The 576,716-nt window shown below is 45.5% G+C and overlaps 1 protein-coding gene across 1 annotated transcript; it reads right to left on the bottom strand.

The window, feature by feature from the left end:
• Window positions 1–116,939: 116,939 nt before the first annotated feature.
• LOC115461429 lies at window positions 116,940–569,956 on the bottom strand. The gene is made up of 20 exons (XM_030191224.1): window positions 569,864–569,956; window positions 537,940–538,008; window positions 474,766–474,852; window positions 454,321–454,412; window positions 436,255–436,400; window positions 426,994–427,067; window positions 426,774–426,911; window positions 371,002–371,205; window positions 351,588–351,734; window positions 342,615–342,731; window positions 311,994–312,077; window positions 299,552–299,671; window positions 251,559–251,653; window positions 239,476–239,581; window positions 238,102–238,224; window positions 203,532–203,633; window positions 178,362–178,477; window positions 163,595–163,730; window positions 143,827–143,909; window positions 116,940–117,896 (listed from the first exon to the last, which is right to left on the bottom strand). Exons 1-20 carry the CDS (start codon window positions 569,876–569,878, stop codon window positions 117,410–117,412), a joined length of 2,541 nt encoding a protein of 846 aa, XP_030047084.1. The 5' UTR covers window positions 569,879–569,956; the 3' UTR covers window positions 116,940–117,409.
• Between the last annotated feature and the right edge of the window lie 6,760 nt (window positions 569,957–576,716).

Below are 576,716 nucleotides of genomic sequence, written 5' to 3'. Positions count from 1 at the left end.
AGGTCCAATAGACATTTGACCGTGGAGACTATAATCTGATTAACTCTATGTGATGGAAATGAAGAAGCAGTAAGAAGAAGCGGTAAAGTGAGAGGAGCTACCATGGCCTCCTCCAATTGCAGCCACATGGGCTTGTATTCAGAAGCGCGGAAGAACCATCTGCACCCCTGCTGTGAAATGTAAGATTTATGGTAAGTGAGGAAGTCGGGAAATAAAACTCCGCCTTTTTCCCTGGTGCATTTAAGTTTCCTCAAAGCAATCTTTGGAGGCTTATTTGACCATAGAAAGGAAGATAATAATTTGTCAACTTGTGAGTAGAATGGAAGGGGGAAGACGATCGGAAGCATACTGAGGACATAATTAATTTTTGGAGATATCATCATTTTAATAGTTTCAAGCCGGCCCCACCAGGACAAGTGTAGAGGATGCCAGGAATGCAGCAAAGCTTTAAGGGTTTTCAGGATTAAGTCGGAGTTATGATGAATAGAATCTATGGAGTTGGCGTGCAATTCTATTCCTAAGTATTTAATTTTTGGGGTGGCCCACACCAAGTTAAAAGACTGAGCTATATTCGGAAGCGCTAATGCGTTGAGAGGAAATAATTCCGTCTTCTGCTGATTGATTTTGTAGCCTGAAAATTTGGAAAAGTGAGCGATTAGGTCAAGGAGCGCTGGGATAGACTGGTTCGGATCAGAAATATAAAGTAAGACATCATCTGCATAGGCAGAGTACTTAAATTCTAGATCTTTATAGACAATTCCATGTACACATGCATGAGATCTAATCGCAATTAGAAGCAGCTCTAATGAAATATTGAAGAGGTATGGGGATAATGGACAGCCTTGCCTGGTGCCACGGAGCAAAATAATGTTCTCTGACAAAAGGTTATTAGTGATTACCTTGGCTACTGGTTTTGCATAAAGAGACTGAACTTTAAGCACAAATTCAGAAGGGCAGCCGAACCAGGTTAGCACTTCAAAGAGAAAGTTCCATTCAACCCTGTCAAAGGCCTTTTCTGCATCCAATGATAAAGCCACAATTGGTTGGGGCTGGAAAGAGGCTATATGCGATAAATGAAGAAAAAGCCTTGCGTTATCGCTAATAAGTCGTCCAGGCATGAAACCTACTTGACAGGGATGAATAATTTTATGCACAACTTTTTTAAGACGGTTGGCTAGAATTTTAGCATATAGTTTATAGTCCGCATTGAGTAAGGATATAGGCCTTCTGTTAAAGCAGTTAGATTTAAAAGGATGTACTGATCTTCATTCTCCTTTATATGTGTTAAATTTTGGAAATATCTTCTTGTATTTGTTAGGCTTTCTGATAATTTTATGCAGTTTAGAAAGTTCCTTAAAACATGGTTATTTGAGAAGTTTCTGTATTAATTTCTAGAGTGTTTGATAGTTCACTTTAATAATTGTGCTCTTATAGTGTACAGCACTGCATACATCTAGTAGCGCTATAGAAATGCTAAGTAGTAGTAGTAGTTATTAATTGTAATTCTCCAGATATGCTGGTCTCTTATTTGTAAACTGCTTAGAACCCACAAGGCCATTGCAGTATATAAATACTTTTTAGTTTAGCTTAGTTTAGTTTGATTGTTGGATATTATTTGCAAACTGCCTGGAACTGCTCGTCAAGCAAGGTGATATATCAAGTCTGTAATAAACAATAATGTTTCTATGTTTCTATACAGGTCTAAGTGTTGGAACTTAAACATTTTCTGGTATCCTCTTGGTTTGTCCTCACTTCCTTTTTTTACATCTCACGGTTTCGTGAGGTTCCTTTCACCTCCTTTTTTTGGTTTATTTTGTTCCGAAATACCAAACATACACATGTATGTGTAACCCGCTTCTCTCTTAGCCAGGTGACTCGAGGTCCAAGTAGCTGGGTGTACACTACTCACTTCAGGTTCCCTTTGGATATCACACAGGAACCACACAGTAGTCAGGAGAGTTCAAGAAATTAACTGATCTTTATTTAACAACTGGAACTCAGAATTGGTGGTCAGAAAAGTCCTCAGCATATTATTAAGATGTTAACATAGGCTTGATTTTACAAGAATGTGCAATCTTTCCTTCTTGAGTCATTCACATGTGCAACACCCTTACAACTGACCTGTAGCCAGATGACACCCTGCAATCACTTTCTCCGATTAGCACCAGTACCAATGTAGATTCTGGATCCAGCATTAACTGTTCAAATCTTTCAGGGGTTTATCCTGAAAGCAATCACCTGGCGCAGGCAGACAGTGTCCTACCCTTGTGCCCGGATTGCAGTGAGACTCCCCAATCTCAGCCGCAGGTCAGCTCCTCTAAATGGCTCAGGAAATTGACAGAAATGACCCTGATCCTCTTCCACTATCAGGGTTGGCTCAGCAGGTACCCCTGTTTCATCCCAACAGGTCACTTAGTGGGGGTTATGAATCTTCTTAATGTAGGCTACCAAGGACAAATCTCACAGCACTGTCATTCCTTAAATATCCAGGTCATCAGCTCCACCCCACACCGAGATTCCACAGATCAGATAATCCTCAAGTGTGAGATGGACTCATGACACTTCCATGCTGGACTCCTCCTACTCAGGTCTCCAATATAACAAAGGGTTACATCCCCCCCCCCCAATTCAGAAACCACTTGCCCTCAAGGATCTCTTAAACTGTATACCATTTAATAACATAACTTTATGATCATTACTATTCAGAATAAATTTCGAACAATTAAATCTTATAACTAAATTTACTAGAACAGTGATTCACTTTTTCATTGTTAAGTACATAAGTAATGCCACACTGGGAAAGACCAAGGGTCCATCGAGCCCAGCATCCTGTCCATGACAGCGGCCAATCCAGGCCAAGGGCACCTGGCAAGCTTCCCAAACGTACAAACATTCTATACATGTTATTCCTGGAATTGTGGATTTTTCCCAAGTCCATTTAGTAGTGGTTTATGGACTTGTCCTTTAGGAAACCGTCTAACCCCTTTTAAAACTCTGCTAAGCTAACTGCCTTCACCATGTTCTCCGGCAACGAATTCTAGAGTTTAACTATGCGTTGGGTGAAGAAACATTTTCTCATATTTGTTTTAAATTTACTACACTGTAGTTTCATCGCATGCCCCCTAGTCCTAGTATTTTTGGAAAGCGTGAACAGACGCTTCACATCCACCTGTTCCATTCCACTCATTATTTTATATACCTCTATCATGTCTCCCCTCAGCCATCTCTTTTCCAAGCTGAAAAGCCCTAGCCTCCTTAGTCTTTCTTCATAGGGAAGTCATCCCATCCCCGCTATCATTTTAGTCGCCCTTTGCTGCACCTTTTCCAATTCTACTATATCTTTCTTGAGATGCGGCGACCAGAATAGAACACAATACTCAAGGTGCGGTCGCACCATGGAGCGATACAACGGCATTATAACATCCTCACACCTGTTTTCCATACCTTTCCTAATAATACCCAACATTCTATTCACTTTCCTAGCCGCAGCAGCACACTGAGCAGAAGGTTTCAGTGTATTATCGACGACGACACCCAGATCCCTTTCTTGGTCCGTAACTCCAAACGTGGAACCTTGCATGACGTAGCTATAATTCGGGTTCTTTTTCCCCACATGCATCACCTTACACTTGCTCACATTTAACGTAATCTGCCATTTAGCCACCCAGTCTCCCAGTCTCGTAAGGTCCTCTTGTAATTTTTCACAATCCTGTCGTGAGTTAACGAGTTTGAATAACTTTGAATAACTTTGTGTCATCAGCAGATTTAATTACCTTGCTAGTTACTCCCCTCTCTAAATTTGGGTTCTTTTTCCCCACATGCATCACCTTACACTTGCTCACATTTAACGTAATCTGTCATTTAGCCGCCCAGTCTCCCAGTCTCGTAAGGTCCTCTTGTAATTTTTCACAATCCTGTCGTGAGTTAACGACTTTGAATAACTTTGTGTCATCAGCAAATTTAATTACCTTGCTAGTTACTCCCCTCTCTAAATCATTTATAAATATATTAAAAAGCAGCAGTCCTAGCACAGACCCCTAAGGAACCCCACTAACTACCCTTCTCCATTGTGAATACTGCCCATCTAACCCCACTCTCTGTTTCCTATCCTTCAACCAGTTTTTAATCCACAATAGGACATTTCCTCCTATCCCATGACCCTCCAATTTCCTCTGTAGCCTTTCATGAGTACCTTGTCAAATGCCTTTTGAAAATCCAGATACACAATATCAACCGGCTCCCCTTTGTCCACATGTTTGAAGTAAATTGGTCAGGCAAGATTTCCCCACACAAAAGCCGTGCTGACTTGGTCTCAGTAATCCATGTCCTTGGATGTGCTCTGTAATTTTGTTTTTAATAATAGCCTCTACCATTTTCCCCGGCACCAACTTGCATTCAACCAATAGTCATTGTTACCATTCTAATATAATCTCATGATGTCTCTTATTCAAATAATAAGACATTATTAACTCTTCTTTTCACAATATCATTTGTCAATAGTACACACAGATTATTGCATGAATATTGGTTTCTACAGGACCGGAGTCCTACTCCACAGTCAGTTCAACCATACTACTTGGGATCTGGTTTCTGAACCTGTAGACCTCCTCTCAGTGGTCGAGTTACACTGTAATACTTGTGAGAGTACATAGAATCTACCACATCCACATAGTGCAACCTAATGGACCGGCCCACAGTCCACTCTTTGTGCTGGTTTAGGAGGTGTCCCTTCATACCAGGGATGTTATGATTCTGCCGGTTTGGCTGAGAGGGAGGGGGGGGGGGACATCTCTTCTGATTGGCTGCCAGGGGTTGTGCTGACGTCAGGGGATAGTACTTTAGCCTGCAGCTGAAGATTTTCTCTGCTTTTGCGTTACTTATGCTTGGTGGTAACTGGAAAGCCTGATAGTTTTCTCTCAGAACGTGCTCTAGGTTCTGACAGGGATCTGTGTTGTGTTAGAGTATTCTTTTCCTTCCCTCAGGGTTAGCTGCTGCTGTGTGTGTGTGCGTAGCTCTGTAATCAGGGTCAGCTGCTCGTTTGTTTAGTGGGGGCTGGGCATTGCTCAGCCTCCGGGGCTCTGGGCTGAGTGAGAGCTTTCTCCTTTGTTTGTTTGTTTTAAGGATTTCTCTTCCCAGTGTCCTGGCCTGCTGGCTCAGTGAGTTTAACCCTTTGTGTACTGTGTGTATTGTTTTCCTGCCTCTGCCAGTGTGTTTGTTCTATCGGCCCTGCTCCCTCTCGGGAAGGGAAGCCTTCTCTCTGATTGTTTGTTGATTTATGGAACTCTCTCTCTGCTGGCCTGCTGGCTCTACAAGCTTAACCCTTTGTGTTCTGTGTGCCTCTGTCTACAGTGGGTTTGAGGCAAAGGCTTTCTGCCTTCCTTTTGTGCCTGGTTTCTCTGGCTTCTGCCTGGGGCTTCCTACCCTGGTGGGGGGGGGGGTTGCTGTGTTAGTTCCCCAGTCCTGCGCTAGTCCCCTGGGTGGGCGTGGCCCGCTCTGGTCCTTTGTTTCCCCCTTTCCCTATTGCTGGTGTTCAGCGCGTGTCTGGCATCTTGGGGCCCGGGGGGCCCTCTGGGTTCTTTCACCCCTCCCTGTGTGTGATTGGGTTCGCGTTCAGCCGTGAGGCTCGCACGAGTGGCTCTGTGTGCGTGGGTTCCGGTTCGGCCGCAAGGCCCACCTGTATGCCTATTTCCCTTCTTCCTGAGGGACTGTGGGGAGGGGTAGCTTAGGGGGTATTGTGTAGCTGGGGTGTGCGGTGGTGGGTCGGTCTCCCCTTGGCCTGGATCGGCGCCCTGCTGGCCTCGGCCAGGACCCAAGGGCTCACGACCAACCCAACGGATTACATGGGATCTGGAGTCATTCTGCGGTAGATCTCGTCCTTGGCCCATATTTCCCTCTGAGCCTCTACAAGGCACATTACAGCCAAGGGTACACATGGGTATGACAAACCCCACAGGCCCCAGACCAGCTTCTTCAAATACTGGTCCACCTGGCTAATCTTTAGGAGTTTTGTGCCTGCTGCTCTCCCACTCTCAATCCAGATACTATCCTTTAGGTCTTCTGGCACTGGCTCTCCCAGTGCCGGAAGAATCTGGATATAACACCAGTTGGCCCTATGAATATATCACATTGGCCAGAATTCTCAGGGTCCAGAGCAGTCAGTCCACCAATGGACTGGTAACCATCTAGTTAGTAGCCAAATTAACAGGGATCTCCAGATCCAGTTCTCCAGTGGCCAAGCATAAGTAATCAAGCATAGTGGTCAGTATTGGCAATCCTGTTTCTGAGTATTTCGGAAGTGTCCACATAATGCTTGTTTTCCAAGGATGCAAAAACTCCTTTGGTGGAGCTGATACCTCCACCTTACCATGGAGTACTTCTGGCACTGGTGCCGGCCTGGTTCCGACCACCAGGGCCCCCTCACGTGGTAGTACCTCCTTCTTGGGATAAGGCCGCCGTTGCCCACGGCCCCGGATCATACTCAGTTGTGGCTCTGGACTGCTTCCTGTTAAAGGTGACAATGAAGGAGAGTGAATATCGCTGGTCTCTTCCTTTCCTTCGCTGCTCCAAGTGTTGCGCCGCGAAATAACCAGGTCTGGGGCACCAAGCGCTCCTGGTATGACTGATGCCTTGCTCAGCTTGGGCCACGGGGGACATTTTTTTCAGCCTGTGGCTCATCCTGCATTGCGCCCCTTACCAGGCTTTTACTTGGGAAAGTCTCAGGATCGGGGCAACTCACCAACCACCATTGGATTCGCTCCCACATCTCACTCTGATCAATGGGGGTTGATCTCTCCTCTTTCACAGATTCTGGATTTGGACTTCCATAGATTAAAATGGCTGCGGATCCCTTCACTGCAGGACTCGGTCCAGTACTCTCTGATGTCACACTGCTCCCTTCTCGCTTGTAGAACCCGACTCTGCACTACGAGCAACACAACCTCACCGGTGCGGACTCACTCCTATATGGACAACCAGGACAGATGGCTCATCCCATGACCATGCTCTCCTTCACTGTCAGCTCCGCCACGGCTTGCAGTCGATGCGCCATTGCTTGCTTTGGTAACTCACTCACCAACTCTGCACTGCACACTGCTAAGCAACTCCTGCTCTCTTTTATAGAGCAAGGATCCATGTTCACTGCACGTGCCAGTTCACTGCTCAGCAAACATGCGTGTGACATCACTCAGCTCAATGTTCACTGGCAGCTAGAACTCAACTCTCCGCTGCCTGCCACTTCTGGACAGCGCCACCCTCCTCCTTCCCTGGCCGGCATGGGAATCACCCACTATGACTCAGTGAATTTCTCCCGCCCTTCACCCAGGTACTCACTGTTCGCGTGCTTTTATCTGTCCGTAGTGTGGCTTCATGCAAGCAGGAAAATTTGAATTTCCACTAACAAATACCTTCTATCTCTCTGGGAACAAATTTGTAAATCCCAGGCCTGCAAAATGACCTCAATATTTTGTAATCCAGAAGGAAAGTCACTCCTGCAGTCTTTAGCTGAAATGTCTTGCTCCCGCAGCTTCTCGAGCCCCATGTTGGGTGCCAAAATGGTCTGTAACCCACTCCTCTCTTAGCCGGGTCACTCAGGGTCTGAGAGGCTGGTTGTACACTACTCACTTCAGGTCCCCTTTGGATATCACACAGGAACCACACAGTAGTCAGGAGAGTTCAAGAAATTAACTGAACTTTAGTTAATAACTGGAACTCAGCATCGATTGTCAGAAATGTCCTCAGCATATAATTAAGATGTTAACACAGGCTTGATTTTTCAAACTCACGGATGTGCAATCTTTCTTGCTTGGGTTATGCACATGTGCAAGACCCTCACGCCTGACCTGTAGCCAGATGACACCCTGCAATCACTTTCTCCGATGTAGCACCAGTACCAATGGAGATTCTGGATCAGTATTAACTGTCCAAGTCTTTTAGGGGTTTACCCTGAAAGCAATCATCCACCGGGGGAGACAGAATCCTACCCTCGAGCCCAGGCTGGCTGGTGATATGTAAGACTTGTACTGATAACTCTGAAAAGCCAGCCTAGAGCCAAGAGGAAGTATTGCTTTGCCAAGAGACTGTAGTGCATGCAATGGTCTTGCAGGGGCAGGCCACGGAGGACATTCTTCTGTTCAAAGACTTGTGTTTCTTGGTAGTGAGCCCTTAGACCGCAGCCGTAGACCCAACTTCAGCAGACAGATCACCTCCAAGGCCTAAGGAGAGAGGATGAGGCAGGAAACAGAAGCTGGAATGGTTGGAACTCAAGAGCTTGCCCCGGGTGGCCCACAGGAGCTTGGCATGGCTGGATCACAGGAGCTAGAAGCAAGGGGAAGCAAGGAACAAGGCTTACAGGAACCAGGAACAAGGCTGTAGGAACTAGGAAGCAAAACAAGAATGCGGTGAAAGTGAGTCAGCCATCAAGCAAGCGAGTCGCAAAGGCGTTGAAACAGGGCCTTGGACCTCCATTAAATAGGTCTGCTCATGTGTAGTCATCCAGGGGCACCTCTCTGGAAGTTCCTCTCAGGCCCGATAACCTGTGGCGTATGCGAGTGCCCTAGGGGAAGCGACGCTCAGTTGACATGATGAAGCAGAGTGAAGTTCAGCTGCAGCATGTAGGAGTGGGGCAGGCACAGAGGCATTGTGGTGCAGAAGGTTGTGGTAAGACTGTGAAATCACCCCCTCCTCAATCTGGTCTTGGGTTTGGACTAAGGGGGAACAGGCAATGGAATCTTTGGATGAGGACCGGAGTGTGACTGAAGCTTCTGGTTCCCATGAATTATCCTCTTGCCCAAAGTCCTTCCAGTCGATGAGATAGTGTAATTTGCCACATATTCTGTGAGAGTCTAGAATACACTGGACCTCATATTCTCTTTCAGGGTCCATCTCCACAGGTAGTGGAGTAGGGACAGCCATGGCCGCCTTCCTTAATACCAATGGTTTCAGCAGAGACATTTGAAAGGTATTGTAGATTTGTAAGGTGTTAGGAAGTTTCAATTGGTAAGTAACGGGCTCAATCCAGCGGGTTACATGGCATGGCCCAATGAACCAAGGGGCAAACTGTGCTGAAGGTGTTTCAAGATGCAGGTGTTGTGTGGATAACCATACTAACTCTCCAATCTGGAAGCAGGGTGCTGGGTATCTATGTTTATCAGCCTGTTGTTTGGTTTGTTGAACAGACTGGAGATCAAGATCCCAGGCAGTCTCCCAAATCTGGGCAGACGAGGTGATGATTTGTTCAGCAGTGGAAACCTCCAGGGCTGGTGGTATCAGCATGGGTATCAAAGGTTATCGTCCATAGACGATCCAGAAGGGGGAGGCCCCAGTAGACATGCAGACATGGTTATTATGGCAGAACTCAGCCCATGGGAGTAACTGCACCCAATCATCTTGGAGGGCTGATAAGTAGGCGTGTAAGAATGTTTTTAGGGTTTGGTTGATTCGTTCTGCCTGCCCATTAATCTGGGGGATGCTATCCGGAGGAGAGATCAAATTTCACTTGTAATGAATGGTTAAGACTACACCAGAATTTGGAGATGAATTGTGCCCCTTGGTCCAATACGATGGATTGAGATAGGCTATACAACTGGAAAATCTCTGTAGAAGGAGTTAAGCTAAGGTGGGTGCCATAGGTAACCCAGTGAGAGGCACGAAATTGGCCAGTTTAGAGATCCAGCACTACCCAAATGGTAGTGTGCCCCTTGGAATGGAGTAGGTCGGTAATGAAGTCCATAGGAATGTGGGTCCATGGTTTCCTAGGAACAGAGAGTGGCTGTAAAAGGATTCTGAAGGGCACACACAGGACAGGCTGAGACAAAATCTTTAACATCTGCCTTGAGAGAAAGCCACCAGTAAAAGCATGAGATTAGCTCCACTGTGCCCAAAATTCCAGTGACCAGCTGTCTTTGCATTGTGTCCCCACTTGAGCACATCCTCCCATAATCATCTAGGAACCAACATCCTGCCTAGTGGTACCGATGTAATGATAGCCATTAGGATTTGAGCTGAGTCTATGATATGCTGGAGCTTGAGTGCCTCTTCCATAGATCATGATAAGGCATCTGCTTTCATAGTCTTTTCTTCTGGTTGAAAGCTAGTTGGAAGTCGAAGCGGAAGAATAAGGACCACTATGTTTTCTGGGGGTTTAAGCGGTGGGTGTAACAATGGCCATTAGGATTCGAACTGGGTCTATGATATGCTGGAGCTCAGGTGCCTCTTCGTCAGTCTCCATAGATCTTGATAAGGTGTCTGCTTTAGTATTCTTTTCTGCTGGCTGCAAGCTAGTTTGGAAGTCGAAGAAGGAGAAGAATAAGGACCATCATGCTTGCTGGGAGTTGAAGCGGTGGGCTTCTTGAAGATAAAACAGGTTCTTGTGATCCATTAAGACAATGAAGGGAAACTTGGCCCCTTCGAATAGGTGGTGCCATTCATTCAGCGCTAACTTGATAGCTAGGAGTTCCTGGTCCCCTGTAGTGTAGTTCTTTTCAGCAGGGGAGAACTTCCAGGAAAAAAAGGCACAAGGCAGCAGCCTCCCACTGGAGTGGACCTGAGACAAGATAGTGCCAGTACCAGACACTGAGGCATCAACATCAATATAGAATCTTCTCAAGGGTCAGGATGCTGAAGAATCGGGGCCACAGTGAAGGCCTACTTAAGGTGTTCAAAAGCGGCTATGGCTTCAGGGGGCCAGTCTCAAGGGTTTGCTTCCCTCCGGGTAAGGGCAGTCAATGGTGCGGCTAAAGTGGAGTAATTCAGGATGAACTGTCGGTAATAGTTGGCGAAGCCTAAGAACCTCTGGAGGGCCAGATCCATTTTCAGTTCTTGGGCTGAGATGATGTACCTCAGGAATGGCAACTCAAAATGTTCAAAGACGCATTTTTCCAGCTTGGGATAGAGTTGATTTTTAGAGGCCTACCATAAAAGTGGAGGAACATAGAACACTATGAATAGTAGATGCTGAAGGGGCGGAGTAGTGTGACCAACAGGACACTTCCAGAAGAAAACACGTGGATGACAGAGATGTATCAACACAAATCTATTGCATAAAAGGACTCAACATGGCACCGTGTTTCGGCAACAATGCCCGCCTCAGGAGTCTAAAAACATATATAACATAAATGTTAAAAAAGTAAAATAACAAGAGCATATCTTTACAATGGATATGACATGAAACATTAATATACAATGTAAATATGGTTAAGAATACACTGAAAGGTACAAATAAACTATCATACAAAAAACATATATAATATGAAATATAATGACAATGAATATAAATGTGTAAATTCAATAAAGAAATGATATAAAAGATTACATAATGGAATATACGTATGTGTATAAACTAAAACAGAACATTCTAAAATATATTACATTATTTAAAAGTAAAAAGAACAAATCAAATACACTGACCTTGTTGTTTAAAATGCGTTCAAGAATAAATCACTGTAATCACATTTAAACCTTGGTAGTCAATGCACAGCTGCAACCCTCTGTCCCTGTCTATGAAGAACTCGGCCCCCACCAGCGACGAAGGGCCTTATGAACCCCCTTTGAAGATTGTCCTTGATGTAAGCAGTCATAGCTTTGGCTTCAGGATGCAAGAGCGGATACACTCTACTCTGTGGGGGCATTTTTCTGGGTAGTAGGTCAATTCTGCAGTCGTAGCTTCGGTGAGGTGGAAGGGTTTCTGCTCATTGTTTAGAAAAGACATCAGCAAACTCCTGGCAGACCGAGGGTAAGTTCTGTTCAGTCTGAACCACATGGATGGCTACTGGGCTGGGAGGTGTAATGGGTTCCAAGCACTGCTTACTACAGAGCGAGCCCCATGCTGTTAGTTGGCCTTGCTTCCAACTGATCTGTGGGTTATGCCATTGTAGCCAAGAGAGGCCCAGGATGATGGGGATTACAGTGGTCTGTAGCACATACATACAGTGGGGGAAATAAGTATTTGATCCCTTGCTGATTTTGTAAGTGTGCCCACTGACAAAGACATGAGCAGCCCATAATTGAAGGGTAGGTTATTGGTAACAGTGAGAGATAGCACATCACAAATTAAATCCGGAAAATCACATTGTGGAAAGTATATGAATTTATTTGCATTCTGCAGAGGGAAATAAGTATTTGATCCCCCACCAACCAGTAAGAGATCTGGCCCCTACAGACCAGGTAGATGCTCCAAATCAACTCGTTACCTGCATGACAGACAGCTGTCGGCAATGGTCACCTGTATGAAAGACACCTGTCCACAGACTCAGTGAATCAGTCAGACTCTAACCTCTACAAAATGGCCAAGAGCAAGGAGCTGTCTAAGGATGTCAGGGACAAGATCATACACCTGCACAAGGCTGGAATGGGCTACAAAACCATCAGTAAGACGCTGGGCGAGAAGGAGACAACTGTTGGTGCCATAGTAAGAAAATGGAAGAAGTACAAAATGACTGTCAATCGACAAAGATCTGGGGCTCCATGCAAAATCTCACCTCGTGGGGTATCCTTGATCATGAGGAAGGTTAGAAATCAGCCTACAACTACAAGGGGGGAACTTGTCAATGATCTCAAGGCAGCTGGGACCACTGTCACCACGAAAACCATTGGTAACACATTACGACATAACGGATTGCAATCCTGCAGTGCCCGCAAGGTCCCCCTGCTCCGGAAGGCACATGTGACGGCCCGTCTGAAGTTTGCCAGTGAACACCTGGATGATGCCGAGAGTGATTGGGAGAAGGTGCTGTGGTCAGATGAGACAAAAATTGAGCTCTTTGGCATGAACTCAACTCGCCGTGTTTGGAGGAAGAGAAATGCTGCCTATGACCCAAAGAACACCGTCCCCACTGTCAAGCATGGAGGTGGAAATGTTATGTTTTGGGGGTGTTTCTCTGCTAAGGGCACAGGACTACTTCACCGCATCAATGGGAGAATGGATGGGGCCATGTACCGTACAGTTCTGAGTGACAACCTCCTTCCCTCTGCCAGGGCCTTAAAAATGGGTCGTGGCTGGGTCTTCCAGCACGACAATGACCCAAAACATACAGCCAAGGCAACAAAGGAGTGGCTCAGGAAGAAGCACATTAGGGTCATGGAGTGGCCTAGCCAGTCACCAGACCTTAATCCCATTGAAAACTTATGGAGGGAGCTGAAGCTGCGAGTTGCCAAGCGACAGCCCAGAACTCTTAATGATTTAGAGATGATCTGCAAAGAGGAGTGGACCAAAATTCCTCCTGACATGTGTGCAAACCTCATCATCAACTACAGAAGACGTCTGACCGCTGTGCTTGCCAACAAGGGTTTTGCCACCAAGTATTAGGTCTTGTTTGCCAGAGGGATTAAATACTTATTTCCCTCTGCAGAATGCAAATAAATTCATATACTTTCCACAATGTGATTTTCCGGATTTAATTTGTGATGTGCTATCTCTCACTGTTACCAATAACCTACCCTTCAATTATGGGCTGCTCATGTCTTTGTCAGTGGGCACACTTACAAAATCAGCAAGGGATCAAATACTTATTTCCACCACTGTAATTGTAGCTTCTCTATGTACCACTCTGATTCAGAGATTAAGCAGACATGTCTTAGTCTTGGCCATAAATGGAGGATACTGGGATAGGATGGGGTAACTCCTGTGTGGGAATATGGCAATAGTGCACCAGGGCCTCATCAATGAAGTCGCCTCCAGCTTCAGAATTGATGAACGCCTCTGTATGGTCCTTGGGTCTACATCAATGATGGCTGGGACTAACATCTGTGAGTAGGGAGACTTTGAAGAGGGTCCTAGTCCTACCTCCCCAGCCAGGGCTAGGGTTACCGGTTTTCCGGCTTCTTTAGACATTGATGGGCATAATGCCCCTTTTCACCCTGTACAGACACAGGTCATGTGTTCACCTGGGTCTCTTCTCCTGGTCAGAAAGCCCTAAGCGATCTACTTGCATGTGCTCCTTGGTGTTTCCAGAGAACTCTACCTGGGTCAAGGGTGCTATTGGCTTATGTTGAAATGTAGGGGGCCATTCAGAATGGTCTGCAGCTGGCCTGGCATTCTAGAGCCACAAGGCTCCCGAAAGCGAATGTCCACTCCTGTATAGAGAAGAATTAAGTCATCAAGTGTTGTAGGAAGCTCACGCCCAGCCAGTTCGTTCTTGATAATTGAGGAGACTTCTTGCCAGAGCAGCATGGTGAGGCTTTCATTGTTTCACTCCAATTCGACTGCTAAGGTCTGTAACCAAATGGCATAGTCTCTGATGGTCTGAGATCCCTGTCACAGGTTCAGGAGCTCAGTGGCTGCCGAGGTGGCCTCCCCAGGTTCTTCAAAGATCCATCAAAAGTGGTTCAGGAACTCTACTAGGTTGTTCAGTATGGGATCTTTCCTCTCCCAGATAGGCAAGGGCCATACCCATGAGAAGAGAAATAACATAGGCCACCTTGACTCTATCGGACACAAAAGTTTTCGCTTGTAGCTCAAACACAATCTGACACTGGTTCAGAAAGCTTCTGCAGGTCTTGGGATTGCCATCAAATCATGGAGGAGGTATGTGGATCCCCACCCCACCCTGTGGTTCAATTGGCCCAGGACCCGTGGTAGAGGGTGCGGCAGCCACAGGGTTTGCAGCGGGTCCTTGGATATTGTCCATGCACTTGGTCAAGATTTGGACAGCCCCAGAGAGTTGTTGAAGTTGAAGAGCAAGCTATTGTAGCAAGTGCAATGCTGGTGAATCCGTCAAGCTCATGGCCTTTTAGAGCTGTTGTGTTTCTTGGTAGTGAGCCCTTAGATCGCAGTCATACACCCGACTGTGGCAGATAGATGACCTCCAAGGCCCAAGGAAAGAGGATGAGGCAGGAAACAGAAGCTGGAACAGCTGGAACTCAGGTGCTTTGCATGGCTGGACCACAGGAACTTGGCATGGCTGGACCACAGGAGCTTAGTAGGGCTGAACCACAGGAGCTTGGTACGGCTGGATCACAGGAGCAAGGAGGAGCCAGGAGCAAGGCTTACAGGAACCAGGAAGCGAAACAAGAATGTGCTGAAAGCAAGTTGGCCATCAAGCAAGTGAGTCACAAAGGCATTGGAACAGGGTCTGAGACCTCCATTAAATAGGTCTGCTGCGATGTCATCCAGGGGCGCCTTTCCGGAAGTTGCTATCAGGACCCGATAGCCTGTGACACATGTGCATATCCTAGGGGAGCTGTGCTCAGTTGACGTGATGAGGCAGAGTGGAGTCCAGCCGCGGCAGGCACAGAGACATCATGGTGGCAGTGAGTCGCGGTAAGACAGTGACAAGACTAAGGGGTTCTTTTACAAAGCCACAGTAAAAAGAGGCCTGCGCTTGCTTTGGTGCATGAAATTGGTGTGCGCAGGGCTACTTTTTACCGTGGTGTGAAAAAGGTGTTTTTTAAAATAGGGCAGTAAATGGCTGTGCACCAATATTAAAATTAGCATACAGCTATTTATTGCCTGAGCCCTCATCGCCACCTATTTAGGAGGCGATAAGGGCTTATGCGGTAACCCCGTGGTAATCTGGCAGGATGTAGCAATATGGCTGTGCTGCCAATTACCGCCAGTAATGTCCCCCCCCCCCCCCCCCCCCAATGGTAGAAAATTCTTTTCTACCATGGAAAACTGCATGCGCCAACTTCGGAACTACCATTGCGTTCCTACACTACCCTGGTGGTAAGGCCAATTTAGCATGCATTACCCACACAGAAGCCCTACTGCGCTATTTTAAAAGGGCCACTAAGTTTTGCATTGAATTTCTTCTTCTGTGAACTCAACAGGGCTCACTTCCCAACACCTTCAGTAAATGTTAATTTCTCTCTCTTACCTGCTGCGTAGTGTCACTTTATCTGTGCCTCAAGCCCAGCTCGCTCACAGTATTGCATACACATTGTGAGGAAATATTTTCTCCTGTTTGTTTTAAATTTACTACTTACTAGCTTCATTGCGTGTTCCCTAGTCCTTGTATTTTTGGAATGAGCAAACAAGTGATTAACATCTACACCTTCCACTCCACACAGTATTTTATAGACCTCTATCATATCTCCCCTCAGCTATCTCTTCTTCAAGCTGAAGAGCCCTAGCCTCTTTAGCCTTTCCTCAGAGGGAAGTTGTTCCACCCCCTTTATCATTTTTGTTGCTCTTCTCTGTATCTTTTCTAATTCCACTATATCTTTTTTCAGATGCGGTGAGCAGAATTGCACATAGTGTTTGAGATACAGTCACACCATGGAGGAATACAAAGACATAATATTCTCACTTTTGTTTTCCATTCCTTTTCTAGCAGTTCCTAACATTCTATTTACTTGTTTAGCTACCACTGCACTCTGGGCCGAGGGTATTGACGTATCATTAACAACGAAAGCAAGATAATTTTCCTGCATCATGTAGCTGTCGTTTGGGTTCTTCTTTCCTACATGCATCACTTTGCACTTCCTCACATTAACCCCCGGATTCAATATAGATCAACCGAAATTGCGCACTCAAATCTGGTCATATTCTGGATTTGTGCGTGCAATTTAATTACTTAACGAGCAAATCAGTGTTGATAATTGCCACTAAACAAGCAATTATTGACACTAATTGGCATTAATTAGAATTTACACACACAAATTGCTAAGGGTGTTCTGGAAAGTGGTGCACGTAAATTCTAATGCATACTGCCAGAATGGGGGCGTAGCCATGAGCATTCCGAAAATCTACATGCAGGGTTACAGAATACACCTGCTCCGTGCCTAACTTAAACACCGATATTTACACTTTTTACTTGGCATAAATGGCTGCGCCTAGAGTTACATAGTAACATAGTAAATGATGGCAGATAAAGACTTGTACGGTCCATCCAGTCTGCCCAACAAGATAAACTCATTTACATGGTATGTGATACTTTATTTGTATACCCAAGTTTGATTTGTCCATGCCTTTCTCAGGGCACAGACCGTATTAGTCTGCCCAACACTGTTCTTGTACTAAGTTCTGAAGCTAACGTCGAAGCCCCTTAAAATTTACACTCCAGCCCATCCCTATCTATTTAGTCATGATCAGGGAATAGATCATAGAAGTCTGCCCAGCTCCCATTTTGTTTCCCAATTACCGGCGTTGCCACCCAATCTCCGCTAAGATTCATTTGCGGATTAATACCTTTCAAATATTTGAACATCTGTATCATGTCACCCCTGTTTCACCTTTCCTCCAAGGTATACATGTTCAGGTCAGCAAGTCTCTCCTCGTACGGTTTGCAATGCAAATCCCATACCATTTTTGTAGCTTTTCTTTGCACTGCTTTCAGTCTTTTTACATCTTTAGCAAGATACGGCCTCCAAAACTGAACACAATACTCCAAGTGGGGTCTCACCAATGACTTGTAGAGGGGCATCAACACCTCCTTTCTTCTGCTGGTTATGCCCCTCTCTATGCAGCCTAACATCCTTCTGGCCATGGCCGTCGCCTTGTTGCATTGTTTCTTCACCTTTAGATGAAGAAACACCTTTATGCCTAGCGGTCATGTCTGTAACTAACCTTTTAGTTGCAGGCATTGCCGCTAGGCATATTCTAAAAACCCGCTAGGCATATTCTATAAACTACACCTAAACCTAGGTGCAGTTTACAGAATACGCCTAGGCAGAACTATTTTCACCGCAGATTTTTAAAGGCACCATATATAGTATCTAGTCTTAAATGTCATCTGCCATTTGGATGCCCAATCTCACAGTCTTGTAAGGTCCTCTTGAAATTTTTCACAATTCTCTTGCGATTTAACAACTTTGTGACATCAGCAAATTTAATTATCTCACTAGTTATTCACATCTCTAGATCTTTTATAAATATGTTAGAAAGCAGCAGTCCCATGAGAGACTCCTGGGGAACTCCACTATCTACCCTTCTCCATTGAGAATACTGACCCTTTAATCCTACTCTCTTTTTTTCTATCTTTTAAGCAGTTCTTAATCCACAATAGGACATTACTTCCTAGCCCATAACTTTCTAATTTCCTCAGGACCCATTCATGAGGTACTTTGTCAAATGCCTTTTGAAAATCCAGATACACAATACTGATCGGTTCACCTTTATCCACGTTTTTTCACCCCTTCAAAGAAATGTAGTAAATTGGTGAGGCAAGATTTCCATTGCCTAAATCCATGTTGGCTTTATTTATTTATTTGTATTTATTAACCGCCTTTCTGAAGAGATTCACCCAAGGTAGTGTACAGTAGGTTTTTGTCTCATTAATCCATGCCTATGTATATGCTCTGTAATTTTTTTCTTTATAATAATCTCTACCATTTTGCCAAGCACCGATGTCAGGCTCATCAGTCTATAATTTCCTGAATCACCTCTGGAACACTTAAAAATTGTCATTACATTGGTCACCTTCCAATCTTCCAGTACCATGCTTGATTTTAGAGCTAAATTATATATTACTAACAATATCTGTACGTTCATTTTTTTAGTTCTATCAGTACTCTGGGATGTAAACCATCTGGTCCAGGCAATTTGCTACTCTTTATCAAATTGCCCCATTACATCTTCCAGGTTTATAGAGATTTGTTTCAGTTTCTCTGATTCATCAGCATTGAATACCATTTCTGGCACTGGTATCCCTCCCCCCCTCCCACCGAAGCAAAGAATTAATGTAGTCTCTCCTCTATGGCTTTGTCTTCCCTGAGTGTCCCTTTTGCCACTCAGTCATCTAGCAGTTCAACTGATTCTTTTACTGGCTTCTTGATTCTGATATACCTAAAAAAGTTTTATTATGTATTTTGGCCTCCAACACAACCTTTTTTTCACAGTCTCATTTTGCCTTCCTTATTAACGCTTTGCATTTGACTTGCCATTCTTTATGCCGTTTCCTATTATTTTCAGTTGGATCTTTCTTCTATTTTCTGAGGGATGTTCATTTAGCTCTAATAGGTTCCTTCACCTCATTTTTTAACCATGCTGGCTGTTGTTTGACCTTTCTTCCACTTTTAATATATGCAATATATCTGGTCTGGGCTTCCATGATGGTATTTTTGAACAGCATTCATGCTTGATGTAAATTTTTGACCTTTGCAGCTGCTCCTCTAAGTTTTTTTTCCTTACCATTCTCCTCATTTTATCATAGTCTCCTTTCTGAAAGTTAAATGCTAACATATTGGATTTGCTGTGTGTACTTATTCCAAATATTATATCAAATCTGATCATGTTATGATTACTGTTATCAAGCGGCTCCAGCACTATTATTTCCTGCACCAGGAACCGCTTTGACACAAAGCAAAAATGCAATCATGTGCTCCACTAAGGACTAGGTCTAGATTTGCTCCCTCTCTTGTTGGATCTTGAACCAGCTGCTCCACAAAGCAGTCCTTTATTTCATCTAGGAATTTTACCTCCCTAGCATGCCCTAATGTTACATTTATCCCGTGAATATCAGGATATTGAAATCGCCCATTATTAATGTGTTACCCAGTTTGTTATTCTCCCTAATTTCTGATGACAGTTTTGCATCTGTCTGTTCATCTTGGCCAGGTGGATAGTGGTATACTCCTCTCATTATCCTTTTCCCCATTACAGATAAGATTTCTATGCATAGGGATTCCAAGGTGTGTTTTGTGTCCTGCAATTGTTTTTAGTCTATTTGATTCAAGGCCCTGCTTAATGTATAATGCTACCCCTCCACTGCTCCACCTATTCGGTCCACCCTATCACTGCGATATAATTTGTACCCTGCAGTGTATCTTTAGTTATCTTCCTTCCACTGAGTCTCTGAGATGCCTATTATATCTATCTCATTTAGTGCAATATATTCTAATTCTCCAATCCTATCTCTTAGGCTTCTGGCATTTGCATACAGACATTTCAAACAGTGTTTGTTGCTCCTGTTTACAACTTGCTCAGAAGTTGACAGTGATAATTTGTAATCTTTAAAATATGCCTGTCCTTTGTTAAAGACATCTGGTCTACTATGGTCTTTATTGCAACCTTGTTATCGGGATGCCCTATCTTACCTGTTTTGGCGATACCTTTTAAAGATGCCTTGTTCTGAACCATACTCTTTTGAGCGACTCTTGGCCTTCCCCAATTGTTTAGTTTTAAAACCTGCTCTATCTCCTTTTTAAATGTTGCTGCCAGCAGCCTGGTTCCACCCTGGTTAAGGTGGAGTTCATCTTTTCAGAATAGGCATCCCCCTTCCCCAGAATGTTGCCCAGTTCCTAACAAATTTAAAACCTTCCTTCCTGCACCATCGTTTCATCCATGCATTGAGACTTTGGAGCTCTGTCTGTCTCTTGGGTCCTGCACGTGGAACAGGGAGTAATTCTGAAAATGCTATCCTGGAGGTTCTGAATTTGAGCTTTCTACCTAAGAGTCTAAATTTGGCTTCTAGAACCTCCCTCCTACATTTCCCTATGTCACACTTAGCAAGACAGCAGGCTACTCTCCAGCACTGTCTAAAATCTTATCTAGGTGCTGCATGATGTCTGCCATCTTCACACCAGGCAGGTAAGTGACCAAGCAATCCTTATGTCCACCAGCCACCCAGCTATATACATGCCTAGTGACTAAATGTCCAACTACAATGGCCATCCTAACCCTTCCCTCCTGGGCAGAAGCCTCTGAAGACACATCCTCGGTGCGAGAGGATACTGCATCCCCTGAAGGGCAGGTCCTGGCTAGAGGATCATTTCCTGCCTCTCCACGGTGATGCTCTCCCTCCAAGTGACCTTTTACTCCATGGCAGCAAAGAGGTTGTGAGACTGGAGCTGGGACTTGTCTATTATGTCCCTGTAGGTCTCCTTTATAAACCTCTCTGTCTATCTCAGCTCCTTCATGTCTGCTACTCTAGCCTTCAGAGACCTGGACCCATTCTTTGAATGCTAGAAGCTCTTTGCACCAAATATGAGTTCTTCACAACTGGGAAATAATCAAACATTTGATACTTGGTACAAAAGACTAGATAGCCCCCATCATGCCGCTGGCCTGCTGCCTGTATCTTATTATTGGTGATTTCTTAAGTTGCTAATGGAGTAGGAATATGTAACCTAAGTCAGGGCAACCGAGAAGGGGGGGGGGGGGGACAAAGGGGGTTCCGGCGCAGGGGTCTGACTCTCTCCTGGTCCTGTATGTCAGGAACTGGATGATTGCATTAACGTGATTACCCGACTCCTGTCACACAGGAGCAGGAGAGAGACAGACGGAGGGAGAGGAGAAGATGCAGGAAGGTAAGGGGGTGGGGGCAGTGGCTGCCTGAGGTGGGGGAGTGGAGGGTGGCGGCGGCCGAATGGAGGGGCGGTGGCGAATGTGGTGGCTCTGTCTCTCGGCAGCCCTGACGTAAGTCCCCTAAGATTGTTAATTATATGCTAGGTTATGCTAATATTCAGATTCAGGGACAGCCTGCTTCTGGGGCTGTAGATGTTATCACAAGTTTGCTAGTGAGTTTTAGTAAGGGGAGCTGGGATGTTCTGGTTTTATGTTGTTGATTTATCACGAATACTTAATAGTAAACGCCTGGGAGAAGGTTTTGTATATGTGAATGGTATGTAATATTTTTCCTCAAATAAATACATATACATTGTACATCATTTAGTCCAAAAATCAAAACAATGTACTTACCATTTGTATCACTTTATCCAGCTCATCTGTTTGTAGTTCAATTTCTCTGATTTTGGAGAAAGATCTTAGCTCACCAATTAAAAGCATCCACATTCGTGGTTGTTGCCTTAATTTGAGCCTGCTAAGAAGGCTTTTCCATCTTAAAAAGAAAAGAAAATTTGGTTAAAATTTAAAGGCATCTCTTAAACAAAAGAGATGCTAGCAATAAATAGTAAAGGTTGAACATGTCTCCTACAAATATTGCATTATCAGCTGTAGGCATGTAAAAATAAGAGCACAGAGTAGCAACAGACAACTTATTTAACACAACCTGAGGTATATTCACATGAATTCAACCCAGGACCAGTGGAAGGTTATTAGCAGGCTTATTTTCGAAATAAAAAGACGCCCATATTTCAACCCAAATTGGGAGATGGGCGTCTTTCTCCCGTGGGCGCCCAAATCGGTATAATCGAAAGCCAATTTTGGTTGTCTTCAACTGCAATCTGTCATGGAAATGGGCAAAGTTGATGGGGGGCGTGTCGGAGGCGTGGTGAAGGCGGGACTGGGGCGTGGTTATCGGCCGAGGAGAGATGGGCGTCCTCGGCTGATAATCAAAAAAAGAAAGGCGTTTGCAGCGCGAATTTGGGTCACTTTTGTTGGACCCTTTTTTTCACGAACAAGTCCCAAAAAGGTGCCCTAAATGACCAGATGACCACCGGAGGGAATCGGGGATGACCACCCCTGACTCCCCCAGTGGTCACTAACCCCCTCCCACACTAAAAAAATACAAATAAAAACCTTTTTTGCCAGCCTCTATGCCAGCCTCAAATGCCGTACCCACCTCCATGACAGAAGAATGTGTTCTATCCTGTAACAGCCTTTCCCTGGTTCTGATTTGGCTCTCGGGTGAGTGTGACACCTTTTCTGTTATGCGCACTGCAGAGTCACATCAGCAATGCATTGTGGCGGGTGTAGGGTATTGGGCTCCGTGATTCCACTAGCTTGTGTTCAATGCTCACGATGTTGGTAGTTGGTAGGCTCTACTCCCATGGCGCTTCCCCCTGCTTACTGGGTCAGAGTGTGCCCTGATTTGTTTCCGGTAGTCCATGAGGTAGTGGCCATTTTTGTAAGATAGTTTTAGATCCCTTTCATGTGTTACCCACGTTACAGAACTTAGTTCTTACCTTGAATGTTGCTGAAAGAGGGCATTGTACACCATTCTGCCAGCTCTGACCTACTGCTAATCTCAGTACCAGGGAGACTCATTGCCAGTGGGGCACAACCTCTGATCTGTAGTTAACTGTGAGTAAACGTGCTTATTCAAATAAAGGACGTTTTCAGCGAGATTAGTCTTCAGGTGTGGACTGCTGTGCCAAGGTTATACAGCAGCAACAAGTCCTGTCCCTGGAGCAGTTTTAGTGGGTACTGCAGTGCACTTCAGGCAGGCAGACCCAGGCCCATCCCCCCCCCCCCCCACCTGTACCACTTGTGGTGGTAAATGGGAGGCATCTAAAACCCACTGTACCCACATGTAGTTGCTCCCTTCACCCCTAAGAGCTATGGTACTGTTGTACAGTTGTCCTTCCCACGACCAAATGGCTTGGATTAGGACATTTCTGAGCTGGGCGTTTTTAGTTTCCATTATCGCCAAAAAAAACCCCACACATCTCAGAAAGGACTAAATCCATGGCATTTGGTCCGTACAAAAACTGTATTTTCGAAACGAAGGATGGACGCCCATCTTTTTCGAAAATACGGTTCAAACCGCCCCTTCAAGTACCCGTTCGCGGACATAGATGCCCATGGAGATGGGCGTTCACATTCGATTATGCCCCTCTAGGTGTGCTAGGCAAACCTTAAGCCTTGCACATCCCTTAATTAACTCTCAGACACCTGGACACCTCCCCTAAGAGTTTTGGGATTTTGATATTAAAACTCAGTTATTATCATCCCCAAACCACCACTTCTAGGATGATCCTGTGAAAAAATAAATACTTTCAACTATTAAACTTTGTTTTGTGTATGTACACATAAAGGGGTAATTTTATAAAGTCTCTTTTGCACATAAAGGGGGTAATTTTATAGTCTCTTTTGCAAACGCCAAAAGATCAGCCAGCAAATTCCTTAATCTGAATTTCCCCAGCTGCAAAGGAGTGAAAACAAACAGGCTTATGCTACGACCTTTGCATATAAAAGCACACAGTTCTGGAATGCGCTACCCAAACCCTTGAAAACCATGAACAATCTAACCAGCTTCTGCAAAGCTCTGAAAACACACCTCTTTAACAAAGCCTATAAAAGTCACCCTCAATGATACAATTCATTCCCCAAATCACCCGAACAGACCTAAAACACTTCGCACACAACCTACCCAACATCCGCCCATCTACTACCTCTTTTACATCAGCTTATGATCAACTGTATTTAAATCATGTATTGATTTTAACATAACCTCACTCTGTAAGCCACATTGAGCCTGCAAAAAGGTGGGATAATGTGGGGTACAAATGCAATAAATAAATAAATTTATGTTGCCACATACATGTATAAAAGGCCTGTTTAGAACATACTGGCTTAAATGTTTGCACCTTGTCAAGAAGACAAATACTTTGCTGGTAGGTCTAGTTAGGGGCACAATCTGGCCAGAGTTTGCAAGTTCCTGTGCTGTTTATAAAATAATCAGTGCATTCTACTTGCAAATGAACAAGTGTAAATATCCACATTTGCATTCAAGGCGTAATTTTTGTCACGCTAGTATTTTATGAAGACACATGGATGCCTATGGGGTCCTTTTACTAAACTGCAGGAAAAAAGGCTCTGCACTGATGGAGGGGGCCGCTTTTCCTGTATGCCAGAGCCAGTAAAACCACCCCAAAAGAAAAATGGCCAGGTGGTGAGATAACTCTCACCACGTGGTCATGCAGTGGGGAGCCCTTACCGCTACCCATTGAGGTGGAGATAAGTGCTCCAGCGCAAACCTGGCGGTAACTGGGTAGTGCACAGTGATGCCCGATTACTGCTGGGTTACTGCCATGCTAGTAATTTCCGGGAATTTTCTTTTTCCATACTGCAAAACCCTAGTGTAATAATAAGGTAAATCTATACAAAACAAAAATGTTACACTAGACAGGGCTAATCCACCAAGGGTGTATTTTTTACTATTAAAGGAGAAAATCCCTCAGAAACCTTACAGACTAAAGTCCTAGGTTTACAACGGATATGATGAAAGCCATTGTTCAGTTTCTATCATGGGGATTTTTAAAGCTCTCTTTTCTTATTTATATTTAAATTCTCAATATTGTGATTCAAAATAACTAGCATTTACTCGACCTGAAATCTCTGAAAACAGGCTAATGGAAAGCGCCAAAGATGTAAAGCAACACGTAACTTAAGTCCAACAGCGCCACCATTTCACCTTGACGTGGCTTCCTCAGGGACAGGCGTTGCCATATACACATGATCCCTGTTGTTGTATTTCGCTCTTTTGTATGCTCTTTTAACTGTTTGATTTGAATAACCTTGTTCTAAAAGTTCTTTTGACAGTTTCTTTGCTTGCTGTTTATAAGTAGTATTCTCTGAACATATGTGTCTGATTCTTAGCATTTGAGACAAAGAGCGAAATACAACAACAGGGATCTTCTATTGGCAGGCGCTTGCAAGAAAGAAACAAACGACAACCTATGCACAATGGTGATAAAATACACATCCGTAAGCCCAGAAACCTCCAATAATTATAAGGAAACATTGGGAGATAATACAAACCAACCACATGTTCAAAACCACAAATTTACGTATTGCATTTGCAAGAGGCAGAAATCTGAAAGAAGTATTAAGTCCGGCAGCACTTTCATTAGACACTGATACAAGAAGAAAAATCAATGGCCATTATAAATGTGGCACATGCCAAATTTGTAAAATCACCATAGAAACTAAAAAGTTCATAGATGTGTTGAACAAACAAGAATTCTCTATTTCACCTGTCCCTGAGGAAGCCACGTCAAGGTGAAACGATGGCACCACTGAACTTAAGTTAAGTGTTGCTTTACATCTTTTGGCGCTTTCCATTAGCCTGTTTACAGAGATTCAGGTCGCGTAAAGCGAAGTTACTTACCTGTAGCAGGTATTCTCCGAGGACAGCAGGCTGATTGTTTTCACTGATGGGTGACATCATCGGCAGCCCCAGGTCCGGAAAATCTTCCTAGAAACAGAGCTTGCTAGAGCCTTGAAGTGTGCGGGCGCGCACTGTGCAGCCATCTTCCCGCCCGTCGTGTGAGAACCCCACTTCAATCAAGTTATAAAGCAAAACAAAGGAAGGAACATCTCCAAAGGGGAGGCGGGCAGGTTTGTGAGAACAATAAACCTGCTGTCCTCGGACAATACCTGCTACAGGTAAGTAACTTCGCTTTCTCCGAGGACAAGCAGGCTGCTTGTTCTCACTGATGGGGTATCCCTAGCCCCCAGGCTCACTCAAAACAACAAACAGGGTCAATTGGGCCTTGCAACAGCGAGGACATAACAAGAATTGACCTACGAAGAAACAACTAACTGAGAGTGCAACATGGAACAGAATAAAAATGGGCCTAGGGGGGTGGAGTTGGATTCTAAACCCCAAACAGATTCTGCAGCACCGACTGCCCAAACCGACTGTAGCGTTGGGTATCCTGCTGAAGGCAGTAATGAGATGTGAATGTGTGGACTGATGACCACGTCGCAGCCTTGCAAATCTCTTCTATAGTGGCTGACTTCAAGTGGGCCACTGACGCTGCCATGGCTCTAACACTATGAGCCATGACATGACCCTCAAGAGTCAGCCCAGCTTGGGCATAAGTGAAGGAAATGCAATCTCCTAGCCAATTGGAAATGGTGCGTTTCCCGACAGCAACTCCCCTTCTGTTATGGTCGAAAGAAACAAACATTTGGGCGGACTGTCTGAAAGGGCTTGTCCGCTCCACATAGAAGGCCAATGCTCTCTTGCAGTCTAATGTGTGCAACTGACGTTCAGCAGGGCAGGTATGAGGACGTGGGAAAAATGTTGGCAAGACAATTGACTGGTTCAGATGGAACTCCGACACCACCTTTGGCAAGAACTTAGGGTGAGTGCGGAGGACTACTCTTTTATGATGAAATTTAGTATATGGAGCATGGGCTACCAAGGCTTGAAGCTCACTGACTCTACGAGCTGAAGTAATCGCCACCAAGAAAATGACCTTCCAGGTCAAGTACTTCAGATGGCAGGAATTCAGAGGCTCAAAAGGAGACTTCATCAGCTGGGTGAGAACGACATTGAGATCCCATGACACTGTAGGGGGCTTGACAGGGGGCTTTGACAAAAGCAAACCTCTCATGAAGTGAACAACTAAAGGCTGTCCAGAGATTGGCTTACCTTCCACACGATAATGATAAGCACTAATTGCACTAAGATGAACTCTTACTGAGTTGGTCTTAAAACCAGACTCTGATAAGTGCAGAAGGTATTCAAGCAGGGTCTGTGTAGGAGAAGAACGAGGATCTAGGGCCTTGCTGTCACACCAGACGGCAAACCTCCTCCCTTTAAAAGAGTAACACCTCTTTGTGGAATCTTTTCTGGAAGCAAGCAAGACTCGGGAGACACCCTCAGAAAGACCCAAGGAAGCGAAATCTATGCTCTCAACATCCAGGCCGTGAAAGCCAGGGACTGGAGGTTGGGATGCAGAAGCGCCCCCTCGTTCTGAGTAATGAGGGTTGTAAAACACTCCAATCTCCACGGTTGTTCGGAGGACAACTCCAGAAGAAGAGGGAACCAGATCTGACGTGGCTAGAAGGGGGTGATCAGAATCATGGTTCTGCGATCCTGCTTGAGTTTCAGCAAAGTCTTCCCCACCAAAGGTATGGGAGGATATGCATAAAGGAGGCCCTTCCCCCAATGGAGAAGAAAGGCATCCGACGCTAATCTGCCGTGGGCCTGAAGTCTGGAACAGAACTGAGGGACCTTGTGATTGATCCAAATGGCAAAGAGATCCACCAAGGGGGTGCCCCACACTTGGAAGATCGTGCGTACCACCCTTGAGTTGAGAGACCACTCATGAGGTTGCATAATCCTGCTCAACCTGTTGGCCAGACTGTTGTTTACGCCTGCCAGATACGTGGCTTGGAGGAGCATGCCATACCGGCGAGCCCAAAGCTACATCTGGACGGCCTCCTGACACAGGGGGCGAGATCCGGTGCCCCCCTACTTGTTGATGTAATACATGGCAACCTGATTGTCTGTCTGAATTTGAATAATTTGATTGGACAGCCGATCTCTGAAAGCCTTTAGAGCGTTCCAGACCGCTCGCAACTCCAGGAGATTGATCTGAAATCCTGATTCCTGGAGGGACCAACGTCCTTGAGTGTGAAGCCCATCGACATGGGCTCCCCACCACAGGAGGGACTCATCCGTAGCCAGCACTTTTTGTGGCTGAGGAATTTGAAAAGGTCGTCCCCAGGTCAAATTGGACCGAATTGTCCACCAATACAAAGATTTGCGAAAAGCTGTGGACAGCTGGATAACGTCCTCTAGATCCCCCGCAGCTTGATACCACTGGGAAGCTATGGTCCATTGAGCTGATCTCATGTGAAGAGGAGCCATGGGAGTCACATGAACTGTGGAGGCCATGTGGTCTAGCAATCTCAACATCTGCCGAGCTGTGATCTGCTGAGACGCTTGGGCCCAGGAAACGAGGGATAGAAGGTTGTCTGCCCTCGCCTCGGGAAGGTAGGCGTGAGCTGTCTGTGAGTCCAGCAGAGCTCCTATGAATTCTAGTTTTTGAACTGGAAGAAGATGGGACTTTGGATAATTGATAACAAACCCTACTAGCTCCAGGAGTTGAGTAGTCATTTGCATAGACTGTAGAGCTCCTGCCTCCGAGGTGTTCTTTACCAGCCAATTGTTGAGATATGGGAACGCATGCACTCCCAGTCTGCGTAGCGATGCTGCTACGACTGCCAGGCATTTTGTGAATACCCTGGGCGCAGAAGCGAGACCAAAAGGTAGCACACAATACTGAAAGTGCTGTGTTCCCAGACGAAATTGAAGATACTGTCGGTGAGCAGGCAGTTTTAGGATGTGTGTGTAAGCATCCTTCAAGTCCAGAGAGCATAGCCAATCATTTTCCTGAATCATGGGAAGAAGGGTGCCCAGGGAAAGCATCCTGAACTTTTCTTGGACCAGATATTTGTTCAGGGCCCTTAGGTCTATGATGGGACGCATCCCCCCTGTTTTGTTTTGCACAAGAAAGTACCTGGAATAAAATCCCAGCCCTTCTTGCCCTGGTGGAACGGGCTTGACTGCATTGGCGCTGAGAAGGGCAGAGAGTTCCTCTGCAAGTATCTGCCTGTGCTGGAAGCCGAAGGATTGAGCTCCCGGTAGGCAATTTGGAGGTTTGGATATCAAATTGAGGGAGTATCTTAGACGGACTATTTGGAGAACCCACCGATCGGAGGTTATGAGAGACCACTGTTGGTGAAAAACTTTTTAACCTCCCTCCAACAGGCAGATCGTCTGGCACAGACCGACAGGCAGATCGTCCGGCACAGATACCTTTATGGCGGCTATGCTCAACTGGAGCCAGTTAAAAGCCGGGGAGCTGCAGGGGCCTGCCTGGGCACATGCTGTTGACGGGAACAAGCGCGCTGAGGTTGAGCCTGAGTAGGCTGTAGGGCAGAAGGATTGTACCTACGCTTATTATAAGAATAGGGAACAGCCCTCCTACCCCCGAAAAATCGTCTACCTGAAGAGGTAGATGCTGAAGGCGCTCGGTAGGAGAGCTTGTTGAGGGCGGTTTCCCGCTGGTGGAGCTGCTTTACCACCTGCTCGACTTTCTCGCCAAAAATGTTATCCCCCCTGCAAGGTGCATCCGCAATCCACTGTTGAACACGATTGTCCAGGTTAGAGGCATGCAGCCATGAGAGTCTGCGCATCACTATACCTTGAGCAGCCGCCCTGGATGCAACATCAAAAGAGTCGTAAGCACCCCTGGACAGGAATTTACGACATGCCTTCAGCTGCCTGACCTCCTCCTGAAACGTTTTGTCCTGCTCCGAAGGGAGCTTATCAACCAAGTCTGCCATTTGCCGCACATTATTCTGCAAATGGATGCTTGTGTAGAGTTGGTAGGACTGAATCTTGGACACGAACATAGAGGAATGATAGGCCTTCCTCCCAAAAGAGTTCTAGACTCGCGCCCTGGGGGAGCCGAAGTGTAATCCCTAGAACTCTTGGCTCTCTTGAGAGCGGAATCCACAACCGCAAAGTCATGAGGCAACTGGATCTTCATCAACTCTGGGTCCCTGTGGATTTGATACTGGGACTCAATTTTCTTGGGAATAGTGGGATTAGATAGTGGTTTCATCCAGTTCATCAGCAATGTCTGCTTAAGGACATTATGCAGAGGAACAGTGGACAACTCCTTAGGTGGCGAAGGATAGTCCAGGACCTCGAACATCTCGGCCCTCGGCTCATCCTCAGTTACCACAGGGAAAGGAATGGTCATAGACATTTCCTGGACAAAGGAAGAGAAAGACAAACTCTCCGGGGGAGAAAGCTTTCTCTCTGGCGAAGGAGTAGGATCAGAAGGAAGACCACAAGACTCATCATCAGAGAAATATCTTGGGTCTTCCTCTGCCTCCCACGAGGCCTCCCCCTCGGTATCGGACACGAGTTCACTGACTGCAGTCCGAAGCCGGGCCCGTCTCGATGCTGAGGAACCATGTCCTTGATGGCGATGCCGAGAAGTGGACTCCCCCACCAGCGGCGACGAAGCTTCCTCCATCGACGTCAATGGGGAATTGACTTGGGAGCCAGCCGCCGCATCAATCAACGGTACCAAGGGTGCAAGCACCCCCGGCACCGGAACAGGCTGTCGCAGCAGCCCTTCCAGGATCCCTGGAAGAATGGCTCAGAGGCGCTCGTCCAGAGTGTCTTTCGAGAAAGGCTGGGGGGTCGGTACAGGAGACGAAGCCAGAATCTGCCTGGGGCGAGGAGGTGGTACCGGGCTGTCCGGGGACCGGCGCATCGACACCTCTTGGATGGAGGGTGAGCGGTCCTCCCGGCGTTGACGCTTCATGGGTGCCAAATCCTTCAACGCCCCAGAGCTCTCGGTACCGTGACGAGAAGGGGACTGATGATGGTGCTTCTTAGCCTTCGCTTGAGGCACGTCATCGGCACCCCTCAGTACCGACGAGGAGGACGTGGAATCCACACGCCTCCTCGGGGTTGGATCCGAAAGAGGTCGGTCCTGATGGGCCTACACCGCAGGGGCCGCCGAGGCAGGTGGAGACCCACTCGATGGCTCACTGCTGCCAGCGTGAGATGGTCCCTGGACAGCTATTACCTGCACTCCTGACATCGATGCTCTCTCCGGTGCCGATATCGACACCGCCAACCTCGGTACCATTGTCGACGTCGACACCGAAGGACCGGGCAAAGCTCCAAACAAACATTCCCGCTGAGCTTGTCTCGACGCTTGTGTCTGCTTTTTAAAGCTAAGACACAACTTACAGGCGTCTGGGCGATGGTCGGGCCCAAGGCACTGGATACACCACACGTGGGGATCGGCACCTGAGATTGCCCGGTTGCATCGAGTGCACTTCTTAAAGCCGCTGGCGATCCTCAATGTCATGGATGGAAAAATAGCGGCGGTGAAATCAAAATTCTCGATGGTGCCTAATTATAAGCACGAAAAGGGAGAAACCCCATACGGGCGGCCAAAATAGCCGTATCCGACCACGAAAAGAAACTTAGATGGGAAAAAATGACAGAATAAGGGAACTTTTTTTTTTAAAGAAAAAGAAAACAAGCAGCTGAAAGCCACTCAAACACTCGCGAAAAGACGCAAAAAAACCGCGAAGACTCTTTTCTGGGGCAACAGAGCAACCATAAAACAGCTGCCCTTACCGCGGAAAAAAAGAGACTAAAGTGGGGTTCTCGTGCGACGGGTGGGAAGATGGCAGAGCAGGCGCGCGCCTGCACACTTCAAGACTCTAGCAAGCTCTGTTGCTAGGAAGATTTTCCGGACCTGGGGCTGCCGATAACGTCACCCATCAGTGAGAACAAGCAGCCTGCTTGTCCTCGGAGAAATGCTAGTTATTTTGAATCACAGTATTGAGAATTTAAATATAAAAAAGAAAGGAGAGCTTTAAGAATCCCCATGATAGAAACTGAACAACGGCTTTCATCATATCCGTTGTAAACCTAGGACATTTAGTCTGTAAGGTTTCTGAGGGAATTTCTCCTTTAATAATAAAAAATACACCCTTGGTGGATTAGCCCGGTCTAGTGTAACATTTTTGTTTTGTATAGATTTTCTTTTTCCCCCAGAAATGGCACGCACTTGAGGCAGGACTACCGCTGGCGGCCGCCCCGAAAGAGTGTGCGGTAAGCTTGAGTTGGGCTTACCGCCGCTCTGTAAAAGGGCCCCTATATGTCTTTATAAAATAGCTTCTACATGGACACCTACTTGGCCTCTTAACTTAGACAGCCTGTTATACAATTACTCACAAAATGGGAAATTTCCAAAAAGCCATTTACCACGGTAAATGGGTTATTTGAAAATGGTCCATTCTCCTTGCAGGTAAATATACTTGCTGATGGTTCTTTGGTTTGTGTAGCTGTCAGGATGATTCAACTGCCATCTGAGGAAAAGCTAAAGAGGTTTGGGCTCTTCAGCTAAGAAAAGAAATGGCTAAAGAGAGATGTGATTGAGGTCAACATAATCTTGAGTGGTGTTGAATGAGTAAAAGTGAATCAATTTTTCACTCTTTCAAAAAGTAGAAAGACCAGGGGACACTTAATGAAATTACATGAAAGTACTTTTAAAACAAATAGAAGGAAATATTTTTTTTATTGAAAGAATTGTTAAGCTCTGGAAGTTGTTGCCAGAGGATGTGGTAACAGTGGTTAGCGTACAGTATCTGGGTTTAAAAAAGGTTTGGACAAATTCCTGCAGGAAACGTTCATAGTTGTTATTGAGATGGACATAGGGAAAGCCAGTGCTTGCCCTGGGACTGGTAGCATGGAATGTCATCATTAATTGGATTTCGGGCAGGTACTTGTGACCTGGATTGGCCACTGTTGGAACCACTGATCTAACCCAGTATGGCTATTGTTATGTTAGCTACTTTTTGCCATTCTTTAGAAGAGGCTGCCTTAGGCTACCACATACTTTGACAGAAGTTTTAAGCTGCTGCTGATCCAAACATTCTGGATTAAATACACAGCCCATTCAAATGAGAATCGATAAGTTGCATAATCAGAGTGAAATTGAGGTGAGCTATAAATCAGTTTTAATAAATATCAATATCTGTGAACCATTGAGTTGTTGTCACCCTAAGATTTAGTATGAGGAAAGAGGAATAGGACTGTAGTGCAAATCAGCTTTCTCTCTTGCACTCCCCTCAACATTCTCTTTCACATACATATTCTCTCTCTCTTTCTTCACACTTCACTACTACCGTGTTTCCCCGAAAATAAGACACTGTCTTATATTAATTTTTGACCCCCAAAATGCGCTAGGTCTTATTTTCAGGGGCTGTCTTATTTTTCGGGGAAACATCGGGGTTGGCCCGCCCGCCCTCCGTCGCTCCCGGAGCTAACCTTAAATGCCTCCTTTCACCTTTGCAGCAAGCAGCAACAGGGCAGGCCACTCCTTCCTTCCGTGTCCCGCCCTCGCCTGACGTAACGTCCGCGAGGGCGGGGCACAGAAGGAAGGAGAGGTCTGCCCTGCTGCTGCTTGCTGCGAAGGTGAAAGGAGACGTTTAAGGTTAGTTCCGGGAGCGACGGAGGGTGGGTGGAGGGGGGCCCAGCGACCTCAGGTGGGGGGGGGGGGCCGCCCGGGGGCAGCCTTATCCGGCTCTTGGCGGCCCTGCTTTCAAACAAAAATTTGCTAGGTCTTACTTTTGGGGGAGGCCTTATATCTACCAATTCAGGAAAACCTCTACTAGGTCTTATTTTTGGGGGATGTCTTACTTTAGGGGAAACAGGGTACTACTACTACTACTTAACATTTCTAGAGCGCTACTAGGGTTACGCAGCGCTGTACAAAATATACAAAGAAGGACGGTCCCTGCTCAAAGGAGCTTACAATCTAAAGAACGAAATGTCAAGTTGGGCAGTCTAGATTTCCTGGGTAGAGGTGTAGAGGTTAGGTGCCGAAGGCGACATTGAAGAGGTGGGCTTTAAGCAGAGATTTGAAGATGGGCAGGGAGGGGGCCTGGCGTATGGGCTCGGTGAGTTTGTTCCACGCGTGGGGTGAGGCGAGGCAGAAAGGGCGGAGCCTGGAGTTGGCGGTGGTGGAGAAGGGTACTGAAAGGAGGGATTTGTCTTGACAGCGGAGGTTATGGGTAGGAACGTAAGGGGAGATGAGGGCTGAGAGGTAAGGAGGGGCTGCACCAGGGATAACCCCAGTGCTTTCCCCTATGGGAATACATATACGTATATCATCAAATAAAACATATTAATAATGTATTAAAATATTAAAAGAGAAAAGATGTCATATGAAATGGTGATACCATAAAAATGATATAAATCATATTTTACATATTAAATTCAACCAAAACATACAAAAAAAGGAGGGGATGCGTGTGGATTACCACGATGGGATACATAATCAAAAGAAAGTAATATAAGAATGTGAATGATATGACATAAAAATGTCCATAACGAACAAGAAGATCCAAAGTGATTACTGGTCTACAAAAAAAACCATTTTTTTCTGTAACAAGAAAAAAACATACATTTTCTGGAAGATAATTCTTCCCTGAATCCAGATCTCATTTCAGAATTTCTGTATCAGCCTCAGTTTTCATGTGATAATGGTTTTTGTAAATGCTTGTGTCGGCGTATGTAGCTATTATATGTATCTGGCAAAATGACACACTTCTGCTACAAGAGTTCCAAAAAAACTGTGTCAGTTCACAAAGAAATCAAAGATATAAGCAACATAAGAGTAAAAGACCAGTAAAAGATCATTACAAAAGACCATGTCACCTTCCTTGGAGAAATATTCAGAAAAAATAGCATGTCGGTCATGAAAAACACTCACTTTCGTATCGCAAGAAAGAAGATTCCATCCTTTTTTATTATGATTAAATATATTTATTAATTTCAAATATTAAAACAAACATATTTGAAAGGCAAAGGTACATTCATCAATACAATTTTTTTTTTAGAAAATAAATAAAAAAAGGAAACATAAATGTTTGATTAAGTACATTCAAGTCCACAGTTTAGATCCAAGATTAACAATTTGGAGATTTATAACATTAAATTAAACTTCAAAGAAATTAAACTGGTCATTTGTCTGTGTCTATTTTCTTTTTAGAGCTTTAACCTCTAAGGGGTTCTGGCTGTTATAAATTCAGAAAGTTGTATAGAGTCAAAGAAAACATATTTTACCGCCTGATAGTATATTATACATTTACAGGGATATCGTAAATAAAAAGTTGCTCCCAACTGAAGCACCCCTGGTTTTAATAGAAGAAATTGTCTTCGTTTTTTTTGAGTATCTTTAGATACGTCAGGAAATATGCAAACTTTAAGTCCCAGGAATTCTTTGTCTCTATTTTTGAAGAATTTCTTCATGATTAATGTTTTATCCATTGATAGAGCTAAAGTTATTAGTACTGTTGCCGATGTCGTTAAATCTTCTGTAGGAGTTTCTAAGATTGCAGAAGCATCCAAGGATTGTTCCCTTTGTTCCTCAACCTTCATTTTAGGTAAATAATAGATTTGAGTCAAGGGAGGTAAAATTTCATCGGTAAATCCTAGAATTTCTTTCATATATCTATTTATCATTTCTCTTGGAGTAACAGTAATCACCCGTGGAAAATTCAGATTTCATCCTTTTAATCTCGAACCTAAAAGCTCAGCCTGTTGCTTCAACAAATTTAAATCACGAACAAGATCGTTGAGATCCCCTTGTGTCAAAAAGTGGGGCACATTTGATTCACAGAGGTCTTGAAATGATGGGTCGGTATGCATATCCCCTTCTCTGTCTTCTGCATGTTCGTCACTGTATTCATCTTCACTCACTATCAAATTCTCAGGAGGCACTGGTACTGGCAATTCTTCACTGTGACATACAGGTCTTATAGCAGATGGTAAGTTAGGATATTGCACAGTTTTTCTTGTTTTCGAGGTGATTCCTGCTATTTTTGTCAGACAGAAATAACAGTCTGTTGTGTGATCCGTTGGTTCCCTCCAAATCATGGGAACAGCAAAGGGCATGCAACGTCTTCCTTTTAACCAGCCTGTCAGGAGTGTAACACACATCAAACAGCAAATGTGGGGAGCCCATTTGCGGTCCTGTTCACCAACCTTACACCCGAAATGTAGTTTGTAGCACTTTTTTACAAGAGGATTAAGTTTTCGTTTTTGCGATTTCAGAGTAAACTCTCCACAGATATAACAAAAAGAATTTGGGCTATTTGCACAGGTACGAGGCATTTCTTCTGAAATGACACAAAACACAAACCTTCACAAACGTTGAACTACAAGCAGTCACTTCCAACAGCAATTGTTGACTGAACTCTCAATGCTGAGATACAGGTGGCAACTGACGCAACAGAACGTGTTTGAACATGTTCGAGCATGACTCATGGGCAATGTTGCTAAACCTCCCTTATTTCCTGGTGGTGGCCTTCTAAACTAAGGGTTTTGTGGTGTAATTCCTAGTATATTTCAATTGTTTTTCCAACAATTACAACTGCTGAATTAAATTAATCCACAGCAGCAGGGCCGCCGAGAAACTTGGCCGGGCCCGGGACAAGGCCACCTCGCCCCCGCCGCAGCCCCGCCCCCAAGGTCGCTGCTCCCCTCACCCCTCCAAGGTCGCTGCTGCTGCTGCTCCCCCGAGGGCGGGATATAGGGAGGGAAGGAGACCTGAAGGGAGGAGTTCCACCTCACAGGGAGGTGAGAGGGAGAGTCGCACCGCGCGGTGATTTAAATACAGGAGGCCGGACCGGTGGCAGACGGTCAGAGGGCGGGTGGGACTGGCACCGGGCCCCCCTTGAAGGCCCGGGCCCTGGGGATTTTGTCCCCCCGCCCCCCCCCTCTCGGCGGCCCTGCACAGCAGGGTACCAAAATGCAGCGTTTTCAAGGATTTTTATAAAAAGGGTAGCGTGTCACAAGAAAACTGAACCCGATAGGCAAAAACTGATTTCATTTTCGAATTCAGCACCCATGACTTAGCTAAGAACACCACTCACATTCTTTGTAACAAAAATGCCGTTTACCAGTGATTAGACTTATAGAGATTTCCTGGTTACACAATGTAATTACAAGTATACCATAATTGTGTGAAGGAATGTAAATTATAAAAAACATAAAGATACCTATAAAAATTAAAAATAGAGGATCTAAAAAGATTACTGACCTTATGGTGTTTCCTTGTTACACAATATAATTATAAGGAACTGTGTTCAGTAAAAAAAACTACATAGAAGAAAACTTACATCAAAAAAGAGGGGGAGAAACAAACACAAGCACAAAATATAAGATGGGAAAAAAAGGGGAGAGATAATTATAAATGTGAGAAAACACGAGGAAAAAAAATGCGTGGAAGAGTTATGTCTAGTGCAAGGAAAAAGCCAAAAATAGAGGAGGGAGATGTAAAAGTGATGTTTCTTCAGTGAATATTGTTTTGTTATCATAGAGATGGACTTTTCTGATCATTGAAATCCAAAACAGCTTCTGCAATTTTTTATCATTGAATTCAGTTCCCAGTTGTCTAATATGTGTTAAGTTTTTACATACTGATACTACTAGCATTTTATAGATGCTGTTTCATCTAGTTGGAACAGCTTGTTTAAGGCTAGTCTCAAACTTTTAGAGAATGACACAGGGACAAAGTTTCATCCTTGCCCTGTTCCCGCAGGCTCTGTCCTCATCCCTATCCTCGTGTCATTCTTTATTACATGTATGTGGCACTGACGAGATACTGCACCTGCTGTTAGTATGAATATCAGTGGCATATGGTAATAAAATGCAGCTAATTTCAGTAATAAAAAGAACCAGAGATGCTGTTTATACTCATTCAGTCATGACTTCATAAAAAATGCTATTCACCTCCAAATTCCAGAAAGATTCCTTCAGTTGAGCCCTATGAAATACAGCACCAGTAAACCAAGAAACAGGGTGGTCCTTCTACTGCCCTCAATATATTTGAATGAGAAACATATCCTATATAATAATTCTCACCTCCAACATTCTGAGGCTGCCTGGAACCGTGGATCATGTTGGAGTAGATAATAGTGATGTCACACAACCCACACCAGATTGGCCAGTAGAAGGGAGAGGGGTGGAGCCACGATACAGGGAGCAGCGAATCAGCACAACACGGGGAATGCACAGCAGCAGGAACAGAAGCCTCTCTCACACAGTCACTCTCACATACACTCTCTTAAACATACACACTCAGAGGAAAACCTTGCTAGCGCCCGTTTCCTTTCAAACAGAAACGGGCCTTTTTTACTAGTAGGAGCATATGTTACCAAAATCAACATGAACATACCTAAATCTCCATTACCCAAGCTGCAAAGGACTCAGGACTAAAATACAAGCTGATACACTCCACCACCTTCTCTTACATGAGCACGCAGCTGTGGAATGCATTACCAACTGCCTTGAAAACTACTGCCGAAATAACGAACTTTCGTAAATCTCTGAAGACACATCTCTTCAACAAGGCATACAAAGAGAACCCATAATCTACAAAATACCTACGAATCCACCAGCTTCGACAACCTACCTTCTATACTATCCTTCCGAAAACCTTCCTTATCTTTTCTCTTACTTAACCCTGACTTAACCTTTGTATATTACCATCTGTATCTAGTATCCTATAATGAATATACCATAACAGAACTCTGTACACTACCAATGATATCTGATATCTTGTAATGACTATGACATAACAAAACTCTGTAAGCCACATTGAGCCTGCAAATAGGTGGGAAAATGTGGGATATAAGTACATAAGTAATGCCATACTGGGAAAAGACCAAGGGTCCATCAAGCCCAGCATCCTGTCCACGACAGCGGCCAATCCAGGCCAAGGGCACCTGGCAAGCTTCCCAAACGTACAAACATTCTATACATGTTATTCCTGGAATTGTGGATTTTTCCAAGTCCGTTTAGTAGCGGTTTATGGACTTGTCCTTTAGGAAACCGTCCAACCCCTTTTAAAACTCTGCTAAGCTAACCGCCTTCACCACTTTCTCCAGCAACGAATTCCAGAGTTTAATTAAGTACATAAGTACATAAGTAATGCCATACTGGGAAAAGACCAAGGATCCATCGAGCCCAGCATCCTGTCCACGACAGCGGCCAATCCAGGCCAAGGGCACACTGGGTGAAGAAAAATGTTCTCTGATTTGTTTTAAATTTACTACACTGTAGTTTCATCGCATGCCCCTAGTCCTAGTATTTTTGGAAAACGTGAACAGACGATTCACATCCACCTGCTCCAGTCCACTCATTATTTTATATACCTCTATCATGTCTCCCCTCAGTCGTCTCTTCTGCAAGCTGAATAGCCCAAGCCTCCTTAGTCTTTCTTCATAGGGAAGTCGTCCCATCCCCGCTATCATTTTAGTTGCCTTTCGCTGCACCTTTTCCAATTCTACTATATCTTTCTTGAGATGCGGCGACCAGAATTGAACACAATACTCAAGGTGCGGTCGCACCATGGAGCGATACAACGGCATTATAACATCCTCACACCTGTTTTCCATACCTTTCCTAATAATACCCAACATTCTATTCGCTTTCCTAGCCGCAGCAGCACATTGAGCAGAAGGTTTCAGTGTATTATCGACGACAACACCCAGATCCCTTTCTTGGTCCGTAACTCCTAACGTGGAACCTTGCATGAAGTAGCTATAATTCGGGTTCTTTTTTCCCACATGCATCACCTTGCACTTGCTCACATTAAACGTCATCTGCCATTTAGCCGCCCAGTCTCCCACTCTCGTAAGGTCCTCTTGTAATTTTTCACAATCCTGTTGCGATTTAACGACTTTGAATAACTTTGTGTCATCAGCAAATTTAATTACCTCGCTAGTTACTCCCATCTCTAAATCATTTATAAATATATTAAAAAGCAGCAGTCCTAGCACAGACCCCTGAGGAACCCCACTAACTACCCTTCTCCATTGTGAATACTGCCCATTTAACCCCACTCTCTGTTTCCTATCCTTCAACCAGTTTTTAATCCACAATAGGACATTTCCTCCTATCCCATGACCCTCCAATTTCCTCTGTAGCCTTTCATGAGGTACCTTGTCAAACGCCTTTTGAAAATCCAGATACACAATATCAACCGGCTCCCCTTTGTCCACATGTTTGTTTACTCCTTCAAAGAATTGACGTAAATTGGTCAGGCAAGATTTCCACACACAAAAGTCGTGCTGACTCGGTCTCAGTAATCCATGTCCTCGGATACAAATGCAATAAATAAAAAAAATAAATACAAATCTATTTATGCATCCAGATTTTCCTATATAAGCACACAACTATGGAACGCATTACCACACGCTGTGAAAACAATGTATGGCCACCTAAACTTCTGGAAATCACTAAAAACTAACCTGTTCAAAAAGGCATACCCTACCGATCCAACTTAAATGCCTGAACCCTTCAACACAACGAAGCCAAAGCTTGTACTGGACATAACTTAACTCTTCCTCCCTACGATTCCCCAAGGTGTCTGTTACACATGAACTTTATTCGACCACAACATCACTTTATATTTGTTCATACTGTAATTGGCAATCACCTTTTCAGTACTATGTAAGCCACATTGAGCCTGCAAAAAGGTGTGAAATTGTGGGATACAAATGTAACAAATAAATAAGGGGAAAAATAGGAAATAAAAAAGGGGTGAGAGACAAAGAGGGGAAGGGGGAGGGAGGGAGGAAGGGAAGGGGAGAGAGAGAGGGGGGTAAGGGGAGGGGGAAGGGAGGAGTAGGGGAAGGAAGGGAGATGGAAGTTGGAAGGAAAAAAATATATATTAGGAAAAAATGATAACCAAAAAGATATCTGAAACTGAAAAATGGACGTAGAACGAAAGATACCTATAATCTTCAAAGGTGAAAGGGGGACCCGATGTAACCATATAGTAATGGAGCGACAATTATACAAGAGGTGAGTGTTAGAACAAAGGGAAACACAAACTGACAATATAAATATGTACCTGTACGGCATAGTACTGTATATATTATTATTAATGGAAGAAATATTTTTTTAGGTTTTTTTAGTTTGGTTTTGGATATGTAAGTATATTATACATGTTTTAATATTTTGTAGACTCCTGACACAGGCACTTCTGCGCCGAAACACGGCAGCTGTGTCGAATCATTTGAATACTTCTCAATAAAGATTTTGAAACCTACACGTCTCCCTTGTGGTTGGATAAAGTCATTTTTGCCCTACCCCCTCTCCTTGACCTGTGGGTGAAAGGGACTGAGGGCAAACATAACAAGCTGTGCATTAAAACAGTATATTGAGCTTCAGTACACATAAATTAATGTTATAAGGGGGCATCTAGATTTAGGTGTTGGGAAAGCACCCATTTGAAGGCTATTCTATAATGAAAAGTAGGTGCCAACTTTTCTTTATAGAATAGTAGCATTACTGACCTGAAAACATGCCTATATTTAAGGCATAAGCACTTACACTACCCTATAGCTGGTGTAAATGTTAATGCCTAGATCGAAAAATCTAGATGATAAGATTTTGTAATCTATGCACATAATTATGTGCTTCTGCCTCAGTTCCACCCAAACTCTATCCCGGGAACACCTACTTGCAAAATATGAGCCATCACATCTTGATGCATACTTACAGAATACTGCTTAGTTGGAACCTATTCATTTGCATGTGTATTTGTTCACATATGCACAAAAATAACTAGACTGGTAAAATTATGTCTTACCTGTGTAGAAATTTCTGTGCATATGATAGCTGTTTGTTATGAAAAATGGAATCTGTACTCTGTAACCCCTGACTGAAGCAGAGCCAGTGGCGTAGGAAGGGGGGGGCGGTGGGGCGGTCTGCCCCGGGTGCACGCCGCTGGGGGGGGTGTCGGCTCCACTGGTTCACTGCTCTCTCTGCCCCGGAACAGGTTACTTCCTGTTCCGGGGCAGAGAGAGCAGGGAACCAGCGGAGCCGACGCAGCTCCCAGCGACATGCACATGGGGCGGAGCGACCCTCTTGCCCGCCCCCTTTGGTAAGAATGTGCTCTGGGGGGGTGAAAGCGCCGAGGGGGGGTGCGCAGCGGTGATCTGCCCCGGGTGTCAGCCGCCCTCGCTACGGCACTGAGCAGAGCCTGGCTGTTTCATTGGGAGGTTGTGTGATAACAATAGCAGCCTGCCAGGGAAAACTGATAACAAGTGAAGACATCAGCAGAATATCAGAAGGGTGAAGATGGATTGACAGACTCTAGGGGCAGAGTGCAGTTTAAAGATAAGAAGAGCATTTTTGAAGGAATGGAACTGAGAAAGTAAACAAACAAGAAAAGGTGGGTAATTAACTGCAGATTCAGCAGAAACCAGGAAGATGGGAATTTTGCACATATACAAGCTTGAGGTGAAAGAAAGAAGGGTATAAAAATAAAGCTAAAGAAAGAGGGTGTGTGGGGACTTTAGTGAAGCTGATCAGCCTCTTCCTGCAGACTTTGCTTTAGTTCTTCTCACAGGAAAATTATCAGGTAAGATATAATTTTACCTTCCTTAGTTTAGCAGCAGACGAATCCAGAAACTGGTAGGATGTACGAAAGCAGTCTGTAAATAGGAAGGAAAGCCGCCACTCCTGCGGACAGAATATACACTCCAAAACTGACATCCGTGCAGCTACATCCAAATGATAAGATATGGAAAAGGTATGCAAGGATGCCCAAGTAGCCGTCCTACAGATCTCCATCAAGGAAGAGGCCCAAAACCCCACCCAGGAAGTCGCCAGCACATGAGTGGAATGTGCTTGTAGAGAGATCGGCCAGCACATATGCCAATGTGACCGCATCCCAAATCCATTACGCAATAGTTGCCATAGAGGCAGCAGCACCCCTACATGGACCGGAAAGAAGGACAAAAAGGTAATCTGACTGCTGAAACTCATTGGTGACTTGCAGTTAACACAGAAGAGCCCTGTGAACATCCAAATGCCTCAGGACCCAAAAATCTGATGGATAATCCTCCTCACGAAAGGAAGGTAAGAAGATTGGCTGATTGATATTAACATAAGAACATAAGAATAGCCATACTGGGTCAGGCCAATAGACCATCTAGCCCAGTATCCTGTTTCCATCATTGGCCAAGCCAGGTCACAAGTACCTGGCAGAAACCCAAAAAGTGGCAACATTCCATGCTACCAATCCCAGAGCAAGTAGTTGCTTCCCCATGTCTGTCTCAATAGCAGACTATGGACTTTTCATCCAGGAACTTGTTCAAACCTTTTTAAAATCCAGATACACTAACCACTGTTACTACATCCTCTGGGAAAGAGTTCCACAGCTTAACTTTTCATTGAGTGAAAATTATTTTCCTCCTATTTGTTTTAAAACCATTTCCATGTAATTTCCTTGAGTGTCCCTTACTCGTTCTACACCACTCAGGATTTGTTGACCTCAATCATATCTCCCCCTCATCTGTCTCTTTTCTAAGCTGAAGAGCCCTAACCTCATTAGCCTTTCCTCATATAAGAGGAGTTCCATCCCCTTTACCATTTTGGTTGCTCTTCTTCAAAACTTTTCTAATTCTGCTATATCTTTTTTGAGATATGGCGACAGAACTGAACACAATACTCAAGGTGAGGTCACACCATTGAGCAACACAGAAGCATTATGGTACTTTCGGTCTTATTTACCATCCGTTTCTTAATAATTCCTAACATCCTGTTTGCTTTTTTGGCTGCCACTGCACACTGAGCAGAAGATTTCAGCGTATTATCTACAACAACAACTAAATCTTTTTCTTGGGTGCTGACCCCCAACGTGGACACTAGCATCAGGTAACTATGATAAAGATTATTCTTTCCAATGTGCATCACTTTGCATTTGTCCACATTAAATTTCATCTGCCATTTAGATGCCCGGTGTTCAGGGCCGTGCTAACCCGGTAAGCGAGGTAAGCATGGCAGGGGGGCGCTTCCCTCTGGGGGGCGCCGCCGCACCATGCTCACCTCGCTCGCCCTCCCCCAACATCCCTTTTCTTTTTTTTTCTTTTTAAATGTACCTCCGTGGCGGCGGTTCCGGCAGCGCAGCGTCAGGGAAGGAGGCGGCGCTCCCGTCTCTAGCCTTCCCTTCGCTGTGTTCCGCCTTCTTCTGACGTCAATGATGATGTCAGAAGAAGGCGGAACACAGCGAAGGGAAGGCTAGACGTCGAGAGCGCCGCCTCCTTCCCTGACGCTGCGCTGCCGGAACCGCCGCCACGGAGGTAAATTTAAAAAGAAAAAAAAAAGAAAAGGGATGTTGGGGGGAGAGAAGAGGGTGGGCAGATGAACAATGGGAGCGGGAGGGCAGGGGAGAAACGGCAGCAAGGATGCGAAGGGGGGGCATGGATGCGAAGGGGGGGGGGGGGAAGAGGGCGGGCCAGGCTGGGACATGGGAGAGAGAGAAGCATGGATGCGAGGGGGGGTCATGGAAGGGAGAGAGGGGAATTGCAGGAAAAGGATGAATGGAGGGGGCAGGGGACAGAGGAGCATGGATGGGCATGGATTGGGAGGGCAGGGCTCAGGGAGAGAGGGGAATTGCTGGAAAAGGATGAATGGAGGGGGCAGGGGACAGAGGAGCATGGATGGGCATGGATTGGGAGGGCAGGGCTCAGGGAGAGAGGGGAATTGCTGGATAGGGATGAATGGAGGAGACAGATGGGCATGGATGGATCTGGTTTGCAGGGCAGGGCTCAGGGAGAGAGGAGAAATTGCTGGACATAGAGGGGAGGGAAGAGAGATGAAGGAGATGAAATGAGGGAAAAGGAAGAGAGGAGAAAAACTGCACCTGGATGAAGAAAATAGGCAGAAGCTGAGGACCAGAAATGAAGAAGAAAGGAGGAAAGGAAAGAAATAAATGGAAAGGAAGCCCTGGAAACGGAGTTAAGAGGACAGATAGCAGCAGAATCAGATACTGGGCCAGCATGATCAGAAAAAGAAAGTCACCAGACAACAAAGGTAGAAAAAAAATCATTTTATTTTCATTTTAGTGTTTGGAATATGTCCACTTTGAGAATTTACATCTGCTATCTTATTTTGCAATGTATAGCAATTTCTTTCTAAGAATATTGCTGACAATTCCTGTCAGTGTGGCAAGTGGTGAGCGATCATTATCACCGGGGGGGGGGGGGGGGGGGCGCCGCCACCGCCAACTGATAGTCTGCAGGGGGGGCGCCAACTGATAGGCTGCAGGGGGGCGCCAGAGACCCTAGGCACGGCCCTGCTGGTGTTCCAATTTCTTAAGGTCTTCCTGCAATTTTTCACAGTCCATGTGTTTTAACAACCTTGAATAGTTTTGGTGTTATCTGCAAATTTAATTACCTCAATCGTCGTTCTGATTTCCATATCATTTATAAATATATTAAATATCACCATTCCCAGTACTGATCACTGCAGCACTCCACTATTCACTCTCCTCCATTGAGAGGAATGGCCATTTAACTCTATCCTCTGTTTTCCTAATCCACACCAGAACATTGCCTCCTATCCCATGAGTCGTTTTCTCAAGAGTCTCTCATGAGGAACTTTGTCAAAAGCGTTCTGAAAATCTAGATACACTACATCAACCAGTTCACCTTTTATCAATATGTTTATTCACGCCTTCAAAGAAATGAAGCAAATTGGTCAGGCAAGACTTCCCATGGCTGAATACATGCTGACTCTGTCCCATTAAACCATGCTTATTTATGTGTTCCTTAACTTTATTCTTTATAATAGTTCCCAGCATTTTACCCAGCAATGATGTCAGGCTTACTGGTCTGTAATTTTCCAGATCACCCCTCCAACCCTTTTTTAAAATAGGCATTACATTGGTCACCCTCCAATCTTCAGGTACTATTGATGATTTTAATGACAGTAAACTAACAGCAAATCAGCAATTTCATGCTTGAGTTCTTTGAGTACGCCATCCAGTCCAGGTGATTTACTACTCTTTAATTTGTCGATTTGGCTCAGTACATTTTCCAGGTTCAATGAGATTGCTTTCAGTTGCTCTGTATCATCACCTTAGAAAACCATTTCCAGTACAGGTAGATCTCTTACATCGTCTTCCGTAGAGACCGAAGCAAATAATTTATTCAGTTTCTCTGCTACTGCCTTGCCCCCCCCCCCCCCCCCCCCCCCGAGTGCTCCTTTGGGCCTTCGTGATCTAACGGTCTTACGGATTCCCTCACAGACTTTCTGCTCTGATGTACCTGAAAAAGTTGTTACTGTGAGTTTTAGCGTCTGCGACAAGTTTATCCTTCTTTATCAATGCTTTATATTTGACTTGCCAGTGCTTATGTTGCTTCTTATTTTCATTTGGGTCCTTTTTCCACTCTTTGAAGGACATTCTTTTGGTTGTAATAGCCTCTTTCACTTCACCTTTTAACCATGCTGGCTATCATTTTCTCTTCTTTCCACCTTTGTAAACACGTGGAATGCATCTGGTCTGCTCTTCCAAGATAGTATTTTTGAACAACATCCATGCCTGATTCAGTGTCCTAACCTTTGCAGTCAATCCTTTTACCTTCTTTTTAACCATTTTCTTCATTTTATTATAATTACCCTTTCAAAAATTAAATGCAGCTACAGTAGACTTTCTTTGTGGGTTCATTCCAGGTAGTAGCTTAAACTTGATCATTGTCAGACTCTCGAGTAAAATCGGGACTCGTGAGCCCTTGGGCCACTGCCAAGGAGCGGCAGGAGAACCACCCAAACAAGAGACAAGGCAGAACTCAGACGGACTGGTAGAAACAGGAATGGAACTGCCGGACTGGAGCTGCAGCTGAGGCAAAGCAGGCTGGAACAGGCAGGGCAGGAACAGCTAGATTTCACCTGTGCTTGACCGCCATTCTCCAGGGGTTGAGCCCCTGGGTGCGGGCGGCCGGCAGGACTATGGGACAGAAGGGAAAATCAGAACTGCAGGGTCCAGCAGGAGGCCAGCAAACAGTCAAATAGCCCAGAAAACAAGCAGGAACAAAGGCAGGCAGTAACAGTAGAATACTCCAGGAAACAAGCAGGGTCAAAGACAGGATAAGAAGTAACAGGGTAGCACTGCAACAACACTCACCAACGAGAAGCTCATCAGATGACCTCTGTTGCAAAGGCAACCCAGAAAAGTTCCCAGGTGCTTGATAAAGGCAGTCCCAGCTGAGGTCATAAATAAGGGTGAGGCTTGATTGCAGAAACAGCAGAGCACGGCTTGGCAAGAACAGGATCCAGGAACGGATTTGGCTTGACTGGAATGGGATTCAGGATTTTCACCCAGGCTTCAGGATTTTCAAGCAGGCTTGGCTTGGCTGGAGGAACCCCAAAGCAAGTCCGGCATGGAATATAGTCATAATCATGACAATCATATTATGATCACTGTTTCCCAGGGGACCCAACACAGTTACCTCTCATACTATGCCCTGCACACCACCAAGGACTAGATCTAAAATGGCTCCCCCTCTTGTTGGTTCCTGGACCAGTTGCTCCAAGAAGCAGTTGTTTATTACATCTAGAAATTTTATCTCCATGGCGCTCCCTGATGTAGCATTTATCCAGTCAATATTGGGGTGATTGAAATTACCCATTATTATACTATTGCCAAATTTGCCAACTTTCCTAATTTCAGTAAACATTTCTTCAGCTGTCATCTCCTTCTCTCCTGGTCTTGGAGGTGCTGTTATCGAGGGAGGGCTCAACGAAACTCCCTCGGCACTTTGATCTATAGGATCCTCCGACCACTCCGACTCCCGGCGCTCGCAATCCCGATTCCTCCAGTGTCATCTGCCGCAAAGAAGTGGGTTCCACCCTGCCTGTGGAGGTAGGCATATTGGGCTTCCCTTTCCTCTTCCCCATTATGGGTCCGTGGAACTCAATTGCGCAAAATTTCAAAGGGTATCGGAGAGAGCTTTGCGCACGTCTACTCATGACGCCACCTTGGATCAATCATTTTCTGCCCCCTTCATTCAACTGAAACAGCACTTGCTAAAGTCTCCAATGATCTGTTCCTGGCCAGATCCAAAGGTCTCTATTCTATCCTCATCCTTCTCGATCTATCTGCTGCTTTTGACCCTGTTGATCACAGCCTACTCCTTGATACGCTGTCCTCATTTGGATTTCAGGGCTCTGTTCTTTCCTGGGTTTCTTCTTATCTTTCCCAGCGTACCTTTAGTGTATACTCTGGTGGATCCTCCTCTACTTCTATCCCACTCTCAGTTGGTGTACCTCAGGAATCTGTCCTGGGACCTCTTCTTTTCTCCATCTATACTTCTTCCCTTGATACTCTGATCTCATCCCATGGTTTTCAGTATCATCTTTATGCTGATGACTCCCAGATCTACCTCTCCACACCAGAAATCTCAGCTGAAATCCAGGCCAAAGTATCAGCCTGCCTGTCTGACATAGCTTCCTGGATGTCTCGGCGCCATCTGAAACTAAACACGACCAACACCGAGCTTCTCATCTCTCCCCCTAAACCAACCTCTCCTCCTCCCCCATTCTCTATTTCTGTTGATAACACTCTGATCCTTCCTGTCTCATCAGCGCGTAACCTTGGGGTCATCTTCGACTCCTCCCTCTCCTTCTCTGCACATATTCAACAGACTACTAAAACCTGTCATTTCTTTCTCTATAATATCACTAAAATTCGCCCTTTCCTTTCTGAGCACACTACCAGAACCCTCATCCACACTCTTATCACCTCTCGCTTAGACTATTGCAACTTGCTTCTCACAGGTCTCCCACTTAGCCATCTCTCTCCTCTTCAATCCGTTCAAAATTCTGCTGCAGAACTAATATTCCGCCAGTGTCGTTATGCTCATATTAGCCCTCTCCTCAAGTCACTTCACTGGCTTCCTATCCGTTTCCGCATACAGTTAAAACTCCTCTTATTGACCTATAAGTGTATTCACTCTGCAGCTCCTCAGTACCTCTCCACTCTCATCTCTCCCTACATTCCTCCCCAGGAACTCCGTTCACTGGGTAAATCTCTCTTATCTGCACCCTTCTCCTTCACTGCTAACTCCAGCAGACTACTAGTGAGGCAGCCATGGGCAAAGAAAGTGTTAACTCTGAGAAATAATTATATATATATAAGAAATGATATTAAAAGCTTGAAGTTTGAATTCTTTTCACTCTGCCAGCAAAGTAGTGAAGGAATGCAGGCTGGAATTAATTAGAGTCTAGTTTGGCCGAGCTAAGGTTAGGAAAGGTCAGTGAGAAATGAAACTCTGTCCCTTGTGAATTGCCAATGCTAGCTGGCACATCTGTAAATTATTAGGCTTACTGAATAGTTTTGTAAGCAGGCACGAGCCAGACATATGACATATTGTAGTTTAAGAATAGGCTGAAATACTATTTAGAAGTGCTTAATATGTAGATAGTTTAGATATAGATATATCTGATTATGCTTATTTTAGAATATGCTGTATTCTGTGTAAATTAATAAGTTTTGTGTCTATGTAGAATGTCTGTTAAATCCTGTATTACTCTTTGTCTGACATTTCAAGCAAAGACTGCTGTGAGGAGATCAACATGTGTTTTGAATTAACTATGGTCTTAGCTAGTTCTGTGTATGGAGCTGAGAGGTGAAAAAGGTCAGAACTAGTCAGCTCTCTTCTCCTTGATTAATTATAGGTAAAATGCAGGAATGGTCTTGGAAGTAATAACCTGATATGTATGCTATTAATTAAGATTGGCTTTTGACCTCTTTAATGAATGCCAGAGTTTAGTTAGCAGTTAGTATGAACCAGACTAGGAATATGAGAATAACCAATGTTAGATGGGGCCTCTTAGTCTCTAAGGGAATCCAGTCTAAGCCATAGATGAGACATCAATCATAATGAGAAATGTAAGAGTTCTGGAGACCAAATGTCTGGCTTGAGGGGCCCCAGGTCACAGGTCAGTTTAGGATGTCTGGAACCTATGTAACTGATATTTCAAAAGTAATGATTGGTTGAGGCAAGGTAGCCAATCAATTTCTTAACCAATTGGGAGTAAAGGGGGCTAGGCTAGGAGGAGGGCTTAGGACCCTATTTAAGTGGGAGCAGAAGCAGTTTACGTCAGAAGGAGCTCAGAAGAAAGAGAAGGACAGAAGGAACAGACAGAAGAAGGAGAAGACAGCATAAGAAGAGAAGCAGCTGAGACAAAGACACAGAGAGCTGAGAGAGAGGAGAAGAGAGCTAGAACTGATGTCCTGCTTTGTTTGCTGGCAAATAAAGAAGATTTCTCTCTCATACTGGTGTGTGCTGTCTGACTCCTGAAGTATCACAAATTCCTATCTCAATTCCTGCAACAATTCTTGGTGGCAGCGGTGGGATTCTGAATCCTGCATTAATCCCAGCACCCAACTGACTGGAGAACATACGCCGGGTATGTATTCTGTATTTTGTATTGTAATTCTAGCTAGAAAATTGTAAACCAGCCCCTCAAGAAGGAGGGAAGGAGAATCTGATCAATTCTCAGCAAAGGCCCTAGTACCTTCTAGTCGCGGGGACTAGAAGCGAAAACGCTTGAGCTTATCTGTATCTGAGAAATCTGAAATTGTTGGGTGGGATTTTCTGTATGGAATGTGTGATGAGTGAATGCTAAATGAGTGCGGACTTCTTATAGCTGCATTTCCAATTAACGCGAGTTCAATTGGTCAGCAACGGAAGGAAGCGATTGCTGTCTGTCTACCTAGTGTCTCGAGAGTGCAGACCCCTTACTGCACTTTCAAAAACTCCCTCCCTTTTGTGTGTTGTAATTGTAAGCATTATGGGTGGGACATCATCTAGACAAATTGTTACCCCCCTAGACTGTATGCTTAGAAATTTCAAGAAAGGTTTTTTAATTAATGATTATGGACAGACTTTAAGCTCAGGTACTTTAAGAACCTTGTGTGAAGTTGAGTGGCCATCTATGGGAGTGGGGTGGCCCCCTAGTGGCAGCTTAGATATTGAAGTAATCCGGAAGGTCTACAGCATAGTTGTAGGAGAACCAGAATATTCTGAACAACTCCCTTATATAGATTCCTGGGACAGCCTTGTGACTGACCCTCCCTCGTGGTTGAAAACTTATATGGGATCCCCAGTAAAATTCATGTTAGGTCGTGTTCAAAGAAAGATTAGAAAATCTAAACTAGAAGAGGGAAAGAGCCCCAGGAAGCTTACCACCCAATCGGTGGCTTCCGCCCCTACCCTGTCCGAGAAACCCATACTCTCTGATGACCCCTCAGACCTTGAGCCACCACCTTATGGCCCATTGTTGGGGTTCCGTGCCACCCCCAGAGATTCACGCCGCCCAGCCCAAGCCTCTCCAGCACAGGCTTCTCCAGATAGTTCTTCCCCTCCTGTGCGAACCCCACCACATCCTAGGTTGGACTTTTCACCTGGCCTCTACCCTTCTGTGCCAAATCCTCTCCTGTTAACCTCTGTAGACCCACTTTGGGCTCCACTCCCTGACTCCTCAACTCCTGACAGCCCAGCCTCTCCCTCTAGCACCCCTACCCACTCATTAGGGGCCCGGCATCCCTTTCAATGGACTGAATCACCTGTGACCACCTCTCAGTCTATGAGTACCCCTCCCCATCCCTCAGGGGTTCAACACACCTCCACTGAATGGGTTAGACCTGCTGCAATCACCTTTGAGCATGATAGGAGGGTAGCTCCTAGCTCTACCTCAGGTTCCATCCCCACTTCCTCGAGAGTTCTGCCACTTCGTCAGGTAACTACCACTCGACCGGATCCTAATAATCAGGGTCAGGTTATACAGGCACAGGCCTACCAGTATGTACCCTTCACAACCACCGATCTCCTGAATTGGAAGACGCATTACCCCTCTTATACTGAAAAGCCTCAGGCAGTGGTGGACCTAGTGACTAGCATTATGGCCACCCATAACCCAACCTGGACTGATTGTCAACAACTTCTCCTGACCCTCTTCACAACTGAGGAGAGGCGGAAGATTTTGCAAAATGCTGAGGCCATCACGCGAGAGCATGTTCCCGACGGGACACAGGATCCAGAGGGATGGGTTAGAGCTCGGTTTCCTCGCGCAGCTCCAGCTTGGGATCCAAATGATGGGCAGCACTATGAACTGTTGTCTGGCTATTGCCGGGACTTACTGGAAGGTATGAGGAAAGGCATAAAGAGGCCCATTAATCTGGCAAAGGTCTCTGAAATTCTCCAAGGGGCAACTGAATCCCCTGGGGCCTTTCTAGAGCGACTAATTGAAGCCTACAGAACATACACCCCATTTGACCCTGAAGCCCAAGAAAACCAGAGAATGGTGAATAGCGCATTGGTGGCCCAGAGTATGCCAGATATCCGGAAGAAGTTGCAGCGTCAGGAGGGATTCGCAGGGATGAATACCACCCAGCTAATTGAGATCGCAACCAAGGTTTTCATTAATAGAGATCAGGAGGTGCGCCGAGAGGCTGACCGGAAGATGCAGAAGAAGGCCGACCTTTTAGCGGCAGCCATTACTAATTCCACCCTTAACCGAGGTCGACCTCTAGCTAATGGGAAGCCAAAGTGGGACCCCGGACCACCAGCCAGGCCCCGAGATTCCTTCAATCAATCCCGGCCAAGGGGGGAGAATCCCAGACCAAGATTGGAGAGGGACCAGTGTGCTTATTGTAAGGAAAGAGGGCACTGGAAAGATGAATGCCCCCAGAGGCGCCAGGGACTGAGAAGGGGACCAGGAGATCGAGGAAGCCGAGGCCGAGTTCGAGAGGGAAGATATGAGCCTCCTGAATCTGACATCATCGGGATAGCCGAGATGGCAGAATGGGACGAATAGGACAGACCGGGTTCCTACAAACTGGGCTCCCAGGAACCTATGGTCAAGTTAACTATAGGGAGCCGCTCAATTCCATTCATGATTGATACAGGAGCTGAACATTCTGTTGTGACGGAGCGATTAGCGCCTGTGTCTGGAAAAACTGTCCGAGTGGTGGGAGCCACGGGGGTGCAGAACCGGAGGCCCTTTCTGACAACCCGTAGATGCCAATTAGGCTCACACATAGTCACTCATGAATTCTTGTATATGCCAGACTGTCCAATCCCTTTGTTAGGTCGAGACCTGCTGTCCAAGCTTAGGGCCCAAATTTCTTTTGACTCTGATGGCCAGACTTCAGTCTCCTTTCGGCCCCCAACATCCAGCCCTAAGGGTATATTGAGTTTCTGCTGCCCTCTTGAAGAAGAATGGCGGCTGCATCAGTCGCATGGCCAAGTTGACCTACCCCTGGCAGACAGCTTTCAGGTCAGTGGGGTATGGGCAGAAGATAATCCCCCAGGGTTGGCCCGAAATATTCCTCCTGTACATGTAGACTTACTTCCAAGTGCCCGGCCAATCCATCTTCGCCAATACCCAATTCCCAGAAAGGCTCTGGAAGGGATTCAAGCACATTTGAATCGTCTGTTATCCCATGGAATTATTCGTCCTTGCCAGTCTCCATGGAATACGCCACTATTGCCAGTTCAGAAGCCAGGGACTGAGGACTACCGGCCAGTCCAAGACTTACGAGTGGTCAATAAATCCACTATCTCATTACACCCTGTAGTGCCTAATCCATATGTCCTGCTAGGATTGATACCTTCTGGGGCTACCCATTTCACAACACTAGATCTAAAAGATGCCTTCTTTTGTATTCGGGTGGCCCCAGCCAGTCAATTGCTTTTTGCCTTTCAATGGGAAAACCCAGTAACAGGAAGGAAGCTTCAGTATACATGGACCCGCCTGCCACAGGGGTTCAAGAATTCCCCCACCATTTTTGGGACAGCCCTAGGACAAGACCTTAAGACTTTTAAATCTGAGCCTTCCAGGCGAGTTTTACTCCAGTATGTAGATGACCTCCTGATTGCAGCAGTGACTCAGGAAGAGTGTTTTGAGGCTACTAGAGAATTGCTGGAGCTACTCTTGGATGCAGGCTATAAGGTCTCACGCTCAAAGGCCCAACTCTGTCAGTCAGAAGTGAAGTATCTGGGCTTTTGCATTTCCCAGGGAAGTCGGAGACTGGATGCTAGTAGGAAGCAAGCGGTAGCTGCAATTCCCCAACCCAAGTCCAGAAGAGAAGTTAGGGAATTTCTGGGAGCAGCCGGATTTTGCAGAATTTGGATTCCAAATTTTGCATTGATGGCGAAACCCCTTTACCAGGCCACAAAGGGGGGTGAAAAGGAACCATTTGAATGGGGACCTACTGCTCAACAATCCTTCATTGCCATAAAGAAAGCCCTACTTCAAGCCCCTGCGTTAGGCCTTCCTGATGTGGAGAAACCTTTCTCATTGTATGTCCATGAGCGACAGGGGGTTGCTCTGGGTGTGCTGACCCAGATGATGGGATCCTGGCAGAGGCCTGTTGCATACCTGTCTAAACAGCTGGATGGAGTGGCTAAAGGATGGCCAGCCTGCATGAGGGCCATTGCAGCAACAGCCTTACTGGTCCAGGAAGCTGATAAGTTGACCTTGGGGCAAGAACTGGTTGTTAAAGTCCCCCATGCAGTTCTCACCCTCATGGAGTATAAGGGCAACCACTGGTTTACAAATAACCGCATGGTTAAGTACCAAGCTAGCTTGTGTGAGAATCCACGGATACACCTGGAAACAGTGGCTACATTTAATCCTGCCACCCTTTTGCCAGCATCTGAGGGACCACCGGATCATGACTGTATCCAAACCATGGATGAAGTGTACTCTAGTCGACCAGATCTTAAAGATGTTCCATGGAGGGACCCAGATGTAATTTATTTCACAGATGGAAGCAGTTATGTGGAGAACTCCAAGCGACTGGCAGGCTATGCTGTGGTGACAGAGGACAAGGTGATAGAAGCAAGAGCCCTGCCCCAAGGAACTTCAGCTCAGAAAGCAGAACTTGTGGCCCTCATACGAGCTCTGGAGCTAGCAGCAGGACTGGTGACTAACATTTATACTGATTCCAAGTATGCCTTCACAACTCTACATGCTCATGGAGCTTTGTATAAGGAAAAGGGACTCATAAATGCTGCAGGCCAACCTGTTAAGTATGGACCTGAAATACTTCAGCTGCTAGAGGCTGTGTGGGCCCCTAAGAAGGTAGCTGTCATTCACTGTAGGGGACACCAAAGAATAGATACTCCAGTGGCCCGAGGGAACCGCCATGCTGATCGGGTGGCCAAGGAAGCTGCTCGAGGACCCCCAGCAACTACTGTGACTCCCCTGTTCCAAATTCGATTGCAAGAATGGACACCTATGTATACCCAAGTGGAAGAGAAATGGGCTCAAGAAGAAGGTGCAGTAAGGAGACCTGATGGCTGGTTACATCTCCCTGATACCAGAGTTCTGGTGCCACGCCACCTAGCTTGGCCTGTAGTGTCTCAAGCTCATGACCTATCACACTTAGGGAAAACAGCACTAGCCCGTCTACTCAGTCGAGTAGTGGTGCTGGAAGGATTGGATAGTCTGGTTGCCACTGCCTCTGCCCGATGTACTCTCTGTGCCCAGAATAATGCTCGTCAGGGACCCCGTATTCCACCAGGAGTTCAGTCTAGAGGTCTAACACCCTTTGAGTCCCTAGTTATAGACTTCACAGAAATGCCCAAGAGCGGTAGGTTCCGATACCTCCTAGTCATGGTCTGTACCTTTTCTGGGTGGGTGGAAGCATATCCTACAGTCACTGAGAAAGCCACAGAAGTAGCTCGAGCTCTCCTTAGGGATGTCATCCCCAGGTATGGACTGCCCCTTGCCATAGGTTCAGATAATGGTCCCGCCTTTGTTGAAGCTACACTTCAGGCCCTGTCCCGCGCATTGCGCATTACCTGGAAATTGCATTGTGCCTATCGTCCCCAGAGTTCAGGGCAGGTTGAGCGAGCAAACAGAACCTTGAAAAATAGCCTAGCAAAGATTTGTCAGGAAACCCAACTGAAATGGCCACAGGCACTGCCACTAGCCCTCTTCCGCCTCCGATGTACCCCAACTAAAGGAACAGCCCTCTCTCCCTTTGAAATTGTGTATGGGAAGCCCCCAGCCATTTTACAGGGAATTAAGGGAGACATAGGGATTTTAGGGTCTACCCAGGTGCAGGAGCAGGTAGCCCTCTTGGGAAAGATAATTTCTGAGCTTCAGTCTTATGTGAGAGAAATAAACCCTGTCCCCTTCCAGGCTCAGGTACATTCCTTCCTGCCAGGGGATAGAGTTTGGGTGAAAGACTGGAAGCTCCAGCCTTTGGGGCCCCGATGGAAAGGACCTTTTACTGTTTTGCTTTCTACCCCTACAGCTGTGAAGGTCGCAGGGATTACTCCATGGGTCCATTGGTCTCGAATTAAGTCTGCTGATCAGACTGAGCCCAGCACGGATCAGACGGAGCCTAGACAGTGGAGAGCAGAAAGTGATCCAGCGGAGCCATTGAAGTTGCGCTTGACCCGAACCAAAGAATCTACTAGCTGAAAAGAAGGGTCAACTGCATACTGCAGGAGCGGCTGAACTTCGGCTTCACACTGAGACTCTTTCTTGCCTGATTCTGGCTTTCCTGGAATTTGAAAGCTTGATCCTTGTCAGTTGAGGGTCTATCCCAACTGGTATAAGAACTCAAAGACTGAGAACATTATATGAGAGTAATCTGTGATTAGCACAGACTGTTGAAATATTATTGCTTAATTAGTTTGCTGTATTTGTTTTAGATTAAGAAGAAAGAAAATGTTAGTAGTTTGGATGCTTTGTTGTTTTCTACTCCTTGCCTCCTTGTTCCTAATACCCCAACTCGCTCCAACCTTTGGTTACACTCAGTCCAGGAACTAATTAGCCAGGCAAAGATTACTTCCCCTTGTATTGTGTGTTCCCGATTTTCTCCTTATACCACAGATGTCCCAGCTGTTCCTGTTCCTGTGCAACTCCCAGCTCTTATACCTCCCTACTTTTCGAGTTCAGGTCCTTGGAGCCAGGATTATACTTGGTGGTCCTTTTATAATGCTACTTCCCCCTCTGAATCTTCTCTAAGGCCAGTTTTTACGTCTCCCTATCCAGCCTCTGGAGTGTTTTGTTTAACAAGAAGCATCTCAACTGTTCTTCCCATTCCCTGTAACTATACTAATGTTCTCCCAGAAAAAGGAGAATCTGTGTGGGTAGTTTCTCCAGGTACTCCTATGTGCCCTGCTACCATACCTGTAGATTATGACCCAGGTGATTATCTGGCTCCTAAGCGTACCACTGAGAAGACTATAGTGTCCAAGCTTATTTTCTACTTTCATAAGTCCCCGGGGTATGAAGAGTTACTAACAAATGAGCAGCCTGTCACAATTGGGGATTGGCGCCTATGGTGTGCAAAGTCTCCATTTCGTCTTCGTTCCCCTGGGATAGGGGCTCGCATTATGGGCACCCTAAGTACCCTGTCCAGCCTGAGCCAACATTTATTGGGAACTTTCCTCACCCTCTCCTTGGTCATTACTGGCTCTGTGATAATGTCCTCCACATGATTCTTCCCCCCACATATGATTTTTGTGTATTGGTAACCTTGAATTATTTTCCTAAAGTTATTCCTCTTAAGCCGCTATCCCCGCACCGCTCTAAGCGAGAGGCTTTGTCCTTACCCTCCTCCGTTGCCACAGAGGATGAGGCGATTGAATTAGCCCTCCAGTATATTAATTCTACTTATCCTCTGACTAAAAAGAGACTTGTAGCCCTTTCTGCCACGGCCTGGATTCCAATTGGGGGCCCGGTAGCGGGTATTACTGAACTAGGTATGGCTACCCGGAGACTTCAATCCCTACTCCATGTTTTAGTTCATGAGCTGAACGTGGTAGTCAATGCATTGCAGGATCAAATTAATGAATTAAGTATAGTTTCTCGGTATAACCGTATGGGTCTTGATTATCTCTTTGCAGCCCAGGGTGGCCTCTGCACAGTGCTAAATTCTTCAGAGTGCTGTACTATTGTCATAAATAGGACGCATGTAGTTAGGCATGCCATGGATAAAGTCCTACAGTTGGCTAGCCTTAATGTGGAGGATTACCGAGGAGGGTTAGATCTTACCTCCTGGTGGTGGTCATTGACCTCCTGGATACGTCCCTTGTTCATTTCCCTAATAGTCTTAGTTTTAGCAGGGTTTTTGTTTTGTTTCCTGGCCTCATGTGCTTCGGCAGTATGCCGTCGGACCTTAACAAGTAGGGTAATGGTGATTCACAAGTCTATTCCTAGTTAGGATCACTATAATCTCCAGAGTTTGAGATGTGAGACTTATTTCTGCATAAGCTGATTTTAGTCTCAAAGGGGGGAATGAGGCAGCCATGGGCAAAGAAAGTGTTAACTCTGAGAAATAATTATATATATATAAGAAATGATATTAAAAGCTTGAAGTTTGAATTCTTTTCACTCTGCCAGCAAAGTAGTGAAGGAATGCAGGCTGGAATTAATTAGAGTCTAGTTTGGCCGAGCTAAGGTTAGGAAAGGTCAGTGAGAAATGAAACTCTGTCCCTTGTGAATTGCCAATGCTAGCTGGCACATCTGTAAATTATTAGGCTTACTGAATAGTTTTGTAAGCAGGCACGAGCCAGACATATGACATATTGTAGTTTAAGAATAGGCTGAAATACTATTTAGAAGTGCTTAATATGTAGATAGCTTAGATATAGATATATCTGATTATGCTTATTTTAGAATATGCTGTATTCTGTGTAAATTAATAAGTTTTGTGTCTATGTAGAATGTCTGTTAAATCCTGTATTACTCTTTGTCTGACATTTCAAGCAAAGACTGCTGTGAGGAGATCAACATGTGTTTTGAATTAACTATGGTCTTAGCTAGTTCTGTGTATGGAGCTGAGAGGTGAAAAAGGTCAGAACTAGTCAGCTCTCTTCTCCTTGATTAATTATAGGTAAAATGCAGGAATGGTCTTGGAAGTAATAACCTGATATGTATGCTATTAATTAAGATTGGCTTTTGACCTCTTTAATGAATGCCAGAGTTTAGTTAGCAGTTAGTATGAACCAGACTAGGAATATGAGAATAACCAATGTTAGATGGGGCCTCTTAGTCTCTAAGGGAATCCAGTCTAAGCCATAGATGAGACATCAATCATAATGAGAAATGTAAGAGTTCTGGAGACCAAATGTCTGGCTTGAGGGGCCCCAGGTCACAGGTCAGTTTAGGATGTCTGGAACCTATGTAACTGATATTTCAAAAGTAATGATTGGTTGAGGCAAGGTAGCCAATCAATTTCTTAACCAATTGGGAGTAAAGGGGGCTAGGCTAGGAGGAGGGCTTAGGACCCTATTTAAGTGGGAGCAGAAGCAGTTTACGTCAGAAGGAGCTCAGAAGAAAGAGAAGGACAGAAGGAACAGACAGAAGAAGGAGAAGACAGCATAAGAAGAGAAGCAGCTGAGACAAAGACACAGAGAGCTGAGAGAGAGGAGAAGAGAGCTAGAACTGATGTCCTGCTTTGTTTGCTGGCAAATAAAGAAGATTTCTCTCTCATACTGGTGTGTGCTGTCTGACTCCTGAAGTATCACAAATTCCTATCTCAATTCCTGCAACACTAGACATATGCAGCGCTGTACACTTGAACATGAAGAGACAGTCCCTGCTCGACAGAGCTTACAATCTAATTAGGACAGACAAACAGGACAAACAAGAGATAAGGGAATATTAAAGTGAGGATGATAAAATAATGGGTTCTGAACAAGTGAATAAGGGTTAGGAGTTAAAAAGCAGCATCAAAAAGGTGGGCTTTTAGCTTAGATTTGAAGACGGCCAGAGATGGGGGTGATAGTATCTGAGGATCTGAAGACGACGAAACAGTGTGACAAGGCGGTGGCCGTAGCTAGAAGGTTGCTAGGCTGTATAGAGAGATGAGTGACAAACAGAAGAAAAGAGGTGTTGTATAAGTCGTTGGTGAGGCCCCACCTGGAGTATTGTGTTCAGTTTTGGAGGCCATATCTTGCCAAGGATGTAAAAAGAATTGAAGCAGTGCAAAGAAAAGCTACGAGAATGGTATGGGATTTGCGTTACAAGCCATATGAGGAGAGACTTGCTGACCTGAACATGTATACCCTGGAGGAAAGGAGAAACAGGGGTGATATTTGTTTGTTACATTTATACTCCACATTTTTCCACCTATTTGCAGGCTCAATGTGGCTTACAAACTATCATAAAGGCATATGCCATTATGGTTGGTAACAAATACAAGATTGTGTTGTGGTCACATGAGATAGAAGTATATCAGGCGTCATGGGGTCGAGGAAATAAATTGTCCAGTACGATCTTTGATTATGTTGTGTTGCTGGGTGTTGGGATTTATGTTGGATCGGTGGGATAAGCTTCTTTGAAGAGGTGGGTTTTCAATGATTTCCTGAAGTTTAGGTGGTCATCATGTGATACAGACGTTCAAATATTTGAAAGGTATTAATCTGCAAACGAACATTTTCCGTAAATGGGAAGGTGGTAGAACGAGAGGACATGAAATGAGATTGAAGGGGGGCAGACTCAAGAAAAATGTCAGGAAATATTTTTTCACGGAGAGAGTGGTGGATGCTTGGAGAACTCGTTTTATTATAAAAACTAAAAACAGAATACAAACAGCACATATCACCCCCTCATCCCTCCCCCCTCATCCCCGAACAACAACTATCCACAACGCAACCCCCTCCCACCTCCTATCCACAATCCCACCATAGGGCCTCCCCCCACCAACCAAATACAGAGAACACCCACCTACAACAACAAACCCTCATAGTGTTCAGGGCGGGTTCAACCTCACCTGTTCCCACCACCTAGTGGCCACCCTCCTACCTTTCTCCACCCGTTCCCACTTCGCCACTGCCTGCACCGCCCCCACCACCTCCCAGCTGATCTGTTCCACTGACCGGACATCCTGGTGCAGGGAGACCCTGCATCGCGCCATCCACAGACAATATCGCAAGATCACCTAGATCACAAACCTCGTCACCGGATCCAAACCCCCAATTCTACCCAGAGGGCCATAGACCCAATCCGCATAGCTGTAACTACGAAACCCGGTGATCTGTAGCAAGGAGGCAACCCTGTCCCCCACTTCGCCCGAAAATGAACACTTCTGCAGGAAGTGCTCCATTGTTTCCTCAAACCCAGCACACTCCCCCCTCGGACATCCTCGGTCTTGCGCCTTGCGACATTTTAAATTACCCCGCACATACAGCTTTCCGTGAAAGGACAGCCACGCAATGTCCCGATATTTAACAGGGATCCGGTCAGATGTGATAAACTGCAGACCTTGCTGCAATCGAGCCTCCGGGCCATCTTGCAGCACCAGCGGCGCCGGGAACACCTGCGACCTCACCCTCTCCATCCACACTGCCCTCCTCCCTTCCCTAATATCTTCTACCAACACCCCCCACACCCGCACCAGCTTAAGCAGAAATTTGTAATAGCCCACCCCCCCCAGACCACCCTTCCTCAGCGCTACCACTCTCCCCCCTTGCTGCCAGAGAGACCAATATCTTGGCCACCACCGGAGCACACTCTGTGCCCACCCCGGCGGCTCCGGTCCCACCGCCCTATCCAAATTAAACTGTAAAAATAATGCACTAAAAAATAACACCGGATTCAACATACCCACCCCCCTTCCTTCCTCGTCAAATATGTTATGCTCCTCTTCACTGGATTCATCCGGTTCCCCCACAACATTTGAAAAAAAACACTGTATAACCTCGTATACCTGCCTTCAGGCAATAAACAAATATAACTGACAAACAAAAAGAGGGGAACCAGATGAACCTTAATCAACCGAACTCGTTCCCCCATGGACATTCTCCACCCCTTCCACCGATTTACCCGGGTCTCGGCCTTCTCCAGACACCTGTCCCAGTTGTACAGGCCATAATCCCCCAAGTCAAAATATATCCCTAGCACCCTAAGGCGCTCTCCCGGGGCAGGGAACCCCCCCCCCCCCCAACTCAAAAATCCTCCCCCGCTCCCCCACCCACAAACTCTGTGATTTCTCCAGGTTCACCCTCGACCCCGTTGCTCTTGCATATTCCCTAATCAAGCCCAACAACTGTACCCCCTCCTGCTGATCTGCCACCCATACTGTGACGTCATCGGCTTACGCCACCACTCTTAACCGACTATCCCCCCCACCTCTACCCCCTGCAGACCCTGCCCCCCCCAGCTCCACCCGTCTCACAAAGGGGTCAATAGCATAGGCATAGAGCAGCGGACTAAGTGGACACCCCTGCCGCACCCCCGCCCCTACTCCGAACCCCCTCCCCCGCCAGCCATTAACCAAGGGAAAACATCGTGCCTGATGGTACAAAAGCTGTAGCTGCCCTACCCACTCCTTCGGGAATCCGTAATGCCCCAACACTCTCCATAAAAAACACCATTGTACCCGATCAAACGCCTTCTCCTGGTCCAGGGCTACTAACAGTCTCCCCCCTTCCCCCTCCCTGCTACGCTCGAACCCCTCCCGCACCCAGGCCGCTGCCTCTAGAACCCCCCGTCCCTGTACCCCACACGCCTGCGAGGTCGCCAACAGAGGCCCAGACACCTGCCTCATCCTCTGGAATAGCATACGTGCAAAAATCTTACGATCTGTATTGAGTAACGCGATGGGTCGCCAATTGGCCAATTCCGTAGGGTCCTTCCCCTTGCTGAGCAGGACCAGGGCCGACTCCGTCAAAGACTTCGGAAGGGACCCCTCCATGCGGGCCGCCTCCCACACCTGCAACAAAATCGGCCCCAACCGGGCCCGGAAAGCCTGGTAAAACTCAGCTGGCAGGCCGTCCGGCCCCGGCGATGACCGCTTGTGAAGTGCCCCAATGGCCTCCTCCACTTCCCCCAATGTCCAAGGCCGTAATAAGACCTGGAGCTGAGGACCCCAGTTCCCTATCCCCGGGGTACCTGTCACGTAATGTTCCATCCATTCCTCATCTAGCCCCTGGGCAGCAAAACATCCCGAAAAATGAGCCCCCACTGCCCCTAGGATCCCTTCCTTAGACTCCTGCAAAATCCCTCCAGCATCCCTCACCTTTTCCACCACCCTGTGCTCCCGTCGTTCCCTACAACAGGCAAAGGGATCCGGGTTAACTAGCTTCCCGAAGTCCCGTTCGTACACCAAGGAGGCATACCGGTTGTATTGCACTTGCTCCAAGAGGTCCTGCAATTCCCTGATCTCCTTCTCCCATCCCCCCTGGGAAATCAGCTTATCCCTCCTCTGTTTAACTGCTAGTCCCAACCTCGTCCGCTCCATACCATCCTTCCTGGCCTGCCGTAAGAAAAACCCCCGTGCCCGTCGTTTCACCTCATCCCACCATCCCCCAAGCGACCGAAAGGCTCCCTGCACCGTAACTTGGTCTTCCAAAAACCCCAAAAAATCCTCCCGTATCCTCTCATCTTGCAACCACTTCAGATTCAACCGCCATAACCCCCTTCCCGGCCTATTGGCTGCCCCTCCCCCCAACCCGGAGGAGGACCATACGATGATCCGAGAAGTCCACATTCATTACCCACGGCCCTCCAGCACACCCCCCCCCCCCCCCCGCTGCACTAAAAACCGATCTATTCTGCTCCTACACTGCCCTCGAAAGAACGTGAACCCCTCCGCCTCCCCACAAAACTCCATATGTGCATCGATCAACCCTGCTTCCCTCATAATCCCTGCCAATCGTACTCCGTCATACCGAACCTGCGCCGATCTACCCCCGCTATCCTGTTTTCGAAGAATGGTATTGAAATCCCCCCCCCAAAGAATCTGGCGGGATGTGCAGAGATAGGGCCTGATTTTCCCAAACAAACCCACCCTCTCCTTCTTACTCTGGGGCCCATATATATTCACCACTCTCAAAGCCCTTCCCCCCCAAATCACATCTACTACCAGACATCTTCCCACCCCCAATTCCACCACTCTGTAGATGTTAATCTCCTGGGATTTAAACAGAATCCCGACCCCCCATACCTTTCCCCCGCTATCCCCCATACCGAGGGTCCCCACCTCTAGGCCCGTTTTGCTCGCCGAATCTCTTCCAGCGACCTCAGCCGCGTCTCCTGCAGCAGAAAACAATCAGCCCGCACCCGAGCAAACGTATCATACGCCAGACACTGTGCCTTAGCCGAGGCGATACTCGCTACATTAAGCGAGGCAAACGTCAGAAGAAGCCCTGCCATTGTCAGCCGTAGAAGCCGTCAGCCCCTCGAACCCTCCTTCCTCCACTGTACCACCACCTCCAGACCGCCCCCGTTCCCCCCCCCGGATCCAGGGCCACTTGCACACCACCCCTGCATCCTCAATCCCCCTTCCACCCCCCCATCCCCCCCTTCAAGCTCGCCCCCTCTGCCCCCTTCCATCCTCCTGTTCATCCTCATCACCCCCAACCCCTCACCCCCCGTCCCCTTCCCCCTCCCCCCCCCACAACCTATCCCAAACCCTCCTCCACTTCCACTCGCTCCCCCCAACTCCTCGGAGGGTCCCGAACCCTACTTTCCACTCCCTCCGCCTTCCTTTTACTCCCCTTCCTCCCATCCTGCCCTCCATCCCCTTCCTTCCCCCCGTCCTCCTCCTCCTTTCCTTCCCCTTCTCCTCCTCCTCCCTCCTGAACCCCCTTCTTCCTACCCCCCACCCGTCCCTCCCGTGCCTTCCCCAACTTCCGTTTCCGTTCCACCCTCCCCCCTATCTGCTCCCCTTCCTCCCTCCACATCTCCTCCTCTTCTGCCTCCTCCCCCAGCACTTGATGCCTATTCCCCCCCCCGACCCCTTCTGCCCCTTCTCCTTCAGTTCCCGACCCCCCACCTTCCCTACCTTCCCCTTCTTTCGTACCACTTGCACCCAATCCCCCTCCCCCGCCTTCCCCTGCCCCCCCTCTGCCTCCGGCCCCTGCCAATCCCCACCCCTTCCCCGTCCACCCCCCCATCGCTCTCCTCACTCCCTACCTCCCCCTCCCCATTATGAGATGCCTGTGGACAGTCCCTAAATACATGTCCCAGGTTACCACACAGATTGCAGCAAATCAAAATGCAATCCTCTGTGGCATGTCGAATATCCCCACACCTCCCACACTTTAACACAGGACACGACATACTAAAATGTCTGAACGAACCACATTTAAAACACTGTCGTGGCTGTCCTTTATAGAAGCATAGTATTCTATCACGGCCGAGGTGAGGGGAGGTGCTGCACTACGTGCCCTACCTGCCGCAACCTGACCAGTGCTCCCCATCCCCCTGCCCAAACCCGGCTAGGATCCGGCAACTTGGATAACAGGGATCGCAGCTCTGCATACCGTTGCAGCCAATACTCCAAGTCAGCCCTGGACAGGGATTCATTACGTACCAGCAGGGTCACCTGCACCAGGTCCGGCTGACTAATCGGGATAGCCTTAAAACCCCTCCATTCCCCCACCCCCCTCACTCCCTCATACCTTTCCCAAAACTCCTCCAAGCCCCTCTGAGTCAGGAAACTTAAATCATATTCTGGGACATTGACGGGGTGGATGCAGGCATAGAAATCCTCCGGGATAAATCCCAGCCCCATCACCTGCCGCAGAACCAACTCCCGGGATGGCATCGCCCCCTCCCCTACCCACTTCAACTGCACCACATTACGCCTTTTTGGCAGCTGACCAGACCCCCTCCCTGACCCCTCAAAACCCCTGACCATATTCCCAATTCCACTCTGTCCTCCCCCCCCCCTTCCCCTGAACCACTGCTGCAAAAGACTTTCCTGCAGGTATGAACTCGGCTGACCCTGGAAGGGCCCTTCCCTGGACACAACACTCTCAGAAGCAGACTCCAAAAATAGGCTTAAAACCGCTTTATTACATCAGCAAGGCCAAGACATTTCCTCTTCCAGACACAGTCCTTGGTTACAGCACTTATCACCCCTTGTTCCTTCCCCCCCACCACCCACAGTTTCTGGATACAGTTTAAATCATTCACTGCTTCCCCAGCATGGCCTGATTCCTGGACACAGTTTCTCTAATATGGCAGTGTTCTGAACACAGTTCAAGTCACTCACTCACTGTTTTCCCAGCATGGCACCACTTCTGGACACAGTTTACATTACTCACTGCTTCCTAGCATGACATGATTTCTGGACACAGTTTAAATCACTCACTGCTTCCCCAGCATGGCATGACATCTGGACACAGTTTAAATCACTCACTGCTTCCCCAGCATGGCCAGGTTCCTGGACACAGTTCAAGTCACTACCTGTTTCTCCAGCCGGGTCTGACTTCTAGCCATAGCTGAAATCATTCACTGCTTTACAGCATGACACCTCTTACCCCCTTGAGTGGAACAGCTGCTTAACTTTTCCTCCAAGTTTTCCCCAGCCTTGAAGAAGGTTTGTTATGAAGCCTTTCAACTTCTTCCCTTGTACCTGAGCTAGAGCAGCAATCTCCATGGGCTCACTTCCCCAGTCATCTTGGGCTTGGATCTCCTCCCCGCCCTGTTTCTCCACCTCCCATTCCATGGGCTCCTCTCTCTTTATGGTCCCCAGCTGGTCCTCTCCCTCCTGATTATTCCTCCTCAGCCAATCCCCCTCCTCTCCCTCGGGATCCTGGGACTTGTAGTTCCCTTGCTGCTCCTTTTGCTTGCCCCCAGGGCTTTGCAGGGGTTCTTGAGAACTGTAGTCCTCCTCCCTTCTCCTGCTCTTGGGAAACCTATGCCTCCGTGGGGGGCGTGGCTTCCCAGCCCCTAGGATCCTGGGACTTGTAGTTGGAATCCTGGGTATGAAACCTACCCATCTTGCTCCTCTCCCGGATCCCTTCTTCCCTGACCCTCAGGGGTTCCTCACGACCCCATCCCACCCCAAAAAAATAAAAAAACATTTTTTGCCAGCCTCTATGCCACCTCAAATGTCATACCTAGCTCCATCACAGCAGTATTCAGGTCCCTGGAGCAGTTTTAGTGGGTGCAGGGCACTTCAGGCAGGCAGACCCAGGCCCATCCCCCCACTACCTGTTACACTTGTGGTGGTAAATGTGAGCCCTCCAAAACCCACCACAAACCCACTGTACCCACATCTAGGTGCCCCCCTTCATCCCTAAGGGCTATGGTAGTGGTGTACAGTTGTGGGGAGTGGGTTTTGGGGGGCTCAACACACAAGGTAAGGGAGCTATGCACCTGGGAGCAATTTCTGAAGTCCACTGCAGTGCCCCCTAGGGTGCCCGGACCAGTGCACTACGAATGCTGGCTCCTCCCACGACCAAATGCCTTGGATTTGGTCATTTTTGAGATGGGCGTCCTCGGTTTCCGTTATCGACGAAAACCGAGGTCGCCCATCTCTAAGGTCGACGATCTCAACATTTAGGTCAACCATCTCTTAGGTCGACCTAAATGTTGAGATTTGGGCATCCCTGACCGTATTATCGAAATGAAAGATGGATGCCCATCTTGTTTCGATAATATGGGATGCCCTGCCCCTTCGCGGCGCCGTCCTTAGAGATGGGCGTCCCCATTCGATTATTCCCCTCCATGTCTTCTATTTGACTATTTGTCCCCGTTTAAAAATTTATGTGGGAGAGAATTCTCTTAAAAGATTGAGAAGGGAGGCACCTATCGTAGAACATTGTTTGGAAAACAGGCATGCTTTTGGATCATTACAAGTTTGTGCCATTGATCATGTACCAGAGGGACTTCCTGACTGATTGAAGCTATTATTACAAAGGGAGCAGTATTGGATTTTTACCCTCAAAACCGAGGAGCCACATGTGCTGAATCTCAGAATGGATTGGAGGAACTTTTTTTTTTAATTGATTCCGTATTGGACTAGGATAATATCTTTTCTGAAATTGAATCTGGCTTGTCAGCTTGTATATTTGAAGATCTTACAGGGTTTTTTTGTGGCTTTTTATGAATGAATTGTATCTTCCTGTATGAAAAGCAAGAAGGATGTTTTAAATGGCATCATCATTACAATATCGTAAGTGACATGGAGGGGCATTTTCAAAAGAAACGTCTAAGTCAGAATTTGGACGTTTTACAAAGACATCCAAATTCCGAAGCAGGAAGAAGGTCATTTTCGAAAAAGATGGGCGTCCATCTTTTGTGTTTGAAAATACCATGGACGTCCTTGGATTTGGACATCTTTGATTTTCGGCCATTTTCGGAAAAAAAAAACAAAAACGTCTAAGTCTAAAATGTCCAAATTCAAGCCATTTGAACGTGGGAGGAGCCAGCATTTTTAGTAGACTGGTCCCCCTGACATGCCAGGACAGCAATTGGGCACCCTAGGGGGCACTGCAGTGGATTTCATAAAATGTTCCCAGGTACACAGCTCCCTTACCTTGTGTGCTGAGCCCCCCAAAACCCACTCCCCCCAACTGTACACCACTACCATAGCCCTTATGGGTGAAGGAGGCACCTATATGTGGGTACAGTGGGTTTCTGGTGGGTTTGGAGGGCTCACACTTTCCTGCACAAGTGTAACAGGTAGTGGGGGTATGGGCCTGGATCCAGCTGTCCAAAGTCCACTAAACTACTCCAGGGACTTGCATGCTTATGTCATGGACCTGAATATGACATCCAAGGCTGGCATATAGACTGGCAAGTAATGTTTTTCAACACACTTTTTATGGGTGAGAGGGGGTTAGTGACCACTGGGAGAGTAAGGGGAGGTCATCCCTGATTCCCTCCAGTGGTCATCTGGTCATTTGGGGCACCTTTTTGTGCCTTATTTGTAATAAAAACAGGTCCAGTTCGAAACATCAAAGTTTTAGTGCTGGACGTTTTTGCTTTGTTCCATAGATTTCTATGGAACTTTGGAAGGCTATGTGCTTTGAAAATATGCCTCATTATGGCTCAAAGACGTCCAAGTCTTAGGAACACCCAAGTCCCGCCTTAAACATGCCTCCGATATGCCCCCTTGAGATTTGGAAGTCCTTCCGAAGGACTTCTGAGAAAGACGTCCAAAATGCGATTTCAATTATACTGATTTAGATGTCTCTGTTAGATGGACGTCCAAATGCCGATTTATTTCACTTTTTGGACGTCCATCTCCTTCGAAAATGAGCCTGATGGTGAGTGAAATCATCAATGAAGAATTTAAGAAAATGACTCCATTGCCATATTTGAAGGATCCCGGTGGTTTGAAGACGATTTATGCTCTAACTAACTGGCAAGTACTTTTGCTCTGTTCAACTATATTGGTACTCACTGTTAATTTTTGGATCTCTTAGTTTTCACGCTTATTATTTATCTATTTTTTGTTTACGCTTGCTCACTGGAAGTTGTATTTTATCACTTTTTTCATGTTTCAATCATTTTTATTCAAAACTTAAGGAAGAAGAAAAGTTAACATCATCATGTATGAACGTCTGATATTTTCCCCCCATGTGGCTAAACTAACACATAATACTACTACCCCAACAAATAGGACTTAACCTTCCCTCCCATTCCCTTCCCTTCCCACCTCCCCCCCTTGTTTCCCTTGCTATGGCATCAAGTGAACATAATAACGCGGGGTACAGGGCAATATCTAGAAGTTTAACAGTCTACTCCTGGCAGTTGGAGTCAGAGTATTCCAAAAGGGAGTCCAAGTGAGTTGGAAACACACTCCAGTCTTCATTTTAAAGTCTGTAATTCCCATCCTCTCTACCCGCAGTAACGTTATCATACGCACACGCCACTGCGATACTGTAGGGTAGTTGTATATAAGCCATTCTGAGAGTATTGTTTGTTTAGCCACTACAGTAGCTTTGCGTACAAAAGCGGTAAATCCTGATGGGACAGGGTGTATTAGAACAGGATGGCCCAGGAGCAGCGCCGAGTCATACTGCCAGCCCGCCTTCCACATCTCAGAAACATATTGTACTAGCTCCTTCCAAAATCGGACTATGCCCTTGCAGGACCAAAACATGTGCCTGAGGGTGGCCCCCAGATCCCTGCATTTGAGGCACTCTCCCCAAGGCGAGAGTCCCATGTGAAAGGCTCTTCTGGGAGAAATGTAGAGTCGAAGAGCAAATTTGTATTGTAGCTTCCAGTGCTGTGTCATGTTCATTGTTTTGCGCATTGTAAGCACATGGGACTTGAACTGAGGCAATGTAAGGGCCATGGGGATATCTCGTTTCCAGGCAGCCAGTAACTTGGCATAGTCCAGTTCAGTAACTGTGTCTCTGATGTGCCTGTGATGGAATGTGAGGGGCACTTTTTGCTGTGCCTCTAAAGAGAATGCTGTTGCCAATTCTTCCCGGACATCCTCCGCCAGCGCCTCCCAGGACAAGGAACGTATATAATGTTTTAGCTGTGCATAATAGAACTCATCGGAGGGCGGCAGGGCGTATTCAGCACAGAGCTCCTGAAACGGTTTTATCTGTCCTTCACGGGTAAGTACTTGTAACAAGTATACTATCCCTTTCCTTTTCCATCTGCGGAACACCGAATATAGCTTTCCAGGTGCAAAGGCAGGGTTCCCGCATATTGGCAAGTATGGTGTAATCTTAGAGGAAAATCTGTGTAATTTACAGATCCATTTCCAAGTTGCTTTTGCTGATGTCATTATTCCTGAATGCTTTAGTAGGGGCGGCAATGGTAATCCCATCGTATGCAAATAGCTGCTGAAGTGCATTTCTGGGTATAATTGTAATTCCAATTCTGTATTTGTATGGTCCTGTGTTCTGCGAAACCAGTCAGTGATGTGGCGCATGCCACTAGCTATTGTTAGATATTTCACATTCAGTAGTCCCAAACCCCCATATTCTACCGGTATACTCAATGTTGGAATGGAAAGGCGGGGTTTCTTCCCGCTCCACAAAACTTTTTGTATTGACCTCATTAATTTTTTTTCCTCCCCCCTCTTTAAGTAAAGCGGGAGAGTTTGAGAAACGTAGAGCCACTTTGTAACTACAATCATGTTGTACAATGCAATACGCCCCAGGAGAGAGAGTGGAAGGGATCCCCATGCCTGCAATTGTTTTTCAGTGTCTTTTAATAAGCGTTGTATATTTAGCTCGTATAAATGGGACAAATCAGCTGGAATACATACTCCTAAATACTTAATCATGCCCTGCGCCCACTGTAAGGGAAACTGTCCAGGCCAAGACATTTTGACGTCCGGTATTAACGAGAGCCTTGAATCAAATAGATTGAAAATTCTGCAGGAAACAAAACACTCCTTGGAATCACTGTGGATTGAAATTCCATGTGCAAAGGGGAAAATGATAGTGATAGGAGTGTACTACCGTCCGCCTGGCCAGGACAAACAGACGGATGCGGAAATGTTAAAGGAAATCAGGGACGCAAACAAACTGGGCAACACAATAATAATGGGGGATTTCAATTACCCGCATATAGACTGGGTTAATGTAACATCTGTACACGCAAGGGACATAAGATTTCTTGATGAAATCAAGGACAGCTTCATGGAACAGCTAGTTCAGGAGCCGACAAGAGAAGGAAAAATACTAGACTTAGTCCTTAGTGGTGCTCATGATCTAGTGCAGGGGGTAACGGTACGAGGGCCGCTTGATAACAGTGATCATAATATGATCGGTTTTGATATTGGCATTGAAGGAAGTGAAACTAGGAAATCAAGTACGCTAGCGTTTAACTATAGAAAAGGTGATTACGACAAAATGAGAAAAATGGTGAAAAAAAGACTGAAAGGAGCAGCTCGCAGAGTAAAAAACTTGCGTCGGGCGTGGATGTTGTTTAAAAACACCATCCTGGAGGTTCAGGACAAATATATTCCACGTATTAGAAAAAAGGGAAAAAAGACTAAACGTCAGCCGGCGTGGCTAAACAGTAAGATAAAGGAAGTCATTAGAGCCAAAAAACAATCCTTCAGAAAGTGGAGAAGAGAACCAACTGAAAGTAACAGGATAGATCATAAGGAATGCCAAGCCAAATGCAAAGCGGAGATAAGGAGGGCAAAAAAGGACTCTGAGAAGAAATTAGCGTTGGAAGCAAAAATACATAGTAAAATTTTTTTTAGATACATTAAAAGCAGGAAACCGGCCAAAGAGTCGGTTGGGCCGCTGGACGAAAATGGTGTTAAAGGGGCGATCAGGGAGGACAAAGCCGTAGCGGAGAAATTAAATGAATTCTTTGCTTCGGTCTTCACCGAGGAGGATTTGGGGGGGACACCGGTGCCGGAAAGAATATTTGAAGCGGGGGAGTCGGAGAAACTAAACGAATTCTCTGTAACCTTGGAGGATGTAATGGGTCAGTTCAGCAAGCTGAAGAGTAGTAAATCACCGGGACCTGATGGTATTCATCCCAGAGTATTAATAGAACTAAAAAATGAACTTGCGGAGCTACTGTTAGAAATATGCAATCTGTCCCTAAAATCGAGTGTAGTACCGGAAGACTGGAGGGTAGCCAATGTTACTCCGATTTTTAAGAAGGGTTCCAGAGGAGATCCGGGAAATTATAGACCGGTGAGTCTGACGTCGGTGCCGGGCAAGATGGTGGAGGCTATTATTAAGAATAAAATTGCAGAGCATATACAAAAACATGGACTGATGAGACAAAGTCAGCACGGATTTAGTGAAGGGAAGTCTTGCCTCACCAATCTAATGCATTTTTTTGAGGGGGTAAGCAAACATGTGGACAATGGGGAGCCGGTTGATATTGTATATCTGGATTTTCAGAAGGTGTTTGACAAAGTGCCGCACGAAAGACTCCTGAAGAAATTGCAGAGTCATGGAATCGGAGGTAGGGTATTATTATGGATTAAGAACTGGTTGAAAGATAGGAAGCAGAGAGTAGGATTGCGTGGCCAGTATTCTCAGTGGAGGAGGGTAGTTAGTGGGGTCCCGCAGGGGTCTGTGCTGGGTCCGTTGCTTTTTAATGTATTTATAAATGACCTAGAGATGGGAATAACTAGTGAGGTAATTAAATTCGCCGATGACACAAAATTATTCAGGGTCGTCAAGTTGCAGGAGGAATGTGAACGATTACAGGAGGACCTTGCGAGACTGGGAGATTGGGCGTGCAAGTGGCAGATGAAGTTCAATGTTGACAAGTGCAAAGTGATGCATGTGGGTAAGAGGAACCCGAATTATAGCTACGTCTTGCAAGGTTCCGCGTTAGGAGTTACGGATCAAGAAAGGGATCTGGGTGTCGTCGTCGATGATACGCTGAAACCTTCTGCTCAGTGTGCTGCTGCGGCTAGGAAAGCGAATAGAATGTTGGGTGTTATTAGGAAGGGTATGGAGTCCAGGTGTGCGGATGTTATAATGCCGTTGTATCGCTCCATGGTGCGACCGCACCTGGAGTATTGTGTTCAGTACTGGTCTCCGTATCTCAAAAAGATATAGTAGAATTGGAAAAGGTACAGCGAAGGGCGACGAAAATGATAGTGGGGATGGGACGACTTTCCTATGAAGAGAGGCTGAGAAGGCTAGGGCTTTTTAGCTTGGAGAAGAGACGGCTGAGGGGAGATATGATAGAAGTGTATAAAATAATGAGTGGAATGGATCGGGTGGATGTGAAGCGACTGTTCACGCTATCCAAAAATACTAGGACTAGAGGGCATGAGTTGAAGCTACAGTGTGGTAAATTTAAAACGAATCGGAGAAAATTTTTCTTCACCCAACGTGTAATTAGACTCTGGAATTCGTTGCCGGAGAACGTGGTACGGGCGGTTAGCTTGACGGAGTTTAAAAAGGGGTTAGATAGATTCCTAAAGGACAAGTCCATAGACCGCTATTAAATGGACTTGGAAAAATTCCGCATTTTTAGGTATAACTTGTCTGGAATGTTTTTACGTTTGGGGAGCGTGCCAGGTGCCCTTGACCTGGATTGGCCACTGTCGGTGACAGGATGCTGGGCTAGATGGACCTTTGGTCTTTCCCAGTATGGCACTACTTATGTACTTATGTAAGTGCAATGGACTTGTGTAAATTTAATTTAAAGCCAGAAAATTTCCCAAATTGTTCAATTATCTGCAGCAGCCTGCTTAAGCTCTGGGTAGGGTTTTTCAATAGTACCAGCAGATCATCTGCTTAGGCCAATGCCCTGATGTCATGACCTGCCAAAGTGACCCCCTCAAGGTCCTGGGTAGATGCAATGATCCTCAGTAGTGGCTCCAAGGACAAAACAAAAAGTAGCGGGGAGAGTGGACACCCCTGTCTTGTTCCACAACATATTTGGAACTCTGACTCTCTTGTGCCATTTACAAGAACCCTCGCCGTGGACTGGCAATATAGAATACGAACCACCCGCAGGAACCACCCCGCTATGCCCATGCTTTCTAAGGTCTGAAACAAGAAGTCCCACCCGACCCGGTCAAAGGCCTTCTCCGCATCTAAACTTACTACTAAGGAGGGCCCTCCATCTTGTTTACATACTGCAATTGCCAGCAAGAGTTTCCTGACATTGTGCACCGAATGCCTGCCTCTCACAAACCCTACCTGTTCTACGTTGATCAACTGCGGTAAGAACTGGGCCAATCTCTCCGCCAACATTTTAGCTATTATTTTAATGTCTACATTGAGGAGAGAGATTGGCCTATAAGACTCAGCCCTGTCATGGGGTTTACCTGGTTTAGGTATTAACGATATGAGAGCCGTGTTAGCATATCTTGGAAACTGTCCCGTTTCTATAACCTCATTGTAATATTCTAATAGAGCTGCCAGGGCTTCCCCAGGTAGACTTTTGTAATATTCTCCTGTGAAACCATCAGGGCCAGGAGCCGAGCGCAGCTTTAGGGACTTAATCACCTGTTGTAGTTCTCCCAACCCTAAGGACATATTCAAGGCCTCTAACTCTTCTGCTGTGATTTTGGAGAGCCCCGCATGGTGTAGGTACTCTTGCATGGCCTGCTCTGGGGGGGGGGGGGGGGGCACCATTGCCCTATATAGGGTAGCAAAATACTCTGTAAATACCTGACCTATCTGCTCTTTCTTCGTTGTGGGATTACCTTTTGAGTCTTTTAACATCGTAACCGTACGGGGACCCCCCAATTCTTAATTAAACGGCTCAACATTCTACCAGTCTTATTACTGAATCTCTGTAGTTTATACTTGTAATAGAGGGCGGACCTGGTCTCTTTCTCATGTAGCAAACTATTCAGTGCTACCTGTGTGGATTTTAAGTTTTCAAAAGTAGCTTTATATTTCAACGTTTTTATTGGAAACAGTACAAGAGATAACATCCTTCAATGCACTAATTTCAGGTCAATATCATCCATTAACATATCTGTGTTGCATTACAAAACTTTTTCTAACTATCTCCATGTTTTCCCTTTTTCCCCCCCCCCCCCCTCCCCTCGTCCCCCCCCTCCCACTTGGTATTCCAGTAGTTTTTATTGAAGACTTTCCCAAAAAAGGTACTATTCCACCTTACCATAGTAGTCTCAAAATATTTATACATAGCTCAGTGGATTATTATCGCAAATATTCAACTTTATATACAGTCATCAACTTATACCGTAACCGGTATCCCTCCCTCCCCCCACATCTTCTCTGTATGGAACAGTTATGCATTACTCACTGTTATGTATTAATAAATATTCATTTCTAGTAATTCTTATTTAACCAATCAAATTCTGATAGCAAATGGCTTTATTTAACCCATAAGCTTCCCTCTTGTCTCCAGTCTTTAAGAACGTCTAGGTTTGTATTTGTATTGTATTCAATAATAAACTTCGAGCCTTATGTCCTAGGGACTGTATATATGGCTCCCATATTGCCCAAAATTCTCTTTTTCGCTTTATCGTATTTCTGGCATCTTTAGCTTCCCATGTAACTAGGGTATGTATGCTATTCCGCCAATGCCAAAATGTGGGTGCTTCTTCCTGTATCCATAGTTGCATTATACATTGCTTCCCTATAGCACAAGCTTTATAGACAAACTGACGTTCAGCATCTCTTAAGTTATGTCTACTCCCTCTATACCCCAACAGACATTGGTAAGATGTCAATCTAATCTGTTTATTTAATATTTGTTCACAAAATCTCTGTATCCCATTCCAGAACCGCTTCACAGAATGACATTCCCAAAGCATATGTATTAGTGACGCCTCCACTGTCTCACATTTAGGGCAGGCATTCGTTAGTATCCGCCCCGCATAGTACGCCTGTGTCGGTGCAAAGTAAGCTCTCATTATTACTCTATATTGAGTTTCCCTGTGTCTCGCACTGTACATGTTATCCTTAATCTCTTTGATATGTGTTAAGAGGTTCTCTTTTGTAACCATTATGCCCAAATCATTCGTCCATCTTTGCGCTATCCTATCAAGCTTCTTAGGTTGTGTCTTTGTTGCTATTATCTCATAGAGTCCTGACACTGTCACCCTCTGTTGTTCCCTGGGTACCAATAAAGTTTCCAAAAGTGGGATCATTCCCCTAGTACATCCTAATCTCAGTAGCCTGGCCACATAGACTTTCACTTGTAGATATGAGTACCAGTCTATGTTATTATCCCCCACTATCCCCTTTATATCTTCCTGTGTTCGTAGTTGTCCTGTGTCATGAAACAGATCTGCCACCACCAACAACCCTTTTTTGGCCCATGTTTCATACCTATCTGAACTTAGGCCAGGTACAAATTCCGCATTCCCCCTCAAAGGTAACAAGTCCGTGTATCTTGGGTTTTTCCCCAGTAGCCGCATCAGGTACTGCCACACTCGCCTCATAGGTCTCAGCAGTACATGCTGCCTCCACTTTTGTGGTATCCGTGTAGTATTTGTGTGCATTAAATAATACGGATGATATGGTTTAAATATTTCTCTCTCTAGCTCCCACGGGGTATATTCTTCAGGTCCCAGAGCCCAGTCAGCCATATGTCTCATCAAACAGGCCCAGTTGTACTCTTTCAAATTTGGCAATCCCAGCCCACCATACCGTAGCCCTCTATATAATTGTTCCAATTGTACTTTTGGCTTTTTCCCTCCCCAGCAGAATTTTGATATCATTTTTCGTAATTTTCTCATGTCAGTATTTAGTATTATAAGTGGGAGTTGTCGAATTACATACAGCCACCTCGGGAAGATGACCATGCCATATAGCCCAATCCTCCCACTTAATGTCAGCGGTAGTCCCTGCCAACTTTCCATAGTTTGCCCTGTTTGTTGTAGCAGTTTATCTATATTTTTCTTATAAAGTTTTTGCGGATCAGCTGTTAACACAATTCCCAAATATTTAAATTCTCCCACAGTCCAACGAAGTGGAAATTCTCCTTCCCATCTTCTCTGAATATTTTCATTGGTGGGCATGCTTTCTGATTTTTGCATGTTTAATTTAAAGCCTGAAAAGGACCCATATTCTTTAAATCTTTCTAATAACACCGGTAAAGCTATGTCTGGGTTAGTTAAATGAACTAAGAGATCATCAGCAAAGGCCGATATTTTAAATTCCTGCTTCCCCATACACACTCCCGTGATTTCTGGGTCATCCATTATTGTCCGTATCAACGGATCTAGTGTCAAAGCGAACAACAGGGGCGACAATGGACAGCCTTGTCTCGTCCCCCTGCCAATGTCAAACGACTCAGTGTAACTTCCATTAACATATATTCTGGCTTGTGGTTCTTTATATAATGCTGCAATGGCCTTCACAAATGTTCCTTCAAAGCCATACGCTCCTAACACACTAAACATAAACCCCCAGTCCACTCGATCAAACGCCTTTTCAGCGTCAAAGCTAATCAGTAGTGAATCCAGCTGTTTCAGTTTTACCCATTCTAAGGACGCTAATATCTTCCTCATGTTTTTGACTGTTTGTCTGCCTGCTATAAATCCCACCTGGGGCGATGCAATCAGATCCGGTAATATTCTTGCCATTCTTCTAGCATATATCCCTGCCAGCATTTTGGCTTCATAATTAATGAGTGATATTGGTCGGTACGATTCCGGTTTAACCGGATCTTTCCCTGGTTTTGGGAATACCACGATATCGGCCATCTTTAGTGTTGTTGATAGTGTCTCTCTGCCCACCATCTGCTGCAATGAATTCAGAATGGGCTGTATTATATCGGGTTCTAACAGCTTGTAGAATTCTGCCCTATACCCATCTGGGCCCGGTGCCTTATGTAGCCTACTATTTTTAATTACACTGGTGAGTTCTTCTAGTTCTATGGATTTATTTATCATCATCTTTTGGGCTTCTGTTATCTGGGGCAGTTCTATATTACACAAATATAGCCCCGGGTCTAGCTGATCTTCGGCATCTGGCTTATATAGCTTGTTATAATATGATGTAAATATTTGTCTTATTTTATCATCGTTATGCATCAGTCTTCCTGTATCATTTTGTAAAGATAAAATTTTCTGAGGGCCTTTTTTTCGCTTAATCATCCCTGCTAGCATCTTACCTTGCTTATTTCCATATTTGTACAATTGGTATTGGTAATATATCGCTGACTTATGTGCTTTTTGGTGTATTAGCGTGTTTAGATGTGTTTGCGTGGCCATTAATTGTTCCCTTATTGCCCTCTGATTGGTGTTTCCATATTCCCTTCGTAATCTAATCAGTTGTTTCCCTAGTCTTAGTATATCTTTATCCCTACTTTTTTTTATATGACTACTATAGGCTATTATGTCCCCTCTAAGTACCGCTTTGGCTGCTTCCCAATACAATATAGGATCTTGTCTGTGTGTCTCATTATTTATTTTGTAATCCATCCACTTCCCTCTGATATATTCCAGAAAGTTTTTATCATAGTATAATTCTATTGGGAATATCCATTTATATTGTTGGTTCCAAGTCCTCTGTGAATGAGTCATAACAAAGATTGGCGCATGGTCCGATACTATAGTGGGGTCTATTCCTGCCTCCTGTATCCCTGTTGCTTCCCCTTCGCTCACTAGTATGTAGTCTATTCTAGCCTGCGTTTGGTGTGCCCTAGACAAGTGGGTGTAATCTCTAAGATCTGGGTGTAATATTCGCCATATATCTACTACTTCTAAGGCCTCACATAGTAGGGGAATTCCTTTCATTTGTTTGTCTGTTTTACTTCCCGAATGATATGTTCTGTCCATGTTTGGGTCTGCTACTGTGTTGAAATCTCCCCCTATTATTGTTCTGACATGTGGTTCTTGAGTTTTAACTTGTTGTATCTTTGTGATTAGTGTGCTATAAAATTTCTTGCTATATACATTGGGGGCATAGACATTGACTATGAGTATCTTTTCTCCATCCACTTTCACTTTAGTTATTACATATCTTCCTTCAGGGTCTCTAAACGTATATTCTTTGTCAACCTGTAATCCTTTATGAAACAATATCACCACTCCCGCTTTTTTCCCCATTGCTGGGGCCTCTATCAATGTGCCTACCCACCAGCTTCTAAGTTTCTCATGTTCCTGTGAAGTTAAATGGGTTTCTTGTAACATTGCTATAGTTGCCCCTTTCTTTTTCAACGCCCCCAGGATTTTCTTTCTTTTAATAGGCGACCCTATGCCTCCCACATTCCAGGAGTATATCTTCATTCCCTTCATGTGATCCCTCTTACTTTGTTTTGCATTAACAAGATATATTTCCTCTTAAGTGCGGGCCACTGTCCCAGCTGCAGCGGTCCCGCTCCTCTTAATATCTTACCATGCATCTTTACTACATACTTATTTATTATATCTTCTTTCATTCTGTCCCTCTGCATCACAAATGTCCCCCCCCCCACCCCCCCTCCCCTCTCTTCCCCTCCCCCTTCCATTATCCCACCAAACCGTTCTCCCTTTTGGCTAGTCACCTCTTATCGCCACCACCCCCCCTTTCACATAGATTTTCTTATTTTAGTCTTTCCTTCCCCCTTTAATTGATCTTATTTTATTATATACTTTCCCTTCTCCCCAATTATTCTGGTTAGCCTGTTCCCTTCATAACATACCCTTTCTTTTGTATATTTTTAGTCCATATCAGTCTGTCTCAATTTTCAAGTTTCAGCTCTGTTCTCCTCCGTCTGTAACACATTCTGGGATTGCAGGTATTCTCTCGCTTCAGCCACCCGATCAAAGATCTTTGTTGTACCATTTTCTGTGACTTTTAGTTTAGCTGGGTATAGCAATGCAAACTTGATTTTTTTATTATAGAGTTCCGTGCACAGTGGCGAAAATGCTTTCCTTAGTTGTTGCACGTGGTGCGAGTAATCCTGGAAGCATAATATCTTTTGTCCTTGGTATTGCAGTTGCCTCCCTTTTCGAATCTCAGCTAATATTCGCTGCTTATGTCGAAAGTTCATACTTTTGAATATGACTACCCTTGATCGCGTCGTGCTGTTTCTCTGTGGCCCCATCCGGTGTGCTCTCTCTATACAGAAATTTGTCAGGCTGTTCTCTAATTGTAGTTCTTTAGGGATCCACTCTTCCAGGAACAATATTAAATCTTTGTCCAGGATTCCCTCCGGAAGTCCAACTAATCTTAGGTTATTTCGCCGACTTCTGTTTTCAAGATCGTCAATGTGAGTTTCCATATCTTTTATTTTCTTCTCCAGAGCGCTGTGCTCCGACCGCATGTTTTCCACCTGGTCTTCCAAGTCAGAGGTGCGTTGCAGTCCGGCATCCAGTTCTAAATTCATCGAATCTAGCCGTTCATGCGCTTCCTCCGTGCGATCATAGAGCTGCTGCAGCTTGCTGTCCAGGGCCGCTTCCACTGCCGCTTTAATTTCTGCTGCTATTTCAGCAACCCAAGCTGACCCGGCCGGTGGTTCTCCGGGGCTTTCTGGGTCGGCCATTTTGTTTGCCACCGACTTCTGTTTCTCTCGTTCCTTACGAATCGTTTTTGTCGCCATTCCAGCTTTCTTCCTTTATCGCTTGCTACTAAATTCGCCGCAACAGCGCTTTCTTGTTCTTTTAAGTTGTGTTCCTGTGTTCGAATCTTGCTATTGATCCCTGTTTGCGGGTTTTCCGGGGGGGTGAGCACGGAGCTTAGTCTTTCAGCGTCTGCTCCGTAGCATGGCGACACGTGACCCCTCTCAAAAGTAGCTTTAGATGGGTGGTGTATGTAGGTTCTTTTAGCCCTACTCAGTTGTCGCTCTAACTGTAGTATCCCCGCCGCCCTCTTCTTATTCTTGAGGCTGCAGTAAGCTATAATGGCGCCCCTTAATACCGCTTTAGATGCAGACCAAAACAGTTCGGGTTGGCTTACGGCATGCTCCCCATTGAAGCGTAGTCTGCCCAGCTCTTGTGGATATGGCTCTTTAAATGTGGGTCTGACTGTAAGTAAGCTGGGTATCTCCACCCATTCACACCCCCTTTGCCAGCTGTAACATTCAACTCCACCCATATTAGAGCATGGTCTGAGATTTCTTCTGGCCCTATAGTGGCAGTATTGACTAGGTGAAATATTGATCGGTCTAATAATATATAATCTATCCTGGCGCACGATCCATGTGTGTAGTCCCTTTCTCCATAGTGTAGGATCCGCCAGGGGTCCACCAAATTGAGCGTCTTGTTAAATGCATGGAACTCTTTGGAGCGTGCCCCTCTATATTGTGATTCCCTCGGGTTGGAACAATCCTGACGGGGGTCCATTACCGAATTGAAATCTCCTGTCACTATCAATCCAGCATTATGGTGTTGTAAACAAATTCCAGCCAAGGACTTAAAGAAAGTTGAATCATAATTGTTAGAGCCGTATAGTACTAACAACAAAAAAACCATCCCTTGCAGCCACACTCTAAGTAATATGTAGTCTCCTTTACTCCCTTTACCCACTAAGGTTACCTTGTATGGGAGTCCCTTCCGAAACAACACTGCCACCCCTCCTTTCCTCCCTTGGGATGAGGCCGCATACACCTCACTCACCCATAATTTCTGTAATTTAGCATGTTCTAGATCGGTAAGGCGCGTTTCCTGGAGACACGCAATATCCGCTTTATGCCTTTTCAGTGCTGCTAAGATTTTAGATCTCTTTATCGGGCAGGTAATGCCACCCACATTCCATGAAATTATTCTAGCAGACATATGTTATACGCAACTCATTTACTAGTGTTTGTTGACTTCTTATAGTATCTGGCTTCTTGCCAGCACATGTTGACGTGGAGGGGCATAATCGAAAGAAAATGTCTATCTCCATGGGCGTTTATCTCCGAGAACGGGTCCATGAAGGGGCGGACCGAACTGTATTTTCGCAAAAAATAGACGTCCATGTTTTATTCGACAATTTGTGAGCTGGGCGTTTTTGTTTTTCAGCGATAATGGAAAATGAAAGCGCCCAGCTCAAAAACGAATAAATCCAAGGCATTTGTTCGTGGGAGGGGCCAGGATTCGTAGTGCACTGGTCCCCCTCACACGCCAGAACACCAACCAGGCACCCTAGGGGGCACTTTTACAAAAACAAAAAAAAAGGTAAAAGAGCTCCCAGGTGCATAGCACCCTTCCCTTGTATGTTGAGCCCCCCAAATTCCCCTCAAAACCCACTGCCCACAAGTCTACACCATTATTATAGCCCTAAGGGGTGAAGGGGGGCACCTACATGTGGGTACAGTGGGTTTGGGGGGTTGGACGACTAATAAGCATTAAGCAGCACAATTGTAACAGGTAGGGGGGGATGGGCCTGGGTCCACCTGCCTGAAGTCCACTGCACCCCCTAACAACTGCTCCAGGGACCTGCATACTGCTGCCAGGGAGGTGGGTATGACATTTGAGGGTGAAAATAAAAAGTTGTGAAACATCATTTTTTTGTGGTGGGAGGGGGTTAGTGACCACTGGGGGAGTCAGGGGAGGTCATCCCCGATTCTCTCCGATGGTCATCTGGTCATTTAGAGCACTTTTTTGGGACCTGTTTGTGTGAAAAAAGGGTCCAACAAAAGTGTCCTAAATGTTTGCTAAAAACGCCTTTATTTTTTCGATTATCGCCCCAACGCGTACATCTCTCCTCGGCCGATAACCACGCCCAAGTTCCACCTTCGCCACACCTCTGACACACCCCCATCAACTTTGTCCGCATCTGCGACGGAGTGCAGTTGAAAAAGTCCAAAATCGGCTTTCGATTATACCGATTTATTCGTTTTTGTGAGATAAACGTCTATCTCCCGATTTGGGTCGAAATCTAGGCGTTTTTCTCTTTCGATTATAAGGTGGATAGCATCTTTACCATTCCAGCTCTGTTCTCCCTCCTGCCCTTTCCAACCTGTCCAAGCAAATTGAGTAAACCTAACACCCTGACACATGCCAAATCCCATCCCCAACTTCCATATCAAACCAATAACAAATCCCAAGCCCAAACCCCCTCCCCTCCCAATCCCCAAACACACATTCAGACCCCCAACCATCTCCAGGCCGAGGCCTGACAATGCACAGAGTCACCTGGCTTGGAGAAAGCCCTCGCCCTGGACTCTGATTTGTTCACCACTCACTATAGTTACTTGTGCAAACCTCGTATACCCAACAGCACTTATTAAACACATCAGTCTCCTTCAATAATATTGTGTTCTTGCAGCGCTGTTGTAGCATCTGCAACTGATTTGTAAACTCGCCACTGTCCTTGGATATGGATTTTCAAGTGTGCTGGGTATTGAAGTGTGAATCTTACTTGTTTCTGCGCCAGCTTAGCGCATATGGGATGAAATTTTCTCCGTTGCTCTTGTACTCCCACAGAGTAATCTTGAAACATCAAAACATGCCACCCCTCATAGGTTAATTCCGCTCGACGTATTTTGAATCCATTTAGAATCCTACGTCAAGCCCCCTCCCTGCCCATCTTCAAGTCTCTGCTTAAAACCCACCTCTTCAGTGCTGCCTTCGGCACCTAACTCTTACCTTCAGGATATCTGGACTGCCCCAAATTGACTGCCCCCATTGTATCGTCTACTCACTTGTCCTTTAGATTGTAAGCTCTCTGAGCAGGGCCTGTCCTTTTATGTTAAATTGTACAGCGCTGCGTAACCCTAGCAGCGCTTTAGAAATGTTAAGTAGTAGTAGTAGTAATTTCAACTTTGTGTCGGTAATTAAGCAGCTTTGCTACTATCACCCTCGGCCTATTTTGCAGGTCTGATTTGCGGCCTACTCTGTGCGCCTTCTCTATCACCACAGGTCCCAAGGAATCAGAAAGCGCCAGCTCCTTAGCCAGCCAATCCGTCAGCCATGGCACCAAGTTTCGTTCAGGTATGCTTTCTGCTAGGCCCACTATTCGGATGTTATTCCGCCGAGAGCGATTTTCCAAGTCTTCTAATTTTTCTGCTTGCTCCTGCAATTGCTGTTTGATCAGAAGCAAGTCTGTGCTGTAACCCTGGGAATCATCCTCTAGGGCTGAGACTCTTGTTTCAAGGTCCTCTGTTCTGGCCCCTAGTCCCTCTAATTTTGTGTGAAACAGATCCAATTTTTGGTCGAAAGCTTCCCATTTAGGTTTCCAAGCCTTTTCCACGGCTTCTGTTAGCTGCACAAGTTGTAACTCAGAGAAGGACTGCTCCGTCGCCATCTTGGCTTCTGGGGTGACGAGCTGGCTTTTATCTTTCTCCTTTTTTGCAGCTCTAAGTGTCATTCCAGCAGGAGTTTTATTGAGGTATTTGTCCATAGAAGTTAATCAGGGTTAGCAGCCTCAGTAATTAAAGTTAATGGAGCGGTTTCCAGCTTTAACAGGGCGAGGGCTCTCGGAGCTCCAGCTAGACACAGCTGCTTAGCTCATTGCACCACGTGACTCTCCTTTATCACCTTTTCCATAGGCGCCCGGTATAAGAGGCTTGGACAGGCTAAGCCTCCCCTGCTGTGCTCTGAAGGGTTTAAATTGTTGATTTACCTTCATCCTCACAGCAGGAGCTGCAGTGAAAGCCCTCTAGCCTTGTCCTGTTGTAGAAATTGGTTTATGGTTTATTTACCTTACTGGTAGGAGAGCGGGGGAGGGGGGTTGGATGGAGGTGTCCTGGGTTGCCAGGGAGATATTTAATGAGGATGACTTTCTGACCTGCACTGAGAACAGATAGCAGCAAATACTGGACCAGCATGATCAGAAAAAGTCACCAAACAAAGGTAGAAAAGATCATTTTATTTTCATTATAGTGTTTGGAATATGTCCACTTTGAGAATCAGGTGCTCAACATTAAACGTTTATATTTATTTACTTATTTATGGCATTTTATCCCACATTAAACATGAATTAGGATGTTTTGAGGCTCTACATGAGAATTGTGATGATATGATCCCTTGTTTCATATTGTTGATGGTCTGCATTTTCCGTATGGGTGGTATATTGGTGTATTAGGTTCTGCCCAGTTTAATATTTATGGCACAGTAAGGTTCTGAGTGTGTTTTTGCACAAAGTTGTGCATAGTGTTTTGCAGTTGAGCGATTGTGCTTAGAATATGCTTTGAGCAACCACTTTATTCTTTGACATATGATACATATCTAATATCTAAATTTAATATAACGTATTAATTGTGACTTTTATTTTTATTTATTTATTTTTTCTGTGTGTTATCAGACAATTATGGATTTAAGCTCCACCCCTGGCCCCACCCATCACCCTGCCCCCTTTAGCCTCCTCAAACAGTTGGGCCACTGACCGCCTATGACCTTTTTTTGTGAAACTCTGGCCACAGTTGGTGTGATTGACTTTATATACACGTTTGAATCTTCAATTGAATTAAAAGCTAAGTGTTCGTTTTTTTTTCTTTTGTTAACCACGATTTTGGATGGATCCATTAAAATTTAATTTTCTGTGAAGTTTTAACAAAATCTAGTATTTCTTTATGCCAATGAAGATATTTTGACCCACTCCAAGCTCTCTTTATCCTGCCAATGTTTGCTGAGTTGAGGTGTGGGTGCAGAGACTTTTTCCCTTTCTTACATTTTTGTACTCCACAGGAATATAGTGCTGTAATAGTACTTTGCAGATTACAGGAGAGAGGTTCTTCTTATTAAGAGAGGGTAAGACAGACTAAAATGTGTTTGGGAGGAGAAAAAAAAAAGAAGAACCAGTCTGTACCTTGTGCCTATGAAGGGTAATTTTCAAAACAGGAAAATCTCAATCAGACACAATTTATCAATACTGTAAAAAATGAAATGGAAAAGCGCATGAAAGTCTGAACAAATAGATAAACAACAGGAAACTCTGCAAGACGCCACATTAGGAAAAAAAATGCAAGAAACACTAGGTAACACTATAGCTGGTTAAAAAAACATAAACTGAGAGGGGAAGGGGAGGGAGAGGGAATAGACTGCCCAGCAGAGTAATACTAGTAAAAGCCCTATAAGATTTTCTAAAATCAAAAACAGGGAATGTGACCAAATGCCCATGAGACACAGGAGTGCAATAGCATGTATGTAACTTATAAAAAGTACAATATGCTGCTTGATGTAATACTCCAAACAGTGCGAGCTAACATTTTTTTATAGTGCTACTAAATGAGAAGCTTCTTTTTTCTGATAGTTGCTCTAGAAGTTTTAGTTTAATTCTTGGATGGTCTGAATTATTAATCTTCTTTTCCCCTGAAGCAGCCCCTGTTGGGATTTGAAATTTGCAGCTTTGCAGAGATGCCAGATGCAGCACATTGAGATAAGTACTGAGTATTAATTTGGGCAACATTTATTTTGCTTTGTTTAGCCTTTTCTGTATCTATTGGAGGCATTCTGGTAGTGGCAGCTCTAATCTCTTGATTTGTGTGCAATAATTGTCCTCTATTATTTCTTATAGTAATTATATTTCTAGATGCATATTTAGGAGCTATAAGTCTTGCTAAAAATTTACTACTTTTGTTTCCATGTTTGTATAATTGGAAGCGATAATAAAGCTGTGATTTCATCTCTCTATCATCCTATATAATAAAACTCACCCTCAACATTCTGAGGACACTGACGTCGGTGAAGCCAAGCCACTGACATCAGTTCCTTCGGGTTCGAAGGTTCGTGGTGGTGAAGCCACCGGGCCCCGCCCTCGCGTCAAACGTCATGATGTTGAGGGCGGAGCAATGGTGTCAGTGGCTTCACGACGCCGAAGGGGTGGGTAGGGGGGGGGGGGTTGGGGAGGAAAACCTTGCTAGCGCCCGTTTCATTTGCTCCAGAAACGGGCATGTTTTGCTAGTGGAATAATAAATTCAAGGCTGCTGTACTGAAATCACCTCCTGCCTGATCCTAGAGTTTGGGGTCGAGCTATATTGCCTATGTAATCTACTTAGTTGCTTTTCAAGCCGCAAGATTTCTCGGTCTCTGGTGCGTTTATATTGGGTGGCATAGCTGATAATCTCGCCTCTCAAGACTGCTTTCGCAGCTTCCCAAAATGTGGTACATCCATCTATGGAGCCCTCATTATAGTGCTTATATTCAGCCCATTTTGCTTGCAAATATTCCCTAAACCTTACATCCTTCATCAGATATGATGGAAACGCCCATCCCTTTAATCTTTCCTCGTCTTCACCCCCATTCCAGTTCATATGACTACTACTACTACTACTACTATTTAACATTTCTAAAGCGCTACTAGGGTTATGCAGCGCTGTACAATTTAACATAGAAGGACAGTCCCTGCTCAAAGAGCTTACAATCTAATGGACAAATGTACAGTCAGTCAAGTAGGGGCAGTCAAATTGGGGCAGTCTTGATTTCTTGAGAGGTATAAAGGTTAGGTGCCGAAGGCAACATTGAAGAGGTAGGCTTTGAGCAAGGATTTGAAGATGGGTAGGGAGGGGGCTTGGCGTAGGGGCTCAGGAAGTTGATTCCACGCATAGGGTGAGGCGAGGCAGAAAGGGCAGAGCCTGGAGTTGGCGGTGGTGGAGAAGGGTACTGAGAGGAGGGATTTGTCCTGTGAGCGGAGGTTTCGGGCGGGAACGTAAGGGGAGATGAGGGTGGAGAGGTAATGAGGGGCTGCAGACTGAGTGCATTTGTAGGAGAGAAGGAGAAGCTTGAACTGTATGCGGTATCTGATCAGAAGCCAGTGAAGCGACCTGAGGAGAGGGGTGATATGAGTATATCGGTTCAGGCGAAATATAAGACGTGAATGGATTGAAGGGGGGATAGATGGCTAAGTGGGAGGCCAGTGAGGAGAAAGTTGCAGTAGTCAAGGAGGTAATGAGAGTGTGGATGAGAGTTCGGGTGGTGTGCTCAGAGAGGAAAGGGCGAATTTTGCTGATGTTAAAGAGGAAGAAGCGACAGGTCTTTGCTGTCTGCTGGATATGCGCAGAGAATGAGAGGGAGGAGTCGAAGATGACTCCGAGGTTGCGGGCAGATGAGACGGGATGGATGAGGGTGTTATCAACTGAGATCGAGAGTGGAGGAAGAGGAGAGGTGGGCTTTGGTGGAAAGACGATAAACTCGGTCTTGGACATGTTCAGTTTCAGGTGGCGGTTGGACAGCCATGCAACAGTGTCAGATAAGCAGGCAGGCTGATACCTTGGTCTGGGTCTCCACGGTGATGTCTGGTGTCATGCTGGGTGTCATCAGCATAAAGATGATACTGGAAACCATGAGATGAGATCAGTGAGCCCAGGGAAGAGGTGTAGATTGAAAAAAGAAGGGGTCCAAGGACAGATCCCTGGGGAACTCCAACAGAGAGCAGGATGGGGGTGGAGGAAGAACCATGAGAGTGTACTCTGAAGGTGCGGTGAGAGAGATAGGAGGAGAACCAGGAGAGGACAGAGCCCTGGAACCCAAATGAGGACAGTGTGGCGAGAAGTAAATCATGATTGACAGTGTCAAACGAGGCGGATAGATCAAGGAGGATAAGGATGGAGTAGTGGCCTCTGGATTTGGCAAGGAACAGGTCATTACAGACTTTAGAGAGTGCTGTTTCTGTCGAATGTAGAGGGCGAAAACCGGATTGAAGTGGATCGAGGATGGCCTGAGAGGAGAGGAAATCAAGGCAGTGGCTGTGAACGGCGCTCAAGTAGTTTGGAGAGGAAGGGTAGGAGGGAGATGGGGCGGTAGTTGGAGGGACAGGTAGGGTCAAGTGATGGTTTTTTGAGGAGAGGTGTGACTACGGCGTGCTTGAAGGTGTCAAGGACAGTTGCAGTGGAGAGAGAGAGGTTGAGGATATGACAGATGGAGGGGGGTGACAGTATGAGAGATGGTGTTAAGTAAGTTGGTGGGGATGGGATCAGAGGAACAAGTTGTGCATTTTGAGGAGGAAAGAAGGCGGGCGGTTTCCTCCTCTGTGATATCAGGAAAGGAGGAGAAAGAGTTGATTGGTTGGTTGAGGGAGAGGGTTGAAGAGAGAAGAGGAGGAGGTGGCTTGGTAGTGAATTCAAGGTTGATCTTTTGCACCTTGTCGCGGAAGTAGTCAGCCAGTGTTTGAGGAGAGAGTGAGGGGGGTGGGGGTGGGAGCAGAGGGCATTTTGAGGAGGGAGTTAAGGGTGGCGAAGAGACAACAAGGGTTGGAGCTGAGAGAATTGGTCAATTGGGTGTAGTAGTCCTGTTTGGCAAGGAATAGGGAGGACTGGAAGGAGGAGGATAGCATGAATTTGTAATGAAGGAAATCTGAATAGGTGCAAGATTTCCTCCAGAGGCGTTCAGCAGATTGGGCGCAGGAGCGAAGGTAACGGATGCAAGGGGTCAGCCAGGGCTGGAGATTAGTACGCCTTGTGGGATGGGAGATGGATGGTGCGAGGGTGTCCAGAGCAGAGGAGAGAGTGGTATTGTAAGCGAAGACCGCCTTGTCGACAGACTCGGAGGACATGATGGAGGGAAGGAGATTAGGAATACTAGAGAATAAGGTGGGAGGGTCAATAGCCTGGAGATTCCTGGAAGTAGTGGTTAATGTTGGGTGGGGCTGAGGGGGGTGCGTGGAGTGTGAAGGTGATCAGGTGATGATCAGAGAGAGGAAGAGCTGAGGCGTGGAAATTGGAAGGTGAGCCGGAAAAGGAGAGGACGAGGTCAAGACAATGGCCATTTTGGTGAGTAGGGGTGGTGGAGCACAGCTGGAGGTTGAAGGAGGATGTTAGAGTGAGGAACAGAAAAGTATGAGAGTTGGATGGGTCATCAGCATGTATATTAAAGTCTCCAAGAATGAGGGACAAAGATGAGGGATCAAGAAAAACAGAAAGCCAGGCATCGAAGTCAGTAAGGAAGGAAGAGAGAGATTTATCAGGGGGGCGGTAAATGACTGCAGTTCTGAGTGGCAGCGGGTAGAATAGACAGATGGAGTGAACTTCAAAGGATGAGAAGCAGTGAGATTGCGGTAGGAGGAGGGGTTGAAAACTACAGGCGGGTGAGAGTAGTAACCCGACATCTCTTCCGCGGCCAACTGGGCGGGGAGTGTGGGAGAAAAGATAACCTCCGTGGCATAGGGCCGTGACTGAGGCCGAGTCATCGGGGGTGAGCCAGGTTTCAGTTAGGGCGAGCAGATGAAGGGAGCTGGAGATGAAGAGATCGTGGGTGAAGGAAAGTTTGTTGCACACGGAGTGGGCATTCCACAGGGCACATGAGAAGGGGAGGGACGAAGGGGGAAGGAGGGGAACAGAAATGAGATTGGAGATATCTCGGAAGCGTTTGCATGGATAAGACGAGGGCATGTGAGGGGGGCCTGGATTGGGATTGATGTCAACGGCGGATAGTAGGAGAAGGAGCAAGAGAGAGCGGAGGAGGGTGGGGGAGATAGGGTGACAAAGGCGACGAAGACGGGATGAGCTTAGTAGGAATGGGGATGGGCTAATGGCAGGAAGGAAGTGTTGAAGGTTGAGAGCTAGGAGGGAGGGGGATAGGAGAGATGGTGAGGTGGTCAGGGACGGGGGTGGGTAGGGTAGTGCAGTAGTGAGTAGGACGGGAGAGGACATTGATGGGTAATGAATACCTGCGGTGGACAGCGGTGGGGGGAGGGAGAAAAGATTAGGAAGGGACAGGGCAACGAAGAGAATGTGTAAAGGGGCCATGGTGAGGGAGGCAGGTGATAGGTGAGCTGGTAGGCAGGTGGGTCGGCAGTTAGGTAGTTGTGCAGGCTTGAAGGCAGGCGGCAGACGGGGAGACAGTTAGGTAGTTGAGCAGGCTAGATGGCAGGCAGGTAGTTGATGGGTTGATAAATAGGCAAGTTGGTTGCTGATCAGCAAGCAAATTGATGGACTGACAGCATACAGGTTGGTTGCTGGTAGGCAGGCAGGCAGGCATGCAGGTAGGCTGGGGTGGATGCGATGGGAGCTGGAGCAGATTGCTGGAACAAGTAGGGGAAAGCTGGATCAGGCAGACTGGAACAAGCTGGAGCAGATTGCTGGAACAAGTAGGGAAAAGCTGGATCAGGCAGACTAGAACAAGCTGGAGCAGATTGCTGGAACAGGCAGGGAGAAGCTGGAAGAAGCTGGAACAGACTGATTGGAGCAAGCTGGAACAGACGGATGGGAGCAAGCTGGAATAGATGGACTGGAACAGTCTGGAACAGACGAACAGGAACAGGCTGGAATAGTTGAACTGGACCAGGCTGGAACGGGCGGCCTGGCACAAGCTGGAACAGGCTGGTACAGATGGACTGGAACAAGTTGGAACAAGCTGGAATGGGTGGCCTGGAACAAGCTGGTACAGATGGACTGGAACAAGTTGAAGCAGAAGACAGCGGAGCAGCAGGGCTGGGACACGCTGGAACAGACGGACTGGAGCAAGCTGGAACAGACGGACTAGAACAAGCTGGAACAGACTGGGACTGGAACAGGCTGGAACGGACGGACTGGAACAAGCTGGTACAGACGGACTGGTACAAGATGGAACAAGCTGGAACAGGCTGGACAGAAGGTCAGGAGCAAGCTGGAACAGATAAGCTGGGAATGGGTTGGAGCAGAAGACAGCGGAGCAGCAGGACCAGAGCAGGCCGGAATAGATGGATTGAGAGAAGCTGGAGCAGAAGCAGAGGAGAGTAGAGCAGCGGAACTGGAACAGGCCGGAGCCGAAGGACCGGAGCAAGCTGGCAGCAGGGCAAGGCAAGGACAGAGCCAGCAGGGATCACAAAGACCTGAGAATGGGTCTGAGGGAGAGGATCCACACCAGGGCCTAGGGATTAGCTGCCCCAGGTCACCTGGCTCCCCATGCTCCTCACAGAAGGATCCACACCAGGCCAAGGGGTCAGCTGCCCTAGGTCTCCTGGCTCCCCACGCCAAAGGAACAAAGCTGCAATTGAGGAGCAGCACTCCCAGGCGCTGATCACCCGCTGCCTCGCCCTCACCTCAATCATCCGGCCCACGCTACTCCGGTTACCAGGCAGCGGAAACGAGGGATGACCGGCCGCCACGTGGACGCACGGTCCCGCGGCGCACAGCCTTACGTCGATCGCCCCTCTTCCACTGCTCACGACCTCTCATCCCGCACCGCCACCCTCTCGCCTCTCCACCCCCTGCCTGATCAGGTCCTACCGCTCAGCTTCCCTGCCCGATCCGGCACGTAGGAAGCGCAGGAGCTAAGTTTCATAGACTGCCAACAGGTCTCAATGTGTCCGGGTGTCCGGTTCTTTTTCCGCTGCCCACTCCTGCGGCCCGGCGGCCAAGGTGTTTGTAGCTATGCGGTTGGGATGGTTGGGTTTCTCCTTCTCCTTGTCCGCCGCGTGGTCCGCGATCGGGTAGGTGCAGCGGTTAGGGTGGCTGCCCGAAGCCGTGAAAATACAGCTACAGCTTGCCCCCTTCTATCTCCCGATTGTTGGTTTATTTGGGAGCCTCTCCGGTTCGCGATCCCGACAGCCCAGAGGGCTGGTTCGGCCCGGACGCTCGCCCGATTCGGGAGCTCCTCTCTAGAGCTATTGTCCGTCGGCCATCTTAGTTCTTCCTGGCTGTTCCTGATGCTCCTGTCCTAGTCGCCGCTGCCCTGAAGTGATTAAATCTAAAAGCAAGCTAGAATCTCCTGGAATCCTGACTTCTCAAGCTGGACAACACATCCACCTTAAAAGAAACTGCTTCAAGCTCCATCAGACAGCAAATCTACAAAGAAACCTTCTGTTCCAGCAAGGATCTCCTGCATCACTCTCCATAGAAGCCTCCATTAATGTGAGTTATCCAGCTTAATTTACAATCAAACCTGTTATTTTGTACCATACTTCCATTGGTAAAAGATCCTTTCTAAATCTGCCTCTCTATTGTAAACTATTACCTTGACTGTACTAGAAATAAACATTTTCTTTTAAAGTTAACTATCTGGTCTTTATATTGGGAAAAGCACATGTTCTCACATGTGCACGCTCCAAATGCTCTAAGCACATGTTACCTTTTAAAGTTACACTGATAGCACATGGTCGCTTTTTAAACTTAGTGCCATGCTTTGAGCACATGTTCCAAAACGTACAGTGCAGGTTAATGTAATTAATTCAAATTTAGTGTATTTACTTCCCCTTTTCCTTACATATGCTTGTCTTGTTACCTTATAGGTAATTGGGGGATGATAAAACAGAATAGAATCAAAATATATCTTAAAACTTAGAAATACAGCACATGTTGCAACCACATGCTCTGAGCATCCCTCTATTCTTAAATATCATTTTGGAACTGTAACATTTCCTGTAACATTTTTAATAATAAAACAGAATAGAATCAAAATATATCTTAAAACTTAGAAATACGAGGGGGGGGGGCGGAGCAAGATGGCGGCGGCACCAACTGATCGCGTCTGTGGCTAGCTCAACACTGCTGGGGATTAATTCCTCTTTTCTTTTCCTCATTAAAACTTTTTCTTACTTACAATATGCCTCACACAAAGGGGAAAGGGACAGTTAGGATGGTGACCCAGCCGTCGCTAACTTCAATGCCCGACCAGCAGACGATTGAGCAGTTCCTGACGCGGCATTCCACTATTCAAGAGATTGGAGTTCCCGCTGATGTAACGGCGGTAGGAGACGCCGTGATCCAGGGAATAGACACATTGTTGTCTCCTCCAACTCTATGCCCATCTCCGCAGCCGGCGATATCCAACTTGGGGGGTGGACCGCCGACCCCGGAAGTCAGAGAAAGCGCTCCACCGCTGGGCCAGAAAGTTGGATTTTTTGCCAGGGCTCCCTCGAAAACGGAGCCGGAAGGTCCAAGTGCCCTTCAGGAAAGGCCATTAACTTCTACGGCCTTAACTGCGAAGGTAACGCTGGAGACAATTTGGGAAGTACTCCAGCGTCTGGATAATGCGGTGAGGACCTCAACAGGCAAGATTGATATTCTTTCTGAAAATGTGCAAACTTTGAATAATGCATTTACAATAATGAAAAATGAGGTTAATGAGAAAATAAATCTTTTGGATGTTAATTCCACCAAAATGAAAGAAACAACTGTGAAACTAATACAGGATAATACTTTAATACATAATAGACTTGAGTACTTTGAAAATTACAACCGGAGATTAAATCTTCGATTGTTGAACTTTCCTAAATTAGCAGTGTATTCTCCAATGGATATATTTAAACGTTATTTGGTGGAAAATTTGAATTTTACCATAGACAAAATACCACCTTTGAATAAAATTTATTATTTGCCATCGAAAAAACTTAATGAAGATGAACAGATTCCACGAAGTGATTTAAATGTTTCAGAATTGTTGGAAACCTCTTTGACCTCTACAACAGATAGACAAACACTGTTGGTCTCATTTGTATTTCAACAGGACTTGGAGCTGGTGAGGAAACTAGCACTAAGAAACCTCCATAATCTTTTTTATGGAGGAAAAATCTGGGTTTTCCCAGACGTCACTAAAATGACACAAATGAGAAGGAAAGATTTTTTGTCTCTACGATCTGCTGTTTTGGCATTAGGAGCTACTTTTAATTTAAACTATCCGTGTAAATGCATTATAAAGTAATAGTAAAAAAGCCCCGTTTCTGATGCAAATGAAACGGGGGCTAGCAATGTTTTCTTCTGTGTGCATGTGGGAGTGTGTGTGTCCCTGCCCTCTGGCCTCTCTCCCCTCCCCCCTCTGAGTCCTTCAGTAAAAAAGCCCTGTTTCTGATACAAATGAAACGGGGGGGGGGGGGGGGGGGAGGCTAGCAAAGTTTTCTTCTGTGTGCATGTGGGAGTGTGTGTGTCCCTGCTCTCTGGCCTCTCTCCCCTCCCCCCTCTGAGTCTTTCACTGTTACAGAGCCAGCGATTTGATTTCGTGCTCTGCTGTTTTCCTTCACTGACTGTTTGTGTTACAGAGAGGGCGGGGCAGACACTCATAGGGAAACCGGATATCTCGCCCCCTTCACACTTCCGGCTGGAGGCTTCATAGAACGTTGGTGTTGCCTTTTATATAGAGAGATATAGATGTCAAATATGTTTTCTTTTTGCCGGATCATTTAAAACAATTTATAGATAAAAAAAACATATCATGAAAACTGTTGGGAGACAAACGTATTAATCCTTGGGATATGAATGTATGATATAGTGGAATTCCGTTAACGCTTTTCTTTATATATTTCTTTAATCTTATCTCCTGAGTGTTTTGGCTCATCCCCCCCACAACTGGTGGTCTAAGACAAGATGGAAAGATTTGATTTTCTTGTTGTATTTCTTTTCTTTATAATAATTGTTAAATCTGTTTTTCCTATTCAAGTGAAAAGCTTGTAAATTATTGAAAATGATAAATAAAATATTAAAAAACAAAGTTAGAAATACAGCACATGTTGCGACCACATGCTCTGAGCAATCCCCTCTATTCTTAAATATCATTTTGGAACTGTAACATTTCCTGTAACATTTTTATGAACCATTGAATGATCCGATATAACACATGGTCCAATATCTGCCTCTCTAATATCAGTACATAGTGTGCATGATAATAGCAAGTAGTCAATCCTGGAGGAGGAGTTATGGGCTCTGGATTGATGTGTGTATTCCTTGTCTGTAGGATGTAATGTCCTCCATACATCTATAAAATCTACTAAAGTTGTACTAAAGTCAGGAAAGCCTCTAGTGCTCCTTCGTCTATAGTCTGCAGGCAGGTGTGATCCATCTAGTGTGGGATCCCACGTCATATTAAAATCTCCTCCTAGAATTATAGGTAATGTTTCCAATTGTGTAATCTCTAAGAGTAGTTTTTTTGTAAAATTTTTGATCTAAAACATTTGGTGCGTATATACTACCCAATAAGACTTTTTGTCTGTTAATTGTAACAATACTAAAGATGAAGCGTCCCTCCGGATATTTTATAACCTTATGAATCCGGAACGCTATCCCTTTTCTGAAAAGAACTGCTACACCACCCTTGTTACCAAGAGCTGCTGAGGACACACAATCTGCCACCCACCATTTCGCTAGTTGAGTATGCTCAATGTCTGATAGATACGTTTCTTGGAGGAACACTATATCTGCCCTGATGCGTTGAAGATGCCGCAGAATCTTTGATCTCTTTATAGGTGAGTGTATGCCCCCCCACATTCCAAGTGGCTACCTTAATCATTTATCCAATGCTTCCAATCCATATTAGCCATTGATCAATCCTACTACCCGAGAGAAGTCAGCCCAGCCTCCAGCTCCCCTCAACTATTTCAGGTCCCAATTCCTGAAGCCTCCTCCCCTCTTCCTTCAAAAATAGTAGAGTTGTATCAAAACAATCAGCTCTCCCTCCCCCCAATCCCCTCCCCGTCCCTCCCCCCATTCCAAATACTCTTCTACCTCCCTTCTGTATCCTAACTGTTCCCTGTGGAACTAGGTCACTTCCAACGCCCCTCCTCCTAATATCTCTCATCTTACCCCCTGTAATTACATCCCCCCCTAATTAACTCCTCCCTTATTCAATTACTCCCCCCTCCATCTTTCATCCATCTCATCCAGCCATTATCATTCATCTATTTGTCAAATCACCCTACTCCTTATTATTTCCCTATGTCTTTCTATATGTGTTCCTTCTACCCTTTGATGATTAAATACCATGTCACACCTTAAACCTCTGTGTACCTCATATACTTTCGTATGTACCATTAATATTGTCATTAACAAATCATTAACATTACTGCCCTTGTGTCCTTTACACTCATGAGTCTCCGCGATCTTCTACTTTCTTTATCTGAAATCACCTCGTCCTTAGTCTGCTGCAACATCTCCTTTCCAGTATTTGTTATGATATACTCCATGTTACATCTCAATCGGCTATCCTGCCATTTTGTAATCCAAAGACGAAAACTCTGTTCATTATGGCTCAAAGATGATCAGACACTTGCCATTGTTCCCTTATTCATCAAGATATTAGTTCTTACCATTTCTTGTCTGCTCCATCAATCTGCTCTCTCTCGCTACCCTTCTGTTTCCTTCACTCGCGATAGGCACTTACTCAAGTACTCCCGTGAAGTCCGCCGGGTGCAAATTTTCTATTAAACACAACTTAAAACTCAAAATCCAAACTGCTATAAAGTTCCTCTTGTTCTTGGACCAATTCTTAGCTGTAGCGCAATCTCCGGATTAGTTTAAGTCCCGGTCAGATCAAAATTGATCATGCTGTATCTTCATTTCCCAGACTCTATTTGTTGCATGAAGTCTTTCACGTCTTCCGCTGTATTAAAGATGTTAATGCCCGATTGATGGCTCACTCGCAGCTTCGCTGGATATAAAAGCGCAAATTTGATTTTTTGGTGCACTAGCTCCGTGCACACCGGTGAGAATTTCTTCCTTTGCGCAGCTACAGCCGCCGAATAGTCTTGAAAGCATAGTACTCTACGATTTCCACTATGCAGTTCTTTTCCACTTCTCAGTGCTTGTAAGATTGCTGTTTTGTGCACAAAGTTGAGTACTCTACAAATTACCACTCTGGGTCTGCCATCCGTCGTCTGTTTAGGGCCTAGGCGATGTGCCCGCTCAATTCTGAGTGTTCCCAGCGCCTCCGACACTTTAAGCTCCGTGGTAAACCAAGATTCTAGAAAGCTGCTCAAGTCCCTCTCTCCATGTTCTTCAGCCAGCCCCACGATTCGGAGGTTGTTTCGTCTCGACCGATTTTCGAGATCGTCGATCTTATCTTCGTAAGTTGCTATTGTTGTTTTCAGCTGACTTACTTCGGCCTCCATTGTTGTTACACGATCTTCCGTGTCGCTGACCCGCTGTTGGTATTGCGCCATGTCCGTTTGTATCTGGGTTACTCTAGTATGGAGAGATTCCAGCTTATTTTCTAGCGAGCCTAGTTTTTTCTCTAATATATTTTCAAGTGCCTGGGTGACTTCTCCAACAATCTTGGCAGCCCATGCGGATCCCACCGCCGAAGTTCCCGGGCTCAACGCCGCCGCCATTTTGTCCTCAGCTTGCCGATTCTTCTCTATTTCTTTTCTGACCGATTTTGTTGCCATTCTCTCTACTTGCTGCATTTATCGGTTCTCCCCTCAGTTCTTTTGAGTTTCCCCCACTTATGGAAGGAGTTATTCCGGTCTACAGCAAATGTTTTTGCAAATATTCTTGAGGAGAAGACAGGAGCAACTCGTCTAGCGTGTGCTCCTGTGCATGGCGTCACGTGACCTCCCGTGGAGTTTTTTTAATGACTTATGATTGAAAAGAGCCTCCTACAATTCTGAAGGTGTCTGCCTTACAAATAGGAGTGACTTTGATATTCACTGAAGTCTTTTTTCTTCACTTTATACATTGTTACAGATACATATTTGTTTAAGAAATTAAATGACATCCCTAGAGTATGGGCGTAGTTTGGGGGGGAAACGCACTCTCGGTCCCTCCTTCACGCTCTCAGCTCCCTGACAGCCCTCCTCTCCGTTCCTTCCTGCCTTCCCCCCTGCGCGTGAAGTGACAGTGACGAAAACAGAACAGCAAGCGGGCTCGCCTCCAGCCTTTCCCTTCCCTCATAGACAATGTCCCGTCTTCCTATGATGATGTATTTCCTGTTTCCACGAGGGTGGGACACTGTCTGTGAGGGAAGGGAAAGGCTGGAGGCGAGCCCGCTTGCTGTTCTGTCTTCTTCACTGTCGTTGCTGCTGAAAATAAAAGGTTTAAAAGTGTGCGGGGGAGGGGCAGGAAGGAACAGAGAGGAGGGATCCTGTCAGGGAGAGAGGCAAAATCACTGGACATGGAGGAGAGGGCAGGGGCAGAGAAGAATCACTGGACATGGAGGGACAGGGCAGAGGAGAATCGCTGGACATGGAGGGGAGGGCAGGGCAGGGGAGAGAAGAGAAATCGCTGGACATGGAGGGGAGGGCAGAGGAGTGAGGAGAATTGCTGGATGGAAGGGGCAGGGGAGAGAGGACATTTGATGGATATGGATGGAGAGGGTAGGGGAGAATGGAGAGTTGCTGGACATGGGTGGAGAGGAGGGAACTAGAACTCAGGGACTGAAAATGGGGAGCTGGGGAAGTCACTGGACATGGATGGAAGGGGAGGGTGGGGATCAAAAGAGAATTGCTGAACATAGATGGGGAGGGCAGAGGAGAATCGCTGGACATGGATGGGATGAAAGGGGAGGGCAGGGGAAGAGAAGAGAAATCACTGGACATGGAGAGAGGGGGGAGGGCAGGGGAGAGAGGATAATTGCTGGACATGGATGGAGGGGGCAGAGGACAGAGGAAATTTGCTGAATATGGATGGATAGAGGAGAGGGCAAGGGAGAATGGAGAGTTGCTGGACATAGATGGAGAGGAGGGAACTAGAACTTAGGGACTGAAAAGGGGGAGCTGGGGAAGTCACTGGACATGGATGGGAGGGAGGGTGGGGGGTCAAAGGAGAATTGTTGGTCATAGATGGGGGAGGGCAGAGGAGAATCACTGGACATGGATGGGAGGGAAGGGTAGGGGGAGAGAAGAGCAATCGCTGAACATGGAGAGGAGGGGAGGGCAGGGGAGAGAGGATAATTGCTGGGCATGGATAGAGGGGACAGGGGAGAGAGGAAATTTGTTGGATATGGATGGATGGAGGAGAGGGCAGGGGAGAATGGAGAGTTGCTGGACATGGATGGAGTCTCAACATCTGCCGAGCTGTGATCTGTTGAGATGCCTGAGCCAATGACCCTAGGGCCAGAAGATTGTCTGCCCTTGCCTGGGGAAGATAAGCTTGAGACGTCCTGGTGTCCAAAAAACTCCAATGTTTGAACTGGGACAAGATGAGACGGGGTAACTGATTACAAAGCCCAGAAGTTCCAGCACTTGAATAGTCATCCGCATGGACCGTAGAGCTCCTGCCTCCGAGCTGCTCTTCACCAGCCAGTCGTCGAGATAAGGAAACACATGCACTCCCAGTTTGCATAGCGATGCTGCAACAACTGCCAGGCACTTTGTGAAAACCCTGGGTGCAGACGCAAGACCAAAGGGCAGTACACAATACTGAAAATAGTGAGTTCCCAACCAAAATCGAAGATACTTCCTGTGAGCTGGAAGTATCGAGACGTGAGTGTAGGCATCCTTTAAGTCCAGAGAGCATAGCCAATTGTTTTAATCATGGGAAGAAGGGTGCCCAGGGAAACCATCTTGAACTTTTCTCGGAGCAGGAATTTGTTCAGGTCCCTTAGGTCTAGGATGGGATGCATCCCCCCTGTTTTCTTTTGCGCAAGGAAGTACCTGGAATAGAATCCCAGCCCTTCTTCCCCTGGTGGAACGGGTTTGACCGTATTGGCCTTCAGAAGGGCGGAGAGTTCCTCTGCAAGTACCTGCTTGTGCTGGGAGCTGAAGGATTGAGCTCCCGGTGGGGAATTTGGAGGCTTTGAAACCAAATTGAGGGTGTATCCTAACCGAACTATTTGAAGAACCCACCTGTCGGAGGTTAAAAGAGGCCACATTTGGTGAAAAAACATCAACCTCCCCCCGACCGGCAAGCCTCTACTGGTGGAGAAGGATAATCCAGGACCTCGAGCATCTCAGCCCTGGGCTCATCCACAACCTCCATAGGGAATGGAATGTCCTTAGACATTTCCTGTACAAAGGATATGAAAGAAAGACTCTCAGGTGGAGACATCCTTGCTTCAATTGGTGGAGTAGGATCAGAGGGAAGCCCACAGGACTCTTCCTCTGAAAAGTGCCTGGGGTCCTCCTCTTCTCCCCACGAGCGCTCATCCTCGGTATCGGACAAAAGCTCTCTTAGAGCAGCCCGAACACAAGCCTGCCTCGGCATCGAGGTTCGACGACCTCGTGGGGGGTGTCGAGAAGCCGACTCTTGCAAAGCTTCCTCCATCAATGTCGAGGGAGAGTCGTCCTGGGTAGCAGCCAACGCCGGCACCGCAAGCGGTACAGAGGACGGGGAGCTCCTCGCAGGTGATGGCCCAGAAGCCGCCTCTACAGTCGGGACGGAAGGCGCAAGCACCCCCGGCACCGACGAAGATTGGCGAAGCAAGCCCTCCAGAAGCTCCAGAAGTAGGACCCTGATGCGCTCGTTGAGGGCTGCCATCGGGAAATGCTGAGGAGCCGGTTTAAGAGTTGGTGTCGAAACCTGTGGGGGCTCGAGAGCTGGTACCAGGCTGCTTGACTGCCGTCGCGTCAGTACCTCTTGTATGGAGGGTGAGCGATCCTCCCGGTGCCGATGCTTCTCGGGTGCCGAATCCCTCAGGTACCCGGAGCTCTTGGTACCATGCCTGGAAGGAGAATTGATGATGGTGCTTCTTAGCCTTCGCTCGACACCTGTCATCGAGACTCCTCAGTACCGATGAGGAGGACATGGAGTCCACACGCCTCCTCGGGGCCAGGTCCGACTCAGGTCCGTCCCGGGGGGCCTGCATAGCAGGAGGCCTTGAGACAGGTGGAGACCCGCTCGATGCCTCACTGCTCCCAGCTCGATGCAGTCTCTCGGCAGGCATTACCTGGAATCTCGGTGTCGCTGCCTCCCTCGACGTCGACGCCGCCGACCTCGGTACCGATGTCGAAGGACCAGACCGATCCGCAAAACATTTCTCGTGTTGAGCCTCCCGAGGCACTTGGGTCCGCCTCTTCATCAATTTGCACAACTTACAGTTGTGGGGGTCGGTACCCGAGATGGTCCAGTTGCAGTGAGTATAAGGCTTGAAGCTGATGGGAGTCTTCGATGACATGGGCGGAAAAATAGCACCGGCTAAATCAAACGGCTCGATGATGCCAAAAATAGGCACAAAAAGGACAAAAAAAGGACCTGGCTGAGCAGCCTAAAGGCAGCCACAACGAAAAGGAAAGGAAACTTTAAAAGGGCCAAAATCTAAGAAAAAATAAAGAAATACTATTACTTTTTTTTTTTAAGAGAAAAAATACAGGGCAAAGGTGCCAAAAAACAAAAAGAAAGCGATAAATTGCATAGTCACAGTCTCCTGAGCCTGAAGAAATGCGGTCAAGGAAAAACACGTCTTCTTTGAAGCGGAGAAGAAAAAACTGAGGTGACATGCTCGCGTTGTAGGCAGGAAGCTGCTCGCGCATGCGCAGTTCGTTGGACCCCGCGCAACGTCGCCTTCTAGAAAATTCTTTCTTTTTAAGATAGTTCCGGTCTCCTGGGCCGTCGTGGATGACGACCCACATGTGATAATCTTCAGCCTGCTTGTCCTCGGAGAATGCTTTTTGCACCTCATCATTTTTTTGTAATTCACTCCTGAATGTGCTGCACAGTGAATTCTCATCCCAATTTTAAAGATATGTTGAAGACTTATCCTTTTTTCCCTTACATTCCCAGGAGCATTAAGCTCGCTTATGGTGATGGGATCAGCCCCTGTAGCAGATAGAGGAAGTATCAGTGACTGTAGCAGATGCAGAAAGTTCTATCTGATCCTTTCCATATTCTGTCTTTTGCTTTCCGGTTAACAAACTGTAATTTCCTTTCACATATTCTGTAACATATTTGCAAAATGCTCTGATTGCTCATTAGAAGGGTGGTAACAAGAAACTAAGTTTAAAAAATAATGTTTTCCTAATATAATCCGTTCTTTTAAGGTACTCTTTCAACACGCCACCTGCATCTAAATTTGTGGAGAACAGACATCCTGCTTATTTTTAACCTTCTAGAAAACAAGTTGGGTTACTTTTCTACATACTCACATATTTAGATATCACAGGGTTCTGCTCTCTTAAGGATACACAGAGACCTCTAGTGGCTCTACTAGAATAATGGAATTTGACATACCTCCATAACTTCTGGAACATGGCTGGCTCTCATACTTGTGACTGACAATGGCAAGAGGAGATAACTCTTGAAAGGAAACTATGCTGGTATAAATATCCAGCCCAGTGGGAGTTCCATTTGTCTTCAGCTCTTGCTTCCCTGCCATTATACTGTAAATTAAGGAGAAGAGGATCTCTGGCTAGCCCAGTCAGTATACCTGGAGAGCAAAAGAGTGGGGAGAAGTAATAGAGCCTATAAAGCTTCTCCAATGGCCACAGGTGGTAACTGGAATGGGAGAACCACTCCACTACCATATCTTTCCAAGGAGAAAGATATGAGCTAAAAGATCCATCCTGGAGAAATAGGGTGGGGACCAGAGGACAGTCCCAGAAGATTTACAAGGATAAAGTAACCAATAGCTGAATTCTCATTGGGTAAAGAACCAACTACTAAGGATTTTGTACTGTAGGGCTTGGAGAACCCTGAATGAACTCATAGGATACTGACAAAGAAGCTGTAAAGGACTTTAGGTTTTTGGGGAGAACTTGAGGGTTTGCTGGCACTCTCTGACATTGCAGGAATATTTGGCTTAGGGCCCTCGCTGCCCTTAGGTACTGGCTGCTGCTGCGGATATGGACGGCTTCTCTTTGCCAATCAGGGACAGTTAGCCATGAAGATGTCAGCTAATGCAGCCGCCTTCTCTGAAGTATGGGTCTGGTGATTTTGAACATATTCCCTCACCTCTGGACGACAACGCTGAAGAAACTGCTCCAGGACCAACTCTGAACAGGAAAGGGACCCTGTTACTGCTGCACTTGATTACTGTGCTCTGTGTCTGGAGGGTACAGATAAAAGACTCTGAACCACTCAGTGGATGGTGACCCTCATGCCACACACTGAGCCTGACAATCCCACCATGCTACCACCAAAAAACGGACAAAGGTCTGTCACGATATGCCTAGCCACCCGCATGGGGTTACCCCGAAGCCACTTAGAGGGTCTATCCCCAGCACAGCTCAGGTCCGCCTGCACCTGCCGCATGTGCTCTACACTAGCACCCTCCTCCCACTGACTGGGTCACAACCGCTTCTGGGTGAGTCTCCCGCTCCCAAACAAGTTGGGCTAGAGATTTCTAGGTTACTGGGGCCACACTCCCAGTGGTCCCACAGTTCCCAGAGAGTTCACAGACCCAACGCACAAACCACAAGGATTCTTTATCAGTTCAGACAAGCAGAGTGAACAATTATGTTTATTCTCAGAACTGAAACAGTGGACAAAAAAATGTGCAAATAGCAAACAGTAACAAGTAACTGAAAAATGGATCAATTAGAAAACTAACTAAACATTTGCATACTGGCTAAACAGTAACTGGGAAGATCAGGACATATAATTCACTGAGCCTCAGCAAAGAGATCTCTCTCTCTCTTTCTTCCTGGCTAAGACTGAACTCAAAAACAAGTCCAAATGAGATGAGCTCCTGAGCCAATCAGAGTCCAGTCAACAAGATTTCAAATATATATTGCTTCTTGCTTCCTGTTTGTGTCAAACTAAAGAAAAAAAAAACCACTCAGTTCTCTGTAACAGCTTTAAGCATAAACATGCACCATCTGCTGTCCAAATAGGAGAAATGCACTTCACAGCAGGAAAAAAAATCCAATACATTTTACAGGCTTAACGTTTTCTTCACAGGTACAAATTGAAAACCTCTGGAGACAGGAGTACTTGAATGTAACTTCTTAGAACTACTAGTGAAAAAAACATGTGCTTCAATACATACTCATACAGTGAAACTCTACCTGGCTAGCAGGACCCACTTACACAAACATACTCCTTACCCTTACATACCCAAATATAAATATCTACTGAGACCCACTACACACAACTGCCACAGACAAACCCACAAATACAACTCCATATACTTATAAACCCCCACATACATATATCATACTTTCCCAGCCACAAGGATGCACAATTTCCTGCCAAGTATTTATTTCTTTTATTTATTGGGATTTATTAAGCACCTTTATGAAGAGATTCACCCAAGGTACAGTTTAACATCAAACTTACAATTTTGTTAACAGCATAACAATAGTAAAATAACCAAGTATAGACATAAATACAATGAAAGAGGAAAACTTGAAAACAGCAAATTGAAACTAGTAATAGACTACTATGAAAACAGGATCAAAAATATATACATTTTGAAAGGACTGAAATTCATAACAGAGATATAATATGATGTAAACATAATAGTGATAGAATATCTGATAAGCACACAATTAGAACATTCAAATAATAATGCTTTTCTACAATACAGCTTACCATACAGCTGAGGGGCAAATGCAGATATATTGATGGAGACAAGATGCGTTGTATAGAATCAGTTGGGATAAATAGATGGGTGACCAAACTAAGGCAAGTTCTTTGTACAGTTAATCAAGATATAGGGAACTGGTCTAAGTTACAGTGTATGTAGCAAGCTAATCCAGGTGCAGAATGGGTATATAGTCAGTCACCCTATGTATCAAAGGCTTGGAAGAAAAGCCAGGCTTTTACCTACTTCCTAAAGTAGAGGTAGTCTCGAGTTATGCATAGCTCCTCTGGGAGTAAATTCCAGAGTGTGGGAGCTACTCCTGAGAAGGCTTGCTGGTGGGTATTAGATAGTGATGATGCTTGAGAGGATCTTAGAGGTCTCAAAGGTGTGTAGAGAGCTAACTTATTCTTTAAGTACTATGGCCCATTTTGACTGAGGGTCTTGAAAATGAAACATAGAGTTTTAAATATAGACTTGTAAGGTACTGGCAGATGGTGTAGTTTTTGCAGGAAGGATGTGTGTGGTCACGCCATTTACAGCCTTCTATCAGTTGTGCTGCAGCATTCTGAATTAGGTGGAGCTGATACAAAATTTGTTTGGTTTGACCAGTGTACAGGGTATTACAGTAGTCTAGTCATAATGTTATCATGGCATGGACCACTGTGGTCAGACTCGTCTTTTCAATATATGGAGAGAGATTTCGTAGCTGCCGTAGGTGATTACGGGATCAGAGTGAGTGATGAGTCTGTGTCCCAAGATTCCTGACCTGTGATTTAAGGAGGAGTTCATACTTCTCAAAAGGTATTTTGAAGTCAGGTATTTGCCCACTTGTGTATCTCTGTTTTGCTTGTGTTCAAGCAGAGTTTGTTATTGTTTGCATATTCCTTAGTTGTGGTTAGGCAGGCAGACAGTTTACTCAAAGCTATAGGCAGATCTGGCTCAATGAGCATGAGTAGTTGCATATCATCAGCATACATGTAGAATTTTGTGTCCATCGACTGAAGCAGCTTAGTCAGAGGCTTGAGGCAGATATTAAATAAAATGGGAGAAGTATGGATTCTTGTGGAACTCCACAGTTTAGTGTCCAATGTAATGATGTGCTGTTGCTGAACAGAACTGATTGTTGTCTGTCTAATAGGATTTGAACCATGTAAGTACTGTGCCACTGATACCTGTTTCTGCCAGTCTTGTAATTCTTGTTTGCATGATATTATAACCCACAGTGTCAAAGGCGGCTGAGAAATCAAGCAACATTAGTAATGAGGCAGATTCCCTGTTACAATTTCTATGTAGATCATCAAGCAGGGACACAAGAACTGTCTCTGTTCCTTGACAAGGGTCTAGCCAATTGCTTTCAACTAGCCAGTGGAGGAGTAGCCTAATGGTTAGTGCAGTGGCCATTGATCCTAGCAACCTAGGTTCAATTTCCACTCCAACTCCTTGTGACCTTGGGCAAGTCACTTAACCCTCCATTGCCTTAGGTACAAAAAAAACCCACCTTAGATTGTGAGCCCTCTAGGGACAGAGAATGTACCTGCATATAATCTGTACAGTGCTACATACATCTAGTAGTGCTATAGAAATGATTAATAGTAGTCAAGTTGAATGCATATTGTCTTTTCTATAAATTTTGCTAGGAAAAGAATGTTAGAGACTGGTTGTTAGTTTTCAAGCTTGTACTGGTCGAGTGAGCTCTTTTTAGTATTGTTGGCAGCTGCCCTTTGAGAAAAGAGATGTTAACAATTTTTGTGGCCCCTTCAATGAGGTCTATGCTCTCTCATTGTACTATCTTTGCTGGGCAGGGATAAGGGAAGGTTGTAGGCTGTAGGCCTTTCAGGATTTTTTCAAGAACTTCCTCTGTGACCTGGTTGAATGAGTCCCAGATGGATGTGCATGGTGAGGAAGAGGGAGTGTTCTCTTCATTAGCAGGTGGGAATTTTGATGGGACTATCTGTAGATGTTGATGGAGACCTTTAATTTTGTTGTCAAAGTATGTGACAAAACCATTACTAGGTAACAGACTAGAAACAGCAGGATTCAAAACATTCATATATGCTGGCGATGTTACCATATAATAACCTTCAAAAAGAACATTCAAGACATCTTACAAAAGGAAACCTTGGCTTAAATTTGATGAAAACCTGGGCATCAGAAGCTAAACTAAACCTAAATGAAGAAAAAACTAAATTCATGGTCATTACCAACCTATTTGACCCAGTGGCGTAGCCAGACAGCCAATTTTGGGTGGGCCTGAGCACAAAGTGGGTGGGCACAAAATTTTCTCTCTCCCCCAGCACTTCCCAATTCAAAATATAAATACTTTAGCAGATGAAGATCCCCAATCTCTGTCAGCTGAAGGCCTCCAGTAAAGATGGCCAGAATTCCACCAAGCCCAGTAGGCAGCAGCAACTCCTCGAGCCACTGATGCCAGCACCCCATACATGCTTAGTTGTCAGTGGCTCCAGGATGCTGCCCCCATCTGCCAAGCTCAGTAGAAGAAGGCATCTCTGGCCAGCTTCAGAAGAGACCCCAGCTAGTAGGGCTTGGGAATCCCCACTAGCTACAGCAAGGGTCAGGGCTGCAGTTAGCCATGCTGGTGACCAGGGCAGAAAATAAAGCCTCTCCCCCAATTCCCTCTCCTCTCCAATCTCCTCATCTGCCGTTAAAGTCACACTGACAGACCCTCACAAATACAAGAACAAGGGATCACAAATTAGAAATAAAAATATATAGACAAAATTGAACGGGGAACCTCAGCATGTACTGCAACACTGGAGAACCCCCCCCCCCCCCCAAAAAAAAAAAAACAAAAAAAACAAAAGCGCATTTCCTTTTCTACTTAACATAATAAAAAGACAGCCGCTATGCACATTTCCCAAAGTTAACATATTCCATTTAAAATATTCAAAGTAAAATGATTTTCCTACCTTTATTGTCTGGACATTTTATTTTTCCATCATGTTGGTTCCAATTTCTCTTTCCCGCTTTCCTGTCTGTCTTCTGCTAATTCTTCAAGCGGTTGTCCATTTGTCTTTTCTCCTGTCGTTTCATTTCCTCACTACACCTACCTCTGAAATATTGATCCTTCCATTTTAGCTCTTTACTTATTTTTTTTTTCTTTTCTGCCTCTGTACACTCAAATTTCATCCTCTTTCTAAATCTTTTCCTTCTTTTTACTTTTCAGATATCTATCACATTTCCATCTCCTTTCACCCACTAGCTCTCCCATTCCCCATCTCTCTCCTTCTCAGCCTTTCATTCCCTTCTATCTTCGATCTACACTCCATTACCATATTTCTACCCCCTGTGATCACTATTCTCTCATTTTTTCCTTGCTATCTCCACTCCCTGGGCCTCTCCCCCATGCTTTCCACCATTCCCAGTGTCTCCCTCCCTCCACCCTTCCAGCCCAGCATCTGTTCCCTCTTTCTACCCTCCTCACCCTCGTAGCCTGATATTTCCCTATCCCTTTTACCTCCCACCACCAACATCTTCCTGTCCCATCTCTCTCCCCTCCCCCATTGTCCAGCATTTTTCCCTTTCTCTTCCCTACCATCCATTGTCTATCTTCTCTCCCTGGATCCATCTTCCCTCTTTCTCCCCTCCCCCGCTTGTGCATCTCTCCTTTCCTCTCCTCTTCTTCACCTTCATGTCCAACTTTTCTCCCTCTCCCTGCCTTGAGCCCCTGGTTTGACATCTCTCTCTACCCCCCCTCCCACCTACCCACCCACCTACCACCATCTCTCCATCCTTCCTTTCCCTCACCTCAATGCCATGTTCAACATTTTCCCTCTCATCTCTCCCTTCCACTTCCATGTCCAACACGTTTTTTTCTCTCATGCCCTTTCCCTCCTTCTCCCCATCTCATCCATATCCAACAATTCTCCCTCTCTTTCCCCTTGCAGCATCTCTCCGTCCCTCCCCCACCTAGCTCTACCCTGTCTCACTCCCTCATCCCAACAGTGCTCCAGTCTCTCCCCGACCCCCCCCCCAAACCAACCACCCGCCCGCCAGCATGTGCTGCAGGTTTTTTCTCTCCCTTTCCCCAGCCACCACTGGCACACTGGCTGCAGGCCTTCTTTCCCCTCCCTCCCCTTCTGGCAGTGCCGCAGTCTAACTCTACAGCTGAGCAAAGCTGCAAGGCACAGGGTCTGTCCTGCCGCTACGCTGCTCCGGCTCCGTTGTCATCTTTGTCTGTTCTTCTGCTGCTTATCTGCAGCGGATACGCGCGCTGCCAGGGCTGTCTGTATGCTGCCTGCGACTGCCTCCTCTGTGCTGGCCCCGCCCCTTAGAGGAAGCAGTCGCAGGCAGCATACAGACAGCCCTGGCAGCACGCGGATCCGCTGCAGATAAGCAGCAGAAGAACAGACAATGATGACAACGGAACCAGAGGGCAGCAGCGTAGCAGCAGGACGGACCCAGTGCCATGCAGCTTTGCTGTACTGTTAGACTGCGCTGCCCGAAGGGGAGGGAGGGGAAAGAAGGCCTGCAGCGTGCCGGCGGCGGTGGATCTTCGCAATTGTTTTGGCGTCTCTCTGCACCATTGCTGGGTGGGCCTGAGCCCAAAGTGAGTGGGCCCAGGCCCACCCGTGGCTACACCCCTGATTTGACCAAAATGACTACAACAGTTTCACAATTGACAACACTTCATTCCCCACTGACAATATCTGAAAATTCTAGGTATAATTATAGACAAAAATTTAACATTTGATACTCAAGTTTCCTCAGTAATCACGTGGAGGGGCATAATCGAACGGGGCGCCCAAGTTTTCCTGAGGGTATCCTCGCAGGACGTCCCGCGAAGGGGCGGGGAAACCCGTATTATTGAAACAAGATGGGCGGCCATCTTTCGTTTTGATAACACAGTCAGGGACACCCAAATCTCCACATTTAGGTTGACCTTAGAGATGGTCGTCTACGATTTTCAGCGATAATGGAAACCAAGGACACCCATCTTAGAAGCGACCAAATACAAGTCCTTTGGTCTTGGGAGGAGCCAGCATTCGCAGTGCACTGGTCCCCCTGACATGCCAGGACACCAACTGGGCACTGCAGTGGACTTCAGAAAAAGCTCCCAGGTGCATAGCTCCCTTACCTTGTGTGCTGAGCCTCCCAAAACCCACTCCCCACAACTGTACACCACTACTATAGCCCTTAGGGATGAAGGGGCGCACCTAAATGTGGATACAGTGGGTTTCTGGTGGGTTTGGAGGGCTCACATTTACCACCACAAGTTTAACAGGTAGGGGGGATGGACCTGGGTCCGCCTACCTGAAGTGCACTGCAGTACCCACTAAAACTGCTCCAGGGACCTGCATACTGCTGTCATGGAGCTGGGTATGATATTTGAGGCTGGCATAGAGGCTGGAAAAAAATATTTAAAATTTTGTTTTTAAGGTGGGAGGGGGTTAGTGACCACTGGGGGAGTAGGGGGAGGTGATCCCTGAATCCCTCCGGTGGTCATCTGGTCATTTAGGGCACATTTTTGTGGCTTGGTCGTAAAAAAAAGGACCAAGTAAAGTCGGCCAAGTGTTCGTCAGGGACGCCCTTCTTTTTTCCATTATCAGCCGAGGACACCCATGTGTTAAGCACGCCCTAGTCCCGCCTTCGCTACGTTTCCAACACGCCCCCAGGAACTTTGGTCGTCCTCGTGACGGAAAGCAGTTGAGGGTGGCCAAAATCGGCTTTCAATTATGCCAATTTGGGCGACCCTGGGAGAAGGACGCCCATCTCCCGATTTGTGTCAAAAGATGGGCGCCCTTCTCTTTCGAAAATGAGCCCAAAAATCTTTCAGGTCTCTTTGGAAACTAAAAAGGATCAGACCCTATTTCTCATCAGAAACATTCAGACTATTGGTACAATCATTAACATTATCCCAATTCGATTATTGTAATGTCATATATTTTTGACTGTAAGGAGTACCTGTTGAAAAAAATCCAAACAGCTCAAAACACTACAGCCACGTTCATATACAAAAATCTCTTGTTTTGAAAGTGCCTTCCTTTTATTAATCAAATTACACTGGCTTCCCATCAGAACCACCTTCAAATTATGTATCTTTATCTTTCAAATCCTAAATGGCACAGCTCTAGACTATATGGTACCATTAATAAACTTACCTCGAAGAAACACTAAATATGAGGCAAGAAACTATCTAAGTCTACACCTCTCAAATTGCAAAAAATTGATCTACAAAACTGTCTATTCTGCAGACTTAACTTACCTAGGAACCAAATGGTGGAACTCCTTACCACACAAAATAAGGAATATACTAGATTCCGCAAAATTCACAAATAGTTCCTATTCAAATAAACCCTCACAAAGAACAACCATATCTCAAACAACTGATTATTACCTGAATTGGTTAGTACTCTATTTACCATTAACCTTCTCTTTGCTTCATGTACAATTTCTCATTCATAATAGATTTTACATTCATAGCTATCCCAGTATGTTTATGATACTGTATTGTAAAATTGGATTCTTACAACAAATTACTTACGTATGCATTATTCTTTATGTATCCTATACTGTTTGTTGTAAGACACTTTACATTCAAACTTGTTTGGGATAATGTGGGATATAAATGTTTCAAATAAATAAATTGCTGGTTAGTTGTGACTGGCAAGGCTGGTTATGTTTTGGGGTTTGCAGTAGGCTGTTTACTGTTTTAAATAGTTGCTTGGTTGAATTTGCAGCTTGTTCTATGTTGATAGAAATATTGTTTTTTGGCTGTTATTAAAGCCTGGTGGTACACTGCCTTGTGTTTCTTACAGATGAGCATCTTTTCCTCTAGGTGAGATTTTTGCCATTTTCTTTCAAGTTGACGCCTTTGACGCTTAAGACCTCATAGTTCCGTGGAGAATCATGGGGAACATTTGTAGAACACAGGACCTTCTTTAGAGGGACCGTTTTTTCTAATGCCATTGTTAAGCATGCATTCCAGATATCAACCTGTTCTGACACTGTTGTCATCTTTCTATCCACACAGAGGTAGGACAAGGCCTCCAGAAAGTTAGCAGCAGTCAGATTTCTTGTGTCTCAGATTTCCTTCCATAGCTCAAATGACTGTATTTCACTCTTGTGAAATTATTTGGAAATTTAATTGAGAGGGAGCTTCAGCAGGATATCAGAAAATTAGAGATAATATGCTAAACATATGAACTTCAACTCACAGAACTGCAATTATGGTTGCATCATTTTGCATTTTCTGATTTTGTTTGATGATCCAATTGATGCAGATCATTGGAGGCTTTTTTTTTTTTAGATCCAGTTCAGATGACAAGGAAAGAGCAAGAGCAAGGTTGCTTGCTTGTAAAGTGCAGGGAGACAAAAAGTTGCTTTTATCCAGACAAAACAATGAAATTAAACTAAGTGAAGGAAAGAAAACTAAAATAAACTCAGGACTGGTACCCCAACATAGACTGAGCAGAAGTATGTAAAAATTTGAGCAGTAAATAAAACAAAATAAGTATTATTTAGCCTGAATTGTAGGAGCCTGATGTGAACACTGCCTCTGCCTTCCCACACTCTTTTACCCCCACATACACTGTCATATAAATTCATAACACATACTCAAACACAGAGCCATACCCAAAAGCTACAAAATAGAAATCCAAATGCTAGAAAAGTAGTTATTTATTTATTTGTAGCATTTGTATCCCACATCTTCCCAACAATTTGCAGGCTCAATGTGGCTTACATTTGCCGTAATGGCGGTTGCCAGTTCCGGGTAACAGAATTACAAATGGTAATGTGTTAAGTTGCATACATACATGGTAACATACATGTAACATAACATACGTGAACAGATCATGGTATAGATATATATCATGTACATATATATGTTAAGGAAGATTAAATTATGGTAATACATAAAAGTTCCTGAGTAAGAAATTGGAAGAATAAATTACAGTAATACATGAACGTTCGTTCCTGAGTATGAAATTGGGTTGTATCATTCTTTAGGTCATCGACCATAGACAGACCATATTCGACATAGAGATTGAAGTGGTTATGCTTATTCATTAGTGGTAAGGAGGTTGATCAGTCAAGTGATAAGATTTCAATTATGTCTATGTCGTGTAAAGTCTTATTTTTTTGGTGTTTAAGATGGGTGTTTATAGTATGCCTTCTTGAACAGATCTGCTTTCAGTAGCTTTCGGAAGATAGTTAGGTCTTGCGTTATTTTTATGGCCTTCGGTAGTGCGTTCCATACAGTGGGGGAAATAAGTATTTGATCCCTTGCTGATTTTGTAAGTTTGCCCACTGACAAAGACATGAGCAGCCCATAATTGAAGGGTAGGTTATTGGTAACAGTGAGAGATAGCACATCACAAATTAAATCCGGAAAATCACATTGTGGAAAGTATATGAATTTATTTGCATTCTGCAGAGGGAAATAAGTATTTGATCCCCCACCAACCAGTAAGAGATCTGGCCCCTACAGACCAGGTAGATGCTCCAAATCAACTCGTTACCTGCATGACAGACAGCTGTCGGCAATGGTCACCTGTATGAAAGACACCTGTCCACAGACTCAGTGAATCAGTCAGACTCTAACCTCTACAAAATGGCCAAGAGCAAGGAGCTGTCTAAGGATGTCAGGGACAAGATCATACACCTGCACAAGGCTGGAATGGGCTACAAAACCATCAGTAAGACGCTGGGCGAGAAGGAGACAACTGTTGGTGCCATAGTAAGAAAATGGAAGAAGTACAAAATGACTGTCAATCGACAAAGATCTGGGGCTCCACGCAAAATCTCACCTCGTGGGGTATCCTTGATCATGAGGAAGGTTAGAAATCCGCCTACAACTACAAGGGGGGAACTTGTCAATGATCTCAAGGCAGCTGGGACCACTGTCACCACGAAAACCATTGGTAACACATTACGACATAACGGATTGCAATCCTGCAGTGCCCGCAAGGTCCCCCTGCTCCGGAAGGCACATGTGACGGCCCGTCTGAAGTTTGCCAGTGAACACCTGGATGATGCCGAGAGTGATTGGGAGAAGGTGCTGTGGTCAGATGAGACAAAAATTGAGCTCTTTGGCATGAACTCAACTCGCCGTGTTTGGAGGAAGAGAAATGCTGCCTATGACCCAAAGAACACCGTCCCCACTGTCAAGCATGGAGGTGGAAATGTTATGTTTTGGGGGTGTTTCTCTGCTAAGGGCACAGGACTACTTCACCGCATCAATGGGAGAATGGATGGGGCCATGTACCGTACAATTCTGAGTGACAACCTCCTTCCCTCCGCCAGGGCCTTAAAAATGGGTCGTGGCTGGGTCTTCCAGCACGACAATGACCCAAAACATACAGCCAAGGCAACAAAGGAGTGGCTCAGGAAGAAGCACATTAGGGTCATGGAGTGGCCTAGCCAGTCACCAGACCTTAATCCCATTGAAAACTTATGGAGGGAGCTGAAGCTGCGAGTTGCCAAGCGACAGCCCAGAACTCTTAATGATTTAGAGATGATCTGCAAAGAGGAGTGGACCAAAATTCCTCCTGACATGTGTGCAAACCTCATCATCAACTACAGAAGACGTCTGACCGCTGTGCTTGCCAACAAGGGTTTTGCCACCAAGTATTAGGTCTTGTTTGCCAGAGGGATTAAATACTTATTTCCCTCTGCAGAATGCAAATAAATTCATATACTTTCCACAATGTGATTTTCCGGATTTAATTTGTGATGTGCTATCTCTCACTGTTACCAATAACCTACCCTTCAATTATGGGCTGCTCATGTCTTTGTCAGTGGGCAAACTTACAAAATCAGCAAGGGATCAAATACTTATTTCCCCCACTGTAGCTGCGTGCAGATGTATGAGAAACTAGTCGCGTATGTGGATTTATATTTTAGTCCTTTGCAGTTAGGGTAATGGAGATTGAGGAATGTGCGGCAGCATGCTGATCTCTTTGCATTCCTGGTAGGCAAGTCTATAAGGTCTGACATATAGGTTGGGGCTTCCCCGTGAACGATTTTGTGGACCAGGGTGCAAACTTTGAACGCAATTCGTTCTTTTAGTGGGAGCCAGTGTAGTTTCTCTCTTAGGGGTTTGGCACTTTCGTATTTCGCTTTCCCAAATATGAGTCTGGCTGCTGTATTTTGAGCGGTTTGAAGCTTCTTAATGATTTGTTCTTTACATCCAGCATAAATGGCATTGCAGTAGTCTAGATGGCTTAGCATCATTGATTGCACTAGGCTGCAGAATACTTCGCTTGGGAAGAAAGGTTTGATTCTTTTAAGTTTCCACATTGATAGAACATTTTTTTTTGCTATATTTTTCGCATGATCTTCAAGTGTGAGATTTCGGTCGATTGTGACTCCCAGAATTTTTAAGCTGTCTGAGACCGGGAGGGTGTAGTCCGGTGTGTTTATGGCATTGGGTTTGTTTGTATTATATTGTGAAGACAAGATGAGACATTGAGGGGCATAATCGAACGCGAACGCCTATTTCCATGGGCGTCTATGTCCGAAAACGGGTAAGTGAAGAGGAGGGACAGACCGTATTTTCGAAAAAAATGAACGTCTTTTTTGTTTTTCGAAAATACGGTTTGTATGGACCAAATGCCATGGATTTGTTTGTTTCTGAGCTGGGCGTTTGTTTTTTTTAGCGATAATGGAAAATAAAAACGCCTAGCTCAAAAACGTCCTAATCCGAGCCATTTGGTCATGGGAGGGGCCACGATTCATAGTACACTGGCCCCCCTTGATATGCCAGGACACCAACTGGTCACTCTAGAGGTCAGTGCGGTGGACTTCAGAAACAGCTCCCACATGCATAGCTCCCTTACCACGGGTGTCGAGCCCCCAACCCCCCTCCCCCAAACCCCACTACCCACAAATGTTCAACACTACCATAGCTCTAAGGGATGAAGGGGGCACCTACATATGGGTTCAGTGGGGTTTGGAGGCCTCCCATTTACCAGCACAAGTGTTACAGGTAGGGGGGATGGGCCTGGGTCCACCTGCCTGAAGTGCACTGCGGTACCCAATAAAAGTGCTCCAGGGACCTGCATACACGCAGGCCTCTAGGACTTGTTGCTGCTGTATAACCTGAGCACACCAGTTGACAACTGAAGACTAATCTCTCCGAAAACGTCCTTTATTGGAAAAACCACGTTTACTCACAGTTAACTGCAGATCAGAGGTTGTGCCCCACTGGCAAAGAGTTTCCCTGGTACTGAGATTAGCAGTAGGTCAGATCTGGCAGAATGCTGTACAATGCCCTCTTTCAGCAACATTCAAGGTAAGAACTAAGTTCTGAAACGTGGCTAACACATGAAAGGGATCAAAAACTGGCTTACAAAAATGGCCACTACTACCTCATGGACTACTGGAAACAAAACAGGGCACACTCTGACCCAGTAAGCAGAGGGAAAAGCACCATGGGAATAGAGCCTACCAACTACCAACATTGTGAGCATTGAACACAAGCTAGTGGAATCACGGAGCCCAATACCCTACACCCACCACAATGCATTGCTGATGTGAGTCTGCAGTGCCCTTAACAGAAAAGGTGTCACACTCACCCGAGAGCCACATCAGAACCAGGGAAAGGCTGTCAGAGGATAGAACACATTCTGCTGTCATTGAGGTGGGTACGGAATTTGAGGCTGGCAAAAAACGTTTGTAAAGTTCTTTTTTTTTGGTGAGAGGGGGTTAGTGACCACTGGGGGAGTCAGGGCAGGTGATCCCCGATTCCCTCCAGTGGTCATCTGGTCAGTTGGGGCACTTTTTTGGGACTTGTTGGTGAAAAAAAAAGGGTCCAAAAAAAGTGACCCAAATTCGCGGTAAAAACGCCTGTGTTTTTTCCATTATCAGCTATAGACGCCCATCTCTGCTCGGCCGATAACCACGCCCCAGTCCCGCCTTCACCACGCCTCCAACACACCCCCATCAACTTTATTCGTTCCCGCGACGGAGTGCAGTTGAAGACGCCCAAAATCGGCTTTCGATTATACCGATTTGGGCACCCGCGAGAGAAAGACATCCATCTCCCGATTTAATTCGGAATATATGCGTTTTTCTCTTTCGATTATTAGCTGGATAGTGTTTTTTCTGCGTTCAATGTATCTGGGTTTAAAAAAGGTTTGGACAAATTCCTGGAGGAAAAGTCCATAGTCTGCTATTGAGACTGACATGGGAAGCAACTGCTTGCCCTGGGATTTGTAGTATGTAGTGTTGCCGCAATTTGGGTTTCTGCAAGGTATGACCTGGCTTGGCCACTGTTTGGAAAACAGGATACTGGGATAGATAGACCATTGGTCTGACCCAGTATGGCTACTCTTATGTTCTACACTACTGCATATTCTCACAAATAGCTACACAACTTCACATATACACCAAGACACCCATCCAACTTCTTATGCATCCTAGTAATTTATTTATCTATAAAACCTATAAACATTGCAAAGGCACACATGCCGTACTGTATATAGCTACATGTACCTGTCTCTCTACTCTTCATACCCACATATCCCCACTATTCTACATTCTTGTATTCCCCCAGATATAAATACAACTCACAGACTTCTATACCCTGAAACAAATTCACAACTCACATACTTCTATACTTACATATCTACCATGCACACAACCACATGTCCCCTTATATATCCCCTTAAACAACTCCCACACATCCCATATATATTCTCTTTATAAAATCTATACCCCCATTATGCCCATGGACAGCATATGCACACTTTCTGAAAATCTTTGTTGGAAAGCATTCCTGATGCTATGCCTTACTTATTGTATGGTTTAACCCATGTGGATGTAATGTTTGCAGTTCATTAATCCAGTAGGTTTCTCTCTTATTGAGGTCATCTATTTTGCTTACACTCTCTATGATAGTAAGTTTTATGTCTTCTAAGGAATGATCACTCTGGTTAAAGTGTTGGGAAACAGGCAGATCTTTTTTACAATTGATTCTGGATTTGTGGTCAGTAAATCTTTCAAACATACATTGTTGAGTTTGCCCCACATACTGTAATCCACATTTCCCACATGTAATAAGATAGATGACAGATTTTGAGATGCAGGTTAAAACTTCCTTGATTTCGTAAGTAACGTTTGTTCTACTCTTAAATGTAGATGAGACATTGATAAATGGACAAGTAGTGCATTTCCTTTTTTCACAAAAATGACATCCGGGTGCTAAGACTACTGAAGTAGATGGTGGTCTGCATGCACGAATCAAGTTTCTGGTGAAATTAGGAGGCCACCTGTACAAAAAAAATTATTTCAGAAAAAAGCAATGACAAGGAACTATAAATAAGAACATTTTTCAAATAATACAAGATTTTTTAACTCCTTACAAGTACTTCCCCTCATTCTATAACAGGTTGCCTAAACTTAAGTGCCTTTTGTGCTCTTAAATGTATAGAACACTGCCATCCACGTGGGTAAGTGTACACTTACATGCAGTAATGGCAATAGTACATCTAGCACTGTTCTATAATTACGCACTTAAATGTCATAGTATGCAATTCTCAGAGGGTGTTCAGAGGGGTGGGGCATAGGCAGAGTCATCATTTATGCAGGCAGCTTACAGAATACTGTAAGTAATGCATGTAAATATCAAATCTAGCTGCTAACATTTGTGAGAGCCCTAGAGCTATTGTACATGTTAGTGTCTATATTTAGGCGTACCAATACCAGTTACACTAGTATTCTATAATGACATTTACAGAACTGCCTCCATTCTGTAAAGATTCATAAATCCCTGGGGGAAGTAGCAACAGCAGATAAAATAATTATCCTGTTAAGAACTCAAGTTAGGCAGTTCCTTTCCATTTTTCTCAAATTCTGAGATGTTCAGTGGAATTGCAACAAGAAAATAGCCTAAAAAAACTACCATAAGAAATAACATTTTAAATCACATAAAGAAAGTAATCTGATAACAGGTTGTTTAGGTTAAATGGATAGAAAGGTAGAAAGGTGTGTAGGAGCAAAACAAGCACTGTAAAACTCTATGAGCTAGATTCTATATGACGCCTGAAAAACTCCGCAGAGAAAAAATTTCCACCTAAGCATATTCTATAAGCCGCACCTAGATTTAGGCACGGTATACAGAATACGCTTAGTTGATATCCTAGCGCCTAAAACTACATGCATCCATTTACACACAGGAAAACATGGCATAAAATATCAGCACATAGATTTTGGCACAGAGAGGTATATTTTATAACAGTGCGTGTAAATTTTGGAATGCCCATTTCCACACCAATAACCACACCTATTTTTTGGCTGTGTGCATTAGAATTTAGGTGGTGTGTTGCAGAATTTGCTTAGGGATATATTTACTAAGGCGTACTATAGGCACATTGGTATTTGTAATGTGACATGCATTAAATTCTAATGCGCCCACAGCTTCCCCTAAATAACACACACATAGTTCTCATATATATATATACATTTACCAAAAACAACCATTATATCAATTATAAATCTTTATTCATATAACAAATTAAATATTTCACATTATTGTTCAATACACAACTTTAAAATCCACTCACATCAACCAATTCATTGATGTGAGTGGATTTTAAAGTTGTGTATTGAACAATAATGTGAAATATTTAATTTGTTATATGAATAAAGATTTATAATTGATATAATGGTTGTTTTTGGTAAATGCTTGTATGCTATCACAACTAATAGAATTGATTGAACCTAGGTTTGGAAAATTGTTATAATATATATATATATATATAGTAAACTCATATGAATTACCATACTGTAAAAAGACATAATAAAAAAATTATAAAAATTTGTTAAGAATGCATTTACATGTATTTAATATTCATGTTTTTTCTGGTCCATCATAATAGATTTTAATATTGCATATTTTTAATTCATTATGATCTTTGTATTTTGCTAGACCCCGATGCAGGTGTGTGGGGTCTTCTCAATAAAGAATCTTCCATTGTCCAGTTCCTGAAGGTCTATTTGTGCTTCTTTTGTTGGACCTGACTGACCATCTGAGGAACAAGCTGCCATCTAGAGGTATCTGCATCAGGTCATCTACCTTTGTATATGTGCTGCGGGTTCAGATTGACTCTTTTACTTAGGAGACTAGTTAAGGATTTATGAGTGTTTACTCTAAGCTGTTTCTATAATAAGACTCCCTGTGCCTTCTTTGCACATTATCTTTTATGCTCTTATAAATAAATGCACATTATCTTTTCTGCTCTTTTAATAAATGCACACTTTATTTTTACAATACTTGGTTGTGGCGTTAGTCCTTTCTATTATTTAGAATGCAGTGAGCTCGAATCTAAGGATAAGAGGGAACACATTTGCTTCTGACACTTTACCTACTGAAGCTGTTATCACCAGAGACCTATTTCTGTTTGATTTAAGCTAAGTGTCAGATACCCCAATAACACCCCAAAAAAGGTAGTATCTTTATGCGCTCGCAGGTGCTTATTTTTCACCTATTTTGTAAAGATGCATAAGTGCCTATGGTGCTCATTTCCAAAACACATTGATGTCTCAAAAAAGTCTATCTGCCTAAAATGTCCAAATTGCGATTTTGGAATGGTAGAATTTGGATGTCCTACATTTCAGTTCATCCAGTGATAATCGAAAGGGAAGAAATGTCCAAGTCCTGTTTCAGTCACGTTAAGGGTACAAAAAGGTGGTCTGATTGAGCAGCTGACCACTGGAGGAATTAAGTCATAACCTCTCATGAATCCCCCCAGTGGTTGCTGTCTTCCTTTCTCCCCTGAAAGTGAAACCAGAAAGGAATACCAGGCTCTATGACAGCGTCAGGTATTATGGGCATTCTGAACAAAGCAGCGCGCAAGTCTGAAGAGTAACCTAGTAATCAGTGCAGTAGACTGTAAACCAGGGGACCCAGGTTCAATTCCCACTTCAGCTCTCTTTTTTTTCCCTTTTAAATTGTGAGCCCTCCTGAGACAGACACATACCTACTGTAACTAAATATTTATGACATCAAAACTGAAGGCTACTGAGGTAATGTACAGTCAGGTGTAGTAGGTATTTCCCTGTTTCTGGAGGGCTCAGTATTTAAAATAAAAGATTTCTAGGGATATATGAACCTGGGTTTCCTGTTTACAATCCACTGCACTGACCAATAGGAAGCTTCTCTGCTCTGCAAAGATACCTGTATGGCTATTTCTGTAAAAATGCTGCTAGACAGACGTCCTTGTCTCTGGATTTTTGGCATTCCTAATTTGGATGTTTCACTTTGTAAAATGGCTGTTCATTTTGGACATTTTCACAAATTTTTGAACAGGGAACAACCTGCATTTCCTGTTCACCTGTTTGAAAATGGCTGTGAGATGGACTTTTTCTGGACATCATCAGCAGGACTTCCCAATTCTGACTTCAATGTCCTTTCGAAAATGTCCCTCCATGCGTCTTTATAAAATAATAGCATAAATCCTGCAGAAATTGTGCTGACATTGAAGCTTTAGACAATCACACTTGCCTGGGAGTAGGCATTAATGATAATGTGTAAAGTATACATCTAAAATTGTGATTCTGCTTCACCCAAACTCTGCCACAGAACACACTCTGATGCCACTTACAAGTACATGCCTAAGCGCACCATGTGTAATTTTAGAACCTCAATGGTGCATATTTCAAATGAGCACTTTTGAAATGCTTTATAGCAATGGTGTAATGATGATTGATTTTTTGGCAGGGTCTGAGGTTCAGGTTCAGTTTATTTGATATACCACAAAACTTTCAAACAAGAAATCTGAGTGGTTTACAATGTAAAATTAGAGATTATTGGGGGAAGGATAACAAGATCAAGGGAAAAGAATACAGACTTGACAAGCGAGACATAAGGATAATGGAGACTAGGGAAAAAAATTACAATTTTTAAAATCAGGGATAAGTAACAGAAGGGAGAAAACAAATAGGTAACAATCCAGCTCATTTTCGAAAGTGATCGCCGGCCATTTTCCGACATAAATCGGAAGATGGCTGGTGATCTCTCAAACCCGGCCAAATTGGTATAATCGAAAGCCAATTTTGGCCGGGTTTAACTGAACTCCGTCGCACCGCCGGCGAAAATGAAAAGGGGTGTGTAAACGGCGAAGCAAAGGCGGGACATGGGCAGGCATGGGCGGGGTTAAGAAATGGCCGGCTTTAGGCCATAATGGGAAAAAAAGCGGCATTGAGCATTTCGCCGCTTTTACTTGGTCCCTTTATCTTCACGACCAAGTCTCAAAAAGGTGCCCTAACTGACCAGGTGACCACCGAAGGGAATCGGGGATCACCTCCTCGTACTACCCCAGTGGTCACCAACCCCCTCCCACCCAAAAAAACCCAATGTTAAAACATTTTTTGCCACCCTCTATGCCAGCCTCAAATGTCATATCCAGCTCCCTGATAGCAGTATGCAAGTCCCTGGAGCAGTTTTTTAATGGGTGCAGTGCACTTCAGACAGGTAGACCCAGGCCCATCCCCCCACTACCTGTTACACTTGTGGTGGTAAATGGGAGCCCTCCAAAAACCCCCAAAACCCACTGTACCTACATGTAGGTGCCCCTCTTCACCCATAAGGGCTATGGTAATGGTGGATAGTTGTGGGGAGTGGGTTTGGGGGGGGCTCAGCACCCAAGGGAAGGGAGATATGCACCTGCTTTTTAAAATAATTTTTTACATTTTTAGAAGTGCCCCCTAGGGTGCCCAGTTGGTGTCCTGGTATGTCAGGGGGACCAGTACACTACAAATTCTGGCTCCTCCCATGGCCAAATGCCTTGGATTTGGCCGGGTTTGAGATGGCCAACATAAGTTTCCATTATCGATAAAAAATGAAACCGGCCATCTCAAACCCTGGCGAAATCCAATGCATTTGGCTGGTCGTAACCGTATTATCGAAACAAAAGATGGCCAGCCATCTTTTTCGAAAATAGGGTTCCAGCCAGCTCTTTGCAGCGCCGCCACAATACATCGCCAGCCATGTATTTCGCCGGCATCATTCGATTAGTCCCCTGAATGGAAACTGATACCAGAAATGCAAGGAGCAAAACACAAGCTGAAGAGTACAGATTAAGTTCCGGAACCGGAGGAAAATACCAATGAAAAATAATACGTTTTAAGCTCAGATTTGAACCTAAGTGAGCTTTCAAGCCTCAGATAAAGAGGGGGAGCATTCCAAAGTTTTGGGCCAGGAACACTGAAACAAGAGTTTCTGGTAGTATTAAAAAAAAAAAAAACCTTACCAAAGAATGGGACAACCAAGAGGCCCTTGGTAGTAGATCGCAAGGATCGTGTAGGAGATTAAAGGACCAGGAGGCTAGAGAGAAAAGAAGGCAAGCCTAAGGTCTGAATCTGGTGACAAAGAATATTAATTTTAAAGGGAATTCTATAAGATACTGGGGCCATGTGTTCTGAGAACAGGAGTGGAGTGATGTGGTCAAACTTCCTGCGACCATGTTGAAGCTTGACAGCAGTATTCTGTATCACTTGAAGCCTATGAAACCGATGGACCAGTAAACCTATAAAGAGACAATTGCAATAATCCAGTTTGGAAAGGACCAAGTGTAAGAAGATACAAAAAGAACTAGGTTCTAGGAAAGAATGGACTGAACAAATCTGTCAGAGTATGGAAAGAGGAAGAAACAATCCGCGCAATATGAGTCTTGAGGGCGTTAATAGTTACATTCAAGATTTTTGTGGATGTGGCAGGGTCTGAAGATAACAGAGGTGGGCTGTAGAAATATGGTACAATCTGAGGCTTACTGCCCAAGTTTAAAAACCTCAAACCTAGAGCCTAGATTTGAGGCCTAAGGGTTTGCTTGCTGAATGACTTGGGTCAGATTGGTCTGTTGCTTAAGTTTCTATTCCTCACAAGGAGGGTTAGCAGCAGGGAAACGAAACTGATCAGAAACACATGAAGCTGGTAAATAACACCTATGGTAGGTGTGAAAGAACGGGGAGCTCAGAAAGGGGGGGCTGTTCACACCTTTGTGAGAAGAGAACATTTTGCGGTCAGGATGAAATTTGATGAAAAAATTGATAAGCAGATCCATGAGAACCCATAGAGTTTAATGCAGTCAGGAGAGTATAAAAGATGGCAACCTTTAGTGCAAGTAAGAGAGAATTCCTGGATGTCAGACTGATAGGGTCCTGCTGCACGGACCTCTTCTTGAAAGAATTTATGCGTGCAATTGTATGTTACTTGGTGAGTATTAAAATCTGTAATCTTCAGAACTAAAAACCGTTTCTCCTTCTCTTTCTTACCAAACACAAGTGATGGAATCAGATGTATATAATAATAGATTTTCCCAGATTCTACCTGACATTAGACAATCAGTCTAACCGATGAAAATTACAAGTTAGGTACCCTCTCTATATAGCAGAATATTATCAGACTCAGTATAAAGAAGACAGGCACATGCCTGTTGGAATGAGATGGAGTCTGGAGGTCTTAATGAGGCAGCCTGGGGTCCCCCAGTGCTCGGTGTAATGCCTGGTCTACTGGTCAACTCCTCTAATAAGATCTAGAGAGAAGGGAGACTGGAATGGGACCATAAAATTCTTCAGGGCCTTGGGGAGATAGATGGAGGGAAGATGAATTTGTTCTCTCTTTTATTTTCTTACTCAATCATTCACTCTCTCACTTTCTATTTCCCCTCTTCTCTCTTCCCTGGGGCTCACTTTATGGGTATGTAACCTGTGTGGCTCCACAGGGCACTACTGTCCTCTCCTAACTTGGCCTGCAAGGTCAAAGAAGAATACTTCCCCCATAATGGGATTGGAGGGCAGAAGCAGAGAACAGCCATGGAGTCTTCCGTCTTTTGTAGCAGCCTCTGCTCCCATGGGTGAAGCAGCTTTGATTTCTCCTTGATGATGCTCTGTTGAAGAGAAGTAGAACTGTGGCAAGGCTGGAGGCTTACCAGTGGCAGGTCTGATGCTCACAAGGTGGAAGTGCTGCAAAGAATGTGATCTGTAATGGCATTATAGCAGCAAAAAATGGAGATTGAGCTGGTGGGGGTTGGACAGCCAGACAGTGATAGGACATGTTCAGAATGCTTTGCAGGAAGGACTACCTCTGAAGGAGGGGGGAGTCAGTTGCAGGGCAGTGAAGGCCATGTGGGAGTTCAGAGAACAAAAGCCAAGAAGGATAATAGAACAGAACAAGAGACACAGAACAGAACGTTGAGGAACACTTCTTGTGAAGAGTTTGATGAAGAGTTATTCACAGAAATGATGCTAGATAGTATCTAAGTTGATGATGCAGAAGAGGGAGACAGATTCAGAAAATCAGACTGGAAAGAGTTGAAGCATTTTCTGTGCATATTGTGGTAAAGGTCTTTGGCCAGAAAAAGAAATAATGAGACAAGGCGGTATTTTGCTAGCTAGCACAAGGGGATTAAGAAAATTTTTGTTTCCTAAAAAAGAAAAGCCTACAAGATGCCACTTTGAATGAAAAAGGGAAGATACTGGCATATAGAGACATATATTTTTTTTTTAAAAGGCCGCTGAATGAGACAGACATGTTTTGAGGCTCCGCGTGGATTTCTTTTAGCGATGCCAAAACGCAGAGGCCGGACCGCTGCCGCTACCCCCCAGCAGCAGAACTTACCAATTCGTCCCGAGACCATTCTTTCATATCTTCAGCGGACTCCAGTCGGGAGCTGGCCCGCTTGTTCCATCCAGGGTAGTTGGAGACACGGAGTGGAACTTAGGGTTGGAGATCACCTTGAGCCCCGACATAAGAGTTACTCCCCCACAGCCACGAGGAAGCAGTTCCCCTATTGCGGCTTCCTCAGTCCTGGAAGATACAGGAAATGTAGGACGGGAGGTACAACAAGATCTTTTAGGGGAGCAGGGGAGTTTTCAAACTCCTCGAGACACTGCAGAGATGGCATCGTCGACGGAATGTCAGGCTCCAGTCGAGAAACAGAAATTTCCTTTCAACAATCTGAGGTACGGATCAACCAATTTGCTGTCTTTTTTGAATAAGCCTAAAGAAGTGACTTTAGATAATCTTTGGACATTAATAGCGGATTTTGCTAAAGTAATATGCCCCCAGGTTAAAAAAGTGTCAGAAGAATTAGAATACTTATAAGGGAATTTGAAAGAAACTGAAGGTGAGATAAAAACTTTAAATCAAAAGGTCCTTAATCAGGAAAGGGATATACAACAGATTCAACAAGTACAAAATAGTATACTCAAGCATTTAATGAATCTCAGAAGGAAAACTGAAATGTTTGAGAATTTCTCAAAAAGTAATAATTTGTGTTTTATTAATTTTCCCTTACAAAAAACAGTTTCTCCTCATGAGATGTTAAAAATTATCTTAAAGAGGTCTTTGAGGTTGGGGAAGAGAATATCCCCCATTTCCCCAGGTGTATTACCTTCCTATTAAGGGTGAAGAGAATCAACAATCTCAAGAAAATCAGGCTTTAGATGTTTCAGCTTTGCTAGAAACATCAGATATAGAACAACTACCAACAACAACTCTGGTGGCTACTGTGGCCTTGACTCCAGATAAAATTTGGATTTTGAGATTGTTCTTTTGAAATAAAGAAAAGACATTTAAAGGATGTAAAGTCCGAATTTATCCGGATGTTTTGAGGGATACTCAAAAAAGATGTCAGAAATGTCTTCAATTAAAATCACAAGCACTTCAATTAGGCGCTTCATTTTTCCTTAAATATCCTTGCAAATGTTTGATCGGTTATCAATCACAGAAATATGTTTATTATGATCCTTCTCAATTGGAGGCTTTCATAACAGCCAGACAATAGTTGGGAAATATTAACAACTTGTAAACTCTGGATAATTAATAATGTAAATCTGTAACACGTCACGATTTCCTTTATTTAAATTTGATATTCTTTTATATTTCTCATTTAGGCATCTTAGATCCATATTGTGGACTTATGTGAAGTTAAAATTATATCTTTTTCCTAAAAATGTTTTCTACTTAATTATATTGTTTTATAACTGAACTTTTATTTAAAAAAAAAAAGCCATGATGAGTCAGACCAAGGTCCACTGAGCCCAACAGCATTCTGTCTCTGGCAATGATCAGTCTAGGTCACAAGAATCTGGTAGATCCCAAAAGTAGATTTACAGCTCATTTCAAGGGATAAGTACAGACTCTCCAAAGTCTCTCTGGCTAATAATTTTTCATGGAATTTTCCTCCAGGAACTTCTTCAAACCTCTTTTGAATTCTACTATGTTAGTCACCTATATCATATTTTCTGGTCCACAGCTTTTTTTTAATTTTATTTTTATATGCATTTATACATAACTCAAGTACATAAAATTAATTTGAAAGACATTACTTAAAAATAAAGGAAATGTACAAAAAGAATAAATAAATATACTTTTGTAAGAATATCAAACAACCTCCAATATAGGAAATAAGGGGGGGGGGGGGGGGGGGAGAGAGACAATTCTTACAGGACCTGAGGAAAGCCCATAAATCAAAAGAAAAGAAAACATGAAAATTCTTAACTGCAGATCTGAAGAATTAACAAAAGCCTGCAAACTTTCTTTCTGACAACTGGGCTACCAGAAGAAGTAGACACAGCTAAAGGAGTAGGAGGTTTCCTTGCTTCAAGAAAATTCTTTAAATATTCTGGGTCCAGAAAAACATCAAGAAACTTTGCAATCATTTGCAAGGAAATTGTAAGAAAAAAAAAAATCCCACCTAGAGCCACAAATTGAGATTTATAGGCCAAAAAGCCTTATGTCTTTACTAAGCAGCTTTCAAAGTCAGGAAATATCATTATTTTATGTACCAGAAAACTCATATCCCTATAGCAGAAATATAACCAGAGGATCCAATTACAATCATGCTCCAAGGCAAAGGAGGCTTATCCACATCACTTTAGTAGTTACCAGGCCAGAGCTCTCAAAAAACCCAGTAAGATCAAAATCAGTCCCAGCACACTCCTTCTTTGTAGCAGGGTTTAAAAAAGGTTTGGACAAGTTCCCAAAAGAAAAGTCAATAAACCATTACTATAATGGACTTGGGAATATCCACTGCATATTCCTGGGATAAGCAGCATAAAATCTGTTTTACTCTTGGGATCTTGCCAGATACCTGGATTGGCCATGATTGGAAACAGGACACTGGGCTTAATGGTGATGCTTACATTCTTATGCTTCCTGGCCATCCGCATTACCCAAATCCACGTAGTATGTCTTTGTAACAAGTGGCATTGAATCACAGGGGATCTGCAAAGTTTTCACTGAATACTTCTACAGTATCTCCAGCAGTGACAAAACTAGTGACTTTGGGAAATTAATGAATCTCAAATTTAACCAACAATCATGATTTTCCAGCACCTCTAACTTCTGATGAATATTTGAATTATCTTTCATTAATGTTACTTGAACAGATTTTAAAGTCTCTCTCAGAGATTCAGTTCCTTATAGTTGTCTCTCCTGCTTCATAATAGCTTCCCTACATTGCTTAATGTGTGTTTAGGCAGACTCAGAGACCAGCAAAATATTATCCATGTGTTCCATCAAGGACTGCTCGAAATCTCCTGGTTCCAAACTTCATCTAAAGTAATCTTCTCCATTTCTTCCTTTGATCTCTTGGATTTTAGAGACCTCAACCAAATTTTTCCTTCTATTCTATCATTTCTAATGTGCACTCTGCATCTCATGGAGTTGTATACAAATATACCAATCCATCCTTGTTTCAAAAAGTATCTGAGATTCATTCTCTAGACCAGACCTTCTTCAACACAAGATACTTCATTTGGTCTCTTGTTCATGAAATGCATTGTGGTAGCAGCTCACTTGTTCAAAATGGGTCATCTAGTTTTTCCTACACTTTGGGGGCTCATTTTCAAAGCACTTAGACTTACAAAGTTCCATAGGTTACTATCCACCTTATAACTGAAAGAGAAAAACGCCTAGATTTTGACCCAAATCGGGAGATAGACGTTTATCTCACAAAAACAAATAAATCGGTATAATGGAAAGCCGATTTTGGACGTTTTCAACTGCACTCCATCGCGGAAGCGTACAAAGTTGACGGGGGCGTGTCGGAGGTGTGGCAAAGGTGGAACTGGGGCGTGGTTATCGGCCGAGGAGAGATGGGCGCCTTTCGCTGATAATGGAAAAAAGTATGCGTTTGTAGCTAGAATTTAGGGCACTTTTCCTGGACCCTGTTTTTTCACGAATAAGGCCCCCAAAAGTGCCCTAAATGACCAGATTACCACCGGAGGGAATCAGGGATGACCTCCCCTGACTCCCCCAGTGGTCACTAACCCCCTCCCACCACAAAAAATGATGTTTCACAACTTTTTATTTTCACCCTCAAATGTCATACCCACCTCCCTGGCAGCAGTATGCAGGTCCCTGGAGCAGTTGTTAGGGGGTGCAGTGGACTTCAGGCAGGTGGACCCAGGCCCATCCCCCCCCCACCTGTTACAATTGTGCTGCTTAATGCTTTAGTCGTCCAACCCCCCCAAACCCACTGTACCCACATGTAGGTGCCCCCCTTCATCCCTTAGGGCTATAGTAATGGTGTAGACTTGTGGGCAGTAGGTTTTGAGGGGGATTTGGGGGGCTCAACACACAAGGGAAGGGTGCTATGCACCTGGGAGCTCTTTTACCTTTTTTTTTGTTTTTGTAAAAGTGCCCCCTAGGGTGCCCGGTTGGTGTCCTGGCATGTGAGGGGGACCAGTGCACTACGACTCCTGGCCCCTCCCACGAACAAATGCCTTGGATTTATTCGTTTTTGAGCTGGGCGCTTTCATTTTCCATTATCACTGAAAAACAAAAACGCCCAGCTCACAAATTGTCGAATAAAACATGGACGTCTATTTTTTTTCGAAAATACGGTTCGGTCTGCCCCTTCACGGACCCGTTCTCGGAGATAAACGCCCATGGAGATAGACATTTTCGTTCAATTATGCCCCTCTATGGAACTTTGTAAATCTAGGTGCTTTGAAAATACATCTCTTTCACGCTTATTTTCGAAAGAGAAGGACGCCCATTTTCCAACACAAATCAGGAGATGGGCGTCCTTCTCCCAAGGTCGCCCAAATCGGCATAATCGAAAGCCGATTTTGGGCGTCCTCAACTGCTTTCCGTTGTGGGGACGAACAAATTTCACGGGGGCGTGTCGGTAGTGTACCGAAGGTGGGACGGGGGCGTGGTTAAGAGATGGGCGTTCTCTGCCGATAATGGAAAAAAGAAGGGCCTCCTCACAAGCATTTTGCCGACTTTACTTGCTCCCTTTTTTTTCACGACCAACCCTCGAAAAGGTGGCCAAACTGACCAGATGACCACTGGAGGGAATCGAGGATCACCTCCCCTTACTCCCCCAGGGGTCACTAACCCCCTCCTACACAAAAAAACAAAGTTTAAAACCATTTGTTTTCCAGCCTCTATGCCAGCCTCAAATGTCATACCCAGCTCCATCACAGCAGTATGCAGGTAGGTCCCTGGAGCAGTTTTAGTGGGTGCAGTGCACTTCAGGCAGGCGGACCCAGGCCCATCCCCCCCTACCTGTTACACTTGTGGTAGTAAATGTGAGCCCTCCAAAACTACTACTACTACTTAACATTTCTAAAGCGCTACTAGGCCCACTGTGCCAACATCTAGGTGCCCCCCTTCACCCATAAGGGCTATGGCAGTGGTGTACAGATGTAGGGAGTGGGTTTTGGGGTTTTTGGGGGGCTCAGCACCCAAAGGAAGGGAGCTATGCACCTGTGAGCAATTTATGAAGTCCACTACAGTGCCCTCTAGGGTGCCCGGTTGGTGTCCTGGCAGGTGAGGGGGGACCAGTGCACTATGAATGCTGGCTCTTCCCACGACCAAATGCCTTGGATTTGGTTGTTTTTGAGATGGGCATTCTCGGTTTCCATTATTGGCGAAAAATGAGGTCGCCCAGCTCCAAGGTCTGCGATCTCAACATTTAGGTTGACCATCTCTAAGGTCGACCTAAATGTTGAGATTTGGGCGTCCCCGACCGTATAATCGAAACGAAAGATGGACGCCCATCTTGTTTCGATTATGCGGGTGGAGAAGGGTAGTTAGTGGGGTTCCTCAGGGGTCTGTGCTAGGACCGCTGCTTTTTAATATATTTATAAATGATTTAGAGACGGGAGTAACTAGCGAGGTAATTAAATTTGCTGATGACACAAAGTTATTTAAAGTCGTTAACTAGCGACAGGATTGTGAAAAATTACAGAAGGACCTTACGAGACTGGGAGACTGGGCGGCTAAATGGCAGATGACGTTTAATGTGAGCAAGTGCAAGGTGATGCATGTGGGAAAAAAGAACCCGAATTATAGCTACGTCATGCAAGGTTCCACGTTAGGAGTTACGGACCAAGAAAGGGATCTGGGTGTCGTCGTCGATAATACACTGAAACCTTCTGCTCAGTGTGCTGCTGCGGCTAGGAAAGTGAATAGAATGTTGGGTATTATTAGGAAAGGTATGGAAAACAGGTGTGAGGATGTTATAATGCCGTTGTATCGCTCCATGGTGCGACCGCACCTTGAGTATTGTGTTCAATTCTGGTCGCCGCTTCTCAAGAAAGATATAGTAGAATTGGAAAAGGTGCAGCGAAGGGCGACTAAAATGATAGCGGGGATGGGACGACTTCCCTATGAAGAAAGACTAAGGAGGCTAGGGCTTTTCAGCTTGGAGAAGAGACGGCTGAGGGGAGACATGATAGAGGTATATAAAATAATGAGTGGAGTGGAACAGGTGGATGTGAAGCGTCTGTTCACGCTTTCCAAAAATGCTAGGACTAGGAGGCATGCAATGAAACTACAGTGTAGTAAATTTAAAACAAATCAGAGAAAAGTTTTCTTCACCCAACGTGTAATTAAACTCTGGAATTCGTTGCCGGAGAAAGTGGTGAAGGCGGTTAGCTTAGCAGAGTTTAAAAAGGGGTTGGACGGTTTCCTAAAGGACAAGTCCATAAGCCACTACTAAACGGACTTGGAAAAATCCACAATTCCAGGAATAGCATGTATAGAATGTTTGTACGTTTGGGAAGCTTGCCAGGTGCCCTTGGCCTGGATTGGCCGCTGTCGTGGACGGGATGCTGGGCTCGATGGACCCTTGGTCTTTTCCCAGTGTGGCATTACTTACGTACTTATGTACTTATCTGTAAATTTGAAAACTAGATTTTCAGATTTCAAAACTGCCAGGAAGTATTAGAGACAGTGGCGTAGCCAAGGGTGGGCCTGGGTGGGCCCAGGCCCACCCACTTTGGGCTCAGGCCCACCCATTAGCAGCACACCTATGATGTGGCTGGCAGGGCTCCCCAAGCCCCACCAGCCAAGAACTCACAACTGTCTCTCCTGCATACCTTGTAAATAGCAGATCTTTGCCTGCAGCGAGCAGTGACTGATACATACTATTCACACTGGCCCCACAGCCTTCCCTCTGATGTATTCCCACCTATGCAAAAACAGGAAGTTGCATCAGAGGGAAGGCTGTGGGGCCAGCATGAGCAGTGTGTATTAGTTGCTGCTCGCTGCCAATGAAAATCTGCTATTTAAAAGGTATGAGGGGGATGTTTGAAAGACCATATGGCTTGCAGGCGAGAGAGGGAGGGACCAAATCACTTGTGGGACAGGACGGAGTTCTGCCCACCCATCTTAGGCCCAGGCCCACCCAAAATTGGATGTCAGGCTACGCCCATGATTAGAAATCTCTTTCTTTTACTAAAAGTGTGCTGAGCTGTTCCCCTCCCCCACCCCACCTGGTTTTCAGCAGTCATTTTAAACACTTAGGTGTGGTGGTTTCTGTTTCTGTGGAGAGAGTTGAGCAGCCTGGAGCTCTTTGCTTATCTGCTGCCTGAAGGAAACTCAAACAGATAAGAATTGTGCTGGCTTTATTGTGCTGGCTTTCCCTACCCTACAGCTGTGGTTTTACACATCGCTCCCTTCTAGGGTTACCATTTTTTGTCCTTAAAAAAAAGAGGACCCATGCCCCGCCCCATTTCACGCCCTCACCACGCTCCTTCACACCCACTCCCCATCCCTTGTCACACCTCGCCCCATCGCCACCTCTCCCCTTACTATCTTCCCTGGTGGTCTAGTGACTTCTTCGGGGCAGGAAAGAGCCCCCTCTTTCCTGCCCGGAGAACTGCTCTGCATCCTGTATGCTGCCTGTGACGGTCTCGGCGAGATTCAAAATGGCCGCCGAGAATTGAAGCGGCCTCGCAAGACTTCAATTCTCGGCGGCCATTTTGAATCTCGCCAAGACCGTCACAGGCAGCATACAGGATGCACAGCAGCGTGCCCCCGAAGTCACTAGACCACCAGGGAAAATCGTGAGTGAGGGGAGGTCCGCCGCCCGCAAGCAGGTCAGCGTCAGCCTGCTCATTTGTCCAGAAATCCGGACAAATTGGCAGGCTGGCCAAAACCCGTCCGGACGCCCGGACATGTCCTCAAAAAGAGGACATATCCGGGTAAATCCGGACGTATGGTAACCCTACTCCCTTCTATCTTTGTTTGTCCTTGTCACTGCAAATATATCTTTCCTAAAAAGATTTAAAAAAAAACAAACTGTTTTAATCTGCTCTGCAAATATTGTGATCTGATTGTTGTGTTTCTAACTGGTTTATAGATATCTGTAAATTTGAAAACTAGATTTTCAGACTTCAAAACTGCCAGGAAGTATTAGAAATCTCTTTCTTTTACTAAAAGTGTGCTGAGCTGTTCCCCTCCCCCACCCCACCCGGTTTTCAGCAGTCATTATAAACACTTAGGCCCAAATGCACTAAACGTTTTTCACTGTTAAATGAGCCCTCAAGGAAGAATTTCCTATCCTTTCCATGCACTAAAGCCTATTTTCCGACGACAGTAGCAGCTAACGAAAACTGATTGCAGATGAGCAATTCTTCTACAAATCCCATTGAAATGACATGCACTAACCTTTTCCGATTCGTTTAACGCAGGAGAACACCGTGAAATCTAACGAGAGTCTGTACCTCTCGTTAGGGCTGTCTGTCTGCTAGAAGTTAACAAAATCCAATAAAAAAAATAACTGGGGGGGGGGGGCGAAAACACGTCAGGGGCGTCCTTTATTGACGCCCCAGGTCGCCGCTGCTCCCCTCTCCCTCAGCACCAAAAAAGAAAAAAAAAAAAAGGATCGGGAGGGGGCAAAGGCACTCGTCATGAGCGTCCCGTATGGTAGTTTACCTACGTCAGAGGAGGGCGGGCCCAGGAAGAAAGAAGGGACGTCTGAGGAGGCCTTCTGACTCGCCGATCAGCTGTTCTTGCCCGTGCAGCAGAGGTGACAGGCGCTGCATGGGCCGGTAAGGCAAAGGGGGGGGGGTCGTTGGACGGGGGGGGGAGCGGCAGCCACGACCAAAGGGGGGGCGGCGGGGGAGGGGCACGGGACCGGAGCATGGCAGGAGGCGGAGCTAGTGTGGGAGAATTCAGGAAGGGAGGAGGGCCGGCCCGGGGCTGCTAAAATTGGAGATTTTTCGTGCCGGGGGGGGGGGGGGGGGGGGAAGCGGGGAGCAGCGGGGGGGGGGGGGGGGGAGGCGTCCATACAGGACGCTCATGATGAGTGCCTTTGCCCCCTCCCGAAACACACGTGTTTGTGAAGTTTTTTTTTTGTTTTGACAGCTGGGCCTTTGTGGCATGCGCAGAGCAGCCAGCATAATGCTTGGGCTGCTCTGCGCATGCTTTAGGCGCTGATTAACGACGGGTTTAACGATTCTTTGATCCTACTTTGCAATACCGATCCAAACATTTCTGGAGTGTTTTTGTAGTGCATGCCTCGTTTTTTAAAAATCGTTAAGCACTTTTACGATTCTTATTTTTTAACGTTTGGTTGATGCATCTGGGCCTTAGGTGTGGTGGTTTCTGTTTCTGTGGAGAGAGTTGAGCAGCCTGGAGCTCTTTGCTTGTCTGCTGCCTGAAGGAAACTCAAACAGATAAGAATTGTGCTGGCTTTATTCTGCTGGCTTTCCCTACCCTACAGCTGTGGTTTCTGCAAATTTCTGGTGCATTTCTTAACCTTGTCTTCCCCTTGACTTAACCTTGTCTTCCCCTTGTCTCCCAACCAGCTGTGTAGAATAGTGGCTTATCACAGTCCTAGAGATAGGTTTTACAGCAAACACATTCCACAGGTTTTAAGTTTAAGCCCACCCACCCCAAGACTGACACTTCCTAAATAACTTTTCTAAATACACTATTTATCACAAATTAACTCCACCCTAATTACAACTGTCTCAGTTTGCTGAGGAGTAAAATTAATCTTGCACACTGTTAAACCCAATCAAGGCATACCTGTTCATACCCATTCCAACAAATCAGGATGACTTTTATTCTCTGTAACAATTGTGGTGCTTTAGTTTCAAGGCCAATCATCTGGAGCCTTAAGGCTTGTCCTATCTGTCATCAGTTCACTAATTTAAAACAGGACCTCAGTAAAGTAAAGCAGGAATTAGATGCACTTAAAGCAACTTCTAAGACTGCACAACATCATAAAGCACAGAATCAAGCCAAATTCACACCACTGCCTCAAAGGATAAAGCCACCTAAGAATAGATGATTCACCGTAGGCTCAGGCAGACTTCGTTATGTGACACACAGGCATCCACCCTCACAAGTGTTGCCCCTACAGAATTCTTTTGCTCCATTACAGCACTGTGATGTTCCTCAAAATAGAATTGAGGCAGAAGAACAAGTAATGGAGGTGGAACAAAAGGATATGAAGGCACCCAAAGACAAAAAAACACCCCCAAATTACAAATGTTGAAACACATACCAGAAACTGATCTGATCTTGGAGGCAGACTTAGACATTGTTGCAATTCACGAAGACGTGGCTAAATGGTTCCCATTAATGGGATGCAAACATACCGGGCTATAATCTATTTAGGAAGGATAGAGAGGGTCGAAAAGGTGGAGGATTAGCTCTGTATGTGAGAAATGACATCTGAAATGTCAGGGACCTGGGGAAAGGAAGAAGCGATATAGATCACCTTAAAAAGAGATGATAAAACCTCTGTACATGTGGGTGTTGTCTACAGACCTCGGACACAATTGGATGATCTAGATAAAGATCTGGTCACAGATATCCATAAGTTGGGAAAGAAGAGAGAGGTGCTGTTGCTGGGAGATTTCAATCTGCCGGATGTAGATTGGAAAGTTCCGTCTGCAGAATCAGAAAGAAGTAGAGAGATCATGGATGCTTTTCAAAGTGCTCTGCTCAGACAAATGGTGACGGAACCCACGAGGGAGGGAGCGACGCTGGATCTGGTGCTCACAAATGGGGATAGTGTGTCAAATGTCCTAGTGGGTGCCCACCTGGGCGGCAGTGACCATCAAATGGTTTGGTTTGATATGACAGCTGAAGTGGAGGGCGGCCCTCAAAACTCAAAGTCCTGGATTTCAAGCGTGCTGACTTTAGTAAAATGGGGGAATACCTGAGGAAGGAGCTGATGGGATGGGAGGATGAACGTGAAGTGGAGGGACAGTGGTCCAAGCTGAAAGAAGCTATAAATAGGGCCACAAACCTTTATGTAAGGAGAGTAAATAAAAGCAAGAGAAAAAGGAAACCGATATGGTTCTCCAAACAAGTGGCTGAGAAAATAAAGGCTAAAGAGTTGGCGTTCCTGAAATACAGAAAAACTCAAGAAGAGAAACACGGGGAGGAATACCAAACAGCAACTAAATCCAAAAAGTGACACAGCTGCCACAGCCCTTTATTAGCACGATAAGGTACCTGTGGGCCAAGCCTAGATCTATCCATAACAGGGTCCCATACTGCATTAAAATCTCCAACCACCGATAAGGAGGAGTGCTTGTGTTGGACTAGGAGATTAATCACTGTTTTGTAAATTTGTTTATCATATTGGTTTGGAGCATATAAGTTACAAATAAGGAATGGGTGATGATTAACGACTACTTCTGCGAGGACAAACCTACCAGTGGGATCCACTGCCACAATCTGCACCCGCTCTACCACTCCTCCCCTAAATAAGATTGCCACCCCCCTTTTTTATGTTTAGTGTGTTCCAAAGCATTGATATACATCTCTTTTAACAAAGCGATATCAATTTTGTGTCTGTGTAGGTATTGCAAAAGTTTTGACCGTTTAATTACATAGTAACATAGTAAATGACGGCAGAAAAAGACCTGCATGGTCCATCCAGTCTGCCCAACAAGACAAACTCATATGTGCTACTTTTTGTGTATACCCTACTTTGATTTGTACCTGTCCTCTTCAGGGCACAGACCGTATAAGTCTGTCCAGCACTATCCCCGCCTCCCAACCACCAGCCCCGCCTCCCACCACTGGCTCTGGCACAGACCGTATAAGTCTGCCCAGCACTATCCTCGCCTCCCACCACCGGCTGGCTCTGCCACCCAATCTCGGCTAAGCTCCTTAGGATCCATTCCTTCTGAATAGGATTCCTTTATGTTTATCCCACGCGTGTTTGAATTCTGTTACCGTTTTCATTTCCACCACCTTCCGCGGGAGGGCATTCCAAGCATCCACTACTCTCTCTGTGAAAAAATACTTCCTGACATTTTTCTTGAGTCTGCTCCCCTTCAATCTCATTTCATGTCCTCTCGTTCTACTGCCTTCGCACCTCCGGAAAAGGTTCGTTTGCGGATTAATACTTTTCAAATATTTGAACGTCTGTATCATATCACCCCTGTTTCTCCTTTCTTCCAGAGTATACATGTTCAGGTCATCAAGTCTCTCCTCATACGTCTTGTAACGCAAATCCCTTACCATTCTCGTAGCTTTTCTTTGCACCGCTTCAATTCTTTTTACATCCTTCGCAAGGTACGGCCTCCAAAACTGAACACAATACTCTAGGTGGGGCCTCACCAATGACTTATACAAGGGCATCAACACCTCCTTTCTTCTGCTGGTCACACCTCTCTCTATACAGCCTAACAACCTTCTAGCTACGGCCACCGCCTTGTCACACTGTTTCGTCGCCTTCAGATCCTCAGATACTATCACCCCAAGATCCCTCTCCCCGTCCGTACCTATCAGATTCTCCCCGCCTAACACATATATCTCCCGAGGGTTTCTATTCCCTAAGTGCATCACTTTGCATTTCTTCGCATTGAATTTTAATTGCCAAACCTTAGACCATTCTTCTAGCTTCCTCAGATCCTTTTTCATGTTTTCCACTCCCTCCCGGGTGTCCACTCTGTTGCAGATCTTAGTATCATCCGCAAATAGGCAAACTTTACCTTCTAACCCTTCGGCAATGTCACTCACAAATATATTGAACAGAATCGGTCCCAGCACCGATCCCTGAGGCACACCACTACTCACCTTTCCCTCCTCCGAGCGAATTCCATTCACCAGCACCCTCTGGCTTCTGTCCGTCAACCAGTTCCTAATCCAGTTCACCACTTCGGGTCCTATCTTCAGCCCTTCCAGTTTATTTAAGAGCCTCCTGTGGGGAACCGTGTCAAAAGCTTTGCTGAAATCTAAGTAGATTACGTCCATAGCTCGTCCCTGATTTAATTCTCCTGTCACCCAATCAAAGAACTCAATGAGATTTGTTTGGCACGATTTCCCTTTAGTAAAACCATGTTGTCCCGGATCTTGCAACTTATTGGCTTCCAGGAAATTCACTATCCTTTCCTTCAGCATCGCTTCCATTATTTTTCCAATAATCGAAGTGAGGCTTACCAGCCTGTAGTTTCCAGCTTCTTCCCTATCACCACTCTTGTGAAGAGGGACCACCTCCGCCGTTCTCCAATCCTTCGGAACCTCTCCCGTCTGCAAGGATATGTTAAACAAATCTTTAAGAGGACCTGCCAGAACCTCTCTGAGCTCCCTCAATATCCTGGGGTGGATCCCAAATTGGCAAATTTATCCCCCCCCCCCCCCCCCCCCCCACATTCCAAGATATTAATTTCACCATGAAGAAAATGTATGTAAGACAACTGCAGCTACTACATCTTTTACATAAGTACATAAGTAATGCCATACTGGGAATAGACCAAGGGTCCATCGAGCCCAGCATCCTGTCCACGACAGCGGCCAATCCAGGCCAAGGGCACCTGGCAAGCTTCCCAAACGTACAAACATTCTATACATGTTATTCCTGGAATTGTGGATTTTTCCAAGTCCGTTTAGTAGCGGTTTATGGACTTGTCCCCAGAGGGGACATCCCAGCCAGCACCCCCAAACATGATTGCACCATAACATAATTCCCAAACTTTTCCACTCCCAAGACTTCACCCCAAAATTATTACTCAGTTCCTGACCATAGAACCCCACCTCCCTTGACTCCCCCCATTCCCCAAGCCCCTCCCCACCCCAACTTTCCCCCACTCCCTAAGGTTAACATTCCCCCCATGGGAACCATCACTTACAACACCTCCCCAGTGAGCCCCGTTGCAAACATTTCTAAACTACAGTAGGCGCCCGACCCATTAAAAAAAAAAAAAAAATCAAACATCTGTGCCATCAACAGCGGATTGCATACATGTGTTTCTAAGGGCACACAGTACAGTAGTTTGTCAGTGGCGACAATGGAGTCATCAAGACTCAATGAAAAACAACTCTTAGGAGGATCCCAGGTAGCAATACGAGGACATAGCAGAGAAGGACACAGCACATCCACAGCCAGCGAATCATGATCAGGTCTTCCTTGTCTCCAGCCCATCCACATGTGAGAGGAACTGACGAGCTTCCTCCACTGACGCGAAGCTCCTCGGTGATCCATTGTGCGTAACCTTAAGGGTGGTTGAGTAAAGCAAGGCAAACCTTATCTTTAGGGAAAACAACTTGGAACAGATTGGAGCAAATGCTCTATGCTGCGCCACTACTCCAGCCGAGTAATCCTACTTGTAGTGCTTGTAAGATTGCCTGCTTGTGACTAAAGTTCAAAATTCGCACTAAAACCACTCGAGGCTTAGACGAAGAAGATTGATGAGGCACCATGCAATGGGCACGCTCTATGCGCAAAGGGCCCCTATAGAGGCATATTTTCAAAGCACTTAGCCTTCCAAAGTTCCATAGGTTTCTATGGAACTTTGGAAGGCTAAGTGCTTTGAAAATATGCCTCATGGTCTGATAAATTGAGTTCTTTGGTTAGCAAGGATTCCAAAATGTCAATTAAGTCTCTATCTGCAATAGATTCCGGGAGGCTAACCAGACGCAAATTATTTCTGCGCGACCTGTTTTCTAAATCTTCCACCTTGGATTCCAACGTTGAAATCTTTTTGTGCATTAAGTCCTGTACCTCCTCCACCTTTGTAACTCTATCCTCCATAGCATTGGTGCGGTTCTGGAAAGCCACGCAGTCTCTTGATAGTTCCTTGAATTGGGTGTGCAAATGTTCCAATTTCAAATCAATAGGAGACAAACGCCTCTCCAACAAGTCTTCCAGCACTACCGACAGTTCAGTTGTAATTTATGTAACCCATGCCGAGGACACCGAGGGTTCGGCCGGGCTGGGAGGCACCATCTTGTCTCCTCCTTCTTTGCTGCATGTCTTCTTCTTATATGCCGTCTTCGTTGCCATTACCCGATTGCCAACCAAACTACTTTCCTCACCTCCCTCGAGTGCAAAACAAGTACTGGCAGGGTCGGGTGCTATTTTAATCTTCAGGGAAACAGCTAGAGGTCCGGAGGAACACCGACTAGCATCTTCCTTCGGGCATGGCATCACGTGACCTCTAACGCTGTTAGTAAAAGGGCCCCTTAAATGGTTTTGCTGGCTCTATATACCCGGAAATTCAATCCTGGAGGCCGGACATGGCCAGGCATTGAATTTTCAGAGACAACACTGGCAGCAATCAGCAAATTGCTGATCACCACAAGCAAAATATTGGGCCTGTTGAAATGCTGGCTAAGGAATTGCATTTGGGATAGATGGAGGCTTTTTTGAAGGGCCATTGAGAATATTGTGATATCTCCATTGGGGTTAGAGCTGAAGAAAGAGCCTGGGAAATTATATCTGATCCACAATTTGTTATACCCGTTTGGTAAAAGCATTAATTCCTTCATTGATACAGCATACTGTCCATTTTGTATCCTTGGATTAGGCTGTTGATTTGCTTAGCCATTATATATTTGTGGGGGTGGTTGGTGTGCATATTTTGGAAGTACATAAAAATTCAGGATCCCTTGGAAAGAGGACTGGTTAGGAGCTCCATGTATATTCCTGGCCTATTTTGTGATCAAGTTGAATCAGGGGTTCTCAACCTAGTCCTTGGGACACATCTAGCCAGAAAGGTTTTCAGGATACCCACAATGAATATGCATGATTTTAGATTTACATAGAATGGAAGTAGTGCATGCAAATTTATCCTTGCATATTCATTGTGGATAACTTGAAAATATGGCTAGCTACGTTTGCCCTGTGGACTGGGTTGAGAAACCCTGAGTTGGATTCTGATAGGATGGAGATTCAGTTGTTTAGGGAGAAGGCAGCAAAACTTGTAACTGTTAATGAGGCATTTATTATTATTACTATTTATTGCATTTGTATCCCACATTCCCCCACCTATTTGCAGGCTCAATGTGGTTTACATAGATTTGTTAACATTGTCATTTCAGGATATCAGATCAGATACAGTTAGTAATGTGTAGCGATTAGGAAGGGAAGAAAAGAAAAAGGAAGAGAGTGATTAGGGTAGTTATAGAAGGTAAGCGTTCATAATTGAGTGGGTTGGTGGGGTGATTTAGTGAGGCTGTAGGTTCTTATTGTAGGCCTTGTTGAAGAATGTTTTCAGAGATTTTCGAAAGATAGTTGTTTCGTTGATTGCTTTCAAGTCTGTTGGTAATGCATTCCATAACTGCGTGCTCACGTAAGAGAAGGTAGAGGCATGCATCAGCTTGTATTTAAGTCCTTTGCAGCTGGGGTAGTGCAAGTTGCAAAATTTGCGGGATGATCTTGTAGCGTTTCTGGGAGGTAGGTCTACGAGGTCTAGCATGTACATTGAGGCGTTTGCGTGGATGATTTTGTGTACAATCGTGCAGATCTTGAACGCAATGCGTTCCTTAAGTGGGAGCCAGTGAAATTTCTCTCTTAGGGGTTTTGCACTTTCATATTTAGTTTTTCCAAATATGAGTCTGGCGGCCGTATTCTGGCATTTAGGTATAAGAAATTAACTGCTTTCTCAAGGTAGAGTTTTGCTGAGGTGGCCTGTCTGGTTGGACAAGAGGTGTACAGTGCAAAGGGAGTAGAGGCTGACCATAGACTAAACCAACTCGGGAGATGATGTATAAAAACACTTTATTGAATATTCAAGGGGCCTGACACGGCCCATGTTTCGACGCACAAAGGCGTCTGCCTCAGGGGTCACAAAGGATGTTCACAGAGTACACACGTAAACCAGAATTATAACCAAAGGTGAACTCTATGAAATTCATATCAAGTTTCCACCACGTACTAACTCGATGGAGGACATACTAACAGCATGACGACAGGAAAATACTGCTCGTGAGAAAGTCTATGGTCAGCTTCTACTCTCTTTGCATTGTGCGGATTCGTCGTAGAGGTTTTTCCTGTTTTGCTGTTCCTGGACAAGAGGTGTAGCCATTTTTTTGCTAGAGGTTGCGGCAGCCATTTTCAACAGGCAGATAGGCTGGGCAGGAGCAAGTGGGCATTGCTCCTGCCCATATGCCCCACTAGACCACCATGGAGCATCAAGGTAGGCCTGCGGGAGGGACTCAGGCCTCTTTTGATTTTATTTCAGGAGGGTGGGAGGGGAGATCAGGATGGGATTGGTTTATGCAGTTCTAGGGAGTGGGAAGAAGGAGCACATTTGGGGGGGGGGGGGGGGTCAGAACCTTTATGTGGGTCTCAGCCAATATTCAGCTGGTACCAGCATAAGGTTTGGTGGCTTCCATAGCAGGAATTAGCTCTGGATATTCAGTGCTGGTGCCCAGACATGGTCCGACACCAAATATCTAGGGCTAAGTCTGCCCACGACAGCCAGCATTTAAGATAACACTGACCACTGCAGGCTAAATATTGACCAGATTGCCTTTAAGGAATTATTTGTCATCATGGTGGCCTTCATGGTCTGCAGTGACAGGTTGGGTCACAAAAGTCCTAATATGTTTTGATAATCTGGTGGTTGTAGAAGCCATTATTAGGCAATCTGCACAGTGTCCTTTGATTGTAGAACTGTTAAGTTTTTTGGTTCCAACACCACAGAAGGTGATCTCTCCACTGGAGAACCAAAGACAACAAACAACAGTGGATAAAATAAGAGTCCTTTCACAGTGGACGTCCCTCAGAACAAGGTCTTTATTCAAATTAATCAATCGACCCGACACGTGACGATACTGGACACCGATCTGAACACAAAACGAAAGAAAAAAAAATCGGTGTCCAGTATCGGACAGAGATAAGTGCAGCGACTCATCCGACAGGATATCTCTGTTAACAATTTATTTACTATGAGCCGTCTGACTTTCCAAGGCATTTCATATAAAGGACCAATAGACCCCTGACGCAGGCCTTTTCGGCCGAAACACGTCACGTGTCGGGTCGATTGATTAATTTGAATAAAGACCTTGTTCTGAGGGCCGTCCACTGTGAGAAGTTTTTTGGTTCACCATTGTTTATGTTTCAATGTGACACTGTCTGCAAGACATGTGCCTGGGGTTGCTAACAAGATTGCTGATAATCTCTCATTTCCAATGGACACAGCCCTGACTATTAGCTCCCAACACAGACAACTGCCTTACAGAGATGCCAGAGGTATTATGGAACATTATACAAAGTCTATCAGCTGGAACCTGCATAAGCTCAGCAGCCATAGCATGGCTCTGAATATCCAGGGCTAATTTAGCCAATGATGGTCAGCATTAAAAAAGCCGCTGACCTCTGCCAGCTGAATAATGACCCAATTGTTATTTATTGATGTGTCTTAAAAAAGAAGTCATGGCCTTGTCTTGCCACTACTTCTATATCTGAGTATTTTGCAACTATAGTATGGAAAAGGAAAAATGGGTGTGAATGCCTATTACTAAAAAAACATAACACAAGCAGACAGTGTTTGTAGGCTGCACACTGTTTTGAACACTACTATTGTACTAATATTGTACTAATATCTCATGAGTCACCAGCTACTATATAATATTCTTTTGAAAATTATTTTGTATTCCACTATAAACTGAAAAGTCTTTTAATTTTCATACCTGTTGCCTTTAGACAGTTGTTGATTTGCAAAATTGAAGAATCTCTTGATAAGCCTCACTTTGTTACATCTTACCTTTTGGGATGAATTGAGTTTAACAGATAATCCTTGAAGATATCTGATACTTTCATGATAGTACTTTCAATTGATTGTGTCACCTGGATTTTCAAAAGAAAGAATACCATAAAAATGTGATTTAATTTACTTTATACGAGACGTCTATGCTTCTAGCATTACATAAAAAGCTTGATACAGTCTTACAATCACATAGTCCTGTTCTTATTTGAGCTGTGATCCTATCGGTGTTGGTTTATTGCAATGCCTTATACAGGGCCAGTGCTTTACGATATTGAGTTAGTTGTAAGTAGTTACTGTAGTTAATTACTTTCTTGCAGTAATCAATGAAGTATGTAACTACTTATTCACAATCCCAGCAACTGTAATTAATTACTTTTGAAGAGTAACTAGCTCAATATGACATGACATGATTTTACTCTTGAAATAAGCATCAAGAGATGAAGTTATGCACTATTCACATTGGGATTGTGTGTAAGATGGATATTTTACCTCTTCACGTGCTAAGATCTAAAGAGAATCCACGTATGTGGAGAACTCAATAGAACCCATGGAGTAAAAAGTGAAACAAAAAAGGAGTGGGAATGAAAACCAGGCATATCCAAAAACTGGAACCAGACAACAAATATATTAATAATCAAACATACAAAGTTTATTAATATTTTTGTTAAAATGACTCGATACCACGTTGTGTTTTGGTCTGGTGGCCTACATCAGGAGTCTATAAACGGAAACAATAAATAATACATAACCAAAATAAAATATGCATGAAATAAAGGAATGAAAACATATAAAAAATACATGAAATAGAAAAACAATGTCATAACAAATGTATATATAATGTGAACATATATAAAGTATACATAAAATAAAGAAACGATGTCATAACAAATATATATATATATATAATGTGAACAACTATATCATGACATATATATTAAGAATTATGCATTGAGAAATGTATATATACTAACCATTGTGCTTATTGCAAATAAATAACTTGATTGATTAACCTGCTTATAATCGAAAGTGATCGCCAGCCATTTCCCGACATAAATGGGGAGATGGCCGGCGATTTCGTGAAATCCTTATAATCGAAAGCTTCTGTTTTGACAGCATCGCCGCTTTCCCTTCGTCTCGCCAGCAAAAGTTCAAGGGGGCGTGTCGGCGGCAAATTGAAGGCGGGACATGGGCGGATGTGGGCGTGGCTACCAGATGGCCGGTTTTCGCCGTTAATGGAAAAAAAAAACGGCGATAATCAGTATTTCGCCGGGTTTACTTGGTCCTTTTATTTTCACGACCAAGCCTCAAAAAAGTGCCCCAACTGACCAGATGACCACCGGAAGGAATGGGGTATGACCTCCCCATACTCCTCCAGTGGTCGCCAACCCCCTCCCACACTAAAAATATTAAAAATAAAACCTTTTTACCAGCCTGTATGCCAGCCTAAAATGTCATACCCAGCACCCTGACAGCAATATGCAGGTCCCTGGAACAGTTGTTGCTGGTTGCAGTGGACTGCAGAAAGGCAGACCCAGGCCCATCCCCCCCTACCTGTTCCACTTGTGGTGGGTAATGTTGAGCCCTCCCAAATCCCCCAAAACCCACTGTACCCACATGTAGGTGCCCCCCTTCAGCCCTTAGGGCTAGGGTAACGGTGTCCACTTGTGGGCAGTGGGTTTGGGGGGGGGGGATTTGGGGGACTCAGCACACAAGGGAAGGGTGCTATGCACCTGGAAGCAAATTTGGTTGTTTATAACAGATGTTTTAAGTGACCCCTAGGGTGGCCGGTTGGTGTCCTGTAATGTGAGGGGGACCAGTGCACTACAAATGCTGGCTCCTCCCATGGCCAAATGCCTTGGATTTCGCCGGGTTTGAGATCGCCGGCAGTTTTTTCCATTATCGCAGAAAAACACACCTGGCGATCTCAAACTCAGTGAAATCCAAGGCATTTCGCCAGGCCATACCGTATTATCAAAAAAAAGATGGCCGGCCATCTTTTTCGATAATACGGTTCCGACCAGCTGTTGCGCCGCCGCCAAAATAGATCGCCGGCGACCTATTTCTCCAGCGATGTTCAATTATGCCCCTCTAAGTGATAAAAAGCCACTGTTAATAGAAAGAACATATCAATATATATATATATATATATATATATATATATATATATATATATATATCCCAGTTGTGGGTAATGTTAAATTATAGGAGCATAGGTGAAACTTGAAAAATAAAAATTGAAATAATAAAAAAATAATGGAGAAAACAATAAAAAATATATATAAGAAAATATTGTATCCGTAGTGAAAATAACACTCATGAATTGATGATATAAAATGTTCTGTAGAAAACAGTGAAAATTTATAAATGCACAAAACCAGTAAAAACTAATCTGGTAAAAAAAAGAAAATAAATGAATGAATAAAATAAACTAGCCTCAAGCTTCAATCAATAAATGAAAGTCTTGAGACAAAAACATAGAGTTGGTCTATGGAAAAGATAATTAAATAAATTCATATCATCACTTGTAAAATCTAATTGAAGTTTAAATCTGACCAAAAAACATAATAATAAAGGTATATGTGGCAGGACACTATCCTGCTTATAATCGAAAGAGAAAAACGCCTATATTCCGACCTAAATCAGGAGATGGACGTTTTTCTCTCGCGGGTGCCCAAATCAGTATAAGCGAAAGCCAATTTTGGGCATCTTCAACTGCACTCCGTCGTGGGAACGAATAAAGTTGATGGGGGCATGACAGAGGCATGGTGAAGGCGGGACTGGGGCGTGGTTATCGGCCGAGCAGAGATGGGCGTCTTTAGCTGATAATGGAAAAAAACAGGCGTTTTTACCGCAAATTTGGGTCACTTTTTTTGGACCCTTTTTTTTTCACGAATAAGTCCCACAAAAGTGCCCCAACTGACCAGATGACCACTGGAGGGAATCGGGGATCACCTGCCCTGACTCCCCCAGTGGTCACTAACCCCCTCCCACCAAAAAAAAAGAACTTTACAAACGTTTTTTGCCAGCCTCAAATTCCATACCCACCTCAATGACAGCAGAATGTGTTCTATCCTCCAACAGCCTTTCCCTGGTTCTGATGTGGGTCTCGGGTGAGTGGGACACCTTTTCTGTTAAGGGCTCTGCAGACTCACATCAGCAATGCATTGTGGTGGGTGTAGGGTATTGGGCTCCGCGATTCCACTAGCTTGTGTTCAATGCTCACGATGTTGGTAGTTGGTAGGCTCTACTCCCATGGTGCTTTCCCCCCTGCTTACTGGGTCAGAGTGTGCCCTCTTTTGTTTCCGGTAGTCCATGAGGTAGTGGCCATTTTTGTAAGCCGGTTTTAGATCCCTTTCATGTGTTAGCCACATTACAGAACCTAGTTCTTACCTTGAATGGTGCTGAAAGAGGGCATTGTACAGCATTCTGCCAGCTCTGACCTACTGCTAATCTCAGTACCAGTGAGACTCTTTGCCAGTGGGGCACAACCTCTGATCTGCAGTTAACTGTAAGTAAAGGTGCTTATTCCAATAAAGGACGTTTTTGGAGAGATTAGTCTTCAGGTATCAATTAGTGTGCCAAGGTTATACAGAAGCAACAAGTCCTAGAGGCAGGTCCCTGGAGCACTTTTAGTGGGTACCGCAGTGCACTTCAGGCGGGCGGACCCAGGCCCATCCCCCATCCCCTGTAACACTTGTGCTGATAAATGAGAGGCCTCCAAACCCCACTGAACCCACATGTAGGTGCCCCCTTCACCCCTAAGAGCTATGGTAGTGTTGTACATTTGTGGGTAGTGGGGTTTGGGGGAGGGGTTGGGGGCTCAGCACCCGTGGTAAGGGAGCTATGAATGTGGGAGCTGTTTCTGAAGTCCACCGCACTGACCTCTAGGGTGTCCTGGCATGTTGGGGGGGGGGGGCGAGTGTACTACGAATCGTGGCCCCTCCCACGACCAAATGGCTCGGATTAGGACGTTTTTGAGCTGGGTGTTTTTATTTTCCATTAAATCAGCCTTCCCTCGCAAGTCGCATGATGGCTCCGCCCTCTTCTGACGTATCTCCTGTTTCTGCGAGGGCGGAGCCATCATGTGACTTGCGAGGGAAGGCTGCTGGAGCCGAGATGAGCCTGCTGATGCCTTCAATGCCGGCGCTGCCCGCGACTCCAGGAAAAATATAATATTTAAAGGTACGGCGGGGGGGCCGGGGCAGGAAGGAAACGAGGGCTGCCTATTGGGCAGCGAGGGCAGATGGGAGAGATGATCGAGGATGTGGCTGGGGAGCAGGGAAGTGTGCACCTCGCGGGGTGGAGGCAGCAGGGGAAAACCTTCACAGTCGGTTGGGCTGGGGAGGCGTGGAGGGGCATAATCGAACGTCGCCGGCGAAATAGATCGCCGGTGATCTATTTTGGCAGCGGCGCAATAGCTGGCCGGAACCGTATTATCGAATAAGATGGCCGGCCATCTTTTTATCCGATAATATGGTGTGGCCTGGCGAAATGCCTTGGATTTCGTCGGGTTTGAGATCGCCGGGTGTTTTTTTCAGCGATAATGGAAAAAACTGCCGGTGATCTCAAACCCGGCGAAATCCAAGGCATTTGGCCGTGGGAGGAGCCAGCATTTGTAGTGCACTGGTCCCCCTCACATTACAGGACACCAACCGGGCACCCTAGGGGGCACTTAAAACATCTTTTTTAAACAACCACATTTGCTTCCAGGTGCATAGCACCCTTCCCTTGTGTGCTGAGTCCCCCAAATCCCCCCCCCAAACCCCACAAGTGCACACCATTACCCTAGCCCTAAGGGCTAAAGGGGGGCACCTACATGTGGGTAAAGTGGGTTTTCGGCGATTTGGGAGGGCTCAACATTACCCACCAAAAGTGGAACAGGTAGGGGGGGATGGGCCTGGGTCTGCCTTTCTGCAGTCCACTGCAACCAACAACAACTGTTCCAGGGACCTGCATACTGCTGTCAGGGTGCTGGGTATGACATTTGAGGCTGGCATACAGGCTGGCAAAAAGGTTTTGTTTTTAATATTTTTAGTGTGGGAGGGGGTTGGCGACCACTGGAGGAGTATGGGGAGGTCATCCCCCATTCCCTCCGGTGGTCATCTGGTCAGTTGGGGCACTTTTTTGAGGCTTGGTCGTGAAAATAAAAGGACCAAGTAAACCCGGCGTAATACTGATTATCGCCGGGTTTTTTTTCCATTAACAGCGAAAACCGGCCATCTGGTAGCCATGCCCACACCCGCCCATGTCCCGCCTTCACTTCACCGCCGACACGCCCCCTTGAACCTTCGCTGGCGAAGGGAAAGCGGCGATGCTGTCAAAACAGAAGCTTTCGATTATACAGATTTCGCCGCTTTTGCGAAACCGCCGGCCATCTCCCGATTTATGGCCGGCGATCACTTTCGAAAATAAGCTGGTTAGCCTCCCCAAGCCTCTTATATGGGGTGCCTATGCTCTCGAAGTTCCCGACATAAAGATTCGCTATGTCAGGAGCCATACTTGAGCCCATAGTAACATAGTAAATGACGGCAGAAAAAGACCTGCATGGTCCATCCAGTCTGCCCAACAAGACAAACTCATATGTGCTACTTTTTGTGTATACCCTACTTTGATTTGTACCTGTCCTCTTCAGGGCACAGACCGTATAAGTCTGTCCAGCACTATCCTCGCCTCCCACCACCGGCTGGCTCTGCCACCCAATCTCGGCTAAGCTCCTTAGGATCCATTCCTTCTGAATAGGATTCCTTTATGTTTATCCCACGCGTGTTTGAATTCTGTTACCGTTTTCATTTCCACCACCTCCCGCGGGAGGGCATTCCAAGCATCCACTACTCTCTCTGTGAAAAAATACTTCCTGACATTTTTCTTGAGTCTGCTCCCCTTCAATCTCATTTCATGTCCTCTCGTTCTACTGCCTTCGCACCTCCGGAAAAGGTTCGTTTGCGGATTAATACTTTTCAAATATTTGAACGTCTGTATCATATCACCCCTGTTTCTCCTTTTTTCCAGAGTATATATGTTCAGGTCATCAAGTCTCTCCTCATATGTCTTGTAACGCAAATCCCTTACCATTCTCGTAGCTTTTCTTTGCACCGCTTCAATTCTTTTTACATCCTTCGCAAGGTACGGCCTCCAAAACTGAACACAATACTCTAGGTGGGGCATCACCAACGACTTATACAGGGGCATCAACACCTCCTTTCTTCTGCTGGTCACACCTCTCTCTATACAGCCTAACAACCTTCTAGCTACGGCCACCGTCTTGTCACACTGTTTCGTCGCCTTCAGATCCTCAGATACTATCACCCCAAGATCCCTCTCCCCATCCATACCTATCAGATTCTCCCCGCCTAACACATACATCTCCCGAGGGTTTCTATTCCCTAAGTGCATCACTTTGCATTTCTTCACATTGAATTTTAATTGCTAAACCTTAGACCATTTTTCTAGCTTCCTCAGATCCTTTTTCATGTTTTCCACTCCCTCCCGGGTGTCCACTCTGTTGCAGATCTTAGTATCATCCGCAAATAGGCAAACTTTACCTTCTAACCCTTCGGCAATGTCACTCACAAATATATTGAACAGAATCGGTCCCAGCACTGATCCCTGAGGCACACCACTACTCACCTTTCCCTCCTCCGAGCGAATTCCATTCACCACCACCCTCTGGCTTCTGTCCGTCAACCAGTTCCTAATCCAGTTCACCACTTCGGGTCCTATCTTCAGCCCTTCCAGTTTATTTAAGAGCCTCCTGTGGGGAACCGTGTCAAAAGCTTTGCTGAAATCTAAGTAGATTACGTCCATAGCTCGTCCTTGATTCAATTCTCCTGTCATCCAATCAAAGAACTCAATGAGATTCGTTTGGCACGATTTCCCTTTGGTAAAACCATGTTGTCTCAGATCTTGCAACTTATTGGCTTCCAGGAAATTCCTTCAGCATCGCTTCCATCGCTTCCATCGCTATCCTTTCCTTCAGCATCGCTTCCATTATTTTTCCAATAATCGAAGTGAGGCTTACCGGCCTGTAGTTTCCAGCTTCTTCCCTATCACCACTCTTGTGAAGAGGGACCACCTCCGCTGTTCTCCAATCCTTCGGAACCTCTCCCGTCTGCAAGGATATGTTAAACAAATCTTTAAGAGGACCCGCCAGAACCACTCTGAGCTCCCTCAATAACCTGGGGTGGATCCCATCCGGTCCCATGGCTTTATCCACCTTTAGCTTTTCAAGCTGTTCATACACACTCTCTTCCGTGAACGGTGCTCTATCCACTTCAATCTCATTTATACTTTTTGCAGTCCATCGCGGTCCTTCTCCAGGATTTTCTTCTATGAAAACAGAACAAAAGTATCTATTTAGCAAATTTGCTTTTTCTTCATCATTATCCACATAGCGGTTCGCAGTATCTTTTAGTCTCACAATTCCCTTTTTAGTCATTCTCCTTTCACTTATATACCTGAAGAAATTTTTGTCACCCCTCCTTACATTTCTAGCCATTTGTTCTTCCGCTTGAGCTTTCGCCAGACGTATCTCTCTCTTGGCTTCTTTCAGTTTCATCCTGTATTCCTCCTCGTGTTCCTTTTCTTTAGTTTTTGTGTATTTCTGGAACGCCAACTCTTTAGCCTTTATTTTCTCAGCCACTTGCTTGGAGAACCATATCGGTTTCCTTTTTCTCTTGCTTTTATTTACTTTCCTTACATAAAGGTTCGTGGCCTTATTTATAGCTTCTTTCAGCCTGGACCACTGTCCTTCTACTTCTCGTATTTCCTCCCAGCCCATCATCTCCTTCCTCAGGTATTCCCCCATTTTACTAAAGTCAGCACGCTTGAAATCCAGAACTTTGAGTTTTGAGTGGCCGCTCTCCACTTTAGCTGTAATATCAAACCAAACCGTTTGATGGTCACTGCTGCCCAGGTGGGCACCCACTCAGATATTTGACACGCTATCCCCATTTGTGAGCACCAGATCCAGCGTCGCTCCCTCCCTCGTGGGTTCCATCACCATTTGTCTGAGCAAACTGCTTTGTAAAGCATCCACGATCTCTCTACTTCTTTCCGATTCTGCAGACGGAACCTTCCAATCTACATCTGGCAGATTGAAATCTCCCAGCAACAGCACCTCTCTCTTGTTTCCCAACTTTTGAATATCTGCGATCAGGTCTTTATCTAGTTCCTCCAATTGTTTCGGAGGTCTGTAGACAACACCCACGTGTATAGAGGTTCTATCCTCTCTTTTTAAGGTGATCCAAATCGCTTCTTCCTTTCCCCAGGTCCCTGTCAATTCGGTCGCCGTGATATCATTTCTCACATATAGAGCTACTCCTCCACCTTTACGACTCTCTCTATCCTTCCTAAACAGATTATAGCCTGGTATGTTTGCATCCCATTCATGCGAACCATTTAGCCACGTCTCCATGACTGCAACAATGTCTAAGTCTGCCTCCAACATCAGGGCTTGAAGGTCATGAACTTTATTGCTTAGACTGCGAGCATTTGTGGCCATCGCTTTCCATGTACATTTCCTGGTATGTGCTTCAACATTTGTGATTTGGGGTTGTCTTTTCTCTTTGGGTACCTTCATATCCTTTTGTTCCAACTTCATTTCTTTCTCTTCTGCTTCAGTTCTATTTTCAGGATCATCACCATGCTGTAATGGAGCAAAAAATTCTGTAGGGGCAACATTTGTGAGGGCGGATGCCTCTGGTGCACATAGCGAAGTCTTCCTGAGCCTACTGTGACCCATCTATTCCTAGGTGGTTTTATCCTTGGAGGCAGTGGTGTGAAATTGGCTTGATTCTGTGCTGCATGGTTTTGTGTAGTCTTAGAAGCTGCTTTAAGTGCATCTAATTCCTGTTTTACCTTACTGAGCTCCTGTTTTAAACTAGCAAGCTGATGACAGACAGGACAAGCCTTAAGTCTCCAGATAATTGGCCTTGAAACTGAAACACCACAATTATTACATAGTTGTTCCCTTTATCTGTTGATAATAAATACTGTCAAAACCAAAATAATTCTGTGTAAATGCAATAGTTGCATATGTAAGAATCAAATGGTTAGGAATCCTTCTATGTGTTGATCTGCGTTGTAATATGTTTTCAATGATCCTGAGTGCCTCTATCGGTTCCTCCATGCAACATGAACATAGGCATTTGTGTTATGACTAAAGATTGGGTTAACCAGATGTTTATCCATATATTTAGAGATCCTTTTCTCAGATTTCGCCACAATAGCGTTACACATCATCTCTCCCACATTTTGATTCTACATATAGTGTGCTGCCACATATACCTTTATTATTATGTTTTTTGGTCAGATTTAAACTTCAATTAGATTTTACAAGTGATGATATTAATTTATTTAATTATCTTTTCCATAGACAAACTCTATGTTTTTGTCTCAAGACTTTCATTTATTGATTGAAGCTTGAGGTTAGTTTATTTTATTCAATCATTTATTTTCTTTTTTTTTTACCAGATTAGTAGTACTGGTTTTGTGCATTTATAAATTGTCACTGTTTTCTACAGAATATTTTATATCATCAATTCATGAGTGTTATTTTCACTACGGATACAAGGTTAGTCCATTATATATAAATATTTTCTGATATATTTTTTTATTTTTCTCCATTATTTTTTTATTGTTTCAAATTTTATTTTTCAAGTTTCACCTATGCTCCTATAATTTAACATTACCCACAACTGGGAAATATCTATATATGTACATGTAAACTTCTATATGATTTCGTCTCACAAAAAAAACATATATATATATATATATATATATATATATATATATATATATATATATGTTCTTTCTATTAACAGTGGCTTTTTATCACTTAATCAAGTTATTTATTTAAAATAAGCACAATGGTTAGTATATATACATTTCTCAATGCATAATTCTTAATACCTATGTCATGATATAGTTGTTCACATTATATATATATATTTGTTATGACATTGTTTCTTTATTTTATGTATATTTTATATATATTTGTTATGACATTGTTTTTCTATTTCATGTATTTTTTTTTGTTTATTTATTGATTTTCATTAAATAACAAGCTGTTACACTTGACAGGTAATTCAGAAAAGAAAATTTTTACAATAACCAGAGTTTAAATATAAACAGTAATAATAGTTTCTTCTTTAGACCTCAAACATGAGGGAGAGCGTAAGGAAAAAGAAGACTTCTTAAATCAATAATTTCTGCCCCAAAGGAAATATGCTTAACACACTTTACCGGACCCATAATTCAGATTTCTATCATCAAAGCTGGGAAATGACATTAGCCATTTTTTTTCAATGTTATAAACTCTTTCAATTGTTCTGGTTGGAAAAAGATGTATTTATACCCGTGTATTTGATGACATACTTACACGGGTAATTCAGATAAAAGGACGCTCCCAGTTTTACCACCTCAGCTCTCATAGAAAGAAAATGTTTTCTCCTTTCTTGTGTTTGCTTGGTTATATCTGGGTACATCCACACTCTTTTCCCCCTGAACTGAGCCTGCATCTTTTTAAAATACATACGCTTTATTGCTTCCAGATCTTGTTGGAAGACCAAAGATACTATTAAAGTTTTTCTTTGAGAGTCCACAGTTAGAGAGGTTTCTAATAACTCAGATATATTAAGTTCTTCCTCTCGTATCTCAGATGGTAATGCTTGAAGGGGATCATCCACTGGTTTTTTAGTATCTATGTAATATATTTTATTCAAAAGAGGCAAAGACTCTGGAGTAAAATTTAAGATTTCTAGAAGATATGTTTTAAAGGCTTCCTGTGGATTAATTCCAAACTCCTGAGGAAAGTTCAAAAAACGTAAATTCAGCCTACGGTTGTAGTTTTCTATTTGTTCAAGCCTGCGATGTATTATAGTATTGTCTTTAATTACTGAGGCTGATACTCCTTGTAACTGAGAAATGTCTTTTTTAACAATATTAAATTGCTCCACAGTTTCTTGTTTAGATGTGTTTAAAGAAAGTTTTAAATTTTCAACAGTACCTACTAAGGCTGTAATCTCTTGTGCTGACCTGGCCGTTGTCAATTCCACTCTCTGGAGAGCGTCCCAAATGCTCTCCAGAGTCACCGCAGTCGATCTGTTTTACTGAGCTCCCGGCTCAGCCAGGGTTTTCCCCAACTCCTGGCCTCCTGTATGGCTCGCCTCTCGAGTTCCTCGACAGTCGACCAAAACCCCTTCCACTTCCGGGTGGGGCAGGTCTCGCCTGAGAAGACGACCATCGGGCGGTTGCGGTGGTTGAGAATCCGGAGGGGAGAGTGAAACATCAAGCCCCAAGATTCCAAGGGTGTCTTCCCCCATGGCTTCAGCAGGGCCCCTCTCGGTAAGTTGGACCGGTTGTCTCGTGGTGTAGCGTTTGATTGTTTGTTGTTGCGGGGATATCGGTACAGCAGTCGAGGAAACTGCTCTAACAATCCCCTTACGTTTTGTATGGGGCATATTTCTTAAGAGGAAACAATTTTGTTCTCCAAACTTTTGAGAGCCAACGCCAGCAGAACTTAGTGTGCCGCCATCTTGACGCTCACCCACCTTCATGTATTTTTTATATGTTTACATTCTTCTATTTCATGCGTATTTTATTTTGGTTATGTATTATTTATTGTTTCCGTTTATAGACTCCTGATGTAGGCCACCAGGCCAAAACACAACGTTGTGTCGAGTCATTTTTACAAAAATATTAATAAACTAAAACCTTTTCTAGAGGTAGAAACCTAACAGCCAAAAAACTTTAAAAGATAGAGGAAAGGCTCAAATCTTGTTCTAAAAAGACAGTTACATTCTGTTCTTTGGTTGCTGGAGAGGTAGCATGGCCACCGACCTCAATTAGGTGTTAATTAAGGTGTGAGGAAGTAGAATATCTGCATAGGTTGCTGGGCAACCTGATTCCTGAGTTAGCTTGAAAGAGCCTGTTTTGAAAAAGTCCCCTTAAATTCAAAACCATATAAAGAGGAAAGGTCCCACTGAACTTTCTTTCTGAGAAGTTCTGAGAGAAGAGGACATTTCTCTGGTAAGTGAACACTATTTTGCTTTGTGCTTTGAGAACTTAAAGATTGGTGTTTAAAGGAGGAATTGTAGGTTAGTGATAGGCAGAATAAAAATATAAAACAGCAAACTTTATCTTCATACTCCTTTCCCCCTAGATTTAAAACTTGAACTTTGTACCACAGCATTAACAAATAGCCTATAGAAGGCACTGCAGGACCTAGTTTAGTCTTCATCCCGCCCAACGTACCCAACACCTGCCCACCCCTAGCACAACTCTTCATTTATAATCAGTTATTGTAACTAGGATAACAAGCAAGGAGTGCTCTTACAGAGTTTTAAATGCATTTCATTACCATCTAAGAAGGAAACTAAATAAATCACACAATATATCATATAAACTAAAAGACACTTTCATATTAGGCTAATATCCTTAATACTTTAGCAAGTTTTAAATTATTGAATAATTCAAAAATACAAAGATGGAGTCAGCAGTCCAGCAGCGAGATGGGTGCTATCCAGTCTTTTGCATTGAGTGTCACATGTATGATTATCTCCCAGTTGGTGAGTGGTTATATATGTGTGCCCGATGCAAAGAGCTCCTAGCTCTCAGAGAACGGATCTGTTCTCTTGAGGCTAGAGTAGCAGACTTGGTGGAGCTGAGGGAGGCAGAGAGGTACATAGAGGAGACCTACAGGGATGTTGTAGAGAAGTCCCACTTCCAGACTGGTAGCCCCTGTGCCACCTTGAAGGAGGGAAGTCTCCTAGAAGGAGAGCATCACCCTGGTGAAGTAGGAAGTACTCCTGTAGCCAGGACCTGCCCACTATGTACTATCCTTTCGCACCGAGGGTATGTCTCCAAGTTCTGCCCAGGAGGAGAGGGTTAGGACAGCAGTTGTAGTTGGTGATTTGATCATTAGGCATATAGATAGCTGGGTGGTTAAAGGACCTGAAGATCGCCTGGACGACTTGCCTGCCTGGTGCAAAGGTGGCAGACCTCACATGTCACCTAGATAGGATTTTAGATAGTGCTGGGGAGGCGCTGGCTGTCTTGGTACATGTGGGTACCAATGACATAGGAAAATGTGGGACAGAAGTTCTGGAAGTCAAATTTAGGCTCTTAGGTAGAAAGCTCAAATCCAGAACCTCTAGGGTAGCATTTTCTGAAGTGCTACCCATTCCATGCGCAGGTCCCAAGAGACAGGCAGAGCTCCGGAGTCTCAATGCGTGGATGAGACGATGGTGCAGGGAGGAGGGTTTTAGATTTGTTAGGAACTAAGCAACATTCTGGGGAAGGGGGAGCCTTTTCCGGAAGGATGGGCTCCACCTTAACCAGGGTGGGACCAGGCTGCTGGCATCGGCGTTTAAAAAAGGAGATAGAGCAGCTTTTAAACAAGAACCTGGGGGAAGGCTGACAGTCGCTCAAAAGCGCATGGTTCAGAATAAGGTATCTTTCAAAGATATCAGCAAAACAAGGAAGACAGGGTATCCCGATAGTGAGGTTGCAAAAGAGACCATAGTAGATCAGGTGTCCTTACATAAACATAAAAATCAGACAAAAGATTGCAAATTAAAACTGTCAAGTACTGAGCACGATGATGTAAATAGGAATAACAAACATACAGTGATACCTCGGTTTTCGTCGGTAATCCGGCCGAAAACAATCGGCGAAATCCGAAACCAACGAAAACCAAGGCAAGTGTCTTCCCCTTACATTGGTCTCTAATAAACGTGTGTCTTTTCCTCTCCATTCTCTTGCTTTTTTAGGCTTTTCTTCACTGACTGGCTGTCAAGGTATCACAGTTCACGAGACCTTAGAGGCAGTGAACATCCCTTGAACTGAAACTTAATTCCTCAGCTTTGTCTCTCTCTTCTGCTCTTTCATTTTTAATTTTACAGTTACATTCAGTTTAGCAGTCCAAAGCTTGAGGGGGGAGGGGGGAAGAAAAAAACACTGTAAAAAGCTGCAAACCAGCAGAGAAGGAAGCAAGAAGTGCACAGATGGCAGAAGAAAGCCTGGAGCGGGCAGATACTCACAATGAAGCCTGTGTGGACTGCAGAAACAGCTGGAGGTGGTAGGAGAATCCAAATGGTTAAAGATTTTAGCCAGCGTGGTTCTGATGGGAGGGGCTCAGAGCCAGCCCTTTGCACGTTTGTGCTTCCGTTATTGCTCTTCTTGGCTGCAGTGAAACTCTGGCAGCTGTACTGTGTGAGCGGTCGGGACCCTCAGTCTCACTTCCCTCTCCCACCGGGAACGATGGGGCTTCCTTTTTTTGGAGAAACCCTCCAGCTGCTTCTTCAGACCCTGCCAGCTGAAGACGAAGTCCGAGGCGACAGACGAAAACCGAGACAAATGTTTTGATGAAAAAAACAACGAAATCCGAAGGCGACGAAAACCGAGGTTTCACTGTAGTTTGAAATGTCTATATGTGAATGCCAGAAGCCTAAGAAATACGAAGGGAGAGTTAGAATACATTGCACTAAATGAAAAATTAGATATAATAGGCATCTCTGAGACCTGGTGGAAGGAGGATAACCAGTGGGCCACTGTCATACCATGGTACAAATTATATCATAATGACAGGGTGGACTGAATTGGTGGAGGGGTAGAACTGTATGTTAAGGAGGGCCTTGAATCAAAAAGATTGAAAATTCTGCAGGAAACAAAAGACATCTTGGAATCTCTATGGATTGAAATTCCATGTGTAAAGGGAAAAGGATAGTGATAGGAGTGTACTACCGTCCACCTGGCTAGGATGAACAGACTAATGTAGCAATGTTAAAGGAAATTTGAGATGCTAACAAACTGGGCAACACAATAATAATGGGTGGTTTTAATTACCCTGATACTGACTGGTAAATGAAACATCAGGGCATGTTAGGGAGGTAAAATTCCTTGACAAAATCAAGGACTGCTTCATGGAGCAGCTGGTAAAGGAGCCGACAAGAGAAGAAAAAATTCTAGATCTAGTCCTTAGTGAAACGCATGATCTGGTGTGGGAGGTAATGGTGCTGGGGCCACTTGATAACAATGATCATAATATGAGCAGATTTGATATTAGCTTTGGAGTACATATACGCAGGAAATCGAATAAGTTAGCTTTTAACTTTCAAAAAGGAGACTATGATAAAATGAGAAGAATGGTGAAAAAAAAACTTAGAGAAGTGGCTGCGAGGGTCAAAAATTTATATCAGGCATGGATGCTGTTCAAAAATACCATCCTGGAAGTCCAGCCCAAATATATTCTGCGTATTAAAAAAGGAAGACGGAAGACCAAACGACAGCCGGCATGGTTAAAAAGTCATGTGAAGGAAGCTATTAGAGCTAAAAGAAAATCTTTCAGAAAATGGAAGAAGGAACTGACTGAAAATAATATGAAACAGCATAAGGAATGGCAAGTCAAATGCAAAGCGCTGATAAGGAAGGCAAAGAGGGACTTTGAAAAAAAGATTGCGTTGGAGGCAAAAACACATAGTAAAAGGTTTTGTAGGTATATTAAAAGCAGGAAGTCGGCAAAGGAATCAGTTGGACCACTAGATGACCGAGGGATAAAAGAGGCAATCGAGGAAAACAAAGCCATAGCGGAGAGATTAAATGCATTCCTTGCTTCGGTCTTCACAGAGGAAGATTTGGGAGAGATACTGGGGCCACAAATGGTATTCAAAGCTGACGAGTCAGGGGAATTGCATAAAATCTCTATAAACCTGGAGGATGTAATGGGACAATTTGACAAATTGAAGAGTAGCAAATCTCCTGGACCAGATGGTATCCATCCCAGAATTGAAAAATGAACTTGCAGAACTATTGTTAGTAATATGCAGTTTATCTTTAAAATTGAGTTTCGTACCGGAAGATTGGCGGGTGACCAATGTAATGCTGATTTTTTAAAAAGGCTCCAGATGAAATTATGGAAATTATATACTGGTGAGCCTGATGGTGGTACCGGGCAAAATGGTAGAGACTATTATAAAGAATTACAGAGCATATTCAAAAGCATGGATTAATGAGACAAAGCCAACATGGATTTAGTGAAGGGAAATCGTGCTCACCAATCTATTACTTTCTTTGAAGGGGTGAACAAACATGTGAATAAAGGTGAGCCGGTTGATATTATGTATCTGGATTTTCAAAAGGCATTTGACAAAGTACCTCATGAAAGACTCCAGAGAAAATTGGAAAGTCATGGGATAGGAGGTAGTGTTCTATTGTGGATTAAAAACTGGATAAAAGATAGAAAACAGAGAGTAGGGTTAAATGGTCAGTATTCTCAATGTTGAAGGGTAGTTAGTGGGGTTCCCCAGTGGTCTGTGCTGGGACCGCTGCTTTTTAATATATTTATAAATGACCTAGAGATGGGAGTAACTAGTGACGCAATTAAATTTGCTGACGACACAAAATTATTCAAAGTTGTTAAATCGCGAGAGGATTGTGAAAAATTACAAGAGGACCTTATGAGACAGGGAGACTGAGCATCTAAATGGCAGATGGCGTTTAATGTGAGCAAGTGCAAAGTGATACATGTGGGAAAGAGGAACCCGAATTATACCTACGTAATGCAAGGTTCCACGTTAGGAGTTACCGACCAAGAAAGGGATCTAGGTGTTGCTGTTGATGATACGTTGAAACCTTCTGCTCAGTGTGCTGTGGCGGCTAAGAAAGCAAATAGAATGTTAGGTATTATTATGAAATGCATGGAAAACAAAAATGAGGACGTTATAATGCCCCTGTATCGCTCCTTGATGTGACCACACCTCGAATATTGTGTTCACTTATGGTCACCACATCTCAAAATATATATATATATTTATAGTGGAATTAGAAAAGGTGCAGAGAAGGGCTACAAAAATGATACAGGGGATGGGATGACTTCCCTATGAAGAAATGCTAAAGCGGTTAGGGCTCTTCAGCTTGGAGAAAAGACGGCTGAGGGGAGATATGATAGAGGTCTATAAAATAATGAGTGGAGTGGAAAGGGTAGATGTGAAGTGTCTGTTTACTCTTTCCAAAAATACTAGGACTAGGGGGCATTCAATGAAACTACAAAGTAGTAAATTTAAAACGAATCAGAGAAAAGCTTTCTTCACTCAACGTGCCATTAATCTCTGGAATTCGTTGCCAGAGAATGTGGTAAAGGCAGTAACCTTAGCAGGATTTAAAAAAAGGTCTGGACAGCTTCCTAAAGGAAAAGTCCATAGACCATTATTAAAATGGACTTGGGTAAAATCCACTGTTTATTTCTAAGATAAGCAGCATAAAATATTTTGTACATTTTTGGGATCTTGCCAGGTGTTTGTGACCTGGATTGGCTACTGTTGGAAACAGGATGCTGGGCTTGATGGACCTTTGGTCTGTCCCAGTAGGGCAATACTTATGTACTTAACTCACAGCAGCAATTTTTGGTATGGAGACTGCATCGTTCCTGCCCCAGCTCACCACTGGACCACCAGGGCTGTAAGGTAGGCCTGGGGGAGCAGCCTACTGTGTGTCTAGGAAGAGGAGTTCCTCTTTACAACAGAGGGAGTGAGCAAGTGGGATTTTCCAGTTTGGGGCAGTGGTGGTGTTGGGAGGGGGGTGGAACAGAGCTGGCCACAGCAGGACTCCTCAGGAAAGGGAGGGAATGGCAGGAATGTCAGATGCAGATTATTTGAATACTAGTAAAAAAGGCCCGTTTGTGTCAGAAATGAAACGGGCGCTGGCAAGGTTTTCCTCGGAGTGTATGTTTCAGAAAGAGAGTGTGTGTGTCAGAGAGAGAATGAGAGAGAGAGACACACACACACAGAGTGTGTATGTGTGTTTGTGTGAGAGAGAGAGTGTGTGAGAGACAGAGTGTCTGTGTGTGTGTGTGTGTGAGACTGTGTGTGAGAGAGAGGGACAAAGAGATAGAGACTGTATGTGTGTGACAGAGAGAGTGTGATAGACAGAGAGTGTGTCAGAGAGAGTGTATATGAGAGACAGAGAGAGAGTGAGTGACTGGTCTGAGGACCCCCCTCACCCCCTCCCTCTCCCCTGCTCCCTGCAGCCACCCATGTGCAGCGACCCTCCTCTCCCCGTCCCCCCTGCAGTCACGCATGTGCAGTATCCCTCCTCGCTCCCCTGCCCCCCTGCAGCCACTCATATCCAGCGAAACTCCTCTCCCCCTGCCCCCCTGCAGCCACCCATGTCCACCAACCCTCCTCTCCCCCTGCAGTCACCCATGTCCAGCGACCCTCCTCTCGCCCGCCCCCCCCCCCCCCCCGCAGCCACCCATGTCCATCAACCCTCCTCTCTCCCTGCAGCATCTCTCCTGTCTCCCCTGCCCCCCCTGCAGCCACCCATCTGGTCTCAGGCCATCTGGTCTCAGGACCCCCTCCCCACCAACCCTCCTCTCCCCCTGCAGCCACACATCTGCAGTGGCCCTCCTCTCTCCCCTGCCCCCCCCCCTGCAGCCACCCATGTCCAGTGACCCTCCTCTCCCCCTGCAGCTACCCATGTCCAGCGACCGTTCTCTCCCCCTGTAGCGTCCCTTCTGTCTCCCCTGTCCCCCCTGCAGCCACCCATCTGGTCTCAGGACCCCCTCTCCACCTCCCTCTTCCATGCAGCCATCCATGTCCAGCGATCCTCCTCTTCCCCTGCAGCCACCCATGTCCAGCAACCCTCCCCTCCCCTTGCCCCCCTCCAGCCACCCATGTCCAGCGACCCTCCCTTCCCCTCCTGCCCCCCCTGGGCGCATCACCCAAGCCCCTCCGCCCCGGCGTATCACCCAAACCCCTACCCCCCCCTCGGCGCAACACACAAGCCCCTCCCCCCGGCGCATCACCCAAGCCCCTACCCCCCCCCCTCGGGCACATCAACCCCCTCGCCACCCGCAGCCACCAATACTAATGCTGTCCGGCCGCCGCTGCTTCTCCTGTTGAGCAGCAGCGGCCGGTACAAAAAGAAAAAAGGTAAAAAAATATTTTAAACCTGAAACACGGCTCCGTAGACAGCCATCTGGCATTGGCTGTCGTCTCTGCAGCCGCTCCTCCTCTCCCCTCTGACGTCACTACGCTCCTCCGGGGTCTTCCTCCAGGGGCAGTGACGTGCAGGGGAGAGCAGGAGCAGCTGAAGACGACAGCCAATGCCAGATGGCTGTCTACGGAGCCGTGTTTCAGGTTTAAAATCTTTTTTTGTTTTTTTTCTCTTTGTACCGGCCACTGCTGCTCAACAGGAGAAGCATCAGCGGCCGGACAGCAGTATTGGCGGCTGCGAGTGGCAAGGGGGTTGATGTGCCCGAGGGGGGGGGTAGGGGCTTGGGTGATGTGCTGGGGGAGGGGCTTGGGTGATGTGCCGAGGGGGGGGTAGGGCCTTGGGTGATGTGCCGGGGCGGAGGGGCTTGGGCGATCTGATTCGGTGAGTGTCAGTGCTCCGCCCTCGATGTCATCACGTTGTGACACGAGGGTGGGGCAGACACTCATGGGGAAAAAGCAATCTACACAGGCTGCCTTCCGGCTTCATTAGAATGTTGGAGGTGCGTTTTATATAGAGAGATAAACCTTTGGGTTATATTAGAGTTAACATTTTTCGCCCCCATTTTTAAAGAAAAAAATGTTATCTGGTTTATATTTGGATGGGTTTATATTTGAGTATATATGGTATACTCAATTACTTGTTAAATATTTATTAGAAAACTAGCTTGATTTTTAAAATTAACATAAGTCACAATGTAGAAATTATTATCACAGTATTAATCCCATAACTATATCACATTTCCTATAGTTTCTGAATTGCTATGATAGAAACTTACTTTTAGCTTTGCTGTCTCAGTGGAGTCCTTGAATGCAGGTTTAAGCATATTTTTTTTCAAGCTGTCCTTCAGACTTGTATCAAAATATTTTTCCAAATTCCTCTCACTGAAAGGCATTCTTTTTTTTCCAATGTACCTTGACAAAACAAATTATTGTAGCAATATCAATATGCATCCAAAAGCGTATCTCATTTATTAGGGCTCACAGAGGAAGGACCCTGTTGAACAATGAACATATGGGATTGTCACTTTTTGGACAAATAAAGAAAAGCCCTGTTGCAGGGGTTCTCAACTCAATCCACAGGGCACACCTAGCTAGTCAGGTTTTCAGGATACCCACAATGAAAATGTAGGAGAGAGATTTAAATAGAATGGAGCTAGTGCATGCAAAATCTATACATTGTGGATATCCTGAAAACCTGACTGGCTGCGTATGTCCCCAAAGACTGGATTGAGGAGCACTGGGCTAGAGGACAGCAGTCTAGTGCAGTGGTTCCCACACTTGTCCCGGTAGCTCCCCAGCTAGTCAAGGTTTCAGGAAACCCACAATGAATATTGATGAGAGATTTGCATACACTACCTCCAAAGCATGCAAATCTCTCTCATGAATATTCATTGTGGATATTCTGAAAACCTGACTGGTTTGAGAGCACCTAAGATTTGGGAACCACTGGTCTAGTGGTTAATGCAGCTAAAACCATCTGTTTAGGGTTTGTGCTATTGGTGGTAGTTCCCTGTTTGGATACCAGAGTTCTTCATTGGACCACTTCACAGAGATATTTGGAAATATGTTAGAATAGATCAGAGAGACCCGCCAGACCATAAAGCCCAGCAAATGTCAGATGGGGATGGCAGAAGTGCAATATTTAGGGCACAGAGTGGGAGGTGGACATAATTAATAAGAACACATTAATTATGTTATTCAAAAAACAGCTGTTAACTTAATAGTTATTTGTAGTTTAAAGTCATATTATTATTATTAGCATTTGTATAGCGCTACCAGACGCACATATTTGGAAAAAAAAGCTCTAGCTGTGGTAGTTCAAGCAGTATTCATGAGCATTTTAGATTATTGTAATGAGCTATGACAGGGCTAGTGAAAGTGTATTAGGCACTATAGGCAAACCTTTACTCTTGAACCCCTATCTATCTATATATTATATCTATCTATAGTGAAATAGTAAAATAATAAATGTCATCAGATAAAAACCTGCAGAGTTGTATCTAGCACTTTGCATGGGCTCCACTTCTCACTTAAGTACATAAGTATTGTCATACTGGGACAGGCCAAAGGTACATCAAGCCCAGTATCCTGTTTTCAACAGTGGTCAATCCAGGTCACAAATACCTGGCAAGATCCCAGAAAAGCTCAATACATTTTATGATGCTTATCCCAGAAATAAGCAGTGGATTTTCCCAAGTCAATTTAATAATGGCCTATGAACTTTTCCTTTAGGAAGCTGCCCAGACCTTTTTTTTTTAACTACATTTTTAAAACCACATTCTCTGGCAACAAATTCCAGAGTTTAATTACACGTTGAGTGAAGAAAAATTTTCTCTGATTCGTATTAAATTTACTACTTTGTAGCTTCATCGCATGCCCCCTAGTCCTAGTATTTTTGGAAAGAGTAAACAAACGATTCACGTCTACCTGTTCCACTCCACTCATTATTTTATAGACCTCTATCATATCTCCCCTCAGCCCTAGCCGCTTCAGCCTTTCCTCATAGGGAAGTCGTCCCATCCCCTGTATCATTTTTGTCGCCCTTCTCTGCACCTTTTCCTCTACATCTTTTGTGAGATGCAGCGACCAGAATTTAACACAATATTCGAAGTGCAGTCACACCATAGATCTATACAAAGGCATTATAATGTCCTCATTTTTGTTTTCCATTCCTTTCCTAATTATACCAAACATTCTATTTGCCTTCTTATCTGCCGCAGCACACTGAGGAGAAGGTTTCAATGTATCATCGACAACACCTAGATCCCTTTCTTGGTCAGTGACTCCTAATGTGGAACGTTGCAATATGTAGCTATAATTCGGGTTCCTCTTTCCCACATATATCACTTTGCACTTCTTGACTTTAAACATCATCTGCCATTTAGATGCCCAGTCTCCCAGTCTCGTAAGGTCCTCTTGTAATTTTTCATGATCCTCTTGCGATTTAACAACTTTGAATAACTTGTCATCAGCAAATTTAATTACCTTACCAGTCACTCCCATCTCTAGGTCATTTATAAATATGTTAAAAAGCAGTGGCCCCAGCACTAACCCTTCTCCATTGAGAAGGCTGACCATTTAGCCCTACTCTGTTTTTTCTCTTTTAACCAGTTTTTAATCCACATTAATCCACACTAATCCACACTACTTCCTATCCCATGACTCTCCAATTTCCTCTGGAGTCTTTCATGAGGTACTTTGTCAAATGCCTTTTGAAAATCCAGATCACTATCAGGCTCATTTTCGAAAGAGAATGACGCCCATCTTTCGACACAAATAACAAGATGGGCGTCCTTCTCACAGGGGTGCCCAAATCGGTATAATGGAAAGCCGATTTTGGACGGCCAAAGTTCCCGGGGGCATGTCAGAGGCGTAGCAAAGGCGGGTCTTGGGCATGCCTAACACATGGATGTCCTCAACCCATAATGGAAAAAAAAAGGGCGTCCCTGACGAACACTTGGATGACTTTACCTGGTCCTGTTTTTAGACCAAGCCACAAAAAGGTGCCCGAACTGACCAGGTGACCACCGGAGGGAATTGGGGATGACCTCCCCTTACTCCCCCAGAGGTCACTAACTCCCCTCCCACCCTCAAATGTTTTTTTTTAATATTTTGTGCCAGCCTCTATGCCAGCCTCAGATGTCATACTCAGGTCCATCACAGCAGTATGCAGGTCCCTGGAGCAGTTTTAGTGGATGCAGTGCACTTCAGGCAGGCGGACCCAGGCCTATCCCCCCACCTCTTACACTTGTGGTGGTAAATGTGAGCCCTCCAGAACCCACCAGAAACCCACTGTACCCACATCTAGGTGCCCCCTTCATTCCTATGGGCTATGGTAGTTGTGTACAGTTGTGGGGAATGGGTTTTTGGGGGGCTTAGCACCCAAGGTAAGGGAGCTATGCACCTGGGAGCAATTTGTGAAGTCCACTGCAGTGCCCCCTAGGGTGCCCGGTTGGTGTCCTGGCATGTAAGGAGGACCAGTGCACTACGAATGCTGGCTCCTCCCATGACCAAATGCCTTGGATTTGGTCGTTTTTGAGATGGGCGTCCTCTGTTTCCATTATCGCCAAAAACCGAGGTCGTCCATCTCTAAGGTTGACCATCTCAACATTTAGGTCGACCATCTCTTAGGTCGACCTAAATGTTGAGATTTGGGCGTCCCCGACTGTAATATTGAAACGAAAGATGGACGCCCATCTTGTTTCAATAAAACGGGTTTCCCCGCCCCTTCGCGGGGACGTCCTCAGAGATGGGCGCCCTTAGAGATGGTTGTCCCTGTTCGAAAATGCCCCTCCACAGATCTCAATATGTATACTTTGGAAAAATGGTGGGAAAGGAGAAATATGATAGAGACATTTAAATACCTAAGTGGCATAAATGCACAAGAGGTGAGTCTCTTTCAACTGAAAGGAAGATTATATTTATGTTATGAAAAGTCTTGATATACTGTTTTTTTCCAGAAGAAAATCTAAGTGGTTTACAATGTCAAAACTAAGACACCAAGGCAAAATTATTAAAAAAAAAAAACACACTCACACAAGAAAATGCTATTGCTGCCAGTTCAACTGATTTACCAACCAGCCAGAATCAAAATCAATCAGGAAAGGCTTGTTTAAAGAGAAGACTTCAATGGGATCTAAATCTAGGATAGGATTGTTCTGAATGAATGTCAACAGGCACAGAGTTCCTGAGGGACTGCAGTTACGGAAAAAGCTGCCTGGGTCGAAGACTGTAACCTCAAGTTATGAAAAAGGGGGTACAGCAAGATGATGAGCAGATGTAGAGCATAGTGAAGAGGAAGGAGTGTAGGGAACAATGAAAGAGAAGACATAAATCAGAGAATTGGCCTGGAAAAACATATAGGTTAAAGTAAGTATCTTATGTTGAATGCGAAATAAGATGGGCAGAAAATGGTGTTCTTTAAGGTATTTTGCACTGTTTGTAGGTGCTTTAGTGAAGTAAGCAGCAGCCCAGAGTAAATTACAATGTGGTGGCAACCAAAGCACATAAGAGAATGGCACACGATTTATTATCCAAGTGATAATGGATGAAGTGATCAGATAAGTCAGAGAGACCAGAAACAGGACATGGCAGATACAGTAATGTGAGAATTAAAAGAGAGAGATGAGTCAAAGGTGACACCAAGATACTTAAGAAAATCAACTAACGTCCCAAGAGAGAAGTAACAGTATCAGGGGAAGATGGGTGAACAGTATTCCAAAAAGTTCTGGAATGAGGGGGCGTAGGATGAAGGTGAAAGGGATAGACTGAGAAAATAACTTCTTCATGGAAAGGGTTATGAAGTCATGAAATGGCCTCCCATTTCTGGTGGTGGAAATAAAAACAGTGTCTGAATTCAAGAGATCTTGGGACAAGTATATAGGATCTCTAAGGGAGTGATAGGGAGAGTAGATAGCATGGATGGGCAAAGTGAATAGGCCATATGGACTTTACCTGCCTTCATTTTTCTCTGTTTCCATCTAAGTGGCCTAACTGCCATTTTATAAGGACGCACGTAAGTGCTATACTGTGCAAGTGCTAGGTAGGCAAATAAAACAGCAAGGTAGACAGTTTGCAATATATGTTAGTAGACTTTCATCACTAAACATTCTCCTTGATATTTACAAATGTATGCCTAACATAACCGTGTTTCCCCCAAGAGGCTGCTTCAGTGGCAATTGTTTACTTTAAACACATATATACATGGTGTTAATATAAATCATAAGAACTGTGAAGGGTACAGGAGAAAGTGCAAGGAAGCAGGTGGGGGGAAAGAAAATGAGGTCAGTTTTAACCCTGAAACTTCATGTGAGTACAGAACCAGGAGGCCCAGGTACAGGAACTGTGCTCCTCTTAGAGAGAGCAGTTTTTCTCCCTCTCCAGAGAAGCCAGAAGACTACAATTCCCAGCAGCCCTTAGATAGGTCACCTGATAGGGCTATGTGGAGCCCCCTGCACTACAATTCCCAGAATCCTAAGGGTGAAGAGGGAAATGGGCTGGGGAAGCTTAATCATGAGGATATGAGACAGCTGGAGGGCCCTAAGGAGGAGCCCATAAACTGGCAAACTGAAGAGGGAAGAGAGGAGTTGGAAAGAGAGGAGAGTGTGGAGGAAGAACCTATGGATATTCTCTGCCCTGGCTAGAGTGAAAGGTGAACAATTGAAAGGGCTCCTGGTGTCCTGGTTCTCTGCCTTGGTTAGAAGGGGAAGATGAGGTCTCTACAGCAGCAGAATAGACATCAGATAATTGTCTCAGCCCTGACCCCAGTGGGAGGCTGCCAGGTGTTAGTGTTGGTAAGGAATGGGTGGGGGTTGCCTTCAGCCTCTGTGAAGATATTGGGAGGAGGGTGAAGGAAAAAGGGTTGAAACTGAGAACATTATAATTGCTTTGTGTGCACATGAACTGTGTTTGAAAGGACAAAAAGAGAACTGTGCTTCAAATATTTATGAATAGCAGTGAACCTTGATAGCAACGAAAAGTAGAGGGCCTGTCCATGTGCATGCAGGTGCTCTTCCCCCACCGTGGCCCAACTCTGACTCAGGGTTGTTACAATTCTGGATTTACTGTGGACCTTGGGTGGGTAAGAGGTGGCCTCAAGCTGCTGGAGGGCCACTGCATGCCAGACGCCTTGCCTGGATTGATAGATGATGAATGGAGAAAACCCAGTAAAAGGACATTGTATGGGTGTGTGAGGCCGGAACTGTTCTAGGCGAAGGCCTGGGTGGGTGAGCACTGGGGATCTGGACTTAAACTTTGAGCCTCACCCAAAGAGAGAGAGAGACAGAAAGAGAAGCCAAAACCAACTAACCCCTCTCCTCCCTGTGAGGGCGGAGTAAGGATCACAGAACATAAGAACAGCATACTGGGTCAGATCAATGGTCCATCTAGCCCAGTATCCTGCTTCCAATAGTGGCCAACCCAGGTCACAAGTTCCTGGCAGAAACCCAATTAGTAGCACCATTCCATGCTACCAATCCCAGGGCAAGCAGTGGCTTCCCCCATGATCATCTCAATAACAGACTATGAACGTTTCCTCCAGGAAATTGTGCACACCTTTTTTTAAACCCAATTACGCTAAACATCCTCTGGCAATGAGTTCTAGGAACTTAATAACTCTGAGTGAAAAAATATTTCCTCCTATTTGTTTTAAAAGTATTTCCATGCAATTGCATTGAGTGTCCCCTGGTCTTTGTACTTATTGAATGAAAGAAAAATCGATTCACTTCCACCTGCTCCACACCACTCAAGATTTTATAGATCTCAATCATATCTCCCCCTCAGCTGTCTCTTTTCCAAGCTGAAGAGCCCTAACCTCTTTAGCCTTCCTTCATATGGGAGCAGTTCCATCTCCTTTATCATTTTGGTTGCTTTTCTTTGAACATTTTCTAATTCTGCTGAGATACTGCAACCAGAATTAAACACAATACTCAAGGTCTTTCACGGAATGCCTAGCACACACCTGAGGTTAACCCCACAGCCACCTGTAGTGTATGTCCCCAGCACTGCTCAGGTTTGCCTGTACCCCACGCACTAGGTTACACTTGACTGGGCGAGTCTCCCACCACAAGTTATTCCCTGGTGATTTCTAGGTTACTGGGGCTACATTCTCAGGGGGTCCCACAGTTCCTAGAAAGCACCCACAAACCCAATACACAAACCACCAGGATTCTAAGTCAGTCCAGGACAATAGAGTCATTAAAATAAACAGGTTTATTGTCACAGTTAAACAGTGAATGCTTGAAAAAACAGGTGAAAAATTACCAGCAATAATAGGTAACTAAATACGGATCAGTATTAAAACTATCTAACACCTGCTACTACCTGGGTAGCATCTGGGGAGTTTCTGGAACAGGGTTTCAGGGCAGAGATATTTCTCCTCTGCTCTCCCAAGCTGAGACTCGGGAAAATTCAGTACCTTCAGGCTAAATATAAAGTCCAGGGCCAATCAGAGCCTCATATGAGAGGAGTTCCATCCCCTTTATCATTTTGGTCACTCTTCTTTGAAACTTTTCTAATTCCGGTATATCTTTTTTGAGATACGGTGACCAGAACTGAATGCAGTACTCAAGGTGCGGACGCATCATGGAGTGATACAGAGGCATTATAGTACTTTCAGTCTTATTCACTATTCCTTTCCTAATAATTCCTAGTATCTGTTTGCTTTTTTGGCCACTGCTGAACATTGAGCAGAAGATTTCAGCGTATTATCTAAAACACCACCTAGATCTTTTTCTTGGTTGTTGACCCACAAAGTGGACCCTAGCATCAAGTAACTATGATAAAGATTATTCTTTCCAATGTGCATCACTTTGCATTTGTCCACATTAAATTTCATCTGCCATTTGGATGCCCAGTCTTCACATTTCCAAAGGTCTTCCTGCAATATTTCACAGTCCGCACATGTTTTCTTTGAATAGTTTTGTGTCATCTGCAGATTTAATCACCTCACTTGATGTTTTGATTTCCATATCATTTATAAATAAGTTAAATAGTACTGATCCCTGTGGCACTCCACCGTTCTCGCTTCTCCTTTCTGTCCAATAACCAATTCCTAATCCACACCAGAACATTGGCTCCTATCCCATTACTCTATTTTTCTCAAGAGTCTTTCTGAAAATCTAGATACACTACATCAACTGGCTCACCTTTATCCACATGTTTATTCAAACCTTCAAAGAAATAAAGCAAATTGGTGATGCAAGACTTTTCTTGGCTGAACCCATGCTGACTCTGTCCCATTAAACCATGTTTGTCTACGTGTTTCATAATTTTATTCTTTATAATAGTTTCCGGCACTGACCTCCCTTGTCAGCATATAGGCCCAACTCAGTTACCAATCAGGGAACTCTACTGGTTATAAAACCCAAACCTGTCAGCTATAAAGCCCAGGATTTTAACTACAACCAGGCTTCTCTTTGAAAAGCAGGCCTTCTCAGAAAAACAGTCTGTTTTAGGAATAATGTTTATTTATTTATTATTATTATTATTATATTATTATTTTAAAAACCTCCTAAGGCTTTGGCAAATCACCCCAGGCACTATAAGCATCAGCTAAAATATTTTTTTTCCCAAAAGCCCAGCCACCTTAAACATTACTTGGGCCCAAGGTTGCCAGGTGGAAAATTTTTTTCCCACCCAAACCAGCCTAAATCCAGCCCAAAACCCGCCCAAACTCAAACCCCGCCCCTGACACCCCCACCCCCGCCGTCATCACCCCCTCCCCCACCGTCATCAACCCCGCCCCCGCCGTCACCGGCCCCGCCTCCCCGTCACCGGCCCCGCCTCCCTCGTCATCGGCCCTGCCCAGAATGTCACTAACCCCGCCCAAAACGTCACTAACCCCGCCCCCCACGGCCGAAAAAACCGCCTGAAAACCGCCCAAAAGAAAAAAAAGAAGCCTAAAAAACCGCAACCCGCCACGGGCAAAAATTTCCCGCGGCGGGTCGCGGAAAATCGCCCAATTGGGCGGTAAAACCGCCCACCTGGCAACACTGCTTGGGCCAATTAACTTTCTTTAGCTTGCCATTCTCCAACTGCTCCTAACTGTCCCCAAGGCTGTTGTCATAACAACAGGGTCTTGGCTATCATCACCTCATCCCCGCTTGCCAATCAGCAGCTGTCATACAAAAATTACAGTTTTCTCCCAGAGCATGGAACTTAGAACTTCACAGTTTTCAGCTGTATTTTGAAAACCCCAATCCCCATAGACTATAATAGGAACATTTTTGGAATATTTTCCCAACAATAAATGTGACACTCTCCCCACTCACTACACGGTTCAAGTGCAATTCTATCGATGTCCCTCTATGTTCACATTTTAAAAATTCATGCTTTCCTGGCTATCTCACATTTTTCTCACTAAAATTCCCCAATAAGCAAACAGAAAATTAAATAAAATTCCCTTTTAACAACTATGGTCAACAAAATTCCCGTACGTGCGTCCTAAGGCGCTCCAGCCCCCATAAGGTATATTCTCACCTCACAAATTTTCCCTGGGACAAGACACCCATAATTCACCCTAGGGGCATCCCTAAGGACCCCCACCAAGAAAAAGAATGTTCTAAACAATTTTCCCCATAGCCCCAGCAAATGTGGTTTAAAAACTGTATTTAAAAATTAAAAAGGAGTGAAGGATTGGCTTAATGGTAAGTGCAGTTGGGTTGTGGACCTGGGGAACCGGGTTTGATTCCTGCTGCTGCCATACTGTTGGCAGTGGGTTGAGATCCTGGGGAACCAGATTCAATTCCCTCTGCAGTTCCGTGTGACCCTGGGCAAGTGACTTAGTCCTCCATTGCAAACCTGCCAAGTCTCCCGCTTTCAGTGGAAGACTCCCACTTTCGCAGGTCATTTCCCGACAAGAAATCAGGATTTCCCGTTGCGTGGTCTCCCCATCCAGTGACAGCAGGAAGCACCTTTATAAAGCACCATCTCGTGCTACCACTGATCCCATGCCCTACAGCAGAAAGATATGACATTTTATGAAGGTGTTTCCTGCTCTCACTGGATGGGGAGATCACTCCTGTAGCCACTGGCAGCAAATCAGCTGTGCTGGGGAGGAGCAATGGGTTGGGATGGGCAGAGAAATAGGAGCTGGGGGTGGAGTGGGGTGGAGCTGGAAGTAAGAGGTTCCTTGAATTTTAAATATTTTTATTTTATTTTCAGTACTTGATATACCCCAAGTGATCCATGAGGTGACTATCAGGCTTATTTTCGAAAGAGAAGGGCGCCCATCTTCTGACACAAATCGGGAGATGGGCGTCCTTCTTTCAGGGTCGCCCAAATCGGCATAATCGAAAGCCGAATTTGGGCGTCCTCAACTGCTTCCCGTCGCGGGGACGACCAAAGTTCACGGGGGCGTGTCGGCACCGTAGCAAAGGCGGGACTGGGGCATGATTAAGAGATGGGTGTCCTCGGCCGATAATGGAAAAAAGAAGGGTGTCCCTGACGAGCACTTGGCCGACTTTACTTGGTCCATTTTTTCTTGCGACTAAGCTGTGAAAAGGTGCCCGAACTGACCAGATGACCACTGGAGGGTATTGGGGATGACCTCCCCTTACTCCCCCAGCCTCCCACCCTAAAAACATTTTTTGCCAGCCTCTATGCCAGCCTCAAATGTTATACCCAGCTCCATGACAGCAGTATGCAGGTCCCTGGAGCAGTTTTAGTGGGTACTGCAGTGCACTTCAGGCAGGCGGACCCAGGCCCATCCCCCCCTACCTGTTACACTTGTGGTGGTAAATGTGAGCCCTCCAAAACCCACCCGAAACCCAATGTACCCACATGTAGGTGCCCCCCTTTACCCCTTAGGGCTATGGTAGTGGTGGGGAGTGGGTTTTCGGGGGCTCAGCACCCAAGGTAAGGGAGCTACGCACCTGGGAGCAGTTTCTGATGTCCACTGCAGTGTCCTCTAGGGTGCCCGGTTGGTGTCCTGGCATGTCAGGGGGACCAGTGCACTACGAATTCTGGCTCTTCCCACGACCAAAGGGCTTGGATTTGGTTGTTTTTGAGATGGGCATCCTCGGTTTCCATTATGGCCGAAAACCGGGGACGACTATCTCTAAGGTCAACCTAAATGTTGAGATTTGGGCGTCCCCGACCGTATTATTGAAACGAAAGATGGACACCCATCTTGTTTCGATAATACGGGTTTCCCCCTTCGCAGGGCTGTCCTGCGAGGACGCCCTCATGAAAACTTGGGCACCCTGTTCGATTATGCTCCTCCACGCGGTTTACCATTTCCATACGTTTCGTTGCAAGTTGATTTTTAGCGATATTTTGTTTAAGTTCATGCATTGTTTTACCACCACTGTGCAGGAACCATTTGTTTGGTCTCCTCCACTGTTGTGTACTTCACTAACTGGACAGTCATGGTGGTTACATCAGATTTTCAGTGGCACTGCAGTTAAGTGCTGTTGATAATCCAGGGACAACTCACTCAATGTGGTTTAGGGGGACTTTTATGTAGGCACGCTGTCGTTTTTACTGCGTGTTAAAAATAGGCGCACACTAAATGCTAAAGATGCCAATGTATTTCTATGGGCATCTTTAGCATTTAGCGCACACCTATTTTTAGTATGCACTAAAAACGCCATCGCATCTATGTAAAAGACCCCCTTAAAGAGGTAGGAGCCTCTCCTGCCTACTTAAACCACTCTGAATATTGACCCCTTAGGTTCGTAAGCTTGGCTGGAAATAGGTCACAAATTTAGAAACCTATCTTAGCTCAAATTTTTTTTTTGAATATTGGGCCCATAAGACTAAATACCTAAGTTTGGGCTCCTAATTTAGGCTCCTAAAATTTGTGATTTATTTTCTGTCAAACTTCTACACTGTGGTAAAAGCAGCAGTAGTTCTTAGGGGCCCTTTTACTAAGGTGCTTAGGTGCCTACGTGCGCCCAACATATGACAATTTTGAGTTACCGCCTGGCTACTGCAGTAATTTCATTTTTGACTAACATCCGCTACGCACCCCAGAAAATATTTTATTTTCTGGTGTGTGGGCAGTAATCAGCATTGTATGCGCATAGACCATTATCACCCGATTACTGCGTAAGAACAATGGCTGGCGGTAAGGTCTCAGACCCAAAATGTACACACGGCAATTTTCATTTTGCCGCACATCCATTTTTGGCAAAAATTTTAAAAAGGCATTTTTTACAGGCACGCTGAAAAATGATTCTGTGCACACCCAAAAGAGGGGTCTACACTACCGCAGTCCATTTTTCAGTGCACCTTTATAAAAGGGTCCCTGAGTTTGCTAAGCACCGTTTCCCGTGCCAGAAAATAATTTTTATTTTCTAGTGCAGAGGGTGGGGAGTAGGCATTCTCAGTGGTAATCCGGCAGTGCATGGCATTCGCCACGCGCTGCCTGATTACCGTGTAAGTCCTTACCACCTACTAAATATGTGGCAGTAAGGGCTCAGGCAATAAATGACTGAGCACCAATTGTAAAATTAGTACACGGCCATTAAAGATCTCAACATTAAAAAAGGGTTTTTACAGCCATGGTAAAAAGTTGCCTTGGAGAGTGGCAATTCCACACACCTACATTATCGTAGGCCACTTTTTACTGCTGTTTAGTAAAAGGACCCCTTAGTGTACTCTTGTGAAAGTTTTTCCCCATGTGCTAAGAGCATTTTTACCACAGCTGTAAAAATGGCCTTTTTTATTTTTTGTATTATTGATCATGCGCTAAAGTCATTAGTACATGGCCATTAAAAAAATTAGCATAAGGACTCATGTGATATTTATTTTTATTTGTTACAGTTGTACCCCACATTTTCCCACCTATTTGCAGGCTCAATGTGGCTTATATAATACCGTAAAGGCGATCGCCAGTCGGTTGATAACAAATACAAGGTTGTATTGTGGTCGAATGAGGTAGGTGTGTGTTAGGCACCGTGAAGGTCAAAGGGAATGAAGATTGTATATTGTCCAGTACGATCATTGGTTATGCTGTGTTGCTGGGTATGGGGATTTACTTTGGATCGGTGGGGTAAGCCTTTTTGAAGAGGTTGATTTTTAGTGATTTTCTGAAGTTTAGATGGTTATGGATTATTTTCACAGCTTTTGGGAGTCCATTCCATAATTGTGCGCTTATGTAGGAGAAGCTGGATGCGAAGGTTGTTTTGTATTTAAGTCCTTTGCAATTTGGGTAATGTAAGTTTAAGTATGATCGTGATGATCCGATTCTGTTTCTGGTTGGTAGATCTATGAGATCTGTCATGTATCCTGGGACTACGCTGTAGATAATTTTGTGAACCAAGGTGCAGATTTTGAAGATGATCCATTCTTTGATTGGGAGCCAGTGTAGATTTTCTCGGAGGGGTTTAGCACTTTTGAAGCATGATTTACCAAATATCAGCCTGGCCGCTGTTTGGGGCGATCTGGAGTTTTTTTTTTGCAAGTTGTTCTTTACATCCTGCATAGATTGCGTTGCAGTAATCTGAATGGCTTAGGATCATTGATTGTATTAGGTTTCGAAAGATTTCCCTCGGGAAGAAAGGTTTTATTCGTTTAAGTTTCCACATTGAGTAGAACATTTTCTTTATTACGGAGTTTACTTGGCTCTCAAGGGTAAGGTTGTGGTTAATTGTGACGCCGAATATTTTTAGGCTGTCTGAGGTAGGGAGGGTGTGTTCTAGGGTGTTTATGGTTGTGGGTTTGTACTTGTTATGTTGAGATGAGAGGATGAGGCAGTGGGTTTTTTCAGTATTCAGTTTCAGTTGGAATGAATTTGCCTAGGAGTCCATGATGTTCAGGCCGTCATTGATTTCACTGGTTATTTCTGTCAAGTCATGACTGAAGGGAATGTAGATTGTGACGCCATCTGCATAGATGAACGGGTTGAGGCCTCGGTTGGATAGGGACTTTGCCAGTGGGATCATCATCATGTTGAAGAGTATTGGTGATAATGATGAACCTTGAGGTACTCCACAGGTAGCTTTCCACGGTAGTGATATGTTTGAGTTTGATTTTACTTGGTAAGTTCTGGTGGTTAGAAAACCCTTTATTCAGTTAAGTAAACCCTTTATCCAGTATAGCGCACACTAATGTAGCTGCGCTAACTGATTAGCAGAGGAATGCCCATTTTCTGCCACCAGACACATCTCCTCAAAAAAATTAAAAATACTTTTTAGTGTGGTTAACACATGTACATTTGGCACTTATTGCAGGATGCCTGAGCACATCCCGTGGTATGATATTTTAAACTGTGTTAGGCACATATTAGCACATAACACAGCTTAGTAAAGTGCCCCTTGGGAGCTTAAGGTTTAAGCTGAAAATACATTTTAATTTAGGCCTGTCATCCATTTGCCTTAGATTTATGAGCCTAGTGCTGAAAATCAGTGCTAAGCTTCCAACTTTTTTTGTCAAACCCTAAGGGGCCTTTTACAAAGCGGCAGTAAGGTTACCGCAGGGGTAGCGCACAGCAAAACAGTACTACCGCCGGGTGCTCCCAAGCACCCAGTGGTAGTTTTGTGTTTGCCACGTGGTTTCCCATGCCGCACGCTGCACGATTACACCAGGTTAGTGCATGAGCCCTTACTGTCTTCTAAATAGGTGGTGGAAAAGGCTCAGGCAGTAAATGGCCATACACCAATTTTATTATTAGCACATACCCATTAATGGAACAAATAGAAAAATAGGGGTTTTACCGCCACAGTAAAAATTGGCCTTGGCGCACGTCAATTTCACACACCCACATTACCACAGACCACTTGTTACTGCCACTTAGTAAAAGGATCCCTAAATTTGCATCTGTTGCTAGTGCTACTCAATTTTTAGGCTTCTAAATTTAGGAGTTTAGAAAAACCTTGAATATACAGTAAATGTAGGAACTCAGCCCTAGTAATAGGTCAGTGTAGCAGCATACCTTTCAAAGTTCAGAGCATCAATCTTTTAAATTTTGGCCTACAAAATTATATATATTTTGTGTAATTGCTTAAAAATGATTAATATTCAAATGGCTGAATGACCCTACTGGAAATCTGAACAGTGGCAAGAGAAGATAGGGAGAATTAATATAGTCTTCAGACTTACCAGCTCAGGGCATCCTCCAATGCTTGTTTCACAGCATTCTCAACAAATTGTTTCATATATTTGTTTTCTCCAAGCAAGTTCGTCAGTAAATCAGTGAAAAAATCTATTGTTTTTTCCTGCCAAGAAAACATGAATTTGATATTTATAGATTGTTAACATTAGGACATTAACCCTTGTGTTCTGCCCTCATATGCATTGAATTAAACTTTTCAAACTAACAGTGGGAGCTACAACTGTAACAATGCTCAATGCTGAATGTTCCTTTCATTGTAGACTCTACCTTCTTGGTGACGTTTTGCTCATTGATTCGCCAAATTCTTCATTGATCGCTATGATATCACAAATGTATTTTTTATTATATTTTAATTTCAGTGAAATGATAGCTTAAAACTAAAACATATTTAATAATCTTCAGTCTTAAATCCAGGACCCACAGGCATTGTTATAACACCCATATGCATGGAGGCAAGTTGGCTGTTGTTTATATGTATATTGGACATAGCTATTGCCAGATTTAGTCCCTGTGCCTTTAAATGGGATAGGACTACAGATTATATGTAATTTTGTAGTTCCTTCAAAGCATAAGTACAGATCACCTTTACTGTTAACCTGTTCTGTATCACCTCTACTGTTTGCCTTTTACTGTACAGCATTATCTGTGCTGAATTTCCTCTCCAAGCTCCCTGAGCCCAGAGCACGCTGGTTAAGAATGTTAGCAAGAGTTACACTGCCTGTCAAGAAACAAACTGTAAGTTATACTTTCCTTGTTCAAGAGAATATATTAAAGACCAGGATTGGCCACTGTTGAAAACAGGAAGCTGGGCTTGATGGACCTTTGGTCTGTCCCAGTATGGCAATACTTAAGAAGATTTGCTTAAGAACTGAAATTGCATCTGGATGATGCTGTATGCTTGCAGTATTGGGTTTAAATTACATGCTAGTCATAAGGCAAGCGATAAGGCTTGCCTGGAATATCACACCCCAGATTCTATATATGTTGCCTAAAAACTGAGCACGCAAATGTAGACACATCTCCAATGTGCGCATGCAATCTGAGTAACAAGCTGATAACTAGCAATAATTGGGTGCTAACAACCAGTTATCGTAGTTAAGAACATAAGAATAGCCTTACTGGGTCAGACCAATGGTCCATCTAGCCCAGTATCCTGTTTCCAACAGTGGCCAAGCCAGGTCACAAGTACCTGGCAGAAACTCAAATAGTGGCAGCATTCCATGCTACCAATCCCAGGACAAGCTGATAATTGGCTCCAGTTAGGATTTGTGCATTCATCTTGCTAAGCGCTATTCTATAAGATGCACATGCAAATCTTTACGTGCACAACTGAAAATGGGTGTGGCCATGGGCGGGGCATGGGTGGGTCAGGGGCCTTCACTAAATATGCACGTAGTATTACAGAATCCAAGGGATCTGCGCCTAATTTACATTTCAGGATTTACACCAGCATTTACACCAACTAAAACCTACCGCATCCAAAGTTAAGCACAGATCCCGATGCTACATGCTATTCTGTACACGGTGCCCAACTCGGAACGCCATTTATAGAATAGAATTCAGCATGCATTTTTTTTGTGCCATTTACTGAATCTAGACCTAAGAGGGGAAGTTATCAATATAAGCTACCATTAAGACAAATGATTTTACTGTTAACTAGGTCTCATTGCATAAAATGGGACCTGTGCTAAAACTGCAAGAATTAGTGGTAAAATAACACATCTTAACATTAGCCCTTGTTGATAACTATGCAGGTTCACAAACTTCAATTCTGTGTGATGTATTTTTAATATCTGTTTGATCTCGATGATCCATTTCACATTGTATCTGATTATTTGTTCGACACCAGATTATGAGTCCAAGCGTTAAGTAAAGCAAGTTTTGTATTTTGATACTACCTTAAAATCATTATGAATGTTCCACTAGTAAATGCCTTTAGTTAAGGGTTTTATGTGACTATGGTCCCTTCAAATTCTTGCCGATCCGTGATTGACTGGACTCCCGATGGCGTCTATTTGAGAGGACAGTGCCATGTTGGGGGTAGTCCATGGGGCAAGTTATTCCTACTATGTAAAGGGTCCTTTTATTAAGCTGTGGCAAAAGGGGGCCTGTGCTGGCATCAGCATGTGTTTTTGACGCATGCTGAGGCCCCCTTTTACCGCAGTGCGTAAAAGGTTGCTCCCGCGCTAACCCGAAGTTGCGCGCAATGGGGGTGGGAACTACCACTGGGTTGCTGCAATAGCGAGACGATACTTCAGTTTAGCGAGCGGTAAGCCCGTGTTGGGCTTACCGCCGCTTGGTAAAAGGGCCCCTCAATGAGGTAAGTAAGCTGTATAGGCTGTTACATTAAGTATTTTTAGTACGTTGTTATTAGTTTCTGATTTTGTCACCCTTTTGCCTTTCAGTGTAATAAGTGCATTAATTGCCATGGGACATGAACTTGCTCCTGAAGAAGCTACTTTGAGTAAAACGGATGGCTCTGTAGAGCCTGTGAAAAGATGTTCCCAATTTGCACTGACACCTATTTTGGATTAATGTATATAGTTAAGAAAAAAAAGAAAAAGAATGTTTTGAACAAATGTGTAGTGATTAGGAAGAGGTTTTTTGACCAATGACTGGAACAGTGGTGTAGCTACGTGGGGCCACAGGGGCCTGGGCCCCCCAAATTTGCTCTGGGCCCCTGGTTAGGCTGGCAAGGGTCCCCAATCCCCGCCAGCTGAAGCCTTCATCCAGCGCTGGTCTCTGGCACCACTGCATTGCCATGCTCAATTTCACTAAAAGAAGCATGCCGGATGTGAGGGGAAGAGAGAGCAGGGTAGGCAATACAGCGGCACCGGAGACAAGCACTGGATGAAGGCTTCAGCTGATGGGGGTTGGGAGGCGCGGGGTCTGGAATTCGGAGAGGGAGGGGGGCCTGGAACTCGGAGGACGGGGGGGAGGGAGGGAGCGATTCTACCGCGATTCTGTTCTCACCTCCAACGTTCTGTGGCTGGCTGGCTTCCCTTCCCTCTCACTGATCCGCCCTCTGACGTCATCACGTTTAGACGTGAGGGCGGACCAATGGGAATTGTGTTACGAACCCAGGCATCCAAACGCAGAACGTTGGAGGTGCAAATTATTATATAGGATAGCCTTTGAGCAGATGGGCTCCAATCATACCAATAAATCACTCTACTCAAGGTTTTATGAAATAAACAATCAACTTTAACTGGAAATGCTACAATGGGCAGTTATCCAAACTTAATACTTTATCCCTATCAAAGTTTCTTTTGTATCCAAACACTGTGCTTGTTGAAGGAAGCTTCTATATCAGTCCAAACTCTAGAATTCTATCTGTACAATTACTAGTCGCTTATAACTCCTATGGGTATTCACATATATATAGCTTCACCAGTCCAATACCCATCCCTTTGGGCAGAATAATCCAAGGATATGCTTGCAGCATTTGTCACAAGCTGTTTCCACTGGGCTTTCCCCAGCTGGCGGTCTCACACAGGATCAGACCTCCCTGTCTGTCCTCTCCTTCAGAGATGCACTTCCACAAGCAGCTGTCTCTGGCTCCAAATAGGCTCTTTCCTGTTCTGCTCCCAGGCTGGGGTTGACCCTCTCTCCCCACCCGGAGCACTTCTCTCATCTAGTTAATGCTTTTGGTTGGTCATAACTTCCCCCTTAATTCAGCCTTAAGTTATTTGGTCTTTCCAGGACCCTCTCTCCTCACTGGGTCTGGTGAGGGTGAGGGCAATCAAAGACCAGGTGCACTCTAATCCCATTGTTTTTATCACCTACCAACCCCCTCTAAACTATGACACCCATTGTCAATTACTCTGTTAATCCTCCTTCTGGGCTGGGCTCTCCTCCCACTCACCATGCTGTTCTCCCTCCCCTTAGTGACTCTGGAGAACTCTATAGCAATCTAGTAATCCTCCATATAATGGGGGATTACAAATATAACCAGGAATATTCTTCCCCCTATGTGCATGAGGTAACAAATGCATGGGTGTGCCATGGGGCCAAGTAAAACAATCCACACACACTCAGCAAGTTACGGTGAAAATAAATATTTATTAAAGGTGTCTGGTAAGAGCTCCTGTTCATAGTTCTGTAAATATAAGTGTCCTTGTGTGGCCTGCTCCTGCTGGGCCACAGCATACATGAATATTTTTCTCTCAGCTGCAGTTCTTACTGGTCTTTGGCCTAGTCCCTGGATCCAGAGTTACTAGTAGGCACAAAAGATTGGCCTCCAGCCGGCCACGTCAAAACCCAAACTCTTCAAGATTCCAAGCTGAACTTGGCCTACCTGAATGTAGTGGTTGCAGTTTTTCAGCTTCACAGTGGAGACATCCTCAGTGGGCATCGCTGCTTTCCTCTGGGCCTCCTTAACCTAGCTGGACTGGCTAATTATACTTCCTTGGCCATACTCTCCTGGCTCCACCCCTCCTGTGTCACCTCCCAATTGGGTGGGATTATGGGGTTAAGGTGGCTCGGACACTGTGAGTGAGTGTACTGCAGGGGAAGTGGCAGCATCCTAGAGAATCTCTCGCATACCCTTCCTTTCAGCTCAACCATGCTCAGTTGAGTGCCTGCCTCTAAAGCCCATGATTCCTGATTTTGTCCCAGGTAATCCCAGAAGCCCACTCCACATAGACAAGTCTCCAAAGTATAAGAGCATAGGCAGGGCAAATAAGTCATAGTAGCTGTTGGGCCCGGCCACACCAATGGCTTTGACATCCGGTAACAGTCACAGTGATAGGCAGCTAAGTGTCATGGTTGTGCCCCTGTTTCATGCTATCACTCATCTCGCCACCTGGTGGTCAGACCTGGTGGCTGCAATGAGCTGTCTGTTTGCGGTTTCCCATGTTCCAGAAGTCATGCTGGTCCGGTCCGGATCTTCCAGCCTTCCAGACTGTCTTGGGATTTTTGGAACTTAGCAGCACCCTTACCTGGTGAACTCCCTTGTATGTTGCCTTTATTAAGCACCTAGGAACTTTCAGGCTTTGCCTTGGCAACAGAGGTCTTCAATCGTGTTTTTGGCCTTGTTGGTCTGTTGCGGTTCCTGCCCTGAATGCTTGCTTTGCCTGTCTTTGACCCTGCTTATGTTCCTGGATTATTCTACTGATTGCTGCCTGCCTTTGACTCCTACTACTACTATTAAACATTTCTATAGTGCTACTAGATTTACGCAGCGCTGTACAAAAGAACATGAAAAGACAGTCCATGCTCAACAGAGCTTCCGCTGGTTTCCTGGTTTATTCCACTGTCTGCTGCCTGCCCAAGACTCTGCTCGTTTCCTGGTTTGTTCTACTGTCTGCTGCCTGCCCAAGTCCCTGCTTGATTCCTGGTTTACTTTTGATTGCCGCCAGCCTACAGACTCTGTGTGGTTCCTGGTTTCCCTGCTGCTTTGCTGCCTGCCGGTAAGACTCTTCTTGATTCATGGACTATTCTCCTGCTGCTGCTTAGTGCTTCTGTTCCAGTCCAGCTGCTCCAGTCCAGCCTGCGTCCGTCTGTCTGTGGTCTGCCTTGCCTCCTGTTTGGGTGATTTGCCTGCCGCTCCTCAGCAGTGGCCCAAGGGCTCATTTTTCCTCACCAGCGTGACACTAAGTAGAAACTCTTCATATGACCGGCGACAGAATTCCCCATCAGGGATAAACAAGCCTGCGTCCTCCTCTTCAGCCTTATCACTGCTTTCCTCATTTCTACTATATTCATCCAGCCCATCAACCTGTGGGTCAGAACCAAGATTTGTAACAGAGTTGGCCCCCCGAAGGGCATGGACAACATGAGAAGAGATCTACAAAAATAAGAAGAATTGTTGAATGTTATTTTAATGTAAAGTGGGGGGGGGGGGGGGGGCAGAAATCCAAAACAGAAGTATGTACTACGGGGTGAGGGACTGATGTGCATGGATCAGGAGAGACACCATGGGGTGAGTGTATTAGGATATCAAGGCAGCAAAACAATGTGACAAGGTGGTGGCTGTTGACCAAAGTAGGTTACATAGAGAGAGGTGTAAATGGCAGAAAAAAAGAAGGTGTTGATGCCCCTGTACAAGTCGTTAGTGAGGACTCATTTGAAGTATTGTGTCCAATTTTGGAGGCTGTATCTCTTTAAGGACAAAAAGTCTTGAGGTGGTTCAGAGGACGGTGACAAAATTGGTACAGAGAAGAGACTGGAAATACTTTTAAAACAAATAGGAGAAAATATTTTTTCACTCAACAAATAGTTAAGCTCTGGAACTTGTTACCAGAGGATGTGGTAACAGCAGTTAGCATACCTAGGTTTAAAAAAAAGGTTTGGACAGGTTCCTGGAGGAAAAGTCCATAGCCTGTTATTGAGATGGATATGGAGGAAGCCAATACTTGCCCCGGGATTGATAGCATGGAATGTTGCTACTAATTGGGTTTCTGTCTGGTATTTCTGACCTTGATTAGCCATTGTTGGAAGCAGGATACTGGGCTGGATCACTGCCTTGAGTGAATTCCTTCAAAAAGGTGGTAAATAAATCCTAATAAATAAATAGATGGACCACTGGTCTGATCCAGTATGGCTAGTCATATGTTCTTATGACTTGAATATGTATACACTAGAGAAGAGGAAATAAAAAGGTGATATGGTACAGACATTTAAGTGCTTGAAAGGAATTAATATTCAAACAAACCTCTTCCAGAGATGTAGGGTAGGTAGAAGTAGAGGACATGGAGGTTGCAGGGAGGTAGATTTAGGAGTAATGTCAGGAAATACTTTTTCATAGAGAGTAAGGTGGGGAGGACTAACCACTATATTGCTGATTTGAAGAGAGAGTTAGAGTAAACAACTCTCCCATTAGTGATACACCATGGCTGACAGACAATCCAGAGCCTCCAGCTTTGCTCCTTGTCTGCAAGGAGCTCTTCCTCCATTGCACTCAGGCAAACTATCTAAAGAAGTTTCATCAACTGCAGCTCCTAAATTTAGGAAGCAGGGTTTAGGTAGTTTTGGGTTCTTTGCATCTTCATTAGGACTTTCTTTCTTTGAATAAGCAGTTAGCTGGACCCAAAGGGGTCTGAAATTTGGGAAATCTTGGCCCAAAACAACTGGGTATGGAAGCCACAGCAAAATCATCACCTCCAACTGAGCCTGTCTGACTAGTGTTTTGATGAATACTTTAGCTATAGGATATTGTCTCTGGTCCCCATGCACGCATGACAGTTTCACAGTTTGTTTATCATTCACGTGGTGTTGGTTGACCACTTCCCTCAATGAGGGTCCACACACTGCTAGAGTTTTTCAGTGCCTGATGGGGGTTGCCATTCAATTCAACTTGTAGCACAAAGCTCTGTCACTCAAATGGGGAAGTCTTCACAAAACAGCAAAAATGCAGGACTACCATGTCTACCTCTTCCTCTTGACAGTCCTGGGCCATATTGCTTTTCTCCTCACACCTGAAACAGGTGAGAGAGAGAGAGAGAGTCTGGTGGAGGGCACTGGGTTCGTGGAAATGAGGGTCTCCCTCACTTCAACCCCATTCTCTGAGGTGTCTGGCAAGGAAGTGGTTTCAGGTCCCTGGAGGTTCAGACCTTGTCTTTTCTCTTCTCTTGCCAGGACTTCCTACTCCTACCTTTGTAGGGTTCAGCTTTGGGTTGGGCTTATAAAAAGGCCTTGGATGCCTCTAAGGCGCTCTCCGGTGTCCGTTTAGGGTGTTGCCTCAACCACTATTTCATGGACGGAGGTAGCCTCTTAAGGAATTATTCAAGAAGGACGACTATCTCCAGACCAGTCTTCTCCTCTGGTTGTAGTCATCTCCAGGCTACTACCCTGAGCCTGTAAAAGAAACCTCAGGGATTCTCTTTTACTTGTAGAGACCCCTTTTAAAATCATTGCCATTAGGCTTCTAGTGTGTAGTTTCTCAGCTTCAGGGTGGAGGCATCTGCTGTGGGCATTGCTGCTTCCCTCTGAGCCTCCTTAACCTAGCTCTGGCCCGGCCTTTTATACTTCTTAGACCATGCCCCTTTGACACTACCCCTCTTGTGTCACTTTCCCTTTGGGCGGGATCATGGGGAGGGGTTTAAGTTGGCTCCAACACTGAAGGGAGTGTTCTTACGGGGAAGTGGCAGCGAACTATAGACTCCCTCACACATTAAGATTCATCTTCCAATTTGATGCTAATTTCTCTAGTCCTGCAAGGAGGTTCTGCAGTTCTTTATAGTCTGCTTGTGTCTTAACAGCTTTGAATACTTTCATGTCATCTGCAAATTTGATAATTGCTCCTTTCTCCAGATCATTAATAAAGTGGTCCCAGCATGAATCCATGAAGCACTCCATCATTTATTCCTTCCCATTGAGAACACGGAGCATTTAGTCCTATTCCTAGCTTCCTACCTTTTTATTTTTCATTTTTTATTTTGTAATAATGTATATATCAAAGAAACTTTGATTAAGGAAATGGAAATAAAAAGAAACATGATCAAATAAGAATAATATTAATCTAAGCAAGTAATAAAAAACAGTCCACAATAAGAGGGAATCAAGAATCAAATATAACTAAGAAAGCAGTTAGTATATAAAGAAAATTAAATAAAAATCAAGTTATAGCCTACCAATTTTATACTAGCATAGCTAGGTCAACTTTGGATATATTAATTCACAGTACTCTGTCCCTCTAAAGAAAAAAACAAAACAAACCTGCAGCTGAGAAGGTTCATAAAATACAGAAACAGACAAACATGACAGCAGGTAAAGGCCAAATGACCCATCCAGTCTGCCCATCTTCCATAACCACTAACACTTCCATTTCCTAATGGATCCCACGTGCCTGTCTCACGCTTTCTTAAATTCTGACACAGTCGTCGTCTCCATGACCTCCACTGGGAGGCCATTCCATGCTTCTGCCACCCTTTCCGAGAACGAATACTTTCTTAGATTATCAGACACAATAACCCCCAAGTCCCACTCTTCCTTTGTACACAGAAGCACTTCACCCCCTATATTGCACCGTTCTCTCAGATTCTTGTGACCCAAGTGCATGACCCTGCATTTTTTAGCATTAAATCTTAGTTGCCAAATATTGGACCATTTCTCAAGCGTATATATGAATGATTATCATACAGAGGGGCATAATCGAAGGGGACGCCCAAGTTTTGCTGAGGACGTCCTTGCAAAATGTCCCGGTGAAGGGGTGGGGAAACCCGTATTATCGAAACAAGATGGACGCCCATCTTTCGTTTCAATAATACGGTCGGGAACGCCCAAATCTTGAAATTTAGGTTGTCCTTAGAGATGGTCATCCCTAGACTTGGTCGTTTCTGATTTTCGGCGATAATGGAAACCAAGGACGCCCATCTCAGAAACGACCAAATGCAAGCCCTTTGGTCGTGGGAGGAGCCCCCTCACATACCAGGACACCAACCGGGCACTGTAGTGAACTTCACAAATTGCTCCCCACAACTGTACACCACTACCATAGCCTTTACGGGTGAAGGGGGGGCATCTAGATGTGGGTACAGTGGGTTTCTGGTGGGTTTTGGAGGGCTCACATTTACCACCACAAGTGTAACAGGTAGGGGGGGATGGGCCTGGGTCCGCCTGCCTGAAGTGCACTGCACCCACTAACACTGCTCCAGGGACCTGCTGCATACTGCTGTGATGGACCTGAGTATGACATTTGAGGTTGGCATAGAGGCTGGCACAAAATATTTTTAAAGACTTTTTTTAGGGTGGGAGGGGGTTGGTGACCACTTGGGGGGGGGGGGTAAGGGGAGGTGATCCCTGATTCCCTCCGGTGGTCATCTGGTCAGTTCGGGCACCTTTTTGTGGCTTGGTCATAAGAAAAACAGGACCAGGTAAAGTCGTCCAAGTGCTCGTCAGGGACGCCCTTTTTTTTCCATTAGGGGTTGAGGATGCCCACGTGTTAGGCACACCCAAGTCCCGCCTTCGCTACGCCTCCGACATGCCCCCGGGAACTTTACTCGTCCCTGCGACGGAAAGCAGTTGGGGATGCCCAAACTCGGCTTTCGATTATACTGATTTGAGCGACCCTGTGAGGAGGATGCCCATCTTCCGATGGGCGTCCTTCTCGTTCAAAAATAAGCCTGACAGTATCCCCCAGATTCTTTATATGGCACACAAAATTGTGCATGCAAATTTGGGTACACACCCAATTTGTGCACACAATTTAATTGAGTAATGAACCAATAAGTACTTATAAATTGGCACTAATAATCAATTATTGGTGCTAATTGGCAATGATTAGAATATGCTCACATTTTGCAACGCGCTATTCTATAAAAATGTGTGTATAAATCCTTGTGCATGGATCTGAAAAGGGGGCGTGGCCATCGGAGGGGCAAGGACGGGTCATGGGCATTCCAAGAATTTACGTGCACTGTTACAGAACACACCATTAGGCACTAAATGGCACCCAACTCAGATCACCATATACCAATAATTCACCCAAGCTTGCTTAAATAACTGAAAATCAAAAACACAGCCTTGCACCAGCTGTGTATAATTTATATAGTCACTCACACTTATAACAAACTACCTAACATCCACTCTTGATGGAGAAAAAAAGCCTCAGTCCAGCCACTCAACCAGCCTGAACAAGCAGACTATAAGGTTTGAGCTCGGCTTACCATCATTTGGCTTAGGAAAAAAACTCCATCGCTTAACATACCGGTATCAATATCTATCATCCAAAATACTTTGCAAGGTATATAAATCACAACTCTTGTCCAAACTGTGTGTGTCTCAACTTCCTCAGATCAATTATTTGATAGTTCATTGATATAATCAATTTCATATACAAAATGTCCGTTTGTTTTCAGCCCCGGTGTACCCTCCAGATAACACTTAGCTTTAAATCCAATCGCTATGGTGCTCTATTCCTATCGGTACCACCGGGACCTGCTTGATTAATTCCTAGGGTACAGCAGAGTAAACACTGGATCAAATATTTGTACATTGGAGATGAGGAGATAAAGATGCAGCAACAGAGAAATGAGGGGCTCCCTGTCGTCGGGTTGCACAGCTCCACACCTCTCTCTCCCTTAGTCCTCACCCCCTACTCACCTTCCTCTCCTTCTTTCTCCTCCTCAGAAGTTTCTACTGAAGAAACTGCCCTTCTTCTTTCCTCCTCTAAATGTACTACCTGTTCCTCTGATCCCATCCCTACTTACCACTATCTCTCCTACTATCATCCCTGTCATCTGTCACATCCTAAATCTTTCATTCTCCACTGCAACTGTTCCTACGGCCTTCAAACATTCTATTGTCACTCCACTCCTTAAAAAACCCTCACTTGACCCCTCCGAAGGGACACCACCTTGTAGAGGTGGAGGGGCTTGTGTGTTTCAATGACTTAGAGGGCTATGCTGAAGGGTTACCCATATCAGACAGGCCTCTGAGGAGAAACCAGAAAAGAGTGTCCCAAACTGGGAGAGTGGTAAGATGGTGACCTGAAGTTCGTATGCCCAACGGCCCAGCTACCCTCTGAAGTTTCGTCTTCTTTACGTAAATTTCCTCTCTGCAATTGCAGTTACCTTAACTGAGAGGAAGGGGACAACTGGCGGTCAGCTGCCGATGGCCAGCATTTTATCCCCTGAGCAGCAAGTGTGGGACCCCTGTGCGACGAACTGCCCACAGATGAAAGGGTTGGCGAGTCCTTTGATTAGCGCCGGCGAAGGAGCGTCGACGCTCGTGGACCTGGAAAAAACAACTCCATCGCTCCTGAATTATTCAACCACCATGTCCAAAGGAGTGGAGGAGTGAGTTAGAGGTATATGCTGAAACGGAGGACGTTTACAGCAGAACCTGAATCGGCGGAACCACTCCTAAACACCTATGAGAAATCAACTTGGAGTTTTTGGCTCCCGTGGAGGTTACATTGAATACCATCTGGAAAGCGCTTCGGGTCCTAACGGTGGCAGTAAATAATTTTGTTTCAGATATAATTTTATTAGAGAGTTACATGGACAATTTAACTGAACCCTTTGAGAGTGAAAAATTGATATAACAAATGATTCTACATGAGCAAGAAGTAGTTATGATAATAGACCAGAAATTTTGAATAATAAAATGAATATTATTATAGATGATTAATATCGAGATTATTGTTTTTCCCAGAGTTCCGGGTATGACTCCTAAAGTTTTCCTCAGAAATATTTCCTCAAATTATTACTTTAAAAGGAGTAAAGCCTGTGAAAACTGGGATTACTTTAATCAGTGGGATTTGAATTAGAGACTTAAGTATATGTATTGCTAAATAACTTCTGGTTTTTAAAAGAGAGAGAATGTAATCAGATGTATTAGTTCTAACTAATATTGGACAATAAGTATGTTTTCCAATGAAATGATTTGACTATACACCGTATTGGCCTTGAAGAAGCCAACCAGATGATCAATGTGGAATAATGAATTAGACGAGTAATATCTGGGGATAATCAGGTTAATACCATGATTTTTTTTTCTGTTTACTGTTTAATTGATCTCCTTATCTTGTTTCACTCTCCCTATTTAGTGGTCTAAGGAAGAGAATAGAATTACCTGAAATAATTCCTACATATTACTTTCTCTGTATTTCCAGCAAGTTGTTTTATCGCTTGTAAAAATTTTAAATGGTTATAAATAAAAAATTTAAAAAAAAAATTCTCACTTGACCCTACATGTCCCTCCAATTGTCGCCCCAATCTCCCTTTCCTCTCCAAATTACTTGAGTGCGTCGTTCACTGCCATTGTCTTGACTTTCTCTCTTCTCAACCTATTCTTGACCCACTTCAATCTGGTTTTTGCCCTCTTCACTCTACTGAATCTGCACTTACTAAAGTCTCTAATGATCTGCTTCTAGTAAATCCAGAGGTCTCTATTCCATCCTCATCCTTCTTGACTTATCCGCTGCTTTCAACACTATTGACCACACCTTACTCCTCGATACGCTATCCTCGCTTGGATTCCAGGGCCCTGTTCTTTCCTGGTTCTCTTCCTACCTCTCACTCCATACTTTCAGCATTCACTATGGTGGATCCTCTTCAACTTCCCTCCCGCTTTCAGTTGGTGTGCCTCAGGGTTCTGTCCTTGGCCCACTCCTTTTCTCCATCTATACCTCTTCTCTCGGTGCCCTAACCTCTTCCCATGGCTTTCACTACCATCTTTACGCTGATGACTCTCAGATCTACATCTCCACCCCTGAAATCTCAACCTTTAATCCAAGAAAAAATCTCTGCCTGCTTGTCTGACATTGCTGTCTGGATGTCTCAACACCATCTCAAACTAAACATGGCTGAAACCGAACTTCTCATTTTTCCCACCAAACCCACCTCCCCCTTTCTCTCTCTCTGTTAATGGCTCTCATATCCTCCCTGTCTCCTTGGCTCGCAACCTTGGAGTCATTTTCGATTCCTCTCTCTCCTTCTCTGATCATATTCAACAAATCGCCAAAACCTGTCACTTCTTTATCTTCAACATTAGCAAAATTCGCCCCTTCCTTTCTGAACACGCCACCAGAACCCTTGTCTACACCCTTGTTACTTCTCACTTAGACTATTGTAATCTACTTCTCACTGGTCTTCCACTCAGCCATCTCTCTCCTCTCCAATCTGTCCAGAATTCTGCAGCACGACTTATTTTCCGCCAAAATCGTTATGCCCACACTAGCCCACTCCTCAAATCACTTCACTGGCTCCCTGTCTGCTTCCATATACAGTTCAAACTCCTCTTACTGACCTTTAAATGCATCCACTCTATGACCCCTCATTACCTCTCCTCTCTCATTTCTCCCCACATTCCTCCCCGTGAACTCTCTGAACAAATCTCTCTTATCATCCCCCTTCTCCTCCACCACTAACTCCAGACTTTGTTCCTTTTATCTTGCAGCACCTTATGCCTGGAACCGTCTTCCTGAACCCATACGTCTACCTCCTTCTCTACCTGTTTTTAAATCTATGCTGAAATCCCACCTTTTCACTTCTGCCTTTGGCTCCTAACCACTACTCATTTGCCCTCCTCCTCTCTACCCATTAATTCGCTTGCCCGTTAATGTCTTGTATGTCTGTTCTACCTAGATTGTAAGCTCTTTGAGTAGGGACTGTCTCTTTATGTCAAATGTTCAGCGCTGCGTGCATCTGGTAGCGCTATACAAATGCTATTAGTAGTATAAAGAACAAAATTACAGAGCATATTCAAAAGAATGGATTAATGAGACAAAGCTAACATGGATTTAGTGAAGGGAAATCTTGCCTCACAAATCTATTACATTTCGTTGAAGGGTTAAACAAGCATGTGGATAAAAGTGAGCCGGTTGATACTGTGTATCTGGATTTTCAAAAGTACCTCATGAAAGACTCCAGAGGAAATTGGAGAGTCATGGGATGGGAGGTAGTGTCCTATAGTGGATTAAAAACTGGTTAAAAGATAGAAAGAGAATAGGGTTAAATTGTCAGTATTCTCAATGGAGAAGGGTAGATACTGCTCGGAGACTCCATTATCAGAGGCATTAACTTAGGAGCACAGTTCAGGGGTTCCAACGTAGTGAAATGTCTTCCAGGATCTTCAGCTACAAGATGTGTAAACCAAATACTGAAAGTGATCCGAGAAGAGAACGAGGCTTCTAACGCTGATGTTGTAATTTACCTGGGCCAAATGACCTGGCCAACAATAGCAAGTTTACAGCACAGAGTGCGTTCCAGAAGTTTGGGGAGGGACTGAAATCTTTGGTTCAGACTGTGGCTTTTTCTGAAGTAATTCCTACGTTGGGGAGGGGAGAGGAAAGACTAAGCAAAACAGAGGAATTCAATAAGTGGCTTGAGTCTTGGTGTAAAGAAGAAGGTTTTAGATACATAGGAGAATGGGGTAATATGTGGAAAAATAACAGGCTGTACTTTAATGATGGGCTACATCTTTCTGTGATGGGAAAAAGGATCCTTGGGGAGAAATTCAGATAGTATGTTTCTAGACATTTAAACTAGAGGATGGGGGTGACAAAAGGAAACAGGGGATTTCGGAAAGTCACCCCCAGAATAAACACGATGGCAGAGGGAAAGGTCATGTAAATATAAAAAACCACCCAAACTCACTAAGGACATGGAAAGTATGTGCACAAATGCTCGTAGTCTAAGTAAAAAGGTTCAAGGTTTGCAAGCCCTGATGTCTGAAGAAAACTTGGATATTGTTGCTATTATGGAGACGTGGTTCAACGATTCTCATGAATGGGATGTGACAGTACCGGGCTATAATCTTTTTAGGAAGGATAGAGAGGGCTGAAGAGGTGGAGGAGTTGCTCTGTACGTGAGAGAGATTATAGCAGCTGAAATGCGGGAAACCTGGGGAAAAGAAGAAGCTTTATGGATTGTCCTGGAAAGAGAAGACGAAGCCTGTATCCACACGGGAGTTATCTACAGACCTCCTGCGCAAACGGAGAAGTTAGACAAGGATCTGATAGAAGATATTCAAAAGATTGATATGAAAGGGGAGGTGCTACTGTTGGGAAATTTCAATTTGTCTGACATGGATTGGAACGTCCCATCTGCAGAATCAGAAAGACGTAGGGAGATTGTGGATGCCTGTCAAAGTGCCTTGCTCAGTCAAATGGTGAAGGAACCCACGAGGGAAGGGTCGATCCTTGATCTAGTACTCACGAATGGAGGTAGTGTTTCCGATATCCGGGTGGGCACCCACCTATGTAATAGTGATCATCACACCGTATGGTTTGATATAAGGGCGAAGGCGGAGTGCGGATGCACAAAACTCAAGGTACTGGATTTCAGACATGCTGATTTGATAAAATGGGGGAATACCTGAAGAAGGAGCTGTTGGCGTGGGAAGAAGTAGGAGAAGCGGAAAAACAGTGGTCCAAGTTAAAGGCTGCTATAAATATGGCGACTGATCTTTTTGTGAGGAAAGTAAACAAAAACAAGAGAAGCAGGAAGCCTATATGGTTCTCCAAACAAGTAGCTGAAAAAATAAGAGCAAAAGAGGCTTTGTTCAAGAAATACAAAAGAATGCAACAAGAAGATCACGGAAAAGATTATCGGATTAAATTCAAAGAAGTGAAGAGGGAAATATGGCTAGCAAAAGCGCAAGAGGAAGAAAAAATGGCTAAATATGTAAAGAGAGGTGACAAGACTTTTTTCAGATATATTGGAGAAAGAAGAGATAGGAATGGAATTACAAGACTGAAAGATAATGAGAATGGGTATGTGGAGAGTGATGAATATAAAGCGAACGTGCTAAACAATTATTTCTCTTCGGTGTTCACAGAGGAAAATCCTGGAGAAGGACCATGGTCGGCTGCTGAGGGAACATCTGGGAATGGGTGGATACTGCGCTGTTTATGGAAGAAAGAGTTTATATATAAAAACAGCTAGAGAATCTGAAGGTGAACAAAGCTATGGGGCCGGATGGGATACATCCCAGGATACTGAAGGAGCTCAAAGAAGTCCTGGCGGGACCTCTTAAAGATTTATTTAATAGATCTTTAGAGACGGGAGAGGTTCCGCGAGAACGGATGTGGTCCCTCTTCACAAAAGTGGAGACAGGGAAGAAGTGAGAAACTACAGACCGGTAAGTCTCACGTCGGTGGTAGAAAAAATAATGGAGTCGCTGCTGAAAGAAAGGATAGTTAACTTTCTAGAAACTGACGGGTTACAGGACCCGAGGCAACATGGCTTTACCAAAGGAAAATCCTGCCAAACAAATCTTATTGACTTTTTTGATTGGGTGACCAAAGAACTGGATGAAGGATGTGTGGTAGATGTAATCTACTTGGACTTCAGCAAAGCCTTTGATACGGTCCCCCACAGAAGACTCGTGAAAAAGCTGAAAGGGTTGAACTTAGGACCGAAAGTGGTGAACTGGATAAGAAACTGGTTGACCGACAGGTGGCAGAGGGTGGTGGTAAATGGAATCTGCTCGGAGGAAAGGAAGGTGAGCAGTTCAGTTCCTCAGGGGTCGGTGCTGGGGCCTATTCTGTTTAATATATTTGTGGGCGATATTGCTGAAGGGTTGGAAGGAAAGGTGTGCCTTTTTGCGGATGACACGAAAATAGCCAATAGAATGGATACCCTGGAGGGAGTAGAAATGATGAGAAGGGATCTCCGAACCTTAGAAGAATGGTCGCGGGTCTGGCAGTTAAAATTTAATTACAATGCCACAAGGGAAAATGTCCTATACCCAGAGTACAATTAAATTCAAAATATCAACCTGTAAAGCACTCCTTGCAAACGTATAACATTTTTACAACTTTTTAAAAACTTTTTCTTTTTATTTGTGAATACTATTATACAATACCAACCCTATTATTACAGTACTCCTTTCATCCACCCAACACGCATTCACAGTCATTCAATTTGCCCCCTTACTGATTTATAATCAAATCATACAGTCATGGAACATCGCTAGTGTAAGACATCCATCTATACAGAGACTTGGATCTTAGCTGTAATCACTCAGCTAGAGCGCTGAAAAGCCTCAACACGCACACTGCAAGGCACTTCACTAGTGCACAAAGCACATGTTATTGTCCAGCAATGTCCAGGAAGACAAAATAAGGCAGTTAATTGTGAGTTGAGAGTACTGACTCTTCCTCTCCCCAAGTTGATAACTATTCATTAACCAGTATGCTGTTTCGGGCTGAATGAACATTAACCAGTATGCTCGCATCGAGGACCAGTGGTGTTAAGGAAGAAAGATGAATGAAATTTTAGGCTTATTTCAGTAGCCTTCATTCAGCCCGAAACAGCGTACTGGTTAATGAATAGTCATCGAGCTGGCATGCCCAATGTGTGCCAAAATGGTGTTACCGCCCTGCTACCACATGGCTAATGCGGTAATTTCAGTTTTGGCACGCGTCCAATATGCACGTCTGAAAAATAATTTTTATTCTCGGACATGCGTATTGGACACATGTAGGTCATTACCACCCGGTTACCGCGTGAGACTTAACCACTAGGTCAATGGCTGGCAGTACTGTCTCAGACCCAAAATGGATGCTCGGCAATTTTCATTTTGTTGCAAGTCCATTTTCGGCAAAAATACAAAAGCCATTTTTTACAGGTGCACTGAAAAATGATTCTGCATGCGCCCAAAACACGCGTCTATTTATTTATTTATTTATTTTATTGCAATTATATCCCACATTTTCCCACCTTTTTCCGGGCTCAGTGTGGCTTACAATAAGTTGTGAGTGATAGAAATACAATTTGTTACTACTCGGTTATGGATTACATTGTGAGGAGTTATGCGAGACAAACTCAGAGTATCATTAAGGAATATAACAATGGAAAAGAGTGGTGAAACATTGGGGGAAACAACGGGAAACTAAAAGGGGCAGTACATAACAACAAGAAAGCATATGGTATACAATTTCTGTGAGTAGAGGTATGAGTGTGGTGAGATTACAGGGGATGAGAATTCAGAGTGGCTGTATTGATGCATTATTGAACCGTGGGTGTGGGCTGTATGTGTTTTGGTTCTTTCCATACGTTTTCTCAAAAAGATGGGTCTTCAATAGTTTGCGGAAGGTGGCTTGCTCGTAGATCGTTTTCAGGTTGCGCGGCAGTGAATTCCAGAATTGCGTGCTCATGTAAGAAAAGGTTGACGCGTCTACACTACCGAAGGCCATTTTTCAGTGCACCTTTGTAAAAGGGCCCCCGAGTTATGGTACCTTTGCTGAAGCAAACATTATGATTCTAGACAAACCTGGTTGAGATCCTCTATATGCTAAAAATTATAGACCGATTTCCTTATTAAAATATGATTGTAAAATATATGCAAAGATCCTGGTGGAACAATTGTCCAAGTTATTAGTACTATTATTCATCCTTCACAATCAGGCTTTATCAAAGGAAGACTAGCTTCTGATAATACCAGGAGTTTCTCACATATTCTTAATTATGCTAATACTATGGATGATCCTGCATGTGTCATATCATTGGATGCTGAAAAAGCATTTGACTATATAGAATTGAAATGTCTTTTTTTCTGGTTCAATCTTGGAGAATATTTTATTCATTTGGTTAAAATATTATACTCGGCCTACAGCTCACCTTTTTATTAATGGTTCCTTAACACAACAATTTTATCTTATCCCATGGTACCCATCAAGGATCTCCATTATCCCCCTTATTTTTTATATTATTACTCTTGAACCATTACTCATTCAAGTCTTCTTTTGTTATTCAAGGTATTACTGTCACCCAATCTCAGATAAAAATAATTGCCTATGCTGATGATGTTCTACTGTATGTTTCTTTTCCCAAAACCACTGTTTCAGCTGTATTCTGTTTAATTGAAAGCTTTGGTGTTCTGTCTGGTTTGGTTATACTATTAATTGGACTGACTGAAATATTTCCCCCAAATGTTTACTGTGTCCCTGAAAATTATGTTTCTAACTCACTTTGCTGGGCCTTTTACTAAGCCGCGTGTCTACGTGTGTCCAACGCGTGCCAAAATGTAGTAACCGCCCAGCTACCGCGTGGCTCTTGCGGTAATTTTATTTTTGGCGCGCATCCGATACGCATGTCTGAAAAATAATACGCGCCCCAAGTGGCATTTGATGCGGATAGGTCATTACCGTGTGAGACTTTACCGCTAGGTCAATGGCTGGCGGTAAGGTTTCAGACCCAAAATGGCTGCGCAGCAATTTTCATTTTGCCGCACGTCCATTTTCAGCAAAAGTTTTAAAAAGGCATTTTTTTTACAGGTGCACTGAAAAATGATTCTACATGCACCCAAAACACGCATTCTCACTACTGCTGGTCATTTTTCAACGTGCCTTTGTAAAAGGGCCCCTAAATATTTAAGTCTCACCTTTAAATCCACTTTGCAAGAAACCATGCACACTAATATGTCTGGAGTCCTAGATCTTCTAAAATCTTCCTGTCAAAAATGGAATCCCTTATTTCTATCATGGTGGGGTAGATTATAATTTATAAAGATGATGTTATTCCCCCTTAGTATTGTATCTTCTCAGTATGTTGCCAGTACAAATCCCCGGGTCCTTTTTCAAAAAAATTGACAATTTGCTTTCTGTTTTCCTTTGGAATGGGAAACCTCTTCGTATAGCTGTTAGGAAGCTCAAAGCTAACAATCTATGGTGGGCCTGTATTCCAAATTTTCTCTAACTCCCAATTTTTTTAATATCTTCAGCTTATATTGCACTGAATTCTCACCTGTATATCTCTGGACTCAATCCCACTCTGCCAGAAGTGCTTAGCATTTTTAAAGAGGCTTTATCATAGTCTAATTCCGCTTCTTTTATTATAATTTTTCTTATCTCTAGTTTATGATAATTGCAATTTTTCTTTCAGAGAAACAATGGTCTATTTTTTTGGACTAAATGTAACAGGCCATTAACCTCAGCTTCTCTTTCACAGTCTCTCTTTTTTATTATGCATAAAGGGGGGAATTCTATATATGGTGCCTAAAATATCTGCGCGGTAAACAATTCTGTCTAGGCATATTCTATAAGAAATGCTTAGACTTTAGCATGGTATATAGGTGGACTTCACCATCACTAAAACTACATGTACTCATTTACACCAACAAAAATGTGGTGTAACTACCTGTGCATAGATTTACGTGCACTGGGTCATATTCTGTAACAATGCAGGTAAATTTTGGAATGCCCACAAAATGCCCATATTTATGCCCCTTTTTGGCTGCACATGTTAGAATTTAGGCGCAGTGCATTACAGAATATGCTTAGGGATATGTGCACTTAAATTGTAATTATTGCCAGTTAGTGCTTATTATTGCTTGTTAAGAGCTGTTAACGTTAATCAGCTTGTTAAACCAAATTATGAGCACTGTTATAGAATCCACCTGGATTTCTGTGCGAAAATCTAGGCATGTTATGTGGAGGGGCATAATCGAACGAAAACGTCTATCTCCATGGGCGTTTATCTCCGAGAACGGGTCCGTGAAGGGGCGGACCGAACCGTATTTTCGCAAAAAATAGACGTCCATGTTTTATTCGACAATTTGTGAGCTGGGCGTTTTTGTCTTTCAGCGATAATGGAAAATGAAAGCGCCCAGCTCAAAAACAAATAAATCCAAGGCATTTGTTCGTGGGAGGGGCCAGGATTCGTAGTGCACTGGTCCCCCTCATATGCCAGGACACCAACCGGGCACCCTAGGAGGCACTTTTACAAAAACAAAAAAAAAGGTAAAAGAGCTCCCAGGTGCATAGCACCCTTCCCTTGTGTGTTGAGCCCCCCAAATCCCCCTCAAAACCCACTGCCCACAAGTCTACACCATTACTATAGCCCTAAGGGGTGAAGGGGGGCACCTACATGTGGGTACAGTGGGTTTGGGGGGGTTGGACGACTAAGCATTAAGCAGCACAACTGTAACAGGTAGGGGGGGATGGGCCTGGGTCCACCTGCCTGAAGTCCACTGCACCCCCAAACCACTGCTCCAGGGACCTGCATACTGCTGCCAGGGAGGTGGGTATGACATTTGAGGGTGAAAATAAAAAGTTGTGAAACATCATTTTTGTGGTGGGAGGGGGTTAGTGACCACTGGGGGAGTCATGGGAGGTCATCCCCGATTCCCTCGGGTGGTAATCTGGTCATTTAGGGCACTTTTTGGGGCCTTATTCGTGAAAAAACAGGGTCCAGGAAAAGTGCCCTAAATTCTAGCTACAAACGCATACTTTTTTTCCATTATCGGCGAAAGACGCCCATCTCTCCTCGGCCGATAACCACGCCCCAGTTCCACCTTCGCCATGCCTCTGACACGCCCCCGTCAACTTTGTACGCTTCCGCGATGGAGTGCAGTTGAAAACGTCCAAAATCGCCTTTCCATTATACCGATTTATTCCTTTTTGTGAGATAAACTTCTATCTCCCGATTTGGGTCGCAATATAGGCGTTTTTCTTTTTCAATTATAAGCTGGATAGACTCCAGAGGAAAGTCTATTGGGCCCCAATCCAGCAAACTAGAGTAAACAGTCAACTATCTAACTTATGCTGGTCGTACACTCGGGACAATCTTTACCTGCCATAATTTACAATTGTTTTGGAATCTGGTCTGGCACAGAATATCCAAAATTTTTCAATTTTCTATTCTCTTATCTTATAAAATTGTTATTTTCAGATCACTTGTGTGTCAACAATATTCACCTCATGATTCTTGTAAGCTATTTGATGCTCTGTTATCCCTAACCGTGAAAAACGTTTTAAGCAAATGGAAAGATAATGTGAGGTCTTTTTTGCTTTAAAGTGGAACTGAGTCTGTCTTGTTTAAACATGAATCCCGTTTAGCTGAAAAAGCAAACAGACTTGCAATGTTTCTAAAGACATGGGAACCTCTCAAGCTTGAGTCTTCTTAGCGCTTAAATATATATGGTATATTAAGTGGAGGAGTGGCCTAGTGGTTAGGGTGGTGGACTTTGGTCCTGAGGAACTGAGTTCAATTCCCACTTCAGGCACAGGCAGCTCCTTGTGACTTTGGGCAAGTCACTTAACCCTCCATTGCCCCATGTAAGCCACATTGAGCCTGCCATGAGTGGGAAAGCACGGGGTACAAATGTAACAAAAATAAAAAAATTAATATTTATTTCTTCTTCAAGTTTCTTGATTGTTCATATAAGTTGTAGATATGAACTTGATGCATACTCTGTCTATCCTCCTGTTTGGCAAGGCTTACATTTTGTTCATCTGTTTTTTGTACCTCTTTATTGTTGTCCTATTTATAAAAATGATGAACTAAAAAAAAGAACATTTTATGAAACATTCTAGAGCCTAGCAGTGTATTGGGCCCATATATTCAATGCCAGGCCGTTTCCAGTGACCGGCATTGAATATCCATGTCTTTTTTTGTCCAGTTTAAATTTAACCGGCCAAGCCAATATTCAGTGCTGGCCAGTTAAGTTTAAACCAGTGAGATATTCTGCCTATTTAAGCGGCCTAATTTAACAGCCAAACTTAGCTGGCGATGCAATGAATATCAGCGGATAGCCGGTTATATCGTGATTTAATTGGCTATCCGCTAAGTGCAGACCTGCAATATTCAGTGGGAGATAACTGTTGATCTCCCACTGAATATTGCCAGATAGCCAGTTAAGTGCCGTTTAACCTGGATGGTTAAATGGCTTTAAATATTGGGGGGGGGGGGGGGGGGGGAATAAGTTTTGCATGTTTCTCTAGCATTTTGATATGAGCACTTTAAGGGTGCTTTAAATGCTCATGCCCAAATTATAGGCACATATATACCCAGTTATATTAGTTTTCAACGAAGAAAAGAAGATGCCAACTTTGCTTTATAGAATAGAAGCCACACAGGTACGTTCTGGATTCCTATATATTGGCATACTTTTATAGAATTACTCCACATGGGAGTGTAATTCTATAACTGTATGCCAATATATAGGTGTCTATTCTAAAAAGGCAAGTAGACATCTATTTTCATTTATAGAACACTAGCATAACTGGGATTATGTGTGTATGTGCTTAGGCACTAGAACTTATGCCAGCCATAGAGCTGGCTAAGTATGTGCACCTAAGTGCTGGTGATCCATATATAGGACCCAATTCTATATATGGCGCCTTTAAAACTTGGCGCAAAAAAAATATTCACCTAAGCGTATTCTATAAACCAAGTCTTACAGAATATGCCTAGCAGTTATGCTTGTGCCTAACTCTTGGCATGTCCATTTACACCAAGTAAAACTTGGTGTAAATACTGGCACCTAAGCCAGGTGCATAGCAGGTGTATTCTATAACCTTGTGTGTAAAGTTTTCAGAATGCCTACGACCTGCCCATTCCATGCCCATGGCCACAACCCCCTTTTTGACTGCATGCATTTGAATTTATTTGCAGCATGTTATAGAATACACTTAAGTTACATGCATAAATTCTAATTAATACCAATTAGTGTAAATAATTGCTTGCTATGTGCAGTTATCAACGCTGATTAGCTTGTTAAACTAATTAAATTGCACGTGCAAATCTAGAATATGACCAGCTTTGCATGCACAATTCCAGATGTGATATAGAATCCAGGGGATAACTTATAGCATTCTGCCCCCGCTCCGCCAGAGTCCTCCCATATGTATATCCACCTGCAAACTACATGCTATTTAAGATGTGCGTAATTACATAACAGTACTTAGATGTGCTTTTGGTATATATTGACGTATGTGTGCACAATCCCATGTATATTCCATTTTTCTAACCATGATCTATGTAAGGAGATACTGCAAAGTGTTGTGCCCAAGGAAATAGACTTGCCCAGCAACTGAAACCATCTACCTTCTAAAAGGCTGGTATTAAGATCACAGACTCAGATAAAGAATGTGAGATGTGTGTTCTACAGTGTTTATCCATTTTTTTCTGTTTGTGTTATTGTCAGTTATAAATTGTGCTGTTTTTTTAATAAATTGTTAACCCACTCTGAACCTAAATTTAGGGAGAGAAGTGGGCTGTAAATACTCATCATCGTCCGGATAGAAAACCATCCCAACACAGCACATGTTTTGCATGAGTTTTCACAAAAATCAGTAGGAACTTTCCTTGTCTGCCTCTGAGTATTCCTGGTGACAAGGGAAATCTATCTTTGAGCCTTGAAGAGATATCCTTTCTCGCTAAAGAGAATCTGCTCCCTTGGAGAAGAGTGTGCATTGTGCCGAGTGTAGAGAGGGAGAGGATGAAATAAATGTTTGGTGGTGCCCTGGAGTGTGAAACTGCTTGTGGTCTGGTCTGAACTAAGGAACCCCCCCCTTTACAAAAACTATAAGGCCCTTTTACTAAGAAGCTAAAAAGTGCACTATCCCCAGTGTGGGTTTTTCTTGCATGATAAAGCCACTTTTAGCGCTGCCGGTAAATGGCCAGTTTTGACATTTCTGCAATAATGGCCACATGCAAATTTTCCCATTAGCTCATGGCCATTAGTGTGTGAGCACTTACCTACACATTTTGTAGGTGGTAAGGGCTCACCTGCTAATCCTGTGCTAATCAATGCCCAACCAATTAGCATAGCTATGCCCACTCTCTGCCCACAAACATGCCCCAATATTAAAAAAATACATTTTACTTTTTAGGAGCGGGGAGCATGTGCATATGCAAAAACTACTGCGGGACGTCTGAGCATACCCCATTGTAGTAAATTTTAACCTGCAGTAAGCATACGCTAGTGCATACTGCAGCTTAGTAACAGGACCCCAGTTTTGGTATGGGAAGCCAAGTACTTACTTTGTAGTCATCTAATGCTTCATTTAATTTTTTCAAAAGGCTCTTGAAAATTGTAGATTTCACTTCATCAAGACCGTTGAACATTACATCATACAGTTTCACCTGCAAAATAGGAATAATAATAAAACGAAGAAGAAAAACTACACAGAAAGAAAAGTTTAGTTTTGTACTCTTTTCAGTTATTAGAAGTGTGCATGGCAAACATTTTCTTTTTGTTGTTTCAATTTTTAAGTACATTTCTTGCTTCTTTTTGTGTTTCAGGTTTTTTTGAATATAAAACAAATAAAATGCAAACAAAACAAAAGTTAACACATAAAGAAAGGCAAAGGTCTAACCACAGTCAACTGTCACCAACACAGCGAATGCTACATACCTGTAGAAGGTATTCTCCGAGGACAGCAGGCTGATTGTTCTCACTGATGGGTGACGTCCACGGCAGCCCCTCCAATCGGAAACTTCACTAGCAAAGTCCTTTGCTAGCCCTCGCGCGCCCGCGCGCACCGCGCATGCGCGGCCGTCTTCCCGCCCGAAACCGGCTCGAGCCGGCCAGTCCAGTATGTAGCAAGACAATACACTTCAAGGGAAGACACAACTCCAAAGGGGAGGCGGGCGGGTTTGTGAGAACAATCAGCCTGCTGTCCTCGGAGAATACCTTCTACAGGTATGTAGCATTCGCTTTCTCCGAGGACAAGCAGGCTGCTTGTTCTCACTGATGGGGTATCCCTAGCCCCCAGGCTCACTCAAAACAACAACATTGGTCAATTGGGCCTCGCAACGGCGAGGACATAACAGAGATTGACCTAAAAAATTTACCAACTAACTGAGAGTGTAGCCTGGAACAGAACAAACAGGGCCCTCGGGGGGTGGAGTTGGATCCTAAAGCCCAAACAGGTTCTGAAGAACTGACTGCCCGAACCGACTGTCGCGTCGGGTATCCTGCTGCAGGCAGTAATGAGATGTGAATGTGTGGACAGATGACCACGTCGCAGCTTTGCAAATTTCCTCCATGGTGGCTGACTTCAAGTGGGCTACCGACGCAGCCATGGCTCTAACATTATGAGCCGTGACATGACCCTCAAGAGCCAGCCCAGCCTGGGCGTAAGTGAAGGAAATGCAATCTGCTAGCCAATTGGATATGGTGCGTTTCCCTACAGCCACTCCCCTCTTGTTGGGATCAAAAGAAACAAACAATTGGGCGGACTGTCTGTGGGGCTGTGTCCGCTCCAGATAGAAGGCCAATGCTCTCTTGCAGTCCAATGTGTGCAGCTGACGTTCAGCAGGGCAGGAATGAGGACGGGGAAAGAATGTTGGCAAGACAATTGACTGGTTCAGATGGAACTCCGACACGACCTTTGGCAGAAACTTAGGGTGAGTGCGGAGGACTACTCTGTTGTGATGAAATTTGGTGTAAGGGGCCTGGGCTACCAGGGCCTGAAGCTCACTGACTCTACGAGCCGAAGTAACTGCCACCAAGAAAATGACCTTCCAGGTCAAGTACTTCGGATGGCAGGAATTCAGTGGCTCGAAAGGAGGTTTCATCAGCTGGGTGAGAACGACATTGAGATCCCATGACACTGTAGGAGGCTTGACAGGGGGCTTTGACAAAAGCAAACCTCTCATGAAGCGAACAACTAAAGGCTGTCCTGAGATCGGCTTACCTTCCACTTGGTAATGGTATGCACTGATTGCACTAAGGTGAACCCTTACGGAGTTGGTCTTCAGACCAGACTCAGACAAGTGGAGAAGGTATTCAAGCAGGGTCTGTGTAGGACAAGCGCGAGGATCTAGGGCCTTGCTGTCACACCAGACGGCAAACCTCCTCCAATGAAAGAAGTAACTTCTCTTAGTGGAGTCTTTCCTGGAAGCAAGCAAGATGCGGGAGACACCCTCTGGCAGACCCAAAGAGGCAAAGTCTACGCCCTCAACATCCAGGCCGTGAGAGCCAGGGACTGGAGGTTGGGATGCAGAAGAGCCCCTTCGTCCTGCGTGATGAGGGTCGGAAAACACTCCAATCTCCACGGTTCTTCGGAGGATAACTCCAGAAGAAGAGGGAACCAGATCTGACGCGGCCAAAAAGGAGCAATCAGAATCATGGTGCCTCGGTCTTGCTTGAGTTTCAACAAAGTCTTCCCCACCAGAGGAATGGGAGGATAAGCATACAGCAGGCCTTCCCCCCAATCCAGGAGGAAGGCATCCGACGCCAGTCTGCCGTGGGCCTGAAGCCTGGAACAGAACTGAGGGACCTTGTGGTTCACTTGAGATGCGAAGAGATCCACCAGGGGGGTGCCCCACGCCTGGAAGATCTGGCGCACCACACGGGAATTGAGCGACCACTCGTGAGGTTGCATAATCCTGCTCAACCTGTCGGCCAGACTGTTGTTTACGCCTGCCAGATATGTGGCTTGGAGCACCATGCCTTGACGGCGAGCCCAGAGCCACACGCTGACGGCTTCCTGACACAGGGGGCGAGATCCGGTGCCCCCCTGCTTGTTGACATAGTACATGGCAACCTGATTGTCTGTCTGAATTTGGATAATTTGGTGGGACAGCCGATCTCTGAAAGCCTTCAGAGCGTTCCAGATCGCTCGCAACTCCAGAAGATTGATCTGTAGATCGCTTTCTTGGAGGGACCACCTTCCTTGGGTGTGAAGCCCATCGACATGAGCTCCCCATCCCAGGAGAGACGCATCCGTGGTCAGCACTTTCTGTGGCTGAGGAATTTGGAAGGGACGTCCCAGAGTCAAATTGGAGCAAATCGTCCACCAATACAGGGATTCGAGAAAACTCGTGGACAGGTGGATCACGTCCTCTAGACCCCCGGCGGCCTGATACCACTGGGAGGCTAGGGTCCATTGAGCAGATCTCATGTGAAGGCGGGCCATGGGAGTCACATGAACTGTGGAGGCCATGTGGCCCAGCAATCTCAACATCTGCCGAGCTGTGATCTGCTGGGACGCTCGCACCCGCGAGACGAGGGACAACAAGTTGTTGGCTCTCGCCTCTGGGAGATAGGCGCGAGCCGTCCGAGAATCCAGCAGGGCTCCGATGAATTCGAGTTTCTGCACTGGGAGAAGATGGGACTTTGGGTAATTTATCACAAACCCCAGTAGCTCCAGGAGGCGAATAGTCATCTGCATGGACTGCAGGGCTCCTGCCTCGGATGTGTTCTTCACCAGCCAATCGTCGAGATATGGGAACACGTGCACCCCCAGCCTGCGAAGCGCCGCTGCTACCACAGCTAGGCACTTTGTGAACACCCTGGGCGCAGAGGCGAGCCCAAAGGGTAGCACACAGTACTGGAAGTGGCGTGTGCCCAGCTGAAATCGCAGATACTGTCTGTGAGCTGGCAGTATCGGGATGTGTGTGTAGGCATCCTTCAAGTCCAGAGAGCATAGCCAATCGTTTTGCTGAATCATGGGAGAAGGGTGCCCAGGGAAAGCATCCTGAACTTTTCTTTTACGAGATATTTGTTCAGGGCCCTTAGGTCTAGGATGGGACGCATCCCCCCTGTTTTCTTTTCCACAAGGAAGTACCTGGAATAGAATCCCAGCCCTTCTTGCCCGGATGGCACGGGCTCGACCGCATTGGCGCTGAGAAGGGCGGAGAGTTCCTCTGCAAGTACCTTCTTGTGCTGGAAGCTGTAAGACTGAGCTCCCGGTGGACAATTTGGAGGTTTTGAGGCCAAATTGAGGGTGTATCCCTGCCGGACTATTTGCAGAACCCACTGATCGGAGGTTATGAGAGGCCACCTTTGGTGAAAAGCTTTCAACCTCCCCCCCGACTGGCAGGTCGCCCGGCACGGACACTTGGATGTCGGCTATGCTCTGCTGGAGCCAGTCAAAAGCTCGCCCCTTGCTTTTGCTGGGGAGCCGCGGGGCCTTGCTGAGGCGCACGCTGCTGACGAGAGCGAGCGCGCTGGGGCTTAGCCTGGGCCACAGGCTGTCGGGAAGGAGGATTGTACCTACGCTTGCCAGAAGTATAGGGAACAGTCTTCCTTCCCCCGAAAAATCGTCTACCTGTAGAGGTAGAAGCTGAAGGCTGCCGGCGGGCGAACTTGTCGAATGCGGTGTCCCGCTGGTGGAGAGACTCTACCACCTGTTCGACTTTTTCGCCAAAAATGTTGTCCGCACGGCAAGGCGAGTCCGCAATCCGCTGCTGGAGTCTATTCTCCATGTCGGCGGCACGCAGCCATGAGAGCCTGCGCATCACCACACCTTGAGCAGCGGCCCTGGACGCAACATCAAAAGTGTCATAAACTCCTCTGGCCAGGAATTTTCTGCACGCCTTCAGCTGCCTGACCACCTCCTGAAAAGGCTTGGCTTGCTCGGGGGGAAGAGCATCAACCAAGCCCGCCAACTGCCGCACATTGTTCCGCATGTGGATGCTCGTGTAGAGCTGGTAAGACTGGATCTTGGACACGAGCATAGAGGAATGGTAGGCCTTCCTCCCAAAGGAGTCTAAGGTTCTAGCGTCTTTGCCCGGGGGCGCCGAAGCATGTTCCCTAGAACTCTTAGCCTTCTTTAGGGCCAGATCCACAACTCCAGAATCATGAGGCAACTGCGTGCGCATCAGCTCTGGGTCCCCATGGATCCGGTACTGGGACTCGATCTTCTTGGGGATGTGGGGGTTAGTTAATGGTTTTGTCCAGTTCGCAAGCAATGTCTTCTTTAGGACATGGTGCAAGGGAACAGTGGACGCTTCCTTAGGTGGAGAAGGATAGTCCAGGAGCTCAAACATTTCAGCCCTGGGCTCGTCCTCCACAACCACCGGGAAGGGGATGGCCGTAGACATCTCCCGGACAAAGGAGGCAAAAGACAGACTCTCGGGAGGAGAAAGCTGTCTCTCAGGAGAGGGAGTGGGATCAGACGGAAGACCCTCAGACTCCTCGTCAGAGAAATATCTGGGATCTTCCTCTTCCTCCCACGAGGCCTCACCCTCGGTGTCAGACACAAGTTCACGGACCTGTGTCTGCAACCTCGCCCTGCTCGACTCTGTGGAGCCACGTCCACGATGGGGGCGTCGAGAGGTAGACTCCCTGGCCCGCATCGGCGAAGCTCCCTCCGCCGACGTAGTCGGGGAGCCTTCCTGGGAGGTGGCCGCGGTCGGCACCGCACGCGGTACCGACGTCGGGGACCTCAACCTGGGCGATGGGCCAGCCGGCGCCACGCTCGACGGTACCGGAGGCGCAAGCACCGCCGGTACCGGAGGGGTAGGGCGCAACAGCTCTCCCAGAATCTCTGGGAGGACGGCCCGGAGGCTCTCGTTTAGAGTGGCTGCAGAGAAGGCTGAGAGGTCGATGCAGGCGTCGACGTCAGAACCTGTTCCGGGCGTGGAGGCTGTTCCGGGCTGTCCAGAGCGGAGCGCATCGACACCTCCTGAACAGAGGGTGAGCGGTCCTCTCGGTGCCGATGCCTGCTGGGTGCCGAATCCCTCGGCGACCCAGAGCTCTCGGTGCCGACACGGGGAGGAGACCGGTGTCGATGCTTCTTCGATTTCTTCCGAAGCATGTCACCGGAGCTCCCCGGCACCGACGAGGAGGACGTCGAATCCATCCGTCGCTTCCTCGGGGCCGAGACTGAAGAAGGTCGATCTCGGGGGGGCTGTACCGCAGGAGCCCTCAGGGTAGGAGGAGACCCACCCGAGGGCTCACCGCCACCAGCAGGGGAATGGACAGCCCTCACCTGCACTCCACCCGATGCACCACCGTCCGACGACATCAGCAGACGAGGTCCTGGTACCACCGACGTCGATGCAGCTATCCGATGTCTCGGCGCCGATGCAGAGGCCCGATGCCTCGATGCACTCGATGCAGGGGCGGCCGAGGAAGATGGTCTGGACGCTGACGACGTCGATGCACTCGAAGATCCCGGTGCCGATGCCGACGAAGAGCCCGAGAACAACACGTTCCACTGGGCTAGTCTCGCTACCTGAGTCCGCCTTTGAAGCAGGGAACACAGACTACAGTTCTGAGGGCGGTGCTCGGCCCCCAGACACTGAAGACACGACGAGTGTCGATCAGTGAGCGAGATAACCCGGGCGCACTGGGTGCACTTCTTGAAGCCGCTGGAAGGCTTCGATGTCATGGGCGGAAAAATCACGCCGGCGAAATCAAAAGCCGAAATGGCGACATTTGGAGCACCAAAATTTAGAGGGAGAAAAAAATCTCGACCGAGGCCGAAAAGAGGCCTACCCCGACGACGAAAGAAAACTTACCGGGGCAAAAAAGCTGGAAGTACGGGGAGGATTTACACGAAACCCGGCGAGGGGTTTCCGGAGCACTTCCCGACTAGGACAAAGCTTTCCCGAAGGAAAAAAACACGTTCAAAACAAATTGGACGCGCGAGGTCGACTTTCCGGGGCTCGACACGGCGAAAACACGACCGTACCGAGTGCGGACAAAAGAAGACTGGCCGGCTCGAGCCGGTTTCGGGCGGGAAGACGGCCGCGCATGCGCGCGAGGGCTAGCAAAGGACTTTGCTAGTGAAGTTTCCGATTGGAGGGGCTGCCGTGGACGTCACCCATCAGTGAGAACAAGCAGCCTGCTTGTCCTCGGAGAATACCATTTTACAATTGAAACCCCTGGGGTTTCCTCTAAACCCTATACCTTTCTGGACCCCATTTACCCCATCTGTGGGGTTGTTATAATCAAAATAAGATACGAGTGATTTCCATTTACTTCTGCCCTGCTGGGTAATGTTTTTAAAATAATGACAGATGGACCTAAGGCCAGTGTCATTTTCTTAGCATAGGTGTAGTTTGCCTACATATCTTGTGGGGTTAGGAGGGGGACGGGGGTAAAAGGGTACAGTACTGTCATACTGACAGTGTAGGGAGGGGACCAGTTAAGCAATTTAGAAAGAAGAAAAATGAAGACAATAGTAAACCAGATGGGATGACCTACACAGGCTACTGAATACGTTATTACAATTGGCTGCCTTGGCAGCAGTCCATAGAGCACAATGAGTATGGAAAAATAAGGACTGTGTCACAAAAGCTGAAAGAGAAACTAAGAGACCTTTATCCTCAGACTATTCCCAACCCTTCAGAACAACTAACGTCTGCTTCCTACTCATTATATTACATTGTTTATATACTTCATTTACCTGTAACAGTTCAATGCAGGGTTACAAGAAAAGAGAACTAGGCAGCAAAATTTTGAAATTTGTATACCATTCTCTATGCCAATATATCTCTGGGGTGACTCAGAAAAGTCTGAAGTGGTCTTAGAGAGTGAGGTTAATTTGCAGGAGATTCCTTCTATTGCCATTACATCAGGAAGCTCATCCCAGTTTGACTGTGTTTGCTTATTTGTTTATAGTGGATCCATAAGAAAAACTGGCTCTCTGGAAGCCCAGCTTCCTGACATAACTCCCCCAAAATCCTTGAAACTACCTTGCATTGCCAACTGACCGAGGTTCTAGATATGTTTCTTTTGCCAGTAGTTCACATGCCACAACTCTATTACTAATTAGAAAATTGGGTTATACCAGAGAGGGATTTTTTTTTAGCATATTTGGTGTCACTTTGGGACAATGATTCTAAGGTTATAAAAGCTTTTTGCATAGAAATCAGCACTTTTCAATGCTTATACTCCTCCAGGATGACATACATAGGAGATTAATTGGGATGGGGTAATTATATCCTCTTAAGGCTGAGTCAAGCCAACTTTTCCTGTCTTTCGTATACATTAAATCAGTGTTTCCCAAGTCCCGTTCTGTAGTACCCCTTGACTGAGGTTTTCAGGATATCCACAATCAATATGCATATCCACAATCAATATGCATGAAGTTGATTTGCATGCACTGCCTCCATTATATGCAAATCTCTTTAATGAATATTCATTGTGGATATCCTGACAACCTGACTGGCAAGGGGTACTCCAAGACCGGACTTGGGAAACACTGCACTAAACTACATTGCCCCTACCTTAGCAAGAAACAAGTATGGTACTTGTAAAAATCAGGAAAATTAACTCTACATAAGTACATAAGTACTGCCATCCTGGGACAGACCAAAGGTCCATCAAGCCCAGCATCCTGTTTCCTACAGTGGCCTATCCAGGTCACAAGTGCCTGGCAAGATCCCAAAACAGTACAATACAATTTATGCTGCTTATCCTAGAAATAAGCAGTGAATGTTCCCTAAGTCCATTTTAATAATGGCTTATGGACATTTCTTTTAGGAAGCTATCCCAACCTTTTTTAAACGTCGCTAAGCTAACTGCTTTTACTATATTCTCTGGAAATGAATTTGCAGAGATTAATTACACTTTGACTGAAGAAATATTTTCTCCGATTCATTTTAAATTTACTACTTTGTAGCTTCATTGCGTGCCCCCTAGTCCTAGTATTTTTGGAAAGAGTAAACAATCAATTCACGCCTACCCTTTCCATTGTACACAGCAATGTCTTCAAGATATGCTGTAACATGCTCCTGGAGTTCAACTAACAGACAATTCACCAATGACTAAAATGTACTAGCGGCATTTTTCATTCCAAAAGGCATCACAGTAAATTCATAAAGGCTAAATAGGGAAATAAATGCTGATCGCTCCTGAGCAGCAGCTGTTAAGGGAATCTAACAGTACCCTTGGCTAATTGTAGTCAGGTACTGGGCCCCAGCTAAGTGATGTAGCAACCCATCCATCTGGGGCAACAGATAGGCATCAGATACAGTACATTCATTAAGCCTGCTGTAATCTACACAGAAGCGGGTTGTGCCATCTTTCTTAAGAACAAGAACTATAGGAGAAGCCCAAGGACTATGAGACTTCTTTATTTATTTATTTATTTATTTTAGCACATTTATATCCCACATTTTTCCCACATGTTAGCAGGCTCTATGATACCTAAGGCTAGGATCTCATCAATTTCCTGCTTCATTTGCTTCTCCACCTCTGCAGATATTTGATAGGCACTCTGCTTCCCTGGCTAATGATCACCAGTGCCTACATTGAGATTAGCCAAATAAGTAATTCCTAGTTTAGTAGAAAACACATCAGCATACATTTACAATGCTGCTTCTAGCTGCTGTTTCTGGGTAGGGGTTAATTACTCCCCTAATGCAACTTGTTGTGTACACACCTATGGTAATGTCTCTGCTAGGAGGTCAGATAAAGGGTCACTATCCTGACACTCTTCTGGTGGGCTACACACAGCTAACACCATGGCTGTGCGATCCACATAGGCTTTTAAAATATTTACATGAAAGGTACGCTGCTTTCTGTCATGAAAGTCCATAGATATAACATAGTTTGTATTATTTAGGTGCTGTATGACCTTCTAAGGTCCCACCCAGTTAGCCTGAAGTTTATTCTGATGTTCTGCGACTAAAACAAGTACCTGCTGGCCCTCATAAAACTCTCTCTTGGGCTTTTGTTTAGTTTGAGCTGCCTGCAAGTTATCTCTGACAAAGCCCACAAGGAGGGGCGTTTTCGAAAGAAACGTCTAAGTTGGAATTTGGACGTCTTTTTAAAACTTCCAAATTCTCGTGGATATCCTACCCAGTTAAATATTTCTAGCAGGGCAGTGGCAATTTTCTCTGCTCCTATTGAGGATAAGGCTACCACTTCAGGATATACCTTTTCCCAGTCCGGCTAGGTATAGCTAGAGGCCACACTATACCCACAGCTATCCTCTCAAATGGCTCACTGATAATGGGTAAAGGTTTCAAGGGGGCTTGGGGGTGATCTTGGGTCTTACCACTCTTTGGCACGCATCACAGGTTTAACAATAATCAACTACGGTTCGAGATACTCCCGGCCAATAGAAATTCTGTATCAATCTAGTTCATGTGCGTGCTACCTCCCGATGTCCTGCCAGTGGAATGTTATGTGCAATCTTAGGAGTTGTTCTCTCTATGCTTTGGACACTGTAAGCTGTTTGCCTCCTGTCAAGGGCCTGTTAGGATCAATGGGATCATCCTCTCTGTACAGCAAGCCCCCATTCCACAGGATGCGATCTTTAAAAGTCTCACCGGTTGGCTGACCAGCCGTCTGTCTCAGGGCTTCCAGGTCAGGGTCAGAGTGTTGTGCTTCCTGAAAAGCATATGTCTGTCCTATATCAGTATCCATATCAGGAAGGGTCTCTGCTGGTGAATCTGACAAATCAGGATCAACAGTCTGATCGATAGGTGTATCAGATAAATCAGGCGGTCCCATACTCACAGTCCTGGTCACCTCTGGAACTGGTGCTGCTGGAAGCACTACAGTGCCTCTTCCTGCCACTTGGTCAGCTGGTTCCACCTAGACTGGCTCAGGATCTGGAAAGATGGTCTCTGCTGCTTTCACTTGTTGGGCCACTCGTGGCTGACTACGGGCCACCATAGCAGAAATGCTGACTCCTCTGTCAAGGGTAATGTTCATTGGCCCATGTCGGTCCCGCACAGCACTGGTACCGGCATGTTTTTCATTATGCCTACTTCTCTGTATCCAGGCTTGGTACCCAATCCAGGAATGCTCGATCAATGGATACAGTCTCTCTGGATCCATTGGCTAACACTACCTCTGCAGTGTGCCCTGGAAGAATAGCATCTTCCAGCACAAGCTTTGGTCATAATAAAATGTCCACAAGTCCAGCCACCTGGGTTTGATTCACAGTTACTAGGGTGCTACAGTTCTGTGGCAGCCCATCTGCTTTCTTGCTTGATGAATGACCAGTAACTTTTGGTGATATGGCTTCCTTCATGGGACTGGAGCTACCTACAAAAGCCACCAGCTTTGGTGAAGGAACTGGAATGCTCCTCAGTGCATGCTTGGGGTTTTCTGGGCAATCCGCTTTGAAATGTCCTGTATACCCACACTGGTAACAAGGATCTTCATGCCTAAAGTCTTTAGGTTTTGGGGGAACACAGGAGGGTTTGCTGTCTGAAGTTGCAGGGAAATTCGGCTTAGGCCCTATCTGCCCTTAGATCCTGGTTGTACAGATACAGACGGCTTCTCTTTGTCAACCAGGGATGGCTAGCCACAAAGATGTCAGCCAACTCAGCTGCCTTCTATGGAGTACGGATCTGATGATCTTGAACATGTTCCCTCATCTCTGGACAACAAAGCTGAAGAAACTGCTCCAGGACCATCAGGTTTTGACAGTTCTCCAGGGTTTTAACCTCAGCTCCACTGAGCCACTGCTGTAGCTTGCTGTATCATTCACCCCCTTTTGCAAAGTCAGGAACTTTAGTCTGTAGGCCTCAGGGGTAATGGCATAATGGTTGAACAAAGCTTTGTGCACCTCCTCAAATGGGAAGCATGCTTCTATGGACAGTCCTTGGAATGCCTCAAGTGCTCTACCAGTGAGTTTTCCTCCCAAATAGCGCACCCAGTCTTTCTTGAGAATCTCATTGAGGCAGCAAATTTTTTCAAAGGCAGTTATATATCCATCTATGTCACCTTGGGTATCATCAAACTGAACAAACAAGCGTAGAGGATGGGCTGGAGCTTTGGATATGAGCCATTTCCAGCTGGAATTCCCACTCTTCACTCCGCAAATGGAATTCCCATTCTTCAAGCCACAGCTGGTCTATCCGTTGACACTCTACCATGTAGAGCTGCCAGATTTCAGCTGGTGTGGCATCTGGCCCTGCCAATTCACTGGCCTCTGTCCACAAGGAGTCTGGTCTCTCCCTAGGAGAACTCTGCAGAGGCTGGTCCTGCCACTCCTCCTCGCTGAGGTCATCCAGTCACTCTTGTGTTAGGTCAGGCATATCTGGTTTCTGACAGCTGCTGCTAGTCACCATCAGCACGCTGCTAATCTCCTAACACTGCCAAAAAAAAAAACTGAATAGGGAAGGGACCCTGTTACTGCTGTACTCATTCATTGTGCTCTGTGTCTGGAGGTTACAGATTAAAAAAAAAAAAGACTCTGAACCACTCAGTGGATGGTGACCCTCACTCCACGCACTGAGCCTGACAGTCTCACCATGCTGTCACCAAAAAAGAAGGACTGGTCGCAAGATGGCGGCTGATTGAGATGCATAGGAAGCAGTTCCGGTTGTTGCAGCTCAGCTACTTACTCTTTACCTGTTTAAACTATGCCTAAATGAAGAGGCAAACAGCGAATTGGACCTGCAACTCCTGTATTGCCGAGGACTGCAACAATTGACCGCTTCCTCTTATCGGGTATGAGTTCGGGACTATCCTCGCTGCCAGGTGGAGCGGATGGAGGTCTCCCGCTCCCACGGCTTGAGGTGGAAACAACTCTCAGTCCTGAAGTGAGAGTTCCTCCTCCGATGCCGGCGGCAGTGTCAACTACGGCTCAGAGTAAGCCGCCTGAGCAAGTCTCGACGGGGTCTCTTGACGCGGGCACCGGAGTGATGTTAGAGAAGCCGACAAGCCCCGCATCGATGGAAGCGGGTGCGAGTGGAGGAGTTGAAGATATTGGGGAAGAACGTGGAAAAATAGGTGGATACTCAGAACTTTCCTCTTTTCCTGACTTGGGAACTCCAAGTAAGTCTTTTTTGCCCCTTAAGCCTCAAACAATTACTTTAGAAAATATTTGGGAGGCACTTGTGGGTTTGGAAGCCTCTTTTACGCAGAAGCTAACACAATTTACCCAGAATTGTAATTCAGATATTGGAAAGATATCTGAATTAGAGACTAAATTAATTTCTTTGGGTAAGGGTATGGAAAACAACCTTGCAGCTACACAAAACTCTGAACAGATCCAGATGAATCTGATTAAAGAAAATATTTACCTGCAAAACAGGATTGAGATTCTAGAAAATTACCAATGATCAAATATCTTGAGACTAACAAATTTTCCTAAGCAGCTTGCTATTTCACCATTGATAACCTTCAAACAATATTTAACTGAGAACTTAAAGATCCCGGAAAAATCTCATCCACCGATATCTAAGATTTATTAAATAGAACCTTATCGAAAAAAAGCACTAACACAGGAGGATAAGGAGGTTCCTATACCAGAGTCTTTAGATTTGAACTTGGATCTGACACAAATAATTGAAGGCGAGAATGTTGGTGTAACAACTGCGACTCTCAAAGTATTTTTCATATTACAGCTGGACAGAGATTGAATACTCAAACAATATTTCCTAAATAAAAATCAAGATTTCTTAGGTTCTCGAATTAGAATGTATCCTGATATCTCAAGGGCAACCCAAAGAAAAAGACAAGAATTTCTTAAATTAAGGCCGAAGGTATTACAACTTGGAGCACTTTTTTGGCTGAATTTCCCGTGCAAGTGCGTAATAAAATTTAATTCAGTGGAATATGTATTCTTTGAGGCAAAACAATTGAATACCTTCATAGAGGCTAGGCTGAGAGATTCCTTGCCTCCAGTTCCAATAACTGTAACAACTTCAACTCCATGAAAGATTTAAAATACTCGACTGCTATCATCAACCGTTTAATTCTTAATTAGAAATTGGATTTCTGATTCTATTACAGTTTTCCTTAAGTTTAGTATGGGCTCCCCATGTATTGTGGACTAAAGATGAAAATTTAGTTTTAAAGAATTTGCCTATGTTCTCTTTTTTTTCTTTTCATTTTTTGTAATTGGAGAAACTATTATAATCATCATTTCTGTATTCAAGATTTATGCTAGATGTAATAATTAAAAATGTTTAATAAAAAAAAAAAAGAAGGACTGGTATGTCTGTAAATACCTAGCAAACAAAAAAAGCAAATACTGGACCTTCAGGATTGAGAAAAATGTAGTCCTTTAATATGACAAAGGACTACATTTTTCTCAATCCTGAAGGCCCAGTGTTTGCTTTTTTTTGTTTGCTTGGTTGTATTTGTATGCTGTTTTCCCTCTCTTTTGTGACAGTAAATACCTAGCTCCCACCTGGGGCTAACCCTGCAGCCACCTAGAGAGTCTGTCCCCAGCACTGCTCAAGCCTACCTGCACCTGTGCACATAATCTATGCCGACACCCTCCTCCCACTGCCTCTGGGCAAGTCTCCCAATCTCAAGTTATTCCACGGTGATTTCTAGGTCACTGGGGCCACACTCTCAGGGGTCCCACAATTCCTAGAAAGCACCCACAGACCCAACACACAAACCACCAGAATTTTTAGTCCGTACAAGAAACAGAGCTAATAAACTAACAGGTTTATTTATGTATTGCATTTGTACCCCACATTTTCCCACCTATTTGCAGGCTCAATGTAGCTTGCATAGTACTGTCAAAGGCGTTTGCCCAGTCGGTGGATAACAAATACAAAGCTGTATAGTGATTATATGAGATATATGTGGAGGGTCGGAATGGATGAAGATTGTGTGTTGTCCTGTTCGATCATAGTCATGCTGTGTTGGTAGGTGAAGAGGGTTATGTGGGGTCGTTGGGGTAAGCCTTTTTGAAAAGGTTGGTTTTTAGTGATTTCCTGAAGTTCAAGTGGTCGTGAATTGTTTTCACAGCTTTTGGAAGCCCATTCCATAGTTGTGCGCTGTGTAAGTTTTTTTGTATTTCAGTCCTTTGCAATTTGGGTAGTGTAAGTTTAGGTAGGATCTTGATGATCTGACTTTGCTTCTTACTGGTAAGTCTATGAGGTCTGTCATGTATTCTGGGACTACGCCGTATATGATTTTATGGACTAAGGTGCAGATTTTGAAGATGATCCGTTCTTTGACTGGGAGCCAATGCAACTTTTCTCGGAGGGGGTTTGGCATTTTCAAAGCGTGTTTTTTGCTGAATATCAGCCTGGCTGCTGTATTTTGGGCGGTCTGGAGTTTTTTATGAGTTGTTCTTTTCAGCTCGCATAGATTCCGTTGCAATAATCTGCATGGCTTAGGACCATTGATTGTATTAGGTATTGAAAAGTTGCTCTTGGGAAGAAAGGTTTTAATCGTTTGAGCTTCCACATTTTCTTTGTTACAGAGTTTACTTGGCTCTCGAGGGTAAGGTTGCAATTGAGGGTGACACTGAGTATTTTCAAACTGTCCTAGGTAGGGAGGGTATGTCCTGGAGTATTTATGGTTGTGGGTTTGTATTTGTTATATGGAGAGGAGAGGAGAGGATGAGGCAATGTGTTTTTTTGGTGTTCAGTTTCAGTTGGAATGAGTTTGCCCAGGAATCCATGATGTTCAGACTATCGTTGATTTTGTTGGTTATTTCTGTCAGATCATGTCTGAAGGGGTTATATATTGTAACATCATCTGCGTAAATGAATGGGTTAAGGCCTCGGTTGGATAAGGACTGTGCCAGTGGAATCATCATCATATTGAAGAGTATTGGTGATAATGGTGATCCTTGAGGTACTCCGCAGACTGCTTTCCATGGTGGTGATATGTTTGACTTTGATTTTACTTGATAAGTTCTGGTGGTTAGAAAGCCTTTGATCCAGTTAAGTAAGTTTCCTTCAATCCCGAAGTGGTCTAGTATTCTTAGTAGTATGTTGTGGTTTACCATGTCGAATGCGCTCGACATGTCGAACTGGAGGAGGAGTATGCTTTTTGCCTGTGCAATCTCCTGCTTGAATTTGGCCAGGAGGGTGACTAGGACAGTTTCAGTGCTATGGTGGGATCGGAATCCTGATTGTGAATTATGTATTATTGAGAACTTGTCCAGGTATTCCGTAAGCTGTTTAGTCATGAAGCTCTCCATCATTTTTACTACTAATGGGATAGGCGCAACTGGGCGGTAATTGGTGATATCGTTTGTGCTTTTCTTGGCGTCTTTTGGTATTGGGGTGAGTAGGATGTTGCTGTGTTCCTCAGGGAAGAGACCTTGTTGTAGCATGAAGTTTAGATAGGATGTGAGGTCTGCTATGAAGCAGTCTGGGGCAGACTTGAGTAGATGACTGGGACATGTATCCAGTTTGCAGTGGGTCTTGGCAAACCTGTGAGTTGCTTGTGTAACTGATTCAGTGCTGAGGAGATTAAATGTTGTCCAAATGCGATCAGCTGGGTATCCTTTGGAGGATGGGTCCAGATCGTTGAGAAGATTTCGATGTCGGTATTGTGATGAGGAAGTGTGCTGCATAGTTTTATTATTTTTTTGCTAAAGTAGTTAGCAAGTTTGTCTGTGGGTGGGATGTCTGTGTTGGTTGTGGTGATAGGGGTGGTGTCTAGTAACTTATTTACGAGTTGGAATAGTTTCTTCATATCTTTGTAATCCGGTCCTATTTGGTTTTGTAGTAGGACCTTTTGGTTTGCTTTATTGCTTATTTGTATTTTCTATGTATTTGTTTCCATGCGTTGAGTGTGTGTTCATCTTTTGTCTTTCTCCATACTCGTTCAAGTTTTCTAGATTGTGTTTTGAGTTTTTTTAGTTCATCATTGAACCAAGGTATAGTGTTTTGTCTTTTTGATATTTTTGTTTTTAAGGGTGCTATTTTGTTTAGTACGCTGTTGCATCTTCCATCCCAGTAGTTGAGATAAAGTATGGAATCAGTGCTTGTTGTCCATTCGTTGTCGTATATTTGTTGCCAGAATATTTGTGGATAGATTTGCCCTCTTGTAGTGTAAGTAGTACGTTCTGGTGTACTGTTTGAGCCCTTCTTCTGCCAGTTTAGAGTTAGGTTCAGTTTGTAATGGTCAGTCCAAGGTATTGCTGTCCATTTGATGTCTGTTATTAATAGGTTATTGTCTGTAGGTAGTTTATGTGATAGGAGGTCCAATGTATGTCCTTTGATATGGGTAGTTTGCATGTGGGGTCATTTAAAATCCCAGGACTGTAGGAAGTCTTTACATTCAAGTGCGTTTGTGGACTCGGGGTCTTCTAGGTGAAGGTTTATGTCGCCTAGTAGCAGTATGTTGTTGTTTGCACAGTTGTTTGATATGAAGTCCATGAAGGTGGGCTGACTTTCCTTCCAGTTGCTGGGTGGTCTGTAGAATAATATGCAATTCAGGTGATCGGTTAGGGAGTTGTTATGGATTCTAAATGAGGCAATTTCTAGTTGGGGTGTTATGGAGGCGGCTGTGGTTTCGGTGGTGAATTTTTCTCGGTATATTAGTGCTATGCCTCCACCTCTCTTTTCCGATCTGGTTCGGTGGGTGATTTTGTAACCTAGCAGGCACAGTTCAAGGATTATGGGGTCGTTTTGGTTGTGAATCCATGTTTCATTGATAAAGATGAGATAGAGGTTTTCTGAGGTGATCCAATCTGATATTATTGTTGCTTTGTTAATTACAGATCTAGCATTGATGTAGCCTACCTGGATGTTTTGGTATGGGGCATCTAGGTTTGGTGTTATGTGGATTTTTGTTAGTTGTCGCTCCTTGGGTGATGTGTGTTTGCTGTGGTCTTTCCTCTCGTTTTGTTGGTGATGTCCATGTTTAGATAGTTTTCCTTTAGTGTGATGAGAGTCAGTTTGGTGGAGTGTGGAATGTTTGATCAGTCTTTGGTGATTTTGTAGGTTGGGTATGAAGTAATGTTCTGTGAGTGGAATGGATAGTGCTAGGTGGAGCAGTGAAAGGGAGTAGATTACGAGAAGCATTTTGATTGTGTTCATTTTGGTGTCAATTTAGGATGTATAGCAGTGGCGTAGCTACGTGGGGCCTGAGGGGGCCTGGGCCCCCGTAGATTTGGCCCTGACCCCCCTGCCAACGATCCCCTTGAACCCCCTCCTGCCACCAACCCTCCCCCGCCGCCCTGCTGCCGCGTCAGGTACCTTGTTTGCTGGCGGGGGTTGTGCATTTAGCCCCGTGCAGGACGTAAGGCGTCAGAAACAGCTGATCACACCAGGAACTTCGTTGAACGAAGGCACGCTACTCCGGTGCTGAAGAAGACTCTCTTTGGCTGGTGGGGTACGGGGACCCCCGCCAGCAAACAAGGTACCTGATGCGGCGGCGACGGCGGAGGAGAGTTTGTGGCGGGAGTGGGGTTCAAAGGGGGTGGCGGTGGCTGGGGGGGGCAGCGGGGGTGCGGCTAAACAGTGCCCCCCACCTAGGGCTCTGGCCCCCCCTCCCGGCGAGGTCTGGCTACGCCCCTGATAGGTTGCTCACAGTCAGATGCTCGGGAGTGAAGTCCTGGACACCTATAAGTCAGACTTACAGTGAGAGTGGGAGCTCAGCAGTTCTGTTGGGAATACAGGCTCACAGTGAGAGTTCAGCAGTTCTGATAGAAGTAGAGCCTCAGAAACAAGCTGCCTATTGTGGGAGGTGCTTTCTGGTATCACCAACCGTCTGCCTGGTTTGAAATTATGTTGTGAAAGATGATGGCTGAGGGAAGCCTTCCTCAAGAGCAGGCTACAATAAAGGTTGGAGCTCAGCAGCTCTAATAAGAGTGTAGACTGCTGTAAAAGTGGGAGCTTAACAGTTCTAAAGTAAGTGCAGGCTTACAGTGAGAGTGGGAGCTCAGCAGTTCTGATGGGAATACAGGCTCACAGTAGAACAGTGAACGCTTGAAAACAGGTGAAAAAGTACAGCATACAATAACAGGTTACTAAATGAGGAACAATATTAAAATTGTCTAAACACTTGTTTCTACCTGGGTAGCATTTTGGGGGTTTTAGGAAATTAACTACTCACAAATCCTGAGTGGTGTAGAACGGGTGAAAGTGAATCAGTTTTTCACTCTTTTAAAAAAATACAAAGCCCAGGAGACACTCAATTAAATTACATGGAAATACTTTTAAAACAAACAGGAGGAAATATTTTTTCACTCAAAGAATAGTGAAGCTCTGGAACTCGTTGCAGCAGTTAGCATATCTGGGTTTAAAAGAGGTTTGACAAGTTCCTGGAAGAAACGTCTATAGTCTGTTATTGAGATGGACATGGAATAAGCCACTGCTTGCCCTAGGACTGGTGGCAAGAAATGTTGCTGTTAAATGTGTTTCTACCAGGTACTTGTGACCAGGATTGGCAACTGTTGGAAGCAGGATACTGAGCCAGTGGCGTAGCGAGAAGGCAATTTTTGGGTGGGCCAACAGGTTGGATGGATGGGCACTAGAGAAACACCTGCCACCTGATATGCCTTGCCCACGCCCCTACTCCTACCGCACACCTACCCCACTCCCAATAACTTTGATGGGAGTAGCAGTGCTGGCCTCAGTGGCTGCAGGCCACATTGAGAGCTAGGGGAAATATAAGAGGGTGCACTCTTCATCCTCCACTAAGCCATGGTCCGCCAACACACATATGCTTCCCCCAAATATGCCCTAAATATTACAGTGGGACCCTAAAATATCAATATATCAAGAAAACTGAACAAGTCAAAGTACTATAGAATACTACATAAACAATTGATGCTAACAGAATACTTTGGTCACACACACAGAACACATGCCAAATACAGAATAAGTGACCCCAAACCATAAACAAATTAAATCAAAATCCCAAGAGGCCAGACCTTGCACTTAGTACAGCACAGAGAAATACAACGAGTTGCATTTTTTCCTATACTGTGCAAAATATGATAGCACATGCAAGAGACAGTGTTAGGGGAGGTACAACTAGGGCAACTGCGTTCGGCCCCCTAGCTAGAGAGAACCCCAGGCCAGCTGGAAGGTGCAGCCTGTTAGTAAGCTTTGGGGTCCCCTCCTAAATATCTGCCTTGGGCCCCAGCTATATTCTAACACCAGCTCTGGCAAGATGTACATTTCAAATCTGACATATTCTAGTCACAAAATAGAAAAATTAAATTCTTTTTTCTACAGTGGCATAGCCACAGGTGGGCCAGGGCCCACCCACTTAGGGCTCAGGTCCACCCAACAGTAGCATATGTTTAGCGGTAGCTGGTGGAGAGCCCAAACTCTGTCAGCTGAAGACTTTCCCCTGATAGTAACAAAATTCTACTCTCCACAATACTGGTACCTGCGCATGCTCAGTTTTCAGCTCATGCCTGCTGCAGACTGCCAAGGTGGAAAGAAGCATTTTCCTGCCAGCTGAGATATATTTTTTTTTTTGGGGGGGGGGGGGGGGGGAGAAGATTTGGTGCCCACCCACTTCTTACCTAGGCCCACCCAAAATCTGTTGTCTAGCTATGCCCCTGTTTTTCTACCTTTTGTTGTCTGCTCATTTTATTTTTCCAAGTCATGTTGGTCCCAGGCTCTGGTTTCTACATCCTTCTGTCTTCTCTTAACTCACTCACCAAGGTCTCATGTCCATTTGATATTTGTACTCTCTCTCCATGTCCACTATCCATCTTCTTCCATCTCTGTACCTCTATCTTCCTTCATGTTTTGTATCCCCCTTTCTCTGTGTCCCTATATTTCTCTGTCTAGCTTCTCCCCTCTCTTTGTCCCCAGTGCCATTATATCTCTACCCTCACTGACCCTACCCCATCCAGCTTCTCTCCCTCTCACTGTCAGGTTCTCAGGTTCAGAGCCCGCGGGGCCGGGCTCTGGAGCAAACGTGAGCCCTTGGGCTGCTGACGAGGAGCGACAGCAGCAGGCAAAACCCACCAACCAACGCTGGGCAAGCACACCGACACCGGCAGGGACTGCAGGCACCGCCCAGCGAGCTGGAACACTGGACTGGAATCCCCCGGACTGGAATACTGGGCTAGAATCCCCCGGACTGGAGGACACAGGACTGGAACCCCCCGAACAGGAGGACACAGGACTGGAACACTGGACTGGAGCACACCGGACTGGTCCACACAGCTTCACCTGCACTTAGCTACTAAGCCCCCCAGAAGTTGAGCTCCTGGGTTCGAGTAGCCGGCAGGACTTACTGGATACCGGATGACATAGGGACCAGGAGTGGAAACAGAAGTGCTCCTAACCCTAAACTGATCTACGTGCTCCCAAGCCCTAAACCAGCAGGAGTGTTCCTAACACTAAACTGACAAAAGGACTTCCTAAGCCCTATACTAAACAGGAGCTCCTAAGCCCTGCTCAAGAAAGGGACTTCCTAAGCCCTAAACTAACAGAGCAAGGAACTAAACACAAAGCTAACACAGGTGCTACTAAGCACCAAGCTACAAGCAGAGCTCTACACTAATAAGCTAAACACAAAACTACCAAGCTACCTAAGCACTGCTCTAGCAAGCTACCGTGTTTCCCCGAAAATAGGACATCCTCCGAAAGTAAGACCTAGTAGAGGTCTTGCTGCAATTTGAAAATATAAGGCCTCCCCCGAAAATAAGACCTAGCAGGGGAGGCCTTATTTTTCGGGGAAACATCTGGGTCACCCCCCCACCCGAGATCGCCGGTTCCCCCCCCTCGATCGGCGGCTCCCCCTGCCCTCAGTCGCTCCCGGAACTAACCTCTTAACTGCTTCCTTTCACCTTCGCACTCGCCGCAAGCAGCAGGGCTGGCCACTCCTTCCTTCCGTGTCCCGCCCTCGCCTGACGTTACGTTACGTCAGGCGAGGGCGGGACACGGAAGGAAGGAGTGGCCTGCCCTGCTGCTTGCAGCGAGTGCGAAGATGAATGTTGAAAGGAAGCGTTTAAGAGGTTAGTTCCGGGAGCGACTGAGGGCAGGGGGAGCCGCCGATCGAGAGGGTGGAGCCGGCGATCTCGGGTGGGGGGGGTGACCCCGATGTTTCCCCAAAAAATAAGGCCTCCCCTGAAAATAAGACTTAGCAGGTCTTGGGGAGCAAAATTTAATATAAGACAGTGTCTTATTTTCGGGGAAACACGGTAGATACACAACTAACCAGGTGCTTCCTAAGCACTACTCTGGCAAGCAACCAGAAGAGCTCCTAGCACTAAAAGGGAAGACAGGGGAGCCACAAGGAGGGAAGCTAACACATAAGCCAAACACCAACAGCAAAGACTGCAATGCTCCCAATAGCACAAACACCAGAAGTACTTCTAACAGCAAACTCTGCAGTGTTCCTAACAACACCAAACCCTGAAGTACTTCTATCAGCAACAGAGCTTCCAAAGCCCTACACACAGCAATGCTTCCAAAACCAAGAGGGAAAAGCAGGGGAACCATAAGGGAAAAGCAGGAAAGCTAAACACACAGTCACCAGTGCACACTGCACTAACACTAACCTGGCCCTTAGCAAAAGCAAGCAGGGAAACTAGACACAAAGTCAGAAGTGCACACTGCACCACCCTACCTAAAGCAAACACCACTGCTGCAAAGGCTCTGAAGGAAACAACACCACCTCCCCTCCAAGCCCCCCCCCCCCCCGACGATGCCACGCTCCCCAGACCCAGGCAAAAGCACACCGACCCAGAGAGGCCCAACCCACACCAATGCAACACCGCGAAGCACCCGAAGCCAGCATACCCAAAGAGAGGCAGAGCAACCCAGGCAACACACACACAGGTGCAGTACAGTGAAACAACTAGAGCCATGCTGCTGGAAGCTGCCAGCACAGAGAGACAGAGCCAGCTCAGAAAGGACAGAGAAAAGAAACAGAAACCAGCTAAGAAGCTGACCCCCAGGAAAGAGGTAAGTTTGAGAGGGGTTCAGACCCCAATCATAACACTAACTCCCTCCCCTTTCCAGCATCTGGTTTGGTTGCTTGCCTGCCTGCTTGCCTGCCCACCACCCTCCCTCACGCTCAGGGCCGGTCTTAGCAAGTGCGGGGCCCTATGCAGACCCATTTGGTGGGGCCCCATCCTAGCCCCGCCCCACCGTAGTCCCGCCCCTACCCTAGCTCCACCCCATTGATAAGATTATTCCATTTTTAGAACATTTTTTATTTATGAAATTTCAAATAAAGACAAATGAAGCTAAACTTGTACAAAAAAACTGATTGAAATAATAAGCACAATGCTATCATGAAACCTCCCCTCCCCAGAAATTATTCAGTTCAAGTCCACTACAATTAGTAGTTCCAATTCTCATAACAAAGGAGAATAAAAGAAAAATATTAAGAAAAGATTCAGTACTTTCAAATCCCCCTATTACTCTGTAACCCATATATGCAATAAAATAAAAATGAAATGAAAAGATATATAATAAAATAAAGTGATGTGTGAAATATAATGTACAATATAAAACATATAGACCACCAAGGTATTAAAATTGTTTTAAAATATATACCACAGCTCTCTGACTCAAGAAGACTCCGACTCTGTCTGTCATCCATAACTGTCTGACAACACACAGAAAAAAAATAAGTAAAAACAAATTGTCACAATTAATACCTTATACACCAATATACCAGCCATACGGAAAATGCAGACCGTCAACAATATGAAGCTAGCAAGGGATCATAATACCAATTCTCATGCAGAGCCACAAAACACCCTTTTAGAGGTAGTGTGTCATGATTTATGCTCTACACCCTTTCTGATGTTTGGTGCTACCTTAGTAAGGCCAACACACAATCTCTCCACTGCAAAACACTATACACAAACTTGTGCAAAAACACACTCATAACCTTAACAAACCATAAACAGCACTAATTCCAAGGACAGAACGAGCTACAACTTTATGCATGGCGTGGAAAGGCAACTGTAATTACACCTGGCTCTAAAACACCAGTGCACAACCTAGTGAAAAAAAACAAACAAAAAGGGATTCAAACTATACGCTAGCAGAATACTGCACCTTCCTTGATCACACCTGAAAAATACATGAAGGCAAAATACTGAAATGGAAAGTTACCTCAAGAAGTCAGACTCAGCATGCAGCAATACTACAAAAATTGAAACGTACATGAAAAATATCACAGATGCACATTTCCAAAAACTGACATATTCCAATTAATAAATCCTGAATAAAATAGTTTTTTCTACCTTTGTTGTCTGGTGACTTTGTTTTTCTGATCATGCTGGCTCAGTATCCGATAGTGCTGCTATCTGTCCTCTTAACTCCATTTCCAGGGCTTCCTTTCCATTTATTTATTTACTTTCCGCCTTTCTTCTTCATTTCTTGCCCTACATCTGTAAGTAAAAGCTGGGTCCTCCACAGACTTGACTGTCCAGTGGATCCAGCTTCTGCCTATTTTCTATATCCATGTGCACTTTTTCTCCTCTCTTCCTTTTCCCTCACCTCATCTCCTTCCTCACTCTTCCCTCGCCTCCATCCATGTCCAGCATTTCTTCTCTCTCCTCCATCCACCCATGTCCAGCGACCCTCCTGTCCCCCCTGCCATCCATCTATGTCCAGCAACCCCCCCTGTCCCCTCTGCCCTCCCCTGCCATCCACCTATGTCCAGAAACCCCCTCCCATGCCATCTACCCATGTCCAGAAACCCCCCTTCCCTGCCATCCACCCATGTCCAGAAACCCCCCTACCCTGCCATCCACCTATGTCCAGAAACCCCCCTCCCCTGCCATCCACCCATGTCAAGCAACCCTCCTGTGCCCCCTGCCCTCCACCTATGTCCAGAAATCCCCTTTCCTGCCATCCACCCATGTCCAGTGACCCTCCTGTGCCCCCTGTCCTCCTCTGCCATCCACCTATGTCCAGAAGCCCCCCTCCCCTGCCATCCACCCATGTCCAGCGACCCTCCTGTGCCCCTGCCCTCAACCTATGTCCAGAAACCCCCTCCCCTGCCATCCACCCATGTCCAGCGACCCTCCTGTGCCCCCTGCCCTCAACCTATGTCCAGAAACCCCCTACCCTGCCATCCACCTATGTCCAGAAACCCCCCTCCCCTGCCATCCACCCATGTCCAGCGACCCTCCTGTGCCCCTGCCTTCAACCTATGTCCAGAAACCCCCTCCCCTGCCATCCACCCATGTCCAGTGACCCTCCTGTGCCCCCTGCCCTCCCCTGCCATCCACCTATGTGCAGAAGCCCCCCTCCCCTGCCATCCACCCATGTCCAGTGACCCTCCTGTGCCCCCTGCCCTCAACCTATGTCCAGAAACCCCCTCCCCTGCTATCCCCCCATGTCCAGCGACCCTCCTGTGCCCCCTGCCCTCCACCCATGTCCAGCGACGCGACTCTCCTCGTTCCCCTGCTCCCCCTCCCTCCAGCCACCTGAGCCCCCCTCCCCGACCCGCCAAACAACCCTCTTCTACCACCCGACCCAGCCGCACCTCACCTGACCCAGCATTTTTAAAAAAGCTACAAGCGGCAGTGCCTCCTCGCGTCTGTGAAAGAAGAAAAGTCGCTTCGTCCATTGGCCGGCCTTCCCTCATGTTCCACCCTCTGATGTAACTTCCGCAAGGGCAGGACATGAGGGAAGGCCGGCCAATGGACGAAGCGACTTTTCTTCTTTCACAGACACGAGGAGGCACTGCCGCTTGTAGCTTTTTTAAAAATGCTGGGTCAGGTGAGGTGCCGGCGGGTCGGGTGGTAGACAAGGGTCATTTGGCGGGTCGGGCAAGGGGGGTTCAGATGGGGGAGGGGCTCAGACGGGGGAGGGGCTCAGACGGCTGGAGGGAGGTGGAGCAGGGGAACGAGGACTGGAGAGTTGCGTCGCTGGACATGGAGGGCAGGCGAGCAGTGGCGGTGGTAGGAGAGGCGAGGCAGACTTGAGGCGGCTGCGCGGGGCCCTATGCGGCCGCCTCGGTCGCCTCTGCCTAAGACCGGCCCTGCTCACGCTGTAGGTTTAGTATTTGTTCCCTTTTTCTTCATCTCCTTGATCTGGTATCTCTGTTTCCCTTCTCTCCCTCCTTGTGCTGTACCAGCAGTTCTCCTCCCCCTCTTCCTCCCACATCTAGCAGCTCTCTCCCTTCCATTCAGATCCCTTCCTCCACTTCCTCCGACATCCAGCAGCTCTTTCTCTCTAGCCCCCTCCTCCTCCTCCTCCTCCTCCCACATCCAGCAGCTCTCTCCCTTCTACTGAGATCCCCTCCTCCTCTTCCTCCAGCAGCTCTCTCCCTTCCATCCAGCACCTCCTCCTCGTCCTCCCATGTCCAGCTGCTCTCCAGCCCCTTCCTCCTCTCCCTCCCATGTCCAGCAGCTCTGTCCCTTCCCTCCAGTCCCTTCTTCCTCTTCCTCCCTTGTCCAGCAGCTCTCCAGCCCCTTCCTCCTCTCCCTCCCATGTCCAGCAGCTCTGTTCCTTCCCTCCAGACCCTTCTTCCTCTTCCTCCCTTGTCCAGCAGCTCTTAAGTCCCTTCCTCCTCTCCCTCCCATGTCCAGCAGCTCTGTCCCTTCCCTCCAGCCCCTTCCTCCTCTCCCTCCCATGTCCAGAAGCTCTCCAGCCCCCCCCCTCCTCCTCTCTCTCTCCCATGTCCAGCAGCTCTCAGCCACTTTCCCTCCAGGACCGCCCATCCACATCCTTGCTCGCTGTCGCTGCCTTTTCTCCCGCAGCTCCGCCGGGTACAGCCATCCGGGAGGCAGCGTTCAGTGTAGCTGCCTGCCTGCCCTTAATTCTTCTCCCCAGGCTCCGCTTCGCTGCATCACTCCATCGCTCCCTGCATTCTTCTACTCGCCTGTCATGCAGCGCTGCCATTCACTCAGGCAGCTGCGCTCCCCTTTGCCGCGTCCATCCGGTCCACTCTGATGTACTTCCTGTTAGGACTGGATGGACGCGGTAGGGGGGAGCGCAGCTGCCTGTGTGAATGGCAGCGCTGCATGACAGGCGAGAAGAATGCAGGGAGCGATGGAGCGATGCAGCGAAGCGGAGCCTGGGGAGAAGAATTAAAGGCAGGCAGGCTACACTGAACGCTGCCTCCCAGATGGCTGTACCCGGCGGAGCCGCGGGAGAAAAGGCAGCGACAGCGAGCAAGGATGTGGATGGGCGGGCCTGGAGGGAAAGTGGCTGGGCCTGGGCCCGTCCAGGCCCACCCGTGGCTACACCCCTGATCTAGAGAGGGGAATAACTAGTGAGGTAATTAAATTTGCTGATGACACAAAGTTATTCAAAGTTGTTAAATCGCAAGATGACTGTAAAAAAATGGAAGAGGACCTTATGAGACTAGGTGACCGGGCATCCAAATGGCAGATGACATTAATGTGAGAAAGTGCAAAGTGATGCATGTAGGAAAGAGGAACCCAAACCATAGCTACATGATGCAAGGTTCCACATTAGGAGTCACCACCCAGGAAAAGGATCTAGGTTTCATTGTTGGTATGTTGAAACCCTTTGCTCAACGTGCAGCCGCAGCTAAGAAAGCATGTAGAATGTTAGGAATTATTAGGAAAGGAATGGAAAACAAAAATGATAATGTTATAATGCCTTTGTATTGCTCCATGTGTGTAAGTCTGGTCACCACGTCTTAACAAAGATATAGCGCAATTAGGAAAGGTACAGAGAAGGGCGACGAAAATGATAAAGGGAGTGGGACGACTTTCCTATGAGGAAAGGCTAAAGTGGCTAGTGCTCTTCACCTTGGAGAAGAGACAGCTGAGGGAAGATATGATAGAGGTAAAATACTGGCTGGAGTGGAACGGGTAGACATGAGTCGCTTGTTTACGCTTTCCAAAAATACTAGGACTAGGGGGCACACAATGAAGCTACACAGTAGTAAATTAAAACAAATTGGAGAAAATATTTCTTTACTCAACAAGTAATTAAGCTCTGGATTTTGTTGCCAGAAAATGTGGTTAAAGTAGTTAGCTTAGGAAGGTTTAAAAAAAGGTTTGGATAATTTCCTAAAAGAAATGTCCATAAGCCATTATTAAGATAGACTTTGGAAAATCCACTGCTTCTTTCTAGGATATGCAGCTTAAAATCTGTTTTATTGTTCTAGGATCTTGCTCGGTACTTGTGGATTGGTCTCTGTTGGAAACAAGATACTGGGCTTGTTGGACCTTCGGTTAATGTCTCATTGAAATAGGCTGGATTGTGTTTTGCTACGCGTATGTCAAAGCTCAGATACTATAATTTGCTTATATAAACTAAAGTCACACATTGAATTCAATGGGGATATTCTGAAAACCCCAAATGGCTGGGTGTGCCCTGAGAACTGGGTTGAAAACTTCTGCTTTAGTGCCTTATAAAAGCTTAATATGAGTTTCATGCTTTATTCATTAAGGGGCCTTTTTACTAAGCAGCGATAAGGCTAATGTGCGTGTGCCAAATCAGCACTACCACAGGGGTAGCGCAGCTGCCCTTAGGTAGTTTCAAAGTTGGCGTGCACCGTTTCCCATGGTAGAAAATAATTTTCTATTTTCTACCGGGGGGGGCGTTCCCAATGCTACTTGGCAGCATGGCCACACTGGTGCATGCTGCCTGATTGCTGCACGAGTAGTGCATGAGCACTTACCACTAGGTCGATGGGTGGCTGTAAGGGCTCAGGCAGTAAACAGCTGCGCGCTACTTTTAATTTCAGCACACAGCCATTTACTGCCCCATTAAAAAATGCCTTTTTCCCAGCCATGGTAAAAAATGGCCCAGTGTGTGCCAAAAACACATGCCCACACTACCACAGACCACTTTTTACCGCAGTTTACTTAAAGGACCCTGTAATGGAAGATGTAAAGGATTGATTTTCAATCCTGCTTTGAACGATAATGAACTCTCAAGTCTTCTGTCTTTGACCGAAAGTAACTTTCCTTGTAAATACAAAAACAAGTTGGAATGCAGAAGATAAGACACAGCTCTAACTAATTTGGTATGCAAAGGGGAGGACAACACTTGTTTTCGGAGTTTCAGCCTGGTCACCTGGACTTCGAAAGCATGTGACCACGTTCCTACAGTATGGCTTGTTTACCTAAACAGGGAAGCATTCTGTAATTTTCCCTTAGCTCTGAACATGAGTTCTAAGCCTTATAAAAAGGGGGGCTTGTTACAGCAGAGTGGGGGCTCATCTGTGAGTGGACGCACTGTGCAGAGGATCTGTTCCTGGTCCAAGAAGCTCCTGGCTCTCGCTGTGAACCCGGCCCCCCCCAGCTGATGTTATGAGCCTGGATGATGTAGAGACCAGTGATGTTGTATGTATTATTGCTTCTTTTTCTGGTCTAAGAACTCTTAGCATTGCTTAGATGTAGAGACCAGTGATGTAATCATTGTATAAGTCTTAACCATTGTATATATCTTAATCATTATAGATTTTAGCACCTCTAATAAAGGTTTCATTTATCTAATAAGAATCCAAAAGAATCCACAGTAATTACGGAGTAGTCTGTGTCAGTGATGCAGGCTGTAAATCTATAGTAGTACAGACCCCTAAGATAACATGTCGTAGTCAAGAACTAAAATGTAAATTTGGCAGTACTGAAGGTTATTTCACTCTGTTCACAAAGGCGCACTAGCATTTTTAGCACACACTGTGTAGACGCCCATAGGGGGATCTACACGTTTAGTGCTTGCTAATTTTTACTGTGTGCTAAAAACACTAGCGTGCCTTTGTAAACAGGGCCCTTGGTTTCCATCTCAGCCTCTCCCTGTTCCTCCATAAAAGCTTGGAAGGCCACCAGATCCTCAAATGACTTGGTGATATTATTTAATGTGGCCTGCATCCTTGCTGGGAAAAAAAAAAAACAACAAGCCATACCTGGCATACCTCTTCTTCAGCTGGGCCCATATAGTGAGGAATTGCTTTTGCTGGTACAAAATGATCTTATTTAGATCTAGAATAATTAGGAGGGTGCTACAATTATACTTCAGAGGAGCATTTACTGAGCTGCTTGTAATATTGCCAAGACTTGTTGTTATTGTAGGACTTTTATTATCATCAACCTGGGATACTGGGCAGGTGGCACTTTATGGGAAGGAGCACAATGTATATGTTCAAATTTGTACGGCTGTTATATTCAAGTCTATAACCTGTTGAAGAAACTCCTTCAAAAATTTACTCTCATCTTGTCCTTCTGATCCTTTTGCGACAATGATTATTAAGATCTACATAACTGCGTTCCAGCACTGTGACTGACTTTAGAGTGTGGCCTATAGTATCTTCAAGCGCTCTTTGACCTACTCTATCTTTGTTGCCAGTCCCGACAGTTGCTGCTTCATAAAGAGGACTTCTTTCTTGAAAAGTTTCCATACTTATGCTTTAGTAAGCTCTTGACCAGTAGAAGCTCCTGCATCAGGTAATTTCTGTTTCTGTTACCAATGCCATTTTACAAGAAGAAGATGGCTCTTGTTTGGAACATTTTAAACCCTGAGTTGATAATCCAGCGAACTCCAACTTGGTGGGAGTTCAGCCATTGTGACAAATAGTAGCACAGGCTGGGTTCACCCAAATAAAATCAAATTTTAGTAAAGGTTTTGGCCAAGTGGAAAAGCTGGACTCCTTTTTGTCTTCATAGTATTAGATGTATTTAATAGAACCTGATATATTATGTGCAACCCTTGTTATGGTGTTATTTGTTATAAAATATGTTTTAATAAATAAATCTGAAATAAAAAACAAATTCTAGGTGATTTGGGTCCATTTATTGCTAAGGTAGGCAGGTGGTATTGCTGTATGCAGCCATCCAGTTCTGAGCTCACTTCCACCCCCCTCCACCACCAATAAATTAAACTACAGGCCCCAGCATCTGAAGCCTTTTCACAGCTATGAGAGCTTGTTCCTTTGCTTCTGCTGCTCTGTCATTCTGCTGACACCAAGAAGTAGTTTGAAACATGAGAAGAGACACTTCAGAAAGTGCCTATGTTTGCATTTAAGCCCTTCCATGATACAAGCAACGGAGCAGCAAGAGCACAGAAGAAGCTCCTACAGTTAGAAGGGTAAGCGGGTGAGGCAGGGCTTTTGATGCTCTTAAGCTGACCCTGTAAACATTCATTCCTTGTCTCCTAAACCTTATCCATTCTCCCTCCTAACCTCCTCAAATATGTAGAGGAATTGTGCAAAATTCAAGGCCTTATGGCTGCTTCTGTCACAGGGTAAGTGGCTCTGCCAGAAATTAATCACATTCATCAGCAGCTCTTCTATATTTCCATATGAGAGCTAGAACTGATTTACACTGCTGGCTGTGCTCCACTTCCTCAGAATCCTGATGGAACACTGTTCTGAGTTGTTCTGCTAAAAATTAAGTCTTGGATAACAGACATTGAAATGGCACTGTTTGAAACTTGTGAACAGAAAAGCCAATCAAAGCCAGGGCTGGCCAAATGGTGCCTGTAGTCCTTACAGACACACTCTCCTTCCCTCTGTTTAATTCTTTTTATTGGTATATGAAAATAGAAAAGGAACTTATTCAAAAAGTAAACACCAACAGATAAAATATATTTTCCCGTAAAACATCACCTTCCAATCACACACACACACACAAAGGAAACCTCTACCTCCAAATAAGAGCCAAGAAAAAGTCTACCTCCAAATAAGAGCCAAGAAAAAGTCTAACGGTAAATCAACTGAAACCAAAATGAAGAAATCTGTGGTTCAGTCTGCTAATGTTATCATTTATTAAAGACAGCTTGTCCTTGCATAAGTAGGATGAGAATATGGAAAATTCTCATTGAGCAAGGAACCTAAGATTTCAATTTTCCCAAATTTCATCTATTGGAACCTGAGGTGTTATTTAGTAAATATCTTAGAGGTGTTAGGAATTGCTGATGTTGACCATTTTGATTTCCAATATGTACTATATTTCTTCTTTCAAGGTTTTTCCTAGCAATGATAGCAAGAAGAGTTGTGAGTTGATGGGTAGGAGTAATGTTAATCTGCCTTTCTACAGACAACCCAGGATGTTATCTCCACGAGGGGACTGCCTTGGTATTTTTTATTAAAGAGAAGATAAATTCCTCTTCTTAAGTTGTTTTTACAAAACAAGGATGTAGCATTTTGTGGATAACTATCTCTGTGGATAACATTCTTATCCTCCCTGTGTCATTAGCTTGTAACCTTGGGGTCATCTTCGACTCCTCTCTCTCCTTCTCTGCACGTTTTCAACAAACTGCTAAAACCGATCATTTCTTTCTCTATAAATAATCACCAAAATTAATCCTTTCTTTTCTGAGCCCCAGCGCTACAAAATAAAAATTATTTTTTAGCACCTGGGTAGCACACACACATGCAAGAACTACCACGGGATACCTGAGCCCCCAACGGTAGTGCTTTTTAACCTGCAGTAAGCACGTATATTAGTGTTTACTGCAGCGTAGTAAAAAGACCCCTAAATAAACAGGCATTATCACTTAGGGGCAGACTACACTCTTAAGAGGCTGGTTGGTCTGGTAGTGATATTTCTGTGCCTGGAAGTATGGTAGACAGCTGGCAGCTAAATTTATCATCTGCCACAGCATTTGCCATCTTGCTTATTCAGCCAGTGGTATCAGCCCCCCATGAAGTTACAGCTACTTCAGCTGTAGTTCTACCTACTGAGGCAATGCCATCACCTAGGGATAGCCTACACCCATAAGACCACCTTTGGTCTGATGGACTCTCCTGTCAGCAGGCCATGTTGAAGTGCCATGCCAAAGGGTCTTTTGTGAGGCCCTTCATGTGCCTACCATAAACCAGGATGCTACTGGTGACATTTTAGTCTTTTTCTTCAATTTTGATGCTAGGATGAAGTGAGTACATGGTAACACGAAGAAGAGGAAGCTTTCTTTTAGATGTGCTGGAGTTTCATGGAAAGACCCAGCCAAGTTGATGATAAGTAGTAATACAGGAGTACACATGCAGACATTGCTAAGTAACTACCCTTCTAGAGTGATGGCTCTACCTTCTTACATAATTTTTAAAACTTTTATTTATTGTTGTTATTGATGAGAGTATATTTGTTGTTGTTATTGATGAGATTATTGGAAAAACAATGGAAGTGATGCTGAAGGAAAGGATAGTGAATTTCCTGGAAGCCAATAAGTTGCAAGATCCGAGACAACATGGTTTTACCAAAGGGAAATCGTGCCAAACGAATCTCATTGAGTTCTTTGATTGGGTGACAGGAGAACTGAATCAAGGACGAGCTATGGACGTAATCTACTTAGATTTCAGCAAAGCTTTTGACACGGTTCCCCACAGGAGGCTCTTAAATAAACTGGAAGGGCTGAAGATAGGACCCGAAGTGGTGAACTGGATTAGGAACTGGTTGACGGACAGAAGCCAGAGGGTGGTGGTGAATGGAATTCGCTCGGAGGAGGGAAAGGTGAGTAGTGGTGTGCCTCAGGGATCGGTGCTGGGACCGATTCTGTTCAATATATTTGTGAGTGACATTGCCGAAGGGTTAGAAGGTAAAGTTTGCCTATTTGCGGATGATACTAAGATCTGCAACAGAGTGGACACCCGGGAGGGAGTGGAAAACATGAAAAAGGATCTGAGGAAGCTAGAAGAATGGTCTAAGGTTTGGCAATTAAAATTCAATGCGAAGAAATGCAAAGTGATGCACTTAGGGAATAGAAACCCTCGGGAGATGTATGTGTTAGGCGGGGAGAATCTGATAGGTACGGACGGGGAGAGGGATCTTGGGGTGATAGTATCTGAGGATCTGAAGGCGACGAAACAGTGTGACAAGGCGGTGGCCGTAGCTAGAAGGTTGTTAGGCTGTATAGAGAGAGGTGTGACCAGCAGAAGAAAGGAGGTGTTGATACCCTGTATAAGTCGTTGGTGAGGCCCCACCTAGAGTATTGTGTTCAGTTTTGGAGGCCGTACCTTGCGAAGGATGTAAAAAGAATTGAAGCGGTGCAAAGAAAAGCTACGAGAATGGTAAGGGATTTGCGTTACAAGACATATGAGGAGAGACTTGATGACCTGAACATGTATACTCTGGAAGAAAGGAGAAACAGGGGTGATATGATACAGACGTTCAAATATTTGAAAAGTATTAATCCGCAAACGAACCTTTTCCGGAGGTGCGAAAGCAGTAGAACGAGAGGACATGAAATGAGATTGAAGGGGGGCAGACTCAAGAAAAATGTCAGGAAGTATTTTTTCACGGAGAGAGTAGTGGATGCTTGGAATGCCCTCCCGCGGGAGGTGGTGGAAATGAAAACGGTAACAGAATTCAAACACGCGTGGGATAAACATAAAGGAATCCTATTCAGAAGGAATGGATCCTAAGGAGCTTAGCCGAGATTGGGTGGCAGAGCCAGCCGGTGGTGGGAGGCGAGGATAGTGCTGGACAGACTTATATGGTCTGTGCCCTGAAGAGGACAGGTACAAATCAAAGTAGGGTATACACAAAAAGTAGCACATATGAGTTTGTCTTGTTGGGCAGACTGGATGGACCATGCAGGTCTTTTTCTGCCGTCATTTACTATGTTACTATGATTAGCTTACATTTTACTTTACTTTTTTAGTCTTTGTTTCTATTATTTTGATTTTAAGGAGTATTTATTGCCCTCTTTGATCCTGGTTTATCTTATTATCAGCACATATAAAATTTTAAGGGCCCTGCTTACAGAAGTGCACTAGCGCTTTTAGCATGTGCTAAAAATTAGTGCACGGTAACCATGTAGATGTCCATAGGAATATTATGGGCATCTACACGGTTAGCACGCGCTACACGCTAAAAATGCTAGCTCGCCTTTAGCGCGCCTTTGTAAAGAGAGCCCTAAATGTTTCTTTGATAGATCACTTTGGGGGGCCTTTTACTAAATCTTAGTGTGTACTAACAGACATTAGCACATGCTAAATGCTACGCATTCTATTTTGTACCTATGGAACATTCGGCACTTAGTGCACACTAATGTCTGTCAGTGAGCGCTAAGCTTAAATAAAAGGGCTCCTTTGATAACAATATTTTAAAATTCTTTTTGATTTGTTTAATATTTGACAGTAAGATAGTTGTGGCGTATTTTTACCCGTAATTGTATTTGATTGCCCTGTTGTATTTTGAGTAGATAGATAGATATGCTAAAATGTTTTTCAAAATAACAAATATATAGTATTCATATTATTATTATTTGTTGCATTTGTATCCCACATTATCCCACCTCTTTGCAGGCTCAATGTGGCTTACAATACATCATATCAACATGTTTTGCATAATTTATCTCATTTCATTATTCTATATTCAAATTATTTAATTCAATATCATACCGGGAAAAATGAATTCTTGCCACAATAATATGGATTAAAAATTCCCACTTTTGTCACTCTTCCTTCAGCTTCCTTCCATCTGTCTTTTGCTTTCTGAATTGTATCTGACAGCAGTGGTGTAACCTAAAACATAAAAATCAATATTATAACATAAAATGCTTGGAATTATTGTTTTGGGTGGTCATTCTATAAATTGACATAAATAAACAAATAAAGGAGGAAGCTATCAACATGGACTACAGTTAAGATGTGTTATTTTACTGTTAACCCCCAGTTATTAGTAACTAGGATGGTCTTTTACTAAGGTATGCTACCATTTTTAGCACATGCTAAAAATAGGCATGCGCCAAACGCTAGAGACATCAATGTATTCCTATGGGCGTCTCTAGTGTTTAGCGCGTGCTAAAAACGCTAGCGCACCTTAGTAAAAGACCCTCTAGGTCTCATTGCATAAAATGGGACCTGAGCTAAAATAACACATTGCCCATATTGTTAACTATGGGGTGCTTTAACTAAGCCACAGTAAAAGTGGCCTTAGTGTGCCCTTATGCGAGTCTTTCCCACACGCTAAGGCCATATTTATCAAATTTTCCTTTTTTTTTTTTTGGTATTAATGCTGCCATTAGCACATGGCCATTTTGTCTAATTATCACATGTGTACCTACTGCCACCCATTTTGAAGGCAGTAAGGACTCACGCGCGCATTTCCAACAGTATGAGAGTTGTCTTGTGTGGAGGAGTAGCTTAATGATTGTTGCAGTGGCCTGAGAAGTAACAGAGAGAGGGAACTAAATACAAAAAGAGTCCAAGCAAAAAAAAAAAAACAGCACAAAGGGCCTTTAAAAACAAAGGGAACACAGTTCTTTCATACAAAAAACTTTTAATGGTAGGATTTGATTGGAGGAAGACCCAACATGGGCCGTGTTTCGGTGCTGCCGCACCTGCGTCAGGGGTCACACCAATGACAAAAGAGGCTTCAACAGACTAATTTCAACCGTCTGATGTTTTCCAAAGTATTCCTCCGAATGTCATACAGAGCAAAACTCACACACACCCTTTGTTTTTAAAGGCCCTTTGTGCTGTTTTTTTTTTTTTTTTGCAGTGGCCTGAGAACCAGGGGGAACTGCGTTTGATTCCCACTGCAGCCCCTTGTGACGCTGGGCAAGTCTCCTCCATTGTCCTAGTACAAAATAAATACTTGTATGTAATATGTAAACTGCTTTGATTGTAACCACAGAAAGGTGGTACATCAAATCCCCTCCCCATTCCCATTGTTAGGTGTGCATTAACACTTAACTCAGCTTTGAAAAAAAAAAGATCCCTATGCCCCTAAATAAATAGTAGAAACATGCATTTAACAATGTCACATACTACCTCATTGTCAATTGCTTCCTGTATTCTTTTTTCCAATTCTTTCTTAAGATGAATTAGGTTTGCTTCATTCTGATGTATACATTGTTCCCCATACAAAACTTTCACTCTAGGGATATACAAACAACAAATCAGTTTATATACTGTATTATTGCCCTACCTTTATATTTCATAGGTTTTTGGATATTGTAGAACATTAAAATTCTATGTAGTATAAACAGATAATAAAATTAGGTTGGAATAAGTAGTGTTATTAGACCTATTGATTGAAACCTTGTTCCCCGTCTCCTCTCCTTGGAATACTGCTCAGATCGAGAAACGTTTGCTGCTACATCTGTCATACCTATGCTTGCAAGATGAGTAGCAATGTAACTGCACACACAAGGGGTAATTTTACAAAGGTATTTTATGTGCATAAACCCTGTTTTATGTGCGTAAAGGGCCTTGTATAAAATTACTCCATGGGTAGATTTCCTTCTTTATCACAAATACTAAGAAACTGATATGGAGTACTCCAACTAACTTTACTGAAGAGTTGTACAGACCAATGACTGTTTGGAGGCAGTCTTTTTGTCCTGTACAGTAATAGATATAGACTGTACTGTCATACATCACACATTTCCTCCATTTGTGTCGCTGATCCCTTTCAATATATCTCTCTCTCTTTGAGATCAAGGGTGCACCAAGTACTGGGCAAACCAGTTCCCTACTGACTGAAACTTCACAGTCTCTCCTGTTTGGGATTTTTTTTTCACACAGATTCTCACAAAATGGGATGTTTTCCTCCATATGTCATCTCCTGTCATTTAGCTCCTGGTCAGTGCTTCTTTCTGTCTTCCTTTAGCTTGTGGCTGAAGCTCCTCTTAGTTCACTCCATACTTCAGAAGTCAGTCAGAGGGGTGGGTAAACCCTCCAACTTTCAAATGCACTTCACACAAGACAACTTAAAACTCAAGGAAGTCTTCACATTGGACATTAACTAAGCCCAAAGGGTAAGCTTAAATATACACTACTTCTTTTGGTAACCACCAAACCACACCCTAGGTGTGTCTGGCTTATATAAGGACAGACAAAACCACTGCAGCCATTCCAACCTGGGATGCTGTAGCAGAATGGTATATACTGTATCAGTTCTGTATATTAAGTTGGTGTAGGAATGAAACCAAGAGTGCACTGGGCTAATAAAGGTCCTGAAAGGATCCTTACACACCACTGCCAAGGGATTTGAGGTTAATAAAAGAAAAACCTTTTATCATTCCCTATAAAATTCAAATCTTGTCTGTAAATCTGAAATAAAATGTAAACAAAGTCCACCTGATATTCAAAGTGATTTAAGTGGGCAGGAGACGTTCCTGCCCGCTTAGATAGCTCAGGGTCCCCCAACCTCTGATATTTAGTGGCACTTAACTCGGCAGTGCTGCTGAATATTGGCTCTGATAGGCCAACAGAAAAGTGGGCAGATTACGGGTGGTACAGGGGGTGGTGTTGGGGAGGATCTGGCAGTTATGTGAGGGCCAGTAATATTTAGTGCCAGCACCCACATTGCTAAGAAGGCAAATTTAGATCAGCTCAAAAGCAATCCTAAATTCATACACTTAGCAATGCAGGCCCCAGCTGAATAATGGCCAGGACCTGCATAATTTAAAAAGAGGCTCCCTTCCAGTCCTGGGACTGAGCCCCCCTCCCCGATCATCTTCCTCCCACACCCTCATAACTCCCTTTACCTACTCCGACATGCAGAATAGGCCCACCTGCAATCCCATCTGCAATACATGGTGGCCCAGCAGGGGGAGGAGTGAAGCCCACTCATGCCTGCCCCTAGTGGTTGTCTTTTCAAAATGGCTGCTGTGACCTCTAGCAGCAACCTCGCAGTACTTTGGTACTGTCTTATGCAGGCCTCAGCTGAATATTGGCTGGGATCCACAACACACTTTATTAACCCTGAATATTCAGTCTCGCACATAGCCCAGCACTGAACATCCAGGGCTAATTTAGCCAGCCATGGTCAGCATTTAAAAAAGAACTGGAAGATGCTAACTGAATATTACCCCCATTGTACGTCAAGCTCCATCTCTGGCCGTCTTCAAATCAAAGCTAAAAGCCCACCTTTTTGATGCTGCTTTTACCTCCTAACCCTTATTCACTTGTTCAGAACCCTTATTTTATCATCCTCACTTTAATATTCCCTTATCTCGTGTTTGTCCTGTTTGTCTGTCCTAATTAGATTGTAAGCTCTGTCGAGCAAGGGCTGTCTCTTCATGTTCAAGTGTACAGCGCTGCGTATGCCTAGTAGCGCTTTAGAAATAATAAGTAGTAGTAGTAGTAGTAGTATTGTTTCCAGTTAAAGTTTCTTTTTATCCATTAGCATGCTGGCATTCAAGAAAGAAAACACAGAGCACGTAGCTGGGATTTTGCTACTCTAATTCTTTCTAATTAGACAAAGGAACTGAGTTCAATTTTATAGATTTTAGGTAACAAGGCTCCTATTGGCTACTATTTACGGCACAATTAATTTGAAGGCAAAATTCCTAACTTTTTTGCCTTTTCTGTCTTACACTATGACCAAAATCAAAACATCTGACTTTCTCACCTGCTTCCTCCTAATTGCTGCATCCTTGGCCTGGGACACAAACAATTATGAGATATGGGGAAAAGTATATTGTCTTTTATCTTTCCTACATAACTTCTTAGATTAATCCTTCTGTTGTCAGTTGCTTCTGAAGTCAAGATTCAAATAGCTCTTTACATTGGCTGTTCCAATGTGACAGTTTTGTGTTTTTTTGTTCTAGGAAGGTTTATCCCTTGATATTGCAAAATGTTTTTAACTTTAAGATATCTATAAATATTTTTAATTCTTGAGTTTTATTTATTTCATAATGATATGTATTTTGATTGTTTTTATTTTGTTTCTAGTCACATTTTATATCAGGCGATAATGCCTACTGTCAAGATGGCGTCCACCAGTTTATAAAAGGCCTATGTTGCCTTAATAAATTAAGCATTAAAATAGGTTCATTAAAGAATATTTAAGTGCTGTGTTATAAAATCCCCCTTCCAAGCCTGGTCCACAAAGTGCCCATCCTAATGTTAACTAGATGAGTTATCTGGTTAATGAGGCCATTATAGAACCATGTAGATGTCTATAATAATGACAATCACCTACATCACATCCATGTCCAAATATCTATTTTGGAAAGCTGCCATTTGGACATGCACACCCCCTAGTATGCAGATTTAAGGACAGCATAGTGGGAGAGTGGCAGGGGCATAGTTTTGGCATGCCCCAAACATAGATGTGTATTTCCCATTTTACAAGTATAAAGTGGACTACAAGATGAGTTGCATTCAAGATTATGTTTGTTTCTTACAGGAAGCCCTGCACTACCTGTGTCCAGGGGAGAGCAGGGCACATACCTGATTGCTGCTTTAGGGTTCTCGACACAGAAGGGACAGCTGTCCCAGGCAGTTCCTGTCAGGGAGGATGGTCGAAGGTTCTGGTTCATCAGAGGATCCCACAGCAGTGAGCAGGTATAGACCCTGTGTCCTCCCCCCCCCCCCCCCCCAGAGGTCACTAAGGGGCAGGGAAGGAAGAAGTAGGAAGATGACTTTTGGGTGCTGACATTTGTGCAACTAGAAAGCTTTGCACAAAAATCATGGACACACTAATGGCTATACCCAAATGGTGGCACCCATATTGCAGTGCCCAAGAGTCATGCCCTCTCCATAGCCCCCAACCAGTGGGTTTGGCATTTCTGCTCTCCCTTCTCATAAGACTGGCATTTTTTCCTCCCCCTCTCCCCCTGGGGTTGTTCATAGGGACATGGCTCTCAGAGTCTTGCCAAAACCTCCTGGAGACCAGCATCTCTCCTCCTTTCTTTGCCCTCCCCTCCTGGCATGATATCTCTCCACCGTCTGCTCTTTTCCTCTCCCCCATAGGTCTGGCATCTTTCCAACCCCTTCACAGGTCTGGCATATCTCCCTCCCCCCATGGTTCTGGCACGTCTCTCTCTCTCTCTCTTACTCCCTCACTCCCATAATCTGGCATTTCTCCTTCCTCCCCCCCCCAATGGTTCTGGCATCTTTTAAACTAGAAACAGGGGGAAGGCCGACAGTCGCTCAAAAGCGCATGGTTCGGAAGAAGGTATCTTTTGAGGATATCACCCAGATAGGGAAAAAAGGGTTACTTGTGAGTAAGGATGACAAAGAAATCATAGAGGATCAGATGGACTTAAATAAAATTAATAATGACCAGACGGAAGACAACATATTAATAATGCCATGTATTAAACGTAATAAAAATCAGAACAACAAACATACATTGAAATGTCTATACGCAAATGCCAGGAGCCTGCGGCATAAGATGGGAGAGCTGAAGTACATTGCACACAATGAAAAACTGGATATTATAGGCATCTCTGAGACCTGTTGGAAGGAAGATAACCAATGGGACACAGTCATACAGGGCTACAAATTATATCGCAGCGATAGGGTGGATAGGATTGGAGGAGGGGTAGCACTGTATGTAAATGAGAACCTTGACTCAGATAGGCTGCAAATATTGCAGGAGACAAAACCCCAATTGGAATCCTTGTGGATTAAAATTCCATGTGAAAAGGGAAAAATAGGAGTGTACTACCGTCTGCCTGGTCAAGACGAGCAGACGGACGCAGCAATGTCAAGGGAAATTAGGGAAGCGAATAAAAAGGGCAATGTAATATTAATGGGTGACTTCAATTATCCAGATATAGACTGGTTGAATGAAGCATCGGTACATGCAAGGGAGGTGAAATTTCTTGATGAAACCAAGGACGGCTTCATGGAACAGCTGGTTCAGGAGCCGACCAGAGAAGGGAAAATACTAGACTTAATCATTAGTGGGGCTCATGATCTGGTTCAGGGGTAACGGTGCGATATTGGCTACGAAGTAAATGAACTAAGGAAATCAAATGCACTAGCGTTTGTCACGTTCTCAAAGCTGGAAACTGGGTTTGTGAGCCCTTGGGCCACTGCCGAGGAGCGGCAGCGGCAGGCAAATCACCCAAGCCGAAAGCAGTGCTGAACACAGCAGGCAGGAACCACAGAATATAACTAGAAGAGGCTTTAATAGTAGACAGTAAACATTATCCAGTAGCACAGCAAGGTCAAAGGGCAGGCAGCAAACACGGGTAATCCATAAACTAACCAGAGTCTTTAGGCAGGCGGAAAGCAAAGTCAAAGTCCAGGTCCAGGAACAGGCAGGGTCAAACACACAGGAAACTTTCAGAGCAGGAACTCCAAACAAACCAACAGGAACTCATGGATGACCTTTGCTACCAAGGCAAGGCAAGCAAGGCTCACAGAAGCTAATAAGCCCATCAGCAGCTGACCCTCAGCTGCAGTAATCACCAGCCAAGTAAGGTTGCTGTTCAAGGACAAACTGGCAGAGCAAGTCTGGCAACCCTGAAAATCCGGACCGGACTCACTGAAGTCTGGAACAGAAGACTGTTCAAGGACAAACCAGCAGAGCAAGTTTGGCAACCCGGAAAATCCGGACCGGACTCACTGAAGTCTGGAACATGGAAGACAGCAGAAAACAGTCCATAGCAACCACCACTTCTGGCCACCAGAGGGCAAGGAGAGCACCCACATGGAAAGCAGTCACAAACGTGACACGTTTAACTTTAAAAAAGGAGACTACGATAAAATGAGGAGAATGGTGAAAAAAAGACTGAAGGGAGCGGCTGAAAGGGTAAAAAACCTGAATCAGGCGTGGATGCTGTTCAAAAACTCCATCCTAGAAGTACAGGACAAATATATTCCGCGTATTAGAAAAAGAGGAAAAAAGACCAAACGTCAGCCGGCGTGGCTAAACTGTAAGGTAAAGGAAGCTATTAGAGCCAAAAAACAATCCTTCAGAAAATGGAGAAGGGAACCGACTGAAGACAATAAGATAAAGCATAAGGAATGTCAAGACAAATGCAAAAAGAAGATAAGAAGGGCTAAGGAGGACTTTGAAAAAAAGTTAGCATTAGAAGCAAAAACACAAAGCAAAATTTTTTTTAGGTATATTAAAAGCAAAAAGCCGGCTAAAGAACCGCTGGACGACGGTGGTGTTAAAGGGGCGATCAGGGAAGACAAAGCTGTAGTGGAGAAATTAAATGAATTCTTTGCTTCGGTCTTCACCGAGGAAGATTTGGGAGGGATACCGGTGCTGGAAAAGGTATTTGAAGTGGACGAGTCAGAAAGACTAAATGATTTCTCTGTAAACTTGGAGGATGTAATGGGGCAGTTCTGCAAACTAAAAAGTAGTAAATCTCCGGGACCGGATGGTATTCATCCCAGAGTATTAATAGAGCTGAAAAATGAACTTGTGGAGCTACTGTTAGTAATATGCAATTTATCCCTAAAATCAGGTGTGCTACCGGAAGATTGGAGGGTGGCCAATGTAACGCTGATTTTTAAAAAGGGTTCCAGAGGAGATCCGGGAAATTATAAACCAGTGAGTCTGACGTCGGTGCCGGGAAAAATGGTGGAGGCTATTATTAAGAATAAAATTACAGAGCACATACAAAAGCATGGGCTACTGAGACAAAGTCAGCACGGATGTAGTGAAGGGAAGTCTTGCCTCACAAATCTACTGCATTCTTTCGAGGGGGTGAACAAACATGTGGATGAAGGGGAGCCGGTGGATATTGTATATCCAGACATTCAGAAGGCGTTTGACAAAGTGCCTCATGAAAGACTCCAAAGGAAACTGGAGAGTAATGGGATCGGAGGCAGTGTATTATTATGGATTAAGAGCTGGTTAAAAGATAGGAAGCAGAGAGTAGGGTTGAATGGTCATTATTCTCGATGGAGAAGGGTAGTTAGTGGGGTCCTTCAGGGGTCTGTGCTGGGACCGCTGCTTTTTAACATATTTATAAATGACCTTGAGATGGGAGTTAACTAGTGAGATAATTAAATTTGCAGATGACACAAAGTTATCCAAGGTCGTCTCGTCGCGGGAGGAGTGTGAAAGATTACAAGAAGACCTCGTGGGGGATTGGGCGTCCAAATGGCAGATGAAGTTCAACGTTGACAAGTGCAAAGTGATGCACATGGGAAGGAGAAACCCGAATTACGGCTATGTCATGCAAGATTCCGCTTTAGGAGTTACGGACCGAGAAAGGGATCTGGGAGTCATCGTGTATAGGACGTTGAAATCTTCCGCTCAATGTGCTGCGGCGGCTAAGAAGGCGAACATAATGTTGAGTATTATTAGAAAAGGGATGGAAAACAAGCATGAGGATGTTATAATGCCGTTATATCGCTCCATGGTGCGACCGCACCTGGAGTATTGTGTTCAGTTCTGGTCACCTCATCTCAAAAAAGATATAAAGGAATTGAAGAAGGTGCAGAGAAGGGCGACGAAAATGATAAAAGGGATGGGACGACTACCTTATGAGGAGAGGTTAAGAAGGCTAGGACTCTTTAGCCTGGAGAAAAGGCGGCTGAGGGGTGATATGATAGAGGTCTACAAAATAATGAGTGGGGTAGAGCGGACAGATGTGAAGCGTTTGTTTACGCTTTCTAACAATAATAGAACTAGGGGACACAAGATGAAATTAGAATGTGGTAGGTTTAAAACAAATTGGAGAAACTTTTTCTTTACTCAGCACGTGGTTAGACTCTGGAACTCATTGCCGGAGAAGGTAGTGACGGCAGCTGGCCTTGCTGAGTTTAAAGGGGGTCTGGACAGATTCCTGAAGGAAAAGTCCATTGACCGTTATTAAATTTTGGGTTTTTGCCAGGTTCTTGGGGCCTGGATTGGCCGCTATTGGAGACAGAGTGCTGGGCTTGATGGACCTGTGGTCTTTTCCCAGCGTGGCAGTGCTTATGTATTTATCTCTCCCTCTTCTCTTTCACCTGACGGGCTCCAAACAGGGTGAGGCACTGGCAGCATGAAGACATGCTGCTTCCGGCTGGTCTTGAGGCCTTGCCTCTGCTGAGTTCTGCTCACAGGAAGTTGCATCAGAGGAGACAGATATAAACAAAGAGAAGGTTCCTGAGGCTGGCCGGAAACAGCATGTTTTCACACTGCTGGCTACGCACCCTGTTTGGAGGACTGCAGGAAGAGGAGGGAAGAGATGCTAGATCTTCAGGAGCCTGAGGGGGGAAAGGTAGAGGTATAAATGCTTGATCTGCGGGAGGAAGGAAAAGGAGAAAAGTTGTCACAGCGCTGCATAACCCTAGTAGCGCTTTAGAAATGTTAAGTAGTAGTAGTAGTAGTAGTAGTAGAGGCAGAAAGCAGGGAGCAGGAAGTTTGAGGCCACAAAAAAACCCTAGCTTTTCTATTGCTGGTTTCAAGGGTCTACCAGCAGCCAGCAGCTGGCCTGGTCATTGAAAAACCAGTCTGTTCCTAACCCTAGTGGGTGAGGGATCGTGGAATTTTTTGAAGGGGTGAAGGTAACCCTTAGCGCAGCAGTAGGCTTTGGTTTTTTTTAAATGTCTCCCTTCCAATCACTGCTCACACACGGACAGAAAATGAGACATTTTTTTGATCTTCTGCAGCATGGTATGTGCTGTTTTTTCTGGCTGCACACACTTTTTACTATGGTAATAATTTGAATGCCACTAGTTTACTGTGTCAGAGAACAAAACTTTTGCATTAGGTTTGCAATAGAAGCCATGCACTCAGCCATCGGTATATGGTTCTAACACGCAGCTTCCTGCATTGGTCCCTATGACTTATTTTGTGCAAACAGCTCTATTCTGTTTATGGGGATTACATGTTGTAACAATTGAATGAACTATTAAACTTGTATAATCTAAGAAGCATGTAGGGAATTACAGAAGTGTGGAATTGGAGCAATTTTATACCAGAAATACATTTATTAATATAGTTTCCTTAGGGTCAACAGCAGATGAATCCAGATACATGTGGGTTGTGTCCATCTACCAGCAGGTGAAGATAGAGAGCACTGAATTGCGCTGCCTTATAGGATGGAATGCTCCTTAGCCAGTCAGTATTCTCTATCTCCAGCAGGTGGATGGACAGACCCTCACAGGCTCCTGGTTTCATCTGTTGGCAGCTCCTGTTCTGGGTCTCTCAGTTCAGTCAAGCTTTGGGTTCTGCCTTTAGGGGGTACAACTGGTCACCCCAGGTCCCTCCCCTACCCTTTTGCCTTCTCCTGCCCTACCTCCATTCTCCTTCCTTCATCTAGTGATGACTTTTTTGTGTGTGTGTATGTGAAAAAGGAGAGCCCTTACAGCATGCTTTTGATGTTCAGTTTGCTGTTCTCCATGGGCTCCAGGAGGGATACCTGTGCTCCCAGTATCAGGGCTGATGGTGGAGAGTGTAGTGGCTACCTCTGACTGCATTTACACAGTTGGCAGGCTGCCCAGAGGCTCCCTGGGGTGAATGTTGCTTTTCTTCTCTCTTTACCTCACCTTTTCACCCCAGTACAGTTTCATGTGCTTGGCCGTGGGGTTTGTGCACTGTTCCCGCAGTGGTAGCGGTGTCTGCCGTTTCGACTCGTCTAAGGTGTGCACTTCTACCCTGGAAGGGCCTTGTTCCTTTCCCATACTAAGGGAGCACGGGTACGTTTTCCTCTCAGGTGCCAGCGGCCATTTACTGAGCCGGCTCTAGACATAGTTTTTTCTCAGCATTTCCTTGGCCAGTCCCGGCTTCACTCCCTGCTTTCAGTTGCTACAGGGTTTTTTTTTATCATACAGAGGACATAAGTTCCTTTGTCTTTTGAGTGTAGTTTAATTAAAAAAACAAAAAACAGCGAAGCACGCAGGGAACCACTTCAGGTTGGAGTTTTGGCATTGCCTGTTCTTCACAGGTTTCAGTTCCTCCTCTTCAACCCTGTCTTCCTGCACAGAGGAGCTCTTAGGCTCTAATGAACGGTAGCTTCTCTCTCTCTTCCCCTTATTTTTATGCAGGTCCTGTGAGTCGTCACTTCTGTTAGGGGCAGGAGATCTTCGCGGGCAGTGTGCCCGTGAGCTGGGGATCCGATGGCCCTCCGGCTGCTTAAGCCGTCATATAAGGGTGGTTTTGAGGTTGCCATACTTCTTCTATGGCCAGCACTAGACAGTTGCCTAGTCCCTGCGAGAGTGCGGGGCAATCCAGGGCTCCTTGATTTGCTTACTTTATTTTTTGTCTATTAGATTGTAAGCTCTTTGAGCAGGCACTGTCTTTCTTCTATGTTTGTGCAGCGCTGCGTACGCCTTGTAGCGCTATAGAAATGCTAAATAGTAGTAGTAGTAGTAGTCCTTGTTGGTGGAGGGGTTCTTCTTAGACGATCCCCATTTCAGTGTCATGGTGGGACCATGGATTCCCCTATGGGCTGTGGTGCATTTGGTTTTCCTTATGCTTTTGTAACTCATAGTTTGTTTAAGAACATGATAGAGTGAGTCCCGGGTGGCAGGTCACTGGGGGAGTGGCTGGAGGACCTGGGAGGAGCTCCGGGAGTATATAAGGGAAGCCCTAAGGAAAAGATCGCATCTTTGTAAAATTCTAGGGCCAAACCTACAGAAATTGTATCTAGATTGAAATTGTGGGCTTTTAGGACTGCTTGGGAGTAGGAGTAAATGTTCCCACATAAAATACGTATATACATACATATTTTATAAAACACAGATGTAAACAGTGACTCTACCTGCTTTCTATCCAATATCCCACTAATGAGCATGCCTACACTGGAGTCGAGTAAAGTACATACATTCTGGTTACCATGTGTTCTTTTATATTTGTAACACTGGGGTAATTTTACAAGAGGCCTTGTACATGCATAAAACAGGATTTATACATTCCTCAAAGTGCATGTAAACTTTCCCATGAGATTTTGTGTGCTAGCGGGGGTCGTTGTAAGAGCTTAGTTTGCAAAGTTCTATGGTTATCTATTTTGCCTTTATAAGAACAGGCATAAAATAATCACTTAGGGGCCCTTTTATAAAGGTGCGGTAGGGCTAACGCATGGGTAGTATGTGCCAAATCGGCACTACCGAAGGGCTAGTACGTGCGCTCGGTGGTTATTCTGAGTTTGGTGCATGCCAAATCCCACGGTAGAAAATAATTGTCATTTGCTACCACGGGGAGGGGGGGGGGAGGTCCCGGCAGTATCTGGCAGTTGGTGCTCACTGCATGTTATCGCACGAGTAGCATGTGAGCCCTTTCTGCTAGGTCATTGGGTGGCGGTAAGGGCTCAGGCCGTAAACAGGCATGCGCTAGTTTTAATTCTAATGCATGCTCATTTCTCGGCACATTAAAAGCCCTTTTTCCCAGCCACGGTAAAGAAATGGCCCAGTGAGCACCAAAACACACGCCCATAATACTGCAGGCCACTTTTTACCGCGGCTTAGTAAAAGGACCCCTTAATTTTTTTAGTCACCTTGTTATGAGAATACCTCCTATAACTGAAAAAACATTAACTCCACACATGATACTCACATCTAGCCACAGTATGCTTAAGTTTCTCTATACCTTGAGAACATCTCAACTGAGCCCAATGACTTGTTCAAAAACAAAACAACTATGTATTTTGTGAATGTCTTTATATAGATATCCATTTCTTCTGTCCGAAAGAGGTCTGTATATCATATCAACATAGATGTTCCAATCCCACATTCCAAATTAACCCATAGTTCCTCCTCCTTTTCTTATAAGCTCTGCATAAATATAAATATATATATATTTATTTATTTATTTATTTTATATAGTGCCATTTATTATTATTTTTTTTTTAATATAGTGCCACCTCTCTCTTTCTTCTTACCATATCTTTCCTGGCATAACTATTTCCCATTTCTGGTTCTCCATGTACCACATCTTCATAATGACTAATTCTAAGCTAGCCTCTTCCATGTCTGCCTCTAGATTAGACTTTATTTCCCATTAATGCACATAGCTTTACAGATACTATATTGCCCTTTTCCCATTTCTCTTCCAGAGGTTAATGTTTTACTTATCTGAAGGGTTTTACTTACTTGAGGGCTTTGTCCAGTCATCCATAATGATCCAAAAGAATGTCAAGTAAGCCTAAAACTTTGCAAGAGGCTCAGAGGTTTAGCTATTCAAATTATACCATTATCATCTATATGTTCTTGTTTAGTAAGTTACTTACTCTTTTTTTTCGTAAAGCTGCATAACTCTTCGAGCATCATCACTAGTTAGGATATTTCCTGTTGTATTTTCTAGGTTTTGCAGAAGATTTTTCACCTTAAAAATAGAAAGGCTTTATTCACCAAGTGTTCAGATTCATGATGGGCAAGAAATGAATTGTATTATATTCTGAAGTTTGTTGTGATGAATATCAAAATATTACTAGAGAAGTAATTAATTTAATGGCCCTTTTATTAAGCAGCTAATACAGGGTTCACAGTAACATGGACCTGCGTTACTATCTCCTGCACTAAAAAGGCAGCCATCTCCATAAAAATTCACATTAGCTGCCTAATGCAGAAGTGGGTGGCGGGGGTGACATGGGCAGGTGGAGGTATGGCTGTGTCGGTACCATGTGTCAGATATCACAAAATCAGATTGTGCAGCTGAACATATTGCTACCTCAAGAGGAGATGGTAAGTGCAGCTGTACTAACAGCAGTCCAGTAACACAGCATGCTGGCAATGGAGATGTAGCAGCACTCCCCCCACTGATCTGATCCACCCCAATCCCCCTCCCAACACAGCACCTGACATTTCAAATCCCCCCCAGTCACAACCCTTTCCAATCCACCATCCAAAATCCTCCCTCCCCCAAGAAGCAGCACAGTACCACTGAGTAAGTGCCACTGAATATCACCTCCTGCCTTGTTGAATATCAGGCTCTATCGGGGTAATTCTGAAAAGATCACCTAAAGTTAAGTGTCAGGATGATGCGCACTAAGCATAAATTCTATCTTGCCATTATAGAATACTAATGTAAGTCTGCATTTACATGCAAGTGATCAGTTCAGTAGTTGGCATAAATGCTCATGCAAACTGTAGGCAGTTAACACACAAGGTCAATATTCAGCCATCAGAGCTCAGTGTTTTGCTGACCACCGCCAGTGTTATGCCTGAAAATTCAATGCCAGGCCATATCCGGGCTTCAGGATTGAATTTCCAGGTGTGCGGAACTATGGGTTACCACATAAAGATAGGACTGATTTTTATGTGGCCCTATTTATTCAGTTAACCAGTTAGCCCCGAACAGGTGATTTAACCAGCCAGGAGCACTTTCTGGCCAGTTAAATCACTTTGACTATTGACCTGGTAAATGCAAGTATTCTATAACCTGTGTTTGCAACTGCTAGGCACACCCCTGACCTGCCCATACTCCTCCCAGGTCCAGACCCCTCTTGTAGTTGAGTGCAATGGATTTTGCATGCACATTTTGTAGAATACCTACTAATGGCAGGTATATGCCTAATTCTAATTAGTGCCAATTAGTACCAATTAAAACCAATTATAGCCAATAATTGGTCATTAATGCCATTCAGCATCTAATTATTCTATTGTTCTATGCACATCGATACTATTCCATAAACTGTCATACAAACTTGAATGCTAAGTGTAAATTTGGGCATACAAGTTTATAGAATTAAGGGGTAGGTACGTGAGAGGAATAAATAATCTGATGATACAGAAAAAGATGCTAGATGCTTTAAGGCAGGAGAAGGTAGATAAAGCCTTCCTTCAGGAGACACACTAGTTTAGGAAAGTGCTGCAGATACCGGCTAAGTGGCAACAGGAAAAAAAAGAGGGAGTAGCTATTTTGGTGAATAAAAGGGTGCAGTTGGTGAATAAAAGGGTGCAGTTTCCGTGTGAGTGAGTGATCACTGATCCAGAGGGGTGATTTGTGCTAGTAAGGGGTAAGCTTAGAAGAGGTATAATCACCCTTGCAAATGTGCATGGACCTAATAAAAAATGGAAGGATTTTTCCCAAAAGTTACTGGACACACTTGGGAGGGAGAGGGTTTTAGCTTTATTTTGAATTTAGAATATAATAGGAAAGGCAGAGCAGTCCAACAACTGAGAACGAAGAGCTTGGCAAGACTAGTGAAGCAGTAGATGGTGGGCTCAGGGTTAGTAGGTGGGTGAAGGTGGAGAAGGATTACACCTTATTTTCAGATCCCTGCCAGTCCCCTTGTGCATAGATATGTGGTGGTTAGGTGCTGAGGCTACTTGGTGAATAGGAAGTGTGAAATAGGAGAAGTGGCCTTGTCTGATCATGCACCGGTGTTTCTGGGCTAAAGTGGGGAGAAGGAAAAGATAGTAGGGGAAGGTGTAGATTCAATGAGTCAGCACTGAAGGATCCCAGTGTCTGTTTTTTAATAAAAGGGAAATAGGAAGAGTATTTGACCTGCAATGATTTGCCTTAGTCTGACATTAGGACTTTATAGGATGCAGGGAATGCCACATTTAAGGAGCACCTAATTGCCCTAACTTCTCATAGGAAGAAGAAGGAAAAGATAAGATTGGTGAAATGATAAACAAGAACAGTGCATGTTATGGAAATTTTCCCTTTATTGAAGAAACTCACAAAACTCTGGTCTGGATTACATAAAGATCTTTATTTATAAATGAATCCTGCAGGCAGGGAGGCTACTGAACATAAGGAAATCCAGTTAGCAGTCTGACAATAATGATTAAAATTAAACCTTAAATAGCCAAGAATACTGTTATCACACAATCACCAGGTGCTTATAGTTCTGTTTAACAAATTACAAGAAGAAAGAAAAACATAATGAGAAAAAAATATATAATGATTCCCTTTTCCTGCCTTTTTAGCTGCCTTTTTAGATAAGGCACATACTTCATTCCTTCTCTCAGTTAATTAAAACATTCCTAACTCCTGAGATGATTCTGGCCTACAATTTACTAATAAGCTTAGTTAATTAGGAGCATGACATATATATGACCTTTCTTTTGCAGTAAGGTCTGATACAATGAAGATACATACATGTAGCAGGTATACTCCGAGGACAGCAGGCTGAATATTCTCACTGAGGGGTCGTCGTCCACGATGGCCCAGGAGACCGGAAGGAAACTTCAAAGCAAAAAAGAAGAATCTAGAACGCTCCGTCGCGCGGGCCAAATGCAGTGAGCATGCGCGAATGGCTTCCCGCCCACGACATGAGCGTGCCCTCTCAGTTTAATAAAGAGCAAAACAGAGACTAGAACACCTCCAAAGGGGAGGAGGGAGGGTTGTGAAAATATTCAGCCTGCTGTCCTTGGCGAATACCTACTACAGGTATGTATCTTCATTTTCTCCGAGGACAAGCAGGCTCAATATTCTCACTGATGGGGTATCCCTAGCCCCCAGGCTCACTCAAAACAATGAACATTGGTCAATTGGGCCTCGCAACGGCGAGGACATAACAGAGATTAACCTGAAAAGAAACTCAACTAAGTGAGAGTGGAGCCTGGAACAGAACAAAAATGGGCCTAGGAGGGTGGAGTTGGATTCTAAACCCCAAACAGATTCTGCAGCACCGACTGCCCAAACCGACTGACACGCCGGGTATCCTGCTGAAGGCAGTAGTGAGATGTGAATGTGTGGACTGATGACCACGTTGCAGCCTTGCAAATTTCTTCAATAGAGGCTGACTTCAAGTGAGCCACTGACGCAGCCATGGCTCTAACATTGTGAGCCGTGACATGGCCCTCTACAGTCAGCCCAGCTTGGGCATAAGTGAAGGAAATGCAATCTGCAAGCCAGTTGGAGATGGTGCATTTTCTGATGGTGACTCCCCTCCTATTGGGATCGAAAGAAACGAACAAACAATTGGGCGGACTGTCTGTAGGGCTTAGTCCGCTCCACGCAAAAGGCCAATGCTCTCTTATAGTCCAAGGTGTGCAACTTGTCCTCACCAGGACGGGTATGTGGACGGGGAAAAAATGTTGGCAAGACAATTGACTGGTTCAGATGGAACTCTGACACCACCTTCGGCAAGAACTTAGGGTGAGTGCAGAGGACTACTCTGTTGTGGTGAAACCTGATATAAGGTGCATGCACTACCAGGGCTTGAAGCTCACTGACTCTACGAGCTGAAATAACAGCCACCAAGAAAATGACCTTCCAGGTCAAGCACTTCAGATGGCAGAAATTCAGTGGCTCAAAAGGAGCTTTCATCAGCTGGGTGAGAACGACGTTGAGATCCCATGACACTGGTGGAGGTTTAACAGGGAGCTTTGACAAAAGTAAACCTCTCATGAAGCGAACTACTAAAAACTGTCCAGATATAGGCTGACCTTCTACACGTTGATGTTAAGCACTGATCGCACTAAGGTGAACCCTTACAGAGTTGGTCTTGAGACCAGACTCTGATAAGTGTAGAAGGTATTCAAGCAGGGTCTGTGTAGGACAAGAAAAAGGATCTAGGGCCTTGCTGTCATACCAGATGGCAAACCTCCTCCATTTGAAAGAATAACACTTTTTTCGTGGAATCTTTCCTGGAAGCAAGCAAGACTCGGGAGACACCTTCTGACAGACCTAAAGAGGCAATTTCTAAGCTCTCAACATCCCTGAATCAAGGGAAGAAGGGTGCAGGGAAATCATCCTGAACTTTTGTCAAACAAGGCATTTGTTCAGGGCCCTTAGGTCTAGGATGGGACGCATCCCCCCTGTTTCTTTTGCACAAGGAAGTACCTGGAATAGAATCCCAGCCCTTCTTCCCCTGGTGGAACGGGTTCGATCGCATTGGCATTTAGAAGGGCAGAAAGTTCCTCTGCAAGTACCTGCTTGTGCTGGGAGCTCAAGGACTGAGCTCACGGTGGGCAATTTGGCGGCTCGGATACCAGATTGAGAGTGTATCCTAACCGGACTATCTGAAAAATCCACCTGTCAGAGGTTATAAGAGGCCACCTTTGGTGAAAAAATATCAACCTCCCCCCGACAGGTAAGCCGCCGGCACGGACACTTTTTCTGAGGCTATGCTGCACAGGAGCCAGTCAAAAGCCCGTCCCTTGCTTTTGCTGGGGAGCCCTAGGGGCCTTAGGCGCACGGCGTTGACAGGAACGCGCATGCTGGGACTGAGCCTGGAACCGGCTGCCGAGAAGCAGGAGTGTACCTATGCCTATTATAGGAATAGGGAGCACTCCTCTTCCCTCCAAAATACCTCCTTCTAGAAGAGGAGGCAGTAGCAGAAGACGTCCGGCGGGAGAGAGAATCCATGGCATCATGGTGCTTCTTGATCTGATCGACCATGTCCTCTACTTTTTCTCCAAAAAGATTATCTCCCCGGCAAGGAACATCTGCCATTCGCTGCTGGGTCTTCTGATCCAGGTCAGAGACATGCAGCCATGAGAATCTGCGTATCACTATACCTTGAGCAGCTACTCAGAATGCCACATCAAAGTGTCGTAAGACCCCCCTGGCCAGGAATTTGCGACACACCTTCTGCTGCCTGACCACCTGGTGAAAAGGCTCAGCAAGCTCCGGAGAAAGTGCTTCAACTAAACTGGACAGTTGCTTCACCGAGTTCCGCAAGTGGATGCTCATGTAGAGCTGGTAAGTTTGGATCTTGGCGGCGAGCATAGCGGCCTTATACGTTCTCCTCCCAAAAGAATCCAAGGTCCTAGACTCTCTGCCTGGGGGCGCCGAGGCATAGTCTCATGTACTCTTGGCTCTTCTGAGAGCAGAGTCCACCACCATGGAATTGTGAGGAAGTTGGGCCTTCACCATTACAGGCTCTCCATGGACTCTGTACTGGGACTCGGATTTTTTGGGGACCACTGGGTTAGAAAGAGGGCACGACCAATTTTGCATAAGCACTTCCCTCAGTGTATTATGCATGGGGGCTGTAGCAACCTCAGCAAGCGGAGAAGGATAATTCAAGACCTTGAGCATCTCGGCCCTGGGCTCATCCACAACTTCCATAGGGAATAGAATGTCCTTAGACATTTCCTGTACAAAAGATGAAAAAGAGAGACTCTCAGGTGGAGACATTCTACTCTCAATTGGCGGAGTAGGATCAGAGGGAACCCCACATGACTTTTCTTCCGAAAAGTATCTGGGGTCTTCCTCCTCTTCCCACGAGCGCTCCTCATCGGTATCGGACAAAAGCTCCCTAAGAGCAGCCCGAACCAGAGCCTGTCTTGACGTTGAGGATCGACGACCTCGTGGGGGGTGTCCAGAAGTCGACTCCAGCCTGGACTCCGGCAAAGCTTCCTCCACTGACATCGAGGGGGAATCGACCCGGGTGGCAGTCGACACCGGTACCACAAGCGATACCGAGGATGGGGACCTCCTCACAGGTGATGGCCCAGATGCCACCTCCGCGGTCAGTACAAAAGGCGCAAGCACCCCCGACACCGAGGCAGACTGGCAAAGCAACCCTTCCAGAAGCTCTGGAAGAAGGGCCCTGATGCACTCGTCAAGAGCTTCAATCGGAAAAGGCTGGGGGTCCGGTGCAGGAGTCAGTTGCAGAATCTGGGGGGGGGGCTCGAGAGCCAGTACCAGGCTGCCAGATGACCAACGCATCGGCACCTCCTGAATGGAGGGTGAGCGATCCTCCTGGCACCAACGCTTCTCGGGTGCCGACTCTCTCGGCTCCCCGGAGCTCCTGGTACCATGCATGAAGGAGAACGATGACGGTACTTCTTAGCCTTCGCTCGACGCCCATCAACGAGACTCCTTGGTACCGAAGAGGAGGACGTGGAATCCTCACGTCTCCTCGGGGCCGGGGCCGACGAAGGTCAGTCCCGGGGGGCCTGCATAGCAGTAGGCCTCGAGATAGGTGGAGACCCACTCGATGCCACGCTGCTCCCAGAACTTGAAGGTCTTTCGGCAGCCATTACCTGGACTCTCAATGTCGCTGCTTCCCTCGATGTCGACGCTGCCGACCTTGGTACTGTATATTTTAGGGTGAACAAATCATACTTCTATGTATTTCCCTCGTATATCTAGACTCCTAAATCACTAGAGATGTGCACTCTCTCAAAGTAATTCAGAAGACAATAATCAAGAGGAAATAGTGGATATGAGAAATTAGCTTTCAAGTTTATTACAGAATATTTCTACATGAACTTACTTTTATATCTGTGACTCCAAAGAATATACAAGAGACATGTACAATCATTTGATTATGGAAATATAGTACCCCAGCTACACATAGGTGTTTTCTGGGTTTGAGTCTTTTATGTTATATTTTACCACTCAAAATTATTCATGAGAAAGCAATTGGGTTATTTGCCAATTCAGATGCACTAGATTGGTTTCTCACAGTGCCTCTCACCTCCATGTGAAAGCGCTGCAGGCAGCAGCAGATCGCCTTCCTTTGGGCTTCCTTCCCTCTCTGTGTCCCGCCCTCACAGAAGTTACGTCAGATGAGGGCGGGACACAGGGAGGGAAGGAGGCCCGAAGGAGGGAGGCGATCTGCTGCTGCCTGAAGCGCTTTCACATGGAGGTGAGAGGCGCTGTGATTTCAATGCAGGGGGCCCGGCCCGGTGGCAGAAGGTCGACTAAGACAGGACTTAACAGAGACCTGGGCTTTCTAGCCCATGATAAACCATAAAATTGTAAACTGTACTGCTTTGTTTGTCACTCTCCTGTCTCCATCCATATCCCCCTGTCTCACCCATCCAGCTCCACCCCACCCTGTTAGATTGTCACTGAAATGCTTTGATGTCTCACTTATATATACTGTCATCTACCAAGATTTGCTTATTTCCGATCTGACGAAGAAGGGCAACCTTCGAAAGCTAATCAAGAAATGTACTAAGTTATGTCCAATAAAAAAGGTATCTTATTTTCTTTTTCATGTTTTATTTTGTTTTATTTCTATTGATTACCTTTCAAAGTGGACTAACACAGCTACCACACCTCTCTAACCCTTTATCGAAGAAACTGTATATTATTGTTTGGCAGCCCAGGCCTGACTTAAGGCTCAGGATCTAAACATGACAAGAAGAGTACAGGCCTTTAGCCGTAATCTGAACTCTGAAGTTCAAGCAAGCTCCTGAGCTATTGGGACACACCATGCAGCAAAATGAGGGAGGAGCTAGGGTGCAAAAACCTCAAAAACAGGACACAGATGGCTCCTCAGGAAGATGTAGCAATATGTGGGTAATAGCTGTTTTTGGAAAGTCCAGGTGCAAGGGGCTTGCAAAAGTTTTTGGTTGAATCTAAAAGATGAAAAACATGTTTACGAGATTTTGAAGCTACTCATTAGCATATGACATTAACATAGATCCAATCAGATGTGATTACTGTCATATTACCCGTATCCTGAATGGACCTATAAAATGAGTGTACTTCCTGCTTCAAACCAGAGAGAGGCAGCCACAGCTCTCTCTCCATGGGAAACCATTGTAATCAGAATTGGCAAATTACCCACTTGTTTTCCCATGAATACCTTTGATTATAAAGTATATTACGTAAGACTAAAACCCAGAAAGCACCTGTGTGCAGCTGGGATATTATATTCCTATAACCAACTGAATGGTACTTCTCGTGACAAATGGTGTTCTGTGAGTTGCAGTTACAGAGTAATACCTAATTATAATTATGCTTGGTGCTTAAGAAATAAAAGTGTCTAATTCATAACTCATACCTACTGGTCTCTCCTGATTAGTTTTCTCCTTACCTATTCAGAGTAAAGCGCACAGCTCTGGTAATTAAGGCGTTCAGATGAACGAGGTAAATATATTAAAAGCAGCCTTGGGAATTTTCTGTGTTCAACATACCTTCAGCTAGTCTTGGAGTGTCTTGAGGACTGGAAATAACCCAGAAAAATATTCATTTGGTGACCACCGCACGTGTTAAAGGTGGGATTTTTAGTTTACATAGAGGGGAATAATCGAACACGAATGCCTATTTCCATGGGCGTCTATGTCCGAAAACGGGTATGTGAAGAGGAGGGACAGACCGTATTTTCAAAAAAAATGGACGTCTTTTTTGTTTTTCGAAAATACGGTTTGTACGGACCAAATGCCATGGATTTGTTAGTTTCTGAGCTGAGCGTTTGTTTTTTTTAGCGATAATGGAAAATAAAACCACCCAGCTCAAAAACGTCCTAATCCAAGCCATTTGGTTGTGGGAGGGGCCAGGATTCGTAGTACACTCGCCCCCCTGACATGCCAGGACACCAACTGGACACCCTAGAGGTCAGTGCGGTGGACTTCAGACAACGCTCCCACATGCATAGCTCCCTTACAACGGGTGACCTGCTTTAAAGCTGATGTGTAACATTTCACTTCCATCCCACTTACTTCCTTTCTGCGCTGCAAGCTTGAAAGGCGGCTTTTTACTTTGTCCATACTGTCATTTTAAATCACCCGTTCCTAACCTATCATTGCTCTATCAGTTTGATAGTATCAGCTGACTTTGAGCTGCTGGAGCAAAATCTGTTCTTGTTCCTTCTTTCTCTCGTTTTCTTTTACAACAACTATATATATATATATATATATATATAAGTTAGCACAATTGGATTCACTGATACCTGTGTGACGGTTTACATCTACACATGGGTCTTATACCTTTCTGAAGGTATACCATCTGTGGGTGACAGTGACAAAATATTTAGGGATTTGATTTTAAGCCCTTTGTAGGGTTTTCCTCTGGTGAGGTATTTTGTTTGGCGTATCAATTTGAATCCTGTCCTTGCCAAATTAGAGCACAATTCCAACTCGTTTTTAGAGTTTGCCCTCTTATTCAAATTATCATATTGCAGTTTTAATTATTGGTGTTGCCTCTAGATTAAATTGGGGTGCTACTGCTCATACTGTCATAAGCAGACGTGCTTTCAGCTATTTTCAGTAACCATTTCCAATTGAGGCGGGTAAATTTAGGGTTTTATTAGTTGAAAGACCAACGGGGGTGCTTATTAGTTGAAGGTCCATACGGATAATATAAGCATTGCGGAACCCATTGGCTAGTAGCTCTCCTATTAAGATATCCATTCCGCTGGATTTCTTAGTACCTTGATTGGTATATGCAAACTCTGATTATGGGCTCACCAGTGGGAAAAGCGTAAAATTCCTGGGAGTCAGTGGGAAGAGCGTAAAACTCCTGACTCGTGAGGCATATCCTGGGGAGTGATATCTGTTTTATTTACTCTCGATTTAGTTGGTGGGAAGAGTGGATACTCCTCCTGACTTTATCTTTGGAGAGATACCCAGCTTTTAGAGACATACCCTGAAGTGTAGAAGTTTTTTTATTTTGCAGTTGAAGCATTCACGCTGCCGCTCTGGTCGGAGGTGCGTGTATGCTCCCGCCACCTGGCCGTATCTGTTTCTGACTCTCAGCGCTGGAACTTGTCACTTTCAAGATATGTGAGTATGTTTTTATTTCTCTGTATGCTTTATTACTAGATTAGCGCAGTTTCACCCTTGCATGCTTAAGTATCCTACCAGCATAGGCGCCCGGTATAAGAGGCTTGGAGAGGCTAAGCCTCCCCTGCTGCAGGAGGATGGATCAGCTGTGGAGTCCCGCTGCTCTGAGGGGTTTAAATTGTTGATTTACCTCCATCCTCACAGCAGGAGCTGCAGTGAAAGCACTCTAGCCTTGTGTAACCAGTTGTAGAAATTGGTTTATGGTTTAATGTGTTTATCTTACTGCTGGGAGAGCGGGGGGGGGGGGGGGGGGGGGGGGGGGGGTTGGCTGGAGCTGTCCTGGGTTGCCAGGGAGATATTTAACGAGGATGACTTCCTGACCTGCACTGAGGACAGATAGCAGCAGAATCGGATATTGGGCCAGCCTGATCAGAAAAAGTCACCAGACAACAAAGGTACAAAAGATCATTTTATTTTCATTATAGTGTTTGGAATATGTCCACTTTGAGAATCAGGTGCTCAACATTAAAAGTTTATATTTATTTACTTATTTATGGCATTTTATCCCACATTAAACATGAATTAGGGTGTTTTGTGGCTCTACATGAGAATTGTGATGATATGATCCCTTGTTTCATATTGTTGACGGTCTGCATTTTCCGTATGGGTGGTATATTGGTGTATTAGGTTCTGCCCAGTGTAATATTTATGGTACAGTAAGGTTCTGAGTGTGTTTTTGCACAAAGTTGTGCAAAGTGTTTTGCAGTTGAGCGATTGTGGTTAGAATATGCTTTGAGCAACCACTTTATTCTTTGACATATGATACATTTCTAATATCTAAATTTAATAAAATGTATTAATTGTGACTTTTATTTTTATTTATTTTTTCTGTGTTATCAGACAATTATGGATTTAAGCTCCACCCCTGGTCCCACCCCTAACCCCGCCCCTTTAGCCTCCCCAAACAGTTGGGCCACTGACCGCCTATGCCTACCAGTATTGTTTTAGTTTAAGATGGGGTGCTCTAACCTTTTCCAGTTTGATATGCCTCAGTTGATACCAAGTTCTGTTGTTGCTGGTTCCACTCACCCACTCCCCCAGTGTAAACGCTGGGTGAGAATTTAAAAATAGACCAACACAGCATCAGTAATAGGAATCCTAAAAGTTACCTAGAATCTGATGGTTCTATTGTGTTTTGACACATGTTTGGGTATAGCAGAACACTTGTTATAATTAATTTATGGTTTGTCCGACTGTGAGACTTATCCCTTTTCAATTCTTTAAACTCTGTGGCTCCTCTGCTTTAGTCTGATCTTTTTCCCAGTCGTAATTCTATTGCTGCTGACAAATTTATGTTAGCCCACAGATGGATCTTTTATTTCACATATCCTATGTAATGTGCTAAGATATTCTGAGACTTTAAGATTTCAATCTTATTTTGAAGATCCAGTGTGACAGTTCTTATCTGTTTAGTTTTAAATCTGGATGTGAAATTTCTTCTTCCCTTAACGGCTTCCTCATTCTTTTAGAGGTGGAAATCTCGCTCTCTATTTGTACATAACTTTGTCTTCAGTTCTCTACTTATAAGGATTAAATTAGTGTTTTAATTCTATATGTTTGTGTTCTTTGGAAATGGCATAGCTACACCAGCTGATTATAATGAAATTATTCCTTTACTTTTAAATTAGTGCTTTGAACTCCACGAGACTGCTTATCAACTGCAGAGATAAATGAGTCTCAAGGAGCGTATATTTGTTCTGGATTAGCTATGTTATCTCATTTAAGCAATGCATTGCTAAGTACTGACATGTTTTGCTTACTGTATTGGACCTAAAGTTCGGTGTCTACATCGTATTTAGATGGCATTTACAGGAGTATTTGATTTGTGACGCAGTATTAAATACACTGTTGTTTTTGACTTCCAGTAAATTGTTATCATTAGGAAGCCAGGCACTTTTCAGTTCTAGTAGCTATTTAAGGCTCTCGATAATTTATTTTGCTAGCTCTGGTACTCGCATCCAGACTCTATATCTAGAGGTAACAGACGTAATGCTAACTTTTTCTCCTAAAAGGGAATTCTATGAGCTGCGAGAAATACTCTCTTGTCCTGGCCAGACAAGAAATAATTCCATAAAACTTTATAGGAATAGATATTCTTTTAGGTTTTAAGTCTTATCAAATTACTCTTTATTAACACAATTATTAACACATCATTATTTAAAATTCACACTTTTATAGTCCATTTCAGTTGTATTAAAGATCTTCCAAAGTTCACAACACACCCTCTTAGTGTTTTAATTTTTTGTCCATAGATTCTTTGTACAAGCAATTCCTTTCTTGCAGCTCAAGAAAGGAATTGTTTGTACAAAGAATCTATGGACAAAAAATTAAAACACTAAGAGGGTGTGTTGTGAACTTTGGAAGATCTTTAATACAACTGAAATGGACTATAAAAGTGTGAATTTTAAATAATGATGTGTTAATAATTGTGTTAATAAAGAATAATTTGATAAGACTTAAAACCTAAAAGAATATCTATTCCTATAAAGTTTTATGCTATATATTTGGTGGGATAGTTACAAAGTGTTCCCTTGTGGTAGTTTATATCTGAAGAGATAATTCCAAGCAGCTATTGAATCCTGTGTATGTTCGTACATTTTGTATAGCGCGGTTTGAAATCCATACACATTTCCAACTTCTAGCATATTAAGTAGGTTTTTCTATGCATTGGTGCTATGAATGTGCCTTGTTCAGTGCTACCACTTTAGTTTTTTGTGACGTAAGAAAAGCTCCCTGCACTTTAACATTTAAATTGAAAGGTTCTACCGCTTTATATTGTATATATGTCTGCTATATGCATATGTGTTTTGTTGCAGTTTGGCATTCGTTGCTTTTTCTCTCCAACTTGTTTCATGTCGTGTTTTGTCTAGGAAGGGGGCAGGATAGTGTCCTATTTATGGCTGTGTTTTGGTTGTTTTTCGGGGCTATGTGGCCACACTAAGGTATTGTAAACTGATGAGATCTTTTGCCGGATGCTGCTGTAGGATTCGCGTTGTTTTTTTTTTACTTGAGTTTACTTGTGGTGACTTTATTGTGTTGTGCAGAGGTGGAGGAATCTTTTAAATTAATTTGGTTTGTATCTGTGTGGTTAAGTACACAATCTGTACTTGAAGCGATGGAGGGTTAAGTGGCTTAAGATCAGAAGGAGCAGGCACCCCCGGGTGCCAAGCCTGGAGCTCTAACCACATGGCTACTCCTCCACTTGAGTCTTTCTAGACGTACGTCCTAGACACACTGTGGAAAAATCTAACGCTTTAGGCCTTAAGTATGGTTCACCCTTGGCCATCTCTGCTTCTGTCTAAATGGGCTTGTTCCGAAAATATTTGGATCTGATATTTAGCAGGACATATCTGAATAGAAAAGGGTCTTATCAAGTTAAGTTACTTACTGGGTCAGATCTGGATATCAGTGACACTGTGGCTTGTGGTGAGGCAATCCAGGGGCAGAGTCAGGGTGGACCCGGAAAGTATCTGGGTGCTGCCAATTTTTAATGCTGGTACCCAGATAACCAGCTGTGGTTTTAACTATGTCTGCTTAGTTATTTGGATACTGCCGCTGAATTTTGGCGCACCTAGGTGACTTCAAGGAGCTGCCCATACCTGGATAAGGGCCCCACAAGGCTTCCCTATCCCCTGCCCATTCCCCCAACCCCTTCCAACAGTCATAACAGTCTGATCACTAAAAACTAACCTGTTCATAAGGCATACCACAATGATCTAGCCTAAATTCCAGATAATGAAACTTATACCAGAACTGGACAAAACTGAACCCTCGATTCCTGATTGTTTAATTTACTCTATCACCATTGAACTTTAAGGCAATACCACTTTATTTCTCATTCCGGAAATTAACTCGCTATACCTGACTGCTTAAAGTACTCTGTCACTTATGAACTTTAATGCAATACCACTCTGTATTTCTCATTCTGATAATGGTGATCGCCACTACGGCATAATGTAAGCCACATTGAGCCTGCAAATAGGTGGGAAAATGTGGGATACAAATGTAACAAATAAATAAATAAAGTACTCATAGGCGCCCGGTATAAGAGGCTTGGGGAGGCTAAGCCTCCCCAGCCCAACCTTCCACGCCTGCTGCTTTCTTCCTAATATTGCCCCACCTCACCTCTTGCCTTAGGCTGTAGAGGTTTTCCTTCCCTGTCTCCACCTCTGCTGTTCCGTACTAATTTTAAATCAAAGCTGTGCGGGACCGTGACTCTCTGCACACTGCAGCTGCTGCCTCCTCCTCTGCCGGCCGACCTCCAATGAAAGAGGAAGCTATAGCAGAGGAGGTGGGGTCAGCTAGAAGTGGTAGCTGCAGCGTGCAGACTCAGAGACCCACAGTCCCACACAGCTTTGCTGTGAGGCAGAAATGGCAACAGGAGGGAGGAGGGAGCCTCTGCTTTCATAGGCACCGCTGTTTGCTGTGCTGGTCACACTCCTTCTGACATCAATTTCCTGTTCCAGAGGGGGAAGGACTGGCAGAGAGCAGGCAGCCACACCTATGAAAGCAGAGGTTCAGTTTGTTTTTTAAATTGCTGCTGCTCTTTAGAGGAGAAGCAGAAGAGTCTGCTGGAAGTTCAGAGAGAGAGAGAGAGAGTAGAGGTGCTGGTTGAAAGAGGGCAAAGAGAAAGGGGGGGAGATTCTGTGTGTGGGGGGGGGGGAGTTGCAGAAAGAAGAGGCTAGCTACACAAGGGGATACAGAGCAGAGGGACATGCTGGCTGAAAAGGGGGAGGAGTAAGGTGGGAGAAACACTGGATATAAAAGGTTGAGAGAAAAAGGGATCTGCTGCATGAAAAGGGGGGAAATAGAGGGGAGTTGCTGGATGAAAGATGGAAGAGAGGAGAAATTCTGTCAGGAAAGGGGTAGAGAGAGGAAGACACTGGCTGGAAAGGATGGGGGAAATGCTGCATGGAAAGGGTGGAGAAAGAGAGGGGAAAATGCCGCATTGAAATGAGAATGGAGGGATGCTGAAGGGAACAGAGGAGAAATACTTGCTGAAAGGGATGAAGATGGGGAGATGCCAGATGGAAAATGGTAGAGGTGGGAAATCTGCATGGAAAGGTGGAGGGAGAGGGGAGATATTGAATGGGAGGGGGAGAGGGTAGAATTAGTGAAAGACTGGAGAATATAAGGAAGGGGAATAGAAGAACTGGGCTGAGGGAGAGAGAAAGCTGTAGATAGATGCAGTAAAAGAGAGAAATTGAATAGTAAGAATAAAAGAAATTTGGACAGAGAGGTGGAAAAATAAATAGAATAAAGCTGACAGGAAAAAAAATCAATGTTGGAGACAGATGTGTTAGAGGAAATGAAGATGACAGGAGGAGAGAGAGAAATGACAGAGAGAAAACCCAGTGAAGAGAGCTAAGAGAAGACAAAGGAAAGTAGAAACTAAGGACTGGGACTGACACAATGAGAAAAATTGGCCAGACAACAAAAGGTAAATAAAAAAAAATGTATTTTTATTTTAGAATACATGACTGTTCACATGGGCAATAGGAGTAAGCTAGACTGAGAAGCTAGGACTGACCAAGAGCCAAGTGTTAGACTACCTGCACATAGTACTGCACATACTATTCTCTTTAGTATATTGTATTATTTTAAATTTTTTGGTACATAATTCCATGAAGTGTACTCAGTGTGCATGATACCATCAGTTACAGAGGTACTAAGGGGAAGCAGCTGGTAGGGGTTCTTCTGTACTGTGCTTAAAAATGCATTTGCTGTCCCTTTCCTGTTGATATAGGTGTTGACCCCTAAGGTTTTTAACTTGACCCCGCCCACCTTAGCCCTGCCCACCTTAGCCTCCCCAAACAGTTGAGTCACCGACCGCCTATGAAAGTCCTCATTTCCTTTATTTTTTATAGTTTCATGGCTCTACTGCACGGTTACTAGAAATATGTTTCCTTTTGGTTGGGTGCCACGTCTGTCGTTTAAACAAATTTTTCTTTCACTACCTGTAATGAATGCCCATGCTTATTCTTACATATGTTTCTTAAGGGAATAAAAGCAGGAGGTGACCAACCATGGCTTGCAAGTTGCTACACTTCTAACTCTCTCTCTCTCTCTCTCTCTCTCTCTCTCTCTCTCTCTCTTTCATTGAAAGGAAATACTAGTGACAAGCGAGGAAGGGTTTTGAAAAAAAATAAAAGAATATATGACTTTTGCCAATGTTTTGCAATCAAAGAAGGCTGAGCTTAAATAGACGTGAACTACTTTTCTATTGGTCACAGTATAAGATACATAGACATATGCCCTTACCTTTGTTGATATATTTAGTTTTCTTGATATATTTAGTTTTCTTGATAAAATGAAAAAGTTCCGTTACTTCTGCTTGTTTCTGAATGGCTTTCTGGGAGCTTCACTTTTCTTAATCTACAGGAAACAGGTGCTATATTGCTTACCCATTACGGAAATTTGTGAACTCTCTCTCCCCTATCTAAGATGGAGATTTGGACTACTCTCTGCTAACAGAAAATGAGTTCAATTTTTTTCTTCTGTTCTAAACTATATTTGATGTTGCCTTTTATGTCTTATTTGCCTGTGTCTGTCATCTGTTAACTGCTGTTTGTTGATTGTTAAGTGGACACATAATTATTTGGGGGTTTTAAAGTATATTAATCTATAGAATTCCAGTATTTTTATTCTTAAGCCCTCCCAGTGACGCATTTTAATTTTACTTCCGGTTTCTATGTTTTTTATATAAATGCTGCAGACATGCTGTTCATAATCCCTCAATATACTACAGTGATTACTTGATTGAATATGTTTCATGCTGTCCTATTGCAGCTCTTGAAGAAAGAAACATTTTAATTTACTTTTCTTTCTAAGATAGGGTTTAGAATTTGAATGAGTTAAGTTATTCACTGCTTTGTTTCTATATGTTACAGTGCATTAGGGATCATTGTTGAAGTTAAAGATTTATTACCCATAACACATTTACTTCTGAAACTACAGAGTTGAGTGTTTTTGGAGATAAGCTTTTCAACAAGTTCTATCTTTTTAAACATTATTTCTAAACCTTCCACAAAAGGAAGAAACTTTACTCCAGCCTACTAGAAAAAAAACAGAAACTATCTCATCACCGCTTGAGATAGTGTTTAAAAACCACAACTCTTCATATTAACCCCATTATGACTTTTACTTCTTTATAATTTTACTTTTGCCTGTTATATGCAGTACCAAATTAAATTTAATGCTCCCTTTAAAATCATATGAAACGCAAAAGACTTGTATTCAGAAAAATTACAATCTGCAATAACATTTCTGCCTTGCTTTTGTCAGAATTCACAAGTGAGAAGGGGGGGGGGGGAACCCCTGCCGGTCCATTCAAAGTAGTAACTGTAACCACAACTGCATTTACATTTGAAATTCAGATTCTTTACAGGGTATTGAAGCACTGCTGTCAACAGCAAATCTGAGAGATGAAGGCTTAAGCCTAGATGCACTAAACGTTTTTCATCGTTAAATGAGCCCTCAAGGAAGAATTTCCTATCCTTTCCATGCACTAAAGCCTATTTTCCGACTACAGTAGCAGCTAACGAAAACTGAATGCAGATGAGCAATTCTTCTACAAATCCCACTGAAATGACATGCACTAACCTTTTCCGATTCGTTTAACGCAGGAGAACACCGTGAAATCTAACGAGAGTCTGTACCTCTCGTTAGGGCTGTCTGTCTGCTAGAAGTTAGCCAAATCCAATAAAAAAAATAACTGGGGGGGGGGGGGGGCGAAAACGCGTCAGGGGCGTCCTTTATTGACGCCCCAGGTCGCCGCTGCTCCCCTCTCCCTCAGCACCAAAAAAAAAAAAAAAGGATCGGGAGGGGGCAAAGGCACTCGTCATGAGCGTCCTGTATGGACGCCTTGCCCTCCCCCCCCCCCCCCCCCCCGCACGAAAAATCTCCAATTTTAGCAGCCCCGGGCCAGCCCTCCTCCCTTCCTGTATTCTCCCACACTAGCTCTGCCTCCTGCCATGCTCCGGTCCCGTGCCCCGCCCCCGCCGCCCCCCCTTTGGTCGTGGCTGCCGCTCCCCCCTGTCCAACGCCCCCCCCCCCCCCTTTGCCTTACCGGCCCGTGCAGCGCCTCTCACCTCTGCTGCATGGGCAAGAACAGCTGATCGGCGAGTCAGAAGGCCTCCTCAGACGTCCCTTCTTTCTTCCTGGGCCCGCCCTCCTCTGACGTAGGTAAACTACGATAATGGAAAAAATGCCGGCCATCTCAATCCAAGGCATTTGGTCATGGGAGGAGCCAGCATTTGTAATGCACTGGTCCCCCTCACATGCCAGGGCACCCTAGGGGGCACTTCTAAAAATGTTTTAAAAAATACAAAAAAAGCTGCCAGATGCATAGCTCCCTTACCTTGGGTGCTGAGCCCCCCCAATCCCCCCCCCAAACCCACTCCCCACACCTCTACTCCATTACCATAGCCCTCATGGGTGAAGGGGGCACTTACATGTGGGTACAGTGGGTGTTGGGGGGGTTTGGAGGGCTCAACACTTAGCACCACAAGTGTAAGGTGGGGGGGGGGGGGGGGGGGGATGGACCTGGGTCTGCCTGCCTGAAGTGCATTGCACCCATTAAAAACTGCTCCAGGGACTTGCATACTGCTGTCAGGGACATGGGTATGACATTTGAGGCTGGCATACAGGCTGGCAAAAAAGTGCTTTATTTTTATTTTTTTCGTGTGGGAGGGGGTTGGTGACCACTGGGGGACTACAGGGAGGTCATTCCCCATTCCCTCCAGTGGTCATCTGGTCAGTTGGGGCACCTTTTTGAGGCTTGGTCATGAAAATAAAAGAACCAAGTAAAGCCGGCGAAATACTGCTTAACGCCGCTTTTTTTTCCATTATCCGCGGAAGCTGGCCATCTGGTAGCCACGCCCACGCCCACCCATGTCCCGCCTTTGCTTCGCCGGCAACACACCCCTTTGAACTTTCGCCGGCGAGGTGACGGGAAAGCGGCGATGCTGTCAAAAAAGCAGCTGTCAATTATACCGATTTTACCGCTTTTCCGAGATCGCTGGCCATCTCCCGATTTATGTCGGAAGATGGCCGGCGATCACTTTCGAAAATAAGCAGGATTGACACTTAAACCCCTATTTAGATATCATTCAGCCATACAATTATTTAGCTATAGTGAAACCTATCCTAGTATATTCTGTCATAGTATGACCCTTCTTAGTGTAATTTTTTCTTAGGTTCTCTTCCTGTGGAGTTTCATAATTATAAAGGTATATGGGAATTACCCATAGAAATTGTTACTACCATTTTGCTATATGATACAAACCCTAATGGATGCTTCAGCCTATTTTTAATTACATTATTGGCAATTCTAAACACAAAGATCCCCCTTACTAGTGCCTCCCATTGTTGCTATCCACTTCTTAGTGCTCATGATTGAGTGGCCATGACGGGTAAAGGCCCAGGAACCCAATCTGCTTAGGGATTCTGGATACCTGCAACCTAAGACAGCCTGAAATCAGAGAACTAATCATATGTTTGTTGAGCTCATGACAACAAAGAGTTAGCTCAATATTTTGAGGCGATAGCAAACACTTAGGCGCAGGGCTAGTTCGTTGTCAATGAGCATTGACCTTAACCATATTTTGTGAAAGTCTTGTTTACACAGACCTTCAAGTGGGGATATGTATATTATTATTTGGCAGCCCAGGCCTGACTTAAGGCTCAGGATCTAAAAATGACAAGAAAAGTACACGCCTTTAGCCGTAATCTGAACTCTGAAGTTCCAGCAAGCTCCTTAGCTATTAGGACACACCATGCAGCAAAATGAGGGAAGAGCTAGGGTGCAAAAACCTCAAAAACAGGACACAGATGGCTCCTCAGGAAGATGTAGCAATATGTGGGTAACAGTAGTTTTTGGAAAGGCCAGGTGCAAGTTTTTGGTTGAATCTAAAAGATGAAAAACATGTTTACGAGATTTTGAAGCTACTCATTAGCATAGCCAATCAGTGTTAACCATGACATTAACATAGATCCAATCAGATATGATTACTGTCATATTACCCGTATCCTGAATGGAGCTATAAAATGAGTGTACTTCCTGCTTCAAACCAGAGAGAGACGGCCAAAGCTCTCTCTCCATGAGAAACCATTGTAGAGCATCAGAACTGGCAAATTACCCACTTGTTTTCCCATGAATACCTTTGATTATAAAGTATATTACGTAAGACTAAAACCCAGAAAGCACCTGTGTGCAGCTGGGATATTATATTCCTATAACCAACTGAATGGTACTTCTCATAACAAATGGTGTTCTGTGAGTTGTAGTTACAGAGTAATACCTAATTATAATTATGCTTGGTGCTTAAGAAATAAAAGTGTCTAATTCATAACTCATACCTACTGGTCTCTCCTGATTAGTTTTCTCCTTACCTATTCAGAGTAAAGTGCACAGCTCTGGTAATTAAGGAGTTCAGATGAATGAGGTACTACTACTAATACTACTATTTAGCAATTCTATAGCGCTACAAGGCGTACGCAGTGCTGCACAAACATAGAAGAAAGACAGTCCCTGCTCAAAGAGCTTACAATCTAATAGACAAAAAATAAGCAAATCAAATCAATTAATGTGTACAGGAAGGAGGAGAGGAGGGTAGGTGGAGGCAAGTGGTTACGAGTCAAAAGCAATGTTAAAGAGGTGGGCTTTCAGTCTAGATTTAAAGGTGGCCAAGGATGGGGCAAGACGTAGGGGCTCAGGAAGTTTATTCCAGGCATAGGGTGCAGCGAGACAGAAGGTGCAAAGTCTGGAGTTGGCAGTAGTGGAGAAGGGAACAGAGAAGAAGGATTTATCCATGGAGCGGAGTGCGCAGGAAGGGGTGTAGGGAAGGACGAGTACATTTATAGGTTAGTAGAAGAAGTTTGAACAGGATGCAAAAACGGATAGGGAGCCAGTGAAGTGACTTGAGGAGAGGGGTAGTATGAGTAAAGCAACCCTTGCGGAAGATGAGATGGGCAGCAGAGTTTTGAACCGATTGGAGAGGGGAGAGGTGACTAAGTGGGAGGCCAAGCAAGAAGCATATTGCAGTAGTCTAAACGAGAGGTGACAAGGGTGTGGATGAGGGTTTTGGTAGAATGCTCGGAAAGAAAGGGGCGGATTTTACGGATGTTGTAAAGAAAGAAAGGACAGGTCTTGGCGATCTGCTGGATATGAGCAGAGAAGGAGAGAGAAGAGTCAAAGATGACCCCAAGGTTTCGAGCTGAGGAGACAGGGAGAATGAGACAGACATCAACAGAAATAGAAAACGGGGGGAGTGGGGAGGTGAGTTTTGAGGGGGGGGGGAAATGAGAAGCTCGGTTTTGGTCATATTTAATTTCAGGTGGCGTTGAGACATCCAGACAGCAATGTCAGACAAGCACACTGCAACTTTGGTTTGGATGCAAGGTGAGATATCAGGGATAGAAAGGTAGATTTGGGAGTCATCAGCATAGAGATGGTAGGAAAAGCCATGGGATGAGATTAATGAACCAAGGGAAGAAGTAGTAGATAGAAAAGAGGAGGGGACCAAGAACAGAACCCTGAGGTACGCCGACAGGCAGAGGGATAGAAGTAGAAGAGGATCCACCAGAGTGAACACTGAAGGTGCGGAGGGAGAGGTAGGAAGAGAACCAGGAAAGGACAGAGCCCTGGAATCCAAGTGAGGACAGGGTATCGAGGAGTATGCTGTGATCGACAGTGTCAAAAGCAGCGGAAAGATCAAGAAGAATGAGGATTGAAGAGAGACCTCTGGATTTAGCCAGTAATAGGTAATTGGAGACTTTAGTAAGGTAAAATTATGTATCATACCTGATAATTTTCTTTCCATTAATCATAGCTGATCAATCCATAGACTGGTGGGTTGTGTCCATCTACCAGCAGGTGGAGATAGAGAGCAATCCTTTTGCCTTCCTATATGTGGTCATGTGCTGCCGGAAACTCCTCAGTATGTCGATATCAAAGCTCCATCCGCAGGACTCAGCACTTAGAGAATTACACCCACAAAGGGACACTCTGCCCAGCTCACTACCACCGAAACGGGGGAGGGGAATCAACCCAGCTCATCCCCACACAAGTGGGGGAGGGACACCACACCCGCCGATGCGGGGGGATCTGGCTTATCCTGCAACCGCAGGAGGAGCTGACTGACCCCAACACCGCCGAAGCGGGAGGGGTACAAAGCTGCCCTACAGCCGCACGAAGCGGGAGGGCGCGCCGGCAGAATTTAGGTCTCAATCCAGCCCCGTAAAACAGAGGGGAGAGGAATGCAGCAGCTCACTGTAACACAAAATCGTCTCAACTCCTGAAGAATCCAATTGAAAAAACTTGAACACGAAGTCCTCCTGAACAGGAACTGAAGACTAAACTTGAACCTGAAATGCAACCAGAATATAAACAGTACAGATATCTGGGAGGGGCTATGGATTGATCAGCTATGATTAATGGAAAGAAAATTATCAGGTATGATACATAATTTTACCTTCCATATCATCATGCTGATCAATCCATAGACTGGTGGGATGTACCGAAGCAGTACTCACCCAGGGCGGGACATAGAAATCCCTGACCGCAACACTGAAGCTCCAAACCGGGCCTCCGCCCGAGCAGCCACAGTCAAGTGGTAATGCCTGGAGAAGGTATGAGCCGACGCCCAAGTTGCCACCTTACAAATCTCTTCCAAGGAGACGGACCCGGCCTCTGCCATCGAGGCCACCTGTGCTCTAGTGGAGTGAGCCTTCAGCTGGATAGGTGGCACCTTCCCCGCGGCCACATAAGCCACTGCAATGGTTTCCTTGACCCATCGTGCCACTGTAGGCTTGGATGCCTGCAGACCCTTACGAGGACCTGCGAACAGCACAAACAGATGATCCGACTTCCGGAAATCATTGGTCACTTCCAAGTATCTGATGATGACTCGTCTCACATCTAGATATTTGAGAGCAGAGTACTCCTCTGGGTAGTCCTCCCTACAAAAGGAGGGTAGGCAGAGCTGCTGATTCACATGAAAACGAGAAACAATCTTGGGCAGGAAGGAAGGCACTGTGCGAATAGACACTCCTGCCTCAGTGAACTGCAGGAAGGGTTCCCGACATGATAGCGCCTGGAGCTCGGAAACTCGTCTGGCTGAAGTGATAGCCACCAAAAAGACTGCTTTCAACGTCAGGTCTTTCAGAGATGCCCTCGACAAGGGTTCAAAAGGCGGCTTCTGCAAGGCTCTTAGCACCAGATTGAGATTCCACGCAGGCACCACTGAGCGCAGAGGAGGGCGTAGGTGATTAACTCCCTTGAGAAAGCGCACCACATCTGGCTGCAAGGCCAGGGAAGCACCCTTCAGGCAACCCCCGAAGCAAGCCAGATCCACAACCTGGACTTAAAGGGAACTGAGCGACAGGCCTTTCTCCAGACCTTCTTGCAGGAACGCCAACATTGAAGAAATTGGAGCAGTGAAGGGAGAAAGCAAGCCTGCCTCACACCACGATGCAAAGGTACGCCAAACCCTGGCGTAAGCAGTAGAAGTAGAGCGCTTCCTCGCTCTCAGCATAGTGGCGATGACCTTGTCTGAGAAGCCCTTCTTCCTCAGATGCTGCCGCTCAATAGCCAGGCCGTAAGACCAAAGGAGGAGGGATTCTCCATCACCATGGGACCCTGATGCAACAGGCCCTGCTCCGCTGGCAGCCGCAGAGGGCCGTCCACTGAGAGCCTGATCAAGTCCGCATACCAGGGACGTCTGAGCCAGTCCGGACCTACCAGGATTATCCGGCCCGGATGCTTTGCCACCCGGTCTAGCACCCTGCCCAACATGGGCCAGGGCGGGAACACATAGAGAAGCTCCTCAGTCGGCCACTGTTGGAGAAGAGCATCTACTCCCAGAGATCGAGGGTCCCGTCGTCTGTTGAAAAAGCGCGGCACTTGGCAATTGGCCGATGACGCCATCAGATCTAGGCTCGGCTGGCCCCAGCGCTTCGTGATGTCCAAGAACGCCTGAGCCGATAGCTGCCACTCTCCGGGATCCAAGGTATGGCGACTGAGAAAGTCCGCCTTGACATTCATGACTCCGGCAATGTGGGCCGCAGACAGCTGTTCCAGGTTCGCTTCTGCCCACTGGCATAGATTTTTGGCCTCCTTGGCTAGAGGGGCACTCTTGGTACCTCCCTGGCGATTGACATAGGCCACAGCTGTGGCATTGTCCGACAGGACCCGTACTGGCTTGAACGCCAGTACAGGGTGAAACTCCAAAAGCGCCAACCGAATGGCTCTGAGTTCCAGGAGGTTGATAGACCACTTTGCCTCTGCAGGAGACCAGAGCCCCTGCGCTGTCCTTCCCAAGCAGTGGGCTCCCCAGCCCTTCAAAGAGGCATCCGTCGTGATAACAACCCACTCCGGGGTCAAAAGAGGCATTCCTGCGGACAACTTGTCTGTCCTCAGCCACCAGCTCAGCGCCTTGCGCACCGCTGGGTCCAAGGGAAGGCGCACAGCGTAATCCTCCGACACTGGAGTCCAGCGCTGCAGAAGAGAGAGTTGTAGTGGTCTCATATGAGCCCTGGCCCAGGGCACTACTTCCATCGTGGCCGTCATAGAGCCCAACAGCTGCACATAGTTCCAAGCCCGAAGAGGAGAAGCTACTAGGAACTGATCCACCTGAGCCTGAAGCTTGACAATCTGATTGTCTGGCAGGAACACTCTGCCCACTTGGGTGTCGAAACGAACTCCCAGATACTCCAGGGACTGAGTCGGGCGCAGCTGGCTTTTCTCCCAGTTGATGATCCACCCCAGGGAGCTCAAAAGAGCAATCACCCGGTCTACAGCTCTGCCGCACTCTGCATAAGAGGGGGCTCAGATCAACCAGTCGTCCAGATAAGGATGGACTTGTACTCCTTCCTTTCGTAGGAAGGCCGCGATGACCAGGAACTCCGCTGCCTTCACTGCCGCTATAACAGAGCGGAGAGTCTCCATCCGGAAGTGCCGAACTTTCAAGGCCCGATTGACGCACCTCCGGGACGGCGGTCTCTGCGAAAGGAATGCTGCTTGGGGGAGAAGTTCCAACTTGCCTGGGCGATACCGACGGGCTTCCTGAAACCGTCCTTTGGAGGAACCGGGGCGGGCACCACTGGCCCGAGCCCTGACCTCTGGCAACCTCTTGCCCTTAGACGTGCCGAGATCGGTCACAATTTTGTCCAGCTCGATCCCAAAGAGCAGCTTGCCTTTAAAAGGCAACTTAGCCAGGCGAGACTTAGAGGCGTGGTCAACAGACAATGCTTCAGCCAAAGCCAACGCTGTGCAGAGACTGTCTGAGCCATACCTTTAGCCGAGGCTCTCAATACATCATACAGCAAGTCTGCCAAGTAGGCCAAGCCCGATTCCAGGGCCGGCCAATCAGCCTTCAAGGAAGGATCCGAGGGGGAAGCCCGCTGTACAATCGTCAGGCACGCCCTGGCCACATAGGAGCCGCAAACTGAGGCCTGCAAATTTAAAGCAGCCGCCTCGAAGGACGACCTTAAAGCCGCCTCCAATCTTCTGTCTTGGGCGTCCTTTAGGGCCGTGCCACCTTCCACCGGTAATGCCGTTTTCTTAGTCACCGCAGTGATTAAAGAATCCACGTTAGGCCAAAGAAAGGCCTCCCGTTCACCTTCAGGCAGAGGATAGAGGCGGGACATAGCCCTAGCCACTTTCAGGCTCGCTTCTGGGACATCCCATTGAGCCGAAATCAAGGTGTGCATGGCCTCATGCACGTGGAAGGTTCTAGGCAGGCGCTTCGTCCCCAGCATAATGGCAGAGCCAGCAGAGGCTGAGGGAAAGACGTCCTCCGGAGAGGAAATCTTCAAAATGCTCATGGCCTGCACTAACAGGTTGGGCAAATCCTCTGAGGAAAAGATCCGCGCTGCAGAGGGGTCATCCACTCCATCCCAGTAGGAATCTGTCTCCTCCAAGGAATCCCCAAAGGACCGTTGGGAGAAGTCAGATACGCTGCCCTCATCTACATCAGAGGATATAGAGTCCTCTAGGGCCTGGAAATCCACCCGAGGGCGTTTGTTTCTGGAGGCCTCAACCCCTTTATCGGACAGGGGAACAGGGGCAACGTTTTGCATAAGGAAAGCCTGATGCAGCAGCAAAATGAACTCAGGAGAGAAACCCCCCACTTCTGCAGCCTGGGCCACGGCCCTAGACACACCCCCAACCGGCGCTCGCAAGAGCAGGGGGGAGAAACATGCTGCTCATCCAAAATGGCGTCCGGCGTGAAACTCCGAGAAGGAGCCGCGCAGGAAAAACGGCGCTTAACTTTGGCCGCTTTCTTGCCGTCGCCCGAATCAAGGGCGACCATAGCAGTAACGTCTCCCACCTCGAGGGCGGCCCAAGAAGAAGCCGTCCGAGCAGAGTGGCCGGCCAAAATGGGGGAGGCGAGCAGCGGGGGATGGGCATTTATGGCGGGGAAAACTGCCGCACCGGAGGAAGAACCGGGACACTGACCGGCCTCCAAACTGACACCCAACAAAGGCGATGCAGGCTTTGAAACCCCCTGTCAGGTTCTCAGGTTCAGAGCCCACGGGGCCGGGCTCTGGAGCAAACGTGAGCCCTTGGGCTGCTGACGAGGAGTGACAGCAGCAGGCAAAACCCACCAACCAATGCTGGGCAAGCACACCGGCACCGGCAGGGACTGCAGGCACCACCCAGCAACCGGAACACATGGACTGGATTCCCCCGGACTGGAGGACACAGGACTGGAACCCCCCGGACTGGAACACTGGACTGGAATCCCCCGGACTGGAGGACACAGGACTGGAACACCGGACTGGAGCACACCGGACTGGTCCACACAGCTTCACCTGCACTTAGCTACTAAGCCCCCCAGGAGTTGAGCTCCTGGGTTCGAGTAGCCGGCAGGACTTACTGGATACCGGATGACACAGGGTCCAGGACTGGAAACAGAAGTACTCCTAAACCTAAACTGATCTACGTGCTCCCAAGCCCTAAACCAGCAGGAGTGTTCCTAACAGTAAACTGACAAAAGGACTTCCTAAGCCCTATACTAAACAGGAGCTCCTAAGCCCTGCTCAAGAAAGGGACTTCCTAAGCCCTAAACTAACAGAGCAGGGAACTAAACACAAAGCTAACACAGGTGCTACTAAGCACCAAGCTACAAGCAGAACTCTACACTAATAAGCTAAACACAAAACTAACAAGCTACCTAAGCACTGCTCTAGCAAGCTAGATACAAAACTAACAAGGTGCTTCCTAAGCACTACTCTGGCAAGCAACCAGAAGAGCTCCTAGCACTAAAAGGGAAGACAGGGGAGCCACAAGGAAAAAGCAGGGAAGCTAACACATAAATCAAAAGTGCTTCCAAAGCACCAGACCCAACCGTGCTGCTAAAGCACCAAACACAAACAGTAAAGACTGCAATGCTCCCGATAGCACAAACACCAGAAGTACTTCTAACAGCAAACTCTGCAGTGTTCCTAACAACACCAAACCCAGGAGTACTTCTAACAGCAACAGAGCTTCCAAAGCCTTACACACAGCAAAGCTTCCAAAACCAAGAGGGAAAAGCAGGGGAACCACAAGGGAAAAGCAGGAAAGCTAAACACACAGACACTAGTGCACACTGCACTAACACTAACCTGGACCTTAGCAAAAGCAAGCAGGGAAACTAGACACAAAGTCAGAAGTGCACACTGCACCACCCTACCTAAAGCAAACACCACCGTTGCAAAGGCTCTGAAGGAAACAACACCACTTCCTTATCAAGGCCCTCCTTGATGATGTCACACTCCCTAGACCTAGGCAAAAGCACACTGACCCAGAGAGGCCCAACCCATACCAATGCAACACCGTGAAGCACTTGAAGCCAGTACACCCAAAGAGAGATAGAGCTAACTCAGTCCACCCACACAGCTGTAGTAAAGTAAAACAATTAACCCCATGCTACTGGAAGCTGCCAGCACAGAGAGACAGAGCCAGCTCAGAAAGGACAGAGAAAAGAAACAGAAGCCAGGAAAGAGGTAAGTTTGAGAGGGGTTCTGACCCCAATCATAACACCCCCACATTCCCGCTAGACGCGCACATGCGGTCCGGGGAGCGATTCTTCGCGCCCTCGCCCTCCGACGCCATAGGCCACGTGGAGACCAATCGGGGAACCCCCTGCCCGCTACAAAAGGTAAAAATTACCTGCTTCTCGCTCCGTGCTGTAACGAACTGGTGTCCCAGTGAGCAGCTGCAATAAACGCTGAAATAAACGTTGAAATAGACGTTGAAATAAACGCCCTTAAAGGACGTTCAATTTTTTTTTTCAACGGAGCCAGCGGGAGGGGGGAGAAAAGGAGGGACCTGGCACCACCAGGTTTGCACTTGCTCAAGAAGAGCCCTCAACCCCAGGTACTCAACAAAACCTAAGGATTAGGCTTGGAGACCTAGCCAGAGCTGCTGCTGTGTGTGACCACCACCTGCTGAGATAGAGAACATACTGAGGAGTTTCTAGCAGCACATGACCACATATAGGGAGGCAAAAGGATTGCTCTCTATCTCCACCTGCTGGTAGATGGACACAACCCACCAGTCTATGGATTGATCAGCATGATGATATGGAAGTGCAGTTTCGGTTGAGTGGAAAGGGCAAAAACCAGATTGTAGTGGGTCAAGCATAGCATGTGAGTAGAGAAAATCAAGGCAGCGGTGGTGAACAGCATGCTCAAGTAATTTGGAGAGAAAAGGGAGGAGGGAGATGGGTCGGTAATTAGAGGGACAAGTAGGGTCGAGTGAAGGCTTCTTAAGGAAAGGTGTGACCACAGCATGTTTAAAGGCAGTAGGGACAGGTAAATATATTAAAAGCAGCCTTGGGAATTTCCTGTGTTCAAGATACCTTCAGCTAGTCTGGGGGTGTCTTGAGGACTGGAAATAACCCAGAAAAATATTCAAAACTCAGAGAACTCTGGTCTGGATTACATAAAGATCTTTATTTATAAATGAATCCTGCATGCAGGGAGACTACTGAACATAAGGGAATCCATTTAGCAGTCTGACAATAATGATTAAAATGAAACCTTAAATAGCCAAGAATACTGTTATCACACAATCACCAGGTGCTTATAGTTCTGGTTAACAAATAACAAGAAGAAAGAAAAACATGAGAAAAAATATATATAATGATTCCCTTTTCCTGCCTTTTTAGATAAGGCACATACTTCATTCCTTCTTTCAGTTAATCAAAACATTCCTAACTCCTGAGATGATTCTGGCCTACTTTTTACTAACAAGCTTAGTTAATTAGAAGCATGACATATATATGACCTTTCTTCTGCAGTAAGGTCTGATACAATTTTATTTCTACAGCATGTCAATTTTAACAAAGTAAGCATAATCAAAAAAAAAAAATAAAAAAAAAAAATATATATATATATATATATATTTGTTTGTTGCATTTGTATCCCACCTCTTTGCAGGCTCAAAGTGGCTTACAATACATCATTAGTAGTGGAGGAATGTTAGTAAATAAACATTTGGTATTACAGAGTATTGGTCAGCATGATGATAATTAAACAAAGTTATAGTATACAAGCAGATATTTGAGAAGCAGTTCTAAACATAGATAGGCGAGTTGTGCTTATTCACATTGGTTGATCTTTGTGGTATGCATTGTTAAAGAGATAAGCCTTCAGTGATACGCGGAAGTTCGCTCTTTCGTAGATCGATTTTAAGCTGCGCAGCAGTGCGTTCCATAACTGTGTGCTCAGGTAGCTAAAGTTTGACGCATGCATTAGTTTGTATTTCATTCCTTTGCAGCTGGGGAAGTGTAGATCAAGGAATGTGCGGGATGATCTTTTGGCATTCCTAGGTGGTAGGTCTATCAGGTCAGACATATAAGCTGGTGCGTCTCCATGGATGATTTTATGAACTAGTGAGCATACTTTGAACGTGATGCGTTCCTTAAGTGGGAGCCAGTGTAATTTTTCTCGTAGAGGCTTGGCACTTTCAAATTTTGGTTTGCCAAATATGAGTCTAGCTGCAGTATTCTGGGCTGTTTGTAGTTTCTTGATTATTTGTTCTTTGCATCCGGCAAATAGTGCGTTGCAGTAGTCTAGATGACTGAGCACCATTGATTGTACCAGGTTACGGAAAACACTCCTTGGGAAGAAAGGTCTTATTCTTTTTAGTTTCCACATTGAGTGGAACATCTTCTTAGTTGTGTTTTTCACGTGGTTCTCTAGAGTTAGGTGTCAATCAATGGTGACTCCAAGAATTTTTAGGGTTTCTGAAATAGGAAGGTTTAAAGTTGGTGTGTTAATGGCGGTAAATTCTTTCTTGTTGTGCTGGGAGGTGAGTATTAGGCACTAGGTTTTTTCTGCATTGAGTTTTAGCCGAAATGCGTCCACCCAGGAATGCATGATATTGAGACTTTGGTTGATGTCATTGGAAATTTCTTTTAGGTCTTGTTTGAATGGGATGTAGATCGTTACATCATATGCATAAATGTATGGATTAAGGTTTTGATTTGAAGTTTGCCAAGGGTATCATCATCAAGTTGAAATAGAGTTGGTGAAAGGGGGGATCCTTGTGGTACTCAGCATTCAGGTATCCACGCGGCTGAAAAGGTCGAGTTGGATGTTACTTGGTATGATCTTGTGGTTAAGAATCCCTTGAACCAGTTGAGGACGTTGCCTCCGATTCCGAAGTATTCAAGAATGTTTAATAAAATTCCGTGATCAACCATGACCACGGTGGCCAGCGTTTTGGTGACCTTCCTTAGGGTCCTGTGGTCAATCGATTCTCTCCATACTAGTGGTTTGTGAAGGCAAATCATCCACTAGTATGGAGAGAATCGATTGACCACAGGACCCTGTGGCAGGTCACCGAAACGCTGGCCACCGTGGCCGTGGTTGGATATCGAGGTGAAGGAAGGACCACAACTGCTGAGCTAAACTAACAAGCTAAGTGGTTTGCTACTAATAATACAGTGCTTGTAACATTAGAACTGAGCCCGATATTTACCTAAGAGGTTTTGGCCAATGATGAAGAAGTCCAGCCCCCGCAATCATTATTAAAGCTGGGGGCTTCTTGAGGCCTTTCCTCAATATAAATGAACATTTTCGTCTAGACGCAATATAGCTATACAATGTGATACTCCTCACTTTCTAGATATTGAGTTAATTTGAAGGAGTTCACCTCTAATATTTACTATAGTTTGATTCTACCTATTAGGTACTGCATTCAATATAAAAATCTTGGCTTTGATGTTTTAGAGATTATTTTCTCAAGCTCCTTTGTATTAATCTAATGTGGCATGATGTTACAAGTCAGAAAGGTCATTGCAATCTGATAATGAGAGGAAAGCAATTGTTCCAGATCAGAGACAAATATCATATGTTGAAACATCTAAAAGCGCATTTTCAGTTGCAGGTCCATTATTGTGAAACAGCCTCCCAGGCATTTTATATATTTGCTCATCTCTAAAGGTGTTTAAGAAGGTGTTAAAAACACATTTGTTTCTTCAGGCTTTTAATACTTGAAGCATGTTTAAGAACAAGTTAAGAACATATTTTCAGGCTTTTACTATTTGCAATATGTATTAAGTGAAAGCAATTTAATATGATGTTTTGTTTTAAGTATTGTATGTGTTTTAATTTTATGAATGTATCTTTGTAAGCCACCTAGTTCCTTTCAAGAGAGAGAAAAGTTTTACAAATAAATAAATAAAAATAATGAAATTGCTGACTTGACCTGTATTCTGAGGGATTTTGGACAGAAAAGAGAAGCTGTCATGCTCTGCTGATGTCATTGAAGCAGAACCAGAGATATCATAAAACCCACACTTCCCTACAGCATGTGGTTGCAGGCATATGGCTGAAGGGGTGTGACCAAAGGGCAACATACCTTTGGAACCCCTTCAGAGCCATAGAGGACAGTGTCACGGATTCACTTTTTAAAGAGTGATAATTTGATGAGTTTCCCTTTTGCCATCTTATCCCAACAATGGAAAAGAACAAGGGTGTTACAGCCTCCTTTTGGTTAAGGGTCCCATGTTGCTATAGTCAAGCATTCTGAGGGAGCTGCGCTTGAATCATGTTCTTTGGGCTCAAGAGTGCATTCAAAAGTAGGTAGCTCCATCTCCCCCTAAGACCTCTGGTTTTACACCTGAACAAGAAGCCTCTGAGTGTGGGCTTCTACCATAGGTGCGATGCCAGGTTGAGATTTGTTCTACAACACTTTGGATGATTTGCCTTCAGGAAGTTGCCAATCCTTGCAGCTGTGCCTCTTTACCCTCATGCCACTTGACTCTGGCGCTCTCACATTTTGAGGTGGCAGCATCTGTGTCTCTCAGCTATCTTCTCTCCTCTGCTTCTACTACCATTTCCATACCTTCTCCTTCCAAGCACTGTAATTCAATCAGACTAGATTGTAAATACTATGGAGGAAGGAATATCTCAACTGTGTCTGATAGTTTAGAAAAAATAAGGTATATTAGTGGTAGTAATAGCAGAAGACTACCAACCTCAGCCTGTCTGTCCTTTTGGGTTCTTTTTGAGTTTCTTTTCTCTCAGACTTCTATGTTGTCTTTGTAATTCTTGAGCCAGAGAGCCTGATAGATTTTTAAAATGTGTTTCTCTGCCACTGGGACAGGGACAGCGCTGTTTCTCTCTCTCTCCTCAACCTTTGGGTGATACTTTATCTTTAGCTATTTTGGAATTCAGCAAAATAAACTTCTGAAACCATTTATTTTCTATCACATTCTTTCTTTGAATCCACAAGAGAAAATGGTACAGGATTGCTAATGCTTGTTTTCAGTTTCCTACTGAGGTGATGATATCAGATTTGGGAGAAGTGATGCAGAGATAGTAACATAGTAGATGACAGCAAATAAAGACCTAAATAATCCATTATCAGTTCATGATTTGAAAGCATATGTTAATTTGATCCTGATCTTTCTTTGCCATTTTTTGGGACACAGACCATAGAAGTGGAGGAGTAGCCTAATGGTTAGTGCTGTGGGCTGAGAATCTGGGGAACTGGGTTCAATTCTCACTGCAGCTCCTTGTGATTCTGAGCAAGTCACTTAACCCTCCATTGCCTCAAGTACAAAAAAGATTGTGAAGCCACTAGGAACAGAGAAAGTACCTGCATATAATAAAAAATAATACACTGCTTTGATTGTACCATAGAAAGGTGGTATATCAAATCCCATTACCCTAACCCTTAAGTCTACCCAATGTTGTCCTTATGTCCCAACTAATGTAGTTGCCATCAAAGCCCACTTCAGCTGATCCTGATTCATCTTGCCATACACAAGACACAGACTAAAACTCCACTCAGCAGTGGCCTCAGCTCCTCACGGAGTAACCGTCTAAGCACCACTCAACACACATGCAGCCGTTTAAGTTTTATGTTTATATCATCCTCTTTGCAATTAGGATCTCTCTGTCCATCCCATGTGTTTTTGAATTCCATCAAAATTTTTGTTTCCTCGACCTCCCTAGGGAAGGCTTTCCAGGCAGTGGCCACTCTCTCTGTGAAAAAGTATTTCCTGATGTTGCTCCTAAGTCTATACCCCACAACCTCAATTTATGTGCTGTAGTTTATTGTTTCCCCATCTCTGGAAAAGATTGTTTGTATATTGATACCTTTCAAGTATTTAAACATCCATATCATAACTGCCCTATCCTTCCTTTCTTCTAGGCTATATATATATTCAGGTATTCCAGCCATTTCTCATACATCTTTTGGTGCACACCCTATACAATTTTCATCACCTTCCTCTGACCTGCTTCAAGTCTTTTTATGTCCTTAGCAAGATACGTTCTCCAAAACTGGACACAATACTCCAAGTGGGGCCTCACCAAAGACTTGTACAGTGGCATCAACACCTCCTTTCTTCTGCTGGTTACTCTTCTCTCTGTGCAGCCTAGCATCTTTCTGACTACAGCCACTGCCTTGTCACACTGTTACATTGCCTTGAAATCCTCAGACACTATCACCCCAAGGACCCTCTACCTGTCTGTGTATGTCACCTCCTAGCACATACAGTTCCCTAGAATTTCTACTCCCTAACTGCATCACTCTGCACTACTTCACATTAAACTTTGCCAAACATTAGACCATTCTTCTAATTTTTGCAGATAACATTTCATGTTGTCCATTCTGTTGCAAATCTTGGTATCATCTGCAAAAAAGGCAAACTTTACCTTCTGACTTTTCAGCAATGTTGCTTTCAAATATATTGAATAGAATCGGCCCAAGGACTGACCCATGAGGCACTCCACTACTCGATTTCCTTTCCTCTGAGTGAATTCCATTCACCACCACCCTCTGAAAACTGTCAGTCAACCAGTTTCTAATCCAGTTCACCACCTTGGGTGTTTGGATGCTTGTCAAAAAGTTTCAACATGATTGGTGAATCTACTTGTGCTTCTTCTTTCTCTCCCTCCTAAACTAACTTTGCTATGTCTGGCCTCAGAAATCACATGGTTACCAATAACAAATGACAGAAATATGGACTTATTTTTCTAAATATATGGAAAAAAGAAAGAAAGAAAGAAAGAAAGAAATGAGGACTCATCTCATTCCTAACTCAAAGTACTTAGGTTTCTTGAATGGTACATTTTTTATTTCATTTAATAAATGTATAGCTCACCAATTATTTTTACTCCTAAGCAGATCTCAACAATGCCTACATAATGTTAAAGACCCTCCCTGAGTTTCAGCAAAGGTGATGCATCAGAATATCTGTTGTGAGTAGTCGTGACCAATATTCAGGCTCACCACTGAAACCGGAGGGACTTACAAATCACTAACCTCGCCACCTACTCTCAAAGAGTATATGGGGAAAATAAACTAAAGTTAGATTTTTCTGTTTTAGTAAGCACAAATTCAAATCTTTGGTTTAATAAATGCAGCATTTATTTGCATGTATTAAAATAACCATTTAAGTACTATCACTCTGCATAAAATTTCTTTTCTTTGCAAAATATTTCAACTATACATAACCATGTGAACACTTATATGGTTTTACTTCATTACAGAACTGTGTCCCACCCACAACCAGCTAGACGCCTATCAGATAAGTACATATATCATTAAAACACTTAAAATATTCAAATCTCCCTTGCCTTCCCTTTTTCAAACTATAACATGTAAAATCACCCTGCAAGAAAATGATTCTTTGTGTGTGTGTGTGGGGGGGGGGGGGGGGGGTTCTCTTCCTTTTTCAGTCAGCTGCACAGCAAGCTTCAGATGGAGCAATTGCTTTCTTGCATGGGGGCCCAGACGATCGCTGTAATATTCTACTTCCGTATTCTTCTTCCTAAACCTCACACCCTTTAAAAAAATAACTGGAAGCAAAACCTTATCTTCCTATCAGTTCTCAGCAACCTCAGTGGGAATTTTAATCAGGACTTAAATACTGTGGTCAGCTTTTCTAATTAAAATTAATTTAATTAAATATTCCCTTCTAAACACCTATACTGTACTGAAGCTCCCTAATCTGAGGCGCTGCACTGCTTTGGTTGCCACTCACTCTACTCCAGGTTCTATTTTAATTCAGGCAGTGAACATTCTATTCCGCTCTCTCTTGGTACATTGGATACAAAAACCCTTCATAAACCATTTTACTCCTTTTCAAATTTTAAATAAATGGTTTTCTCCCTTTTCACATCCAACTTCATTCAATCCCCCCTTCTGCTCACTCAAACCCAATCACCATTTGGCTTTCATTCTCTGTCAACCATCCATTCCCTTTACTTTACCTCAAACAGATTCTCCTGCACTTTCCCTTATTACCACACCTTTACCATACTCATTCACATAACTCAGTTCTGAAAATCCTATTTTTACCCTCAATTTATCCTCAGTTTTTCACCAGCACTCAGAGCTCAATCAGACATCACCTTTCCCCATTAAAGCAGCAAACTCCTCTAAACTGCCACTAACACCCGTTGTTTCCTAGGAAACCCAGCCTTGGCTTGCCATTCCGAGCACTCCCCAGCAGGGGCGTATCTGGACTCCGGCGGTAGGGGGGGGGCAGAGCCAGAGGGAGGGGGCACATTTTAGCCCCCCCCCCCCGCCGCCACCGACCCCCCCCCCCCCCGCCATTGTCAGAGCCCCCACCGCCACCAATGACTCTCTCCACCCCCCCCTCCTGCCGCCAACCCTCCCCCGCTGCCGTTGCTTACCTTTGCTGGCGGGGGGCCCCAACCCCCGCCAGCCGAGGTCCGCTTCCACCTGCCGCTGCCTTAAAAACTACTTCTTCAGCCAGCGGGGGACCCCAAACCCCCGCCTGCCGCCCTGAGGTGTTTAAAGTTCATCTTCGGCCTCCGTGGCCGTGCTGCTGTTGATAGGAGCTGTTGAATACACTTCGGAGTCTGACATCGTTGTACGTGCTGCGACGTCAGACTCCGAAGTGTATTCAACAGCTCCTATCAACAGCAGCACGGCCACGGAGGCCGAAGATGAACTTTAAACACCTCGGGGCGACTGGCGGGGGTTTGGGGTCCCCCGCCGGCTGAAGAAGTAGTTTTTAAGGCAGCGGCAGGTGGAAGCGGACCTCGGCTGGCGGGGGTTGGGGCTCCCCACCAGCAAAAGTAAGGAACGGCAGCGGGGGAGGGTTGATGGCGGTAGGGGGGTCCAGGGCAAAATCTGCGGGGGCCCAGGCCCCTGAGGCCCCATGCAGATACGCCCCTGCTCCCCAGACAATCCCAAGCCTTTTTCAGAATTCCAAACCTTCCTGCTGACCAACGGAATGTTGGTCAGCCCTACTAAATCCCTATTATTAATACCTGCCCCAGCCTGTCCTGCTTCCCTAACCCGCAGGACTCCTTCTGAACGGCCAGAATCAGCCACAACTACCCAGCACTGCCATTCATCGTCTTCTGGGGCCCAGACACACCCCAGAAAACCCAGGTAAGTATTTATTTATTTATTTCCATTAACCCTTAGGTTACATTCACCCATGCTGAAAATGAATATTGTCCCCAATATTCTCTCTAACATTCCAACAATCATGAATTCCAAACAACAACTCCCCTCCTTCATTCATGCACGTCCTAATCATTCACATCCACTTCTTAAAAAAAAAACATACAACCCCCATTTAGCTTACACAACCCCTTTTAACTTCCAACTCTCCCAAAGAAAAACAAATCCTCTTTATTATTCTCATACAATCACCCCCAACCCAGCTAACAGGGCCACTTTAAATATATTTTAACTAAACTTTTCACGTCATAAACAACTTTTAACTTTACAACAAAACAGTAATCATCATTTTTTTTCAAACAGTATTCCCTTGATTGAGAACACACTGTCAGTTTTCTTTTCAGGAACCGATAATTCAACATTTTTTTGTAATATTCTTTCCCTGAGTAGATGTCATTTCAAGTTGCCCCACTTCCAGTTTATATTTTTTTCACCAGGTTCCTGTGAGCTGTTTTCTCCTCGTATTTTCCATTTCAAATTTTTTTTTAATACATTCGTCTCAAAGAAAAGCAAAGGGAACCAAACTCGCCTCCAGATGACCCACTTCCCATCTGGAATGAAACCCTTTTTTTCTTCCTTGGTAAACAGCAGTCTTAATTCTTTATTTTTTCTTCAGTTGAGAGCTTCATCTCTCACAGCCAATTGTGGTAAATGTTGTGGGTAACTGGCTTCTGTACCATCTGCTGGTTCCTTCTTTCTTTTCTTAAAATTCCAACCACACCAATCTAATTCTCTTTTCAGCAACTTTATTACCCTTCCTATAGACGTTCCCCTCAGAGAAAATGCATTCTTTATACTCACTCCTCTTATCTGGTCATACATTACTTCTGACCTTGTTTTTGACCTGTAGTAGTCGCTTCCGATCTGCTTCTTCCCTTTGTTCCTAGGAATTTTCTTCCTTAGTACCTTAGTCTTCAGCACTTTTACCCACTTTACCAATTTTTCAGACCTTGCTTCATCTTCACCATCTTTCTCAAACTCCACATCACATATTTTATTCTTTACAGTAGAATTTATCCCACGTTCTTCAAACTGCAATACGTTTCTCCCACTGGAACTCAATATTTGGAGCACAACCGCTTCCTCTTCTTTCACTTCCCCAGTACTCACTTCACTTACAGCTGCCAACAAACCAACTTCCGCCTCAATTACTTCAGATGGACATGCTTCGTTTGCTTTTTGGAAGTCAAAATTAATTTTGTTCTGTTCCACATTTGTTACGTACAATTCCTCCTGCAACTCTTCAGCCTGACCCAAGGTATCCATATCTGCATTCTCTTCCTTCCTCTCTTCCTTACACTGAGTATCTTCTGTTGGAACTCCAGCCTCCTTATTCTCAAACACCTCTTTTATTCCTTCTTCTGCAGAGACTCTTCTCTCCATACTGAGCATAGAGAAATTCTCCAAAGCTGTCTCCTCAGCCTGAATCAGAGTCTCCATCTTTTTAGCTGACTCCAACCCTTGGCCCAAGATTTCTTGTGTATTTCCTGCAACTTGTTTCAACTGTTGTCCAACCGAATCCAACACCGAAGAGGTGTCACCGTTAGGCTTTTCACACTTGTTCACCCTATTGGCACCTGGTTCCAAGATAGTCTGATACCGCATCAACAAGTATCGTTGACATAGAGATGCCCTTGCACAACCAATCTGCAACTCTGGTTCCGGAGACTCCTTAGGCACAACGTTCTCTTCCATATTCAGCTTGTCACTCCAAGAGGTTTCAGCAAATTCTTGCCATACCTTCTTAGGATGTTCCTCACTCAGCAGCCTCAGGTTTTGAGAGTATGCTTTTTCTATTTTCTGTCCCTTCACTTCTCCCGGAACTAGAAAAGCGCGACAATGCCAACTTTTATGTCCAGGTTGCCCGCACCGGAAACAAGTAACAGGCCTAATTGGTCTCCAGGACTCTCTCACTGCAGACATGCCCCTTGGACCTTGTTGCAACACTGCGTTATCAGTGCTGGTGGGCAAATCTTCTCTCCACCAATTTTTCTGAACAGGATACTGTGTGTTGGGCTTCTCACCGAGAAGTCCAGTGGACATGATACATGGAACATTTTCCTTTGGCCATTCAGGCATACTCTTCATGAAAATCACAGGCTCTCCTTCCTCATCCAACTTCCCACTTAAATAAACGGTTTCCTTTGAAGTTTTTTCCTTTTTTTCACCAAACGTCTCTTTCCTCCACTGCAAATACTTCAGATACCTTTCAAATGTAATAAAGTAGGAATTGTAGCCGTTGGTGTTCCGATTCCAATTCTGAAATTCTTCCAAGGTACCCTCCAAAACAAAATATGCTTCATGTTCCATCCTTGCTCAGGTCTGATGTCTGAGCTCAAACTCTCCCAAATCAATTTTTTTTCTCTTAGACTATAGACTTCCTTCAGGGTAGTGGTCATCTGGAAATAGAGCTTGCTTCCCCCTGCTTTCCTTCTACCCCACCCAAACTAAGGCACATCCCACAAACTAAGGCACATCACTACTTCATTTTTTAAATTGTAACAGCTTCATTGTAGTAACAGAAATTCTAAGGGGAAATAAACGTTACTCCAACTACACCAGACTTTCAGGACTCAAAATTACTCACTTGAACCCCACAATTATGAAATTTGGTACCCCAAAACCAGGAAAAATCCTGCCGACTACGCCAAATGTTAAAGACCCCCCCTGAGTTTCAGCAAAGGTGATGCATCAGAATATCTGTTGTGAGTAGTCGTGACCAATATTCAGGCTCACCACTGAAACCGGAGGGACTTACAAATCACTAACCTCGCCACCTACTCTCAAAGAGTATATGGGGAAAATAAACTAAAGTTAGATTTTTCTGTTTTAGTAAGCACAAATTCAAATCTTTGGTTTAACAAATGCAGCATTTATTTGCATGTATTAAAATAACCATTTAAGTACTATCACTCTGCATAAAATTTCTTTTCTTTGCAAAATATTTCAACTATACATAACCATGTGAACACTTATATGGTTTTACTTCATTACAGAACTGTGTCCCACCCACAACCAGCTAGACGCCTATCTGATAAGTACATATATAATTAAAACACTTAAAATATTCAAATCTCCCTTGCCTTCCCTTTTTCAAACTATAACATGTAAAATCACCCTGCAAGAAAATGATTCTTTGTGTGTGTGTGTGGGGGGGGGGGGGGGGTTCTCTTCCTTTTTCAGTCAGCTGCACAGCAAGCTTCAGATGGAGCAATTGCTTTCTTGCATGGGGGCCCAGACGATCGCTGTAATATTCTACTTCCGTATTCTTCTTCCTAAACCTCACACCCTTTAAAAAAATAACTGGAAGCAAAACCTTATCTTCCTATCAGTTCTCAGCAACCTCAGTGGGAATTTTAATCAGGACTTAAATACTGTGGTCAGCTTTTCTAATTAAAATAAATTTAATTAAATATTCCCTTCTAAACACCTATACTGTACTGAAGCTCCCTAATCTGAGACACTGCACTGCTTTGGTTGCCACTCACTCTACTCTAGGTTCTATTTTAATTCAGGCAGTGAACATTCTATTCCGCTCTCTCTTGGTACATTGGATACAAAAACCCTTCATAAACCATTTTACTCCTTTTCAAATTTTAAATAAATGGTTTTCTCCCTTTTCACATCCAACCTCATTCAATCCCCCCTTCTGCTCACTCAAACCCAATCACCATTTGGCTTTCATTATCTGTCAACCATCCATTCCCTTTACTTTACCTCAAACAGATTCTCCTGCACTTTCCCTTATTACCACACCTTTACCATACTCATTCAAATACCTCAGTTCTGAAAATCCTATTTTTACCCTCAATTTATCCTCAGTTTTTCACCAGCACTCAGAGCTCAATCAGACATCACCTTTCTCCATCAAAGCAGCAAACTCCTCTAAACTGCCACTAACACCCGTTTCCTAGGAAACCCAGCCTTGGCTTGCCATTCCGAGCACTCCCCAGACAATCCCAAGCCTTTTTCAGAATTCCAAACCTTCCTGCTGACCAACAGAATGTTGGTCAGCCCTACTAAATCCCTATTATTAATACCTGCCCCAGCCTGTCCTGCTTCCCTAACCCGCAGTACTCCTTCTGAACGGCCAGAATCAGCCACAACTACCCAGCACTGCCATTCATCGTCTTCTGGGGTCCAGACACACCCCAGAAAACCCAGGTAAGTATTTATTTATTTATTTCCATTAACCTTTAGGTTACAATAATAACATCCTATATAATAATTCTCACCTCCAACGTTCTATGCGTCTGCCTGCCTGTGTCCGTATCTTTCTTCACAGATGGGCACCGAAGCCCTAGCTGACCTCACTAGACCCATTATGACGCGTCCTATATAATAATTCTCACATCCAACGTTCTATGCCTCTGCCTGCCTGTGTCCATAACTTTCTTCACAGATGGGCTCCGAAGCCCGGAGGGTTGGCGGCGAGAAGGGGGGCTCGAGAGGGTCACGGTAGGGGGGGTCCAGGGGTCAGGAACACCGAGGGGGGGGTCGGGAAATCAGAGGAAGGGGGTCTGCAAATCGGAGGGAGGGAGGCAGGGAGGTGGGGTCTGGAACTCGGAGAGAGGGAGGGGTCTGCAAATCAGAGGGAGGGAGGCAGGGAGGTGGGGTCTGGAACTCGGAGAGCGGGAGGGAGGGAGGGGTCTGGAACTCAGAGGGGGTCTGGAATTCGGAGGGGGGGAAGGAAGGGGGTCTGGAATTCGGAGGGAGGGAGGGGGTCTGGAACTGGGGGGAGGGAGGGAGGGGGGTCTGGAACTTGGAGGAGGGGACGAGAGGGGAGGAGGGAGGGAATGCACCACCTGTACAAAAACTAAAACAAAAACGGGGGGACGACCCTGGAACTCGGAGGGAGGGAGTGGGGGATGACGACCCTGGAACACGGAGGAAGGGGGGACACTGGAAATGGGTGGGAGGGAGGGGCCCCAGGCACATACACTCTCTCTCTCACAGACACACTCGCACCCAGTCTCACTCTCTCTGTCACACACACATACTCGCAGATTCACTCTCTCTCACACAGTCACTCTCACACACTCTCTCAAACATACACACCCCAAGGAAAACCTTGCTAGTGCCCATTTCATTTGTGTCAGAAATGGGCCTTTTTTACTAGTTTATAATAAAACAAATCAGAGCCTTTACATTAAGCTGATAACAGAACAGAATGACAAGCATGGAGGGGCATTTTTTACATAAAGTCTGTCAGATTTTAGACGTTTTGAGCTAAACATCCCAAATCCGAATAGCAAATGTAACCATTTTTGAAAAAGCAAAACATCTTTTTTTTTTTTAAATATCATTTGTAACTAGGTTTTGTGCTCTGTGCGTTTCTCTTTTCAGGCCATTTTTGGAAAAAAAATGCACAAATAAAAAACAGAGAAAATTGAGCCACTGGGATGTAGGAGGGCCAACATTTTTAGCAGACTGGTCCCCCAAACATCCTAGAGAGTAATGGGGCACCCTACAAGGCACTGCTGTGGACGTCATATAAATGCTCCAAGGAACTCATCTCACCATTGCTCCCTTATCTTGTCTGCTGAGCCCTCCAAAACCTACTACCCCACCTGTACACCACTATAATAGCCCTTATGAGTGAAGGGGGCACCTATATGTGGGTACAGTGGGTTTCTGGTCAGTTTTGGAGGGCTCACAGTTTCCACCACAAGTGTAACAGGTAAGGGGGAGGTATGGGCCTGGTTCCACCTATCAACAGTGCACTGCACTCACCACTACACTACTCCAGGGACCTTGTATATTGCTACGGGGCACTGCTGTCGACTTCATATAAATTCTCCAAGGAACACATCTCACCATTGCTCCCTTGTCTGCTAAGCCCTCCAAAACCCACCCGAAACCTACTACACCCAACTATACACCACTACAATAGTCCTTATGAGTGAAAGGGTAAAGAAAGGTAATGACATGGAAGAACTAAAAGAAATATCAGTGAACCTAGAAGATGTAAGAAGCCAAATTGACTAAAGAGTGGCAAATCATCTGGGCTAGATGGTATACATGTCAGAGTACTGATATAATTCAAAAATGAAACTGAAGATCTACTATTGGCAGTCTGTAACCTGCCATCTAATCATCCATGGTACCTGAAGACTGGAAGGTAGCCAATGTAACTCCATTTTTTAAAAAGGGTTCCAGGTGTGATCCAGAAAACTACAGACCGGTAAGCCTAATGTCAGTGCCAGGTAAAATCATAGAAACTCTTCTAAAGAAACTCTTCTAAAGAACAAAATTACTGAACATATAGACATACATGGTTTAATGGGACAGAGTCAATAAGGATTCAGCCAAAGGAAGTCTTGCTTCACCTATTTGCTACATTTTTTTTGAAGATATAAATAAACTTGTGGATAATGGTGAGCCAGCTGGTCTAGTGGATCTAGATTTTCAGAAGCTTTTGACAAAGTCTCTCATGAGAGACTCTTTAGAATATGAAAAAGTCATGGAAATGGGAATAAGGTCAGATCTGCAGAAGACACAAAACTGAATTTATTCAAAGTTATTAAATAGCATTCAGACTATTTGAAATTGCAGGACAACTTTCAGAGGTTAGAAACTGGGCATCCAAATGGCAGATGAAATTTACTATGGACAAGTGCATAATGATGCGCATTGGAAAGAATAACTCAAATTATATGTACAAAATGCTAGGCTCTACACTAGGAATCACCACCAAGGAAAAGGATTTAGGGATCTCAGTGGACAATATGTTGAAATCTTCTGTCCAGTATACAGTGGTGGTAAAAATAAAACAAACAGAATATTAGGAATTATTAGGAAAGGAATAGAGATAAAACAGAATATCATAATGCCTCTGTATTGCTCCATGGTGAGACAGCATATTGAGTATAGTGTGTAATAAGATATAGTGGAACTGGAAATGTTACAAAGAAGGGTAACCAAAATGTTTAAGGAGATGGAATGACTCTCATATCAGGCAAAGCTAAACAGGTTTGGGCTCTTCAGCTAGGAGAAGAAATGACTGAGTGGAGTTAGGATAGAGGTTCACAAAATCCTGGATGGAGTGGAACTGGTAAATGCAAATCAATTGCTTACTCTTTCGAAAAGTACAATGGGTAGGGGAAACTCCGTGAAGTTACATAGTAGCACATTTAAAACAAATAGGAAAAAATAATTTTTTTCACTCAATATATTGTTAAGCTCTGGAATTCAATGCCAGAGCAAGTGGTACAAACAGTTAATATAGGTGGATTAAAAAAACACTGGACAACTTCCTGGAGGAAAAGTCCATAAACCATTATTAAGGTAGACCTGGGGACAGCCAGTGTATTCCTAAGGTTAGGTAACATGGAATTTTGCTACCTTTTGGAACTCTGCCAGGTACTTGTGACTGGATTGGCCATTGTTGGAAACAGGATAGTGGGCTATATGGGCCCTTCTTAAGCTATACTAAAAACAATGGAGTAGATAGCAGGTTTTAACTGGGTAGAAAAGCTCCTATGCTACTTATTGCTACTTATCATTTCTAAAGCGCTACTAGACGTATGCAGCGCTGTACACTTGAACATGAAGAGACAGTCCCTACTCGACAGAGCTTACAATCTAATTAGGACAAACGGGACAAACAAGAGATAAGGGAATATTAAAGTGAGGATGATAAAATAAGGGTTCTGAAGAAGTGAATAAGGGTTAGGAGTTAAAAGCAGCATCAAAAAGTGGGCTTTTAGCTTAGATTTGAAGACTGCCAGAGATGGAGCTTGACGTACCGGCTCGGGAAGTCTATTCCAGGCATATGGTGCAGCAAGATAAAAGGAACAGAGTCTGGAGTTAGCAGTAGAGGAGAAGGGTGTAGATAAGAGAGATTTACCCAGTGAACGGAGTTCCCGGGGAGAAATGTAGGGAGAGATGAGAGTGGAGAGGTACTGAGGAGCTGCAGAGTGAATGCACTTATAGGTCAATAAGAGGAGTTTGAACTGTATGCGAAAACAGGAAGCCAGTGAAGTGACTTGAGGAGAGGGCTAATATCAGCATAACGACACTGGCAGAATATTAGTCGTGCAGCAGAATTTTGAATAGATTGAAGAGGAGAGAGATGGCTAAGTGGGAGACCTGTGAGAAGTAAGTTGCAATAGTCTAAGCGAGAGGTGATAAGAGTGTGGATGAGGGTTCTGTAGTGTGCACAGAAAGGAAAGGGCGAATTTTGGTGATATTAAAGAGAAAGAAACGACAGATTTTAGCAGTCTGCTGAATATGTGCAGAGAAGGAGAGGGAGGAGTTGAAGATGACCCCAAGGTTACGAGCTGATGAGACAGGAAGGATGAGAGTGTTATCCACGGAAATAGAGAATGGGGGAGGAGGAGAATTTGGTTTAGGGGGAAGATAAGCAGCTCAGTTTTGGTCATGTTTAGTTTCAGATGGCGCTGAGACATCCAGGCAGCAATGTCAGACAGGCAGGCTGATACTTTGGCCTGGATTTTGGCTGAGATTTCTGTTGTGGAGAGGTAGGTCTGGGAGTCATTAGCGTACATAAGTACCGCTATACTGGGAAAAGACCAAGGGTCCATCAAGCCCCGCATCCTGTTTCCGACAGCGGCCAATCCAGGCTTCAAGAACCTGGCAACCCCCCCCCCCCCCCCACACCAAAAAAAAAAAAAATTAATAATGTTCAATGGACTTTTCCCTCAGGAATCTGTCCAAACCCCCTTTATTCCGTAAGGCCAGCTGCTGTCACTACATTCTCAGGCAACGAGTTCCAGAGTCTAACTACATGCTGAGTAAAGAAAAACTTTCTCCTATTTGTTTTAAATTTTTATTTATTTATTTATTTATTGCATTTGTATCCCATATTTTCCCACCTCTTCGCAGGCTCAATGTGGCTTACAATACATCATGAATGATGGAGAAGTATAAGAAATAAACATTTAGCATTACAGAAGGATCTTGGGTAACATGATAGTGAGAAAGCATGATATTAGTATAACAAGCAAATGTTATGAGGCAATTCTGTGGAGGGTTCTCATTTGTTACTCTTTATGGTATGCCTTGTTAAAAAGATGTGTCTTCAGTAGTTTGCGGAAGTTAGTTAGTCCGTAGATCGTTTTTAAGTTGCGCTGTAGCACGTTCCAGAATTGTGTTATCTGGTTAAATCCCACTGGCAAGTTCTAGAGCAGCTATTCAATGGCACTTAACCAGATAGTGTTGCTGAATATCTGCTCTGACCACCACAGCACTATCCAGTTAAATGCCAGGGTGGTTTGGGAGCAGAGCTGAAGCAGAGTCAGGAGTTTCCTGGTTAGTGGCAATTTTCAGTCTGCTAATTGGGTAAATTCCCAGATAAAATTAGGGCACAAAAAACCAAACAAACCCAAAAAGAGCCCAACAACCTGTTCTAACCTTATTTGGGTTGTTATCAGGGTACTTGTCTGAATATTGGCGGGTGGATAGTCAGTACCAGGATACTGAACGTAAGTGCCCGGATCAGACTCGGTATTGAATATTCAGGTGAAATTCAGCAAGTGGTGGTTTGTGCATTTAAAAATGCTGACTACAGCTGGCTAAGGGCCATTTACTAAGGCATGTTAGCATTTTTAACGCGCCTACAATTAGCATGCGCACTAACTGTGTAGGTGCCTATAAGGATATTGTAGGCGCATACACTGTTAACGCATGTACATGGTTAACATGTTAAAAACACTAACGTGCCTATAATGCGGCTTAGTAAACAGGGCCCTAAGTGTCAAGGGGAATATTAGTGACCACATAAATAGACATGACTTAATGGCTATTAGATTTACTGGACCTGAAAGACGTACCTCAGAGGTGGCAGAAGAGGAAAGGACCCCCTCAGAGGCCTCATGTGTAACCCAACTTCGGCAGCTGCCCGTGCAAGCGCTAATGTAGATATGTCACTTGACAATGTAAATGAATGTGAACTAAGAAATGTCTGAATCTGAGATCATGCCTGGCTTCCACTGCATTCGCTTATACTTGAGGGTGTTCGGGCTCCATATGTTGGGCAGTCTCCTCATCATTATCACTGTCTCTTGCCTTAATCCTCTCAGGAGGAGGCTGCCTGTGGATAAAAGTTAGGTTATGGTGCATGTAGTAAGCAAGAAAGATGTCTGCTTCTAGGAGTCACTGATGCCATTTTGAATCCTGGCACAGTCACAGGCAGGAGCAGGGAGGTATTGAGGGGTAGGGGAGGGTCATGTTGTGAGGGGGGAGATGCATATGCCCAGGGATAGGGATTTTGACCTAGGGACAGAGTTTAGGACTTCAAGGAAAGTCAGAAAGATGTGAGGATGTTGGGAATTGTGGATGAATTGGAAGTTTCTGGGGGTATCAGGGGAATGAAGGATATGACTTTGAGGGGGATCAGACTGGGGGAGATATGTAGGGGGATGCGCCACTGTGACAGCTCTCTTTTATTTATTATAAGTGGGCCCATACTACATTACATGCAGCGTCTGATGATGCAAGAGCACCTCCACTATCCTTGCCTCAGCATTCCATCAGATGCCATGAGGTAAGTGTTGGTCCTCTGTGGTAAATGCAGGGCAGATGCTGGGTACATCCCCTGCATGTACCACAGAGGCTTTGTACTTACCACACATTCATTTTGCTGTTAATGTGCAGTAAGTGCAAAACCTTACCACAGTTAAGTAAAAGAGCCCCTAAAATATTTATGGATGTTAGATCCTTTTTTTCTGATTGTTTTAAAAAGGAAAAACACAAGACAATATACATTTAATTATTAATATGAATCACAGTGCTTCATCATTTACAATAATTAACCAGGAGGATGAAGAATACATTCCTGTTATTTGATTTGTATGCATATTTTAACACATTTAAAATAAGTGCACTTACCTCTTGTATAACAGCTTTGTGCTTCCTTGCAACAAATTCATTGAGAGTTAAAATCAAATCATTTATCCCAGAATGCTTTACAAAATCACAGTATTTTCCAAGGATTTCATGTGGCTCTTGCTGCTTGAAACATAAATAAAAATACAATTATTTTTTAAAATCAATTCACATCATACGCACTGTATGTGTAAAGTCTGACAACCAATAAATGGCTGCTGAATTTAGCTTTCTGGGAAGGACAAGTTTTCTGAAACCACGATTCATTTTTACAAAACAGAGAACTATTTTCTTTTTTGTGAATTTTATATAAATTTTAAACTGTGGCTGAACAGTAAGTGGTTGACTTACCACATGACCATTTCCCTTTATAAAGAAAAAAAAAGCCTTTTACCCACTGTGGTAAAAGGGGGCCTCGGTGTACGGCATACCCACACACCAATGCCACCGTGGGCACCCCTTTTACTGCAACGTATTCCTATTTTTCTTTCCATTGAGCTCTGAAAACCTTATTTTTTGAAATGTTTTATGTTTGGTCAAAAGATAAACTGTTCTTTGCATATACTGTACACTTTTGAGAATGTTCAGCTTCCTATTCTGTAAGTTTGCCTAGAATCTGAATTGGAATTGAATAACTAATAAATATCTGAAAATAGAATTCTGTAACAGGGCGCCTATTAAAAGCGCTGCTTAAGGCACCTAATTTAAGCCTATTCTATAAAGAAAAGTAGGTCCTTACTTCATGGAATACTAACACAAGTGGCCGAAAACTTACTCTTAAGCACTTTACACCAATCCAATAGCTGGTGTATATGACTGTGCATCATTGTGAACTACAATGCATGTAAATTGCACTTCTTCCAGTGGTTCCCAAACCTGGTCCTGGAGGCACCCCAGCCAGTCAGGTTTTCAGGATGCCCACAATAAATATTCATGAGATAGATTTGCATGCAATGGAGGCAGTGCATGCAAATCTCTATTATGAATATTCATTGCGGGTATCCTGAAAAACTAACTGGCTGGGGTGCCTCCAAGACTAGGTTTTGGAACCACTGCACTATTCTATAATTTCCACATGTACTTGCATGCTTCACCCACATTCTGTACATGTACACACCCACTGGAAAAGAATGTAACATCAAATCATGTATACTTTTCTGCTGGTCAGTATTCTTTAAGAAGTAATTCATGCATTTAAGTGGCCATTTTTGCATGTGTAAATGATTAGAATACCACACCATACTAATGCCTAAGGGCTTTTAAAAATAATTTAGGTGCATTCTGTATATAACATAGTTGTATTCACAGATTTATATACATGAAGAGGGTGATGCTGGGCCATTCTAGGGTCAGGGCCACAAATACATATAAATTATAGAGTTAGTTTTATAACATGGTGCCCAGAATACTGAGGGAGCTCAGAGAGGTTCTGGTGGGTCCTCTTAAAGATTTGTTTAATAAATCCTTGGAGACGGGAGAGGTTCCGAGGGATTGGAGAACGGCGGAGGTGGTCCCTCTTCACAAAAGTGGTGATAGGGAAGAAGCTGGAAACTACAGGCCGGTAAGCCTCACTTCGGTTATTGGAAAAGTAATGGAAGCCATGCTGAAGGAAAGGATAGTAAATTTCCTGGAAGCCAATAAGTTGCAAGATCCGAGACAACATGGTTTCACCAAAGGGAAATCGTGCCAAACGAATCTCATTGAATTCTTTGACTGGGTGACAGGAGAATTAAATCAAGGACGTGCTATGGATGTCATCTACTTAGATTTCAGCAAGGCTTTTGACACGGTTCCCCACAGGAGGCTCTTGAATAAACTAGAAGGGCTGAAGATAGGACCCGAAGTGGTGAACTGGATTAGGAACTGGTTGACGGGCAGACGCCAGAGGGTGGTGGTAAATGAAGTTCGCTCGGAGGAGGGAAAGGTGAGTAGTGGAGTGCCTCAGGGATCAGTGCTGGGGCCCATTCTGTTCAATATATTTGTGAGTGACATTGCCGAAGGGTTACAAGGTAAAGTTTGCCTTTTTGCGGATGACACCAAGATTTGCAACAGAGTGGACACCCCGGAGGGAGTGGAAAACATGAAAAAAGATCTGAAGAAGCTGGAAGAATGGTCTAACATTTGGCAATTAAAATTCAATGCGCAGAAATGCAAAGTGATGCACTTAGGGAGTAGAAATCCAAGGGAGGCGTATGTGTTAGGTGAGGAGAGCCTGATAGACACGGACGGGGAGAGGGATCTTGGGGTGATAGTATCTGAGGACCTGAAGGCGATGAAACAGTGCGACAAGGCGGTGGCCGTAGCGAGAAGGTTGCTAGGCTGTATAGAGAGAGGTGTGACCAGCAGAAGAAAGGAGGTTTTAATGCCCCTGTATAAGACGTTGGTGAGGCCCCACCTGGAGTATTGTGTTCAGTTTTGGAGGCCGTACCTTGCGAAGGATGTTAAAAAAATGGAAGCGGTACAAAGAAAAGCTACGAGGATGGTATGGGAGTTGCGTTCCAAGACGTATGAAGAGAGACTTGCTGACCTGAACATGTATACTCTGGAGGAAAGGAGGAACAGGGGTGATATGATACAGACGTTCAAATATTTGAAAGGTATTAATCCGCAAACAAATCTTTTCTGGAGACGGGAAGGCGGTAGAACGAGAGGACATGAAATGAGATTGAAGGGGGGCAGACTCAGGAAAGATGTCAGGAAGTATTTCTTCACGGAGAGGGTGGTGAACGCTTGGAATGCCCTCCCGCGGGAGGTGGTGGACATGAAAACGGTAACGGAATTCAAACATGCGTGGGATAGGCATAAAGGAATCCTGTGCAGAAGGAATGGATCCACAGAAGCTTAGCTGAAATTGGGTGGCGGGGGGAAGAGGGGTTGGTGGTTGAGAGGCTAGGATAGGGGAGGGCAGACTTATACGGGGTCTGTGCCAGAGCCGGTGATGGGAGGCGGGACTGGTGGTTGGGAGGCGGGAAATACTGCTGGACAGACTTATACGGTCTGTGCCCTGAAAAAGACAGGTACAAATCAAGGTAAGGTATACACCTATGAGTTTATCGTGGGCAGACTAGATGGACCGTGCAGGTCTTTTTCTGCCGTCATCTACTATGTTACTATGTTACTATGTTACTATGTAAGTGATCAAGAAGGCTCCTATTTTGGTGCTATTTTGTAAAGACAAATAGGAGGTGTGACAAAACAGTGAGTTTTAAGGCTGTAAAACTGTATTGATTATTTCTTGATGTGTATTTGCCTAGTTTGGCTAGCAGGTGGTAGAGGTTTATGTTTAAAGCTGTTAAAGAGAACTGACTGTTTTTTTCTTAAGTCTAACACAGATAGTAAAGTTAAGATGCAGTATACTTTTAAAACTTGTTGTTCTGGGCTCTGATTGGTAGCATGGAATGTTACTACTAATTGGGTTTCTGCCAGGTACTTGTGACCTAGCTTGGCCACTGTTTGGAAAACAAGATATTAGGCTAGATGGACTATTGGTCTGATCCAATATGGTTATTCTTATATTCTTATGTAAATATGTATTGTCTCATTAAACTAAGGGCCCCTTTTACTAAGGTGTGCTAGAGGATTTAGCATGTGCTAAATGCTAAGATGCCCATAGGAATATAATGGGCATCTTAGCGATTTTTGCACGCTATATCCGCTAGCTAACCTAGTAAAAGGGACTCTAAATATGAGTCTATGGAAATTACCCATCTCTGAAATGTGCATTTACTGACTAGATTGGGTTTGGGCTTGTTGACTTAATGCTATCTGTTGTTTGTTTATCCTGACCCCCTCCTACCCCCCAACAATGTGATTAAAAATATTACTTACCAGCCTCTATGCCAGCCTCAGATGTTATACTCAGGTCAATTAGAGCAGCCTGAAGGTCCCTAGAGTATTCTAGTGGTGGGTGCAGTGCACTGTAGACAGGTTGACCCAGGCCCATATTTTCCCCTACCTTTTTACACTTGTGGTGGAAAATGTGAACCCTCCAAAACTCACCAGAAACCCACTGTACCCATATATAGAGGCCACCCAGACTACTAAAAATGCTGGCCCCTCCTACATCCCAATGGGGACCTAAGTGGGACTATGATGCACTGGCAAATGCATTGAATAGAGAGCTGGCAAATACTGAAAAGGTTCCCGGTGTCACGTTTTCAAAGCAGGAAACTAGGTTTGTGAGCCCTTGGGCCACTGCCGAGGAGCGGCAGTGGCAGGCAAAACCACCCCACGCCAGAGGCAAGGCAGAACTCTAATGAACAGTGAGACTTCAACTACACATGGCCACCTTTCACCAGGAGTTGAGCCTCTGGCTGCTGGTGGCTGGCAGGACTTATAGGACAGGGCAGGAACAGGATCCCAACTAGGCTGAACAGGGACTGAGGGTCAGAGGGGAAAGGAACATACAGGAACAGCAGGGCAAGGAAATGGATAAGATAAAGGACAGGACTGAAAGCTGTAAACAGCCACTAAAACAGGGAGCAAAACACTGACTAACAAGACACAGAACTAAAAGCTGCAGGGCAACCACTAAAACACAAGCAGACAAAGACTAAACACAAAACTATAGCCAGAGACAAGACTAGCAAACAAACAACAACCTAATCTAACTGTACACTGAAAACAGACAAGAAATCAAAACAAGAATCTCAGGCAAGGACTCAAACTAGGCAGGAGAGCAACAAGCTCTAACATACCAGGGCCTAAGACGAGGCAAAGCAGCCAGGTTTCAAAATGGCTAATAAGCCCAGTAACAGTTGAGGTTCAGCTGCAGCAATCACCAGGCAGCTACGGGTGCTGTGCAGGCTCAAACAAAACAAGCAAGCCTGGCAGCCCAGAAGATCCGGACCGGACTAAGCTGAAATCTGGAACGGGTGACAATAACCAGACAGTCCATTGCAGCCACCAGGTCGCAAGAGGAAGGAGAGCACGAAACATGGGCACAACCGTGACAGTACCTCCCCTCAAGCCCCCCCCCCCCCCCCCCGACCTCCACGGGGAATTCAGGTCTCCATGGATAACAATGGTGAAACCTGCGGAGGAGCTTCAAAACATGACCAGGGGTAACTCGGCTGGAACTACAACTCAGTCTGGACTCAGCATCTTGGCTGGAACTTGAACTCGGCTTAGGCTGAGCATCTTGGCTGGGACTACAACTCGGAGTGGACTCAGCATCATCTTGGCTGGAACTCGACCTCGGAGTGGACTCAGCATCATCTTGGCTGGAACTCGAACTCAGAGTGGACTCAGCATCATCTTGGCTGGAAATAGACCTCAGCAGAGGCTCAGCTGGGAATGCCACTCGGACTGGAATTGGAAGCTTAGTTTGAAGCGCCACTCGGACTAGACTCAACGGTTCAGTCCGAAGCGTCCCTCGGACTGGACTCTGAGGCTTGAGTGGAAGCGTCACTTGAACTGGAACTGGAGGCTCAATTTGAAACGCCACTTGGACTGGAATCAGAGGCTCGGTCAGAAGCGTCCCTCGGACTGGACTCCGAAGCTTGAGTGGAAGTGCCACTTGCACTGGAACTGGAGGCTCGATTCGAAGCGCCACTTGGACTGGAATCAGAGGCTCGGTCAGAAGCGTCCCTCGGACTGGACTCAGGGCCGCCGAGAGGGGGGGACAGGGGGGACAAAATTCCCGGGGCCCGGGCCTCCAAGAGGGACCAGCACCGCAGTCCCACCCGCCACCGCTACCGGGCCCCTTTCACCCGAACCAGGGGCCAGGGGCCAGGGGCGGCCTTGTCCCGAGCCCAGCCCAGTTTCCCGGCGGCCCTGACTGGACTCTGAGGCTTGAGTGGAAGTGCCACTTGCAGTGGAACTGGAGGCTCGATTCGAAGTGTCACTTGAACTGGACTTCGAGCTTGCCTGGTACTGTGACTCGGTCTGGACTCAACATCTTGACTGGAGCTGGAACTCGTCTTGGACTCAGCAACTTGGCTGGAGCTGGAACTCATCTTGAACTCAACAGCCAGCTTGGCTGGAGCTCGGCTCGGACTCCGCATCTCGGCTGGATCTGGAACTCGGCTCAGACTCCGGACTAATTCGGCTGAGAGCGTCCCTCAGGATGGACTGATGGTACGCCTGGACCTCGAGATTCGCAAGACGCTTTCTTTCGATGGCAGCTTCCCGAGTATCCTGCAGAGCGGGGTCGGAGAGAAGTAGGTGGCAATATTCCCACAGCGGGGTCCTAGGATCAATGGCAGAAACTGGGTTTTCCACGAGCCGAAGCTGCCTGATACGCTTCCTCTCTGCTGAAGCTTCAGGCAGCTTCTTCAAGAGTGGATCAGACAAACGTTTCCTACGATATTCCTCCAGTGTCCTGGAACAATAATAGAGCCAGAACTGAACTTCACCAGGGAAACAAGGGCAGAAGTTCTAGGCCAGAAGCCTAGCAGATAGGGTGATCCTGCCGAGCTCATGGCCTTTGCATTCTGTCAACCTAATCTAACTGCACACTGAAAACAGACAAGAAATCAAAACAAGAATCTCAGGCAAGGATTCAAACTAGGCAGAAGAGCAACAAGCTCTAACATACCAGGGCCTAAGGCGATGCAAAGGCAAAGCAGCCAGGTTTCAAAATGGCTAATAAGCCCAGTAGCACTTGAGGTTCAGATGCAGCAATCACCAGGCAGCTACGGGTGCTGTGCAGGCTCAAACAAAACAAGCAAGCCTGGCAGCCCGGAAGATCCGGACCGGACTGAGCTGAAATCTGGAACGGGTGACAATAACCAGACAGTCCATTGCAGCCACCAGGTCTGGCCACCAGGTGGCAAGAGGAAGGAGAGCACGAAACATGGGCACAACCGTGACACCCAGGTAAGCGCTCGCAGTAGAAAATAGAAAATATTTTCTACCGTGTGTTTTGTACGTGCATCAAAAATGTAATTACTGGGGTTTTCAAGATGGTGTCCAAGCAGGACGTGTAGCAAAGACGCTCCCAGAAATTTCTTTTTGTATACCTTTATTCTTCTTTTAACCATGCCGAAAAGGAAAGAAAGCTAAGGGGACCACCCCTACCGAAGCAAATCCCTACCTTGCCTGGGCAGCAATCTTTGACTACATTTCTGGCATCGACTCCAACTTCGGACGTATCCGTTAGCGGGGCAGGGAAGAGCCCCACTCAGGAGAGCGAACTCTCGCTCAGTCCGTTAGGACCGGTGACCCCGACGCTTTCGCACGCACCCAGAAGGGCTGTGCCGAACCCCGGCATCAGCGAGAGTTCGAAGGAGTGGCGCTCCTCGGAGGCGATAGCGAAACCCGATGAGAACTTGGGACCAGCTGAGGGAGCCCAGCGAATGCTAGAAACGCCAACAGGGGAGACTATGGAGGGATTGCCTGCAACAACTATGCCAGAAGAAATTTCTGCTTGCGTATTGGCGATACAGCCTCTAGTCAAACCCCAAGTAGTATCGCTGGAGTCGATTTGGGCAGCATTGGAATCTCTTCACAAGGTCTGTACCTCTTTTATAACGTTATCCTTGAATAACCCTTCACAGATAAATTCCTTTAAAGGACAAATGGAGGGGGTAATATCAAAGCAAACTAACCTGGAGACGCAAATGGGGGAAATATCTCAACAACAAACTCATATTGTAGGAGATTGTGCTATCATGCAAAGGAAAATAGAGAACATGGAAAATCTATCAAGAAATCTAAACCTACGACTGATAAACTTTCCAAAATCCCAATTTGTTGCTCCAAAGGATATGTTTGCAAAATTTCTTAAAGAAACATATAATTACTCTGATCAAACACTCCCTCCTCTTCAAAAGATTTATTATTTGGAAGTGAAATCTTCTCCACATCAAGCTACTTCTAAACAGGACGTTTCCCCCTGAAACTTTGGATTTGTCAAACTTTTTGGAGCAGTCTGTGGACAATACAGAGATTAGAGCGACTTTAATTGTATCTTTCGTGTTTTTGCAAGATAAGGAATCTTTATTGAGACTTTATTTTTAAAAAATCCATCCTATGTTTAAAGGTGGCAAGGTCTCTGTGTTCCCAGATATCGCTCGTTGGACACAGCAAAGGCGGAGAAAGTTCCTGGACATGAGACAGGAATCTTTGAATGTTGGAGCAGTTTTTCAGTTACGATTTCCTTGCAAGTGTATATTGATATTCAAGGATAAAAAATATATTTTCTTTGAGCCTGCACAATTAAGGTCATTCCTTGATATGAAGAAAGACCAATGTTAATCCCATTTTGGTTTACGGTTCAGTAATTAAGGAGAGCCACTGCTTGTTTTTCTTAGAAGTTAATTTAATAGTACCAATCTTCCTTTGGTTTATAAATCCTGAATCCCCCGCTTTCTAGTGGACTGCTGTAACCAGATTGAAGAGAATTTAGATGTTTTACTATATTCTTTAATGTATCTTTATTAATATCTGTTGTATCTTCTCAAAGATGTATTCTTTGTATTATCATATATAATAATAAATAAATATTTTAAAAAATGTAATTACCGCCCGGGGCACGCAGTAGCCGGGTGGTAGTTCCAAATTGACGTATGTTGGATGTGTGTAGGTGCCTACGCGCTTTAGTAAAAGGGCCCCTAATTGTATTATATTTATGGTCTTTTTGAACATACAAAAAAAATAGGTTTTGAAATCCCATGGACTAGAGGACCAGAGGCAACATGGTTTCACTGTACACCACTACCATAGCCCTTACAGGTGAAGGGGGGCACCTAGATGTGGGTACAGTGGGTTTGTGGTGGGTTTTGGAGGGCTCACATTTACCACCACAAGTGTAACAGGTAGGGGGGGGGTGGGCCTGGGTCCGCCTGCCTGAAGTGCACTGCACCCACTAAAACTGCTCCAGGGACCTGCATACTGCTGTATGATATTTGAGGCTGGCATAGAGGTTGGAAAAAATATTTAAAAAAATGTTTTTTGAGGGTGGGGGTGGGGGGGGGTTAGTGATCACTGGGGGAGTAAGGAGAGGTCATCCCCGATTCCCTCCGGTGGTCATCTGGTCAGTTCAGGCACCTTTTCGTGGTTTGGTCATAAGGAAAAAAGGACCAAGTGAAGTTGTTCAAATGCTCGTCAGGGACGCCCTTTTTTTTTTTGATTATGGGTCGAGGATGCCCATGTGTTAGGCATGCCCAAGACCTGCCTTCGCTACGCCTCCGACACGCCCCCGGGAACTTTGGTCGTCCCCGCGATGGAAAGCAGTTGGGGACGCCCAAAATCGGCTTTTGATTATGCCGGTTTGGGCGACACTGGGAGAAGGACGCCCATCTCCAGATTTGTGTTTAAAGATGGGCATCCTTCTCTTTTGAAAATAAGCCTGTTAGGCACAGCAACTTACACTTGCTGGAGCCAGTCAAAAAGTACGTCTCTTGCTTTTGCTGGGGAACAGCAGGAGCCTTAGGCGCACACTGTTGACAAGAACAAGTGCGCTGGGGTGTAGCCTGAGCAGGCTGGCTAGTCGCCGGGGCATACATACGCCTAGAATAGGCATAAGAAGTACTCTGGGACCCACCAAAATGCCTCCTAGATGAGGAGGTGGTCGCAGAAGGCGCATTGTGGGAGAGAGAAGACATAGCATCGATATGCTTTTTTATCGGGTCAACCAGTTCCTCAACCTTCTCTCAGAAAAGGTTATCCCCCCGCCACGGGGCATCCGCCATTCTATGTTGGACCGAATGGTCCAGGTCAGAGACATGCAGCCATGAGAGTCTGTGCATCGCTATACCCTGGGCAGAGATTCTGAATGCCAGATCAAAAGTGTCGTAAGTGCCCCTGGCCAAGAACTTGCGATGCGTCTTCTGCTGCTTGACCAACTTGCGAAAAGGCTCAGTGTGCTCCGGAGTGAGTACATCAACCAAGTCAGACAGCTGCCTCACCGAGTTCCACAAGTAGACGCTCGTGAAGAGCTGGTATGATTGAATACAGGTGATGAGCATCGTTCCTCCCACGACCAAATGGCTTGCATTTGGTCATTTCTGACATGGACGTCTTTGGTTTTGAAAATCGCTGAAAATCAGAAACGTCCATGTCTAGGGACGTCCAAATCTAGGGACGGCGAAATTTAAGGATTTGGACGTCCCTGACAGTATTTTCGAAACGAAAGATGGACGTCCATCATGTTTCGAAAATACGGGTTTCTACTACTACTACTACTACTACTACTACTACTACTTAGCATTTCTATAGCGCTGCCAGGGTTACGCAGCGCTGTACAAGTTTAAACATGGGGAAGGACAGTCCCTGCTCAAGAGAGCTTACAATCTAAAGGTAAAAACTATGTAGTCAGTGTAGGTATCAGGAATGGGAAGGTGGTTAGGCGCCAAAAGCAAGGGAGAAGAGATGGGCCTTGAGTAAGGACTTGAAAATGGGCAGGGAGGGTGCATGGCGTATGGGCTCAGGAAGTCTGTTCCAGGCATAAGGTGATGCGAGGCAGAAGGGGCGGAGTCTGGAGTTAGCGGTGGTGGAGAAGGGTACAGAAAGGAGTGATTTGTCCTGAGAGCGGAGGTTACGGGTGGGAACATATGGGGAGAGGAGGGTAGAGAGGTAATGGGGGGCTGCAGATTGAGTGCACTTGAAGGTCAATAGGAGAAGCTTGAACTGTATACGGTAGCGGATCGGGAGCCAGTGAAGCGAATTGAGGAGAGGGGTGATATGAGAGTATTGGTTCACGCGGTAGATAAGACGTGCGGCGGAATTTTGGACAGATTGAAGGGGGTATAGGTGGCTAAGCGGGAGGCCAGCGAGGAGAAGGTTGCAATAGTCAAGACGAGAGGTAACGAGCGAGTGGACGAGGGTTCGGGTGGTCTGTTCAGAGAGGAATAGGCGAATTTTGCTAATATTATAGAGGAAGAAGCGACAGGTCTTAGCTGTCTGCTGGATATGGGCAGAGAAGGAGAGGGAGGAGTCAAAAATGACTCCGAGATTGCGGGCTGAAGAGACGTGGAGGATGAGGGCATTGTCAACAGAGACAGAAAGTGGGGGAAGAGGAGAAGAGGGTTTGGGTGGAAAGACAAGGAGCTCAGTCTTTGCCATGTTCAGTTTCAGATGCCGGTTGGACATCCAGGCAGCGATGTCTGAAAGGCAGGCCGAAACTTTGGCCTGGGTTTCAACTGTGATGTCGGGAGTGGAGAGGTAAAGCTGGGTATCATCAGCATAGAGATGGTACTGGAAACCATGTGATGAAATCAACGAGCCCAGGGAAGAGGTGTATATCGAGAAAAGAAGCGGTCCAAGGACAGATCCTTGAGGGACCCCAACAGAGAGCGGGACGGGGGTGGAAGAAGAGCCATTAGAAAATACTCTAAAGGTGCGTTGGGAAAGATACGAGGAGAACCAGGAGAGAACGGAGCCCTGGAACCCAAATGAGGACAGTGTGTCAAGAAGTAAATTATGATTGACGGTGTCAAAGGCGGCAGATAGGTCGAGGAGGATGAGGATGGAATAATGACCTTTGGATTTGGCAAGGAACAGGTCATTGCAGACTTTAGAGAGTGCTGTTTCTGTTGAGTGTAGTGGGCAAAAGCCGGATTGAAGCGGGTCGAGGACGGCCTGAGAGGAGATGAAGTCAAGGCACCGGCTGTGGACAGCACGTTCAAGTAATTTGGAGAGGAAGGGTAGAAGAGAGATGGGGCGGTAGTTGGAGGGACAGGTGGGGTCAAGTGATGGTTTTTTGAGAAGTGGTGTGACTACAGCGTGCTTGAAGGTGTCAGGGACAGTGGCAGTGGAGAGAGAGAGGTTGAGGATGTGACAGATTGAGGGGTTAACTGTAGGAGGGATGTTGGTAAGCAGATTGGTGGGAATGGGATCAGAGGAACAGGTGGTGCACTTAGAGGAAGAAAGAAGGCGAGCAGTTTCCTCTTCGGTGATCTCAGGGAAGGAGGAGAAGGAGGCCAGGTTAGGTTGGTTGAGGGAGTGGGTTAAGAAGTCACAGGGAGGAGAAGGCTTGGAAGTGAATTCAAGGTTTATCTTCTGCACTTTATCGCGGAAGTAGTCAGCTAGTGTTTGAGGAGAGAGAGAGGGGGGTGGGTGGGAGCGGAGGGTACTTTAAGTAGGGAGTTGAGGGTGGCGAAGAGGCGACGAGGGTTGGAGCCAAGAGAATTGGTTAATTGAGAATAATATTCCTGTTTGGCAAGGAATAGGGAGGACTGGAAGGAGGATAGCATGAATTTGAAATGGGTGAAGTCTGACAGGGTGCGAGATTTCCTTCAGAGTCGTTCAGCAGAGCGGGTGCAGGAGCGAAGGTAACGGATGCAAGGGGTTAACCAGGGCTGAGGATTAATGCGCTTAGTGGGGCGAGAGACAGATGGTGCTAGGGTATCCAGAGCAGTGGAGTTTCCCCGCCCATGGATCTGGACATTTTGTGAGGACGTCCAAATCGAAACTTGGACGTCCCTTTCGAAAATGCCCTTCCATATTAAAATCAATATAATGTATACAAAGTGTAATGGAACATAAAAATAATATACTGTACCTCCTGTGCATGGATAGATGTGTATAGTACAGGCAATATGTATGACGTATAAATACTGTCTTCCATTTCGGTCGTTAATGGATACTAAAAATTGGGATTTAAAAATAAAGGAACAATTAATATCAGTTTAAGAAACATTTATAGTCATTTGTCTCGTACATACAGTGGTGGAAATAAGTATTTGATCCCTTGCTGATTTTGTAAGTTTGCCCACTGACAAAGACATGAGCAGCCCATAATTGAAGGGTAGGTTATTGGTAACAGTGAGAGATAGCACATCACAAATTAAATCCGGAAAATCACATTGTGGAAAGTATATGAATTTATTTGCATTCTGCAGAGGGAAATAAGTATTTGATCCCCCACCAACCAGTAAGAGATCTGGCCCCTACAGACCAGGTAGATGCTCCAAATCAACTCGTTACCTGCATGACAGACAGCTGTCGGCAATGGTCACCTGTATGAAAGACACCTGTCCACAGACTCAGTGAATCAGTCAGACTCTAACCTCTACAAAATGGCCAAGAGCAAGGAGCTGTCTAAGGATGTCAGGGACAAGATCATACACCTGCACAAGGCTGGAATGGGCTACAAAACCATCAGTAAGACGCTGGGCGAGAAGGAGACAACTGTTGGTGCCATAGTAAGAAAATGGAAGAAGTACAAAATGACTGTCAATCGACAAAGATCTGGGGCTCCACGCAAAATCTCACCTCGTGGGGTATCCTTGATCATGAGGAAGGTTAGAAATCAGCCTACAACTACAAGGGGGGAACTCGTCAATGATCTCAAGGCAGCTGGGACCACTGTCACCACGAAAACCATTGGTAACACATTACGACATAATGGATTGCAATCCTGCAGTGCCCGCAAGGTCCCCCTGCTCCGGAAGGCACATGTGATGGCCCGTCTGAAGTTTGCCAGTGAACACCTGGATGATGCCGAGAGTGATTGGGAGAAGGTGCTGTGGTCAGATGAGACAAAAATTGAGCTCTTTGGCATGAACTCAACTCGCCGTGTTTGGAGGAAGAGAAATGCTGCCTATGACCCAAAGAACACCGTCCCCACTGTCAAGCATGGAGGTGGAAATGTTATGTTTTGGGGGTGTTTCTCTGCTAAGGGCACAGGACTACTTCACCGCATCAATGGGAGAATGGATGGGGCCATGTACCGTACAATTCTGAGTGACAACCTCCTTCCCTCCGCCAGGGCCTTAAAAATGGGTCGTGGCTGGGTCTTCCAGCACGACAATGACCCAAAACATACAGCCAAGGCAACAAAGGAGTGGCTCAGGAAGAAGCACATTAGGGTCATGGAGTGGCCTAGCCAGTCACCAGACCTTAATCCCATTGAAAACTTATGGAGGGAGCTGAAGCTGCGAGTTGCCAAGCGACAGCCCAGAACTCTTAATGATTTAGAGATGATCTGCAAAGAGGAGTGGACCAAAATTCCTCCTGACATGTGTGCAAACCTCATCATCAACTACCGAAGACGTCTGACCGCTGTGCTTGCCAACAAGGGTTTTGCCACCAAGTATTAGGTCTTGTTTGCCAGAGGGATTAAATACTTATTTCCCTCTGCAGAATGCAAATAAATTCATATACTTTCCACAATGTGATTTTCCGGATTTAATTTGTGATGTGCTATCTCTCACTGTTACCAATAACCTACCCTTCAATTATGGGCTGCTCATGTCTTTGTCAGTGGGCAAACTTACAAAATCAGCAAGGGATCAAATACTTATTTCCACCACTGTAGAGGGCAATTCTTTAGATGCCAGGAGGGCACCTGATAGGAGCTTATTCTATAAAGGAATGTAGGTGTGTACTTCTTTTATAGAATACTAGCACAATCAGAATATGCACACATATACACTTAGGCACAATCACTTATACCTGCCATAGAGCTGGTGCCAATGATCACAACTAACTGATGGAGATATGCATGTATCGTAGAGTATTTTTTAAGGTACACATGCAAATATGAAACCCGCCCAAGTGCTGACCAGACTCCACCCATACATACACTCTCCTGTCAAATATACACTATGCAAGATATGCACATTTTTACAAATAGTGCTTGGGTGAAATTCTGGTATATATGTGTATATGTGCGCATGTATGCATGTAAGCTGCACATAAATGATCGTACCTTCTTTATAGAATTACCCCCATAGGTGATAATTTTATAAGCTAATAAAAAATATAGAACAATATCTGATTTATTCATGTAGGCCCTTACAAAATAGGGGGTAATTGTATAAGTGAGTGCCTCCATTTAGGCACCTGAGAGTATGCAGTAGGAACCTATTCTATAATATAACCTGAGCACCCAGGTTCCATTATAGAATACTAGTCCAACCCAGCACTGACATGCCTAATATTTAGGCACATGTACTTATACCAGCCATAGAATTGGTGTAAGTTCAGGCATCTGAATATGTCAGAGATGTGCACAACTTACAGCATTCTGCAAGTTGTGTGCATAAGTGGGCATCCACCTATGTCCTACCCATGATCCTCCTCTGTGTATGCCCCCTTGCAAATACCCACTCTGTAAGTTAACTGCGTATCTACAGAATAGCGCTTAGGGCTATGACACTTATGCACATGTAGGTGCACATACTCGCATAAATGTCAGTATTCTGTATGTAAGTAAATATAAGAGCTCTGTTTATAGAATTGCCCTTTTAGAAAATAAGACACTTACTTTTGTGTGATGTACACATGGGTGTTCTGATTCCTACTGACACATATACACACACACTTAAACCTGCCTTGGGAGCATTCATTTTGTACAGAATCTTTCTAAAAGACTAATTTATAAATGCACATAGATGCATATGTTACTTTTATAAAATAGGAACAACATATGCATGAGTGTAAATTTTAAGGGGCTTTGACGTTAGCTTCAGAACTTAGTACAAGAACAGTGCTGGACAGACTTCTATGGTCTGTGCCCTGAGAAAGGCAAGGACAAATCAAACTCGGGTATACAAATAAAGTATCACCTACCATGTAAATGAGTTTATCTTGTTGGGCAGACTGGATGGACCTTACAGGTCTTTATCTGTCGTCATTTACTATGTTACTATCCTGCTTATTTTCGAAAGAGAAGGGCGCCCATCTTCCGACACAAATCGGGAGATGGGCGCTCTTCTGTTAGGTGCGGCCAAATCGGCATAATGGAAAGCCGATTTTGGATGCTCTCAACTGCAGTCCGTCGCAGGAGTGGCCAAAGTTTAATGGGGCGTGTCGGAGGCATAGTGAAGGTGGGACTGGGGCGAGGGAAAGAGATGGGCGTCCTGGGCCGATAATGGAAAAAAGAAGGGTGGCCCTGACGAGCATTTGGTCGACTTTACTTGGCCCATTTATTTTCAGGACCAAGCCTCAAAAAGGTGCCCAAACTGGCCAGATAACCACCGGAGGGAATCAGGGATCACCTCCCCGTACTCCCCCAGTGCTACTACTACTACTACTACTATTTAGCATTTCTATGGCGCTACAAGGCGTACGCAGCGCTGCACAAACATAGAAGAAAGACAGTCCCTGCTCAAAGAGCTTACAATCTAATAGACAAAAAATAAAGTAAGCAAATCAAATCAATTAATGGGTACAGGAAGGAGGAGAGGAGGGTAGGTAGAGGCGAGTGGTTATGAGTCAAAAAGCAATGTTAAAGAGGTGGGCTTTCAGTCTAGATTTAAAGGTGGCCAAGGATGGGGCAAGACGTAGGGGCTCAGGAAGTTTATTCCAGGTGTAGGGTGCAGCGAGACAGAAGGCGCGAAGTCTGGATTTGGCAGTAGTGGAGAAGGGAACAGATAAGAAGGATTTATCCATGGAACGGAGTGCACGGGAAGGGGTGTAGGAAAGGAGGAGTGTGGAGAGATACTGGGGAGCAACAGAGTGAGTACATTTATAGGTTAGTAGAAGAAGTTTGAACAGGATGCGAAAACGGATAGGGAGCCAGTGAAGCGACTTGAGGAGAGGGGTAGTATGAGTAAAGCGACCCTGGCAGAAGATGAGACGGGCAGCAGAGTTTTGAACCGATTGGAGAGGGGAGAGGTGACTAAGTGGGAGGCCAGCAAGAAGCAGATTGCAGTAGTCTAAACGAGAGGTGACAAGGGTGTGGATGAGGGTTTTGGTAGAGTGCTCGGAAAGAAAGGGGCGGATTTTACGGATGTTGTAAAGAAAGAAACGACAGGTCTTGGCGATCTGCTGGATATGAGCAGAGAAGGAGAGAGAAGAGTCAAAGATGACCCCAAGGTTTCGAGCTGAGGAGACAGGGAGAATGAGAAAGACATCAACAGAAATAGAAAACGGGGGGAGTGGGGAGGTGGGTTTGGGGGGAAAAATGAGAAGCTCGGCTTTGGTCATGTTTAGTTACAGGTGGCGTTGAGACATCCAGACAGCAATGTCAGACAAGCACGCTGAAACTTTGGTTTGGATGCAAGGTGAGATATCAGGGGTAGAAAGGTAGATTTGGGAGTCATCAGCATAGAGATGGTAGGAAAAGCCATGGGATGAGATTAATGAACCAAGGGAAGAAGTGTAGATAGAAAAGAGGAGGGGACCAAGAACAGAACCCTGAGGTACGCCGACAGGCAGAGGGATAGAAGTAGAAGAGGATCCATCAGAGTGAATACTAAAGGTGCGGAGGGAGAGGTAGGAAGAGAACCAGGAAAGGACAGAGCCCTGGAATCACCAATCCCCTCCCACCCTAAAAAAAAAATTAGAAACCTTTTTTTCCAGCCTCTATGCCAGCCTCAAATGTCATACCCAGCTCCATGACAGCAGTATGCAGGTCCCTGGAGCAGTTTTAGTGGGTGCAGTGCTCTTCAGGCAGCCAGACTCAGGCTCATCCCCCCCTACCTGTTACACTTGTGGTGGTAAATGTGAGCCCTTCAAAACCCACCAGAAATCCACTGTACCTGCATCTAGGTGCTCCCCTTCACCCGTAAGGGCCATGGTAGTGGTGTACAGTTGTGACTAGTGGGTTGGGGGGCTCAGCACCCAAAGTAAGGGAGCTATGCACCTGGGAGCTTTTTCTGAAGTCCACCGCAGTGCCCCCTAGGGTGCCCGGTTGGTGTCCTGGCATGTGAGGGGGGCCAGTGCACTACAAATGCTGGCCGCTCCCATGACCAAATGCCTTGGATTTGGCCGTTTTTGAGATGGGCACTCTCAGTTTCCATTATCGGCAAAAACCGAGTTCACCCATCTCTAAAGTCGACCTAAATGTTGGGATTTGGGCGGCCCAGACCGTATTACCGAAATGAAAGATGGGCGCCCATCTTGTTTCGATAATATGGTCAGCACCGCCCCTTCCCTGGTTCATTCCCGGAGATGGGCTACCTTAGAGATGGGCGCCCCCGTTCGATTATGCCCCTCCACGTTAGCTACTGTGTGGCTCTTGTGGTAATTTTTGCCACATGTCTGCTACGCACGTCAACTACATGTGCCAAGTGGCATTTGATGTGCGTGGGTCATTACCACCCGGTTACCGTATGGGACTTTACCACTAGGTCAATGGCTGGCGGTAAGGTCTCAGACCCAAAATGGACGCGCATCAATTAATCCATTCCACGAATTCACAAAGTTCATCCTGTGTCCCTAACCAAATAAAAAATATATCATCTAGATATCTTTTCCAGATCAATATCGAACCATCAGGACTAAATCATGAAATTGAGTGGCAAACACTTATATGAGTGCTGTTAACTAGGAATTTGTTAGCTCTCCTGATTGCCGTACTGTTTAAATACCTATCAGCTGTTTTGTTCATGGGGTTAAGAGTGGTGTTCTACACCACAGACTATGTGACAGGATATAAAATCAACAGAGAAATAACGTCGGCCATCTTTGATGGTGACTACCTGACATACTCATGGTGAGTAAAGGTCTTGCTGTGTATCAGGACATAGTGATTTATATATGTATTGAGAATATTCATTTTCTTTATAGGAGACTACCTTGATTCAGCGTTTTTTAACGCGAAACATAGATCTATGTCGGTTGACATCTGGTCTCCAGTATTAAGAACACAATGAAAGCTAAAAGCTAAGTATTTTAATATGTTAAGAATAATGCTATTTGAAATAATTTGAATACTCAAAAAATATATAAATACACTAAAAAATATTGAAAGATTTAAGGAAGTACATCTAAGGATTGATGAGGATTGCATTACACCCCTTTTCAGACAGATGCTAGGCTCATTTAGCCTAATTAGGGGAAAGTACGCTGATCTGATAGGAATTTGATGCAAGCATTTATGCCAGCTATAGAGCTGATGTAAGTGTTAGCACCTAATTGCTGAAGATATATCTGTATCTTATAGTATTTTATAAAATAGGTAATTGTGGGAGTCTTTTACTACGGAGCACTAGCATTTTTAGTGCATGCTAAAAATAGGCATGCGCTAACACTAGAGAAACCCATAGGAATACATTGCATCTCTAACGTTTAGCGTGTGCCTATTTTTAGTGCGTGCTAAAAACGCTAGAGTGCATTAGGAAAAGACCCCCTCAGTGTGCTCCGCTTAGGCTCCCCCTGATGTATATCCACACCTGCAAACACATGCTATATGAGATACACGCATATTTGCAGAATAGTGCTTAGCTGCCCATTTGGCATATGAAGGGCATTTGGCACCCCAATGCTGGGTACTTGGCACCAATTCTATAACAGCATCTTTGCACCAAGATTTTGTTATAGAATATTAGCATAAGGTTGGCATTGGTGTGCCCATTTGTAGGCATGTCCTCTTACGCTATGTCAATGGCAGGCATAAGTTGGCATGCCTAGGTGAACCAAGTGACACACATAGTTTATAGTGTTCTATACGCTACTCACATAACTAGGAGACATACCCCAACCATGCTCCGCTAACATGTCTGCCCCCATTGCAGTTAGGCACTATGGCACTTAGGCTCTACCTTAAAGAAAAGTGCCTAGTGCACACAAGTATCTGTCAATTTAATGGAGCCAACATGTAGGTGGCGCCTACCTCTAGGTGCCACTTTATAGAATTGTGTATGCATGAAAATATGCACATACGGGCATATATGCTAGCATTCTAAACATGTATGCATGTAAAGGGTACATAACTGTTAGCAAATGCCCTTATACTGCTGAATATTATTGCTGTCCAGATACATTCTAACTTCACCCCAGACTACCCCTAGTGCTACCTCTTCTTAAGCAGATACATTTTATCTAGTCAGTGGGAAACAAGAGGAATCCGAAATGCAAAGATTTTTCTGGGTCACCACTAAAAGTTACCAAGACAAATCTTTTAAGTATTGACTCCTTAATACATCTCTTTCATTTACAGAATGTATACTGTAGTGCTTATCTTTATGTATTCATTTAAATTTATTAGACGCCTGTCAAAAAAAGACAAGATATATAACTGAAACACAAGGAACTTTAATATGGCAGAATATTATTTCAGCATATATGCAGTATTGTAAACCATAGCACTGCACAGTACATTGATGATTTACAGTATATATTGTTGTTATTTTGAATATTTTCAAAATGAAATGCTAATCACTTGCATAATCTATTTTATTGTCATTTTATGATGATCACACAAACATATGAAAATCAGGAAATGCTAAAATATGGTCAATATGGCCTAAAGCAGACATATCAAAAAATACACCACAATAAATAAAGATAGATAATAAATCATTGTTGAATAAAATATATGGGGCCCTGTTTACTAAGGCGCACTATATATTCTTAATAAATAGGGCTCATGGTATTATCAATAAAATGCAATCGAGGAAAAGACCTCAAAACACCCTACCATTTACTTATGATTTTCAGCGGCTTCAACTGGGGGCGTGGTGTTTATCACTGGTCATAAAAACCTCGTTTTTTAAATACTTATTTAATTTTTATTTATCCTTTACTTGAAATGTACTCAAACTTAATTTTCTTGTTTTTTTGTGTTTTTTTTTTAAACTTCAATGCTTTCTCTTTTATGAACTTCAATGATTTCTATTGTATTCCAAAACCATTTTTTCATTTATTTCTAATCTTAAGCAAATTGTCTTATATACTTTGAGCAGTACTTTTCAAGCAGAACAAAGTCGAGCACTTATCTGTTGCCCCATAACAGAGTATCAATTTCTGAATTAGCCGTAATCCATAATGCAGATTGTCTAATTATAAATGCATGATGGTAGTCCTGGAAGCTGGGAAAATTCACTCTTCCATAATTCCTAGGAACTTTAAGCTTTTTTAAGGCTATTTGAGGAGTCTTGTTAGCCCATAAGAATTTCGCTAGAGTTAGCTCTATTTATATCTTCAGCATACGCTGATACCTTAGCTGTTCTCTTACCTATCAATTCCATCTATCTTTGGTGATGTCCTTATGGAACTTAATAATGGTTCTAGTGATGTTAAATAATAAGGGAGATAATGGGCATCCCTGTCTGGTACCTCTTGTAGGATAGAATGGATGAGAACATATATTATTAATCTGTATCCTTGTAGAGGGTTTAGAATACAGTACTAACCATTTAACCATTTGGAGAAATTCTTTAGAGAAACCATACCACTGCAAAACAGAAAACATAAAGGACCATTCGACACGGTCAAATGCTTTCTCAGCATCTAATCCTATAGCAATGACTGATTCAGGAGAATTTTGTGTACCTAAAATTACATTAATAAATTAATACATCAGTTAGCCTCTGAAATAGAGAACATAGGGAAACATTCATGGTGGGATATTTTCCTTGGAAAGTCAAATACTGGGAATAATGTACTGAATAGATTGTTCCATCCCATTGTGGTGGTACTGATTGGTCAGTTGCTCACTCTTATACTAATGATTTGGCTAGCATGCTGGGTTAAGAGAAAGTTTCACCAGATCCAGAAGATGACCTCTTACAACCAGATCTACAGTGCCATACCATGAAGATATTGTGTGGCATCAACTAGGGAGCAAACTATGTCCCTGAGCGGTGGCAAAAACGAGCTGGTCTCTGGGGGTGGTGCATATGACACTTATGTGACTAAAGGCATGTAAGGGTAATTGCAAGCCTATTTTAAACCAGGGCAACGCCAGACTCTGCCGCCTGACTGAATAGAAGCCTAATGGAACAGATGCCAGATGACCACAGAAAACTCAATCAATGGTGAATACTTAGCAGCCTAAATGTAAGAGAAAACAAAATTAATAATGATGAGTTATTTGCTTATAATAGTCACAATTCCTATTAGGTGACATGTTCCAAGGTTCAATATCCACTATTCAAAGATTCACTTCTCCCAATATACCCATGTAAATAGCCCAATATCTTTGCTATTGTTTTATTTGAATTCTGCTTGATGTTAGTGTTAAGTGTTAAGATTGTAACTTTTTACTTCTATTACTATAGTTATTTGTGATTCTCTGTTCCAATATTGTGTTAAATATTGTCACTAAGGATCAACAGAGGGAAATATGTAGCATGATATAAGTTTGTCAGAGTTATTGATTTTGCTGGATCAGATCTAAATCATATAAAATATACAGCTGCAAAGACTCTACTCCCCCCTTTCCTCTGGAAAACTACTGAGAACATGAACTAGCTGGGTGGTTATCTAAGTCCATCAACACCTATCCAAAGAATCAATCACAGAGACTACAGTAACAAAAGACAGTGAAACTCCACATATTACTCAGACTCAGAAGCCCATCTATCAGACAAAAGAAGCCCAATTACTCTCAGACAATGGACCAGCAGTTGTTCCTTTCCAAAGACAGCAATCCCAGAGACTATTAACAAAAGACTATACCTCCACCTATTTTCAGGCAAAGACTAAACCTATCTAAGCTCAATCACTCTCAGATAATGGACCAGCACATGTCCAGGCAGAAAGTCTTATGATGTCATGGAATATGTGACCTGTTACCATGCTTCAGCTCAAAACTAGATTAAACCAGGATTCAGCTATCCAGGAGCTTTCCAATTGGACCAAGGGCAACCACCTGACGCAAGTCTAATGCCTAGTTCAGACACTTTAAAAGCAGGGGGTCTTTCTTTAGAAAGAGAGTTCTTCCTGGCTGTTCCTGAGTTCCTGATGCTCCTGTCCTAGTCGCCGCTGCCCTGAATTGATTAAAACTAAAAGCAAGCTAGAAGCTCCTGGAATCCTGACTTCTCAAGCTGGACATCACATCCACCTTAAAAGAAACTGCTTCAAGCTCCATCAGACAGCAAATCTACAAAGAAACTTTCTGTTCCAGCAAGGATCTCCTGCATCACTCTCCATAGCAGCCTCCATTAATGTGAGTTATCCAGCTTAATTTACAATCAAACCTGTTATTTTGTAGCATACTTCCATTGGTAAAAGATCCTTTCTAAAACTGCCTCTCTATTGTAAACTTATTACCTTGCCTGTATTAGAAATAAACATTTTCTTGTAAAGTTAACTATCTGGCCTTTATATTGGGAAAAGCACATGTTCTCACATGTGCAAGCTCCAAATGCTCTAAGCACATGTTACCTTTTAAAGTTACACTGATAGCACATGGTCGCTTTTTAAACTTAGTGCCATGCTTTGAGCACATATTCCTAAACGTACAGTGCAGGTTAATGTAATTAATTCGAATTTAGTATATAAAATTCCCCTCTATTCTTACATGATTATTATTCTTAACAATTTACCTTTAATTGGTATAGAATAAGTATGTATAAGAATAGAGAATCATATTAGAATTGGAATTAGAATTGGAATATAAGAACGTTTCATTTTGTAATTCTTTGTGACCACATGCTCTGAGTAATTCCCTCTGTTAATACATATTCTATTCTTAACTAGAGAAATATTGTCCTCACTGATGAGTCGTGAGCCCTAGGGTCCCTCAGGAGAGCGTAAGGAATACCTCAATGTTCCCCCAAAGGACAGCCGAGCACCCCGAGACTTCACCCGCGGCGACCACCGTTCACCAGGGGTTGAGCCCCCAGCTGCAGGTGGCCAACGGGACTTCCGGAACCGCGGGGGTGGACGGACTGACCGGACACCAGAGGACTAGCCTCCCAACCCCAGCAGGGGAGAGGGGCAGGCAAGCTGAGCAGGGGAGCCCAGGGGCAGGCAGGAAGTCAAGGCAGGCGGCGAGCAGAGTAGTCCAGGGACAGGCAGGAGGTTAAGGCAGGCGGCGAGCAGAGTAGTCCAGGGACAGGCAGGAGGTCAAGGCAGGCGACAAACAAAGTAGTCCAGGGATCACCACTAGGCTGGAGCCTCACGAAACAGAAGCCGAAGCAATATGCCTGCAGGAAGCTATGCCTTAAATACTACCAGTGATCAGCAAGCGAGCCTCAGCTGAAAGGGGCGGAGACTTCGGATGATCTCCCTCAAGGAACCCTTTGGAGTGGTTCAAGGCCGGTCTTCAGGCGGAGCCTTGGTTCCAACCACCCCATCAGGGTCCTCCAGGGCGGAGTCTTGGTTCCCGCGTTCACTAGGCGGAAGAGACGCTGGCTCCAGGTTCCCGGCGCCATCTTTCCTGCCGGCGCAAGCGTGGATTCCATAGCCGGCAACGGAGAAGAGGAAGTCACAGTAGGCCGGTCTTCGGCCGCAGTCTCGGCTGCGGCCGGCCCTCGATCCTGGCCGGTATCGCCCCGAGACTGGAATGGCCGGCCATCAGAGCGAGGAGCAGGCGTATCGCCCGGCGACGGGGTCAAGGCCGGCCATGGCTGCGGGCCGGCCTCTAGGTGAGCACAGACGGAGTTAGCGAGGGATGTGACAGTATCCTCCCCTGATGCCCCCTTCCCTCTGGGTCCTGGTTTCTGGGGGTAACGGGCATGGAATTCCCGAATCAGATCCGGGGCATGTACATTAGCGGCCAGTTCCCACGAGTTGTCCTCTGGCCCGAAATGCTTCTAGGAGAGTAGATAAAATAATCTTCCCCGCTGCCTCTTGGCATCAAGGATCTCCTCAACCTCATATTCGGGGTCTGGCTCTGCATCCACCGCGGTCGGCTCCTCCCTCTGAGAATGCCATGTGGACCCCCGGTAGGCCTTCAACAAGGATACATGGAATGCATTGTGAACACGTAGATTCCCTGGCAATCGGAGGCGGTGCGTTACTGCCCCAATTCGAGACTGAACCATAAAGGGTCCTATAAAGCTCGGAGCCAACCTCCGAGATGGCATTCGGAGTCGCAGATACTTCGTGCTCAGCCATACCTTCTGCCCTGGTTGGAAAACGGGAGCAGGGCGTCGATGCCGATCTGCGAATCTCTTGTACCTGGCGGCCGTCCTCTGAAGCTGTTCCCGGACTGAGTTCCAGACTCTTTGCAGGTCACCCAGGGTCTGCGTCAGCACCGGATTAGTTGAGGCTGTGGAGATGGGTGGTGGGAGACGTGGGTGTCGTCCATACACGAGGAAGAAGGGTGACTCCTTGGAAGCGGAATGTTCGCTGTTATTGTATGCAAATTCCGCCCACGGGAGGAGAGACGCCCAGTCGTCCTGCCGACTGTTAACAAAGGCCCGCAGGAACCCTTTTAGGGTTTGACTGACCCTTTCCACCATTCCATTGGTTTGGGGGTGGTAGGCCGAGGAGAAGTGGGTAGCTACCCCTAGAGCAGTACATAATGTTCTCCAAAATCGTGACATGAACTGTGCTCCTCGGTCACTAATGATCCGGGCCGGCAGCCCATGGAGGCGGAAGATGTGCTGAATAAAATGGCGGGCCAGGGCTGCGGCCGACGGAAGACCGGGCAGGGGCACAAAGTGTGCCATTCTGGAAAATCTGTCCACCACCACCCAAATCACTGTATGCCCCTGGGAGCGAGGAAGATCCGTGATAAAATCCATGGAGAGTTCCTCCCAGGGGAGCGTTGGAACTGGCAAGGGTTGCAGGTCCCCCCAAGGTCATCCCACCGCCGCCTTGGTGCGAGCGCAGATAGGGCAGGCCGCCACGAATTGGCGGATATCCTGGTTCATGCGGGGCCACTGATAATGTCAGGTAATTAGACGTAGCGTCTTCTGAAACCCGAAATGCCCTGCTAGTGCCGATGAGTGTCCCCAGTGTAGCACCTTTTCCCGGTTCTGAGGTGACACGAACTCCCGGGCTGGAGTGACAATTCCTGGTGCCGCGGATAGACAGGCCGGGTCCAACATCGGGTGGGTTTCCTCGAGCTCATCAGGGGCCTCGAAGGCCCTGGAGAGGGCATCTGCCTGGGTGTTCTTCTCGGCAGAGCGGAAAACCAGTTGGAACTGGAATCTAGCAAAAACAGCGACCAGTGGGCTTGTCTCGGGTTCAGCCTCTGGGCCTCTTGTAAGTACAGGAGATTTTTATGGTCAGTGATCACTGTGAACCGGTGCTCAGCACCCTCGAGCAGATGTCTCCATTCCTGAAGGGCCAACTTCAAGGCCAACAGCTCTCTGTCCCACACAGTATAATTTCGCTCAGCCGGGGAAAAATTTTCGGGAGAAGAAAAAACACGGCTGGTGTCTCCCCTTGGCATTGATTTGAGAGAGGACGGCTCCAGCGCCCAACGCAGAGGCGTCCACCTCTACCACAAACGGCTTACTGGGATCTGGGCTATGGAGAATAGAGGCTGATTCGAAGGCCTCCTTCAAGCGGCGAAAGCCGTCAGTGCTTCCGCTGACCAACTCCTGATGTCCGCGTGCTTCCTCGTGAGCGCCATCAGCGGCGCGGTCAGCTGGGAGTAGTGGGGAATAAACTGACGATAATAATTGGTGAACCCCAGGAATTGTTGCAGCGCCTTCAATCCCTGGGGTCTGGGCCACTCCCGGATAGCCTGGAGTTTGTCTGGATCCATGCACAGCCCCCCAGGCAAGATGATGTGTCCAAGGAATGGAAGAGTATGCTGATGGAATGAGCACTTGCTGAGTTTGACAAATAGTCGGAATTGTCGTAAGCGTTGAAGCACCGTGCGGACGTGCGACACATGTTCCTGGGGGTCCTTGGAAAAGATCAAAATGTCATCCAAGTACACTATTACGGTGGAGCAGAGAAGGTCTTCCAACACAAAGTTCATGAAGCTCTGGAACACAGCAGGAGCGTTGCATAACCCGAAGGGCATGACCAAGTATTCAAAGTGACCCTCATGGGTATTGAAGGCTGTTTTCCATTCGTCCCCTTGCCTGATGCGCACCAAGTTGTACGCCCCCCGAAAATCCAACTTGGTGAAAATCTGGGCGTCCTGAAGGCGATCGAATAATGCTGGAATCAACGGCAAGGGGTATCGATTCTTCACCGTGATGGCGTTGAGGCCTCGATAATCAATGCATGGCCTCAGGGAGCCGTCCTTCTTGGTGACGAAGAAGAACCCCGCCCCGGCTGGAGACATGGAGGGCCGAATGAATCCCTTCTGGAGATTCTCTCGAATGTAGGCTTGCATGACCTTTGACTCTTCCCGCGACAGGGTGTACAGCCGCCCTCGCGGGGGCATCTTGTCGGCTACTAAGTTGATAGCACAGTCGAAGGATCGATGTGGGGGTAGCACATCTGCTTCCACAGGGTTAAAAACGTCCGCGAAGTCCAGGTACTCCTTGGGCAGGGCGGCTTGACAGGGCTGTAGCCCCTGCGGGGCGGCCGCGCAGGCCGAGCAGCTGGACTCCTTGCCCTTTAGACAGGACTCTGCGCAAGAACTTCCCCAGGCTCGAATCTCCCCCAGGGTCCAGTCCACTACAGGCGCGTGACGCCGTAACCAGGGGAGCCCCAGGACCACGGGGTGGATGGTTCTGGGCAGGATCAAAAATTGGGCCTCCTCCCGATGGCACTCCCCCACCTGCAGTCCTAAAACGGAGTAACCTCGGTAATCGGTTGGGGTAACACCGTACCCTGGATGGACGTCACTTGCAACGCAGGTCGATAGGGTATAGTGGGCCACCCCATCTGTTTCAAGAGCTCGTAGCTGACAAAATTCCCTCCTGCTCCAGAGTCCAACAAAGCTCGGGTGTGCACCACCGCTTCTTGCCATCGCAAGGTCACTGGAAGGGTGATCAAATTATCAGGCAGGGGGTTGGAGTGACCCAAGACCCTTCCCCCTACTGGGCCTTGGGGGCGGCATTTCCCGGCCGCAAGGGGAAGACATTGATGAAATGGCCAGCCTGGCCACAATACAAACAGAGACCGCTCCGTAGACGGTGAGACCCCTCGGTCGTGGTTAACTGCTGACGGCCGACAACCATGGGTTCCTCCGGTGCCTCACCCGTGCCTCCGGAGGTCCACCACGGGGAAGAGATCTGTTTGGCTCGGCCCCCGGGTCCCGGCGCCGGGCAGCGTGCTCCCGGGCTCTCTCCCGAAACCGGGTGTCTATGCGGATACAGAGGGCTATTAGGGCGTCCAATGCCTCCGGAACATCCCGACCGGCCAGCTCATCCTTGATGCGGTCCTGGAGGCCCTGCCAAAAAATGGCCGACAGGGCCTCCTGATTCCACCGTAGCTCGATGGCCAGGGTCCGGAACCGGACCGCATATTCGCCCACTGTCCCGTCACCCTGCTGGATCCGCAGTAGGGCAGAAGCGGATGAGGAGGGTCTTCCTGGGATATCGAAGACAATGCGGAACCGACGCTGGATTTCTTCGTAGTTAGACAGGATCGGATCCCGTTGTTCACACAGGGGAGAAGCCCAGGCCAGCGCCGGCCCGGTTAGAAGAGAAATGACGTAGGACACCTTCACCTGATCCGATGAGAAGGCCCCCGGCTGCATGGCGAAATACAAGTTGCACTGATTCAGGAACCCGCGACAATTCCCCGGGGTTCCATCGAACCGGCCCGGCTCAGGGAATCGAGGTCCCGTGAAGGACCCTCCCGGATGGGGAGCCGCCGCAGCGGCCTGATTCTGAGCCTGAACCGCCGTCAACTGAGAACAAACATTCTGAAGCGCCCCCGACAGGGCATTCAACTGTTCCTGCTGCTGCTGGAGGATCTTTGCCAAGTCCCGTAGATCAGGTTGCGTCGGCGAGCTCATGGCTTCGGCTTCCTGTCCTGACTGATGAGTCGTGAGCCCTTGGGTCCCTCAGGAGAGCGTAAGGAATACCTCAATGTTCCCCCAAAGGACAGCCGAGCACCCCAAGACTTCACCCGCGGCGACCACCGTTCACCAGGGGTTGAGCCCCCAGCTGCAGGTGGCCAACGGGACTTCCGGAACCGCGGGGGTGGATGGACTGACTGGACACCAGAGGACTAGCCTCCCAACCCCAGCAGGGGAGAGGGGCAGGCAAGCTGAGCAGGGGAGCCCAGGGGCAGGCAGGAGGTCAAGGCAGGCGGCGAGCAGAGTAATCCAGGGACAGGCAGGAAGTCAAGGCAGGCGACAAACAAAGTAGTCCAGGGATCACCACTAGGCTGGAGCCTCACAAAACAGAAGCCGAAGCAATATGCCTGCAGGAAGCTATGCCTTAAATACTACCAGTGATCAGCAAGTGAGCCTCAGCTGACAGGGGCGGAGACTTTGGATGATCTCCCTCGAGGAACCCTTTGGAGTGGTTCAAGGCCGGTCGTCAGGCGGAGCCTTGGTTCCAACCACCCCATCAGGGTCCTCCAGGGCGGGGTCTTGGTTCCCGCGTTCACTAGGCGGAAGAGACGCTGGCTCCAGGTTCCCGGCGCCATCTTTCCTGCCGGCGCACGCGTGGATTCCATAGCCGGCGACGGAGAAGAGGAAGTCACAGTAGGCCGGTCTTCGGCCGCAGTCTCGGCGGTGGCCGGCCCTCGATCCTGGCCGGTATCGCCCCGAGACCGGAATGGCCGGCCATCAGGGCGAGGAGCAGGCGCATCGCCCGGCGATGGGGTCAAGGCCGGCCATGGCCGCGGGCCGGCCTCTAGGTGAGCACAGACGGAGTTAGCGAGGGATGTGACAAATATTATATTATAAAATGATTCTTTTCAGCTTGATGAAGTAATTCCAAGGATTTAATAGAATTTTCATGTTTGTTTATTTCTTTAACAATTTTCTTATGTTGAGAAGCAGAATACGATATTATGGCACCTCTGTTGTATGCTTTGAAGGAATCCCATAATGTGATCCAATTTGCGTTTTCTGGCTTATTGAATTGAAAAAAAACTCATTAATTGCCTTTTCAATGGTGGGTTTAAAGTCAGAGGGGCACTTTTTCTAAGCCGCATAAGCGTCTACACACACCCAATGCACACCAAATTGGAGTTACCGCCCGACTACCACGTGGCTCTTATGGTAATTTCATTTTTGGTGCGCGTCCAAAAAATATTTTTTATTTTTCAGCGCACTTAATAGATACGTGCCAAGTGGCATTTGGCGTGCGTAGGTCATTACCGCCCGGTTACCACATGAGCCTTTACTGCTAGGTCAATGGCTGGTGGTAAGGTCTCAGACCCAAAATGGGCGTGCAGCAATTTTCATTTTGCCACATGCCTATTTTTGGCAAAAATACAAATAAGGTCTTTTTTACAAGCGCGCTAAAAAATGGATCGGCGCGTGCTCAAAACCCGTGCCTACATTACCGCAAGCCACTTTTCAGTGTGCCTTTGTAAAAGGACCGACCCCAGATAATAATGATGCATTAAATCTCCATATTTTGTTAACTATTATGTTTGTAGTTATGTTGAGAGTTAAAAATAGGGTACGTGATCTGATAAACATACTGTACCAATATTTGAGTTTGATACTGAACTAAGTAAAGATTTATTAATTAAAAAGAAATCTAAATGTGAATATGAGTTGTGTAGATTAGAGTAAAAGGTATATTCATGTTCTAGTTTGTGTTGATACCTCCATATATCAATCAGTGCAAGCTGTTTAATGATGTCATGAAGAACGTTCCATGATTTTGTACATTTATATGATATAGCAGACTTCCTATCTATAGATGGATACAGCACTAAAGTCCCCTCCAATTATAAATTTGCTTGAACTTTCTTGAATACATAGATCAGCAATACAACACAAAATATCATAAATCCCTCTCTACAAAGCAATTCACACAGAAGTGCTAAGTGTGCAGCCATTTGCTTTCCTCTATTGCTAGAAGCCTTTGATCTCACAGGCCTGATCTGAATTTACAACTTTAAAAAGGTCTGCTTCTTTCAGAATATTTAAAGCCTTAACCCTGCATTTGCAAACTAGTAAGATTGTGAACTCCACAGAGTGGAAAGCAGTGCCATCCAATAAAATTTTGCCTAATTTCTGACACAAAAAAATGTGCATTCGGCTCAAACCTCACTCAAGTATCCCAGTGGTGTGTGGGAGAGGAAACCATAACCCCCATAAACCAAAGAGAAGGCAAAAGTGCAAGAGGTCAAACACCTACATAGTACTTAAAAGATCACCTCATTGCTACACCAAAACTACCCCCAGACCACCCTTGGGAACTATAGGACTGGTGAATGCCAGATCAGCTGCAAAGAAATCCTTGGTGATCCATGATGCTATAAATGAACAGCATATTGTGTTCAATTCTGGTCGCCACATCTCAAAAAAGATATAGTGGAATTAGAAAAGGTGCAGAGAAGGGCAACAAAAATGATAAAGGGGATGGGATGACTTCCCTATGAGGAAAAGCTAAAGTGGCTAGGGCTCTTCAGCTTGGAGAAAAGGCAGCTGAGGGGAGATATGATAGAGGTCTATAAAATAATGAGTGGAGTTGAACGGGTAGATGTGAAGCGTTCCAAAAATACTAGGACTAGGGAGCATGCGATGAAGCTACAATGCAGTAAATTTAAAACGAATCGGAGAAACATTTTCTTCACTCAACATGTAATTGGGCTCTGGAATTCGTTGCCAGAGAATGTGGTAGGGGCGGTTAGCTTAGCGGAGTTAAAAAAAGGTTTGGACAGCTTCCTAAAGGAAAAGTCCATAGACCATTATTAAACGGACTTGGGAAAATCCACTATTTCTGGGATAAGCAGTATAAAATGTTTTGTACTTTTTTGGGATCTTGCCAGGTATTTGTGACCTGGATTGGCCACTGTTGGAAACAGGATGCTGGGCTTGATGGACCTTTGGTCTTTCCCAGAATGGCAATACGTATGTACTTATGTAGCATCTTGACATCCTAGGAATAAGTGAAACCTGGCTAGATGAAAGTGTGAGTTTACCACTGGCTGAACTATGCCCAACAGGTTTCAACATCCAACATCAACCAAGACCATGAAGATGACGTGGAGGGATAGCAGTCTTGTTTGGGATACAATCAAACTGTGCAGAATATCCATCCCCTAGCTACATGAATCTGAAACTCATTTAATACAACTTGAAGAGGAGAAGCCAATCTGGCTGCTCATGGTTTACAGTGCACCTCGTAACAACACATTATCTGTGCAAGAACTCCTAGACCTGATTACTCAAGTGACCCTGAATTACCCTAGGCTGATGATCATGGGAGACTTCAATCTACACATCAAAACCCCCGATACCACCACAGCTGCCTTCTTGGACACGATGACAGCACTAGGATTTACACACAGGTGATCAATTCTCCAACCCACGAAAAGGGTCACATACTAGACTTGGTATTCAACAAAGGGGTGGATATTCCAGAATTCTGGGATAACAGTATTGAAATAACACCCTTATCATGGTCAGACCATTTTCTAATTAAATTCTACTACTACTATTTAACATTTCTAAAGCGCTACCAGGGTTGCACAGCGTTGTACAATTAACAAAGAAGGACAGTCCCTGCTCAAAGGAGCTTACAATCTAAAGGACAAAAAGTGCAGTCAATCAAGATTGAGGCAGTCTAGATTTCCTGGATAGAGGTACAATGGTTAGGTACCGAAAGCGACATTGAAGAGGTGGGCTTTGAGCAAGGATTTGAAGATGGGTAGGGAGGGGGCTTGGCGTATGGGCTCAGGGAGTTTATTCCAAGCATAGAGTGAGGCGAGGCAGAAAGGGCGGAGTCTGGAGTTGGCGGTGGTGGAGAAGGGTACTGAGAGGAGGGATTTGTCCTGTGAGCGGAGATTACGGGTAGGAGCGTAAGGGGAAATGAGGGTAGACAGGTAGTGAGGGGCTGCAGATTGAGTGCATTTGTAGGTTAGTAGGAGAAGCTTGAAATGTATGCGGTACCTGATCGGAAGCCAGTGAAGTGACTTGAGGAGAGGGGTGATATGAGTATAACGGTCTAGGCGGAAGATAAGACGCGCAGCGGAGTTCTGAATGGATTGAAGGGGGGATAGATGGTTAAGTGGGAGGCCAGTGAGGAGTAGGCTGCAGTAGTCAAGGCGAAAGGTAATGAGAGAGTGGATGAGAGTTCAGGTGGTGTGCTCAGAGAGGAAAGGGCGAATTTTGCTGATGTTATAGAGAAAGAAGCGACAGGTCTTGGCTGTCTGCTGGATATGGGCAGAGAAGGAGAGGGAGGAGTCGAAGATGACTCCAAGGTTACGGGCAGATGAGACGGGGAGGATGAGGGTGTTATCGACTGAAATAGAGAGTGGAGAGAGAGGAGAAGTGGGTTTGGGTGGAAAGACAATGAGCTTGGTCTTGGCCATGTTCAGTTTCAGGTGGCGGTTGGACATCCAGGCAGCAATGTCGGATAAGCATGCCGATACTTTGGCCTGGGTTTCCGCACTGATGTCTGGTGTGGAGAGATAAAGCTGGGTGTCGTCAGCATAAAGATGATATTGGAAACCATGAGATGAGATCAGTGAGCCCAGGGAAGAGGTGTAATTTGAAAAAAGAAGGGGTCCAAGGACAGATCCCTGAGGAACTCCAACAGAGAGCGGGATGGGGGTGGAGGAAGATCCATGAGAATGTACTCTGAAGGTACGGTGGGAGATATAAGAGGAGAGCCAGGAGAGGACGGAGCTCTGGAACCCAAATGAAGATAGTGTAGCAAGAAGTAAATTATGATTGACAGTGTCAAAAGCAGCAGATAGGTCGAGGAGGATGAGGATGGAGTAGTGACCTTTGGATTTGGCAAGGAACAGGTCATTACAAACTTTAGTGAGTGCCGTTTCTGTCAAGTATAGAGGGCGAAAACCGGATTGAAGCGGATCGAGGATGGCATGAGAGGAGAGAAAATCAAGGCAGCGGCTGTGAACGGCGCGTTCAAGTATCTTGGATAGGAAGGGTAGGAGGGAGATTGGGGTGGTAGTTGGAAGGGCAGGTTGGGTCTAGTGATGTTTTTTTGAGGAGTGGTGTGACTACAGCATGCTTGAAGGAGTCAGGGACAGTTGCAGTGGAAAGAGAGAGGTTGAGGATATGACAGATAGGGGGGGTGACAGTAGGAGAGATGGTGTTTAGTAAGTTAGTGGGGATGGGATCAGAGGAACAGGTGGTGCATTTCGAGAAGGAAAGAAGGTGGGCGGTTTCCTCCTCGGTGATATCAGGAAGAGAAGGAGGCCTGGGTTGAGGGAGTGGGTTAAAGGGTGAAGAGGAAGAGGTGGCTTGGTAGTGAAATCGAGGTTGATCTTCTGCACCTTGTTGCAGAAGTAGTCAGCCAGTGAATGAGGAGAGAGTGAGGGGGGTGGGAGCGGAGGGCACTTTAAGGAGGGAGTTAAGGGTGGCGAAGAGACGACGAGGGTTGGAGCCGAGAGAATTAGTCAATTGGGTGTAATAATCCTGTTTGACAAGGAATAGGGAGGACTGGAAGGAGGATAGCATGAATTTGTAATGAATGAAGTCGCTATGGGTGCAAGATTTCCTCCAGAGGCGTTCAGCAGATCGGGCGCAGGAGCGAAGGTATTGGATGTAAGGGGTCAGCCAGGGCTGGGGATTAGTACGCCTTGTGGGATGGGAGATGAATGGTGCAAGGGTGTCCAGAGCAGAGGAGAGAGTGGCATTGTAAGTAGAGACAGCCTTGTCGACAGACTCGGAGAACATGATGGACGGGAGGAGATTAGAGATACTAGAGGATAAGGTGGGAGGGTCGACAGCCTGGAGATTCCTGAAAGTAGTGGTTAGAGTTGGGCGGGACTGAGGGGGAGGGTGATGAAGTGTGAAAGTGATCAGGTGAAGATCTGAGAGAGGAAGAGCTGAGGCGCAGAAATTGGAGGGTGAGCAGGTAGAGGAGAGGATGAGGTCAAGACAATGGCCAGTTTGGTGAGTAGGGGTGGTGTAGCTCAGCTGGAGGTTGAAGGAGGATGTCAGAGTGAGGAACTGAGAAGCGTAAGAGTTGGATGGATCGTCAACTGGTATGTTAAAGTCTCCAAGAATGAGGGACGGAGATGAGGGTTCAAGAAAAACAGAGAGCCAGGCATCGAAGTCAGTAAGGAAGGAAGAGGGGGACTTATCAGGGGGGCGGTAAATGACTGCAACTCTGAGTGGCAGCGGGTAGAATAGACAGATGGAGTGAACTTCAAAGGATGAGAAGCAGTGAGACTGGGGTAGGAGAAGGGGTTGAAAACTACAGGAGGGCGAAAGTAGAAACCCGATGCCTCCTCCGCAGCCAACTGGGTGGGGAGTGTGGGAGAAAAGATAACCTCCATGGCATAGGGCTGCGACTGAGGCAGAGTCATCGGGAGTGAGCCAGGTTTCAGTTAGGGCGAGCAGTTGAAGGGAACGGGAGATGAAGAGATCATGAGTGAAGGGAAGTTTGTTGCAGACCGAGCGGGCATTCCACAGGGCACACGAGAAGGGGAGGGAAGAGGGAGGAGGAGGGGAATAGAGATGAGATTGGAGACATCCCGGAATTGTTTGCACGGTGTGAAGGGGAGGATAAGGGTTTTGAACAGATGGAAGTAGAGGGGGGAGAAAGAAGGAGGTTCAAGGGCCGAGGGAGACAGAGCAGAGCCTTACCTTTAAGCATTCCCCAGAGAGAGAGAGAGAGAAAGAAGGGGAAAGGTAGTGCCCCCTAGAAAATGGAGGTGGGAGAAGGACTACATTTCCCATCATCCCTGGGGAAAACCCTGGTATAAGGATTATTGGTCCCAGCCTTCCCGGGGAGAAGACTCTAATAAGCCAAGGGAGGGACATCTGGAACATAATCAAGTAAGAGAGGAGCAGCTGCCCAGAGTAGAGGAGAATGAGCCCATGGAATGGCAAGCTGCTGGAGAGAAGGAGCAGGAGGCAGGTTCTGAGGAACCCATGGTCCTTTCTGCCTGGGCTCATGCCCTAAAAGATAAGCTGAAAAACCAGGTGAACTCTTGGTGTCATAACTGGACTGGAAGTGGGAAGGGAAAAGGTCATGCGGGAGGAGGGTCAGTGAAGTAAAAGAGTGACCCAGAAAGGGTGGGATCTTTTCCCCTTTCTCCAAAAGAGTTCAGGCTGTGTTCTGTGAAGAGACTGTGTGTCTGAACTGAGTGTTATGGCACTAAGTACTATGGATTGTGAACTGTTGGGAAAACAAACCTTTTTCTTTTGTGTGGGGGAAGGGAAAATAGCTACAGTGTTTTTTTTTCTTTGGGCTGAAGCCCACAGCACTGTGTGTTGAACTGGTTGCAGAAACCCCTGGGAGGGGTAGACAAGATACAGGGATTCTTTTTGGGGTGTGAAGTTGGGCTACAGAGGACCTATCTGTGGGGGACTGATAATTAGGCTCCAACTGATTTTTGCAGCAGCTGGGAAAGGATATGGTTTTTTTTGTTTCTGCTGTACCTGGGCCCTGAGAGTAAGACAGGAGCAAACTGTTTTGAAGGGCTGCAGGATTCCCCTTTGGAGGGACTGGACTGTAAACCCATGATAATAAAGGAGCTTGGTGACTTTTACCTTTTGAAGTTTATTTATTTGAGCCCTGCCTTGTGGATTGCAGTGGGCTGGGAGAAGGACTGGCCAGGGTGGAAGCAAGATCCCAAGGACCCTCAGGTGGAGAGAGGATCTTTTTCACAATGGATAGGACGAGAGCTGATGTGGAGGACCAGGATTGGGATTAATGTCCCCAGTGGAGAGCAGGAGAAAGATTAAAAGAGTACGGAGAAGAGTAGGAGAGGTACGACGACAGCGACGAAGGCGAGATGTACTCAGATAGAAAGGAGATGGATGAATAGAAGGAAGGAAATGTTTAAGGTTGAGAGCTGAGAAAAAGGAAGAGGAAAAAAAGAGATGGTGAGATGATGAATACAGATGGTGGACAATGTGTTCCTGCAGTGTACAGTGGTTTAAGATGGAGAAACAAATTAGAAAGGGACAGTGCCAAGAAGAAAAAGTGTACTGGAGCCATAAGTAGTAACTGAGAGAAAAGTAGATGTAAGAGAAAAATGCCCCGTGCCGTTAGGCGCGCAGCACCTAGAGCAGAGGCCCTGAGTGGATCGGAGTGGACCTGGGAGTCACCCCGGAGAAGGCTGTAAATGATATGCAGATGAGCTGCAAGTCCTCCACAGCACCTGAAAGGCAGCCAGTGGTAGAGCTGGGCACCTTTCAGCTGAGGAAAAGGCTTACCAGGGGTTAGGCCAAAGCCAACATTCCTCCCCCTGAGGATGGCAACCTAAAGCAAATGGCACCTCCCAGACTTTGTAAGGATATCAGAGACAAAAAAAGCTGACCGCTGAGAGTTTCCAAGGCCTTGGACTATCCACATGTGGATGAAGACAACAACAATGTCAGAACAAGTTGACATCTGGAATACACACTTAGCCAAGACCTTAGAGAAAACAGCACCACTAAAAAAGGTCTTATGCCCCACTCACAAACGCTCACCTTGGTTTTCTCCAGAACTTCGGATCCTTAAACGCGAAGGATGAAAACTGGAAAGGGGATGGCGCAAATCTCGCCTGGATGAAGACAGACTAAACTGTAGGAGCACATGGCAAAGTACCGCCAAGCATTAACAGCAACCAAAAAACAGTATTTCTCTCAATGCATTGCACAGGCTGCCAATTCAACCAAGCAGTTGTTCAGTATAGTAAACAGCCTACTGCAGCCCCCACAACAGAACCAGGCTGCCCAGTCTAAACTGAATTGCAATAATTTTGCTGCATACTTTGCCAACAAAATTAAAAGTCTCCACCAGGATTCACTGGCAATCCCACCCAATCCCCAACCAGTCAACCAGGGGTGCACAAACTCGCCCCCCCTCCTGACAGAGACAGATGGGACACTTTTAACCTAGTGACAGAGGAGAGCCTTGACAAAATCCTAAGAGATCTTCGACCAACTACCTGCTCCCTCAATCTGCCCATCAAAGATAGTGCAGCAGGCAAGTAGAGGCCTCATAGAAGGCGCCACAAAAATTGTGAACACCTCTCTTCTAATGAGCAGCTACCAACAGCATTAAAAAGGGCAGTGGTCCGCCCTCTGCTGAAGAAAAAACAACCTTGACCAGGACAAAACTTGAAAATTACAGGCCAGTATCCAACACCCCGTTTTTAGGAAAACTCATAGAACAAACAATCTGTGATCAACTTAATGGCTGGTTAGAAAAGAGAAACTGGCTAGATCCATGTCAATCTGGATTCAGACCTGGTTATGGTACAGAAACGGTCCTTGTACCCCTACTAGATGATCTTCACAGAAACCGAGACAAGAGATTCACCTCTAGTACTGCTTGATTTCTCTGCAGCTTTTGACACCGTGGATTATGATATCATGCTAGCACGACTGACAGAAACAGGTATCAATGGAACAGTACTTACTTGCTTGGTTCAGATCCTACCAATCAGACAGGCAACAATTTATTTATTTATTTATTATATTATATCCCGCACTTTCCCACTAAAAAGCAGGCTCAATGCGGCTTACATAGTAATAGGTAACACAGAATTTTGTTATGTAAAGTAGGAAATTAAGTATAACACCCTTGTCACCTCTCGTTTAGACTACTGCAATCTGCTTCTTGCTGGCCTCCCACTTAGCCACCTCTCCCCCCTCCAGTCAGTTCAAAACTCTGCTGCCCGTCTCGTCTTCCGCCAGGGTCGCTTTACTCATACTACCCCTCTCCTCAAGACCCTTCACTGGCTCCCTATCCATTTTCGCATCCTGTTCAAACTTCTTCTACTAACCTATAAATGTACTCACTCTGCTGCTCCCCAGTATCTCTCCACACTCGTCCTTCCCTACACCCCTTCCCGTGCACTCCGCTCCATGGATAATCCTTCGTATCTGTTCCCTTCTCCACTACTGCCACTCCAGACTTCGCGCCTTCTGTCTCGCTGCACCCTCCGCCTGGAATAAACTTCCTGAGCCCCTACGTCTTGCCCCATCCTTGGCCACCTTTAAATCTAGACTGAAAGCCCACCTCTTTAACATTGCTTTTGACTCGTAACCACTTGTAACCACTCACCTCCACCTACCCTCCTCTCTTCCTTCCCGTTCACATTAATTTGATTTGATTTGCTTACTTTATTTATTTTTTGTCTATTAGATTGTAAGCTCTTTGAGCAGGGACTGTCTTTCTTCTATGTTTGTGCAGCGCTGCGTACGCCTTATAGCACTATAGAAATGCTAAATAGTAGTAGTAGTAGTAATAGGATGGGTAGGTAGGTAGAGACAGGTGATAGAGAGAGGAGGGTAAGGTGGGAGATAGAGTCTGGGTCAATGTTGTTTTCTCTTTAGTATATGTAAAGTAGATGGGTTCATGAGATTAATCTGGGTCTTTTGGGTAGGCTTGTTTGAATAGATGGGTTTTTAGTGTCTTTCTGAATGGTAGGTGGTCATGGATTGCTTCGATAGGTCTAGGGAGAGCGTTCCATAGACGGCTGCCCAGGAAGGAGAAATTGGATCCATAATAAGTTTTGTACTTGAGACCTTTACAGCTGGGGTAGTGCAGGTTGAGGTACTTTCGTGAGGATACAGACATGTTTCTTGCTGGAAGGTCGACTAGATTTATCATATAGTTCGGAGATTCTCCGTGTATTATCTTGTGGATTAAAGTCTGGGCTTTGAAATTGATACATTCTTTGATTGGGAGCCAGTGCAGTCTTGCACGGAGAGGAGTTGCACTCTCAAAACGTGATCTGCCAAAGATGAGTGTGCTGCCTGTATCTTGGGCGGTCTGAAGGTTTTTTTTAGGATATAGGCTTGCAGCCTAAGAAATACTGTTGCAGTAATCAGCATGGGTAAGTACCGTGGATTGCACTAAATTCTGGATCCATAATGTTTGGCAGCAACTCATCACCACCATGGACACTGGCGAACGTGGCGGACTGGCGCCTTCTGGAGAGCGAGACTGTTGATGCAGATGGGAGAGAGCGGCACTCAGTGAGAAGCAGGAGCGGTGATCTTGCGAAGGAGAAGGAAGCAGATGCGGAGACTGGAGGAAGCGGAGGGTGGCGGCATCTGAGGGATGCCTCGGGCGCTTCGGTGTGTCGGGGCCCGACGGCACCAGTGTCTTCCTTCGGCGATCGACTGGGCGGAGAGAGGAAGGGAATTGCAGTCCTCATGGTAAGATCAGCTGAGCCATTGCTAGGGGAAGGGCTGCAAAATATGGAGATCTAAGAAGTGGTGCAGTTTTGTGCCTAGAATTCAATATTAATACTGCAGCTTTGAAATTAGTGCTGTCTACAGCTGGGTTCTGGCTGCTTTGGCCCATATTTTGCTCCTGTCTTTTAAAGGGGACTGACCCCCAGCAGAACTTGTATAGGCAGAGTGGAAGAGAAGAAGGGAATGGGAAGACTGATATAGTTTTGTGAGGACCTAATGGATACAAGGATGAGAGGAGAGCCTAAGAGAAGAGCTCCATTGAGACCATAAAGCTGAGTGAATGAATCCTATAAAGCTAAGCGGTATTCTGGAGGTGCCTCGAAAGGGAAAGGTCCTTGGGGAATGCCACCAAAGAAGGGACTGGAGTGTTTTCGTTTTTCAACAGCGCAAGGGGAAAAAACTCCGGTGGCGTTGAAGGGACAGAGCGGGAGTGAAGCAAAGATGGTGGCAAGTCCAGCAGCGGCTGGAGATGAGCAGGATGCGGTGAGCCCTGGGCCTGGTGAAGATGTGAAAAAGGAGATGGTGATTGGTTTCAAGAACTGAAGGCTGATTTGGCAGGGGTTTGGATGGATATACAAAATGCTCTCTGAGAAATTAGGGTGGATATTCGTGATTTGGGAACACGTGTTGGCGAGATGGAGGAAGGGCTGGAAAATTACAAGCAAGACTTGGGGAAACTGCAGAAAGTGGTGAATGAGGAGACGCAGGACCCTCCATGATACAGTCACTGAACCTGCCTAGAAGGTGGGGAGGACATATGGTTGGGTGGGTCCCAACCATATGTGGTATACCCATGGCAATGACGTAGGGCCAGCATGCCACCCCATGCCTCATGTGCATGCATTTGGGGATGCCAAGGGACCTGGGGGGGGGGGGGGGCAAACATGGCTAGGTGATGTTTCATCGTTCCAGCTGTGGCATAGCTGGAAGTTTCACTAGGCGGCACACATCACTTTGGATTCATAGTGGCATGTACATTCTGTGTGTGCTCTGGGCATGATGGTCTGCTTTGATGGTGGAACCTTGTTGCCTTCTCAGGTGTGTATGAGGTGCAGTGTACTGTGTAAGGCTGTGGGCTCTGTATACAGGGGATGGGGGTTTGATTCCCACTGCAGCATCTTCTGATTGTTATAGCTTTCACCACCATAGCTGCTGCAATGTGCTAGGTAGCTGTATGTGGCACGCTGGGCACCTTGTTCTTGCTCACAGAATATTGCTGTGCCACAACCTCCCTTTCCTCCTTCCTTGCCATGTCAGCTCATTGTTTTTGGGATGCCTGCAATAACATGTTGTGCATTTGGGGGTTCTCGGCACACTGTATTGAGGGTTACTGCATACTCAGCCACTTCTGCAAGGGATGGCTGTTATAGCGATGCTATGTTGTTGGTACTCATGTCGGGCTCTGAGGCGCTGCCTCATGCATTGGATCAGTGCTGGGTCCTCACTCCTGATCACCAGTACTGCCACCAGAGTGCCTCGAGGTCCCGGTGGATGCCAAAGCGCTTGCAAAACACAAATTCGTGAAGACAGGTTCAGGTGGTGGACCTTTGTAGATTGAATGTTTGTTATGGCCCTCAAACAGTTAGTTGTGACAGTTGAGAGGAGCCAGGACTGGGGACTGATAGGGTGTGGTGCAATCCTGCACAGCTAGAGGTGCTACCTGGCATTAGGTTGACATGGGAATAGTGGATGGTTTTGGGGATACTTTTTTTGTGACATCTGCACTTCAGCAGAGAAGTCCTGATGGCCAGTCAAGTATGGTAGGTGGGACTTAGGGATGCAGGGTCTGCAGTAGTAAGCTGCTGGCACTATTCATATATGCATGTAGACATGAAGCAGCAGCCCTGAGTTTAGGTGGGGGAGTGGCAAAGATGTGCAGCCCCTCCTTAGCTTTGCATGAGGGGTACGGGGGGGGGGGGCATAAGGGCATTAGGGACATGTTCTGGCATTTTCTGACTTCTGGCTGAGGGGGCTGCTGATGGCTTCCACCAATCCAGTGCATTTGATCCTAGCAAGGTGTGGTGCTTGCACATGGATGAGGCTGGGTTCCTAGCAGAACTACAGAAAACTCACCATGCTAGGGTCCTCCTAATGAGCCTCCAGGACCTCATGGAGACATTATGGGGTGGCAGGCAGTGGTTCCTCTTGAATATTTAAGGCTCCTTAGCTGAGAAATTTGGCACTCTCCCAAGAGACATGTTGAACCAGAATGGAAAATGCCCTTCTACATGTAGCACCAAAAATAAATGTGGTACACCTGGAGGAGATGTCCTGACATTGACAGATGACATTTTTTCAGTGCGGGACCACTTCTACGTGTAGACTTTTTCCAAGGGTTATTTTTCATTGGCAGACATGACTATCTGATGACATCTATGTCAATCTGCAGTGCATCTTAATTGTGGATGGTTTTTGGGTGTATTTTCAAACACTGAAAAGCAACTTTCTTGATGATCCGTTATACCTGTGCTTTTCTGGTCGTTTTGAGATAGGCGGTTAATTTTTTTACTGGACCTCATATTGAAAATGCCCCTCCATGTGTCCTACAGTTTTTTTAATTGGTGCTGTTGTTTTAGAACAATATAAAACATGTATTTTTTTATTGTTCTCAAATAACGTTTTTCCTTTCATAGCAATAAGCTGATTCAGGAAGCATCACCATTGGTTGTATCTGTGACAGCCTCAAGACCTGAGGGGTAATTACTACTCTCCTTCCAAAGTTAGAGGATTAAGAATCTTTTTTGCCTGAGCATTTGTTCTTTCTGTTCTTTCTGGGATTTTGCTACTTCCATATTTTTAAGTGCAACATTTCTCCCCTCTTCTTAATGTTTTATATGTTTATGTTATTTATAATTCATATCACTTGGCTAACAAACTATACTCTTGGAATTTCCATATGAAATGCATAAATAAAATATTTAAAATAGAAAGTTGATTTTTTTTTGTCATCCTGCAGCATGATCCCCCTTCTGCCAACATTCATGATAGTGCCTTGTATATCAAAATGTAAGAATTTTCCAAAAAATGCAAACTAGGTCTCATGGAAGACTCTTAGTCTTATCTCATTAGAGATTCCTTGAGAGAGAAGTCCTGAGCATCCTTTGAGTATAAGACTCTTGGGTGCTTCACTGATCCCTGCAGAAGTGACAAACAAAATATATTTCTGAGCATGCAGGGGTCCATTTACAAAGTTACGCTAGCGTTTTAAGTGCACGCTAATGATTAGCAAGCGCTAAACGCTAGAGATGCCCATTAAAATATATGGGCTTCTCTAATGTTTAGCGTGTGCTTATTTTTAGCAAGCACTAAAAACGTTAGCACACCTTTGTAAAAGGACCCCACAATTTGATACTAAATTTGCTTTAAGAACAGTACCTGCTACAGACATACCTTGTCTTTCAGCATGTTATTGAATCTTTTTATTTCCTCTTTTCTTTTCTTTGTTGCCTCTGTTTCCAGTTTTAATATGTTTTTGCGATCATTTATTCCAAACTTCCATGTGTCAGTCTGGAAGAACAAAAGAGTTTTGCAGTGACATCAATTTTGAGATTCAATTTATAACTTCTTGGGTTTTTTATGAAGCATTTGATTTTGCTATTATTTATCCTACTCTTCTCATTAAAGTCAAGAGAGACCATTTCTTCCCAGTCAGGTCCTGGGTCTGATCACAATATTTTTCATGTCCTTATAGTGACAGAATTCCAACAATAAAACTGCTTTGAACTTGGTAAAGCCAATACTTCTTCACCTCTCTGATTACTCTTATCTTAACACTCCTGTGTGGTCCACCAAAGTTGACAGGGGATACCAGCTATGGGCCTTCATTATGGGCCCCTTTTACCAAGCTGTGGCAAAAAGGGACCTACACTGGTGCCGGCGTGTGTGTCTGACATGCGCCGAGGCCCCCTTTTACCGCAGCTGGTAAAAGGGTAGTCTTTCTTTTCTGCAGGAAATGGCTGTACAGCAAGTAAAGCACTTGCCGTGCAGCCATTTCGGGGGGGGGGGGGGGGGAGCCTTTACCACCACCCATTGAGGTGGCAGTAAGGGCTCTCGTGCTAACTCAGCAGCAATTGGGCAGCATGCAGCACTGCCTGATTACTACCGGGTACAACCTGGATCTACAAAAATAAATATATAGCGATTCCCGGCGTGACAATGTTGACAAAGCCCATTCACTTTAAATGGGCTTCATTGGCACTGCTGCGCAGGAATCGCTAGAGTGGTTTGATGAAAGAGGCCCTAAGGTGGTTAGGATTGTAATTTCTGCATCTCATAAAAGACATAGTAGAATTAGAAAAGGTGTAGAGAAAAGCAATCAAAAAGATTGTTGATGGAAGAATTCTCATATGAGGAAAGGCTAAAATGGTTAGGGCTTTTCAGCTTGGAGAAGAGACAGCTGAGAGGAGATAAGATAGAGGTATAAACAAAAGTTGTTTCAAAAAGTGCAATGACTAGGAGATATGCCAAGAAGAGGTACATTTAAAACAATTAATAGAGAATATTTTTTCAGTCAATGGATAGTTAACTCTGAAATTTGCCACTGGAGAATATGGTTAAAAGAAGTTAGTATAACTTGAGTTTAAAAAGTGCTGAACCAAATTCCTGGAGGAAATATCCATAAACTGTTATTAAGGCAGATCTGGGGAAAGCCACTGCTTGTGACTGGGGGTAAGTAGCATAGAATAATTGATCCTTTTGGAATGTTGCCAGGCACTGGATTGGCCACTGTTGGAAACAGGATAATGGTTTAGATGAACCTTTGGTCTGACCCAGTATGACATGTAAGTACATAAACATTGCCATACTGGGACAGACCAAAGGTCCATCAAGCCCAGCATCCTGTTTCCAACAGTGGCCAATCAGGTAACAATAACATATACCTGGTAAGATCCCAAAAAAGTACAAAACATTTTATGCCGCTTATTCCAGAAATAAGCAGTGGATTTTTAACCAAGTCCATTTAATAATGGTCTATGGACTTTTCCTTTAGGAAGCCGTCCAAACCTTTTTTTAAACCACGCTTAGCTAACTGCCTTTACCATATTCTCTGGCAACGAATTCCAGAGTTTAATTACACATTGAGTGAAGAAATATTTTCTCCGATTAATTTTAAATGTACTACTTTGTAGCTTCATCGCATGCCCCCTAGTCCTAGTATTTTTGCAAAGAGTAAACAAACAATTCACGTCTACCCATTCCACGCCATTCATTATTTTATAGATCTCTATAATATCTCCCCTCAGCCGTCTTTTCTCCAAGCTGAGGAGCCTTGGCCACTTCAGCCTTTCCTCATAGGGAAGTCGTCCCATCCCCTTTATCATTTTCGTCGCCCTTCTCTGCACCTTTTCTAATTCCACTAAATCTTCTAATGTTTAGAGAATCCATTGCTCCAGGTGCCAAACTTACACCTCCTGTTTACTAGGCTGTGCTAGGGGTTGGTGGTGCACTAATGTCGACGCAGCCCATTCACTTTGAATGGGCTGTGTTGGCGCTGCTACGCGGCTTTTTTAAACAGGGGCCGTGTTACATTTGTACCCCGCGCTTTCCCACTCATGGCAGGCTCAATGCGGCTTACAAGGGGCATTAAGGGTTAGATTGTGAGCCCACAATCATGACTTGATAATGAGTATGACTGTTGGACAGACTGGATGAACCGTTCAGGTCTTTATCTGCCATCATTTACTATGTTACTAGGGACAAAGAAAGTACCTGCATACAGTACATGTAAACTGCTTTGTTGTACCACAGAAAGACGATATACCAAATCCATGACCCTTTACTTTTACCTGCATTAAGAAAATGAGGCAGCTGCTGCTCAGACCCAGGCCAATGCTCTTGAAATAGCTGCAGGGCAGGAAGGTGGGAAGAGGCAGATTAGCCAATCGCCTCAGAAAATCCTGTCCAGGGCAAGTATGTTCTATCTCATATCCTATAGCATGCCAGTACAAATACACAATCTGACTCGGAATAGGTCACAGATGCTGAGGAACTACTGTTCACTTGTCAAGTGGAAGTCAATCTAACATGCATCACATCATGGAAATCAATTTCCATTAAAATGGTTGACACTCATATGGATGCGCTGCAGCTGGCTCATGATCCAAATATGCACACAAAGGATGGCATTTCACCCCAGCTTCACATGGTATTCATCTGCATGGATGCAAGACAGATCTGGGAAGTTGCCATCTGCAATGGCATCGGCCAAAGACGCCACACACCCCTCACTCAAACAAAGGGCACCTGAACAACATCATTCCATGCCACCACTGAAGAATGGCAAAGTGGCTTATGAGTGACAAACACACCCCGCTACAGCATCCCACAAATGCATCCTAATGTTCAGCGTATCAGACAGGTCAGACCAAGTACATCATTCGCTGAAAGCTCATAAATACAGAGTTCATACAGTTTGACAACTGTCCTAAAATTTAAAGAGCGTGAAAGTATGTTTTAAAGATGCCATTGCAGATTTGAAGCTTACCCCAAAGAAATTCATTAGTTTGATGGTGAAATGGCTGAGTAATGGAAAGACTAAAATCAGCATACATAAGCTGCCCCTTGTACTCTCGCCGTAGCCGAATCTTCTAGCAACAGATTTCAGAGCTCAATTACGTGCTGTGTGATTTCTATGATTTGTTTTTAGTCTGCTGGTCATTAGTTTCATGAAGTGTCCTCTTGCTATTGTTTTGTTTGAAAAGTTAAACAAGCATTCCCTATTTAACTGTTTTATAAACTTATATCTCATCTCAGTCATTGTTTCTCCAAGTTGAAGTACCCTAAACTTAGCCTTTCTTCATAAGGAATGTGTTCTATCCACCTTTATCATTTTGTCACCCTTTTCTAAACCTTTTCTAGTTATGCTAGGAGTAACCAGAACTGCACACAATACTCAGTGCTAGTTGCCCCATGGAGCTATAACAGAGACATTACAATATTCTTAATTTTGTTCTATTCCTTTTCAAATTATCCCTAACTTTCTATTTGGTCCTGGCAGCTATGGCAAACTGCAGCTGAAAATGTCAACATATTGCCCACAATGACTCCAATATCTTTTCCTTGGATGGTGATTCCTAACTCAGAACCCAACATCTTGTACCTGTAGTTGGGATTATTTTTCCCTACGTGCATCACTTTGCGCTTGTTCACTTTAAATTTCATCTGCCATTAGGCTTGTGCAGTATTTTAGTGAATAGCAGGAAATACCCTACCTGGGATCCCAACTCTGGAATGCTCTACCAAGACACATTCGGTCAATTAGTGAATATCTTCCCTTTAGAAAACTATTGAAAACTCATCTATTCAAACAGGTTTACCCGAATGACTTGACATACCATAAGCAAACATAACAATACATCTATTTACCGGTTCAACTAAACATTAACAACAATGACTCAGAAAATATCTCCTACCAACCTTCTTACCCTCCATGCTCGTCCCAACTCCTCCTTTATCGCCCCACCTCCTTACCTATCCTTCTATGTTGATTCTGATACTACAGATTGTATTCTCTTGTTACTATGTAAGCCGCATTGAGCCTGCGATGAGCGGGAAAGCGCGGGGTACAAATGTAATGAATAAATAAATACATAAATAAAAATAAAATAAGGCAATATGCTTTTATCCAATGGCTAGAAACACATAAAATTATAAAACTGACTATCCTTCTTATAATCTAAAGAGAAAAACGCCTATATTCCGACCTAAATCGGGAGATGGACGTCTTTCTTTCGCGGGTGCCCAAATCGGTATAATCGAAAGCCGATTTTGGGCGTCTTCAAATGAACTCAGTCGCGGAAACGAATAAAGTTGATGGGGGCGTGTCGGGGCGTGTCAGGGGCGTGGTGAAGGCGGGACTGGGACGTGATTATCGGCTGAGCAGAGATGGGCGTATTTAGCCGATAATGGAAAAAACACAGGCGTTTTTACCGCAAAGTTGGGTCACTTTTTTTGCACCCTTTTTTTTCACGAACAAGTCCCAAAAAAGTGCCCCAACTGCCCAGATGACCACCGGAGGGAATTGGGGATAACCTCACCGGACTCCCCCAGTGGTCACTAATCCCCTCCCACCAAAATAAATCCACTTGAAAAAACTTTTTTGCCAGCCTCTATGCCAGCCTCAAATGCTGTACCCACCTCCATGACAGCAGAATGTGTTCTATCCTGTGACAGCCTTTCCCTGGTTCTGATGTGGCTCTCGGGTGAGTGTGACACCTTTTCTGTTATGTCCACTGCAGAGTCACATCAGCAATGCATTGTGGTGGGTGTAGGGTATTGGGCTCCGTGATTCCACTAGCTTGTGTTAAATGCTCACGATGTTGGTAGGTGGTAGGCTGTACTCCCATGGTGCTTTTCCCCCTGCCTACTGGGTCAGAGTGTGCCCTGTTTTGTTTCCAGTAGTCCATGAGGTACTGGCCATTTTTGTAAGCCAGTTTTAGATCCCTTTCATGTATTAGCCACATTACAGAACCTAGTTCTTACCTTGAATGTTGCTGAAAGAGGGCATTGTACAGCATTCTGCCAGCTCTGACCCACTGCTAATCTCAGTACCAGGGAGACTCGTTGTCAGTGGGGCACAACCTCTGATCTGCAGTTAACTGTGAGTAAACGTGCTTATTCCAATAAAGGACATTTTCAGAGCGATTAGTCTTCAGGTGTCAACTGGTGTGCCAAGGTTATACAGCAGCAACAAGTCCTAGAGGCCTGCGTGTATGCAGGTCCCTGGAGCACTTTTAGTGGGTACCGCAGTGTACTTCAGGCAGGCGGACCCAGGCCCATCCCCCTCCCACCTGTACCACTTGTGCTGGTAAATGGGAGCCCTTCAAAACCCACTGTACCCACATGTAGGTGCCCCCTTCACCCCTAAGAGCTATGGTAGTGTTGTACATTTGTGGGTAGTGGGTTTTGGGGGAGGGGGTTGGGGGCTCTGCACCCGTGGTAACGGAGCTATGCATGTGGGAGCAGTTTCTGAAGTCCACCGCACTGACCTTTAGGGTGCCCAGTTGGTGTCCTGGCATGTCAGGGGGCCAGTGTACTACGAATCCTGGCCCCTCCCATGACCAAATGGCTTGGATTAGGACGTTTGTGAGCTGGGCGTTTTTAGTTTCCATTATCGCTAAAAAAAACAAACGCCCAGCTCACAAACGACTAAATCCATGGCACATTTGGTCCGTACAAACCGTATTTTCGAACCAAAAGATGGACGCCCATTTTTTTTCAAAAATACGGTCTGGTCCACCCCTTCACGTACCCGTTTTCGGAAATAGTCACCCATGGAGATAGGCGTTCGCATTCAATTATGCCCCTCTATGTCTGCTAGACGGTAAAAACTGTCGTAGCACTGACATCCAGTGGCCTCCAGATAGGCCCGCACGGTGTTGGGACTCTCCAGCGCTCTTGCAAAAGTGACAGGAGGTTGTTGAATTTTGTCAGCATCTGCCTCACTGCTCATTTCATCATCTGTTTCATCATCAGCCATTGCCTGCGTGTAGGCGCATATCTGGACATTAGTGTTTGTAGATCGTAATCAACAGCTACGTAGTGATGAAACTCCTCTTCAGTAACACTGGCTGGGATGCCAATAGCCTGTTCATCTGACGCGTTTGCAACAGCTGCATCTGTTTCATCCCTCTCCACATCCCTAACAAAGCTTGCTCTTTCCAGTGACGAGTGGTTCCAACTTCTCATTCTCATCCATATTGCAGCAAAGGAGGATTGTCAGTCGGTCGTCCTTCGACGTTTTACTTCCTGTAGTTTCGGCTTGTTTGAATGCAAGTGTTCCATCAGGAATCGCTCGCCAGTAGAGACCGTTTTTGTCAGCATTGAAAATGTCACGAGGTGCAAACTCATTCAAGATGGTAGGAAGAACTGAAACAACCCAATTTTCAGCATCAAAGTCATCAGCGTCTTGTTTTTCACCATGCTGTTTCTTGAATTTTATGTCCTTCCTTTTCTTCCATCTTTCCAACCATCCAACAGTGGCTTTGAATTCAGTTAGTTCAAGACTTTCAGCTAGCCAATTAGCTTTCTCCATAAGCAGTGGACCACTGACAGGAAACTGTCTGCTCCTGACTTGAGAAAACCACCGAAGAAGAGCATCTTCTACCTCCTCAGCTTTTCCTGCCCATTTTCGTTTCCAGTGTGGATTTGTATTGTTTTTCCAGTCTTCCAGAAGCTGGTCTTTCTGCTTCAAGATACGTGAAATTTGACTGGGATTGACACCATATTCTTTAGCAATAGATGCTTGACTTTGTTTGTTTTCTCATTTTTTAAGAACTTCTATTCGTTCAGTCAATGTTAAAGTCTTACAGTTGCGCGACGACAACAACTCCAGTGTACACTCTAACAACATTCTTTTCGCTTCTTCTGCCTGTGGCAGTTAACCAACGAGAATTCAAATTTACTGTCCCTTTGTCAAGCGCCAATCGGCTTCCATATTCCGCGTGTGCACTTATGCGGAGTCTTTCCTGCAGAGGATCGGTCTTAAACCATGCATATAAGCGAATCTTGCAGTTATCAGTGGTGCGCTAAACCGAAGTTTGTCCCCATAGAAATTGATGGCGCCAAAAACGGGGCCGAAGTACAGCATGCAGTTAAACAAAGCATGCACTTATCCGACGTACACTTAAATGGAGTGCACTGTCCCTCTACTACAAATTAAAATTAAAAAAAAAGAAAAAGATTTCTAATAAGAAATCTATTAAAAAAAAATTGTCAGCTAACTAAAAAAAATAAAATAAATTGTCATTTGGGGGTTGATATTTAGTGAGATTTAACTGGTAGGAGGGTTCCTACCTGGTTGAATTCTGCTGACTGGCTCCTAGGTGATATTCAGGGGCATTTAACAAGAGAGTGCCACTGAACAGCAGCACAGATCACTGTGTAGGGTTACCATATGGCTCCAGAAAAAGGAGGACGGATTGAGCCAGCCGGGTTTTACTTCCATTGCTTTCCAAGCAATGGAAGTAAAACCCGGCTGGCTCAATCTGTCCTCCTTTTTCTGGAGCTATATGGTAACCCTATCACTGTGGCACTATCCAGTTACTGCCCGGGTGGTTCAGGGGCAGAGCAGAGGCAGAGTCAGGAGTTATCTAGGCACCGTTGATATTTAGTGCCATTGCCCGGATAACTGTCTAGCAAGTAGGACCTAATTTGCCTGGGTAGAGGCAACTGAATATCACTAATACCTGGATAACTTCTGATAGCCCTGAAAAGTATTCAGTGCTGGTTCCTGTATAGGGGCCAGCGCTGAACAACTGGGTTTAATTCAGTCCATAGAGGGCAGCACTTTGTTTTTTTTTTGTTTTTTTTAACAAAATATCACATTCAGATCAACACAACTGCTGAAAATATTGAAACAACCAAAAAACCTCAATAGCAGAGTGGTACTGCCTATATCGAAATTTCTAAATTCAAAAATCAAAACAGGAAAAGTCTAAACTAGTGCGGCAACTACAAAGTTCATTTGACATTCAATTATGTTTGCACGCACAACAAGCCATCATCGACTAAAAAACCCCCGTTTAAAAAACATTTTTTTGAAACTTTTCTTGTGCTTTATTCAAAATAAAACTTATGCACAACTGTCCTTTTAAATTGCATATAGATCACTTATCTTTAGTGCCCAAAAACCAAACGTTACTTATCTTTATCTTAATGGCCTGGGACACGGCCTGTTCCTGCGTGTAGATTCCGACGGTCCCGTTTTGCAATCCTTCCTCAGGGAACCATCACACGGAACATTGAGGCCATAGTGACACACCAGGTTAGACGATACATCAACTGTTGATGTATCGTCTAACCTGGCGTGTCACTATGGCCTCAATGGTCCGTGTGATGGTTCCCTGAGGAAGGATTGCGAAACGGGACCGTCGGAATCTACACGCAGGAACAGGCCGTGTCCCAGGCCATTAAGATAAAAATAAAGATAAGTAACGTTTGGCTTTTGGGCACTAAAGATAAGTAATCTATACGCAATTTAAAAGGACAGTTGTGCACAAGTTTTATTTTGAATAAGCACAAGAAAAGTTTCAAAAAATGCTTTTTAAACGGGGGTTTTTTAGTCGATGATGACTTGTTGTGCATGCAAACATAATTGAATGTCAAATGAACTTTGTAGTTGCCGCACTAGTTGAGACTTTTCCCGTTTTGATTTTTGAATTTAGAAATTTCGATATAGGCAGTACCACTCTGCTATTGAGATTTTTTTTTTAACACCATAGGCTGAATATCGATTGGCCAATTTTTAACACTATACACAGAAACTCATGGTGAATGCATTACTAGTATGTAAATAAAAATGAATAAGTATTTTAATATTTTACAGCAAAGAAAATTCTAAGAGATTTAAAACCTCAGTCATACCTTCTCTGGATAAGTCAGTAGCATCAGTTTGAATTTCTCTTGATCTCTCTGCCAGTACTTACGAAAGTGACTATTAAGAATGACCTCTTTAACTTCTTTTTCAACAGTTTTAAAAGAAAATTCAGTCATCAGCAATGTCACATCAGCCTAGAATTTCAAACACAGTTTCAAATTAAAGCAAAACTAATGTTGCATACATTTACAGAACATGTGGATGGGCATTTTTGATAAGTCATGCAAAAAAAAAAAACCCCATCTATCTTACAGCCATTTTTGTAAAAAAAAAAAAAAATCTTAGAACCATTTTTGAACAGGAAAAATGCATGGGTTTCCCTTTTGAAAATGACTCAAAGATGGATGTTTTTGCACAGAATACATCTAAAAACAAAAGCCAGAACTGCTGCTCAGCATTCCTGCTGTTTTTTTGTGTTTAAGAGCAGCCACTTGCTGTCTTGGATGCAGACTTACTATTTAAAAGGGGAAACACCTTTTTGCCCTTGATTAGTGTATTGCAAACCCCTGATGCAGCCTTTTGAGGCAAAACATGGCTATGTCAGGTATCTGAAAATAAATCACCTCAGCTATCCATCTTTTAGTCTGCTTTTTTTTTTGCTTGACTCTGAGAGTTATATGTATATGACCATATCTTCTTTCTGTAACATTAACCATTATGGTTATCACAAAAATGTCTATCATAAACTGACAAACTGTAAATAATGTTAGTATGCTCTTCATAAATGATCCAATTCAAATACTGAATCTTTAAATAACTTTCAAACAAGACTTTTTTCTCTATGGGTGAAGGACATGTTGGTTACTGGATAAGAATAACGTTGAGAAGACTGGTGATGTAAATACTTGATCAGCATCACAGGATCCAAGTTGTTTGAAAGTTATTTAAATATTCAGTATTTGGATTGGATTGTTTATGAAGAGCATTTTCGAAACACAAAATTAGGATGTTTTTCACTTGAGTTCATCCAGATAGTAAGAGGGCATGTTGGAGGCGTTCTTTGAGTGGTATTAGGGTGGGCCCAAAATTAGTACATCTGGCAGCAATATTGGAATAGGAAGAAATCTCCAGGCCCCCCCCAAAAAAGGATGTATTTATCTAGACCTGTTTCAATCACGGCTAAGTTACAAAAAGGTGCTCTAACTGACCAGCTGACCACTGGCTTGACCCCTCCTTAATCTCCCAGTAGAAGCTGTACCCCTCTCACCCCCATAAGAAGTGAAACTGAAAGTAGATATCAGGCTGTATACAGCTGCAGATATGGGCATTCCCAAATGAGCAGCAGGCAAGTACCAGGAGTAGCCTAGTGGTCAGTGCAGTGGACTGTGAGCAAGGGGATCCAGGTCCTAACCTCAATCTAACTAGTATATTTGTGGTAGATATCATGAACCCTCCAAAATCACCAAATTACCTACTGTATATAAATATAGGAAACACCTGCAGGATGGAAGGCGATTGTAATGGTGTACAGTTAGGTATAGTAGGTTTTATTCTGTTCCTGGAGAGCTCACAATACAAAATAAAGATGTTTTGGTGGGAATTGTACCTGGGCACCATTGTTTAAAGTCCACTGCACTGATCACTAGGCTGCTCCTCTGATCTGCAGGGACATCTCAAAATGATGCCAGACAAATGTTCTTGTGCAGTTTTTTGGCGTTCATAAGTTGGACGTTTCAGTTTGGAAAATCCTTCTCTCACTATGGCTGAACACAGTCAAGGGCTCTCCTGTTTGTCTGACAGAATCAAGACCATGGGATGGCCCTTAAGAGGGTTCTTGGAAGGCTGGCTTGACGGAGTCAAGGCCACGGAGAAGCGGAAATAGAAGGCCCAAAGGCCAGGGACAAAAGATGAGGCAGACAGACTCAGAATGGAACTAGATGGAGGGCATGGACTGGACCGGAACAGGAACAAGGCGAAAATCAAAGTAGGAGACAAGTTGAAGCAGACAGCAACAGGACTAGAGACCAACCACAGGGGCAAGGATGAAGCCAACAGGAACAAGGCTGGAGATGGCCAACAGGAACAAGGCTGAAGACACTGGAACAAGGCTGGAGCATCCCTCACTAGACACTTCTAGAAGACCTTTTTTGAAGGGATAGAGGGTGCCGGGGACTTTCCATAAGTACCCCGAGACAGGAAGTGAGGACATCAGCAGGCATCCCAGAACTCCCACTCCCGCCCCTTTAAGAGCAGCACATCAGCACATGCATGCACCTTAGAAAGTCAGCATCAGCCAGCACTGAGAAGGCAGCGTAGGAATGGGCCACCCAGCCAGAGGAGTATTATAGGGCACTAGGAATGGCCATGCAGGTGGCTCACCTCAGGGAAAAGGCTGCTGAAGGTCTCGACAGCATCATGGCGCCTAACCCATGGGGGCTGGAGGTAAATTGGGTCTCGGGCACAGCTGCCGCTACCATGGCAATGACACTCTTGTTTCTGTGACAAAAAGCTTAAAATTTCAAACTTGCTAAAATGAACTTTAAACCCAGAAAATTGCTTGTAATGCTCAAGTTCCTCCAGTTTCAGAGGTTTCAGAGTCAGTTAGGGTAACAAGCACTCATGTGCAAAAAGCAGAAGTTTATAACAACCTACACCCAACAGAATCCCAGAGATCCAGGCATTTGCTCAATCCGCCCAGGCAAACGGCTCCATATCTAGCACAAAGAGCAATGGGAATAATGGGCAGACCTGGCTCGTGCCTCTCCCCAGATTAATGGGAACAATATACATTCACAAACATGCAAAGGGTTCTTTGTTGAGAGCCCTAACCACTGAGCAAATCTACCTCCCACCCCCCAACCTTCTAGAGTATGAAATAAGAACTGCCAAGAGACTATCAAACACCCTTCTCAGCGTCTATCATTAGTAGACTCTTTGGCAACCCACATTAGATTTAGCACCATCCAAATATTATCAGATGTTTGCTTACATTTAATAAATTACACCTGGTCCTCATGAATCAAGTGGGGAAAAACTCCCTACAGCCTATCCACCAAGATCTTCATTAACACCTTATAATTCACTCCCATTAAGGAGATCAGTTTGTATGACCCACACTCATCTGGATCCTTTCCCAGCTTAAACAATAACATCATGCCTGCCAACCTCAATGACCAAGGCAATTCTTGCCCCACCCCTAAGGCATTAAATAATTTCACTAGCTTTTCAACTGTTTCACAAACAGCTTGTAAATAGTAAAGCCATCCATGCCAGGTTCCTTGCCTGTACACAAGCTTTTAATCACCCAAAGGACTTCCAGTTTTGTGATAGGCCTATGCAGTAACCGTTTGTCCTTCTCTGATAGAATGTCCTACATTCGCACACTTGCATAGTCAGCAATCTCCTCTTCTGAAACCATGGGATCAGCCCTATACAGATTCATAAAACCAGGTAAAGCATTGCTGAATTTGCTCCTTAGTCCACACCACAAAGCCCACTGAATCCCTAATTCTCTAAATTGAATGAGAAGAGGATGGGGACCTGTGGTTAATTACAGGGATGGGGACAAATGCTGTCCCTGTGTCATTCTCTAAAAGCTTAAGATTAGCCTTACACAGGCTGTTTCAAGTGGGCGTAGCCACGGGTGGGCCTGGGCGGGCCTGGGCCCATTCATTTTCATCCCAGGCCCACCCAGCAGAAAACCAGCCACTAACAGTCGCTTCCTCCTCCGTTGTTGCAGCTTCAGCAGCGACAAATCGGCAGCATCCACAGATCCACAGCTGGGGAGATGTCATCCATTCCTCAGACTGCAGCGCGGGACCAGCCACTTACCCGCTAACAGCTCTGCGCAGCGTTCCGACTCCAAGTCCCGCCCCTTAAGACACAAGCGTCCTGTTTCCGACACAGAGAAACAGGAAGTTTGTATTCCAAGAGTCGGGACGCTACAAAGCTGTTAGCAGACATGCGGCTGGTCCCACGCTGCAGTATGAGGAATGGATGACATCTCCCCACGGATCTTCGAGTGATCCAGAGGCAAGCACTAATGACGGTCCAGCAGGGTTGCAGGGGAAAGGAGCTGCTGCAGTGAACAGGAAGATAAGAGAGCTGAAGGGAGAGGGGGGAAGGGGGAGGGGTGGATGGCTTGAAAATATGACCTAGATCGTGTAAGGGCACCAGAGTTGGGGAATAAAGACATCGGAGGGTGGAGAAATAAAGAGGAGATGCCAGATTGGGTGGGGGGAAGAAAAAGCTTATAGAGAAGGAGTGTTAGACTTGAAGAAAGGAATGAGAGAGGATTCTAAATTTAGGGAGAGACTGGACAGAGAGAGGGCATGCTCGGGGGGGGGGGGGGTAGAATTCTGGCCACAGGGAGGGGCAGATAACAGAGAGGGGGGGCTGGGTATGAGGGAAGGAATGGGGGAGATCCTGGCGACACTGGATCATGGGAAAGGGGGGCAAAAGGAAAGAGAGAGTGACAGGAAGATGCTGGGAGGGGGTGAAGGGTGGGGAGAAGAGAGGGAGCAGATGCTGGGCTAGAAGGGTGGAGGGAGAGAGATATTGGGAAATGTGGAACCATGTGGGAGAGGTCAAGGGGGTGGCAAGGAAATGAACGCAAGGAGGATGGTGATTACAGGGGAAAGAAATATGGTAATGGGGAATAGATTGAAGATGGAAGGGAATGGATGGCTGGGGAAGTAGAGAGATGGGGAATAGGAGAACTAGTGGGTGAAAAGGAATCTGACAGGTATCTGAAAAGTAAAATAAAGTAAAAGGGGTTAGATAAGATAAAATTTGGGTGGACAGAGAGAAGAAAAGAAAAAAAAAGAGAGGAAAGAGCTAAAATGGAAAGCTCAATATGTCAGAGGCAAGTGAAGTGAGGGAATGGAACAAGAGAGGAGAAAATGACAAATGGACAGCAGCTGGTTGAAGGAGAAATAGCAGAAAGATAGAAAAGTTCAAAAGAGAAACTGGATCAACATGATGGAAAAAGAAAATGACCAGACAACAAAGGTAGAAAAGGCATTTTATTTTGAATCTTAACTGAAATATGATAGCTTGAGAAATGTGCATAGCGGATGTCACTTTATTGTGTTCAGTAGAAAAAGACATATATTTCTATTTTTATTTCTCCACTGTTGCAGTATGGTATCCGGCTAGTTGCCACCCACCAATTCCTGCCTGGACAATTCCCTCCTAGGACGTTTACCCAAGGTGGACAATTCCCTCCTAGGTCTGTTCCCCCCTGGCTAGTTCTTACTGGCATGTAGTTTTGTTTTGGTTTTTTGTGTTGATGTTTTGCTGGGGGGGGGGGGGGGGGTTCTTATGCATCGTATTTTTTTATGAGGAGTGTCGTGGATGTGTTGGTAATATTTTGTATACGTTTTTATATATAATATTTTATGCTCTGTGTTAATTTGGATTTTGGCTTATTTTAATTTTTTTGATGTGGTGTGGCGTGTTAAAGGTAATATTTGAGTGGGGGGGGGCATTACCCACCCCACCCCACCCCAAACAAAAACTATCTGGAAGAGGAAAGGGAAGGAGATAAATTTAAGACTGTGATGTTTCATGATTGTTAAGGGTGGGAATTGTCCTCCCTGGAGCAGTGGGAATTGGTTAGGTGGTAATTGTCCTAGGTGCGAACTGGCCTAGAACCTGCAGTACATGCCAAGGTTCCCAGTTCAATTTTTGTCTACATATTTTTATTTCTAATTTGTGATCACTTGTTCTGTATTTGGTGAGGATCTGTTGGTGAGATTGCAATGGCAGGTGGGGAGATTGGAGAGGAGAAAGGGAGAAGAGGGAATTGGGTGAGGGGACCTTCTTTATTTTCTGCCCTGGGCCCTAGCATGTCAAACATCAGGCTTGACCTTTGCTGTGGCTGGAGGGGATCCCTAAGCCCCATAAGCTGAAGACCTCCTCTGACGGCAGCCAAAACTTCCTTCTACTAAGCTTAGCAGGCGGTGACAACATCCTCGAGTCACCAATAACTAAGCACGCCTGGGGTGCCGTCATCAGTAGCTCAAGGAGTTGCTGCTGCTGCCTGCCAAGCTTGGTAAAATGGAGTTCTGGCGGTCTTCAGAGGAAATCTTCAGCTGATAGTGCTTGGGGATCCTCATGAGCTAACGTATTTCTGTTTCTATTTTGAGTTGGGAGGTGCTGGGGGAGAGATGGAGAATAGGGGGAGGAAGGGGGCGGGGCAGAGAAAAAAATTTGTGCCCACCCACTTTGGGCTCAGCCCCACCCAAAATTGGCTGTCTGGCTACGCCACTGGTTTCAACTAGAAGGAACAACATCTATAAAATGCTAGTATCAATGTGTAAAAACTTAATGCATCTTAGACAACTGGCAACTGAAATCAATGAAAAAAAACTGCAGAAGCTGCTTTTGGATTTAAATGAAACACTGTTAAATGGCATCATCAGTATCTTGTCTGCCTTTGATGTGGCAACAAGAGTCTTGTCTGCTGATCAGACTCCTACCATCTGCAACATCCTGCCATCATGTACCCAGTTGCTGAAACATCTTACTACAACAGATTCTTTCATTGTTGCTAGCCGCAAAGAGCATTTCCAACACTTAATTGACATTTATTTTCCTGTTCATCCACTACACAGTGTTGGTTCTCTTCAACACCCATGTCTGAAACACAATCCAATTATCTTCCCAGGCAACTGAATCTTTGAGAAACTAGATTGAATAGAAGGCTCAAGTCCATCAACATCAACAACACAGGATCCACCACAATCCACATTCCCAGAAAGCATCACATCTGTGAAAGAGCCCCGCTCCAAAAGAATGAAAATGGATGTTAGCAATTTTATGAACAACTTTTATAGAACAATGCCTCCTTTCAAGGCTATTGTTAATGAATTGGACAATTATTTATTCTCGACTAATGCAGATGATGATATTTAGATTTTTTTGGAAAAATAAGCAAAGGTGCTGGCCCAAACTGGCAAAACATCCACGGGGGATCCTGAGCATTCCTGCTACCAGCATATCTTCTGACAGGGCATTTTCTATGTGGGAAGGACTGTGGAAAACAGGAGAGCTTGGCTGAATCCTGAGATTGCTGATGACTTATTATTCATCCACAAAATCATAACAGTGTGTCATAAGTACATAAGTAATGCCACACTGGGAAAAGACCAAGGGTCCATCGAGCCCAGCATCCTGTCCACGACAGCGGCCAATCCAGGCCAAGGGCACCTGGCAAGCTTTCCAAACGTACAAACATTCTATACATGTTATTCCTGGAATTTTGGATTTTTCCCAAGTCCATTTAGTAGTGGTTTATGGACTTGTCCTTTAGGAAACCGTCTAACCCCTTATTAAACTCTTCTAAGCTAACCGCCTTCACAACGTTCTCCGGCAACGAATTCCAGAGTTTAATTACACTTTGGGTGAAGAAAACATTTCTCTGATTTGTTTTAAATTTACTACACTGTAGTTTCATCGCATGCCCCCTAGTCCTAGTATTTTTGAAAAGCGTGAACAGACGCTTCACATCCACCTGTTCCACTCCACTCATTATTTTATATACCTCTATCATGTCTCCCCTCAGCCTTCTCTTCTCCAAGCTGAAAAGCCCTAGCCTCCTTAGTCTTTCTTCATAGGGAAGTCGTCCCATCCCCGCTATCATTTTAGTCGCCCTTCGCTGCACCTTTTCCAATTCCACTATATCTTTCTTGAGATGCGGCGACCAGAATTGGATACAATACTCAAGGTGCGGTCGCACCATGGAGCGATATAACGGCATTATAACATCCTCACACCTGTTTTCCATACCTTTCCTAATAATACCCAACATTCTATTCGCTTTCCGAGCCGCAGCAGCACACTGAGCAGAAGGTTTCAGTGTATTATCGACGACAACACCCAGATCCATTTCTGGTCTGTAACTCCTAACGTGGAACCTTGCATGACATAGCTATAATTCGGGTTCTTTTTTCCACATGCATCACCTTGCACTTGCTCACATTAAACGTCATCTGTCATTTAGCCGCCCAGTCTCCCAGTCTCGTAAGGTCCTTCTGTAATTTTTCACAATCCTGTTGCGTGTTAACGACTTTGAATAACTTTGTGTCATCAGCAAATTTAATTACCTCGCTAGTTACCCCCATCTCTAAATCATTTATAAATATATTAAAAAGCAGCGGTCCTAGCACAGACCCCTGAGGGGCGATCAAGGAAGACAAAGACGTAGCGGAGAGACTGAATGAATTCTTTGCTTTGGTCTTCACCGAGGAAGATTTAAGTGGGATACCGGTGTCGGAAATGGTATTTCAAGCGGACGAGTCGGAGAAACTTACTGACTTCACGGTAAACCTGGAGGACGTAATGGAGCAGTTCGGCAAACTGAAGAGTAGCAAATCTCCTGGACCGGATGGTATTCATCCTACAGTACTGATAGAACTGAAAAATGAGCTTGCGGAGCTACTGCTAGTGATATGCAACTTATCCTTAAAATCGAGCATGGTACCAGAAGATTGGAGGGTGGCCAATGTAACGCCCATTTTTAAAAAAGGCTCCAGGGGAGATCCGGGAAATTATAGACCGGTGAGTCTGACGTCGGTGCCGGGGAAAATGGTAGAGGCTATTATTAAAAACAAAATTACAGAGCACATCCGAGGACATGGATTACTGAGACCGAGTCAGCACGGCTTTTGTGTGGGGAAATCTTGCCTGACCAATTTACTTCAATTCTTTGAAGGAGTAAACAAACATGTGGACAAAGGGGAGCCGGTTGATATTGTGTACCTGGATTTTCAAAAGGCGTTTGACAAGGTACCTCATGAAAGGCTACAGAGGACGTCTGTATCATATCACCCCTGTTCCTCCTTTCCTCCAGGGTATACATGTTCAGGTCAGCAAGTCTCTCTTCATACGTCTTGGAACGCAAATCCCATACCATTCTCGTAGCTTTTCTTTGCACCGCTTCCATTTTTTTAACATCCTTCGCAAGGTACGGCCTCCAAAACTGAACACAATACTCCAGGTGGGGCCTCATCAACGACTTGTACAGGGGCATCAACACTTCCTTTCTTCTGCTGATCACACCTCTCTCTTTACAGCCTAGCAACCTTCTCGCTACAGCCACCGCCTTGTCACACTGTTTCGTCACCTTCAGATCCTCGAATACTATCACCCCAAGATCCCTCTCCCCATCAGTACCTATCAGACTCTCACCGCCTAACACATAAGTCTCTCGTGGGTTTCTACTCCCTAAATGCATCACTTTGCATTTCTTCGCATTGAATTTTAATTGCCAAACCTTAGACCATTCTTCTAGCTTCCTCAGATCCTTTTTCATGCTTTCCACTCCCTCCTGGGTGTCCACTCTGTTGCAAATCTTAGTATCATCCGCAAATAGGCAAACTTTACCTTCTATCCCTTCGGCAATGTCACTCACAAATATATTGAACAGAATCGGCCCCAGCACCGATCCCTGAGGCACTCCACTACTCACCTTTCCCTCCTCCGAGCGAACTCCATTTACCACCACCCTCTGTCGTCTGTCCGTCAACCAGTTCCTAATCCAGTTCCCCACTTCAGGACCTATCTTCAGCCCATCAAGTTATTTAAGAGCCTCCTCTGGGGTACCGTGTCAAAAGCTTTGCTAAAATCTAAGTAGATTACGTCTATAGCACATCGATGATTCAGTTCTCCAGTCACCCAATCAAAGAATTCAATGAGATTCATTTGGCACGATTTCCCTTTGGTAAAACCATGTTGTCTCGGATCTTGCAACTTATTGGCTTCCAGGAAATTCACTATCCTTTCCTTCAGCATCGCTTCCATTACTTTTCCAATAACCGAAGTGAGGCTTACCGGCCTGTAGTTTCCAGCTTCTTCCCTATCACCACTTTTGTGAAGAGGGACCACCTCCGCCGTTTTCCAATCCCTTGGAACCTCTCCCGTCTCCAAGGATTTATTAAACAAATCTTTAGGAGGACCTGCCAGAACCTTTCTGAGCTCCCTCAATATCCTGGGGTGGTCCCATGGCTTTGTCCACCTTTAGTTTTCCAAGTTGTTGATACACACTCTCTTCCGTGAACGGTGCTATATCCATTCCATTCTCAGGTGTACTTTTGCCAGTCCCTCGCGGTCCTTCCCCAGGATTTTCTTCAGTGAAAACAGAACAAAAGTATCTATTTAGCAAATTGGCTTTTTCTTCATCATTATCTACATAGCGGTTCGCAGTATCTTTTAGTCTCACAATTCCCTTTTTAGTCATTCTCCTTTCACTAATATACCTGAAGAAATTTTTGTCGCCCCTCCTTACATTTCTAGCCATTTGTTCTTCCGCTTGCGCCTTCACCAGACGTACCTCTCTCTTGGCTTCTTTCAGTTTCATCCGGTATTCCTCCCCGTGTTCCTGTTCTTGAGATTTTCTATATTTCTGGAACGCTAATTCTTTAGCCTTTATTTTGTCAGCCACTTGCTTGGAGAACCATATCGGTTTCCTTTTTCGCTTGCTTTTATTTACTCTCCTTACATAAAGGTCAGTGGCCCTATTTATTACTTCTTTCAGCCTGGACCACTGCCCTTCCACTTCTCATACGTCCTCCCAGCCTATCAGCTCCTTCCTCAGGTATTCCCCCATTTTACTAAAGTCAGCACGCTTGAAATTCAGGACTTTGAGTTTAAAGTGGCCGCCCTCCACTTCAGCCGTCATATCAAACCAAACCGTTTGATGGTCACTGCTTCCCAGGTGTGCACCCACTCGGACATTTGACACACTATCCCCATTTGTGAGCACCAGATCCAGCATCGCTCCCTCCCTCGTGGGTTCTGTCACTATTTGTCTAAGCAGAGCACTTTGGAAAGCATCCACGATCTCTCTACTTCTTTCCGATTGGCAGACGGAACCTTCCAATCTACATCCGGCAGATTGAAATCTCCCATCAACAGAACCTCTTTTTTCTTTCCTAATTTTGGAATATCTGCAATCAGATCTTTATCTAGTTCCTCTATTGTGTCGGCGGTCTGTAGACAACACCCACGTGGACAGAGGTTCTATCATCTCTTTTTAAGGTGATCCATATTGCTTCTTCCTTTCCCCAGGTCCCTGTCATTTCAGTTGCCATATCATTCCTCACATACAGAGCTACTCCTCCACCTTTACGACCCTCTCTATCCTTCCTAAATAGATTATAGCCTGGTATGCTTGCATCCCATTCGTGGGAACCGTTGAGCCACGTCTCTGTGATTGCAACAACATCTAAGTCTGCTTCCAACATCAGGGCTTGAAGGTCGTGAACTTTAATGCTTAGACTACGAGTATTTGTGGCCATCGCTTTCCATCTATATTTCCTGGTATGTGTTCCAACATTAGTGATTGGGGGTGTTGTTTTTACTTTGGGTACCTTCGTGTCTTTTTTGTTCCAACTTTATTGCTTTTTCCTCTGCCTCAGTTCTATTTTCAGGAGCATCACACTGTTGTAATGGAGCAAAAGAATTCTTTAGTGGCAACACTTGTGTGGGTGGATGCTTCTGTGTCACCTGACGAAGTCTGCCTGAGCCTACTGTGAACCATCTGTTCTTATGTGGTTTTATTCTTGGAGGCAGTGGTGAGAAGTAATTTTTCTGTGTAGTTCTAGAAGCTGCTTTAATTGCATACAATTCTTGCATTACTTTACTGAGCTCTTTTTGTAAACTAGATAGCTGAAGACAGATTGGACAAGCTTTAAGTCTCCAGATGATTGGCCTTGAAACTAAAGCACCACAATTATTACAGAGAATAAAAGTCATCCTGATTGGTTGAAATGGGTATGAACAGTGTACTATGTTGGGTTAACAGTCTGCAAGACTGCCTGTGTATGATTGAGGAGTAAAGGTAATGAGGTTTGGTTGTCTATATATGAGTGGAAAACCCTGGGGTGGGTGGATTATAATTCCCAAAGTGTCGGCTAACTACTGCTGTTATCAAGGCAATTCTCTAGATGGGGGACCAGAAATGGTACAGTCTGATCAAAGAATTTTCAATTGATTTAACTTTTAAATTGTCTTAGAATATAACTTTCCTCTTGGTGATATAACTCTAAATATTCCCAATAATTATAGCAGTTTCAGCAGTGTAAAATGTAACTTTTGAGTCTCAATTGAATGCAATGCTGTTTAAACAGCCTCTCCTCTCTCTCTATCAATCAGAGCTTGGCAGGAAAAGAAAGAAAGAAAGAAAGAAAGAAAAGGTTTCACTGGGCAAATTAATTAATTAAGCAATAAGCATTAAATTAAAGAGAATATCAGGTATATCACCTACAGCCAGAAAGTTGAGAAGTTTGGAATTAAAGGTCAGAATTTACTTTACTGTGCTTACCTTCTACATGGTGATGATAAACACTAATTGCAATGAGGTGAACCTTTATGGAGTTGGTTCTGGAGACCAGACTCGGAAAGGTGTAGAAGGTATTCAAGCAGTTTTTTGTGTAGGGCAGGAAACAGGATCTAGGGCCCTGCCCTTACACCAAATAGCAAACCTCATCCATGTGAAAGAGTAACATCCCTTAGTGGAAACTTTTCTGGAAGCCAGCAAGACCTGGGAGACACCCCTCTGAAAGATCCAAGGAAGCAAATTCTAGGCTCTCAACATCCAGGCTGTGAGAGCCAGAGACTGAAAGCTGGGATGTAGAAGAGATCCCTCGTTGTGTGTGATGAGGATTGAAAACAATCCCAATCTCCATGGTTCTTGGAGGATAACTCCAGAAGAAGAGGGAACCAAATCTGTCATGGCCAGTAAGTTGCAATCAAGGACCATGGTCCCGTGGTCTTGCCTGAGTTTCAGCAAAGTCTTCCCCACAAGAGGGATGGGAGGATATGCATACAGAAGACTTATCCCCCAATGCAGGAGGAAGACGTCTGGCGCTAGTCTGTCGTGAGCCTGAAGCCTGGAACAGAACTGAGGAACCTTGTGATTCAGGTGAGTGGCAAAGAGATCAATCATGGGGGTGCCCCACACTTGGAAGATCTCAAGGGCAACACCTTTGCTGAGAGACCACTTGTGTGGTTGCATACCCTGCTCAGTCTGTTGGCCAGACTGTTGTTTTTGCCTGCCAGATAAGTGGCCCAAGGAACATGCCATGCTGGTGAGCCCAACATCACATCCGGATGGCCTCCTGACACAAAGGGTGTGATCCGGTGCCCCCCTGCTTGTTTGTGTAATACAATGCAACCTGGTTGTGTTTGAATGAGCACAATTTGGTGAGACAGCTGATCTCTGAAAGCATTTAGAGCATTCCAGATTGCCCGAAGCTCCAGGAGGTTGATCTGAAGACCTGTCTCCTGGACAGACCAGGCTCCTTGACTGTGAAGCCCATCCACATAAGCTCTCCAACCCAGGAAAGTTACATCCGTCGTCAGCACCTTTTGAGGCTGAGGAATTTGGAATGGGAGTCCCAGAGTTCAAATTGGATTGAATGGTCCACCAGCACACAGAGTGAACAAGCTCTGGAGACAATCGGATGACATCTTCTAGATCTCCTTTAGCTTGACACCACTGGGTGACTAGAGTCCATTGGTACGATTTCATGTGAAGGCGAGTCATGGGTGTCACAAACTGTGGAAGCCATGTGGTCTAACAGCCTCAACATCTGCCAAGCCGTGACCTGCAGAGAGGGCTCGAACTGAGAAGCCAGCGTGATGAGTGTTCGCCCTCGGTTCTGGGAGAAAGGATCAACCTTCTGGGTATTGAGCAGGGCTCCAATGAACTCCAATTGTTGGGCAGGGTGAAGATGGGACTTGGGGTTAGTTTAAAATGAACCCTAGTAGCTCCAGCACCCAAATAGTCCTCCGCATGGACTCCCGAGTACCGTCCTCGGACATGCTGTTTACCAGCCAATCGTTGAGATAAGGGAACACATGCACCCCTAGTCTGCGTAGCGATGCCTGCGACTACTGCTAGGCATTTGGTAAAGACCCTGGGTGCTGCCACGATTGCCAAAAGGCAACATGCGGGTACTGGAAGTAGTGTGTTCCCAAATGAAACCAGATACTTCCGGTGAGCTGGAAGTATCGGAATAGCCAATCGTGTTTCTAAATAATGGGAAGAAGGGTTGCCCAGGGAAACCATCCTGAACTTTTCCTTGACCAGGAATTTGTTCATGGCCTTTAGGTCTAGGATGGGACGCATTTCCCCCATCTTCTTCTGGACAAGTCCCTTGTTGGAATGGGTTCGACCACATGGGCCTTCAGAAGGGCGGAGAGAGTTCCTCTGCAAGTAGCTTCTCGTGCTAAAAGCTGAAGTAGTGAGCTCTCGGTGGACAATTTGGATGTTTTTGAATCCAATTCAAGTCGTATCCAAGACGGACTATTTGGAGAACCCACCGGTTGGAGGTTATAAGGGCCACCTTTCGGAGAAAAATTTCAGCTTCTCCCCAATCAGAAGGTCATCCGATATGGACACTTTGACTGCAAGTATGCTCTGCTGGAGCCAGTCAAAAGTTCATCCCTTGCTTTGGCTGGGGAGCAGCAGGGGTTTTCGGCGCACGCTACTGTTGAGAACGAGCGTGCTGGGGTTGAACCTGAGCAGGCTGGCAAGAGGAGGTGGCATACTTATGCCTCTGGGAGTAGTAGGCACCCCGGACTTGCCAAAATACCTCCTAGATGAGGAGGCCGATGCAGAAGACAACAGGCGGAAGAGATGGTATCAGTATGCTTCTTGATTTTGTCAGCGACCTCCTCAACCTTCTCTCCAAAACGGTTATTCCCCGGCATGGGGCATCCGCCAACCTCTGCTAAACAGAATGTTTCCAAGTCAGAAACACGCAGCCATTAGAGTCTGTGCATTGCTGTAATCAGAGCAGAAATCCTGGATGCCACATTAAAAGTGGTGAAGGTGCCCCTGGCCAAAAACTTATGACACACCTTCTGTTGCCTGGCCAACTGGCGTACTGACTTAGCCTGCTCCGGAGGGAGAGAGTTTGCCAAGTCCAACAACTTATGCACCAAGTCCCACAAGTAGATCCTCTTAAAGAGCTGGTAGGCTTGAATACAGGACACGAGCATTGAAGCCTGGAACATCTTTCTCCCAAAAGCGTTCAAAGTTCCAGCTTCTCTGCCTGGGGGTGCCTCAAGGTTCTAGCTTCTCTGCCTGGGAGCGCTGAGGCATAGTCTCTAGTATTCTTGGCCCTCTTGAGAGTAAATTCCACCACCACGGAATTGTGACGCAACTGGGGCTTACTAAAACCAGATGTGTTGTGGATCCGATAGATGGTGTCAATCTTCTTAGGTAGAACAGGGACCGACAGAGGGGACATTCAGCAGTTCATGTAACAAGGTCTGGATATGCTCATCGAGGGCCGACACAAGGAAATGCTGGGGTGCCAGCTCAGAGACAGGCTGCAGCACTGCTGGGGTCGAGATGGGAGCCAGGTCCTGCCTGCAGGGAGACCGATGCTTCGGCACCTCCTGAATGGAGAGTAAGTGGTCTTCCCGGCGCCCCACACTTCTCGGTGCCAAATCCTTTGATGCCCAGGAGCTCCCAGCACCATGCTTCAAGGATGACCAGTGCCAATGCTTCTTTGACTTTGCCCAAAGCTCGGCACAAAGACTCCTCAGTACCAACAAGGATGACACTGAATCCTCACTTCACCTCGGGGTCGGGTCCAACACTGGCTGGTCCTGGGGGCTCTGTCCAGCAGTCAGCTTTGAGACAGATGGAGACCCACCCAACGCACTACTGCTCCCAGTGTCCATGGGTCTCGAAGCAGCCATGCGGACCGATGCTCCAGATGCCAATGCAGTCTTTGACGTTGATGCCAACGCCACCAATCTCAATACCGACACCTAGGACTCGAACCTGGCTCCAAAAATCTTTTCTCATCGAAACCTCTCTGGGTAACTGAGTACTCTTCTTCATCTAAAGACAAAGGACACAGCAGGGCTATGGTCGGGCCCTAAACACTGAAGACACCAAGAATGGGTATCTGTAACAGAGATGATCTGATTGCACCGGGTACAGTGCTTGAAACCATGGGGAGCTCGACCGGACATGGAAGGAAAAACCTCTGCAGGAGAGAGAACCTGGCCAAAGACGAGGCCTAAACACGGCCTAGTGACATTGGAAAATAAAGGAAACTTAAAAAATTGTAAGGGAAGATCTAGAGATGGGAGTAACTAGTGAGGTAATTAAATTTGCTGATAACACAAAGATATTCAAAGTTGTCAAATCGCAAGAGGATTGTGAAAAATTAAAAGAGAATCTTACGGGACTGGGAGACTGGGCATCCAAATGACAGATGACGTTTAATGTGAGCAAGTGCAAAGTGATGCATGTGGGAAAGAGGAACCCGAACTATAGCTATGTGATGCAAGGTTCCACATTAGGAGTCACCAACCAGGAAAGGGATCTAGGTGTCATCATTGATGGTACATTGAAACCCTCTGCTCAGAGTGCGGTGGTGGCTAAGAAAGCAAATAGTATGTTAGGTATTATTAGGAAAGGAATGGAAAACAAAAATGAGGATGTTATAATGCCTTTGTATTGCTCCATGGTGCGACCGCACCTCGAATGTTGTGTGCAATTCTGGTTACCGTATCTCAAAAATGATATAGTGGAATTAGAAAAGATACGGAGAAGGGAGACGAAAATGATAAAGGGGATGAGACGACTTCCCTATGAGGAAAGGCTAAAGCGGCTAGGGCTCTTCAACTTGGAGAAAAGATGGCTGAGGAGATATGATAGAGGTCTATAATGAGTGAACGGGTAGACATGAATCGCTTGTTTACTGTTTCCAAAAATACTAGGACTAGGGGCACGCAATTAAGCTACAAAGTAGTAAATTTAAAATGAATCGGAGAAAATATTTCTTCACTCAACGTGTAAATAAACTCTGGAATTTGTTGACAGAGAATGTAGTGAAAGCAGTTAGCAGGGTTTAAAAAAGGTTTGGATAGCTTCCTAAAAGAAAAGTCCATAAGCCATTATTAAAATGTACTTGGGGAAAATCCACTGCTTATTTCTAGGATACTGCCAAACACTTTCAGACACTGTAGGCAGGAATCTGATTTGGTGATACTCCCCCTTGACAAAGTTAAACGAAACGGGGACCTGTTGGGATGTAAGAGCTCACCAACCTGCATAAGATAAGTGTCGTGTGTATTAATATAATGAGAGTGACCAAGGAGTCATAAGATTTATACACTATTTAATATGAAATTTAGTGGTACTTGAATTTGAATATAAGGTGGTGGGGGACGAGTCTATGATTAATAAATGAACACGAGCAAGCGATTCACCTTAGTGTGAAATGAGAACAGCCGTGTCAGCTATATGAGACTCTACCTCACATAGTTAACCTATATAGCTCTCGTATATAGTTAACTCGTTGAACACACTCTGTTAATATTTTTATGATATTTCTAGGATAAGCAGCATAAAATGTATTGTACTGTTATGGGATCTTGCCAGGTACTTGTAAACTGGATTGGCCACTGTTGGAAACAGGATGCTGGGTTTGATGGACCTTTGGTCTGTCCCAGTATGGCAATACTTATGTTCTTATGCTCTTAAAGGGGAACCCAAACATGGGCACACGAAAAATCCAGTGAAAAAGACACTGAAAGACATAAAAAAGCTCTTCCAGACCAGACATGTGAAGAGACACCAAAAACACAGCCTCTCTTCACTGCCGTAAAAAAAGAACTGCAGGAGATGCGCTCTTGCGGCGGGCAGGAAGGCAATCATGCATGCGTGGTGGAGTGTGTCTCGCACTCCACAAATCTATGTTTTAAGCTTGTTAGAAGCTCTGGATGGGGCAACGCGGGACTGCTTTACCCACTTGTGAAAATAAATAGACCTGCTTGTCCTCTGAGAAAAATTGGCACTGAAAAAAAACCACGCTTAGCACAATTCTATAAATATCACCTTAAGTTAGGTGCAGTTTATAGAATATGCATATGCCAGTCCCTGCAAATAAAATTTAGGTGCAGCCATTTACACCAGTGCAACCTGGTGTAAGTGCCCATGCCTAATTTAGGCATGGATCGGACAAATTCTATAACACTGCTTGTAATTGTTAGGAACACCCACGGCTCGCCCATGCCCCTCCCCTGGCCATGCCCCCTTTTAAGATCCACATTTTAGAATTTACATCCACCATTTTATAGAATATGCCTAGAAAGTTATGTGTATAAATTCTAATTAGTGCCGATAATTGCTTATCGCTTAATTATCAGTGTCAATTGTCTTGTTAATCAATTAAGTTGCATGCAGTTTGGCTGCACTGCCAAATGTGCATGTGCAACTTTTGTCGCCATATGTAGAATCCCCCCTTAATGTGCGTAACTTACAGAATACTATAAGTTATGCGTATATCTCTGGCATTTTGACACACACATTTATGCTAGCTCTATGCACCTAAGTGCATGTGTGTGTATACACCCAGATAAAGTAGTAGTCTATAAAGGAAAGTAAGACATCTCTTTCCCTATATTGAATAGATACCACCTAGGTGCTCTACAGGTGCCAAAACATAGGCACACAGTTATAGGATTTCCCCCTCTGTGTATGCAATATTTTAGAATACCCTTTTTAGGAAATACTTTTTCAAAGAAAGGCTGGTGGATTTATTTATTAAGATTTATTTACCGCCTTTTTGAAGGAATTCACTTAAGGCGGTATACAGTATGAATAGATCAAACAAGAGCAACAGGCAATTACAGCAGTAAAAATATTCAACTAACAATACAAAGTATGGCATGGTATACTACTTGCAATGGAACATTATAATTGATAGTGAAGGGTAAGGCAAAGTTGTAGCATATAGATGGATAAGAAAGTAGGAAGAGTTAGAAAGTAAGGTGATTAATTTGAAGAAAGTTGCACATGAGGTCAAAGACATGGTTAAATATGATCTCAGCTAGGGAATGCTGGAATGCCGTCTCAGTGAACGTGGTGGAGACAAAAAAAGAGTGTCAGAATCAGGGCTTTTTTTGAGGGGGTACTTGGGGGTACTGAGTACCGGCACCTTTTCCATTGTGTGCTGAAATTGGCCCATGGTCCCCAAGTTTTAATGAAAGAGCTCAGGCTCTACACACCAATTCTGCCTTGTCATAGATTCTGTGACTGGTTGCAGGGGTCTTGGCTATTCTGAGGTGAGACCCTCAGTGATCACCTCATCCCTGAAGGGTGGCCTGACATTTGAGTACTGGCACCTTTTTTGCTAGAAGAAACACACTGGTCAGAATTAAAAAAGATGTGGGATAAATACAGAGAATATATAAAGTAGCAAGAGGATAGGATCAAAGCAAAGCAAATTACTTTCATATTTCAAAGACAGAAAGGTGTAAATCTGCACAGAGCAGCAGAAACAGTCCTAAAAAATGGCATAGAGGAGGAAACCTGCAAGATCTGCACAGAGTGGCAAATACAACTCTAACCACCTTGCCAGGCAGACTAGACAGCAGATAAAGACTATTGTGGTCTGTTACTGTGTTAATATGTAAGTAAATACTTACCTCATTCAGAGCTTTTTGTATAAAATCCATTGCCAAAGGATCTGATTCATCTGTACCAGGCATTTCCAGTATTTCTTTGCCACCATCTAATATTTTGCTAGGCAGATATACAATAATCTTCTTGACAGCTGCTACTTTCTTTCTTTGATAACTTATTTCATCTTCATTGGAATCTTGTGCAGTTGTCAATTTCCTCAGAATACTCTGTATAAAAATTCAAAATGCTTGGCATATAAATAGATGTTCATTTAAAATGTATGTTAAAAGGAAATGGGAAGTGGACCAATGACTCCAGGGAAACGGGATACTGATGTACAAAGTACCACTTTATTCACAGACTCGACATAGTACCGTGTTTCGGCCACAGGCCTGCCTCAGGAGTCTAAATAATAGTTAAAAAATATATAATAATTAAAAGATATATATATATATATATATATATATATATATATATATATATATATATATATATACACACACACATATACATACACATATAAAGTGATATAAAATGGGCAAAGAGATATCTCAAATCATACACAGAAAACCTCTTTAAAAATATGTATAGGTGTAGGCCTTACATCATCTATATATGTATATTAGTTGATCTCTATTTTATACGATATATATTTTTAATCATTGACAAGAGTCCATATATGTATGTATATATATATATTCTGTATGTTTTACATGTATATTTGTAGACTTTAGAGTATTATATACACATATTTATATATATTTTTATATGCATCTATACATTATGAGTCCATTTTTTACAAGAGGTTTTCTGTGTATGATTTGAGATATCTCATTGCCTGTTTTATATCACTTTATATGTGTATGTTTATGTGTGTGTGTGTGTATATATATATATATATATTGTGAGAAGGAAGAGGCTGTCCTACCCTGGTTAGGCCCCTAGAGGGTGCTGTTCCCCTAAAATGTCCAGGGAGAAGGGCTGGGTGAGTTGCTGAAGGGAGCCAGTAAGGGGAGGTATAGCTGGAGGTCGCTAGGACCGGGGAGAGTCCTGGAGGTGGAAACAGGTGCAGCAGGTTATGGGCTGGGTCCTGTTTGGCCATTAAACACTTAATACCCCACCTGAGTGGTGAGGGAGTGATGAGAGCTAGCAGCGGAAGAAGAGAGCTGGTAGCTGAAGCAGGAGGTCCCCATGTGAAGTACTGGCTGAGCCCTTTGGACTGGTGGTGAACTGTGGGCAAAGCAAGGAAGCTGGCTGGGGTAAGAAGGCCCTAGAGTGCCAGGTATAAGAACTGTGTGTTACAAGGACGGACTGGGTGTCCGGGTTACAAGGAAGGACTGGGGTGTCCGGGTTACAAGGAAGGACTGGGGTGTTCATGTTACAAGGAAGGACTGAGTGTCCAGGTGCTTAAGCTGGAAGATTGAACTGACTAGGAAGAAATGTTTAAGCTGGAAGGACTGTTTAAGCTTGTAAAAGTGTTTTAAGCTGGAAGAAGTATGCCCCAGGAAGGGGGAATAAAAGATTTGTAAGAGAATATCCTGTTGGTGAGACCTGACTGTGTTTGCCTTTGATAAGCAGGTCACCCTGAGCAGAAAGGGGTAGTAGAATAATTTGCATAAAATCTGCATACTGAGAACCAGCTCACCCTGAGTGAAAGAGGGACGTGGGATCCTGAGGTGGGAGCTTCATCTTCACAATAGCCTTCATCTTGACAATATATATATATCTTTTAATTATTAAATATATTTTTTAATCATTATATTTTTGACCTATTGTTTAGACTCCTGAGGCAGGCCTGTGGCCAAAACACGGTACTGTGTTGAGTCTGTGAATAAAGTGGTACTTTGCACATCAGTATCCCGTTTCCCTGGAGTCATTGGTCCACTTCCCACTTCCTTTTAACTGTTGTTTTCTCGTGGGAGTCAGTGTTCATCCACCTCGGTGGATCACTCCCATTTAAAACGTATTCCTATAGAAGATGCATAAGATAATATTAAAGATCAAATTTGATGTGCATTATTTCTATTTAATATACATTATTTAATGTAGGCTTCATCTTTGTCATTGGCAACTATTTACTAATAATGAGGCATGTTTACTAAAGTTTCTACTCTTACTGCACCATAACTGCAAAAATTAAGGTGCAGTTAAGTGCAAAACCTAGGCAGGAAATGCAATGTGCCTTGCATGTACCCTACATTTACCATACAAAGTAGATGCTCACTACACAGACAGTGCATTATGGGCCCCTTTTACAAAGGTGTGCTAGCGTATTTAGCGCATGTGTTAAATATACGTGCGCTACATGCTAGAGAAGCCCATATATTCCTTTGGGTGTCTTTGCATTTAGCATTTGCTAAAAACGCTAGTGCACCTTTGTAAAAGACCCCCTACATGTAGTGTGAGACAGTACAGGAGAATCTGCACTATCAGGTACTGCATGTAATGCAGTGCCAGCAACCTGAAAATTGCTACCACCCAATGCACACAATTAACTGATCTTCCCAAGGGTCAAGATCCTGCCTTTGTGACCTCCCTGCTCTACAGCATTAGTTCCCCCATCAATACCCTCCCAGTCCTGATGCCCACCTACCCACCATCTCCGGTCCCCTCGGAATTACTCAGGGGGTATCCATGATGGGCTAGTGGGACCAGACATCTCCTACTCCACTCCCATCCGATCTAGTTCCAGGTTCAAAATGGCAGCTTAGTAAACATGCCCCAATGTGCACTAAATAGCAATAATGTGTATTAATGCATTGAAGCATTTTAGTGGAGGTTATCCAGAAAACTAAGCATCTGATTGGACCTCACAGCTCTCTAGCAATTAAAGAGCACTATTGCAACATGTTTTTGTCATCACATCAGGACAGTGAGCTCTGTCAATAGTGCCCAGGTTCTGCTTAAAACTGAATTGGCTGCGAGATGCATGCCAGATGTGAGGCTTCATATAAGTGCCACTGAAGTATTGTGTCTTAGTTTGCTCATTTGTGCATCAATGTGTGTGCTATAAGGGGTCACCTAGATTAAGAGAGCAGAGGCGCCTACGTGTCTTCATAAAATACTAGGTATAAACCAGTAGAAATTGCTCCTAGATTGAACCGCAGACATTTATGCCTACTTGGAAGCAGAAATAAAGGTTAGCATTTAAAGAATTGCATATGTGTGCATTTTATAAAGTGCGCATGCAAATTGTAACTTCACCTGTGTTCCACCCAGACCTCCACCCCAGAACACACCTACACATGGTCTGTATAAAATATGCACTTTCTGGCGCCATGCATAATTTGACATACATAACTTGAGGGGATCTTTTATAAAAGCCCTTTCACACATGTAGAAAGTTTATAAAATTACTCCCATTTGTTTATTTGTTGTGTTATTATTGTAAAAGATTGTAGAAGATAGTCAGTGGCATGGGATGTGTTGTTAGTCAAAATTCTTTTCCTAGTCAGGTGATGGGGCCCCTATGACATCAAAACTCATGGATGCTTATGTATTTTTACTACATGAACTTTGTCAGAGAAAGAAAAGAATAGATCATCAGGAATAGATCATTAGGTAGTTCCTTATTTTTTTGTTTTATTAATATTTATTCTGCAAAATCAAAATATGAGCTACTCTTTGTTATACTCACTGATGTAAGACTAGATACAGAATATGGTATGTAACTGAAATATGGTTACCAAATGCAGACCACCAGACTGTTCATTTATTTATTTATTGTATCCCACTGTTATCCAAAAACAAATCAGCTTTGTCCCCTAGTTTACATCTGTGAATTCCAAATGCAAATTTTTTTTTCAATGAGCTGAAGAGTTGCATTTAGAGGGATGTGAGGTTCTCATGTTAAAACTGAAGGGTTGGGGATATGTTTATTGTATTGCCTGCCAAAAGTAGAATGCATTACTCCTATGGATTTAAAAGTTTTTTTTTTTTTGGTTTTTTTTTTGGGGGGGGGGGTAGTTCATTTGATGATAATGCTGGGATGATAATGCTAGCTTTAAGGGATTTTAACAGTCATATTGACAAGAGCATGTTTTTAGAATCTGAAGACAGACCTAATAGAAATTTTGACATCTCATTAATGCTTCTGTTTTAGAATGTTGTATGCCTTCCTGATTAAAACTATTATCAGCCCAATGTTGAAACCAGCCAACGAAGTTAATGATCATAACAACTATCTAATGAATTTCAAGTCTATGTTTCTTGGCTAAATTGATTGAGTGCAGTATATCAGCAACTAAGAGGCCCTTTTACAAAGGTACCTGTACTGCCAGGCCAAATCGGGCCTACCACTGGACTTGCTCAGGAGCCCGGTAGTAGTTCCAGCTTCTGGCACGCAGCAGTAATCAGGCAACAACACTCACTGTCTTGTTACCGCCGGGCTACCACTGGAACCCCTACTGCCTCCTAAATAGGAGGTGGTAAGGGCTCCACCAGGAAATGGCCACACAGCAAGTGTTTCACTGACTGCACGGCCATTTCCGTCCACCGCCTGGAATTTCCACCACTAGGTAAAAGGGGACCTAAGAAATTACATTGATCTCCAATCTCTGCTACATGAATATCCTATATAATAAAACGCACCACTAACATTCTGAAGCCGAGAAAGTGAAGCCTTCAAGCCTTGAAGCATTCCTGTAACATTCCAGAACTACGTGTCGTCAGTTGAGGAGATGGAGCCTTACAGAGCGCACGAATGCTTCAAGGCTTCACTTTCTCACACACACACACACACTCACTCTCTGTCTCTCACATACACTCTCTCTCTCACACACAGACTCAAGCACACTCACTCTCTCTCTGACACAAACACACACACACACTCTGTCTGTCTGTCTCTCTCTCTCTCTCTCTCTCACTCATTCTCTCTCACATACGCACTCCATCTCTCACCCACACACTCTCTCTCAAACATACACACTCCGAGGAAAGGGGGGCATGGAACACGCTGGGGAGAAGAGGGAGGGGGGCATGGAACTCGGAGGGAAGGGGTCAGCTAAACGAGCTGTGATTGGCTGACAGAAACTTGGAGGGACTTAATGGAAAGGGAAGGATATCTAAGCAACTGATTAAGGTGGTGCACTGGCTTGAGCACTGAGCTTGAAATCAGAAGGTTGCTGGTTCAAATCCCCCTTTTACTAGCGTGGTAATTTAGACGTCCCTGACTGCACTTGCTTGCTTGTTTTTTTTTTTCTTCCGATTTTTCCTCTCTGCATGGGTCCCGCACAGCACCAACTAAACTAAAATTGCTCTGGGGACCTGCATACTGCTGTCATGGAGCTAGGTATGATATTTGAGGCTGGCATAGAGGCATCTCAGGGGGACCAGTGCACTACGAATGCTGGCCCCTCCCACGACCAAATGCCATGGATTTGGACATTTTTGAGCTGGGCCGCTTCAGTTTCGATTATCGCTAAAAAAGAAAAACGCCCAGCTCAAAAAAACGCCCTAATCCAATGTATTTTCGAAAAAAAAAGATGGACGTCCATTTTTTTCGAAAATACAGTTCGGCCCGCCCCTTCACAGACCCGTTCTCAGAGATGGACGTTCTTACACATAGGCGTTCGCGTTTGATTATGCCCCTCTCTGTCTCTCACACACACTCTCTCTCTCTCTGACACACACACACACACTGTCTGTCTCTCTCTCTCTCACTCATTCTCTCTCTCGCACACACACACACACTCTCTCTCTCTCTCTCTCAAACATACACACTCCGAGGAAAACCTTGCTAGCGCCCGTTTCATTTGTATCAGAAATGGGCCTGTTTTACTAGTTAATATATATTTAGGTTATAATACAGAGACTTTGTTAATCTAGAGGCTAATCTGGCAAATATGGCGGTTCTTTAGACATTTCAGCTGCCTTTGACAGTGTTGTGCACTGTGTACATCTTCAGATATTGAAAGACTTGGGAATAACTAATGGAGAATTAAACTGGTTTGAATCTTATTTGAAAGACAGGCAACAAGAAGTACTTTGTGGTGCAGGTTGATCAGATTGATTGAATACAGTATGTCCCATGAAGTCCGAAAGAGATCAGTTTTATCGATCACTCCTTTAAATCAGTATTTACACATTCTGTGCATGGGTGTAGTTTGGAGGGGTAAGGGACAGACAATCCTCCCCCCCCCCAAAAAAAAAAAATATATATATATTGTGAAGAGTAAGGGACTGTGGGGGAAAATGTCCAGGGTGAGTCACTAGAGGGAGCCAGTAGGGGAATGTCCAGGTGGAGGTTGCTAGGACCAGGGAGAGTCCTGGGGTGGAAACAGGTGTAGGGGGTTATGGGCTGGGTCCTGCCTGGAATTAGAGGGAAGAGCCTAAAGGGGTAGAGAAGGTAATTAACCACCTTATACCTACTTGAGTTTTGAAAGGGAAGAGAAGAGAGCTGGCAGCTGGAGAAAGAGGATCCCCTGGAAGGTACTGGCTGAACTCTGTGGACTTGGGGTGGACTGTGTGTTCAAAGGAAAAATGCAGGCTGCAAATCCTGGGGTAAGAAGTCCCTGAAGCATTAGTGTTGGAACTGTGTGTTCAAAGGAGGGTGGACTGTGTGTCCCAAGTACTGTGTTGGAACTGTGTGTTCAAAGGAGGGTGGACTGTGCGTCCCAAGTACTGAGAAAAGCAGGCTGAAAATCCTGGGGTAAGAAGTCCCCAAAGTATTACTGAGCCCAGGTGTCTATGTGGGGGAGGCTCAGTGGGAAGACCGGTGAAAGTATTTAAGCTGGAAGAAGTGTGCCCAAGGGGCTGGAATAAAGAGTTGCCTGATGCATATGCTGTTGTTGAGAACTGTCTAATCTGCATCTAATGTGCATATTGAGAACCAGGTCACCCTGAGGGAGAAGGGGGATATCACTATGTGTATATATATATATATATTGGGTTTAGCATTGGAAGAAGAGGGCCAAAAAGATCCTAGTCCATCTAAAGTTTGCTGCTGGTGCTACCTCATTTTCTATTCACTCATTCTCTGCCCACAGGTGCCAGCTCTGTGGGTGCAGTGGATGCTGGGTACTCCCAATATTGGTTGGGAGGCGGGACTAGTGCTGGGCAGACTTGTACGGTCTGTGCCAGAGTTGGTGGTGGGAGGGCAGGGATAGTGCTGGGCAGACTTATACAGTCTGTGCCAGAGCTGGTGGTGGGAGGCGGGGATAGGGCTGGACAGACTTATACGGTCTGTGCACTGAAGAGGACAGCACAAATAAAAAAGTAGCACATATGAATTTATCTACTTGGGCAGACTGGATGGACCGTGCAGGTCTTTTTCTGCCGTCATCTACTATGTTACTATGTATCTCCTTTACTGTGTCTCGGGGTAATTTGTGTTGTATTTATCACACCCAATAATTTCAGAAAGTTGACAACTATGCCCCTTCCTACCTGCCAGCCCAGCATTAATCTCCCTTTCAAACCTCCTTTCCTGTTGATGCAGAGATAGCAAATTTAAAAACAATAATTGTAATTGGGGAGCCAAACAGGCTTATTTTCGAAAGAGAAGGATGCCCATCTTTCGACACAGGGTCGTCCAAATAGGTACAATCGAAAGCCGATTTTGGACGTCCCCAACTGCTTTCCATAGCAGGCATGGCCAAAGTTCACGGGGGCATGTCGGAGGTATAGCAAAGGCGGGACTTGGGCGTGCCTAACACATGGACGTCCTCGACCCATAATGGGAAAAATAAAGGGCGTCCCTGACGGGCACTTGGACGACTTTACCTGTTCCTGTTTTTCTTACGACCAAGGCACAAAAAAGTGCCCAAACTGACCAGATGACCACCGGAGAGAATCGGGCATGACCTCCACTTACTCCCCCAGTGGTCACTAACCCCCTCCCACCCTAAAAAAGCATCTTTAAAAATATTTTGTTCCGGCCTCTAGGACAGCCTCAAATGTCATACTCAGGTCCATCACAGCAGTATGCAGATCCCTGGAGCAGTTTTAGTGGGTGCAGTGCACTTCAGGCAGGCGGACACAGGCCCATTCCCCCCCCCCCCCCCCCCACCTGTTACACTTGTGGTGGTAAATGTGAGCCCTACAAAACCCACCACAAACACACTGTACCCACATCTAGGTGCCCCCTTCACCCGTAAGGGCTATGGTAGTGGTGTATAGTTGTGGGGAGTGGGTTTTTGTGGGGGGTTTGGGGGGCTCAGCACACAAGGTAAGGGAGCTATGTACCTGGGAGCAATTTATGAAGTCCACTGCAGTCCCCCTAGGGTGCCCGGTTGGTGTCCTGGCATGTGAAGGGGACCAGTGAACTACGAATGCTGGCTCCTCCCACGACCAAAGGGCTTGCATTTGGTCATTTCTGAGATGGGCGTCCTTTGTTTCCATTATCGCCAAAAACCAAGTTTAGGGACGGCCATCTCTAAGGACGACCTAAATTTCAAGATTTGGGCAACCCCGACCGAATTTTTGAAACAAAAGATGGAAGTCCATCTTGTTTTGATAATATGGGTTTCCCCACCCCTCCATCGGGACGTTTTGCGAGGACGTCCTCAGCAAAACTTGGGCGTCCCTTTCGATCATGCCCCTCCACATGTTCCCATGCTGCTGAGGTTCCCACTGTCCCACTCTATACACCAGAAATCAGAGGGGTCAGGATGGCAGGGCCTTCATCACAGGGGCGTAGCTATGGGTGGGCCTGGCCTCAGGTCCACTCAGTTTAAGCACCAGAAAGTACACAGCCATAGCCTTTCTACCATCGCGGCTCGGCTCCCGGTTGATATTTTGCTCCAGTTGTTGTTGTCTTGATTTAAATGATGCGTAGGCCGCTGTCCCGTGAGCTTTGGGTTTTGCCGCTTTTCGAGCAGCGCCAGAGAAGTTTTAGCTGAAGCCGGTGAGTTCTGATTTGGACGAGAAGACCCCCCCCCCCTTCTCTAGAAAGAAGTTGCATCATTAGTTTTCAGTTAAGCGGCTGCTGTTATTTATTTTTGTGTGTGCATTTATCGGGAGGAGGATGGGAGAGTCAGGCTCGGGTCGGGGAAGCGGCAGTGCAGCTGGGTTGGCTCAGCAGCCACAGGTGAAGAGCGTGGGGGTGTACCGCAATGGGGATCCCTTCTACCGAGAGGAAGGTGGGCAACTTCGATATCTTCTTGCAGGAGGTGACGGGCAGTTTGCACACTCCCTTCGGCGCTGTTCGCAACCTATAGATGCAGTGGGTCGGCCACCGGATCACCTCGCTGGACGACCCACAGAGTTGCGAGGTGTATGTGGCCGGAGGTGGCGAGGGCTTCAAGAAACTCAAATAAGCCTAGCACCCCCACGCTCCCCGCAGTGCACATGGCACGATGGCGCCACATGGGAAAAGCTGTCGGCTCTGTATCGTGGGCGCGGCTCCTCCTCAGTCCACCCTGTGCCTGCCAGCTGGGTCTAGATGATTTTACTTATTAGTCTCCTCTCGATTTTCAAACTGATCATAGCAGCACTCCTCCGCAGCCCCACACAACAGGAACAGGAGCCAGGGTGCTTTTCTGCACCACGTGCAAGCAGCTGCCCAGCAGGTAAAATACATATATTTTAAAAATTTTAGCGTGTCATGTAATGTGTTCATACTCGAGTGTAATCTGAATGCTGGCTAGTGGTGGGCTTCTGGGTGGGGGTGGGATCTTCACTGCCAAGGGTAAAAAAGGTATATTTAATGATTAAATATACTTTTTTTTGCCATAGGCAGTGAAGATCCCACCCCCACCCAGAAGCCCACTACCAGTTGTAATCAAAATGATGGCTCTGATGGATTATGGCATAATGTAACTGTATTTAAATATATTGTTTTTTTTCCCCTCCATTACGTATGTATGTGGTTTATGTTGATGCAGGGCAGCTGTTGGCTAGACTATTTAGAAACCCATCATGAAGTGCATTCTAAGGCATTATTTTGTAATATCCCAAGAAACACTACTCATACATAGTGCCCACCCATATTAGCTCTGGGCCCACCCAAAATGTCAGGTCTGGCTACGCCACTGCTTCATCAACACAGAATCACAAAGGGTTCCTAAAGGTTTTTATTGTATTACCGATCCTTTCCAAGTGTGTTGTTTATTAACTTTCAGATTCATCTGATGTTGGATATCTTACCTGAAAGACATGCAGTTTTTAAGTTCCTTCTAAGTATGAGGTAATGATCTCTGCTTTGAACTGTGTTTTTATTTGGGTTCTGATTATGTGAGTGGTTTCTATGCACTTATATTTTTCTTTCTTTTTAATGTTTAAGGATTTACATATTGTTTTATCATTTATTATGAATGTTTTTATTATTTATTAAGTAACATATTGCTACACACATGATTTTCATTACATAAGTACATAAGTGTTGCCATACTGGGACAGACCAAAGGTCCATCAAACCCAGCATCCTGCTGTCCATCAAACCCAGCATCCTGCTTCCAACAGTGGCCAATCTAGGTTACGAGTACATGGCAAGATCCCAAAAAGTACAATACCTTTTATGTAATTATTCTTGGTTCATTATTATGTTTTTTGGTTTTTATTAACCTATTTCTCTATTCTCTGTAATAATTGTGGAGCTTTAGTTTCAAGGCCAATCATCTGGAAACTTAAGGCTTGTCTTATCTGTAATCAGCTCACTAGTTTAAAACAAGAGCTCAGTAATTTAAAGCAGGAATTAGATGCACTTAAAGCAACTTCCAAGACTGCACAATATCACACTGCACAAAATCAAACCAAATTCACACCACTGCCTCAAAGAATAAAACCATCTAAGAATAGATGGTTCACAGTAGGCTCAGGCAGACTTTGTCATGTGACACAGAGGCATACACCCTCACAAGTGTTACCCCTACAGAATTCTTTTCCTCTATTAAAGCACTGTGAGGTTCCTAAAAATAGAACTGAGCCAGAAGAAACAGCAAAAGCAAAAGAAATTAAGGTGGAACAAAAAGATATGGAGGGACCCAAAGACAAAAAACACACCAAAATATCAAATGTTGAAACACATACCACGAAATGGAAAGTGATGACCACAAATGCTCGCAGTCTAGGCAACAAAGTTCATGACCTTCAAGCCCTGATGTTGGAGGCAGACTTAGACGTTGTTGCAATCACGGAGACATGGCTCAATGGTTCCCATGAATGGGATGCAAACATACCAGGTTATAATCTATTTAGGAAGGATAGAGAGGGTTGTAAAGGTGGAGGAGTAGCTCTATATGTGAGAAATGATATCATAGCAACCGAAATGACAGGGACCTGGGGTAAGGAAGAAGCGATATGGATCACCTTAAAAAGAGATGATAGAACCTCTGTCCACGTGGGTGTTGTCTACAGACCTCCGACACAATTGGAAGAATTAGACAAAGACCTGATCGCAGATATTCAAAAGTTGGGAAAGAAGAGAGAGGTGCTGTTGCTGGGAGATTTCAATCTGCCGGATATAGATTGGAAGGTTCCATCTGCGGAATCGGAAAAGAAGTAGAGAGATTGTGGATGCTTTCCACAGTGCTCTGCTCAAACAAATGGTCATGGAACCCACGAGGGAGGGAGCGACGCTGGATCTGGTGCTCACAAATGCGGATAGCGTGTCAAATGTCCGAGTGGGTGCCCAACTGGGCGGCAGTGACCATCAAATGGTTTGGTTTGATATGACTGCTGAAGAGGAGGGTAGCCACTCAAAACTCAAAGTCCTGGATTTCAAGCGTGCTGACTTTAGTAAAATGGGGGAATACCTAAGGAAGGAGCTGATGGGCTGGGAGGATGTACGAGAAGTGGAAGGACAGTGGTCCAGGCTGAAAGAAGCTATAAATAGGGCCACAAACCTTTATGTAAGGAAAGTAAATAAAAGCAAGAGAAAAAGGAAACCGATATGGTTCTCCAAGCAAGTGGCTGAGAAAATAAAGGCTAAAGAGTTGGCGTTCCAGAAATACAGAAAAACTCAAGACGAGGAACACAGGGAGGAATACCGGAGGAAACTGAAAGAAGCCAAGAGAGAGGTGCGTCTGGCGGAAAGCGCAAGCGGAAGAACAAATGGCTAGAAAGGTAAGGAGGGGTGACAAAAATTTCTTCAGGTATATTAGTGAAAGGAGAAAGACTAAAAAGGGAATTGTGAGACTAAAAGATAGTGCAAACCGCTATGTAGATAATGATGAAGAAAAGGCAAATTTGCTAAATAGATACTTTTGTTCTGTTTTTACTGAAGAAAATCCGGGAGAAGGACCGCGATGGACTGGCAAAAGTTCATTTGAGAATGGAGTGGATATAGCACCGTTCACGGAAGAAAGTGTGTATCAACAACTAGAAAAACTAAAGGTGGACAAAGCCATGGGACCGGATGGGATCCACCCCAGGATATTGAGGGAGCTCAGAGATGTTCTGGCGGGTCCTCTTAAAGATTTGTTTAATAAATCCTTAGAAATGGGAGAGGTTCCGAGGGATTGGAGAACGGCGGAGGTGGTCCCTCTTCACAAAAGTGGTGATAGGGAAGAAGCTGGAAACTACAGGCCGGTAAGCCTCACTTCAATATTGGAAAAGTAATGGAAGCGATGCTGAAGGAAAGGATAGTGAATTTCCTGGAAGAAAATGAGTTGCAAGATCCGAGACAACATGGTTTTACCAAAGGGAAATTGTGCCAACAAATCTCATTGAATTCTTTGATTGGGTGACTGGAGAATTGAACCGTGGACGTGCTATAGACGTAATCTACTTAGATTTCAGCAAGGCTTTTGACACGGTTCCCCACAGGAGGCTCTTAAATAAACTGGATGGGCTGAAGATAGGACCCAAAGTGGTGAACTGGATTAGGAACTGGTTGACGGACAGGCGCCAGAGGGTGGTGGTGAATGGAGTTCGCGCGGAGGAGGGAAAGGTGAGTAGCGGAGTGCCTCAGGGATCGGTGTGTTGGGGCCGATTCTGTTCAATATATTGTGAGTGACATTTGCGAAGGGTTAGAAGGTAAAGTTTGCCTATTTGCGGATGATACTAAGATTTGTAACACAGTGGACACCCCGGAGGGAGTGGAAAACATGAAAAAGGATCTGAAAAAGCTAGAAGAATGGTCTAAGGTTTGGCAATTAAAATTCAATGTGAAGAAATGCAAAGTGATGCACTTAGGGAGTAGAAATCCAAGAGAGACGTATGTGTTAGGCGGTGAGAGTCTGCTAGGTACAGATGGGGAGAGGGATCTTGGGGCGATAGTATCTGAGGATCTGAAGGCAATGAAACAGTGCAACCAAGGCGGTGGCCATAGCTAGAAGGTTACTAGGCTATATAGAGAGAGGTGTGACCAGCAGAAGAAAAGAGGTGTTGATTGCCCCTGTACAAGTCGTTGGTGAGGCCCCACCTGGAGTATTGTGTTCAGTTTTGGAGACCGTACCTTACTAAGGATGTAAAAAGAATTGAAGCGGTTGCAAAGAAAGCTGCGAGGATGGTATGAGATTTGCGTTACAAACGTATGAGGAGAGACTTGCTGACCTGAACATGTATACCCTGGAGGTAAGGAGAAACAGGGGTGATATGATACAGACGTTCAAATATTTGAAAGGTATTAATCCGCAAATGAACCTTTTCCGGAGATGGGAAGGTGGTAGAACGACGAGGCATGAATGAGATTGAAGGGGGGCAGGCTCAAGAAGAATGTCAGGAAGTATTTTTTCACAGAAAGGGTGGTGGATGCTTGGAGAGCTCTTTTTATTGAAAAAAAACTAAAAACAAATTACACACATGAAAAAACAACCAACCCTCCCCTCACATCCCCCATCAACATCCTACCTATACACAAGCAACCTACCTATATACAAACCCCCTTCCCCCCACATGATAATACATTAAATTTATCTACCAAATACCCCAGAGTCCCCAAAAACCCCTGCAAACAGCCAACTGAAAGCCCCTCATGGTGGTTTTAGCCTGACATGCTTCCACCACCTTGCGGATTTCTCCACCCCCTTCTCCACCCTTTCCCACTTTGCCGCTTCCTGCACCGCCCTCACCACATCCCAGCTGACGTTTTCCGCCGATCCGGACGTCCTGGTGCAGGGAGACCCCCACACCGCGCTATCCAGAGGCAGTATTGGAGTATCACTGATATCAAAAGCGTGTCTCCGGATCCAAGCGCCCTACTTTTACAGATGGACCGTACACCCAGTCCGCATAGGTGTACCAACGGAAACTGGGGATCTGCAACAGAGAGGAAACCCGGTCAGAAACTTGGACCGAAAATGGACATTTCTGCAGGAAATGCTCCATTGTTTCCTCGACCCCAGCACATTCCCCCCTTGGACATCCCCTGTCCTGCACTTTCCGATCTTTCAAGTTGGCTCTCACATACAGTTTACCATGAAAGGACAGCCACGCAATGTCTGGTATTTCACAGGGATCCGGTCAGATGTAATCAACCGCAACCCCTGCTTTAACACTGGGTCTGGCGCATCCCGCAGCGCTAGGGGCGCTGAAAACATCTGTGATCGAACCCTCTCCATCCAAACCCCCCGCTGTCCTTCTTTCACCTCTGCCACTGACACCCCCCACACCCTCACCAGCTTCACCAGGGTCTTGCAATAGTCTACCATCCCCGGGGCCCCCTTCCGCAGAGCTACTACCCTTCCCCCTTGCTGCCATAGGTCCCAGTACCTGCTCCACCATTGCAGAACACTCCGTGCCCACCCCGGGGGTTCCTGCCCAACCGCCCTGCCCAAATTAAACTGCAGGAACAGCGCACTGAAGAACAGGACCGGGTTTACCATTCCCACCCCCCACCCCCCTCCTTCCTGGGCAGATATGTAACATTACGCTTCACTGGGTTCATCCTGTTTCCCCAGAGCAACTGGAAAAACACGCTATATAGGGCTGTATAGCGGCTTTCCGGCAACAAGCAGATGTAGCTAACAAATAAAAACAAGGGAATTAGATGAGTCTTTATCAACTGGACCCGCTCCCCCATCGACATTCTCCACCCCTTCCATCTGTCTACCCGTACCCTGGCTTCTTGGAGACACTTATTCTAGTTGTATAACCTATAATCCCCCCTGGTCAAAATAAATCCCCAGAACCCTGAGCCGCTCCCCTGGCGCTGGAAACTGACCACCAACTCAAATTGGTTGCCCTTGATCTTCCCCAACCCACAGGCTATTCGATTTTTGAAAATTGACCCCGATGCTGTGACCTGCGAGTAATCCTGGATCAGCTCCTGCAGTCTTCCTCCCTCCCTTTGGTCTGCCACCCACACTGTGACGTCGTCTGCATATGCCACGACCCTCAGCTGACTACCTTCCCCTACCTCCACACCTTGCAGTCCCTGCGCCCCTCCCTTCTCCACCTGTCTTATAAAAGGGTCGATGGCATATGCATACAACAGCGGGCTCAGCGGGCTCAGCGGACACCCCTGCCGCACCCCTGCCCCCACCGTAAACCCCTTCCCCCTCCACCCATTTACCAAGGGGAAACACCCAGCCTGCCTATACAGCAGCTACAGCTGCTCTACCCACCCCTTCGGGAACCCATAGTGTTCCAGAATTCTCCACAGGACATCCCATTGCACTCTGTCAAATGCTTTATCCTGGTCAAGCGTCACCACCAACCGACCATTCACACCCTCCCTACTGTGTTCAACTCCCTCCCGTACCCATGCTGCTGCTTCCAGGACCCCTCTGCCCTTAACCCCGCATGCTTGGGAGGCCACTAACAATCCCGCAGACACCTGCCTCATCCTTTGAAAAAGCATTCTTGCGAAAATCTTCCGATCGGTGTTGAGCAGCGCTATCGGCCACCAATTGGCCAGCAGCGACGAGTCCTTCCCTTTGCTCAACAAAATCAGAGCTGCTTCTGTCAGGGACCTGGGGAGGGAACCCTCCGAACGAGCTGCCTCCCATACCTTCAACAAGATCGGCCCCAGTTGCGCCTTAAAGGCCTGATAAAAACTCGGTCGGCAGCCCGTCCGGCCCCGGCGAGGTCTTCTTGTGGAGTGCCTCAATGGCTTCTCCACCTCCTGCACAGTCCATGGTTGCAAAAGGCCTGGAGCTGGGGTCCCCAATCCCCTATCCCTGGGGTCCCTTCCACATAGCTCTCACATCTGCTCTTTATCTATCTGCTGGGCCGAGAGGAATGCTTCAAAGTAATCCTCTACTACACCTAAAATCCCTCCCTTGGAATCCTGAAGGATCCCTCGTGTGTCGAGCACTCCCTCAACCACCCTATGGTCCCTCCTCTCCCTACAAACAGGCGAAGGGATCCGGGCTAACCATCTTCCCGAATCTCGTTCATACACCAATGAGGTGTAACGATTGTACTGCATCTTTTCCTGGAGCTCTTGGTGTTCCTTATTTCCACCTCACTCCCCCCCTGAGAAATTAATCTATCCCTCTTCTGTTTCACCGCCAGACCCAGCTTCGTCCTTTCCCTACCCTCCCTTCTCGCCTGCCTCAAAAAAAACCCCCATGTGCGTCTTTTCACCGTGTCCCACCACCCACCAATCGATGAAAATGCTCCTTGTACTGTAACCTGGTCGTCCAAAAACCAAGAAATTCCTCCCGCACCTGCCTGTTACTTAACCACTTTAAGTTCAGCCTCCACAACCCTCTCCCTGGCCTCTGTGCTCCCGCTCTCTCCCCCACCTGAAGGAGAACCATATGGTGGTCCGAAAAGTCCACATCCACAAACTTTGGGCCCCCCAGACCAACCCCTTTCCTCACCAAGAAGCGATCTATTCTGCTCTTGCACTGTCCTCTAAAGAATGTGAACCCCTCCTGTCCCTCACAAAACTCCACATGTGCTGTCAACCAACCCCGCCTCCCGCATAATCCTCGCCAGTCTCACCCCATCATAGCTCACCTGCATTGACCGTCCCCACCTATCCATTTTTCCTCAATATAGTGTTGAAATCCCCCACCCCAGACTACCTGGCGTGAGGTGTACAGGTAGGGCCGAATTTTCCCAAAAAGGAGTACCCTTTCCCTCTTACTCTGGGGCCATACACGTTGACCACCCTCAACGCTCTTCCCTCCCAAATCACATCTACCACTAGACATCTCCCCACCCCCAACTCCACCACCCTCTGGATATTCACCCGGTGCGTCTTAAATAAAATTCCCACCCCCCCCATACCTGTCCCCCGCCAACCCCCACACCGAGGGTTCCCCACCTCCAGGCCCGTCTCCGCCCGCCTGATCTTTTCCAGAGACGTCAGCCGGGTTTCCTGTATCAGGAAACAATCCGCCCGGACCCGCGCAAACCTGTCATACGCCAAGCATTGCGCCTTTGGGGAGGAGATACTGGCCACATTAAGGGTAGCAAATGTTAATACAAGTCCCGCCATTCTCATGGAGAGTAACCGAGCTGCTCAACACCTCCTATACTCTGTACACTGAAACCTCCTGATGTTCCCCCTTCGCACACTGAGACAGGTCCTCTTCCGTGCGGCCCATCGTCCTCCCCCACCCGATCCCCTTCCCCCCACCACCAGTCCACCTGACCTCCCCCTCCCCTCCCCCTTTCTTCCTTCCTTCTTCTTTGTGCTATCCAATCCCACTCCCTTACCCCTCACCCTCCCTTTCCCCCCTTCCCCCAACCTCACCCCCCTAACTCCCCTCAGGTCCTCCCTGTCCTCCAAAACCTCTCCAATTCCACTCTGTCCCCCCACTCATACACTTGGGCCCACGCCCCTGCACAACCCCCTCGGCCTTCCTCTTACTCCCTTCCCTCTCCCATCCCTTCCACCCTCCCTCCCCCTGCCTCCTCTCTCCCCCCCATCCCTCTTCCCTACTGCCCTGAACCTCCCCTCCCTTCTTCCGACTCCCTGTACTTCCCACCTGAACCTCTTCATATTTCCTTTGCCTTCTGCTGTCCCCCCTGCCTCTGCTCCCTCCTCCATCAACTACACCCTCGTCCCCTCCATCTGTTCGCCCTCCTCACCCTCAGCCCCCCCATCCTCCTCTCCTAACACCTGATATCTATTCCCCCCCCCTCGCCCCCTGCTGCGGCACCTCCCCGCCTACCGCCCGTGTCCCCCCCTTTCTAGACTTCCTCCTCCTCTGTGGAACTCGCACCCAATCCCCCTCCTTCTCCTCCTCCCTGACCCTCCTTCCTGCCTCCCCTCCCCTTCTCCTACCAGCTCCTCCCTGCCCAGCACCCCCTGCCCCGCCCCCTCCTCTTCCCCTACCACCCCGCCATACCCCTTCCTCCACATGTCCCACTCATTATGGGACGCCCGAGGGCAATTCCGGAATGCATGCCCCAGCCCTCCACAGAGATTGCACCGAATCGAGGTACAATCCTCCGTGGAGTGCTGGGTGTCCCCACATCTCCCACACTTTACCACAGGGCAGGACATGCTAAAATGTCGAAATGAACCACACCTAAAGCACTGTCGTGGCTGTCCTTTGTAAAAACACAGTATCCTGTCACGGCCGGATGAAAGCTGCCGAGGGGATGTGCTGAATGACATAGCCGTCCTGTTTTAATTTTACCTGGGCTCCCCAACCTCCTGCCCAAACCCTACTCGGGATCCAGGTAGCTTAGTAGTGGTGACTTCAGCTCCGCATACCGCTGAAGCCAGGTAAGCCAGATCTGCCCTGAGATAGACTCATTCCGCACAAGTAGGGTAACCTGCACCAGGTCCGGCGTGCTGATCGGAATCACCCTGAGTCCCGCCACTCCCCCTTACTCCCTCATACCGTTTCCCAAAAGATTTCCATCCCCCTCTGGGTCATAAAGCTTACATCATATTCAGGGATGTTGACGGGGTGTATTACAAGCGTAAAAGTCCTCAGGTATGAACCCCATCTCCATCACCTGTTTCAAGACCTTTTCCCGGGACGGCATTGCTCCGTCCCCTATCCATTTAAGCTGAACCACATTGCGTCTTTAGGTAAACTGCCCCACCCCCCTTTCCACATTTCCCCCAAAACCCTTGCCTGTCCCTTCATACCCCGCAGGTCCTCCCCCCTCCCTCCTCCCCCCCTCCCTGGACCACTGCTGCAAAGGACACAGACCCTGCCCCCATCGCCCCCCTACCCCTGAGCTGGTGCCAGCTCTACCCTCCAACTCCACCCCCCCTCCCTTGCTGCCCCTCAGCCTTACTGTCTTCCCTACTCCCCCCCACCCTCCTGCCCCCTCGTACCCGTAATGATGTCATTCTCCCCCCCTCCCGCTGCCTCTCCCCCCTGCCTCCCCCCCTTCCTTTTACTCTGGGGCCTCCCTGCCCTCAGGAACCATAACCCCTCTCCCTGATGCTGCTGGCCCACCGACATACCTCCATCCCCTGCTGCCCAGACACCTGAGTCCCCTGCATAGGGCAAATCTACACCAAAAGAACCTTCCCACTGCAAACCTTCAGCAGCCCCAGAATCCCGCAACAAACCCCTTCAGCCTGCCCTCCCTCCGGCTGAACCAAATCTGGTACGCATTACCGGCAGTCCTTGCGGCCATTACTTGCTGCGGGGCTGGCGCTGCAAGAATCTCCCTGTCTGCCCCTTCTTTCTCACAGCCTTCTGGGTGCCTGGACTCCTTTCTCTCTGATGGCTCTGCTCCGGTTCCAGTTGTCGAACCCGTGCAAACTCCCTCTCCTGCGCCCCGATTGGGCAAACCTGCCCTCTCATCTGCTGTGAGTGGGCAGAGCTTCCTCGAACCCGGAAGCTCCACGTATCGTCTCTCCACTCCTTGCTGAAAAATTAGCCTCTGTCCCCTTAGCGCTACAGCCTTCTGGCTCGCCTCCGATGTTCCACCAGCTGTCTGTGATGTCACTTGCAGCTGCGAACTGCCCTCTGCACACTGCGAATCAGCCGTCTCTCGATCAGGTATGACGTCCTGCCCCCTTCGATCCTCGTGGGCGGACCTGCTGCGCTAGTAATGGCACTGCGCTCATAGGTTGCCGACCTCCCGAAACCGATGCCTCCAGTGGAAAAAGGACCACCTGTGGCTGCAACGCTTGGTCCTTGCTTGCAGCCCACTGCTCCATTCGGGTACACCGCCCTCTTTCTTCTGCATCGGCTCCACCAGAACTGCATTAGACAACAGGCTCTCCCCTGTAGCACCTGACCCTGTGTCTAGTATCTGGAATGATTGTCTCTGAAACTCTCTCGCTTCTGTATTTTTCCTCCACAGGTCTCTGTGTCTGAGAAGTCTGATCACAGACCAGCCCTGACGTCCCTGAGCTCTGCTGTATCTGGAAGAGGACCGGGCTGGCTTGCCAGGTACTGCATATACTTTAATGTGGCTTGTTGTACCGCTCCCGGTCAGTTCTGGCACCGAAGAATGCAGGGACCCAGGAACTGAACCCTCTGTCTTCTTCCCTCTCTGTTCTGCTGTGGGGTCTGATCGTTTACTTCCCTGGCCTCCAGCGATGGAGAACCAGAAGCCATTCTTTCCTTGTCACCATAAATCTCGCGCAAAGGGTTCCCAGGGCCTTTTTTAAAACCCCAAGCAGCTGTTCTTCTTCCCAAGCATTTTTTTAGACGTGTTTCTTCCTTTTCATATAGGTTCTTGTGTGTTGCTGGAGCTACTTTAATCATGGTTTTAGCCATCTTGATATGTTTACCCCGATCCACCACCTCTTTTCTCACGGCCTTGATTCTCCTAACACTTTGATCAAACCACTAGCCGGGTCCTCGGGGTCCTGGATTCTCTCCCAAAATCTTCCTCTTCCGAGGACTCGCTGTCCTCACTACCTGTCTCCTCAGATTCAGGCTGACTCTCCCGACAAGGTATCCATCTCCTCCACCTTCTCTCCTGCCCCGGACAAACTCCCTTCTTGGGCCTCACCAGCTCTTCCCCCCTCTACCTTCTGGATGTTGTAGGCCAGTGAGGGGCGGGTACCGGACTGGCTTCCGCCTCGGGCTGCTGTTATCTCCGGTCTACCGGGCTCCTCTCCTCCTCTCTGCGGCTTTAACAGAGAGGGAACCGTTCTTCCAGGCCTTCTGGTCCTGGGCCCAGGAGGCCCCATATCCTGGGCCTTGCCTGAGGACCGCTCCCCAGGGACCTTTCTCATTTCTGGGGAAGGGGCTAGGCCTCACTCCCTTCCCCCTGGAAGCCTGCAGAGCCTCTGGCAACACTCCTCCTCCTTCCAAGCCCTCAACAGCAACTGCCTTGGAATGCCCTCCCGCGGTGAGGTGGTGGAGATGAAAACGGGTAACGGAATTCAAACATGCGTGGGATAAACATAAAGGAATCCTGTTCAGAAGGAATAGATCCTCAGGAGCTTAGCCTAGAATGGCTGGCAGAGCTGGTGGTTGGGAGGCGGGGCTAGTGCTGGGCAGACTTATACGGTTCTGTGCCGGGGATGGTGGTTGGGAGGCGGGATAGTGCTGGGCAGCATAGGCACCCCCGTATAAGAGGCTTGGGGAGGCTAAGCCTCCCCAGCCCTCCACTGCCCCGCCGCCGCCGCCGCCCGCGTACCTTTAAATATTATAGTTTTGCTGGAGCGGGCAGCGGCATTGAAGCATCGGCAGGCTTACCGCCGGTTCCAGCAGCCTATCCCTTCCCTCGTTGCAAGTCGGATGATGGCTCCGCCCTCGTAGAAACAGGAAATACGTCAGAAGAGGGCGGAGCCATCATCCGACTTGCAACGAGGGAAGGGAAGGCGCTGGAACCGGCGTAAGCCTGCGATGTCTTCAATGCCGGCTGCCCGCGACTCCAGCAAAACTATAATATTTACAAGGTACGGTGGGGGCAGGGGGGGGCAGGAAGAAAACAGGGCAGACGGGAGAGGAGAGGAGGTGTGCTGCACATGGTGGAAGAAGGGGGAGGAGGGTTGCTGGATGGAGGAAGGGGAGAGGAGGGTTGCTGGACATGGTGGAAGAAGGGGGAGGAGGGTTGCTGGATGGAGGGAAGGGAAAGAGGAGGGTGCTGGACATGGTGGAAGAAGGGGAGAGGAGGTTGCTGGACATGGTGGAAGAAGGGGAGGAGGAGAGGGCAGGGAGAGGAGGGTTGCTGGATGGAGGGAAGGGGAGAGGAGAGGGCAGGGGAGAGGAGAGTTGCTGGACATGGGTGGATGGAGGGGAGGGTTGGGGGAGAGGAGGGTTGCTGGACATGGATGGGGAGGGAGGATTGAGGAAGGAGATGAGATAACAGAAAAGGAGAGAGTAGAAAAACTGCACATGGATGAAGAAAATAGGCAAAAGCTGGATCCACTGGACAGTCAAGTTTGCGGAGGACCCAGCTTTACTTACGGATGTAGGACAAGAAATGAAGAAGAAAGGCAGAAAGTAAACAAATAAATGGAAAGGAAGCCCTGGAAACGGAGTTAAGAGGAAAGATAGCAGCAGAATCGGATACTGGGCCAGCACAATCACAAAAACAAAGTCACCAGACAACAAAGGTAGAAAAGATCATTTTATTTTCATTATAGTGTTTGGAGTATGTCCACTTTGAGAATTAGGTGTTCAACATTAAAGTTTATATTTATTTAATTAGTTATGGCATTTTATCCTACATTAAACATGAATTATGGTGTTCTGTGGCTCTACACATATCATGATATTATGATCCCTTGTTTCATATTGTTGACGGTCTGCATTTTCCGTATGGGTGGTATATTGGTGTATTAGGTTCTGCCCAGTGTAATATTTATGGTACAGTAAGTTTCCGAGTGTGTTTTTGCACAAAGTTGTGCATAGTGTTTTGCAGTTGAGCGATTGTGGTTAGTATATGCTTTGAGCAACCACTTATTCTTTGACATATGATACATAGCTAATATCTAAATTAATAAAAGGTATTAATTGTGACATTTATTTTTTTTTTTTTCTGTGTGTGATCAGACAATTATGGATTTAAGCTCCACCCCTGGCCCCACCCCTAACCCCCCCCCCCTTTGCCTCCCCAAACAGTTGGGCCACCGACCGCCTATGCTGGGCAGACTTATACGGTCTGTGCCAGATCCGGTGGTGGGAGGCAGGGCTGGTGGCTGGAGGCAGGGATAGTGCTGGGCAGACTTATACGGTCTGTGCCAGAGCTGGTGGTGGGAGGCAGGACTGGTAGTTGGGAGGCGGGGGATAGTTGCTGGGCAGACTTATACGGTCTGTGCCAGAGCTGGTGGTGGGAGGCGGGACTGGTAGTTGGGAGGCGAGGATAGTGCTGGGCAGACTTATACGGTCTATGCCAGAGCTGGTGGTGGGAGGTGGGGTTGGTGGTTGGGAGGCGGGGATAGTGCTGGCCAGACTTATACGGTCTGTGCCCTGAAGAGGACAGTACAAATAAAAAGGTAGCACATATGGGCAGACTGGATGGACCGTGCAAGTCTTTTTCTGCCGTCATCTACTATGTTACTATGTTATTTGCACACAGTAATCATGGGGTAATAATATTTTTCTATTTTTTAGAAGGGGGTGTGGCATAGGCAGGGAGTGAGCAGAGAACAGGTACAAAAACATTAACCAGTTAGGGTTAGGGTTAAGATGCCAACATTACCATGTGCTAACTGGTTAATGCAGACTTAATGAGGGAGCCCTTAGCATCTCCTAAATAGAAGGCAGCAAGGGCTTCTGTGTTAACTTTTTTTTTTTAATGGCATACTAATGTTAACATTAGCGCATGGCCAGAAATTAAACAAATAGAAAAATGGCAATTTTATGACCATGCAAGAAATGGGCTTAATGCATGGAAAGTCCCATATCAGGATGCGCTAAGTAGACAATGGTACAGGGACAAAATTTGTCCCCATTCCTACGAGCTCTGTCCCCGTCCCTGTGAGCTGTCTGATGCATCCACAGAAACCTTGAACAGTTATGATTTTATACTGAAATCATTTTATTAAAGTATAAAAAGAAATATTCTGTACAACTGTTTTATAAATCACAACTAATACAGAACAAGGATTAAAAAAAAAACCCTCTCTTCTATCCTCCCTCACAAATATCCCTTCAACAACTGGGAAAACTGAACAAGCCAATTACTACAGAATGCTACATAGAAAATTCATGCTAATAGAATACCTCGGTCACACACACACAATACAAATGCCAATATATAATAGCTGACCAAAAATGATAAACATATATTAAACCAAAACCACAAGAAGCCTCACCAAAGAAATAGAAAGAGATGCATTTCCTCCTATACTGTGCAAAATATAAAGATCACACATGCTCACTATCCATCTTCCATATCTGTGTACCAATCTTTCCTCATGTTCAGCATCTCCTTTCTCTGTTTCCCCTATACTTCCCTGTCCAGCATCTCCCATGTGACCATCGTTTATCGTTTATATTCATTTACTATACTGTTTCTAATTGCATTGACAAAACAGAGTGGTTTACATCTTTAAAATAACATATATTGTTAAAAAAAACACATATAAGAAATCCATTCATTTGATAGAAAAGCACAGCAAACTAAAACATCCATTCTAAGAAATATAACAACAATGGGCAATCATTCATAACAAACTATATAAACAAGCATATTATTTGTTACTGCATATTCATGCTGTCTGTTTTTCCCCTTTCATCCCAGATTATTATCGAACATATCCTGAAACAGATTCCAAAGAGAGGGAGCTAGAAAAAAGAAAGCTGAGTTTCTAGTAGATTCCCATCTAGCCTTTTGTGGTGGTGGAATTACTAGTCTATTATCTGTAAACTAGTAAAAAGGCCTGTTTCTGTTTGAAAGGAAACAGGCGCTAGCAAGGTTTTCCTTAAAAAACCTTCACTGGACCCTACCTGCCCCTCTAGCTATCGGCCCATCTCCCTCCTCCCTTTCCTCTCCAAGATACTTGAACGTGCTGTTCACCGCCGCTGCCTCGACTTCCTTTCATCTCGAGCTATTCTTGACCCGCTCCAATCTGGCTTTCGCTCTCTTCACTCGACTGAAAACGACGCTTGCCAAAGTCTCCCAATGATCTGTTACTGGCCAAATCTAAAGGTCTCTACTCTATTCTCATCCTCCTCAACCTATCTGCTGCTTTTGATACTGTTGATCACACCTTACTCCTTGATACATTATCCTCTCTTGGATTCCAGGGCCCTGTTCTTTCCTGGTTCTCTTCCTATCTCTCCCAACGTACTCTTAGCGTATACTCTGGTGGTTCCTCCTCCACATCTATCCTGCTAACAGTTGGTGTACCCCAAGGACCTGTCCTAGGACCTCTCCTCTTCTCCATCTATACCTCTTCCCTTGGTGCTCTGATCTCATCCCATGGCTTTCAATACCACCTTTACGCTGATGATACCCAGATCTACCTCTCCACACCGGATATCTCTGCTGAAATCCAAACCAAAGTATCGGCCTGCCTGTCTGACATCGCTGCCTGGATGTCTCGCCGCCACCTGAAACTAAACATGACCAAAACCGAGCTTCTCCTCTTTCCCCCTAAACCTGCCTCTCCTCTCCCCCCGTTCTCTATGTCGGTAGATAACACTCTCATCCTACCTGTCCTGTCTGCGCGCAACCTTGGAGTCATCTTCGACTCCGCTCTCTCCTTCTCTGCTCATATTCAGCAGATTGCCAAAACCTGTCATTTCTTTCTCTATAATATTAACAGAATTCGCCCTTTCCTTTCCGAGGACGCTACCAAAACCCTTACCCACACCCTTATCACCTCTCGCCTAGACTACTGCAACTTGCTTCTCGCTGGTCTCTCCCGCTCAGCCATCTATCTCCCCTTCAATCTGTCCAAAACTCTGCTGCGCATCTTATATTCTGCCAGATTCGCTATACTCATGTTAGCCCTCTCCTCAAGTCGCTTCACTGGCTCCCTATCCGCTTCCACATACAGTTCAAACTTCTCCTTTGACCTACAAGTGCATCCACTCCGCAGCTCCTCAGTATCTCTCCGCTCTCATCTCTCCCTACACTCCTCCCCGTGAACTCCATTCGCTGGGTAAATGTCTCCTGTCGTACCCCTTCTCCCCCACTGCTAACTCCCGGCTCCGTTCCTTCTATCTCGCTGCTCCCTATGCCTGGAATAGACCTCCCCGAGCCAGTACGTCAGGCTCAGTCTCTGGTTGTCTTCAAAGTCTAGGCTTAAAGCCCACCCTCTTTGCTACTGCTTTCGACTCCTAACCATGACTCTCTTACTCGAGTACCCTCACTTATCACCCTCACCACTGCAATTTCCCCACCCCTAGCTGTCTGTTCGTCTGTCCAATTTAGATTATAAGCTCTGTTGAGCAGGGACTGTCTTTTCATGTTCTTTTGTACAGCGCTGCGTAAATCTAGTAGCGCTATAGAAATGTTTAATAGTAGTAGTAGTAGAGTGTGTATGTTTGAGAGAGTGTATGTGAGAGTGACTGTGTGAGAGAGGCTTCTGTTCCTGCTGCTGTGCATTCCCTGTGTTGTGCTGATTCGCTGCTCCCTGTATCGTGGCTCCGCCCATCTCCATTCTACTGGCCAATCTGGTGTGGGTTGTGTGACATCACTATTATCTACTCCAACATGATCCACAGTTCCAGGCAGCCTCAGAATGTTGGAGGTGAGAATTATTATATAGGATGAATGAAGTGTTCGTGTAGGTTAATATAGTAAAGTAAGATTAGCTAAATATGGAGTCAATGAAAAAGTGGCTTTATGTGTCAGAGTAAGAATTTTAAATTTTATTCTGGCTTCAACTGGAAGCCAATGAAAATGATATAGGAGGGGTGTAATCCTATCATATTTTGAGGCCCTGCAAATAACACAAGCTGCAGTATTCTGTATCATCTGTAGCCATTTTATACTGATCTTAGTCAGGGCCGCCGAGAGACTGGGCCGGGCCCGGGATAAGGCAAGGGTAAGTTTGGGATATTTAATGAGTGGGCTTGTATTGTTATGTTGCAATGAGAGAATGAGACATTGTGTTTTGTCTGCATTGAGTTTCAGTTGAAAAGCATCCGCCCATGAGTTCATAATATGAAAGCTGTCGTTGATTTCTTTAGTAATTTCTGCCAGGTCATGTTTAAATGGGATGTAGATCGTGACATCATCTGCGTAAATAAAGGATTAAGGCCTTGGTTGGACAGCGTCTTGGCTAATGGTGTCATCATGAGATTAAAAGAGGGTCGGTGAGAGTGGTGATCCTTGAGGAACTCCACATTCCGGTTTCCAAGGTGATGATATAGTTGAATTTGATATTACTTGATATGTTCTTGTTGTTAAGAAGCCTTTGATCAGTAAGTACGTTTCCTGTAATTCCAAGTATTCTAAGATGTTTTGCAGTATTTCATGGTTAACCATATCAAACGCACTGGACATGTCGAATTGCAGGGGAAGTATGTTGTCTCCAGTTGCGATTGTTTGCTTAAATTTGGAAAGGAGAGTGATTAGCACAGTTTCTGTACTGTGATTCGATCTAAATCCTGATTGTGACTCATGCAATATTGGAGAACCTATTTAAGTAATCAGTAAGTTGTTTGGTCACCACTCCTTCCATTAGTTTGACTGCTAAAGGGATGGATGCTACTGGGCGATAGTTGGTTATATCATTTGCTTTTTTCTTTATGTCCTTGGGTATTTGTGTAAGTAATATATTCTTTTATCACTGGGGTAAAGTCCATGTTGCAACATATGATTTAGGTGTTTCGTAAGGTCTGTTATGAAGCGTTTAGGGGCAAATCTTATTAGGTTGGTGGGGCATGTATCAAGCTTGCAGAACGACTTAGCAAACTTATTGATCACTTGCATAACGGATTCATCAGAGAGGATAGTGAAATTAGACCAGATTCTGTCAGCTGGATATTCTCCAGGAGTTGGATCCAAGCAATCTAAAAATGTTTCATGGTCAGTAGTAAAAGATGATAGTGTGAGTCGAATCTTAACAATTTTCTCATTAAAGTATGTAGCAAGACTCTCTGCTGATGGGGTATCTGTAGTAGTTGTAATGACTGGGGTGGTATTTAGTAGTTTGTTCACTAGTAGGAAAAGTTTATGTGTGTCTTTGTAGTCTGGTCCAATTTTGATTTTGTAGAAGGATCTTTTAGCATGTCGTATAGCATATTTGTATTTCCTTTGGATTTGTTTCCATGCGTTTAATGTGTGTTTATCTTTTCTTTTATTCCATGCTTGTTCGCATCTCCTAACCTGAGTTTTTAATTTTTTTTCAATTATTCATTAAACCAAGGTATCAAATTTTTTCTTTGTGTGGTTTTTGTTCGTAATGGTGCTATATTATCTAGTGTATTTCTGTATCTTGTGTCCCAATCTTGGAGATAATTATTCGATTCTGTTTCTATTGTCCATCCGTCTTTGTAAAGCTGTTGTCAGAATGTTATAAGATCAATTTGTCCTCTTGAGGTGTAGGTTGTACATTCTTGATTATGGAGTGTGCTTTTTCTTCACCATTGTAAGGATAAATTTAATTTATGATGATCTGACCAAGGCACTTCTTCCCATTTAGTATCTACTAGAGTTAGGTTTAGATCTGATGCTAGTTTGTATGTAATGAGATCAAGTGTGTCCTTTGTCTTGTGTTGCTTGTATATTTGGCCAATTAAGGTCGCAAAGTTGGAGGAATTCTTCACATTCACATACATTGGTTGAATTGGGATCATCTAGATGTAGGTTTATATCCCCTATAATAATTATGTTGGAGTTAGCTACACAGGTATTCGATATAAAGTCCATAAGTTGTGGTTGGCATTCATGCTAATTGCCTGGTGGTCTATAAAACAGTACAGCATTCAGATGGTCGAGCAAGGAAGTGTGATGGATTCTTACTGAGGCTATTTCAAGATGTGGCGTTATAGACTCAGCTGTTGTTGTTATGATGAATTGAGACTTATGGATTACTGCTATAACTCCTCCTCGTTTTCCTTTTCTTGTCCAATGAGTGATTTTATAACCTGGGGGGCATATTAGACTAAGTAGGATGGTTTCTGTACTGTGGGCTGGACGGAAACCTGATTGTGATTCATGAAGAATAGAGAATTTTTGTATATAGTCATTGATTTGAGAGGTCACTCTGTTTCCATCAGTTTAATTAGCAAGGGGATGGAGGTGACAGGGCGATAGTTGGTGACATCACTCGCTGGTTTCTTGGGATTTTTAGGTATTGGAGTAAGTAGTATGTTGCCATTTTTCAGTAGGGAATGAGCCTTGTTGTAACAGGAAGTTTAGGTGGGAGGTGAGGTCTGTGATAAAGCGTTCTGGGCATCTTTCATTAGGTAATTGGGACATGGGTTGAGATGGCAGTGAGATTTGGAAAGCTTGGTGACCGCCATAGAGACTTCTTTAGTGGTGAGGAGGGTGAAATTTGTCCATGAGCGATCGGCTGGAATTTCGTCCATGTAGGGGTCCAGTTCATCTAGAAAGGTATCGATATTTGTACAGTCCTGGGGAATCGTGCTGCAAAGAGTGGTAATTTTGTCGTTGAAGTATTTAGCCAATTGGTTAGCAGCTGGATAGTTTGAGGGTGAGGATGTGATTGGGTTGGTATTAAGAAGATTTTGTATGAGTTGATATTGTTTTTTTTATATCTGTGCCGCTGGTTGTGATTCTTTGTGTGTAGTAGGATCTTGTATTAGATTGTAAGCTCTTTGAGCAGGGACTGTCTTTCTTCTATGTTTGTGCAGCGCTGCGTATGCCTTGTAGCGCTATAGAAATGCTAAATAGTAATAGTAGTAGTATTGCCTGGGTCTCAGTCCCAGTTTTAACCCAGTTCTGAACCTTGCCTTGTACTGCCTGGGTTCCATTTCTGGCCCTTTACCTTGCTTTCCTTGCCTCATCTGGATCCGGTCCTTGTCTTGTCTATTGTGCCTTGTTACCTCTGTCCTGTCTTGTCTCGTCTCCTGGTTTATTCTAGTCCTGTCTTGCCTTGCCTAGTCCTGTCTTGTTCTGTCTCCTGCCTTGTGCCAGCCCAGCTGACTTGTCTGCCTCAGCTCTAGCTGCAGTCCAAGGGCTCACTATACCTGAATCCGTGACAGAACAGAAAAGAGTTATTTAATTAATAAACCCAACACGGGCCGTGTTTCGGCATGTCTACACCTACATCAGGGGTCAATACTGATAAGAGCTCTTGATGAACATACATAATCATTGAACAAGTTGCTAAAAAAAAAAACCCAAGCAAACAGAATCACAATCCAGATTCCTAAGAGTGTCTCCGCTCACAGGAGAAGATTAATTTGAGTTCAAAAAAATGGACAAACAATATTAAGGGCTGCAAAAGCACAGTGTATCCACATCTAGTTTCACCCATGTCAAGTCTATTAATTAAACAACTTTTGTCTGTTCCAGTCTTGGAGGCCCTTTTGTGCTTTTCTTTTGTTGCTTCTGTCCTTCTGACCCTCTCTTCAACTCAAGAAATCTCTTCAATCTCATATAATCCAGTTTCCTCCTACAAAAAAGAACATATCTTAAAATGAAACTACTTTGTTCTATGTGAGCAGACACACGAACTACAGCCTTTGTTCCAGCTGGAATTTCTCTGTGGAATGCACTACCTTGTCAGCTTCATCACTGTAGTAGTTTTATACAATTTAGAAAACTTTGAAAACACAGTTGTTATGACTGTATTTTTTTGATCACAGGTGGACTTGATTGTTTGCTATTAAGTGATGCTGTTTTATTTTGTCTATTGTTGTTTCATTTTATTATGTATGTTTTTTTTATGGAAACCATCTAGTTATAGGTGGTATATAACATTTTAAAATAAATAAATTAAATAACTACATTTTGCCAAACCTCTTTCCGTTAAATTTTTTTCTAATGTCATCAGCACAGCACTCTATAAACTCATTCTGTATGTCATCTGATAGTGAACTTGCATCTGAGAAAGAGTTTCTTGTGATTCACTCACTTTCTTGAGGTGATGCTCTAGAAAAGAATCATAGCGACTTAACTCCAGAATACCAAGAAAATTTAAATTATTTGGATCTCCAATTACATTACTATCTCCTCTAAATGCTAGACCTCTCTCCGCTAAGAAAAATGTAACATCAAGAAGTCTCCAAAGTATGTTTCCACAAAAACGCTTTACTCTCTATACCTTTCTGTAAATGAAGCTCAATGTTCAACCAGTTTTCAGACCACATTCAAGTGTGCATCACATGACATACCATTTATGTCTTCTGAACTTTCCTAATGTTCTGGAAAGTTCCATTTGAGGTTTTTGTGGTAGCCAGAAATTGATGACAATGTGGGACAAACATTTTGACTGAGAGTTGAGAAAAGGAAACAAGGAAAACAGAATAATGCCTGTTTTGCTGGACACCACAATTTCCCCATTTTGTACCTTGATTTCCAAGAGTGATGTTGGGAACTGCCAGTTTCCAAATCTCTAGGGAATTAAACAAATATGGGGGTGAGGTTCAGGACCTCTCTCTATTGTTTCTTCTATTTCATGATTTGTGGGAATTTCTTTTGTAAAACGTTAGTTTTAATGATTACATTCAGCGAAATAGCAGCTTGTCCTTCATCAGCCGGACTTTGTAACTCACTTTCAAATGACACTTGAGTCTCTATTTCTTCTCTTACTGGTACTGTTGTTGATGTATGTGGCATGTGAGCATTGTCTTGAACTTTCTTTATTGCAAATAAAAATCCTAAGCTCTGAAGAGAATGCTGGTCATTTTCAGCTTCTTCATCACATTTATTTCTTCCCTTGATGTTTTTCAGATCCTGATTTATGATGATAGCTCATGCTGATATTGACAGGACCACCTTTTTGGCACAACTGGGAGAGAAATAGTAGAAGGCGGCAAACTGAGAGCTGTGCATAGTTTTACTTATTTTTTTCAGTTGAAATTCTCTAGTGTAGCTTTCTGAAGCCTCGTGAACACTTATTAGACACTAAGGCTGGATTTGGACTTCAGGGCTATTTTTATTAGAGCTGCTATTTAGTTGGATTCTCCTCACGTTTTGCCCCAAGTCCCTTGCCTCACCTACTGAGGCACCCTTCCCCCCACTCCACTCCTCTACAACCAACTGTCTATACACTAGGGTTAGGATTAACACATTACATTATAAAACACTGCATTATAAAAGAACTGATTACCAATAAAAGAGTAGGCAAAGAAATTTTATAACAATCAAATGGAAGATAAAGCCTTTTAGTTTACTGGTTGCAAAAGAGGCAACCACAAAAAAAAAAAACCAGGTCATTGTGATAAACTTCCTGTTGGATCACCAAGATGTCAAAACATCTATATAAATAATTCTCACCTCCAATTCTACTACTACTACTACTACTACTTAACATTTCTAGAGCGCTACAAAGGTTACGCAGCGCTGTACAAATTAACGAATAAGGACGGTCCCTGCTCAGAAGAGCTTACATTCTAAAAAACGAAATGTCAAGTTGGGGTACATGAGATTTCCTGAGAAGAGATGAAATGATTAGGTGCCGAAGGCGACATTGAAGAGGTGGGCTTTGAGCAATGATTTGAAGATGGGTAGGGAGGGGGCCCGGCGTATGGGCTCAGGGAGTTTGTTCCAAGCATGGGGTGAGGCGAGGCAGAAAGGGCGAAGCCTAGAGTTGGCGGTGGTGGAGAAGGGTACTGAAAGGAGGGATTTGTCTTGAGAACGGAGGTTATGGGTAGAGACGTAAGGGGAGATGAGGGTAGAGAGGTAAGGAGGGGCTGCAGATCGAGTGCATTTGTAGGTGAGTAGGAGAAGCTTGAACTGTATTCGGTATCTGATCGGAAGCCAGTGAAGTGACTTGAGGAGAGGGGTGATATGAGTATATCGGTTAAGGCGGAAGATAAGACGTGCGGCAGAGTTCTGAATGGACTGAAGGGGGGATAGATGGCTAAGTGGGAGGCCGGTGAGGAGTAGGTTGCAGTAGTCAAGGCGAGAGGTAATGAGAGAGTGGATGAGAGGTCGGGTGGTGTGCTCGGAGAGGAAAGGGCGAATTTTGCTAATGTTATAGAGGAAGAAGCGACAGGTCTTGGCTATCTGCTGGACATGCGCAGAGAAGGAGAGGGAGGAGTCGAAGATGACACCGAGGTTGCGGGCAGATGAGACGGGGACGATGAGGGTGTTATCAACTGAGATAGAGAGTGAAGGGAGAGGAGAAGTGGGTTTGGGTGGGAAAACAATAAGTTCAGTCTTGGCCATGTTCAGTTTCAGGTGGCGGTTGGACATCCAGGCAGCAATGTCGGATAAGAAGCCGATACCTTGGCCTGGATTTCCGCAGTGATTTCTGGTGTGGAGAGATAAAGCTGGGTGTCGTCAGCATAAAGATGATAGTGGAAACCATGAGAAGAGATCAAGGAGCCTAAGGAAGAGGTGTAGATTGAGAAAAGAAGGGGCCCAAGGACAGAGCCTTGAGGAACTCCAACAGAGAGCGGGATAGGGGAGGAGGACGAACCATGAGAGTGTACTCTGAAGGTACGGTGGGAGAGATAGGAGAACCAGGAGAGGACAGAGCCCTGGAACCCAAAGGAGGACAGTGTGTCAAGAAGTAGGTTGTGATTGACAGTGTCGAAAGCGGCGGATAGGTCGAGAAGGATGAGGATGGAGTAGTGACCTTTGGATTTGGCAAAGAACAGGTCATTGCAGACCTTAGATAGTGCCATTTCTGTCGAGTGTAGGGGGCGAAAGCCGGATTGGAGCGGATCGAGGATGGCATGAGTGGAGAGAAAATCAATGCAGCGGCTGTGAATGGCGCGTTCAAGTAACTTGGAGAGGAAGGGTAGGAGGGAAATGGGGCGGTAGTTGGAGGGACAGTTAGGGTCAAGTGATGGTTTTTTGAGGAGTGGTGTGACCATAGCATGCTTGAAGGTGTCCGGGACAGTTGCAGTGGAGAGAGAGAGGTTGAGGATATGACAGATTGTGGGGGTGATAGTAGGGGTGATGGTGATAAGTAAGTTGGTGGGGATGGGGTCTGAGGAACAGGTGGTGGATTTCGAGATGGAGAGGAGATGGACGGTTTCCTCTTCGGTGATAGCAGGAAAAGAGGAGAAGGAGGCCTGGGTAGGTTGGTTGAGAGAGTGGGTTATAGGCTGAAGAGGAGGAGAAGGTTTGGTGGTGAATTCAAGGTTGATCTTCTGGACCTTGTCACGGAAGTAGTCGGCCAGAGATTGAGGAGAGAGTGAGGGGGGGGGGGGGAGCGGAGGGCACTTTGAGGAGGGAATTGAGGGTGGCGAAGAGACGACGTGGGTTAGAGCTGAGGGAGTTAGTTAGTTGGGTGTAATAGTCCTGTTTAGCGAGGACTAGGGAGGATTGGAAGGAGGATAGCATGAATTTGAAGTGAATGAAGTCAGTATGGTCGCGAGATTTACTCCAGAGGCGTTCAGCCGAACAGGCGCAGGAGCGAAGGTAACGGGTGCAAGGGGTCAGCCAGGGCTGGGGATTGGTACGCCTTGTGGGACGGGAGATGGACGGTGCAAGGGTGTCTAGAGCAGAGGAGAGAGTGGCATTGTAAGTGGAGACAGCTATGTCAACAGATTTGGAGGACATGATGGAAGGGAGGAGATCAGAGATACAAGAGGATAAGGTGGGGGGGTCAACAGCCTGGAGATTTCTGGACGTAGTAGTTAGTGTTGGGCGAGATTGAGGGGGAGGGTGCTGAAGTGTGAACGTGATTAGGTGGTGGTCAGAGATAGGAAGAGCTGAAACGCAGAAATTGGATGGTGAGCAAGTAGAAGAGAGGACGAGATCAAGACAGTGGCCAGATTTGTGAGTAGGGGTTGTGGGACTCAGTTGGAGGTTGAAGGAGGAGGTAAGAGTGAGGAACTGAGAAACATAAGAGTCGGATGGGTTATCAGTGTGAATGTTGAAGTCACCAAGAATGTGGGATGGGGATGAGGGCTCAAGAAAAACGGAGAGCCAGGCATCGAAGTCGGTAAGGAAGGAAGGGAGGGATTTATCAGGGGGGCGGTAGATGACTGCAACTCTGAGTGGCAGTGGGTGGAATAGACGGATGGAGTGAACTTCAATGGATGAGAAGCAGTGAGACTGAGGTAGGTGGAGAGGTTGAAAACTGCAGGAGGGCGAAAGTAGTAGCCCGACGCCGCCACCGCGGCCAGTTGGCCGGGGCGAATGGGAGAAAAGATAGCCACCGTGGCATAGGGCTGCGATTGAGGCAGAGTCGTCAGTGGTGAGCCAGGTTTCAGTTAGGGCGAGCAGTTGAAGGGAATGGGAGATGAAGAGATCGTGGGTGAAGGGAAGTTTGTTGCAGATCGAGTGGGCGTTCCACAGGGCGCACGAGAAGGGGAGGGAGGAGGGGGGGAGGAGGGGAATAGAGATGAGATTGGAGAAATCATGGGGACGTTTGCATAGATGAGATGAGGATGAGGACAGGTGTGGGGGACCTGGGTTGGGGTTGATGTCACCCGCGGATAGCAGGAGAAGGAGCAAGAGAGTGCGGAGAAGGGTGGGTGAGGAAGGGCGACGAAGGCGACGAAGACGGGATGCGCTTAGGAGGAAAGGGGAAGGGTTCATGGCAGGAAGGAGGTGTTGAAGGTTGAGAGCTAGGAAGGAGGAGGACGACAGTAGGGATGGTGAGGTGGTGGAGTACAGGGGTAGGTAGGGTATTGCAGTAGTGAGCAGGACGGAAGAGGACAGGGATGGGTAGTGAGATCATGTGGTATACAGCGGTGAGAGGGGGAAAAGATTAGGGAGGGACAGGGCAAGGAATAGGATGTGAATGGTGGCCATGAGTAGTGACTGAGGTGTTCACAGGGCAGGTGGGTGGGCTGGGAGACAGGCAGGTGAGGGTGAGCAGTTGGACAGGGAGTGATGAGTTGGGAGTGATGAGTTGGTAGGAAGATGGGCTGGGATGAAGGCAGGTGTAAGGGTGGGTGGTAGTCAGTCAGTCAGGTGATTGGCTAGTAGGCAGGTTGAGTGGCAGGAGCAGGTGAGTTCAGTGGAGAGCACAGCAGCAGTACTGGAACAAGCTGGAATGGTTTGAAGCAGGAGCTGGCGGACTAGAACAAGCTGAAGCAGACAGACTGGAACAGGCTGGAACAAGCTGAAGCAGACGGACTGGAACAAGCTGAGTCAGGCAGTCTGGAGCAAGCTGGTTGGGGCAGAAGGCCTGGAGTAAGCAGGGAGAGGCTGGATCAGGCGGACTGGAACAAGCTGGAGCAGAATGACTGGAGCAAGCAGGGAGAAGATGGATCAAGTGGACTGGAACAGGTTGAAGCAGATGGACTGGAGCAAGCAGGGAGAGCAGGATCGGGTGGACTGGAACAAGCTGGATCAGGTGGACTGGAACAAGCAGGACGAAGCTGGAACAGGCGGACTGGAGCAAGCAGGAAGAAGCTGGATCAGGCAGACTGGAGCACGCAGGATGGACTGGAGCAGACAGGGAGAGCAGGATTGGCAGACTGGAACAAGCTGGAACAGGCGGACTGGAGCAAGCAGGAAGAAGCTGGAACAGGCGGGCTGGAGCAAGCAGGAAGAAGCTGGATCAGGTGGACTGGAGCAGGCAGGGAGAAGCTGGATCAGGCAGACTGGAACAGGCAGGAAGAAGCTGGATCAGGCGAACTGGAGCAGGCAAGAAGAAGCTGGATCAGGCGAACTGGAGCAAGCAGGAAGAAGCTGGATCAGGCGGCCTGAAGCAAGCAAGAAAAAGCTGGATCAGGCAGACTGGAACAAGCAGGAAGAGCTGGATCAGGCGGACTGGAACAAGCGGGCAGAAGCCGGATCAGGCGGACTGGAACAAGCAGGGAGAGCCGGACCAGGTGGACTTGGACAAGCAGGAAGAAGCTGGATCAGGCGGACTGGAGCAACAGGGAGAGACTGGATTGGGTGGCTGGAAGAGATGGACTGGACAGGCAGGGAAAAGCCGGGTTGGGAGACTGGAACTCTGCCTTACCTCGGCTTCTGTCTCTTACCCAGTCGGCCCGGTCACTGGATGGGCGGGCTGGAACAAGCTGGGGCTGGTGGACTCTGCCTCCTCTCGGCCTCCTTAGCTCCTGTCCTGCTCCTGTCGCACCCCGACACCACCGCAGGATGGGTCCTGGTCCCGTGGTCCGCGATCCGCGCCCAGGCCGTTCCGGCAGGGAGCACGGCTGCAGCGCACAGGACCTCGGGGCACGACCAGTGCAGCAGGCACGGGCCGACGGCAAAGGGGATAGGCCGCAGCCACGCGGCAGCAGACAGCTAGGATCAGCCCCGTGCCACCCTCACGCCGGATCGGCATGGAAAGGGCCAGCGAGGGATTCAATGCGGCAGTGATAATGAGGCTGCTGTATGGTTCTCAGGGAGAGTTCTCTTCTCGCCGTTGCTGGTCCAGGTGGCTGAACGGCAAGGTGGGGGTGAGGCGGGAGGGGGGGCAGTTTGGTATGTTGGTCTGCTGGTCTGAGTGGGATCGATCTAGTCTTGGCTCCGGCGTTTGCCTCTGTGGGGAATTTGCCTGCCTTCCCTTCTTGGGCGACAGTGAGGTGATATTGGCTCGGTTCGTCAGCTGGGTTCTCGCTGATTCAGTCCTCTCCTGCCATGGTCGCTACTTCGGGTAACGAGGGATCGTCTGTCCTTACTTTCGCTCCTCCTGTGGCAGTTGGGTGGCAAGGGAAGGTCGGTTCGTGGTTCCTAGCGGGTCGGGATCCCGGGCCCGGCTTCCATGTGGTTCCAGGGTCTCCGTCCTTGAACCTCAATCGCCGTTCTCGGGCTGCGCTGGGTTGCGGTATCAACCGAGGATGGTATTCCACCTCCTCGGGGTGATGGGTGGTTTTGTTGGCGAATTCCCGATGGGATCGCTCAGATCGCAACGTTCGATCAGGTCGCGGGCAGGGATGTTTGAGCGGCTCGGGTGGTCAGCCGCTCAGGTGTGCTACTTTTCTGCTTGCCGCTCGGGCAGGGGCCGTCCCTACCCGTCCAGCGAAGATCTGAGGTGAGGCTGGGCGTCCGTGTAACGGTGTGCTAAGGTAGGGATGGTCTCCGGTCGGAGTTCCCACGGTGTGTTGCGGGATTGAGGGCACTGCTTCTCGATCGGCAGCGTTGGGCCTAGTGTGGTGGGAGGCTGAGATCTACCATCGGGGATATCTCGGCCCGGGTGGGATTGTCTGGATGTGTCTGTATTCAGGTCTTCCTGCGGATAATCCCCTGGTCTCAGTTCGATCCCAGTTCGGGTCGAGAGTTTGGTGATCCCGAGTAGTCCCGTTTTCCGGCCGAAGTCCGACTTCGGTCCTGGGAGCTATGTACTCACGCGTCTTTCTAGTCGGCGGCCATATGTGTGGCAGGGAAACACTGAAGCCCTGTACTGTTGTAGCCTGTCAGCACCACTCACTCTCACTCATACACCCGCCCTCAGCCATGCCCCATCCAGACATAATTCGTAACCCCAACGTTCTAATGAAGCCCCAAGCTCCACCCACTTCCGTGAAGGGTTCGTAACTTCATGGTGGTGAAGCCTCTCCACTGACCATGTCTCTCTGTCACGCCCTCGCGTCAAATGTGATGACGTCGAGGGCGGAACAATTTCGGTGAACGAAAGGAATGCAACGGAAAGGCAGGAGTACGGAAACACGCTCCCCTACCAACGAGTTACACACTCCCCCCTCCCTCCGATTGCAACACAGCCCCTCCGCGTTACTGTCCCCTGGACCCCCCTGCTATGACCCTCTGGACACCACCCTTTCCTCCGAAAAACCTCCCCCGAAGCCTTCGCCTACCTCTGCTGACGGAGACGAACTTCTCTTCTCGCCTGCGGGGCATGGCTTGATGAAAGAGTATCTGTCCAACTCTCTGTGCGTGCGTCTGGCATCAGACGCACAAACAAAAACTTCAACAGATGCTCATTCAACAAGGAACGCCCCGCAGCCGAGAACAGAAGTTCGCCTCCGTCAGCAGAGGTATGCACAGGCTTCAGGGGAGGTTTTCCGGATGAAATGGTGGTGTCCAGAGGGTTGCGCCACGGGGGGGCCAGGCAGTAATGCCAAGGGGGTGGGGGGGGTTCAACTCGGTGGGAGCGGCATGAAGGGGGCCTTGAACTGGGAGGGAGAGGGTCTGCAACTCGGGAGGGAGGGAGAAACGGAGGGACAGAGGGAGGGGGGCTATGGAACTCGGCAGGGAGGGAGAATGGGTGGGAATTTCCCTTGCTAGCGCCCGTTTCATTGCGTTTTGAAATGGGCCTTTCTTTCTAGTTAGGATATAATACAACTGATTGTAATCTGCATCAGTTTTGCTTGTTCAAAGCATAAACTCAAGGTCACAGGAGTAATACCTATGACCTTGAGTTTAAGCTTTGAACAAGCAGAACTGATATGGATTCCAATCAATGGTGTTTCCTAATTCCTGCATCTGTTTTTGTTTTTCTTAACTTCAGGGAAATTTCTGCAGATCAAACTGGTCAGTCTGAGAATGAAATGTTCCAGGGACTTCCCCTTGTGATTAGCAGCAGCAGCAGGGCACTCTTTTTGTTCACAACAAAAGAAGAAAATATCATGTTTAATTGTGAATGGAGTTTAAATATTACAATCAATACCATTTCCAAACAAAGTTGCAGTTGCACTGTGTGAAAACTGAAAACAGAAATTCTCCATGCTGCCCGCTTGCCCCTCCCCACAAAATATATCAGTTATTTTAAATTCAGAGATCTGCTACTTACTTGCTGAGGCAGTAGTATGAGTGCAAATGACGTTAACTTGAAGATGTTAAGAAGACAGTTTGATGAAGTTCACCACAGCACCACACCACCAAGAATGAGCCTGCCAGCACGAGCTCTGCACTGCCACCATAGCATGTAGGCTACTGATCGTTAAAGCAGCATCTGCTCCTTCACTCTGTCCTCTCTCCTGCTCCTGTGTGCTGGGACCTGGGATTATGTGTTAACATGTTAGCTCTTCTCTGCCACTGCAGGTTCTTTTTCCTGCAGAGTCTCTCCTACCTATGCGGAAACAGGAAGTACTTCACGCAGGAAGAGGCAGGAATAAGGCCCTGAGGCAGCAGAGAACAGTTAACGGGTCCCAGCCCACATGAGCAGGAGACTAATGCAGCCTTCTTTTGCCTGTGTGTGCCTGCCTTTCTGCCACTGGAAGCCTTGGTGGCCGGGCCCAGGGGAACCTTGCTCCCCTGCTCCCCCTCTCTTGGCAGCCATGAGAGGGAGATCCTACTCTTTGAGTACTCTGTGCCATTTCCTTTAAGGGCCTTGAAGACCGGACATAGAGTTTTGAAATATAGCCCTGTATTGTACTAATAATCAGTGAAGTGATTGCAAAAATGGTATGATGTAGTCATGTTGCTTACAACCTTCTATTAGCCTTGCTGCAGCATTCGGAATTAATTGGAGCTGGTGCAGACCCTTTGTAGTCAGACCAATGTAGAATGCATTATAGTAATTCAGTCTTGATGTTATCATGGCATGCACAACTGTGAAAAGACTTGTCTTCTCAATGTAAAGAGAGAGGCAGCATAGTTGTCGCAAATGATAGAAGCAGCTCTTGAAGGTTGCTTGGATTTTGGGGATCAGCATAACTTTAGAGTCTAGCTGTATTCCAAGCTTCCTGATTTGAGGGGGAGTTCGTATTTCCAAAAAGAGATTTTGATGTCAGGTATGTGCCCACTTATGTTAGGGACCCTGTGAGGGAGTGAGTAGTGTAGGGACAAGAAACACTCCCTTACTGATGTAGTTCAGCCCCCTTTCGGCAGGTGACACTAGTCTGCTGAGGCTGAGGCTCAGTTCAGCCACCTGGCAGCAGGTGGTGCTAGGCTGCAGAGGCTGAGTCAGAGGGGCAGGGCTCAGGCCAGGAGGGAGCTAAAAGACCTCAGGCAGTACAGCTCAGGAAGGCCCTGATTCAGAGGTCCTGAGGAGAAAGAGAGAGCAAGAGGCCCCAATACAGAGGCTCCAGGTCCAAGAGGAGCGAGCAAGCAAGAGGCCCTGATATAGAGGCCCAGGGAAGAGGTTAAGGAGGAAAGAGTTCCTCAAGAGAATCATAGCCTTTGACCATAGTGTGAGCAGACAGGTCAAGGTAGGAGGTTTATATTTTGTAGTATTTACCTAACCTGTGATTGCAGTATTTGGAGTAGAGTCCACATGGAAGGTATACAGATTACAAGTGAAAAATTGAAGTGAGCCTGCTAGGAGCAGTCACTATGACTGCTAGTAAGTGTGAGTTAATGAAGCTGGACTTCAGGATATCTGAGACAATGAAGTTTATTTTTGTATGAAATGAAGTTACACTTAAAACCTGCCTATGTTTGCATCTGTGATAGCAACAGACTTTTGGTACTTTGTTCACAATAAAGCATTTTTTTGGGGGGTGGGGGTGGGGGTGGGGATGGTTACCTTGTCTGCTGCCTCTGTCTGTGAAGGGTCCATGCCTGGCTACTAGTCCATATTATCATAGACCCATAGAAGCTCAGTTTTACTTGAGTTCAGGCAAAGTTTATTGTTTTTAGCCCATTCTTGAATTGATGTTAGACAGGTAGTCAGTTTATTCAGGGCTCCAGGTAAGTCAGGTTCAATGGGTATAAGTAGCTGCACGTCATCCGTGTAGATGTAGAACTGAGTGCCCATCGATCAAATCAGCTCAGCTAGTGATTTGATGTAGATATTGAACAGAATAGGACAATATCTACATCAAATAGATATTGACCTATTCTGTCACAGAATAGGTGACAGTATCGATCCTTGTGGTACCCCACGTCAGGGTCATGGTGGTGATGAGATGCTACTGAACAGAATGGTCTGTTGCCTGTCTGAAAATAGGATCTGAACCAAGCAAGTACTGTGCCATAGATGATCCAGTGTGTCAAAAGCTGTTGAGAAAGCTAGCAGTACAAACACTGAGGCAAATCCCCTTTCTTGGTTTCTGTGACGATCATCTTGTAGGGATACAAGGACCATTTCTGTTCCATAACCGGGTCTGAATCCAGATTGACATAGATCTAGCCAGTTTCTCTCTTCTACCGATCACTGAATTGAACACAACTCAGTGATGGGTAGAAGAAGTTATAGAACAAGTTTCCTATAAATGGGATGTTACATACCAGCCTGTAACCTTCAAGTTTGTCCTGGTCAAGATTGTTTTTCTTTAGAAATGGATGCACCACTGCCCTTTTTAATGCTGTTGGTAGTTGCCCATTAGAAAGAGAGGATTTTTGTGGCATCTTTTATGAGGCCCCTGCTTGCCTGTTGCACTATCTTTAATGGGCAGGGGTTGAGGTTGGTTGAAGACCTCTTAAGATTCGGTCAAGGCCCTCCTCTGTTATTGAGATAAAAGAGTTCCATATGTCTGTGTCAGGAGGGGGTGAGTTTATGCACTCTTGGTTAGCTGACTGGAGACTGGGTGAAACTGCCTCTAATCCTGGTGGAACTTTTAATTTTGTTGCCAAAATATGTAGCATAATCATTGCAGTTCAAGTTTGACAAGGCAGGCTGGTTCTGTTTTAGGGGGCTGCACTAGGCTGTTTACTGTGCTGAACAGGTGTTTTGTTGAATTGGCAGCCTGTTCAATGCAATGAAATAGCTCGGCCGATATTCAGCCAGTGGCAGTCAGCGTTTCTTTCAATGTTTACTGTCACCAGCTAGATTAGCCCCCAAAATGTAGTGCCTGGCCATGTCTGGGCACTAGCACAGAATATTGGGGGCTAATTTTGGGTGGGCCGGCTGCTGGAGCTGAATTGGCCCGGCAGATATTCAGCTGGGATCTGCATAAGAGTTATGGGGGCCCTGGCTGAATATTGGCTGGGACCTGCATAACTTGTATTTGGGGTCTTATGCCCTCGATAAAGCTCCTTCTCCTCTCTTCCCCTCCCCCAGCCCGCAAGTCAGGAACCCCTCCCCCAGGAATGACCCTCTACCCTCCTTGTGGTCCAGGTAGGCCCGGGACTACTTTTCTTTCCTGGTGGTCCATTGGGGGCTTTGAGGGCAGGAGGAAAGCCCCCTTCCTTTTGTCTCTTGCTGTCGCTTTGAAAACCTGGGTCACAGCAGCTCACGGTACTTGTGATTTACCATTAGGCTGCTGTGAGCGATCGTGGCACCCATTTTATCTTAGTATCCACAAGGGGCAAGAGTAAGGGGGCTTTGCTTGTGCCCCCAACGCCCCCACTGGACCACCAGGGAGGAAAGGTAGGCCGGGGGAAAGGGTTTTTCAGGGGAGTGGGGGCAAAACCCCCCCAAATACAAGTTATGTGGGTCTCAGTCGATATTCAGTGCTGGGCCCACATAATTAAGCTTTTGAACTGTCCTAAATTAACCCACTCAGCTATGCGGGTCCTGGCACTGAAAATTGCTGGCACCTGCCTAACCCCCAGTTTCACCCTAATGCTGTCCTCCATGCTGTCCTTGACCTGCCCACTTTTTCTGGGGCTGGTCAGAGGCAATATTCAGTGGCACTGTGGCACGGTGGTTAGGAAGGATAGAGATCTAAACGGACAGGAGAGGCTGTGTGTTTTTTATAAAACATTTTTTAGTGTATTTTTGAATATTGGAAAACATTTATTTACCTTTTCTATTATGGACTTGGTTTTTAGCACGTTTTCCAATAAACATTTTTTTCGCCATTTAGACGGCATATAAAAATGCCCCTCTAAATGTTTTAAGATGTCCTAACCAACTGAATGTATGCTAATAAATGCACATCCCTGTTGGGGGAAGTTTGTGCAGATTCTGGGTTTGGGCACTGGCTATTGGCATTGGTTTTCATCCCTTGATGAAAACAAATGCCAGTACTGATCTGATAAATAAAACTAAGGTCTGACAGTCAGAGCATTAATCTTTTTGATTATACAGGCCTATACAGGAGCAAGGGAGTAGCGTGATCAACAAGACTCTTCCAAAAACCAAAGGAGATGAAAAGGAAATGTAAAAAAATGGGTCCTTTATTGAAGTTGACTCGACACGGCACTGTGTTTCAGCAATAGTGCCTGCCTCAGGAGTCTAAAAATTGTAATGACAACCAGTAAATAAATACAGAGAAAAAAACAATCTACCAAAAAACAAACAAAAAAACAATATACATAAAAAATGTGTTTATACATGATAAAATATAAAAACAAGAAAATTCACAAAGTATACAATATGATTTAAAAAAAAAAAAAAGCTTGCATAATTATATAGTAATAAAAACTTTTTCTGCAAAACAAGGAGTATAAAAGCATGAAAAGAAGGAATTGTGAAATTACACGGTATGTAGTATAAATTGAAGTATGAATGTCTATCTAAAAGAAAAATATATATATAAATCTAAATCATATATATAAATATGGACTTTCGAAATGCCAATCAAGTAAAAGGCTGACCTTAATGCAGTTGTGATTCAAGGTTGAATAGTAAAATCTGGCAAAGGAAACTGGTAAAACCAGGCACAAGCCTGTATTACAGAACATAAATAGTTAACAATATGTGCGCCCGGGACAGTAAAGATACATGTGGGTTGATAAGGTAAAATTATGTATAAGTACATAAGTAGTGCCATACTGGGAAAGACCAAAGGTCCATCTAGCCCAGCATCCTGTCACCGACAGTGGCCAATCCAGGTCAAGGGCACCTGGCACGCTCCCTAAACGTAAAAACATTCCAGACAAGTTATACCTAAAAATGCGGAATTTTTCCAAGTCCATTTAATAGCGGTCTATGGACTTGTCCTTTAGGAATCTATCTAACCCCTTTTTAAACTCCGTCAAGCTAACCGCCCGTACCACGTTCTCCGGCAACGAATTCCAGAGTCTAATTACACGTTGGGTGAAGAAAAATTTTCTCCGATTCGTTTTAAATTTACCACACTGTAGCTTCAACTCATGCCCTCTAGTCCTAGTATTTTTGGATAGCGTGAACAGTCGCTTCACATCCACCCGATCCATTCCACTCATTATTTTATACACTTCTATCATATCTCCCCTCAGCCGTCTCTTCTCCAAGCTTAAAAGCCCTAGCCTTCTCAGCCTCTCTTCATAGGAAAGTCGTCCCATCCCCACTATCATTTTCGTCGCCCTTCGCTGTACCTTTTCCAATTCTACTATATCTTTTTTGAGATACGGAGACCAGTACTGAACACAATACTCCAGGTGCGGTCGCACCATGGAGCGATACAACGGCATTATAACATCCGCACACCTGGACTCCATACCCTTCCTAATAACACCCAACATTCTATTCGCTTTCCTAGCCGCAGCAGCACACTGAGCAGAAGGTTTCAGCGTATCATCGACGACGACACCCAGATCCCTTTCTTGATCCGTAACTCCTAACGTGGAACCTTGCAAGACGTAGCTATAATTCGGGTTCCTCTTACCCACATGCATCACTTTGCACTTGTCAACATTGAACTTCATCTGCCACTTGCACGCCCATTCTCCCAGTCTCGCAAGGTCCTCCTGTAATCGTTCACATTCCTCCTGCGACTTGACGACCCTGAATAATTTTGTGTCATCGGCGAATTTAATTACCTCACTAGTTATTCCCATCTCTAGGTCATTTATAAATACATTAAAAAGCAACGGACCCAGCACAGACCCCTGCGGGACCCCACTAACTACCCTCCTCCACTGAGAATACTGGCCACGCAATCCTACTCTCTGCTTCCTATCTTTCAACCAGTTCTTAATCCATAATAGTACCCTACCTCCGATTCCATGACTCTGCAATTTCTTCAGGAGTCTTTCGTGCGGCACTTTGTCAAACGCCTTCTGAAAATCCAGATATACAATATCAACCGGCTCCCCATTGTCCACATGTTTGCTTACCCCCTCAAAAAAATGCATTAGATTGGTGAGGCAAGACTTCCCTTCACTAAATCCGTGCTGACTTTGTCTCATCAGTCCATGTTTTTGTATATGCTCTGCAATTTTATTCTTAATAATAGCCTCCACCATCTTGCCCGGCACCGACGTCAGACTCACCGGTCTATAATTTCCCGGATCTCCTCTGGAACCCTTCTTAAAAATCGGAGTAACATTGGCTACCCTCCAGTCTTCCGGTATTACACTCGATTTTAGGGACAGATTGCATATTTCTAACAGTAGCTCCGCAAGTTCATTTTTTAGTTCTATTAATACTCTGGGATGAATACCATCAGGTCCCGGTGATTTACTACTCTTCAGCTTGCTGAACTGACCCATTACATCCTCCAAGGTTACAGAGAATTTGTTTAGTTTCTCCGACTCCCCCGCTTCAAATATTCTTTCCGGCACCGGTGTCCCCCCCAAATCCTCCTCGGTGAAGACCGAAGCAAAGAATTCATTTAATTTCTCCGCTACGGCTTTGTCCTCCTTGATCGCCCCTTTAACACCATTTTCGTCCAGCGGCCCAACCGACTCTTTGGCTGGTTTCCTGCTTTTAATGTATCTAAAAAAATTTTTACTATGTATTTTTGCTTCCAACGCTAATTTCTTCTCAAAGTCCTTTTTTGCCCTCCTTATCTCCGCTTTGCATTTGGCTTGGCATTCCTTATGATCTATCCTGTTACTTTCAGTTGGTTCTCTTCTCCACTTTCTGAAGGATTGTTTTTTGGCTCTAATGATTTCCTTTATCTTACTGTTTAGCCACGCCGGCTGACGTTTAGTCTTTTTTCCCTTTTTTCTAATACGTGGAATATATTTGTCCTGAACCTCCAGGATGGTGTTTTTAAACAGCATCCACGCCTGATGCAAGTTTTTTACTCTGCGAGCTGCTCCTTTCAGTCTTTTTTTCACCCTTTTCTCATTTTGTCGTAATCACCTTTTCTATAGTTAAACACTAGCGTACTTGATTTCCTAGTTTCACTTCCTTCAATGCCAATATCAAAACCGATCATATTATGATCACTGTTATCAAGCGGCCCTCGTATCGTTACCCCCTGCACTAGATCATGAGCACCACTAAGGACTAAGTCTAGTATTTTTCCTTCTCTTGTCGGCTCCTGAACTAGCTGTTCCATGAAGCTGTCCTTGATTTCATCAAGAAATCTTATGTCCCTTGCGTGTACAGATGTTACATTAACCCAGTCTATATGCGGGTAATTGAAATCCCCCATTATTATTGTGTTGCCCAGTTTGTTTGCGTCCCTGATTTTCTTTAACATTTCCGCATCCGTCTGTTCGTCCTGGCCAGGCGGACGGTAGTACACTCCTATCACTATCCTTTTCCCCTTTGCACATGGAATTTCAATCCACAGTGATTCCAAGGAGTGTTTTGTTTCCTGCAGAATTTTCAATCTATTTGATTCAAGGCTCTCGTTAATATACAATGCTACCCCTCCACCAATCCGATTCACCCTATCACTACGATATAATTTGTACCCCGGTATGACATTGTCCCACTGGTTATCCTCCTTCCACCAGGTCTCAGAGATGCCTATTATATCTAATTTTTCATTTAGTGCAATATATTCTAACTCCCCCATCTTATTTCTTAGGCTCCTGGCATTCGCATATAGACATTTCAAACTATGTTTGTTGTTCCTAAGTACATCATGCTTAGTACTTGACAGTATTAATTGGCAATCTTTTGTCTGATTTTTATTGTTATTTAAAGATACCCGATCTACTATAATCTCTTTTGCAACCTCACTATCAGGATACTCTATCTTCCCTGTTATGGTGATATCTTTGAAAGATACCTTATCCCGAACCATGCTCTTTTGAGCGACTGTCGGCCTTCCCCCCATTTCTAGTTTAAAAGCTGCTCTATCTCCTTCTTAAACGCCGATGCCAGCAGCCTGGTCCCACTCTGGTTAAGATGGAGCCCATCCTTTCGGAATAGGCTCCCCCTTCCCCAGAATGTTGCCCAGTTCCTAACAAATCTAAAGCCCTCCTCCCTGCACCATCGTCTCATCCACGCATTGAGACTCTGGAGCTCTGCCTGTCTCTTGGGGCCTGCGCGTGGCACAGGTAGCATTTCAGAAAATGCTACCCTGGAGGATCTGGATTTCAGCTTTCTACCTAAGAGCCTAAATTTTGCTTCCAGAACCTCTCTCCCACATTTTCCTATGTCATTAGTACCCACATGTACCAAGACAGCCGTCTCCTCCCCAGCACTATATAAAATCCTATCTAGGTGACGCGTGAGGTCCGCCACCTTCGCACCAGGCAGGCAAGTCACCAGGCGATCCTCACGTCCACCAGCCACCCAGCTATCTATATGCCTAATGATTGAATCACCAAGTACAACAGCTGTCCTAACCTTTCCCTCCCGGGCAACATTTGGAGATATATCCTCGGTGCGAAAGGATAATACATCCCCTGGTGGGCAGGTCCTGGCTACAGGAGTACTTCCTACTTCTTTCCATTAATCATAGCTGATCAATCCATAGACTGGTGGGTTGTGTCCATCTACCAGCAGGTGGAGATAGAGAGCAAACTTTTGCCTCCCTATATGTGGTCATGTGCTGCCGGAAACTCCTCAGTATGTCGATATCAAAGCTCCATCCACAGGACTCAGCACTTAGAGAATTACACCCACAAAGGGACACTCTGCCCAGCTCACCACCGCCGAAACAGGGGAGGGGAATTAACCCAGCTCATCCCCACACAAGTGCGGGAGGGGAATCCGTCCAGCTCATCCCCGCGGAGCGGGGGAGGGACACCACCCCGCCGATGCGGGGGGATCTGGCTTATCCTGCAACCGCAATCGCGGGAGGAGCTGACTGACCCTAGCACCGCCGAAGCGGGAGGGGTACAAAGCTGCCCTACAGCCGCACGAAGCGGGAGGGAGCGCCGGCAGAATTTATGTCTCAATCCAGCCCCGTAAAACGGAGGGGAGAGGAATGCAGCAGCTCACTGTAACACAAACTCGTCTCAACTCTTGAAGAATCCAATTGAAAAAACTTGAACACGAAGTCCTCCTGAAGTAACTGAAGACTAAACTTGAACCTGAAATGCAACCAGAATATAAACAGCACAGATATCTGGGAGGGGCTATGGATTGATCAGCTATGATTAATGGAAAGAAAATTATCAGGTATGATACATAATTTTACCTTCCATATCATCATGCTGATCAATCCATAGACTGGTGGGATGTACCGAAGCAGTACTCACCCAGGGCGGGACATTGAAATCCCTGAACTCAACACTGAAGCTCCAAACCGGGCCTCCGCCCGTGCAGCCACAGTCAAGCGGAAATGCTTGGAGAATGTATGGGCCGATGCCCAAGTTGCCGCCTTGCATATCTCTTCCAAGGAGACGGACCCGGCCTCTGCCATCGAGGCCGCCTGAGCTCTAGTGGAGTGAGCCTTCAGCTGGATAGGCGGCACCTTCCCTACGGCCACATAAGCCGCTGCAATGGCTTCCTTGACCCATCTTGCCACTGTAGGCTTAGCCGCCTGCAGACCCTTACGAGGACCTGCAAACAGGACAAACAGATGATCCGATTTCCGGAAATCATTGGTCACTTCCAAGTATCTGATGATGACTCGTCTCACATCCAGATATTTAAGAGCAGAGTATTCCTCTGGGTAGTCCTCCCTACGAAAGGAAGGGAGACAGAGCTGCTGATTCACATGGAAGCGAGAAACAATCTTGGGTAGGAAGGAAGGCACTGTGCGAATAGTCACTCCTGCCTCAGTGAACTGCAGAAAAGGCTCTCGACATGAGAGCGCCTGGAGCTCGGAAACTCTTTTGGCTGAAGTGATAGCCACCAAAAAGACTGCTTTCAACGTCAGGTCTTTCAGAGATGCCCTCGACAAGGGTTCAAAAGGCGGCTTCTGTAATGCTTTTAGCACCAGGTTGAGATTCCACGCAGGCACCACTGAGTGCAGAGGAGGGCGCAGGTGATTAACTCCCTTGAGAAAACACACCACATCTGGCTGCGAAGCCAGGGAAGCACCCTTCAGGCGGCCCCTGAAGCAAGCCAGGGCCGCTACCTGGACTTTAAGGGAACTGAGCGACAGGCCTTTCTCCAGACCTTCTTGCAGGAATGCCAACACTGAAGAAATTGGAGCAGTAATTGGAGAAAATGAGCCTGCTTCACACCACGCTGCAAAGGTACGCCAAACCCTGGCGTAAGCAGTAGAAGTAAAGCGCTTCCTCGCTCTCAGCATAGTGGCGATGACCTTGTCTGAGAAGCCCTTCTTCCTCAGACGCTGCCGCTCAATAGCCAGGCCGTAAGACCAAAGGGGGAGGGATCCTCCATCACCACGGGACCCTGATGCAACAGGCCCTTCTCCACTGGCAGCCGCAGAGGGTGGTCCACTGAGAGCCTGATCAAGTCCGCATACCAGGGACGTCTGGGCCAGTCTGGACCCACCAGGATTATCCGGCCCGGATGCTTTGCCACCCGGTCTAGCACCCTGCCCAACATGGGCCAGGGCGGGAACACATAGAGAAGCTCCTGTGCCGGCCACTGTTGGAGAAGAGCATCTACTCCCAGGGATCGAGGGTCCCGTCCTCTGCTGAAAAAGCGCGGCACTTGGCAATTGGCCGATGACGCCATCAGGTCTAGGCCCGGCTGGCCCCAGCGCTTCGTGATGTCCAAGAACGCCTGAGCCGATAACTGCCACTCTCCGGGGTCCAAGGTATGGCGACTGAGAAAGTCCGCCTTGACATTCATGACTCCGGCAATGTGGGCCGCTGACAGCTGCTCCAGGCTCGCTTCCGCCCACTGGCATAAATTCATGGCCTCCTTGGCTAGAGGGGCGCTCTTGGTACCTCCTTGGCGGTTGACATAGGCCACAGCCGTGGCATTGTCCGACAGGACCCTTACTGGCTTCAATGCCAGAATCGGGAGGAACTGCAATAGCGCCAACCGAATGGCTCTGAGTTCCAGGAGGTTGATAGACCACTTTGCCTCTGCAGGAGACCAGAGCCCCTGCGCTGTCCTTCCCAAACAGTGGGCTCCCCAGCCCGTCAAAGAGGCGTCCGTCGTGACGACAATCCACTCCGGGGCTACAAGAGGCATCCCTGCAGACAACTTGTCTGTCTTCAGCCACCAGCTCAGCGCCTTGCGCACTGCTGGATTCAAGGGAAGGCGCACAGCATAATCCTCCGACACCGGAGTCCAGCGCTGCAGCAGAGATTGTTGAAGTGGTCTCATATGAGCCCTGGACCAGGGCACTACATCCATCGTGGCCGTCATAGAGCCCAACAGCTGCACATAGTCCCAAGCCCGAAGGGGAGAGGCTACTAGGAACTGGTCCACCTGAGCCTGAAGTTTGACAATCCGATTGTCCGGCAGGAACACTCTGCCTACTTGGGTGTCGAATCGAACTCCCAGATACTCCAGGGACTGAGTTGGGCGCAGCTGGCTTTTCTCCCAGTTGATGATCCACCCCAGGGAGCTCAAAAGAGCAACCACCCGGTTCACAGCTTTGCCGCACTCTGCATAAGAGGGGGCTCGGATCAACCAGTCGTCCAGATAAGGATGGACTTGCACTCCTTCCTTCCTCAGGAAGGCCGCGATGACCACCATTACTTTGGAGAAGGTCCGCGGAGCAGTAGCCAACCCGAACGGGAGGGCTCTGAACTGGAAGTGTCGGCCCAGTACTGCAAAACGCAGAAAGCGTTGATGAGGAGGCCAGATGGGAATATGCAAGTACGCTTCCTTGATGTCCAAGGATGCCAGGAACTCTCCTGCCTTCACTATAACAGAGCGGAGGGTCTCCATGCGAAAGTGCCGAACTTTCAAGGCCCGATTGACCCCTTTGAGGTCGAGGATAGGCCGTACCGCACCTCCTTTCTTTGGTACCACAAAGTAAATGGAGTAACGTCCCTTGCCAAGCTGATTTTCTGGCACCGGAACGACCGCACCCAGGCGGATCAGATTGTCCAAGGTCTGCTGCACTGCCACAGCTTTGACCGGAGACTTGCAGGGAGAGAGTACAAACCCGTCTTTTAAGGGTCGGCAGAACTCTAGCTTGTAGCCGTCTCTGATGACTTCTAGCACCCAAGCGTCTGAAGTTACTCTGGTCCACTCGCCCAGAAACGAGGACAGGCGTCCTCCAATCTGCACTGGGCCATGGACCAAGACCCCGTCATTGGGTACAAGACCCTGGGGGAGGACCGGAGGGCGTACCTCCGGGACGGCGGTCTCTGCGAAAGGAATGCTGCTTGGGGGAGAAGTTCCTTTTGAAGGAAGAGGGGGCAGAGGAGCCCGACTTGCCCGGGCGGTACCGACGGGCTTCCTGAAACCGTCCTCTGGAGATACCTGGGCGAGCACTGGCCCGAGCCCTGACCTCTGGTAACCTCTTGCCCTTAGACGTGCCGAGATCGGTCACGATTTTGTCCAGCTCGACCCCAAAGAGCAGCTTGCCTTTAAAAGGCAACTTAGCCAGGCGGGACTTAGAGGCGTGGTCCGCAGACCAATGTTTCAGCCAAAGCCAGCGCCGCGCAGAGACTGTCTGAGCCATACCTTTAGCCGAGGCTCTCAAGACATCATACAGTAAGTCTGCCAAATAAGCCAAGCCCAATTCCAGGGCCGGCCAGACAGCCCTCAAGGAAGGATCCAAGGGGGAAGCCCGCTGCACAATCGTCAGGCACGCCCTGGCCACGTAGGAGCCACAAACTGAGGCCTGCAAACTTAAGGCAGCCGCCTCGAAGGACGACCTTAAGGCCGCCTCCAATCTTCTGTCTTGGGCGTCCTTTAGGGCCGTGCCACCTTCCACCGGCAACGCCATTTTCTTAGTCACCGCAGTGATTAAAGAATCCACGGTAGGCCAAAGAAAGGCCTCATGTTCACCTTCAGGCAAAGGATAGAGGCGGGACTTAGCCCTAGCCACTTTGAGGCTCGCTTCCGGGACATCCCATTGAGCCGAAATTAAGGTGTGCATGGCATCATGCACGTGGAAGGTTCTAGGCGGGCGCTTCGTCCCCAGCATAATGGCGGAGCCAACAGGGGCTGAGGGAGAGACGTCCTCCGGAGAGGAAATCTTTAAAATGCTCATGGCCTGCATTAACAGGTTGGGCAAATCCTCTGAGCGAAAGATCCGTGCTGCAGAGGGGTCATCCGCTCCATCCGAGCGGGAATCCGTCTCCTCCAAGGAATCCCCAAAGGACCGTTGGGAGAACTCAGATACGCTGCCCTCATCTACATCAGAGGAAACAGCGTCCTCTAAGGCCTGGGAATCCACCCGAGGGCGTTTACTTCCGGGGGCCTCGACCCCTTTATCGGATAAAGGAGAAGGGGCAGCGTTCTGCATAAGGAAGGCCTGATGCAGCAGCAAAATAAACTCGGGGGAGAAACCCCCCAGACTGTGCACTTCAGCAGTCTGGGCCACAGCCTCAGACGCACCCTCAACCGGCGCTTGCAAGAGCGGGGGAGAAACATGCTGCGCGTCCAAGATGGCGTCCGGCGCGACACTCCGCGAAGGAGCCGCGCGGGAAGAACGGCGCTTAACTTTAGCCGCTTTTTTTTTGCCGTCGCCCAAATCAAGGGCGTCCATGGCATGAACGTCTCCCAGCTCAAGGGCGGCCCAAGAAGAAGCCGTCCGAGTAGAGTGGCCGGCCAAGATGGCGGAGGCGAGGAGCGGGGGATGGGCGTTTATGGCGGGAAAAACCGCCGCACCGGAGGAAGACCCGGGACACTGACCGGCCTCCGAACTGACACCCAACAAGGGCGAATCAGACTTTAATACCCCCGCATCCCCGCTAGTAACGCACACGCGGTCCGGGGAGCGATTCTTCGCGCCCTCGCCCTCCGACGCCATAGGCCACGTGGAGATCAATCGGGGAACCCCCTGCCCGCTATAAAAAAGGTAAAAATTACCTGCTTCACGCTCCGAGCTATAACGACCTGGTGTCCCAGTGAGTAGCTGCAATAAACGTTTAAATAAACGTTGAAATAAACGCCCTTAAGGACGTCCAAAATTTCTTTTTTTTTTTTTTAACGGAGCCAGCGGGAGGGGGGAGAAAAGGAGGGACCTGGCGCCACCAGGTTTGCACTTGCTCAAAAAGAGCCCTCAACCCCAGGCACTCAACAAAACCTAAAAATTAGGCTTGGAGGCCTAGCCAGAGCTGCTGCTGTGTGTGACCACCACCTGCTGAGATAGAGAACATACTGAGGAGTTTCCGGCAGCACATGACCACATATAGGGAGGCAAAAGTTTGCTCTCTATCTCCACCTGCTGGTAGATGGACACAACCCACCAGTCTATGGATTGATCAGCATGATGATATGGAAAATCAAAATTATCATGACATGATTGTCTACGATGAGAAACCATCAAAATATGGTGGCACTTATATAATAAATACAAGATGACAAGACTGACAGTATGCTCTTTTTTTTTTTTAAGTTAAGAACAGTTATATGTCTGTATTTACCAGGATAAGTAGAACAGAAGACAAAAGGTACAGTGACAAGTAATGTACAAGGGGATAAATATATTAAATAGTAACTGTGAAAAATCAAGCTACTATATATGTATGCAAGCTTTTTTAAATCATAATATATATGTTGTTAATTTTCTTGTTTATATATATATTTTTTTATTAAATTATATAATACAAAAACAAGCAAAGTACAATACTTGTCAAGATATTAAACAATTGCTGCCACTTATTTATAGGAAAAAGGAAAAACCCTAAAAAAGAAAAATACATACAGCAAGTTTCTAGAGTCCACACTAATAGGATTCAAAATATTCGATTATGGAGAATTTAAGGCAAAATTACAGGAAACATCACTAATTCAGAGGCTCTTATCTGTTACCCCTATATATTAACAAAAAGAGTTATGTCTAATATCTCCCTTATTCTGTTTAGCAGCCAGAAAAGCGGAGAGCTGTGAAGGCTCATAGAATACATACCTGCTTAACTGGTATTTTATAATACATTTGCAGGGGTACTTAAGGAAAAAAGTTCCACCTAACTGGATTACACCAGGTCTCATTAACAAAAATCTTTGTCTACGCTTTTGCGTTTCTTTAGTCACGTCAGGGAAGAGTTGAACCTTCAATCCAAGAAAGCTCTTTTCTCTGTTTTGGAAGAAAAGCCTCATTAACCAGTTCTTGTCCGGTGAAAGGGCCACCATAGCTATCAATGTAGATGGACTTATTGACTCACTATTTGAGGCCTATAACATCATTGAGACATCTAGAGCTGGTTTTTCCTGAGATACTTGGTTTTTTAAAGGTAAATAATATGTCTGTGTGAATGGCGGAATCATCTCTTCTGAAACTCCTAGTATCTCTTTAATATAGTTCCGGCGCATTTCTCTTGGTAAAACCCCAAATTGCTTAGGAAAATTCACAAATCGAATATTATTCCTAGTTACATTTTCCAGGAATTCTGTTCTCCTTCTACTTGTTTATATATTTTATCATGTACACACACATTTTACATATATATATATATATATATATTTATATATATATATATATATATATATATTGTATATTGGTTTTTTACGTATATTTATTTACTGGTTGTCATTACAATTTTTAGACTCCTGAGGCAGGCACTATTGCCGAAACACGGTGCCATGTCGAGTCAACTTCAATAAAGGACACATTTTTTATATTTCCTTCTCGTCTCCTTTAGTTTTTGGAAAAGTCTTGTTGATCATGCTACTTCCTTGCATCTGTATTGCTCTCAACATAGCGGATCCAGTTTCTCCACCCTGGTGGCTGATCCCTGTCTGATATATAAGCGGGCCTAACGTTGTGGCCCTGTAGTGGGTTGAAAGTATATCCGCCTATGGAATATCCCTTTGCTTTATAATCATATGGATCTGCATTGATTTAGGAGTCATTTATGTTATTTACATCATCATAGCTGTTCCTTTAATTCCCCAAGATCCTAAAGCAAGGATCTATTCCTCAGATATGTACTTGTTCCACAATAATTTTGCTTTTTCTTTGGAAGTCAGTGTTTTGCAGAATTCAAGAAAGTTTGAGACAGGGGTAAGGTTTACAAGACAGACATGAAAAAACTGGGTAGGGCCTTTTTAGACACTATCAACAGGGGTATCTGGACAAACTAACCTGGGTCAAGAAGTCCTTCATAGTACTTCATATCTAAATGACCTATTACCTCCCAAGATAAAATACAGCCTTCTCCAAACTACTCTGTTACCGTGGTTGATCAGTTTTAAAATGACAGCTGGGTTTAACCCAATATTATATCATGAATACAAACAAAAAAATATTCACATTGAACAATATAGTAAAAGACTCTAACTTTGAAAAAGAATTACCTGTAGAGCAAGACGATCTTCTGTAATATTTTTGCCTCTTCCAATATAAAGCTCTGTAAGTCCTGCAAATTTCTGAACATCTTCACTAAGAATAATTTGTTCAGGACTGTGAAAAGTTTGCTGAGCATTCTGCAAAATCTGTTAAATAGCACATATTTAGAATATACTTCATACATAATAAACTATGTATTTTCAGTATTAACGGAAGCATAATTGTTACCTTATCATCATCTTCTGATCCAGTATAGTTGGTGAGCACTTTAAATCTTTCTAATAAAGAATCAAATGGTAAATCTGCAATCAAGAATAATTAATTAAAGGATTGATCTACAAGTAAAGTTCTTTGAGAGTATAGCAATCTTATTCACAAAGATAGAAAGCCCTGGGCCTAGTATCATGGCCAATATTTCTTGAAACTCATAAACTCCAGAAGTTCAAATAGTCACCAAAAAAAGCAAATCCTCATGTAATTTACTTTTGATTTCAGAACTGTAACAAAGTAATTAACTGTAATAAGTTATCACCCAGTGAAAATAGTCCCCATTGAGCCTGATTATACCAGGTCTCCCTAAACCCACGTGGCCATATTCTGTAATCCATTTGGGTCTTTGTTCTGTGACCATGCAAAGACTCCTTTCAATCTGTATAGCTGCTAGAATTAATGGGCTGTTATATCTGGGATGATTCAGGAACCAAGCAGGAACACTATTAGTGCACACACATGTGCACACCATCAGTCGGTGACAGAGAGACCATATTCCCAATGTGTGCTTTGCGGAAATAAAATTGTAAAATTATGCAGTACACTTGATGGTAAGGGAAATGAGACTTGATATACTGCCTTTCTGAGGTTTTTGCAACTACATTCCAAGTGGTTTACATATATTCAGGTACTTATTTTGTAGCAGGGGCAATGGAGGTTTAAGTGACTTGCCCAGAGTCACAAGGAGCTGCAGTGGGAATTGAACTCAGTTCCCCAGGATCAAAGTCCACTGCACTAACCACTACGCTACTCCATCATAAGAACATAAGCATAGCCATACTGGGTCTGATCAATGGTATATAAAGCCCAGTATCCTGCTTCCAATATTGGCCAATCCAGGTCACAATTGTCAGAAACCCAATTAGTAGCAACATTCCATGCTACCAATCTCGGGGCAAGCAGTGGCTTCCCCCATGTCCATCTCGATAACAAACCATGGATTTTTCCTTCAGGAACTTGTGCAAACCTTTTTAAAACCCAGATACGCTAACTGCTATTACCACATCCTCCAGCAATGAGTTACAGATTTCCATGTAATTTCATTGAGAATACTTTTTGAAAGAGTGAAAAATTGATTCACTTTTACCTGTTCTACACCACTATAGATTTTATAGACCTCAATCATATCCTGTCTCAGCAATCTCTTTTCCAAGCTGAGGAGCCCTAACCTCTTTAGCCTTTCCTCATATGGGAGGTGTTTGATCCCCTTTATCATTTTGGTTGCTCTTATTTGAACCTTTTCTAATGCCGTTATATCTTTTTTGAGATATGGCAATCAGAAATGAATGCAGTACTCATGGTGAGGTCACACCATGGAGCGATACAGAGGAATTAAAATATATATTCTTGGTTTTATTTTGCATCCCTTTCCTAATAATTCCTAGCATTCTGTTTGCTTTTATGGCCACCACTGCACACTGGGCAGAAGATTTCAGCGTTTTGTCTACAATGACACGTAGATCTTTTTCTTGAGTGCTGACTCCTAAGGTGGACCTTAGCATCAGGTAACTATGATTCAGATTATTCTTCCCAATGTGCATCACTTGTCCACATTAAATTTCATCCTCCATTCGGATGGCTGGTCTTCAGTTTCCTAAGGTCTTCCTGCAATTTTTGTGTTTTGACAACTTTGAATAGTTTTGTGTCATCTGCAAACTTAGGGGGTCTTTTACTAAAGCTTAGCTCGAGTTATCTGCAGCAGGGACCATAGGAATAAAATGGGCCCTGCTGCAGATAACTTGAGCTAAGCTTTACCTCACTTGTCATTCTGTTGGTCAGATCATTTACAAATATGTTAAATAGCAGCACCGATCCCAGTACAGATCCTTGCAGAACTCCATTATTCACCCTCCTCCATTGAGAAATATGGCCATTTAACTCTACCCTCTGTTTTCTGTCCTATAACAAATTCTTAATTCACAGAAGGATATTGCCTCTTACCCCATGACTTTTTCATTTTCTCAGGAGTCTCTCATGAGCATAGGCGCCCGGTATAAGAGGCTTGGACAGGCTAAGCCTCCCCTACTGTGCTCTGAGGGGTTTAAATTGTTGATTTACCTCCATCCTCACAGCAGGAGCTGCAGTGAAAGCCCTCTAGCCTTGTCCTGTTGTAGAAATTGGTTTATGGTTTGTTTACCTTACTGCTGGGAGAGCGGGGGAGGGGGGGTTGGCTGGAGGTGTCCTGGGTTGCCAGGGAGATATTTAACGAGGATGACTTCCTGACCTGCACTGAGAACAGATAGCAGCAGATACTGGGCCAGAATGATCAGAAAAAGTCACCAAAGGTAGAAAAGATCATTTTATTTTCATTATAGTGTTTGGAATATGTCCACTTTGAGAATCAGGTGCTCAACATTAAAAGTTTATATTTATTTACTTATTTATGGCATTTTATCCCACATTAAACATGAATTAGGGTGTTTTGTGGCTCTACATGAGAATTGTGATGATATGATCCCTTGTTTCATATTGTTGACGGTCTACATTTTCCAAATGGGTGGTATATTGGTGTATTAGGTTCTGCCCAGTGTAATATTTCTGGTACAGTAAGGTTCTGAGTGTGTTTTTGCACAAAGTTGTGCATAGTGTTTTGCAGTTGAGCGATTGTGGTTATATGCTTAGAGCAACCACTTTATTCTTTGACATATGATACATATCTAATATCTAAATTTAATAAAAGGTATTGTGACTTTTATTTTTATTTATTTATTTGTTCTGTGTGTTAGCAGACAATTATGGATTTAAGCTCCACCCCTGGCCCCACCCCTAACCCCCCCCCCTTTAGCCTCCCCAAACAGTTGGGCCACCGACCGCCTATGCTCATGTGGAACTTTGTCAAAAGCTTTATGAAAATCTACATACACTACATCAACCAGCTCACCTTTAGCCATGTGTATTCACACCTTCAAAGAATTGAAGCAAATTGGTGAAGCAAGACTTCCCTTGGCTGAACCCATGCTGACTGTCCCATTCTTCCGGGACATCTTGCAGTCTCATCCTGTATTTTTGAATCATCAACTCAGAATTGCATATTCTAGATGTCAGGATCTAAAGGAAATGCTAAGTCCAGCTGGTTTACGTATTTGTAAATCTGCACTGCATCTGACTCTTTTTTTTCTGGACATGTGAAATGTGGGAGTTGCATTAATTGCGACATGACATTGGAATGCACTGATTTTACAAATCCTGAGGATGGTAAAATATACAAATTAAGATCTAACACTAACTGTAAAACTGGCCACGTTGTGTATGCATTAAAATGTCCCTGCAATAGACTATAAGTGAGATAAAACGGGCGTAAGCTCTCAACTTGTTTGAGTGAACACCGATCTTGTATTATATATAACAAGTTTCTCCGAGGACAAGCAGGCTGCTTGTTCTCACTGATGGGTGACATCCAACAGCAGCCCAGGATCGGAATTCTTCCCTAGCAACAAAAGTTTGCTAGCCTCGCGCTCCCGTGCGCACCGCGCATGCGCGGCCGTCTTCCCGCCCGAATGCGAGTGTGTTCGCCAGTCTCTTTTTTTCCGTGGTTCGGGAACGCTGCTTTGCCGCTTCTCTGCCCAGGATCCCTCAAAGCGCTTTTTTGTTGTTTTACTTCGCCGTTTTCGGCATTTTTTTCTTTTAGAGTCTTTGACTCTTCTTTTTCTTCTTTCTAAAAAAAAAAAAAAAAGTTTCCTTTCTTTTTCCTTAGTGTTTTTTCTTCAGTTTTCTTTTTTTTTCGCTTAGCGGCCATTTTGGACCGCCTGTGCGGTTTTTCTCTTTTTTGGTGTCTTGTCTCTTGGCACCATCGCGTTCAACCTCGCCGGCGCAATTTTTCCGCCCATGTCATCAAAGCCTACCAGCGGCTTCAAGAGGTGCACGCGGTGCAAGCAGACCATCTCCCTCACTGATAGACACGCTTCGTGTCTTCGGTGCCTAGGTGAGACTCATCGACCTGACGCCTGTCTTCAGTGTCTACAATTGAAGAAGAGGACTCAGGCGATTCGTTTGGCTCAGTGGAACGTCTTGTTTGGAGCCCGGTCCTTCGACGTCGGGGGAGCCAGCGGTACCGAGGTCATCGCAGGTATCGATGTCGGCATCGGAGGGTGCACCGATCTCCGGAGTGCAGGTAATGGCTGTCCAGAGATGCCATGCTGGCAGCAGTGCGCCATCGAGTGGGTCTCCACCTGCCTCGAGGGCTTCTGTTGCGCAGGCCCCCTGGGACCGACCTTCTTCGGACCCGGCCCCAAGGAGACGTTTGGATTCGACGTCCTCCTCTTCGATACCGTGCTTCGAGCTAAGGCGAAGAGGCATCGGCATCGGTCACAGTCCCGACACGGTACCGAGAGCTCCGGGGTGCCTAAAGAGTCTGCACCCGAGAAGCGCCAACGCCGGGAGGACCGCTCGCCCTCTATTCAGGAGGTGTCGGTACGCTCTATTCCGGACAGCCCGGTACCACCTCCGCACTCCAGGCAGGTTCTTACATCTATGCCTGTACCGGAGCCTTTGCCTTTTTCTACAGCCACGCTGAATGAGAGCCTCCGAGCCATTCTCCTTGAGGTTCTGGGAGAACTGTTGCGCTCATCTCCGGTACCTTCGGTGCTTGCGCCGCCGGTACCATCTGTATCGATGCCGTCGGTGCTTGCGCCGCCGGTATCGTCGAGGGAAGCGGCGGCTGGTTCATCGCCTGTGGTGCGGCCTCCGACTCCGGTACCGCTTGCGGTGCCGGGGACGAGTGCCACCCAGGCTGATTCTCCGCCGTCGTCGATGGAGGGAGCTTCATCGCCTCCGGCATGGGAGTCATCCTCTCGATGACACCACGATGGACGTCGGTCCTCGGAGTCGAGACGGACCCGGCTTCAGACTGAAGTTCATGAGCTCATGTCTGAATCCGAGGTGGAGGGCTCGTGGGAGGCGGAGGCAGATACCAGGTACTTCTCAGACGAGGAGTCCTATGGTCTGCCCTCTGATCCTACTCCCTCGCCTCAAAGGAAGCTTTCTCCCCCGGAGAGCCTTTCCTTTTCCTCTTTTGTCAGGGAAATGTCTACGGCCATTCCCTTCCCGGTGGAGACTGTGGATGAGCCCAGGGCTGAGATGTTCGAGGTCCTGGACTATCCATCCCCTCCTAAGGAATCGTCCACTGTTCCTCTTTATAATGTCCTTAAGCAGACATTGTTGACGAACTGGGCGCATCCATTAACTAACGCCCACATTCCTAAAAAGATTGAGTCCCAGTACCGAATCCACGGGGATCCGGAGTTGATGAAGACCCAATTACCTCATGACTCTGGAGTTGTGGATTTGGCCCTTAAGAAGGCCAAAAGTTCTAGGGATTACACTAGCGCCCCCTGGGCGTGAATCTAGGACTATGGATTCTTTTGGGAGGAAGGCCAATCATAATGCTATGCTCGTGTCCAAAATTCAGTCCTACCAGCTCTACACGAGCATTCATTTGCGGAATAATGTACGGCAGTTGGCAGATTTGGTTGATCAGCTCCCGCAGGAGCAGGCCAAGCCATTTCAGGAGGTGGTCAGGCAGCTGAAGGCGTGTCGTAAATTCCTGTCCAGGGGTGCTTACGATACTTTTGATGTCGCATCCAGGGCTGCCGTTCAAGGTATAGTGATGCGCAGACTCGCCTGGCTGCGTGCCGCTGACCTAGACGGTAGAGTCCAAAAAAGTTACGGATGCTCCTTGCCGGGGGGATAATATTTTTGGTGAGCGAGTCGAACAGGTGGTGGATCAGCTCCACCAGCGGGATACCGCTTACGACAAGCTCTCCCACCGGGCGCCTTCAGCATCTACCTCTACAGGTAGACGGTTTTTCAGGGGAAGGAGGACTGCTCCCTACGCTTTTAATAAGCGCAGGTACAATCCACCTTCTCAACAGCCTACTCAAAAAGTACAAAGACTAGGGGACACTCAATTAAATTACATTGAAATACTTTTAAAACAAATAGGAGGAAATATTTTTTCATGCAAAAGAATAGTTAAGCTCTAGAACTCATTTCCAGAGGATGTGTTAACAGCGGTTAGCGTATCTGGGTAAAAAAAAAAGGTTTGGACAAATTCCTGGAGGAAAAGTCTATAGTTCACTATTGAGATAGCCATGGGGGAAGCCACTGCTTGCCCTGGATTTCGTAGCATGGCATGTTGTTGCTATTTGGGTTTCTGCCAGGTACTTGTGACCTGGATTGGCCACTGCTGGAAGCAGGATACTGAGCTAGATGAACCATTGGTCTAACCAAGTATGGATATTCTTATGTTCTTAAAGACTGGGTTAACACAGTCAGTGTGGCCACATTCCCCTGAGACACTTAGTATGTATCGGAAGCAAGGTCTCCGCTTCTTGAAGACTGTTGGACCCAGTGCGTTTTTTTCTAGCAAAAAAGGTACCGGTACTCAAATGCTAGGCCACCCTTCAGAGGTGGGGTGATCACTGAGGGATTCATCCCACAAATAGCCAGGCCCCCTGCAACCAGTCAGAGAATCTATGACAAGACAGAATTGGTGTGTAGAGCCTGAGCTCTCTCATTAAAACTTGGGGTCCATGGGTCAATTTTAGCAGACAATGGAAAAGGTGCCGGTACTCATTACCCCCAAGTACCCCCTCAAACAAAGCCCTGGTTGGACCCCTAAAGTTAAAGAAGATGAGCAGTTCTCATGACGAGGGTGCTTCTAGGGCACTGGAGATCTTGGTTCCTTGATGATCTCAACACCATGCCTTGGAGAGGATTGATGTTGGTGCGCCTTGGCTTCTTTGTCCCTTGGTGCTGAAGAGGTCAAGGATGAGTACTTCTTTCTCTGGAGGGGAGTGAGGATGATCAACCCCAATAGCTTCTATCAACACTCAGTTTTGAGGGTGATGTAATGTAACTCCATTGCCAATGTGAATGGACCAGTCTTCAGTGCACCAAAAATACATTCATTCTGTTTCTCTTGACCTTGGACTTCCCTCATTGACAGTGGTGATCACAGGAGACAAGAAGAGGAATCATTATGGGGTCCCAGGCATTGCAGACACCAGTAGTGAGTATCCGTAATGGATATGGTCCTGTTACACTTGGAGCACTTCTTAAAGCCATAGGGAGCTTTTTTTTTGGACATATATGGAAAAATGACCATAGCAACATCAAACAACTCAATGGTGAAAAATGTACCCATCCGGGTGCCTGAGACCTAAGAAAACAAGAGTGGTCAGCATAAAGGAAAGGAAACTTTAAATTGTTACCAGTTGCATTGTGAATATAATACAAGATGTTGATATTGATTTATCAAGTATTACATCAGACAGTGCCTTGGTATTTATCACAGATGGTGCAGTTATATTGCCCTTTACATCAGTTGAGATGTGAAGCAACTTTAAGTACTTTCAATTATGTGGAAACAAAAGTGAGTGCTTTTTCAGTAGCAGGTCCACTGCTATGGAACAAACTCTCTGGCCATATGCATTTTTGTCCCAATTTATTACAATTTAAGAAAGTTTGAAAATTTGTCTGTTTTTGCAAGCCTTTTCCAGTCTATGTAGCAGGCACCCATTAGTTTTAGAGTGCAGCTGTTGTATTTGGAGAATGTCAGGTTGATAGTCTGGTGGTATGTTTTATGTAGAATACTTGTTAAGTATGCCTTTTTTTAACATTGTGAGTCGCTTTTATTTTTAAGCAGGCTATTTTATAAATAAATAAATAAATAAGGAAATTGAGAGAAGTGAGAAAGATTCCCACACAATAGCAAGAGGACATGCATGCCGCTAGGGCAAACAAAAAAAAAAAAGCAGCAAAATCTGCACATAGGAAAAAATTTGATGTGAACTGAGGGGGAGCACTAAGATAATATGACCATTTAGTTCTGCAGAAAAATGGCAATTGCCTAGGTCCCATACAATAGTGGCAGGCAGGAAGATGCATGCATATGTGGTTCAATGTTCTAAAAAGTTGCTGTGAACAAGCAGGATCATATTCCCATGTGAACTCCATTGGATGATGTCACCTATATGTAAGACTAACTTAGCCTGCTTGTCCTCAGAAAAATATCTTTCCTCGACCTTGGAGTGGAGAGTAGCCTAATAGTTAATGTAGTAGCCTGAGAACCAGAGGGAAAAGGTATGATTCCCACTGCCCCAGGTACAAAAAAAACCAACAGATTGTGAGCCCACTAGGAACAGAAAAAGTACCTATATATAAATATGTAAACTGCTTTAATTGAAAGCAGGTAAACACAGCGAAGGTGACACAAAGGATTTTGCTTCAATATAGAAGTGCGCAAATAGTGTCTGTTACATTCTGCTCCTATTAGAAGTGCACGCTCCGGTATTCGTTACACCAGATACTTAATCATTTCTCTCAGACGCCATAGCATGCAGAGAAGTTCTACTGGTGCACTATACAGGGACTCCTGAGGCAGGCCCTCACAGTCGAAACACGATTCTTGTCAAGTCCATTACATATATTTTTTTGAATAAAACTTCTGATGTGAACTCCTTGAGTCCGTTGGACATTTTTTCTACATCATCCTTTGTGTCACCTTCGATGTGTTTGCCTGCTTGCATTGACCTGTGCGGAGGTTTTTTTTTTTATTCTTCTGTGCTTTATTCTTCTGTGCTTGTCAGCTGCTTTGAATGAACCGCAGAAAGGTGGTATGACAAATACCTTCCCCTTTCCTTTTTCCCTTTAAAACCATCTGTTGACCTTCCTTCCTTCTTCCTTTGCCAGATCCCCCACAACTCCAAATTAATCACAGACTAATCCAATCAGGGAACTAGATGAATTCCTAGATCACTTACATAACTGCCCTCATCTACCAGAACATTACAAAAAACTAACTAGACAATATTCAGTGGACAGCGTTATTTTCAGTGCTGACTGCTTGTAGCAGAGTTTCCTCTTTACTGTTCTATATCCCTTCCTCCATCTAGCTCCGGATGCCCTGGCGATTCCACTGACTTTATCATTCCTATGTGCTTACTCTCCAATTTTTCTCATTCTAAGAATTCTGCTTAACTTCTAGTGAGCTCAAACCACCATGACTCTCATAGCAGCCTATTGACCTCAACAAAAGTACTTTACAAATCCAGAGTCACACTATTTGAATACCGATATTCAGGGGTTTTTTTTGAACTTCTGTTTTGTAGTGCCAGATAATCAATCAGATTATCATATCATACCTAATATACTATAAAAAGAAACTTGTTATGTGCTCCAGAAAGATGACTTAAGAAAGCTAAAACAAAAATAGCATACCATCACTTATAGGTGATACCAGTACAAACAGTTGCAGTTGAAGTTCTTCAATTGTAAAATATTCCACTTTCATTTGAAAAACAGTTCCATATCTCAGATGGATGATGCACTTTGTTGTCGACTCAAAGGCTCCTTCTAGTGATTTCCTAATAAGAAACAGTTCAATCATCTACCGATAGGCAATTGCAATACTGTTAAAATTGACAATGTCCATTCTGTTCATTAAAGCACTACATTGTTAGTTCACAAAAGCTAGTGGAAACTACATTACAACCATGTATTACACTTAATTCTCTTTAATAATGCACAGTAATTCTGTATGCCTTTACCTTACCTAGCTTATGTGCCCCTGTTAATGTACCTGAAGATTTGCTGTTTGCTATAGTTTGCATTGTTTAACATTGTTTCTCGTTGTCACATGTTGTTACTCTCTTTATAACAAAACCAATAAAATATTTAAAGAGCAATCTGTTTAACTTAAACAGAAAAATCATCTTGATAGTGCTGAATATCAGGACTATGAGGGTAATTCTATATAAGGGGCACCTAGATTTAGATGCTAGAAAAGTGTCTATTTGAGGACTATTTCATAAAGAAAAGTAAGTGCCTACTTTTCCTTATGGGATACTAACATAAGTGTCCAAAAATATGCCTATATTTAAGGTGTAAATGCTTGTCCCTAGATTGCAAATAGATCATATATGGATTATAAAATGTTATGATCTCTAGTGTATAAGCTTGCACCACACCCACCCACACTCTGCCCAAATTCTACCCATGTGAACACCCACCTGCAAAGTATGCAACACCAGATATAAGCACATATTTACAGAATACCATTTAGCTGGAAACTGCTCCTTTACACACTTGTGTGTTCACATATACAAAAAAAATGACTAGAAGACCAGCTCCTTATAGATTACTACTATGTACATAACTGTTGGCCCAATACCTTGAAATATTTTCTGGCCCTTCTCCTAAATGCATAACTTTCATGATGTCCAGCCAAAAGTTATACATTGGCTGTTCTCAATTTTGGGGGAAAAAAGGACTTATGTTATCTTCAAAGTTTACTGTATAAATTCTTTTGAACATTGGCCTCTGAGCTACTAAATTTAAGCAGCAAAGCTTGGTGCCTATAGGGTCAAAGCCAATGTTTCCTATAAGGATTGGCCTGGTGTGTGCAAATTTTTTTTCGTGTGAGTTTTAAAAAACAACAATTTTTGAGCACCAGTATTAGCAACACATTTCTATATGTAGCACAAAAAAACAACACATTTTTGTGAGCAACCATGTAAAATGTATGAGCAATCACTCATGCGCTCCGCTTAGAGGGAGCATTGGTCGAAGCCTATGCCACCTTTTGTGAGCATATGTGTTGCCAATATGTTAGTTGCATACCATGAACCAAGCTAAAATGAGTTTTCTTCAGAACATTGTTTCTGGACATTCTTATGCTGCAATGAGAACTGATAATGCTGCTATAGTGCTGTCTTTTGTTTAAGACTGCTGACACCATGCATGTACAGATTTATGCAGGCTCTGCTATGGAGATCTTGAAGCAACTGTTTCCTCAAGAAAGCCTGTGTAACAGGTTCATCATTTCATAGAGCCTGTCTCTCCTCACCTGAATCTGCCATGAATGTGTTTGGATCATGACAGAAGGCTCGTGACTTGCTCAGCAGGTTATCAGTAAGCTCTGAAACTGGTCAGCCAGAGGGACCATTTTCAGAATCCTGCCTTCTGCATATGAGTCTGATAAGGATACAGAGGAAGTTTTAAAAATGACTGCAATGACAAAGGTGAGGCTTTTCCCTTTACTTCTTCACAGGATTTCCAGCCACCACCCAACACATACTACCATTGTCATACCTGGGCTCTAATTTGTCCTCATTGCCTGTCATTCTGGGGGTCTTCATACTGATTCAACCCAGCTCTCAATTTTGCTACATAATAGGTTAAAATCTGCTATAATTTGGGAAACTGTAAATAATTCTGCCTTGGACCTTAGAGTGAAGCCATCTACTCCAAACTACAATGAAGATTGATATTCTTTCTCCCAGGCATGAGAGCTATTTCCAAAAGATTATCTTAGAACTTTGGGGCTAGGTAGGGACATATACTGCCCCCCCTCCCCCCAATATTTAAATACTGTGTTCAGCGTTGAATTCAAACACTAACTGTGGCTTCTAAATGTATAGCTTGATATTCATCAAGATACCTATTTGGACAAATGTTATTGTGTATATATTTGTGTCTATCTTTAAAGTGTAAGTGATTCTCTATGGGGAGGAGTGTGTGAGAGAGTACTGGAGATAGAGGTAGGGTTATGGCAGCAGAATGTATGAGATGGATAGATAAAATAGAAGTGTGTGTGTGTGTGTGTGTCATATTGTCTTTATTGAAACTTGCAACAAGACAAACCAAGCATACAAACAAGCGATAAAACAAGCAATAAAACCCGCTAACTAATACATAAATAAAACCTTACTGGCCAATACCCCCGCCCCTCAACAAACCCTCCCACTCAGGGAGGCTGAAACGAAAAACCCCTCCAATGCCTTGCCCACTGTAGTCCAGAACAATGCTCCTTCTCCCTCACTGCCAGCTGCTGGACAAAATGTACCACATCCCCTGCCACCTCCTGTACAGACAGCCACTTCCGATATAATGAAGCTTGGCAGCGTGCCTGCCACAGGAAGTAACAAAGGGCTGCAGCGATGATATACAGTGTCTCCCTACACCACCCCTTTCCTTTTGGAAACCCTCCATAGGCCCATTCTGCATAAGATAGCTGGTGGAAGAAAGGAATCCCTAATTGGCGGGCTACTGCCTGACAGACTTGTTGATTGAACGGGCACTTGAGGAGGAAGTGGTCCATTGTTTCATCCTCCGTCACGCACTCCCCCCTCGGGCACTTACGATCATTGCTGTTTCTATTTTTCATGTTAGCTCGAACATAAAGCCGGCTGTGGAAAGTCAGCCAGGCCATGTCCGCAATCTTCCGGGGGAGGCGTGATGAATTGAGGAAAGCTAGACCTTCCTCCTGTAGTGGACCTGGGCAGTCCCTCAAGGCTAGACGTGTTGAAAAGTGTGTCTGAATAATGCGGTGTTGTAGCTGCCTCCTGTCCTCCTTCTGGATTTCCTGTACTGTGATACCCCATCTCTTCACCAATCTCAACAGAGGTGAGATGTACTGTGGCAAGTATCCCGCCTTCCCTCGCAGGGGCATTGCCTGACCTCCCCTCACCCAATCCCTCAAGTACCGCTGAAGCCAGGAGGCCATGCAGTCTGCCCAAGCCGGCCTCCCTTCCCGCAAGACCCCTCCCAGATTTTGTTGGAAAAAGAAACAACTAAAATGTACCACAGGGTTGACCATTCCCAACCCCCCCTCCCTTTTGGGCAAATAGGTCACCTCCCTCCGGATAATATTCATCCTGTTCCCCCATAGCTGTTGGAAAAACAAGCTGTATACTCTGGCATGTAACGATATAGGCAGTAAACAGACCTTGGATATGAACAGGAGAAGGGGTATCAGATAGGTCTTAATGACATGCAGTTTTTCCACAAACCGCAACTTATATGATTTCCACTGGGCCACCCTTTCCTCGACTCTCCCCAGCCCCTTCTCCCAGTTGATCGTATCATAGTCCTGTCTGCCTACCCAGAGACCCAGGATCCGTACTTCATCCCTTGCTACTGGGTACTGACTGGGAAGTTTGAAAGCTGGTCTGCCCTGTCCTACCCAAATTGCGGAGCTCTTTTCCTGGTTTATCTGGGCCCCCGCAGCCTGTGTGTATTCTGCCATCCAGGTCTGAACTCGCTCGGCTTCCTCCTTGCTACTGATTACTACTGTGACATCATCTGCGTAGGCGACACATCGCCATGTGTGTGAACCCAAAGAGATGCCCTCTAGTTGACCGCTAAACCCTCCACTCAACCTTCTGAGGAAAGGATCTAAGGAAAGGACGTACAGCAAGGGGCTGAGGGGACACCCCTGCCGTACCCCTGACCTCACTGCAAAGCTCTTGCCCACCCAACCATTTATTAGAGTGCTACTCCTTGCATTGCGATACAAAGTCTGGATCCACCCTATAAACTGGTCGGGTATCCCATAGCACCGAAGCACTAGCCATAGGTACTCCTGGGACACCCTGTCAAAAGCCTTAGACTGATCAAGGGTCAGCAAATACTTTCCCTTTGTCCCACCTTGACTCCTTTCCACTATTTCACGGATGGTACAAACTGCTTCCACTGCCCCTTTCCCCTTCACCGAGCAAAACTGTGCTGAGGACAAGAGACCACCCACTGCCCCAGCCAGGCGGTTGTAAATAATCCTGGCCATTATTTTCCTATCTACATTCAGAAGACTTATGGGTCTCCAGTTCTCGATAAGTTCCAGATTTCCCTTCTTTGCGAGGAGAACCAAAATAGAACACTGCTGTGAAGGGGCCAAACGCCCGTTCTGCAAACAATTATTAAAAATTGCAGCTAACACTGGAATCAGGACCACACGGAATTTTTTGTAGAACTCTGGGGTCAGCCCATCGGGACCCGGAGTTGTACGTGCTGATAGCGTATCAATAGCATCATCTACCTCTCCTGTGGTAATGGGCCTAAGCAGTTGTTCCATCTCCCCCTCCGAAACCTTTTCCAAGCCTGGGGCACTCTGCACGTATGATAGCATGAAGTTAGAAACCAAGCTCTCTTTCCCCCACAATTGGGTGTAAAACCGAATGACCCTGGCCTCGATTGAACGTTGGTTCGTCAATCGCTGCCCTGCTTCATCTCTCATAGCATAAATGACCTTGTGTCCTACTGCTACCTTGCAATTCTGGAAAGGATCCGGGGAATACCGATGCCCATATTCCCTTTCCAGAAGCAAAGCAGCGTATCGATCATATTGCAACAGCCTCAACTGGGCCTGCAAAGCTTCTATCTCTCCCTTCTCTAGATGGTTGGAGACCGCGTGGTCCAATTGCTTACGAAGACGACAGCACTGTGCCTGTAACCCCAGACTCTGCTTCCTGGCTAGGGACCGGAAAAGGGCCTTGACTCGCCCCTTTACCATGTCCCACCAGGCTCCCTTATCATCCATCACCTCCCATAGTGTTTCTTGGTCTGCTAAAAAACCCTCAAATATTTGTCTGTTTTCCTCTACTTCTAATAACTTTGCACTCAGTTTCCAAAATCCTGGGCCTTTCTGCGCCCCTTCGCATATTGTTAAGACTGTGGAAACTAAGGCATGATCTGAATATTCCGTCCATCTATTCGGCTGCCCCTGAAACTTAGCCAACCCGCCTACAAAGAGCCAGTCAATACGGCTCTCCGTGTCTCCCCTTCTAAAAGTGAACCCCTTCCCTCCCGCCACCTCCAGTCTTGCCTGTTTTACAATTGCTGCCAGCTGGAGGCTGTCATAACCCACCTGACGCCTGGACCCCTTTCTATCTGCTTGCTGTAAGACCATATTAAAGTCTCCTCCAAATACCACCAATTTGCTTGTATATAAATACGGTTTCACCCGGAGCAACAGCTGCTTGCGTTCCCAACTAATCTGGGGCCCATAAAAGTTAATGATTCGCACTGCTACCCCTCTAATGAAAACGTCTAAGACAACACACCTCCCTATCTCCACCTCTATTTCCCTCGTAATCTCCACTTCTCGGGTGGCAAAAAGAATAGCCACCCCTGCGCATCTTTCTTTGGCCAGAGACCAGAATGAGGGCCCCCCTTTCCAATCTCTCTTGGCCCGGTGCAGGAGCTGCAAAGAATCCAAATGAGTCTCCTGCAACAGGATGCAGTCTACCTTGCACTGGGTCAAATCGCTAAAGGCGACAAATCTAGTTCTCTCTGCCTTTATGCTGGCTACATTCAGAGTTGCAAAGATTAAGGACAAGGCAGCCATGGTTTATTTCTTAAATTTCTTACCCCTCCTCATCTCTTCACCGCAATCCCTCTTCACAGATATTCCTGCCCCCATCATTTCTTCAGGATCCTCTATAATTTCTTCTAATTCCAAATCCTCCCACTCTGAGTCATCTTCCCCGGCTTTCTTTCTACCCTTTTTTTTCTTGGTTTCCTCTGGACCAGCCCTTTCCCCTTTCATCCCTTCCTTACCCTCCTCTATTTCCTGCATGAGGCCCTTCGTTAAACTAGTAGGATGTGATGTTAGACTTGGGGGTAACACTGCTGGCTCCTCTCTGTTAAGTCTTTCAGATGATTCATTCCTTGCTCCCCTCCCCTCCCTCCTCTTCTCCTCCAAAACCTCCCTTTGGGGTGGATTCATCTCAAGATCACCCTCTCCTTCACCTGAAACCTGAAACACTGCATATCGATTACTCTGGCTCTTCTCCAGAATATCTGTTCTCCCCGCTCGGGCTAGCCCCCTCCCCTCCTTCCTCCGACCCCCCTTCCCTCCATGTTTCCCTACCAGGGTCCATGCTTCCCCTTCTTCTCCCCCCTTCTCCCCACCTCCTTCTTCCATCCTTTCACAAATACCCCTTCTTTGAATGTGATCCAAACCTGATGCCCTTTTCTCCCCCTTTCCCTTTCCCTTAGTGCCTGCCTCTGTATGAATAGTGGTATTTGATTTATCCATTAATCCCTTTAATGCTTCCCGCTTCTGTCCTTGTATCCTTGTAGTTTCTGCTTGTGCCCCTTCCTCCCCCCTCCTCTCTTCCTCTACCTGATTGTGCGATGCTTGTGGGCACTTGCTAAAAGGGTGCCCCAAGCCTCCACACAGGTTACAGCGTATGGTAGTGCAGTCGCTGGTGTCATGATCTGCACTACCACATCGCGAGCACTTTAACACTGTACATGACATGCTTAAGTGACGGAAAGATCCGCACCTGTAGCACTGTCTGGGTTGTCCTGCATAAAAGCATTGAATTCGATCCCTTCCAATGTATGCGGCTGAAGGTATATGTTGGGTGACATAGCCTGCCTGTTTTAATTTTACAAGGGCACTCCACCCCCCCGCCCACACACGACTCTGGTCTGGTATTTTGCTTAATGGGGTCCTAATTTCGGCATACCGTCCCAACCAGTATGACAGGTCTGCAGCCATAAGAGATTCATTACGTACCAAAATGGTAATCTGGACTGCGTCCTGTCTACTGATGGGGACAGCCTTAAAATCCACCCATCTACCCTGATGCTGCACCTCTGTGTACTTTTCCCAAAACAGGTCCAAACCTCGCCCTGTTAAGAAACTAATATCATATTCAGGGATTCCCACAGGGTGTATGCATGCATACAAATCTTCAGGGATAAAGCCAAGGGAGAATACCATTCTTAAAACAACCTCTCTAGGTGGTGCTACCCCTGTGCCCACCCAACGCAGCTGGACAACATTTCGACGTTTTGGGGTAACACCGCTCCCGGGACCCCGCAACGGACCAGAAAATGGATTTCCCCTTGTCTCCATGTCTGACTCCTGCCTCCCCTCCTCCTTCCCTGTCTCTGCCCCTCCTCCCCGTACTACTGCTGCAAAGGATAAAGGGGCTGATACCAGTATGCTCCCCCCTTCCCCACTCCCTTCCTGCCTTCCTCCCCTCCCCCTCTCTTCCCCTCCCTCCTCTCCCATGTCCACTAACCCCACTATGTTCAGTTCACTTGTGCTGTTTCTGTCTCTTCCCCCTCTGCAATATTCTACTTCCAGTCCTTTGCCAGTTGCTGCTGTTCCCAACCAGCACTCGTTCCCTTGCTCTGCAACTGTCCCACTCAGACCAGGTCTGGGATCTGTCTCCTCTTGTAGCTGACACTCTCCTCCATGCACTTTCTCTGTTTCTGACACTGTCATACTCAGTCTGAGTCTTGGCTCCGCCTCCTGGTGCAGCTGACACTCTCCTTCATGTACTCTCTCTGTATCTGGCACTGTCTTACTCAGTCTGGGTCTTGGCTCTGCCTCCTGGTGCAGCTGACACTCTCCTCCATGCTCTGTCTTACTGGGTCTGGGACTTGGCTCCGCCCCCTGGTGCAACTGACACTCTCCTTCATGTACTCTCTCTGTATCTGGCAATGTCTTACTCAGTCTGGGTCTTGGCTCCACCTCCTGGTGCAGCTGACACTCTCCTCCATGCCCTGTCTCACTCGATCTGGGTCTTGGCTCCGCCTCCTGGTGCAGCTGACACTCTCCACAATTCTCTCTCTCCTTTCTGGGACTCCTGCTTTGATGGGCATGAGTTTCTGAGAAGCTCCCTTCTGCTCTTTCTTCTTGTTTCTGAGTGGCAGAATCTATTGGGAGCCCCTGCCTGTCACTGAGCTTCCCCCATGATGTCATCAGCACTTCTGATTGAGATTGGATGGCAGCTCTTGGACAGCCCTGCTCAGAGGTCTGCCCTATCAATTCTGTCCATGAGTGACTGTGGTGTTCCCACGATGTTCCCGCCCTCTGTCCACCATATTTGCTCTCAGCTTCTTCCATCTCTTGTAGTACTCCACTACTCCATTCCTGTACTTTCCCATCCTCTTTAGTCTCTGTCTCCATCTGCAAAACCCCTTGTTTTTGCTCTACTTTCCCTCCCGTTGTTCCTGGTAACTTCTGTACTTGCTCAGTGTGTAGTGATTCTTCTCCTACCTCAGCATTCAAACTGTTCTGATTCTCCTCAGCATTCAAACTGTTCTGATTCTCCAGGCTGTCTTTCTTCTCTGTCTCTCCCAGCAAACCTGAGCTCTTCTCTGTGGGTTCGGCTATGCCCTGCCAGCTCTCTAAGTATAAGGGACGTTTTTGAATTTTTTTCAGTTTCATAGCTCTTTTGTGTTCCAAACTTGCCAGGCTCTCTTGCTGCATGCAGTGCTGGAGCCCCTCCTTATCCACAGTACCTGCCACAACTGGACTAGGAGCCTCTGTTCTACAAGGCTGGTAAGTGGATGGAGCACCTAGCTCTTGGGAATCCTGTAGGAAATAAAATACTGGTGATAACTGGGAATTATTTGTGTCAGTCTTGTCTTTCCCTCCTTCTGGCTGCTGCTGTTTCTCTTCCCCTGCTGTCCCTTCCAGCATAGCCTCTGGGGTGTCTGGAACCACGGAGTCCTGTGTGTCTCTGGGTTCTGCTTCCTGCTGGATCTGGGACTGCGTCTGGGTCTGCTGCATGCGTTCCCTGTTCAGGAAAACCTCACGAAGGGGATTATCTCTGCAGTTCTTTAGTTTTTGCAGCTGCCTTTGTTTTGCTGTAAGCCGCTTCTGGAGTGCTTCAACTCCCTTAACATACTTGTCTCGTGGGCCAGTGGAAGCCAGGTTACACATAGTTTTTGCTAGCTTCAGCCGCTTCCTCAGTACCTCTATTTCACCTTCTACTCGATTCATTTTCTTCACTGATCTAATTACCTCTTCAGGAGTCATATGCTGGGCCTCTTTCTTCTGCCAGGCCCTAGGCCTGGATTCCTTCTCCTCCTCTTCTTCCTCACTAACGTCCTCTTCAGACTCTCCGCTATTCTCTTCCACCACCTCTCCTCTGATACTGGATGCAGAGAACCCTGCTCTGGAACCCGGGCCCTGCCTTCTTGCCCCCTGTTCTTCACCCAGCTTAGGAATGTTATGGCCAGGACTTACAGTCAGGGTGAGCTGGCTCCTCAGCAAGCGCTGCTGGGCTCTGGTCCTTCCTCCGTCCACAGGCCTGGGCTCTCCTGGTTCTCCTGGTTGCATGCTTGGGGCTTGGGTGGAGGAAGCCTCCCCTTCATAGTGTTTCTCAGCTCCAAGTGTGCTAGGCCTTTCAGCCTGGGGCCCTCCTGCAGGGGGGCCCCCTCCCCTCTGCATTGTTCAGCAGCCACAGGGTACAGCAGCTCTCCTTTCAGCACCTCTTCACCACAGGTCTGTACTCTGTGTGTGTGTGTGTGTGTGTGTGTGTGTGTGTGTTTGTGTGTGTGTGGCAGCAGTGGGGGGTGTACGTGGCAGGGGAAATGGCAGGAGGTGGGTGTGTGCCTCTTGGAATATAGGCTTTCTATCCCTCTCCCCTTCTACTCTTCTGCATCCACTTGCTCTCTTTTTCTCAACCTCCCACCCCTCACATTCTCTCTCCTCAACCCCCATTCACCTCATTCTATCATCCTGTCCCCAACCCTACACTCTCCCTGCTGTTCCCTTTCCCTCAATTATCCTTCCCTTTTATCCCCCCAAGTTCTCCTCTCTCCACTTCTGTGATGCACCTTGTCCTTCTTTCCCCCCTCTTACCCCCACCCACCTCCACTCCCACCTCCACTCCTCCCTCCCCCCCCCCCCCCCCCCATCCACCTCCACTCATGAATTCTTATCTTCATCTGCTAGTGGGAGATGTATCCCACCAGAAGACTACAGAGGTTTTTAACAACAGGCATAACCTTTCTTATCAACTGGGAATTGACTCCTCAAGACAGACAGCACAGCTTATAGTCACAACTGTGTTTTTCTTCTTTTCTTTTGGCATTGAGAAGTAGGTCCCTAGCAGCGGCATCTCATCATCATGGCCATGGCCTTGCTTATCTTCTGCCACTGGAGTTTGGAACCCTGGTGGCAATGCCTTCACATGCTACAACAGTTGACCATTCTCAACTTCTACACCTAGGGTTGGGTCACCAGCAGTGGCCACCTCTACATTTCTTAACCACAGCTACAGCCCTTATCTTCATCCATCGTGCTGTTGGATCCCCAGAAGCAGAAAGAACAGCTCATAGCCTGCTTTACTTGTGCCAACTGTCTCCATTGATACCATTCCGCTACCATGGCTCTTCTTTTTTTGTGCTATGGGTGTTGGGTTCCCCATAGCACCAACTTCTCTTCTGGTGGCCTGATTTCACTGCCATATCATTGATGTTTTTCCCATGCTCCTTGGCCTATTGTTGAAACATAGGTATGTTTGTGAAACTACCAGTAAACCTATGCAAATAGGTGGAGAGACCAACAGCTGGACTGATGAATGTACCCTTCCCAACAGGACTACTGGTTAAGCAAAACACGCTTAAAAACATATTTACTGGGCTTAGTTAATTTTACCTCTCTTTTGGTAAATTAATAAAATCTGATTATCAATCACAGTACCAAAAAAAAGCCCCTTTCCCTCAGTAATACATAGAAATCAAACAAAATAAAACATGGAAAAGAAAATAAGATGATACCTTTTTTATTGGACATAACTTAATACATTTCTTGATTAGCTTTCGAAGGTTGCCCTTCTTCCTCAGATCGGAAATAAGCAAAATGTGCTAGCTGACCGTGTATATAAGTGAAAACATTCAAGCATTACTATGACAGTCTGACAGGGTGGGAGGAGGGGGGTGGGTAGGAAGTATGCATGGGGACATGAAAGCATATCATTGATATTCTAACTTCCTACCCACCCCCCTCCTCCCACCCTGTCAGACTGTCATAGTAATGCTTGAATGTTTTCACTTATATACACGGTCAGCTAGCACATTTGCTTATTTCCGATCTCAGGAAGAAGGGCAACCTTCGAAAGCTAATCAAGAAATGTATTAAGTTATGTCCAATAAAAAAGGTATCATCTTATTTTCTTTTCCATGTTTTATTTTGTTTGATTTCTATTGATAACCTTAAGATTGGACTAACACGGCAACCACACTCCTCTACCTCAGTAATACATAAATTGGCTCCCACTTCTTGATTATGATTATAAATAAATAAATAAACTTTGGCATTTTAGGAGTAGAATGCATTAAAATAATCTGTACAAACTTCTGCACTTCATCCGAAAGGATTGTTTCAGATTCTACAGTTGCCAAAAGGCTCAGATCTGAAAACCTGCTGCTTCTGAGACTTTTTAACAGAAATATTTTACTAGACACTAAAAGGGCAATTTTATAAAACCTAGGCCCAGATGCACTAAACCTTAACGACCCTTTAACGAAGAAATTCATAACCGTTGCATGCATTAAAGGCTTTTTTCCGACGAAGCAAGCAGCTAATGAAAACGGAATACAAACGAGTAACTACCATTGTAATGTGGATGATTCGGGATGCACTAACAATACCGAGGATTACACCGAATCATTTACCGCGACATATTTAACGTATGGTCAGAGCAGTCATAAAGGCCAGAGCTGTCATCTCCCCGCTTCCCCCTGCACCATAAAAGCCCAAGCTGGCATGTTTAAAAACAAAAGTGAGATAAACAACACCTCCCCGCTCTTTCCTGCCCCGAAGACGTCACTAGACCACCAGGGAAGATGGTAAGGAAGGGGAGGGGAGGGGAGAGCCACGGCGCCAATGGATTGCGCAACCGCACACACGCCCTCCCGTACGCAAACCGGACAAACGTGCGTGCGGGCAAAACCCGCCGGACGCCCCGGACATGCCCTCAAAAAGAGGACATATCCGGGGAAATCCGGACGAATGTTAACCCTAAACCTACGTAGGTTTAATACATCTGTGTTGACGTTTGTGGCTCTGCGCATGTTTTAGGAGCCGATTACTGACGGGGATTATGAATCTGTAATGCATTGTACTTTACAATACCGCACCAAACATGTGCGACTTGTTTTTTTGGTGCATTCTTCGTGTTTTCAAATTCGGTAAGCACTTTTACGTTTTAGATTTTTTTTTACGTTTGGTTGATGCATCTGGGCCCTAGTGTCAGCATTACCTTATGCTGTGCAAGGCCCTAAGAGTTAGCCTAACAGAGGCTTCAGGGCCTACTCTATGTTAGCCAAAGACCTCTGGAACAGGAGCTCTGACATTCCCCTCCCCACCCACCCCCCAAGTCTGACCCCTGGGAATGACAGGGAAAGACTTGTGCTTCCGAGAAATATAACATCAGAATCTGCACAGGAAAACAATAGAAATAAAACCACTGTCTCCATAAGAATCCTGAATTTGTAGCTGGAATTCTGTAAGAGAAAGAAAAAAAAACAACCAACTCAATCACATTAATTTACAGAATCACATGGCTCTGCTGTTCTGCCTATTTCATTCGTAGGATATTCCTTCATTCCCAGGTTCCTTCACACATTCTTATAAACTGGAATGCTGGCAGAGTGCAGACCGACACGCTTAGCTTTAATCTACAAAAATAAGCACATCTTCTTAATTAAATCAGAGTACAATTGTGTTTCAGTTTCAGCTCATTTTTTCTGCTAGGTGTAGAAATCTGTTTTATACTCCAGTGAGAGTTATTGAGAAGATTATTTCATCCTCAGGGTTCACCAGTGCAAATCTTTTTCATATTTCTGTCCAGCCCACACTAAATGTCTACCACCTGGATCCCACTGCAATCTGTAGATTGGACACTGCTGTTGTTTAGCTGTCTGTTTCTCCTGAGCAGCCTTGAGGTCACTCTTTGCTTTGTCTAATTGTAGCTGCCTGTCTTGGTCCCACTTCAAGTTTCCTGCTTTAATTCATCTCTCTGTGCTTTGAGCTCATGAAAAGGAATATAACCAGAGGAATCTCTAAAATTCCTTTGCCATGCCCTCTCCAGGGTGACTGTCCTCTGTTCCCTTTGTCTGGGTTTTTGTGTATTGGGGTGATCCCTCTGCTTGCCATTTCCAAGCTTCTGAAACAGAAATTATCTGGGAAGGCTGAGTTTTTCACACCGCCCCAATTCTCAGTATTAAAGTGTCAAAAGGTGTTGCTTTAGGGTCCTTTGAAAATATCAGGTGTTTAGTAATTTCAGGGGATAGTAATTCTAACAGAAACTCCTTATGTTGACTCTGACCATAATCTTCTTTATTAGGCCAACAGTTCTCTTCTATAAGGACTGCTTCCAGTACCCATACTCTCTGTATGCAAACTGGTCTAGAGTATCATTTGGCAAAGTTGAAAGAGCTCTGAAGGCTTGCATTGGAGTACAGCGGAATAGCTGTTCAATACCCCTTTTCACCAACTGGTAGGGGTGAGTGAGAGAGCCAATTTTATAAAAGTGTGGTCCCAACGCTAGATGCATAAGCCTGTCAAAATCTGAATTTTCCCTCTTATGCTTTCCTAGACCCCAGTGAATCAGAATATCAGTGGCCCATTTACACCATTCATTTACATTAAAAGGCATAGGGCTGGCTTTCTCTACTATCTGTTCAATGTCACTATCCTTTAATGAACTTGTTGTATCACTTTTAATGGTGCTCTGAGTTCTGTGCTGGATTCAAGTTCTGGGTTTTCAGCATTATCCCTAGGGCTCTGGTTATTGCTTGTGCCTGGCAGGGAAGAATTATTACAATGACTTTTTCCTCTGTACTTATCTGATTACTGTCTTCAGATTTCCCATTTTGTTTCCCTTTTCTCTGTCCAGCCATACACACTTATGTGTTCTTTTGCTGCTCTATAAATTGGACGCATGGCTTATAGGGCATATCATAGACAGGGGGGCTGAAGGGGAAATAGTATGGGCTGACCAGGGCATAGAATTAATCTGTTCCTGTGAAGCCAGTTTTCTTTTTAAATGTTTTAATTCTGTCTTAGCCTCTTCCAATTGTTCATTAACATACATATAACCAGGAGTTGGCTGCCTGCACAATTTGCATATGTTGCATAGATATACAACTCTGTGCCTCATCTAAGTCCCCAGTCAGTTGTGTGCGCTAAATATCAAGTTCAGTATTGATCTGTTTCATACTAAGCAGCCAGAGAATTGTTAGAGCATTTAGAGTTAGTCAGATATCAGAGCACATGCCTTCACCAAGATATATACTGACCAGGAAAATCAGAAATAAAGGTTTACAGTGACAGTTGGGTTATCAGGGAAAGATGTGTGGTGTATTAAATGAGGGACTATTTCACTTAGTACTACTTCCAAAACAAAGTTGGAAGATCTTTTAGTCTGTTCTTAGCAACTCAAACACTGGACACAATGATTATGACTTTTAATCCACCCTAACAAGTCTATAAGTACAAATCAGAAAATCAAGCCACTACATGCAATGTTACTAGGTGAAAAATAAAAACCTGGATTATTACAGAGCCTTTTGACAATGAAAATCTCACCATGTAAAGTCACTCTGCCTGGCTACAGTCAGAGTCTTTTCATCAGGTCACTTGTCATCCAGCCTATAAGAGGTTCACTAACCTGCTTATAATCGAACGAGAAAAACGCCCAAGTTCCGACCTAAATCGGGAGATGGACGTTTATCTCACAAAAATGAATAAAGCGGTATAATCGAAAGCCGATTTTGGACGTTTTCAACTGCACTCCGTCGCGGATGCGGACAAAGTTGATGGGGGCGTGTCAGAGGTGTGGCGAAGGCGGAACTGGGGCGTGGCTATCTGCCGAACAAAGATGGGCGCATTTCACCGATAATGGGAAAAAAGTATGCGTTTTTAGCTAGAATTTAGGACACTTTTCCTGGACCCTGTTTTTTCACGAATAAGGCCCCAAAAGTGCCCTAAATGACCAGATGACCACTGGAGGGAATCGGGGATGACCTCCCCTGACTCCCCAAGTGGTCACTAACCCCCTCCCACCACAAAAAAATGATGTTTCACAACTTTTTATTTTCACCCTCAAATGTCATACCCGGCTCCCTGGCAGCAGTATGCAGGTCACTGGAGGAGTTGTTAGGGGGTGCAGTGGACTTCAGGCAGGTGGACCCAGGCCCATCCCCCCTACCTGTTACAATTGTGCTGCTTAATGCTTATTAGTCGTCCAACCCCCCCAAACCCACTGTACCCACATGTAGGTGCCCCCCTTCACCCCTTAGGGCTATAGTAATGGTGTAGACTTGTGGGCAGTGGGTTTTGAGGGGGATTTGGGGGGCTCAACACACAAGGGAAGGGTGCTATGCACCTGGGAGCTCTTTTACCTGTTTTTTTGGTTTTGTAAAAGTGCCCCCTAGGGTGCCCGGTTGATGTCCTGGCATGTGAGGGGGACCAGTGCACTACGAATCCTGGCCCCTCCCACGAATAAATGCCTTGGATTTATTCGTTTTTGAGCTGGGCGCTTTCATTTTCCATTATCGCTGAAAAACAAAAACGCCCAGCTCACACATTGTTGAATAAAACATGGGCGTCTATTTTTTTCGAAAATATGGTTCGGTCCGCCCCTTCACGGACCCGTTCTCGGAGATAAACGCCCATGGAGATAGGCGTTTTCGTTCAATTATGCCCCTCCATGTCTTTTGATTTTTTTTTTTCTGTCTCACCCTATCTGTAATCCACATGTTCATGGCTGCACAGGGACTTTTGATATAATCTCATCCTGTCTATGCAGTACACAATCTACCTAGTGTACAAAACAACAACAAAAGATTAAAGTGTACTTACCCCTAAGAAACTGAGACATAGCCCCCAAGCTGTTAGAGGTCTCCCCAGAGGTCAGATGTCAGCCTTTGGCTTGGTCTGGTTCTCTGGGTTCCTTCCATTTGGTCTGAAATTCACTTCTTAGGGGCAGGAGGGTTTGTAGCACAATAATCCAACACACAAAGGTACACTGGCAAAAGATATTTTATCTAGAAATAAGCTTAGGGCAAAAAGATAATACAGCACTGCTTCAGCGCACCTGAGTGAATAAATGTCTGTGCTGAGCAGGGGGCTGTGTGTGTGGAATAGATACAGGTAGGAGGGGGTGTGTGTGTGTGTGTGTGTGTTCTCTGGGGGTTTAAATACTGAATTCTTTTCTCACACACCGGCCTATGATATAATTTGGTTTGCTTTGATTCTATGTCTCCTGATTCACCAAGGAAGTGTGAATTCTTGTGAACTAGTAGCATATGGAGACAGTGGTTTTATTTCTATTGTTTTCCTGTGCAGATTCTGCTGTTGTTTTATTGGTCTGAAGCACTGGTGTTAGGAGACATCCTGTCTTTCCCTGACATTCCCAGGGGTCACACTGCTGTCCCAGAAGTCTTAGGCTGACACAGAGTAGGCCCTGAAGCCTCTGTTAAGCTAACTGTTAGGGCTTTGCACAGCGTAAGGTAATGCTGACCCCTAGGTGCTCACATTTACATGCAATATTGCACATATAAATGTTTAGAATACTGGTACGTACAAATATATGTACACATATACCTGCCTAATGGGCCAATGATCAGAAGCAAACGTGGGCACTAGGGGCCAATAGTGCCATACTAGCGACTGTGTTTGCTTCCACCCGATGATCAGTGCCTGTGAGTGCGTGTAATAACGCACTTGCTGGCTCTGAACGCTAATTGCATGCAAATGTATGTAAACAAGGGTCTCCCGCATTCATCCCTTATGATCAGCAGACCGCCCAGCACATCCCAGGATACACTGGGCAGGGCGGGAGTGCTAGTCCCTCCCTCCTCCAACTACTACCACCACTATGGAGAGGTAGGCTGCCGGGGTGGAGGGAGCAGATAGATAGTGGTCCCACTGGACCACCAGGCTTTTTTGTGTGATGTGGAGGAGTGGGAGTGGGAAGCTAGCGGTCCCACTGGACCACCAGGGTTTTTGTGCTTTAGGGGAGGGGCCTGGAAGTCCACCAGTCCTCCAGGTCTTGTGTTTGGGGGGGGGGGGGGGCGGGCTTAGGTTTGACAGGTCCAGAAGAAAATCCCAGATCTGTCAAACCTCTTCTGCTGTTTGACAGATCCAAGTTTTTGACAGCCCGGACCTGTCAAACAACTTCTGCGGGAGGATTGTGCTTTGGCCGCATGCCCAGGCACAATCCTCCCACATAAGTACCCCTATGATCAGAGCTAATTTGCATGCTATTAGCTTTGATCAAAGGGGCATTATAGCCCCATGGTGTTCCAGTGCTATTTTTAGAGCATTGTTTGGAACAGCGTGGGGCTTCTGATCATCAGCCCATAAGTGCTACCAGGGCATCTAAGCTCTATTCTGCAAATACCTGCTTAACTTACATAGTGCGTGTTTCCAAGGGGGCATACACAGGGTGCAGCATGGGTAGGGCTCCTACTTACATGCGTAATGTACAGACTACTAAAAGTTATGCATATCCTTGACGCATTTAGGCACCTGCATTTTACAACAGCTGTATGGTATACTGGATTATACTAGTATTCTATAATAGAAATTAGTTGCCTAAGTTCCATTATCGAATAGGCTCCTACCGCACATCCTTGGGGATGACTATATGGAGGCATTCAGTTGTAGAAATGCCTCAATCCACTGTTACAGTAAAGATAAATAATCAGGTAATATTTAAATTCATGTTATTCAGTCTAACTTACTGTGGAAGTATGTAAGGTTCTAATGCAATTATTTTCTTCTCCAGAAAATAGTTTTTTATTTCAGAGAGAGAATTGTCATTCATTGCCATTTCCTATAAAACAGACAAGACAAAGTTATTTATCACTAATGGATGTTCTCCATAGACTGCAGGATAAAAATTGTCACATATGTTTACCTGCTAAATCTAAAAGGGGCTAAAAATAGAAGGCTTTACTGCTCATTCACTGCTAATAATTCACTAATAATAATTCACTTCTCCTCCACTGCTAACTCCAGACTCCGTTCCTTTTATCTTGCTGCACCACATGCCTGGAATAGACTTCCTGAGCCGGTACGTCAAGCTCCACCTCTGGCCGTCTTCAAATCTAAGCTAAAAGTCCACCTTTTGATGCTGCTTTTAACTCCTAACCCTTACTCACTTGTTCACTACCCTTATTTTATCATCCCCACCTTAGTATTTCCCTTCTCTTATTTGCCCTGTTTGTCCTAATTAGATTGTAAGCTCTGTCGAGCAGGGACTGTCTCTTTATGTTCAAGTGTACGGCGCTGTGTACATCTAGTAGCGCTACAGAAATGATAAGTAGTAGTAGTAATAATACACAACCACAAGCCATGAGGTTCCTTAGTCATATATTGGAGCTTTTAAAAAAAAAACCAAAACAAAACCTAAATTCCAAGGGGATACATGTCACTGAATTAACCTGCTGCCAAACAGAACACCAGCCATGCAGAAGCAGGAAGAATCGTCATATATGTGGGAACACTCAATATAAGGGTTGTCATGAAGTTCATTATCTATACTCTCTTTAATAAGGCTTCCTAAAACTGTCCTGGGGATGACACAACTAGTTGGATTTTCAGGATATCCACAATCCCCATAATTCTATAAACTTGTGTACACAATTTTACACTTAGTGCACAAAGTTGTACATGTAAGTTATAGAATGTTGCCAGCTACGGGTGTAACTTAATTGTATAAGTAGCTGCTAATTGGCCTTATTGGCTATAATTGGTGTTAATTTGTGCTAATTGGCACTAATTAGTAGTTATATGTATAACTACCCTTAGCCAGGATTCTAGAAATTGAACGTGCAAAGTTCATAGTGAAGAACTGCGAGAGGATGTGGACCTTGGAGGGGCATCAGCTGGTCAGGGGCGTGCCAAGCAGTTAAGAACACATACTACAGAGTACTAGCAGTTAGGCATGAGCATTTACACCAGCCATTGAGCACTGTGTAAGTGTTCACACCTAAAGTTAGGCACTTAACTGTGGAGTTACACTAGTATTCTAAAATGGCAATTATGTGTGTAATTGCCAATATAGAATTTATGTTTAGTGCACATCATCCCGGCACCTAACTTTGACTAACCTGTAGAGAATTACCTCCAATTAGTTTATTGTAGGTTATCTGTAGACTTGATAAACCACTTTTTCATACAAGGTACAACAAAGTGGTTTACAGTCTTCATAACAGACAGGGAGACAGTAAGACACTCACAAGCCAAAAAAGAGGTCAAGTGGACTCAGAACATAATCACAAGACAAGGTAGTAATGACAAGCAAGCTTAAATACAACAACAAAACAGATACTAACCCATGCAGAGATGTGAATAATTTTGAGATCATTTTGTAGACTTTGGAGAGCCAGTATATGCAAATACATCTCAGGCATATTCATTTTGTATATCTTTTCCCCAGAATAAACGCCTGTTTCCAAGTTCATAAGAGCCTAAGGAGTTAGATAGGAGCCCATCTGAATAGTGACACCCATATAAAGCTAAAACAGCAGTGGACAGGAAAAGTGGTGTGCTCTCTAAAGGAGAGGAGTGAGAGATGGAAAGTGTAGAATGTTTGGAGAAGAAAAACCAAAAAAGGGGAAGGAGAGTGTTATCAAAGCTTGTTATCAGAACTTAAAATATGTTTGCTTGTGTCTTCTTCAAGGATACTGTAACAAGTTGAAGTCAACTGCTATTTCAGTCAGATTGGAGTTCGGAATACAATCTATGTGTGCTATGGACTTATTGGTGGGAAGAGAGACAAGCAAGGCCTTAAGTTGCTTGAAAAGTGATGTGTAGTGAACACAGAGCAGGTAGTTAAGAGCCTTGGAGAAGTGTTTCCTTCCTGGTACCTTTGGGTATCAAACCAATAATCATTCTGTAGCATCATTAATCTAGTTCTACAACGCGGGATTTCACCAGACGTCTGGCTACATTAAGTACCTGAATATTGAAGTTAAGTGAACTCTACACTAATTGTAGTAGCATTGCTAAGGCTGGGAACTTTGCACATTCCCAACCACAACAAGGTGATGTTGCAGTCCTCCAGGATAGGCTCTGGGGAAAAAAAATTATATCTCCCCCACCCTAATGTACCCCTACCAGGCAGACAGAAATTAAATTACACAAATCCCCAAGAAACCCATTCCCAATTCTGATGCTGTGCCCCCTGTAAAAAAAAAAAAAACTGCTCCCCTTTTCAAATTCTTCAAAGTCTATGTATAAATCCTTAGTGTCTAGGGGGATCAGGAGCAAATCTTGCTCACTTTTGTCCCACTTGTGCCATTTCCAAAAATCCTACCTTGACCCTCACGTGTAGGTAGAGGAAAAACAGTATATGGAAGTAATTTAAATAGAGGGTGAGAACAGAGACTATATTACATGAGAAAGATAATGCTTCTGGTTTATAGCTCTACACTATATACTTTTGCTCAATATTTTTCTACTCAGGGTTGGTTCTAGACATGCTGGGACCCAGGGAAGAAATTAAGGAGGGAGCCCCCAATCCCCTTTCCTCCCTGACCCCTCCCTCGATATCCCCACCCATCATTACTACCATACATAAAACAACCTTAAATGACTTCTTCACACACAAAACACAGAACAAGGGATCATAAATTAGAAATATGAACACTAAAACAGAGCTAGGAATCCCAAGAAGTTAAACTCGGCAAGTACTGCAACACTGGAGAAATAAAAATAGAAATGCATTTCATTTTATACAGAACACAATCAGTGGCATAACCACAAAGGGGGGGGGAGGACTTAACCCCCCCCCCCAAAAAAAAAAAAATTAATATCTCCCTTGCTGTGGCTGGTGGGGCTCCCCAATCCTCACCAGCTGATGACCACCTCCTTCCCCTCCTCAGATCCACTGACCAGAACTCTCCAAGCTCTGTAGCTAGCAGCAGTATTTCAGAGCTGCTGCTGCCCCCCCCCCCCCCCCAACACCTGCTCGTCTTTCACACATTCATGAAATCTGAAAATGCGGGGTGGTGCTGGGGCAGTGGCAATTTGGAGATACTGCCACCAGCTGCAGAGCTTGATTTCTGGCTGCCAAACTGGAGAAGGAGGTCTTCGGTTCATGGGGCTTGGGGGACCCCTGCCAGCTCAAGTATTTATATTTTGCATTCAGGTGGGGAGAAAATTTGGTGCCTATCCATTTTGGGATCAAGTCCCCTCCCTCTCCCAAATCAGCCATCTGGCTATGCCACAGAATACAATCCAAAAACCATCTGTGATGCAAGCTAACATATTCCAGTTAATAAATTTAAAATAAAACACTTTTTTCTACCTTTGTTGTGTGGACATTTTGTTTTTCCATGATCTTGGTCCCAGTTTCTCTTTTTCTGCTTTCTTGTCTATCTTCTGCAAATTCTCTATCCAGTGTCTGCTGTCCATGTTTATTTTCTCTTCTCTCTTGCTCTATTCCCTCATTAACCTGTCTCTAACATAATGATTTTTCCCTTTCAGCCATTTCCTCTCTTTTTTTGCCTTTTCTGCATCTGTCCACTCAAATTTCACTTTCTCTCACACCCTTCTTCTTTTTAATTTTCAGTTACCTATCAATTTTCCATCTCCTCTCAGTCCCTAGCTCTCCCATTTCCCATCTCACTCTTTTCCCAGCCTTCCATTTCCTTCTATCTACTCCCCGTTACAACATTTCTACCTCATTACTCACTATTCACCTTTCACTCACCTTCTTGCCACCCCCCTTTGACTTCTCCCATATGGTTCTACCATTTCCAGAATCTCATCTCCCTCTCTCCACTCTTGTCAGGCAGTGAGACTGGGGTGTGCTACATCTCCCTGTCCCTTTCCCTCCACCCCCTAGCATCTTTCTGTCTCATCTTTCTTCCCTCCTGCCCCCCCCCCCCCATGGATCCATCTCTCCTCCTCTCTCTCCCTACCCCATGGTCCAACATTACTCCCTCTCTTTTCTGCTCTTCTTCCCTCCCCCTTGATTATTATTATTAGCATTAGCTACCAGACGCACGCAGCACTGAACACCTGACACAGTGAGACAGTCCCTGCTCAATAGAGCTTACAATCTAGAATACAGACAGACAAGACAATAAGGGTGAGGGAAGTACTGGGTGAGAAGGAACAAGGGGGAGGCAAATGAGTAGTGGCTAGGAGCCAAAAGCAGCAGTGAAAAGGTGGGTTTTCAGCATAGATTTGAAAACAGAGATGAAGCTAGACATATAGGCTTAGGAAGTTTATTCTAGGCATAAGGTGCCGCGAGAGAAAAGGAACAAAGCCTGGAGTTAGCAGTGGAGGAGAAGGGGGATGACAAGAGAGATTTGTCCAGCAAGCGAAGGTCACGGGGAGTAATGTAAGGAGAGATGAGAGTGGAGAGGTAGTAGGGGGCTGCAGAATGGATGCATTTAAAGGTCAGTAAGAGAAGTTTGAACTGTATACGGAAACGGACAGGGAGCCAGTGAAGTGACTTGAGGAGTGGGCTACTATGGGTATAATGATTTTGGAGGAAAATAAGCCGTGCTGCAGAATTTTGGACAGACCCGTGCTGCAGAATTTTGGACAGACTGGAGAGGAGAGAGATGACTGAGCGTAAGACCAGTAAGAAGTAAATTGCAATAATCCAAGCGAGAGGTGACAAGGGTGTGGATAAGGGTTTTGGCAGCGTATTCAGACAGGAAGGGGCAAATTTTGCTAATGTTATAGATAAAGAAACAACAGGTCTTGGCGATCTGTTGAATATGTGCAGAGAAGGAAAGAGAGGAATCAAAGATGACACCAAGATTACGAGCCGAGGAGACAGGGAGGATGTGAGAGCCATTAACAGAGATAGAGAATGGGGAAGAGGGGAGGTGGGTTTAGGGGGAAAAATGAGAAGTTCAGTTTTAGTCATGTTTAGCTTCAGATGGCGAAGAGACATCCAAGCAGCAATGTCAGACAAGCAGGATGAAATTTTGTCCTGGATTAAGGTTGAGATTTCAGGGGTGGAGATGTAGATCTGAGAATCATCCACGTAAAGATGGTACTAAAAGCCGTAGGATGAAATCAGGGTACCAAGGGAAGAGGTATAGATGGAAAAGAGGAGGGGGTCCAAGGACAGAACCCTGAGGCACACCAACTGTAAGCGGGATGGAAGTTGAAGAGGAACTGCCAGAGTGAACACTGAAAGTGCGAAGTGAGAGGCAGGAGGAGAACAAGGAAAGAACAGGACCCTGGAATCCAATCGAGGATAGCGTATCTAGGAGTATGGTGTAGTCAACAGTGTCGAAAGCAGCAGACAGGTCAAGAAGGATAAGGATAGAATAGAGATCTCTGGATTTAGCCAGCAGTAGGTCATTAGAGACTTTGGTAAGTGCAGTAGAGTGAAGAGGGCGGAAACCAGATTGGAGTGGGTCAAGAATAGGTTGAGAAGAAAGAAAGTCAAGACAACGGCGGTGAACGATGCGTTAAAGTAATTTGGAGAGGAAAGGGAGAAGGGAGATGGGGCGATAGTTGGAGGGACAGGTAGGGTCAAGTGAGGGTTTTTTAAGGAGTGGAGTGACAACAGCATGTTTGAAGGCCGTAGGAACAGTTGCAGTGGAGAGTGAAAGATTAAGGATGTGACAGATGACAGGAATGATAGTAGGAGAGGTAGTGTTAAGTAGATAAGTGGGGATGGGATCAGAGGAACAGGTAGTACATTTAGAGGAGGAAAGAAGAAGGGCAGTTTCCTCAGTAGAAACTTCAGAGAAGGAGGAAAAAGAGGGAGAGGAAGGAGAGTAGGGGGTGTGAACTAAGGGAGAGAGAGAGGTGGGGAGGGTTTGGATGAAAATTCAAGGTTAATCTTACGAATTTTATCGTGGAAGTGCTCAGCTAGGGTCTGAGGAGAAAGAGAAGGGGGAATTGGGGATGGAGGCACTTTGAGAAGAGAGTTCAGTGTGGCGAAGAGAAGTCGAGGGTTAGCACCAAAGGAATTTGTCAATTGGGTGAAGTAATCCTGTTTGGCCCATGAAAGGGCAGACTGGAAGGAGTTTAGCATGAATTTGAAATGAATGAAGTCAGCAAGGATGCAGGATTTAAGCCAAGAGCGTTCAGCACAGCGGGCACAGGACAAAGGTAGCGGATTTTAGAGGTCAGCCAAGGCTGGGGTTTGGTACACCTAGTAGGACGGGGCACGGAAGGGGCTAGAGTGTCCACAGCAGAGGAGAGGATAGTATTATAAGAAGAAACGGCTTCATTGACAGACTTAGATAGAGTGGTGGAAGAGAAAAGGTTAGAAACACAAGAGGACAGAGTAAGGGGGTCAATAGCTTGAAGATTCCTAGATGTGGGGGTTGAGATTGGGTGGGATTGGGGAAGAGGGTGCTTAAGTGTGAAGGTTATAGGTGATGGTCAGAAAGGGGGAGAACTGAGGAACAGAAGCTGGAGGGAAAGCAGTTAGAGGAGAGGATAAGGTCGAGACAGTGACCATTTTGGTGGGTGGGTGCAGAGGAGCACAGCTGAAGACTGAACGAGGACGTTAAGGCAAGGAATTGGGAAGCATAAGAGTCAGAGGAATCATCAGTATGGATGTTAAAGTCACCAAGGATGATGGAGGGGGATGTAGGATCATGAAAGACGGAAAGCCAGGCGTCAAAGTCAGTGAGAAAGGATGAAAGAGACTTATCAGGGGGTCGATAAATGACTGCCAGTCGGAGAGGCAGAGGAGTGAAAAGGCGGATGGAGTGGACTTCAAAGGACAAATAGCAGTGAGACTGGGGTGGAAGAAGAGGTTGGAATTTGCAGGAGGGAGAGAGTAGCAATCCAACACCACCATGGCAAAGGGCCGCAACAGAAGTAGAGTCATCAGGGGAGAGCCAAGTTTCAGTTAAGGCAAGTAGATGGAGGGAACGAGAAATGAAGAGGTAGGGAATGTAGGGAAGTTTATTGCAGATAGAGCGGACATTCCATAGGGCGCAAGAAAAGAGTAAGGAGTAAGGGGGAAGTAGAGGAATAGAGATGAGATTTGAGACGTCACAATGTGGCTTGCATAAGTAGGAAGAAGGCAGAAGGGGAGAAGCAGGATTGGGATTGATGTCACCAGCTGAGAGTAAGAGAAGGAGTAAAAGAGAGCAGAGGAGAGTAGGAGAGGTATGGCCACGAAGGCGTCAAAGGCGTGAGGTACTCGGGTAGAATGGGGAAGGCACAATGGAGGGAAGAAAGAGATGAAGATTAAAAGCTGAGAAGGAGGAAGGGGGTAAAAGAGAAGGTGAGGTGATGAAATCAATGGATGGGCAGTGAGTTCCTGAAATGGACAGTGGTAGGGGGTGAGGGAAAAGATTAGGAAGGGACAGGGCAAGGAAGAGAATGTGTATAGGGGCCATAAATAAAGTCTGAAGTACTTTCAGGTGCTAGGTGGGAACAGCAGTTGAACTTTCAGGTACTAAGACTTCTGTGGAGAGGTTGGAGGCAGAGAGCATTTCTATGCAGCAGTGTCTCACTCCCGGAAGCAATTACTGACTGTATTTGTATTTGGTAAGTAGGGGAAATAAAGTAACTGATTGCTTTCACAAGACGCAGCCTTGGTGTCTATTGTTCCTCCAAATTGTGGGTTGGTGGTACATAAAGATTTGAGAGGTTAAAACTGGTAATTGTGACTTTCTCTTGGTGAGTAATAAAATCTCTACCTTCACTTTCTCATATGTGTAGCCTTGTATTTTATCTCTCTAAAGCCATTATATTATACTAGTAAAAAAGGCCCGTGTCTTACTGTAATGAAACGGGCGCTAGCAAGGTTTTCCTGTGAGTGTGTATGTTTGATAGAGTGTGTGTGAGAGTGACTGTGTGATAGGGAGAGAGTGAATGTGTGAGTGTGTGTGTTTGACAGAGAGAGTGAGAAGAGTGTGACAGGGTTGATACTGCTTTAGTGGGAGTGGGTGGCAGGCGGTTTAGAGGTTGGTCAGTGTTGTTGTGGTGTGTGGGCTGTTTGTAAGAGTGCTGGGTTTTTTTGTAAGTTTTGAGGAGAGGTGCAACGAGTGTGTGTGAGGAACTGAGGGGTGGAGGGGTTACCATTGCTGGGGGGGTGGGGTGTCAGTGATTGAGTGTGTAATACATAGAGTGTGAGTGTCCATGTATCTATGTCCTGCATCAGTGTGTGTGTGAGTTTGGGGTGGGGGAGGGGTGTTAACTGGGATCCTGTATCAGTGAGTGTGTGTAACATAGAAAGTGTGATAGGGTTGCTGCTGCTTTATTGGTAGGGGGTGGCAGGGGGGTTGGAGGTTGTTTAGCGTTGCAGGGTTGGTAGGATTTTGCCTTAAAAACAATGACACTATTAAATGTATGCTGGACTGATCATTTACAGCAGCAATGTTGTTTTAAAAAAAAAAAAAACACCCTCTCGCTGGTGTAGAAAAAAAATAGCAGCTTCGGAGAAGGTAAAAGCCTTTTTTTCCCTTTTGGTTTGCAGACAACCAAGAGAAAACTGACTGAACTTAGGATCTGTGTGCATCACACTGAGCTTCAGAAGTATGAACTTCAGGAAGTCAAAGCTCTTTTATAATGCAAACAGCTCAAACAAATGAGCTGAAGACTCCAATCTACATTGTAAATCAGGGGAGCAGGCAGAAGGTGTGATGTAGGAGCATTGAAAGAGTTACCTGTGGAGTTAAATTCCTGGGGCAGCCAGGAAAAAATGTTTGCTTTGCTTCCTTCCTCTGCCCTGGACGTCATGAAGTTTTGACCTGAGGGCAGGGCAGACATTCATGGGATCTTACAACTACAAATTTAGAACCTTGAAATGTTGGAGGCTTCATTAGAATGTTGGGGTTGTGAATTATGTCTGGATGGGGCGTGGCTGAGGGCGGGTCTATGAGTGACAGTGAGTTGTGCTGACAACAGTGCAAACAGTGCAGGGCTTCAGTGTTTCCCTCCCACAGACTGAGCTTCAGAATGTTGGAGGTGAGAATTATTTATATAGATATGATAGTTTGGAGAGGTGGTGAAAATACTAAACACCACTGATCTTTCAACACTCCACAATACTAAGTAGTGGATATTTGGGACACTGGAGTGAGAGTGAAAAGACAGTGATAATCCTAGAGTGATAAGGGGAGCCCATTATTAATACCTAGTATGGCTAGTCTTATGTTTATTATGTCTTAATGAACCCCTGTATCTTCTAAACATGTGCACCATTCTTCATTGGCCACCACCAAGGAGAGGGTATAGAAACTTTTATAAATAAATAAAAGAAGGAAACTCAAGCTTTTTGTAACAAGACTAAAAGAATTGACGGAGAGAAGGAATTTATGAAGAACAGGTAGAGAGGTGTGGTAGCCGTGTTAGTCCACTCTTAAAGGTTATCAATAGAAATCAAACAAAATAAAACATGGAAAAGAAAATAAGATGATACCTTTTTTTTTGGACATAACTTAATACATTTCTTGATTAGCTTTCGAAGGTTGCCCTTCTTCGTCAGATCGGAAATAGGCAAATGTGGAAGCTGATAGTATATATAGGAGAAACATCAAAGCATTACTTTGACAGCCTGACAGGGTGGGAGGGTGGAAATGTGCATGGGGACATCAAAGCATTTCATTGATATTCTAACAGGATGGGAGTTGGTAGGTGAGAGGATAATAGAGAGAAAAAACACAAATCCTTATTAAGATAATAAACAGAGAAATACAACTTTATGGTTTATAGTGGGTTAGGAAACCCAGGTCTTTATTCAGTCCTGTCTGTTGGGTGTTAAAATATTCAATCATTCTTATTTCAAAGGTTTTATGTTCCTGTATTGTTTTAAAATTACCTTTCAGTATCCTTACTGTGAAATCACTGGTGCAGTGTTCTGGTCTTGAAAAGTGTTCGCCCACAGGGGTGGGGGCTTGACTGGCACCGGCTATTTTCATGTGGTGCCTGTGCAGGTTGAATCTTGTCTTGAGCATCTGGCCTGTTTCTCCAATATAGCATCCTTCGTTACATTTTTTACACTGAATGATATATACCACATTGGAAGATGAGCATGTAAAATAGTCCTTTATGTTGAATATTTTTCCCTTCCAAATGACTGTGGGGTCTTTTGAAATGTTTTGGCATAGCTTGCAGCTGGATGTGTTACAGGGAAACGGTAAAATTATGTATCATACCTGATAATTTTCTTTCCATTAATCATAGCTGATCAATCCATAGACTGGTGGGTTGTGTCCATCTACCAGCAGGTGGAGACAGAGAGCAAACTTTTGTCTCCCTATATGTGGTCATGTGCTGCCGGAAACTCCTCAGTATGTCGATATCAAAGCTTCATCCGCAGGACTCAGCACTTAGAGAATTACACCCACAAAGGGACACTCTGCCCAGCTCACCACCGCCGAAACGGGGGAGGGGAATTAACCCAGCTCATCCCCACACAAGTGGGGGAGGGGAATCCGTCCAGCTCATCCCCGCGGAGCGGGGGAGGGACACCACCCCGCCGATGCGGGGGGATCTGGCTTATCCTGCAACCGCAACCGCGGGAGGAGCTGACTGACCCCAACACCGCCGAAGCGGGAGGGGTACAAAGCTGCCCTACAGCCGCACGAAGCGGGAGGGAGTGCCGGCAGAATTTAAATCTCAATCTAGCCCCGTAAAACGGAGGGGAGAGGAATGCAGCAGCTCACTGTAACACAAACTCGTCTCAACTCTTGAAGAATCCAAGTGAAAAAAGAACTTGAACACGAAGTCCTTCTGAAGTAACTGAAGACTTAACTTGAACCTAAAATTCAACCAGAATATAAACAGTACAGATATCTGGGAGGGGCTATGGATTGATCAGCTATGATTAATGGAAAGAAAATTATCAGGTATGATACATAATTTTACCTTCCATATCATCAAGCTGATCAATCCATAGACTGGTGGGATGTACCGAAGCAGTACTCACCCAGGGCGGGACATTGAAATCCCTGACCGCAACACTGAAGCTCCAAACCGGGCCTCCGCCCGAGCAGCCACAGTCAAGCGGTAATGCTTGGAGAATGTATGGGCCGATGCCCAAGTTGCCGCCTTGCATATCTTTTCCAAGGAGACGGACCCGGCCTCTGCCATCGAGGCCGCCTGAGCTCTTGTGGAGTGAGCCTTCAGCTGGATAGGCGGCACCTTCCCCGCGGCCACCTAAGCCGCTGCAATGGCTTCCTTGACCCATCTTGCCACTGTAGGCTTAGCAGCCTGCAGACCCTTACGAGGACCTGCAAACAGGACAAACAGATGATCCGATTTCCGGAAATCATTGGTCACTTCCAAGTATCTGATGATGACAGTCTCACATCCAGATATTTGAGAGCAGAGTATTCCTCTGGGTAGTCCTCCCTACGAAAGGAAGGGAGACAGAGCTGCTGATTCACATGGAAGCGAGAAACAATCTTGGGCAGGAAGGAAGGCACTGTGCGAATAGTCACTCCTGCCTCAGTGAACTGCAGAAAAGGCTCTCGACATGAGAGTGCCTGGAGCTCGGAAACTCTTCTGGCTGAAGTGATAGCCACCAAAAAGACTGCTTTCAACGTCAGGTCTTTCAGAGATGCCCTCGACAAGGGTTCAAAAGGCGGCTTCTGCAATGCTCTTAGCACCAGGTTGAGATTCCACGCAGGCACCACTGAGTGCAGAGGAGGGCGCAGGTGATTAACTCCCTTGAGAAAGCGCACCACATCTGGCTGCGAAGCCAGGGAAACACCCTTGAGGCGACCTCTGAAGCAAGCCAGAGCCGCTACCTGGACTTTAAGAGAACTGAGCGACAGGCCTTTCTCCAGACCTTCTTGCAGGAACGCCCACACTGAAGAAATTGGAGCAGTGAAGGGAGAAAGTGAGCCTGCTTCACACCACGCTGCAAAGATACGCCAAACCCTGGCGTAAGCAGTAGAAGTAGAGCGCTTCCTCGCTCTCAGCATAGTGGCGATGACCTTGTCTGAGAAGCCCTTCTTTCTCAGACGCTGCCGCTCAATAGCCAGGCCGTAAGACCAAAGGGGGAGGGATCCTCCATCACCACGGGACCCTGATGTAACAGGCCCTGCTCCACTGGCAGCCGCAGAGGATCGTCGACTGAGAGCCTGATCAAGTCCGCATACCAGGGACGTCTGGGCCAATCCGGACCCACCAGGATTATCCGGCCCGGATGCTTTGCCACCCGGTCTAGCACCCTGCCCAGCATGGGCCAGGGCGGGAACACATAGAGAAGCTCTTGTGTCGGCGACTGTTGGAGAAGAGCATCTACTCCCAGGGATCGAGGGTCCCGTCCTCTGCTGAAAAAGCGCGGCACTTGGCAATTGGCCGATGACGCCATCAGATCTAGGCTCGGCTGGCCCCAGCGCTTCGTGATGTCCAAGAACGCCTGAGCAGATAGCTGCCACTCTCCGGGCTCCAAGGTATGGCGACTGAGAAAGTCCGCCTTGACATTCATGACCCCGGCAATGTGGGCCGCTGACAGCTGTTCCAGGTTCGCTTCCGCCCACTGGCATAGATTCATGGCCTCCTTGGCTAGAGGGGCGCTCTTGGTACCTCCCTGGCGGTTGACATAGGCCACAGCCGTGGCATTGTCCGACAGGACCCGTACTGGCTTCAACGCCAGTACCGGGATAAACTCCAAAAGCGCCAACCGAATGGCTCTGAGTTCCAGGAGGTTGATAGACCACTTTGCCTCTGCAGGAGACCAGAGCCCCTGCGCTGTCCTTCCCAAGCAGTGGGCTCCCCAGCCCGACAAAGAGGCGTCCGTCGTGACGACAATCCACTCCGGGGTCACCAGAGGCATTCCCGCAGACAACTTGTCTGTCTGCATCCACCAGCTCAGCGCCTTGCGCACTGCTGGGTCCAAGGGAAGGCGCACAGCATAATCTTCCGACATCGGAGTCCAGCGCTGCAGCAGAGAGTGTTGTAGTGGTCTCATATGAGCCCTGGCCCAGGGCACTACTTCCATCGTGGCCGTCATAGAGCCCAACAGCTGCACATAGTCCCAAGCCCGAAGAGGAGAGGCTACTAGGAACTGGTCCACCTGAGCCTGAAGTTTGACAATCCGATTGTCTGGCAGGAACACTCTGCCCATTTGGGTGTCGAATCGAACTCCCAGATACTCCAGGGACTGAGTCGGGCGCAGCTGGCTCTTCTCCCAGTTGATGATCCATCCCAGGGAGCTCAAAAGAGCAACTACCCGGTCCACAGCTTTGCCGCACTCTGCAAAAGAGGGGGCTCGGATCAACCAGTCGTCCAAATAAGGATGGACTTGTACTCCTTCCTTTCGCAGGAAGGCCGCTATGACCACCATTATTTTGGAAAAGGTCCGCGGAGCAGTAGCCAACCCGAAAGGGAGGGCTCTGAACTGGAAGTGTCGTCCCAGGACTGCAAAACGCAGAAAGCGTTGATGAGGAGGCCAGATGGGAATATGCAGGTACGCTTCCTTGATGTCCAAGGAAGCCAAGAACTCTCCTGCCTTCACTGCCGCTATAACAGAGCGGAGAGTCTCCATGCGAAAGTGCCGCACTTTCAAGGCCCGATTGACCCCTTTGAGGTCGAGGATAGGCCGGACAGAACCTCCTTTCTTTGGTACCACAAAGTAAATGGAGTAACGTCCCTTGCCAATCTGATTTTCTGGCACCGGAACGACCGCACCCAGGCGGATCAGGTTGTCCAAGGTCTGCTGCACTGCCACAGCTTTGACAGGAGACTTGCAGGGAGAGAGTACAAACCCGTCTCTTAAGGGTCGGCAGAACTCTAGCTTGTAGCCGTCTCTGATGACTTCCAGCACCCAAGCGTCTGAAGTTATTGTGGTCCACTCGCCCAGAAACGAGGACAGCCGTCCTCCAATCTGCACTGGGGCGTGGACCAAGGCCCCGTCATTGGGTACGAGACCCTGGGGGAGGACCGGAGGGAGCACCTCCGGGACGGCGGTCTCTGCGAAAGGAATGCTGCTTGGGGGAGAAATTCCTCTTGAAGGAAGAGGGGGCAGAGGAGCCCGACCTGCCCGGGCGGTACCGACGGGCTTCCTGAAACCGTCCTCTGGAGGTACCGGGACGAGAACTAGCCCGAGCCCTGACCTCTGGTAACTTCTTGCCCTTAGACATGCCGAGATCGGTCACGATTTTGTCCAGCTCGACCCCAAAGAGCAGCTTGCCTTTAAAAGGCAATCTAGCCAGGCGGGATTTAGAGGCGTGGTCAGCAGACCAATGCTTCAGCCAAAGCCACCGCCGCGCAGAGATTGTCTGAGCCATGCCTTTAGCTGAGGCCCTCAAGACATCATACAGCAAGTCTGCCAAATAGGCTAAGCCCGATTCCAGGGCCGGCCAATCAGCCCTCAAGGAATGATCCGAGGGGGAAGCCCGCTGCACCATAGTCAGGCACGCCCTGGCCACATAGGAGCCGCAAACCGAGGCCTGCAAACTTAAAGCAGCCGCCTCAAAGGACGACCTTAAGGCCGCCTCCAATCTTCTGTCTTGGGCGTCCTTTATGGCCGTGCCACCTTCCACCGGCAACGCCGTTTTCTTAGTCACCGCAGTGATTAAAGAATCCACGGTAGGCCACAGATAGGCCTCACGTTCACTTTCAGGCAAAGGATAGAGGCGGGACATAGCCCTAGCCACTTTAAGGCTCGCTTCCGGGACATCCCATTGAACCGAAATTAAGGCGTGCATGGCATCATGCACGTGGAAGGTTCTAGGCGGGCGCTTCGTCCCCAGCATAATGGCAGAGCCAACAGGGGCTGAGGGAGAGACGTCCTCCGGAGAGGAAATCTTCAAAATGCCCATGGCCTGCACTAACAGGTTGGGCAAATCCTCTGAGCTAAAAAGCCGCGCTGCAGAGGGGTCATCCGCTCCAACCGAGCGGGGATCCGTCTCCTCCAAGGAATCCGCAAAGGACCGTTGGGAGAACTCAGATACGCTGCCCTCATCTACATCGGAGGAGACAAAGTCCTCCAAGGCCTGGGAATCAACCCGAGGGTGTTTACCTCCGGGGACCTCAACCTCTTTACCAGACGAGGGAGCAGGGGCAGCGTTTTGCATAAGGAAGGCCTGATGCAGCAGCAAAACAAACTCGGGGGAGAAACCCCCCAGATTGTGCACTTCCGCAGCCTGGGCTACAGCCCTAGATGCACCCTCAACCGGCGCTCGCAAGAGCGAAGGAGAGACATGCTGCGCATCCAAGATGGCGTCCGGCGCGACACTCCGCGAAGGAGCCGCGCGGGAAGAACGGCGCTTAACTTTAGCCGCTTTTGTGCCGTCGCCCAAATTAAAGGCGTTCATGGCATTAATGTCTCCTACCTCAAGGGCGGCCCAAGAAGAAGCCATCCGAGCCGCGTGGCCGGCCAAGATGGCGGAGGCGAGCAGCGGGGGATGGGCGTTTAGGGCGGGAAAAACCGCCACGCCGGAGGAAGGACCGGGACACTCATCGTTCACGAAACTGTCACCCAACAAGGGCGAATCAGACTTTAAGACCCCCGCATCCCCTCTAGAAGCGCTCAAGCGATCCGGGGAGCGACTCTGTGCGCCCTCGCCCTCCGACGCCATATGCCACGTGGAGATCAATCGGGGAACCCCCTGCCCGCTATAAAAAGGTAAAAATTACCTGCTTTCCGCTCCGAGCTGTAACGACCTGGTGTCCCAGTGAGTAGCTGCAATAAACGTTTAAATAAACGTCGAAATAAACGCCTTTAAGGACGTTCAAAATTTTTTTTTTTTTTTTTTTTTAACGGAGCCAGCGGGAGGGGGGAGAAAAGGAGGGACCTGGCGCCACCAGGTTTGCACTTGCTCAAGAAGAGCCCTCAACCCCAGGCACTCAACAAAACCTAAAAATTAGGCTTGGAGGCCTAGCCAGAGCTGCTGCTGTGTGTGACCACCACCTGCTGAGATAGAGAACATACTGAGGAGTTTCCGGCAGCACATGACCACATATAGGGAGGCAAAAGTTTGCTCTCTATCTCCACCTGCTGGTAGATGGACACAACCCACCAGTCTATGGATTGATCAGCTTGATGATATGGAAGTGCCCTTTTCTTTTTCAGACTGTGTCGGGAGTTTACTTCTGATCAGCTTGTGAATCACTATACAGCAACATTCCACATGGGGATGGCATAGCTGCATGTGGAAGAATCCTTAAAAAATCCACACTGGACCATCAATACTCACCAGAAACTAGTACAAAATTAATCAAATTTATTTTAACCCACAACTACTTCCGCTTTAACAATGATATCTATCTACAAACAATGGGCACTGCAATGGGCACCAGGACAGCACCCCAATATGACAACCTTTTTATGAACACATACCAGACCAAACCTCTAAAATACTATCGGTACATCGATGAAATTTTTATGATTTGGACGGAGGGGGAAGAAACTCTGAAACAATTTTACTATTCCTTCAATACATACCATCCTACAATCAGATTCAAAATTGACTACTCCCCAAAAAAAGTCAATTTTTTGGACACCACAGTCTCAATCAGTGATGGCTGTATACAAACATCTATATACAAGAAACCCACAGACAGATGCAGCTACCTCCACATACACTCCACTCCAGCTTCCACCCTTCACATACAAAAAGATCCATTATTTACACCCAAGCCACAAGATACCACCGTATCTGCTCGGACCCAGAGGATAGAGACAGACACCTTAAAACCCTGACTGCATCCTTCAAACAGAAAGGCTACAACCCCAAAATAATCTCCAAGAATATTGCCTCCTCCCTCAAAACACCCAGGGAAAATCTGCTACAGTACAAAGAAAAAAAAGCCACAGACAGAATTCCCCTTGTAGTGACATACAACCCAAAGCTGGAGAAACTGAGGAAAATCATAAGAGACCTATAGCCCTTACTCCAGGATGATGAATTACTGAAAGAGATATTCCCATCCCCACCAGTCCTGGCCTTCCGACAACCACCAAACTTAAAACACAAGCTGATCAGAAGTAAACTCCCGACACAGTCTGAAAAAGAAAAGGGCACGTTTCCCTGTAACACATCCAGCTGCAAGCTATGCCAAAACATTTCAAAAGACCCCACAGTCATTCACAAGGAAAAAATATTCAACATAAAGGACTATTTTACATGCTCATCTTCCAATGTGGTATATATCATTCAGTGTAAAAAATGTAACGAAGGATGCTATATTGGAGAAACAGGCCAGATGCTCAAGACAAGATTCAACCTGCACAGGCACCACATGAAAATAGCCGGTGCCAGTCAAGCCCCCACCCCTGTGGGCGAACACTTTTCAAGACCAGAACACTGCACCAGTGATTTCACAGTAAGGATACTGAAAGGTAATTTTAAAACAATACAGGAACGTAAAACCTTTGAAATAAGAATGATTGAATATTTTAACACCCAATAGACAGGACTGAATAAAGACCTGGGTTTCCTAACCCACTATAAACCATAAAGTTGTATTTCTCTGTTTATTTCTCTGTTTATTATCCTTAATAAGGATCTGTGTTTTTTCTCTCTATTATCCTCTCACCTACCAACTCCCATCCTGTTAGAATATCAATGAAATGCTTTGATGTCCCCATGCACATCTCCACCCTCCCACCCTGTCAGGCTGTCAAAGTAATGCTTTGATGTTTCTCCTTAATATACTATCAGCTTGCACATTTGCCTATTTCCGATCTGATGAAGAAGGGCAACCTTCGAAAGCTAATCAAGAAATGTATTAAGTTATGTCCAATAAAAAAGGTATCATCTTATTTTCTTTTCCATGTTTTATTTTGTTTGATTTCTGTTGATAACCTTGAAGAACAGGTAAAAAGTGGGTACAGTATTGCAAAGGTAATTTGCAATACTGTACCCATGTGAAAGTGAATGAGAAAAAGAGATATACATGGGACAGTAAGTAAATGTGGATTTGTGGCAGTGGCGTAGCTACGTGGGCCTGAGGGGGCCTGGGCCCCTGTAGATTTGGCCATGGCCCCCTCCCGACGATCCCTTTGAACTCCCCTCCCACCACCAACCCTCCCCGCCGTCGCCGCCCGCCCCGCCGCTTCAAATACCTTGTTGTTTGTTGGCCCCGTCAGCCGAGAATCTAGTTCTTCGGTGCCGGAGTAGCGCCTTCATTCAATGCAGTTCCTGGCGTGATCAGCTGTTTCTGATGCCATACGTCACGTATGGCATCAGAAACAGCTGATCATGCCAGGAACTGCATTGAATGAAGGTGCTACTCCGGCGCCAAAGAACTAGATTCTCTTTGGCGGGGCCAGCAAACATCAAGGTATTTGAAGCGGCGGGGCGGGCGGCGACGGCGGGTTGGTGGCGGGAGGGGGGTTCAAGGGGATCGTCGGGGGGGTCGGCGGGAGGGGGGTGCAATGTGGCGTTGGCTGGGGGGGCGGCGGCGGGAGGGGGGCTAAACAATGCCCCCCCACCTAGGGCTGTGGCCCCCGCTCCCGGCGAGGTCTGGCTACGCCCCTGATGTGTGGTATGATACTAGTGTAGCAAGAATGTTATAGCAGAGCCCCTTCTCAAGAGACAAGTGCCACAATGTCCTGTGACAATCCTGGTGCTATCTCTTGAAAATAGATGGCTCTAAATAGGACTTTATTGCGACATTTTCATATGGCTTGCATTTTGATTCCATTCCAATGGAACTTGATAGAGTAAAATGAAATAATGTGGCACAGGCTGGCTCACCTGATTTCCCCAGGAAGGGAAAAAGTACATATTTCCTTTCATAAGAAATAATCACTGTGCTTTGCTATCGCCTAATGGATTTCTTAGTTTGTATGTTTGTGTTCTAAATGTATATTTTTACAATGTAAGCCATTCTGCTATGCCAATGCAATAAGTAATGGTATAGTAAATAAATAAATGATAAACGATACCTGTATTCAGAATGGCACCCCAACATAATAGCCTGGACAAAATAACCCAGACAAAATAGCCTTGTAACAAAATAGCCCTTAAAATGACCCCTAACAAAATAGTCCTTAACAAAATAGCCCCTGTGACAAAATAGCTCTTGATAAAAATAAGAAGTATAGTAAAACTCTGTCTCTCTCCCTCTGGGGGTCTAGCATCTCTTCTCCCCCTCTATTCCCCACTCACTTATCTGAGCTCTCTTTTCCTTCAACTCTGTCTCCAGTGCAGCATCTTTCTCTCCCCACCCCCATGTTCTGTCATCTCTGCCCCACTACCCCCTTCCCTGCATTCTGTCATCTCTCTCTCTTCCGCCCCTTCCCATGATCTGGAAATGCATTTCATAAGCCTTCCTTTCCGCCCACCTCCCCAAATTGTCCAGCATGTCCCCCTCTTCCTCCTGCCTGCCCTGTGCAGTCCAGTATTTCTCTGGCCGCCCTTTCCCCCGGCGATCCTCCAATATTCCTGTGGGCTGCTGGCAACATCAACAAACTGCTTTGACTGGCCCCAGAAGCATTCTCTCTGTTGTGTCCTGCTTATGCAGACATAGGAAGTCGTGTCAGATGAGGCGGGACACAATAGAGGGAATACTTCCAGAGCCAGCCGAAGCAGCTTGTTTTCCATGCCGATACTGCTAGTGGCCCACAGGAACCTTGGAAGATCGCCGGGGGAGGGGGGGGCAGAGATATACCAGACCATGCAGGGCAGGCAGAAGGAAAAGGGAGACATTCTAGACAGTGAGATTTGAAATTGGAGTGGCGAAAGGAAGGCATACCTCAACTCAAAGCAGCAGCAGCACTCAGAAAGACACACAGTTGCAGAAGCAGGAGAGGAACAGGTAAAATACTCAGAGGCAGGCCCTTTTGTCAGGGGCTCATTTGTTAGGGGCTTTTTTGTCTTTTTTTTGGGGGGGGGGGGTGCTATTTTGTGTTTGGGCCTTTTTGTCAGGGCTATTTGATCAGGTACCATTCAGAACTCTGTGAATAGCTTTTGGAAAGTTTGAAAGCACACCAAATATATTGTTTCATTACATTGGACATTCAGAAAACCATATTATCTACTGAAATCAGATGTTATAAATGGTTGTTCTAAGGTTAAACAGGTAACCTAGCCAAATAATTTAAGGGCAACACATTCAATGGTCTTTATTAACTAGACAAGTCAGCTAAATATGTAGTTAAAATTGTTTTCCACATGTAAGTTATTCAGTTAACTTTAACTGGATACCTTACCGTTGAATATCGATCTAATGTTTAAGTAATAAGTCATGATCTTTGTGAATCTGTATGAGAAGAAAGCTTAAAAATAACATATGAATTAAATGATAATCAAATATACAAAATGAACCAAAGAAATCACCTCATTGTAGCTCAGGTAGCTGCAAACAGGGCCCAATAAAGTATTGAAATCACCATCATTAGGTAATTTTTTAAGGAAATCTTTTACCTGCAAAGAAATTATGAACAAATTGTTTTAAATAAAATATTGTGAAATTTGTGAATATACAACAAATCAATAATATCCTATACAGGTGAGCATCCAATTGTAACTGTTGATATGTATATCATAATAAACTAGTACAAAAGGCCCGTTTCTGTTTTAAAGGAAACGGGCGCTAGCAATGTTTTTTTTTTGTTTGTTTGTTTGTAACCATACAGTTGTTATAAAAGTTTTATAATGAGATGGAATAATTGTTTAATTTGTAAATGGTGCGTTGCCGTGTTGTACCACCATGTGCAGCAACTGTCTTGCCATGTGCATTAAGTGTCCTTTTTTTTTTTGTTTTGTTATTTTGTAATTCACCCAACTGGTTTGTGATTCTGTTTCTGCATTAACCCATGTTCACTAAGTGTAGTTTTTTGTTGTTGTTGTTGTTGCATGTTAACATTGTGCTATGTGTTACTGTTTGTGTTCTTTCTGAAATGGAATGGGTACCAGGTTTTTTTTGTTCGTAGTGTGTATGTTTGAGAGAGAGTGTGTGTGTGACATTGAGACACATAGAGTGATAGACTGGTTGTGTGTGAGAGACAGAATGTGTGTGTGTGTGTGTGTGACAGAGAGACAGAATGTGTGTGTGTGGGTGTGACAGAGAGACAGAGAGAGAGAGTGTGTGTGTGTGTGTGTGTGTATGTGAGAGAGAGAGAGAGTGTGTGTGGCATTGAGACACATAGAGTGATAGACTGGTTGTGTGTGAGAGACAGAAAGTGTGTGTGTGGGTGTGACAGAGAGACAGTGTGTGTGTGTGTGTGTGTGTGTGTGTGTGTGTTTGAGAGAGTGTGTGTGACACTGAGACACAGAGAGTGAAAGACTGGTTGTGTGTGAGAAGGCAAGAGTGTGTGTGTGTGAGCCACAGATAGTGTGTGCTAGAGTATGTGTGTGTTTCTCTGTCTCCATATCCTCCTCCTTCCAGCAAGCCCCTGCAGGAGCACAGGGGTGGCCAGTGAGACAGTGTGTATGTGTGTGTGAGAGTGTGACAGAGAGACAGAGTGCTCCCCCTCCCTTCTCTGTGATTGGCAATGTAAGGTTCCTCTGCATGACAGAGTATGCGTGTGTGTGTCTTTCCATGACCCCCTCCTTCCGACCGAAGTGCAGGGCCCCCTTGACCTTGTGTTTTGATTTTCAGGTCCCTTTTTTTTTTTTTTTGCTAAAGACTGTGCATGTGTCATGTTTACAAGCAGGAACTAAGTTTGTGAGCCCTTGGGCCACTGCAGAGGAGCGGCAGTGGCAGGCAAAACCACCCCACACCAAAGGCAAGGCAGAACTCTGACAAACAGTGAGACTTCACCTACACTTAGCCGCCCTTACCCAGGAGTTGAGCCCCTGGGTGCAGGTGGCCGGCAGGACTTGCAGGACAGGGCAGGAGCTGGATCCCTGCAGGATACCACAGGGACTAGAACACACAGGGAGGATAGGCAGAATACTAGACTAGGATTCTCAGATAGACAAGGGACAGAACTAAAAGCTGCAAGCAGCCACTGAAACAGGGAATAAACACAGATAGACAAGAGACAGAACTGAAAGCTGCAAGCAGCCACTGAACAAGAAACACAGGCAACCTAGAACTAGACAAAGACATACAAACAAGAAACAAGACTGGGAAACAAGCAATACAGAACACAAAGCTACACAAAGACTAAACTAGAATCAAGAATTACAAGAATTACAGACTATAACTAGACTAGGCAGAAGTGCACCAGCACCCCAACATACCAGGCAATGCAAAGGCAAAGCAAAGAGATTCCAAATGGCTAATAAGCCCAGCAGCAGCTGAGAGTCAGCTGCAGCAATCACCAGACAACTACGGATGCTGTGTAGGTTCAAACAAAACAAGCAAGTCTGGCAGCCCGGAAGATCCGGACCAGACTGAAATCTGGAATGGGTGACAATAGCCAGACAGTCCATTGCAGCCACCAGGTCTGGCCACCAGGTGGCGAGAAGAAGGAGAGCCCGAAACATGGGCACAATCATGACAGTATGTGAGTGTGAAAGAGAGAGAGAGTGTGTCTGTGTGCCAGAGTATGTGTCTGTGTCTAAATGACCCCCTCTTTCTGTCCGAGGTGCAGGTCCCCCCCCCCCCCCCCGTTCAGGTCCAAGTTCCTGGCCCCACCCCCTGCTGTGTGAGTGGCAATGTAAGGTTGTTTTGCATGAATTCCCCCCCCCCCCCTTCCAAGTGAATTGCTCTGTTCTGTCATTGTTGGTTCGTGAGGGAGTTCTGACAGTGCTGCAGGTTCTGTTGTGCGGTTTGTGAGGCAGGTTCGGGAGGGCGTCCATCTTGTCAGCTGTTTTTTCTTTTTGGAGGGCGGCAGGTTCGGGAGGGCTGTTCCTGATGGCGGGAGTATATCAGATGTTTGGTTTGTTTTTGGAGGGAGGCAGATTCGGGAGGGCGTCAGTCTAGTCAGCTGTTTTTTTTTGGAGGGCGGTTCACAAGGGCGGCAGGTTCGGGGGGCTGCAGTCTTGTCAGCTGTTGGGTTGTTTGAGGACGATTGGTGTGCGCGGCAGGTTCGGGAGGTCGGCAGCCAGTCTCGAGCCTTTTTTTTTCTTTTTGCATGTGCCACTTCATGGGATTCGATTAGCTGTGTGGGATTCATGATGTCAATGTGATCTACCACGCCTAGCAGACCACTTCCGAAGGACCCATGGTCCCAGGCAGCCTCAGAACGTTGGAGGTGAGAATTATTATATAAAATCTGAGATAAACATCATGGAGCATCTTGTTTTGAAACAGTTACAAGAGGTAATTGAGGACCCAGAATTGCTGGAATCAGTTTCAGTCCAAATTTAGATGGGGGCACAGCACAGAAATATTATTTCTCTCTATGCTGGATTCCCTTCATGTGCGTGTGAACGAAGGCCATTCTTTTTTAGTAATTTTTCTGGACAGTCCATCATTCTTTGACACCATAAATTATCCCATATTATTGGCTAAATTGAAGTCTTTGGGATTCAGACATCAGATGCCGATGTGGTTGGTTCAATCCTTCTAATTAGGTCACTTTTTTCAAGTTCAAACTGGGTAGAAAAGGTTTTTTTTCACCATCAAGCAAGACTAAGTGGACCTTTTACAAAGGCGCATTAGCATTTTTAGTGCACACTAAAAATAAGCATGTGCTAAACACTAAAGACACTAGGACAGAACTGCTCTCCTAGAGCTCAGCACTAAGTGTAAAGTTCTGAGTATGCGCTGCCCTTCCTGTGCACAGCAATTTCCTGATCTCTTTGGTTTTATTTCTTCTGTTCTACCGAACAGATAAGGGACAGAACTCTCCCATCACAGTCTTTTACCATATTCTCTGGCAATGAATTCCAGAGTTTAATTACACATTGAGTGAAGAAATATTTTCTCTGATTTGTTTTAAATTTACTACTTAGTAGCTTCATTGTGTGTCCCCCTAGCCCTTGTATTTTTGGAAACAGCAAACAAATGATTCACATCTACTCATTCCACCCTACTCAGTATTTTATAGACCTTTATAATATCTCCCCTCAACCGTCTCTTCTCCAAGCAGAACAGCCCTACCCTCTTCAGCCTTTCTTCATAGGGAAGTTGTCTTTTCCCCTTTATCATTTTCATCACCCTTCTCTGTACCTTTTCTAATTCAGCTATATCTTTTTTGAGATACAGTGACCAAAACTGCACACAATATCTGAGGTGTGGTCACACAATGGAGCAATTCAAAGGCACCTGTCTCTGCTCTGTTCAAGAACTTTGAGTCCGAAATACCTACACCTTTTCTGTCTTGGCTGTACGAATAGCAATCATAACCTCAAAGGAAACAATGAGACAAAATGTCCTCATTGTCATCAGAATCACCTCTGAGACTTTTTCTCTCTGTGGTGTATCATACCAGCCTACCCAAATCATGAGGGGGTCATCTCCATCTTTACTCATCTAAGAGCACCATATCAGTGAATATCTCCCAACATTACAAAGACCTGATAGGTCTTGATGCAGAGCAGCATTTTATGGAGTTATCTTCTCTGTTTCCATGGAGGATCTAAGGCCATTCTACACTTCCCTGGTTCAGAGCTGAAGGTAAAATTATGTATCATACCTGATAATTTTCTTTCCATTAATCATAGCTGATCAATCCATAGACTGGTGGGTTGTGTCCATCTACCAGCAGGTGGAGATAGAGAGCAAACTTTTGCCTCCCTATATGTGGTCATGTGCTGCCGGAAACTCCTCAGTATGTCGATATCAAAGCTCCATCCGCAGGACTCAGCACTTAGAGAATTACACCCACAAAGGGACACTCTGCACACCTCACCACCGTCGAAACGGGGGAGGGGAATTAACCCAGCTCATCCCCACACAAGTGGGGGAGGGGAATCCGTCCAGCTCATCCCCGCGGAGCGGGGGAGGGACACCACCCCGCCGATGCGGGGGGATCTGGCTTATCCTATAACCGCAACCGCGGGAGGAGCTGACTGACCCTAACACCGCCGAAGCGGGAGGGGTACAAAGCTGCCCTACAGCCGCACGAAGCGGGAGGGAGCGCCGGCAGAATTTATGTCTCAATCCAGCCCCGTAAAACGGAGGGGAGAGGAATGCAGCAGCTCACTGTAACACAAACTCGTCTCAACTCTTGAAGAATCCAATTGAAAAAACTTGAAGACGAAGTCCTCCTGAACAGGAACTGAAGACTAAACTTGAACCTGAAATGCAACCAGAATATAAAGAGTACAGATATCTGGGAGGGGCTATGGATTGATCAGCTATGATTAATGGAAAGAAAATTATCAGGTATGATACATAATTTTACCTTCCATATCATCAAGCTGATCAATCCATAGACTGGTGGGATGTACCGAAGCAGTACTCACCCAGGGCGGGACATAGAAATCCCTGACCGCAACACTGAAGCTCCAAACCGGGCCTCCGCCCGAGCAGCCACAGTCAAGCGGTAATGCCTGGAGAAGGTATGGGCCGATGCCCAAGTTGCCGCCTTGCAAATCTCTTCCAAGGAGACGGACCCGGCCTCTGCCATCGAGGCTGCCTGAGCTCTAGTGGAGTGAGCCTTCAGCTGGATAGGCGGCACCTTCCCCGCGGCCACATAAGCCGCTGCAATGGCTTCCTTGACCCATCTTGCCACTGTAGGCTTAGCAGCCTGCAGACCCTTACGAGGACCTGCAAACAGGACAAACAGATGATCCGATTTCCGGAAATCATTGGTCACTTCCAAGTATCTGATGATGACTCGTCTCACATCCAGAAATTTGAGAGCAGAGTATTCCTCTGGGTAGTCCTCCCTACGAAAGGAAGGGAGACAGAGCTGCTGATTCACATGGAAGCGAGAAACAATCTTGGGCAGGAAGGAAGGCACTGTACGAATAGTCACTCCTGCCTCAGTGAACTGCAGAAAAGGCTCTCGACATGAGAGTGCCTGGAGCTCGGAAACTCTTCTGGCTGAAGTGATAGCCACCAAAAAGACTGCTTTCAACGTCAGGTCTTTCAGAGATGCCCTCGACAAGGGTTCAAAAGGCAGCTTCTGCAAGGCTCTTAGCACCAGGTTGAGATTCCACGCAGGCACCACTGAGTGCAGAGGAGGGCGCAGGTGATTAACTCCCTTGAGAAAACGTACCACATCTGGCTGCGAAGCCAGGGAAGCACCCTTCAGGCGGCCCCTGAAGCAAGCCAGAGCCGCCACCTGGACTTTAAGGGAACTGAGCGACAGGCCTTTCTCCAGACCTTCTTGCAGGAACGCCAGACGTCCTCTGGAGAGGAAATCTTCAAAGTGCTCATGGCCTGCAATAACAGGTTGGGCAAATCCTCTGAGCGAAAAATCCGCGCTGCAGAGGGGTCATCCGCTCCATCCGAGCGGGAATCCGTCTCCTCCAAGGAATCCGCAAAGGACCGTTGGGAGAACTCAGATACGCTGCCCTCATCTACATCAGAGGAGACAAAATCCTCTAAGGCCTGGGAATCCACCCGAGGGCGTTTACTTCCGGGGGCCTCAACCCCTTTATCGGACAAGGGAGAAGGGGCAGCGTTCTGCATAAGGAAGGCCTGATGCAGCAGCAAAATAAACTCGGGGGAGAAACCCCCAGACTGTGCACTTCAGCCGCCTGGGCCACAGCCCTAGACGCACCCTCAACCGGCGCTCGCAAGAGCGGGGGAGAAACATGCTGCGCATCCAAGATGGCGTCCGGCGTGACACTCCGCGAAGGAGCCACGCGGGAAGAACGGCACTTAACTTTAGCCGCTTTTTTGCCGTCGCCCAAATCAAGGGCGGCCATGGCATTAACATCTCCCAGCTCAAGGGCGGCCCAAGAAGAAGCCGTCCGAGCAGCGTGGCCGGCCAAGATGGCGGAGGCGAGCAGCAGGGGATGGGCGTTTATGGCGGGAAAAACCGCCGCACCGGAGGAAGACCCGGGACACTGACCGGCCTCCGAACTGACACCCAACAAGGGCGAGTCAGACTGTAAGACCCCCGCATTCCCCACTAGAAGCGCACACGCGGTCCGGGGAGCGATTCTTCGCGCCCTCGCCCTCCGACGCCATAGGCCACGTGGAGATCGATCGGGGAACCCCCTGCCCGCTATAAAAAGGTAAAAATTACCTGCTTCTCGCTCCGAGCTGTAACGACATGGTGTCCCAGTGAGTAGCTGCAATAAACGTTTAAATAAACGTCGAAATAAACGCCCTTAAGGACGTCCAAAATTTTTTTTTTTTTTTTTTTAAACGGAGCCAGCGGGAGGGGGGAGAAAAGGAGGGACCTGGCACCACCAGGTTTGCACTTGCTCAAGAAGAGCCCTCAACCCCAGGTACTCAACAAAACCTAAAAATTAGGCTTGGAGACCTAGCCAGAGCTGCTGCTGTGTGTGACCACCACCTGCTGAGATAGAGAACATACTGAGGAGTTTCCGGCAGCACATGACCACATATAGGGAGGCAAAAGTTTGCTCTCTATCTCCACCTGCTGGTAGATGGACACAACCCACCAGTCTATGGATTGATCAGCTTGATGATATGGAATTGGTCTTGCAGTGCAATCAGCTTCCCTAGAATCTGTACATTAATTGTACAATAGCATACCAGTGCAGATACTCCTGCTATGGAGAGGAAGCACTTAGACTCATGTTCTGGACATCACCAACAGTGAAGTGCCAGTACATTTTCTGTCAGCTTTCTAGTATCCAGTCAGCACATCTTCAAACATCTTTTAAACGATTTTAAATCAATACATATATTCTACTTTTCCTCTTCAGCAAAAGTAATTTAGCAAAGCAGTTGTATATAGTTCTCTCAAAGTGACCTCAGTGATGTTCACCATCCACCACCCTTATAGGATTTACATGGGGGTATATGCGAACATCAGCTTCTTCATAGGTACACTCAAGGAAGAAGGGCAACCTTCGAAAGCTAATCAAGAAATGTATTAAGTTATGTCCAATAAAAAAGGTATCATCTTATTTTCTTTTCCATGTTTTATTTTGTTTGATTTCTATTGATAACCTTAAGAGTGGACTAACACGGCTACCACACTCCTCTACTGAAGCTACAAAGGAAATCATATAATGTGATACCTTACAATGAGCCTTCTCAGGAGTAGCCCCCCACACTCTGGAATGCACTCCCAGAAAGTCTTTGCTTAACACAAGACTATCTCTACTTCAAGAAGCAGGTGAAAAATTGGTTCTTAACCCAAACCTTCAATGGCAGACACAACTAACTAGATAGTCAAACACAAGGACTAACACTGGCTTCAGATCCTGTAGCAGGACTTGTTTGTTTATTCATTCCTGCTGTAGCTGAAATCATTTTCCTGCACCTTTTCTGACTTAATGTTAAATTTTTCCTTAAGATGGTCACCCTTATTTATAACTCCTGTAACTCTATCTTATCTGTCTTTATATTCCACCTCCAATTATACCGTATGCTGTCTATAAAGATGTGTTAATAAGTATTTTGTTGACAATTGTAAGTAATATGCTATGCCATAATGGGCCTGATATTCAAAATGATTTAAATGGCCAGGAGAGGCTCCTGCAAGTAAATCCAGAAGAGGAAAACAAAAGTTCTGCAGAAAAAGCAGTGCAGTCCACAAAAACAGAACACATGTCTTCAAAAGTTAAAAGGTTTTTATCCTTGCCACTTTAAAACACAAACCGACGTGGCCACGTTTCGCCTCTCTAGAGACTGCATCAGGGCTTAGCAACTATTGGGGTCCCAAAGGGTGCAAACATCTAATAGTTAGTAGATCAGTCCAAACCAAAAGCAGCAATGAAAACAGCTTAGCAGCTGGCAGCAGGATTCTCACACAAAGAGTGTCTCCTCCTTTCTCCTGGCCATTTAAATCACTTGTCTAGGGCTAACCAGGCATTTTCAGTGGCACTTAACTACTACTACTACTATTAAACATTTATATAGCGCTACCAGACGCAAGCAGCGCTGAACACTTAACTGGATAGTACCATTGAAAAGTGCCAAAGCTTGTAATGGACATAACTTAACTCTTCCTCTCTAAGATTCCCCAATATGTCTGTCACACATGAACCTTATTTTACTACAACATCGCCTTGTATTTGTTCATACCGGAATTGGCGAACGCCGATACGGTACTATGCAAGCCACATTGAGCCTGCAAATAGGTGGGAAAATGTGGGATACAAATGTAACAAACAAATAAATAAAATGCCTGGTTAGCGCCCAAGCTGAAACTAACTATTTTGGGGATATTCCAGGGGCAAAGTCAGAATTTACCTGGTTAAGTGCTGATGATTCAGCATTTAAGTGGCTAAGATAATCACATAAATAGGACTGAATAAAAAAGCAGTCCTATCTTTTTGCAGTTCTTTATAGCCGGTTAAGTGCTAAATATCGTACTTAACTGGCTATGGTTTATCTTTTTTATTGAAGACAAAATATCCTGTACAAGAAATACTAAGCGATATTGTACACACAGATTTGTGAGTCTATATCACAACAGGAACAAAGAACATCAACCATGTCTACAACATAATACAGTTTTTTAAATAAATTCCCCAAACAACCCCCTACCACCCCTCCCTTCCCCCCTCCACCCCCCCCATTTACCAAAAGACCCTCCCTTTTTTTTTTTTTTTAAATCCCTCCCCCTCCCCCCAACCCTTCTTTATGCATTGCCTGGGAAACTATTAAAAGTTCAGCAACCTACTCCTGGCAGCTGGGGTCAGTGTATCTAATAATGGGTGCCAAGTATCTAGAAACCGCAGACCAGGTCCAGAGTTAAAGTCATGCACCCCCATCCTTTTGACTCTCAACAGCAGGATCATACGAGTCCGCCACTGGGAATAGGATGGATAATTATAGGATACCCACTCAGACAGGATCACTTGCATGGCAACTACTATGGTCTTGTGCACAAAAGCTGTAAATCCTTTCGGTATTGGTCGGACGAGTACAGGGTGGCCCAGCAACAAACCTGGGTCATATTTCCACCTGGTCTGCCAAATACGAGACACATAGAGGGGCATAATTGAACGAAAACGTCTATCTCCATGGGCGTTTATCTCTGAGAACTGGTCCGTGAAGGGGCGGACTGAACCGTATTTTCGAAAAAAATAGACGTCCATGTTTTATTCGACAATTTGTGAGCTGGGCGTTTTTGTTTTTCAGTGATAATGGAAAATGAAAGCGCCCAGCTCAAAAACGAATAAGGCATTTGTTCGTGGGAGGGGCCAGGATTCGTAGTGCACTGGTCCCCCTCACATGCCAGGACACCAACCGGGCACCCTAGGGGGCACTTTTACAAAAACAAAAAAAAAGGTAAAAGAGCTCCCAGGTGCATAGCACCCTTCCCTTGTGTGTTGAGCCCCCCAAATCCCCCTCAAAACCCACTGCCCACAAGTCTACACCATTACTATAGCCCTAAGGGGTGAAGGGGGGCACCTACATGTGGGTACAGTGGGTTTGGGGGGGTTGGACGACTAAGCATTAAGCAGCACAATTGTAACAGGTGGGGGGGATGGGCCTAGGTCCACCTGCCTGAAGTCCACTGCACCCCCTAACAACTGCTCCAGGGACCTGCATACTGCTGCCAGGGAGGTGGGTATGACATTTGAGGGTGAAAATAAAAAGTTGTGAAACATCATTTTTTGTGGTGGGAGGGGGTTAGTGACCACTGGGGAGTCAGGGGAGGTCATCCCCGATTCCCTCTGGGGTAATCTGGTCATTTAGGGCACTTTTTGGGGCCTTATTCGTGGAAAAAACAGGGTCCAGGAAAAGTGCCCTAAATTCTAGCTACAAACGCATACTTTTTTTCCATTATCGGCGAAAGGCGTCCATCTCTCCTCGGCCGATAACCACGCCCCAGTTCCACCTTCGCCATGCCTCCGACATGCCCCCGTCAACTTTGTACGCTTCCATGATGGAGTGTAGTTGAAAACGTCCAAAATCGGCTTTCCATTATACCGATTTATTCGTTTTTGTGAGTTAAACGTCTATCTCCCGATTTGGGTCGAAATCTAGGCGTTTTTCTCTTTCAATTATAAGGTGGATAGTGTATTAACTGCTTCCAATAGCTGACAATGCCCCTGCACCTCCAGAGCATATGCCCCAGAGAAGCTCCAGGTTCCTTACATTTGGGGCACTCCCCCCACGGAGAGATCCCCATATGGAAAGCCCTCCTAGGAGGAATGTACAGTCTAAGTGCCACTTTGTACTGAGTTTCCCAGTGCGAAACCATAGAAGTATGTTTCCTTAAAGTCAAAACATGGGTTTTCAACTGAGATATTGTAAAATCCATCGGAATGTCCTGCTTCCACTGGGATAACAACTTGACATAATCAGGTTCTTGCACTGTGTCTCTAATGTGCCTATGGTAAAACTTGAGCGGCACTTGCTGTTGCGCTGCTAAGGAAAATGCTGAGGCCAGTTCTTCCTGAATGTCTTCCGCTAAATCCTCCCAGGGCAAGGACTGGATATAGTGCTTTAGCTGACTGTAGTGAAACTCGTCCGAAGGGGGCAGATCAAATTCCGCCTGGAGCTCCTGGAATGACTTTTTCCGTCCTTCTAGAGAGACTACATGCAATAAGTATATCATCCCTTTCCGCTTCCACCTTTGGAAAGCTGGATATAAAATGCCTGGTGGAAAAGCAGGGTTTTCACAAATCGATAGAAACGGGGTAGTTTTTGCAGAGAATCGATGCAATTGCCATACAGCTTTCGCCGACCTCAAAATTCCTGTCTTTTGCAGTATATATGGCAAGGGAGGCCCTGCTGTATGCAGGTAGTTACTAAAATGCGTTTCAGGATACAAATGCATTTTTATGGAAGTGGCTGTATAATCCTGGGTTCCACGGAACCAGTCATTGATATGCCGCATTCCGCTTGCCACTGTCATATACTTGATATTTAATAGTCCCAGGCCTCCATACTCCACTGGAACACTTAATGCGTAATATGACAGACGTGGCCTTTTCTTCTTCCATAAAAATTTTTGCACAATTTTTATCAGCTTCTGCTCATCAGATTTTTTTTAGAAACAATGGGAGTGACTGAAATGTGTAGAGCCATCTGGGGGCCATAACCATATTGAACAGCGCAATCCTTCCCATCAGAGAAAGTGGCAATGGCCCCCAGGCCTCCAACTGTCTATTAGTGTCTCGCAATAATCTCTGTACATTTTGCGCATATAGTTGTGATAAATCCCTAGTGATGGTGATTCCCAAGTATTTCAAGGAGGTCTGTGTCCATTGGATGGGGAAGCTCCCCAGCCAGGTTATTGGTTCTTCTGACAACACCGGTAGGGCTATAGATTTATGTAAATTTAAACGAAACCCAGAGTATCTCCCATACTGCTCAATTAACTGCAGCAAATTTGTTAAAGTCTTAGCGGGCTCTCTCAAAATTACTAATAAATCATCTGCATAAGCTAGAATCCTAATATCCTTTCCTGCCAGATTAACCCCCTGGAGGTCTGGGGCTGAGGAGACCTTCCGCAGCAACGGTTCCAAGGACAATATAAATAATAAGGGGGACAAGGGACAACCCTGTCGTGTACCCCGGTATATTTGGAACTCTGGCTCTCTGACTCCATTTACAAACACTCCAGCTTTAGGTTGACAATAAAGTGCCTGAACTGCATGCGTGAACCACCCCTCTATACCCATGGCAGCCAGGGTCTGGTACATGAACTCCCACCCCACCTGGTCAAAAGCCTTTTCGGCATCTAGACTCAAGAGCAGGGTGGAGGCCCCAAGCTCTTAACTGGCTATAGTTTCGCCAGCTCTGTATAACTGGAAATTCAATGCTGGAACCCAGACTTGACATGGCATTGAATTTCCAGGTACAATGCCAGCTGTGGTCAAAAAATCACTGATCACTGCTGACTGAATATCAGGTGGAATGTGCATTGCTGTTTGGATATGTTTGCTGTTGTCTATAATTGTCTATTGTTTATGCTCTTCTTATTCTTACTGTACACCACCTTGGGTGAATTGTTAAAAAAAGTGGTAAATAAATCCTAATCATTCAGTCGATCAAATAAACTGGGATCTGACATCAGTGGTCTTGTAAAATAAATAGAGAGCTCTATAATGACAGTAACTTTACCTGTTCATGGCATGCTGAAGGACCAACAGTTCCATAGGTAGGAGAATCCATTTATAGTTCAGCCATGATGTTTACACTCAGAACAACCTCAAAATTTAATAAAGTCCAGCTATCACACTTTTTAGTCATGGTTGAAACAGCCATAAGAAAGGCAAAGGGATGCAGAGATTTCTCTAACACTCCCCAGGGAAAGGACTCCCATTTGTTAGATCATATGGGGTATAAAGTCTTCCCCTAAGCTATGCTGCCTATCAGTGCTACATAGTTCAGAGCATGCATACTACCATTCAGAAGATACCTAATATGTCTGCATGCTTTTCGACGGAGTGAAGATATCCACTCCAAATTCACAGATGGTTGTTGTAAGGAAGGCTCACTCTTCAGAGAGAAGGTGAAAAATGCAACTGATGTAATTAAACACCATTGTTCTACTCAGTGGCTATTACTGCTACGAAACTTTTTATTATCAGAAGCACCTCACCAAGTCAGTGTATTGTTGCCCCAAAGCCAAGGCAAGGACAGAGGGCTCAGCCTATGCAGGTGACCTATTCATTCTAAGAAAAAGTCTTTTCTTTAACTACTAGTAAAAAAGGCCCGTTTCTGACACAAATGAAACGGGCGCTAGCAAGGTTTTCCTCGGAGTGTGTATGTTTGAGAGAGTGTATGTGAGAGTGACTGTGTGTGAGAGAGAGAGTGAATGTGCGAGTGTGTGTGTGTGAGAGAGAAAGTCTGGGTGTGAGTGTGTCTGTGAGAGAGAGAGAGTGTGTGAGAATGAGAGTGTGTGCAAGTGCGTATGTGAGAGACAGTGCGAGAGAGAGAGTGTGTGAGACACAGACTCAGAGTGTGTGAGACACAGACTCTCTGTGAGACTGAGTGTGTGAGACACAGACTCAGAGTGTGTGAGACACAGACTCTCTGTGAGACTGAGTGTATGAGACCAAGAGAGTGTGACAGTGACTGTGTGACACATAAAGAGAGAATGTGATACAGTGTGAGACATAGAGTGTGTGAGAGTGAGAGAGAGAAAGACATTGACTGTGAGAGAGAGTGTGTGTGTGTGTTACAGAGATACCTCCCCCACCTCTGGTGTCAGGCCCCCCCTCTCTCTCTCTAGTGTCTGAGCGTTACTGTGCAGGACGCTGAGCTCTGGCTGGTGCTTCAAGGAACTGACCAATCCTATTTAATAGAATGCACCTCTAACATTCTGAAGCCGAGAAACCTCGTGTGGTTGGTCACTTCTGATTGTGATGTCAATTCAGGAGATGGATACAGAGAGCAGGAATGCCTCAGCCATGCAGTCAGCTTCAGAATGTTGGAGGTGCTTTTTATTATATAGGATATTCCAAACCTCTGTCTCTGTAAGCTACTTATCCTAACCTCCTTGTTGGGGCAGGGTTCAATTCTTTTTAGTGGTTTGACAAAAGATCATGACGGACACATAGGTTCTCTCCATAGTCTGGGATGGAATTCATTTGATTCATTACCTGTCCCTTGAATTGACCTGTATCATGGGCCCAACCTCCTTCCGACATCCCTGTCTTTTATAGAAGGAAGTCCGATTTATAGTCCAGGCCAAAACTATAGAACATGTTCCTCCACAGGAAAGGAATCAAGGTTTCTACTCAAGATATTTTCTCAATCCAAAGAAGACAGGTTGGAGAAATTGAGGGGAGTGGCCAAGATGGTGACACAGATCTGACACTGAAAGTCTAGTCTAAGTTGGTGCTGCTGTAGCTGTTCTGTTCTTACCTATTTGCTGTTATCTTGCCTCATACTAAGAGGAAAGGGGTAGTTAAAACTGCCCCTGGCACAGCAGTTCATTGACTGCTTCATCACTGGACCATTTCTGGGGATTGGGGATAATCAGCATCTCTGGGGCACAAAACATCTCTGCAGTTCCTCCATGTCCCGCATCAACGTCCATCTGGGGAGAGGAAGAACATGCTGCCAAAGTTGCTGTGGGAAGTGCAAACAAGGAGGGCATTAGGATGGATGAATGTCGACCATGTAACGGAACATCAGGAGCAGAGGTGATTCCACAAGCTCCCACAGAGGTTGAACACAAATTGATTTGGAAGATGTTACTGAAAATTTGACTTGGTCACTACCAAGACTTCTGGAGAGATAAATGCTATGGGGAAAAAACGGAGGACTTAACAAAAGTAGTAGAATTGGTTAAACAAGACTTTTCTGAACAAGTCGATCAGCTGCAAGAGGATGTTTAAAACCTTCAAGACTCTGAAGTGAATCTTATTATAGACACTCTTGCAATTCATACAAAGATTGAGAATATAGAAAATTTCAATCATAGATTGAATCTCCAACTGCTAAACTTCCCAAATTCCCCAGGGGTATTACCTCTACATTTATTTAAGAGGTATTTAATAGAAGTTTGGTACAGAAGAAGTCTGAAACTCTGGACTGCTCAGGGATCAGGTCAGTTCAGATTTTGGGAGTTTTTGGATTATCAAGCAGTACTTTTAAAATTCAGATTTTATGGAGGAATAAAAAGCTGAACAGGCAGATGTAACGATTCAGATAGACCTACCAGACAGAGATTATCCCTTCTTGACCTGCTTCCCAATTAATCGAGTTTGTCAGACTGCATATGCTCTTGTTTTTGAAGATCTAAAAGTGTGGCTGTTGTACCGGTCTCTGAATATTCTTCTGCAGAAAGACGTTGTTCGAGCTCTTCCATGTATTGTGTCGTGTCAGCAAGGAGTAATTCCACATTAGATAGTTGACTGGACAACTTGTCCAATTGCGGTTCAAGAGCCTTCTCTACTGCCTCCGTGAGCTGAGTAAGTTGGGCAGACGAAAAGACCAGAATTGCGGTACTCCCCAACGTCGCCACCTTTACTTCTCCGCTACTTCGTGATTTCTCAGGCTCTTTTTTGGAAGCTTATCCTGGCAGAGCGATGTCGCCACATGTGGCAAAGTTATCCATACAACAATGGAAATAGAGATCCAAATTGGTCCAGTTTACTGGTAATAAAATTATAGATGAGACTTGAGAAGCTCAGAGAGGAACAGGAGAACGTCTGTTCCCCTCATCACATTACGTGGTTCTCTCATCAGACTTCTTTACAACACCTAGGGCCAGTATCTCATCAATCTGCTGCTTCATTTGCTTCTCCACTTCAGCAGATATTCAATAGGCATTCTGCTTCAGTGGTTTATGGGTACCAGTGTTTACATTATGATTAACCAAATGAGTAATTCCTGGTTTAGTAGAAAACACATCAGCATACTTTTGCAATACTGCTTCTAGCTGCTGTTTCTGGGTAGAGGTTAATTGCTTTCACACTACAACTTGTTATGTAGATCCCTCTGGTAATGTCTCTGCTACAGGTCAGGTATGGGCTCACTATCCTGACACTCTTCTGGTGGGTTGCACACAGCTAACACCATGGCTATGTGAGCCACATAGGCTTTTAATATATTTAAATGAAAGGTACGCTGCTTTCTGTCTTCAGAGTCAATATATATAACATAGTTTGTATCATTTAGGCACCTTATGACATTGTAAGGTCCCGCCCAGTTAGCCTAAAGTTTATTCTGACGTACTGGGAATAAAACAAGTACCAGCGAGCCCTCATAAAACTCTTTTATTTTGGGCTTTACGATCATACCAGGTCTTTTGTTTAGTCTGGGCTGCCTGCAAGTTATCTCTGACAAAACCCACAAGGTCTTCTAATCTCTGCCACATATTAACTATATATTCAATTACAGAGGTGTCAGAGGTGTCAACTTTCCCCTCCCAATGTTCTCTTATTAAGCCAAGGGGTCCTCACACCCTCCAGCCATAAAGCAGCTTGAATGGGGAGAACCCAGTAGACTCCTGGGGCACTTCTCTATATGCAAACAGTAGGTAGGGCAGTACTTTTCCCAGTCTCGGTCTCCTGACTCCACAGAAATCTTTATATGCTTTAATGACCCATTAAATCTCTCTACCAACCCAATAGTTTCAGATTTTACTCCACAGTGTGTCCACAGGTTTTAGATCAGCTCACACATAGACTGTGTCCCTTAATCTGAGATTTTTTCTCGTGGATATCCTACCTGGAAAAATTCTTTATTTATAGATTTCAAAATACACATTCATATAAAATAAATGTAGGAAAATCAGGAAATGCTACAAAAGGAAAACTTCTTCGTCCTTTACATAATCAAGGGTATGGAAATTACATTATTACTTAGTCCACACATTGCGATCAAGATACAAAGTAATTAAATTAAGGAAAATAAGAGAAAAACTGTAAATAAAATACAATGAGAAGGTAAGGTCCAGGTCTCTGCCAGCGGTTTTAGCACTCTTCAGGTGCTTGCAGGTGTCAGGCCTATGCCCCGAAAAGTGAGCCCTTGTGCCAAACAACGTCTGGCAGCCAGACAGTTCTGATCTTACCTGGGGAGTCAGGGCAGAGACCTCCCACGAAGGGCAGGATGGAGCAGACAAATGCCCAAAAGACAAGGTCCCGGTCCGATCAGCGGTTCCAGGCCGGCGGTAGACAAAGGCAAAGTCCAGATCCAACCTGTGGCACAAAAGCAGGCAGCAGGCAAAGGCACAGTCCAGACCCAAGCTGTGGTTCAAAGGCAGGCGGCAAGCGAAAGCAAAGTCCAGGTCCAAACTGTGGTACAAAGGCAGGCAGCAAGCGAGAGCAAAGTCCAGGTCCAAACTGTGGTTCAAAGGCAGGCGGCAGGCAACAGCAAAGTCCAGGTCCAAACTGTGGTTCAAAGGCAGGCGGCAGGCAAAAGCAAAGTCCAGGTCCAAACTGTGGTTCAAAGGCAGGCGGCAGGCAAACGCAAAGTCCAGGTCCAAACTGTGGTTCAAAGGCAGGCGGCAGGCAAAAGCAAAGTCCAGGTCCAAACTGTGGTTCAAAGGCAGGCGGCAGGCAAAAGCAAAGTCCAGGTCCAAACTGTGGTTCAAAGGCAGGCGGCAGGCAAACGCAAAGTCCAGGTCCAAACTGTGGTTCAAAGGCAGGCGGCAGGCAAAAGCAAAGTCCAGGTCCAAACTGTGGTTCAAAGTCAGGCGGCAGGCAAAAGCAAAGTCCAGGTCCAAACTGTGGTTCAAAGGCAGGCGGCAGGCAAAAGCAAAGTCCAGATTCAAACAGTGGTTCAGAGGCAGGCAATCCAAAACACAGAACTCAGGGATCCGCAAGCAGAAGCCGAAGCAAAGAACTCCACCAGCGTCTGCCCTTAAATAGCCCCCTCCAACCGGAGGAAGCTCATCAGCTGTCAGAAGGGTGGAGCCAACAGCCAGCCCCAGGGCTCCGGATAGGCTGGTCCCAGAGAGAAGGCGGAGTTCAGCCGCGACCAGCCAATCCGGGCCCAGAAGGGGCGTTCTCTCCGCTCCCAGGTCCCGCACCCGGAAGAAGCTTTCTAGTTAGAGAACGCCGGCCATCTTGGCAGCGCCGGTGCTCTCCGGCCGCCACCGCGCTATAGCGGCGAACCGGCCTTGTCCAGGAGGTGGGCACAACTCCACGCCGCCCATAACCCGCGATACCCCGCTCTCTCCTGCTCGCGGAGCGGGGCATCCCAGCGGGCAGGGCGGTGCAGGTAAGGGACGTGACAGTACCCCCCCCGTAAGCCCCCCCTCTCCGTCTTGGTCCAGGTTTAGTAGGGTAGCGAGAGTGGAACTCGTGCAACAAATCAGGAGCAAGGATATTAGCAACTGGTTCCCAGGAGTTATCCTCAGGACCAAAGTTCTTCCACGAGATCAAGTAAAACAATCGACCTCGCTGGAGTTTAGAGTCAAGAATCTCTTTTACCTCGAACTCCGGATCAGGGTCAGAGTCTGGAACCAGAATCTTCTTGGGAGCAGGATGCCAGCGGGAAGTCCTAAAAGGTTTAAGCAGAGACACATGAAAAGCATTGTGAATGCGAAGATTACCCGGTAGTTGAAGGCGATAGACCATCGTCCCCACTCTAGATCTCACAGAAAATGGCCCGATGAAGCGAGGAGCAAACTTAAGAGAGGGAAGACGCAGTTTGAGGTACTTGGTGCTGAGCCATACTCGCTGTCCTGGCTGAAATACGGGAGCGGCACAGCGACGTCGATCAGCAAATTGCTTGTACCGAGCAGCCGCCCTCCCCAACTGCTGACGAACTGTCCTCCAGGTTGCATGAATGGTGGTGAGAGTAGACTGGATCAGTGGAGGAGCCGCAGTCAAAGGAATCGGAGGCGGAAGACGAGGATGACGTCCAAAAACAGTGAAGAAGGGGGATGTCCGTGAAGCCGAATGGAAACTATTGTTGTAGGCGAATTCAGCCCAGGCCAGAAGATCCGTCCAATCATCTTGACGAGCATTAGTGAAGGCCCGAAGAAAGGCTTTAAGGGTCTGGTTAGTACGCTCTGCCATGCCGTTGGTCTGAGGATGGTAAGCTGAAGAGAAATGTGTGGTAACCCCAAAGGCTGAGCATAACGATCTCCAAAATTTAGAGGTGAATTGCGATCCTCTATCACTGATGATACGATGCGGCAGTCCATGCAACCGAAAAATGTGCTGGATAAAATGCGATGCAAGAGCCTTCGCAGATGGCAGGGACCGCATGGGTACGAAGTGGGCCATGCGAGAAAAACGATCCACCACCACCCAGATGATCGTGTTGCCCCTGGAACAAGGAAGATCAGTTATAAAGTCCATGGAGACCTCCTGCCACGGTAGGTGGGGTACTGGCAATGGTTGAAGAAGCCCCCACGGCTTGCCTGGCAAGGACTTGGTACGGGCACAGGTAGGACAGGTAGAGACAAACTGCCGAATCTCCTGGGCCATGTGGGGCCACCAAAAATAACGGGAAATAAGATGGTAGGTCTTACGGAATCCAAAATGTCCCGAAAACGCAGCAGAATGACCCCACTGAAGGACCTTGCGACGAGATCGGGCCGGAACAGGAGTCTTGAGACAGGCGGATGCCCCCACCGTAGGAGAAAGGCAAGCAGGATTGAGCATAGGATAGAGCTCCTCAGGCTCCTCAGGTACGTCAAAAGCTCGGGAGAGGGCATCTGCCTGTATATTCTTCTCTGCGGGCCGAAACACCAAGTGAAAGGTAAAACGCGCAAAAAATAGTGACCAGCGAGCCTGCCGGGGATTCAAGCGTTTGGCTTCTTGCAAATAAAGCAGATTTTTGTGATCGGTAATGACTGTAATAGGGTGAGCAGCCCCCTCCAGTAGGTATCGCCACTCCTGAAAGGCGAGTTTCAGGGCCAGCAGCTCCCTGTCCCCGATAGTATAATTGCGTTCAGCAGGCGAAAACTTCTTAGAAAAAAAAAAACAAGGATGTTTCTTACCAGAAGAAGTTGTCTGGGACAGCACCGCCCCTACACCCAAAGCAGAGGCATCGACCTCCACGATGAAAGGCTTCGTGACATCAGGGCTACGGAGCACAGATGCAGACAAGAAAGCCGCCTTCAAGGCAGAAAAAGCCTCCAGGGCAGCAGGAGACCAATGCCGAACATCCGCCCCCTTCCGAGTAAGGGCTGTCAAAGGAGCCGTGAGGAGCGAATAATGGGGAATGAATTGTCTGTAGTAGTTAGCAAAGCCCAGAAAACGCTGTAAGGCTCGGAGACCTTGGGGGAGAGGCCAGTCCCGGATAGCCTGCAGTTTAGCAGGATCCATTTGTAATCCAACAGCAGAGATAATATGTCCCAAAAAAGGAATAGTGGATTGATGAAACGCACATTTTTCCAACTTGGCAAACAGTCGATGATCCCGGAGTCGTTGAAGCACTGTGCGGACATGCCCGGGATGATCCAGGGGAGAAGCAGAGAAGATCAGAATATCGTCCAAGTAAACAATGACTGAAGAACAAAGAAGATCCCGGAAAATGAAATTGATGAAATCTTGAAATACAGCCGGAGCATTACAAAGTCCAAAAGGCATGACCCGATACTCAAAATGACCGTCGTGAGTATTAAATGCAGTTTTCCACTCGTCCCCCTGACGGATACGAATCAAGTTGTAGGCCCCTCGCAGATCCAACTTAGTAAAAATAACTGCCCCCTGGAGTCGATCAAAAAGCTCCGGGATAAGTGGGAGGGGATACCGGTTCTTGACTGTGATGTTGTTAAGTCCGCGATAGTCAATGCAGGGCCGCAAGGACCCATCTTTTTTGGAAACAAAAAAGAACCCTGCCCCGGCAGGAGAAGAAGATGGTCGGATGAATCCTTTACGAAGATTGTCCTGAATGTAGTCCCGCATGGCAGCAGATTCATCCCGGGACAAGGCATATAATCTTCCTCGAGGGGGCATCGTACCGGGTAACAAATCAATGGGACAATCAAACGGGCGATGGGGTGGGAGGGAATCTGCCTCCCGGGCATCAAAGACATCAGAAAACTCCTTGTATTCCTTCGGAAGATAAGCTTCACAGGGGTGGAGGACTCCAGGTAGCGCTGGCACATTAATAGAGGGAGGGCGCACTGGTGTCAGACAAGTTTCAAAACAACGACCACTCCACCGGCTGATCTCTCCCGAAGGCCAGTCTATGCAAGGCGCGTGCAGCCGCAACCAGGGTATACCTAGAATTACAGGATGGATGGCTTGAGGTAAAATAAGAAATTGTATCTCCTCATGATGAAGAAGGCCCACCTGCATTCGCAGCGGAAGAGTGAGATGGGTAATAGGCTGTGGCAGAGTAGAGCCATGAATAGACGTTACTTGAAGAGCTGGTTTACAGGGAGTAACCGGCCTGCCTAGGCCCTGAAGTAGTCTAGCATCAATAAAGTTGCCTCCTGCTCCTGAATCCAGCAAGGCTAGGGTATTTATCCTGTATTCTTGCCACAGTAAGATAATAGGTACTGTCATTAAGTTATCCGGAAGGGTTCCTGAACGACCCACAACCACCCCCTTCACCAGGCTAGGGTCTAAGCATTTCCCGGCTTGTTGGGACACCCTTTCACAAAATGACCATATTTCCCACAGTACATACATAGTTTTTTCTCCCTCCGATGGGTTCGTTCAACAGCTGTTAGTCGATGCCTGCCAATCACCATAGGTACTTCCGATCCCTCCGCAGTCGGAACCGCACCCTCCTGAGGAGAGACCGTTCGTGGTCTTTGAGGGGAAAACCTGCGAGACGGACGAGAGGCAACTTGTTCTCGTGCTCGTTCCTGGAAGCGGACATCAATCCGAGTGCTTAAGGCGATAAGAGCGTCCAGAGTACCAGGGATTTCTCGGCCGGCTAATTCGTCCTTAATGCGTCCACTCAAGCCTTGCCAGAAAATGGCCGTAAGAGCCTCTTGATTCCATTTAAGTTCCGCCGCCAGGGTACGGAATCGAATAGCATAGGTACCAACCGTACTGCTTCCTTGCTGAATCCGTAGTAGCTCTCCTGCGGCAGAAGAAGGGCGTCCTGGAACATCGAAGACCATGCGGAACTGACGCAGGAATTCTCCTAATTCCGAAAGGAGAGGATCCTGTTGCTCCCAGAGAGGTGAAGCCCATGCCAGAGCCGAACCGGAGAGTAATGAGATAATGTAGGTAATCTTCTGTTTGTCCGTAGGAAAAGAAGCAGGTTGCATGTCAAAGAGCATCTGACATTGATTCAAGAATCCGCGGCATGCGGAGGGTGTGCCGTCAAACCGAGGAGGTTCAGGCAAACGAAAGGCAGGCAGAGGTGGAGATGTCCTACTTGCTCCGGAAGCCGGTGCTCGCTGCACGGACATCTGAGAACACACATCTTGCAGTACTCCAGATAATCTGTTGAGCTGGGCCTGTTGCTGTTGAAGAGCTTGAGCCAAGTCAGTCAGATCAGGCTTATCTGGCGAGCTCATGGCTTCGGCTTTCTGTCAGGCCTATGCCCCGAAAAGTGAGCCCTTGTGCCAAACAACGTCTGGCAGCCAGACAGTTCTGATCTTACCTGGGGAGTCAGGGCAGAGACCTCCCACGAAGGGCAGGATGGAGCAGACAAATGCCCAAAAGACAAGGTCCCGGTCCGATCAGCGGTTCCAGGCCGGCGGTAGACAAAGGCAAAGTCCAGATCCAACCTGTGGCACAAAAGCAGGCAGCAGGCAAAGGCACAGTCCAGACCCAAGCTGTGGTTCAAAGGCAGGCGGCAAGCGAAAGCAAAGTCCAGGTCCAAACTGTGGTACAAAGGCAGGCAGCAAGCGAGAGCAAAGTCCAGGTCCAAACTGTGGTTCAAAGGCAGGCGGCAGGCAACAGCAAAGTCCAGGTCCAAACTGTGGTTCAAAGGCAGGCGGCAGGCAAAAGCAAAGTCCAGGTCCAAACTGTGGTTCAAAGGCAGGCGGCAGGCAAACGCAAAGTCCAGGTCCAAACTGTGGTTCAAAGGCAGGCGGCAGGCAAAAGCAAAGTCCAGGTCCAAACTGTGGTTCAAAGGCAGGCGGCAGGCAAAAGCAAAGTCCAGGTCCAAACTGTGGTTCAAAGGCAGGCGGCAGGCAAAAGCAAAGTCCAGGTCCAAACTGTGGTTCAAAGTCAGGCGGCAGGCAAAAGCAAAGTCCAGGTCCAAACTGTGGTTCAAAGGCAGGCGGCAGGCAAAAGCAAAGTCCAGATTCAAACAGTGGTTCAGAGGCAGGCAATCCAAAACACAGAACTCAGGGATCCGCAAGCAGAAGCCGAAGCAAAGAACTCCACCAGCGTCTGCCCTTAAATAGCCCCCTCCAACCGGAGGAAGCTCATCAGCTGTCAGAAGGGTGGAGCCAACAGCCAGCCCCAGGGCTCCGGATAGGCTGGTCCCAGAGAGAAGGCGGAGTTCAGCCGCGACCAGCCAATCCGGGCCCAGAAGGGGCGTTCTCTCCGCTCCCAGGTCCCGCACCCGGAAGAAGCTTTCTAGTTAGAGAACGCCGGCCATCTTGGCAGCGCCGGTGCTCTCCGGCCGCCACCGCGCTATAGCGGCGAACCGGCCTTGTCCAGGAGGCGGGCACAACTCCACGCCGCCCATAACCCGCGATACCCCGCTCTCTCCTGCTCGCGGAGCGGGGCATCCCAGCGGGCAGGGCAGTGCAGGTAAGGGACGTGACAGCAGGTTAGTTCGCCTCCGCTTTCTGTAGCAACTATAATTTGCCTCAATTTATCTGGTTCAAAAAACACATAGTAAGACATCTACATGCAAATTTTAGTTTGAAAGTGCCACCTAATGAGAGAATCCGAGGCCTTAGCCCCAGAAATTCTCTCCGCTTTCTCTGGGTAGATTTGCTAATATCTGGAAACACTTGTATCTTTGATCCATAAAATTGAGCTGAGATAAATCTGAAGTAAAGTCTAAATACATTATTTCTATCGGATTCAAAGGCAAAAGACGTGAGAAGAGTCGTGCGTTCTGTAATAGATTCTAAAGATGTCTCAAGAAATTGTGTTAAGTTCTCTGGAGCCTCCACTGAAGATATTTTAGCTCCCGTAATATAATAGGCTTTTACAATTGGAGGAAAGGCTTCTTTTGGAATTCCCAATATATCAGAAAAATATTTCCTTAGCATTTCCAGCGGAGATATCAAAGGAGTCTTAGGAAAATTTAGAAATCTTAGGTTGTTACGCCTAAGTTGATTATCAAAGTATTCAGTTTTCCTTTGTAGATTATCTCTTTAATTTACTATATTTCCAACAATACTTTGCAATTTCTTTATCTCAAGTAAATTTGACTCACTCTTATCCTCCTGGGCTTTAACCTTCAATTCCATAGTCTGTTGTTGTAGTTTAAGATCCTTTACTTCAGTATTAAACGAAGTGGAAATTTGAAGCAGGGACGAATTTAGAACCTGAATTGCATCCCAAAGGGCCTCAAGAGTAACGACTGCCGGTCTTGACTTCACGCCGAGTCCCACAGGTGGAGTTGCCAGGATAGGGGAACGTGAGGAATCGACACCTCCCGCCCTCCGTTCCGATGTCAAACCATCCGGCGTCGAGTAACCGACTGGGCTGCCACTAGCCTCCAGGAACACCGCCTGAGGCTCTCCCATCGGCCCCGATTCTCTACCCGGTCTCGGCGGGGCTGTCTGATGGGGTGGGCTCAACGACACCACCCCCGCGCTAAGATCCCCCGGATGTTCTGGGGATCCAACCAGGGTAGAGGACTGGACTCCTAGCGCCTGAAGCCCGAAAACTTCCAAAGTCGGCTGCCGCCGCGTTAAGATATTGCCAGGGCTAGGAGCAGCTTTAGCCCCAATTTTCCCCTTTCTTTTCACCATTTCAAGGGTGAAAGAAAGCAAAATGCGGCGGAAACCGGCTTGTGTTTCAGGAGCCTTCAGGCTGCATTCCCTCTCACGGACGCCATCTTGATCCCCAGCTGCAAATAATTTATGCTTTAATGACCCATTAAATCTCTCTACCAACCCAATAGTTTCAGATTTTACTCCTCAGTGTGTCCACAGGTTTTGGATCTGCTCACACATAGACTGTGTCCCTTAATCTGAGATTTTTTTTCTCATGGATATCCTACCTGGAAAAATATTTCTAGCAGGGCAGTGGCAATTTTCTCTGCTTCTGTGGAGGATAAGACTACCACTTCAGGATATCTGATAGCAAAGTCCATCACTGTCAATATATACTTTTTCCCAGTCCGACTAGGGACAGCTAGAGGCACCACTATATCCACAGCTATCCTCTCAAATGGTTCACTGATAATGGGTAAAGTTTCAGGGGGGTTCAGGGATGATCTTGGGTCTTAACCACTCTTTGGCATGCATCACAGGTTCAACAATAAATAGCTACTGCTCAAGATACTCCTGGCCAATAAAGGTTCTGTGTCAATCTAGTGCATGTGAGTGTCACCCCCTGATGTCCTGCTAATGGAATGTCATGTGCAATCTGTAGGAGCTGTTCTCGGTATGCTTTGGGCAGTGTAAGCTGTTTGCCTGCTGTCCAGAGCCTGTTAGGATCATTGGGATCAGTCTCTCTATATAGCAATCCCCCTTTCCATAGGATACGATCTTTACAAGTCTCATTGGTTGGCTGACCAGCCCTCTGCCTCAGGGCTTCCAGGTCAGGGTCAGAGTGTTGTGCTTCCCGAAAAGCATGTCTCTGTCCTATATCAGTATCCATATCTGGAAGGGTCTCTGCTGGTGATTCTGACAAATCAGGGTCAACAGACTGCTCAATAGGTATATCAATAAGTCAGGCTGTCCCATACTCACGGCCTCGGTCACCTCTGGAACTGGTTCTGCTGGAAGCACTAGGGCGCCTCCTCCTGTCGCTTGGTCAGCTGGTCCCACCTGGATGATGAGCCCAGGATCTGGAACTGGAGAGGTGATCTCTGCTGCTTCTGCTTGTTGGGCCGCCCAGCCCTGACTACGGGTCACCATAGCGGAAATGCTGACTCTGCTATTAATGGTCCCACACAGCATTGGTACCGGCATGTTTTTCATTATTCCTACTTCTCTGTATCCAGACCTGGTACTCTAATCTAGGAATACTTGAGCAATGGATACAGTTTCTCTGGATCCATTGGCTAATATTACCTCTGCAGTGTACCCTGGAAGAATAGCATCTTCCGGAACTAGCTCTGGTTATAATAAAGTCATGCTAGAGCCAGTGTCCACAAGCCCAGCCACCTGGGTCTGATTCACAATTACTGGAGTGCTGTAGTGTTATGGCAACCCATCTGCTTCCTTGCTTGATGAATGACTAGTATCTTTTTGTGATGCGGCAACTGTGTGGGCTTCCTTTATGGGGCTGGAGTCACCCACAAAAGCAGCCAGCTTTGGTGCAGGAACTGAAATACTCTTTAGTGCAGGCTTAGGATTATCTAGGCAATCTGCTTTGAAATGTTCTGTACACCCACACTGGTAACAAGGATGTTCATGCCTAAAGCCTTTAGGTTTTTGGGAACACTGGAGGGTTTGCTGATAGTCTCTGAGGTTGCAGGGATATTTGGCTTAGGGCCCTGGCTGCCCTTAGATCATGGCTGCTGCGGATAGAGATGGCTTCTCTTTGCCAACCAGGGACGGTTAGTCACAAAGATGTCAGCCAACTCAGCTGCCTTCTCTGAAGTACAGGGCTGGTGATCTTGACTATGTTCCCTCACCTCTGGACAACAACACTGAAGAAACTGCTCCAGGACCATTAGGTTTTGGCAGTCCTTCAGGGTTTTAACCTCAGCTCCACTGAGCCACCGCTGGTGCTGGTATCTAAGCTGGATCACAAACTTACTGTGAGTATCATCCGCCCCCGTTTGCAAAGTCAGGAACCTTAGTATATAGGTCTCTGAGATAATGGCATAACGGTTCAACAAAGCTTTGTGCACCTCCTCAAACTGGAAGCACGTCTCCATGGACAGTCCTTGGAATGCCTGAAATGCTCTACCAGTGAGCTTTCCTCACAGATAGTGCACCCAGTATTTCTTGGGAATCTCAATGAGGCGGCAAATTTTTTCAAAAGCAGTTAGATATTCATCAATATCCTCTCAGGTATCACCAAACTGCGCAAACAAGTTGGGCCCAATCCGGGCTCTGGATCCTGCTTATGGCCTTGCAACAGAGCTTGGGCTGGAGCTGTGGATATGAGTCATTTCCATCTCCAACTTCATTTTCTGCAGCTATAATTCAAGCCCCTCATGACACCGCCAGTCTTCCTGTTCCTCTCACCTCTGTCGTTCTACCATGTAAATCTGCCTGATTTCAGCTGGCGTGGCATCCGGCCCTGCCAACTCACGGGCCTCTGCCCACGAGGGGTCTGGTCTCTCCCCAGGAGAACTCTGTGCAGGCAGGTCCTGAGGCTCCTCCTCACTGAGGTCATCCGGTCAGTCTTGTATTAGGAAAGGTTTATCCGGTGTCTGACGGCTACTGTCAGTAGCCATCAGCATGTTGCTAATACTATAAAAAGAAAACTGAATGGGGAAGGGACCCTGTTATTGCTGCACTCGCTCACTGTGCTCTGTGACTAGAGGTTACAGATTTTTTTTAAAACTCTGAACCACTCAATGGATGGTGACCCTCACTCCATGCACTGAGCCTGACAATCCCACCATGCTGTCACCCCCCCAAAAAAGGCAAGATCTGTAACGGAACACCTAGCAACCACCTGGGGCTAACCCTATGGCCACCTGGAGGGTCTGCCCCCAGCACTGCTCAGGTCTGTCTTCACCTGCCACTTGTGCTATACACTAGCACCCTCCACCTCACTGATTGGTACCATTTGCCTCTGGGCGAGTCATCCACTCTGAAGTTATTCCCCAATTCCTAGGTTGCTGGGGCCACACTCTCAGTGGTCCCACAGTTCCTGGAAAGCACCCACAGGTGAGAAAGTAACAAGCAATAACAGGTAAATGAATAAGGATCAATATTAAAACGACCTAAACACGTTGTCACTACCTGGGTAGTGCATGGGGAGTTTCAGGAAATTAACTGTCCACAAACCTTGAACAGGGTTTCAGAACACAGATGTTTACCTCTGTGCTCCCTTACTGAGACTAAAGATTACCTCAGTGCTTAGGCAGGAAAAAACTGTCACTTCTGTAACAGCTTTACAAAAAAAAGACAGTCACCATCTGCTGGCCAAACAAGGGAAATGCAGCAGGGAATATATCCAGGGTTGCCAGGTGGAAAAAATTTTTCCCACCCAAACGAGCCCAAATCCAGCCCAAAACCCGCCCAAAGTCAAACCCCGACTCTGACACCCCCACCCCCGCGTCATCACCCCGCCCCCGCCGTCATCAACCCCGCCCCCACCCCTGCCGCCATCGGCCCCGCCTCCCCCGTCATCGGCCCCGCCCAGAACGTCACTAACCCCGCCCAAAACGTCACTAACCCTGCCCCCCGCGGCCGAAAAAAACGCTTTATAAACCGCCCAAAAGAAGCCCAAAAAACCGCAACCCGCCGCGGGCAAAAATTTCCCGCGGCGGGTCGCGGAAAACCGCCCAATTGGGCGGTAAAACCGCCCACCTGGCAACACTGTCATTCACATACAAAGTTATAGATATAAATCCTGTTTCTTCACAGGGCCCTTTCAAACAGTCTGGTTTTTTGAGTCACCAGCAGCCAGCTCTTGAACACAGGCCATTGAGTGAGAAAGCCGGGCCCGGTGTAAACAATCTTGAGGCCCCTCCCCCCCTTGAGCCCCATCCCATGAATCATTCACTCTTATGGGCTAACAGAAAAGAAGGCTGACAGCCACCAGCTAGATACAGACACTGATGCACTATTAGGAAGGGAAAAAATACATACAGCCACATACGGTATTTTCCCTTATTATTTATTGCATTTGTATCCCACCTTTTCCCACCTATTTGCAGGCTCAAAGTGGCTTACAGAGTGTGGTGGAAACTGTACAAAGCAGATCGTTGATAAACCAAGATATGTTTTATTAATATAGCAAAATTAAAATATGCATACAGTAACTCATATGCATATACATATAATAGCCCGACACAGGCCGTGTTTCGCCCAACTGGGCTGCTTCAGGGGCTAGAAAATAAGATAATAAATAATAAGTCTTAACATCTAAATAAAAACGTAAAGTAATAACATAGAAATTACATAAATTAAATATTTAAAAAATTTTTTAAAAAAAGGTGACATTAAAATCAAATATAGATTTGTAACATCAGAAACCAAATGACAATAAAAAATATATATATGATCACATATAAATTCATACCATTAAAATCTATAACATCAAAATCCCACAGACTAATTGTTCATGATAAAAAGGTATGACAGTTAAGTTGTCAGAAATTGCGTATATTGGTCATAAATAATTAATATATCTACAACATACATATACAGATACATATCACAGAAATCCAAAAGGGGTGATTAGGGAGCGTCCAAAGAAACACACGAAAAATATATACAGGAAAGTAATTATAGACACACCAATACATTTAGACATCAGACAGCCATCTTCAATAATATGATTCAAAAGGCACCCACCTATATAATGGTACTCCACCATCAAACCAGAAATTTGCAGGTAAAAGCAGCTAGAGAAATGTAAAAAAATAATAAAGAAATAAGAAAATATAAAAATAAGTATGACCAACTATGAGGAAAAAGAGTAATGTGATGGAAAATGATATAAGAAAAGATCCATAATAGAGTAAAGAAAGTCACATATACAGTCAATATTCTGAAAAAACAGCTCATCTGGAAATGCAGAAACAATTGGTTATGGACCTGTAGAAAATGATATTATATATAAATTAATATGATGAGGAAAGAGATAAAAATATATATGATTATATATTTAGAGATATATGGTAGAAACGGGCCACAGCCAGTCTTCAGAGATACCCAAAAGGGAGGCTGTATAATTGGAGGTCAGTCTCAACGATCTTCTTTAATATGAGCGAACTGAGGTAAAAAAAAGTTACCAAAACCTCTAAAAACCATTATAGCGTCACTCTATTTGGTCCTGCTTAATATAAAGGAATAGGGATATCTGATTTTATGAGAAGCAGACGTCATCCACGACGAAACAGCTTGATATTAACATTAGGCTATATCTTATAACATAATAGTGATATATCAGCCATTAGAAAATCTAACATTGCACTATATCAAAAGCGTAATGGTGACATGGCAGTCATTAAAAGGTCGAATGTGTGTAAAAAGGTCTAAATATACGGGCAAACGTGAAAAACCAAACTTACCTGAGGTCGTATGAACAGCCTCTTACTTCCAAATGTGCTGAAAAAACGCTGTGGTGAAACCGGAAGTTAGTTAAAAAAAGAGGGATCAAAGGTCAAAATAGGCTTGACAGCAAAAATTATATTTGCCGAAAAAGTATATATCTTTTTAATGCGCAAAAGTGGTTAATGATAATCATCAGTTGGGTAGAAATATTCTTGTTATTTGAAAATTTTCTATATAAAAAAGAGCATACGTATATAGTTGTAAGAGAGAGCCCGAATAGCAACCAATCAGGATGCACGATATGATGACGGATGAAATGTATAAATATATAAAAACAGTAAGGGATATACATGTCCAAGCTAAAATAGATGTATATAATTGAAAAAAACTTATGAAAAAATGAAAGGGAGGAAAGTAGAAGTGGAAATAAAAACGGAACTAGAGGTCAAAGGTCATCAGGCTAAACCAGGTACTCGTCCTCTTGTGCATGCTTACTGCAACTCAAAAAGAAAATATTTTATAATAATAATAAAAATAAAAATGAAAATAGAAATAAAAAAGGAAGACATCACTGTGTCTTATCGGCAAAAAATGCCTGTATAGATGGGGACAAAATGTGTAGATCAAAACCTGATGGAAAGTGTTATAGCATCATAAAAAATAATGATCAATAGGTAATAAATCTATAGGAAAAAAGAAAAGAAAGGAAGGGTGCCATAATCTATGATAACAACAGATGAGAATTATTATTAAGATGGATGTCTAATGAATATACATGATCATAAGAATACAGAATAATCCGTTTCACCATTTAGCCCATGTGGATGGAGGGTGTTTAATTCAAAAATAAATTCTTGTTCTTTCCGTAGTAAATGAATATCGATTGGTCCACCTCTCCATTTACTTTTATGTACATAAATGGCACAAAACCTGTAATCCTCAAATTTATGGCCCAATGATATTGAATGTTGTACTAATGGTTTTTCTATTAGTTTTCGTTTAATTGCACTTCTGTGTTCAATACTTCTAATATTTAGTTTCCTTTTTGTTTTTCCTACATAAACCAATTTGCAAGGACACATAGCAATATATATAACATTACTAGTTTTGCAATTTGAAAATTGTCGAAGATGAATATCTTTATTGGCTGATGGTATATGAAGATTTCTGGTCTTAATATTAACATTACAGACCGGACATTTACCACAAGGGAAATGGCCAGTTGGTAAATGGTTCAATGTAGTAGCTATACTAGGTAATGTAGAGGGAACTAGAAGGTCCCTTAGGTTACGTTCACGTTTGTATGCAACTATTACTCTCTTTTGCTGAAATACTTCTAAATCTTCCAGCAAATGCCAATGTTTTTTGATAATATGAACTATAGAGCTAGACATGCTAGTAAATGGTAATGTGCAGACAATCTTATTCTCGTTCGTTCTCTGAGTTGGATTAAGCAGTGTTTCTCTCGAGTTATTGGATGCTTTATAAAATCCCAACTGATGATTATCATTAACCACTTTTGCGCATTAAAAAGATATATACTTTTTCGGCAAATATAATTTTTGCTGTCAAGCCTATTTTGACCTTTGATCCCTCTTTTTTTAACTAACTTCCGGTTTCGCCACAGTGTTTTTTCGGCACATTTGGAAGTAAGAGGCTGTTCATACGACCTCAGGTAAGTTTGGTTTTTCACGTTTGCCCGTATATTTAGACCTTTTTACACACATTCGACCTTTTAATGACTGCCATGTCACCATTACGCTTTTGATATAGTGCAATGTTAGATTTTCTAATGGCTGATATATCACTATTATGTTATAAGATATAGCCTAATGTTAATATCAAGCTGTTTCGTCGTGGATGACGTCTGCTTCCCATAAAATCAGATATCCCTATTCCTTTATATTAAGCAGGACCAAATAGAGTGACGCTATAATGGTTTTTAGAGGTTTTGGTAACTTTTTTTTACCTCAGTTCGCTCATATTAAAGAAGATCGTTGAGACTGACCTCCAATTATACAGCCTCCCTTTTGGGTATCTCTGAAGACTGGCTGTGGCCCGTTTTTACCATATATCTCTAAATATATAATCATATACATTTTTATCTCTTTCCTCATCATATTAATTTATATATAATATCATTTTCTACAGGTCCATAACCAATTGTTTCTGCATTTCCAGATGAGCCGTTTTTTCAGAATATTGACTGTATACGTGACTTTCTTTACTCTATTATGGATCTTTTCTTATATCATTTTCCATCACATTACTCTTTTTCCTCATAGTTGGTCATACTTATTTTTATTTTTATATTTTCTTATTTCTTTATTATTTTTTTACATTTCTCTAGCTGCTTTTACCTGCAAATTTCTGGTTTGATGGTGGAGTACCATTATATAGGTGGGTGCCTTTTGAATCATATTATTGAAGATGGCTGTCTGATGTCTAAATGTATTGGTGTGTCTATAATTACTTTCCTGTATATATTTTTCGTGTGTTTCTTTGGACGCTCCCTATTCACCCCTTTTGGATTTCTATGATATGTATCTGTATATGTATGTTGTAGATATTAATTATTTATGACCAATATACGCAATTTCTGACAACTTAACTGTCATACCTTTTTATCATGAACAATGAGTCTGTGGGATTTTGATGTTATAGATTTTAATGGTATGAATTTATATGTGATCATATATATATTTTTTATTGTCATTTGGTTTCTGATGTTACAAATCTATATTTGATTTTAATGTCACCTTTTTAAAAAAAAAATTTTAAATGTTTAATTTATGTAATTTCTATGTTATTACTTTACGTTTTTATTTAGATGTTAAGACTTATTATTTATTATCTTATTTTCTAGCTCCTGAAGCAGCCCAGTTGGGCGAAACACGGCCTGTGTCGGGCTATTATATGTATATGCATATGAGTTACTGTATGCATATTTTAATTTTGCTATATTAATAAAACATATCTTGGTTTATCAACGATCTGCTTTGTACAGTTTCCACTTTGGAGTTTGCAGATCGTCTGCCCCTTTGTTTTCTTACAGAGTGTGGTTACTGTTACAGAAGTCAAAGCTGGATTCCATACAAAACAGACCAGAAACCAGACATGCCAAGTTATCTAGTTCCAGGAAAGTGACTTTTTAGCCAATTCTGGTTATGAACTTACACCCCAAAACAGTGTGGGAGTTATAGACCTTGATTCTACTCAGGGAAATCCATTCTACAGGTCCCATAATGCATCAGTACAGGATTGTCAGAAGCCAGAAAAGGTCTGCAATCTCCCTGTTGAAACTGGGTAACTTGGAAGCTCTGAGAATATAAACCCTGAATTTCTAGTTTTGTAGCATACACCACAGTCCCCAGCAATAGATCTAGGGGTGATATGATAAAGACGTTCTAATACTTGAAAGGTATTAATCCGCAAAAAAATCTTTTCCGGAGATGGGAAGGCGGTAGAACAAGAGGACATGAAATGAGATTGAAGGGGGGCAGACTCAAAAAAGATGTCAGGAAGTATTTTTTCACGGAGAGGGTGGTGGATGCTTGGAATGCCCTCCCGCGGGAGGTGGTGGAGATGAAAACGGTAACGGAATTCAAACATGCGTGGGATGTGCATAAAGGAATCCTGTGCAGTAGGAATGGATCCTCAGAAGCTTAGCCGAAATTGGGTGGCGGAGCAGGTGGGGGAAGAGAGGTTGGTGGTTGGGAGGCGAGGATAGTGGAGGGCAGACTTATACGGTCCGTGCCAGAGCCGGTGATGGGAGGCGGGACTGGTGGTTGGGAGGCGGGAAATACTGCTGGGCAGACTTGTACGGTCTGTGCCCTGAAAAAGGCAGGTACAAATCAAGGTAAGGTATACACATATGAGTTTATCTTGTTGGGCAGACTGGATGGACCATGCAGGTCTTTTTCTGCCGTCATCTACTATGTTACTATGTTCTGGATATTTTGAAAACAAGACTGGATTGGTGTGTCTTGAGAACCTCTGCTCCAGAACACTACTGAATGCTCTTGAGCTCCCTCTAGCTCAGTGCTTCTCAACTCAGTCCTTGAGGCACACCTAGTCCCATCAGGTTTTCAGGATATCCACAATGAATATGCATGAGACAGATATACATACCAAGGAGGCAATACATGCAAATCTATCTCATGCATATTCATTGTGGATATCCTGAAAATTTGTTGGGACTAGGTGTGCCTCAAGAACTGGGTTGAGAAGCACTGCTCTAGCTCACTCTAGTATTTATTCAATGTAAACATGGGGTGGGGGAGGCTATCCAGCACACCATTATCTGTAAGGCCGATATTCAGAGCGATTTAAGCAGGCTGGAGAGGCTCTGTCCTGCTTACATAGTCTGTCCCCGCCTAACTGCCGATATTCAGCGGCACTGCCCAGTGGGCCAGTCAGGGGCGGGACAGGGGGCATGTTGAGGAGGAGCTGGGGCTTATGCGGGTGCTGGCGATATTCAGCCTCAGGCCACATAAGCTTAAGCGGGTGAATTTAGGACAGCTGAAAAGTTTATTTTTTTTAATTGAAATTCCCCCCTAGCCCCCAACACATCATATCCCTTCCTCTCCCCCTCCAAATTCATGTCCATAAACCACTCCCCCCCCCCACAGATGGTGCCATTACCCCCCCCCCCCCCAAAGTCCATGCAGGGCCCTCCGGACCTACCTTAATCCCTGGTGGTCCAGTGGTAGTCATTGGGGGCAGGAGCTGAGCCCCCTAGCTCTTGCCCATTGCAACACCTTTGTAAAATGACTGCCACAAGAGGCCATGGCAGGCATTTTGCAAAGGTGCCACAAGGGTCAGGAGCGAGGGGGCTCTACTCCTGCTCCCAATGACTACCACTGGACCACCAGGGATTAAAGTATGCTAGGGGACCCTGCACTGACTCCAGAGAGTGGGCTGGGGGCAGTGGTGCAATTTGTGGAGGGGATAGCTTGTGAACGCGGGTTGGGAGGGGAAGAAGAAAGGATGTAATGCATCAGGGGGATTTCAATTAAAAAAAAAAATTAAAACTGAATATCAGGCCGGGGCCACATAACTCTTATGCGTGCTTGGCTGAATCTCAGCCAGGCCTGCATAAGCTGCAGCAGCCTACCCACCCCAAATTGGCCCCCAATATTCAGTGCCGGTGCCCAGACATGGCCATGCACTGAATATCGGGAGGGGGGGGGGGATAATTTAGCCGGCGATGATCAGCGTTTCACTGACTGAATATTGGGGGGTGTATCTATATCTATATTCAATCTATTCAAGGTCTTCATTAGTTTCACCTTGTGCTCCACTAATGTCCTTCCAAAGGCAATGAGGTCATCCCAATAAACAAAGGAGGTTGATGTCTCCAATGTTTTCCATGAGCCATTGGAAAGTACTTGGGATTCCTATGATTTTTGGGGGGCATCCATTCAAACTAGATGAACCCCAAACAAGCAGATGAAAACTGTTTTTTTCTTGTCACTTTCTTTCATGGGCATCTGACAGTACCCACTTCTCACATCCATTGCAGAGAATCACTTGCTTCCTGTCAGGAAATGCCAAAGAAGTGTACCCAAGAAGTAGGTTGTGCTCCTTGGGCTTGCTCTGTGGGGCAAGCTCCAAAATGGTTAACATTCATATTTTTTGGAGGAATTTGGCTTCATTTCTTAGATGTGTCATCTTCTTAAGTTTAATCTTTTGTTTTTGTTGATAGCTTTTTGGATTTTGATGGTCCCAGGGGTTTTTAACATACCATCTGTTCGGGTACCCTGACCTTCTAGGGAGAGGTTGCATTTCCGTGTTTCCAATATGGCTAATTCAGTGGAAGTCTCGGGTCCTGAGATACTCAGTAGAAATCATTTGTCTAAAGTAAAATTGCACATGGGTTTACTTATTTGCAGAGCTGTAGTGAGGACTTCCAGAGCAAGACAAATCTTCACTGGTAAGTTATTTGCTGGGAAATTGCTTTTAAACTTGGAAAAGGTATATTTAGAGTTAAATAGGTTATCTCAGTGTCTTTATTATTAAGTTACTCTACTTATTTAGGAATTTATGGCAGTTTAAGGAATTTATGGCTTTCTTTGTTTAGCATTTAAAGTCTCTATTACAGTTTCATAGGCTAGCAGTTATGGGACTATTCTAGAGTTTATCATAGAGCAGAACCAATAGTCACAGGAAACCCCAGTATAGAGTTTTAGCTTTAGTTTTGCAGAACAGCCTACTTTTCGTAGTATAAAAATATTTTCCCTATAGTTTTCAAACTTTGAAAATTGAACTTTCTGCCTTGGCCTACAACATTAACAGACAGCTTCTAGAAGGCACAGCAGGGCCTAGTTAAGTCTTCATTCCCGTCCACCCCTAGAACAACTCTTCATTTATAGTCAGTTATTCTAATCAGGATAACAAGGGAGGAGTCCTCTTACAGAGTTTTAATTAAATTTCATTACTTTCTAAAAAGAAAACACTAAATAAATCACACAATATACTGTATAAGCTAAACAGTTTTTTATATTAGACTAATATCCTTAGTACCGTAGCAAGCTTTAAATTATTGAAAAAGTGAAAAAAAAACCAACTAAGATGGAGACAGCAGTCCAGCAGTGAGAGGGGTGCTATCCAGTCTTTTGCATTGTGACACATAGCGAATGCTACATACCTGTAGAAGGTATTCTCCGAAGACAGCAGGCTGATTGTTCTCACTGATGGGTGACGTCCACGGCAGCCCCTCCCATCGGAACACTTTCTAGCAAAGTCCTTTGCTAGTCCTCGCACGCCGATGCGCACCGCGCATGCACGGCCGTCTTCCCGCCCGAACCGGCTCGTGCCGGCCAGTCTCATATGTAGCAAGACAAAGAGAAGGGAAGACACAACTCCAAAGGGGAGGCGGGCGGGTTTGTGAGAACAATCATCCTGCTGTCCTCGGAGAATACCTTCTACAGGTATGTAGCATTCGCTTTCTCCGAGGACAAGCAGGCTGCTTGTTCTCACTGATGGGGTATCCCTAGCCCCCAGGCTCACTCAAAACAACAAACATGGTCAATTGGGCCTCGCAACGGCGAGGACATAACTGAGATTGACCTAACAACTTATCCAACTAACTGAGAGTGTAGCCTGGAACAGAATAAACATGGGCCTAGGGGGGTGGAGTTGGATTCTAAACCCCGAACAGATTCTGACGCACTGACTGCCCGAACCGACTGTCGCGTCGGGTATCCTGCTGCAGGCAGTAATGAGATGTGAATGTGTGGACAGATGACCACGTCGCAGCCTTGCAAATCTCTTCAATAGTGGCTGACTTCAAGTGGGCCACCGACGCTGCCATGGCTCTAACACTATGAGCCGTGACATGACCCTCAAGAGCCAGCCCAGCCTGGGCGTAAGTGAAGGAAATGCAATCTGCTAGCCAATTTGAAATGGTGCGTTTCCCCACAGCCACTCCCCTCCTGTTGGGATCAAAAGAAACAAACAATTGGGCGGACTGTCTGTTGGGCTGTGTCCGCTCCAGATAGAAGGCCAATGCTCTTTTGCAGTCCAAGGTGTGCAGCTGAAGTTCAGCAGGGCAGGAATGCGGACGGGGAAAGAATGTTGGCAAGACAATTGACTGGTTCAGATGGAACTCCGACACTACCTTCGGCAAGAACTTAGGATGAGTGCGGAGGACTACTCTATTATGATGAAATCTGGTGTAAGGGGCCTGGGCTACCAGGGCCTGAAGCTCACTGACTCTACGAGCTGAAGTAACTGCCACCAAGAAAATGACCTTCCAGGTCAAGTACTTCAGATGGCAGGAATTCAGTGGCTCAAAAGGAGGTTTCATCAGCTGGGTGAGAACGACATTGAGATCCCATGACACTGTAGGAAGCTTGACAGGGGGCTTTGACAAAAGCAAACCTCTCATGAAGCGAACAACTAAAGGCTGTCCTGAGATCGGCTTACCTTTCACACGGTAATGGTATGCACTGATTGCACTAAGGTGAACCCTTACAGAGTTGGTCTTGAGACCAGACTCAGACAGGAGCAGAAGGTATTCAAGCAGGGTCTGTGTAGGACAAGAGCGAGGATCTAGGGCCTTGCTGTCACACCAGACGGCAAACCTCCTCCATAGGAAGAAGTAACTCCTCTTAGTGGAATCTTTCCTGGAAGCAAGCAAGATGCGGGAGACACACTCTGACAGACCCAAAGAGGCAAAGTCTACGCTCTCAACATCCAGGCGGTGAGAGCCAGGGACCGGAGGTTGGGATGCAGAAGCGCCCCTTCGTCCTGTGTGATGAGGGTCGGAAAACACTCCAATCTCCACGGTTCTTCGGAGGACAACTCCAGAAGAAGAGGGAACCAGATCTGACGCGGCCAAAAAGGAGCAATCAGAATCATGGTGCCTCGGTCTTGCTTGAGTTTCAACAAAGTCTTCCCCACCAGAGGTATGGGAGGATAAGCATACAGCAGACCCTCCCCCCAATCCAGGAGGAAGGCATCCGATGCCAGTCTGCCGTGGGCCTGAAGCCTGGAACAGAACTGAGGGACTTTGTGGTTGGCTCGAGATGCGAAGAGATCTACCAAGGGGGTGCCCCACACCTGGAAGATCTGTCGCACTACACGGGAATTGAGCGACCACTCGTGAGGTTGCATAATCCTGCTCAACCTGTCGGCCAGACTGTTGTTTACGCCTGCCAGATATGTGGCTTGGAGCACAATGCCGTGATGGCGAGCCCAGAGCCACATGCTGACGGCTTCCTGACACAGGGGGCGAGATCCGGTGCCCCCCTGCTTGTTGACGTAATACATGGCAACCTGGTTGTCTGTCTGAATTTGGATAACTTGGTGGAACAGCCGATCTCTGAAAGCCTTCAGAGCGTTCCAGATCGCTCGTAACTCCAGAAGATTGATCTGCAGATCGCGTTCCTGGAGGGACCAGCTTCCTTGGGTGTGAAGCCCATCGACATGAGCTCCCCAACCCAGGAGAGACGCATCCGTGGTCAGCACTTTTTGTGGCTGAGGAATTTGGAAAGGACGTCCCAGAGTCAAATTGGACCAAATCGTCCACCAATACAGGGATTTGAGAAAACTCGTGGACAGGTGGATCACGTCTTCTAGATCCCCAGCAGCCTGAAACCACTGGGAAGCTAGGGTCCATTGAGCAGATCTCATGTGAAGGCGGGCCATGGGAGTCACATGAACTGTGGAGGCCATGTGGCCAAGCAATCTCAACATATGCCGAGCTGTGACCTGCTGAGACGCTCGCACCCGCGAGACGAGGGACAACAAGTTGTTGGCTCTCGTCTCCGGGAGATAGGCGCGAGCCGTCCGAGAATCCAGCAGAGCTCCTATGAATTCGAGTTTCTGCACTGGGAGAAGATGGGACTTTGGATAATTTATCACAAACCCCAGTAGCTCCAGGAGGCGAATAGTCATCTGCATGGACTGCAGGGCTCCTGCCTCGGATGTGTTCTTCACCAGCCAATCGTCGAGATATGGGAACACGTGTACCCCCAGTCTGCGAAGTGCCGCTGCTACGACAGCCAAGCACTTGGTGAACACTCTGGGCGCAGAGGCGAGCCCAAGGGGTAGCACACAGTACTGGAAGTGACGTGTGCCCAGCTGAAATCGCAGATACTGTCTGTGAGCTGGCAGTATCGGGATGTGCGTGTAGGCGTCCTTCAAGTCCAGAGAGCATAGCCAATCGTTTTCCTGAATCATGGGGAGAAGGGTGCCCAGGGAAAGCATCCTGAACTTTTCTTTGACCAGATATTTGTTCAGGGCCCTTAGGTCTAGGATGGGACGCATCCCCCCTGTTTTCTTTTCCACAAGGAAGTACCTGGAATAGAATCCCAGACCTTCTTGCCCGGATGGCACGGGCTCGACCGCATTGGCGCTGAGAAGGGCGGAGAGTTCCTCTGCAAGTACCTGCTTGTGCTGGAAGCTGTAAGACTGAGCTCCCGGTGGACAATTTGGAGGTTTTGAGGCCAAATTGAGGGTGTATCCTTGCCGGACTATTTGGAGAACCCACTGATCGGAGGTTATGAGAGGCCACCTTTGGTGAAAAGCTTTCAACCTCCCTCAGACTGGCAAGTCGCCCGGCACTGACACTTGGATGGCGGCTATGCTCTGCTGGAGCCAGTCAAAAGCTCGTCCCTTGCTTTTGCTGGGGAGCCGAGGGGCCTTGCTGAGGCGCACGCTGCTGACGAGAGCGAGCGCGCTGGGGCTTAGCCTGGGCCGCAGGCTGTCGAGAAGGAGGATTGTACCTACGCTTGCCAGAAGAGTAGGGAACAGTCTTCCTTCCCCCGAAAAATCTTCTACCTGTAGAGGTAGAGGCTGAAGGCTGCCGGCGGGAGAACTTATCGAATGCGGTGTCCCGCTGGTGGAGCTGCTCTACCACCTGCTCGACTTTTTCTCCAAAAATATTATCCGCACGGCAAGGCGAGTCCGCAATCCGCTGCTGGATTCTATTCTCCAGGTCGGAGGCACGCAGCCATGAGAGTCTGCGCATCACCACACCTTGAGCAGCGGCCCTGGACGCAACATCAAAGGTGTCATACACCCCTCTGGCCAGGAATTTTCTGCACGCCTTCAGCTGCCTGACCACCTCCTGAAATGGCTTGGCTTGCTCAGGGGGGAGCGCATCCACCAAGCCCGCCAACTGCCGCACATTGTTCCGCATGTGTATGCTCGTGTAGAGCTGGTAGGACTGAATCTTGGCCACGAGCATAGAAGAATGGTAGGCCTTCCTCCCAAAGGAGTCCAAGGTCCTAGAGTCCTTGCCCGGGGGCGCCGAAGCATGTTCTCTAGAACTCTTGGCCTTCTTTAGGGCCAAATCCACAACTCCAGAGTTGTGAGAAAACTGAGTGCGCATCAGCTCTGGGTCCCCATGGATCCGGTACTGGGACTCGATCTTCTTGGGAATGTGGGGATTAGTTAATGGCTTGGTCCAGTTCGCCAGCAATGTCTTTTTGAGGACATGATGCATGGGTACTGTGGACGCTTCCTTAGGTGGAGAAGGATAGTCCAGGAGCTCAAACATTTCAGCCCTGGGCTCGTCCTCCACAACCACCGGGAAGGGGATGGCCATAGACATCTCCCGGACAAAGGAAGCGAAAGACAGGCTCTCAGGAAGAGAAAGCTGTCTTTCAGGAGAGGGAGTGGGATCGGAAGGAAGACCCTCAGACTCCTCGTCAGAGAAATATCTGATGTCTTCTTCCTCTTCCCACGAGGCCTCACCATTGGTGTCAGACACAAGTTCACGGACCTGTGTCTGCAACCGTGCCCGGCTCGACTCCGAGGAACCACGGCCACGGTGGGAGCGTCGAGAGGTAGACTCCCTCGCCCGCACCGGCGAAGCTCCCTCCGCCGACGTAGTCGGGGAGCCTTCCTGGGAGGCGACCGCAGTCGGTACCGCACACGGTACCGATGCTGGAGACCTCACCCCGGGCAATGGGCCAGCCGGCGCCTCACTCAACAGTACCGGTGGCGCAAGCACCCCCGGTACCGGAGGGGTAGGGCGCAACAGCTCTCCCAGGATCTCTGGGAGAACGGCCCGGAGACTCTCGTTCAGAGCGGCTGCAGAAAAAGGCATGGAAGTCGATGCAGGCGTCGATGTCAGAGTCTGTTCCGGGCGTGGAGGCTGTTCCGGGCTGTCCAAAGGGGAGCGCATCGACAACTCTTGAACAGAGGGTGAGTGGTCCTCTCGGTGCCGATGCCTAATGGGTTCCGACTCCCTCGGCAACCCAGAGCTCTCGGTGCCGACATGGGAAGGGGACCGGTGACGATGCTTCTTTGACTTCTTGGGACAAAGCATGTCACCGGAGCTTCCCGGCACTGACGAGGAGGACGTAGAATCCAGCCGTCGCTTCCTCGGGGCCGAGACCGAAGGAGGTCGGTCTGGGGGGGGCTGTACCGCAGGAGCCCTCGGAATGGGGGGAGACCCACCCGAAGGCTCACCGCCACCAGCAGGGGAATGGACAGCCCTCACCTGCACTCCAGATGAAGCACCACCGTCCGACGACATCAGCAGCCGAGGAGGTCTCGATACCGACGCCGACGCAGCCTTCCGATGTCGCCCCGATGCAGAGGGCCGATGCCTTGATGCACTCGATGCAATCGGGGGCGAAGATGAAGGTCCAGGCGCCGACGACGTCGATGCAGTTGATACTCCCAGTGCCGATGCCGACGAAGAGCCCGAGAACAGAACGTTCCACTGGGCCAATCTCGCTACCTGAGTCCGCTTTTGCAAAAGGGAACACAGACTACAAGCCTGCGGGCGGTGCCCAGCCCCCAGACACTGAAGACACGACGCGTGCCTGTCAGTGAGCGAGATTACCCGGGCGCACTGGGTGCACTTCTTGAAGCCGCTGGAAGACTTCGATGTCATGGGCGGAAAAATCGCGCCGGCGAGATCAAAACTCGAAATGGCGAAAAAGGCACCGCAAAAATTAGGGGGAAGAAAAACTTCGACGAGGCCTAAATAGGGCCTACCCCGACGACGAAAGAAAACTTACCGGGGCAAAAACTGGAAGTAAGGGAAGGGAGAAGACCATAAAGGTCCCCTTCCGACACCTTTGGGGTTTTTTTTTTTTTTTTTGAAGACACAGTCGATAAACGACGCGCGAGGTCAACTTTGTGGGGCGCGAACGGCGAAACACGACCGTACCAAGCGCGGACAAAAGAAGACTGGCCGGCACGAGCCGGTTCGGGCGGGAAGACGGCCGCGCATGCGCGGTGCGCATCGGCGCGCGAGGACTAGCAAAGGACTTTGCTAGAAAGTGTTCCGATTGGAGGGGCTGCCGTGGACGTCACCCATCAGTGAGAACAAGCAGCCTGCTTGTCCTCGGAGAAGCACAATTATTTCCCAGTTGGTGAAAGGTTATATTTGTGTGCCCGGTGCAAAGAGCTCTAAGCTCTCAGAGAATGGGCCTGTTCTCTTAAGACTAGAGTAGCAGACTTGGAGGAGCTGAGGGAGACAGAAAAATATACAGAGAAGACCTAAAGGGACATTGTAGAGAAGTTTCACCTCCAGTCTTGCAGCCCCTGTGCTGCCTTAAAGGAGGGAGGTCTCCTAGAAGAAGAGCATCACCCTGGTGAAGTAGGAAGTACTCATGAAGCCAGGATCTGCCTACCAGGGAATGCACAGCGAATGCTACATACCTGTAGAAGGTATTCTCCGAGGACAGCAGGCTGATTGTTCTCATTGATGGGTGACGTCCACAGCAGCCCCCTCCAATCGGAATCTTCACTAGCAAAGGCCTTTGCTAGCCCTTGCGCGCCCATGCGCACCGCGCATGCGCGACAGTCTTCCCGTCCGAACCGGCTCGTGTTCGTCAGTCCCGTATATAGCAAGACAAAGACAAGGGAAGACACAACTAGGGTTACCATTCGTCCGGATTTCCCCGGACATGTCCTCTTTTTGAGGGCATGTCCGGGGCGTCCGGCAGGTTTTGCCCGCACGCACGTTTGTCCGGATTTATGGACAAATGTGCGGGCGAGCAGCACCGTGGGCCTCCCCTCCCCTTCCCTATCACTGTGAGATACAAACCGGAAGAAGCAGACACGCAAACAACACTTCCCAACTTGCTTTTCAGGTTGCTAGCGAGCCAAGTCACCACCACAGCTTTGCTTCTCCAGCCTCCTCCACTCTCGCCCTCCTCTGACGTTCGTTCACGTTCCTCTGACTCTTAACTTCCTGTTTCCGGCTGGGGGGACGATTGGACGGTGCCAGAGTAGGAAATTAGTAGGGCTGCTGCTGGCGGGCGATTTAAGACATGAGCTTGCTTAAAGGTAGGATTGGGTGGTAGCAGGGCAGTTCGAGAATGAGTGAGGGAAAGGTGGAGGAGACATGCTGCACTGGGGAGTTCTGGGGAGAGAGAGAGAGAGAGAGATGACAGTTCAGAGGGGAGGTGAGGGGACGGTATTTGTATTTCTGACGTGCCTCGAGTCACTCCTAAGCCTGTGTTTGTGGCTGCAAAGAAAGTCAAAGTGAAGCCCGAAGCCAGCTGTTGTTGGAAGTTGGTAGGCTTGTAGCTGCTGCCAAATAAATTGCAGATTAGAAGCCCGAAGCCGTACTGAACTGAAGACCAGCCGCAGCCAGCTCAGCTGTTTAACTCCTCCTGGGACTGGGGGGAGGCAACGTTTGTCATTAGCCTGCTGCTGATCAGCTGATGAGGTAAGAAGAATCATATATGACTCCTAAATTCACAAACTCTAAGTAACCTGCTAAATCTTTTTGCAATCTGGATTCCTGTGATTCATCAATGATTAAACAGATGAGTTATTTTTCATTCTAGGTGGAGATAAAGTGAAAAACACTGTGCAGGGAAACTTTGGGATTGACTTTCCAGTTTCTGAGTTTGTTTCAGGTCCCATTGTTTCTGAATCAGAAACTCACAAGCAGTAAATGAGAAACTTGCAATAGACAGGCTGTGTGTGTGCAGACAAAAAAAAACTTAAGGCTCATGAAATGTATTGTCACAGAGAAAGAGAACTACATCGTCTGGGCTGTAGAGCTCTGATGAAGAAAAGCAGCCTACAGCACTTCTATACTGTGAAATAACAGAACTAATTTCATGAGAAAATTAATTAAGCTTACTGTTTGCTCTGATAACATTCCCAACACCATGTTCCATGGGAACAAAACTAAAACTACTTGCTTGAAGTTTAATAACCATATAGCAAATAGAAACGAAATGGGAGCCAATTATTTATTTAAGAAAACTCTAGCAGAGAAGTTGAAACAGGAAAAAATGTCTCAGAAATCAGCCATTACATTTTTTTTTAAGCTTGAGCTCTATAAGGCTGCCTAACATAATTCGAGCAATAATAATACCCTGTAGTCAGTGTTTTCAGTTAAGTAGCAGGTGCTGGAAGCAAGCAGTCATTCAGCTTTGTGGAAAGGACGAGGTTTTAAATTTAGTTCCTTTGGAACTTGTGAGTGACTTACAATCAGATACAGGGAGGTATTTTCCTGTCCTTCGAGGGCTTACAATTTAAGGGGCCAAATCAATAAAGTGTGCTCAGGCTTTACACAGGGTTAGCACAACTTGGGTACATAATGCGGAAAGGGGTTTCACGCACAAACTAACCCTGCAGAAAGCCTTGGTAACACAGCTAATTTACTATTCAGCACAGATACAGAAAAGTGAAGTGATAGCAGGCATGGAGGACCCACAACTTGGCTTTGATGATCTGAGGTGAAGTGCACAAGGGGGCTGAGTGATACTTTTCTGGTGGTCAATGTATGGCCCACTGGTTGAATGTAGGGAAATATGTGACAAGGGGTAGGTAGTAGTAAGGGGGAGGGGAGGTGATGGGGGGGCAGGGGAGGGGAATATGTGACAGGGGGCGGGGTGAGAGCGAGAAAGGGCGGGGAGAGGATCCGAAAAAGATATCTGTGGGCGAGGCAGGGGGCGGGGCATGTGTCCTCTTTTTCAGAGGACAAAATATGGTAACCCTAGACACAACTCCAAAGGGGAGGCGGGCGGGTATGTGAGAACAATCAGCCTGCTGTCCTCGGAGAATACCTTCTACAGGTATGTAGCATTCGCTTTCACCGAGGACAAGCAGGCTGCTTGTTCTCACTGATGGGGTATCCCTAGCCCCCAGGCTCACTCAAAATAACAAACATGGTCAATTGGGCCTTGCAACGGCGAGGACATAACTGAGGTTGACCTAACAACTTATCCAACTAACTGAGAGTGTAGCCTGGAACAGAATAAACATGGGCCTAGGGGGGTGGAGTTGGATTCTAAACCCCGAACAGATTCTGACGCACTGACTGCCCGAACCGACTGTCGCGTCGGGTATCCTGCTGCAGGCAGTAATGAGATGTGAATGTGTGGACAGATGACCACGTCGCAGCCTTGCAAATCTCTTCAATAGTGGCTGACTTCAAGTGGGCCACTGACGCTGCCATGGCTCTAACACTATGAGCCGTGACATGACCCTCAAGAGCCAGCCCAGCCTGGGCGTAAGTGAAGGAAATGCAATCTGCTAGCCAATTTGAAATGGTGCGTTTCCCCACAGCCACTCCCCTCCTGTTGGGATCAAAAGAAACAAACAATTGGGCGGACTGTCTGTTGGGCTGTGTCCGCTCCAGATAGAAGGCCAATGCTCTTTTGCAGTCCAAGGTGTGCAGCTGACGTTCAGCAGGGCAGGAATGCGGACGGGGAAAGAATGTTGGCAAGACAATTGACTGGTTCAGATGGAACTCCGACACTACCTTCGGCAAGAACTTAGGATGAGTGCGGAGGACTACTCTATTATGATGAAATCTGGTGTAAGGGGCCTGGGCTACCAGGGCCTGAAGCTCACTGACTCTACGAGCTGAAGTAACTGCCACCAAGAAAATGACCTTCCAGGTCAAGTACTTCAGATGGCAGGAGTTCAGTGGCTCAAAAGGAGGTTTCATCAGCTGGGTGAGAACGACATTGAGATCCCATGACACTGTAGGAGGTTTGACGGGGGGCTTTGACAAAAGCAAACCTCTCATGAAGTGAACAACTAAAGGCTGTCCTGAGATCGGCTTACCTTCCACATGGTAATGGTATGCACTGATTGCGCTAAGGTGAACCCTTACAGAGTTGGTCTTGAGACCAGACTCAGACAGGTGCAGAAGGTATTCAAGCAGGGTCTGTGTAGGACAGGAGTGAGGATCTAAGGCCTTGCTGTCACACCAGATGGCAAACCTCCTCCATAAAAAGAAGTAACTCCTCTTAGTGGAATCTTTTCTGGAAGCAAGCAAGACACGGGAGACACCCTCCGACAGACCCAAAGAGGCAGAGTCTACGCTCTAATCATCCAGGCCGTGAGAGCCAGAGACTGGAGGTTGGGATGCAGAAGTGCCCCTTCGTTCTGGATGATGAGGGTTGGAAAACACTCCAATCTCCACGGTTCTTCGGAGGACAACTCCAGAAGAAGAGGGAACCAGATCTGACGCGGCCAAAAAGGAGCAATCAGAATCATGGTGCCTCGGTCTTGCTTGAGTTTCAACAAAGTCTTCCCCACCAGAGGTATGGGAGGATAAGCATACAGCAGGCCTTCCCCCAAATCCAAGAGGAAGGCATCCGATGCCAATCGGCCGTGGGCCTGAAGTCTGGAACAGAACTGAGGGACCTTGTGGTTGGCTCGAGATGCAAAGAGATCTACCAAGGGGGTGCCCCACACCTGGAAGATCCGGCGCACTACTCTGGAGTTGAGCGACCACTCATGAGGTTGCATAATCCTGCTCAACCTGTCGGCCAGACTGTTGTTTACGCCTACCAGATATGTGGCTTGGAGCAACATGCCGTAACGGCGAGCCCACAGCCACATGCTGACGGCTTTCTGACACAGGGGGCGAGATCCGGTGCCCCCCTGCTTGTTGATGTAATACATGGCAACCTGGTTGTCTGTCTGAATTTGGATAATTTGGTGGGACAGCCGATCTCTGAAAGCCTTCAGAGCGTTCCAGACCGCTCGTAACTCCAGGAGATTGATCTGCAGATCGCGTTCCTGGGGGGACCAGCTTCCCTGGGTGTGAAGCCCATCGACATGAGCTCCCCACCCCAGGAGAGACGCATCCGTAGTCAGCACCTTTTGTGGCTGAGGAATTTAGAAAGGGCGTACCAGAGTCAAATTGGACCAAATCGTCCACCAGTACAGGGATTTGAGAAAACTCGTGGACAGGTGGAACACGTCCTCTAGATCCCCAGCAGCCTGAAACCACTGGGAAGCTAGGGTCCATTGAGCAGATCACATGTGAAGATGAGCCATGGGAGTCACATGAACTGTGGAGGCCATGTGGCCAAGCAATCTCAACATATGCCGAGCTGTGATCTGCTGGGACGCTCGTACCCGGGAGACGAGGGACAGCATATTGTTGGCCCTTGTCTCCGGAAGATAGGCACGAGCCGTCCGAGAATCCAGCAGAGCTCCTATGAATTCGAGTCTCTGTACTGGGAGAAGATGGGACTTTGGGTAGTTTATCACAAACCCCAGTAGCTCCAGAAGTCGAATAGTCATCTGCATGGACTGTAGAGCTCCTGCCTCGGAACTGTTCTTCACCAGCCAATCGTCGAGATAAGGGAACACGTGCACTCCCAGTCTGCGAAGCGCTGCTGCTACTACAGCCAGGCACTTCGTGAACACTCTGGGCGCAGAGGCGAGCCCAAAGGGTAGCACACAGTACTGGAAATGACGTGTGCCCAGACGAAATCGCAGATACTGCCTGTGAGCTGGCAATATCGGGATGTGCGTGTAGGCGTCCTTCAAGTCCAGAGAGCATAGCCAATCGTTTTCCTGAATCATGGGAAGAAGGGTGCCCAGGGAAAGCATCCTGAACTTTTCCTTGACCAGATATTTGTTCAGGGCCCTTAGGTCTAGGATGGGATGCATCCCCCCTGTTTTCTTTTCCACAAGGAAGTACCTGGAATAGAATCTCAGCCCTTCTTGCCCGGATGGCACGGGCTCGACCGCATTGGTGCTGAGAAGGGCGGAGAGTTCCTCTGCAAGTACCTGCTTGTGCTGGAAGCTGTAGGACTGAGCTCCCGGTGGGCAATTTGGAGGCTTCGAGGCCAACTTGAGGGTGTACCCTTGCCGGACTATTTGAAGAACCCAACGGTCGGAGGTTATAAGAGGCCACCTTTGGTGAAAAACTTTCAACCTCCCCCCGACCGGCAGATCGCCCGGCACGGACACGTTGATGTCGGCTATGCTCTGCTGGAGCCAGTCAAGAGCTCGTCCCCTGCTTTTGCTGGGGAGCCGTGGGGCCTTGCTGAGGCGCACGCTGCTGACGAGAGCGAGCACGCTGGGGCTTAGCCTGGGCCGCAGGCTGTCGAGAAGGAGGATTGTACCTACGCTTACCAGAAGAGTAGGGAGCAGCCCTTCGTACCCCAATAAAAACGTCTACCTGATGAGGTAGATGCTGAAGGCTGCCGGCGGGAGAATTTGTCGAAAGCGTTATCCCGCTGGTGGAGCTGTTCTACCACCTGTTCGACCTTTTCTCCAAAAATGTTGTCCGCTCAGCAAGGGGAGTCCGCAATCCATTGCTGGATCCTATTCTCCAGGTCGGAGGCACGCAGCCATGAGAGTCTGCGCATCACCACACCTTGAGCAGCGGCCATGGACGCAACATCAAAGGTATCATATACCCCTCTGGCCAGGAATTTTCTGCACGCCTTCAGCTGCCTGACCACCTCCTGAAACGGCTTGGCTTGCTCAGAAGGGAGCTTGTCCACCAAGCCCGCCAACTGTTGCACATTGTTCTGCATATGGATGCTCGTGTAGAGCTGGTAGGACTGAATCTTGGCCACGAGCATAGAGGAATGATAGGCCTTCCTCCCAAAGGAGTCTAAGGTTCTGGAGTCTCTGCCCGGGGGCGCCGAAGCATGCTCTCTAGATCTCTTAGCCTTCTTTAGGGCCAGATCCACCACACCAGAGTCGTGAGGCAACTGAGTGCGCAACAGCTCTGGGTCCCCATGGATCCGGTACTGGGATTCGATCTTCTTGGGAATGTGGGGATTAGTTAATGGCTCGGTCCAGTTCGCCAGCAATGTCTTTTTTAGGACATGATGCATGGGTACTGTGGACGCTTCCTTAGGTGGAGAAGGATAGTCCAAGAGCTCAAACATCTCAGCCCTGGGCTCATCCTCCACGACCACCGGGAAGGGGATGGCTGTAGACATCTCCCGGACAAAGGCCGCGAAAGACAGACTCTCGGGAGGAGAAAGCTGCCTTTTAGGGGAGGGAGTGGGGTCAGAAGGAAGGCCATCAGACTCCTCGTCAGAGAAATATCTGATGTCCTCCTCCTCCTCCCACGAGGCCTCACCATCGGTATCAGACACAAGTTCACGGACCTGCGTCTGAAGCCGTGCCTGACTCGACTTAGTGGGAACACGGCCACGGTAGGAGCGTCGAGAGGTGGACTCTCTCGCCAGCACCGGCGAAGCTCCCTCCACCGACGTCGTCGGGGAGTCTGCCTGGGAGGCTGCCGTAGGAGACCTCACCTCGGGCAAAGGGCCAGCCGTCACCTCACCCGATGGTACCGGTGGCGCAAACACCCCCGGTACCGGAAGAGAAGGGCGCAACAGCTCTCCCAGAATCTCTGGAAGAACAGCCCGGAGACTCTTGTGCTGAGCGGCTGTGGAGAAAGACTGAGAAGCCGATGCAGGCGTCGAGGTCAGAGTCTGTTCCGGCCGTGGAGGCTGTTCCAGGCTGTCCAAGGGGGAGCGCATCGACACCTCCTGAACAGAGGGTGAGCGGTCCTCCCGGTGCCGATGCCTACTGGGTGCCGACTCCCTCGGCGACCCAGAGCTCTCAATACCGAGACGGGAAGGAGACCGGTGTCGATGCTTCTTCGACTTCTTCAAGCGAAGCATGTCACCGGAGCTTCCCGGTACCGACGAGGAGGACGTAGAATCCAACCGTCGCTTCCTCGGGGCCGAGGCCGAAGAAGGTCGATCTCGGGGGGGCTGTACCGCAGGAGCCCTCAGGGCAGGAGGAGACCCACCCGAAGGCTCACCGCCACCAGCAGGGGAATGGACAGCCCTCACCTGCACTCCAGACGAAGCACCACCGTCCGACGACATCAGCAATAGCGGAGGTCCTGGTACCACCGACGTCGACGCAGCCTTTCGATGTCTCGGTACCGACGATGCAGGAGGTAGAAGCCTCGATGCAGTCGATGCCGATGCAGAGGTCGAAGACTTCGATGCTGTCGACGTCGATGAACTCGACGAATCCCGTGCTGTTGTCGTCGAAGAGCCCGAGAACAACGCGTTCCACTGGGCCAATCTCGCTACCTGAGTCCTCTTTTTCAAAAGAGCACAAAGACTGCAGGCCTGCGGGTGGTGCCCAGCCTCCAGACACTGAAGACACGACGCGTGCCTGTCAGTGAGCGAGATTACCCGGGCGCACTGGGTGCACTTCTTGAAGCCGCTGGAAGACTTCGATGACATGGGCGGAAAAATCACGCCGGCGAAATCAAAATTCGCGATGATGACAAAAGGCACCAAAAAGAAGGGAGAAAAAACCCATACCGAGGCCAAATAGGCCGGTCCCAAAAGCGAAAGGAAACTTACTCGGGGAAAAAGCTGGAAACACGGGAAAGGAGTAAAGACCGTAACGGTCTCTTTTTTTTTTTTTTTTAGCGAAAATTGCGAAAACGTGCGAGGTCAACTTGAGGGGCACGAAACGGTGACAAAACACGACCGTCCCGAGCGTGGACAAAAGAAGACTGACAAACACGAGCCAGTTCGGGCGGGAAGACGGTCGCGCATGCGCGGTGCACATGGGCGCGCGAGGGCTAGCAAAGGCCTTTGCTAGTGAAGATTCCGATTGCAGGGGGCTGCCGTGGACGTCACCCATCAGTGAGAACAAGCAGCCTGCTTGTCCTCGGAGAATATCCTCTCACACCAAGGATATGTTTCCAAGAACATCTGTCCAGGCAGAAAGCGTTAGGACAGTTGTTGTAGTTAGTGATTCAATCATTAGGCATGTAGATAGCTGGGTGGCTGGTGGACATGAGGATCACCTGGTCATTTGCCTACCTGGTGCAAAGGTGGCAGACCTCGTGCATCGACTACACAAGATCTTAGTGCTGGAAAGGAACATGCTGTCCTGGTACATGTGGGCACCAATGACATAGGAAAATGTGGGAGGGAATGTCTGGAAGCTAAATTTTAGGATCTTAGGTAGAAAGCTGAAGTCCAGATCTTTCAGTGTTGCCCATTCCACACACAGGACCCAAAAGGCAGGCAGAGCTCTGAAGTCTCAATGCGTGGTTGAGATGATGGTGCAGGGATGAAGGATTTAGATTTGTTAGGAAATAGGCAACATTCTGGGAAATGGGGAGACTGTTCTGAAAGGATGGGCTCCATTTTAACTGGGATGGAACAAGGCTTCTGGGGCTAACTTTCAAAAAGGAGATAGAGTAGCTTTTAAACTAGAATGGGAGGGAAAGCCGACAGTCACCCAGGAGCACATGGTTTGGTGTAGAATATCCTTGAAGGATACTATTGAAACAGGACATTTAGGGAATCCCAGTAGAGAGGTTTCAACAATGCTGAAAGTAAACCAGGTATGCTTAATGAGAGAGCTGGATAAAGGATGCATATTATCCCCATCAACTTCTAAGCAGCTTGTAGATTCAAGGAAAAAACACAATTTGAAGTGCCTGTATACAAATGCTAGAAGTCTAAAAAATAAGATGGGAGAGTTAGAGTATATAGCACTAAATGATGGGGTAGATATAATAGGCATCTCAGAGACTTGGTGGAAAGAGGACAACCAATGGGACACTGTTTTAACAGGGTAAAAATTGTATCGCAATGATAGAAAGGATCAAATTGGAAGGGGGTCGCGCTATATGTTAAAGAGGGAATTGAGTCAAATAAAATAAACATTTCACATGAAACAGCAGCATGGAATCATTATGGATAGAAATTCCATGTGTGAAGGAAAGGAGTATTCTTGCATGACTGTACTACCGTCTGCCAGGACAGAACCAACAGATGGATGAAGAAATGTTTACAGAAATTAGAAAAGCTGGCAAACTGGGCAACACTATAATAATGAGTGACTTCAATTACCCCAATACTAACTGGATAAATGTTACATCAGGGAATACCAGGGAAATACAATTTCTAGATGTAATAAAAGACTGCTTCTTGGAGCAACTGGTCCATGAACCAAAAAGAAGAGGAGCCATTTTGGATCTGGTCCATGGTGGCATGCAGGGCATAGTGTGAGAGGTGGTGGTGTTGGGTCGCCTGGGAAACAGTGATCATAACATGATCGAGCTTGAGCTACTATCTGGGATGAACCCACAAAGGAAATCTACTGTAGCTGCATTTAATTTTCGAAAGGGCCACTATAATAAAATGAGGAAAATGATTAAAAAGAAACTAAAAGGTTTGGCTGCAAAGGTTAGGACATTAAATCAAGTGTGGACATTACTCAAAAATACCATCTTGGAAGCCCATATCAGATGCATTCCATGTATTTGCAAAAGTGGAAAGAAGAGAAAATGACAGCCAGCAAGGATAAAGGGTGAAGTGAAAGAGGCTATTACAGCCAAAAGAATGCCCTTCAAAGAATGGAAAAAGGACCCAAATGAAGAAAATAAGAAGCAACATAAGCACTGGCAAGTCAGATGCAATGCATTAAAAAGAAAGCTAAAAGAAAATATGAAGAGAAACTTGCCGCAGAGGCTAAAACTCACAATAAGAACTTTTTCAGGTACATCAGAATGTTACGTCCCTCACCTGAATCCCAACCCGCACGGCCGGTTTGCCGCTGAGTCTCAGTCCAGCGGCGATGGCCGGCCATACGGCCTGTCGGCAGCAGTCGTGTGTAGTCTGGCTCCGTTGGCCGGCTATGCCACTTCGGCCACAGGCGCGGATCAGCTGATGATTTGGCCGGCCATCCGGCGGTGGCCGGCCACGCAGTCTGTCAGCGTTCCGGAAGCTTGCCGGTGTCCGGTGCGGGTAGACCAATCTGGAAGTTCCCTACAGCTGCCCGTGGTTACCACTGATGCGGGGAATACTTAAGGCCAGCAGTTCCCCGCACTCGTTGCTTCGGCTTCTAGTGTCTTAGAGGTTGCGGTCCACGTCCATGTCTACAGCCAGCTATCTCCTGTTTCCTGTGTTTGATCTTTGGACCGAACCTTGAATATCCACTGTGTTGCTGCCTGCCTTGACCTCGGACTGTACCTGGACTATGCGCTGTGTTGTTGCTTCCCTAGATCCTGGTCTGTGCCTGCTCTCCCGCCTGTCTGGTCAGTGGCTGCTCAACCCCGCCGGTTCCGGAAGTCCTGGTGACCACCTGTACCTGGGGGCTCAACTCCCGGGGAATGGCGGTCGCTGCCCAGGTGAAGGTAGGGGTTGTCTGGCTGCCTGACCGAGTGCGGTGTCACTCCATCTATGCCATGCTCAGTCGGGGCACAAGGGCTCACTTCCCAGTCATAACAGTAAGCCGAAGCCATGAGCTTGCCAGACAAGTCCAAGCTCTCCAACCTGGCTCAACTTTTACAGCAACAGCAGGCTCAACTGAATCACTTGTCCAGCGTTCTCCAGGATGTCTGCACTCAGCTACCTGTGCTCCAGCAACAGCTTGCCGCGGCTCCTCCAGGCACTAGGGCGGAGGCTTCCACATCGCGGTTGCGGCTTCCAGAGCCTCCCCGGTTTGATGGAACCCCATCAGCATGTCGAGGTTTTCTAAACCAATGTCAGATACTCTTTGAGCTCCAAACAGAGGCCTTCCCGTCTGACAAGATGAAGGTGACCTATATTATCTCCTTGCTCTCTGGTGCCGCCCTGGCTTGGGCGTTCCCACTGTGGGGGCAACGGAATCCGGTATTGGCGGACCTGGATGAGTTCCTGCGGCAGTTCCGAATGGTATTCGACGTACCTGGCCGGCCCTCATCTGCCTCTGGAGAGCTGTTGCGTATCCAGCAGGGCACCGGGTCGGTCGGGGCGTATGCTGTTCGGTTCCATACCCTTGCCGCAGAGCTCAGGTGGAACCAGGAGGCCTTAACGGCCATCTTTTGGCAGGGTCTGAACGGATAAAGGATGAACTGGCTGGTAGAGAAATTCCCGCCACTCTGGACGCTCTCATCGCGCTCTGCACCAGGATTGACATCCGCTTCCAGGAGCGAGCCCTGGAGAGGGGCACTCAACAAGCCGTTCATAGGCCCAGGCTCCGCAATCGCCGACCAGAGATGCCAAAAGCCCTTGAGGAGGGTTCATCAGGACTTGAGGAGGAACCCATGATAATGGGGCAGCATCGGTTATCCAAGGAAGAAAGGGCCGATCGCTGGAGGAACCATCTATGCCTGTACTGCGGGCAACCAGGCCATTTCACAGATATCTGCCTGAATAAGCCAAAGAGGTTGGGAAACAGTCCGGCCTGAGCCCCGTGAAAGGAAGTGGCTGTGGGTCGGTTATCTTCCCTTCCGGATAATCTGCTCTTGGTTCCCGTATTGCTTCAAGGAGAGGGGTTCCAGGCCCAGACGATGGCCTTGCTGGATTCCGGGACCGGGGGAAACTTTATAGATGCCGAGTTCCTGTCTCAGTTGGATGGCTCCACTATGCCCTGTCAACCAGTTCTCAGGGTCACCTCCATCCAGGGAGACAGTCTTCCCCGGACTATCACCCGGATCACCTCGCCCCGTGTATGCGGGTTGAGGCATTACACCAGGAGGAGATCCAGTTCCTGGTGCTCTCCCGAGCTATTCACCCAGTGATCCTTGGACTGCCCTGGCTTCGCCTTCACGCCCCCGTTATTGATTGGTCCACCGGGGAGATCGGGCAATGGGGTTCTCGGTGTTTCCAGCACTGTCTGCAGCAGGTTAAGCCACCCATGCCTATCTGCTCCATCTAGCTTCAGACTCCGCAGGGGAGGTCGCCCGGGCTTCTCAAAGAATATCAAGACTTCCGAGATATATTCAGTGCTCAGGCGGCTGACACACATCCGCCCCATCGGTCTTTCGACTGTGCTATTGACCTGCTTCCAGGAACCAATCCACCCAGGGGGCGCCTTTACACCTTGTCCTGGGAGGAGTCCCGGGCCATGCAGGCCTACGTCCAGGAGAATCTCCTCAAGGGATTTATTCGATACTCTACCTCGCCAGCAGGGGTCGGGTTCTTCTTCGTGTCCAAGAAGGACGGGTCTCTTCGCCCCTGCTAAGATGGCAACAAGGTAAGGAGCTCAGGTAAAGAGCTCCTCAGGTCGAAAACAAACAGACCTACCTGGACCATCCAACGCCGCAAAGACCGGTCAGGAGAGAACCGAAATCAGCCGGAGCAGTCGGAAACAGCAGAAATTGCGAAGCGGCACTACTGAGCCGGCACTGCTGAACCCGAAACCGACGGAGAAGATCTGCCTGCGGTGCCACGAGGCCGCGCCGCATCCCAACTGAACGGGACCAAAGGCCTAGCTGAAGTGCCCAGGTCGACCCGAGCAAGCCGAGCTGGAACTGGATGGCAGCAAAGCAAGGCGTCCCACAGTAAGTTCCGTACCTGGGGAAGACAGTGGGGTCTGGAGGCGGCGTAGGAGGCCGCCGAGACAGTGGACCGGGTGCCGGCGAGATCAACTGATCACCCCGGGCGAGAGATAGGGCAGGCAAGTCTGTTCCTGTGGGACGCCAGCAAGGAAATCGGAGATTAATCGCGGCCTAGCCTGCTTCACGCGGACACACCCGACGCTTTCTCACACTGCCCCTACCCAACCCACCACCCCATCCTGGAGCTGCTTACCCGGGCACTGGAAGCTCCGGGTAACAGCCAGTGCCGAGCGGAATACTCGGCGCTCCCCAGCCTGCCGTTGCTGCCAAGAAACCGCATGGAGCAGCCGGAAACGAGCAGAGCACTCGGCACTGTATCGACCTAGCGCTCCATCCTGGTGCCTCTCACCGAAATACTGGGCCGACTCTCCCACTGATCCAAGAACCGGATTAAAGCCCGAGTGAACCCGAGAGACGCGAGACCGACTGGGAGGGCCTGCCTACCTCGCAGCCGTGACCAGCCCCGATCAGTCCCCTGACTTGAAGAATTGCAACTGGACCGGAACGGACCAGAGCAACACCGGAGCCCCACTGAACCCGATTGAAAGACCACAGAGATACTGGAGGCCCTCGCGGAAACGTACCCATAGCTGGGGCAATGCAAAAGAGGACGGGCTGCTGATAGAAGGCCACGGAGCAAAAACAGCACAACCGTAACAAACAAATAAAATAAAATTAACTACTGCTTGGCTTAAATGCATGCACTACATTAGGCTTAATTCAAATGTCCTTACTCTGCTTTGCTTTGCTGCTTTAAATAGGAACTAATTGCATGTACCGCTATGAATTGTTGCCAAGCTTGAAATGTTGCTAAGCTTAAATGCAAATATAAGCTGTGAATAATTGCCTAGCTTTAATTGTTACTAAGCTTAAATGCAAATGTAAGCTGTGAATATTTGCCTAGCTTGAATTGTCGCTAAGCTTAAATATAAATGTAAGCAGTGAATTATTACCAAGCTTTGAATTGTTGCTAAGCTTAAGTGCATATGTAAGTTTTCCCTCGATCTGAATTGTAACCAAGCTCAAATGCAAATGTAGACTTCGAACCGCCCAGCCTCAATGCAATTGTAAGCTTGATTCGCTTGGATGTAAACCAGCTGAACGTTTACCACAGCGCCCCAGACATAGACATGTACACCAGTACAACACTCCTAACCATCCATTGTCTCTCCCTACTCTTATACGCACACACAACCCACACCAACACCACCGCCCACAAACCACACAGCACTCACATAAACACAATGCCCGGAACAATCTCGGGATATGATTACCGCCGACTAACAGATGAAAACAACAACAATAACAAATTTAACCAACGAAGAAACAGACAACTAATAAAAATAAATACATCGCACATCCCCACGGAACCACACCACTCAATCCAACTAGGATATATCAATGCAAGATCAGCAGTAAGCAACTCAATAGATATACGAGACTGGATCACCACAGATAAATTAGACCTTTTATTCATCACAGAAACCTGGTTCCATAGCCCTACAGACCCCGCCATCTTAGAGACATGCCCACCAGAATACAAAATCACCCACTGGACAAGAAATGGGAAAAAAAGAGGAGGCGGAATAGCTATTATCTACAAACCCGAATTCACCATCACAATCACGGGCGAATCTACCTCGCCACAACTCGAAATTGCATCGACTAGAATTAATCATCCAAACCTAATAGGGCACCTTAACACAATCCTATTCTACAGGCCACCAGGAAAATGACAAGACTCCCAAACACAACTCATGGATTTCATCTCAAATTCCTGCATGTCTGCCTCAAACATCCTCATACTAGGAGACATCAACATACACCTAGAGGATGACACCTCACCAAGCACACGAGAATGCAAAGAATTCCTTAAACTCTGGGACTTACAAGTACCCAATACGCAACCAACACACAAAAAAGGACACACACTTGATATCATAACAAATAAATTTGAACCGGATTCAACCATCACGATTACTGACACAAGATGGACACCTACGTTATGGTCAGACCACCACAAAGCAAATGTCTCTCTCCACTGGCGAAAAACACACATAAACACAAGCAATAAACAGGAGCGAACAACATACACAACGAGAGGAAAAATAGACCCCACAGTATTCTGGCAACAGATCTACCAGAACGAATGGCCAACAAACGCCGACACCATCCAATTCCTCCAAGAATGGGACGATCTATGTACAACAACACTAGACAAAATCGCCCCAACCCAAACCAGAACATCACACAGGAAAAAAACAAATCCATGGTTCACTGAAGAGCTGAAAAAACTCAAATCACAAGTCAGGAAACTAGAACGAGAATGGAACAAAAAAAAAAGACGAACAAACACTAAACGCATTGAAACTACTTCGGAGACAATACAAATACACCATAAAACAGACCAAAAGACTACATTACAAAACAATAATAGGACCAAACTACAAAGACACACATAAACTCTTCAACCTTGTGAATAAACTGTTAGACACCACACCAGCTACAAACAACGGCAAAGATGTACCAGATGTGGACAACCTTGCGAAATACTTCGAGGAGAAAATTAAACAACTACGACTCAAAATACCTACAAGCCCTATTGAGTACGCCACACTCTTAGATTGTCTTGACCCAAAAGAAGGAACTTACCCTGCAGACAGAACATGGACCAAATTCGAAATACTATCAGAAGACCTCATCTCTGAAACTCTCAAAAGATATGCCAAATCCCACTGCAAACTAGACACGTGCCCAAATAACCTCATGAAATCTGCTCCTCAACAATTCATAATAGACCTAACGAGCCATGTGAACTACATGCTACAGAACGGACTCTTCCCAAAAGAAAAAGGAAAAATCTTACTCACCCCAATTCCTAAAGATGCAAAGAAATGCACGAGTGAATTAACCAACTACAGGCCAGTAGCCTCCATACCACTAATAACCAAAATAACTGAAGGAATGGTAATCAAACAACTCACAAACTATCTAAACAAACACTCAGTACTGCATGATGCCCAATCAGGATTCCGGTCAAATCATAGCACAGAAACAGTATTAGTCACCCTTATGAATAGATTTAAACAAATAATTGCAACCGGCAACAACATACTACTCCTCCAATTTGACATGTCAAGTGCCTTCGATATGGTCGATCACGAAATCCTATTATACATACTCGAATACTTTGGCATTGGAGGAAATGTCCTGAATTGGTTCGAAGGGTTCCTAACCCAACGTTCATATCAAGTCACATCAAATTCGACCACGTCTAAGGCATGGACACCGGAATGTGGAGTACCACAAGGATCACCTCTCTCACCAACCATCTTCAACCTAATGATGATCCATCTGGCAAAACTCCTATCAAACCATAACCTCAACCCATATATATACGCTGATGATGTGACAATATACATCCCCTTCAAACAAGACACTAACGAAATCTTCAACGAAATCAATCAAAGTCTACACATCATGAACACATGGGCAAATGCATTCCGTCTGAAATTAAATGCAGAAAAAACTCAATGCCTAATACTCACCTCCCAATACAACACAAAAGAATTCACAGCTATAAACACACCAAACCTGAACCTTCAAATCTCAGAAACGCTAAAAATCCTCGGAATCACTATCGACCGCCACCTAACGCTCGAAACTCATGCTAACAACACAACTAAAAAGATGTTCTACAGCATGTGGAAACTGAAAAGGATAAGACCATACTTCCCAAGATCCGTCTTTCGCAGCCTAGTACAATCCCTCGTGCTCAGCCATCTGGATTACTGCAACTCACTATACGCAGGTTGCAAAGAACAAAAACTGAGAAAACTTCAAACTGCCCAGAATACGGCAGCCAGACTCATCTTTGGAAAGCCAAAATATGAGAGTGCAAAACCATTACGAGAGAAACTGCACTGGCTTCCACTAAAGGAACGCATCACTTTTAAAGTATGCACACTAGTCCACAAAATCATTCACGGCGAAGCCCCAGCCTACATGTCTGAGTTAATAGACTTACCACCCAGAAACGCCAAAAGATCATCCCGAACCTTCCTAAACCTCCACTTCCCCAACTGCAAAGGTGTGAAATACAAAGCACTACATGCATCTACCTTTTCTCACATGAGCACGCAGTATTGGAATACACTGCCACGCAAATTAAGAACAATCAACGATCAAGCTTCCTTCCACAGATCATTGAAGACCCATCTTTTCGAAAAAGTTTACGGAAAGGACCAAAACACATAAAGTCCACACCTACTGTTCACGAATGCACCACACATTCACTTCTGAACTCTCATTCCTGTAACATCACATCATTCTTACCTTCAATCACAGAAAGATATATATAATATGTCCTTATGCCTTTTTATCACCCCTAAGCTCCCATTGTTTCCTACCAATGTTTCAATGTTTTTTACTCCAGTGTTACATTCCTAACGACACCTCAATTGTTTCGCATAATTCTGAAAAATGTAATCCATGACCGATCTGTAACAAATTGTATTTCCAATATCTAACCCATATTGTAAGCCACACTGAACCCGCAAAAAGGGGGGAAAATGTGGGATACAAATGCAATAAATAAATAAATAAACTACCGGGGCTTAAACAAGATCACCGTTAAGAACCGGTATCCGCTTCCACTCATACCTGAATTGTTTGACCGCCTCCAAGGGGCCAAGATTTTCACGAAGCTGGACTTGCGAGGAGCCTATAACCTGGTGCGGATCAGGGAGGGTGATGAGTGGAAGACAGCGTTTAATACTCACAAGGGGCATTTCGAATACCGGGTGATGCCGTTTGGCCTCTGCAATGCCCCTGCAGTGTTCCAGAACTTCATTAATTTCATATTCCAGGACTTGCTATACACCTCTGTGATTGTATATCTTGATGATATCCTGATCTTCTCGTCCTCCCTGCCGCAACATGTCACCCACGTCCGCACAGTGCTACAACGCCTCAGGGAGCATGAGCTGTACGTCAAGTTAGAGAAGTGTTCATTCCGCCAGCACAGCCTTCCCTTCCTCGGATACATTGTCTCCTCCACCAGACTGCAGATGGATCCTGATAAACTGAAGGCGATCCGAGACTGGCCGGTACCCCAGATAGCACATCTGATTGTAATTCACTAAGAGAATTTCTCTCACAAAGGTCTTTGTAAACACCAATCCCATTTTGGTATGTTTCATCTCCAACATCCAATATTCAGATTTCACTAGTTACAGATCAATTTAGCCATTTTTGGCATGTTTAATTACCAGTACCCATCATTGAGATTTTCATTTATCGAAAGACTCCTGAGACAGGCATGTGTAGCTGAAACCCAGTGCCACTGTGAAAGATTTCAGCATGTGTCCTTCCCCAACACACCGGTAGTAGATAATAGGCCTAGTTAAATCACTAGTTCTACTGAAAGAAGCTGCATAGATCATTCAAACCTCCTTGAATTTCTGAGGTCCAGAGAATTCTGTCTCTAGGGTTATGTCCCTTCAAAGGGCACTAATGCCTTCTTCAATGACTGTGGTAGCTAGTGTCCTCCCTTGCAGTTGCTTAAATTACTCTTTTACCTTAGCAGTGGCTCTGGTTAGGAGTTCAGGGGGCTTTTTCACTCTCTCCAGGGCACTTGCTGCCTCCTGCTACTCTTTCTCCCTGATCTTCTTTAACAGCTACAGGAATCTAGGGGAGCTTATACTTCTGTAACAGCATCACATGCAAGGTCATTCAGTCTGATTGTGGAGTGTCTTTCACTGGTTTCTCTAGCAGGACAGAATCTCTTTGGTCCATGGCTATTCCATGGACAGCTACTCTTAGGGACAGATTTATGTATATTGTGATCCCTAAGTTGTAACATTTAAGAGGACCTCCTTGATTAATTTTCAGTTTAATCATTTTCCATGCTGGTGAAGTATGAGGTCTTAAGCTGTAGCTTGTTTAGCTTATTCATAAATCTAAGCCTGACTGGTCTCAGGAAATTGACAGTTTTTCTCTCTCTCCTTCTTACAAGGATTTCTGAACCAAGAGTACAAGTCAGGTTCATACTCTGTAGCGCCAAAAGTGCTCTTCAGGGATTTCAAGCACTTTTTAGGTGTGCTTGAGATTTCTCAGTTTTCATTCCCAAAAATATCCAGGGTGGGGGCATTCAGGCTCTATCTTAGATATTGCTTTCTCTTTAGTGCAGAACAGTCCCATTCCTGGACCATCTGCAGGACTTGCTCCATTCAGTTATCAGTCATCTTTACCACCTGGCACAAAACTTTTCCCTGAAGGTCTTTAGATACCTATAGGAATTATTGTTAGTATGGGTCTTCCATTACCAGTCTATGGATAGGATAATGATGCAGGGTCTACAGAGGCTAACACATTATTATTATTGTTTGCATTTGTATCCCACATTTTCCCACCTCTTTGCGGGCTCAGTGTGGCTTACAATAAGATAAGAATAATGAAAATACATTTGTTACAACTTGGTTATGGGTTATATTGTACAAGTTATGCGAGATAATCGAATTATCATTAGGAATATCACAATGGGACGTCAACATGAAGCTTAAGGGCAGTGTTAAGACACAAAGGCATATGGTGTACATATTTCTGTGAGTAAGTGTATGAGTAGTATTGAATTATAGGGGATGGGAGATCATAAGTGGATGTATGATGCATTAATGAACAGTGAGTGTGGACTCTATGTGTTTTGGTTCATTTACTATGTCTTCCAGTGTTTTTCCTTCTTTCTTAGGAAATTTGTAAGTTCTTCCCTTAAAATAATGCTACAAGTGAATATATTGTTTAATGAATTTAGCTGTGTAACTACATTTGGGCAGCTAGATCAGACAATTTCAGATCTAACCTATGCTCTCATTCCCCATAGAACAACTTAAAATCAGTTCAGTACAGAAATATACAGAGCCAAAACACAGAAACGTATGGTATAATATAATACAATTTACTTACCACAATTGGGAAGTTATACAGATTTTCTTCTATCTTAATTACTTCAACATTTGGATTTCCTTCAATGTCCTGAATGCACAATTAAAAAATAAAACCATTTTTACAAATTATTTTCTATAAACATGGCACAACACACTATTTTAGTATGTTTTTAAAAATCATTTAAATGAAGCTATGTGTATACCAAGAGATAAAATTCATTGTTGGGGGAGGAGGAAGGAAGACTTTAGACGCCACCCAAAGCAAACAATTTTCGTAAGGATTTCAGTAATAAAAGGGGGGGTTTCCGTGGTAACCCTCTCCACCTTTGAAAGAACACTCTGGGTCCTTGGTGTAGAAAAAGGGTAGTTCTGCAGGCAGGGCCAAGGCTGCTTGGTGAACATACATGAAGAGATTTCATTTTGAAAACTCCATGCCTAGTTCCTCTTTGCTTCCCCTGCGGCACATTGGCCAGGCATGTTTTCAAAGAAAAATCTGAAGACAGTTTCCCTTTCAAAATCCTCTTGCAGGCTCTTAGGTGCCAAGTACCTGTTAGCCTATAAGCTAAGTAAGAAGACTGATGATTTTAAATGGATGGAAGAACAGTTTAAACTGATTAATAATTTGTTCTCTAAATGATTTGCACTTGAGGCTCTTTTACTAAAGCACTGTAATCTTTGCACTTACCATGCCTTAAGTGCAAAACCTAAGCTGCAGTAAATGCAAAGCCTGTGCAGTAAATGCAAGGGATGTGCCCAGCATATGCCCTGCATTTTTCGCACAGGGCAGATGTTTACCACACAAGCACTGTATTACATGCATTTGCAGATAGCACAGGTGCACTCATATTACCTGCCAATGTATGTAAAACAGTGTCTCATCAAATTAAAGCAAGAGATCTGCAGTGGCATGCCCACATGCTCTCCCACCAACAGCAACAATTTCTCCCCGATCACACTCCTGAACACCCCACCCCCCCCCCCCCCACCCCAATCATACATCCACCCAGATCACACCCCTCTACCCCACCCAATCAAATCCCTTTTCTGATCCATGAGCACACCAGGTCATCAATCTTTCAGTTCAGGACCCACAATTGTGGAACTCCATACCACCCCATTTACGACTTCAGACATTTCTCACACAATTTAAAGCAGACCTTAAAACCTTCTTATACAATGATGCATTCTGCTAACTCACCTTCGACCATCTAGCCCCCTCGGCATATTCCTGAGAGACCCTGACTTTCCCTCCATGTGCTGTTCTACCCTCCCCCCCCCCCCTTTGTCTATCCTGCCAATAATGAAGTTGTACCCCTTCTTCACCACAGTATCCCTTTTGACCATGTTTTTGTTTTGAGCACATAACTATAGGTTTGTAAGCCACCTAGACAGTTTTCCTTTTGGTGAGATAGTAAATATTAATAAACTTGGAAATTTGGATCCAAGCCTTCCTCAAGATCTGCCCCTCCTGGTAACTGCTCCCATCTGATCCCCCCTGACCAAACCCCCCTGACACTAGACCCTGTTGTCAAGCTTTGTGGAGCTGAATGATACTGCATCTGAGCCATGCATGGGTCCTCTCCAGTCTGCCTTGGGAATAACTAGTGAAGTAATTAATGGGGTCTTTTACTAAGGCTCGCTCACGTTTTTAGTGCGCGCTAAAATTGGACACGTGCTAAACATTACAGATGCCAATAGGAATGCATTGGCGTCTCTAATGTTTAGCGCGTGCCCGATTTTAGTGCGCGCTAAAAACGTCAGCACGCCTTATTAAAGGGAGTTTAAATTTGCTGATAACACAAGTTATTCAAAGTTGTTAAATCGAAAGAGGATTGTGAAAAATTGCAAGAGGACCTTATGAGACTGGGAGACTGGACATCCCAATGGCAGACAACATTTAATGTAAGCAAGTGCAAAGTGATGCATGTGGGAAAGAGGAACCCAAATTATAGCTGCAAGGTTCCACATTAGGAGTCACCGACCAGGAAAGGGCTCTTGGTGTCATTGTTGATGATACGCTGAAACCCTCTGCTCAGTGTGCAGCAGTGGCTAAGAAAGTAAATAGATTGTTAGGAATTATTAGCAGAGGAATGGAAAACATAAAGGAAAATGTTGTAATGCTTTTATATCACTCCATGGTGCCACTGTACCTCAAATACTGTGTGCAGTTTTGGTCACCACATCTCAAAAAAGATATAGCAGAATTAGAAAAGTTACAAAGAACGGCGACGAAAATTATAAAGAGGACGGAACAACTTCCCTAGAAGGAAAGGCTAAAGTGGTTAGGGCTCTTCAGCTTGGAGCAGAGACAACTGAGGGGAGATATGACAGAGGTCTATAAAATACTGAATGGAGTAGAATGGGTAGAAGCAAATCACTTGTTTACTCTTTCCAAAAATAGTAGGACGAGGGGGCACGCAATTAAGCTACTAAGTAGTAAATTTAAACAAACCAGAGAAAATATTTCTTCACTCAACATGTAATTAAACTCTAGAATTTGTTGCCAAAGAATGTGGTAAAAGTAGTTACCTTAGCAGGATTTAAAAAAAGGTTTGGATACTTTCCAAAAAGAAAAGTCCATAAGCTATTATTAAGATGGACTTGGGAAAATCCATTGCTTATTTCTAGGATAAGCAACAAAAAATCTGTTGTACTGTTTTGGGATCTTGCCAGGTACTTGTGACCTGGATTGGTCACTGTTGGGAACAGGATACTGGACTTGTTGGACTTTTGGTCTCTCCCAGTATGGCAACGCTTATGTTCTTATGTTTCAGTATACTTTTGAATATTTTGACTCCTTCTGCTAATCCATTAGTCTGTGGATGATTGAGACTTATGGCTTTGCTACAAGATTTATTCAGCAAAGTCATTAAATATTTTGCATGCAAATTGAGTTTCACTATCGGCAGTAGAAGATTCAGTAGATGTGGTAAACATTAGTGCAATGCGTACCCTTAACCAGAGCAAACAGCAAGAGGGTCTTGATAGCCCCAATATATCACCTCTCAACCACTGAAAACACAACAAGAGAGGCTTTATGGCCCCATCACGTGGAGGGGCATAATCGAACGGGGACGCCCATCTCTAAGAGCGCCCGTCTCTAAGGATGTCCCGGTGAAGGGGCGGGGAAACTCGTATTATCGAAACAAGATGGGCGTCCATCTTTTGTTTCAATAATACAGTCGAGGATGCCCAAATCTCAACATTTAGGTCGACTTTAGAGATGGTCGACCTAAATGTCGAGATGGGCGAACTTAGAGATGGTCGTCCCCGGTTTTCACCCATAATGGAAACCGAGGATGGCCATCTGAAAAACGACCAAATCCAAGTCATTTGGTCGTGGAAGGAGCCAGCATTCATAGTGCATTGGTCCCCCTCACATGCCTGGACACCAACCAGGCACGCTAGGGGGCACTGCAGTGGACTTCATAAATTGGTCCCAAGTGCATAGCTCCCTCACCTTGGGTGCTGAGCCCCACAAAATCCACTTCCCACAACTGTACACCACTACTATAGCCCTTATGGGTGAAGGGGGGCACATACATGTGGGTACAGTGGGTTTTGGAGGGCTCAACATTCACCGCCACAAGTGAAACAGGTGGGGGGTGGGCCTGGATCCACCTGCCTAAGGTGCACTGCACCCACTAAAACTGCTCCAGGGACCTGCATACTGCTGCGATGGACCTGAGTATGACATCTGAGGCTGGCATAAAGGCAGGCAAAAAAAGTTTTTAAAGTTGTTTTTTGAGGGTGGCAGGGGGTTAGTGACCACTGGGGCAGTCAGGGGAGGTCATCCCCGATTTCCTCCGATGGTCATCTAGTCAGTTCGGGCACTTTTTTGAGACTTCGTCGTGAAAAAAAATGGACCAAGTAAAGTCGGCCAAATGCTCGTCAGGGACGCCCTTCTTTTTTCCATTATCGGCCGAGGACGCCCATCTCTTAATCACGCCCCAGTCCCGCCTTCACTATGGTGCCAACACGCCCCCGTGAACTTTGGTCATCCCTGCGACGGAAAGCAGTTGGTGACGCCCAAATTCAGCTTTCGATTATGCCAATTTGGGCGACCCTGAGAGGACGCCCATCTCCCGATTTGTGTTGAAAGATGGACGCCCTTCTCTTTCGATTATGCCCCTAATAATCTCTCAGTGGGAGGTGATAGTTTAGGATTGCCAAGCCCCTCTTGTTTTTCTGAGGCTGGGATGCTCCCACCCCTAAAGAAACAGTAAGAAAGGCTTAACAGCCCCAACATATCACCTGTCGACCTCAAAGCATGAACAAGAGGAGCTCAACAGCTGTATCGGAGGCAGTGTATTATTCTGGATTAAGAGCTGGTTAAAAGATAGGAAGCAGACAGTAGGGTTGAATGGTCATTATTCTCGATGGAGAAGGGTAGTTAGTGGGGTCCCTCAGGGGTCTGTGCTGGGACTGCTGCTTTTTAACATATTTATAAATGACCTTGAGATGGGAGTAACTAGTGAGGTAATTAAATTCGCAGATGATACAAAGTTATCCAGGGTCGTCTCGTCGCGGGAGGAGAGTGATAGATTACAAGAAGACCTCGTGAGACTGGGGGATTGGGCGTCCAAATGGCAGATGACGTTCAATGTTGACAAGTGCAAAGTGATGCATGTGGGAAGGAGGAACCCGAATTACGGCTATGTCATGCAAGGTTCCGCTTTAGGAGTTACGGACCAAGAAAGAAATCTGGGAGTCATCGTGGCTAGGACGTTGAAATCTTCAGCTCAATGTGCTGCGGCGGCTAAAAAAGTGAACAGAATGTTGAGTATTATTTGAAAATGGATAGAAAACAAGCATGAGGATGTTATAATGCCATTATATCGCTCCATGGTGAGACTGCACCTGGCATACTGTGTTCCGTTCTGGTCATCTCATCTCAAAAAAGATATAAAGGAATTGGAGAAGGTGCAGAGAAGGGCGACAAAAATGATAAAAGGGATGGGACGACTACCCTATGAAGAGAGGTTAAGAAGGCTAGGACTCTTTAGCCTGGAGAAAAGGCGGCTGAGGGGTGATATGCTAGAGGTCTACAAAATAATGAGTGGGATAGAGCGGACAGATGTGAAGCGTTTGTTTACGCTTTCTAACAATAATAGAACCAGGGGACACAAGATGAAATTAGAATGTGGTAGGTTTAAAACAAATCAGAGAAAGATTTTCTTTACTCAGCGTGTAGTTAGACTCTGGAACTCATTGCCGGAGAAGGTAGTGACAGCAGCTGGCCTTGCTGAGTTTAAAGGGGGTCTGGACAGATTCCTGAAGGAGAAGTCCATTGATCGTTATTAAATTTTGGGTTTTTGCCATGTTCTTGGGGCCTGGATTGGCCGCTGTCGGAGACGGAGTGCTGGGCTTGATGGACCTTTGGTCTTTTCCCAGTGTGGCAGTGCTTATGTACTTATGTACTTATCATATCACCGCTCAGTGGGAGGTGATATGTTGGGACAACCAATTCCCTCTTGCAGCCTCTGACACATGTACAATTGGTAGGTCCCAACCTCTGCTCTGCTCCATTCTCTGATTCTAAACTCTGTGACCTGTAAATTGACATCCACAGTCTCTGGTTATGAGCTTAATATAAAGGTAGAACTGTTCATACTGTGATGTCTGTACACATGGGGCTTATCCTGGCCTTTCTATGTGTTTATGTTCCAAATGTGCAAGTGATGCCATTAGTCAGTGGAGCACGTGAACAGTAAATTTTATTAAATATGACAGAGTGGTGGTAGTGTCATTGTAGTGTATTTATTCCTAGGGGGTATTATCGTAGTGGATGGGGATCCCTCTATACAAACACCTGAATGTATTCACCAACTCCACATTTGGAAGTTCTATTTTTGTGTGGGTTTTGCTCACACCTTTTCCAGTGTGAGCAAAAGTTCAAGGTGAGTTACATTCAGGTACACTGGGTATTCCTCTGTTCTTGGAGGGCTCACAATCGTATTTTGTACCAGAGAATACGGAGGGGTCAGTGAACTGGGCAAAACCACAAACAGCAGAAGTGGGATTTGAACCTGCAATCTCAGGATCTCAAGGCTGGTACTCTAACCACTAGGCTACTCCTCCATTCCAAAATGTGGTTCTCCAAGCCATAGAGCATATGCCCAGCATGTGTCGGCCAGAGCTGTATCATGTGAGTAGGGTGTTACATTGATAAACCCTGCCTCTACATATGGCTCATCACTCCCACCTCTCTCTTCTATCTGTTAATGGTCTGACCTCATCTACATCCCTCTATTACCTATCTCCTGCTGTATAGTGGATTTCCTTTGCAAATTTGTCTGCTGATGTCTATGTGTCAAATTCTGTCCATTGTATTGTTGGAGGTGAGGTTTGCCTTTGCTGAGCAGAAATGCTGTTCTCATGTCTAGATCAAGCCTACTCTGCAGCTTCTGTGTGAGATATCTCATATTTAAAGGAATCAGGGCCAGTCTTAGCAATTGCGGGCCCTGTGCAGACCAGTTCAGTGGGGCCCCCTTGTCCCACCTAGTCCCGCCCCTTGTTGACAAGATGTGTTTTAAACATTTTTTTATTTCAAATAAAGACAAATCAAGCAAAACTTGTACAGAAAACCTAATTCATATATGCACAATGCTATCATAGGAAACCTTTGGGTTTAAAAAGCAAAACCATGTGAACATAAGGACTGGCTAAATAAAACAAATTCCCTTAATATGTTAATACTTGGTAGCAATAATGAAACAGTGATTGAATATTTACATAGCAAGCAGCCTGAGCCAACAGCTTTATTTTCCACTGAACATAATTAACTTTGTATGAACTTGGCTGCTAATAGAGTGCTAACTGGACAATGTTGGCACGTTTAGACTGACTCTGGACAGTTCTGCACGAAGGAAACCCTTCCCTCATTAATCAATACCTTCTCTGTGAAATAGTAATCATAAAAAAAAAAGGCAGTGCATTTTTATAATATACCACTGCATTCCACAGAGCAAAAGGAGCAAGTTCCCACATGAGAACTTCAGCAGAAATCTTGCGAGGCCACCACTGGAAGTCTCGACAGCCATTTTTAAAGAGCGATGCGGCAGCAAGAGGGTCAGCACCGGCAGCGGGCAGGAAAGACTGGGGATCTTCCTGCCCTGAAGACTCCACTAGACCACCAGGGTGGCTTCAGATTTATGCCAGGAGGGCACCTTGCAGCTCAGGGGAGGAGAGGCAAAGAGTCAGACTGCGGCAATAGCAGGGAGCGCCGTGGGGCCCCTGGAAGTACAAGGCCCTGTGTGACCGCTCCTGTCGCCCCTGCCTAAGGCCAGCCCTGTCCCTTCCAAAGACTACTAGTGGACAGGTGTACCACTGTTCCATACAGGTGAGGGGAAACTGCTTATTTGGATGAGGGATTTGGCCAAAGGGTCCTATGGTGGCTCTAGCCTGATCACTATCTATGTCATCAAGGAGCAGAAATGTTTTTGCAAACAGAAAAAAAAGGTTGCTGTAATATGTTGAGAACAGCTCTGAATCTGCAGTGCAATTCCCAACTTGTGTTGTGATATTCCTTGATTTTCACACTACACCACTTCTCCAAGGTTCCAAAAGTTTTTCACTGGCCAAATGTTACTTAACTTGCAGTAGGGCAACCTGCCTGACAGCCTTAAGAGGGGGTGGAGTAGTTAGTGCACCATCTATGCCATTCTGGGGTGGTGGGTTCAAATCTACCTCTTCCTCTGATGCTGGCTGTCTGACATCAATGCAGCCCTATTCTGCATCATATACATTCTCAACACATCCTATTAGAACATCTGACTAAAGTCCAAGCTTTATGCATGTTCCCTGCATTGCAGATAGTTGACGTGGAGTGCTACAGCCACTAGTAGGTGTTTACAAACATAGTAACATAGTAGATGACGGCAGAAAAAGACCTGCACGGTCCATCCAGTCTGCCCAAGAAATGTGCCACTTGTTTGTGTAAACCTTACCTTGATTGTACCTGTCTTTTTCAGGGCACAGACCGTACAAGTCTGCCCAGCACTATCCCCGCCTCCCACCATCGGCTCTGGCACAGACCGTGTAAGTCTGCCCAGCACTATCCCCACCTCCCAACCACTAGCCCCGCCTCCCACTACCGGCTCTGTTATCCAATCTCGGCTAAGCTCCTGAGGATCTATTCCTTCTGAACAGGATTCCTTTATGTTTATCCCACGCATGTTTGAATTCCGTTACCGTTTTCATCTCCACCATCTCCCACGGGAGGGCATTCCAAGCATCCACCACCCTTTCCATGAAAAAATACTTCCTGACATTCTTCTTGAGCCTGCCCCCTTCAATCTCATTTCATGCCCTCTCCTTCTACCGCCTTCCCATCTCCGGAAAGGTTCATTTGCGGATTAATACCTTTCAAATATTTGAACGTTTGTATCATATCACCCCTGTTTCTCCTTACCTCCAGGGTATACATGTTCAGGTCAGCAAGTCTCTCCTCATACGTTTTGTAACGCAAATCCCATACCATCCTCGTAGCTTTTCTTTGCACCGCTTCAATTCTTTTTACACCCTTAGCAAGATACAGCCTCCAAAACTGAACACAATACTCCAGATGGGGCCTCACCAAAGACTTATACAGGGGCATCAACACTCCCTTTCTTCTGCTGGTCACACCTCTCTCTATACAGCTCAACAACCTTCTAGATACAGCCACCGCCTTGTCACACTGTTTCGCACCTTCAAATCCTCAGATACTATCACCCCAAGATCCCTCTCCCCGTCCGTACCTATCAGACTCTCGCCGCCTAACACATACGTCTCCCGTGGATTTCTATTCCCTAAGTGCATCACTTTGCATTTCTTGGCATTGAATTTTAATTGGATCTATTGGATATTATTGGATATTTATTGGATCTATTGGATTTTATTTTAAAAATAATTATATATATATGAATAATGAGAGTGATAATTTTTGTTTAAAATTGTTTTGAAGGTTTCTGTTATATTTATTAATTGAATTTTAATTGCCAAACCTTAGACCATTCTTCTAGCTTCCTCAGATCCTTTTTCATGTTTTCCACTCCCTCCCGGGTGTCCACTCGGTTACAGATATTAGTATCATCCGCAAATAGGCAAACTTTACCTTCTAACCCTTCTGCAAGGTCACTCACAAATATATTGAACAGAATCGTCCCCAGCACCGATCTTTAAGGCACTCCACTACTCACCTTTCCCTCCTCCGAGCGAACTCCATTCACCACCAACCTCTGGCGTCTGTCCGTCAACCAGTTCCTAATCCAGTTCACCACTTCGGGTCCTATCTTCAGCCCATCCAGTTTATTTAAAAACCTTCTGTGGGAAACCATGTCAAAAGCTTTGCTGAAATCTAAGTAGATTACGTCCATAGCTCGTCCCTGATTCAATTCTCCTCTCACCCAATCAAAGAGCTCAATGAGATTCGTTTGGCACGATTTCCCTTTGGTAAAACCATGTTGTCTCGGATCTTGCAACTTATTGGCTTCCAGGAAATTCACTATCCTTTCCTTCAGCATCGCTTCCATTACTTTTCCAATAACCGAAGTGAGGCTTACCGGCCTGTAGTTTCCAGCTTCTTCCCTATCACCACTTTTGTGAAGAGGGACCACCTCCGGCGTTCTCCAATCCCTCGGAACCTCTCCTGTCTCCAAGGATTTATTAAACAAATCTTTAAGAGGACCCACCAGAACCTCTCTGAGCTCCCTCAATATCCTGGGGTGGATCCCGTCCGGTCCCATGGCTTTGTCCACCTTTAGCTTTACAAGTTGTTCATACACACTCTCTTCTGTAAATGATGCTGTATCCACTCTATTTTCATTTGTACTTTTTCCAGTCCATCGCGGTCCTGCTCCAGGATTTTCTTCTGTGAAAACAGAACAAAAGTATCTATTTAGCAAATTTGCTTTTTCTTCATCACTATCTACATAGCGGTTCGCAATATCTTTTAGTCTCACAATTCCCTTTTTAGTCATTCTCCTTTCACTAATATACCTGAAGAAATTTTTGTCACCCCTCCTTACATTTCTAGCCATTTGGTCTTCCGCTTGCGCTTTCGCCAGACGTATCTCTCTCTTGGCTTCTTTCAGTTTCATCCGGTATTCCTCCCCGTGTTCCTGTTCTTGAGTTTTTGTGTATTTCTGGAACACCAACTCTTAAGCCTTTTTCTCAGCCACTTGTTTGGAGAACCATATCGGTTTCCTATTTCTCTTGCTTTTATTTACTTTCCTTACATACAGGTTCGTGGCCCTATTTATAGCTTCTTTCAGCCTTGACCACTGTCCTTCCACTTCTTGTACTTCCTCCCAGCCCATCATCTCCTTCCTCAGGTATTCCCCCATTTTAGTAAAGTCAGCACGCTTGAAATCCAGGACTTTGAGTTTTGAGTGGCCGCCCTCCACTACAGCTGTCATATCAAACCAAACTGTTTGATGGCCACTGTTGCCCAGGTGGACATTTGACATGCTATCCCCATTTGTGAGCACCAGATCCAGCGTCGCTCCCTCCCTCGTGGGTTCCGTCACCATTTGTCTGAGCAAAACACTTTGGAAAGCATCCACGATCTCTCTACTTCTCTCCGATTCCGCCGACGGAACCTTCCAATCTACATCCGGCAGATTGAAATCTCCCAGCAACAGCACCTCTCTCTTCCCTTTCAGCCAGACAACTCAGTAGTGTTGCATGGTGTAGATCTGATAGTTGTCTGCTGTGAGCATCTTTTAAATGTCTCTAGGTCTTGTGTGATCGGTACAATATAGAATACAGCATTGGCAGAGGCTCCCTAACACTACTATGTACATATCAGAGATGGCCTCATTCATAGCTGAGACATCATGGATTTTGTTTTGGGGTAGACTAAGGATGGATATGGAGGTCAAGGTCTTTCATAGGGATGGTTTGGCTCTGTCAGCTTCCCATTAATGTTGAACATCCATGCTGTGGTTGTCCAGAGCACACAAAAAAACCAAGAACCTTCACAACTGGGACAAAGGCTTTTATTTCACTATGTACAGTCAGCATATCTATACATTTTTCAAGGCTCTTGGGTCTTTTCGTGCTCTGGATCATGTTCTGTACTTTGAACTCTCTCTGTGTCATATGTAAAAAGATGTCACCACACACAGCCTGCAGAGTTATGGTCTCATACCTAGAATCATCAAGGTAGTAGGCATATGGATTGTCATCACAGTATTCATATTTTTGAGGAATGTATCATTCAATTGTGCTCCAGCATGCTGGTATTGGAATTTGGATGCACATATACAGCAATGTGTGATATGATAAAAAGGCACCTTTGTGATTACACCCAAGTGTCACATCTACTGGCTCTGGACCTTGTGTGCAGATGTCACCCTGGATTGATTCTACTCTCACTCCCAATTTCCAATATCTGAACCTATTTACACTCTGAAAGCTGGAGCAGGTTGGGCCTGTATGAATCTCACCTTAGGCCACAGAACATTGACAGTGCAGTGTGTACCAAACCTGGACCTGGAGGCACCCCAGGCAGTCAGGTTTTCTGGCTATCCACAAAGAATATTCATGAGAGAGATGTGCATGCACTGGCTCCACTGCAGGAAAATCTCTCTCATGAATATTCATTATGGATATCCTACAAACTTGAGGTGCCTCCAGCACCTGGTCTGGGAAACACTGACACTGTGAAACAAAACATCAGCGTAGTTGGCTGCTTTTCTCGGGACTTCAGCTGATGTAGCAACACATCAGGGTATGTCATCGCAACATACTACTATACAAGAAGGACATATTGCACTGTAGATAGTGTGCTCATATATACATATTTACTGTGTATTATGAAAACTTCAAAGTAACAAAAAAAGGTTAACTTCACCATAAAACAATCAAATATTTACATAAATACAACAAAAGGAAACAAATGAAAACAGTCCCTACAGACCCCTTAGGGATCCAACTTGGGATATTTCCTGGGCCGTCCACGGCGCCGGAGGGGAGTGTGCAGTGGTGGTGGTGCTGCTGGTGCCTCTGCAGGCCTCTCAAGATGTGCAACAATGGCTGCCATACCTTGTTGCACCATTTCAGACAGTATCCTGAGGCTGGTGGTGAGGGCCTCCTCAATGCCAAGCAGCTGGGCTTTCGGCCTCTGGTTCACCCTTTCCTGCTTCCTCTGCAGGGCCTGCAGGATCTGAAGGATAGCTGCACCTGCAACTGGGTCTGGTGCTGGTGAAGCTGGCTGGGGGGGGGGCTTGTGCCTGGCTTATCCTGGGCCTGTTGAGACAGTGTTGGGCTCTCTGGCTTCTCCTGAGCCCCCAGGGAGCAGGGGGACACTGGACTGCTTAGCACAGAAGAGGGACAGCTGTTAGATAGGTGGAGGCTCATATATGACTCCTCCTGCTGCTGCTGCTCCTCCTCCTCCTGCTATGGCAGTGTAGGTGTGGATCCAGGTAGGCTGACACTTGTTGAGCCCAATCCCTTGCCACTGGGTCCTGTAAAAGAGGATGTAAATAACACCTTTCATTCTTCAGAACATCAGCTGCTTTGGAAAATTACTTGCATGACATATTTCTGGGTACTGCTCATATATAATGAAGGTAACATGATACGGTCTGTCATCACTGTATTAGCAGGTAGGCAAGGACTGAGTTTTTGTGAAGTTACTGGCAAGGTCTGCCCAAACAAATGTTGATGATTGGAAACTGATAAAGAGCAGAGTTACCTGAGTTGCCATTGTGCACTGAGAGTGGGGGAGAGAATTGAACCCAGGTTGCAAAGGTCAGGGGGTGTTGTGCTAAAAACTGTGCTATGTCTGCAGTCCCTTAGTATTCATGCTTCAAATGGTTACCTAGAACATACATTCAATATGCTACAAGCAGGGAAAACCCTGGAGGCTGTTTTCAATCATCAGAATGGCAAGCATTAACAGATCTCCCATCTACCTTGAGAGCTGGCATTTCATGCTTGACATCTGACCACCTGGAAGGGTGTGTACACAGGTTATTCATATTCTGGGTCTCATGTGGGAGTCAGGATGGCCTTTCCTAAGATAGGCATGGCAATGTATTCAGCTCCTTCTACTATATATGTGATGTGGATGGGTATGTGATGCACATAGTCTAAGAATATGCATCTGCTGCCAATATTTGACCATAAAATGTGCTATGTCCTTAAGACATTGCTACAGACTGCTTTGTGGCTGCATAGCAAGGTTGTGAGAATTTTCAGACCGCAAAATTACACTAGGGGATGAATGCACACATGGGTTTGGCATACATTGGACATCAACTACTTTGATGGGAGGACTGCAGGAGCAATTCACACTGCAACATCTCTGCATTCTATGCCATTTCACTACACAGCATGTCCAGCATAAGACAATACCCACTAAAATTCCCTTTAAATTCTCTTATTGCATACATCTAAGTAATCACTAATCACCAGAACAGTAGTCTATTGGTTAGTACATTTTACTTTGCACTGGGTGTACTGGGTTTAATTCCTTCTGTAGCCCCTGGTTACTCAGCCCAAATCACCTAATTAACCTTTGGCCCATATCCCACATAAGTGCATGTATATAGTAGAAATTTTGTTTGGATTAGGAAGAAGAGTAGGGGAACTGTGCAGCTTCTGACCACTTCCAGGTGTGCAGCAGTATCCTCTGATATAAGGGTTGTAGTGGCCTTACTTATTTGCCCCAATACACTCTAAACCCTATCCTGGGGCATCATGGAATGGCACACACTACAAATCCCACAGTGCTGTGGAATGTAAGTTCAAAATGAGAGGTAGCCCAAAAGCTGTGTTGCAAGTTCCATAATGCACCAGAATGGTGGTGGTTAGATATCCACGAATAGGAGTGGAGGAGTAGCCTAGTGGTTAGGGCAGTGGACCTTGATCCTGGGGAACTGAGTTCAACTCCCACTGCAGCTCCTTGTGACTCTGGGCAAGTCACTTAACCCTCCATTGCCCCTGGTACAAAATAAGTACCTGAATATATGTAAACTGCTTTGAATGTAATTGCAAAAACCTCAGAAAGGTAGTATATCAAGTCCCATTTCCCTTCCCTTCCCTTCAAATGTCCAAGCTGGAATTGTCAACCGTGCCATCTTTCTGTAGTGCTTATCTGGGAAAGCAGACAGCCTGACCTGGCTCAGGGGCCAGGGTGTGAACACTGGAGCCTGAACATCAAAGGTGTATGTTGTGGTGTTTACAACAAGGAGGTTTACCTACAGATGCCATCATATTCCCAAGGGTACATTGCACACAGTTAACAAGGTGGTTTTACATTCACATCAATGCAACCACTGTTATATGTGAACATCCTCAGAACATCCTCAGACCTGTCATTTAGGTGTCGAGAGTGCCTGCCTCCTCCTCATATAAAAGTTTGTTCCCAAGTCCAGTTCTGGAGTATCTCTTGCAAGTCAGTTTTTCACAATATCCACATTGAATATGCATGAAAGAGATTAGATTACAATGCATCCATTATATGCCAATCTTTGTCATGCATATTTGTTGTGGATATCCAGAAAACCTAACTGACAAGGGGCACTCCAGGATTGGACCTGGGAAACACTGCCTCAGAGCACAGAATGTCTAAGATAGGCATGTCCCCTTGCCATTCCAGAATACTCTTTGGTGTCCAAATATGAGACAGCTGGTGTTATGGGAAAGTGATACCATGTTCACATGTGTTCAGGAATACTAGTTAAGTGATCCCTTGTAAACAAGGCTATCCAGAATCAAAGGATATGTTAACAAATACCTGCGCCTTCATAAGTTGAGTCAAGGTCTTCATGCAGGCCTTCAAAGTATGCTGGTCCCAGCCATTGAAACAGCTCCTCCTCCAGTGCTGTCAACTCTGTGTCACAGGGCAGTCCACCTCCAGTTTCCAGGGAATGGACCCTGATGAAGGCCCTCTTTTTTTTTTTTTTTTTTCATTTTCAAGTCTCTGAACTTATGTTTGATTTGGTCCATGGTCCTTGGAGCCACATCCAAATTGTTAATGGCCCTGGTGATGGTTTTGAAGGCACTGGAGAGGCGCACACTCATTGTGCCAAAAAGGTCCTCAAAATTAGCCAATACTATCTCCTCTTCTGAAAAGCGAATAGCTCTGAGTCGCTCCTGCTCACTGGCATAGCGTCTTCTTGATGGCTGCTTCCCTCTGTCTGCTGGTCCACACATTCTCTCACAGTATGTGAAGGCTACAACTCACACCACACAGGAGGATGCATCAAGCATCTCTGCACCTCCCATGTTGTGTAAGATAACCACATTGTACAAACATACGTTACCTGTTACATCAGCATTTGAAGACATTTGTGGGCCCAAATGTGTTCAACATATTTAATGGATTATGAAGAGTGTCAAGAAAGGCACACATGTAGGCCGGTGCTGGGCTGGCTTGTATGGTCTATGTCCCAGATATAGAAATCCAGTTTAGGGCGGGTTGGAGAGGGCTTTGATGGACTCCAGTAATTAGGACCATGAGGACAGTGCCAGGTAGATTTTTACTGTCTTGTGTCCCACAAATGACATGACAGATTCAGATAGGCTGGAGTGAGCTTTGACAGCAACTCCAGTAGTTGGAACATAAGGACAGAGCCGAGCTGACTTCTACAATCTATGTCCCAGAAACACCAAAGAAAGACCATGATCAAGTACATAATCTCACATTCATTGTTGATTTAATCTTGAATTGATAATGAATGTGACTGTTGGGCAGACTGGATGGACCGTTCAGGTCTTTATCTGCCGTCACTTACTATGTTACTATGTTGCTATGTATAGCACCTTCTGCAGGTCAGTGTCAATTTTGAAAATTTGTACTGGGAATACTGGTGCACTGATGCTTTGTGTGCGCATAGCATGTGGGCACGTTATTGTGATGTCTTTTGTATGTGCCTACATTTGTCTATATAAAGCGCTGCATGGTACAATCATATCCTTTTGACAGAGTGGTGTGCATGCTATGCTGTCTGTCTCCAGGTAAGTTCTCTCTGCTGAAACATTTGGTTAACAAGTCCTGTCTTTACTTTCTGGGTTTGACTTATACAGGTTGGATGCTTTTGACCATTACACACCTATATATTCGATGATATGTTACTGGAGTCAGTGTTTGCCTCAAGGTTGTGTCCTATGTTTGTAGAACGTTGGGTAGAGTAATGTGTGTGTGTGTGTGGGGGGGGGGGGGGGGTATAGGCCTTTAATGCTTGAGAATGGTGCCATGTTTTAATCCTTTTTTTGTTTTTACCTTCCCTCACCTCACTTTTAGCTTAGGTAGTGTGCTGGTAGCTGTGACCTTATGGCTTCTCTGCACAGATGAACTTGTTGGTGTTTGAGGGGCACCAACACAGGTGAGATTAATGTTTGAGGTAAAGTGCTTAATTAAATGTTTGGGACAATGACTGTGCATGTTGGTAAGGGGTGCCTTGAGCCTTCTAAACCTCCTCAGATACTCCTCATTCACTTCCCTAACCAAAGAATGTGCCAAGAAACTTTTCATTGTGACCTAAATAGCAATGAGTGTGGTAGTAAGATAGGAAACAGGTGTGAAACTCTTAACGTGTTTGTGATTATACCCTGTGATTAACCTTTCCATCTATTAGGATGTGTAAGTATGGGGAATGTAATATTTGTAGGTGGTGATGTGTACATGGTACAATAAGTATTGGGAGTGAGAGGTGGTGCATAATAGTATGTGGTAGCTTGGCACATCTCATGATAATAGACTTTCTATATAAACAGTACTTATCGTTAATGTATCCAGGTGCATTACATTACATTGCTGTGCTTTTAACTGTTTTTGCAGAAGCAGACCATAGCTGGTTGTGATTTGACTAACACAAAGGGCAATAATGCATGGACCTTCATTGTTTATTAATTTGTTACATTTGTACCCCACATTTTCCCACCTATTTGCAGGCCCAATGAGGCTTACATAGTACCGTGAGGCGTTAGCCACCTCCAGTGATGAAACAAATACAAAGTGATGTAATTGCCAATAAGATAAATGTGTTACAGACACATTAGGGAATCGTAGAGAAGGGAGTTATATAGTGATCATAGTGTTCATTATAAGTTTTGATTTCCTTGTGTTGTTGGGTTCAGGTAAGTTGGGTCAGTAGGGTATGCCTTTTCGAATAGGTTGGTCTTTAGTGATTTCTGGAAGTTGAGGTGGTCGTACGTTGTTTTTACGGCTTTTGGTAGTGCATTCCAGAGTTCCATGCTTATATAGGAGAAGTTGGATCCATAAATTGATTTGTACTTGAGGCCTTTGCAGCTAGGGTGGTGAAGATTTAAGTATATTCGTGATGATTTGGTTGAGTTTCTGGTTGGCAGGTCTATGAGGTCAATCATATATCCCGGGACGTCGCCATAGATAATTTTGAGGACCAGGGTGCAGATTTTGAAAGTAATACATTCTTTGATTGGGAGCCAATGTTGAAATGTCTAAGTAAGCAATTGGAGGCTGGTAAGATATGTAAATGCAGTTTTGTAGTTGGAAATCCAATCATGTGGGATAGGGACTCTAGCCGTTACCGAGAGTCTAAAAAGTGTATGGAATGTGTCACACAGTTGTTTGTCCCCTTCAGAAAGCTATGTATTTATTTGTTGCATTTGTATCCCACCTTATCCCACCTCTTTTGCAGGCTATTGTGACATTATGGCCCTCTCTTTTATTCCATGTAACATTTGTATGAGGTGTCCTGCTTTTGTCCTAGTATTTGGGCTCAAAATGTGAAGCACTCTGACTTAGGAGGGTTAGAGATGCTAAGCAGCATACTTTGTGTGCTTTAATTAGCAACAGATGGTGCCACATAGTCATGGGGGTGGGAAAAGGGTTAGGTCACGTCCCAAGAAGCTATCCCATATCCTACCATGGATTATGAGCTAGAAAAGCATGACTGTGGGTAACATGTGTCTCTACTGATTCCAAACACTATTTCTGTGGCATAGGATGCCCCACCTGTTATAATGTGTGAAAGATGACCACTTACCTTATGGGTGTGAGTCTTCCTCATACTCTGTCTCTCCTCAATTGTTAATCATTTACACCATCCCCTACTGGGCAAACCTCAGGTACAGGAGTGGCACACAGCTTAATGATCAGGAACAGCAAACAGGGGAAACCTCCACGACAAGCAAACCAGTCCAACAGGAGTAGAGGCTGACCAACAGACAAAGCCAACTCAGGAGATGGTGCTAGAGAAAACCTTTATTAATTGCTTGCACAAAGGATCTGACACAGTCCGTGTTTCGGCATGACAAAACGCCTGCCTCAGGGGTCACAAATAGTATTCTAAAAAGACATATAGATGTGTCATACATATGTCACACAATATAAAAAAGCATGTTATATTTAAATAAACCAATATCAATAAATATGAGAATAAAAATATGAATAAAAGTAAAAATAAAAACACAGTTTGACTGCAAACTAAAACATACACATATTTTAACTTGTATTTAAAACCAGATATATTGTTTAAAAATAAATAAAATATCAGCAAAACATGTGTATAAATAGCATAATACACATATATGAGATCACAATGAATACATATCAGTGGACTAATTTATAATCCACTGGTCGTACGGAACCAGATATTATGTTCATTTACCCACACTTCCAGTTTATGATTAATTCATGCATGACTTCACTGTACTTTGTTTAAATCACTATTGCTTATTATTATTATTTCCATTATAGAATTCTTTCTTTTTTTTTGTTTTATAAGGGTTCCTTTATATTTTATTTTGATACCACTGACATAAGTACATAAGTACATAAGTAATGCCATACTGGGAAAAGACCAAGGGTCCATCGAGCCCAGCATCCTGTCCACGACAGCGGCCAATCCAAGCCAAGGGCACCTGACAAGCTTCCCAAACGTACAAACATTCTATACATGTTATTCCTGGAATTTTGGATTTTTCCAAGTCCGTTTAGTAGCGGTTTATGGACTTGTCCTTTAGGAAACTGTCCAACCCCTTTTTAAACTCTGCTAAGCTAACCACCTTCACCACTTTCTCCGGCAACGAATTCCAGAGTTTAATTACAAGTTGGGTGAAGAAAAATTTTCTCCGATTTGTTTTAAATTTACTACACTGTAGTTTTATCGCTTTTTTGGAAAGCGTGAACAGACGCTTCACATCCACCTGTTCCACTCCACTCATTATTTTATATACCTCTATCATGTCTCCCCTCAGCCGTCTCTTCTCCAAGCTGAAAAGCCCTAGCCTCCTTAGTCTTTCTTCATAGGGAAGTTGTCCCATCCCCGCTATCATTTTAGTCGCCCTTCGCTGCACCTTTTCCAATTCCACTATATCTTTCTTGAGATGCGGCGACCAGAATTGAACACAATACTCAAGGTGCGGTCGCACCATGGAGTGATACAACGGCATTATAACATCCTCACACCTGTTTTCCATACCTTTCCTAATAATACCCAACATTCTATTCGCTTTCTTAGCCGCAGCTGCACACTGAGCAGAAGGTTTCAGTGTGTTATCGACGACGACACCCAGATCCCTTTCTTGGTCCGTAACTCCTAATGTGGAACCTTGCATGACGTAGCTATAATTCGGGTTCTTTTTTCCCACGTGCATCACCTTGCACTTGCTCACATTAAACATCATCTGCCATTTAGCCGCCCAGTCTCCCAGTCTCGTAAGGTCCTCTTGTAATTTTTCACAATCCTGACGCGATTTAACGACTTTGAATAACTTTGTGTCATCAGCAAATTTAATTACCTCGCTAGTTACTCCCATCTCTAAATCATTTATAAATATATTAAAAAGCAGCGGTCCTAGCACAGACCCCTGAGGAACCCCACTAACTACCCTTCTCCATTGTGAATACTGCCCATTTAACCCCACTCTCTGTTTCCTATCCTTCAACCAGTTTTTAATCCACAATAGGACATTTCCTCCTATCCCATGACCCTCCAATTTCCTCTGTAGCCTTTCATGAGGTACCTTGTCAAACGCCTTTTGAAAATCCAGATACACAATATCAACCGGCTCCCCTTTGTCCACATGTTTGTTAACTCCTTCAAAGAATTGAAGTAAATTGGTCAGGCAAGATTTCCCCCCACAAAAGCCTTGCTGACTTGGTCTCAGTAATCCATGTCCTCGGATGTGCTCTGTAATTTTGTTTTTAATAATAGCCTCTACCATTTTCCCTGGCACCGACGTTAGATTCACCGGTCTATAATTTCCCGGATCTCCCCTGGAGCCTTTTTAAAAAATGGGCGTTACATTGGCCACCCTCCAATCTTCCGGTACCACGCTCGATTTTAAGGATAAGTTGCATATCACTAGCAGTAGCTCCGCAAGCTCATTTTTCAGTTCTATCAGTACTCTAGGATGAATACCATCCAGTCCAGGAGATTTGCTACTCTTCAGTTTGCCGAACTGCCCCATTACGTCCTCCAGGTTTACCGTTCTAATAGTTGTCTTTATATATATCAGCAGCGTTTTCTTTAAAACCTTAGCTATATTTTTGTCTCTCTTTGTCACTGCACATTTGCCTGTTCATTTTAATTAGTTTACCTTTGTGCTTATCCTATTATGACCACACACTTCGCTTTTCTCTCGCTTTCCATATACACATATTGCATATACATGAGACGCTCAACCATATGCATTCAAATGGCTATTTAAATACCTGACGTTCTTCCGGCGTCCCTTCTTTCTAATAGCAAGCAAATACTTGTCGGCACATAGTTTGTTTATTCCCCTCGGTAAGTGTCATTTATTTCATCTCAGTACTGCCTTCTCGTATTTTCTCTCCTTATGCTAGTTTGGCACTAGTATTTTATATTAGTTTCCACAGACCACAACCCGCAGCGTTTTCTTGCATTTATATTTAATCTCCAGACGGTCTACTGTATGCTTTCAATTCAACCGCTGTACCACTCTATACTAGCTTGTTTATTAGTCAACAACATTTTTTAAAGTTGAGTATGCATTTCTGTGAAAACAATCTACGACCATCTAAACTTCTGGAGATCATTAAAGACTTACCTATTCAATAAGGCTTACCTCACCGACCTAAATTATATGCCTCAACTTTGCAACACAGCAAAACAATAGATCGTATTGGACACTATCCAGCTTATAATCGAAAGAGAAAAACGCCTATATTCCGACCTAAATCGGGAGATGGACGTCTTTCTCTTGCGGGTGCCCAAATCGGTCTTCAACTGCACTCCATCGCGGGAACGAATACAGTTGATGGGGGCATGTCGGAGGCATGGTGAAGGTGGGACTGGGGCGTGGTTATCGGCTGAGCAGAGATGGGCGTCTTTAGCTGATAATGGAAAAAAAAACAGATGTTTTTACCGCGATTTTGGGTCACTTTTTTGGACCCTTTTTTTTCACGAATAAGTCCCAAAAAAGTGTCCCAACTGACCAGATGACCACCGGAGGGAATCGGGGATCACCTGCCCTGACTCCCCCAGTGGTCACTAACCCCCTCCCACCAAAGGAAACCCACTTTACAAACTTTTTTTGCCAGCTTCTATGCCAGCCTCAAATTCCATACCCACCTCAATGACAGCAGAATGTGTTCTATCCTGTGACAGCCTTTCCTTGGTTCTGATGTGGCTCTCGGGTGAGTGGGACACCTTTTCTGTTAAGGGCACTGCAGACTCACATCAGCAATGAATAGTGGTGGGTGTAGGGTATTGGGCTCCGCGATTCTACTTCCTTGTGTTCAATGCTCACGATGTTGGTAGTTGGTAGGCTCTACTCCCATGGTGCTTTTTCCCTCTGCTTACTGGGTCAAGGTGTGCCCGCTTTTGTTTCCGGTAGTCCATGAGGTAGTGGCAATTTTTGTAAGACAGTTTTAGATCCCTTTCATGTGTTAGCCACGTTACAGAACCTAGTTCTTACCTTGAATGGTGCTGAAAGAGGGCATTGTACAGCATTCTGCCAGCTCTGACCTACTGCTAATCTCAGTACCAGGGAGACTCTTTGCCAGTGGGGCACAACCTCTGATCTGCAGTTAACTGTGAGTAAAGGTGCTTATTCCAATAAAGGACTTTTTCAAAGAGATTAATTTTCAGGTGTCAACTGGTGTGCCAAGGTTATACAGCCGCAACAAGTCCTAGAGGCCTGGGTGTATGCCGGTCCCTGGAGCACTTTTAGTGGGTACCGCAGTGCACTTCAAGCAGGCAGACCCAGGCCCATCCCCCCTACCTGTAACACTTGTGCTGGTAAATGGGAGGCCTCCAAACCCCACTGTACCCACATGTAGGTGCCCCCTTCACCCCTTAGAGCTATGGTAGTGTTGTACATTTGTGGGGGTTGGGGAAGGGGGGTTGGGGGCTCGGCACCCGTGGTAAGGGAGCTATGCATGTGGGAGTGTTGTCTGAAGTCCACTTCACTGACCTCTAAGGTGACCAGTTGGTGTCCTGGCATGTCAAGGGGGGGGGGGCAGTGTACTACGAATCGTGGCCCCTCCCATGACTAAATGCCTCGGATTAGGACGTTTTTGAGCTGGGCGTTTTTATTTTCCATTATCGCTAAAAAAAACAAATGCTCAGCTCAGAAACGAACAAATCCATGGCATTTGGTCCGTACAAACCGTATTTTCGAAAAACAAAAAGAGCGTCCATTTTTTTCAAAAATACATAAGTACATATAAGTACATAAGTAATGCCATACTGTGAAAAGACCAAGGGTCCATCGAGCCCAGCATCCTGTCCACGACAGCGGCCAATCCAGGCCAAGGGCACCTGGCAAGCTTCCCAAACGTACAAACATTCTATACATGTTATTCCTGGAATTTTGGAGTTTTCCAAGTCCGTTTAGTAGTGGTTTATGGACTTGTCCTTTAGGAAACCGTCCAACCCCTTTTTAAACTCTGCTAAGCTAACCGCCTTCACCACTTTCTCCGGCAACGAATTCCAGAGTTTAATTACACGTTGGGTGAAGAAAAATTTTCTCCGATTTGTTTTAAATTTACTACACTGTAGTTTCATCGCATGCCCCCTAGTCCTAGTATTTTTGGAAAGCGTGAACAGACGCTTCACATCCACCTGTTCCACTCCACTCATTATTTATATACCTCTATCATGTCTCCCCTCAGCCGTCTCTTCTCCAAGCTGTATAGCCCTAGCCTCCTTAGTCTTTCTTCATAGGGAAGTCGTCCCATCCCCGCTATCATTTTAGTCGCCCTTCGCTGCACCTTTTCCAATTCCACTATATCTTTCTTGAGATGCGGCGACCAGAATTGAACACAATACTCAAGGTGCGGTCGCACCATGGAGCGATACAACGGCATTATAACATCCTCACACCTGTTTTCCATACCTTTCCTGATAATACCCAACATTCTATTCGCTTTCTTAGCCGCAGCAGCACACTGAGCAGAAGGTTTCAGTGTGTTATCGACGACGACACCCAGATCCCTTTCTTGGTCCGTAACTCCTAACGTGGAACCTTGCATGACGTAGCTATAATTCGGGTTCTTTTTTCCCACATGCATCACCTTGCACTTGCTCACATTAACATCATCTGCCATTTAGCCGCCCAGTCTCCCAGTCTCGTAAGGTCCTCTTGTAATTTTTCACAATCCTGTCGCGATTTAACGACTTTGAATAACTTTGTGTCATCAGCAAATTTAATTACCTCGCTAGTTACTCCCATCTCTAAATCATTTATAAATATATTAAAAAGCAGCGGTCCTAGCACGGACCCCTGAGGAACCCCACTAACTACCCTTCTCCATTGTGAATACTGCCCATTTAACCCCACTCTCTGTTTCCTATCATTCAACCAGTTTTTAATCCACAATAGGACATTTCCTCCTATCCCATGAACCTCCAATTTCCTCTGTAGCCTTTCATGAGGTACCTTGTCAAACGCCTTTTGAAAATCCAGATACACAATATCAACCGACTCCCCTTTGTCCACATGTTTGTTCACTCCTTCAAAGAATTGAAGTAAATTGGTCAGGCAAGATTCCCCACACAAAAGCCATGCTGACTTGGTCTCAGTAATCCATGTCCTCGGATGTGCTCTGTAATTTTGTTTTTGATAATAGCCTCTACCATTTTCCCCGGCACCGACGTCAGACTCACCGGTCTATAATTTCCCGGATCTCCCCTGGAGCCTTTTTTAAAAATGGGCGTTACATTGGCCACCCTCCAATCTTCCGGTACCACGCTCGATTTTAAGGATAAGTTGCATATCACTAGCAGTAGCTCCGCAAGCTCATTTTTCAGTTCTATCAGTACTCTAAGATGAATACCATCCGGTCCAGGAGATTTGCTACTCTTCAGTTTGCCGAACTGCCCCATTACGTCCTCCAGGTTTACCGTGAAGTCAGTAAGTTTCTCCGACTCGTCTGCTTGAAATACCATTTCCGACACCGGTATCCCACCCAAATCTTCCTCAGTGAAGACCGAAGCAAAGAATTCATTCAGTCTCTCCGCTACGTCTTTGTCTTCCTTGATCGCCCCTTTTACCCCTCGGTCATCCAGCGGCCCAACCGATTCTTTTGCCGGCTACCTGCTTTTAATATACCGAAAAAAAATTTTACTATGTTTTTTTGCCTCTAATGCTATCTTTTTTTCATACTCCCTCTTGGCCTTCTTAATCTGCGCCTTGCATTTGCTTTGACACTCCTTATGCTGTTTCTTGTTATTTTCAGACGGTTCCTTCTTCCATTTTCTGAAGGCGTTTCTTTTAGCCCTAATAGCTTCCTTCACCTCACTTTTCAACCAGGCCGGGTGTCTTTTGGACTTCCGTCTTTCTTTTCTAATTCGCGGAATATGTATGGCCTGGGCCTCCAGGATGGTATTTTTGAACAGCGTCCACGCCTGTTGTACATTTTTTACCCTCTCAGTTGCCCCCCTAAGTTTTTTTTTTACCGTTCTTCTCATTTTATCATAGTCTCCTTTTTTAAAGTTAAACGCTAACGTATTTGACTTTCTGTGTACAGTTACTTCAAGGTTGATGTCAAAACTGATCATATTATGGTCACTGTTATCAAGCGGCCCCCAGTACCATAACGTCCCTCACCAGATCATGCGCTCCACTAAGGACCAAGTCTAGAATTTTTCCTTCTCTCGTCGGCTCCTGCACCAGTTGCTCCATAAAGCTGTCCTTGATTTCATCAAGGAATTGTATCTCTGTAGCGTGTCCCGATGTTATATTTACCCAGTCTATATTTGGATAATTGAAGTCACCCATTATTATCACATTGCCCATTTTGTTCGCGTCTCTGATTTCTTTTATCATTTCTGTGTCTACCTGCTCATCCTGGCGAGGTGGACGGTAGTACACTCCTATCACCATTTTTTTCCCTTTTATACATGGAATTTCAACCCACAGTGATTCAAAGGTGTGATTTGTGTCCTGCTGAATTTGTAATCTATCTGAGTCAAGGCTCTCTTTAATATACAATGCTACCCCTCCACCAGTCCGGTCTACCCTATCATTACGATATAATTTGTACCCCGGTATGACAGTGTCCCACTGGTTATCCTCCTTCCACCAGGTCTCAGTAATGCCTATTATATCCAATTTTTCATTTAGTGCAATATATTCCAACTCTCCCATCTTATTTCTTAGACTCCTAGCATTTGCATATAGACATTTCAGAGTATGTTTGTTGTTCTTATTTGCATGATGCTTAGTACCTGACACTATTGATTTGCCATCTTTTGTCTGATCTTTAGTTGTATTTAAGGGCACCTGGCCTACCACGGTCTGTTGTGCAACCTCACTATCCAGAAACCCTATCTTCCCTGTTTGTGAGGTATCTTTGCAAGATACCTTTTCCCGAACCATGCGCTTTTGAGCGACTGTCGGCCTTCCCCCCATTTCTAGTTTAAAAGCTGCTCTATCTCCTTTTTAAATGCCGACGCCAGCAGCCTGGTCCCACCCTGGTTAAGGTGGAGCCCATCCTTTCCGAATAGGCTCCCCCTTCCCCAGAATGCTGCCCAGTTCCTAACAAATCTAAAACCCTCCTCCCTGCACCATCGTCTCATCCACGCATTGAGACTCTGGAGCTCTGCCTGTCTCTTGGGCCCTGCACGTGGAACAGGTAGCATTTCAGGAAATGCTACCCTAGAGGATCTGGATTTGAGCTTTCTACCTAAGAGTCTAAATTTGACTTCCAGAACCTCTCTCCCACATTTTCCTATGTCATTGGTACCCACATGTACCAAGACAGCGGACTCCTCCCCAGCACTATCTAAAATCCTATCTAGGTGACGCGTGAGGTCCGCCACCTTCGCACCAGGCAGGCAAGTCACCAGGCGATCCTCACGTCCACCAGCCACCCAGCTATCTATATGCCTAATGATCGAATCACCAACTACAACAGCTGTCCTAACCTTTCCCTCCCGGGCAGCACTTGGAGACATATCCTCAGTGCGAGAGGATAGTACATCCCCTGGTGGGCAGGTCCTGGCTAAAGGAGTACTTCCTACTTCACCAGGGTGATGCTCTCCTTCTAGGAGACCTCCCTCCTCCAAGGTAGCACAAGAGCTACTAGACTGGAGGTGGGACCTCTCTACAACATCCCTGTAGGTCTCCTCTATGTACCTCTCTGTCTCCCTCAGCTCCACCAAGTCTGCTACTCTAGCCTCAAGAGAATGGACATGTTCTCTAAGAGCTAGGAGCTCTTTGCATCGGGCGCAAACATATGACATCTCACCAACTGGGAGATAATCATACATGTGACACTCAATGCAAAAGACTGGATAGCACCCCTCTCGCTGCTGGACTGCTGACTCCATCTTAGTGTTTTTGAGTTTTCCAATATTTTAAAACTTGCTACAGTATTAAGGATATTAGCCTAATATAAAAGTGTCTTTTACTTTATATAGTGTATTGTATGATTTTAGTATTTCCTTCTTAGATGGTAATGAAATGTATTTAAAACTCTATAAGAGCACTCCTTGCTTGTTACCCTAATTACAATAACTGACTATAAATGAGGAGTTGTCCTAGGGGTGGGTGGGAATACTAAATTACATCCTGCAGTGGCTGTTAGATTCTATCTGTTAATGCTGTGGTACAAGGCTTTTAAAACTAAGTGGAAAAGACTATGGAGATAAGCTGTTTTCTGTTAGCTGTTGAAATTTGCTTTTTAAGTTTGCCTAACACTAACCTACAATTCCTCCTTTAAACCCCAATCTTTAAGTTCCCAAAGCACAAGCAAAGTAGTGTTCACTTACCAGAGAAATGTCCTCTTCTCTCAGAACTTCTCAGAAAGAAAGTTCAGTGGGACCTTCCCTCTTTATATACTTTATATACTTTTGAAATACGGTCTGTCCCTCCTCTTGACATACCCGTTTTCGGACATAGACGTCCATGGAAATAGGCGTTTGCGTTCGATTATGCCCCTCCACGTATTTACCTTCTTATCTTCAACCCCTAATGTACCTGAATATACCAGCCTTACCCTACCCTAATTTCTAATTGTATCTGTTTCCCCTACCGGACTTGGCAATCGCCTTTACGCCTTTATGTAAGCCACGTTGAGCCTGGAAATAGGTGGGAAAATGTGGGATACAAATGTTACAAATAAATAAATAAATAAATAAAACATCATTTTTCTAGCCTCCCCCCCTCTTTTTTCTAGGTTTACTCCTCTAATATATTTTAGTTATAACAAACTAACAGATGTAAGGTTTGGTGTCCCTTGCTTTCTAATTAGATTATTTTCCCTTGTGTTTGCATTGTTCCACATTCGTCTCATTTTGGTATCTCCTATATGGACTTATATCCACACAGCACTTTTGCCCTCCGAGAGAATGCATAATTTTTTTTATGCATGTTCATGAAAAAATTCACATAGACACAGAACTGCTTCACAAAAATTCACATTGACACAGAACTGCTTCACATTTTGGCGCTTTTTAAAAATTCTTTTAGCGCTATCTCATGTTCCATTTGTCATCATTAGCTATTGTTATATTTCCCCGTTTTCTGAGGTTAGCATTATCCAGTACTATTTTTTATCGTACCTTCTTAGTTGTTTCAATTGTGTTTTGGCCATCTCATTTATACATTAGGTTTCTCTTGTTCTTCAGGCACATTTATCACTTTATTAGTAAACGGCACTGTTTTACATCATTTTATACTATGTTTTACAATACTTTGTTTATCCATTTTATTTTCACAGAGTTAATGCTCGGCGGGAACATTGTTTTTAACTTCACAGAGTGAATGCTCGGTGTCAACCTTGTTTAGTTTGTGTACTCTGAGGTAAGTGATTATGCATTCTTAACACATAAAACACCAAAGTATTTTTGTTCCACTCCCTTTTTTCATTTTTCTTTAAAATTTATGATACACGTCATCGTTCTCCTATATATATGTTTTAGTTTGCAGTCAAGCTGTATGTTTTTTTCTTTACTTTTATTCATATTTTTATTCTCACATTTATTGATATTGGTTTATTTAAATATAACATGTTTTTATATTGTGTGACATATGTATGACACATCTATATGTCTTTTTAGAATATTATTTGTGACCCCTGAGGCAGGCGTTTTGTCACGCTGAAACACGGACCGTGTCAGGTCCTTTGTGCAAGCCATTAATAAAGGGTTTCTCAAGAACTATCTCCCGAGTTGGCTTTGTCTATTGATCAGCCTCTACTCCTGTTGGTCTAAACAGCTTAATGATCACATAATGCCATTATGACCTGGGACCATGTGGTCACCTTTTATCACTGTACTGAAGAGGGTGTTGCCGAATTCTTTAATTGTGAGGCATTTATCAAGTATATGGGTACTTCTACAGTATTTTGATGAAAGGTGGGTGAGGGTTGTGTGTTTGTAATAAATGCCTCATCTGTGTTCACTTATAGATCTAGCAAGAAAGAAGGTGGGTTGGTTGATGAAGACTCACTGCCATCTGGATGAAATAAGAACACATCAGCCACTGGTGTTATGATTACCCCAGCAGCACCTGTGAAGTAATTGCCAATGGAACTGTTAATTGCATTTGCTTATTGAAGAATCACTAAATCTGCGGACATCTAGTAGCGCTATAGAAATGATAAGTAGTAGTAGTAGTAAATAAGTACATAAGTACAAAAGTAATGCCACACTGGGAAAAGACCAAGGGTCCATCGAGCCCAGCATCCTGTCCACGACAGCGGCCAATCCAGGCCAAGGGCACCTGGCAAGCTTCCCAAACGTACAAACATTCTATACATGTTATTCCTGGAATTTTGGATTTTTCAAAGTCCATTTAGTAGCGGTTTATGGACTTGTCCTTTAGGAAACCGTCCAACCCCTTTTTAAATCATCTGGATGCAGCTTGAAAGGATCAGCCACAGGTGCTCTAATCTCCCCAGCAGCAGCTGTGAACTAATTGGCAATGGAACTGTTATTTGGAATGATTAACATGTGTTAAGTTACCATGTTTTGGTGATGTTTTTCCATTTTCTACTCTATTTAAGGCTCCTTGCAGAGATGGGTAATAAAGGTTTAATTGAACTGTCTCTCATCTCCTTGATTAGCCTCCTTGAGCAAGGGCCTTTCTTTTACACCATGTGAGAAGTCCACAGTGTGTGCTTTTTTTTAAAGCAGCATGGAGTGATTTCCCTATGGGAAGTGTGTACTCTGCTATAGAGTCTTCTCAAGGATGTGAAAAGCTGCCTACTAGTGTGTCAACTTCTTTTTTTTTGTTAAACTTTGTCAGCCTAGTGTAGGGATGAGCAGATGTGGTCATAGTTAAGTCTATTCTCTGCAGCTGGGGTGAATCCATTGTAAGAGCTGTTTCCACAGGGCTATACATAGGAATTAGGAGCTCTTAACTAAGCTTTCTTGTTCTTTGCACTGTCTAAGCCCTGTGTCCTCCTCATCAGCACATTCACTTTGTTTTGAAAAGCTTGCACTAGCAGGTCATAAAGGGTACAGCATGACTTGTATTCCTATATGGTTAGTGCAGAGGACTTTGATCCTGAGGCACTGGGTTCAACTCCCACCTTTGCTCCTTTGTGGTGTTGGCAAGCTCACATATATTATTACTACCCTGTGTACCTGAATGTAATTCAGCGTCAGCTACTACTGAAAAGGTGTGATCAAAATACAAATAAAATAAAATAAATATTTTGTAGATCCCATCATGTTAAACTGCCATCTTGACATTAGTTACATATTATTGGCTAATGCATATATATGACATATGCGCGAGTAGCGCCTACATGATGTACACATCAGACGCACGCCTACATGACATATGTGTGAGTGGTGCCTACATGATGTACGCGTGAGAGGCGCCTACATGATGCACGCATGAGTGACGCCTACAAGATGTACGCATGAGTGACGCCTACATGATGTCATTCTCATGTGGCCACAGATGCGATTGAAGGTGCCACAGTGCTGTGTTTTCATTGCCTGAATGGGCCAACATGTGGGTGCTGTGCTGTTCTGCAGTTCTGTTGCCTCAAATGCAAAAGTGAAGGTGGGTGTGCGTCACATATATCCTGTCATTATCTGTTATATGCCCCTCACTCATGTTGTGTTAATGCTGTGTTGCCCTTATGAGATGTCAGGTAGAAGTTTAGGCTGCTAGTTACTAGTCTGTGACGTGCAAGGGAGTGTGTTTTGCATGACATTTGGGGTGGTTTAGTTCAACAGATTACACCTTGGAGGGGGTTCTTCTGTATATGTGATTGTGGTGAATTTGAATCATTTTCTGTCATGTGTTACAGTGGCTAATGGTTCTGTTTGGACAAAGATGGTATTGACCCTTCCCATTCCATGGCTGTTAGGTAGGAATGGTGAAAGATCAGCTCCACAAAGGTAAGTTTGATGTGTGGGAAAATGTGTGATAACAGGACAATGTTTAATGTGGGGGTCTGTCAACTGTGCTGTAGAATTTGTTTAGGCGGGCTGTGGAGATATTATAACTGTTAATAAAGTGAGATGTGCCATGCAGCTGAGGGTTAGGGGAGGTCCTCAGATGACTTCTACACTTGTAAAGTGTGATGAACCATAGGCACTGTGTTTGCATGCCTGTTTTATCCAATGAGCTCTGTATTGAAATGATAGTTGCAAGTGGTGATTATATGTGGTGAATAAAAGCATGTGTCAGGGTGGTTTTGCCTTTCACAAATGGTGCAACAATATATGTATAGGTGGCCCACAGTTTGGGACAGGGCAGGGAATGGTGTACAATAACTGAGAAATGTATGTGAAGTATGTTCAGCGCTGCGTACACCTTGTAGCGCTAAAGAAATGCTAAATAGTAGTAGTAGTAGTAGTAGTAATTAGCATCTGTGGCCCACATATGGGTGTGCCAGACCTAATTATCCTACTGACACCTCTCTGTTAGTCTCAATAGAGCTGTTTCCAAGGTCCAGTCCAGTGTTTCCAAAGTCCAGTCCTGGAGTTCCTCTTGCCAGTCAGATTTTCAAGATATCCACAGTGAATATGCATGAACATGATTGGCCTACACTGCCTCCGTTATATGCCAATCTGTGTAATTTTGATATATATAGGCTATCTTGATAACCTGAGTGCCAAGGGTTACTCCATGTTACACCTGCATTGCCTACTTGAAGTGTTACCAGATCGGGCAACGCTTCAAATAAGCAACGCAGTTCTGAGCTGATACGACTTTGCACCTTGACACAGCCTGATTAGCGACACTTTGCCCATTTTTCCTATTGCATAAGACAATTAAAGAACTTCAAGTAGAATCATAATCCAGTTGTCCAAAATCTGATTGCTATGCTTAATAGATATATAGCATCATTGGGAAACCCAAGAGAGTATTCTGTCCTCTCAGGGAAAATCCTGAGTGGGAAAAGATTTTTGTATGGCTGTGGTAGCCTGGGGCTTCAACCATATCCGTCTTCCTTTTCTACTTTCTTTTTAAAGTACAAAAAGAAAGTCCTGTTAAATTCTATTTGTCTTTTCTTAATGAATATTTAAAGTAGAAGAATGGTTAGTATTTAAAAAGCATTTCAATAAGTACTGTAGGCAGAATACCTCTGGTAGTGTCATGGTCTCGTTGTTTTTACGATATTCTTCCTCAGTATCAGACGTCAAAAGAAACAGCAAATTCAGGATGAAACTTTTCCCTTTTCCTGTAATAAGGAATATATTACCATTGTATATTTTAATTATAAATTGTTTGAAAAATCTATTCATTACACCTTGTTTAAAATAATTTGACTTAATTATCCAAAACAGAAGAAAAAGGGGGAGGGGAGGAAGTTAAAGAAGGGGTGACTAGACAAATGACCACTCTCTCTTATAGTTCTTTTTTAGGTTGTGATACCTACCTGAGAATCAACAAGCAATGTAAAATTCTAGTTGTGCTATTAGCCTTATAATATATCACAATCTAGAAAAAAAACAAGGGATCACCAAAGAGAGATTGTATTGAATAAGCTTTAAAGATCTCACAGGTCACCCAAATAAGGAGTTTCACAGACTCATTTGAGGAAGGGGTCTGTGAGGCCTTGTGCACTGTATTCGTCATTTAAAAGGTATGACAACTTACACAGACTCCAGTTTTCTCCAGACTCTAGACTCCAAGGCTAATAGCATCTCTACTATAGAATACGCTACCTTCGAATGTTAGTGTCCTGACAAGCTACCTTGGTTTTCGCAAGGTGTTGAGAACTTGTATTTTTGAAACTTGTTTCTGTTGGGTTCAGAATCTGTTGTTAATTTTAGTACTGTGTCCAATTTTACAGTCATCTAATGTTAGTAGAATGACTAGTTATCTTGGCTTTTGCAAAGTGTTATATATTGGACATCAAAATTTGTTTCTGTCAGGTTATAGAATTTGTTAATTTTAATACTGTTTTCAGTTTTACATATTGTATAATGATGTAATTATTATTTGTATTTGAATTCTTATATTGTACACCGCTTTAGCACAATTGTATTAAGTTGTATATCAAATTAATAAATCCAGTCCAATTCACTGCAATAAAGATCCAATAGTCAAAAGTTTAAGTGCCTAGATCTTCCTATTTGAAAAAGTCCCCCCTCTAAATACCTATATTTAAGTATTTATTTTCACTGTCTGCTAAAAATTTAGTTCTCTAACTGGCAAGTGCTGGGGGGAGGGGGAGAGCACAGCAGATATTAAATGGCACTATCCAATTACATACAACAAAAAAAAGGGGGGGGGGGAAACTCGCTCAGAATCAACCTCAATGGTACCACACAAAAAGCGAGCAAAACCTCAGAATGTGATTACACCACCTTAACAAAAATAGGGGGGAAAGACCTCAGAAAATAATGACCTGCTACTGCAAGCCTATGGCAATTAGACCATCCTGGTCTTGTGCCTGCTCTCTGTGATCATTGGTCAAAAACCCCCAACCAACCACAAAGGTTAGTGAAAATTATTTGTGTCCTTTAATTATTTTTTGAAAGTTTTTTTTGCCTCATGTATCAATTAGAAAAGATTGATTTTTGCATGTTTTGCAGTGAGATGCGTTGGTTACACAGTCATTTTTCTTTTCTTCTTTTCTAATTGATGCATGAGGCAAAAAAAACTTTCAAAAATAATTAAAGGACACAAATAATTTTCACAAACCTTTGTGGTTGGTTGGGGGTTTTTGACCAATGATCACAGAGAGCAGGCACAAGACCAGGATGGTCTAATTGCCATAGGCTTGCAGTAGCAGGTCATTATTTTCTGAGGTCTTTTCCCCCTATTTTGTTAAGGTGGTGTAATCACATTCTGACTATCCAATTACATGCCACAGAATATCTGCTTCAGGGCCACCCAGACAGATTTAACCAAGCAGGAGCCACTCCTGCCCGGTTAAATCCCTTTAAATATTGACCCATTGGCAATGTGGGCTTAATAAGCTTTGTTGAGACTATTATTGTATGGTATTTTGGTAATAACAGGTTTATAAAAATATTATCAATAAGAGTCTTCAGTTTTTGGTATTTGACTTTGAGAGGCTTTGGGGGACTTTGGTTTTGGGTTATCTCATTGATAACATTTATGTTGGTTTTATAAACTGTTTTCATACTGTTTGACTATGTGGTAGCTCTGTATTAATCCTGGCAAACAGTACTGGTTAGAGCAGGGGTGGGTAACCAAGGTCCTCAGGGGCCACAACCCAGTCAGCTTTTCAAGATTTCCACTATGAATATGCATGAAACCTATTTGCATACAATGGAAGCAGCACATGCAAATCAATCTCATGCATATTCATGGTAGAAATCTTGCCAACACAACTGGGTTGTGGTCCTCGAGGATCATGATTGCCCACCCCCTGGATTAGAGTATTATAATTAAGAACCCCTTTTTTGTCTTTGTAGCCCTATCAAAGTAAACTTTTTTTACTTTTCATTTTAGTAAACCTTTTTGACATTCTTAATGTTTTATTTCGTTTTTTGTTTTTTTGAGGGGGGGTTCCTTTGTTTGAAGGTTAATAACTGTTTATATATTTGATGCAGTTGGAGTTATCATGAAGGCTAAACCTCAAGTGTATCTGTAGAGTATATCGTGATGGTAGGGCACCATTTGTTGTTTTCCGGTGCTTTTAAGGTAATATCCTTTTCTTGGCTCACAAATCTCTATGACTGGTCATTTGGCACATGAGGGTGGTGGACACAGACTCAAGAGTTTATACTGAATAAATACATGGCATTAATAATAGAAAACATGACAACATTATGTGTAAACCATATGCAATTCATATTTTATTATTTATCATACATTTTACACATAATGTCAAGTTTTTTAGTATTAATGCCATGTACTTATTCATTCATTTTTTTACGATTCATTTATAATATGTATTCAAATGCAGATGCATTTATTACTTAGCTTATTATTTGGTTTTTTTTTTCAGAATTCTCTTTTTGGTTTCCACATAGTTGTCTATACATGTTTTTAAAGTATATCTCACCCATTCTTCTACTTTTCTTATACCCCTCTATTTATACATTGTTAGCATTTTGACTGTTTGTTGAAATATAAAGTTGTTGTATATTGAAGAGTTCCATAGTCAAGCCTCACTTTCATACTCCTGTGCATTTCAATTCACGCCATGGTTTTATTTCCTTTTTCCCGTGACAGCTCCTTTAAAAAAGTACTGCTACTACTATTATTAATCATTTCTATAGCACTACTAGATGTAGTCAGTGCTGTACACATTATCCGCTGGATTCTATATATGGTGCCTAGATTTCCGCATGGATATTTGCACGCAATCTATAAGCACGCTCATAATTTAATTGGCTTAACAAGCCAATCCAAGTTTTTAACAGCACTTAACAAGCAATAATGAGCACTAATTGGCAATTATCACAATTTATGCACATAAATCACAAAACGTATTCTATAAAGAAATGCGCCTAAATTGTGAAGCGTGAAATTCAAAATAAATGCGCGTAGTTCAAAAGGGGTGTGTTTATGAGCATTTTGTGGGCATTCCAAGATTTCCGCATGTAGTTACAGAATACAGGTTGGTGTGCCTAAATCTTCATGCCAGGATTTACACCAGGTTTTCATTGACGTAAATGGGTGCGTGTAGATTTAGACACTACAATATTAGCTAAGTGTATTCTATAAGCTGCGCCTAAATCTTACAGAATACGCTTAGTTGAAAATGTGTTCCATGTGGATTTTTTAGATGCCATATATAGAATCCGTCCCTATATGCAGATACTTTCTCTGTCCCTAGAAGGCTCAAAACCTGAACCCATGGCAGCTGCTGTGAACTAATGCCTAGGCTGTGTTGGCATTGCCATGCAGCTTAGTAAACGGGGGGAGTTAAGCACTGTGAATGGGCTCTGTTGGCATTGCCATGCAGCATAGTAAACATAGGGGTAAGCTTTTTGTACCTAGGGCAATGGAGGGTTGTGACTTGCCCAAGGTTAAAAGGAGCTGCAGTGGGAATTGAACCTAGGTTGCCAGGATCAAAGCCTGCTGCACTAACCATTAGGTTACAGTGGGTTCAGTTTTTCCTACATGAATGCATACTAACACTACACTTTTTCAGAGTTTGTTCTTTGGAATTTAAGTCTTTTCCTGAGTGTCACGGTCTATCCTGGGTTGTAGCGAGCGACCTGGGAACCGCCACCGGTTGTGAGCCCTTGTCCTAATCCTAGAGCAGAGGTACCAAACCCGAAGGCGTGGGATCAGTTCTAGAATAGGCAGTCAGAAAGCCTAGTGCTTCACCTGTGGTATCCACCGTTCCCCAGAGGTTGAGCCTCTGAGTGCAGGTGGCCGGTGTCATGATTGTGACTATATTACTTGCCTACACTAACCTTGCCCCTGGGTGATTGGGCCTTATGGTTGCTGTGGACTGTTTTTTCCCTGTCTCGCAGACATCTTCCATTTCCTATTCCGGTCCTGATGTTCCATCACTCCAGACTTGCCCCGATGTTTCTGCTGCCAAGCCTCACCTGTAAACTCATCTGTAATTGCCTTTATTAAGCTCCTGGGAATTGTCAGACTTGCCTTTGCAACAGAGGTCTTCAGATGTGCTTTCATCTGTGAGAGCTTGTTGCAGTTCTAGCTCTGCTAGTCCTTGTTCTGTGTGTCTTTAAGCTTCAGTTCCTTATTGTTTGTATCTAGCTGCTCTGTGTGACTTTAAGCTTCAGTTCCTTATTGGTTGTATCTGCCTTGTTTGTCTTCAGTCCTAGCTTCCTTCCTTGTAGCTGCCCTGTGTGTCTTTAGTTTCAGTTCCTTCCTGTGTGTCTTTGTTCTGTCTGTCCTCAGCTCTTGCTCCCTTCCTGTTTGTATCACCCTGTTAGTCCTAGCTTTTGCCCTACCCTGCTTGGGTCTGCCTAGTTCGAGAATCCGGAATTCAACTCTAGCATTTGGTTCCAGGCCAGTCAAGCCAAGTCTGCTCCAGCATTTGGTCCCAGTCTAATCAAGCCAAGTCTGCTCCAGCATTTAGTTCCAGTCCGTTCCAGCTTTTGGTTCCAGTCCATCCAAACCAAGTCTGTTCCAGCATTTGTTTCCAGTCCAGTCAAGCCAGGTCCGTTCCAGCTTTTGGTTCCAGTCCATCCGAGCCGTCTGTTCCAGCATTTGGTTCCAGTCCAGCCAAGCCAGTCTGTTCCAGCATTTGGTTCCAGTCCAGTCAAGGCAAGTCCGCTCCAGTATTTGGTTCCAGTCCAGCCAAGTCTAGTCCAGCATTTGGTTCCAGCCTAGCCTGTTGGATGGTCTTCCTGCTGTTGCCGGTCTCTGGCAGCAGCCCAAGGGCTCACTACTCCAGATCGCCCTGCAGCAGCGTGACAGATTGCAAAGGCCATGAGCTCGGAAGAACCACTCGTTTTGCAGCAGCTTCAGGAGCAGACTGCACACGCTTATACACTCTATAATGAATTGAATCCACGTATAGAAAGACCCTCTAAGGAACTGACTACACGTATGGATTATCTACAGAGATTGGTGCAGGTCAACTACCCGGAACTTATGGCGTCTCGAGTTTCGGCTCCTTCGGGTTCGGTGCCAGCAACAGTTCCGGTAATGCCTGGGGTCCGTCTTCAGGCACCACCGAGATATGACGGTAATCCCAAAGACTGTAGAGATTTCCTGAATCAGTGTAAAATAATCTTTGAGCTTCAGTCCCGAGACTTTCCATCCGATAGAACCCGGGTAGCCTATATTATTTCTCTGCTGTCCAGTCAAGCTTTGGCTTGGGCCTCTCTTCTTTGGAAAAAGGATGACCCGGTGCTTCATGATTTCCCTAGGTTCCTGGAACAGTTTAAACAAGTCTTTGAAAAACCTGGGAAAGTTACATTTACAGCTTCCATGCTCCTGGGATTAAAGCAGGGAACGCGGACCCTGAGCGATTATGCCATTAGGTTCCGCACCCTGGCTTCTGAACTGGCTTGGAACAATGAGAGTCTGGTCACGACCTTCTGGCAGGGGTTGGCACCCCAGATTAAGGATGAGTTGTCCGGACGTGAGCTCCCGACCAGACTAGATGACCTGATTGGGCTCTGTAATATGATAGACATTCGATTTCAAGAACGTAACCGAGAGCGATGCCCTTCAGAAAAGATAAGCACTAAGAGACCAAGTTATCGATACACGTTGCAGGATCCTAGTCCTAGGGGGGCCTCTCCCTTAGATCCTGTAGAGCCCATGCAACTGGGTCATACTCCACTCTCAATGCAAGAGAAGCACAGGCGTTGAACCCTTAACTTGCGTCTGTATTGCGGTAATATGGGACATTATGCTGGCCGGTGCCCGAATAAACCTGGACCCTTGGATCAGGGTCTGACCGCATGCACCATAGTAGGTTTTTCTTCTGGTGTACTGTGTAATCAAGTGTTAATACCATCAGTGCTTGATTTGGAACAAAAAAAAGGAGCATACTGAAGTCTTTTTGGATTCTGGGGCATGTGGAAACTTTATAACCGAATCCCTGGTCCGTCAATTTGATATTCCTACACAAGAGCTACCTAACACCATTCCGCTCCTCTCAGTCTTTGGCCGCCCTCAAGGATATGTAAGTACACAAACGGTTCCGGTGTGCCTGTGCATTGGCGACCACAAGGAAGAAATCACCCTGTATATCCTCCATTCAGCCGTGCAACCCATCGTGCTGGGATTACCTTGGCTACAGAGCCACAATCTGATCCTAGACTGGAGAAGAAACGAGATCACGGACTGGAGCAAGTCTTGCAGAGAATGTTGTCTCGCCACCATTGATTACGATGTGAACAACAAACCGCAGGACCTAGATGCTGACAGCATCGACTGATATTAGTGATTCACCGTCTCAAGACTCTGATACTTCTGCGGTTGTCCTGGCCACCGCTTGTGTTCCACCCCAGACCGGACACCTTCAGGTTTGAAACCTGCACCACATCCAAGAATCCAAGATTAAGCTCCAACGGAGGT

The sequence above is a fragment of the Microcaecilia unicolor genome, chromosome 2 (assembly GCF_901765095.1).
Source record: "Microcaecilia unicolor chromosome 2, aMicUni1.1, whole genome shotgun sequence".
Taxonomy (NCBI): Eukaryota; Metazoa; Chordata; class Amphibia; order Gymnophiona; family Siphonopidae; genus Microcaecilia; species Microcaecilia unicolor.
This window is presented reverse-complemented; position numbering and strand designations above follow the sequence as displayed.

Bases quoted from the DNA above. Each gene is read 5' to 3' on its own strand.
- LOC115461429 (XM_030191224.1), bottom strand. The intron at 436,401-454,320 runs GTAAGTTAGACT...GTTTCTTATTAG, and splicing joins GAACCTTACATACTTCCACA to GAAATCACTAGAAGGAGCCT. The intron at 178,478-203,531 runs GTAAGTACTTGG...TTTTCTTGGCAG, and splicing joins AAGCATTAGATGACTACAAA to GAAAAAACAATAGATTTTTT.